The following is a 576,716-nucleotide window of genomic DNA, read 5'->3' as shown; positions in this document are numbered from 1 at the left end:
CTCTGATCACTGCCTTAAGTATTTCCCATATGTTTGGGTATGAAGTGTTTTATTGTTATTATTTTACACAATTGTGTAATTTTGGTTTATATGCCCCCTTTCAGCCAGAAACCCAGGTGCTGTTTAATAGGCAGATACTTTCTTTTCCATGTTTAAAGTCTTCTAAATTTCATTCCTCTATTTCAATTTTTTTTACTTTGATTTCGAAAATATCATACTTATTTCCTTTAACTGTATCTTCCATATCTGGTTCTACCTTATTGGGCCCAATAATGTTGTGATCCCACAGGGCAGGGTCCTGAGGCTGAGTTGTTTTAATATCTTCTCTTGAGTATCATGGGTTTCATTTCTTGAAACACCATATATGTACTGAGTACTCACAAATTAGTAGCTCTAGCCCAGACCACCTTCCTGAATTCTAAAACTGTTTATCCAACTTAGACTCAAAATAACCACTTAGCAGTCATATACAAATTTCATATTTAATATGTTCAAAATGGAGCTCATGACCATCCTTCCATGTTCCAGTAAATTCTTCCCATTTCAATAAATGCTAACTCTTTTTTTCCAATTGCTTAGGGTGAAAATTTGGGAGCCATCCCTTTCTTGTTTGCTTAACCTCATACCAGCAAGTAGTAAATCCCAGAATGTGGTTTCTTATCACATCCACTACTACCATCCTTTTACAAACCATCATTTTCTCTCCCCTAGATCATTGCAATAGCCTCTTGACCGATCTCTGTGCTCCCATGCTTTTCCATATAAAACTTATGCTCAGCCCTCCAGTCAGGGGCACTCTCCAAGTCAGATGATGTCTTAATGTCACTCCTCTGCTCAAAACCTTATTGTGGCTCTCTGCCTCATTAGAATGAAAGGAATAACCTCTAAAATTAACTGCTCGGCCCCTCATGAACTGCATCTTACAATCCAACACATTACCTCATGGGCTTCATTTCCCACTCTCTTTTGGCTCGGTCCCCTCAGGGTCATTCTTATTCCTTTGATATTCTAAACATGTTCTTGTACCTGTATCTGGACCCCTGCACTTCCTGTTTCTCTGCTTTGATTTTTTTTTTCTTCCAGTTATATCCACAATGCTACAGAATTCACCTCCTTGTCTTCTCCAAGTGTTTGCTTAAAATACTGCCTATTCAGGAGGGCTCTTCCTGCCAGCCTGCTTAAGATTGTACCTGACCACCAGTACTTCCTTTCTTCTTTCCATTCTCTGTGTTACTCCACAGCACTTTAACCAGCCAGTGTGATATATAATTATTTGTTTTATGAGTTTTCTCTCTCACCTTACCAAAATGTAAGCTCTCAGAAGTATAGGTTAAGTCTCATGTTCACACATACATTCCTAGGACATAGAAGATTATCTGGCATAGAACAAACAGTGAATATTTGTTAACCAAAGAATAAATCATGGAATCTATTATCTGATATTTCTTTATAATAGATACCATTAGATAGGATATACACATTTACCATAAAATCTTCAACCTCAGGCACAAGTTACTACAGGCAGACTTCCCTTTCACATTTTTCATCTTCATATCATTTTCATTGCTCATCCTGGAACTGTGTACTTCAGAAGAGTCCACAAAGCTCTTTCCTGGATCTACAACTCGGTGGTTGGGTCTCATTTCCTTTTTCATTGTACATTCCAAGATCTCTTCAAAGTCTTTGAGTTTCTTCTCCATTAATGTCCCCATGTTATTCCCACCCGTATTGATCTCCATCCTCTTTGAACTCTCATGGCGTATACAGATTATCTTATACATTTAGCTTTTGATTTCTTCTGTATAGGTAAGCCTAATTTACACAGGTGTGCAACAAATAATATAAGGGCAAACAAAGCATTTCCTAAGTTTTACATATTACCTTATTTTTATGATGAGTATATGGTTGGTAATGCCTAACTTGCAGGGTTACTGGTTCCCTGACTGGCTGCGGCTGATTGATTGATTGATTGGGTCAAGGGCAGAAAGTGTGCCTGTAAGAGGAACTGTTTGTTTGGCACTTGGGGAAGAAGGACTGTAAGGTAAATTATCACAGAGATGACCTAGATGGCTTCAAAATTTAGAAATATTTAAACGTGTATATATGTATTATATATATATATATATATATATATATATATATATATATATATATCTCAAGTATACATAAATATTTAAATTAGGATAAATCAATGTGAAAATTTGAAGTGTCTTATTTTAATGAGCATATTCATAAAACAGATTTTACATAGTTTTTATAGCAAAGATTTCTTTCTAAAACCAGAAAATGTTATCACTTTGCTGAACTGACTTGTTTACAAAAAGACTTTTTAATGATTCTAATGGTAATTGTTCCTGCTCTCTTATTCAGAAGCGTTAGTCACTAATTGTTCTATGAATATGTTACAGAAAATTATACTCTTTTGTGGACATCTGGAATCTTTAAAGTCACAGTTTACCTTAAATTCCAAATTTGATAAATGCCAGAGGTTTCCTAAAAGTGCTTACCATCTGGGAGGAATCTTACTATTTCTTTGAATATTTTAAACATTTTCGTATAAAACAGAAGAGCAAAAGAGTAATGTTATCAGCTTTCATAATGTAAAAGTTACACATTTCCTTTTCAACGCTGTTATTCACTTGAGCGTTTCGTTTATAACCTCCATGGAATGATATATTCATGACTAAACACTTCGATGTGCACTCTGCAGCTCCTCATTCTGGGGGGCTTCCATATTACATTTGTATTACATGCCTAGTATGACAAATGCAAGCCGTATTTATATTAGTTAGTTTAAAATTTTAAATTTTTACCTATAAATATGAGTTTTATTATCAATGTAGTTATTTTATATATATATTTACTCAGTGGATACTCTTTGCTAATATTTGAGCTTAGTGTTTGGTACTTAATAAAAAAAAAATCAAGATGTCTGCCTGTATTACTAGTATGCCTACTAGAGTTTCCAAAATGTCCTTTATTAATTAACTATATAAGTATTAATAAATAATTATTTTTTTCAATATAAATATAAACAGAAGATATTTTGGATTAGTGATAAAAAAACTTGAGTTAAAATATTCAAATTTATTCAAATCTGCTTACTAGTTGTATTATCTTAATTGAATTATATAAATTCTCAGTTTATAATTTTTATATTTAGAGTTTGGTCATTTATATACAATCTGTTTGATTCAGGAACTTTAAATATCTCAATGTGTTGTGCTTGGCAGAATACCTGGGTTTTGATAGTCTATATGTATATATATATATACATATATATATATATATACACATATATATATATTTAAAAAATCACTAAAGCCAATTAAAGCAGTTTACTACATGCCATTTAACTGAGGAGTATCAGATGACTGACTTGACAATTTCACACATTCAGTAGCCTCTTGATAAGACACATCTTTGTCTACTATGCTTTAGAATCCTTTTGATTCACAGAGAGCAGAGTAGCTTGTGTTTCTATGCCAACTTCCTCGTTGCTATTTGAAACTCTCCATTCTTCTCCTTTGTGCTGGCTCTTGTGTCAAACTTGTCACCCCATCAGAACCAGAGGTCTTTTTAACTCTCCAATAGACCTCTGAAAAGAGTTTGTTGGCCACAACTGTGGGAGCTGAATTCCCTCTGAATTACTCTGTAATGTTCCTTAATTGTGTATGGAGACAAAGATATATCAGGTTAGATTTGAAACCTAAACTGCATCTTAAGAAATACTTCCTAAACACATTATTGCTTTTGTTTGTCTTTGTCTTTTTTTTTTTTAATTTCAAACATCATAAAATATTTTGAACAGATTAGAACTAACTCTAAGTCATTGTGTACTACAATCCCTAGGAGTCCCAAAGTAAACTTTAAACGTGAAAGTTAGAAGTTAGCTATTTGAAAAGGTTAATAAAGTTGACAGCACACGTTAAATGTTAGTCAGGAAACATAGGAAAATACAAAACTGCAATATCATAAATCAAAATGAGGAAATCAATATAATCATACAGAGAAAACATAATAGGTTGATTTTAATCATCTTACACAAATAAATTTGACAGTTTAGATAAAATGAAAAAATTCCCTGAAAAGTAGCATTTACCAAAAATGAAAAAAGAAGTAAAACATGTAAGTTAACTGCTGTTAAAATTAAAAGCTTATTAGCTATTTAAAAATGTATTTGTTATTTCTAAACTTCTTAGATTTCCTGATGCAAACATTATGTAAAAGTAACACTAATATTCATAAACTCTTCCAGAGAATATCCACCAAAGAACAATTTCCAGTTTATTTGATGAGACTAATATGACCTTGCTGCCAAAAACTGTGACAAACATTATAATAAATATTTATCCTCTCTGTTATATAGAGTAAGACAACAACACTATAGTAACACACATGATAAATAAAAGCGGAAAGGACATACATGTTATTTAGAAGATAGAGATGGGAAAATGGCTTACTACATTAAAATGTTAATGTCGTATCTCTACTTTTTACCCTTTAAATGATGGAGGTCAAATAGATGTAAGAATAAATTTGAAAGATGAAAGTTGCAGACTAATGGAATAAAATGTAGGAGAATATTTTTGTAACATTAGGGTAGGGAGAACTTCTTAAACAAGTTCCCAAAGAACCATATATTTTATATGTTAGGTTTGACAGTATGAATTTAAACTCTTCTTCAGTGAAGAATACCATAGACAAAGTTAACAGATGTTTGACAGGTAGGGAAAATGTCAAATCATAACAAAGGGATAAGAACCTGAGATGTACAACAAACTCCTACAAATCAATAAGAAAATGGCATGAAGTCTAACAGACTAATAGGCAAATGATACAAAAAGGGAATTTAAATAGATAAAACCTAAGTATCTAATGAAAATGTGACGAAGTATACAATCAAGTGGTCAGAAAATTCTAAGTAAAATCAATAAGATAACAATTTATATTTCTTAGTTTAGTAGGTTTAGAAAGAAGCATTCATGCCAAATGTTACTGAGGGGTAATAAAATATAAAAATCCTCATGCATTAATAAGAATCAAAACCAGCAGAACTATCCTACAGGAAGAATCAGATAATATTCAGTGAGACCATATATTTGGGTACGTGTGTGTGTGTGTGTGTGTGTGTGTGTGTGTGTGTGTGTGTGTATATATATACATATATACATATATATCCCATATATATATATTTATATGTATATATATGGGATATACATGTGTGTGTGTATATATATATATCTCCCATGAACTACTCTCTTTACTTTATGTATATAGGCCAGAAAAAATTGCCAAAGGGGATGTACCAAAATGTTCATCATTGTGTTAGGAGGCAGAGAGAACCAATGTAATAGTCCACCAATAGGGAAATATATAAATAAAATGAGCTATGTATTTTTCATAACATCTATATAGCATTAAAAGCACTAAATTATTTGTGAACAAAACAATATGAAATGATCTCAAAAGCAAATAGGAAAAATATGATGTATAGAAAATATAAAACATATTTACATAAATATTGGAAGAACATGTAGAAAATAATTCATAAATTATAGTTTTTACAGGATAGAGAGGAAGAGAATTGGAAATTATAGTTAAAGGGGGAATTAATGATCGCTGATGATAGTATGCCATAGATTTAGGAGTGGTATTGTTTCAATTCTGCACTGAATTCCAAAAAAGTAAAAACAACAGAAAAAAAGTAAACAAGTTAAAAATAACATGCAAAGCTGATAAGCATTTTCTAAGCAAACAGTAAAGAGAAAATATCTGTCAAATACGAATGATACTGGAGAAATATACATCATGAAACTGGAATACCAGATAAATGTATATTTCTTCCGACAGGAAATGTTGCAAAAGGGGAGTAAGCAGCGTCAGTAGTGCAATCTGCAGATAAGGTTTGTGCAGCTGCAATACATGATCTGGTAGTTGTCACAAAAGAGTTGTGCAATAATGGTTAGCTAAGTGAAAATAAATGAAGGATTGAATGTTTCCTACATTTTGTTAGCCTGATGGTAGGGTGAAATTTGGTAAAACAGCAAAGTATCAGATCTCCTTTACTCCTGAAAGTAAACTGTTGCTTGAGGGGGAAAAAAATGGGAAAAGAAAAAGAATGATGCCATCTGGCTACAAATACCCTTCTGTTCTAACTGCAGGTCTTGTGCTTATCACCTTTGGGTGTAAAACAAAATGCCAAAGTGCTGCTTGCAACTGATCCAAAATTAAATAGTGCTGTATTGCAGCTTCTGAATGTGAAGGATGTCATCTCTAGATTGTAACCATAGGAGTTTAGTCTCAGCCTGAAAGTCAGTATTTTTCCTTTATTACCTGGTTCTGGACATTCACAGTGTATAAGACTGCCAGTGAATAAAAAATGAGAGAAAAATAGTGTGATATGAAAGGTCTCATGTATTTCAAATTGTCTCTATAGAACCTGTGTACACCCAAGGTACAATATGTCAGCTGTCAATCACATTGCTCTTTTCAGATGTCGTTAGTCCTATGGAGGCAGCAAGTAATAAAGAATATTTTTGCATTTAGACCCCCGATTAGGAACACTTTATCACAGTCTCTCCTTTCTCCAGACTGTCACCTTGAAAGTAGCCTTGATGATAGTGTGCAGAATTCTTATCCACATGCTCGGTAGTTTCCAGAGATCTTTGATTTGCTCTACAATTATATCTTTTAATCAAATGTGCCAAGTAGAATGGATATATATGATTATTGACTTTTATGTTAATAAGTTAAGTCTCAGATTCAATGACTTTATGAAGACCCTAAAATAATGTGTCTAGAGACTTGGAAAATCTGAATTTAAGTAGAATAAATATGACAATTTTTGTTGAAGAAAATAAATTATTTTGTTAGGTTTGTGAAATTTACCTTACAAATAAGAGAAATCAGTCTAGCTACTACTCCTGGCATGATTAACAATTAAATTATGAATTTATTTGGAATCAAGAATAAAGAGAATATAAACAGATTTTTTAGTACAAGTAAAAATTTTGTCCTTGTTTTACTGCTGATCGAATATATAAATTATCCTGCACTCCTGACACGGTTATAGGAAAACATCTGCTTGTAGCTTATAAACCAACAATGCACACACACACTTTGTGAATGAATAAAATGTGCAATAAAGATTGAAGAGATTGACATCATAAGTTAGATATAATAATAACATATTTGGATTCAAGGACAGTGTTAGGACAAATGCCTTATTCATAGCAGTGGAACATGGCTTGCCAAATTGAAATTGAAATACACGTGTAAGTTTAGAAAATATTCATCAAATATGTTTGTTATCAGTGTTGTGCTACAGAAAATTGTTTGGGAATAAATACAGATGCTTACGGCTCAATTATGTCAGCTGTTCAGAGAATAAAGTTTCATCATTTGGATGTAACTTTGTGTAACATTTATGCTGCCTCACTGGCAAAATATTTGAACATACAAGTGCTAAGGACTGGTCAGTAAATAGAAGTTATATGAGAAATGATATAAAATTAAAATCATGTTTTAATTTCATAACTTCATATCAAACTTTATTTTAGAAATTTTAAAAAGCAATCTATCAGTATAATATTTTATATTCTATGCATATATATTTTGGGATACATAAATGATGTACATATATGCATACACATTATTTATTTCATGATGATACTTAGGTGCTTAGGAATTCAAAACTACACAGACATTATAATGTTATGTTTCACTCATTTTTGTTTTGTCCACTTTGATTGACTCCTGTAGTATGTTTATGTCTTCTTAGTGTGTTACAATATTAGCATACTGGAAATATTAGAATGCTGGTGTCCTGATATTATCTCTTTCCTAAAAGGAAGATCTTATTACTCTTTTCATGTAAGATCCTATTATTCTTAATTTTCAAAACTCAAGAATTTTTGGTATATTTTACCCCATTCCTGATAGAAAGTATCTTACTGTGTTCACATGGATTTGGTGGCATTATGCAAATTATTTTCTTTTTAATTCTTTTCTACATTTTCCATATTTTGTGCAATAAAACGTACTTTCCTGAATGAAAACACAGGTTATTTTCTAATAACATTAATTTCAGATTATTTTCTTAAAATCAACACTACATAGTGAATCATTCAATAAATGTTTATTGTTTTCCTTTTCTCAGGGACTGTGTTAGAGACTAAGATTAGAAATTTGACTTATTGTTTACTAAGGGTAAGAATAAATAAAAAGTAATGAAAATAAAGTGAGAAAGATGCACTTTTGGAAGCAGACATAGAATGCTGCTCTGCATAAAATTAAAGAAACATTTTGTCTAAGCCAGTTACTGAAAACAGGTAGTACATAAGCAATGAAATTGAAAGAGAATATTTTTCTTTTTTCTTTTGCTGTTGTTGTTGCTTCTGCATTTTCTCCCTTGACACGTCTACCTCAAAGTTATGAAATTATTTCTAAATTATTAGATAGAAATTATCTCCCTTAAATGTGATGAATCCTCTTATTCTAGTCCTTCTGAGGTATTTTTGAAATATAATGGTAAAGTGCTCTCCAGCTGGGTTTCAAGTTCTTTTTGTCCTTTCATTTATGTTAACTTAATTTTAAACAATAACAGACCGAGCATTTTTAGATTTAAAAAAGTATACATTTGTATGTGGAAAATTGTTTCAATTACATTATTCAATTCAATTATTTAAAATACTAAGATGATATTTATTTATGCTTTATTTCCCCCAGTTTCCTTTTTTCCCTGTGGTTTAGGAACACAAGAAATTTAACCAAAAATCATCCACTTATCCTATCCTTATCTGTTGCCATAATGCTAGTCATAACTGAGGAATAATGATTATTTTTAGCTGACCTTGTAGGATTTAATGGGAAAGGTAAATTTTATAAAATTTTTTCTGAGAAGTCTTAGGATGGATGCAATGTTTTAAAAATTTTTTTAAAGACTCACACATAAAAAGAATTTCTAAAATAAAACAACCGCCCCAAAAACCCACAAATTTATAAAATATACTTTGAAAGAGTCAAAAGAAAAGAACATTTGCATGCATTTGTTCTCTTATGGCAATGAGATAATAATCTGTTTAACTTCATTCTTCTCTACTCTAATAATTTCTATATAAACTAACTTGGTAACTTCTTCATCTATGCTGCTTTTATAATTGTGCTCAGATTTGTTAGCTCCATAGATATAGAGCTGGTGCCTTATGTTTTTGTTTTTTGTTTTGTTTTGTTTTGTTTTTCAGTATGACCTCTTAGTTGCAAGAAACTGAGCTGCACTCATGGCTACCTCTCATCTCTCTGTCTCTCTTGACTTACCTCCTCATCTTACACATGGTCCCAAATGACTCCCCCTTCCCACATTGTATCACGCCTGTTCCTCCCCACCATACTCATCCTTCTTACCCGACCTCCATGGTAATTGCTGAGTTAAACATTCTTAAAGCTACACAACTTTGCAGAGCTTTTAATAATAATCATATTTCTCTTACGCATCTCTGAAAAGGATATATAATTTCCAGCATATTTGGTCATTGAACTCTTTATGGCGTATCTTATTGGACTAGTCTTCTAAAAGATAGCTTTGAGAAAAGCTAGCTGTGTTAGAAATATGTTAGCTACTCTTAGACACAAGCCTTACAATCGCAGAGGTTTAACACAGCAAAGTTAATTTCTCAGCCATTTAGGCCTCCTATGGATGTGCTCTTGTTTGGGGGGCTGCGTTCCTCCACGTGGCAAATCAGGGCACAGGCTCTTCCCACCTTGTTAGTGTGCCATCCACTGTAATCCCAGAGTCCTTTACTTCTAGTGATTAGAACAGGGAGAAAAGTGACAAGGCTACATCTGCTTCTCAAAAATCCTGAGACTGTCACATACCTTTTCTGCTTGTAGTCCTTGGTGAGAGCTAGTCCCCAAATCCAACTTTGATACAGGAGAAAGGGTGAAGAGAATTCAGTCCCCATCTGGGTAACTTTTTCCAAGCCATACATAATGAAAGGGGAGCATGATATTTTTGTGAGAATCAACCCAATTCTGCTGCACTGAGTTAAAGAATTTTCTTATCCTACCACATAGTACAGAGAGGAGAAGGAGGGAAAAGAAGGGAATTGGAGAGGAGTGCCTTCTCCCTCTACTAAATTGAGTAAAGGTAGTTCCAACCCCTTTTGGTAATGTGTGCGATATTTTCCCTTAGTGTATGGATTTGTATATTGGTTAGGGTATAGTTCTTATTATTTCCAGGTTATTAACAAGTTAAATGTTGGCATAGAGATTAGGGAGCTAGTCTGGAATCTAACCACATTCACAGTGTTGTCTTTGCATTCTTTGTAAAATTGGAAAGAACTTTTGAGTATCATTATTAGCTTAGAACACGACTCTACTGTTAAGTTTTATTGATTTCCTAATATGGTAAAAATGAGCCGATTAATCTAGTGAAATCTATGAATGTGTACCTTTCTATAGCTGCATAGAGTCCTGAAGTCTCTTTAGTTAATTTGTAACTAATCCAATTTAGAGTCATAGAAGTCTAGAAAATGGTGTTTGCATGTTTTGTACTTTGTTGAGAAAAATAAATACATCAATCTTCTATAAAGGCTAAAAGACATAGGCTTAGCCATCTCAGTCTCCTGATACCTGATCAGTTTTTGAATTTTTATTTGTCTTAGGTTTATCTCCCTAATTATTTTGTGAGCTACTTGAAAGACTATTTTATGCCTTGTATTTATTGACCATTCATTCATTCAGCAAATATATGCTTATCTTCTATTATGTGCCAAGTATTGGGCGACATTGGGGATTAGTTGATGAAAAAGATAGTCTCTACCTCAAAACACTTTGTTCTATTGGAGTAGATAGAAATTGAAATATATGACTAACAGTGAAATTAGTGACGATTACATGTGTTCACTTACTTTGGGGGAAACAGTGATCTTAGTATATGTATTTTATGCATTTTTGTTCATGAATATATTATTATTGTGATTAATAGTAGTATTTAGATTTAAAAGAAACACACAGTGTAAAGAGGGTTAGAAGATAGGTAGGTTGTCTGTGAGCTTTCAGGGAAGACATCTCCCTCATCCAGAGCAGTGGGAAGGTGAGCAGAGATGAAAAATTTGATCAGGAGGAAAGACTATCATTCCCAGCGTAACACACAATGTTAAGCTCTTTGTTAAGGATCTTGACTTTTATACGTTGGCTTAGGAAGAGCCACTGAGTGATTTTAAGCCTATCGTACCATGACAAAGTTTTCAGTCAGTGCTGAAAAATAAGCTCTAGATGCGATCTGGAAGATGCATAAGGGACAAACCTGACTGCAGTCAGAAAGGCCTGCTAGAAATTTACTACAAAACATGACACAAAATGTAACTAGGACTGTGTCAATGAGAGTGCACAGAAAGGGATTGTTTTCCTAGGTATATGAGGTGCAATCTGTTAATGAAATGATCAGTTGGGTACAGAGGGCTATGAAGATTACAAAATACCAAAAAAAATAGGACTATGGTTATCTTTAGTCAGGAGTGGAAAAGAGAGTGCTGTTTGTAAAGGGATCCATAGGTGATATCTGGTGTACTGGCAGTGCTCTGTTTTCTGACTGGCTGAGATGAGAGTGGGAAGAAAGGTGATAGATATCTGGCAATTCACAAAAAAATTAATGCAGTGTGGCTTGTTGATGGATGTGAAGGCCATGGTCAGAAAATGGCCTTTCCTAACTATATAATTATATGCCTCTTGAAATGCATACTTTCAAACTAGTAGAAACATTGCAGATGACTCATAGAAATATTATTTTTAACAGCTCCAATTTGGAAATGACTTGGAATTGAAGGGGTAAATCAATTATTGGCTTTTTAAGCAATAGAATAAAATTTTGTATGATCGAATTAAAATGATAATATTGAGTAAAAGAAGATGGCACAAAAGGATTTATACTACATGATTCTATTTATATAATGTTCAGAAATAGGTGAATATTATGTTTTAAGGTTCAATTTTAGCTGGTAAAATAAAAATGTAAAACAGAAATGACCCCCTTAAGAGTCATGTTTGTGGTAATATTTAATGGAAATGAAGAGGTTTTGAAGTCGAAGGGATCTACAAAGGACTCCTGGAGTGTTGGTAATGATCTAATTCCTGACCTTGCCCCAGATTACATAGCTCTCCCTTCTAATAAATTATTAAACTGTGGTTTTTATGTTTTATCAACTTTGTGTGTGTGTGTTTATAAAGTAATGTCAAAATGCAATCAGGCTAATTTAATTTATTAAAAGAAAATATCTTAACTGACTTAAGTTAGTATTTATTTTACTCTTTAAAAATGACATTCCTCTTTATCAAACAGAAACACTTTGCATCTGTTTTTAATGGATATGAAAACCAGGGTTGATAAAGTGTCCTCAAAATTAGTAACTAAGTATATTTAATTTTTTATTCTCAAAGAAAGTCTAACCGTTTTTGATATGATTATGATAAATAAAAAGAGGTGGGATTTACCTGTACAACCATATGGCCTTGTGTTAATTCAGCATATCTCACTGGTGGTGCTGATGACGGTGATAAGAAGTGGACAGCTTGAAGAAACATCTACTTTACTAGACAAGCAAAGCTGAGAGTCAAAAAAGCAATGGTAAGAATAGGTTAGAGAGTTGGACAATAGTGTAAGACAATAGTCTAAGAAAATAAGTATTCAAAAAATTATTTTCCCAAAGGAAAGTTAATTCCTTAGACTTTTTGTTCACTTCTGAAAAATAAGAGAATGCCTACATTAAATAATTCTCCTGGAAACTACTGTAGTTTATACATATTGTTATCAGTTCAAATATATTCTTCTAGTTCAGTCACTTTTTGTTATAGTGATATCTTAATTACTTTGTAATCCTAAAGCAAAGTTCACTATTGTGCTTCAAAATGCAAAATGCACTGATAGTAATTCAATAATACATAGTATTGTTGACTCAGGACCAATTTTAAAATTAAAGAAACTTTAATTATTTATATATTTTTATAAATAAATTCGTAGATTTATTTTTATTTCTGGCTTGCTATCCAGAATCCACCCCAGAGTAAATTATTTTCCAAACAAATTTTGTCCTAAGTGTCAGCTCTTCTAGAGGATAATGAACTATTTCATTGATGTTCTCGCCCATGGCTCTCCAAAGTGAATTTCATGCATGACACATAAAATATATCTTAATCTAGAAATATACTCCACCAATTTGATAAAATGATTTTATTAATCTTGATATTACATATATTTATGTGTGTGTGTATTTTTCTCTTTTTTAAATGACTTTGTAAGAGCTCATGTTGTAACACATCTGTAATTGGATTAGCAAAATAGAAAGTAAACTGTGCAGGGTAAAAACAATTAAATATGATGATCGTGATATTTTTTATGACTAAGCATAAAGTCTAAGTGTGATAAACTAAAAGATGAGGAAAATGTGACAATCTAATATAAGAAAAGAAGAAATACACCATTTCCTAAGGGATATAACATTTTTTCCTATTCCTAAATTCCTAAGGAAGTTCTTTCATGTGAAGAGCAAAGAAAGATGTGAAGAAAAGTACTCTCAATAAAAGTTTCAAGGCAATTTTAAAAGTGGGATTCATGCGGCTAGTTATTTTAGAAATTTTCAGTGAAATTCTGGACATTGCATTGAAATTCACTCCAGTGCAGGGATTCTGCCAGTAGCTACACTCGTATTATCCCTACATGGAGTCCTTCTGCTGCCAGACTCTATCACATGCTAGAATGTAGACTTCCGACAAAAATGAGTAGTTTTTCTTTTATTTTATATTCTTTAAAATAGTATAATCTCTCTCAGCTGGAGTTTTGGCAAGAAATTATAGCCTCTAGCAAGTAAATAGGGCTAATATTCTCTATGGCTGATTAAGGACAGATGTGTTAGTTGTCTTCAGCAGGTGTTAGAACTAGTATGTTTTATAAAAATTAAGAAAACAAACCTAATAGAAGCCTTATTTATGAAGGTATTACCCAAAACTTTTGTATCAAACAATCTCTTCTGATTGGAATGCTTGTAAAATGTAAGGAAAAATACAGGAAATAACCTAGATTTTATTCTTCGTTTAAAAAAATTCAGATAAGCACACACACACACACACACACACACATCTCACAAAGAAAGATACAAGATTATTTTTTTCTCTAGACAATTATCCACAAAATTACAAAGCATATTAAAGTGTGCTCAGCTTTTTGTCTTTTGTGTATGCTAATTAATCTTACAATATAATCTAAAATAGCTTGTTTTATTTAGTTTTACTCATAGAACTCCCATGTTATATAATGCTTGTCGCTGATATAAATGACAATATATTACTTAAGACATTTGACATTTGCCTATTTTAAAAATATTTCATGCAAAAATAAATGATACAACTCTGTGGCTTAAAATAGTCAATGTATTCATCTGACCAGTCTCCTTAATATCCTAATTTATGTTTCATTTCTATGTATTTCTTTTGTTTTAAGAGATTGTATTGCTAGAGCACTTTTATGTTCACAGCAAAATTGAACAGAAAGTTCAGAGACTTCCCATATATACCCTGCCCTGCATATGCACAGCCTCTCCCCATTATTAACACCCCCCGACTAGAGTGGTACATCTTACATAATTGATAAGCCTGTATCCACATGTCATTGACACCCAAAGCCCATAGTCTACATAAGGGTTCACTCTTACTGTTGTACATTCTATAGATTTGGAAGAATGTATGATAGCGTACATCCATCATGACAGTATCAGACAAAGTAGTTTCACAGCCCTAAAAATCCTCTGTGCTTTGCCTGTTCGTTTTCTCCCCACACCTGAACCCTTGGCAGACATGACTGACTGGCTCTTTAGTTTTGCCTTTTCCAGAACGCCATGTAATTGGAATCATACAGTATGTAGCCTTTTCAGATTGGCTTCTTACACTTAGTAATACACATTTGATGTCCCTCTCTGCCTTTTAATGGCTTGATAGGTTTCATTTTGTTGCTGAATAATATTCCACTGGTTGTACTATGTATTTTTTTTATCATTCACCTACTGAAGGACACCCTGGTTACGTCCAAATTTTGACAGTTTATGAATAAAGCTGCTCTAAACATAAACATGCACATTTTGTGGTAGAAATAAATTTTAATCTTCTTTGGGTAAATACCAAGGAGAATGCTTGCTGGATCTTATGATAAAAATAGGTTTTAGTTTTGTAAGACACTGCTGAACTGCCTTCCAAAGTGGCGGTAGAATCTTACATTCCGACCAGCAATGAATGAAATTTCCTGTTGCTGTACCATTTCACCAGCATTTGGTGTCGTCAGTCGTCTGGAATGTGGCCATTCTATAGATACATAGTAGTATCCCAGTGTTGGCTTAATTTGTGTTTCCCTAATAACATATGATGGAGAGCAGCTTTTCACATCCTTATTTGCCATCTGTGTATCTTCTGTGGTGAAGTATCTAAGGTATTCAGCCCATTTTAAATTTTTGTTTAGTGCTGAGTTTCAAGAGTTCTTTGTATATTTCGGATAATAGTCCTTTATCAGATAATCTGCAAATATTTTCTCTACATCTTTCTTTTTATTCTCTTGGCAGTGTCTCTCATGGAGCATAAAATTTTAATTTTAATTAAATTCAGTTTATGAGTTGTTTCTTTCAACATATAGTTATTTTCACTGTTTTTTCAGTCAGAATTTTACTCACTCAACTGCAGGTAAAAGAATGCAAAATCTGTGAAAAAAATTAAATGTGTAACACTACATTCTAATCTATATTTTATTCTCAAAGATATTAAATACTAAAGTGGATTTTTTAATGCTAGATTTAATTTTTCAGTAGTTTTAGGTTAACAGAAAAGTAAGCATAAAGTACAGAATTTCCATATATTGTCTCTCTGCCTCCAATTTTCCCAATTATTAAAAATCCTAAGTTGTGTGATACATTTTTAACAATTGATGAGCCAATATTGTTACATTAGTATTAATTAAAGTTCGTAGTTTATATTAAGGTTCACACTGTCTTGTTCATTCTGTGATTATTGGCAAATGTACAATACATATCTGGTATTATACAGAATAATTTCACTTCCTTAAAAAGCTCCTGTCTATCTATTTATTTATTCTCCCTCCCCTGAATTCCTGGAAATCACTGCTGTCTCCATGATTTTGCCCTTTACATAATGTTATATAGTTGGAATCATACAGTGCATAATTTTTTCAGGTTTATTTATTCCTATAGTGGAGTTTTTATGACATTATTCAACAATATTTAGGATAAAAGTGGTTTCCCAGATACCTTAATACATAATAAAACATACATAATAAAAATATACCTGGAATGTATAATCATACATATGTTTATTTTAAATGGCTAAGCATACTTTTGAAGTGTTTTCATTAAGCAAATAAGAAACCTGGCTAGCTACTATCAGTAAAACCAAATAAAAGTCAAATGAAGACAAATGTAAGTCAAATGAAGCCATGGTTAGATGACAAGGTGATGGATAGTAAGAGACAAAGAGCAGGAGGGGAATAAGATTATCATTTGAAAAATAACAGTACAGTTCTGCCTGACCTTAAAAACAGATCCTGGAGTCACAGAACGTTAAAATAGGAAAGGACCTGGGAGCCCGTCTACTCTTATTTACTAATTAAGTCAAAGAACTTGGATTCAAAAAGATTTGATGAGGTCATACACTAAAAAGGAGTAGTTTGGTATAGAATCAGGCTTTCTGAGGTTGCAAGGTTCTTTCTCCTGAAGCCAGTGATATTACACTTTGAAATATCTACTAGCTTAGCCTAGGTTGGTTCCCAATCTTTTTTTTTTTTTTTTTTTCTTATTCTTGTGTAAGAAGCTGTGAAGAACCAAGCAATAGAATTCAAACTTCTGGGAAATCTAGGAGAGACACAACTTTGAATAGCAGTAGGCTTAACTTACATCATAAAACAGCTTCCAGAAATCAGTTAAGACCTGTCCTCAGACAGAAAGAGACGAATATTCACAGAGATCATGTGTTTTTTTGTATTATATTTTCCTGGGTGACCTATACACTCATCTCTTTGCTATGTGTAGGAACCATTTTACACACTTTCATTAGTTTGTTCCTGGGAGTGTAATTCTGGATCAGAGGACTTTTATATGTTCAGCATAAATAGATCTACCGACAGTTCTCCAGTGTTGGTATATAAATGTACACTCCCAACAGCCATAAATGGGAGTTCTAGGTGCTTCACATTCTTGCCCACACTTGGTACTGCCATTCACTTTAATTGTGCCCATCTAATGGATGTGTAGTGATAACTCCTAATTTCAATTGTCATTTCCCTGATAACTAATGAAGTTAAACACCTTTTTGTAACCTTATGGTCATTTGGATATTCTCTTCTGTGAAGTTTCTATTCAATTCATCAGTCCACTTTTCTTTATATTGGATATTTTTCTATTTTGTATGAATGCTTTATGGATTCTGGATGTGTATGTGTGTTCTTGTAATTATGCTTTTCTTTGCCTATGCTTTTATTATGCCTACAAGTAAAATTACTATTAAATATTCTCTCCAAACTGTTGTACCGTGTTATACTCCTACCAGAATGTAGAAAAATTCTAATTGCTTCATATCCTCTTCTAAACTTGACATTACCAATTGTGGGGGGGGGGAGTTTTAGCCATTTTGGTGGTTTCTTGTTAGTATCTCGTGTTTTAATTAGCATTTCCAGTTATTCTTATGTATAAAAATACAACTGACTGTTTCATCCAGCAATTAATGTAAAGTCACTATTTCTAAAAATGTATCTTTATGTGACTTGCTTTTTCCACATACACAGTGGTACAGCCCTTGTGAAAAACAGTATGGCTGTTTTCAATACAGAATTCTACTTAAATTATAGAATTCTAAAAATGAAATAATCTATTATTGGACCCAGTAATTCTACTTCTGGCTATACACCCAAAAGAATTAAAAGCAGTGTCTCAAAAAGGTATTTGTACACTCATGTTCACATTCATAATTGCAAAATGCATTCTAATTACTCTTAGATATTCTAAAAAATTCATTTTTGATGTTTATCAAAAATTGATGTTTATCAAGGGCTTCTTAGTACTTTTGTTTGTATATATTAGTCATTGTGATAAATCCTAGAGATAAACAGAGAAGGAAGACATGAAATAGAAAATATACATTTGACCCTTGAACAACATGTACTTGAACTTATCCACTTATATATGCAACTTTTTTTCCAATCACTCTATATTCCAGTACTACACAATCGGAGCTTGGTTGAATCCACAGATGTGAAACTATGGTGTGCAAGGTCAGTCTTCCACTTGTGAAGTTATATGTGGATTTTTGACTGCAAGGAAAGTCTGTGCCCCAACCCTAATGCTGGTCAAGAGTCAACTGTGTATGTTGATCTCTGCTCCTGGTTCTTGCCACGGAGCTCCAAAAACCCTTGTAATATCCTGAGTGATAAGAACAATAGGAGCATCTTTTGTTCTACTGTTTGACCCTTCAACCCTGGTTTCCTGGTGAATTTCTTGAGTGATGGGAGTGCCTTTTGTTCTAATGAGGGGATTTATTAGAATCTTCCTGGGCTCCTAGATAGATTCAGGATGGGGGCTGATCATCAGAAAGACCAACCTGGGATTAGAAGTGTGGAACATTCAGCCCAGCCCCTCTCCAAGGAATAGAAGAGGAGCTAGAGATTGAGTTAATTGATCATGCTTACATGGTGAAATCTCCATAAAAATTCCAAAAGTACAAAGGTCAGAGAGCTTCCAGGTTAGTGAACATGAGGAGGTGCTGGGAGTGTGGTGTTTGGAGAGGATGTGGAAGCTCTGTACCCTTCCGCAAGTCTCTGGCCCTGTGCATCTCTTCCATCTGGCTCTTTCTGAGTTACATCTTTTATAATATATGAGTAAGCTAGTAAGGAAAATGTTCCCCTGAGTTCAGTGAGCTGCTCTGGCAAATTAATCAAACCTGAGGAGGGGGTCAAGGGAACCCCTGACTTATTGCCAGTTGGCAGAGGCACAGATAACAACCTGAACTTGCAAGTGGCCCTGAAATGGGGAGGAGGGGCAGTCTCATGGGTCTGAACCCTTAACTTGTGGGATCTGTGTCCAGGTACATGGTGTCCAGGTAATTAGGTGAAATGGTAGGACACCCACCTGGTATCTTAGAGAATGCTTGGTGTGTGGACATCCCACATGTCTAGTGTCAGAAGTATGGTGAGTTTAGGAGTAAAGGGAAAACACAGGAGTTTTTTCCAATTTAGAAGACTTAATACCTTTTCTCAGTAAAGTCAGACCACAGGGAGGGAGTTCCTAGTAAACAATGAATTATAAGTCACTGCAATAAATATTTGAGTAAAAGAAGAATAGTACTTAAGGAAACAAACAAACAAAAGGAATAGGATGCATTATGGGAATGTTTATGAAACAATAAACTGTTGCTGTTATTAGATTATCATTTATCAGAATATGGTTTGGAATATGAAAGATATTTTCATGTTAAGTTTATTCTTGGATACTGTTAAAATAAATTTGCTTTATAAGAGGATAAAGACATCAACAACACAAAAAAGGATTTTACTTGGGTACATTAATGATAATGATAACAGTTGGGAAACTAATGTAGTATGAACAGAAAGTGAACAAAAAAACTGAATTAAAACAATAGCAGTGAGGATCGACAGATAGGGAGAGAGAGAATTGACCATTCTGTAGCAAGTTTGACTTTATTTTTAAATTCAGGTACAGAAGATTGAGATAATTATATCCATCAATTTATGGAACATTGTCATTATCACATCATTGATCCATACAAATTCTCTCACTTGCTGTTTACTATTTATTGTTTATTTATTCTTTTGTTCCTTTCATTTATATCTCTATTTTTACTCTCATTATCAACACTCACCCTCTCTTTGTAGTCAGTCATTGTATTATTTTTTGTGATCCTGTGTGTTCTGACAAATAGATCTCATCTATTATGTAAACATTTTAAATTTATATAAGTATTATTCTATTTCTTACTTTTAACATTTTCTAATTACTGTCACTAGGGGTACGTTTAATTATTTGCTGCACGTAGATGCATGATAATCCATGATGTGCAAGCCATATATTTTGCCCATCCACTTTTCCCAGGGGATGCTTAGATTTTATCCAACTACCAACAAACACTACCAAAGCTACCTCTTTCTCTCTCTGTCTCTCACAGACACACACACACACACACACACACACACACACACACACACACTACACAAGCCTATCCTCCACATATTTATAGGACATAGAAATTGATTCACTGAGTGGAAGAAAAATGAAAACATTGACCATGATTCTGAATTGTGTACTGAGAGATGAAAACAGGATCAATGTTGAATGTACAATAACTTCAGATTTACCTACAATAACTTCTAAACCAATGTCCCACCAAACATCATATTTTATCTCTTAAATGTTTCCAAATGTACACATGTTTAAACATTTTAAAAACCACAATTCTAAGCATCCATTTTCAAAATTTTGATTTAAGTTCATGTGGAGAAGAGCTTTCCCTTCTCTGGCATGCAGGTAGGTAGAAGCCAATCTAGATCTGCATTATTTGTCCGAATCTTGAGTTACTATAAAAAATTATCATTGTTTGTGAAGAAACACTTTAACAGAGTCTGTGATAAATGAATTACCATGGAGGAAAGCTTACAGTGTGGGCATTAAAAATGAAAGAGCTTTCCTGGCGATGATATCTTAATAAAGCACTCTTAGGAAGAAAAAGAAATCATGTTTGAGTTGTCAATATGAATATCATCTTATCCTACTTTTCTTCTCTCCTGGCAGAAATATTAATGTCCTGATTTCCTAATATAGATTATAGTTCACTTTCATTTTTAGCATCAGTTTTATCCTTGCCCTAAGTTTTAATTTAATTTTTAATTTAATTTTAGTTTAAAAAGTATCATGGAATTAGTTGCATTTTGATTAAAAGATTTCTCAATAGTCTAGATAATAATGTTACATCAAGAGAGCAGGCTTGAGCAAAGAGAAGGGATAATGAAAATGTGATGTAGAGGAATGGCAGGCTTGACTGACCCCACGGGGAGCTCTGGTGCTAGAATAATCCTGGCAGTTGTCCAGAGTGGGCCTAGAATGGCCAGGTCTTTACATCCTCACACGGATCAGTCGGTCATGTAAGCCATCCCAGGTTGGGGGAGAGAGGGTGTGATTTTGGACAAGATGGCCCATGCAGCTACGATACTTCCTGACAAAACTGAAAGGTTTTCTGCCATTGATGGTCCCAGTAAGTGGGGCAAGTCCTTCATTGAAGTGAGACCTGACTTGCTGTATGTAGTGGCTTACCTGGTGGCATAACCAAAATCTCTATTTCTTGAGAAATCTCACGCTAAGGGATCTGTACTTCTCCATTTACAGACAAAGTTTGACAAGAGAGGTCAACGGATTCTGGGTCAAAAAACTGGCTCATGACCAAAATTTGGCAAGGAATTATGACTCGTTCACTGGGGCAATTGTCTTTAACCTGCTAGTCATTCATCCTTGATTTATTTTAATGCTACAAATTGACTAGCACCCTAATTGTTCATTATTTTTGCCTCTGTGGCCACCAAGATTTACTAACCATCTCCATAATATTCTGGGGTTGTGAACCTGGTTGCCCCTCTGACCTGGCTCCTCATTACCATAATTGTATTCACTGGGCTTCAGCTAGACTTTGGCCTTTATTGTTTCAGGGCCCTGTCATCTCCATTGCTACGAGTGAGTCCAGATCTGTAATAGTGTTTTCTACCATCGGCTCTGATTCACAGAGGAGAGCCACCACTGGATTTCTTAGTGATTCTTATTTCCCTTTCACCAGTGATTTCCTATAGCCTTGGTAAACGGTGTGTCCCTTGAGACCTGTAGAGCGTAATGACTTGATGGGTTTCATGACATTATGTAGCTTATCTACCCAGCATATCCACCTTCCTGACATGTTTAGTCCATTCTTTCACTATCTGCCATGAAAATCTAGCTCATGGATTAACTGAACATGGACCATTGCTTTTTCCATGCTTCTGGGAGCCATCCTAGAAGTGAGTTTGCACAGTCCTCGGGGGGGCTTTCCAGATGAAAAATTCTGTGTCCCAAATCCATCTTTATTTTCTAAACACCTGATCAAGCATCCTCAGAAACCAGTCGTACTCCTACTGCTAGTGTGTGCTGGCTGGTTCTTGCCACCCCTTTGAGATGTAGTCTCTCTCTCCTTATCGGTTTCTTTTTCCTTATTCCATCTGGTTTATGTTGCCGCTAAACCCTAGTTATACAGATAGTGGCCAAGAGAGTAGGTGAGGAATGATCCTGAGAAGGGCGTATGTAGACTTTTCTGAGAAAGGCCTCTGCATGGCTCCAATCAATCAAATGGAGAGCTCTAGTCTTAAATTGGGAAGGATGGCCTTCAAGAGGCTCAGAGGTTTCAGAGGACTAGGGCAGCACCTCAAGGGTCTAGCAGATAAAGACTACCTACTCACAGTCCTTCCAGCAGTTGGGGCAAGAACTTCACTTAGGGCTATCTGCACAGTACATCCCACTGTATACCAGAAGCAATGCCTGGATGAAGGTAAATGGATAGGACTCGGTGACTGATTCCTTATGAGAAGTAGGACTTAATTTTAGTTTAAAAAGTATCATGGAGTTAGTTGCATTTTGATTAAAAGATTTCTCAATAGTCTGAGGCATCCAGGATGACATAGAGCTTTATATTGAAATGGGATGATTAACAATTCTTTGAGATAAGGACCACATCATAAGAAATTGAAAATAAAAACTCTCTCTTTTGTTTGAGACGTGCTAGATTGAGATGCTTGTGATATTCCAGGAAAGAGTAGCTAATAAGTAGTGGAATACTTTTGTCTAGAACTCAGAAGACAAATTTTGGGTTGTGAAAATATGGCTGTAGAAATGAATTTTCTAATCAATGATGAGCAAAAAATGTAATACTGCAAGGAGCTTATGACCTGGTGATGAGAAGAATTAAATGTTATAAACAAAAGGAGTCCTAGCTGGCACAAACTCTGATAAGGCTCTTGAAGGAAATGTGTGTGGTTCTGTGACTCATAAAGAAGAAAGTGCTGAGCCTGTTTGGGAAGATGCCTTCTGTAAGACAGATCCAAATTGGTATACAAAAGGTGACACAGAAATAGGCAAATGAAGGAGCAGGAAGCACTGAGAGAGGGAACAGTACATGCAAAGTTCCAGTGGCAGGAGCCTGATTTAACTAAAAGAATTTTAGCCACAGAAGTAGGTGTTTTCACCAAAAAGGAATGTGAAGGAGTGTGAATATATAAACCAGGCAATCTGTTGGAATAAATTATTCTCTTACTAAACTAATCAGGAGTTCATGGAGAGAGAAGGAGAGAGAGGGAAAGAGAATTTGTGGAATCATGAAGTTAAAAGAAGTGTTGGAAAAAACAAAAACTAGGAAGGATAGTTACGCATCTGGGGCTCAGTAACAATTAGAAACGGAGAGTTAATGGAATTAGCCTCTTTTATCCTTTCTTCCTTCTCTTAACCTAGACTTATTCTGGCTTTCTCTACCTAACTTAAAGTATAGTCAAAGTTGACTCTCAGTTTTACATTCAAAGATAGATCATTTAATTGCTTGTTTGAATTCAGTATATACTAGTAAAAGTATCTGATTGATCGGCTTGGGATTAGTTATCAGCTCTTGCTTGAATCATCTGTGGCAAGCATGGCAGAGCTAAGTAACAGAAGGGCAGTTTCTCAACGTTATTGAGAAGTGGTGGCTGAGGGGGAAGGAGGTGCCTCCCTCAGGAATGGTTCCTTTACAAGTTGATGTGTGTTTGTGAAAGCAAAACAAAAACAAAACAAAAAACTTGGAAAGGATGTCATTTAGCACTATAATAAAGTAGCATAGATAAAATGTAGAAAAAATCATGTTAAATATTTTCAAAATGGATAGTTATTATTAGAATCTGTATTGGAACTTGTATTTTTATATTAAAGAAGTGATGCTAGACTACATGTTTTGGGGGAAAAAATCCTCAAAATTCAAGGGTAGATGAAATCTATAACATCTTTCAGAGGAGTTCATGGGGTCTTGTAAGATTTGGCTGAGAGATGCCCCATTGAATTTCAACATGAAAGTTTCCCCTTGATGGTGAGGAGAATCTTCAGAAGAGACTCCTTTAGTTTATGAGAGAGCAAATGGTACCACTTTATAAACTCGTTATTTGCAAATGCCAAACTGTCGTGGGGATTAGACAATTTGTGAACCACAAAGCAACCCAGAGTCAGAAAACTCTCATCCATTGTCCTTCTGCCTACTCCCACAGAGAATCAGTTTGCTCATCTGTGTCTTCATGGGGTTTCTGTCCTATTTTAATGACATGGCCCTAATATCCCCTCAGTCCCAGGCTTGTAGAATGTCTACAACTTCAAGTTCAACAAGTTAATTTTACCTTATCCCTTCTATCAACTCATCTCTTCTAAACACACACACACCCCTATACACACAACTTAGTTTTGTAGGATGGGGGAATTACAAAGCAGCTCATAAGAAGAATAAGAAATGGTAGATTTTTTATTTACAGAAAATATTTTGAGACTCCTTTAAAATGGTCTATGACAGTACAAATAGCAATATTTGTTCTGGGGGCCTCATTTTTCAAGATGAACTTTGTAATCATTTGGAACTAGAGTTTTGTCCTACCAGAAATATTTTTTTCAGACTACCATGATGCAGATCTGAGCTAAAAGAGAAATATATGCTCATAAATGAAGTCAATTAGAGAAGGATTTTTTTTTAATTTAAAAGGTGGACAATTTAAGAAAGAAGAAGAGATACAAATTAATTCAGACATAATAATTAGAAAATATTAGAACATTCCTAATGGAGTTACATAATAAAATAAATTTAGCTTACATTTTCTATCCCTACACTTGCTAGATTGACTAAGAGTGAGAGCACTAGACTTTGTGCTAATTTACTAGCTGCATACAATTCAATTAACTTTGTGTGTGTGCGTGTGTGTGTGTGTGTGTGTTAAATAAAATGAGGGCAATAATGTGTCTGTTTCACAGGGTTGTTGTGATAATGTGCCGTTAGTTCAGGATCTGCTAAATTGCTCTATGAACTAAGAGCTATTAGGATTAAATCCATAATTAGGGTAGAAATAAAAGATGTTGTCATGGGGGTTTGGGAGAAAATCTTAGACAAGACCTTACCATAAGGACTACCTATGTAGAGTTACTAATACCCTAAGGTCTTATTCTTAATTTACAAATTCAGAAATGTGATTTTGTTCAAGTCAAGAAGTGATTCTCCTTTTAGCAATTAAATTATTCTTACAGTAACTGACGTACACATGCAAAAACCAGAGCTGGGCTCAGCGTTACCTCTCCTTCTCGCTTCTTACTGACGACAAAATGTTACATCTCTGAAGCAGACCGAATTCCTAGCAATGTTTAGCATAGTCTATCCAGTATTTAAAGATACCTGGGAAGCCAAATTATAAATAGAATTTAGTGGTACTCTACAAAGACTCTCAATAAATATTTGTGGAGACATAGTAGCTTTTAAGTCTTTAATCACCTCTTTTTTTTTTTTCACCTCTTTTTGAGTCTTCATGCTGAACAATGCACCTCCTTTTAAAATAGGTCTTCCCTTCAGAGTTTATAAAATACAAGTGATTAAACCAGTATTTCCACCGTGTGTTCAGAGAGACGTCATTCTACCTATTCCAAAATGTGGGTGAGTGCTGGGGGGACCCTTTGGACAAATGTTTGGGGAACTTTTTATTAGACAAACTTAAGTATTTCTCTCCTTCAGACTTCTCAGAGTGTTTAGTAGGCTAATATGCATTATGAATCCCTGAGTGGGAATATATCATGCAGTGGTTTCCTAAATTTATTTAAAAACTGAACTCTTTTTTTTCGCTGGGCTCATTACAATTCTGATATTCTATTAAGCTTGTTTGGGGAAGACAGATACACTAATAGTGAAGCTTTAGGCTTTATGTTCTTGTTCTGCAAATTTAAAATATGGATTTTTTTTCAGTCACCCATTTACAGATGACAATCTTTAGGATAGATAGCACTATTATTAATTATTTACTTATTATTTTTTCTTAAGTCAGAAGCCTGAGGTTTTTTGCAGCTGTCTCCATTTACCACCAAGAAATATGATTTGTTTTAATAGCTTGCTTGGTTTTCCCACGGCCTTCTTCATTAGCAAATCTCTACCTCTTGCACATTCTCAAGGTGTAGGCTTAATTTCATGTTAAAGTGGCACAACGCTGGTGCTTCTATGCACATTTAAGGTTGCGTCATACAATTAAAATTAGATGATTAGTCTCAGCCCCACCAATGATTTTTTTTTTCCTGATAGTGATTCCAAAAGATGCCCTGTAAAAAACTGTTTCTCAAGAATATTAAAGAAAAAATGTTTATGCATTCAAAACTTTCTTATTGGATTGAATAGCTATGATCTATTTCTCCATTATTTTAAGTAATGTTTTATATATATGTGTAGAATATATATTGCTGGTACCTTATATATAGTCTCTTTATTTATCACATCCTTTTTTTTTCCCTCCAGTAACTAGATAATTGAGATCATATCTACCATGTCAGATTAATATATTTTTGCTTTGGGTTTTATTTTGTTTCAGCATATATTCAACGCTAATGATTTTGTTGTTAAACAATTACATATGTTCTGTGAGACTAGTGATCTGTGGATTGTTAGAAAAAGAAGGAAATGTTTGTCAAGGAATCATAGTATAAGAGAAAAACTTGGAGAACAAATTAAATTTTATTTTATTTTGCTTTTTAAAAATCATTCACATAGCCAAAAGAACACCAAAGAGGTACAATGTATAATGTTTATTGTCTTATTTAATGTATCATATATTTAAAACCTCTTCACAACTCTGATCATTAGTGAATCATAAGTTATGATACTTAGAATAACTTAGTTAAGAACAAAGGGAATAAATCATGCTCCAGATGACAAAAGTTATGGTATTAACAACAATGAAAGATGTTTCTATACAAGCTGAATTGGAGGTCAAATTCTTAACTCTATCAGTTCTTATTACTGTAGAATTTATTCTAATAATAGACAAGAATATGGAAGGCCAATTAAAATAAAAATAAAATACTGGCTTACAGCAAACAGCATAGTAAAAACACACAGATAAAGCAGGCTGCCAACTTATGTTTTATTTGTTCTTTCTCTTATGCTTGGGAAAAAACAACTCATTATAAATTATATATAACATCAGTATAAAACAGGTAAGAGAAAGAAAAGGCTTTGATATTTTAAAGAGAATTTCCTCTTCTTTCATTAGCAGATGGAAATTAAATGGATGTTTTCATTCCTTTAGCATGCAGGAAAGAGTAAATAACAAAAAGACATTTAAAAGTGGTTTGTAATTGTATTTTAACCATCTAATACTTCCATTTCCCTGTGTGTTTTTCTACTTTATTAAAAATATTTAATTCCTAAGGTCTCACAAATAACCACCATGCCAGGCTCCAATTTGTCTCTAAATTGCCTCTGTCAGGTTATTTCCTCATGCAAATTGAAGTATAGAAGGAAAATCATTAGATAATCAAAGCCATAAAAAATAGGTATTTACCTTCTTTCCATATCAATTTCTTTTGAAATGTCTAATACTAGTAATTTGGAAGAAATTTATTTTTCATTTTGAATTAACCAGAAAAAAATTGTCTAAAATCTATATTTAATTATCTCCTGGCTACTGAATTCGTTCAACTTTCTTTGAAAAGTTTTTTTTTTAATAATTAATCACATACCATATTTTCTTTATTATTTAATGATCACATCAATTTTAAAAACTTTTCTCAATTCTATGTCAACATTCTCATTTTACTGACAATTACATTTGTCCATTAGGAGTAATTCAAATTCTGAGGGTAGCCACTCAGGAAACCTTCTAATACCAGACAGCTAAGTGTCTTAAACAACCTTGTGTGAGTGAGAACAGAGTGAACTAGGGTCAGATCATTGCAAAGTTATGATTGTGGATTTTAAATTCAAAATAGCATGGCTATCAATATTCTCTCTGTTTACCTGCATATCTGTGGTTTATTTTAAAGTCAGTCTCTAATAGTAAATTCCCAAAAGAATATTTCTCAATAAAGCATCCCTTACCTTTTTCAAAAAATCAAGTGCATAAAAATTGTAATTTTTTTTTGCAGATCCTAAAGGCAAATCCTTTGAATTTTGGTGATAGCATGATTTTTACAAGGATGTTGTAGGATTCTGAGCAAGAATAAGGAATGATTCAGTAAAGTAACAGTGTAAACAAAGTGAATCTACCCTCCAAGCTGTGTAAATTTGGAAGCAATTGCCAAGTTGGAGATGATTGCCCTTGGGAATGGAAAAGAAGAAATGAAAATGAGAGGTTGATTAAAAAACATGTGCTGATTCGAGATCAACTCTATTTGATATTAAATGATTAATTTTAAATAAACTACAATTAAAGGAAATAATCATCAAAAATATGCCAGATCCAGTAATAACCCATTTACATATTATCTTGTTAAATTACTGTGACCTCCCTGTGAGGAAAACTGTTTTTTTTTTCTGATGCTTGTAGAAAATGAATTTAGATCTAGATAGATTAAAGAACATGCCAAAGTCAACAGTTAGCAAATAGTAGCCACATTTCAAATCCAAGCTGCCCTACTACATATTCCATTCTAAAATGACACTGTATTGTCTGTCAAAAATAGGTGAATTAATTATGGAATTATTAAATGATGAATAAAAGCACTATAACTGTAATGATGATAAAGATGATAAGATTGAAGGATTATCCCTGAAAACAAATAATATGGATCTTTATAATAATATGACATAAAATTTAAATTATTTTTAATAAAATACTAATAATGGTTAAAACTATTGAGTACTACATAAGTTAGGCATGAGTTTAAGCTCTTTACATCCTCATATCATCCTGGCAATAAACTTAGCATAAATTCTGTTATCATTCTTTTTACAGATGATAAAATTAAGGTGCAAAAAGACTAGTTATGCTTACATATGATGGAGGTGGTAGAGCCAAGGTTGGGGCCTGGACCACGGGTACATTAGATTCTGTTATTTTCTGGTGTTTTGGCAATGTCATCCTTAACAGAAAATCCAGAAATTATTTTCTCCCTTTTTGATGTTGAAGGGACTAGGAATATAGTGAATCAAGAAGTTGTAGTGACAGTAGGAATAAATTGACTTTCCAATGCTCCTGCAGAAAGAAAACCGGATTATTTCATCATCTCATAATTTATTAGTGGACTTGGTACAGGACAGTGAGGATCAGACTGATTATATACTGAATATATGTTGTACGGCTTCACGTATTTTATAACAACATGTAGATAATATAGAGAAACTGAAAATTCAATTTTTGACACAGAACAGGAGAGGGACTAGTGGACATGGTGGAGCAGTTTAGATTCACAACGCAATACTATAATCACTGTTCTGCATTCACACAGGGAGTTCCATTTCATCTACTTTAAATAGGATATAATTATTTATATGCCTCCAAATCACACATTATGTAAAAAATATTAGAAGAAAACAGTGAGCGTAACATTCAAAATTTTCCAAAATTAAATATGCATATAGCATAGGTAATATCACACTTAACTTCAGATGTCCGATTCTTTTATTTCTAGCCACCTCATGAAAACTTTTTTAAAGATTAATATTGAACTAGGAACGACATTCATAATAGAATTTGTTTCTATTACCCTGAGATAATCTAACATCTACTACTGCAAAGCAACTCCATGGGGGACACTTCGGAACACTTCCTTCAGGCAGGCATTTGAGAATATACATATACGTCACTGTGGGAGATTTAGTCAAGAGAATTCCTCTGAAATAAAATAACGTTTTAAAGCCACATGTCACTTCATATGTTCTAATATCTTGGCTCTCTGAAACAGAGAGAGTTCTGTTTCCACTCTACTTCTGCCACCCCTGCCCAGATGGTCTTTAGGCTTCATCGTGTCTGGAAATTTTCTCACTGTGAAGATCTCAAAATCTGAGGTTCCATTTTCTGATAATAAACTCGTTTTAATATTTCTTATATTTAACTCCTATTGAACTGGATCATTAATTTACTGTCAGTTGCCCCTCTTTACCCTGTGCAATTTTTGTCGCTCAACAATGCTGTCCTGGCTTTACGTGTCTCTATCCAATGAGAGAAAAATCATGGTCAGCCATTTGAGGTGGATCATTTTCTGTTATTGTAGAAAGCCACATCCTTTTGACTCACTGCCATTCCTGCCAAGCAAACCCTCAGTTTTGAATCTCTCTCACTCTAAATTCTTCCCATTTCTGTTCCTAGATAGGTATAATGTCGGAAAACAAATTAGAGCCAGTGGATGAGTGACCATGTAACTAATGTCTCAATCAGAGACACTTTTCAGTTTCAAAAGTGAGAGAGGATATTCTAAAGCTGGTATAAACCATCTCCGTCTCAGGGAAACAGTAGTAGGCCTATTACCTCATCACAATTTGTCTTCAGTAATGCTTGAAATTTTCATATTAAAAAAAATTTAGTGGATGCCTATTAGGCATTTCCAATGTCAGCTTTAATTTCAAACCTCTAGGAGTGAATTCCTTCATCTCATCCCAAGTTTAATTCAACTAGAATCAATTACTTTCTCCTTCCATGAGAAGACTGAGATCCCACCACCTCTTCTCTCTTCTTAGTCCTTTTCTTTGTCTGAATTAAAGTCCTTCAATTCTTACTCAAAATGCTATTCATTACTATACTCCTTCATTAGCTTTCTTTTGAGGTTGGAGCTGAGGGTTGAGGCTGGGGCCGTCAGAATCTCTTGGCTTTCCTCTTCTACTGATCACAGCCTCCCAGAATGTAGAAAATATGTCTTTCCAACCGACAGATCTAGTCATTATCTTAACAATTTCCCTTTGGTTTTATAAATATTTTCCCACCCAGGACTTGTTCACCCACCATGATAGATTCAAACAAGACTTAGTGACTGTCACCCCCAGCCCACTTTCTACAGGTGTATTGGTTGACGGATAAAATTCTGATTTTTCCCAGCGACACTTCAAATTTAAAATGCCCAAAGCTGAACTTGTTTTTGCCATTGAACCTACAAGTTCCACTATATCAACTTTAAAAATCACTACATGTCCTTATATAGGCATAGTGGTGAAACCTTGGGTTAATTGTAAATGGCCCTCCTTTCAGTATCTCCAGATAAAATGAGTCACCAGGTTTTGTGGAGGTGGCTCTTCTACCACATTCCTCACACCTATTACTGTTACTCCGTCAGTTAGCTCCACATAGTACTTCTGCCAGATTAAACTTAAAGCAAAACTCTGATCATTTCAAGCCATTAAGCTATTCCAGAACTTTTTATGTTCCTTCTCTTGGAGGCTGTGGTACATACAGACTCCTTAGCTTTGCATTCCTGGCTTTCCTTACTCTGGCTTCAAAACAGACTCCCAGTTGTTTCCTCTCACAGTATTCCATTAGCCAGACTGGATGGCATGCTATTTCCTAAGTGTGACCAGAATGGTCATTTTGTTCCTCCCTCTAGGGACATCTTCTGTTGGGACTCCATATTCTTAAGGCCTTTATCATAGTCTCTTCCACAAGAAATGGTTTACTCTCTTACCAGATATGAAATCTCCCTTCTTTAATTCCCATCAGTACTATGTTCTTACTCTTTTTATTTATTTTTTGTCTCATAAATATTATTTGTATACTGTTTTATCCTCCCAACAGAGTATTATTTTCTAAAGAAGAGGACATAGGCTTTACCTATGGTTAGAATACTAAAACACCATGCTTTCTTACACTAATCAATCATTAATTGCTTGTTAAAATTATTGTACAAATGTGACTATTTGATTAGGGTAGAAATATGTGTATAATTGTCATGTAAAAATATTTTCAGGTCTCTCTGCAAAGAAAGTTGTTTCCAATAGTCAGGTAGCAAGTATCATTATACCTAATAAGTAGTTAAAATGATTGATGCATGAAGAAAGTATGGAATTTATTCACAAATAAGTCCTAGTCTCTGTTAGTGCTGGAAGAAGATACCAGGTCCTTTTTACTCCTCTTTTCCTGTTCATTTTAAACAGCGCCCTCTATATGCATGCAAACTGCTGCAATCATTCATTAAGCAGATTCCACCTCTCATTTTCCTTAAATCATCACCGATTTGAGCTTACTGTTTCCTCAATTTAGGCCTGAGAAAATTATGGCCAGTTATTCATTCTCTAATTAACCTAAAAGTGAACTATATTTCATTGCTTGTAGGATGGTATGGGAAATCTGAGAGTCACCAAGAAGGGAATCCGACTTGAAGGTATATCTGAGTTTCTACTTCCATTGTATGTGAAAGAAATTCATTCCCGAAAGGTATGTGATACTGGCTTTGGCTTACTGTAAAAGATAATTTAGAGGTTATGTTTTAGCTTGAAATAGGAGGACAGCACCCCCTTATCTCTTCAGTATACATTTAGTCGCTTTAAGCTAAAGACTTACTTCAAGAAATCAAAACAACGAAACAATTGAAAAACCAGTAGAGAAGGTTAGTTTCAGAGTGACAAATTAGAGAGCCTTTTTGAATTAAACTGAAGTGTTGCTTCTGTTAGTCTATAAAATATGCCTCTTTGTTTTTAATGGACGTTAAAAATCCACTGTTATATTAATTCCAAAAGGGGCACTTGATATATTTTGAGTAATTTTTGCAAGAATTTTTCTTGAATAAATTATTTTAATTCAATATATTATACATCTTTTCAACTTTAATGGATATGCATTTTCTAAAAGAGATGACAAAAAGTTTAGTACAGAAATTAAATTTATTTCTGGATCTACATTATTTAAAACCATTAAGAATATTTATTCTTTCAAATTGTGTGTGCGTGTGCGCGTGTATGTGTGTGTGTGTGTGTGTTGCTTATGTGTGTTGTATCACCAGCAGCATGCTAAAAGTCAAAAGATTATAGCTTAGATATTGTTCATTTTGGCTTAAGTGTGTTATTTCCCAGAAGGTAGTAAGTATTCTCTGGTGCTTCAAAATCAAACTAGTATCTTTCAAATGTAATGGGCTTTCCCCTGGGAAATGTGTGTATGTGTGGAATATAATTTAGTAAAATAAAAAATTAGAAAGCTTGTTGTATAAAATGTGGAAAGATTATTAACCTTATTTCATAGATATGAAAGTCTATTTTAGACTAAAATCATGTTTTAATAGTACCAATATAATATATTAGCAAATGAGTTGTGTAGTGAGCCAAAATTTTTAATTTGCTTCAAGGTTATTTTTACCTTAAATATCAAAGTGAACACAGAGCAGAGGATTCTTTTTCATGAACACTCTAAGTTTAAATTTTATTTTGTTATGAGTGAACCTTCCTGATATACTATACTTACTACTCTGGGTGCTGGAAATTTTGTATTAAGATTACTGTACTTTCTTGATTTTGGTCAGAGAATAAACAATGCAGTAGACACATGTATGAACACCTGAGCCTACATGATTAACCTATCAAAACTAATTAAACAAAAAAAATTTTTTTAAGTTTACATGGTCTTTTTATTTGACTTGATTGTTAGGAATACTGAAAAAATAGCATGCTTACACATATCTTCCCTCTGATTGGAAGGCACCACCACTCAGTTATTCACTGATTCCTTCTTGGTTTTGGCCCTATTAAACAGTTTTATATTTGAAGAAATGAAAACTTAACATGGAAATCAAAATAGTACTTAACACAGGAAGAAGGTGAGAGTCATCATAGGCAGGAACCTCTTCAAAATGCATCCTATGGATAAGCCCAGAACAGCAAAAAAAACCAGATGTATCTTCAGAGCCATTTTAGAACAATTTGATGCAGCTTCCTGGGAATAGGGTTTAGAGGATTGTGAAGCCCTCTGCCAGTAGGAAGGTCACAGAATTTGCCTTCCCAGCTGGAACGTTTTTGAGAGTATAGCAACAAGGTGTAAACGAGGATTCTCCTGAGAAACGGGGAAGTATGTTCACTCCATCTATGGACCAAATAAGAAAGAATTCACTGATGTTATTCAAGTGTTAGGTGGTGGCAGGTGAGCTTTCTAAACTTATCCCTGGGAAAATTCACAAGCCTTTCTAAAACCCACCGTATTGAGTGGAATCTCTATGCTCCCTTTCACATCCCCAGCCCTGTGCCTGTCTAACCGTGTCTCCTCTCATTTGCCTCTCAGTACCTGCAAAGCATGGTACAGCCTAGGCAGGTGGCAGCATGTTCCATCAGCAGTCAGACGGGAGGTCTGGCTAGAGAGCAGAGAAAGAAGGAGGTTTATTTACTTCTTGAAGATGTTTCTACGCATATGCCACAAAAATCAATATTTTAAATAAAGAGAAAAATACGTCTTTTCTTAGCAGTCCCTATGTTAGGATTCTGTAGTCCATGAATGCTTGCAGTTGTTTATTCTCTGCCATAAAGCTCATTTGCTGTTTTAAAAAGCCAGCCACAATTTTCCTGAGCCTTAATTTTCTCATTAATAAAGTGAATTTGGTAGAAACTTATCAAAACACTTAATTCTTAGTTTAAGAAAGAACACACAAATTTCAGTAATACTAGTAGAGTGAGATTTTACATTATTTTTTAATTCCATTATACATTTCAGTCTTTCCACACATATTCATATATTCAAATGTTTTTAGGATCAAATGTCAGAGTTCCTGTAGGTAAGATAAGGAAATCTACTAAATTTGAAAGGTACTTATAAAGATTCAATTAAGCTGAGAAAAATAGTAGAGTACAACAATTTTGATTTATGCAGATTTTTTCCCTGCAGTTTTGATTTGTGTATGTGTTTGCGTGTGTGTGTGTTTTCCTGCACTAATATCAGTGGGTTGCCTTCTTTACATTTAGCCAGCATTCCACTCTGAAATAAAGAATTTTCTTATTTAAAATTATTTTCTGGTTACATAGGTATTTAATCCTATACATGGAAAGGTATCAATGTCTATTGGTCAGAAAATGCGGTTGCCCAGACACACATATCGAGTCCCCTAACTTAATAAATCACGGACTGTTTCTACCCTACAAGCTAACTGGCCCCTTACCCCACCACCAAATTTCTATCAATGTCTGAAGTTCTGTTATTATCCAATACAGTTTACTCTCTTCTTCATGCTTTAAAAAAAAATTAGACTTTTTCAGTGGTCCATCGTATCAGCACACAAAAAAACACATTCTATGTTTAAAATATCTTAGAATTTAATGTATCTTCAAAATTAACATTATTTTCAGACAGTTAATCACTGAACATTTGTGAAGTTAAATATATAGTTTTCTTTAGATAGAAAAAATTGAAGAACATGGAATTGAGGCTACATTTTATATATATTATAACATTCTGAATGAGTCTTTAATACGTGTGGTCTAACATTAGGTTAAAATATTTGCAGTATCAGGTAATTAAGACTTATAATCGCCGGGGTTTTTTAAATGTAATTAAAATGTTTCTCAGGGTTTCATGAGTTCAGAGTATTTAAGGTGGTTAAATTATCTACATTTCACCAATTCTTACCGGAAAAAATTGCATCATGAGTTCTCTAAAACTACTTTAAATATTATCTAACTTAATCTGATATTAGCTGAACAACTCTCTCTCTTTTTTTTTTTTCTGTTCAAGAATCCTTAGATAAGGTGGTATCTCATCACTTCCTCCCCATCCTAGCATCCTGCATGATAGAGTATATTGTGCCAGGGAATTATGACCAGATAATTCCAGTTCTAGTAACTCTGCAGATAGCAAAGATGTTTGCATTCTTTAGGTTCTTGTGTTGGCAGAGCTGTGAGGAAAGTTCTGCCCTCCTTTTACTTCCAGTCATTTCACTTGGCTTCAAAACTGTAATGCTGTCTTCTTGGTTAAAATCAGTTTTTCACCTCCTGTGTTCAATTCTTCTTTATAGAGTTCAGATACAAAGCCACAGAGCCAGGGAAGTTCAGCAAACCTCTTTCCTAATTACACAACATGATCATCTCCTGCCCTGTGTCCTTCAGCTACCTGGGCATATCTCCTCTACACAGGTTTCTTTCTCCCATGCAAACTAATCCATGCACTTAGATACCTGCAGTCTTCTATAATCATTTTATTATCATTATCACTTTACATTCAGATGTTAAATACTGATGACGTTTATTATTTTACTGTAATGTCTTTATTTAAGTTAAAACACACACATACACACAAATCATTCTAAAATCTTAGGAAAAACAACTTAGCATAAGGTGAACATCATGACAGTTATATAAGTATACCTCTGCACAAATAAAAAGGTAACGATTTAAGGAGACATGTACCTGCGAAATATCATTAGTATATTATACATAGTTAAATAGAAGAAACATAAACTGAAATAAATTGGAAAGAACTGCTGACCTTAAATATTTCTTTACCATAAGAATGCTTTTTCAAACTTGTCTTTATGGTTAAGAATGAAAGATTATGAATACTGTTAGGAAGCTGGACACATTAGTTTCATGTTTTACTTTCTGACAGTGTTCATTAACTCCCTGCAGAGCAATTTGAGGTGATTAGCTTTGCTCCAATTTGTCCTCCCCCTCTTCATTTTCAGGTTTTGGTTTTTTTTTTTTTTTTTAATAATCATATTATTTAATTTTGTCAGAGTTCATAATATTTACATTCTGTTCTGTAACTTTAATTGCCTTGGCACTTTGGTCTTAATTCTACATACAGATGGCTGCCTTTCTCACCACAAGTCCTCCTTTTAGTATGGATTCTCCAGGACTGAGTTCATTATTCAAAGCATTCCTTCCTTGCTTGTATGTCTTTGTTAATTAGTTTTCTTTGTTTGTTTGCTGATCCTTGAAACATTTCATGTTAAAGCTGTCTGTTGTCTTTATTCTTTTCTGGAATGTTATTAATGGTCCATCCCTTCTTTTCCTGTTATCTCATTGCCCTATTAAATTCTAGCACTGAGTATTACCATAAAAAGTCTCAGGACACCTGGTATTTTTCTCCTGCTGATGACAAGCATGGTCTGCCTGGATGCCTGATAACATTTCTGCCACCTCACTTCTTTCACTTTAGGGTCATGTTCTGTATTGTATCACTCAGTATCTTTTAGTTTCATTCCCTGAGGTCTTCAGAGAGAGCAATAATTCTTATGTTGGATCTTCTTTGTCCTCCACAGCTATCATAATTTCTCTAATTATGTTAAACTTTGTATGTTTCCTCTGAATGCAAGTAAGTTATTATCTAGAGCCTTTGTCCTATTTCTGCCATTAGTTTATTTTTCTCCATGTGAATTTTTGTCCTTGCTCTAATTCATGTATTTTATGTATAAGGGTATTTACCAGAATTTCCCTTAGGTCTACAGTCTCCTTTTAAATCTTATTAGTTATTTTATTGTCTTTGAGATATGGTCTTATTAAAATCAAAACTTTTTTAAATTCTAAAACTGAAGGTATTTTCCTTACCTGGTTTGAATTATCCCTGATGAATCACAATTTGAGGTAGGGGAATTACTGTCTATCACCTTTATTTCCCTAGAGAGAGAGTTGATGGGAAGGGGAAGCTAGACTGTGACTAAATGCCTTGTGCCAAATAGGCTAGGACTATGTTAATCCTTTGTGTTTTAGTGGCCCTTTCTGCCTCTGTATTATTCTTCCAAAGACATACATAGTCCTCCAGTCTGGTAGATTTTTCCAGTGCTATCTACTCTATCACCTTTTTTCCTCTATCCAGATTAGTTTATTTGCCTTAGACTTCTCAGAAATATATCAAATATGTTCCTCCTTTTCTTCTGGGGATATGGGTGAAAGTAAGGCAGGAATACATACTATATGCTACTACGAAGTAACATTTCTTTTCTTGGCTTTTGCTTTTTAAAGTTTCTAGCGTAAGCTTGAATCAAGAAATTATTGACTGTCCCAAGAAAAAGTTGACGTTTTAGAAGTAGTAACTGTGGTTTAATTTGTTAAGTAAAGAGGGAGAATTTTTCAAAATGTTTCTATTTTGATGTATAGTATTAGGTAGGATCATTCTCTCTCTCTTTTCCTCCCTTCCTTCTCTTTTCTTCCTTTTCTCTTTACTTCTTTTTTCTTTCTTTCCTTTCTTGCTTCTTGGTCAGTAGCCCCCAATATCATGATTTGAAGTCCATTTTTCCCATCACTGATTTGAAATACAACTTTTTTCATATACTACATTCTTTAAATGTACACAGATTTATTTCTGGACTTTCTGTCTTTTCTATTGATAAATTTGCACTAAAACCAAACTTAAAAGGATGATTTTAATAACTGTTAGATCAAGTTCTTTTTTATTGCTGTTTTTCAAAACCTTTTGACTATGGTACATTTTCTCTTTCAAATGAATTTAATAATCAGCTGTCAAGTTCCATAAAAATTCCAGTTGGAAACTTAATTATGGTTACATTTAATTTGAGAATATTGACATCTTTATAGTTTTGAGTTTTTCTATCTAGAAATATGGCTTCTCTCCTGATTTTTTTTTTTTTTTTTGAAGACTTACTTTGTGTTGCTCAGGAACATTTCCTAACGTTCTTTTTCATATAAGCACTGCAAGTTTCTTGTAATCACTTTATGGTTCGTATTGCATATGGAAATGGGTTTTCCATTCATTTTTCTCTTGGCTTTTGTGCTGTGGAGAAAAGCTGTTCTTTTTGGTGCTGTGAATGTAAGGTGGCCATTTTCTGGACATTTTTTCATTTCTGTTATATTCTAAATCATTTTTATGGCTATTCAGACAGATAATGGTTTTCAATACTAGCTAACGTTCAGCATAGAGTAGATCTCTGAAGTCCAACTCCTAGTTTCAAATCCTGGCTCTGTCACTTAGCAGTTGTGACTAGTTACCTTATTTAACCTCTCTGTGCCTTACTCTTATCATATGCAAAATAAAGTTCACAGTAATCCCTAATATTTTTAGAGACTTGAGTGTTAACGGTTATTGTTAGAAGAGATGAGGTAAAACCTTTACCACAGAGTCTAACCCAGGAAATATCATTGCTTATTATTTTTAATGAAAGCCAAACATTATACTAAGTGCTTTGCATATTTTAACTCATTTAATCCTCACTATGTGATGGGCATTGTGATATAAGACAGTGTATTTTGAAAGTAGAATGTAAGGATTTGCTAACACATTGTAAATGGGATGTGAGAATAAGCAAGAATCTAGTATAACATCAAGGTTTTTTGGTCTGAGTAGTTGCTATTAGCCAATTTGGGGCAAAGTAGGGAGTCGGGGAAGATTATGAGCACAATTTTGGAGCTGTTGATTTTGTCTATTAGAAGAGCATGCTTTTCAGGTTAGCAGGTGGATATCTGAGTGTGGATTTCATGTTGGGTTATAAGCTAGAGACAAATTAAAACTTTATGTATCAATATTAATATTTCTATCTATCTAATTTAAATATGTGAAACCAGACAAGAATATCAGTAAGTGAGTGTGGATAGAATACTGAATATATTCAATCACTCCAATATTGAAGAGTTTGGAAAGCTGTATAAGAACCAGGGAGAAGGTATAGCTCAGTTGTTAGAGAGCATGCTTAACACACATGAGTCCTGGGTTCAATTCCAAGTACCTCCATTAAGTAAGTAAGTAAGTAAGTAAATAAATAAATAAATAAATAACCTCCCCTCTCAATAAAATAAATTAAAAAAAAAAAAAAGAGCCAACCACAGACTATAGAGAGATTGGTAAGATAGGAAGAAAACCAACTTAGTATGGTATCATGAAAGAAGGGAGAAGAAAGTGTGTTCAGTTTGATAGAGCAAAGAACTGTTTCTGATGAGTCAAGTAACAGGAAATCTGAAAATCCACTCTTCTATTATTAGCTTGATTATAGTCTAGTCAGAAATAAGTGATTTTTAAAATATTTTTAGATCTCCATCAATGTCATTTTTATTATTTCTCTTATTTAATATATTCAATGAATTCCATGAAAAGATATCTAAATGTCAAAGCAGCAACCCTGGGAGATGAGCAGTGTAGGTAATTTTATTCCCATTTTGCAGATATGTTACCTCAAGATTTAGGAAATATAAGGGGTGCTCCCAAGGTCTGAGGGCCAGAAAGGGAGCCAGAGCTCACATCTCAAGTCACTGCTTCTTCCTCTACCCACCTCATCTTTGTAAAAGTGTCTTCACAGTTGTCTCTCTGTAAATCGTAGACCTCCTGTTCTAAATAATTAAGACTGTAAATATTTACAGTCTTTCTGACAGCGCTAGAAATAATAGGACTCTAAGTTTCTCAGTTTTGATGAACTTAAGCCTCCTCTGTTATATTTACCAAACATCTCCAAATAAGTCATCTAACCCTTTTTATAGAGCTTATGTGTATATACTGGTTAAGGAAAATTAGTATTGAACACAGAAAAGGTAACACTCATTTGTGTGACAGAGTGCTTTTTAATGCTTGTAAATTCAAACGTCTTTGGTAGAACCCACTAAAAGCTGAGGGAAATAATTAAATTCAATCATAAGTTAATAATTATATACAATTTTAAGTGGTTCATAGATTCCCCTCAACCATGTGTCCACCGATGAAAGCACAGAAACCACCTATGTAACTACTGACCGTATTTTAATAATCTTGATCATTAAGCTTTGCACTTCACATAGCATTTTTATACATACTGCCTTACTTAATCCATACTGCTGTACGGGAGATATTGTCCTCATTTGCATGTGGCAGCTTAGCTGTCTCAAATTGTGCAAACAAAAGTCTTAACACTACGACTCAGACCTAGATTCCCATGCTGATTCATTGCTTTTAAACAAGTCATACAAGTAATTATTATTACAGGTAAAAGGAAAAATGTTTATTAGGTAATTCTGTAGATACTCAGTCTAACTTGACCACTGAAAACTTTATTTGAAAGGAAAATTAAAATCTTTGAGCTATTAGAATATACATTAATTACTGATTAAAATGTGTCTTATTACTTGTCCAAAATAAATAAAAAATCATCTTTCATTACCAAATTTAAAAATTTTAAAAATTCATCACATTTTCCGAACTAAGTTTTTACAGTCTCCAGGAAGTCTATATTCTTATTTCTGTGTATGAAGTTCTGGGCTGTACCCACAGAAAAAGTATGCAAATAATTTGAGCATGGTCGACCTTGTTTAGGAATGAGACAAAAAAAAAAATACCATGGTAGAAATCCTCATTAAACTAGAAGAGAGTTTGAAGTTGGAAATATAAAAGGGTAGGTGAGCTTGGTGTAGAAATGTAATAATTCCTGGAGTCAAAGAAATGTAGGGAGGCTCTAAAAGGAGTTCTACATACTGTGTATTTTTTCCTAAGATGCTGCTACTGTCCTCTCACTGCTATTGTCTTAGACACTGCAGAAGCCTTGCAAAGACATGAAGATTCCTTTATTACCACAAATTCAGTTGTTTTTTTATAAACAAAAACATAAACCAGTTACCTGTAGTGTCCCATCTCTTTCTCCACCAAAACACGAACACACACACACAGGTACACACTTAGTACTACACTTACTTCTTTCCCCAGAAAAGATGTTAGATAATGAGACAGCAAGCCTAGAACAAAAGGGAAGTAGACATCATCTCAGATTGTTGTTCTGTGCAGCATCAGACCTGTATTATTATTATTATTTTTACAACCTGTCACGGAGAACTTTGTACAGGGATATATTAAACATAGAGAGTGGAATTGACATGCTAGTAAATATTACACATCTTTTAATGCCTTACAGTAATCTGATAGTACCACATAATTCAGTGTGTTAAGAATGATCTGCCCTAAGGACCACAAATAATTGCATGAAATACCTGTTAATTCATCTTGAATAATTCTGGCCACCAATTATTAAATAATTTCCATATGTTAACTGCTATGTGAAGGGCCTGAGATGCAAGTTATCTAATTCTCATAGCAACCTATATGAAGTAGACATTATACTTATTTTACAGGCGAGAAAAAAGCAAGTGGCTCAAAGAAGTTATATAACTTACCTGAGTACCACAGCGCAAAAGTTGTAGGGCAAGGATCAAATGCAGGTCTGTGAGCTTCGTATGCCTGAGCCACCGTGAAATGTCCATTAGCAGAGTCTGGTCGCGCAGAGGGCATGGGGATTTTTTTGGAATTCTATTATTATTCATGGTCTATAAAACATTCTGTACTTTCTCTAAAATATTTTTCTGAAATCCCTTTATAGATTTGTCTTTAAATAGGTACTTAAGCACTTCAAGAATTTTTTTTGCATGAGAGATAAAAAACGAGAGTTCATTGTATTGAATGCCACTCTCCAGTGAATGGGATTTTAATGAGGCATCAGTGTCGTTTCTTATAATGGAGCTAAAAGAAATTGTTCTCCAGCTAGTGGATTTCTTCACTAACCCAGAGTTACATATTGGCATGCATGTGTGGGCTGACTGTGGCTGTGCAGGATCATCTTAGTCATGATGAAGAGAGGCATTTACTGGAAAAGTTCAAAATTCTGGGATCAGACCACAGAGGATATATTAGCAACAGATACATTAATTCAGTATTTTTCAAACTTTTTGGATATGAACCAAGATAGGAAATAGATTTTACATTGTAGCATGTGGTACACTCATTTTTTTTCTAATGTATTACAGCAAGGGATTACAAAATACATATAATCCCACAGTATTACATGTATGTATGTGATATAATATGTATAATTCCATGGTATTATATGTAAATATATGATAAATATATCATGTATAAATACTAGTAAAATGTAATATTATATATTTGTTGCAATCCACAAAATTGATAATTAACGACCCTAGCTACTCAGATAACATGCTCAATAAACTTGCAGATGTAATGGTTTCTGCAGTTGGGAAGGGGAAACACTTCATTTAAATTTTAAAAGACAAAGTGCAAAAGGCATAAAAATTCCATAAGAGCAGTGTTTTGACCACTGCCTACAATTTTGCCTGATAGATTAAGTGCCAAGTGAAAAATGTTACACTGTTTATTACCAAGGAGTGGAGATCTGTTTTCAGACTCTCAGGCTTTAAAGGTACTTGTTCCTAAATTTGATCTGCCTAAGAATGACCCTTCTGTAGATTTTCTCATTTTCCACCGTCTGTACCACTATCACTCTTCTCTTATTTTTCAAAAATAAGACATAACTGTCATCAGTCTTCTTTTTTTTTCCTTTGAAAAAGATATTGCTCAGGACATAGGAGTTAAAAATGGGGGAGGAGGAGCTGGCTAAACAAAGTGGGAGTATAAGGATATATTGCACCTGAATTAAAAGTAAAAAGTTAGATAGATAGATAGGTATGAAAAAGTTAAGACAGGACAAAACCAGTGACTAGATAAGAACTATTAAAGAAGCGTATATCCATCCAAGCCATATGGATGGCAAAAATCTTCTCTCTGATGGTAATTATAAATCAAACATAAGTTAGTTATTATGGGATAATATTAATACATTTATTTGAAATGAAACATTCAAATATTTTTCTAATACAAAATAAGGCTGGTTTTGCTGATGATTTAGGTTATGTGGCAGACATGTTTTGTCATTTAGATAAGCTCAATACAGGGCTTTACAAAATTGGAGCATTCCACAAGTACGTTTAAAAGACATATATAATATGTGGGATCAGATATTTTATCCCTTGCAAAAAGTACAATTTGGATACCAAAAATATTTCAAATAGCATCTTAAAATATTCAAGGAGACATAGTTTTTAAAAATATTTTAGGGATGAGTAAGCAAAAAAATATTTGAAGAATAAGGATATGAAGGAGCAGAGACATTGATTTGGAATGCAGCTTAGGGCTTCACACACGCAGGGTTTGAATGCTAAGGAATTTGGAGTTTGTACTCGAGGCAGTGAAACTCTTAAGTGCCTATATTCTGTTACATTTGCTTATTTGACTATTTCAAGTTAATAAAATACATTTCTTTGCAAATAACAAACAGACATTACATTAACTGAAAAAGCTCCCCATTCTTTCCCATTATTTTGGGTTACTGAATTTTAATGTGTTAGATAAATAACTATTTTAATATTTCTAAGACAGAGTGTTAGAAGTTTTATTAAAAGGCACTCTACTGAGGCACAGATAAAGACATAATTTTTAAGACAGAAATTGTTACTGCTGATTATTATAAATTAAATATTTTTACCAGTTGGATTGATGGTTTATAAATGATTCATAGATATGAGATTGTCCCATCAAATAAAATACTACCAAAAACCCAAAAGCAATATTAAGCAAATGGACATAGAGTCTGTCTGACCTATGATAGGAATCTGTGAGACCTTTGGTACTTTTGACTTCTAGTGTGAAAAACACTGGTTTTGACCAATATCATCTTGAGTGTTGTATGCATTTCTCATTGTATACTCATTAGAGCTACCAAAATAATATCCAGTCACAAATACTATAACTACATTTCTATCCACATTTTATCATAACCTTTCCCATCACTGTAAAGGCTCATAATTTATTATAATCACTGTTTTGCCTTTTCACATACTTCCATAATACTTCTCTGATTTTCCTTTGATTTGTATTATTTTTTAAAATTGAAAGATTTAAGGTACAATCTCTTCTTGTTAATTTCCCATCTCCGTAGCAACTGAAATATCTTTTGAAGTAATAAGCATCCTCTTATAAGTCAGAAATTGCTTTAAATAAGCACATCTGTGACAAAATGTATAATCTTTGTCACAAATTATTAAGATACATCAATATACTGACATTTCCAGGGGTTCAGAAAAGAAAGAAAAATTTACATTCAATATAATTTTGGTTTTATTGATTTTAACATTGCTGAGCAATAATTTTGTTAGAATGAATCCATATATTGCCTTTGATCACCTTGCTTTTTAGAAATGTAAGAAATTTATATCCTGAAACTTTATTGAATTCATTGATTAGTTCCCACAGTTGTTTTGGTTGAGTCTTTCGGATTTTCTGTATGTAGATTTAATTCTTGTTCTATATCCTATGGATGAGCCAATTATTTCTGTAAGATTTCTATAGATTTCCAGGGGACTTAGTCCTCTGTTCTCAAGGTTCTGTCATCATTCAATGTTTCCCCTATGTTATATGAAAATTCTTTCCCCTGCCATGGTATCTACCCAAATATGGATCTTTGTCATTTCCTAGATTTTTTCTACTTTCTTAACTCTCTAAAATGTGCACATACATTCACAGATAATGTTTTCTTCTGTAAAGACTTCACTAATGTTTTAAGGAGACAGATTGTTTACCTTGTGGTGTGCAAACCATTTTAAGTGAAATATTAGACATCCTATTGTTTAAAATCAATTTATCATATTCTGAGCCTTCTTGCTCACCTGTCCATCCTCCTTTTCTCTTTCCCTACCTTTCCAAAGCAACCACCAAACATTTTTTTAATGTGTGAGAATAAATTGTGTATTTTTCTATAAGAAAGAAAAACAGATGGAAAAGTGCTCATTATTTTGTTAAGAGAATTTACATCAGATAATATAATTAAACATAAGGATAGGAGACAATTTGAACTTCGTTACCTTTGTGGTTTTTAAATCATTACAACAAGCGTATACCATAGGACAACAATTTTAACTCAGTTCAGGGCCCTACTTTTAACACTGTCCCTGAGGGCCAAAGAGAATCTTGTAATTTCCTCTCTTTTATCTTTAGTTACAAACCTAAAGTGGAAGGAGTCTTTTTTTGCCATGTAACATTTAGGTCAACCTCTATAATTCAGGAAAGGAGGGAAAAAAAAAAAGAAAAGAAAAATTTAGGAAAGGCTAGAGGTATTTGTCAGATTCTATAGATGTAGAAGAGGCAGGAAAATAATTAAGTGTCCAGATTCTTTTCATGGATGTTAAGAAATGCAAGTAAAAGTTCTGAATTCCTACAATGAACTATTTCTTCGACACAAGTCTAAAGCTGAATTACGTGTTTCTAGTCTTTAATTGCATTAAAAAGGTATAAATTTATAATTTAAATGAATGGGGAATAAGGAAGACGATAGAAAGAGAAACAGTTAATTAAATGCTATATTTTTTGTGTCCCATATTCACTATTTCCTTCAAACCTATGCTCTGGTCATTATTAGTAAAGTAATTGTTATTTTAGCAGTATTGTTTTTCCCTGATATTTGTTGAATTCATTTCTTCTTTATCTTTTTTTACTTCATGAAATGCAAATTAGTGCAAATTCCCCTTTCAATATATTTTAAGTGTAACTAGTAACTACCTGCCATTTCACTTCTTTCTAGGAAGTATTTGGGAAGGGAATTATTAAAACAAGCTGCTATAAAGCAGAGTCATCTGACTTTTTGTCTTTTATCCTCTGTATATGTGAAGGATAAAAAAGCAATTTAATAATTGTTTACTTGTTTTCTTTTTCTTTATCTTCCATTCTTTGTCTAAGTTTCATGAATCTGATACTGCAAATAGCCATAATTTTTATTGTATCCTGAAGTAGGAGAAGAAGAATTTGGCATAATTTATGCAAATGCCTGCACTTCTTTTTTTTAAATCAGTGCCAGCCAACACCACGCCATTCTTGTCCTCTTCACCCGACTGTGATTTGCAATCAGCGTCCTATTTCACTGCACTTTTCACTACACTACAGAATCCTACTTCACTACAACTTCCTACACTTTAGCCATATTGGCTTCTTCTTTTGATCACAAATTAAATCCAGAAATTAGAATCAAAATAGTCCCAATCATGCTGAATAACAGAGATTATCTGTTAAGATAGAGAGAACTTGGGAGATCCTAAACTACAGTAAAGGCTATTGTAGAGAAATTAATCCTAATATTTCCAAGTGCATCACAATTTATTTGGGATAATGTTTAATTAGCTAAACAGTCAATCAAACATCTAAGCTCATATGTTATTTCAAAATTCATGAAATCAATGGATAGCATATAAACTAGTATTTTTGCTTAAGAATTTTATGTCATTCTGTACTCTTACCATATTTAACTTAATGCTTTGGTTCGATCATGTTGTTTGTATACTTTTTGTTGTTTATTAAAGATACGAAAAATAGCTGTATAAAAGCTATATGAAGACTGATTCAGCTAGCTTTTGCTGCAAATAAAAAGCTTTCATTCAAAACTTAATAGCCTAAAACCTTAAGTTTGTATTATTCCTCTCAATTTTGTGCATTAGAAAAACTATTAACTGGCTCGGGGCTGGATAAGCTAGAATGTCCTCACAGGTCTGTCTGGTTTGGATATCAAGGCTGAGATGGCACTCCATGGGATGTCTCCTCCCATGGGAGGTTAGTCCCAGCTTGATCACCTGGTGACAAATGGTTACATCAGCAAGAGAGGGCCACCTCAGCCTGCAAATGCTTCTCGAACCTTTGCTTATGGCAAGTTTGTTAATGTCCATTAGCTGATACAAGTCGCAGGGCTGGGCCCAGATCAAGGATGGAGTAATTGACCTCTGATGGTAGAACAGTATATACACTTCACAAGGCAGCATAAAGCACCAGGAGAAATCTGTGACCACTTTGCAAGCCAACACAAAGGCTATTATTACTTCTCTGCTTAATGATGCTAGCACTTTTTAATTTTGTAGTTTATCAGAAGCACTCTCTGTGAATGATTGAATCATGTTTATGCATTTGTTTAAAAAGTGAACATTTTTAATTCAACTTTAGAAGATGATTTTTTTCACTTAAAATTAGATAAAATTCCTAGGATTTTGTTATTCTATGTTTATAGCAGAACTTTGAATATCATTTGAAGATATGGACAAACTGCTTATTGAGTTATTTTGAAAGTCTGGGTTTTCAGACATTGAATCTTTCCTGAAATTTTAAAATAAGCAATATTAATATTAAAAATATTGCATCCTGTGATCAAATCAACAGATTAATTTCTGTGGCATTACTATGATTTATAAGACATCTATCATGCTAATCATTACTCATCTCTTTGAATTTATATGATTATGTTGTTCTTATGGTAGTAAAATTGGTAGATTAGTTGTTGACATTGATTTCCCTATGAAGATTTATAGCTTGGCTTTATATTCTATTAAACACTAGCAGATAAGACGTGTGTCCAATCTATTTAATCTTGAGTCTTTACACAATAAAGCACCCTAAGCTAAAATACATTAGTATAATGTCTTATATCTGCTGCTAGTCTCAATACTTGATTTAATGAATATTATATATTTTGATGTAATCACATGTTATCTTCCCTAAATTGTCATCAATTGATAATTTCACTAAGGCTACAAATCTCTGAAGTTTGATTCTCTTTTATTTTTTTTAATCAAACAATGTCTTACTGCTATAATATAACCAAATTATATCCATAATCAATGTGAAAATAGGTGTGCTATTTCCAGAATTATAGTTTAATGGCTACAGTTTTCATTTCACCTGGTTAAAATAGTCCTGAAGTTTAAAACTGTAGCAAGAGAGAACATTTATTAAATACTTTGGCCACTTTTTCAGGAAGTGAAATAAATCCCAGGAAGGATGATACATTACCATTACAATGGGATGTAGAGCCATGTAATTATGAGATGTACACATTTTTATTCTTTCTGGTAGAAAAATACCCCCATTATGTTCATTTGAAAATGATTTGTAGCATCATCTGTAGGTGACCTTATGATTTTACTATTTCTTTTTTCATAAGTGTAAAGCCATGTTACAATTATAGCTGACTATATGAATTGTCATTTTCATTATAATGTTTGAGAAAAAATACTAAGAATAAATTGGGGAAAGAATAAATGATCATTAGAGTGGAAATGAGATTTTTGCAGTCTTAGAAGTGTCTATTTATTAAAAAAAAACAAACCTGTAACTATGTGGCCAACTAAGGGAATAATTTCTATCAACTCATGTAGCTATAATACAACTCCATTTATTATTCTAGTGATAAAAATAACCATCTCTAACATTACTGTAATTACCAAAAATGATTGAGTCAATAATGAAATGAACATGAAGCAATATTTTTATTTTTAGAATAAGATACATTAATTGATATTTTGCAACCTAATGTAATTAGTTATCCATTATTTCCACTGACAATCAGGAGGACTCTGATGTTTCAGGATGTCACTATTGATGTGTTGTGCTTCATTGGAAGTGTTTTAGAGTCATTGAATTGTAATAAAAAAACATATACTTGGAGCACATAATTTTAGTTTGGCACTTCTATAAATTCACTGACTCATTGTTCATTGAAGCAATGTTTGACTTTCCATATGAGCATTTAGAGTTTATTGTCAGAGAACTTCTTGCCTGTTGAACATCCAGTACCTGTGTGTGAGTGTGTATAATATTGGTTTTTAAATAACCCATGTTCTTTTTAATATTTAGAATTCTAATCTTGATGTTTTATTTTCGTATGAGACAATTGAAAAGTGACGTTTTATTTTTGAAGTACCTCTGTCCTCTGTATCTGTGGTATTCCTTTCATGTATGTTTTAGCTAGGGTTGATCAGTTTCCCTCATATAATGCTTCTTTGTATGACTTTGCTTTTTAGCTAATTTGAGAATACACTGAGGTATAGTATTTCTTGTATAAGCTGGTTCCAAAGTATGTTTGGAGATTTTAAATAAGTTTGTTTTACTTTAAGATGTTTTCATTTCCCAAATTAAGTTGGAAATGAGTGGCCTTTGAATACTTCATGGGGTTCAGGGTCTTTCTTGAGGGTCTTATAAGATGGCAGACAGATAGAAGGGGCATGCTAGACCAAGGGAGAGCCTGAGTGAGAAGTCAATGTGAGAAGTCCAGACATGGCTGAAACTTTCTTTTTTAAAGAAAGTAGGAAGTCAAGCTAGCTGTCTCTGTGAACTTGCATCAAGAATTACGATTTTACTCCCTGAAAGCTAGGGATCCAGTAAGTATTCTTTGAGCATTTAAGTGACTTATAGTTTTATTTAGGAATAAGATGCTGGCAGTTATATACAGAATGCATTTGAGGCAGGGAGAAAAATATTGAGGTCAGTATTTCAGTGCATTTCTCACCAAAAATAGCATTAGTTTGGGACAGGTAAAGCTCGAGTTCACAGAGGGACATTTTGATGGAGATATCTGCAGGGATTTGGAAAACAGTAGCTCAGTAAAGCATAAAGCTGGAGAGACAGGTGAGGCAACCACATATAGTAAGATGGCCAAACCGCTGTAAGCGAATGACAATTGGTGAAATTGGAGAGACTTAAGCACCAAGTATAGGTTAGAACTTTGGGAAACATGTTTTCTTGGATGAGAGAGATGTTCCTATGAAACAGTGGTTAGAGAAGTAAGAAAACTAAAGTGCGAAAACAATAAATATAAAAGTGTCTCTCTCTCATATGTATATAAAATATGTAATAGATGCTTCTCTGAATAACTACTAGGCAGGTAAAATCTACTTGATTTGGTAAACAGGAAAGCTAAACACCTAGAAGGATGGTAGCCTTTGTTTGTCAAGATCATAATGTTCAATCACTTTATAAGAAATTTCCAAATACCCAGTCCAGTGTTTTCATAGAAGTGCTTACATTTCATGTCAGATGTTAAGTTATTTTATTTTCCTTTTGGGATAAATTATGTGAAAAACATTTTGTATTTTTAAGAGCAGAATTTAACTTAAAATTAAAAAAACAGTTATTAAAAGAGTATAATAGATTCTCTCCTCTCTCACATTTTGGTCCAGTTACAGTGATGTATGCATCTTTAAGTTGTAATCTTAGAGAAAAAGACATTTTAGAGCTATAACTTCACTTTTTGTACTTCCTTGATGCTTTCTGTGTGAGTGTATATGTATATATGTGTGTGTGTTTCTGAAAAATTACCCTTTTTAAATCATTTAGTGTCTTCTTTCAATTAGAGCTTATAATGAAGTTGACAGATATTTCTTAACAATTGGTGAAAAACATCAATGAGCTCTAAATTTTAAAGGCAGCCTTTGAAAATAGGATTTTGAAAAATGTTCAAACAGCTACAAAATTATCATTTTGGTCTGAAAATGCTTGGTTGGTGCTTTGAATTTAAAAATCTGTTTTCTAAAGGAGACAGATGAACAACAAAACAAACTTATAACTTAAAAACTATGGGCGCAGAACATGAGAAATAAATATTAAAATCAGCTTCAAAAGTTTTCCCAAAATTTCAACTTAATCACCTCAATGTAGTTTTACTTTTCTAACATTTATTCAGATGGCTTTTGGAGCAGAGATAGTACCTTGAATGGATAGAGGTTTCCAATAAAATAAACTGAAGTCAAGTAAAGTTATTCTCATTTTAGAGAAACCAAAGTTGAAATACTGAGAAATAATAAATTCTATGTTAAACTAATTGAGAAGGCCTAAATTTTATTCTTTTGGTAAAAGGCTTCTATGAAATTTGGTTATCATGTGCTCTATAAAACACCAAAATAAAAATCAGACAAAGGCAGATCTGAGTGTAAACAGGTTACGATTTATAGTTAACTCCAGAAAGGAGCTATTAGACTCTTCAGAAGTTGTCTTTGTGGGGTTTGAATCCCTATCCACATAGAAAGTGTGTTCCTAACTCCCACAGTCCTGTCTTCTCTTCCATCAGAAAGCATGAATCGGCTCCACTGAGACTAAAGAAACTAGAGAAATGAAAGAAAATGCATATAGACCTGCTTTTAGTTTGCATACTGTGTACACTTGGGGAATCTTATACAGAGATCTCAAGAAGGTAGTCGTAAGTGGTGAAACTAGATAAACTACGCACAGCGTGTGAGTAGTAAGTGTTCCATAAATGGATGATGATGGTGGTGATGATCTCCTGGTCTATCAGAGTCGACTCACACCTCTACAGGGGACAGCAGAATCTTAGCTACATGAGGGCTTGCTGGCTGGATCCTCCCCAGACTGGTACCGCCTATGTCTTCACTCTCTCTCCACTCCTGAACATTGCCTTTTGGATCCATGCTGTTTGGCCACTTTTAAGATGTATGTGGTGAAACTGTCTGATGTCTGCATACCCTGCTTCTGTGAGGTCCAACATCTCACCTCTCTGTCCACTCTGTAGTTAGTCAAAATTTGTAGTCGCCACAAAAGAAGGATCTCATTTTTTTTCCGCAAGTACCTCTTTAGCATTTAGAGGCAACTTGCCTCAGGAACAGTAGTGGGAAACTTAAGTATTTTGGTGACTACTACATACTGAAATCCTTTTAATGGACTCCTTCCTCCTAAGACCCTTCTTAACGATACTCATTGTCTCACCTTTACCTTAAGAAGAAGTTTGCATTTTCTCAAGTTTTCCCACCAGGGGTTGCAATTCAGCCAATTCTCAGATAATGTCCACACTGTACTCATAACCCATCATCATTATAACTGCCAGCCGGCAGTTATCAGCTTTGACATAGTCCAGTGTTAAAGACTTTTCATACATGTCATGTTATTTAATCTTCATAACAATCTTATAAATATTATGGAAAGTTCCTTTATTCAGGTAACAAAATAAAAAAATAGACAAGCTTACCGATGTGGCTAAAGCTACACAATAAGTAGCAGACCTGGAGGATGGACTGTGTATATTAATCTCAGAACCCAAGGGCGCTTCCTTCCTCACTCCCTCTGCACCTTTCTTCCTTCCTGTATTTGGCTGGAGAACTTTTGTTTTAATTAAAATATAATATACGTACAGTGAAATGCATAACTCTGAAATGTAATTCACATATATATAAATTTAACACCCACCCCAGTCAATGTAGTTTAATGGGTTCCCGTAGCTGAGTCTAATTAAGAATATTGATTGAACCTACAAAACTTTTCAAAATATAACTTGGAAAATTTTAAACATGATTCTCATGCAAACATCAAAGATTTATTATCTCATTAGTACTGTGACCATTTGAATGATACTGCAAGTTCAAAGAGCTTTTTGTAAAACAGGGTTTTTAACACTGCTCTAAGAAAGGTATTTTGAAATAAGTTTGCTGAGTTGCTAAGTTAGAGACCAAACTCATTAATATCTTACAGAGCAATAAAACTGTAACCTTTTCGGCTATTTTATTCTACTGGGCAGAGATTTATAATTTAATATGTATCTTCACAAGGTCTAAGCCATTAATTACTAGTAAATAGCAAAGTCAAATAGAGGTACATTCCCCTAGATAATTAAATAATGTTGGATAAAGCCTGTCATATAATGCCCTAATATGACAGTAAAAGTAACTGAAGACTGCCTTTCTGCCTTATATTCCAGTTTAAATATTTTTAACATTATATGACCATGTATACATGCAAAATATTTAATGATATTAAAAAACAGAGATAATTTACAAACAGGAAATAATTTGCAGCAACTAAAAAGTCTTATATACTTCTTAAAAAGTTTATGTGCTTAATGTCTAAAAAAATTTATATGCTATTTATGTAACATTTACATATTTATAAGAAAACGTAAGTATTGAAAAATTGAAAAATTTACAAAGAAATCACAGGTAATTCACAAAAATATGGCCAATGCATACAAGGAAAAAACTAAGCTTACTAGTATGACTCAGAAACTAAACTCACAAAAAATGTGTATTGAAACTATAATGACATACATTTGTTTACTTTTCACATGAAATTTTTAAATTATGGCTTTGTCGTGATTGTGATTCAGATGTTCACAAAGTGCTAATGGGAACATAAGTGGCATCAGTCGTTCTAGGAGCAATGTCATGTGAGTCTTAACAGCTTTAAAAATGTTCAAAGACTGCTATGTAGCAGTTATTTCTGGAAATGTAGCCTAACAACACACAGAAAAATTATAATATTAATTTGAAACATTTGAAAATAACTTACAAAAAGATAAATGTGATGTAATATTAGTACTCTCATTAAAAATAATCAAATAATTTTTAACTATATGAGATACCAGTCATAATAAACCAAGTAAAACCATCCTGTAATGCCTGGTATGATGTTAGATACATGGTCCTACTAACAGCCAAACTCGGGCGAGCCTCACAATACCCCCAACACACGTAGGATAGGGGGTGTTAAACAGTTGGTGCTTTGTGAGAAGGGGACCTCTTTGCTGCAGCTTAATTATCTGTCCTAGTTTATATATACTCTGCACAGCTCTCTAGTGCTTTTGGAGATTAGAGAATGGTGAATTCCTTTGTAACTAACCTGATGGGATCAGGCGTCATGGAAAAGGCAATTTTTAAATTAGATCCTAGCAAGGTGGGTAAGATGACATTAGGTAGAAATATGACGAGGACAATATGCTAGGAATAAGGCAGCTTCTAGGAATTAGCAGGGCACTGGTATCTTGCAGAGAGAATACCATGCAAGAAAGTGGAGGACTCATTGTGGAAAATTAAAGACTTAGATATAAGCTTTAACACAGGAAGTCAATTTGAGGCCTCTTTAGAAGACAAGCAAAATGCACAGACTGCATTTGCATGAAGCCAAGCTTCACATGCAAAATAAATAAATAGTTTCTATCACTAATCATTGATCCTGATAATCTTCCTTTTAAATAACATGGTAATAAATTATCTGGGCAAAAACAAAACAGAGTATGTGTTCCTGTAAATATTTTAATGGAGTTGTGAGAAGATAGCCTCCTTTTTACAGAAAACTGTCAACAACGGCAGGAATTCTTCCAGTCCGTAATATGAACCACTGATGGTTACAAGATGAACCGCTCTCCAGCTTGGCCCATATCCAGGTTGATAGAGAACCCGTGCATTGTTTGTTTCTACCATATGAACAAATACTGATCTAGAGTCATTAAGTGTAGAGATCTAGTAGCAGCTTTCCTGTGCTGTGGGGTAAGCAAGGCTGCTTCTTACGTCTTCTTCCTTCTTCTTCCTTTTTCTTCCTTCTTCCTCCTCCTCCTGCTCCTGCTCCTTCTTCTTCTCCTTCTTCTTCACCTCCTCCTTCTTCTTTGGCAAGGGTCATTTCTTCTTAACATGCTGATATCATAGGTGGGCCCATGGGTTTTCAATAAATACTGTGAAATATTTCCACATGAAATATGACACATGACCTTAATATCTCAATGTTTAATCTCCAGCCAACTATAACTCTTATTGCTACAAGTAGAGCAAGGCGGGAAAATTAAACTAAAAGTTTCCTGAGAGGCAGTGGAGTACAAAGAAATTTCCACTGTCTTGGAGCAGCCTTTAGGATGCAAGGCCCTTTCTATGGCTCTAATGGGAAATTCTGCCATCCTTCCAGCTGCCTCATGTAACTCATTTGACTGAGTTTTCCTCTCAAGAGCTGAACAGAATAGATCTAATTTATATTCCAAATCAACATTCTGACTGCAATGATTTTAGGCTAAATTTATCCAACTTATTAAGTTATTCTCCATTTGATAAATTTATTTGTTTGTCTATTTGTTTTTAGCATATCTGGGCTTAATCTCCTCTGGGCTAACTTCAATCTGTAGTAGAAGTCTAATTGGATCTGCAGCTCAATTTGATTATTTGGGTGGCGAAAGGATACTTTGCATATGACTCTTAAAGATTTGTAATATTAAAAAAAATGTTGAGAATCTGCCTAGTGGATAAAAATATTGCATAAGTTAAATATAACATAAAAACTCAAGATAGCAGAGGATAATAGAACTAATGGTGGTAGATTTCACATTAGATATTTTAAATAATATACATAAAGCATTTTGACATATAAGGACATATGAACTCATGAATTAAGTTCATGAGTAATGAAAATCATGTAAAATCTCAGAATTTATAGTTGTGATATAATATACACAGTAGCAAAGGAGAACTTTGTCTAATCTATAACATCAACCTCATTCAGGGAGGGATTTAATTATCAAAATGTAAGAGCCAATTTTATTCCCTATATTAATTCTGCCATTCTCCTTTCTTATATGCTTTCTCCTCTTGTTTTACCAATCCTGCCACCATATATGTGATAATTGGCCAAGCAATTCATCTTTACTGTATGCTCGGTGAAAAAGCAAAACATGAACTAAATTCACTGAAGAAAGAGTCAAATTAATAGCAACAAAAGCCTAAAAGCATGATTTCCTTGATAGAAAGGTGTTCAGAGTCAATTTCACATAAATTTTCTTTCCAATTACAAAGGAATCAACAGTAATAGTCATCATTAATGGCATTGTTTCCCGATATTTAGCAAGACAGTATATAAAATCTAAGTGCCTTTAAGACATCATCAGAGATTTAAGTTTTAAGAGCTCAGGAACAATAGTACTACAAGAGGTCAAAGCAATTTTCTTCATGGAGTCATATTTTATATGAATATAATGTTAATGATGAAATTGCATTTAGCCCAGTTGCTTAGAAAATTTAGTGATAACAATATTCCTTTTATTAAAGGGAAAGATTTAGTAGTGTTAGACAAAGGAATTAAATCTTACCTGGAAGTTACAGAAACATTTAATCATCCCGATTCTTTCCTACTCTGCTATAATATGTATTATATTAACTAGATCTATATTCCTACCAATTTTTGGAAATGCGATGGTTAAGGCAATGTTTTCCATTACCCCTGACAGGTGATTTTCCTGAGATGTCACTGTTCATAAGCTTCTCGGATGATGGACGGCAATCAGGGGCCATCTGGGGAACTCCTCTCATTATATGTGTTCCTCCTTGTTCTCTGTCTCACTGTCCCCCGACCCACCCCTCCACCATCTCTTACTCCCCAGTGACAAATTACACTCCTGAATAAAATGTTAGCACATAGGCTTTTACCTCAGGCTCTGAATTCTAGGAAATTCAACCTAGGACAGGTAATTAAGATTAAATTAGGTAGCAAAACAAAAGTGGAGTAATGTATTTTTATTATTTCATTATTAAAAGACATCTCCCAATTAAATATCTAGCCTGAGAACTGGGGTCATTTCCTTAAAACATCCATTTATCAGAGGAGAGACATGGCATTCTAGGAGTTTATGACAGCAATCAACATACTTTTGTGGGCTGAGAATTTAAAAGCACCTTGTGGATTGTTAGAGATAATACTCAGGGGGCATTGTACATATTTTGAGTCCATCAAAAACACAAAATCCTATGTAGAGGTAGATCATAGCAGAACACCAGCTTCTTTATTAGGATGTGTTAATGGGGTGCTGCTACTGTTAGTAACCCAAAGATTTGGTCTAGTAATTACAAAGAGATTCATCTTTACACCTGGAAGATGATACCTATAAAATTCCAAACCCATTGCCAGAATACATGCTGTTTGGGAAATAGAAATCTAGAGAATATAGAAACCTCTGAGAGCCTGTTATCACTATCTCACAATCTTTCATCCTCTTTTAAGACCTTTTCAACTTGACATGAGTTGCCCGATAACTGCAAGTAGTTGATCAGGAGAATCTTAATGCACCTGCTCTCTTCTCTACTGCTTCTATGCGTACTTTTACCATTGAGGTCAGTTTGCTCCCTTTCGTCTTAGTTTAACTAAAATGTTTGGAGGTCCAAGTAGAAACATGCAGATCACTTAGATGTTGACATTCTAGTGGCTATTAAACTGTTTGAGAAGAAATAGAACTAATAAATGTTATATATTTTATACAGTCAATCCTTTTATTTTATTCTTCATATTTATGTTCCAGATGATATGGTTGTGATGCTTTTTTCCTCCCATCAACATCCTAGCAGTGTAACAACTCAATTTATTGATCGTTTATTTATTGATTGATATATAATAAGGGGATTATCCTTCAGTCAAGTTGAAAAGACAAACATGTGAACAAATAATATAAAGTGATATATGCACTAAGAGCATAGTGTCTGGAGTTAGAAGAAATGAGGAAATGACTATTTCTGAGTGGACTACTAGAATATCATTTGTGCTGGCATTTGAAGTTGAGCAGGTAAACAAGAGAGGAAGGTATTTCATGCAAAGGAAACAGGCTTGCAAAAACTGGAAATTATGAAGGCACACAGCCCAACTAGCAATCTCTTTGTAGTTGAGTATTGCTGAACTTTATGAGGGTAAAGGTAGGGAATGATAAGAGTCAGTACCATGGGGAGTTAAAGTCCGATTGAAAAAGTTGTCTGTGTTATTCTGGGAAATTTGGAATCTTATTTGATATGTGACAGGAAGCAAGAAATGATTTAAACATTGGGCAGAGTGATAGTATAGAAAAAATGATCAAATTCAAATTTTAAGAATAATAAAATTGAAAATAGCATAAAATCCTGATTAGAAGGAGAAGAAAATATTGTAGGGAAATAGACATGTTTTAGAACAGCCCAAGTGAGGGGTGAGCACGTAAATTAAATCAGTGATATGGAAAAATTATGGAAGGGAAAAAAGATTCTAATGATAGGAAAGATGTAAAATTATTGAGACTTGATGAAAACTTTGTTGTTGAACTCATGGAGAGAAATAAATCAAGAATCACTTACATGTTTCTTTATGAGAAGACATAGTGCTGGATCTAAATTAACAATCACTTCTATCATTCAAAAAAAAAAAGCAGTTGTTGAATACCTGCTACGTTTCAAAACAGTCAGAAAACATATGGGATAAGCTCCTTGACATTGGTCTTGGCAAAGATTTCCTGGATTTGACATCAGAAGTAAAGGCAACAAAAGCAAAAAGTAAACAAGTGGGACTATCGCACACTTAAACTTCTTCACACAAGTCCTTCAGATACAGTCAAAGCTCAGTCTAGGTCTGCATGTTCTAAGTGGCATGCAGTGTATCCCTGCTGCGCTTCGTGTGGCTGTGATAACACAGATCCCAGTGCGCTCCTCCTGATGACTAGCTATGCCACAGATCTTTCTGAGGTTACCTCATGATTCATTTCATGTTTGATTCATCCATACAGACATCATGGGTTTTGTTCTTGGCTGCTCTGACCATAGACAATGGGAAGGGTTTCAGTGACTCAGCTCTGCCTAGGAGAAGACCCAAGCACATGGGAACGGCCCATCAGTTCCTTCATGCTTTCCACACTCTTCATGGTGGTTTCATGACACAGTCTTCTTTACAATTCACTGTATGGAGATGAATTGATTTCAGTTCCCCATTTTGCTCTTCTCCTTCTGCCTTTGCTTGGTCTTTTCTCACTACCAGAAATGTCTTCCATTTTTCTTAAATTCCTACCTTCCCTCTACTATCTCCCACACATTATTTAACATTCAGTGCAAATATCACGTCTTGAAGAAAACTTTCCCTATCTATGCCTGTGTGTATAAGACTAGTCACATCAGTGCTTCTGTAGAACTCTAAAAAGCATATATCATCATATCTTTTCTACACTATTGCATTAATGTCTCACCCATCAAAGTAAAAGACCCCTACAGATGAGGAGTGTGACCTTTATGTTTGTATTGCTGTCATCGTCATCTCTGCCACCAAGTAATGGATCACTACATTTCGGTTCAGTTTCTATGAACCAGTAGTATTTCAGACCTTGACATTTTCTTTAGCTTTTTTCAAAAAAAAAAAAAAATTGTAGAACCAACAAGAAGTAGTACTGGGCAGAAAATAGATAGGATTGTATGGATTTTGGATTTCAGACACTTCTGGAAAATAACAAAGTCTTTAATCCTCTTTAGCAAAGTAAATGAGACAGGTATGTAAATATCGTCAGTTAAATGCTGACTTTATGAGTTCAGTATGTATGATGTAAATCCAGAATGACTCAAAAAGTGTCAAAATGGAGATATGGGAAGTGCCAGAATTGAAGACCTTAGTGAGGTGACCTTGGCTTTCATTGCTGTGCTAGATGCTCAGGGTTGGTACTCAAAAAGAGTCAGATGGGGTAGCCTGGGGCAAAAGTTGAAATAGACAGACATATAGTGGTCCAAATAATTCTGGCAGACTTGCTGGCCAGTGCTGGCATTCCTAGCTATGTTGAGAGCTGTCTTAAAGGTGCCACCTGGAATCAGACACTAATACAGGTTCATTTTTTGGACAATTTTGATGACTTTGGTTAAGGAAGAAATTACTGGTCTTACTGTAAATTCTAGTGCTTGAAAGTTAATCCAGAAAATCCTTTTCTTGTCTTCTGGGCATTATCAGAGGTAGGACACAGACCTCAAAATACAAATCTTCACAGTAATATTCTTAATTATCTTTAAATCTCTTCATAGACAAACTATTCTCTATTGTTCTTTCATAAACTAATCTGCTTTTATTTGCATTCTACAACTGGTTTAAATAAAATTTCAAATGTTATTTTTTATTGCGTAGCATTTAATAAAACCCCTACTTCCATTAAGCACAAACATAACAGTGAAAACAAAACTAAAGCAAAAAATATTTCTATTTAAAGTGAATCAATTCCAAAAAGGATCTATCTTTGTTATCCTTCAGAAAATGCTTATTTAATTTAAAATTTAAGAAAAAAATTGTATAAAAGATACAAATGCAGATAAGTGCTAGTATCAAAGAAGTTGATAAAGGATTTTTTCATTTTGTTTTTGTTTATTTACTTCTTCCAACAAAGTGAGTACTTAGGATGTAAGATTATGTCTCTCACATCTGACTTATTTTTAATTTAGAAAGTTCTAAATTAAAGCTGTGTGTGTGTGTGTGTGTGTTATCATTGTTTGAAACATCTTATGATTGGGTTTTGCATCATTTTTTCTTAGGTTTTATTGTTACATATCATGATGTATGTTTGATGGTGATAAATTATATATGCTATTTATTCAAGGCTCTTAATGTTTGAAAACTTGAATACAATAAAAAGGCAAAAGCCTAGTATAATAAATTATTTTAAGAAATATACGAAAGATAATGTATGCCTTTTTAAAATTGAATATAGAAATTAGAGGGATCAAATTCTTTATAGAAGATACTTGGATGAGACTAGATATTTTGTTCTTATGCTTTCCAGTACTATATCTACTAGCCAAATGTGGATATTAGATTTTAAATTAATTAATATTAAGTAAAATTTTAAAATTAGCTTCTCATTTGGTCAATATTTTGATGAGTCAATTTAAAGATAACTATAAATCATCTAGTTAGCTCAGTCAGCTTAAACTTGACATTGATCCAAATGAGCAGATTGACTTTGCATTGTTCTACACAGGCTGATAAATGTTATGCTCAGTCAAACTTCTTAAGGAAGTAAACTCATTAAAAACTTCAGTAAAAAAAGAAATAGATAAAATTTTTTAAAATAGTGATCTATATGACTTCAACTTCCAAAGAAATATTTACAGTAAAGTCACACTTTAATAACAACAACATAAACTATCAAAAAGTGTATTTCCCTTAAATAAATTAAATGTCGTTCTTTAAAGAGAGTCCCTCTTCTTTAAATATTTTACTAAGTGTTATTCTACTAGTTTCAGGTAGCAGCTCAAGTTTTTTATGTGTTAGAGAGAGGCAAAGAAGTAAAATTCTCCTTGGGCAAGATCTGATGGCTTAAGAATTTAGTGAAATTTCATATTGCAAAAATGTAGTTTTGTTTTCTAAAGGAGTATAATTTGCCTTTTTGTTAAACATTTTTGCAGGACCACTTCTATTCATGTGGCCTTTTTAATAAACCAGGTACTTTTCAGTATATAGCATAATTGGAACACCCCATGACAAATTGAAAATTGCATGTACATTACAAAATGTAATATCTTAAATCCATACACTGGAGGTTATGTAAGGCTAAAAATGTTCCTTTATAATATAAATGGCTGAAGTATAGAAGGTAGGGATTTAGCACACTCTGGCACCTAGCACAAAGATGCAGCCAAGTACATGTCATGATGATGGCTAAGCTGCTTATTGAACATTTTGTAAGGTTAAGAATCCACTCTCTGCCTTTGCATTATGCCGCATTACTTAAAGTGTCTAATGATTTTTAGAAATTAGGTTGCCAGCATGAAGAAGGCAAGGACATACTGTTGCAATAGTTTCTATTTCTCTTTTAATTCTATCATGATGCACATCATTCTCACACTTGAAGACTATATAATTCTCACATTTGATCATCTGAAATACCTTATGATGTAGAAACTGTAATTTTATGCCTGTTTTCCCTGCTCGCAGGTAATCGGGGGCATGTCACATTAATCCAGTGAATTTTTTTATGTTATTATATGTTATATGGAGGGCAGTCTCTAAGAGTTCACTATCACTATATTTTAAAAAATGAATGTTGTTTAGTAGTTGGCATAAATCTCAGCACTTACTTCATTTGGAGAAGTAGTAAATCTTCTGTTATATTTCTTTTTTATTCCATCCATTAACTTAATGTACCTATAACCTGTGAACCTAATGTTAACATGTAACCTGTTAATCTTAGCTCATTCAGAACATTAGGTGGATTTCTAGGGCTGCTCTAAGTTCTGAAATATTTTTTTTCAGTGTGAATTTGACTTTGTTCTAATGTATAATTAGAAGATTCCCAGGAGACTAGGGATGTATAGGTCATGTGTAGTTTTCAATATGCAGAGGACTAATGCACTGCTCCATATTTTTAATGAAATAGCTCAGCCTGGTTATTAATAATGTGACATTGGTGTCCAGAGAAACCCTGAATTGAAAGAAAAAACTATCCTTTTATTCCTCACAAGGACATACCTGTTTTTTAATAATTTCCATTAGAATCTTCCTATGTGGGAAAAAATAATATTTTGCTTAAATTAACTTAAGATATGCAAATAATTTAATAATATCCATGTTCTCTGCTAGGATATAAGGTAATCCTTCTCAAAATATAAAATGATCTAGTAATTAATGGCACTTCTTTTAAACAGCACTACCTCACTGATTTGTTTTTTTTTTTTAATCATTAAAAACCTAGCTTCATCCAAAATGTCTGCAAGGTTCTTATTTCAACCAATTACTTAATTCCCATGCTATTTCATTGTTTAAAATGTATTGAAGCAAATTTTCCTTTTGTTGACCTTGAATTGTTAGGTAATATATTAATCTGTATTTATATATAGACTGTCAGCATTGCTTAGTATAAATTTAAATTGTCACATTTATTATTTCATGTTAACTATGTTTATATGCATAGTAACATAAATTTATATTATCATGCATTACTTAATTTTTCTATTTATACCTTACTCATTCTAGAAACTGTAAGGAAAATAATAAAAACGTACAAAAATGTAGCAAGCTATAAACAAGAATATGAAGAAAGGCAGGACTGGATAAACTTAAATAAAAGTAAGACAAAATCAGGGCGGGAAACATTCTTGTATAGTTTTTATCCTTCAGCTTCAATTTTGACTTCAAAAATTAAAAAAAGGAAACATCATAGTTACGTGACTTTAGTTTCTAAAATAAAGAAACATAACCAGTTAATTAAAGAAAGTGAAGCTCTCTTTAGCATAAATTGTCAAAGGAATTTGTTACGTAGAATTTCATAAAGAGATAATGGAGCAAAATAGTATGTAATGATATAAAAATAGTTTTAGAGTAAAAGCAGAAACACATTTAATATGGTTTTATATTGCACCTTCCATTAAATTTTTGAGAACTGCTTTTAAATTGAGTTAAATAAAACTAATTTTGAGAAGAATTAACAAAGGAATAATTATCAGTATATGTCTAACTGAACCCACATATATAAAGTAGCCAGAATAGATGGATCTCTCAAGCAATCTGCTGTAGATACTTCTCTCAGCCGGGATTGTAATAGGAATAAATGTCAGAGTTTGATGGCGTAACTTCTGTTATAAGCCTGGAAAGATCATAATTCAGATTTGCTTGTTGTGAGTGGATTCAAGTGATTGAGAAACAACAAAAACATATTATAAGATTAACTTGGTAGCATAAAAATTTAGGGATTTTTATCTGATGGAGAGTTTTAGAGGAGTTGGTGGAAACAAAGACAAAACAAAAAAAGGAAAGATCTGGAAACAAATCCTTCGCGTATAAAAATCTGGATTTTATCTTTAGCTAAGATTCATTGTCTTGGGATATACAAACCTTCAGCGAGTCCAAAAACGAAGAAAGGAAGAGAGAGAAATTTTCAAACTGGGTATCAAAAGCTCAAAGTAGGACTTATCAATATAGAGAGGATGTTGTGTTAAACATGAAGCGAGTTATCTTGAGAGCTGAGATATTCTGAGTTCAGTTATCTTATACAAGGGTGCAGTAGGAATGCTAACAAGTTCCATTAGGGATGTCACATTTTCCACGCCTGACTAAAATTATCAAGTGCATCTTTTCTGAGGCAAGTCCTGAAGTATAAAAGCAGAGTGTCATAGTAAAGGACACTTACAGCACCTTATTTAATGTAGCCAGTGAGTACATAGCATAATCCATAACTCATCTGTGTATCACTCTCATATCTTTCTTAGAATTAGGATATGTAGCAGACATCTGTCATGACTAGGGTAAAGCAAACCTTCAGCTCCAAAGTTATGGTAAAATATGGGTGAAGCACATGATAAAAATAAAGGCATCTTATATATCACATACTTTATCTCTGAACTTCCCCAACATATTCTAAATAATATCTGGCTAAACGAAGTACCTCTTGGAGAGAAAATTTTTAAGAGCTAAAATAACCAATCATTTAATTAGCTTTAGTAAAGCTTCTTAGGCATGCTCCTTAACAAGTGAGAAAGGTAGTAACTCTAATAGCTGGGTAATAGAATATTTTGCAAGTTACTTGGCTTCTGATCAGTTCCTTAGTACAAAATTGAGGATGTACTTAACTGAGTTATTATCAATTATAATAGTAATGATAATAACATATAAATATAATATTTATGATAAATATGATCAATTATAATATTAATGAGAAATCAGTGTGATTTTTAATGTACTTCAAAAAGTTCTCAAAAATTAAGTAACATTTGTATAATGAATCTCTTTATTTTTACCTGCTTAATTATGAGAACAAGTTTCTCAGTCCACATGCTATATAAGAAAGGTAGAGCATATCTCATGCTGAAACCTTTTTCATTCCTGCAATAAGTTACATTCATTCACAGATATGTCACCTAATTGGGGAGGGGAAGATTTATCTAAATCATTAAAAAAAGTAATTCTGATAAATTTCTGATAAGCTTTTTTGTTGTTTTTTTTTCTTTTTTGGTAGTATCTTTTAAAAATGTTTAACTGTATTAAGCATTTCTGATAAATCTGTACTTTTTGATGATGGTAAGCATATTTGTAATATAATTATATTTTTATCCACTGAATATCTTTAACTTTAATTTTACCTTTACCTCAATCCAGAAGAATTTTTTAAAAAACCTGGCATTAGGTACTACAAAGAGCAAGTTGAAAGGACAGATGTAGTATGTTTAATCGACCGGAAAAAACTGGACAACATAAAAGAGAATTATTTTCTACTCAGAGATATTACTGAGGACTATAGCCCAGGAAGGCAGCCCTTCACATAGCTCTGAGGAATATTCCAAAGATGAAAAGAGGAGCCAGGATATAGAGGAATTTTTGCTGAAAAAAAAAAATGTAGTCAAACATCAGAAGATAATTGCTAATTGGAAAACAACAGGCATTTCAAGTTAAGGATTTTAGTGCTGTTCTCTAAATGGGAAGATGCTCATTGAAATTATTCCTCTAATATGCATCTTAACTGTCTAGGGCCATTATTCTGTTTTTCTCCATCCTGAACTCCCCTCAGGGCATACCACCAGGGCGGCTGCAGTGGCTGATGGCTGTATGCAGGCAGCATTTGTTGTTACTGAAATGGCAGTGAACATTTTTTGTCCACAGTTTGAAGTGGAGTTAATGGAAGACTTTCAGTTATTAGTAAAGACAAAGTCTTAGCATGATTACCAGGAGGCTAATAGGGGGTGTATGACAAAATCATGGGAGGAGAGACCAAGAATGCAACAGTTCAGAGTATCAGAAAATTATCTATGTAGTAATTAAAATAACTAAGGATTGTGGCTATAATGCTGCTGGGAAGAATGACAGTGGGTGAGCCAAGATATAAAATCTTCCAGGAATTATGTAGAGTGATGATGTAAGAATCAAATGTTAGGGAGCATGTGAAAGAGGAAGGGAGAATTATCTGGAACTAGCTCTGAGATGCATAAAGGATGCCTCTCCCATCTCCATGCCCTTTAGAAGAGGGAGCAAAACCATCTACCATTGGAGAGATAATAGGAACTCAACATATGATTGTTCTGACTCTAATTCCGTACTTCACTTTATAGAAGAGGAAGTTATATTTAACATTCTGCAAATTCATAGTTACTTGATTGTGAAGAATTGTACAGTGCAGAATGTGAATATCTATGAATACAAATCAGTCCCCTACCCTCTCTACAGCTTTATTAAATTGATCACTCATATTTATAATGAATCTCAGGCATTACAAATTCCTCCTACAGATAATAAGGTAAATTATATCTTTCACTTTCTCAAATGGTAAGTATACGTTCATTCTACTTTTAGAAGAATTAAATGGAGAAGGTTGTTTGTCATGCATGTTATTAATGTAAATCATTAATGGGTACATAATTAATGCATTACTCGTATACACGTAATGGGAAATGAACCAAAATCTAACAGCTGGACTCTTTTTTAAAAATATGATTTTGAACATTGTTTATTCATTCATTCATTCATTCATTTCTACTGCTTCACTGATTTTTTGACATAAGTAGAAATTCTGACTCCTTCCTTAGTATTCAACCTCTGGTTCCCACTGGCATGGGGTCAGGCAAGCCCCAGGCAGACAGTGCCCTGCACCGCTTGACTTGCCTGAATCTGAAAACAAATGCTTTCAATGAGTGTGTTTAAACTTCTCAGCGAGAGAGATTGAATGCTAGTATTAGGGGAAATTTTTTTTCCTACAATTTTTTTGGCTTGCTTTCACCAAGCAATGAAAATTTTGTAACATAGCATTTTTATTTTGCTTTAACTGACAGGAAAGTCAGAGTCAAATTCAGAATTCAGCTCTAACCACAAGATATGTATTTTGACACAAATATTTCTCATGGTTTAAAAAGCCTTTGGTTCTGTTTATAGATTGTAGTGCCCAATTTAACATTGTGTTTAAGTTTATAACACGCTTAATATCTTTTTGGGAAGAAGTACCGTTTTAATAAAAGCATAAATATTTTGTTTTCCTCTTTCATTTCTCTCTTCAGATGGCATTTGTCTTTTATTTATTAATGAAAAACAAAACAATTAGGAAAACTCATACTTTTCACGTGTAAAAAATTTAAAATCCTGATAATATTCCAAGTAGGAAAGGATTCACTTATTTCTCATTTATCAGTAATTCTGTGTTTTAATAGAGAAATCCCTTTAAATACAATTTTTACTGATATTATATTAGCTAATGTATTACATTTAGAAATTCCTAGCTATTTCTACTGTTTCAATATGGAGTGTATCAAAAGACCAAACACAGGAGAAGTAAAACCAATGACTCACTGAAGGAGAAGTTAGTAAAGCCTTATTGTGCACACACCAAAAAGACAATTTGAGAACTGCGAGCACTCAAACTGATACACAGAATGAGGCTCAGAGGTATATTGTTATAAAGTAGCTTATATAGTAAAGAGACAGTTGACTATTTATTCTTCACAGTAATTTTGTCTTAAATGATGGGAGATTGATTAATGACTACCTCATATCAACCTTGGGAAACAGTTTAAATTTTGCTTGTAATTTCCAGAGGCATAAGCAAGAAATGACCCAGTTCAAGTTAGTCTTGCAAAGTAAGCTATCTTAAGCTTTGTTTGTATGACTAAACTGGTTTTGTCTGCTGTAGGGAATTTTCAAGGTTGGTCTCCATTTGTTTTTAATTTTAACAGTAGTTTGCTTTGTAAAAGAACTTATTCTTTCTCTGTGATTTAAAAAATATATTTTGAAAATAATAGATCATCTTTGAGACACATATAAAGATTACTTTCTTCATAGATGAAATCCACTAACCTTTCTAGGAAATATAATTAAATCTATTTTAAAGATGAGACTAAGAACCAAATAGAACAGGTAAGTGCTATGCTGTGAGTATACAGCAATGTGTCATAATTGTCTACGATTTCATCTGTGATCAGGCAACTTATAAACAAAAACTGAATTTGCAAACGTCCTTCCTTCACACACACACAGATGTGCACACCTGCATGCATGCACGCACACACACACACATACACATACACTCTCTTACTTTTTCTGAAGGATCTGATAATATATTGTTCCAGGTACTAACTTGTTCTCTAACTTCAAGTTATTCACTATTTTATCCTTAAAATGAGTAGTTTTTAAAATGTTTATTTCTTCTCAAACCTCATCTCTATATTCTTAGCTTCTTTTTGTTTATTTTGGAAGAATAATAAGCTCATTTATGTAAAAAAGGCATATGGCAAGGACTTTGTATTCTAGTAAATTTGCAGACTGTATTCTGAAATAAAGTCCACTGACAAACTAGATGTGTCATAAATTACAGAAAGATATATTTTAATTGAATTTCTAAATTTGAGAAAGATAATGTCAGAACCATAAGTCCAAGAAATATTAAAAAAAAAAAACAGGTCGATGGAAAAACAGTAGGATTTGAATGCTGAAATCAGAATTACGGCTGACATCCATCCAAACAGTTAGAAACTGAGGTTCTCTCCTTGTGTGATCCAGGACACCCCGGGGCTTCAATCAGGGAACATGGCACATAGCAGGCTTTTGTAATTCAGGATTGCAAATGTCCTATTTCACTTCTGACTACCTTCCTTTGACTACAGCTTAGTTTTATGGCTATACCTACCAACAGAAAGACCAGAAAATGCAGCCTAACTTCTCTGTGCACAGGAAAAAGTGGATATGGTTTGGTGAGCCAGTCTTCTCAGTGGAGGTTGGGAGGTGGAGGGCAAATGAAGACTAACTGATAAATGTGTAGGTTTGATGTTGGTTTGCCATGCTATGGGGAATAGTTTAAAATTCATTTTTTGACACAGCTGCAATTTTCTGCTTGATCTGTGGATTCAGGTCACACTCCAAATGTAGAAGTTCCTGGCAAGGAGCTCTTAACAAGTCTATCTCTATACCCAGTCCTCTGCGAGACAGTTAGAGCCTTCCTATTCAGAATTATCTGTAGACCAGTATCATGCGCATCATTTGGGAGTGTGTTAGACATGCAGAATCTCAGGCTTCATCTGAGTCTGCATGTGGAACCATCCCTGGATGCATGTGCATTACAGATTTCCAAGCATTGGGTTAGGGTACTCTCCTTTGTCATGTCATGGGCTATTTTTCTGGCATATTCTAAATGTTCACTGACTGTAGATGCTACAGTTAACCATTTTACATAGCTAAAAGTATAATTAATTTTACATTTCTTCTGGCCCATGAGCCTGTCAGTATTAGATGTTTGTAAACAAACAAAGGATTATATCTTGTTTTATCTTATACTAGTGTGAAAAAAAAGTCAGAAATTTGAAATTGCTCTAGTCATTTGAAAAAGTCTTGTTCTTGATACTGTCTACCCTTTACATTTAGTTGAGGAAGACATAAAAAGTGCTACAGGTTTTCAAAGTAATGATTACACAATTTGAAGGAGTTATTCCTAATTTTTTTGAATGATTATCTTACCAGATTTAGCAGAGTTATGAACATAATGAGCAAAATGCTTCAAAGCATAGAAAATCATAGATACTGTCACATGCAACATGTTATATGCAGGGCTTATTTGTTTCTTGCTTAATGTTCATAAACACACATATATATATTTATTTGTGAATATATATATATTCACCATGTTCCTTTAGTAATTAATATGAGTATTGTGTTAGTATAGGTTTTCTAGAGAAACAGACAAAGAAAGAGACACAGAGACAGAAAGACAGAGATTGTAAGGAACTGGTCCATGCAGTTACGGATACTGAGAAGTCCTGGAATCAGCAGTCAGAAAGCTGGAGACCTAGGTGAGGCAGTGGCAGAGTTCTAGTCCAGGTCCAAAGCCCTGAGAACCAGGAGAGTTGAAACCTGTACATTTCAGTCTGTGTCTGAGTGAGAAACAGGAGAAGGTTGATGTCCCATATCAAAGACAGCAGGGCAGAGAGAGAAATTCTCTCTTACTCAGCCTTTTTTGTTCTATCCAGGTCTTCAGTAGGATAGATTGGATGAGGTCACCCACGGGACGGAAGGCAATCTGCTTTGCTCAGTCTACCTATTTAAATTTTAATCTCATCCAGAAAGACCCTCACAGACAGACTCAGAATAATGTGTAACCAAAAATGTGGGCACCACATGGCCCAATTAAGTTGATACATAAATTTAACCATCATAGGTACTATATCCATGTTGTTCTGACTTGAGTTTATAACTATTTGCTTTTCTTATTATATATTTTGTTATTATCATTTGTAATTATGGAAAAAAGCATTTGCAGGAATCTTTACATTTCTAATTTTCCTCACTGATTTCTACAGAAATTAAGTAACAGCATAGATGCATGCACACACACACACTCTCCCCCCGCTTAGTCAACTAAACCTGGGTCCTAATGTTTTCAGATATTTGAAGTACTTCATAAGCCAATCAAATTTTAAGAGAAAGAAAAAGCTTTTTTTCAGCTGGGAGAAATTTATTAATATGAATGAAAGCATTTCTATGGAAAACAATTAGTACATGATTTTTTAAACTCTCTGCCCTTTTTCCTTACCTCCTTACATAGACATTTCTTGTAAAGTACATGCAGCTTATTTGAGAAGTGTAAATTTGTTGTTAAATGTGTTGCAATTTTTAAATTTTAGGATTCACAGACTTCTTTTCTCCAGTACCAATTTCAAGCAAGGTTAAAAATAATAATAATTTCACTGGGATTTAGCTCCCTGCTTAACTTTATATTCTTCCTCACCCTTAGCATTCTTATAAATGAAGACTATTTTGTTCTGAAATACATACCTGGAACACTCTCTAGTATTTTATTACAAAAGAAATGGAAGGTGCTTTGTATAGTGTTTGGTATGTAATAGCTACTGACTCACCACTGGATAGCTCCATTTCTAGAACACTTAATGAGGTACAAACAAATGATTTAAAGGAATCAATATCTTTACAATTTGAGTTTTTATGGCATATGAATTGGCTAAATAGATGATATTTACGTATACTTCAAATTTCTTTCCGCTCACCAAAGGGAGACGCAGTTTGTATATTCTATCTGGGCAACACCTAATCTCCTTTACCCCATCAGTTGGGGCACACCTTAGCCAGGCTCTTATAATGTGGATCCTGGTTGGGCAGAGGGTCCCAACATTCAGGTGAACAGGGTTGGCACCCTGGACTAGTGTGAGGGCAAGGTCACCCTGAAAAAAGACTACAAGGGCAGCTGGAGGGGAAGGTGGTGACCCAGAAGGGAGGTGGTAAGCGGAGACTGTTTCCCTGGTGCTGCAGTTTGTCACCTGGGAGGAAGAGAGACATCTCCGGGAATGTTATGTCATCTCACACAGCGCTAGTCTTTTATTAATCTCGATCTTTATTATTTTAGCTAGAGATAGTACTTTTCTTTCTTAGGATACTGATTCAAGAAACATTCATTTTCTAACCCTATCCACGGCTAAAGTTTGAGCTGGAGACTTTTAAATGATGCGGGGAGTGGCAGACTATGAAAGAGTCCATGTAAATGGAATGCTGTGTGTAGAATGGCTCCCTGTGGCATTATTCTGGAGACAAATCCTTTGATAGTAATCATGAGAAGGAGGGCCTCAGGCGGAGTATTTCTAGACTACTATGTTTGCTGTATAGCTTTAAAGAGGCAGGGTGGGGGGTTGCAGACGGTCAATCAGAAGTCATCAAACACTCTCAGAAGGTATTCCTTGCAGTGACCTCCATGACTTGATAATTTATAACAGAAAATGAACCAAAGAGAGAAATTCTCAATAACAGTGTTGGAGTAGAAATACAGAAACCTTGATTGATGAATACATGTTCTCTCTCCTGCACCACCTCACATTCAAGTTAAAATGTGAGCATGGAGAATTTGGGGAAGCAGTTTAACAGCTCTAGGTATTTTAATGATTAATAATTCCACCCTAAAATACAAATTTCAACAACTAAATGATTTACATTCTGAAGGAAATGAAATCTCAAGTAATTGTTTTATTAATCAAAGAATTTTTAAAATTACCTATTTTGCAGCTTCTTAAGTGGGTCAAATGCTTAGGAAAGGAATGAATTGACTGTCCTGGGCAGAAAGATGATGAATATAAATCAAATCATAATGTGGTGATATGACTTGTTCCACTTAAATGGCTTTTTAGAAAGCTTGCTCTGGGCCAAAATGGGTGAAAAAATGGAGCAAGAGCTTGGTAAGTTTTGTGTGACCTGAACTCAAATTCAAGTAAATACAGGTAGCCTGAGTGCATTAGGTTGTAAATATGCCGAGTTCAATTCAGTCAACAGGCATTTACTGGACATAAACTAGGTGCCCAGCATGACACAGACTATACTTTCCAAAGTCTGTGTGTGTCAAAGAAAATGACAACACACTACGTTTCAGGACTGCCCAGTCTATTGGAGAATATAAACAAAGGAATGATCAAAGCAAAAATTCTATGACAAGTACTGTGATGTCAACACAGATGGAGGAACTCAAGGGTGAGAGGTGAATTTTAACTGTGGGAGAGCAGGAGAGCTTCACAGAGAACATAACTGAAATGGAACTTGAAAAATATCTGTACTTTGCTAGTTATGGAGAAATGGGTGAGAATTTTAGGCATAGGGAAAAGAAGATGAGAATGCACAGAAGTGGCATATTTTCAGAAACAGAAAATTTGGGTAATTCTTGCATGGTGAAGTGGTATGAAATATTTAAAAGCACTGGATCATATGATAAAGTAACTAACATGGTATAAATGTGATTTTTTTTCCAAGCAGAGATTGAGGAATCAATAAATGTTTTCTTTTGGTTGGCTTTAGTTCAAACATGCCAATATTTTTCTAATTTAAAAAATATATTAGAAAAATAGCACTGGATATGAAGGAGTAATACAAGGAGGAGATGGTTCTTGTAATGTCTATCATAGTCATGGGAAACAGAGGAAAATGTATATTTAAGAAATATTTCTGACATAGCTGATTGGATATTGAGGAAAATGGAGCTAGAGGATTTGGGGATGGTATAGCATCACTGCAAAATTGCGTAATTTCTATCCGTGAGGATAAGAAAGCTTACCTGGTAAAACTATATAAATTCAAGAAATGACATACAAAATTTGCGCCATATACACTGAACAATATGGATCATTACTTGTGCTCTCTTTTAGGGTTGCAAGTAGGGAGACTCTCATAGGTGGTAGATTCTAAAATATGTGTGCAGAGGGCAGTTCAGGAGTATACACTCTTCCTCTGGAGCCTGAGAAGACAAAACTAAACAAAATGAACTGGGCTCTGTTACTGAAATGTAGATGCTGGCAACATGAGGTCATATCAAACCCTCTAAGACAGTATGTGTGTTAGATACTTATTTTAGAGTCTGGAATGTTTGAAGGAATTTAAAAATATACTTTGTTCAAATAATTTTTAAATTTATTTTCAGATTATGATTTACCATTTTAGAAAGCCTGGAATTTAATCACCCACCAGAGACACAGTATCTCATAGTGGTTGACACGGGAGATTCTATACTCAAATATCTGGGTTCAAAAGCTTCCTGTGATTTATTAGTGGTGTAATTTAGAGCAAGTGACTTGCACTCTCCTTGCTGAAGTTTCTTCATCCATAAAACAAGAATGATAATAGGTAACACTATTCTTAGTAGAGTACTGTAATTGTAATAAGGAATAAATGATAAAAGTCAACACCAAGAGTGCCCTTAGCAGGCACTGATCTAAGCATTTTTATATATCATCTCATTAATTCCTTATGAAAAACTCAAAAAGTATGTATTATTACCCTATTTACAGATGAAGAAATCATAGTACAGAGATGCTGAGTGACCTGCCATGTTAAGAAGCCAGGGTTTGGCAGATTCACTATTTGAACCCAAACAGTCTGGACTCACTGTCTGTCTTGCAGTCACTTTATTTCTTGATTTTTCATGGATGATTTTAAGCTTCATAAGTAGGTGAGCTCATACATATAAAGTATTTAGAACTTGACATGGATGTCTGGCCCTACTGAAATGCTAATAAATATTAGCTGCTGCTCCTATGGCTACTCTTTCTGCTGCAGTGTTAGAGTTAATCTTCAGAGAATGACTATCAGAAGCTGAAGTGCCTCATATACAGACAACATCTTATATGCATACAGACACAACAGCTTCTCGTCTGTATACCTGACACTTTATTAGAGAAGTCTCCATCACAGCAGCTTGTTACTAGTAACATTCTCTGTTTTGTTTTTTATTTACCTGGTTTATTGTTTGTCTGGCTTACTAGATGATGAACTCAGTAAGTAAGAGAAGAAAATTTGTCTCCCCCATTTCTGTTTTATACCCAGCAAAGAGCTGGACACAGGTACTCAGTAAATAATTTATGATAAACAAAGGGGGACACAATAGAAATAAGAAAAGAATCTGTGTGTGTGTGTTTGTGTGTAGTCACTTGCAGAGCCTTTCACAAAACCATTGAAATGAGGACACACTGCAGTATTTTTCTATAACCATTAGCAAGATTACAAGCAGGCCTTCCGCATAAAGAATGTGGGCGTAAAAGAATTGTAAGCAGGCACTCTCAGGCCTCCTTAATAGAACCATTGCCTTTCTCCCTGGATCTCCTACCTGCTTGTCTCAAGAGAAGCATAAGGAGGCAAATATATTTCCGAGAGCCACAGCCAAGATGCAGGTCAGCTCCAGAAAACTGTAAAATACTTGCTATGGGAGACTTCTTGGTTTGGAGGAAAAATATTTGAATTCAGTGATGAAATTTTTCTTCTTTCAAAAAAATGTTAATATATCATGCAGAATAATATAGCACCTACGTACTTATCCTTATAGACTTACATGTCTTATTCCTACTAGAGAGTTAATACCATCAGGTAATTTTCTCCCCTTTATGTTCTCAGCAAGAATAAGCTATAAGGAGTATTGCTGTCTGTTTCAATATCTAAGACTAGACGCTAGCTTTCAAAGTTTCAGATAACAGATATATAATATAAAGAACATGAAGGGGGAATATTAAAAGAGGATGAAAATGGTGATTTATTAGTGGAAGTTATTTTCTTATATGGAGACTTTTGGAGAAAGGAGCACAAGAAAAAAGATATAAAACCTTCTCAAATGCCAATTTTTTGGTATGAAGTAATTTCTTGGTAATGATTTTCACCTAAAAATGTTTTTGCAATCCAATTTATAAATTTAGTACTGTGTCTTTTATGGATGATTGAAAGAGTTACTATTAGTTTTATCATATATACTTTATCACATATGCATAATTTAATTACCACTGAATGTATCATGTAAAAAGCCATACACTGGAGCTAAGATGCATAAGCCATGGTTCTAATCCCCAAAGATGTCACCGTGCTGCTATATAATGCAGAAATGATGGTGTGATTTGTCAATGAAACTGATGCTCTTACATGCTTTACGTTTTGTTTACCAGAAATATTTACTCAATTTTGATTTAGTTCAGCTGATTACATTAAATAAGTCAGTATAACATAATACATGGATGTCCACTTGAATAGTGTGGAGAATTGTTCACTGCCTCTAATAGCTATGTGTTTATAGTTTTAGTCAGGAAAAAAATCGCCTTTTTATCATAGGAAAATTGTAATATGAATAATTTATTTTAATTCAGAGGGGAAATTTGGTGGAATCATGTGATGAAAAGGAAAGAATGCTAGGGATGGAACTTTAATAGTATCTCTGTGGTTAGAGTAAGAGCAGTGAAGACTACTTGAAACAGAGACTTGATAATTACACTTTCAATTCCAACCCAAGTCTCTTTCTCTATTAAATCAAATTAAATACTTATTGCCTTTTTAAAATGGACTTTTCTCTCATCTTAAAATATTTAATAAAGCAATACTTTTTTAATATAGTTACATTGTCTTTATATTATATATTCTAATGGTTATGCTTTTTTATGCTGCAGTTGATAGAAATTTAGGTTTAGTAATGCAAAAACATATATTATCATCAATTTTTTAAAAAATCTAATCATTGTTATATCGTAAAAATATTGAAAAAATATGAATGCAAATTCAATCAACATGTTTTTATAATATTTTATACTGCAGGGTGACTTACAGGCTTCTGCTCCTTCTTACATTCAAATTAATTCTATTTAATTCAAAACTCCTTTTTTAAATACATGGACTACATGTATTCAGTTTTGCCAACATGAAATAAAACTTTTGTGTGCTTTAATGAGACATCCTCTTTATGCAGTATCCTTACTGGGTATAATTATTTGCAAATAGTCCTTAGCCCACAATTTGTATTGTAAACAGAATTTGAAAGGAATATTCTTTGAAAGGAATATTCTTTGAAAGGAATGATGGAATTAATTAAAAATACCTTACATATTTTCAAAAGTGAATGTCTACAGCATAGAAATACCTATGGAAAAAGGACTAGATTTATTTATTTTTAACTGCTAATGTAATACTTTGAATTGTGGCAAAAATAAGAGTTGTGATAAGGCACAGAGAATGAAATTAACATTGTTTTGTACAGCTGTGTCTTCCCTTAGAGAATAAGTCTATTCTTGAAAATGTAGAAAATGATTTTTAAAAATCAAGTCTAAAGTTTAGACATATTAACAAAACCCACTTTTAAAAGAAAATGTGTTTGCGTGCATCTTTGTGTGTGTGTATTTTTTCTCAGAGCTGTGCATCTAGTCAGGAGGGGTGTACAAGAGCTTTAGGGGAAAGAAAAACTATGAAGTCTTTCTATGTGTATCCAAATCACAATTTCCAAATTCTACTCTCAAAAGAGTTTTTATATGGCTCATGTGTGAAAGCACTTGCATGCTTATACTAACACAGAAGTGACAAGCCACCTACATGGTAAGGGTGGTATGGGGAGAGATTTTTCATAGAATTTCAATATCTAGATTACAAGCTTCATGAGGACATGTACCAATACAAGCTTCTTGTATTAGGTTTTGATCCTTGAAATGTCCTAAACCTTTAGAACAGTATGTCATACAGAGTGAGCACTCAATATATTCACTATACTCAGAGTATTTTTGTTGAATGAATGAATGGGGCAATTTGTAAATGATCACAATGCTTGTTTTAGATCATAAAAAGGAGACTGTAGGCAGTTTTTAAGTTACCTGTCTGAGGCAGGTGGTGGCAATAACCTAATGCATAGATTCCTAAGGCAGGGATATTGTCCTTCATTAAATTATTTTACTGTTAAGTGTTAAATCAGTGATAAAAGTAAACATCTAACCAAGGTTACTTACACTAAAAGATAAGTTCCAGGCAAATATCTTATATTCTTATGTTCTATATACCTCCTTTCTTAAACCATTCTATGATTTACAAAGCATTTCTACATGAGCTAGATACATAAGGTAATAGCAATTTCATTATGATGATTTATTTCTCCATCCAGTAAATATTTAGGAAATGCTTTCCTTCAGGAGTCTGCTAAGTAGAGGGAATAAAATTGTGTGCACATGACTGCCATGGTCTCTGTCCCATGTTCCCTCTTGTGACAGACACAAATAAAAACAAGTAAACACATACATTATCAAAGTAAATTTGTCTTACGTTAATTGCTTTGAACAAAATAAATGGAGATTGAGAGTCTGGGGATTGAATGACTCTGCAGTCACAGTGATCAGGGGAGGCACTTTTGAGGAGGTAACCTTTTAAGCTGAGACCTGGAAATTACAAGTTCAGCTTAAAAAGTGACTTCCCCATTTGGATAGGGTCTAAAATGTCTCCAAAGGCAGGTGCATATGCCATTGGGACGGGGGAAGGAGAGAAGTTCCTGCAGCTGTGATGTACAAAAATCAGGAGAGTTGGAAATGGTTGCATCCAGTAGTTAATTCCTATTTACAGTAATGGAAACATTCCTATGATGTCAAATAGTTATGATGAGGCACCCGTATTTTTTGTATTGTTCAACCAATGTTTGGGATGTTAAAAGAACTGCCTAATATAAACAAATAGAATTCTGATAATACCCAAAGTGCAGTATGATTTTTTATATCAAATTTTGACTATATTTCTATTTTTTATTTGATTTCTTTATTTTATACATGTTTCCCAGGATAGCCCACTGGTCTTACAGTCTGACAGGAATGTAACAGTGAATGCAAGAAATCACATGGGGCAGTTAACTGGACAGCTGACAGTAGGTGAGTGCTTTGGGGTAAAGATTGCTCTTACCATCTTACTCCATTTAAAACTCTGTGGTTGTTTAAACTGGGAAAAGCAAAAGCATATTATTTATCTAATATTTAACTGGACATCCATCACAGCCCAGTCAGCCTACACATGATTTGATTTCTCATAGGCTAGTTATGAATTCCTCTATTTGGAAATTTTTAGTCTCATCAATGTGTTACTGTGAGACTTAATTACATATATTTTGCAGTTATTCTTCTTGAATTATGAAATACGCCATTTTCCTAACAAATATTTCCCTAATATATGTTAAAGTATAGTAAACAGTCTTAAACAAACATGATACAACGTCTGTGTATCCTTTGTTTTAAACAAATCATTTACTGATAAATATTATCTGCTTAAGAATTTAGAAGTGATACAATAATTGAATATAAAAAAGCTCTACATTGATCAATTACTTATAAACTTGATGTTAAAATTATCTATATTTTAAGGTTTATAGGCTTTAGAAGTTTGATAAAGTATTACTAATGTTTTCTCATATTATAAAAAAACGATTTAGAGATTCACGTTACATGGCCTTGTTATTTTACTTAGTTTTTATAAGAAGAAAGTTAAAGTCAGTTGTAATTATGTAAAATAATACAAATATTTGACTTGTATGGAATTGTTAAAATATTTCTAAAACATTATATTTTTCTTTGGGAAAATTACCTAATACTGATACTGTGTGTGTGTGTATGAAAGTATATTATAAATAGTGAATTACAGTTTTGAGGGCTGAATTATTCTTATCTTAATGAGAAATTAATCATAATTTTAATGCAAATATATGTTTCTAATATTTCTAATTAAATTACACAAGAATATGACATATGAAATGTGAGACTTATAAACATGAAATTGATTCTGTCTACTTTTTTCTAGGTATATGAAATACTTTTTGATATGTTATTCATTTCGATTAAGCCAACTTAATTTGTGGCATATTTGTATTTCAAAAATATATAATTGCATTTTATTTATAATAATTACATCTTATTTTGCATTTCTTTACATTGTAAAAGTTGGTCAGTACACACCTATCAGTTGCTATAATTTGACAGTATTTTGATATCAATTACAGAGGGGAGCTATCGGCAATTGGATTAAAAATTGGTGGGAAGAAATATGTCTGTAGACACAGAACTGATTCAGAAGCACCAGGCACTGAATTAAAAGTCCATGCCAATTCAGTCTTGTTACATTGGAACTGCAGAAACAGGCCTAAACTGGGCAGATTTTCCATATCATAATTTTTTTATATTGAGAACTCTTTTGCTAGATAGAACTTTATTTTGCATTCTATTCTTGATTTAAAAAAAAAGAAGTCCTTAGTGCCAACCTGTAAATTAAACACACAAAGACTGCATACCGGCGTCCACTGTTAGATACAATCACTACATTACCAAGGTGCTGCCTGTGGAAAAAAGTGACTGTTTGATTACATGAAGGGTAATCAAATACTGTTTGCATTTTGTTGCATGCTTTCCTACAGAAAATATAAAAAATAATAGCATTGTGCTAGTGTTTTCAACCACTGCTCCAAACTGATTTTAATGTAAAATCAATATTTGCCAATTGAGGGAGAAGAGAGAGAGAAGAATGAAGAGAAAGAGAGAAAGGGCAGTGAGTGTGGAAGAAAGATTAAGCTTAGTTTTAAATGAAGCAAATCAATAAGTTAATGATGCAGCATTTTTTTTTCTGTGGATGGAAATACACTCATTCCTGTGAAACTTAAACTAAAAGCTATTTAATACCCTAATCCTCTGAGTGTACTGCTGGTGACCTCCATCTTTGCACTGCTTTGTATTTTCAAAAAACAGATAGAGAACAAAGGAAGGCATAGGTAAAGGGGAGTGGGACAGGGATTATGTATTCACATTTGGAGTCAAGCCATATGGGACTCCAGAAAAACATTATCTCTTGGAGACTCAGTTTTCTGATCTCTAAAACAGAGATAAAGACATTTATTTTGAATCATCAGAATTGGGGCAATTTCTGCAAATGTTAGGCAATTATACTTTGAATCTGTTATTGTTTGGGTGATGGTGATTGTAATTTTGGGTATCACTTAAGTTATAAATACATTGCAATCATGTGAAAGATCTCATGTCGCTTTTCTATCCATTGTGTCTCTGTGAGAGCAGTTGGGGAAGGCACGTTGAATTATAATACTGTTGCAAAAATATTCTACAAAACACGTCACAGGATATATACCTGATGTGTGGAAAGTGTTTTAATCACGTCCTGATAAAATAGCCTTTAGGTAGAATTTGAAGAGATAATAAGATTAATTCAAGCAATTCAATTTTAATTATATTGACAAAAAGTAACTGTTTTAACCCTCTTTGCCTGTTTCCTTTTTTTTCATTCTTTCAGTTTTTGTTTAGGGGCATGGTCTTGATTATAGTATAGGTATGACATTAATTTTAGACATTTAAAATTATACTACCAAATATAGAGTAATATTTATGGAAAATAAATTCCAGTTATTCTTCATTTTCTAAGTAAAGCAATTTAATATCTACCCTAAATCTATCAATCACTGTTAGAACAGTATAGCCAATTTTACCAATGTGGCAGACTGAATATTTTTCCACATATTATTTTCGTTTAAACTTGGAAAAGAAAATCTCCCTTATCAGTAGGTACTTGTACCATTTTTCTCAAAATTATGTATAAGATTGTTCAGCCAAGCAAATATCCACTCCCCTTGTACCCTGCCCTTTTAGTTCTGTTTACAAGCTTGACTTTCTACTGATCCACTTCTCAGGGATATGTGTAATCCACGGCCTAGGCATACCTGGTGTGTTAATTTTACTCCAGACTCACTCTGGATTGGAATCAGATTATTTATAATCCAATAAATGCAAAAAAATTATATATATGCCATCTCAGACAAAATCAAAACTAAATCTAAACATTTTTAGAATTTGGGTAATACAGATTTTTTAATTGACAAATATGTTTTGTGTGCTTAAAGTTCCAGGCTTTATATAAATGTCTGATAATATCAGAATCTCCCCATGAAGTCTGAGACTAATTTTTCATGACCTTTATGACATGGGAGAAGATGAATGAACTCAAATTTCTTCCTACCAGTTTCTCTTCTTAGAATAAAGCTGAAAGAGAGGTATCAGGTTGTCCTGGGGAAGTAGTTAAAGAAAGTACAGGATCCCAGGAGTTCAGAGCCCTTGAATAAAAAACAAGAACTTAATACTCAGAATTATTCTCTACGCCATATTTTCTATTTTTCAATATATAATTACTATGTTAGCAGAGCATACTTTTTTATGTAAGTGACAAAAATAGTGCATGATTTTAGGGGTTTTATGTTCATATGTGTTGATAGCATAATATTTCATATTTTTAGGGTATTTCCATCATACAATGTAGACAAAAGTGAATTAAGCACCATTATTGTGAAGCTTATCATAGCCTCTTAGAAAACTGCTAAAATTATTTAATTGAGCTAGTTTGAGTTTTTAATTATTTTTGTTCAGTAGCCTCCCTCATTTAAATTTCAGTCACAAACAGTGATGTTTGAGAAATCCAGAATGGCTGCCATGTGATCCTGTATTATAAACATGATAAGTCCCCCGCAATGCCATGTCTATCATTGTCCCAGTAAAACATTAAAACTAATTGTATATTTAAGAGGTGTAATGCCATTGTTCTAAAAATCCACTTTTAAAATGTGCTTTAAAATCACAATCTTACATTTCAAACAGAATCTTACAGTTCGTCAGAATCTCATAATTCTCCTTGTTTAATGCTCAATAAATTTAGGAGGCTCAGTTAGCTCCTAGGAACTGCCAGCTATTATTGTCACTTGCTCATCTTTGATATTCTTAGTTCCACTTATCACAAATCAGTGACATAACCAAATTATATAAAAATCTTTATTATAATCTCTAACTCCTCATTTTTTCTTTCTTCGATAATTCTTCAATGCTCAGAGTCATGGTTTTTGTAAATAAATCCAACTATACGGTAGTAAGAAAGCACGTCATCTGCAAGATGTTTAAGTATTTGCAGTTAGTACTAGTTTTCTTTTTCATATTTCACATTTTGAGGATTAAAAACCATATAATAATGAAAACATTCGTAGCAGCTTCTGCAGCAGGGTTGACTCTGGTTTCTTCTGAAGTCTGAGGCACTTGTCTTCATTGCCTGTGGAGACGTACCAGGGAGCCGGTCAGGAAGTAGGACGTAGGAGCAGCAGACGAGCCAGAGTAGAGGTGTCAGTGCCGGTCCTTTGCCTTTTCCAGAAGCTGTCAATCGGCTACACACTTAAAAATCAAGTTTGTTTTATTTATGTCTAGAGAAGATGAGCTTGATAAACAAACTTAAACTTTAGAATTTGGTAAGGAAAATATTTTTCTTTTATTTGTTTTCTTATCATACTGAGTCCATATACATGAATAATACCATGTATAGGATGAAACAACCATTTTTGAAATAGAGTGAGTTTATAAAGAGATAAATAAAAATGTACTAAAATACAAAATTACATTAAAATTAGTACATAGTTTATCCATAGGAAAGCTCTTTGTATCCTGTAGAGTGATTAATTAAACCTCATTGACCTTCCTGGTAGGAAAGGTATAAAGGGAAATGTGACTAATGACATAATATCACTATATTTGAAGAGAAAACATAGGAGCTTCTTATGGGAAAGGAGTTTTTTTTTCCCTCAAAACAGGCTGAACAAAATGTACACATTGTTAATAGAAAGGAAACTGGATGATATAATGTAGACTGTTTTTAGCAACCCTATATCAAAAGAAGCATTATGTCTGCTAATACTCTGACAGAGTGCTTTAAAGAACGCTGAGAACACACCTGCAAAATACAATTACATAAAATCATTGTAAGGGGCGAAAAATAGGATATATTTACTGGTTCAGCCTAATTCAGGGATGAGAATCTAGACTCATCTGCAAGAGATGATATGTGTCTCTTAAATATTCCTTATATAATATAGACTTTCACTTGGGCTTGTCATTGGTCAGATGAAGTGAGAGCCCAAAAAGTTAGTGATTGTTGCTGGATCTTTTCATTTCAGAAATAAAGTGAACTGATGATAAAATTGGCATCCTTTAGTAAAAACTGAAAACCCTAAGTCTGTTAACTGTGTTGATGCCTCTGCCCACCTCAGTACATCCCCCACCATCCCAGACAGACAGACACACACACACACAGAGCACACAGGCTTCCCCAGAAAACTGGTGTAAGATCAGTACTGGGAGGAAAGCCAGTACAACTTTAAAGAAGCCTTTCAGCGTCTACTACTGCCCACAGCAGGACTGGCTGATACATTGGCATTTCATTTCATGCGATATGCTTCAAGATAATTTGTCCTGAAACTTTTCCAAAAATCTTTACCGGATACCTATCATGGCCAAATAAATAGCAAAGCAAGCAATGAGTAAAATCACATCATTTTAAGGGAACTGTTACTACCAAGAATTTAATAGACACTAATGCTGATGAGATTGTTGAGACCGCTGAGCATGTTTTTTAATGTTTCACAAATTTAGGGTGATCCATATAATCCAAATATTTCACAATATCAGACACAAAGCATGCTTACTAGAAAGGCATTTTTATTATGACTGATTACTCAGAGATGTTATAGAAAACCAAAACAAAATCAAAGCATAAGTTCAATGAAAATTATTTTTTAATGTAAGAATGTATGGATTTTTACTAATGACATTATGAAGATAAGCATGTGAATTATATGTCAAAATATTGTAGAAGAGTATGTTCACCTAGAAATCATAATTTCCTCAGAAACTAGTGTGAGGAAGAAATTATATATTATAGTTAATAACATGGATTCTGGAGCCAGCTAAATCTCAGATGTGTCACTTCCCAACTCTGTGCCCTTGTAGAAGTTACTTGGGGTATCCTCTCCAGGCTTCTGTGGGGATAACACAAGTAAGTATTCATCTCACACAGTAGATATGAGAATTAAATAAATGAATATATGTGAAATGCTTGGAACACTTCCTGGAGCATAGTATGCATTATGTGTATGTTAGTAGTTGTAATTTTATTAGAGCTACATATAAGTAATTCTGTACAAATTCTGACCAAATCTCTGGGTTTTATTTTCCTTATCTATAAAATATTATGTGAGGCTATCTCCATGGTGCTTTCCTGTCCCAAGTCTAAAAGTGAAAAATTATTTTTTAACTTTAGAGAATGAAATTAGTTGATAATGCCTGTGGTCCATTAAATTCCCCATACTCAGCACTCCTGACAAAAATGACATCTAATTTGATTTTTGACATCTTAGTCCCAAATTGTAAGTACATATTTTTCATTTAAAATGAAGAATGTAAAGAAGCACAACTAAATCAGCATCATTGTTTTTATTCATCAAATTGTGGCTTATAAAAACTTTTTTTAGTGAAAGCTAATCCACAAAATAATTCAAGTCAAATCAACTTATTTTTGTCAATACTAAACATCAGCATGTTTTGTCCCTATGTGAATGGAGAAAAATGTAGATGAGGGTTTTATAATAAATATTTAAAGACCCCTAAAGTGACATGTAATCTTGTGTTAAAGCAATTACTGTGAACACCTGGGAATCGCTTAATTGACTGCAGATGGTGTAGGACATATAACAAGTAGAAGGTTACAGATTATTCTCACGTACCAAATTTATGTTTTTTGTCATTGACTCATTTTTTTTAAACTCAAGGAATGCTGTAGCAGTCTGGGACAACTTAATAAGGAAGAATATTTTTTGTAAAATAGGTTGTGCACATCTTGGAGAGTAGATCAACAAACACGTAGAATTAATATCACACGTACATTTTAAATGATTAAATACATCGTTGATGTTTTATTTAGTTTATTAATATTAATTAATTTATTCATATTAATTAAAGTAATATTAATTAAATATTAATCACTTAGGGAAAATAATACATTGAAGTAGATGCCTGTGATTTTAAGAACAAACAGCATTCTTAGTCATTAGGACCCTAAATCAATGTAATCAAGCATAGAGAGAAATGTAATGCCTGAAGGAAAGACAATATTGTACATGTTTTGAAAAGTTATATCACAAGAGTATTTTACGTCGTATGTTAACCATCCTAATCATTACACTACCTTTTTGTAGTTACTGTTTTTATTAGCTTAAAAAGAGAAAAGTGTCTCAAATATGTAATTCTCAAGTATTTGTATATTTACCAGGGCAGAATCAAGGAATACCAGGAATTTTTTCCTCCTGAAGGACCTAGACCAATTTCTGAAATGAACGGTTTGCCTAATTATGTCCAGCTTCTGCTGGCCTCAGTCATCCCTCTTCCAGGTACCCGGTGCTTCAGGCTGGGGCCAATTGTTGCAGTTCTACCAGGCCAGCTCCACTTGACAGTGCCCTGAGTTCTTATTCAAAAGACCATCCCTGCAAGGTGTTGGCCTCTACTTCTCAAAACCATGAGTAGCCCATTGTTAAGACTGTCAGTGGATACCAATGGTTTGATTGACAGGGAAACATCTTTGAAGTTTCTCCCCTTCTAGGCATATTTCAAAATGTGATCTTCGGTAATAAAGCCTTTAGTTGTCAAAGAAATAAATTTAGTCTTGAGTATTTAGGAATGAGAGTGATAGGATACAATGAAGTATAGGATTCTATTAATACTAAGAGTATAAAAGTGGAAAATTCCTCCATCCTAGCACTACCTACACCAGTCCATCTTGTATAATGAAAACAGGAGATAATATACATTTGTTTCAATAAATATAATGCAAGAACTTGTTCAGTATTTCTAACTTTGTAATACTGAGCAAAGCACTGAAGAGATGGATAACCATTTTATTAATTCTATGATTACATAAAGTTATTCAAAATATGATATGACTGTAGCTCAGTATTTCTATTTTAATATTAAGACGATTGTAATGCAATAAAATGACATATAACAGAGCTCACTAAAAGATAAAAAGTAGAGCAAAGTAAATAAATTAGCAAAATAGTGGTTTCTGACTTCATATTTAGGTATTTTATTAGTGTTATAGCTATATGACTTACCTGAAATTAATGAGTCTGTAGTTTATAAACTGAGCCAAGCTTTGTTTCTAATGAGGCTCCATTTGTGGGACCTCAGAATTGCAGGTGTATTTGAGTTTCATATATAATAGACTTACTGAATATGCAATTTTGCATTGGCATTAATAAGAAACTTGTCTTTGGAAATTTGGTTAATGGGGCATAGTGTTCACAAATGTAAGGTTATGAGACTAATTATCAGAAAACATCTGGTGGTAGAAAGCTAAATAAAATTTAGAGGTCCATATGTACACAGAAGATTATTTACTTCAGTATTAGGGGCCAGATGATATCAGAGTGAAACCCAGACTACTAAAGGACAACGCTAATTGCCCGGTCATTGACTAGAGGGAGATAAATTGTTGGGATCCATTACTTATGATGATGATCTTGGTCTTTTAGCTACATTACCTTTTTTCACTTAAGCTTCACTTTGGATTATGTGTCATTTTTATGTGTAGTTTTGGAGAAATTCCAAGTCAGACAATGCATACATCAGAAAAATAAAGCACAGTGGGAATAGAAAATTGAGTATAGAAAAAGGGGGAAGATGAACCAGCACAATTCTTCTGTTTCTAAAGTTTTTATTGGACTCCTGACAATATACTCCTCATAATGAGGAAACAACATTTCCAGAATCTCTTAAAACTGTATTAAGATTGCTATCAATCCCTTAACTTGCAGTCTTTGGTTAAAATATTTAATCAGGTTTGAATTCATTTGCAATCTTTCCCCCCAATATAACTATTGTATGGAAATGAGTCTTTCTCATTCCTTATTGACTGAAAGTGAGTTTAGTCTTCTTTCAATCACTCTTAAGTTTGATAAAATTATTTGAGAATACTTTGTAGTGGGCACTACCATCACTAAAGCTTGCCCCATCTGTTTTTATGCTGTCTGTATCCGTTACCTTATTAGGTTACATGACATTATTCTTTATTGCACATATGTGAATAACTACCAAATATATAATTCTAGCTTTTCTTCTCTTTTTCTTCAATCACTAGAAACCAGCAAGCTAACCGTTTCTTGGCTGTGTCTACCTAATGATGATGCCAATCTCAAACTGAATGTGAATTTGCCACCAGGAACTTTCAAGAAGCTAACAAATAATCTATATCTGCCTCGGTTTTTAGTTTTAAAGGCAAATAGTAGCCAAGTTCCCTTTCAACACTATTATTCCATATTTATAGATTTTTTCTTAATTTAATGAAACTAATCAACTTTCCTTCAAAAGTCGGCACCTGTTTCTGTTTTCTCACCCATAATCAATTGATCATGTAGAATAACTATAACTTTTTTGAGTGAGACAGTAAATAAGTCACATCAACTTTTTAATAACCTCCTTAAAGCTCAATGAAAATAGAAATTATCTATGGTATTCATTTGTTGAAATGATATTGATTACAAAGGGTACAAGATGAATGCAAACAATGTCAACTACTGAAAATTAAACATGCTTTGTTGAGTAGTTTTTGGTTCTTAGGAGCAAGTCGTTTCAAAAGAGAATGCATTTAGAATATAAACAGAAGAAAGCTGCTTTTGTGTCAAATGGAAGTTCATGAGGTCAATGGCTGAGCATAGAAAATGAACACCAAATGCACCTTTTCAAAATACACCTAAGAAGTTTCTTTTTGTGCAGAGTATTTCGCAGATTTAGGAAAATGTTAGTAAAGTCACAGTGTAAGTAACAAGAATAAATAGTTTTGAAAGAGAATCTGATAAATGTTTCAAGGAAATAATACTATGTGGCATTAGAAATAATTTAATAATGATTACGATCTTTAATGGGCTTTCTGGCCTCCTTCCATTTTCTGATTTATTGTACCTCTTCCACCCTACTCATTTTGTAATTTTTATGGTAACATAGTAAAAGCTTTTCTATGGCAGAACATCAATAGATCTGAAATTATACTTTTCTTTCTTCCTGTGTTGCCTACATAAGCAAAGTAATCAATATAAAGAAATATTATTTTACCATAATTGAGCATTCACATATGGATATATTTCAAGAAGCACAAAGTTACCTGACATATACTAAATAGTGATGCTGAGTTTTGGCTCAAAGCCTTGCAAGGTATAATTAGAAAATTTTAATGCTCGTCTGACTTACTAATTCTACATCCGTCTAGCCTTCAGAACTAGAGATATTTTCTGTGCATTTGCTACCAGGGTTACACCCACCATAGTTTACACCCTCCCTAGTGCTATCTTACGTGCTAACCAGCAGAATACTAAAACTTACTGCAGTTTTATCACGCGTTCTGTTCTATCCTTGGTATTCCCATCCCCTAGGAAGTGTATTTTTGGATATATTAATGTAACAAATAATGATCCAGCTTGGAGAAGTAGTTTGCATTCGGAAGAACCAGGCTTACACCTGAAAAACTGATTTGGCCCATATTGTGTCATTTTCAATATAAGTTCAAAAATTTTGAATATTATTTGTTATGAATAGTCACTTTAAAAAATGTGAGTTGAGAGTGGCACAGTAGTATTAAAGATATGCTTTGTGATGTAAATTAGCAATAAACTAATTAATGGGTACAAGCAGAGTGTGTCTAGAAGATACAAGTATATTTAATGTGTCTATGTTTGGTTTCCTGGAAACAGAGATGATCGTCTGGGTGCAGAAATTATACAGGGGAGTGGTTTTGAGAGGCACACATGTAAGAGAATAAGAAAGCAGGAAGACAGGGCTGGGTCAGGGAAGAAGCTGATCCTTAATGCCCTGCTTCACTTATCCTCTGAGGACCATCTCAGGGACCCCACTGCTGCTGGGATTTCAGGATCAGTTCAGAGGTTCTGAGGAAGCAGAAAACATCAGAGTGAAGAGCCTGGGCTCTGGTGCCAGACTCCGTGAGTTTAAATCTCATGCAACCATTTACCAGCTGTGCGATTTGGGTAAGACAGTGAATCTCTCTGTGCCTGAGTTTCCTAAGGGTGAAATGGGCATAATGATAATACTTGTCTTGTGGAATCATTTTGACGATTAAGTAAGTTGATGTCAGTGAGGATCTTAGCATATTTTAAGCACTCTGGGAGTGCTACCTGCTATCATTAGTAGAAGTAACCTTAGTTTCTTAATGGGAGAGCAAGCAGAAGACAGTCTTTGCTCAGAATCACCCTAATTTATATGGATGATGTAGATGATCACTCGAGGTAACATTTAATTCTAGCATCTTAAGTTTATTAAGCGTTATCACTAGATTTATCAGTGTCGGCAGGTGCTTCCACATGTCCTGACATTCATGAGGCTGCTGCTGGGTGATAAGCACAATTAAATTACCCTCAGCATCTGGCCTTTTAACCAGTCACTGACAGGACATTAAGGTTTTATATTTGTTCCCTCTGAGTTTACTGACATTCCAACAGCTCATTAATTCTGATAAAAAAAAAATACAATTCTAGATGTGAATATTTTAGATGAACATAAAAATGAAGAGTGAATTTAATGTCTTCTATTAATTATATCATTTTACATTGCTATTTATTGAATATATACATTAATAAACAATCTGAACTCTATAATATACATCTTTATTTATTAAAATGATCAGTTCTCCCCCAAATTAAGTTACAAATGTAAAACAATTTAAATGAAAATACTAATGGATATTTTGCCATTGGATGAAACACTTCTAAAATACTATTTAAAAGAAAAGCCAAGAGGATTTTATTAAGTGTACATCCAATATTATAAGAAGAATAACTAAAACAGTTTGGGATTAGAAATATCAAGAACAGTAGAACATTATGTAAAACTGAGAAAGATACCATGTGTCTTCTAATTCAATGTAAGTTAAAGATGTCCTTTCAGATCAACAGGGAAGTGAGAGGTAGAAGTACTTATTTAAAAATGAGGTTGACATAGTTTTTTATCAGTTTAGAGGCAAACTTAAATCTGTGTCTTTATAAAATAAAACAATAAATTGACAAGGAGTAAGGTTTTCTTTTTAAATTTGAAACAAATAATGGAAAATATATTAGAAGAGCTATATGCCTTTGTATAGAGAAAGTCTCTCAGAGTATACTCATATCAGAAGCTGCAGAAGAAAACATTCATTGATTTACACATGCATGAAAGTTAAAATTCTTCTGAAGGTCAATAGTCCATAAACAAAGCTGAAGTTATCTAAATATTAGCATAAGTACCCTTTCATCTGAGGTTTTAATGAAGGCTTCCAGTAGGTGGCATCATTCCTCTCAGTCTCTTGGAGATTTTGTGTTGTTGGCATGTATTTTCCCCAGTGCCTTCCAGTTTTGAGACCCCTCCCCCCCAACACACACACACCCACTTCTGTCACTCTGATGATACGGATGTTAGATCTGTTGTTTCTGTTCCACAGTCCTTGAAAATCTGTTTACTGTTTTGGTCTCTTTCTTTGTCTTCATGCTCTTCTAATTAAGTAATTTTATTAATCCATCCTGAAGTTCACTGATTCTATCTTTTGTCATCTTCACTCTATTCTTAGTCTATCCAGCAGGTTTTTGTTTTTATTTTCATTGTACTAGCATTCAGTTCTATAATTCCAGTTTGGTTCTTTTTCATTACTTGTATTTCTTTTCTTAGATTTTTAATTAGCTTCAGGAGAATTTGTACTTGCTTGTAGTAGCAGTTTTATTATAACTGCTTTAAAATCCTTGTCGGTGAATCCCGACACCCAAATCATCTCATTATTTTTGGCTTCCGTTGATTGTCTTGTCCCATTCAAATTGTGATTCCCCTGCTTCTTGGCGTGATGAGTAGTTTCAGATGGCATCCTGGACATCATGGATAATATCTTAAGAGATCCTCAATCCTATTTTAATTTTTTATCTTATTGAGTAGTCACCCTGTTTAAATTTAGTGTGTAGGTTCTGTATTACTTTGGGAGATGTAATTCCAATGGCATTTTGGTTTTTCTAAGCCCTTGCTGTGTTTTTCTGGACTGCTTTTTTGGAGGTTGTTGGTGGGGAAGGAGAGGCTCTTGACTCTGTGTAAGCTCCTGCTTGACCCTTATTGGTGTCACCTGAGGGAGCAGAAGCCTTTTTCTGGGTCACGCTGTGTTCCTAAGATGGGGTAAAGATGCTGAAGACGCTAGGCCCCCGAACACAGAGCGTTTCCTCTGGCTTGTTCACTAGCTGCGACTTTCTTTCAGGCTTTTCATTCAATCTCTGCTGGTATTGCCAGGAGAGGAGGAGCCAGCACAAGCCCCTTTCTGCTTCTGGGGGAAAGATCAAGGAACACCAGTGCCAGGCTGCTTTCTGCTGTTAGGTGAAGGGCTGGGAGATGCTGGGCTGGGGCCGCCCTTTGCTGCAGGATGGAGGACTGAGAGCGTTGGCTGCTAAGAAGTAAAGACAGTTCTAAACAGTGCAGAAGTGGCAGATATAAGGAGCAGCCACTGAACTACAACTGAGATGAACCCAAAGAGGGGTCTCCTGCTCCCGCATCCCTGGACTGAGATCCAGAACTTGTTGGAGAGGGCATAGTGGTGACTCAGTAGATGACAGAGAAGTCATTATGTTGACATTTCAGTGGTACTTTCTGGACACCGGCCCTCTTGATCTTGCCACGAAACTACCCAGTAGGGTAGGTGCTAGGGAATTATGTTCATAGGAGGAGATGTCTTACTTGACATCAAGCCCTTTGTTATGAATTCACTTGTAGAGGGGTGGAGGGAGTGTCAAGGGAAGCTGCTGTTGAACCTGGTACTGGGGGAGCTGCATGTTGGAAATCGTGTGTGGAAAAGCTGTGCTGCAGGAGCCGGACACAAGAGCAAGTGCGGAGCATGGGAGCCTGAGAGCCGGCACAGCAAACCAGGAAGCAGGACACACGTGACTCCAGCGTGTCCCTCTAGCGCCTTCTACTGAACGTATCATGCTGCTGGCAAAGGAAAGTTGTATAAAGGGGCCAGATCCATTTTCACAGAGCAGGTAAACAGTGAATTTAGAGCTGAGAAGCAATAAATGGCTAGCTGGCACACTCCTTATGAGAAACAAGAATCCACGAACACATTGTTTTGTTGTGATGATAGTATAGATTGAGTTGGATTTCTCCCAGTTCAACCCAAAGAGATTTGCCAAGTGCAGTCAGGAATGGTGTTGGACTAGACTGAGAAATACTGAATAGAGGAAGATCACTTAATGATTATTGCAGTGATCCAGGCTCACAGTTAAAATGCAGTTATCTAACTTGTGAAAGTACAAAAGAACAATGTCTAGGACGTAGTGACCACAAAGTAAATATTTTTTTAAATAAATGACAATTAAGAAAAACAAAAAAAGGATAAGTTACTTTTTTTTTTTTTAGGTAAGCCAAAGTAGGGGACAGTTCATGGTTGTTCCAAGGACTTGATCCTGATGGTTTGGGAAAACGGTGATGCTTTCAAATCTTGATATTGATAATAGGAAACTATTTTAAACATCAAAAGCATTACAATTAGTTTGAGAATATAGTAGTCATTTTAAGTAGAAGAGAGAAGTAAGGAATATATTTGCTTAGATAAAAATTATTTTATAAAAAGTACTTAATTTATTTCATAAGTAATTCATAGATAAAATGAGCTAATTATATTTTCACTTAATCATACAAGTTATAGTATTTAAATGAAAATATAAATTAATTTCAGCTTAATTCAAAATCCTGAATTACCACCTTGTGAATATCTTACAGTCCTAGATTTTTACTTGAAATCAATGCAATTATTGTTTTTAAAAACAAGTGATACATACATTTTAAAACATATTTAATCATGTTAATTATCTATATCACCTTCAAATTATCTTTCCTCCATTAAAATCAGGATGAAACTTGATCATCTGAAACTTCCCATATAGCTGATTGGTTGACTGGCTGACTTCCCTCTTAATGGATTTCAATAATAGATTTGTATTATGTTAAGCTACACATGTTTTGTCAGAAGTACTTTGAAAATGGACATTTAAACTACTGTAGTAAGTGAAAGTCGATTGGATTTAAGCAGCTTTATTTTCTCCTTTTAGGAAGGAAGCTTGAACAGTGCATTGTACTGTGTATAAAGAGAGTTCAGCATTTTCTGCCTTATTCAGGGGAAAGGAAATCTCCTGGGCTGTGTGGTACTCTGCTTATCACTCCTCCCAGCCAGCTTACACTCACAGTAGCCACATGGTCATACCTCCCCAAAAATTGCATTTCAAGTGCCAATTCTTATGCAAGATGGTATAAGGTTTGATCAGAAGAGAACCAGCCTCTGCTCTCCATAATTCGGAAGCAGGTGAAATGAATATGCATGTTCCTTCCTGAAATATTTAAACATCAAGTACTTATTCCTTTGACATCCACATATTGTTGGCCACCTACCTTTCATTTAGGAGTAGAGCAGCACCCCATAAACAGAAGAATCGGATTGAATATTTTAAATGTGTTCCTAATACTTTAACATAATAAAGAAGCACTATAAAAGTAAGGAGGGATCTTAAATATAGAAAATTAATTCCATGCTGTGTAATTCAATACTAGGACTTAGAAAAATGGAAACCATCAATATTCTAGGGAAGAAAGGTTATGTATGATTATTTCATTTCTGAATTCTTTGTTATTATATATCATGTGTTTAATAAGGCTAAAATGATTACAAAAGATCGTAATGCCAATCTGTAGTAGTGAAATAATTTTAAAGATAACTAAAAACCTGTTGATTTATTTCTAATTCAGCTCCTCAAAACTTATCAAACCATTCTATTTAAACTGAGCAACTAGTTAAATACAAATCAGCTACTTGAATCTTTTTTTTTTTAAGAAAATCAAACTACCACTCAAAGTAGTTTAAGCAAAAAAGAAAAATAGAATATATTAGAAAATTAACTTTTTTTTGGAGCAATTTTCTAGAATTTCCTAGAAGATGATTGTTTGCACTGTAGGAAGTTTGGTTGTTGATTTTTAAACATAAAGCACTAAATTAGCCAGTTAAGTAACTTGTATTTACCTGATTGCTCAACACGTATAGTGCCCCGCGGACATATCAACAAACCAGACGTGAACGACTGAATCAGGGGTTGTGGCCACATGGCACGTGCCCTCCTAGGCAATGTACTCACTTTGCTGTGCACTGAAGACCAATGGGGTTTTTCACAGACGTTCTAGTGTCTATAAGACTCAGAGTCAGCCCAGCCTTAGGGAGGGTGCAAAACCAACCAGACTGCCTGCATGACAGAGGTAGGTCTGGAGAAAGATTATCTTGTTTACAGAAATTAAATGGCATTACCATTTCTAAAAACAGATAATTTGTAGTAAAACTTGCATCAGCTATATTAGGACGCAATAGGGTGCAAGCCAGAGTTGATGGCTTTTTACATGAAATGAATCCTACAAAAATAGGCAGAGTGGATCCTTTCCTAGTAAAAGTTATGTCTTAAACTTGGATACCACCTAGTAAAAGTGATATCATAAACTTCAAGTCCATATTTTCAAACCTCATGGGAAGAAGTTATCTCGAATAAAAACAACTGCAAAGCTAACTTCAAATGCTCCACAACTCTTCATTTGCAGCTTAGATATTTTTCTGTATGTTTTAGAATTTCCTGATTTGCTTCATTTAACTTTTAAGTGAGAAAGTTTGTGTATCTATACACTAATGTATATAATTATTTCTGTATGCATTTTTTATTCAGCGAGGGGTGAATGTACTGAATAAATGACTGGCTGTAAAACATCTAGATAGTGCTCAAAATAAATGTTATATTTACAGCATGAGGCCTGATGTTATAAAAGACAATCTCTGAGTTTTCTTACACTATAATATAAACATTAAACAGAAGATAATGCTAGCGCATACTAATGGAATAGAGGTATTATTTAGCCCATCCTATAAAGGTGTATAATGTTCTTTAATAGAAAAGTCACTTTATGTACTTAGAAATACACAAAGATTATTTGTATTTAGAGATAAAAATTTAATTAGATAGTAATATAATGGAAAGAGAATTAAACTCGGTAGTAGAAAAAGTGGATTTTAATATCAACTATGCAACTTGTTTAGTTAAATTCTCACCATTTTTCTAAAGCTGGCCCTAAAATTATTTCTGTTTAAAATAGAGAAGAAGACAGTAGGGTTATTATGAGGAAGATTGGGCGATTTGCTCTTTTGTGGAAGTGTCTTGCTAAATTCTGAATACTATTTGATAGTTTATATTAACCTAGTGCATTTGAAGAGGATTATTAATTTCAAAAACCACAATCTAAAATAGCATAAAATTATTATACCATTCAGCTATACTAAGCTAGTGACTACAGCTGAGCCTTAAAATTGGATCTGAGCTACGTGGCAACTTAGATTAAGAACAAAAGATGATTACAAACAAACAAAACATCTTATATTTGATTATATAATTCTCCAGGTCAGATTAAAATAAAGCGTACTAGCTCGTCTGGGAAGAGAAACTTCTCCTCAGGCCCTGAACTGTAGGTTTATCCCCACATAAGGAACATCAGATGACACAATGGACAATGTTTTGGACCATAGTTTGGGGGGAAAATACTGAAACATCTATCAGTTGAACATTTCTTATATAACCTTTACCTAAAAGTCAAGGAATAGCATTAAATTTTAACTCTCTCAAAAGCATTTTATCGAGTTGCTAGGAAAATACGATCCAGGTACATTGCTTTTTGAAGATTTAACAATATACAAAAGAAAAAAAAAACCCTAGAGAACATTATATAATGACTAGTTAGCAAGTTGAGGGGGAGTCTGTTTCAAATGATGTCTTAAGTGAATCTTTGACAAGTATCATTTTGTAGTCTGCTTATAGACAGATTCTCTTTTTGAAAATTACAAAGATGCTACTTTGGTACCTAGTTGATTAAAGGCTGATACATGTGATTTTTTTAAAAACAGATTTATATTATTTTAGAGCCCTGATAGGGAAGTGGGTGAAAAAAAATCAGTCTTACCTTTACTGCTGCAGAGCAGGTCAACACTGGTTTTGAAAGATTTAGGAAGAATTCAAATTCACTCAAGTTAGATTTAGGCTTCTCAAATAATCTCTTTCTTAAATAAGGGGACAGACAGCAATTCTACAATTCCATGTTCAGAGTCATACTGGTATTGGTGTAGAGACGTGGTGTTAGCCAAAGAGAATCTGTTCAGAATGAAATGAGAAGAACCTAAAAACCAAGATTAATCTCCAAGCAACAGAAGTGAGAGAAAGAAGAAAAAGCCAGTTACCTTTGTCTTTTTCTTACCATGCCACATTTTTCCTTACTGGGGCAAAGTTTCAAAAGTCTGGCAAAGAAGGACAGAAACTAATGCCAGATCCAGATTCTCCAGCAAAACAAAAATGACTACAGTTTCCACAGTGCATTAGACTCTCTCTACCCTCCATATATTTTCAGATCTTATCTTTTCTGCTTGAAACACTCTTCTTCTGACTTATTCTAGGTGACTTTTCCAGTAGTCTTTATACCTCAGTTCCCCCTAATACCTACCTGATACACTTGCCCAAGCTGTGTGCCCCTGTGATTCACCCTCTCCAAGTGTCAATGGTATTCTGCTGTAATTTTCTCATTCTTTATCATAATCCTCACTAGGCTATAAGGTCCTTAAGAACAAGAATCATGTTTCGTTTGGCATTCTCTTTCTGGTACTCACCTCCAGTGACCTCCAATGACCTCTATTCCTCTTCACCCAAACATTCCCATGGTAAGCTTGGACCTTGCCATCCCTAAAAATAAAGTCAGGTATCTAATGTTCTGATCAAAGCACATTATACCACTATTGTTGCCCAAAAAAGTATGCAAAAGAGAAAATTTAGGATATCAAATTGATATGAGGAAAACCAGAATTTATACCTATATGTGTGGGAGAGATTTGTGTAAGGTGATGTGAATCTTATAAATTATCTGTATGAAAATCAAGAGGAACAGATTTGTAATAAATACTTAAAAATTGTAAAAGTTCTTAGTTAACCAGAGTTAAGTGACTAGTTCATCCTTTGCTCCAATAAAATAACTCATTTATAAACCTAGATAAGAAAAGTTCCTCAACTCTCTTCTTGTCTTACAGCACCTACCAATTTGTTTTGTATTGAATAGTATGTATTTAATATATCTTTGCTGATTGGACTTTAAAGCCAAATCAACATAAATGTGTGATTACAAATATTAAAGCTTCAGAGAAATGCATTTTTATTCTATTTTAAAATGTTTCAGGGGAGATCATTAAATCACTGGGTAGTGCACTAAACAACTTAAGTTTTAGAAAGAAGGAGATGAGTTTATATATACAAAGGAGGAGCTCAGCATAACTTCCATATTAGATTAATGCTGCAAAATCACCAAGGGGTTATTAAGCCTTTCATAAAATATCTTGGAAGGAAGTAAAACAGAAAATCCTTAAACAAATGTTTGCATATATTCTCACATTCACATAGCTTTAGAATAAAACTTATTAACATCAATCTGCCTTTCATCAGTGTAGGATATTAAAAGGTTCTCCTAGTATGGATTTTTTTCTTATTTTTTTCCTTTTGTGGGACTCAGTAAGAAATTGGACAGAGTTGATAATTACTACTATGACTTTTGTAACAAATTTCCACTAACTTAGTGTCTTAAACCAACACAAAGTTATTATTATACAGTTCTGGGGATCAGAAGTCTAAAATGGATTTCAGTTGGCTACATCCACGGTGTTGGCAAGGTTGCTTTCCTCTCTGCAGGCTCTACGGGAGACTCCATTTCCTTGCCTTTTCCATTTTCCCGAGATTGCCTTTATTCCTTGGCTCATGGCCCCATTCCATTTTCAAAGCCAGCAATGGTTGGTTTAAGTCTTTATCGCTTCACATCACTCTAGCATTGACTTATCTTGTGCCTCCCTCTTCAAAGTCGAGGGTATTCTTCCTATTTTAAGGTCAAATGGCTAGCAGCCTTAGTTCCATCTGCATCATTAATTCATTGTTGCCATGTAGCAGACTATATTCACAATTTCTGAAGATTAGGATGCAGACATCTTTGGGGTGGCATTATTCTGCCTACAACAGTTGAGGTCATTACAATAAAAGTGTTGCATGCATTTTGATCTTTAGAAAAGATATTATTCCTTGATCAAAAAACATACCCAACAACTTCTTGGAGGAAGATCTCACTAGTTATACTTCTAATAACCATAGGACCCTTGTTTCTAGATACACATTTCTTGAATACATGAGACTGTGAGAAAAATCTCTTGAGCATTTTTCAACTTTCATAAATGGAAAAAATAAAATAAATTGTAAATTGTAAGAAAACAGATGTACTTGGATGAAAACTTAGAATATATGCTAATTAGAGAAGCATTAATAGCTAAACAATGTTGGTGATATGAATTAATAATATCAAAATACTGAGCTGATACATTGAGAAAGAATTTTAGATATAAAACTAGTCTTATTCACTGGAAAAAAATGTTTAAAAAGCAATATATAAAAGCTTCCACCTAAATAAAATTATGGAAAGGGAGACCTTTAGCTCATATAAGGGGATGATAAACTTACGGTAAATTGCAAGCCCAGTCATCAAAGTTATGTTCAACCTCATGTCTGCTCATGCACTTACAAACAGATGGTCCTTAACCCTGATTTCCATTCTGAAAATTTAGTAGGTGACATTGTTTTAAAATTTTCTTAATGAGAGCTGCAAGCTAGTGAATTTAAAGGGGTTAAGCATCCCTTAATTTATATAAATTTAGAAGCAGAAAAATGTGTGAGAGGAGAGGTGTCAGACAGTAATAAAAGGAAACAGTGTATTGATAGCAGCCACTGCGTACTGAGAATCTACTAGACCTGGGCAGTATGCTAGAAAATGTATTTTCCAATTTTTTTGTTTGTTTTTTAATGTATTTTTATTGAAACATATTCAGTTTACAATGTTGTGTCAAATTCTGGTGTACAGCACAATGCTTCAGTCATATAGGAACATACATACATACATTTATTTTCATATTCTTTTTCACTGTATGTTACTACAAGATATTGAATATAGTTCCCTGTGCTATACAGTATAAACTTGTTATCTATTTTATATATATTAGTATCTGCAAATTTCGAACTCCCAATTTATCCCTTCCCACCCTTTCCCCCTCCCAATAACCATAAGTTTGTTTTCTGTGTCTGTGAGTCTGTTACTGTTTTGTAAATAAGTTTTTTGTCTTTTTTAAAATTATTATTCTGAAAAGACACAAACAAACCAAGGAAGAACAGAAATCAGAAACCAAACCTGGACTTGGCAGTTTTCAGGTCGGCATATGAGAACCTTAGAACAACACCGGTGTGTTCTAACACAAGCAAAAACCTCAACAAACTGAAAAGGCAACAACTCTTCTTAAGATCTGTAGGAGAAGGGAAGTCACAGGGCAAACGATTGCACTCAGTTGGACAGACCCGCAGGCAGTTAACAGAGAATCGCAACTTCTCCATGAGCTAAAAACCTCTGAGAGAACCAATGCCAGGGCTAGGAAAACCTGAACTGTAAGGATGAACTGGGGGAGCCCAGCGTATACAACCCCTTTCATCTCTGAGGAGTATTCCTTTGTATGGATTTAATAGTTTGCTTATCCTCTGAGCAGTGAAAAGACATTAAGATCTTTTCTGGGTTTTGGTGATTGTGAATATAAAAGCTTTATGCATACAGCTTTTTAAGTAACTGGAAGTTTTCCTTTGATTTGGGTAAATACTAGGAGAGGGATTACAATGTCTTATGATTAGTGTAGGTGTAACTTCATAAGGACATTTCAAACCGTTTTCCTAATTGGCAGTTCCATTTTTTATTTCCCCCGTGTGTATGACCATCTCCACTTGCTCCGCGTCGGTGCCAGAACTTGTTCTGTTTTGTTACGTTTTAATTCTAGCCATTTGAATGTGTATATAATGGTTTTAATTTGCATTTCTCTAATGACTGTGATACCGAATTTCTTTTCGTGTAGTTATTGTCTATTTGCATTTCATCTTGATGGAATGTCTGTTTAAATGTTTTTGCACCTTGTATTTGTGGGTTGTTTTCTAAGTATTCAAACTGGAGTGTCTTTTGTATATGTTGAACAGAAGTTCAGATATGTATTTCATATTTTCTTCTAGTCTGTGGCTTCTCTTTTCATTTCTTAGCAGAGTATTTTAAAGAGCAGATGCTTTTAATTTTATGAACTTGAATGCATCCATTTTCTAAAATGGATCATACTTTAAATGACATCTCTAAGATACCATTGATTCATCCCAGGTTACAAAGATTTTCTTCTATGTTCTACTCAAAAAGTTTATAGTTTACAATCCATTTTGACTTTTTGACTTAATTTTTATATATGTTGAGAGGTAGGGACCAAGTTTCTTTTTTTAAAGGAAGATCTGAATGTTTCAGCACTCTTTGTTGAAAAGACTATCCCCCCTCTTTTAAATTGCATTAGAATCTGTGCCAAAAACCATTGATTTTAATGTATGCAATTCTATCCCTAGGCTTTCTATTTTGTTACATTGGTCTGTGGATCTATCCTTTTATAAATACCACACTGTCCTAATTCTTGCAGGATTCTATGTGACTCTTCATAGTAAGCTATTAAATTAGTTACTGTGATTTGTCCAACATTGTTCTTCATAAAAATAGTTCTGACTGTTTTAGATTACTTCATTTTCCGTAAAAATGTAGGATCCATTTGTTAATCTGTACAAAAAAATTCTTGCTGTGATTTTTGGGAATACATTGAATATTGCAGGTCTTTTGGGGGAATGATTGATATTTTAACAACACTGAATCTTTCGATCCATGAACATAGTGTATCTCACCATGTATTTGCTCTTTGTCTTCCTTGGTTATTCAGATATTTCAGTATACTGAACTTGCATGTGTTCAGTTAGATTTAAACTTAACTCAAGTAATGTATTTTGGTGCTGTTATAAATAGTATTACATTTAATTTAAATTTCCACTAATTCATTGCTAGTGTAAACACATCCACTTACTTTTTTTGTGTATTGATCTTATACCCTGCAAACTAGCTAAAATCACATTTCTTTTAGTAGCTTTATTTTGATCTTTTTAGATTTGCTGTGTAAACAGTCATGCCATCTACAAACAGAAATCCTTTCCAAACTGTATGCAATTGTGTTTTTGTTTTTATTGTTCTGGCTAGGACTTCTTAGCCAGACGCTCAGTCAGAGTAGTGAAAGGAGACATTCTTGTTCAGGCTTTGAACATATTGTTAGCTTTAGAATTTTTATAAATACCCTTTATCAGAAAAAGAAGTTCCCTTCTGTTGCCGGTTTACTAAGAATTTTTACAATAAATGGAATTTGAATTTTGCAAATGCCTTTTTTTTTCCTAGCTATTAAGATGATTGTATGATTTTTCTTATTTAGTCTGGCACAATATAGTGAATTATACTGATTGATTTTTCAGAAGCAGAACATTGATTTTCATATGTTATCCTGAGATAAGCATCATTAGTTATGATGTATTTGCTTCTTTATAAATATTGCTTGATTTGATTTGCTCATATATATGATTACCTCATTCACTGAAAATGTAAGATGTTCTTTATTCAGGCGGGATATTGGCCTGTGGTTTTTTCTTTTTGTAATATCTGTCATGTTTTGGTATCGGAATAATACTGGCCTTATAATAAGTTGAGAAGTGTTCCTTCCATTTCTATTTTCAGGAACAGTTAATCTAGAAATGATCTTATTTCTTGCTTAAATGTGTAGTAGAATTGGCCATTGGGCAAGTAAAGTCATCTGGACCTCACGTTTTCTCTAAGGAAACTTTATTAATAGCTTTATTGATGCTTGTTTTACATAATATGAAATACATTGATTTTAAATGTATACTGCAGTGGCTTTTAGTAAATTTACAGAATAGTGCAACCATTGTCACAATCCCATTTTAAATCATCTCTATTACCTCCAAAATGTGTCTTCCCCATTTGCAGTCATTTCCCTTTCCTATGTGCCTCCCAGTCAACCAATCATGTATTTCCTCTGCAGTGTATAAATATGCCTTTTCTGGATATTTTATATGAATGGAATCACATAATATGTGGTCTTTGCGGCTCATCTATGTGCTGGCGAGTTTTCAGGGACCCATTACTTTTATTTCTGAATGTCTTCCACTGTGCACCTCACTGCACTTTGTTCATCTGCTCACCAGTCAGTAAATCTCGGGGTCACTTTCCACTTGGGGCTGTTAAGAACAGCCCTGCCGTGAAGATCCACGTACAAATCTTGGCGAGCACTTAGGTTTTCATTTCTCTCGCGTAGAGACCTAGGCGTGGAATTGCTGAGTTGTGTGGTGAACTTGTGTTTATTTAAAACATGACCAAGTTGTTTTCTAAAACAGCTGAAAATTTTTGCATTTCAAGTTTCTCTACAGACTTGCCAACATTTGTTATTGTCTCTTTTTAGGAACATTCCAGTGGGTGTGACGTAGTATCTCCTGTGGCTTTAATTTGCATTTTTTTCCTGACCAATATTGTTGAGCATCTTTTTATGGACTTATTCAACATTCTTTCTGGGGGTGAAATGTCTATTTAAATATGTTCTTTTCAAATATTCTGTCTCTCTTTAGTCCCCCTTCTCTACATCCTCCAGAAGCTCCAATTACAAGTATGTGAACTCACAGGGAGTTGTTTTAAATAGCACTGGTGTAATTTTCAATTTTTTAAAAAAGATTCATTTTTCTCTTTGTATTTTATTATAAATCAGGTTGACTTTTCTTTCACGACATTCTAATCTGCTGCTAATCCTATTTTTGTGTATTTTTCATTTCATTGTAGTTTTCATCACTACAAGTTTGATTTGGGTCTTTTTTAAAATCCATGTCTCTAACATTTGGGCATACAGTTATAATAACTCTTTTATTGTCCCTTTCTGCTAATTTAAACGTCTTTTTCAACTCTGAGTCACACTTGATTAACTATTATTCTCATTATGGACCGTGTTCTTCTGTTTCTTTTCATGCCTAGTGGTCTTTCAGTGTTTGATGTGTGGCATGGTACATTTTACTTTTTTTTGGTACAGGGTATTTTTCGATTTATATAAATAGGCTCAAACTTTGTCCTGGCTGTAGTTAAGTTAACTGAAAACATATTTGCCCTTCAGGGTCCTGCATTTGATGTTTATTTGGCAGATCTCTGGCTTTGCTAAGTGTAGGGCTAAGTACTTCCTAATACGACTCGAGTCTTTCCTGCGTCGTCTAACCCATGCCCCATGAATTACGTTTGTTTTATTTGTTTTTGCTTTCATCATTTTCAAATGTGGCAGGTACTATTCCCAGCCCTGTGTGGATGCCAGACACTGTCGCCTCTGTTTCTTTCCCTGAGCCAGAAGAGTTGTCTCACATACTTGCCCTCATATGTAATCTGCTGATTATTTGAGGGGGGTCCTCTTAGATCTCTGGAGTTCCTTTCTCTCTGCATCTCTGTTCTCTTTGGTACTCTGTCCTGAAATCTCTACCTGTCATAGTCTCTGTTGCATCTCCACAAGTCAGGAAGTCTTCTGAGTTCCACCTGGATTCCCTTTCTCAGCACCACAGCCTGGGAACTCCCTTAAGCAGTAACTTACAGTAATTGTGTGATTCCTCTCATTTGTTTCTGTCTCTTAAGCATTGCTGTCCATTGTTTCCTGAAGTCCAGTGTTTTGAAAACCATAGTTTCATCTATTTTGTTCTTTTTGTTGTCCTTTCAGATGAGAGGGTAAATCTAATCCCAGATATTCCACCATGGACAGAGCAGCTTATTGTTTTCGGAAGCTGGCATCCCTCTGAAAGCTTAGAGCTCAAAACATGGCTTAATATTCCAGCAATGTATGACCAAAATATGTGGCACACTTATCCTCTACTATTTATATGACACTCTTATTCATTCCAGCTACGATTTCACTAGACTTCTGACAGCAATTTCATTATACTGACTGAGTTTTATATACAGGGTGATTTTACTAGCAGGGGTGATCTTACTCTGGTCACATCTGTAATTCACATCCACAATCACCCGTCATAGGATGCCTATAGTAAAATGCAATAATCCAGACAGATAGAATTCAAGGCCAGGTTTGAAGCTGTCTAAATAGAAATTTAGTTCGCCCAATACAAAGGCTATAAGAGACTTTGTCTCAGGATGTTTCAGTGTCCCTCTCAAGAACATCACTTCCAAAAATCCTAGAGCATATTTTTTCCTTTTAGTTAAATACTGATATTTTGTGTGTGTGTGTGTGGAGAAGTACAGTAATTCTTAAAGGTGCAACATTTCTAGAACCTCTGTTTAATAAAGATGAACATGACAGCAAGAGAGAGAGAATGCATAGGAACTTAAAGAATAAAATAAAGAGTGAAGAAATTCAAAATTTATGAACTCTTCGACATGGTTGGGATGGATGAGTAATTTATTGATTCAAATAATTGGGAAGTTCAGAGTTAGATTAGTTTGTGTCTGACTGGATCCGACTATTTATAATTTCAGGAGTGTCTCTCTGACCTTCTCTTTCTCTTTCTTTCTTTTTTTTTTTTTTTTTTCTCCATTTCATTGATTGGCTGAATTCTTAGGCTGACTTTCTCCATGTTGGAAGCATAGCTAGCTTTAAAAGTTCAAGTTTATATCATGCTCAGTGTCTGTGATTTCAAGAGAAGAATGTGCCTCTTTTTCAAAACTTAGAGCAAAAATCAGGAGACTGTGTGAATCACATGCTTGTGTATGGATTAATTCCTCTGGTCAGAGAGAAAAATACCCCATGAGAACTGAACCACTTCTAGAACGTCAGCCCCACGAGCCCCCACAGACTAACTGTGGGGAGTATATTGTGAGGAGAGGAAACTGGGGAGCAGTGGCATAAAAAAAAAGGGTTTACTCCAATAGTAATCAGGGATTGTACATTGAAACCATAGTGGCATACCTTTTAACACTCAGATTGGTAAAAATAAAGTCTTTTAACACTAAGTGTTTGCAGTGATGTGGAGCTACAGGAACATTCATCCTTTCTTGGGAGGAACGGAAATCAATACAACCAGTTTGGAAAGCAACTTCTTATTATCTAGTAAATTTGAAGTCCATATTGTACTGTCCAGCCACCCCACCCCTGAGTTTAAGCCCTAGAAAACTCTTGCCCAAGTGCAGAAGGAGACTTGCACAAAAACATTTATAACATCGTTGTTATGGATTCTGATATCTCAGAAACAGCCTAAAATATTTTCAGTGGAAAATGGATCACTGGTTTGTAGTATTTCCATTGATAGAATATAGCAGTGAAGCTGAATAACCAGAGCTACATGTATTGAAATAGATGAATTTCACAAATCTAATTTGACAAAAAAATCTTTAAAAATACAAATAACATGAGTGTTGTGCAAAGATGCAAAATTAAGAAAAATGTTTTAGGAATACATACATAAGTAATAAAGTTATAAAATAAGAATGATGAAAATTCACTTCAGGATAATGTTGACATCTGGAGCTCCCTGAGGATGAAGGGACATATGATTAAGGAAGGGTTACACTAAAGATTTCACCTATTTTGGAAATAGTAGCTATTTCTTCAATGGGGTGGTAACATTATTTATACAGATGTTCTATGCATACTTTTTTAATAAACTTTTTAGAAAAGGAGAATAAGAAGCAATAGCATGTGATCATAGGGATAGTTTAGATGGGCAAGGAAGTGATCAACAAGGCTCAAAAGTACAAATGGTGGAGGGTCGTGGAATTCATTTCAGTTTAAAAACACACTTTAATTAGGAATTACTGTGTACAAGGCACGTGTCTAGACACGGGACCATAGCGAGCCCAAGGAGGGATACAAAGGTGAGCATAACCTCAGAGTTTATATAATTACCTAATTTGCTGGTGGAAGGATGGCTGCTCCTTAAGTTCGAAAACAAGAGAGTTCCTGGGGGTGCTGGGTTGGGGGAACAATGACTGATCTCTGGCAAGATGCCCTGGGGACTGCAGATGCCCGAGGCTCAGTAGCCTTTCTTCTGAGACAAGCTTCCCAGCCTGGTCCTAGTGACCTTCTTTTTATTCTACTACTTCTTGTCCTCTTGTCCCCCAGAACACTCAGAGTGGACTTTCCATGTGTGGATTTTAAATGACACACAGCGTGTAAAATAAAATAAAGTACAGGCTTTTTTATATTTATGTTTCAGGAAAGCAGCTTACTTGGTTTTGTGTTTTTCCTGACCCATGATAGCTCTACGTCAGGAATTTCAGAGCACTGTATTTAGTTGACTGTATTGAATCTTGTTTTTGTTTTTCTCGTAGGAATTTCTAATCTTTTAATAATGCTTTCCTTCAAGACCTTGAAAATATTGACAGACATATAAAATTCAAGTTACTCATCCTGCCGTGCTTGAGGAAAACACACCAGAAATCATCAGATACATTCATTTTGATCTTTGCCTTGTTTTCTCTAAGTCGGTACTAACTAGTTTCAAGAGGTCCCGTGGAAATGTATTGTTTGAGCCCTTTTAGAGATTTTTATTGAAGAAAATTTTCCAATTCATGTCTTTACCTGATATAACTAGAAAATGCAAAGCTCCTTAAATCAATAGAGCCTCTCTCCTTGTCAGCAAAACATGCCTTTGGCTACTGGATAGACTGCGAGAAATGTAAACATTCCGAAAAGGGCAGTTGAGCCATCTCTGAGGGAAATAAGAAATTAACACTGTTGTTGTTTTTGTTTGTTTATTTTTAAAGACTCTGTACAAAACCTTAAATGAGCTGGAGAAAATATTTGGATGTGTATTGAACTCTTCAATCTTTTTGTTAAACTTATGATTTTGCTTACTATTTTCTCTTTTTCCTGCCAATTCTCAGCTGCTCAGTGGCTGTCACCACCTACTGGGGGTGGAGGCTGATCCCAAGTTGCTGAAGCAGAAGCCTAAAGTTGGGCCTGAGGTGGCCCTGTTCCCTTTAAGTGTGTGTTTCCTCCTGTCCCAGCACTGGGATCCTTGCCAGTTCACGCACACACACACAGACACACACACCCACCCACACACACACACACACTCTACCCAGAGGGAGGCGGTGCAGAAGCAAGCAGAGGCTGTGCAGGCTCTCAGTCTTGTCAGCCAAAGACAGAGGTCTGAGCTGCCCTCGTGGTGCTGCGTGTGCACCTGCTCCCATTTCCCTCACTCTGCTCATATGCAGCCTGTGCTGCAAGTCTCCTTTGTCCCTCACAGCTGGGCCCTGTCCCTGGCCTCTGCCATCCCCACCCTGTGTGGCGCCACAGCACAGGGCAGGTGGGGCCCGAGTGGACTCTAAGCAGGAATCAAGGTACAGGCTGTGGTGGAGAAGCTGCCCTCAGAGATCTGGGCTGCTTCTGCTCTGCTGCCTGAGTAAGTGCCAGCCGGAGCCGCCACTGCCGCACCAGGCTCTGCCCTGGGACCGGGTTACCTCTGGATCCTGCAGCCTGCGCAGAGTCTTCTCCCCATTAGTGGTTGCCCGGATCCAGGGCCACGCTGTGATGTAGAATGAGTGGGGCCAGAGTGTTTGCTCAGCTCGTGCTGGGGCACAAGTCAAGGTGGTCACAGGAAACCCAGCGTCTCCTAGAGCAGTCCCCTCTCTGCCCTCTCAGCCCTGCCTGCAGGGCAGGCCAGTGTGCGCTCTCCTCACGATCAGAGTCCACGCTTCCCGCAGCCCTTCTGTCTGTCCCAGCGGTTCTCCAACCAGCCAAGGTGATGGCCTTCCCTGCACAGGACTGCAGGACTGGGCACCCAACCTGTGGTTCTCACCTCTCGCTCCCCAGTGAGGGTGTCCACCTCTGTATTCTCCCTCTAACTCTGAGTCCCCTCCCAGAGACACAATCCGAAGTGGATTGTTTTTCTTCCTTTCCTACCCAATTACCTATGCATCTTCCTTATAGCCTTGGTTGTACAGGAGTCCTTCTGCCAGTTTCCAGTTCACTTTCAGTGAGAGTTTTTCCGTCTGTAGATGTATTTCTGATGTGTTGGTGTAGGGAGGTGAGCTCCACATCCTCTTACTCTGCCATCTTGATCAATCTCCCTCCTTTCTGGTTTCATACCTGACTGTTCTTTGTTTGATTTTGAAGTTGCTGACATGAACTTCCTCAGAGATAATCCTAAAGAAACATTTAGTCTTGATACTTTAGTTAGCAAACTTGTGTTTAAGGTAACTAATAAAATACAGAGCTGCTTGGATAACCCTTCTCTCATGATCTATTTGCTAAGGAATCAGAGCTCTTTACCTGGAGACATTCAGACATATATTGCTTTCCTGCAACTCTGGAAGCATCTTTGATTGAGATAAGCTTGAACTAGACATCACTGCCCCTCTCAACAACTCGATCCTAAGTTGACCCGGCCTAGAGATGGGTCACTTGAAACCTGAAACACAGAACAAGACAACACACAGTGTATTAAGATATAAGAACTTCAGTTTCATATAGCCTAATATATTAACTTTAAATATAAATATTCACAGCAATGCAGTATATGTCCAATTATATACATTTACTGTTTTCCATTTGCAGAAAATAATATACAGAAGCACTGTATATTCAAAATTATTTTCTGATTTAAAATATTTCCTTACTATCGATGCATTGCTAATTGCTTGCAATTTTGCCTTCTGTAATTATACTAATATGTGGAATAAAGTGTATTCTGCTGTTTTAATTTATGTATCCTGTTTTCAATTGGATGATTCTGCACCCACTCATTTATGGGCTAGATGCAGCTCTTCTATTCCAGGTGCATAAATATTTTCTAATTTGCTTATTTTCTTTAGCTTATTTTAATGTAATTAAGATTTCAACTCACTTTGCCACATTCAGACACTTACCTTATGTTTCTGATAGTTTCTGTCAGCATGTTTATGTTAATAAACTATCTCACATATAATAATATTAACTATTATGCCGAGAAAAGTCTTGCTGGTGTGTGTGTATGACTTCAGTGTCATTAAAGTCAGTGATACATTTTGTGGATCAATTCACCCAATAATTAAACATATTTGAAGGAAGCAACATAGTGTACAAGTTAAGGTTTTGTGTGTATAGTATCTATAATATCTTTCAGGCAGTTCAGATTTAATTGAAGATAAATTGAAACACAGAAGCCTCAAACTCCATAAATCACTTTTATCAACACATCTGACCTCAAGCATGGTTTTTCGAACATCATCCATTTGGGTTATGATGTTTCAGAGATTAAAACCTCAGTATCAGAAAGTTGGACCACGATTAGAAGAGAGACACGATCAACTGAACGTAGGCTGCTGAAATGTTTACAAGATCAAGTGTAATGACTGTGACCAAGAACAGTAGGGCTTTCATGGTTCCTCCAATATTGTCATTAAATTCCCGTAAGAAAAGTTATTTCCTTAAAAAAAAAGATAACAGACTTTAAAATACAATTCATGCTGTTTTGAGCTTGACAGCTCGCACGGTTAACACCAGTTTTATAGCACTTAGCATTGTCCTAGTTGAGGCTTTTCAAATTTTCTGTGTGGACCTGAAAACATGTATGTAGTTTCAGAATATAAGAAAAATATACATCTTGTTTTCAGAGAAATTTTCCTTCATGTTATCAAGGTTTGGAACTGATGTCTTCTTACTGAGTGATCTTCAGAAGCTATGATGGTGGGGAGGTGTAAGTTACCAAAGCCCATGGACTAGGATTGAGAGTAGGGCTGATGTGTGCTTGAGGACCAAGGAAAGGGGAAGAAAGCTTACGTCTTGTATTGATTCACATCTAGAACATTCTTTTACTAAGTGTGCACTAGAAATAAGACACAATTTTAAATTTGGAAGGTATTGTGGAATACAAGTACAATCTCATGTTTTGAATGCCTGGGGGATCATAGAGTTAACAAAAATGGTAGCACATTGACTGGATGGCTTTAAACAACAGAATTTTATTTCTCACGGCTCTAGAGGCTGCGAAGTCTAAGATTAAGGTACCAACAGACCCACTTCCTGGCTTGCAGACAGCCAGCTGCTCTCTGTGTTCTCATTTGGCAGATTGCACACAGAGAGAAAGCAGACTTATTTGTGTCTATTTGTAAGGGCACTAATCCCATTCATGAAGGCTCCACCCTCATTACCTAATTACCTTCCAAAGACCACATATCCTAACACCATCACATTATGAGTTAGAATTTCAACGTGAATTGGGGGCGTACACAAACATTCAGTCCATAGCATATAGAGAAATAAATGAAAGGAAACATGCACAAAGTGTGATGTGACCAGTTCCCTGAGTGGACTGTATTGCACCTGACAAGAGTTTCTGATGTGGATAGCAGAGGAAGGCTGTTCCAGATCTTAACAGGAGGGGAAGATATAGATCCATATGCCAAAACGTTATGCCAAAAGAAATAAATTAATGTTATGAAAATAGCAGTTCCTCACCCCTTGACCACTTTGATCTTCTTGCTGAAGCTCTCCTAACTTTCATATTATGTTTTCCAGATATGGGAGCTGGCTTTGTGGACTGTGCATGGATTAGTACGCAAAATTTTTCAATAAATTAAATTGGAAATAGATTTTCAATTCCATGATGTAATTATGTTTATCTAATATTGTATTTTAATAAATTAAGACAATTATCGATTAGAAGATACACTTGAGAACACTAAAATATGTATGTATTTTACACCCACATTTGCAATATTGAATCTAAAATGGATTCACATTCAGTGATGGTAAAGAGTGAACAAATTTCAATATTAAAATCTATGAAATATAGAATAAGTTTCACAACTGAATAATGCCTTACAAGTACCTTGTGATGTAGCAAGTGTGGGCACTATTTTCTACTCGCAGAGAGAACATACGAGAGTCATTCAGTCCACAAGTCCTTATTAAGCATGCAGTGCATGCCCCGTGTTATACCAAGCCTTCAAGCAGCAACCAAGAACAAAGCAGACGTCGTCTCTCCTTGTATATACGCAAAGAATTTTTAACTGGCTAAACTCACAAACCTTGTCAGGACTACATCAAGAATTTAGAGGTCATTTGCTTACTCAGCCATCCTAGCCCAGCCATCCTGCACCAAATTAGCCTCCTGAGAAGGATGATAATTTTAAAATATTAATTTAGGTATAAAATGTACTGTAGAGATTAACCAAATAATATGTGCATTTCTCTTCTTTTTCTAAAAAAAAACAACTGCATGTTAATGGTTTCCTGCATTCCAGATTCATCTTTAAACCTTTCCTCTGACCATAGGAGCTGAGGCTGTGGAAGCTCAGTGTAAAAGATTTGAAGTGAGAGCGAGTGAAGACGGCAGGGTGCTGTTTTCTGCAGATGAAGATGAGATTACCATTGGGGCTGAAAAGCTGAAAGTTACAGGTACTGTAGATGGAGGTCTTGGAATAATGTTTAATTCTTGGAAGAATATAGACGTGAACCATAAACTATTTTTTTAAGATGTATGTTTCCCATGCCTAAAATTGAGTCTCCTGCAGTATCATGGTATCACATCATTTGATTTTCCAGCAGTACTCAAGTGGAAGGCACTGCCTGTAGTTGCAGGAGGGGCTGTAAACATTAGCCTTAGTGATATAAAAGCAAAGCTGCGTGTCTCAGGCAGGGATGGGGCAGAAATCTGGGTGTGGATGGGGGAAGAAAAGGTAGGGTGCAAACAATGAATACAGCTTACTAAACGTGAGAGACAAATACAATTTAGAGGTGTTATTTTAAAGTAAAAGATATGGAAAAGAAGAACTAAAATGTAAATATCAACTTTAGAAGGAAGTAGGGGGAAAGGTCATAAGTAAACTAAATTCTTGTTCTTTAGGACTCATAATTGTCCTCAAAAGTATATAAATCAAGAAATCATGCTGATCGCTTATTATATAGACATTATTAAAGTCATTATTCTAACATTAGGGCCATTAGTGTCAACTACCAACTGAAATTAAAAAGCAAAAGCAAAAACAAAATAACAGAATGTTAAAAGCAGGACTGGAGATGAGGAAGAGTTTTATTAAGACTGTTTTAATTATTTTAAGCACAGTCTCTTTTGAATTACTTGATTTACAACCACAGTTCACATAATTTTGATAAAATATTTTTAAGTATTTAAAGAGGCCAATATTTAAAACATGAAATATATTTGGCTTAGCATTTCCCAAAATTTGAGTTTTGGGACAGCTTGTGGGACATCTATCACATCTATTTAGGAAAACGGAATCTATGAGCCACGTGAGAACAGTTTGCATGATAAATCGCCTCGGCTCTTGGGCTGTTTGGATTGAATTCTGCCTCTACCGTTCAACATTTTACATAAACATTATGCCTTCTATTTTCCTTCATCTAAATGATTGAAATTATAATGATAACATTAGCACTCAAATTACCCGTGTGTGTGTGTTTGCACGTGCCTGCATGTGCATGTGTGTGTTTAGAAAGTTTTGGTCACATAATGAAGATATCGTAAAGGTTAGCTTTTAATTTTTATTAATAAAAATTATATTAATATCACCAATATCCCAGACATGAGGACCTGTGTGGATTTCAATAAAGATATGCTATTAAATAGCAATAAAATTCAGCAAGGATTTTTGAATGGGGGTCCTCACTGAGCATCTCTGGTCTGGCTCACAACCTACTACCACCATCCTACTGTCCCCCAGGGCCCCCTTTATCCCTTTCATGAGTTTTCTGCTGAGTAGCTCGATTCTGCACCATTGGGCTGGTGTTTGGGCTGGACCGCATGACTGCTCATCAGCCTCATTTCTCTTTTTTTCTTTAGTCTCTTTGGAATGGTCAGGAAAGGAGGCATGTACGTGGGGTAAACATTGGCTTCCTAAGTCCTGAGTTGGCAGTCAGGGAACAAAAAAAAATGTTTTTAATTAAAAAAGCATGAGGATTTTGGTTGACAAAAACACAGACAAATCAGAAAGGAAATTGACTTTAGGGCCCTTGGTGCTAAGATTTGAGTTGCTAGTTGGTGAGAAAATCAGGAACCAGGGTAAAAATGTACTCAGGGGAATTGGGCAGATGTGATTTTGATATTTAACAATCTTTAAACCTTGGTAGTACCTACCAGTTATCAGATTTGTTACCAACATAATCCTCATAGCTTTTAGGATATTACACACTTATCCAAAAATTATTTTATCTATATTTAGGTGTTCCCACTGGATACACTGCAGTAATAAGCGAAGGGAAGTTCTAGAGTTCTTGACAGCTTTTATGGTCTCACAGAATTCTTTCTCTGATCTTTATATTGCCTTGATTTTTCTTATAACTGTTGCAGTGAAGTACTGTCTTCACAAAACTACACCGTTAACTTACTATTTTAATTTTTCTTTGAGGTGGGTGGATACTCACCTTTATTTCCTCTTTTTCTTGGTAGCCAGGCTGCCATCCTTGAACTGTTAATTAGACTATTAAGTCAGAGGAGAAAGTGCTTCCTGAAAAATCTAAGTTTTTTGTGCTTTTCAATTAACTATCTTTGGGTAGTGATCTCTGCTAACCTATTCACTCTTTCTCTCTCTCTCTCTTCCACTCTGAGTATGTGTGAATGTGTGTGTATGTGGTTTATGCATGGTATATTGTGTGTATTTATAGATAGATTATCACACAAATCTCACTCTGACTCTTTTTCCATATTTCTCTGTCTCAAACATATGCACATAGTTTTGACTTTATTCTTCATAATACTCTTGATCTATATTTTCTAATTATCTCAAAATTAATCAGTTTTACAATATATTTCTGTTCCATATGACTTCAGAAGGTCCCAAATAATAAAATGATTTAATTTGAGGTCATAATCACAGAATCCAGGCATATTCTTGTAAGGGATTGGAACCTTAACACAGAATGAAAGAGTGTCTATAACAAGTAACCCTGGCTTTTCACCTGAAGGGCGATGCAGGAAGCTCCACATTGTCTATAAATACATGCTAAGTTAGGGAGTATTTTAACTTGACTAGAATTCCTCCCCTGTATCCAGTCACATTTCTGTTTCTCATAGAAGAGCCCCTGTAAACCCACAGACACAAACACACACACATACACACGCATTCTCAAATTCCTGAGAGGCCCTTACTCCATTACCAGAATAATGCATATTAACTTTAGAGTAGCTTTATTCCTTCCTGTGATACTTCTAAAATAAAGGAAAACACAGTTATCAAAGGCAAATATAATATAGAATTTCACATGCTTAGACGAGAAAATTGTGCATAGCGTAGCGTGCAATTTAAGGGCACTGGGATTGATTAGTAAGCTCACATGTACTTTCAAGCAGTGCTTGAATATTTGACAAATAACACTACAAAGAAACAGTGACTCCAGGGTACTTCATATAAATTAGGTAGTGGTGCTGACAAGACTTCAAAGTTGCACGTGATGAGAGATCTGTGTGAGGCTTATTCTAGAATTTTAAATTGGTGACACAAAATTTTTCCATTTAAGCAATATCCATGGGAATTAATATGAATCCTTTCTGATGTATATTTTAAGAACAATAGTATTCCGTACATGAACTTCTCTTTCAGGGAGACAGATGTGGATAAATTTATTTAGACAATGAGTATGTCTGTGCACCTGAGACGAAAATCATTTATGACTAAAATTATTCGTAGATCTAGTGTAGCTGAGGACATTTAAATTTACTCTACTTAGAATGTAGCAGAAATTTACCTGATACATCTAAATATTTTAGGGTGCAGGAGGATGGAAGTAAAATGTCAAATGGTTACCTGAACACCGCCACCCCGCATTACCCCATCATCATGATAAGCAGTGAATCATATGCTTTACATTTGTAATTTTTTATTCTTGATATTACTTGACTTACTCAGTAATAGTTTGCTTAAATCTTAATTTGAATATACGTATTTGACCTTAACATGCCATCTCTATATCACTGAATATGCAGTTTTATACTTCAGCTCACTTATGCCCACTTGACAAATTTATTTTCTTCTGTATTGCCTAATATTGGTCAAAGATATTACTTAATACAATTATCTTTTAGACCAGGTTGATAAATAAAAGATATAAACCTTTACACTCAGAAGACTCTTAAATTTAGAGCTTTCAGGCAGAATCAATCAACTGCAATTTGTACTTTCATTTGTATTCCAAGTAGTGTATTAACTTAGAAAACAAAATACAAGTCATTTGACTTTATAAAGTGAAGACTTTAGCCCTATAGGATACTTTCATGTTAAATTAAAAGTCATTAGCTGGACTTGCCTTTGAGAGGAAAGTAGAAAATAGCTCAATGTATGAGAAGGAAGCATATCTCTTTTATCAGGCAGTAGAAATTAAAACTGGCAATCTGAAAGAACAGTGAATCTGAATCATGCATCCACCCTGTGCCCTAGTGTTTGAAAGCCAAAGAGTTTCATTCCTTTGTCTCTGTTCTAATTGAATGTTTGGAAAGGTAGACAAGTTTCAATGCTTGTTTGACAACAGAAGAAAGGATTTTCCAAAGAGCTGTCTTTTAAATTAAACACTATGCGTCTGGATTGAAATCAATATTTTCTGGTTTGTTTTTATTAGTTAGTCTTCTACATCCTTGTTCTTGTTCTTGTCTGTTCAGTTAGAACACTGTGAGGGAGGTCAGCTTTGGGATCAAACTTTCTATTATGTAGGACCATGGCTCCTCCAGTTTGTCCAAATGCTAAAAACATGGTAACACTCAGCCAACAGGACGGAGCTCCTTGGTCAGAACAGCAGCTGAAGAAAACGTGATTAGATCAGGTGCTAAGGAAAGTGATGTGCAATCACTTAATTTTGTTTGGTGTGGCATTTTAAGTCTTAGACTTGGGTAAATCACCCAACTCAATTTTCTAGTTGTTTTTTTTAAATTTACTTAGCCGCCTCCACCTCCACCTCCTCCTCTCCTCTCACCCCAGCGAGACTGAGGAAACACTTCAACAGTATATGCACATGGTTACTGCCTCTAGCTGCTTTTTAAACTTAGTGAAGTTAAAGCTTTATCAATGTTCAAGATTAGTACCACTCTGCACGCTACCCAAGTTTTCAGGTAAAAACCGATTGCAGGTTTTGAAGTATGTAAATGAAGAACTATGACATCTTGCAAGAAACAGCTGCTTCCTCTAAGCACCTACTGACAGTCTTCTCCTTGACTTATATTATTTATCTGGGCTCTGCTTTTAATGCTTCCTACTTTTGTTAAAGCAGAACTTCTTGAAAGCATAATTGTATAATAGAAATGTGAAGAAAATCATAAAATGGGCCAATCACTTATAAACCCCTTATAAATAGTGTGGAGGAAGATTGAATTGATATCTTTGTATATTGGTTTTAAAATTTTCCATTGGTGCTTAAATATTTTTAATAGCTTTGGACCCTAGATCCACAAAATATCTCAAAAATAGAATTTATCTTGTACTTGGATAAATGAATAGTCTGATTTCTCATATATCGTGATGAAGTTTAAAGAATACATGAAGTATAGATTATGGTCTACAGAATTACTTGCAATTTCTTTATTGGCAACTTCTTTATTTTCTAGCTGGCTGTCAGCCAGGAGTTGTTTGCTCCTAGAGACTATCCATAATCCTCTTCGTGTTTCCCAAGTGAGCTGCCAGTAGGAACCCTGGGTTGAGTCCCTCTCATGAATCAGATCTCCCCAATTTCTCCTGTTGCATCTGTCCTATTTCCTTTTCTGCCAACAAATGGGAAAAAAAATTTTAATGGATGGCAAACTAGTGAGAGAAAGTGGGATGAGGTTTGAATTTTAGATAGCCTCAAAGCATATTTATTAAAACATTAGTTTTAAAAGGGGGAAAGTAACTTCACAGTGATAAACTCTGGCTTGTGACCCTCTTACTCAAATAGTGAAAGTAAACATCACTAATCCTAAGAGACATTATGTAACACCTGATAGGTGGCAACAAGAAGAGAAGATCATTTCCAAGTTATTCCAAACAAAAATTCATAGCCTCGGTATAATCATACAATATAGCACACACTGAAATTGAGAGATATTTTATATAATATTATGGTCATGAAATCAAGGGAAAACTGAGGAACTTTTGGAAACTGGAGATACTTGCCTACTAGGTATACAGTGTCATTCTAGATTGCATCCTTTGCCTACAAGGTATATTATCAGGACAAATGGGGTACCAGTTACCTATTTTTTGTGTAATTATCTAAAAACTCAGTGGTTTTAAAACAAACATTTATTTTGCTCACCACCTGCAATTTGGTAGGGCTTAGTGAAGAAAGCTAGGCTCTTCACTTGGTGATGACTGAAAATTTTTAAAGTCTGGAGGCTAGTATCCTATGAAGCCTTGCTCGCTCACATGCCTGAAAGTTAAGGATACCTGTCATCAAAGACCTTAGACAGGGCTGTCTGCTAGACCACCTGCATGTGGCACTTCCAAGAGCCTCAGCTTCCACATTTCATGGTGCCTGGGTTTTAAAGATAAAGTTTTCAAAGAGAGAGAGAGAGTCTCAGCAGGACACTACCAAATTTTCTAAAACAGCTTCAATCCATCATTTTACAAAAGAAGTGTTAAAGAATTTGTGGACATGTTTCAAAGCCAGTCACGTTTATCAAAACTTGAATGGGGTCCCTGAGCCAAGGATATACAAGAGTTTGTCTGTTGGTTTGTTTGTTTTTTAAAGTATACTCATGACTTTTCTTCAAGGTTGACATTGTTTCAAACAATAAAATATAAATTTGAACATCATTAATAAACCACAGGTACCATTCCCCACATGTGTCTCAGCTCAGGGTGCTATAATGAAATATCATAGACTGGGTGGCTTGAAGAGTAGAAATGAATTTTTCTCACAGTTCTGGAGGCTGGAAGTCCAAGATCAAGATGACAGCATGGTTGAGTTCTGAGAGCATTCTTCCTGGCTTGCAGAAAGTGGCATTCTCACCGTGTCCTCACGATGCAAAGGGAGAGAGAGTCCTGGTATCTCAGCCTCTTCTTAGAAGGACACTAATCCTACCATGAGGGCCCCACCATCAGGTCTCATCTGAATCTAATTATCTCCCAAAGGCCCTATCTCCAAATACCATTATATTGTGGGTTATAGCTTCTACACATTTTTTGAGGGGACAAAATTCAATCCATAGGGCATGGTAAATTATTTTATTAAAAATTAAAAAAAAAAGAAGTATCCAATATTAAATTTCAATTCTGTGAAGACCTTGATAGAGGGAAATATAATTACATAGTGTAGGTTTGTAGCTTTCTGATGATGTGGCTTTAATGTAATGGTAAATCTCAGAGACTCCAGATGAATCAATGACTGTTTGGTCCCTTGGCCTATTCCTCTTGAGTATCAGTTGCCAAATTGATAAAACCAAAGGAGGTTTTATTGTAGTTGGATTGCTAACAATGGAAGACTGCAGTCTCTGTTGAGTGAATAAAACACGGGCCTTCTGTGATACGAATTGAAAGAGGACCCTGCAGCTTGAGTCCATTTCATTTCTCCGATTGTTCTCCTCCTCAGTGGAAGTGTCAAATTTCTGGTCACCTTACTCTGTAGTATATATTTCATTTTATTGCTGAATTAGAGTCCCAATCCTGATTTCTCTGACCTAATTAGATAATTCTAATTCTTTTAACCCCTCTCATTCATGCTCAGAGGTAGGCTGGAGAGCACTTTTGACAAGATTAAAACTGTCCTCAGAAACAAGTTTTGAATAGGCTTAAATGTCAAGATAAGTACTCAAGTGGAAGTCCCAAAATTCTGACTTTTGGAGGGAACATTTACTATAAACTTTTATTTTGAAATAATTAGAAATTCATATGCAGTTGTAAGAAATGATACAGAGAAATTCCATACAAGATTTATCCAATTTCTCACAATGGTGACATCTTCAAAATTGTAGTATAATATTGCAACCGGGGTATTGACATTGATAGTCAAGATACAGACAGTTCCATCACCACAGGCAACCCTTGTTGCCCTTTGGAAACCACACCTGCCCTCTTAACCCCTGTAAATCACTTATGTATTCTCCAATTCTGTACTTTTCTCATGGTAAGAATGTTTTATACATAAAATCATTCAGTAGCAACCTTTTGGAATTGTTTATTTTCTTACTCAGCATAATTCACTGGAGAGTCATTCAAGTTGTCGTTTGTATCAATAGTTTCTTCTTTTTGTTAATGAGTAGCATCCTATAGTATGAATGTACCACAGTGAATTTAACAGTACACTGCTGAAGAACATCTGAGTTGTGTAGGTTTTGGCTATTATGAATAGAGCTATTATGAACATTTGTGTACAGCTTTTTCTATACACATAAATTGCATTTATCTGGGATAAATATTCTGAAGTGTATAAAGGCATAGTCCCTAGAGCACAGAGGATGTAGAAATAATAATCATTTCAAAATATTTATTTCTATACATAAAAAAAGAAAAACTTGCTTAGATTTTATAGGAATTGCATTAAACCAACATATAAATTTTAGGAGAACTGACATCTTTACTATATTGAGTCTTCCAGTCCATGAAATGTTATCTATTCATCTGTTTAGCCTTTCTAAGATACTTTCTTTAACGTTCTGCATGAACATTTTGTCACTTAGAGCAGACATAGCCTAGACATGGTTTCATTTCTTAGTTTTCTTTGAAGTACTTAAAATGTGTACAGTGTTTATAACTTTTGACTTTATAAGTTCATTGTTAATATATAACATTTAATTGATTTTTCATGTATTAATCTTGTATCCTTACATCCTGTGACTTTAGTGAACTCACTTAGTGGTTATAGGGGTTTTTTTTTGCAGATTTGGGGGATTTTCTATGTTGATAATCATCTCTTATGCAAACAGAGACAGTTTTATCTCTTCGTTTTTAATCTGTTTGACTCTTATTTCTTTTTCTTTTTTTCTTTTTTTTTTTTTGGCCTTATAATAGTGGCCACACATTTCAGCTCTATTTGAATAAGAATGGTGCAGTGGAGAAAGATGTTTCTCAAACAAATGTTTTGAAAAAAATAATAAAATGCTCAGATTTTATGAGGTTCTGGCCAGTCCATTTGAAGATTAAGGAATTATATATTGTTTTCTTACAAATAATGTTAATATTACTTAAGTCATATGTGTTTTATGATTGAATAACCTTATTGTAAATACTCAAAAGTCATGAGCATTTCACAAAACATACGAAGTCTATAGTTACTTATATTACTCGTAAATCAAACAAAAATTCAGACAAGAAAGAGCACCAGTTATTATTTCAAAGTGATAAGAATGGCCGTGCCTTCCAGAGGTTATGATGAAAATTGCTGTTCTTTAAATGATAAAAATATCATTAGCCAAACCTGTTTAAAGAAGCAATAGAAAAATAAAGAGAAATGTAAAAATGAAGTTCTAAGTCAAATAAATAAATCATGTCCCCATCCTCTTTCATTGCTATAGATTTTACCTGCAATTTGACAAATTTGGCTATTTCACAATTATTTTTCAGTTATTGTTACGACGGAAAATGCTGAGAGTAATTTTTAACTTCAGCCCGCTAAAAGCTAGCTATCAGACAATCATTCAACAAAATAAATTCTGGACAATGATAACCTTTCACTGAATACAAATATGTTCAGTTTGATGTCAACTTACCTGTTTTGAAGGGTCAAATGGGAAGGAGGAGTTAGGTTCTGAGAAGAACAGGCAGAGCTATAATTACTGGAGGGATTCAAGGTGTAGTGATTAAGAACATTTCCTCTGGCATTACAGCTCCACTGCTTTCTAGAAGTGTAATCATGATCAATTTATACCTCACTGGATTTTCATTGAATTAATGTGAGCTGACCCCTGTAAAGCATGCTGTCTGACACATAGTAAGTGGTCAGTAAATGTAAAAAGTTATTGTTATTCTAACACACATAAAGGCATTAATTCAATATGACATGTTAATGAAATGACACTCTTCCTCTCCTATTACTTACTGTAAAGACCTTCTAAATGTTATTGTTTATCATTTATCTCTCTCTACACGACTATATAAAAGTTAATGCTGAACATTTTATGTAATACTGAATAATATTTAATCCAATGTAATAAAAGTAATTTAGTAGGTCTTTCAGAGGTATTTAAGTGAAAATAATACGAGATCACAAGAAGGAAAATAAAATGAAAAATAAATGTGGGAAATGTATTACATATTAAAATTTAGGACATGAAAATAAAGCATCACAACTAATCAAAATAATGAAATTAATAACATGCTGGTGTGACCTTTACCCTTTGACAAAGTATAGTCATTCACATTAATTCATTTACTCCTCAGTACTTAGGGAGATGTGTATTACTATCTTCATTTTGCAAACTGAGTCTCTGATTAAGTGATTTTTCACAAAATATACACAGCTATCGATAGCAGACCAGGAATTAGATCCATTTCACCTCTCTAAAGTCCAGTCTCATTTCTGCTTCATTTTATCTGTGTCAGTATATGCTTGGGTGTATAATACATTCAGATCCTGAATTAGAATTTCTGTAACAAGAAGGAGAGCTTCTAGGATCTGATTTATTTGGTAGGTAGGTCATTATTTCAAGCAGATTTATTTAGTGGGCTGGAAAAAGTTGGAAGTAAAGGGGAATGAGCACACTTGAATACTATATATCTGACTTTCTCAACTAAATCATAGAGTTCCTGGAGTAACCTCCCTATCTTCACGTAGCTATGTAAATTGAAAGCTTAGGATATGCCAAACAATGTCATGGGGAAAGATTGAGATAAATGATTGATGTTAGAATCACTTTGGAAAAACAGTAATTTAATCTTGGTCTGCAATTTAAAAGGTCTATTGCAATTTGAAAAAGAACTAATTTTAGTTTTAACTCAACTGTATATTCATTAATCAGGCTGACGTTTGTCTTCAGAAGGAACTTGCTAGGGTGTGTCAAAATGAATTTTATTCCTAATTTCACCTGGAGTTTTATGTCAGTATGTTTTGCATATGTGGATAAAAATTTCCATGTTCATATAGATGATAACAAGGGCAATGTTTCATTTTACTATACAGGGAGGGAGGGAAGGAGGGAGAGAGGAAGGGAGAAAAAAAAATTTGCAAGCTTGGATGGGTTGCCTACATTGTCCAATTACTAACTAGATGCATTAATTTTTGTTGCTGCTGTAATAATTGCCACAAACAGTGGTTTAAGACAACACATTTATTATCTACAGCTCTGGAGTTTGGAAATCTGAAATGTTTCTGACTAGGCTAGAATCAAGGTGTCTGCTGGGCTGTGCTGCTTCCTGGGAGAATCCATTTTCTTGTCCTTTCCAGCTTCTAGAAGCCCTTGACTTTCCTGGGCTCCTGACCCCTTTATCTTCAAAGCCAGCAACAGCAGACCAGGTTGCTCACACACTGCCATGTCTCTGATTCTCCTTCTTCGTGATCCTTGTGATTGTTTTGGACCTCTTGGATAATCCAGAATAATTTTCCTATTTTGAAGTGATTAGATCCATCTTAGTTCCATTTACCCTCTAAAATCCCCTTTGCTTTTAAGGTGACATATTCACAGATTTCAGGGATTATGACGTGAATCTTCAGGGATTATGACGTGAGGAAGAGCATTATTCTGCTACAACACTAATTGATAATTGTTCTGTTTCATCAAACATATATTTTTATGTGTTTCCCAAAGACAGGAAGAATAAGTACACGTTTCCTACTTTCTTAAATTCAGAATTTGGGGGGGAAACCCACCAAACTAGGAATGAGCATATTGGTTAGTCTGACTTTTGTCATCGTTGGTTTGTACTTTTTCTAACGCTACGTCATCTGAATGCTGTATGCGTTTGGGCCAGTTATTTAGCCTCCCTTTGCCTTCAATTCTTCGACTGTAAAATGGTGATGTTACCTGACTTAATATTTGTTCAGTGCTTAGTACATGACAGGTGAGCTGAGTGTTCAGTACCTGTTGCCATGATTGTCAGTATTGTTAGTAGTTGTTATTGTCATAATAGTGTTACCAGTTTCTTCATCTGTTAGTTTCTGATCTCCTACAAGGTTAACCTAAGGATCAGTAATATTTTGTTGGAGAGAACAGTATACAAATGACTTGAAATTAGAGCAAAGTAATGTCTCCTTCCAAATGTGGCCAAACTGGAAAAAAAATTTCCAAAATCCCGCTCATAATTGTGCAACTGAAAGACAGAAGGCTGGTGCATTATTCATCAGCTCTTCTCCCCATTGTTGAAAGGGAGCCTCAGGGGTGTTAATTCCCTGGCACAGCATTTCGGGGTGATCTTGGATGCTGCTTGTGCTCTGCTTCCTGGGGCTCCAAGAAGCAGAGAGACTCGCAGCACGTGCTGGAGGTGGGACGTACTGCACCTGAGCCCAAGGTGCCTGGAGCTGATCTCCATCCACAGCTGTGGCCAAAGTCAGCTGTAAGACAGGTTGCCCATTTCCTTCAGAAATTAAAATATACTCGTTTTGATCACAGGTCTGGGCATGAGCTAGTAACCTCGTGATATGAATAAAAAATTGAAAAGAAAGATGTTTAAAGATGACTTATTCACAATATAGAAGGTGCCAATCTCTATCAAGTAAATTACTCATTTATAGACTCAGCTTCTTATTTACACACAAATTTTATAACATCACTCCTTTGTCCAAATACAAACACAAAACTTATTCAATATTGGTGGATACAAGTTTCATTGCATGGCCTCCTTTAAGTTTATGGCTGAGAAATCAAATGAATTATTAGTTGGTAATTATTGATAATTATCCTGGTTATTCTGGACCTTAGGACAAGTGGATCAGAGTAAGCTTTCAGGAGCCAACCTACTTTCTCATCCCTCCTTTACTACATGGCAGGTGAAATAAACCTCATGGGATCTCACTTTAAAACTTATCTAAGATTTTAATTACTCCAAACTTCCCACCACATTTGAATTTTTTATACCTTTGTAAGGTGGTCATTCTCCGTTTCAACATTTAATGACAGAACTCTCATAACCTCTTAAGACAGTCTGATTTATCTTTAGACATTAACTTAAAAAGTCATTTTATCTCTAAAAGAGATAACAAAACATTTCTATTTAAGATAACATCTAACTGAGATACTGCTACCACTTAAGAATTGCGTACATTTTGTACATTGGCTCAGTTTTTAGGAAAATACTTTTACAAGCACTTTTCATGTTAAATTAGAAACCTTGAAGATGAGATAATGTTTCCTGTATTTCTCTGAATATTATGCAATAAGTTTGAGTTTTTAATGGGGGCAAAGGAGAAAGAAAAGGACCTAAAATAAGAGGAGAGGAAATGAAGGTACACAAAACTTGAAAAGAAAACTGCCAAATGGAATTTTGACCTATGAAGATTTTATGAGACTTTCTAAGAATGCAGATATTTATGCATATTTTTTGATGCCTAATTTTTCATTTTTAACTCATGCCATTAAGTAGTGTCCTATAATAGTTTAAATGGCTGAAAGTATTCCATTTATTGACTACAATAGTTTATCAATTAGTTCCCTACTGTTGGACATTTTAGTTGCATCCAAAGAGCCTAAACAGGGGGTCATCAACTTTATTATAACTGCATTTTGTGCACATAGATAACTATCTCTTTAGAATAAATTCCTTGAAATTTAATTGTTTGTTCAAAATACCTCAGAAGATTTTTACCATTTTGTCCTCACACCAGCAGTGAATGATAATATCATATTCCTAAACCACCCCAAATCACTAAGTCTTTCAAACTGATTTTACACATACCAATAATGCTAAGCAATCATGAAATACACATTATAGTGTAATATATATTATATAATGTGTATATGCATGTAATATATAATATTATGCATACAATATACTAAATATATGTATATTATACTTATATATATGTATTTATTTTATATATGTATTAATATATAATGTAATATATACATAAATCTTTTTAATCTTACACAGTCCTTTGAGGAGGAGAGGAGAGTTTTTTAATTTTACAAATGATAAAACTAAGATTTCAAATAATTAAATGATTTATTCAATTTCTCTTCAAGTTCTTAGTTATTTTCTATTGGTTTCTTTGTTTTTGTTACTTTCAAGAGTTTTTTTTAATTGAAGTGTTTTTGACTTACAATGTTGTGTTAGTTTTTGTATATTTGGAAATCGCTCTGTCAGTTATAAGTGTTACAAATATCTCCTCCAAGGTCAAGTTTTGCCTTTCAATTTCTTACGGTATCCTTTGTTGGGCAGAGACTCTTGATTCTAGTGTATCAAACTCGTCGTATTTCCCTTTGCTGTATTACAAATCTGAGTTCTCTTATCTAAATTCAAGTTCTCTAATCTGAATTAGAATTCTCTAATCTGAAGTCAAAAAGATACCCTCCAATATTGTCTTCTACACATTTTATAATTTACACATCATGTTTTTAATACAGCTGAAATTGATTTTTGCATTTGGCAGTAAGTATATTTTGATTTTCCCATGTAAACAATTATTGTAGCATCATTTATTGAATAGTTACTTGTTTCCCCACTTATATTCAATAGTAACTATTATAAATCAAGTTTTCATATAGATACAAATCTGTTGGTCTGTTTCTGAAGTCTCTCCTGCTCCATTGATCTATTTCTCCATCTCTACCGCAGCCACACTGACTTAGTAAGCAGAACTTCACAATAAGTATTTTTATTTGTTAGGGAAAATTTGGCCACTTGGCTTTTGGATTGGGGGGCTAGGAATTCAGAATTGTCTTGCTGTTCTTGCCCCATTACTCTTCTATGTATATTAAATTTAGCCCCAGCTTGTCAACTTCCATGAAAAAAGTGTTGATTATCTGAGATTGCATTAAATCTGTTCAAGGTTTTGGGGAAAATTAACAACTTTAGGTTGAGATCTTTTTATGATCACATTATACTCTCCTTATATTTAAAATTGCTTTAATGCCTTTTGATTAAAGTTAATAATTTATTCTATAAAAAGTTCACATAACTTTTATTAAATTTTAAGTCAAAGCAATTATTAATTTTATTAAATTTTCTGCAAGTTCTTTTAGATTTTCTATGTAGAAAACCATATTATATATACAGGTATATGAAGCATGAAGATTTTGTTACTTTTTCCCTCAAACAACATCTTTTTTATATATCTGCATTTTCCTTCTCTTATTACCATGTGGTAAGACAAGACCTATAGCAGAGAGTTGAAGTGGTCAATCTAACCAAAAGGTAAAACCACATTGTACCTTTGTACTCTTTTTCTTAAATGAAATGTTTTAACATGCCACCACTTTCAGGATGCTTTAGGTTTTATCGTAGATGTTTCTTATCGGTGGAAGGAAGTTCACTTACATTCCTATTTTTCTTAAACGTGATCATTGTTGTTGTTAATCATGAAAGAATGTTGAACTTTTTGAATGATTTCTGTATCTTTTGATATGGACACATAATGTTCTTCATCAATAAATAATTGATATTTTGATTAATTTTCTGCTGTTAAACCAAGTTTATATTCCTGTGATAACTCCTAAAGAAATGGTATTTCTTAATTTATTGTTGGTTTCAGCATGGTTGGTTTCAGAGGCTTTAGGATTTTGGTATCTATATTTGGTGTGAACCTTTAATTTCATATCTTGTATATCCCTTGTCTGGATTTACCCCAAATATTGATATATTGGATCATCATCTTTCTCCTTTTCCAATTCTCTAGAAGTTTCTATTGGATCAGAATTGTATTTGGCGATATTGTCAGGACTCAAAAACAAAAGCATCTGTGTCTGGCTTTCCCCAGTGAGATGCTATATATAATCTACATGCACACACACAGGCACACTTACAGACGTGTATGTTTATGTCACAACTTACGCTTTCTAGAAAATAAATGAACATTTTGTGTTGAAACTATTGCCTCTCTGCTTAAACAGTCAATGGTGAAATATTTGCTGAGTATATCAGTTGATACCAGAAATGTAAAATCTCAAATCTAGATTGTTCTGTTGTGTATTACTCCAGATTTACCAGCACAGGTGTCTTTATATCAAAAATTCTAATGCTAAGAGTAATGCTGAAACATTACTCTTGCAGCTAAGTGAGCCACCATCTTTGAAGAGGCTTGTGTGGCACATAAGCACACCACCCGCATGAAACACAGGGTGACGTAACAGCACACAAGTTTTGAAGACCCCTGGACTTGCCTGTCGATACTTAGACTGGTTATGATTTGGGTGAAGCTTTAATGGCTTACTCTGCTTAGAATTGTTCTAAAGATAAAAGTAAGGTGTTCCTGGCAATCACAGCTGGGAATGTGATGAGTATTCTTACCAAAGAAAGTTCATTTTGGAGGAAAACAAGGTTAGTTCTGGTGAAAACCTACCATTTCTTTAGACTAATTAAAAGTAATGCTACCAAACCTCTTGTGGGTAGAAAACAAACACAAATAAATGGAGCTGTCTTTGTTTCCTAATTGGTACACAATGAATTACATGGCAGATGATAACACAACATTCACAGGAGCAATTTGGAACAAGAGGTTAAAAAAAAAATTCCAGAAACAAAAGAATGAAGGAATTTGTTTTGTCATTAGCAAGTGCTTTCTTCCTGGCTGTTTCCCAGCTGGGCTTTATGGTATGTACATTGTTTCTTAGACAGAATGCCGTTGTGCACACTTCATAGACTACAGTACAGTGTAAACATAACTTTCATATGCACTGGGAAACCAGAACATTTGTGTGATTCCCTTTCTTGCATTTATTTGCTTTCTTGCCGTGCTTTGGAACCAAACCCTCAGTATCTCTGAGATAGGCCTCTAAATCCATAAACACATGTAATACCCGAAGCCCCTAAAGACAGTTGGTTACCATCTCTTCTGGACAAACTTGTCTATGGATTTCTGTTCTCCATAGAATGTGCTTTAATGGCAATGTATCACGATTCCCGGGGGAAAAAATCATTGGGAAATAAAAGTGCCGCTGGGATCCTTGTCATTCCACTTGTAATGATCAGCACGGTGTGTCAGCTGGAAACACAGTCTTCCTGCCTGTGACTACCAGCAGTAGAAAGCCCATCTTACTTCTCTCCAGAAAGCAGTCTAAGCAGAGTAAAGAATAAAATAAGACAAAAAGGCAGGACTAGGATATGCACTTTCTTTCCCCAAAGAACCTGAGTTTATGGTACCACTGACAGTAGATTTTTAGATAAATGAATTTCCTCAAGGATCAGAAAAGCTTAAATTGTATGTGGATTAAGCAGTGATAGAATTTATAAAGGAAAAGGTTGTACAGAAAATGTGCATCTATAAGAATGAATATGACCTTAAAGAAGGAAAACTAGTATTAGCTATGCTATCTGTATTTAGGTAAAATGTCCAAACCTCAAAACAAACTATGCTATTAGATCAAGTGTCTCAAAGCTTGCAATGACCATTTAAATGTGGTAAAAATATAAATCACCTAGAGAGCTGGTCTTACTGATTTTCCAAATCTCATTATGAATTAATCTTTTATGAAATCTTTTGAAAAATAAGTATTAACAATAATAGTATAGGTAGTTCATTTGTTATCAAGTTATTTATTTTTATATTTTAATTTCTGTTAAGATGTGTACAATGTAGTGATAAATCAATTTAAATATAGCTACCTTTTGATAAATTCATGATGAGAATCTTATTATGTGTGCTAAAGATATGCCGGTGGTGACACTTTTTCATATAAGATTTTTTAAAGGCCTCAAATGTGTATTGCTTCTCATTCCTTTAGTGATTATTGAAGTAAAGGGCAAATGGACAACCTTAGTAATTACAGACCTTGGAATTACTTACTACATTCTGAAAATATATACCCTAGGAGTGACTGAGGAGAGCCCTGCTTGACCTTCCAGTGCTCTTTTATGAAAGTGGAAATTTGAAAGAGAGATTACTTCTGTATCTTTTTCCATCAAGTTTTACTACATTTGAAAATAATTTTTTCCTTTTCTGTTTTCTCCACTCACACTTTTGAATTTCAGGTATTTTTTGCTTTAATGAAAGGAATGGAAAGAATTAACAAATGAAAAGCTTTCTTCCCCCCCTAAAAATAATAGAAATAAATACTAGAAAAATACAAGCTACTGGAAGGCTGTAACATATGAGCAAGAAGGTATCTGCATTATTTCAAGTCATGATATATTTGTCTAATTTTCTTTATTAGTGATAAAATGTTTTATTTTTGAATATATTTCTTCCTGAAGAAAATAATTTTATTCTAATATATTTTCCATCTGATTATCAGGTACCTTTTCCATTATCTCACTTTATATTCTGAAAACCTTCAGAAGTGGAAGAGAGGACATGATTTGGCATCTGAGAATAAATGCCTTGATATGTTTTTTAAATATTGGAAAAAAGTGACTGAAAAGTAAAGACAGGTTTTGAAATAATTTATTTCCAGAAATATTGGCAGCTTAATCTCTAGTCTCAAATGAACAATATGGTGGTGTTTTTTTGTGTGTGTATTTCCACTGGAGACAGTTTAACAATATTGTTTCCCTGCTTTACTAGAAAAATTAGCATTGGATAGATTGATAATAACAGTTTTAATAAATTCAGATCATCACCTCAGGATATAATAACCTGATTTGTGTTGATGTATTAAACAAAGAAATACACTAGGAAACAGAAACTTAGCAAGTTTTACATATCAGTCATAAAATACTGCAGAGTAGTTTTTAATTTATTCTTGCCTTTATTAATACTTTCATTCCCATTCTTTCTTTCATTTACTGATCCTTAACTATATTAGAATCCAAGATCAGTACTAAGCATACAAAATTTATTAAGACAAAGTCCTTGAGATCAAGGAACTCATAAGTAAACTGCAAAGCAATGGGATAACTGCCAGGCACAGTAATTTTCACAAGGAGCTGGGGAAGTTTAGCAGACAGAAGAGAAGGAAGAACACAGAAAATGTTTCAGAGAAAATCCCGTAGAATCAGATCTTGAAGACTGAGTAGAGATTACCATCAAAGAGGCGAGAGGTTGAGGGCTGGGAAGAAGTAGCACCCTTGACAGTTTATAAACATTTCAAAATCTGCAGAAGTTTTATTGTCACTGGAATATCAAAAGCAGAGAACTGCTAAGAGGTAAGTCCTACTAAGGAATTTGGGCTTGACTTCCATAGACAATTGGATCCCAGAAGCATTATAAGTGAGAATTACAGTCAGCTTTGTATTTCTGAAATTTAGGTGGCTGTGGTACAGAGGAATAATTTTGAGAGAAAATATAAGTAATACTGAAGTTGTAGAAAAAAGTAAAATAATATAGAAATTGAATAGGAAAAGGCATCTATGTATCCTTCCTCAGTTTCTGACTTGAGTTTTTAGGACATGACTTTACCATTAACCAAATTAGGTGGAATAAAAAGAGGGAGGAAAAAGCTTTCAAAAAAAACTCTTTGAAATACTGATTCTTACCAATATTTATTAATTACCTCACATGTGTGATACCATATTGTGCACAAGAATACAACAGGATATAAGCAACATACTTGATTTTTAAATTTTTTTAGCCTAGAAGGAAAGTAGCACACAATTTAGTATGCAAAATTTCAGAATAGACATGATTGCTTCCAAATGAGACTTACAGGTAGTGAACTCTAAGTATGTTCAGAGAATGAGCAGATTGCACTTACCTTGAGAGGCTGAAACATTAATAAAGAGAGTCCGTAGATGAGGAGAGGAAAAGAGTCTGAGCAAATGGATTCTGCATTCAAGCAGAAGTCTTGAATAGTGGACAGAGGCAGTATCCAAGAAAATAATTACACATTTTTATATAGGTGAGATATCAATAGGTTTGATAAGATTAGTGTAACAACGTATAGATTGTATTTCGTACAGTCAGCTAGAAGCAGGAACACCATTTTGATTATTAAAATAGCACAAATAGGAGACTTATTGTATGTTGAGCTGCGTTGACATTTTTTTCTTTTAAAGGGTAATGATGCTTTCAGGATTCAAAGGACCTTATCTTAATAGAGTAAAAGAAATGACAGTTAATAATTTACTTTTGCCAATGTGGTAACTCCAGCCCTTCCCCAAATAATTTTTCTGTCGATTTTTAGGAGCAAACTTATTTCCACTTGTATTTAAGGAAAAACGATAAGAAGTATGGCATACAGGTTTTGACATTTCTGGGAAAAAAAAATTATGTAACTGTGACATTTAGAAATTGAAGGTACCTTGGAGATTATGTTATTTAGAGCTTAATTTTACAAATAGCAATCAGGGGCTTTAAATACTTGTCAAAGATCAAAGAATGAATTAGAGGCAGATTTGGGAATGAAATGAAACTGTTCCCTGTCTAATCTTCTACTTTACCAATTTAGATTTGGGGGGAAAGAGATAGAAATAAAGGAAAAAGAAAGCAAGACATGAAGACTTTCAAATAATTGGAAGTATTCAGAAGCATAAGTTTAAATTTGAAGATGATGAATAAATAATAATCCTTCTGGCCCTTGAACTCGGGATGAATTTGCCCTGAACCCCAACCCTATTCTAGTGCAGGAATTTAAAATGCTGCCTAAGATTCCCATTAATTGTCATGAGAAGAAGGCAGGAGTGATAAATACTCATGTTCTCTCTTTTTTTTTAAAATTTTATTTCTGGAGGGGGATAATTAGGTTATGTATTTACTGTAATAGGATTGAACCCAAGATCTCTTGCGTGCTAAGCACACGCTCCATCGCTGAGTCATACCCTTCCCCGACACTCATGTTCTCTTAACCTCCCTTGCCTCCTGTCTTCTGTTACCTCTTCTGTCCCGTATTGATCTGGATGTGACATTCATTCCCTTCTTTGTCCCTCTCCAAAAAAAAAAAAAAAAAAAAAAAATCACAAAAATTATAATGATCATTGTAGATTTTATTGAAAAACTGAAGGTAGTAGTAGATCTCACTGGCAAACATCAAAACAAATAACAGTAGAATTTAGATGTTGCTCCTCCTCTTTAGCTTCCTTTCCCACAGACTGCCCCAGTCTTCGCTCCTTCCTTCCCCCATCCATCTGGCTTTGCTCTTTATTTTATTCTCCTTTCTGGTTCTCCAGAACAGCGAGCATTCTGTGCCAGACCTCAGCCTCCTCCTTCGAAGCCTTGCCGGCAGCTTATAGAGGCCCTGGCGAGGACGGCTGCTCCCTGGGCTGCTTTCTGCTGCTGTCCTTCATCTTACTTCTAAACCAGTGAAAACATTGACTGGTTCAACCACTTCAGACAGACATAGTAATGAATGTCTGTATTATAAAAGTGCTAGGAAACAGAACTACAGAAATGAAAAAGGCCCCTGATCTCAAACAGAATAATAAAAAAAGATTTCTAATTTATAAATTGTCTTTCAACTTATTTAACCAAAGAATTTACATGCATTTAATAGCACAGGATCAAATCTAAAGATAATGAAGAAATAGGAATATTTTTGCTCCTGAAACCTAGATGACCCTGGACTTAAGTCCTCTTCCAGTATAGCAATTTAAAAATGCTGTCTAATGTCAATTAATTTTTTTTTTTTTTACTACATCTCCTAAGAATCCCATGGATTAGATATGGGAGGTGGAATGGCTGATCAAGCTCCTCCACCTTAAGTTCTGAGGTTGGAATTCTTACCTATTCAATGACTAAGGTTTCACTTTTGAGAAAAGAAATATTCTAAAAACAACACCCTGTACCACTCTTTCCCTAACTTCAATTTTTAAAAGGAAACTAAAACCCTGGTAGAGTTAATGACTGTTTCACTTACGCCAGTTATTCAAATATGCATTTCTATTATATCTTTCCCAGAGAACTGATAAGTATAAAACACAGAAAAATTATAGCCGCTCATTTTAGTTACTGAAGGGCCTACTATGCATTTTTGTTTTTATGTCTCCTCAATTTTTTAAACATTATGATGAAGTTCAATTAAAAGTAAAATCTTGTTGGACTGTTTTTTAGAAGAACCTTCCTTCTCAGAGCTTATTTGAGCATTGATTGATCTCATCTGGTACCCCAGCAGCTGCATTAGGGAATTCCTTGATTTACTGAATAAAGTTTTGATTAATAACATGCATTTACTATTTAACATTCAAGAATCTCTTTACAGTGTCTAAATTTCAGGTTTCAAACTTCAGCATGAGACTATGTTACTTAAAGGTATGCATTTTGGGGTATAGAGATTTCACATATTAATGAGTGGACCCATGTCAGGACATTAACTGTACAGACACAATGTGGACATTTTCTGTGGCGGATTTTCAGAAAGAAAAGTGATAGAATTAAGGAATACTGAATTCTTACTACAACCAGATTCTTTTATATCCTATTTAGGAAAAATCTAACCCAAATTGTAAGACATTACTATTTTTATTTGTATCTGTAGAAATTGAAGTTTGGAGAGATTAAATAACTTGTTCAAGGTCATTTAAATGAAATGAAGGAACTGGGATTGCTTTGCAAATTGGCTAACTTCAAAGTTCATAAAAAACCTGAACTCCAAAATTCTAGCCTCATCAGTAAGGTATTTAATTTCTCTGATTAGAGATTCATCATCTTTCAGCTGTAAACCACCTATTATCTGCTTATATTAAAAAATACCTGTGAGGAAACAAATGAGATAATGTATGTAAAACTAATATTTCGAAGCATAGAGGTATTTTTGCTTTGCTTCTGTGTATATTACTGACCACAGTTTCTTCTGCACAAAGCCAATAACCCCATAAAATATTAGTTGACATTAACTGCGGTAGAATTCATGCAGCTGGTGGCTGGAAAGATGCCACATTTCACAGAATTTATTTTTTCAGTTACTGTAAAGTTGAGAAGAACCTGGGAATACCAGGTATTTTTGGTTTCCTTTTCTTGTCCTGCCTGTTCTGGAGCAAATGACTTCCCAAAGACATACATGGATGTCAGCGAATTGATAACGAGTTAGCTTAGAGTATAGCGTTAGAGTAGACGTAGCCGTACTAGGAAGGATACGTAAATTTACTTTGAATGATGCTTTTAATTTAGGGAGGGGTTGTATTTTATATTAGGCATTTGTAAAGAGTAGCATCCCAGCTTATGTCTAAAACTGTTTTCAAATATAAAGTAGGACCACAATTCATATATATTCTTTTTCCTTTCTAACAAAGAATATGACATCCTTATTCTTTGGTTTTGAGGCTAGAAAGAATGAGATCCAGCTTTTGATCCTGAAGCTTGCCTGCCTCATTTTTCCTGACCATTACAGTAGTCAGCAGTCTGTGTTTTCTCTGTCTTATAACACCGTCTTCACTTTAAGTTATTTGAAATATCTTTTAGCATCTATACCATCAAGCAAAACTGACATTGTACCCTTTTAAACAGCTCTTTTCAACAGCAATTAGCAACAAATATTTATGTAGTCATCAAGTTTAAATATACATTTTGATAAATGCCTATGTTCTGTTCCTTTTTCTATCCTGCTTGCTTTTTGGTTTCCGTGGTTTCTATAACTTAAGATGTGAGAATTCATCACACATTTTTTTTCCCATGAAGTGAGGATGTGTACTTTTGGCACCAAATAAATGTTGAGTAATGGTTAGATTTACGAGGTAAAATATATTATACCCAATTAATTTTGAATTTCAGAGAAACAACAAAAAGAATTTTGTATGTCTCCTGCAAATATTGCATGTTATACTAAAAAATGATTTTATGTGTAACTGAAATTCAAGATTAATTCGGTGTCCTATATTTTTAATTGCTAAGTCTGATAACCCTACCAACAGTCTGAACTTTGTAAAAATTTCCCATTCATAGGAAATGTGTATATGCTATAAGAGTGTGTATCTGGCTCAGATGGCTTTTATTCTTCCTCACTGATTTCCTCTTAAGATTATCATTGTTGCTTATTAATTGTTGTCCTTTTGACTAATTATGGGACAAACGGGAAGAGGATAAGATTAGTTTTCTTATTCTCTGGAACTCTGCAGTTAATTATTTATGTTATTTTATGCAGTTTTTAATTTGGCCCCTTGGATGGTATGATTATACATTTATTTCTTCAAGAATATTTTTTCAATCATCAATAATTTTATATGTTGATACTTAGAATTGAGATTTCTGTCAGCTTTTCATCCTCATTGTAAAGTTAAACTTTTGATAGCAATCTGCTTTCACTTTCACTGATACATTTTGTGCTCAGTTACTATGTGTGCCATTCTGTGTTTGAAAATAAATATTGCTGGGGGTTTTCAGTTATAGTTCTGGTATCTTGTCTGGGAAGTTTTCAAAATTACAGAATAGTAGAAATTAATTTTTGAACTTTGCAGATGGATAACTGTCTTTTCTGGAAATAATAACTTATTTTAAAATGTCAAAGGAGTCTCTCCCTGAGATAAGAACATTTACATCTTGGAATGTTTTTTCAAATGCCACCCCCACCACAATCACAAAATCAGAGTTTTATCTAAAACTGTTACGTTACTTTCAAAGACCTATTTCTAAGAACTGTCCACTCAAAGAAATAAAATATTTTACAAAATATCAAAACAGCAAACTCCTTAAATAATTGCTCTCAATTTGTGATAACAGTTAAATATATAAACAGTATACGCCCTACAGATTCTCTTTAGTAAAGCAAACAAGCGCCAACCAACAACTACTAAAACCCTCTTGTTGTAAGAGGTCAACAAATGTGGATAGCTTTCAGCTGATAAACTATAAACTGAAATCTGTAATCTTAGGAATTTACTGGAGCAGAACCTTATAAATTTACCCTTAGAACCATAATATAGATGAAATCATTCTATAGACCTTGAAAAAATCTCTTCCTCTGTGATTCAAGATCAGAATCTCCATTGCTGTTTTATGCAGAGGAGTCTTCTGGTGAGTCTAGTGTATTTCACTATATATACACTTACTTTTAGGGAATTTACGTGTTAACTCTAATTTCCTAGTGACAATTTTTTCATTGCTTTTTGAATGAATATGTTTTATATTATTCTTCATGATAAGCAAAAGCAGCTTCATTTTGTAGGCATAAAATTTATATTTTTTATTCACGTTGTATTATTGAGCTAAGCATTTTTTAATTTACATTGTATTGTTGAGCTAAGCGTTGAGGTCACTGAGGGAGCAAGCATGACATTCTTACACCAAGATGTTTGAAGAAGTTTAAACAAAAAGAAAATAAAGCTTATTCTGAAGGGAATGATCTTAAAGATTTATATAAAATTACAAAGGGAAAAAAAGAAGTTTTGTTATCATCATCTTTAAAAAATATTTTTGCATTTCATTTTTGGAAAGGAATATTATTTTATTTTGCTCACTTAAATTAGAAAAATCTCTGTAAACCTGGAAAATCAAATGAACTTGATAAATGAAAGTTTATATGGAGTATCATTCAACTGCCTGAATGCATGACCTCTTCAGGTAACTGTGGCCCCATATGAAGTCCATTCTAATGAAATGAATTCAAGCAGTTCATGATTTTAGATTGAGCCTTAATTCCAGAGAGGTCAAAGTCAGGTGCCCTGTTCTCTGCAGTTTGATGATCACTCTAAGCAAAGTTGGGAGCTGTATGTGGGAGAATTGCGAAATGCCCTATAGACCTGTGTCTTTAAGTAATTAATAATATACTCCATCGAAGCACATGGATAACTTCACATTTCCATTCCTGCTCTGCTGTTTGTAGAAAGAATTGAGTGTTGTGACCTACCCCTCCCTCAAATTCTCTTACCTGGGAATTAAGACAAGGGAAGGAAATGGGTCTTTGTTGTGTGATCAGAGGGTGAAAATTCTCACGCAATCTGAACTTTTATAAATAAGATCGTCTTAAAAGGGGTCAACATGGTAGGATTTAGATTTACTCTCCTTGGCCCTTCACTGCCTTGATCTATTTTTCTGTACTTCTGTTTTCAGTTGTCCCATTTATAGAAGATGCATAAAAATAGAAATGAAAACCAATATGTCTATCCATTTGCGTGTTCTAACTACTGGGCTCATGTTACCCTCAGGCACTGAAGGAGCAGTGTTCGGGCACTCTGTGGAGACACCTCACATCAGAGCGGAACCTTCCCAAGACCTCAGGTAAGTCCTGGCATTTATACCTGTGTCATAGTTTCCATCACTGGTGATCATTTTGATATGTAAAGAACTAAAGTAGAAAATATACTATATAACTGTAAAAAAAATTGACCACTCCTGCCTACATGGTAAATAGATAATCACATTTTTGATTAAGTCAAGAAAATGTGAGTTATTATTCTATCCTTTTGTATATTTTTCCCTGACAAACATACAATGGATATAAAATACAGATGTCAGACAGGAGAAGTGTGGGAAAAGAAAAAGAAAAGGCAGTTATAGATGTTGAGAGAAGGACTAATAAAAATAGGGATTCCAGAAATTCTGATATAGACAGTGTAATATAGGGCGTAAAGAAAGGGGAGGCAGAGACTGGGGAAAAGCTATAAATGATTAGGCAGTGTAAAGTAGAGGGAAATACAAGAAGAAATGTAAATACTAATCAGAAAAAGACAGAACTTAATTGCCCGATGGAGGACACCTCAATATAGTATTTAAATGGAGTTAGCTGCCCCCTGACATTGTACTGTTTCTGACAGTCACAGTTTTATTAAAAGCCCTCACTACCCAGAAGATTGTGAGATGACAACATAATAAGGAATCCTCCCTGTATAATCATGGCAACTGTTGATAAAACTTGAAATAATAAAATCTAGTAACTGATCCATTGATGTTCTTAATTCAATAAATAAGCTAAACTGTAGGGCTCAGTGATGTTTTATATAACTTACTGCGGTAATCATTTTGCAGTACACACATATATCAAATCATTATCTTGTATATCTTAAATCAATACCATGTTATATATCAGTAAAAGAAGACATTTTTATAATTAATTTCTGACAAGTAAACTATACATTCTAAAAAGTATTCACCACAGTATCAAAAAAAGACAACCATGTGGATATTAAAAAATAAACCACATATTAAAAATCATTTTAAAGCTGATTCAAAGTATTAACCTAAGAGATAGAGTCCGTGTCTTGGAAAACATAAAAATATTAAGCACAAAAACTCAATTTATTTCATGAAAATCAGGTTCAGCCTTTCCCATTTGGATGAGTGAAAAAATGCTCAAATGAAAATAGAAAAATGAAACTGAAAATTGTTAATTCAAAGAAAAGCCATACTTTTACAACAGTAAATTTTGGAGGCCCTTATAGTTCTAGGATAAAATTTCCTGATGAACTCAGTTTCTCACAAGTTAATTAGCCAGATTCAAACTAGGTAGTTGAATCTGCCTTCTTCCGACAGGTGAAGGTGACCCTCTTCATGTGATCAGGGCATTTTTTTAATAAGACAGAAATAATGATTATTTAGTCTACGCCAAAGTCCCGGGGGCTTAGGAGGGTTGAAGAATGTGTATAAACAGTATCTCATAATGTGTTACAGTCTTGATTTATGGCTTTCTTCTTACTGAGGACTCAACATTTTTGTATAAATTATTTTATCCTTTTCCACCTGACAAAGGCCGTGTTCCCCTAGAACGGGATCTGCGTCTTCCCTGCTTTAGCGCTATAGCAGCCAGCCCTCCCTCTCACATATAATGGCATTATTATAATTTGTTAATTTGAATTCCTGAAACTTAGCAAAGCTGATTAATGAGGATGCTAACTATATTCATGTAATATACGGAATGTGGTAGGATTTGCTGTCGTACTACGAGGACACAAGTGACTAACGTTGATTCCTACTGTTTTTGAGCTGCGTTTTAACATGAATACCAGAGTTTAGTGATTCATTCAATACGGTTTTTAATTACTAAGTTTTAAAATAAACTTTTTTTTGCTTCTAACATTTTAGTAATTATGTACTCATTTTACAATTTTCATTATGAAAAGCCTATTGCCAAAAGAAGAATAAGAATCAACTGCTATTTTAATTGCCTTGCTGACATGTCTCGAAATTCATAAACGTGAATGTGTATTAAATGATAATTAGTCTATAGTGTGTCTGGCTTTTATATTTTGTAATTATTCATCAATTATTTAAACATTGAGCTAAGCTGGGCTTATCTGCTAGTGCTAAAAGCAGATTGGCAGCCTCTAAGATGAGTGGTACTGATCTAAATTCCACAACCTAAACAGAAGCAGAGCACAGTAATGATGGGGGTAGTCAATTATTCATTTGTGTACCGAAGATTAAAAGCAGAGTGTCTGAGAAGATCTTTACAAGTCTTGCTGACAATTTTACTTTCAGGGCAATAAGAAATACTCCTAGTTGACACCAAAGTCTAATCAACAAGGTGACATTGGCTGACACAGTAAATAAAATGTAGTTTGGAGAGTAAGAAGTCATGTTGTCTTTGCTTTTATTTTTGTCAAGAATAAAAGAATTTAGAAATAAACATCTCAAAATGTTTATTATAAAGTATAGGCAATATTTTGGTATGGAAATGTAGTAGATTGCTATCATTTATTTAAAAGCATTTATTAAGCACTCATCAAACATCTTTTGATGTTTTAGCCAAGGTCTGTGCTAGTCTTCATGTACATTTTAAACCTACATATGTAGATTTTCTTTGATTTTTTAAAATATAAGTTGATATTGTTATTCAGTAGGGACTTACTTGTTAAAAGGCTAAACAACAAATAGTAAGGACATCACAGTATATTTGCCTGAAATAGTCCAAGTATGAATGTTCTTTTTTAATTTATTTCTTAAATTAATATATAGCTAAATTACTACAGTTCAGTAGAATTTCTGTACTCTTTGGTGAGAAGTGATGAAATCTGTAGTGTGATACCCACTCTCCAAGGATTGTTTGGATCTGAGTTCTGTTAATGTTCCAAGAATAAGACAAAAATCTAGACTTGGAATCAGTAAAATGAGTTAATATTTAATGATATAATTGGCATCTTAGCATAATTTCCATTATTGTATGCATATCATTTAAAACTGAAATGTTGAGGTTTGCAGACTCCAAATTAATCTCTGGAAACACATAGCTTTAATTTACATCGTTCCTGTGTTCAAGGAAAAGCCAACATTTATTAAGTGTTAAGTATTTTTTGAGACAATTTGTCAATAAAGGGGTAAAATGCTTTGCTACTTATGAGAAAAAAAAATGACAAGACAATGGTATTTTTCTCTTACTTTCTGCTCCTCTCCCATGTCTCCTCTTCTCTCTTGTTTTCCCTTCTTCCCTCTCTTCCTTCCTTTTATTCTTTCATTCTATGTATGTAGAAATGAAGTAGTAAATGTGCATGAGAAGCTGCCTTCACTTTCAATCTTGGGAACAGGGAGCAACAATTGACCTAGGGATCTGTTTGATCCAGTTTTCAGGAGGAGACCATGATGGGTGTGCAAGTGTACAGGGAACAGTACAAATGCAGGGAACAGAAACAATGTGATTTGCAGCTGAAGAATGCTCAAGGTAGCCTAAAGTGATAAGGCAGTAAAAGTGATAAGATAGTATAAGAATATATATTCAGGTCACAGTTTTCATTAGATTTTTTTTTCTTAAAACATTTTTCTGTTGATTTCTCCATTCATTCCATCCTTGGAACAGCGAATAGTGAGTAGCAACTATGTTTCTGGTGCTGTGTTAAATAATTAGCAAGAACAAGGTATATGATACTCAAGTTCTGCTTAAGTTTCCATTTAGTAATTGCATCTTGCAACTTAGTTTAAGAGAAGTCTAAATCATTTTCTCAGAGAATTGAGAATTTTACAGATCTAGACCACTTATTTTCAAATTTGAAAATTGCATAACGTCTTAAAAATAAGATCTTTTTTTGCATTTTTGGTATGTAAACACCCAAACTGAGTTGGTTGGGAAAAACAGGCAGTGGAGTGACTCAAGCTGAGCATTAACCCTTCTCTCTGCTATAATCCCTGGGTACCCACATGAAGACTCGTCAGACACGCATCGCTGTGATTACTATAATGCTATGAAAATGAACACAATTGTAGTTCATTAATTCCATTGACTAATTACATAGAAAGTCACAAGTTTTGCCAATACCTGTGGATTTTATTTTTCAACAAAGCCTTTAGAAAATATTTTGTAATAAAATGCATAGTTTGAAGTATATGCTGTAAACCCTCTGCAGTGGAAGCTTGAGAATTTCCATAGAGAAAAGAAGCAGGACATCACATAACTGCTGACAGTGTGTTGCCAAAAGTCTACTGATTAGATAGTTCTAGAAGAATTTCAGGTTTAGTCTGATTTGAGTTCCGAGTCCTGAGCCCAGGACATTCGATAGGGATTCTAGGCTAATTTGAGAAGGCCAGGGTTTCTAGAGAAAACCAGTACAACCAAAGACTGGCATAGTAACCTATAGCAATTCTTTTTATGATTCCTGGGCTTCAGTCTTGTGTCAAAGGTTTCCCTTTTCTTTTCCAGAACTTTCTAGGTAAAATATGAATTTTTAGAGTGTACATTTCTCAGTGTTGGTGGGATGACTAAGAGATAATCCATGCAAAGTTTTAAATATAGAGTAAGTTCCCAGTACTAACATTAGCTTTTACTATATTATTATAAACATATGGCTAGCTCACTAAAAAAAGAGCAAATCTAATGATGTTTTGCAGTGGATAGAATATTTTTATAGTTAAGGTCCTCTGTAATTTTATTTATTAGGTAACTGAGCTCCAGTAAGGTTAACTGGATTTAAAACTTCTAGTAGAACTCGTGTAGAACCTATGGGCTTCTTATTCAAAATCCCATGTTTAAGTCTTTCATTAGATTGATGTAACTCTTTTGCATAATAATCTTTAATAATAATCGAGTTTATGCCTCAATTTCCCAGACTGCTTCTTGGAAATAACTTGCATTACTTTACAATATGCAGAAACACTTTCAATTTATAGGAAATACTTTTATGTTATCCTGCAGTTTATAATGCAGCTTCTAGTGCCCAGCTTCTAGTAAGAGCCTGGGAAATTATTATTTATAAAATAGTCAGTGAAATACATTATTATCAATCAAACCATTTTGATAAGCTGGGATGGTGGTGATATGATGTCTACCTTTTATGTATTTTAAATTTTGTAACTGTATCTACTTTTTCTATAATGTTCTTTGGATAGAAAATACCACAATCATATACTTACCTGATTTCAAAGCATTTTAAAAAGTGCCTCATTGTGCTTCAATGCAGAGAGGTGACTTTCTTGTTAGAATTCATGGAGATTAACACTGGGAGTTTGGATGAAAGTATAAAGCAAAATTTGCACATCACTTGTAGAAAGTGTGTTTTTTCCCCCCATTCAGCAAGTGATAGGCCTAGAGTCAGTGGGGCTCTGGTAGGTAGTGTGTGCACTTATGTAAATGTAAGTGTACATGTAATTATGGATATTGATATTGGATGATTCAGGTTAATGTATGCATCTTTAAATGCTCACAGTTAATTTATGCTATTCACAATATTGTTAATTTTCTGATTTTTGGTCTCCACTTACATTAGTCATGCTATGAAATTTTTGCTCTCAAAAATGTAGTTTATTTGCTTAGGTTAAATAGTCAGGCAAGCTCGTGAAAAATAGTTTGCAGCTTACTTTAATTTTCATGTTCACAAGAAATATTTGACTACCACAGCATGTGCCTTTGAAAATAGAATTATGAAATCCTCCAAATATTCTAGTAAATTTTTATTACATACTCTTATCTGCACACTCTCCATAATTAAAGTTCCTAGTGTATATTACTCATCTGAATGATGGATACTATGTAAAACAGACAGTTCTATTTTTAATAAAATTTATAACACTTCTTAATGATCACTACATTTAATTTTATCAAGATTAGCAGAGCATACCGTTGAAACCTGTTTAATTCAAAGTCTTAATCACTTTCAGAACTTGAAGGATTTAGCAATACTGTAAAATTGCTATCACTTTTTGTATATTTTAGGTACCCCTTGATAAGTTTTATATGTGTGTGTGTGTGTGTGTGTATCTCAGATGTATATTGTCTTAGAGCACAAAATTAGCTGCACAATAAAGGAAAATATTCCTGTGAAACTTAAATTTACATGTTTTGCCTCCATCGCACTGAATATCAGAACTAAGCCCCAGTCTGTTCAGTTCTCTTATTTTTCCCCGGGGTTACATCACTGTAGCAAGGGGCCTCCACTGCCAAAGCACTTGGGGGTGACATTTGGTCATTGGTAGCCTCGATCCAATTGGCATTTGCGGAGATGTTCTCCTTCTTACTGTCACTTCGTCTTCATTCACTGCAGGCCACTCCTCCTCTCTTCTTTGAGAATCTTCTGGTCTCTTGTCCTCTTATCCCGAACTATCCCTCTCTCCTCAAACCTCTAACACTTAAAGATCTCACAACCTAGGACTTGGCCTCAGGTGTCAGGACACAGAGAGCCATTCAAGACCAATACTGTTCATTTCTCTCCGCATCTTCTCTTGCCTGTGAATCAAGAAAACCATTCTCCAACTAGTGAAATAAACAACAGGGTCTCACGGATGTTGGTTTTCTTCTTTGTTTTGTTTATGTGCTGAGTCACTTTCAACACAGTACATGGCTAGGGTTTTTTCCAACTTAAAATGTCTATAACATTAGTAAACTTTAAAGATCTTTGACAGCTTATCTGCTCTATTATCCACCATTCGTGGCAAGGATGGTCGTTAGTGAATGGGGGAATGGCGCTGGGTTCAAGGAAATAGGACGGAAAAAATCCTATTAATATTTTAAAATACTTCTCTACCACATACTTATTTCCCTTAATCCGTTTAAGAAACTTCTTAAAATCCTATTTAAAAAACCGTAATTGTTAATTTAGAGATGACGAACTGAGGTTTATTGCTGCAGGCTGACTTTCCTGAACCCAGGGCTAGCCAGCTCTCCATCTTTACTGGCCTCTTTGAATAGGAATCCTCTAAGTCAGTGGTGGCAAAACACACTATGGCAACACTGGAAATGGATACCTGAGGTCTAAAATGAAGATGAAGATAATAAACACTTTAAATTAAGTAACTGATAAAGATGAGAACAGAAAAACTCAAAAGCCCAGAAATACTTGGTATATTTTAATGCTCTAGTCCCAAATGTCAAACATGGTAGAAGTATAGTATAAAAAATGTACACATTTACTATTTTAAATATTACATATATTATATATATATATATTACTGTCAAAATATGAGTAGTAACTCCAAGCCTTTATCCTTAGAAACTAAGCCGTATCAATTATTTGATAAGTGTGTTTTTCCTCCCACTTACAAGTTCATCAAGTTGTGCTTTCTTGAATATCAGATTCATATTTAATTCATTTTAATTAGGTTCTTATCTGACTTCTGTTTGATACAATCATACCCAAATCTATATAATTACATTTAATGTAATGGATAATTAACAAATGGAAATAGTAATGGTCACAGATGTGCTATTCAGGATGGTATATATTTGGGGATGTATCAGAGGAAATCAATTATAAGTATATATTTTAACACTCAGCTCTTGAAATTTAGATACTGTGGGCAAAGTGTAAGGATTATGATGAAAAAGATTATGGGTAATTTTTTTTTAAGTTTTCAAACGTTCTGTGAAAACATGTGATTTGTGTTTTTTAAAAAACCCAAAACATATTTCTTTAAAATATATATATTCAAAACCTGACCCCTCCAGGGACTTTATGAAGATGTCCAAGAGGTCCATAGAGATGAAAGTTTCAAAGTTGTGTTAATGAAAAAAGAAAATTTTAAGTGTCGAAATCACTTCTTCTAATGGCTGGCTCTAGTCCTTCAATATCACTTCCAGGTCTTTAAGTTCGGCTGTACTACTGAGAGAGCTCATCTTCAGACCATTTGACGTGGTTCTCTCTGCAAAACAGCTCCGGATCTATAGCCTAAGAGGAAACTAGTTGCTCTGGATGATGGTGAACGTGAGCCTGAGGGAAGTCTTGTCCTAAAGTCCTTGGTCAAGAGGGGCACGGGCAGTTGCAGCCTCAGAGCAAAGCTATTCTCCAAAACAATCAACCAGATACAATCTCTGATCACACTAAGTGCTTTTTGCGACTGTATCCTTGTTTCCATATTCTGCCTTCTTTTACTCTATCTCTGGTTTTATACTTGGAGATAATTTTTTAAATGCCTCCCAACTATCTTTTTTGCAGGCACAACTCTCTAAAACATTTGAGTATCACCCCTCATTTAATTTTTCTTTCTCAGACTAATGTCATTCATTCTGTGGACGTTTTCCTGGGCCAGTAGAGGTCAGTTAATGTTGGAAATGCCTTATGTCTTCATTTTAATTAATTCCTAAAATTGTAAGAGTCCATTGAGAATTTTCGAGTTTACAAAATTGTGACTGTGCAATATTTGGAAGATGGCAGTATTAATCATCTTCATTAAAATTCTCATCTTTTCAAGACAGTGTTCCCAAAAGACTGGCCCCCGTCCCTGACTAGTCAAGGAATTAAGAGACCGGGTCTTGGAGCTTAGAAGATAAGAGGCAGCTTTATTGCTTTGCCAGGCAAAAGGGACTCGTAGCAGGCTAGTGCCTTCAAAACTGTGAACCCATCTTAGGGTTGGGGCTTAGTGATTATATAGTGAACAAACTGGAGGAGTAAAAGCAGTATCAGTCAACAAGAATCTCTGGTAAAGCTTCCTCTTAAGTCTGGGTGAATCTGTCTGGCATCATGGGACCATCTGGTGGTCTGGAGGGGCATCAGCCTGTGATCTTCTTTATCTGATCAGACTCATCAGGCACCAGGAGGGACTTCAGAGGGTCTGGTTATTCTCCTGGGGTGGTTGTCCGGTGACTCCCTTCCTAGGGGAATGACTTACAATCCAAGCATGATTGTAAATTTCAATTGCCAGAATAAGGTAAAACAAACAGGAAAACTAGTAACTCTGCCTCTAACTCTAATTATAACGATGGGCCTGGGGCTGGGGACAGTGTCTGGTCAGTCAGATTTGCTGACTCTTTTAAAAGCAGACGGCAAGTATAAGGCCAGGAGTTAGCCTAAGCGCAGCCATTTTATTATTTCTCTTTCAATAAGATTCAGTTTATTGAGGGCTACTTATATGCTAACTTTGTAGAGATTTATTTCTTAAAACTCCATCACTAATATTGAAAATATGTAAAAGATTTAAACTAGGAAACTTACCATGACCTACTTTCCACGTGCATTGTGAAGGGAAACAACACAACTGTTACTAAATCGTTATACAAATGAGAGTAAATGACTGATGCTAACAAAGAGTTTCATAAAGAGCCAAAAAATAGAAGGCAATCAAAAATCAATTCTAAAACTCATTTTGTTGTTGTTGTTGTTTTGAAATGGCAAGGATTTGTATTTGTGCCTGCCTGTATGTTTTAGTTGACTAATGTAACCTTTGAGTCCATCTTATTTTTTTTTTCTTTTTACTATTAAGGATTTTTTTTTCTCCTTAGGCTTGAATCACCAACCAGGTCCTTGATAATGGAAGCTCCTCGGGGGGTCCAGGTGAGTGCTGCAGCTGGAGACTTCAAGGCCGCCTGCAGGAAGGAGCTCCATTTACAGTCCACAGAGGGGGAGGTGAGTGCTGAGTGTGGACGCTGGCCCTTTACTGCTGAGGACGCGTCTTCTCAAATTGTATGCACGTGGGTCCAGGAGAAACGGAAAGAACTGCTTCCGAAGAGAGCTGAAATTATGAAAATATTAATATTTCTTGAGTATGCAACTGGGTAAACCTAATGTTATTTTCTTAAGTCAGAGCTCCGTTTATTTTTTACTGAAAGATACTCACTCACAAATTAATTCTAAGTGGGACATCTAGGTTCCTGTACTTACAAAATTGACAGATAAACATAATGAATGTTAAGAAAATATCCAGAAAGAAATCAGTATTCATTTTCTTAGTTCTATATGGTCTTCAAGTTTTTCCAGAAAGTACTTTGAAAGTTTGTTTCAGTAGAAAGAGTGTCTCTATTTTTCTAAAAAAGCTTTACTATTTTGCCCAGTTATTTCTTAAATAAGGAGGTCCATGCCAATATTTTTCTTCCAAGTTACTTTATTTCACCCAAGAATCTTTTTAAAGTCTGTCGTCATTTCTTTAAAGATCATGTGCTCTCTCTCACTGCTTATTTAAAGACCCCTTTGTCCTTGGCCTTCCACTCCTGCACTGGAACCGGATAGGCACGTCTTTATTTTGTCTGTGTTACTTGCTATCTACGTTGTGACTGTTGTGTCTGCAGAATCGTATTTTGTCCATTCTGGGAAATTCCTGAGTGTTATGTCTTCAGATATTCCCACTCCCCTTTTTTCTCTGTGACCTTTTGCAGAATCTCTGAAGAAATGGATGTCTTTTCATTCTCTTACCTTCCAGATCGTTTAGCCTTTCCCTCCTCATTTCTATCTCATGGGTAATACACTCTGTGCCTCTCTGCACCTGTTTTATTCAGATCTACACACCCAGCTTCCTCCTCAGTATCTGATCTCTTCTTCAGTCCCTACACCAGGCTTTTAATTCTAGTAATTGTGCTGTTCATCTGTTCATCACTAGGATTCTCATCTGTTGTTTTTTTTTTCCCCAAATCTGCCTGAACATCTTGGTAGTCGCTCTCTTGTTTGCTTGTTTGTTTTTAATTCTACCTTCATTTATTTCAAAGCCTTATGCATAGTAGATAGTCTATTCTGCATCCTTTACCACAATTCCCAAAGTCCTTGAAGGTCTAAATCTGTTTTGTTGCTGTTTCCACCAGTTAATTCCCTTAATATTTCCTTCCTTCGTGTGCTTATTATTATTATTATTTTTATGAGTTTACAAAGGTCAAGCTGAGACGAAAAAACACTGGAAGGATGATTTGAGACAGACGCTCTGGAGCATTCCCTGCGACTTCAGATATAAAGATGAGGGCACACATCAATCAAATCAAAACAAGGAGGTGCACTTCTTACCTCCGTGCCATTATTTCAGTTGTTGATTCCAGATAAACTTGCAATACACATTTTGCTTCCTTCTTATAAACAAATTTATTGCCAGGATCATATGAGCAAACTAGTAGATATGACAGCTTAACTAATCTAGAAATATGCTTTATAATACTTAAAACATATATTCATATTACCTTTCAGGATTTCTTCCCACTGCCATTGCACACTATAATACTTTGTCTGCCACAGCAAGAGAGAACTCTTTCTTAAATAGCTCACATCTTATTTAAAGAGTTGTTTTTATCATGCTAATCATTTCATTCAAATTATTCATAATGAATTATCCCATAATAAATATTGGTGGTTATTAATCTCCATTCTGCTCCTATTTAGTCACCGCTTTACTTACGTTCTTTTATTCAAAGTATCAGTAGAATCCTTGGATTCAATTACAGATTAGCATTGTGAATTTAGTATTATGTTGTAAAAAGTCATAACCAAAGGTTTTCAGCTGTGGCCATTTTTTAAAATATTAATAAAATAAAGATACAAAAAAGCACAATGCTTTCTATTAGAATAAAATAGCATGCAATTTTTCTGGGGAGAAGTATGAAATGAAGTAAAGAGGAAGATTTTATATCATTGACTATGCCACAGAAAAGCAGATCCACCAATTGTTCAGCAGTATCGAAAAAATACAAGGCCTCTGCCCTTTGATAGTGTTTAAATTACTTAAGATTAGAATAAAAACACTATTGAAGTAACCAAAATAGGTAAGAATGAAACTGCACACAAAAGTCTGCACTGCAGAAGATTCAGTCATTCCAGACATAGAACTACAAGCAGTTTCAAATTCACCTCTGAGAACATGAATCACAATGTAGGTGGAACACTGAAAGTGTTATAATATGCAATGCAATAACTAAGTAACATACTGTTACAAGATCACAGAGGAAGAAGAAAACAATTTTTATTTTGCAGACTGATAAAAGATTTGCTACCACACTGGTAGGTCTGATTTCAACAGGTCAGAATGGAAGAAATGCATTCTTGGTGGAAAGGGGACAATGGGCCATGTTAAAAGCTTACGGGTGTAATTTGAAGGCCCAGGAAGAGTTTCAGAATAAATGGATTTATAGGGCAATATGGAATGCAAATATCAATTTTAGAAGTTGGAAAGTGAGCAGTGTCATAGTTACTACCTGAAGCAGAAAAGAACAAGCTATGAGCAAGTCCATCCAAGCTGCAGAAACCTGGTGAAGTTGAGCAAAGGGCTTGGGAAGAATCAATACATAACGCCCCTGTTTACCGCAGGGCTTACTTTTCTATCTCAAACCATAAAGATATCATTTTCTCTCTATTCTATTTTCTTTTTCTTTATTTTATTTTTTTTAACAAAAGGCCATCATTTATTCATTCATCCTTCTGTGGGTAGATGCTACACCTGTGAAGCTAACTTTCAAAATTCAGCATTTGATTTTATAAATGTCACTGGAATTAGACTGTTTATAACCATAGTTCTTCTTTTTCTCTCTCCTTGATTTAGTCCTCTTTTATTTATTTATTTTTGTTTTATATTATATTATTATTGAGGTAAAAGTGGTGTCTAACATTATATAAGTTTCAGGTGTATTCCATTACACTTTGACATCTGTATACATTACAAAGGGATCACCGCCAGCGGTCTAGTTATCTTCTATCACCATAAATTGACCTCCTTTTTCTCCTTTTAAAGGCCATGTTCATTTTAATTTACCAGCTAATAAAATCTACTTCCCATATGGGTGCAGTGACAGTGTGGGTCTCAGACGTGCATGGAATTAAGCATTGTCATATAGATAAATGTCGTCTAGAGCAGCCCCTAACTAGAGAGGAGGGTGGGGGCACTGCTGGCTAAGCTGAAGCAGCCACACCGTCAGTTTCAAGGCTGATCCTCCATAGCTGGGCTTGCCTTCCAGAGCTGTCACCTGCATGCCCTGCCTGTATAAAAACAGCCCCTCTCCACACTTACTCAGACAGGACTTCGATGAGGACAAATGTGTAAAACAGAACAAAAAAAAAGAGTATTCTCTGGTTCTCCTGTCAATTTAGAGATGCCTTTAGGCAGTAATTAGCTATATAAGGATAGAATCTAGACACAGCTAGAGACGGCTATTTCTTTGCTCATTCAAATTCATGATCCAGTTTTCCTTTGGAACATTCCTCGAGTTTGTCAGAACATAACGATCTCTGTCCCTGAAAGTGTGGAGTCCATGATTTGGAATAAGTGAAATAATTTTGCCAGTTAGAAGATTTAGCAACATAGGTATTGAGTAGAGGTAATATATTTCATGGAGACGTCAAACTGGTTATGTCTATAATCACCAGTTGCTAATTGTGCACTTTATGTATCTACTTGGTGTAGACTGTGAGTCAACATGGTTTTATGAGCTCTTTAAAAAATTAGATCAGAGAGTAAGTTTTTTTAATTGAAATATAGTTGATTTACAATGTTGTGTTAGTTTCTGGTGTACGGCATAGTGATTCAGTTATACATACATACTTTTTCATGTACTTTTTCATTATAGGTTATTTCAAACTATTGAATATAGTTCCCTGTGCTATACAGTTGGGCCTTGTTGTTTATGTTTTATATATAGTAGTTTGTATCCGCTAATTACAAACTCCTAATTTATTCCTCCTCCCTGCTAGAAAGTAAATTTTAAAAAATTAATTGCCCACCCCTTCAGCAATGGCATCTCCATTAACATCCTTATTTCTTTGTATATTCTTAAGACTAGGCATGATTAAGAAGTTAAATTAAGAGACTGTCAAAATCATTCATTTTCTGCGGTGTTTGAATACCTGAGCTGGCCCCGTAAGCAGATTGTACAACGTTGCTTTTCAGATGGACAGCATTCTGTCCCAATGCACCGTTGTCTCAAAGGAGAAGGCGGCGGCCGAGCGTTTGGTCTATACCTTAGGAGTCAGTTTGTTGGTTGGTTGCCAAGTCGTCTTTCTTGTTTTTATAGTACGCAGTAAAGCTCGCAATAATATAGGATGCCAAAGTAAATTAAAATGCAGTTTCTTTCTCCCTAGATATTTTTGAATGCGGATACAATCCGGCTGGGAAACCTGCCGACGGGCTCTTTTTCCTCGTCTTCCCCCAGCTCCTCCAGCTCCCGGCAGACGGTGTACGAACTGTGCGTCTGCCCCAATGGCAAACTTTACCTGTCTCCGGCCGGGGTCGGGTCCACTTGTCAGTCCAGTAGCAGCATCTGCTTGTGGAGCTGAAGTGACTGATTTCTCCTCACACCAGAATAGCCTTTTGTTCCTGTCCGTCTGCTTCACAGTTCTGCTCCGTTTCCCTCGTGATCAGTCCAGAGCTTCTCCAAACGGTCCACAGAGCAACTCCTTCCCATGTAAGCAGGGATGTGCGCCACCCTCTCCGTGATTTACCGGACTGCTCAACACGGAGAGTGAGGGCCAGAACAGTGGGAAAACCATCTTTGGAAGGAAAACTGGATCATAACTCTTGCTCAGAAGGGAGGATAACATAGGTGCCTTTGCTACATGAAGTGAAGCACACAGTTTTAGATTTTTGCAGGACCTGGATATGGACTGCACATGTATACATTACATAGATGAAATTCGCAGTATCTGATGGCAGGATGAAATGGTTAACCCTGTAAGAAAACTAATTCTACAGTCTGAAAGCACAATTTTCCATTCATCTTTTTGGATGTCAACTTTTATCCCAAAATTTTAAAATTTTAAAGCATTATGTAATGCTTGCTTTACTAAAAATTAAATTCAGTACATGGTTTTTAACAAAAGACAAGACAGAATCCCACCCTGAGTTTTATTTGTTTCTTTAAACTAACAATGTGTTGTTACTCTTTGTCTACTAAGTCTAGAATTTTGTACATTAGGTAATTTTGAAAGCTCTCAGCAATATAATCTTTACAGAATTAACAAAATGCCATTATACCGTCATCTGTTAGATCTGAATGGCCTTATATAAGTATTTACTTGGCTACTGCATGTGACGTATTTGCTTTTAACAAAACATCTAATTTACTGCAATACAAGGTAGGATTAAGAGGGACATACTGATGGTGTGGAAATCATAGTTTTTTTTTTTTTTAATTCACATGCTATCCTATCCTTTACACCTAGGTTCCAATAGTACAATTTTTGTTTGCTTCATTCACTTTATACTTGACTCGGACTGCTAAAATTCATACATCCTCTAAATAAATAAAAACTACTGTGATGCCTAATGCTGAGAATGAATTCAATTTCCATTGAAATACCATCTACAGAATTGTATCTATGTATTTTTATTAGTAATTAAAACTTAAGGATGATAGAAATTAAATTAAAAATCCCTGTTTAAACAGTAAAATATACAAATGTTTAAAAATATGTTGAAAATGTGTTTACTCCATTAGATTCATATTTTAAGGAATTTTTAGTCACATTTCCTTTCAGCTCTTAACATTTAGTTACTTTTATTAGACTGTTCAGCTACCCTGACATCAGAAAGCATAGTTCTTCCCATCCTCCGCTGTTTATTTTTGTAAAGTAGCTCCTAATCACTCACTCAAGAATACTGTAGATTTGTTTATCACAACACTCCTTAACTCAAATTCTTGAAACTTAGAGAATCCAAGAATATAAAATTGTATTAAATATTTCCTATTTTGGGAAGATGACGTGATTACTGTAAGGTAAGTCCTTAATTTTCCCATGTCAATCCATCTTTTTCTCCCCCATACACATGGTAACAGGTGTGTGGAGGTTTCATTTTGGGAGTCCATGACTGTAGAACCTTTGGAGTGCAGGACTTTACAGCACAGATGAAGGGGAAGATTGGAATTTGGACAAATTTGGACCAAGTAGGAACTATGAGTAATGCAAGCAGCAAAGTGAACCATTTGCCCAGAATTATCCTGTTTGGATAACCTATCAAATACCTGGAACAGCTCTATTTCACTAAATATATTCTGTACTCAGCAGAAAAGTCAGAAAGCTAGTGCAGTTTTATTACTTTTGAAATAGAACAATTGACTTGTGCTTGGGGATTATTATATACAAATTCGAGTCAATATTGGAGTAAGAATTAAGGTATGCAATTGCTTAAAAATGTCATATCCTAACACAGGAGTTTAATTTATTTAAGTTAAAACATTCAAATTTAGTATGAGAAATTCTTAGATTGGTTTTTGCATAACACAAAGTGTAACAAGAAATTTTGAGAAATTATGAGTGCTAATCACTGTATTATGGACTTTTTAGGAAAACACTGTGTATTAATTTGAGACACATTCAAGTTCTAAACATCCCTAAATTAAAACAATTAGCAATTTTCTTAGTCAAATGGGAACAGTTCTTCTGATTAGTGATTAGCCCTGTTTCTAATCTCAGCTCTGTACTAATCAGTGAGCTGATTTCAGCAGTCTGGGAATATCTCCAGGCTTCAGTGCATTCAACTTTACAACAATAGTATTGAATCAAATGGTCTCTTGAGATTCCTTCCAGCTCTAACACATTTTAATTCCAAGAGTGACTAGTATAGAAGTTGGAAGGGGTCATCAAAATTTTAAACTATATGTCATGAGAGGAGAAAAGATAAAAAGTGTAAAAACCAATTCCAGCAAGGGGCTATCAAGTATTGAATTCACATGTATTTTGAAATGTTATAAACACAATTCAAAAAAATGTATAAGATTTAGACAATGTCTAGACGATGTAAAACCATCTGCTCAATATAGCAGAAAAAAATAGTGATACAGGTGGCTTTCCTATCCAACACTAAATAGTTGGTTTAAATTACTTGACTGGCTGTTTTAGATTCCTTAGAATCTAAGTATAAACAGCCTCAGAGTTCAGGCTTCTATCAAAGGCACAGAAGATTGTTCCAAGAAGTCTGATTTCCTCATAAAAGAAGGCTTGGTTCTTTCTTGACACAGTTTCCTTGATTGCAGACTACCCAGATTCATTATCAGGTCTTCCAGTACCATTTCTATGTTACAAAAATACAAATATAGTGCAGTTTATCTAGATGCAAATTCCATCTTTCCCAAATTACGCTCAGAAAAGTGATTCTTTTAAAATGTACTACATGAACCCTAAACTTGGTATCCAGCTTAACTGGAGAAGATAGGAAAAGAAGGAGGGAAGAGGATAGGAAAGAAGGGTAGCAAAAAGGAAGGAAACTGACAGTATTGCCAGCACTTAAATTCTTAGCTGAGAAAAGATAACCTGAGAAGTATCTGAGTTCACATTCTGAGGTCAAAAGGAGAGAAGCAGAGAACATTTTTTTTTTCTTTCAGAAGATTTCAGTAAGACAAATCCAAAAAAAAAAGTCCAAATTTCCTCTAAAATCTCTATACTTCTTAGTCCTATTTTTTTTCTTATTTTATTCTGAACCATAAGCTTTATAATCCGGTATAAAATTATTTATCTAAGAATTTAAGATAATTTTATGCTTCATATTTTACATTAACCTGGAAATGTTAGATTTCAGTTCCTCAAATCTCTGAAAATGGAGCCAGGAGTTCAAGTTGTGGTTCTGCCCCTCCCCACTCATGTGACCTTAAAGAAATATATTTAATTATCTTGGCCACAGTGTACTTCTCTTTGCGAGGGGTACACCGAACTAGAAGCTTTCTGTGGCTACTTTCGTCTCTAACTTTCACTGATTAACTTAAGACAAGACTCAGCAATCTTGAGATCAGTACTAGCTGTTACTGATCTCCTTCTATTCCCTTACATGTTGTTTATAAATGTTGAAATGCAAATTTTCCAGCATCCAATTCCTTTTCCTTTTTCTATACTCCCTTTGTTGCTCTAACCATTTGAACATGAATCTGCCTTCCTGAAAATCATGCTTTCTTGACAGACTTCAGTAATATGGTTAACATTAAAGAGAAAAACAATATATTTAGTTCTTATTAAAGATGATTATGAAATTAATAGAAATATTTACCAAATATTAATACTCTGTTGATCATTCTATTATTACTTATCTCCATCAAACTAAAAAGCATTGGTCTTTTGCAGAAATGTTAATTTGATCGTGAAGGTCAGTTGCTAAATGTTCTGTAACATGTTATGCCATTCAGAGTTCCTACATATTTTGCCACCTGAATTACTCGGTTGGACAGTGCCTCATTTTATAAACCTGGTATTTTATACAGTAAAACTCTTCATAAGTTTTGTCACTGCAAACACGGCATCCCTGTATGAGGCAGCAGTAGGTAGAGGGATGGAGACTGTTTAATGCATTTAAGTGCTGTATTTCATAGCAGGTAATATCAATATCATAATATTAAATTATTAAAATAGCTGGAGATATTTAATAGCCAAATTCTCTATATAGCCATCAAAACCAAACTCACCTTTGAGTCTCCTACGAGTGAAGTCTTGTCACCTTATTCTTCTAGTAGCTTTGGTCTAATTAGAATTGCTCATGTGACCATATTTAAAGATACTTGGAGAAATTATTTTCCTCTATGTACTAGTGTATATTATAGTAATGAATATTACAAAATGTTATTATCACAAAGTAAAAGAATATTGCATTATTATTCTTTTAAAATAATCATAAGCTAATGAATGATCGCATTGTACACTGTCATTCACATTGTTTTATATCGCACTACATTTGCTGTTTAAATGTCAAAGACCAAAGACTGGGATTTCTATTGCATTTAACTCTACAAAACTGCTGCTTCTACTAATTAATTCAAATGAATAGGAGGGTTTATAATTGTAACATGAGGTGGTAAACATACTCCTTGCAGAATTCTGAGCTGTAGATCATTGATTAGTGCTTTTGTTTTAGAAGGATAACTTCATTAGTGCAGTCCACTTACCTTTTACACATGCATAAGGACGCCTTGCTATTCATAAAACCAGTATATAAAGACTATATCCTAAAATGGGCCCAGGATGGATTTACTCACCTGAGTTTAAACTTTCATTGCTTGCTAAGAATTCTTTGGAAAATACAATTAATTCGAAATTCTTTTAGAACCAGAGGGCTATTTTTTAAGTGTTGATTGAAGCAGTTCCACTCTTTGAGAAAGTCAATGAGAAACATGAAAGGAAATGAGGTATAATGAACTGTGATTCTTTCTGTTTTTGCAGTCTTAATATCTCATTTGTTTGACTATTTATAAATAAAAGCCAAACAGGGTTAAAGATGTGCAAAGACATTTACTAACAATGGAAATATGTAATTTCAAGTTTGAGTGTCTCGTTATTTATACAATTCTTTAAACCAGGTCCACTACTCATTTATTTTGTTTTGTAATTTTCATGTAAATGTTTTCTTGTATATATAGAAATATGAAAAATGGAACTATTTTCTTACACATACTATGCAATATGTTTGTAAAATCGCAATATTACCAAAATTACAAAAGCTGTGCTTTTGTACTCTATCTTGCTTTATGTAAAATCAGTCTTTTTCTATTTAAATGGACTATCTGTCCCATAAATTGTAGATAACATATCTATTCAAAAATCAGTCTATTGTATCTTTTGTTTAGTTTGGGGGTGGATTAGGTTATATTTCTTTTGGGAGAAAATGCAGCAAAGTTTGGCAGTTGGGAATTTTTTTTTTTCTCAGAAAATGAGAACTTTGAAGCATGCAATGAGCTCATATAATTTAAGATTTCTCCTGTAATTTCTGTATTTTGTCCTAATTTTGGTGCTACTGTGTAACCATGATTAAATGTGATAGTCAAAACAAAGAGGACCAGAACTCATATGCTATTATTTCATTTACTGTATTGAGAAAAAAGTTCAAAGAGGAGGGATAATAGCGTTAGTATTGTATGGAGACCATTTTCAATCGTCTGTTTTAAACATCACTTCTGTTAAGATGTGTGCTTTAAAAACCTTAGTTTACTCTATATATTTATACTTGCTCAAGATGCTTGTCTTATGAAAAGCTGGACATACTGTTCCTCTTAAATATTATGACCAATGAAACTAAAGAATTCAAATTGATTTAAAAGTCATGATCACTACATTTTACAAGATGATTATCTTATAGTTTATCCATTCTGGACTTTCCATTATTCAATTTTGAGGATAAGAGTAGAAAAATGGCTATTTGCTCACACACTCCTACACAGACATACATCATCACACACAAATGCACATATATGTGCAATGCTGAATATACACACATACTAATCGTCATATATTTATTTGATGCTGCATTTCTTTATTTCCTCCTTACACTCAAAATAAGAACCAGCATAACTTAAGACAATGACAAACTGTATCTTTAAGAGATATAATTCCCAGTGCAAATACCTTGCATGCTTTGAGAGTGACATTATTACTCATAGGTTTCAAAAAAGCAGCAGGGTCTGTTTAAAGTTTTGTTTTTTAAGTCACTATTATTTTTTTTTCTTTGCTGCCCAAATATCTCTATACACTGGTTTGGATATTAGAAACAAAACAAAACCAGAATCATTTACACTCCTCACAAAAGCTTTCAGATGTTAAATCTAAATAGAAAATAAATGAGTGCTTTTCACTTTGGGGAATCATATCTAGTCTATGACTTAAATTAATCTCCAAAAAAGTTCTGGATGGTTCTAGTAAGCAACCAGACACCTGCATACTTACTTCCAGTAGATCTTTGCACCGTTTACCAACCATAGTAAATGCCTGGTGTTTGGCAAACTCTTTTTTCTTATTAAGTGGAGGTGTTGGAGAGTAAAGATTGGCGGTGGATATTAAGCCAGATAATCCCAATGCAGGGCTTTATTAGTGTTTTCAGAGCACTGGCATATTGCTAAAAGAACAGCTACTGAAGACAGAACTTACAGAAACTGAAAATGTTGCTGTTGCTTCTTATAGTTACCAAGCAGAAGCTTACCTTCTTTGGGGGAGTCACGTGACAAATTTTAGCAGGAAGGGCTAGTACCATGGAACATTTTATTGAGCGTGATTCTAGAACAAAGCTCAGGCTCTCCAGGAAGGAGTGGCACGATGGATTGTAACATCAAAGGTTCTGGAGTGCTTCGTGAATGGCAGTACCTGTGCAACTGTAGCAGTGAGCTGGTCTCTGAGGTCTTTCAGCGCAATACTGGGCCTCAGTTTCCCGAACTGTATAATAAGGGGGTCACATTCAAAATACTTTTAAATGCATCAGTGTTACCTTAATATCCTTTAAAATTATAGTGTTTAATTTTGTGCTATATAGAATTTACTTTTACACTAATGTGGAAGTATAACATACAGAGCAATGTACTGAAATGAAAGGAATAAAGAACAGAGGTGAAGGCTGTCCAACACTTGATAAATTATGGTCCATTACACAATTCAGAGCACACAATGGAACTCCCTGGGTAATGAGAGTTATCTGAGCTCTAGACAACAGTTTTACTTGATAACTGTTCAAAGAGAGAAGTAAATGAATCAACACTGGTTAAGTATATATACTTTTTTAACACTGAATTAAAACTATTTATGTTACTCCTTTATCATCTCAAATATTTATTGGATAAAATTTAATTAATCCCAATTTTATAGGCAAAAAAGATGTGATTTGGAGTGGTTAAGCACATCACCCGAAATACTTTTTTGTGTTTTAGATTTAAGGCGTGCATTTGCTCATTTATTCACTAAATGGTGACAAGTATCTCCATATATCAAGCACTATTCTGCTGTTCTAGACACTGGTAAACAGTGGTCATCCCAGCAGATAGAGAAGATTATGACTCTTGTGAAGTTTGGGCTGGCAAGGGAATGCAGACCACACATAATGTAAAAACAAATAAACAAGATAATGTGGTAATGTGAAAAGTTCTACGAAGAAAATAAGCAATGAGAGACTGACAGGGTGAGTCTCACTCATTATGATAAGCAGTTTAAGAGGAATAAGAACCTCATAATTTCAAAGGCTTCAGTCAGGACATTTTCTGGGTGTTGTGCAGTAGGATCTGTGCTGACCCAACCATGTGAAAACCAGGGTACCGAGTAGAACAGTCATGAGAACAGAGACTGGGAACATTTATTTGATTTCAATAATATGAACAGTGCTTTACTAGAGAAATATAAAGCAAGAATAAATCTACACTGCAATTGTTAAATCTACAGTTGGATTCTAAGTCAAAACTGATTTGCAATTTTAATTACAATCTCTTATGAGATTTTGCATTTTGGCCTTGGACACACTCACTGTCTTTTAACACAGACCATTTTTACCCCTGTTGATTTTTATCTCCTGGCTGCATGTGGGAAATTATGTGTTTGAGTACGAACATAATCCATTACCCCGCAACAACAAAAAGTTTTGTATTATGGAATGCCTCTCCCCAGCATAATAAATCTCAGAATGTAGAATGTTTTTCTAATGATATAAAATACGAGCTTTGATGTCCTGAAAAAAAAAAAAAAAAGACTGCTAATTTATTGTGCAATCACATTCTACCAGAAGGATTCCATTAGAATCACATTCTACTTTTGGATTCTGACCCTTAAAAAGTGCTGCTTGTGTTATGTCAAATGACTTATTAGCTGCTTTTACTTTTGATGTGTCTGTTAGAATAAGTTAATAAAACTGACCTAACTGTTATCACAAAATATATCCCAAGCTAAAGCAGTTTTGTCTCTGTCTGGGACCATGTAAGTGGGGTACGAGTTTGGTTATATTACTTTTTTTCTTAATTGGGCACCCTAATGTTTTATATTGTTAGGGTGCCTCCAGAGTACAGTCTGATAAATCTGCATGGCTGACCATATTGATTGATATAGTACTTGGAAGCTCTAATGTGTAACTTTCAAAATATTTAACAAATTATATGAAGAAGTTTGGACCAGATAATTTTCCAATTTAGAATCTTTGGATTTTATGATATTTTTAAAGGGTATGCAGACCAGGTCATTTCCTCTAATACAGCTTGTTATTATGCTGAAGGGTAATCTTAGCATAGTTACCATGGAAAAATGCCTGGTGATAAATACTTATTAATTGGAACAATTAAAACAGAGGAAAACAATTGAATCAGAGGACCAGTATCTAATATTATCAACTTAGAGGGAACCATCGTTTGCATCGCAATAACTCTCTGGTTTTCAAAGATGAACCAGTTCAGTTTGGAGCTATACCTCTTGTCAATGGTGACATGAAAAATAGATTCCCAGGCTCTGATTCATCAACTTTCCACGTAGCTTTAAAGAAAATTGATCTACCATATTTTCATCACCCCCTGAATGGGTATAGCCAAACAAACACAAACATCCTCTAGACTTCTAAAATGCATACATATTTGTGCTAAGAAGTAGTGTTTAAGCATCATTTGATAATTGGTTTTAAGTAACTTAGTTATTTTGTTAATAGTGGCCCAGAATAATCAGCTGTCCATATTGAAATTATGGTAAAAAAGTTGAAGAATTATTTATATTATTACAGATCAGAAAGTGGAAATAAAACTAATTGTACTTATTCTGACTCAACTTTATCTTTCTCAGTTTTTGTTCTGTGTTATTTATAACCAATGTCTTATTCCGCATTTTGCAAATGTTTACGTATGATTGTTTTCTACTTTACATACTCCTAAGAGTTGAAGATTGATCTAGTTGAATTAACGTGATGATGTGATAAATGCAAAAACTGTTAAATTTTTTTCTAGCATAAACTCTAAAGACAATATGCAAGATAAATTAGAGGAATATTTTAACATGGTGACTACATTGTCTAAAATGTATAGCTTTTTAATGTAGTTTAGCTACATATTTTCAAATTAAAGATGCATTGAAAATGTCAAAGAAAATTGACCTTATATCTGCAACATTGTGTTACACCATTCTGCAAAGGTAGGGAAATATATTTCAATCCATTTTGTGTAACAGCAAGACTTGATCTGAATTGTTGGGAAACAGTTTTAGCTTTTGGCCCACCTACCATGTTTCTAAGTCCTGTAATGCTGTGTGAATGGATAGTCAAAAAGAATTCAAATGTCCATTTACTGCATAACAATGGTCAGCCATTGTCTATAAAACACAGTATTCAAAAATGGCAATGAATTATAGGAACTATATTATATTTTGAAAATTAAAGAGAAATGAATAACTAAAAATATTAAAAGGTTAAAGGCAATTATTCTCATTAAAATGCATAATTTACTTTGAGCTGAAAGCCATTATTTGCAAATATGACCATCTAGAGGATGGCTTCAACAAATTATTTTCAGAGAAAATAAAAGACAAATAATACCTTTAAGTGTTGCAATTTCTGCAGGCTGGGCTTCTCAGTCCATGGTGTCAGGATTAGCCTGGTTTTTCATGACCTCAGAAAAGATGAATGATGTCAAAAATCAATAAACAAAAGGAAAAAAGTACATGGCTGAAAGCAGTAATTATTCATTGTTTGAGTAATTTGCATTTCTTCTGATTCTTATCATTTCTGAAGATGTATTTAAGTAATCATAATCTGGTACTTAACAGTTTTCATTTAATCCTCTACACTTTTCTCCAATTACGTTTATCCAATAGATAAAAATATAACTGTGACATTTTTCTTTACCCAAAGAATCCAACAAAATGGCCTTAACCTAAAACACCCAAATTTTCTATTTGGAAAATCTAACTACAGTAACAAAATACAGCTGCTTTCCAAAAGAAAAGATTGGATTTCCCTACCATAACATAGTTTCTGGAGTAAAACTTTCATCTTATACTAATAGAGATAAGCTCTATTTTTATGTGAAAAAAATGAGCCAGTTGATCTCAAATATAAGGCTTTTCAACAGAAATGACTTTGTGATTATTCAAGCTGTATAGGAAACTCTTTAGAATATAATTATGCTTCCCTAAAATTTATATTATCTAACACATACACCCTTAGTTTCCTTTGGGAGATTTAGGAGCAGTATGCTAACTCCTCACAAAGCTCAATGAAAGTCCATGTTTATTCATGATTACAAAGCTTGTTTGCAGAAAAACACATTGCTTATCCTAAGTATGCTGGAAGCAATGAGTACAAGTTATACTTTTTAGAGACAGACATTTTTATATATAAATTAAAAAATAATAATTGCTAATTTTTATAGCAAAGAAAAAATAAATTTCGGCTACAAAACTCTAGCTTCTGGGACAACATAATTTACAGCAGTAGAACTAATGTCCCTACATAATTTTAAGGTGTATAAGCATATTTTCCAAATATATAATATTGTACAGTTAATTTTAAAATATCACTTTAGTTAAATAATTGTTATAATAAAATATTTACATTCCAATAAAACTTCAAAATAGTATATTATATCCTTTAGAAATATGTTTTTACTGGGATTATTAGAAAAATATATAAATGTAATATATTGTAAAAATTTTTAATGTACTTTGGACTTTTAATATAAATGTAAATAAAAATATTTAGTAAACATTATAGCCAAATGTGATAACTTTGTCTTTCATACTAGATACAAGGCTTTTGTCATTGGAATAACATCGTTTATTTTAGGAAGAGAAAAATTTCCTGGGAAAATAGTGGTAAATAAATTATAAAGCATCAAAACATCTACCAACATGAAAGTCACTCAAAATGCAAAATGACCCTTTATCTCTGCTATGATAATATGCCTTTTATTGCTGAGAAGTGAGAATTATTCTGCAAATATGCATTTCCTTCAATTAGGTTTTCTCTAAAAACACAGCCTGTGGAAAAAGGCAAGATTTACCTCTAACCAAAATGGGCTATAAGTTTCTTAACGCACACTTACATGTATTACATTGGATTAGTGTTTACAAATGTTTCGCTGAACTCTAGTTTGACAAAATACAGACAAGACTGTGGGAAAAAAGCCATATGGACAAAACAAAACAAAAAAACTGTACAGGACTAACATCATAGGAAAGACTGGACAAGTAAAGTCATACAAATCCTTTACTTATTAAAGCCTTTACTATGTATACTTACTTAAATATTAATATTTAATAACTTCAAGATGGAGATCCACTTTGCAATACCTCTTGGTTATTTAATCAGAAAAACCTATTTTTACAGAAAATCTCATACTGAAGCATATCTTGGGGAAAGCTATTCTAGATTTTCCAGCAGTGAATCATATCATTAACTTGAGATTTCACTTACATAAATTACCACATCATTGTGCAAAGAAATACTTCAAAACACATATCCATAGCATACTGAGATAACTTAATATTTTTTAGATAACAAAATTCTGATTTACCATAAGAATTACTTGTTTGTTGCATTTACCCTGCCAGTCTGAATTCTGATTCTCTCATCTTACTGCCTTTTGACAGTCATGAAGGCTTCCATGCCTGCCTATTTATGACAAGCACAGAAAATGATGTATTTCATAAAACTTGTCTTAGACGTGGATCATCATTTCCTCTTTTACAAGGTGGCATCCTGGCTAAGGCTACAGAATTTGTGAATCTGGAGAAGTGTGCCTTTTTATATTTAGTAATAACATAGAGAACTAGCAGTGCTATCATCCCACTGTTATTTCATAGTACTTTATATAGTATATTTAAAAATCACTTGTTCCTAGAGCATCTTTGTTTTCTTTAAATTTAGATCTTAAAAGCATTTTGTTAAAAATTTCTGTGAATAAAAATGTAGTCTTTGATTAAACAAATATTCACTTGTTAAAAGGTAAATGAGGATAAACTCAACTTTGAAGACAAGGAAACCTAGTACCGGATAATTTGTTATTCACTGATTCAAATTTGTCTTCTTTTTTTCATTATTTGTAAGCATTAATAATATAATCTTATCACTTTTAGACTATACCTAATGAACTGGAATGCCTGAAGTCTTTGCAAGAAGATACCAGCATCAGTTTTACTTGAAGAAAAAAAAAAAACTTCCCACTATTTTTAAAAATAATTCACTTACATTATTATAATGACATCCAAGAAGCGGTATTTCAAGCAAAAGATGCAAGGAAAAAACCCACACTTCCAGACCATGAAAAGCCCAGCACAGTCATAAAGTGTACATATTAAATAATTTTCTATCTCCCCCCTTTTAGAATCATAAACTGTTAGAAATACATATTATCTCAAATTACGTTTAAAAAGGAGGAAATGTCAATCTGATAATACAGGAAAGAGCTAAGAAATATTCCATATATGTGAAGGCATTAGCATATATATTAGTAGGCAAATAGAGCAATATATATGAGAAAGAGTTAAAACTCCATATTACAAATAGTACCAAGTCAGAGACATATTATGGATTGATTTAAAGTTAGAGACAGCAGTGTCCTTCAGAACAGTTAGGGCCGGATTATTTCACTATTAGTACAGGAAATATTTCAATAACCAAAGACTGTTTCTGATATCAAAAACTGTTTCCTCTAGAGTCAAAGATGTGCAAAAAGTAGCTTATCTTTGTAAAAAACTATCCATAAAATATAGAATCTGCCACTGCAACTTAGTTCAAGTTACAGAGATATAACAATGTCCCATTGGAGACTGCCTGACCTCAATTCTGCCTCAAATGCCCTCTTTTTGTACAGATACTACTGTTTCCTTCCTTCAGAGCTCTCCTTAATTCTTCTCATCTTTTCTGCCAAATGTCTTTCCAGTTTTCTGTGGTGGGTTTAAGATAGCCAAGTGGCTTGAAAACTTCTACCCAAAATATCCTTAAAGACTCAATAATCATTGGTATCCAGAAAATCCATTTTTTGAAAGTGAACAGAGGTATTTTTCTTCTGTATTCTCTTATGCCCAGACACCTGCGAACCACTACATCGATCCCATTGTTCTGTGTTTGTAGTTTCTCGTCCAGCATTTCCTCCTGACTTTGATATCTTTATAACTGGATCTAGACATGACATCCAGAAAAACAACCCAGCAGTTAGCTTCTCCTTCACCCTAAAGCTACATAGCCCTTCATCCATAACATAACCTCACATGTAAAGTTGTTCTTCTATGGTTCAGCCACATCAATATAATTTATTTTTAATAATCCTTAAGAGTCCAAGAGTTCTGAATAATAATTGTATTATGAATATTCCTCTCTTACATTTACTTCATTTTTAAAAGAGAACTCATTGAATGCAATCTAGCTAAAATCTAAAATAGTTAAAATATTCTAGATAATAAGGATAAATAATTTGACTACAGATTATACAAATATGAAATAATATAATTAATGAATGTCAAGTAAGGTAACTGAAAACATTTAAATAATAAAATGTAAATAATATGAATATACTAATTATAATAAGTTTTAAACCATTCACTTAGAAAACAGACAGTATGCTTTTTGGTGGAGATACAACACAATATTGAGTCCCACGAAACTTACCCTCATTATTTGCAGTGTTTGGGAAAATCTACTTAAGCACTAAATCAGTTTTAAGAAATAACAGGTAAGTGAGAAAATCAGAGAGCACAAAAAGAAACAGCAAGACTTGAAATAGAGGCAATCCTAATTTTCAGGAAAATGAAGGATATTAGTATGAAATTTGAAAACATAACATTTACTCAATCCTGACTGCATCCAGGAAAGGCAAACAGAATGTGGTAAAAAGCTCGTGTTTTAGTCAATTCTCTCACCAATTGTAACATATGGCTGACAGCTCAGCCATAAGTTAGCTTGTGGTTTGATTTTTCCCACAAAGTACAAAAAAAAATTTGTTTTCTGATTTTTCTCAAAACACTTGAATACAAATAGGGTCTAGTAAGTGTATTCAAGAATTGCTAAAATCCCAGCAAGGAAAACAAATGCAGAAACAAATAAATAAAACACAGACATTACCAAAAAGTACTTCAAATAAATAAGTTTTGAAACAGTTTCAGTGTTTAATAACTGAATGTTCCTACATACTTGCCACACATTGCAGTATGTTCACTCTTCCACTGTGAGAAACAAGTTTTGTGGTTTGAATACCACAGATTGTATTTTTATTAATTATCAAACTTTCTTGCATCATGTAAAATTAGAGTTTTGTTTTGCTTTGTTTTCCCAAGTTGCAATTCATTAATGTTAAGTATGACATTTGCTAGAAGCCTTCCCAATGGAAGACTCCAGTTTTAGCTCCTCTACATTTATGTGAAAGAATGTTGTCTCCTCTATGCTGATGACTAATTACCAGGCAAAAGCTCATTAACACAGGCATACTGAGCATGTTATGTCATTGCGTGAATGCGCACTGGTCAGGCGTGAAAGCATGCCAGAATTCATATTCAGAGTAAAAATTTAATATGGATGCATGTATATATCACAGAGGAAACATATAGATGTTCCTACAATCAACAACCCATAATAGGTGCAGTCAAAATTCTTTTCAGAAAACGCAACCTTGGTCATGGTGACTTCCATTACATATCTAAAAATCTTGCAAGATATGGTAGAGAAAACATTGTTTATTATCTGATCTTTTGGGGACTTCTCTACCTTATACATAAATCCTGCTGACTGATAGTGTGAACCAGAGTAAGAACTAGAGTGTGAACATGTAACATAGATATTGTGGATCAAACACACCCATGCGAAACTGCTTTGCAAGCTTGCTTCCATGTAGAATCCCTTTTCGGCAAATGCATTGCTGAAGGCATCCACTCTCTGACAGAAGTCACAACATCCTGTGCCCAGTGTCAGCAATGCGATGCATTCAGAGTGGTCAAGTCTTCACTCTGAAGCTGAGTGCTATAGGATAGCCTTTAATAAGTTCCATCATGGACTAATGTGGACTCGGTTTATTTTTCTAAGTTGCTACTTGTATCTTTATGCATGTGGCAGGTTAGGGTTAGGGTTAGGGTTAGGGTTTCTGTTCTGGACCTTGGTGAAGTGGCCCTCTACAGGAGACGTTCTATGCGTCCCAGCTGTGCACTCCCCCCTCGTCACCCAAGCAATATGCTCTAGGAGTTCCCCGCAGAAGGGCTGTGTGGGTCCTTCTGTGGTGTGGGCTGACTACATGGGTGCTCTGGTGGGCTTGGTTGGCACCTAGTCTGGTTGGTTGCCAGGCCCTGCCTCCTGTGGATGCTACTGGCTGCTGTTTAGCGGGGCCACGAGGTGGCTGGTCAAGGAGCCCTAGGCGGCCCCGGGACTAGTGCTGGCTCACCAGTGGGTGGAGTCAGGGTCCCAAAGACTCTGGGGCGATTGCCCACCCACTGGCAGGTAAAGCCAGATCCTGGGGTTAGCGCCAGATTGCTGGCAGGCAGAGCTGCTTCCTGGAGTCTGGCTGCAGGACCTAGGACCCCACAGCTCGTTTCAAATCCCTGGGGAGATAGGGGGCATGAGGGTTGGTTCTTAATATAGTTGGGTATTGGTACAGGGTGTCGGGAAGGTGGCTTTGGCCTGCCAGTGGGCAGGGCCAGGGCCCAGCTGGCCCCAGGGTAGGGTCTGGCGCATTGTAGGATCATAGTTTTCTTGCTTCTGGTGTCTGCCCTCTGGTGGGTGAGGCTGGTCTAGATACTCGAGCAAGCTTCCTGGCTGGAGGGGCTCAGTGCCTGCACAATGGTGGCTGGAGCTGGCTCCTGGTCCACTGGTGGGCTGGGCTGTGTCTGGGGACATGTCCAGAGGTGGCTGTGGGCTCTTTAGTCTTTTAAGCAGCCAGTCTGCTGATGGGTGGGGCTGGCTCCCAGCCCAGTTGGTTGTTTGGCCTGAGGTGTCCCAGCAATGGCGCGTGGATATGTGCACGTGTTGTAAAACCACACACAAGAAGCACATGACAGAGACACACACTGACTTCAGGACTGTGGGGCAGGAGTGGGAGAGAAGGAAGCAGTGGGAGGGCCGGGACTTCAGCACTGTCAATAACACTCCACTTTACGCCAAGAGAAAGGTAAGAAATGACAGGAAGGGATGGGAGGTGGGCGACCTTGAAAGGATGAGCAAATGAAGAGGAGGCTCGTGCCACTAAAATTCTCCAGTGAAGACTAACAATCTAATTCATATTACTTGTATTTCTCCTCCTAAATACCTCTCAGTGGTCTAGCATAATGTTTTGCTTTGTTTTATTTTCCTTCCAGACTGCTCTTCAAAGTAATACATTTTGTTTGGGCTCAGCTTTGAGCAGAGTGTTTTGAAATCAGCTTACTATTCCACATCACAAATGCTTTATAGATAAATATGGACCAGAGCATTTTTGTGTATTAGAACTAACTGAATTGATACAGTATCCATTCTTCAATGGTATTATAGTTCTCTGATAGAAACTGTCTCTTGAACTTGTAACGATTAAAAATGTGTAGCTGCTGAGCGGCATCTAAAAGTTACATATCCATTAAAAAAAATTCACAAAAGATGTGCTACTGTGTCTCCTAGCAGCACAGTCAGATGAGGTAGCTAGTTCCCTGGGCATTTCCACTGTGATTTTCTGCACTCCAGTCAGGGAGAGCTGCCACTTGGAACAGACCCAACATCTGATGATCACCTGTAAAAGCCATAATGGGTTGACAGGCTCTTTCTCAGCAGCTGACACACAGTGTTGTTTTTTTGTTTTGTTTTTGTTTGTTTGTTTGTTTTTTGGAGGTGGGCACAGACTACATGTTTAACACAATAATACCTAAAATCATTCCAGTTTGGACCTGTGCATTTTATAACTGTCATGATTTATTTAAATACGTCATTAAAATAGTCACTATCATCTTGGAAAGCAAAAGGTAGTCCGGGAAAAGGTCCCCATGTTCAATTGCACTGAATACTTACCTAAGAAAAGAAAAAAATTCAGGCTTCTGGTACTGCGGAGTCACCTAAAATAGTGATGGATGGGCTAAGTTCCCTAACTCTGTGTGTCCAGTTGTCTTTATTTTAAAAGACAGGGGTAGGGGGGCTTGTACATATTAAATTCCATAAACATATCCAGAAAGAATAAAAGAATACCAAGGATGTGAAATTAAAACAAACCTCACTATAGTCATTCCCTTGTTAAACTTTTTCAAAATTCTGCTGAATTCCCAGATAATTACAAACTCTCTAATTTCCAGACTACACCTTCAGACTCCTCTCTTGCTATTCAATATATGAAGTCCTAAAACTAGTCCTGCCGTCTGGATTTCCCACACACCATTCCTCTTCTCTTCCTGCAAACTCTTACTTATTGTTGGAAGCTCAGTCCATATAACACCTCTTCTGAGAAGCCTTCCTTGATCATAAAATCATTGTTCCTCCTATGTGCTTTCACACTCTAGTACATGTAGTTTGGTAGTGACACAGTATCACTCCTCTAGTTACTGAATTTATCTTATTTCAATTAAGAGGGCTAAGCTGCCTTGTTCATTTCTGAATCTCTGGGGCCTTCTAGAGTTCCTAACACAGAGTGGCCACTTGGTAAATATCCTTTGAATGACTGTATGGAGAAAAATGAATTGAGATCCATTCCCTTCATGCAATTCATATTAGTCTTATTTTGAAAATAAAGAATTACATTTTATCAAAGTTTACTGATACTTACAGTTACTGTTCTCTCCTTCTAATTAGGAGTGTATGGGTTGAAGGTAGTAGCTCAAACATCAAAGTAGTATGTCTTGGTTTTGCTCAATTGTGACATGCTACATCACAAAAAAAGAAAAATATACATAAGACAAACACACTACAAGAGAAACCCTTATCCATGAATATAGATTGTTATACTAATAAAGAAAATAAGGATTTATTATCAGAAAATTAAACATTATTTCTTAGCATCACATTTATCCCATATTCTCATGAGAAAGCATGAATAACAACAAAGCAAGAAAGAGGGTGGTGACCAAATAGATGGAAATATAATGACCAAGACAAGAAAACAAGAGTCCAATAAGCTATGAACACACTGGAGGTAATATCTTTACTGTAATTTATTCTTGCCAAATATCAAAATCTTTAGCATAATTTATGTTTTTCAAACACCAGACACAAGTATAAATTCTGGCAGAAAATGTATTATCATTCATTCAGATGATGGAAAGACATGTTTATGGGTATATAAAATTAGGAACATGATCCTGCTAAAAAGGATCATTAATGAGGTATGCAAATAGATCTCTCATTTGCTTTTGGAATATTCATAAAAAGCAAGTTATTCATCTAAGGAAAATCAGCCACCATAAAGCATATCAACCACATCTTCAATCTTCTTTACCATTAAGAAGATACAGTACTTTGTAATGTTAGGGAATGCTGATGTGAAATATTTTGGGTAATTTATGCTGTTGGCTCATTTTATTTTCCAAAGACAAAATGCTGCTCAATTACAAAAGAAACCTTTCTCCAATAGGTGTTATTACTGAGATTAAGAGTTCCCAGGTGCTGATGATCATAAGATTAAAGCATTTAAAATTTAACATACTCCACTGTATTATATTAGTCTTTCAGGTTATACTTTTATTCTGTGACCAAATGTGCATTGCTTTGAAATCTTACTTCAGGGCTGCAGAATACATGATGTGACAATGTAGAAGACAGAAAGAAACTTATCTATCCTTGCTTTTGCCTCATGGAAGCAAGAAGAAAGAAGCCCATTTCCAGGAGCCATAACTTCTCATTGGGTCCATCCCACACCAGGCATCAGCACTGATTCTCTCTCCTGGTCCTCAAGGTGGCAGCAGTCCTCCTCAGCCATAAACTTAACCATTGGCACTTTGGAAAAGAAACCTCTGGAAGTGGTTGTTAAATATATTGGTGTGAGTTCTTAGCAGGAGGCCAGGTCCCCTTCAGGCTGGGCGGTCAGCTGGGCATCCCTGGTACCAGGTAAGTTTTTCCCACAGGATAGGAGATCCACAGGAGGTAAGTCCAGGGTGTAGGTGAGGGGGGATTCTCAGTCATTTCACATGAAACAAGCAGATTCTAGCAAGGACTATGATCTGTTCCAACTTGGCACCCAGAATGCTGGACCTCTTCTAGTGAGCAAATCATCGGGCACTTCCTGGACGTGTAAAGAGAGGAAGCTTCTAGAACAAGTGGCCAGAATCAGGTCTGAATCCCTTCCAACAAGCCTCTTGCTTGGCAGGTGCCCAGCTACCCAAACTTGCAACTTATCGCAGAATATAACTGACCATAATGGCTTCTCCAGCTCAAGCCCTAATCATTAGCAAGGACAAAGCAAAACAAAACAAGCAAACAGACAAAATTTCTGAACAGAGAAGGCACACTCTTCAAACTCTCCCTCGAAGTATTTGGGAGAAGATTTACCTTCTACGATTATGCTTTTGCTAGTGCTATTGTGGAGGTTACAGGATTTCCCAGGAGTTGAACGTCCATATAAAACTAAGTTGAGCATCTGAACATTTGTTTTGCTGTATTAGATAATTATTTAGGACTTTCTACAAGCCAGGTTCACTTGATCTTTGTAGTTACCCTATGAAAAAGGTGCCATTATTAAGCCCATTATAACATCACAATAACTCATGTTAATAGATAAATTAACTGAAGTTTAGTGAGTGCAAGTGACTTATTCAGACTCACAGATTTAATAAATGTCAGTTCCCGGACTCAGTCAAATCCTATTTGAGTATAAAGTTGCTGTTCTTAACCACTTTGCAAACTTCCTTCTCCTTCTCTATAGATTTTCATGCTGTTCTAAGATAGTGGTAAGCAAATGATTTCCGTAAAGGGCTAGATAGTAAATCTTTCAATCTTGGGGATGAACAGGCAAAAATGAGGCTACAATGTAGGTACTTATATATCAGGAGATAGAATAATTTTCACAAATTTGTATTAATGAAATTCAAAATATAATTATAATTGTGAACTTTTTGTAATACAAGTCTACTGATGAGAATGTAAGTCTACTGATGAGAATATAATTCATTCGTGGGGGGGGGAGATAAAACTGCAACTAATGGAGGAGCAAAGTTATTGTTCCTTATCATCAAATCTATTATAAATGTTTATCTGTGAAAAGCATTTTTAGCCATACAAAAACAGGCAGCACCAGATTTGGCTCATGGGCTATAGTTTGCTTTAAAAGTATTTCTATTTGAGGGAGCTGGGGATCTGCTCATTTTCACATAGTAATTCACCAAGAAGATTTGCCTAACAGTTTTACACAGAGAACAGTGTATTTCTTGGTGCAGTAAGAGTATTTCTTTTGAATACCCTTTGCCTGAAATTGACTCAGCCTTGTCATCTACTCAGCACACAGAGAACTATTCTTTAGAGGTCAAATCCTAAGTACTCAGCATTTGCTAGTTATGTTTTTAAAATCCTGCATCATTGATAATACACAATTTAAACATATAAGCAAAACGCATACTTGGCTCGAAGCAACATGAGCCAAGTTTTACTTTACTAACTTGTAAAATAGATCCAAAAATTACAGAAAATTTAAGTGGCTCTAGTTATATACAAACTACTGACTAAAGACAATCCTCTTAAGCTGAGGATAATTCAAATATTTGTTGAACTAGGGCTGCAGAAATCATCTAACTCAAAAAGATTCTTAATTTCAAAGGCACTTTCCTAAGATACAGAAGTTTTGATGCTCAGAAGTTGTGCATGCTAATCGAGGTGCAATCTTAAAGTCATGCAGTTCAGATGTGTCGGTTCAAAACCCACATATACTTAATGTTCAGCTCATAGATGAAGTTGATTATATACTATATTTGGTATCAATCCCTTAGAGAGGCTTTTCCTTTGTTTTCTAAATGCATTTCTTATTAGGAAAATGTAATACTCAACTTTCTGATTCATTATTCTTAATTTACTTTGATTGTTTTAAAAGACCGGTATGATGTCAATGAGGCAATTAGAGATTCTTAACAATCCTTTTAACACTATTTTCTTAACCCCAGGACCTGACTTTGATTTGCTTCTCATGTAGCATGCTGACAGAGGTGGGGTTTTTTTTTCTTTTAAGAATGCTTAAAAATTTTAGGTTTATGTCACAAGTAACAAGATAAAAATGAACACATTAGAAAACTATGTGAATAATTGTCCTTCTCAGAGACTGGTGCTTGTTGACTAATAAGGAAGTGACTTTATGAGGTTCTAAGATGTCAATGTATTTATAATCTTCCAACATAGTGTTAGAGCAGACGACATGAAGACAGACTTTAGCAACTCTCTTCCACTCCTTTCTAGGCATCTGGATTATGTTCTAGATATTAAATTTGGCTGTCAACTATGTAATAGCTTATTGAGAAATCCAAGGCTTGGGTGCTAAGTCCATGGTACCAATTTAGCTTTCAAGTTAAAAACAAAACAAAACTGATGATGTGCCTAACATTATTTTTAAGACAACCATGAAATGAACTGCTTGCCCTGGGACTGGGCTCAGAAAGGCAGACCTAAGGGAAATCAGTCAGTAGCTTAACAGAGCACTGGGTGATCATCAACAATCAGTTTCCAGTAAGCAAGGGGGTATAAAAACCTCTCCAAAGAGCTCACAGACAAATCAGCAATGTTGAATAGTGGCAGAGATAGACTTGAGAAAAGTATAGAAGAGGCTACAGCTACTTTGTCAGAGATTTCTTTCTTCTGAGGTTAAAACTGTCAAAAATCTCTTTTCCCCTTGGAAAAACATAAGTTATCCTTTACCACTTGGAAGCTGTTGGGAGAATTTAGTGGGGCAGTTGAAAAGTCCCTTTGGGTTGGTGAAATAGATCTCCTGAAAAGACTGCATCAGGATCAATTACCCCAGGTTTCTCTTGAATGGTGGCAAGGCAACTGAAGAGGAGAATGATTTATAGAACTATTTAACAGGTGTCATGCTGGGTGGGTAGTATCTATGGGATGTGTCCATGGAGGAGAAAATAAAATCCATTCTGTAATGAAATATTTGGCCGCAGTCAGCAAAGGATAAATTTTAGAAATGGAGTTCCCCTGAAGAAATTCAGTAAGAAGCTGGGGAGACTGTGTGTTGCAGATAATGAGGGGAAAGTCACAATTCATAACAACAGCCAACACAGCCAGCTAAAGAAACAACTAATAGAATTCACTAATTGTCAATTATTTAAAAGCCAAACAAAATTTAAAAAGGAGACACAAACCATAGCTTAGCTAGTAATAGTGCTTCTCAGCCTCATCCCTGGCCCCAAGTCCTGAAGGGCCTTCCTATCTTTCCTATTTGTAACACACAGTACTCTACATTCTCCAGATCAGCTCACTGCACTAATCAAATCAGATAACAAATCACTTAGTTTTCCATTCTGTTCATTTCTGTGTGTGTCTGTATGTGTGTGTGTGCAGACCCAGCTATAGAGTACACGTTTATCTTTTTAAATATCACTATTTTCTGTGATTGTTTTGCCTACTCTTTTTTTTAAATAAAAGAAAGGCCATGCTATTAATCTCTAAAAAAAAATCATTCTCAGCAGGTAATTTTCTTGGACAATTTTAACTTAGCTTGGATTTTTTAGACATAGCGAAGGGTTTACTTTCCATCATTCCCAAACTTATTGCGAAAAAGATGTTTGCTCTTGAAAAAAGCAGAGTGGCAAGTTGGGGCAGTGAAAATAGCAGTAAACCAGAAGTCGTGGGGCCAAGTTACACCCGCAAGACTAACTAGACAGACACATTTCTGTAGCCAGATGCCAACAGTCCAAAAAACAACAGGCCAGAGCACACATTTGACTGGTTGTATGTTTAGGTCACTTTTGATAGAAATGCCTCTTTGATAATCCTTCCCTCAATACATGCATAGCAGTAATGACAAAATCATCTCACTTACAAGTGAAAAAACTTTATGCCACGTATTCTAAAAGTCAAAATTTCAACAAACATAAGATGTTCTTCATCTTTTCCTCCCTCAGTATTATACTCCCTCTGTCCTGTTCAAGTAATACTGGGCCTGTTCTTTTCAAACGTAACCTAAACGTTCTTTAACAAGTTTATTTTAACTTCTATGTCTTAGTCTCCGTGCTCTCATATCACATGTATACATTACTTTTTAAACATACATTGTTAGCCTACTGTAGCTAATTTGTTCAAAAGGGTCTTGTTTCCTCTTTGGATCCTAAAGTAATCTCTGAAAATGAATGGAAGGGAAATCACTGAGAGTGCATAAAAAAGAACCTGTAAAAGTGTTTTAAGGACTTAGGTGTGTTCGTCTCCCACTTCTGACCAGTAATTAATTCCCTTTATTTCTTCCTGCATGCATGCAATTTTCCAGTTTGTGTTCTCATTTCTGTAAAAGTGGTATCACTCTTTGGAATTCCAGCTGAGAACATGTTCAAAAAACCCCAAAAGTTTGGGTCTCTTTTAGCTACAGATATGATCCACCTTCAAATGGAGAAATGTGACCATCCATTAAGACAAGAACATGTCAGGTTTTAACATTTTAATAGCCAAATATCTTCATTTGAATGTGATCACAGTTGCCTCATTTAGATTTCCCTGGAAAATTGTCAATGCAGTATATTAACGATTCATTGCTTGATATTATTTTAAAATAAAATTTAGTTCCATAGACAAAATACGGGATTATTACAAAAATATTTTACATAATTTTAATAATGTTATATATAAAATTGAGTGAACTAGTAGTTACAAGTCGATCTGTTCTTATAAAAATCTTTCCCATTGCAAAAAATTTGGAGACTACAGAATTATAAAGTGTAATATACACAAAGAAAAGGGAACTGATTTTCACTCTTGAAGGGAACAACTTTTAAGACCATGGAATACTATTTGATTTTTACTGATAGTTTACACATGAAAATGTCTAGTCCTCAATATTAAATGATGTTTTTAAAAAACTTTGTGACAGACATTAAAAGCATTGTGTTGTCAAAACCAAATAAAAAGTAAAGTTCAAAATATTCAATACATTTTTCTTTTCTTTTTTCTTCTTTGCTGCTTTCACTGTTTACCCAAATCACTTCTCACATTAACTTTGTTCCTTCCTCTTTCCAATGTAAACAGTATAAAAACTTTCTATTTATCATTGCATATTTTTCTCCATGCACATTTAATCATGCATTGATACATATGAATTAATTTCCATCTATTATAGTTACTTTTCTTTGTTTTACAATTATGAGTTACATGTATATGTTTGGATTTTGTGTTTCTCGTTTAACAGTATCTTTTCAGAAAGGATTACGTCTTTCCATTTTTGCCAACAATGCACCTTAGATTACATCTGTACCAGCAATGGTGTTATTTTTTTCTGCATTTTTTTGCCATCTTGATAGACATAAAGTTGTAGCTTCGTGTTATATAAATTTCGATTTGATTACCAACGAGATGAGCATCTTTTTATGCTTGTTGGTAGGACTGGCTCTTCTGACAGTTGCCTTATAATATCTTCATTCACTGTTTTATTTATCCCATTCCTGTCCATTTAAAATCATTCTTTAAATGTAATAAATAATAGCCTTCTATCAACTCTATTGAAAATGTTCCCAAATCGAGCTTGTCTGTTGATTTTGTTTTTGACATCTGTTAGCTATTTATCTTCTTTTTTCCCTCTAAGCTTCCATGTTTTTGAATCTTTAAAATCATGTCCCCAAGGCTTTCTTTCTTTCTTTCCTGGAATACTTTTCACAAGCTCCATGTTGATTTTCTTCTGGTTACTGATGTTTTGATGATGGAAAATCGTTTCCTTCCTACTATTTACTAAAAGCAGAGTGTGCGAATTGTCCTTGACCCCATTCTCTAAGCACTTGAGTTCTGAATGGATACTCTTCACAGTGGCAGCTTGATATGCTGAGATTCTAAAGCACATTGAGCTCTGCTGGACTCACAGATGATTTCTGCCCACTATCATTTTTATGATTTGTGTTCTTTTGCTTTGCTTGTTGAACCAGGACTCAGCTGAACTCCATCACAACATGACAGCTGATGAGGCTTTATTTCCAATGTCTATATTCCTAGTATGAGACCTACTGCCAGCAGTGCATGCACACACATGTGTGGGCATGCACACTTTTTTTTCCCCTTGCCACCCACCCTCCTTCCTTTTTTTTTGCTTTTTTTTTTTTTTTAAATGCTTTGACAAAATGATTTTGAAATAGAATCACTAAGGGTAACACAAAAATCAGCAGTCACAGGTTTTTATCTTTGGAAAAGATCGTGTTGCTGAAACAAAGGTCAACCAGCAAACAATAGGAAAGAGATGGGTTGCCTTTGTAAATGTGTGGACTTTCATTTGGATGTGTTCATGCTGTTTCTGAGACGAGCAGGGAGTTCATGAATTACTCAATCCACTGTTCATGTCGGGTCCATCAGCCCTGCAGTGAGTGCTCGCTCTCCCTTGGGTGGGTTCCTTGGTCTAGTTTCCAACATTGCTGTAAATTTCTTTTCATTTTTGAATGTTCTGCAGCTATTTCAGTAGGAAGCTCTGAGAGGTCTCACTTTGGAGCTAGAACTAGGCAAATTCCTTTTAAAAAAATGATAGAAGTGCATATATTCCCAGAATTCTAAAACATGGTACTCTCCTCTGATCTTTTCATTTCATTCAAAAATATGTGTATATATATAAATAATTCACATTTTACTCTAGATACTGCTGCTGTCATGTGAGACTTAAGGAAGAATGATCTACCTGTATTAGAAACAAGTGAGAACAAAGGGTGTGAGGCCACTGGGGCCATTTGTAACTTTATTATTCTGAAAACATGTAAGTGAGGAAGACTGTTAGAGGAAGCAGGAAGTGCAAGGGCGTCCACAGTGCATTAAGCCAATGCTCTCTGAAACCCCTGCCAGCATTCACATTCCAAATTTGAGAGTGGTATATATGACAGAACATGCTAGGAATCGATAAATATTTACTGTTAGCAGACAGATTTCTGAATTGGTCCCTAAGTTTTCCAACCCTGGTGGACACTGCCTGCCAACCCTCTCCCCTAGAGTGTGGGTAGGACTTGCAGACATCATGACATGTGATCCTATATTAGATTACATTCTCTGGGAATGATGTCTTCAAAATCCTTTTAAAAGTAGCTGACTTTTAAGTATGCCTGACCTGATCTCAGGAGGTCTTTAAATCTGGGTCAGAGACAGATAAAGTTGGAGCCTTGAAGTAAGAGAAACAGAGACTCTACTACTGGCCTGGAAAACAGCAAACAGCCATGTTGTGAACAGTGCATGGAGGAGATCAAGTGACCAGGATCCCTAGTTGCTGAGAGTGACCTTCAACCAACAGCCAACAAAACAGAACACCACCACTAGGATATCAGCTCTACAGCTGCAAAGAACTAAACTCTGTCAACAACCTGAATGAGCTTGAAGCAAGACCCCGAGGCTCAGATGACAAGGAGGAGGACAAGGTACTCACGGCAGCTTTGAGACCCTGAGCAAAGGACACAGCTCAGCTGCATCCAGACCTCTGACCCACGAAAACTGTGAGACAATGTGTGTTGTTTCAAGCCACTAAATTTGCGATATCTTGTTATGCAGCAGTAAAAAACCGATATAGATGTGAATGTTGATGCTTTATACTTAAAGGAGCTAAAATATGTAAAGCCCCTTAGCACAGGGACTGGTACAGAGTAGCTACTTGTTAAATAATTGCTCTTATATTCATATTATGTTACCTTCTTTCCCAAGCAATAGACAGTAAACATGATCAAAGTGATATTCTCTAGTATTGGCATGAAAAATATATACATGCTCAATTCTTCAGGGATTGCCATTGAATGTCCCCAACACTGTATCACATGGTCTTTGTGATGTAGCCTGTGCTGTTCTTACAAAGTATAAAAATCGCCTTATTTTTCCAGTTCAATTACAAGGAAAAAGGGACATGGTGATCCATCAAGCAGTAATGCTCACTAACAGCCATAAACCAAAGAACTGGTTTTCCTTTGTTTTTCTGTTCCCTTCATTTTACTGCTTTTCCAGGTGATGGGCTTTGAAATTTCCTTCTCTACTGTGTTGGTTTCCTAGGACTGCCATAACACATCACAAACTGGATGGCTTTAAACAATAGAAATGTTTTGTCTCACAGTTCAGGAGGCTGAAAGTCCAAAATCAAGGTGTCAGCATGGTTAGTTCCTTCCAGAGGCTCTGAGGGGGAAACTAGCCTTTCTAAAGGTTTCTGGTGGTTTCTGGCCATCATTGGCATTTCTTGGATTGTAGACACATCCCTCCAATCTCTACCTCTTTTGTCACCATTGTCACATCACTTACCCTCTGTGCCAGTGTGTCTTTTTATTTTTTTCCCCTAGCTCTCATAAGAACCCTCTCAGTGGATTCAGGGCTTACCATATCCAGTATGGTCTTATCTTGATCCTTACTTCAACTACATCTGTAAAGATCCTATTTCCAAAAAAAGTCATATTTTGAGGTTCCCAATGAAGACGAGTTTTTGGGAGATATTATTTAACCTATTGTATATGGTGACATTCACAGAACAAAACTCGGCTTCTTTAATTAATATGCAAACAAATTTCTAATTGAGTAATGTGAGCAATTATATAATTGAAAATAATTGGTTATGTAATGCAAGAGAAAAAAGAGTTAAAGACAAAAAACAGATGGTGATGAATGGAAGGTGCACAAGGCTAATTGTAAAGCAATCTGTATTTAATTCCTTCAGCAGATTTAAGACTATTAGCAAATGTTTAAACTCTCTGGGTCTCAGTTTTATCATTTATAAGTTAAACGGATTATTCTCAGTGACCTCTAAGACACTTCCCAGTTTTGACATTGTGTGATTCTATTAACCATGTCTGTCAATCATTTAGTTAATTTGTGGTAGCAAAAAGATGTATACACTAGTTGGGAAATACTAGTGTCATGTATTTTTTTTTCTGTTTGTATTAAAAGGAAGGAAAAGGTAACTAGCACTTCCCAAGGACCTGTTCTTATAAGCTCATACGAAGTAAGTTGAAGGAATCTTTCACATTCTGCAAAGTATCATACAAGAAACAACTGGAATTTGGATTAGTGCCTAGGGAATAATTAGAATTCACTAGAATTTCATTCATTCATGTATAGTTAGTACCAATACATGCTTAGAAGCAAAAATTACAGGTTTAAATAAAGTCATCATGCTCATGATTCTTTCTGGGCAATTATGGAAACTACACATCCTAAGAAAGGCACCATGTAATTCTTTACCTTGAGCTTTAAAAAAAAAAGAATGAAGACTTTATTCAGAGAATGGTATAGAAACAGAACCACCTGAGATAAAAACATTTCCTTCTACTCCTCCCCATCCCCTTGGCAAAAAAGAGAAAAATAACAAGTCTGTCCCTCGTAATCATCACAGGTCTTTCCTGTCCAGCAATCTTACTTCATTTTCCAGCCCATTCACCCTTCCCCTCTCCTAGGTCATTGGTCCTCACTTGCAATTCTCTCTTCAAATCTTTAACAAATCCCCACCTGCATTCTCAAGTGATCTTTTTCTGTTTCACTGAGAAAACAGCAATGTTGGGAAGTAACATCCAGGGGAAACAGATGAAGGTGGTCACAAGGTACAAGCTTCTGGTTTGTAATGTACAACAGTTCTGAGATGTAATGTACAACAGGGTGACTATGGTTAACAGTACTGTATTGTAATCTAAGAGTTGCTAGGAGAGTAGACCTTAACAGTTCTCATTTCAAGGCAAAAATATTCTAACAATGTGGGTTGATGGATGTTAAATAAATTTATTATGGTAATCATTTTGCACTGTATACAAAATGGAATCATGAGGTTGCACACCTCAAATTAATACAAACTTATATGTCAATTATATTTCAATAAAACTGAGGAAGCAAGAGGGAAAAAAGAAACTAGAAAAGTCATATATACCCCATGCACTCAGCAACATTCCTTTAGTCTGTGCCCCTGGCTCTCCCAGTGCCTTGTCACTGTGACCTGGCTGTCTATGCAGCTGCCTTAGCCAGTCCCCCAGAGGGGAACAAGGCCTCATTTCAGAGCCTCCAAGACCTGACGCTAGTGATTCCCTTTTTTCTCTTGAATTTTCAATCCATTGTTCTCTTTAGCATTCAAAAATGTTATTTCTAACATATTAAAAAAAAAAAACTTCTCTATGACAACTATCTTGACTTCACAACTTTCTCTACTTACCGCCCTGTTTCTCTGCTGTCATCTGCAGCAAAGTATCTTGAAAGTCATCCAGTACCTCTTCTCTCATCCAGCCTTAAACTACTGTCAATCGTGCTTTCTTTCCACTCAACAACAGTCATGTTGGAGACGAGGGGAACCTGCACGGTGATAAATCCAACAGTCAGTTTTCAGTCCCCGTGTGACTTAGCAGCATCTGGGACAGTGTTTCACCCCCTCCTAAAAACACTAGCTTCACTTGGGCTTCGGGGATGGGACGCTGCTCCTCTTCCTTGCCTCTCCTGCCGACTCTCAACCCCTCATTCTCTCTCCAACCCTGAATCTACTTTTTCTCCTCGACTTCTCAGTCTGCCTCTATCCTCACTTCTCTTTATGGTCCCTATGTCCTCCCCCATCTCTTCTCCTCTTTTTCTGTACACAAGTTCATTCTTTGTCTCAGATCTGCTTGCCCAGACAATTGAAATAACCCCCCAGCCAGTCTCCCTGTTTGTCCCTTCCCTGCCCCAGGCTGTTCCACAGGACAGCTCCAAAGAGCCTTCTGAAGTGTGAGTCAGGGCATCCCAACCTCCCAATCAGGAGAAGGAGAGCGAAGTCCTATTAATCACAACCCAGCCTGCCACAGTCTGGCCTCGGGGCCCACTCCTATTTCATCTCCTATCTCATCTCCTGGCATCTCCCCTGCTCATGGTACTCTTGCCACACTTGCCCCCAGGCTGCTTCTGCTTCAGGACCTTTATTGTTTCAGTTCTGACTGAAACGATCTCCTCACAAAGTTCCTTCACGTTTCTGCTCAAATATTACTTGGTTATAGAGGCCTTCCCTGAACATACTAAATAAATATCGGAACAAGGCTCCCGACCCCCCACATTCTTGTTTTCCTTAACTTAGATATATTGTCCACTGCCCTCTCCCCCTCTGATGACATGTACTCGTTTACTTGTTTATTCGTTGATTTTCTCCCATTAGAATATAAGCTTCATGGGATACAACAAGGAGGAAAACAGTTGTCTGTTTCAAACAATTGTATCATTGATTCCCAGCGCAGAATCTGACTCCATGTAGGTGCACAACAAATGTTTTTTAAATAAGTAAATCACCGAGATAATGGCAAATAAATATCATAAACTCTGCAATATGACTGCAAAAAGTATTTCAGCTTCTAACCAATTGTTTTCTCATTTGCATTTGACAGTGCTCGGGTGGGCTCGATACAGGACGGGAGAGACTGAAGCCTTTAAGAATATTGTTGAAGAGGAAGGATATTTTTATAGCTGAATGGAAACAACCTTTTTTTCTTCCCTCTATTTGGAGAGTGAAGTAAACAGCATCTAGTTAGCCTCTGTTCAACTGGTTTTTAAAATATACCCTCCACGTTAAATAGCCAACACATACTGGAGATAAATCCAATAGCTTTATCCAATTTTAACAAAGTAAATTCAGAAAAGCACAATTAACATGCAAGCCAGTATCTGTGACCTGGATAAAGTAGGTTGACCAGCCAGAAGGATAATTAGCTTTGGAAATAGATTTGGATTCAAATCTCAGCCCTGCCACCTACTAATGATAAACTTTGAATGAATTACTTAATCTTTCTGAGCCCCATTGTCCTCAGATGTAGGGGTTTTTTTCCTCATATGTAGGAGGTGCTTAAAGCATGCTAGCTTGTCTGTATGTTTTTAATAATATCTAGCTTCAACATTTCACTTAATCAAAAGAAATATGTCTGACCTCTGTCTGCCCTCGGTGGCTCATTTTAGTATCTGACCACAATAAAGTGTTCTGGCATGGAATTATTTTTCCCTTTCAAAAAGCTCTTGCAAAATCTCTCTCCTTCTAAATGTAGATAATATTGTCCTACTGTGTATAATTCATGTAGCTGTTATTACACAAATACTTTGAAATTATATAAGGAAGCTTTAATTATAATTGGTTAAGAATGAGGGAATTTAAAGGATATCTAACCCATTTTATGGACAATGGATATGCACCAATATCTGTCTGCTAAAAATGGAAAAACTAAGACATTTATTATAATGAAATACTTTCCTGGAGAGCATACAGCAAGATAACAAATGTTACAGATGACTACCAGTGTGGAATCCTATTGAAATTGTTAATCTTCTTTGAATTTTCCCTAAGCAATACAGATAGTCCTCGCTTTGCACAGAATTAACGAGAGCATGTGCACATCACCATGGTGTCTCACTTTGTAGGATTCCCGTGTTCAGGGAGAATTTGTTGCTGTGCTGTGCAAATTGGGGACTGCTTGATGGTGCTGTGGTTAAAAGTACAGATTCAGTGACCAAACTCTCAATTCCAATCCTATCATCCTTACTGCCTAGCTGGATGCCTTTAGGGAAGTCGTTCACTCTTGTTTTCCCTCGGTTCACTCATGTATAAAATGAGGGTAATAATCATGTTTCCTCATGTGTCATTGGAGATTTAAATGAATTAATAAAGTAAAGCTTTTAGAATAGAGCCTGGCACTTGGCAACAATCTTATAAATGTTACTGATTTATTTTATTCTTATTAGTGGCACCAATTCTCTGTCGAGATGTCTGGGTTGATGTAAAGATTAAATACCAAGAAATATTTCAGTATTTTTTACTTAACAAAAAAAACCCACTATCTGTTGTTTATTGATAGGAGGTATGACTCTGGCAGAAAGCGAACTTCTCCATTACAGTGTTTTAGGTTACTTCTTAACACCTCCACAAAAGGCAGATATGAGCTGGTTTCTTGGGTCTGTGTTTTACCAGCTTTGCAACTTTTAATCTCTCCAACTCTCAGATTCTTCATTTGTAAAGTGGAGTTAGTAACGGTACCAACTTTCAAGAGGTTATTGTGAGCACCGAAAAAATACTACCTGCTCGATAAACTTTACCTACTATTACCTACAAAATACCAAATGAAACACTTTCCTAAGAATTATCTGTCCAAAGCACTAATATAACCAGCTGTAATGCTGTCAACTCCATCATTATATACGAGTTTCCTTAATTTTTTTCCATTGCCGTGAGTTACTATATTGTTTAACAATCATCCTTGTAATTATTCTTTAGTTAAACTGTATTGGGGTTTAATGTACAATAAAATACATCAATTTTGAGTGTAAAATTTTGAAGTTTTATAAATATGTATAACTGCATAACCACTATGAAAATAAATATATAGAATATTTTCATAATCTCAAAAAACTCTATCACATCCCTTTAAAGAATTGTCACCCTCCCACTGACATAGCCCCAGGTGACATCTGAACAGCTGTCTTTTACTAAAGATTAGGTTTGATTCTTTAAAGATTTCAAATAAATTAATTCATATAGTATATACTCCTGGCATGTGACCCTCTTTCATTCAGTATTTGAAGAGGGGACAAAAGAAAGCCACTAAAGTTTTAATTCTCATTATTATTCAATAGATTTTTCCCTACAAGGTCCAGAATGAAATTCCCCATTTTTAACATAATAGAATCCATTTTAAATGAATGTGATTTCATTTTATGATTCCATAAATTTGAGTAAAGCTTGCATTTTCATGATTTTTCAGTCTTTCTTGATGTTGATGACACTAGAGATTACACTCACCTCTCAGAAAATACTTTTTGTGGACAGAGTAATTTTTCAGATGGTTATCTCATGTCTCTATCCCCAGATATTAAGAGTCCTGACACAAAAGGTAAACACATACTGATGTAAATTTTAGATAAAATAGTTTATATACCACTCTATCTCCAGTGAAGACTTCTGCAGGAGAGGTGTACTGTTGGCTCTTCCAATGAGGAAGTCACTCCATAAAGATGGATTCTATTGTAAAGGCAAGAATACATTTGTTATAGTATTCACATTCTCCAGTGTTGACTGGCCCACTGCCCCCTAGAAGATAAGAAATTGTTTTCAGAATTTCAAAACATATTTTTAAAATGAATGAAGTGGTGCAATGATAAAAACTGAAGCCAATTATACAGCAGAATTATATTTTGCATCAGCTTTGGAGCCAAATGTTTATACTACAAATTATCTTATTTGTTCATTGAATTCATCATCATTAGTCACAATTATATAGGAAATTCTGCCACACAATGTCCTCTTCTTGGAAAGTCCACCAACAAAAGAATACTTAAAGATAGTAATTATAAAAATATAGTCATATGGTTGATAATGGCATGATGTAAACAAAATTTAATAATTACAGTTTATATACCACTTAATTTAATTCTTATATTTATTATTAAAATATGGACATATGCTAACAATAATTATATGAGGCAAGTTTCCTTAGCGTGATCAGAGAGCATAACTTCTCAAAGCAATACAGAAGGTGCAACAATGGTTTGAGAAACCTGTTTTTATTAAAACCCTCTCCCACCTCCTCCAATAATAGATACTTCTGTGAAAATTACCTACAGGATTAACAAGTACATACAATTTTAAAAAGTCTAATTTTTGCACACCTTAAAATGCTTTTTTGCATTTATAATTTTTCTCTTAGAAAAAAGTACTGATTCATTATTTTGCTCCTTTTGTCCCTTTATTGCTTTATAGAGTTGAAAATTCATCATTTCTTATTCATCTGAAATTTTTTAGTTAAATATGATTTTGAACTCAGCCTTTTTCTTTTTTTCTTTTTAGACTTTAGAAAGGTATGGCACTTTGTATACTATATACTATAACAGGATTTTGAGACATTACTTGTAATAACCATCCAAAAATGCCTGTCAAAAATGTGCAATATTCATGCTAAGTGGCATAAATTGATACTCTAAAAATCCATAAGTTTACATTATTTATTTTTAGCTAAATTACTTCAAATTAGGCATAATTACCATACCAATTTTGGAAACATTTTTGATTTTCAGAGCTTTTGGGGCTTTGGAATTTTAGATAAGGAATTGTGGACCTGTGTGACCTCTGTGATCAAAGTTTTCTTATCAGAGAAGCTGCATTTTAAGAAAAGGAGAGCTGGTAGCTACTTTATCATTTTCCTCATCTCCCTAGACTTCAATGTGAAGCAGATGATCAAACATTCCAGGTTTAAGGTGAGAGCATCCCTTTATCCTCTCACCTGTCACCCTATCCCTATATATATGTTCTCACAAGAGATAATGATGGACTTCAGGCCACAGTTTTATTGAACAGCAACTAAATGCTCACAATTAAATGCTCAGAATAGTGGAGGTGCAGCCTTTGCTTTTTATCCAAAAGGTCCACCTTCTATCACTGTCATCATAGCAACAACATGCACAGAAATATACCAAATAATAGAAGACATAGCATGATATTACCAACATTTAATACTTTGCACTATGAAATGACACAGTATTTCAGGGAATAGAGGAGTTCATGTGAAGTAGAATTATCCCACAAGAGTTATCCTGAGGAAATTAGGCTTCTTCTGTAGGTTTTTAGTACCTATTCAGGAAAACCAGGCAGGAAGACCATCCAATAAATTAATGAGAATAAACAAAAGAAGAGAAACAATTTATTGAGCAACTACTCAGTGTCAGACAACACTTTAGATTTTTAAATGGAATATAGCTTTAGAAAGAATACAGGCAGAACATAAGGAGAAAAATGAAATATGTGCTGGTAGGAAAAAATGTATATAATGATTGACAATGAAGTACACAGAATGTACTAATAGTCTGGCCTGATGTAAAGAAGACAAAACTAGGGGTATGCCTCCAAAGCTCATATGTAAGTAAAACTATACTAGCAGCCTACTGCTTCTACTTCTTCTGTTTTTCATATAAGCTGTTTAACAATAGTTTGAAATAAAGTTCCTTGGTAAGTGAGTAGAGTGCAGACTGCTTTTGCCAAAGTTAGACTAATAGGAACTCCCCTTAAACATGTATGTGCAATAAAGGATCCTCCCTTCCCCAGAGAAGTCCTAATCCCTGGGACCTGTGAATGTTATGCTACACTGCAAAAAGGACTTTGTAAAATTAAGGTTATAGACTTTACCATAGAGAAATCATCCTGGATTATCCCACTGTACCCAAACTAATCATAGCAGCCCTTAAAAGCTGAGAACTTTCTCTTGCTGGAGTCAGACAGACTAGCAGAAGAAGACGTTGGAGAGATGGGGCAGGAGGACAGATCACAGATTCAAAACAGGAGAACCACTAGATCTACTAGTGGTGGCTCTGAAGGTTAAGGGGCCCATGAGCCAGGAAATGCAGGGAACCGAGAATCATTCTCAGATGACAGCCAGCAAGGCCACAGGAACCTCAGCCCCACAGCTCTGCGGAGCTGAATTCTGCCACAACCAGAATGAATGGGTTCCCCTCCCGCTGATGGAAACCTTGATTTCAGTTTTTTTGTGAACAAGCGCATCGAGGCAGCCAAGCCCAATGGAACTTCAATAACAAGCACAGAAATGCACAGAACTGTGAGATGATAATTTTGGATTGTTTTTAAAATCTCAGAGTCTGTTATTTGTTAAGGCAGCAGTAGAAAATTAATATAGTGTAGGACTGAGTGGATAGACTCATTTTACTAGTATCTGAATGCATTTACTGAAATGACTTTTTATATGCTAAAGTTGTTGTTGGCTGTTTGTTTCTTTTATCATTTTCCAAATTGCCCACAAAAGCATTCTACCCTACCCCACACAGAAGACATAGTGATTTTCAGTGTAAAGAGATTATTTTTAAGTCTAGACAAAAAAAAAAGTCTAGAATTCTGTAAAAGTCAATTAATTTTCTGTTTTGTGAATTAAAAGTTAAGGGAGACTTGGAAAGAGCTTCATTTATTTTCAAAATCATGTTTCCCTTTTTTCCTCTGAGGCAAAACAGCCTCCACTTTAATTAGGCAAATCTTCCCAGACTTTGACGTTGGATAATAAGTTCATATATCATAAGCTTACCCACTATGTTTAGCGATCATTTTTCATTAAAGATGTAATAATGTTCACACCTTCATTAACTGTTTAGCAGCACTAATTACGATGGATGCTAAAGACTCTCATACTTCATTTTTTCTCAGTGTCATCTCATCAAACCATTAGGACTCATGGATAAAATATAATGAATATATAAGTATATATTGATTTAACACATATCCTTGTTATTAGTATCATGACCATAACCTCTCAATGGGTTAAAATTTTACTGATTAAGGTCATAAGGGCAGGAATCAAAGCTAATTTATCAGTGTCCCAGTGCCCGGCAGTAGGTCCTCAGCATTTAATCTCATGTTGTAGAACGTTTGCATTCAAACAAGTCTATAAAAATATCTGTTATTTCTTTAGTCAGTAATAATATGGAGCATTACTTCAATGTGAAAGGTGTTGGTTTAATTTTTTTTAATATTCAATAATAAATTCTGTATGGACTCTAGCAGAACAGTAAAGTATATGGAAGCCAGGTTTTGCCACTTCTCTTGAAAATGACTAAGTAGCAGTGTGATGGCATAAGAACATCCTAGTAGAAATTAAGAGATCAGAGGTTTAATCTTAACCAAGCTAACAAACGACTGTATGTCAAAAGAAAAGTCATTTACTATTTCCAGGTGGCAATTTGTCCATCTCTGACAATGAGAATTTAGACTAGGTTTCTCTGAGAACCCATCCATATTTATGACTTTCTGTATAAAGCAGATTGTTAACACAGCTTTGGAAACCAGAGTTTTGTCTGCTAAATGTCTGGCCTAGACAGACTGCTAACTGACCTTGAAAAATGGTACTGTGCAAAAGCAAATCTTACTCTACTGTAATTGTTGTCTTTTTACTCTCCTCATTAGCATTTTAAAATGATCACTTAACATGATCAATCATGTAGCAAAAATTTAAAAAAAAATAAACTAATGTTTGCAATTTTTTGCATTAGGTTGGATGAAGAGTCAAGGTGGCTTTTTTTCACTTGATTTTCTTGTATTCATAAAATTTTTTATCAATGCACTTTAGTTTGCAGTTAACAATTTCAATTTAATACAAGTTAATTGATAAATTATTCATTCCCTTTAGATCATCTGAAAGAAGACAAAAGATGAGTTCTTCATGACTTTGTGACATACATTTTGACGTTTCACTTTGATTTATATTTCAAAATTTTGTCAGCCAACATTTCAAAACTAATTTTGATTTGTTTTACTGTCTACCATTTGGTAGCCTCATTTGTAATCAATATTGATTTTTTCTTTTTTTACTAGAAATAGTATTTTTAAGATTTAGCATCATTGAGTCAATTTTTAAATTCTTACTGAAAAAATAATTTGTGAAAAATACTCAAGTTTTCAAAAATATTCTTTTGAAATATTACTGAATCAAAATGCATCAAATACACCTATCTGTCATATCATTGCAGGTTTAACACTATATTGACTTGTAGCTTTTATACAAAAAAGTTCATTTGAGGGCCTTTGGCCAAGCCATTATATGAATCATGGCACAGAAATATTTCAGCTGAATCTTACATGAATTTCAGACACAGTGTAAGTATAAATATTACAAAACATGTATTTAGTAAGATTTAGAGCTACGAGAAGAGTTTGTCTCAAGTCAATATCAGTTATATGTTCATATATACATGGACTTCATGGTTAGGGAGACCCGGTGCCCAATCTATATTCCCTCATCCTTAACGTTCCAGTGTGTGTCTTTCATTCTTCCAGCTTTCATGTCCTGCAGTTCTCTGCCTGAGGACTTACTTTGGTGCCCAAAGCTCCTGGGCCAGGTGAGTAAGAAAAAGGATGTCTCTCAGCATCAGCTCTTCATCAACATAAACAGTCTCATTCCCTTCTGCCTTGGGTAAGACAACTTTGAAGTGAGAGCTACACACTTCTCGGAGTTCTCAAGTTAGATTAAGCTTCACTTTGTGTTTTCATTCATCATATATCTTTAACATGCCATTTCATAGTTTACATATAATACAGATCTTTTATGTCTATATCTATCTGTCTATAGTGTTGTTGTGAGAAAAGGAAAGAATAAACACCAACAGAAATTCACACTGCTACCAAGTACTCTGTCACTCACATCCTGTTGTTTTAGAAGGTACTAATCTAAAATCCAGGCTTCCTGCACTTTCAAGTTATTTTAAGAGTTTTCATTTTTAACACAAGATATTCATGAAAATAAAACTAGAAAATATCTCAGTTAAAATTATTAGAATGTATTTCTTTGTTCTCACACAAGTGAGTTATTTAATAGGTTAGATTATTGCCCTGAAGCCTTAGTCATTTATAATTATGTCTTGCTTATAGAGTTAAGGAATGGAAAGTTGTTTTTTTTTTAATAATCCAGTGATGCAGTAATCTTTTCTTTTTTAATTAAAAATTAATTTGCCTCCTAATGAAGACAAATAAAACATCAAATCTAATTAAGACTGTGTGAAAGGTTGTGTGAGCCTCAGTTAAAAGGTCTTAACACACAACAAACTTCATAAATAGCAAAACTCATCTTGTTCCTTTTCCTAGAAGGTCCTAGGGGTAAAAGCAGCTGCAGAACATTATTCCTCCTTTTGTTTTAATTGTCTTTAATAGATTAGCTAGAAAAAGCATTATAAATAATGCATCATAATGCTTTGCATAAAGGTAAACAGAACAAATGTGCCAGGTGACAAGTTTATTTTAACAACCAGGCTGTTTTTTGAATTATGTTTTCTCTCTCTCTGTCACTCATCTTGGAGAAAGGGAATTATAAGACAGATCAGGAACAATGAACAATAGGAGCACTAAAAAGACACTAATGATAATTAGGAGAAAATAACAAAGTCAAGGTATGTCCAAGGGAAGGTTCTTTTAATTGTCTTAAAAATTACCTAAGTTTGAGATTTGTAAGAAAAAATAACAGCGAAAATGATATAGTTAGAAGACTATTTACACATGTTTTCACTGAAATATCCACTAATTTTAAGGTTAGGTTCTGGGGTTGTGTGGGTAATTAAGTAATAGAGCCAGCCCTTAGGAATTCTCAGTTTAGTATGAAAATTAGAGATGTAAAACAATTACTTTACAATTTTTAAATTACCAAGATAAAAGTTTGTTCATTGTGATGCTGGAACCCAGAGGAGAAAGAATTAATTCTGTTTTGCAGAATCAGAAATATCTAACAAGAAAAATATAAACAAGCACTTAAATAAAAATAATTACAAGCAAAACATGCCAAACAAAAGACACATACACAAAGATTATATGATATGTTCATGACCATTAGAGCAATATTTGCAAGGGGAGAATGGTAGTCAGTCCTGAAAGTCATTTATTTTATTGGATTGCCAAAGGACACAAATGCCACAAAATGAGGTTGTAATTACATAACAATGGCTAGCTTTTACATTTTTCAAAAGTATCATATTAAACTATCTAATATTATAAAAAACATTAAAATTTTGGAAGTTTTTGAAAAATATATGTGGTAGTTTTTTTTTTAAATTCTATGAACGTTTTCTAAAATTTCACCTCTAATTTTGGTGTATGTCCAGGTTCTTATTTCAAAAGACAACTGCTGGCATCGCTCAACTATTTGGCAGAGAGTGTGGCCACAGCTGGTATGTTGCACAGAAACAAGGTTCCAATAATCATAAAAGGCGTTAACTAATTTTATTTTAATCATACCTTAAAAGCAATATGAATTTTTTGAAACACTTTAATACACGAGAAAAAAATGCACCCTACTGAAATTTTAAAATATAAAACATTTAAATCACCTATTTATCTAAATACAGTAAGTTATTTATGTCCATATGATGTCTTCACTGGAATAAAGATCAACATTTTGGTGAAAAATTAAGATAACCTTGGAAATATGTTATAAAATGTTATAAAAATGAATCTAAATCCAAATGAACTCGATTCTTGCACTTTCAAGCTTATTTGGTCACGACATGAGATAAAACTGTATGACTGAGTCTGCTCAGATTTTAAAGATTTCTGGTATAATAAGCTTTGAAGGAAGAAGTTAAGATGTAGCTCTATTTTATTCATAGCTTCATGATGATATTCAACTAGCATATTAGTGACTCTATTGGCTGTTAAAATATGGAAACAGTTCTGTACTGGCTGTTAAATGCCTAACTCCTGAGTCCCACAAGTTCACAGATTTATGTTTCCTCAGCTACATTGACAAGTCTCTTGGACCTCTCATACTTCCCCAACTTTTCAACACCCAAGAGTCAAATCCTGACATGGAAGGAGAACTCCAGAACCCGACTTTGTCAGTGCGTGCCCTGTAGCAGTGGTTAGATGTTCACGTCTATACTTGTTCAACAAATACATTTCAAGTCAATGATATAAGCCATACACTATACTAGTCACTTAGTAAACACTGAATTCGAATAAAGGAACAAACAAGCTTAAGTTTTTCCAGTCTGCATGAAATTCTAGTGGGAGATGAAACATTAAGTACATCACTATAAACTAGGTGCATAACTGAAAATAATAAGTCTAAAGAATTAAAGAACAGAATACTATGAAATGATAAAAGGTTGATCAAATTTATATTTAGGGATAAGATAAGGCAACAAAGGCAATTTAGCTCATCCTGAAAATTAGAGGATTTACTCTGAATTACGGAGACCCCCCAAAACAGTAAATTATATTGTATTCAGGTAATAATTCAGAGTAAATAGACTCAGGCAGGCTAACTGGCTGTGTTCCAAAAGATTACTGAGTTCATTCATGATCCAGATTCATGACCCAAATTTCTTTCTCTTTGTATGTGTGTGTGTGTGTGTATACATATAACTTTATTTCTCTCTCTCTGTCATCATCCAGAACCTACCATGATTTATAATTATACATCTATAATTTATGGTGATTTACTTAATGTAACTCCCTTGCTTCTATCTCTAGAATTCTGTGAAGATTAGACTTTGGTTCTCTTCTAGATCTGCTTTCCAGTCTGGAACATGAGGTCAGGAGTAAGAAAATGCATGTAGAAACAGAGTTAATATCCCACACAGGAATTTGTACTAATTAATATTCCTTATTTTCAAAAAGATATGGCACAGTTTTGTGTGCAAATAAAAGAATCATTTGGAGATAATGGAGGTCAAAAACTTCACCACTGGGGGAAAATATAATAGATGGGGTGATTAACGAAATGGACACAGTTAAAAGTTGAATTTGTGAGTTAGAAAATAAGCTGAGGAAATTCCTCAGAACTCAGCACATTCGGTCATTGAAAGTATGAAAGAAACATAAAAAGAGAGCATGTAGAAGCAGAGTTTTAAAATCCAGCTAACGGGAGTTTTAGAAGGCAGATTAGAGAAATTATGGAAGACCAATGCTCGAATAAATAATTGAGGCAGAGCCAAAGAAAGCTGATTGTTTTGGGATGGGTTACAGCTTGAAGCATTAACCACAGTACTTGGCATTTAGTATGTGTTCAACAGTGGACAGTATCATTAGTTAACCGGGAGAAGTCACCATCAGACTGGAAATGTAGTGCCTTGTACAAGGTATCATATGCAGGATATCTGAAAATAATCATTCCCCTCTATTAAGATTGGGGGAAAAAATCTATTGAATTACATAACTCTGATTTTGATTATGTTCTTTGTGTCATTCGAATAAAATAATTCACTTTGAAGGTATTTTCATCCAGTATGGTTTTCAGTATAAAAGACAAATGAGGGAATTTGTAGCCAGGCAGTGTGAAATTATAAAAGGCTAAGAGGAAGAAACTCGATTTTAGTCCCTGGTATGAACTTCATCATGTTACATAACACCTCTGGGTTTAAAATTCCTTCTCTGTGCGTACACTGTGGATCAAGCATACTCCCACTATCAATGTGGATGTGTGTGTGTGCATACAAACATATATTTTAAGATTATTTTTATCCTTTTTACTTCTTACTGCTCTAACAGACCCAGAAACAGAACACTCCAAAAAATTCATATTGGACTTTATGTCATATAGGCATTCTATATTTCACTAGTACCAGAAGGACTTGGTACTACATGGAATGTTACACTTCTTAGCGCTTCAAAATCATTATTACCGTTTTTTTCTAGACTAGTTTTCTGTTGGGAGGATTTCAAGTAAACAATGCATTGTGATGACAAAACTTTTATTTTACTTAACCTAAGGCATAGCTTAAATGTGAAAAGATTTTTTTTCAAAAAGTTGATGTATTAGTTTTCTATTGCTGCTGTAACACATGAACACAAACTCAGTGGCTTAAAACACCACCGATTTATTATCTTCCAGTTCAGGAGATCAGAAATCTAAAATGACTCTTACTGGGCTAAAAGCAAATGTCAGTAGAGCTGGAGAAGAATCCGTTTGCTTGCCTTTCCTGCTTCTAGAAGCTGCCTTCATCCCTTGATTTGTGGCCTCTTCTTACAATTTAAAGCCAGCAGCAGAGCGTCTTCCAATCCCTGACTCAGAGTCTCCGTTTGCATCCCTTCCTTTATAAGGATCTCGTTATTCCACCTAAACAGTCCAGGATGATCTCTCTGTCTCAAGATCCTTAACTTAGTCACACCTGCAAAGTCCCTTATGCCACATCAGGTAACACAGGTTCCAGGGATGGGGATATTGACATTATTCTGCCTATTAGAATTCAGTAAAACTTATGTAAATCAACTTTATTTTATTACCAAATATGACTTCGTAAATACTTGAAATAATGTCTCTGTATCAGATTCTTGTCAAGTGTCTTGATGAGAAAAATAATAAAATAAAATCTGTCCGTGTTCAAGTATACCTGGCAGCGAACTTCTTTTTGTTTACATAAAATGCTCGATTTGAAAATATGTTCCCCACCATTTGGATATTTTGCAATATCAACCAGAAGATTTCAACAAGGTTAGCTTGCAGATCAAAGAAGCCCCAGATTTTTTAAGAGAACTCGGTGAAGCTGTGAGCCATGGATATGTTGCTGATCTAATGTTTGAAGCAAAGAAATAACACCAAAGAAGCAATTCTCCAGAACTTCTGACATTGATTTTAATATGATGAGGAAGATCACGGAATAACTGGCCACCATGCCACCTAGTCAGCACACAAAAGATGCAACAATCGTGGCATCATTCATTGTAATCATTGGCTTTCCATATCTGTATGCACTGGCACTAAAAAAAAAAATCTCTTCAAAAATCAGAAAACATTTTCTGGCAGGTAAGCTCTCAATTCATCCAACTGACCTTTGAATTCCCATCATTTTGAGAATTTTTCTCAGGAAACAGGTACTGAATACAGTGTTCTCTATACAAAATATACTGATTCTTCACAGAACAATTTTTGAGCCATTTGTTGATAAATTTGAAAACAACTATATATTCTTTTTGAATAAGAAATATGATTTTTAGAGAAATTTTCCAAGGACAGTTTCACTAATGATTTGTGAAACTGAATGGACACATGTGGCTTTATAAATGAGGTAAATCTTTTGGTGCAAGGCCACGTAAATTGTACCAATTGAAAACCCACAAGCTCATTTGGTTAATCTGCTATTCTGGAAAAGGAGACTTGTGGAGACAACTTTGTAAAACTTTCTAGAGCTTCTGAGGGTTGAGATGCACAAAGCGTTATTAACTCGGCTGCAGACAGAAATGCTCTGATACTTGGACTACCACGGAGTGCTCTCAAACACTACTTTATCACAGACAGCATTAATATTCAAACATGAATTCATAATTGTTTTCTTGCTGACGAAGCCATCAATGGCAGAGACATTGCCAAACTGGACGTCACTCATATCAGGACAAAATAAATGTTAGGACATAACTTCAACTCTAGATGGTTTTATTTGACACAAACCTATCCCTGTATAGCAGAGTCAGCAATGGAAGCCCAGACTCTACTTTCTGTAACACACCTTCATGAGTCAGGGATTTCAGCACTACGTTGCCATTAAAACTAAGAGACAAAATTGATTGGGTTTCAAAAACAATTTGATCATTGTCATAGCAGAGATCTTGCTACAATTTCAAAACTGTATTCATGCCAAACAGCAGTAGCTTTGTCGTTAAAATTTACTTAAGGTTAGAATTAAAATGGACTTTCCTGTTGTATGTGTCCAATTAAGTCTATTTCTTTTTTCAGTAGCAACAAATTATACATGAAAAAAGTATGAATCAAATAAACATTTTATAAATACATTTATACATGAGATATTTTATATACGAGACACGCATTTCCACTATAATGAAGTAAGTAGCATAAATATGAAGTTGTGCATATGCCGTCACCAGTCATTTTCTAGAAAGATTCATAGTTCCACCAGATTCTTCTTATAAGGGTGCACAACTCCAACATATTTAAAAACTAGTTTACAAAATGATCTTTATATCATGTTCCAATGCACTTATGAATATGTGTATACTTACTGAAAATTAATGTCTATTTAAAATGTGTCCCCAAATTTTGTGCACATTAGGCAGGTGAACTACAATTAAGTAAAACATACATATGCTAGAGAGAGACAAGAGATATTAAAGTCCGTGTGTTCGCGATCAGCCTCAAATCCTTCTCCCCCTTTCCAGTTCCTTTAGTCTATTGAGTCTATTGGAGAATTCAGCTCCTAACAGCCTTGTTTGGGATCTTTTATGATAAGGAATATGCATAACCATTAAAAAGAAGAAAAATGAGAAATGATTTTAAACAAAAAAGCTGGAAAGGCTGTCAGGCTATATAAAATTTATAATTTGAGAGAGACTTGGGAAAGAACAGTAGAGAAAGGAAAGGGAGAGACAGATCCAGAGCTTTCTTGGGGTGATAATTTAAAAATTTAACACATGTCAAGCACTGAGAACAATATATGGTACAGAATAAACTCCCAGGGAATAAATAATACACATTCTCATTATTTGCATTGTAGTCCATCACATTCATCATCATCATCACTGAGAACTGGGAGACTAAAAGTGAGAGAGAGGGTTTAGGGAAGATGTGAGATGTCAGGGCCTTTGAGATGAGAATATAGACAGGGATCTTGCTGCTGGTTTCTGTAGCATACATTTTGGCTCCCCTTCAACATTTGTTGAGATATTAAACTAAAAAGTAAATTTCTTTTAAATAACTGTTAACTGCAATCTAGCATTATTTAGATATGTCTCTGGGCAGGCGTCAGGCTCTGGACAAACCCCAGTTCTTGTGTAGATTACATTTTGAAAGCTGTTGCACTGGATTTGGGATCTAAGCTTCAGTATATAGATATTAGAGAACAGAGCTTGTATTTGCAGAGAGCTGGGCTTCCCAATACCATAAGCCTAGACCCAGGCAGCCAGCCCTGCCTGCACCAAGGTTAGCTACTCTACCCTTCCTTCCAGCCACAAAGTCTACCCTGGGAGGATCCCAGCAAAACTCACACTCTCCAGAGACAACTCACTCTCAGAAAGAAGGGAAAAAAGGACTGGCTTTGTGTGATAGGGTCTTCCCTTAGAAGTCCCAGATTGGAATATGCAAATCTACCAAGTGGAATATGCAGATCTTCCTTTCTGAGCAGGTAGTGAATGAGAAAGTCCAACAGAGTTAAAGGATGGGAGAAAATGTGGCAGTGTTAGGGAATAACCCTAACCTCACCCACTCCTTTGATAGCTCTTACTTATCAAGAGACAGCGATCATTGAAAAGGAGTGACTAAAATCTAAAACAGGTATTTCTCGCCCAGGAAATAACCCATTTACAAGAGTCAAGGTATTTCAAGAAAAAGTCTTGATAAGCATGACTGAGTTGAGCTTAACTGTGTTAAATTAATTAAGTAAGGAGGCTGTTAGAATGAGTTGCTCTACTGCCCTGGCAGCCTATGTCATCAAACCGAAACCTCAGCCTGTAAATGCCTCTAGGTTATGAAATCAAAACACTAAGGACAATCAATCACAAACGGCCAACTAGACTTTGAACTATAACCCATCAATAATTCTTTACTCTGCTTCTCCTTTTTCTCTATAAAAGTCTCTCCAGAGCTCCTGTGGATGGAACGTTCCTAACCACTTCCAGTTTGGCACTGCCAGATTCCAACTGATTTTTGCCCATATAAGCTCCTAAAATTTTTCATAGGCCTGTGTATCTTTTAATAGCTTCAGACATCTCTGGTTGTATCCCTTTGCGGGGGTGTGCATAATTTAACCACAGGGGAGGTGTGCTGGGGTCACTATTTAGTAACTTGTGATTATGTCCCCTCAGAGAGCAATGGAGTGAACTGTCAACCAGTTTCTAGCCATCTGCAACTCAGTACACAGCAAGGCAAACACCAATTTCAATATATGTGGCTCTCATTTGCTTGTAATTATTTTTTTCATTAAAATGATAGATTTATCTATTTGGTTTAATTGTTTTCTCCGCTTGCCAATTCATTCTCAGATAGCCGGTACTGTAGCACAAGACATCTAGATCCATCATCACATATTACTGATTTGAGGATTGATACGGGGAATGAGGAGCAAATTAAATCGAGCTTGCAGTGACTTTTTTTGTCAGAGAGGACAGAAAGGGAGGTTTCTGTACTAAAACAAGTGCTCCAGGGTCCATACCAAATGAGGAATAGGAATAAGGCTGTCAAAACCTGGGCTGTGTTGTTCATACCTCTATTGGGGGATAAGATCACCTCACGCTTGGTGGTGCCAATTCAACATGCCATCTGTCAAATGCACACAACACCACCGATTTCTTTTATTAAAAGATAATGATCTTACCTCCACTCATTTAATATTCAACATTCACATAAGCTGGCACAACTTTTCATATGTTTATTTGGGAAGATTCTGGCAAGGATCATTCCATTCCTTCCTTATTTATTGCTCTTGAAAGTCTAATTTCCCTTGATGAAAATCAGTTTTGCCAATGACAGAAAAAAAAAGTAATTAAATATGTTCAGTTCATGGCTAACTTATCACATTGCCAACCATCTAAATAGCTGAATAATTGTGTAAGGAGAACAGCAGTAACACAGTGATATGAGTTACAGGAAATTAAGGGCACATGATTCGTCCCTCTGGACACAGCCCGGTATTGACTTTCATATGACCAGAATGGGTCTAATGCCTCATACTTACTGCCCTGTGAGTTGTGCCTCTTTCTGTCACACACTGATGCAAACATAGCTAAAATAATCTCCATCTGTTTGAACTAGAGAACCAGTGATCAAAGTGTTTGGCAAATAAGTCTCCAAACATGGCTTTGGCATGTTGTTTTAATGTTTAAGCTTCATTTTCAGTGAAGATTTGCCATAGAAATTTTGCTTAAAGCAAGACCACTGCTTTCTCATGTAATTTAATAAAAAGCTAAAGAAGAAAATGAGAATCCTCACAGTTCATGACTATTGAAAAATAACAGACTAACAGTACTGGGAGGCCTTTCAATCACCTAGTTTCATAATTGGATGGAGAACACTCAAAATGCTTAAGTGGCAAACCTGTTCTGAAATAGACACCCTTCAAAACTGACTTATACAGAGACTGTGGCAGTGCTGTTCACTAGCAGCCAGCAATGACTGAAGTCAGTGGGTGCACTTACACACGCTGGCTGCTTCCTTATTTGGGGCATCATCTCTTGAAGGATCAGATTACAACTATTTATTTTCTCTCCTCAAATAATCTAGGGTCTACATAATCATACCATTTACATAAAATTGTATGTCATTTACCATACTTTAAGTCCAAAATAAATACACGGACCTTAGCTACCAATAGAAAAATAACAAATACATATTTTCAATTAGTAAGTTGGCTTTTTAGAGTAATTATTCAGAAATAGTTAGGTTTTTTAAAACATCTCTACAGGCAACTGCATTCAGGGGTGTACTTACTAGGATGCCTTTGTAATGCAGGCCTGCCCTTCCTCCTCTGGAAAGCACACCAGAGTACAAGTAAGTAAGGGTATTATTGCCTTACATATAGCAATGTACAAGATTCATTTTTAAGCAGGTGCTTTGAAAATATTAGCTTAGGAAATATTATCAAAAATAATTCCTTCACTACTACTCACATCTCATAAAACATGATGATTTTTGTGTAGGGCTACTGAAGGTACAATTTATCTTCTTGTGTGGGAAGTGTTAAAGATATTCTGTCTCTTTTTGTGTTAATTCTGCCTCGATAAATGTAAAAACTAAAAGAATGTTTCTATTCAAATTATACTAGATTATCCCTATTCTACACTTGGAAAGGAGTAACACTAATGAGAATCCAAAACGTCTCACCACTTAATCCTTTCTATGAGTTAGTTTCCTTAGTTTTCCTGGCTGTCTTTACTTCAAGCTTAACCCCAACAGGTGCAGAAAAAGATGCTGCTAATATATTTAATGTGAGTAAGATACAGATACTGAGCTATGAGTGAGGAGAAATTATTCCAAATCAGGTCATGTTTGAGGGTGGATGGGATGCTATTATAACTGTATGGGTCAAATGGCAAAATCTGGGGTCGTCTTGGACCCACCCTGTGACCTAACTATTAGTGTATCAAAATTCCATGATTTGGGAGTTAGTCTTTTATGAATGGCTTGTGGAGACTCCCTTTCTCCTCTGGTTCTGATTTTTTCTGGGCATGGTATCTTGCAGATCTTTGCTCCTGGGGTCCCAGCAGCCCTTAAGGCTCTCTCTTATCGCTGGGGCTCACCTCTGCTTAGTATTGCCCAGATTTACTCCTCAGAGAGATAAAACTGCTACCAACATCTAATCTTCCTAGTTTAAGAAGACAACTTCTCTTTCCTCAAAGCCTGTGTAACAATCCCAGGAAGGGCTAATTGGTCTTGTTTGGATCACAAGCAAATCCACGAGCCAATCGGGGAGGCAGAGATTACAAAACCCATGACACTGTAGTGGGAAAGTGGGACACATAACTGATGATCACATAAGGACTGTGGAAGAAGCAATCCTGGGCAAGTACAAAATCACAAATGCTCATTTTTTGAGGATCACACTAGTAAGTAATGTAGGTGGGATTTAAGCCAAGATTCTGACAGTAAAATCCGTGCTCTTTTTACTACGCCATGCTGCCTGTTCTACACATAAAGATAATAAATGATGACAAGTTTTAGGCAACACATTTTTTAATAGATTTCAATTCGTTCTGATTCTAGTGGCCTCATTGATTTGCTTCTCCATATGCTCTTTGACAGTGATGTATCAGTTTATTAAGACAGTTTTTTGTCAGTTTCTTTCTTTCTGTATTAATAACTGAACTGTAGTCAAATCATAGCATATGATGGTTTAGTCCAACAGTGAGTTGAGTGTAGTCTTTTTCAGATACGTATGGATTATGAACTGACACTTCTTCAATGTGTTCAATACTAAGGCGAAAAATCTCTACAACCAAAACAAAACAAAACTCAGGTTTGTTATTGTATTCACTATTATATCTGGTTCTTGTAACACTAAAATTAAGTAAAGGCAGATGGTGACATATCAACAGATTAAATGCCAGATAAGAGGAAAAAAAAAATAAGAGGTCTACAGTTTAGCAATAATAAGTGTATGAACAGCCAACTTGTTTTGAGTTCTTAATCTAATCTATGAATGTGTTAAACTCCTTAGGTTCAATATTAAACAATACACACAACCTTATATTAGCCATACTCCACATAGGAAAAGACAAGAGAAATTGAGAAATTTGTGCCAAATTACACATCTGAAAGCAGTAGAGGCAAGATTCAAATCTACAACGTTCTGACCAAACAGCCAAGGAGCTTCAGTCTCACTCTAATGACATCATGGCAGTCACTTGCTCCACAAAAGGTCCAGGCTACTCAGGGTACGACAGAGCTTGCTGAGGTGCTTACCCTGTTTATATTAAACGTCTGTGCCCATACGCAGCTGTGACTGACTTATGGGAAAGGGCTGTGTCTACAACTCTGTCTCTAGTCCAGTATTTACCTACTTCAAATAACTGATTTACAGAATAAATGAACAGCTGTTCCACTGGCCTATATTCTGGCACATGTTACTTTCTAGTATATATTTTAAAATGCTCTAAAATTAATTTAGCAAAAGCAGATGTCAATTTGAATTTTATTTTTGAGTTTTCAGTTCAAGATTAAAATTAGCTATGCTTTATGCTTAATGAAATAAGTCAGACAGAGAAAGATAAATACTGGATATTTTCAATTATATGTGGAATCTGAAAAAATAAAACAAATGAATGAATATAACAAAAGAGAAACAGACTCACAGGCACAGAGAACAAACTAGCAGTTATCAGAGGGGAGTATGGTGGGGGAAGGGCAAGAAGATTAAGAGGTTCAAACTACTAGGTATATAATAAATAAGATACAAGGATGTAATGTACAGCACACAGAATACAGTCAACATTTCATAATACCTTTATATGGAGTGTTACCTACAATATTGAGTCACTGTGTTGTACATCTGAAACCAATATAACATTGTAAGTCAACTACAATTAAAAAACATTTAATTAAAAAACATAGTTGTGATTTTCATTAAATTAAAAATAGAAACAGCCCAGCTTGTAGAACTTTTTTCATCATGCAATCATTTCTATTAACAGTAGAAAACATCATGTAAATGCGTCAGAGCATTTCAAAATGATAATAGTTTAGCTATTCATCAAATCCTTGGGTCTACTTGAATACGCTGTGAAACTAGAGAGACCGAGGAAGGGAGCCACTGACACTGGAAACATAAAGACTCATGTGAGGGAGAAAAATAGATACATGCCTCCTTTTTATTTACTTAGATCTTTATTTTATTTTTTAAGTAGAGTAATGAGACTACAGGTTTATTCTTCCGCAAACTTCCACAAACTTTTTCTGTAAAGGGCAAGCACCAAGAAATTTAGCTTTGTCAGTCATAAGGTCTCTGTCAGTCATAAGGTGACAACTACCTACCTCTCCCATTGGCAGCACAAAAGCAGCCACAAAAAATAAGGAATTGAGTGTGGCTATGTTTCAATAAAACTTTAATTTTAAAAACAAGTGGTGAGCTGGATTCATTTTGTAGGTCGTAGTTAGCCAAAGTAGCAAAATAGGAGATTAACTGGCGTCTTTTTAATTTCCCTTGCTACTTTTAGTACAGGTCTTCCCTCAAGTCCCAGTAACATCAAGCTGCCACCTAGAAGCTCAGCAGTTCTTTCTACCCCTGCGCCCACCATCACACCTCAACCAGCTTTCTTCCTCGTATGCTGGTTACCTTTTCCTCTCAGACCCTCCATACACTCTATACCCTCTTCCAAAGTTTATTTGTATCTCAAAATGAGACTCCTGGAGGCGCCAGTGCCTTGGCCCAACATAACTGACCACTATCAAAAAAAATTTCTAAACCAATGTTCAAGGGATTTTGGAACACAGAAATCTTTTGGCAATGTCTTTTATGAAAGATGATGTAGACAATTGTTTCCTCTTCTGACTCTGGAGAACAATTACTGCCATACATGTTTACATCAAATTGAATTTCTTTTACACCTCTACCACCTGTTTTACCCATTAGGCTGATCTGGTTGGAGGATCTATTTTGAAAGGCTGTTTTATCCATTTGTGCAATGCCTGGTAGGGCTTAAAGCTGATGTATCACTTCCAGTGTGTACACCTAGAATTTCTCCATAGAATCATCACCCAGTACAGGCTATAAGATATTCTCTTCCAGTGACTTAGATCTGAGATAAAAAGCAGCACTAGCTAAATATGTACCTAGACTGCTCAATGGACATTCATACAGGGAACAACACTTCAAAAATTCTGAGAGAAAAAGACTAAAGAGTGTTCTTATATTTTCCTAAGCAGGTCCATTATTAGCAGTATGTCATACACAAACAGGAAAAAAAATACTATTATGGAATATTATTTGTCTATATATTCATTTAAAATATTTGAGTGGCTTTCTTTGATTATCATTAACTTCTGCTAATATAAAGATAGACATCAATTCCAAATATGTTAAAATTCAACACATATAACATTTACAGTTCATGGGTGATTATTAATTTGTCTATATGACATATAATATGCTGGACATGTCCTACCTGTTCCACACTTAATTGCTGTAATTACATCATTTAACTTTAACTATGGTTACTCAAGCTCTGAACACTATAATAAAAACTTCAAATTCCATCGTGAATTTAAAATTTTCAGTTCCTTTTTTTAAACATAGACTTAAGGGGAAAAATTAACAGCTGTTTTTAAAGGAGATTTTGGATGATTCTGAATCTTTGAGATGATCACAGTGTAAATAAAATATGTGCTAACAGGAAGTCATTGACTTGAAAGAGGCTTTCCATCAGTTTCTACGTTAGGACCAGAGTAGGTAGATTCTAATTCTCTTGAGATCAGTGAGGGCTCTCCTCTAATGTTCTCCAGCACTCCCTCTAGACCTTTAGCACCTAAGATTTCTTTTAGAAGCATCAGGCCACTTGCTATCCTCTGGAAAGCCTAGTTTGCCTTTTTTTTTTTTTTTTTTTTTTTGGTTCTGCTCACTGCATATTTGGGGTAGCAAGGTTTCATTATGAACTATCTCTTGCATTGACTCAAAAGCATTCTTAGGTTGTTAGCAACTCTCATCCATAAGCAAAACAGATTTTGAATAGTTTAAGTATATGAAAGTATTTTTTAAATTGTAAAGCGTATAATAAATAGAACTAATTATTGTATTTCTTAGGGCTCTTCTGGAACTGGAAAACACTGACTCTTGAATTGCATTTATAGTTTAGTGAATACCAAGATGTGTTTTATTGTTCAAAATGAGATACTGAATAATGTTTAGTTTGTCTAACTGCATCACACAAAGATGGGAAACAAGAAAACTATTCAGAAAAACACTTAAATTATTATAATCATTCAATTATATTATAATTATTTCAAATATATACTATTTTAGAATAATTATTCCATAACTAGTCCATTTTAGCAATGATTTGAAATATAATTTAAAATCATCAAAATAGCACTACAGTTTTTTCCTAAAATAAAACTCACAGATTATGATATTGAAGTAGTCAAAAACAAACAAACAAACAAACAAACCCAATATATATTGTGTAAACTGCCAATATTCTGCCAGGTGTTGTACAAGAGGGAAAAGGATTCGATGACACACTTTCTGCCATGAAAATATACTCTTCTTGGGAAGATAGGATGAAGGAAACAGCTAGCAAAAGACAAATGAAAATACATACCAGACTGTACTACTTACCTTCAAATGAAAGGCTTTGTCATAGAGGACTTGACAGCTATAGTATTTTTGCAAGAAAAATGATTATTTCCAGATGAAGGGTATTTTGATCAGGAAAGGAGGCTACATCAAGAATTCCATCTCTCCTACTGTGAAGACTACTGCCTGGGATAACACTCATTTTAGGATAAATATTTCTTGTACCTACAACACAAACTGAGTCAAAGAGAGCCTTTACTAAAAAGGGGAGATTTTCATTTACTAATTATCTCCATTTATTAGCTTGTGAGATTTTTGCCCTGTAAAACTAGTTCACTGTAGTCATTGTGAACATTGCTATAATTCACACTTCCCTGTGTTTCTAGTAATTGAATGCCTGGAATCGAAAGCACAAATTATGATCAGAAGGCACTATAACTTTACACTATGTATTTTTCAAAAAGTTCCAAACTGTTTAATGTTTTATTTTAAGTACAAAGAAAGAGTTAAGAATTTCTAGAAATTAGCTGGCAAATTCATGGAGAAACTTTTAACCTTAAATAATCTATTCCTGAGATGGGGACAGTTAGGTCAATAATGAGTCAATAACGGAGATTTAAAGCAACAAATGTACCTTCTCTGATGCAACTGAAGAATCTGTACATAGATTTGTAGACTACTGAGAGAGAGACAGAATACAAATAATAAAGACTTGGCTTTGTTGCACAATAAAAGAACTTCTATTTTTATTGTAATACTTTGAGATTTTTAAAAGGCCTTTGGTATTCATCATAATTCTCCTACTAAGCATCTATTTGAGTACAAACATTTCAATTATATTTATTACTGTCAATGTGGACATCAATGTATTAGTCCTAGTATTGCTAGTTCTGTCATGCATTTCAATTTTCAAGCTTACTATTAATTTGATAGTAAATGATAATAAACATAAACCAAAAATTGTAAATTGGTCTGCTCATTTGCTGGTATTATAGCCTTCATATTTGTTTAACAATTTGGTAAGAAACAATCAAACAAACACCGTTAGCTTCTACTATCCTATTTTCAAAAGAAATACACTTCAATTAACTGAAATTTAGTAAATTTCTTACTACATCACAATCTCTGTAAAGGGGGAGAAGAGTAAAGGGTTTGTTTTGTTTTCTATATTTTGGTAACAGCACTTTCTGCCATAATTATATTATTCCCATTTTAAAGCTTTAATGCCTGGAATGTGTGTATAAACTCCTTATATTCTCTGAGAAAACCAGATAGCTGAAATTTTATTCTAGTAAGATTTACTCTAATTTTAAAACTCAGCTTAGTCTATAGGCTAACTGAGGTTCTATAAAACATCTTAAGTAAATATCTCCTACAGTAAATCTAGCCCAGATGCTGTATTTTTAGGTATGACTTGTCATGCTTTCTTGCTTTTCCTTTTTTCTTTTTGCCCTTGAAAATATAAAAACTGAAATTGTTTTATTTTTCAAAAGCAGTTTATCTATTTTACAGAATGGCTGTAGTCCTTTTTATATGTTTGCTTCAATTGTCACTCTTTAAGACCATCTTAAGGAAGTTTAAAACATATCTTCAGTGCCTTTCTGGTTCAATGCTGAGAATAGCGTTATTTGGTTTTCAAGTGTCAGCCATTCTCATCACGTTTGACCCAAGGAACTTAAAAGAAGTTTTCCACAAAAGCTTGACAGAAAGGAAGAAATTCAGCATCGTTTTCAGTGTGCCACTGAAGCCTTAAAGGTCCTGATGAGACAAATATTTGAGAACTGTGACATTAGTGCTGAAATTAAGCTTGCTATTGGATCTGAAATTACTATTCAGTTGTAACTCCCTTCTGAACACATGAAGCCACAATGTGGGTGGCACAAGGGACTTCTAACATGCTGTCAATGCTTTCCGTGAACCCTCTTTCCAGAGAAGTGAGAGGACTCTCATTCTAAAACTGACTTCTTCTCTGATCCAAAAATATTGTATATGCTGTCAAAAATATTTTAAAAATAATCTTTAGTCTCTTCTTTGAGCCTGTAAGTGAGAAATAATTGCATAGCAAACTAGGACAAGCTCTGTCCTCCTCACTTCATCTTCCATACCTAATCCCTCAGTGAATATATCAATGTTATGAGGCTTTCCTAAAACTTTATTCCCAGCTGTAATCTTTCACGGCAAATTTGATGACACAATTATTTCTGAGAGCGGAGATATATATATATATCTATAATATATATTATATATATAATACATGTAGCATACATAGATAGATACATGACCACTTTTTTGCAACCACATGTGGTATATTCCCCCAAATTCAATCTTTCTCACCTACTCATTTCTCCCAGTGCCCTTTCTTTCAGTATCCAACTTTAGTTACCAAGACTGCTTTGCCCCATGGACATAAGCTCAGGACAACTTTCCCTTCTGTGATGCAACTGTTGGACGTTAGCATCTTCTCAGATATTTAGGATGCCATACTGCAGGAAGAACTTTCAAAGCAGTACCTAAATCTGCTTTCATGAAGAATGGAAGACGTAGTTGTACAAATTCTCATTCCAACCCATCCCTTCGCAGGAGTTACTAGTATATAATGCCCATCCACTATATACTCTCCTGCTTTGTTCATCTGTTCTTCTAAACTGAATGTAAAAGCCTAACTTACTGTTTATGTCCCCGTCAGTACACATGTCACTAGTCATACATGTAGCAAGCATTTTTCTAAATCTTGGTCTTAATTCCCCTTGATTGTGAATTTCCCTCATAAACATAAATATTCTTCGATTGAAATGTTCTATTCTGTACCAGATTTTCAGTAATTGTAATGACCTTAACACAAAAAAGGCACAAATACCAGTGGGAAGAGTCCAATCAGACCTAAGTCCCAATGCAAGTAGTATAAAATATAACTCATTCCTAGGTTAACATTCTATTACACTTATAGTATCAGCTGCAAACATTTTACTCTATTTTGTGTCTATTTAGAATACAACCTTGGTCCTGAGAGACCAAGCTTATTTGTATAAAATGCTGGCTTCTCCAGCCAAATAGTAATATGTCTATAAAATGTCTTTGAGTTCTAAATGCATAAGAAAAGAATACAATATTTATTGATAGATTTGATATATTTATGAACTAAAGAAGTGATAGATTTACAAACTGTAGTTAAGATGTAGGTTGTTGATGTCAAACAGAAAACAGTACATTTGACTCAAAAAATCTTTAATAACAGATTGGCTGATGATCACTTTTGTTTATTAGACACCAAACAGGAATAGAGTCTGAATTTTAGGTTATCATTAAACCAATTTTTATTTTTCTCCAAAACCATGAACAAAATGTCTACTCTCCCTGACTCTGTATCACTAAAATTTCAAGGTCTAATATTTTTCTTCCACACACTTATTTGTTATTTTTTAGTATTTGTCAATGCTTATGAATTCCTTAAATAAGAGTCTTCGGGGATGAAAGAATTATACAGTTTATGCTCAACATCAAGTTATAAATTGTGTGCAGTTTGTCAAAAATCGCAATATTAGGTTACTTTTGGAAAGCAAAGTGTACTTTGGCTTTTTTTAGAAGGATAATAAGACCATCCTGGACAGTCTGATTCCAGGCAAGTTTACCTCAAGAACTGTGGAAACAGAATAACACATTTAAAATAACACTGTTTACTTTAAACACATCTCTAGGGGAAACAACTGTGCAATAACCCTAAATAATGTATTTTTATAAGAGTCAGAAAGAGTGAGAGACTAGACTTGCAGTTTTCCTTCCAATTTCCTCAAAAGCACTAGAGGATAGCAGTCTCTCCTGGTGCCTGCTTGGCACAAATAGAAGAACTTTCTCTCTCTCTCCCCCTCTCTCTCTCCCTCTCTCTCTCCCTCTCTCTCTCTTTCTCTCATTCTCTCCTCCCAAAACTAAAGCCTGCACCACAGTCCTGAAATTCATGCTCTGCCATTTCGTCACTGTTTTGATTTTCTACTTTGACAATCTATTTTTCCTCTCGAGTTTCTGGTTATTTCATATTTAGAAAGTTTATAAAACATAGCCTGTCAAAATCATTATTATTTTTATAAATATTCTTACATTAACTTGCAGATTTATTTAATTTTTCATGGTATTTTCATATCTGTCATCTGATTCAGTCTTAGAGAAAAATTGTACAAAGGAAGTAAAGTACATATCATAATCTGCCTGTTAGAGCTAAAGGAAATACTAAAATACTAAATGTATTACATATGTTCACACAACTAATTAGTAGTAGAAGTCAGGTCTCCCAATTTTATACTTAGAAAAATGCCACCACATCGATCTATGTTATTTTCAGAAGCATGTTTTTAAGCCTATTTCTAGAGGCACCTTTTTCATTTTTAATGAAACTCCTCTCAAAAAATGTATCCTTCCAATTCCAAAGCCATCCTCAATTTTTACCCATTTTTCTACTAGATTTGCTGAAAAGTGAGTAGTACAGCTGAGCATTTCTTTTTTACATTCTCACTTCCCTTTGTCCCTGAAACACCTGATTTTTGGATCATATATGAAAAGTCCCTTTTTTCTTTGAATTTACTGGCTGCTCACCCCTCCACCGACCCCTTAATGTTGTCCATGTCTGTACGTTCCTTGGTCTGCTTGTGTTCTTCCTTTTCACTTTCTCATTGTCAATCTCATTCATCTCAATTACCATACATGAGGGAGGCATTGAAGGGTTTGAAGCAAGAAAATATCATGACTTATTTTAATTTTTATTCAACACAATATTTGTTGAGAAATTACCATGTGCCAGGCAGTACGCTAAAGCTGTGGGGGGGGGGGGAAATCTTGCCTCAAAGTAGCTTGCATTCTAGTGAGAGAAGACAGACGATAAATACAGACACAACTGAAAGAGGGAAGGGGATACAGTGTGTTGTGGTGTGTAGAGCAAATATGGATTGAAGTGCTCCAGAGAAGCACAACCAAAAGGCTGTATACACATACCCTTCTTCTTCAGGGACTCCAGTCTTTTCCCTCAATGGCCTTCAACTGATTGGATGAGATCCACCTACCTTACAAAGGGTAATTTGCTCTTCTCAAAGTCTACTCGTTTAAGCATCAATAACATCTAAAAAATATCTTTACAGCAACTCCTTAACTGATGTTTGATCAACAACTGGGCACCTAGCCTAGCCAGGTCGACACATGAAATTAACCATCACAGATAATAAAGAAGAAAATGTGTGAAGACCCTAATAAGACAGGGACATGTGGTCAAAACGTGATTTTCTGGAGGGAAACAATCAAACCAAAGGAAGACAGAGTAAATGCCCTGCACTGCGAACAGAGTAGTGGAGATAAGTTCAGAGAGGGACTGAGCCTGCCCGTCTTTGCACCAGTGTCAACTTTTGGCTTTTCTCTTAGTGAGACAGGAAGACTTGGGCACATAATCTGACTTAGTTTTAAGATGATCTTTCTGGCAGCTATGGTAATGACAGGCTGGAGGGGAACAAGGACAGACACAAGGAGCAACCCTAGGAAGTAGAGAAATAATCCCAGCAGGAGTCCATGGTGACTTGAAACAGGGTGGTAGGGCTCTGAGTGGTGAGAAGAGGTGGGAGACATGGGTAGGATGGTGGCTGAGGGCACTCATGAGTTGCCAGTTGAATGTCTTCCCAAAAGGTAAAGAGCTGAGTGACTTAGCTGGTCAATGTACCATTATGGTAGAACTCCCCAACTGATGTGCCACAGCTGGTACGTGATATACTGATCCCTTCAGCCTCAGCACATACACATGAGGTGTAGGGTGGCTGGAACCACTGGGTCAGTTGTCTATGTTTGCCAGAAACCTTGTCTGGGACTCTGAGTCTCCTCCAGTTTACCATAGGGTGCCATACAAGTAGTACTGTGTCTGTGTGCGTGTGTGTGTGTGTGTGTGTGTGTGTGTATGTGTTTGTGTCTGTGTGTGCATTCTGATGTGAAAATGGTGGGGAAGCACTGCACTATTTTACAGAGTGAATCCCCCTTACCCAGAGTTGTAGAACCATATTCCCCACCGTCCCTTTTGACACTTTTTGTGCTTAATAGTAGATTACATCTATGGAATGCTTGTTATATACTATGCACTTCTCCAAGTATCTTACATGTATTATCACGTTTTATTAAAAAGAGAACCATATTCAGCATAAGGCACAGCAAAGAAAATGAACATGCTCAAGATGTTCATCAATAGAATACTGATATGAAGATAATTCCTGACATCTCAGAGGCCAGGCAGATCTTGAGTCTGTCACTGTTCCGTGGCTCTGTTTCATGGCATATTCAAAATGTTCTCCATTTTGCCATCCTCTTTTCAGATCCTATCTGTCTGCCACCCTGTTTATTCTCCCTGTTTTCAGTCTTGTCTTGTACCTTATATGCAATTCATGCAATTCTTCTCAGCTTTTGTAGAAAGCTTCTCACAAGACAGGCAGGTTAAATGGGAAAGAAGGAATGCCAGGGGTTGCAGGCATGAGCTCCTAGTCAGTCAGAGCCCCTGCTGGGTGGTAGATTGGCCAATCACACTGCACTGGGCATCACATTCCAGACTCTGCTCTTCTTGGCCATATTAATCCCTGCTGAGCACTAAGCAGAAATAACTCAAGGAATAACTCTTTCTTGGTTCAGAATTATTTTGAAGACCTAACACTCCAAAAGGATAGGCATCATTTAGCAGAGATTTCTCTCTATTCTGTTGTCTAGATTGTTACAACATTTAATGATCCTACAATTACATTATCTTTTCTGAATTTCTAAAATTATAAGTGGACTTATATTACCAGGCATTCATATGCACATGATATTACTCAAATAACACCATTAGGAATATAGGAAAAATCCTGGGCACAGGCACTGCAAATCAAACAATCCAATCATAGGGCTAGTATAGCATTTTTATTAGGTAAACATGCCAACCACTACCATGGGTGCTATATTTTGTTATGTTTGTTCTACATGAATAGGTGTTTCTCACAAAGAACTCTTTGAACTAAGATATATTAAACCATGTGGAAAGGAGTCTCATTTTAGCTGGGTTTCAACATATATGAAACAATCTAGGTATTACAGGCATGCTTTGCACTATAGCAGGGGGATCACAGCATGTGCTAGAAGCTTGTAGATTTGTGGGAATAATCAATGAAGGATCCTTTAAGAAGTTGGTCCTTAGACGGCAGATAAAAGTGAGGTGCACTTTGATTTTTCTAAAAAGTGCATATATTACCTATTCAAATAATGAACTTACCTTATGTGTATGTAATGATCTGCCTAATAGACAAAGTAATTAGATAATAAATGAAAAGTAGAGAAGTAAATAAGCTACAGAACTGAAAAACATTAAAAGCAAAGGGAAGGAAGCTTCGAGGAGAAGGATAAAAGATATTCCATCCTTTTGTCAAAACAGGCAAAAATACAGAAATAATATAGTGGATGAATATGTATAGGTTCAGAATAAATTGACTGTGGACAGAAAGAAATGCTTGGGCAGAGCACTGCGGCTTTTAGATGTGTATAAATTTTTTTTTAGGCAAGGAATTTGCAGCAGCTGCTTCCTTCAGCTCTCCCTCCAGGTAGGAATCTAGTGGACAGCCTCCAGCCCCAGCACCCTGGGGATCTACCACGGTGTTCAGGTCAAGGCATCTTCGTTGGTAAATAGCCAAAGACTGAGCACAGCAGGTGCCTGGGGTCTGGCCACTGCTGCCCAGTCTTTATGCTGAATCTCCCCATTGGGCTGCCCAAGACTTTCTTAGGGCTGCACCCTAGTCTCAGGCTATTTCCACTCAATTCCTCTTCCCTCTCACAAGTGTCAGACCCACATTAATCTCTTAATAGTCTTGTCAACTCCTGCTCCCCACCACCTTATCTTTCTCAGGCACTCTCCCCAACAAACCTCCTCTACTTCTAACTCCTTGGCATCCTGGAGTAATCAAGCTGACAAAAGATTTCCAAGAGTCCTCCTCTCCACAAACTATCTCCTCTGACAAACCAGAATATTCTCCCAAGCCTTAAAAATCCCTAATAATATGAAGGTATGTTTTGAGAAGAATTAATAGCCATTTCCCTCTCAGGTAAAACTAATTCAACAATTAAAGTTATATAATTCAGCTGAAAAGGACTTAGGAAAGGTTAATTTGGTTGGCGGCGAGGTAGGACTGGTGTGGGTAAGGTAAGACCCAGTGTACTGGAGTCAAAACAATGCACTGAACTGAGTGGATTCATCCTTAGGAGTTCACATAAGGAGACAGTTGGGGTGCATTTGATAGGGCAGCTCTGTCACACAGAAGTAAAGAAACTGCAAAAGTGAAGTTCTGAAGACTCCTTTTCTAGCATCACAATTTTGCCTGAAGCTCTTCTAGGATGTGATTTAGAACAAGAAATCAAGTACTGATAGGAATGTTCTGGCACTGAAGACCTTTGAAAGCCATGGTTAAAAGCCTGCTTCTGATCTAAACAAGAATGGACAGGGACTGGTATGTTGAGCATATTTTAGTAATAGCTAAAGAATTTCATCTGTAGTGACAAAAAGATATGTGGAGCATTTTGAGGTTGGAATACTGGCATGAATGTCCATTACTAATTACTTTTCTTGAAGCACTTAGTATTCTGTTTCTATTTAATATTAATCTCTTCTCTCTACTTGAAAATGTCAAAAGGAAATACATCATTTGCCTATTAATATCTGTATCTGTATATTAATATCTGTATATGTCATCAGAAATATATTTAAGTCATAATCAGAATGAATTGACAATTCTGGAGGCACCTTGAAAAATAAAAGGTATCATACACTTTTTTAAGATATTCTAACTTCAAGGGAAAAATGTTTTATCAATTTTATCAGTTGAAATGTTTTTATTTAAGATACATTTCCAATCACTAACATGAATTAAAATTATATTAATTCAACCACTTTTAGGTTCTCAGAAGAAAAAAAGTTGCTTATTTCTCAAGATTAAAAACGTTACATAAATCTCAAATAATAATGACAAAGCCTTGGCAGGAGGACCATTTTTAGATGACACCGAACAGGTGTCCTCAGAAAACTGATTAAGTTTACACAAAGTAATCATCTTAACAATTTTCACTTTTTTTTTTGACAGTCACAAATAGAATTAAACTGACAGCCTTTAAAGCATCAAATTAAATAAAATGTAGACTTTCTTATGTTGCATAAGACATTTAGGATAACTTTTCTATGCTACTAGAGAATGATGGACACTCCAGTGATTATAAATGTCGAAATAGTAAAGACAGCCTTTGAAGCAAGAATGAACAATGTCTTTGTCCATCATTAACATAGATATTTGCTGGTGATCATATTAATAATAAGCTCCGAGCTTCTTCCAGTATAGAGAATATTGAGCATGTATGGTAACTTTTCAGTAGAGTCCGTGCTTCCAAGGAAATTCCCTGTAGCCTGCCTTTTTGACTATCTAGATTAGCTATCAATAAAAGACCTTATAAAGTAGAAAACCAGAAAGCAGAGAAGATAGGGAAATAACCAAAGGAATGATGCCAACTAAAATGTTCAGGAAAATCTAAGTAAATTAAAATTTATCGAGGGATACCAGGAAAATATAGCCCTCACAATAAAGGTATGTGCTAATACATATATACATCATAAAATGTGCAACAATGTCTATGGAATTTATGAAGTCATTTTATAGACATCTCACAGCAATAGATAACCATTGCTTAACATAAGTAGAATTTTAGCAGTAGAAAGATTTTACAGTTAGATGAGATCTGTCGTGAGATGTAAAACTTAAAAATCAAATATAAACATGCTACTGGATGAACTTCAATCCAAAAAATTACAATCCTAGATAAAAGAGCATTTTAACTAATGTCTCTCTTTTTGGATTAACTTTGGTGGAACTACATATTGTATTCCTGTGCAAAATAATTCTATATTAGGTAAGAATAAGAATTAAAAATATTTTGAAGTAAAAATGCATATATTTAACATGAAAATTTTTTTAATTCATCAGAAAAAAATCTTTTTATTTAGTATTAACTCTTAAATTACATTGATTTTGTAGAAATAGGACAAGGTATAAGTAAAAAGCTATTCATGCCCCTGACAGAAAGAATATAGAAAATGCATCTGTCACATTTAATTTTTTTAACAGCAAGTCCCCAGTAATCTGAGCATGAACAAGATAAAAGAAAATTATGCATTCCTTCCTTATAAATGAATTCCATCACTGACTTCCTTCAAATACCAGATTCATATACTTAGTCCTCATCTCAAGGATGTACAATAAAATCACCCTAGCGCCAAATGCAAGTTTCTAAGAGCCGCTAACATTTGTTTCCCACTTTTTCTTCCATTCCCTCCTATTACCTGCTCTTTCACAACTCTGCTCGTTCTGCGCTAGTTCAAGAATACTTTGTGAATCTCCACATCCACAAATACTTAAACTCATCCTAAGTCCACCTCTGATGAATGACAAATTATCAGTGCAGAGCACTAGTTTTCTGTGCTAAACATTTGAATTTTGTGTCTCGTTTTTTACCTCCTATACTTTCAATTCATACATGCTTACGAGAGAGATGTTAGAATATTCAGAATATGTTAAAATGTGGATAAGTAAAAAGAAGATAATTAAATCAATCATAATTCCAATGCCTAGAAATAGTCATCATAATTTTTTTTGATTCTCCTAGTATTTTTTTCTATTACCTGTAGCTGAATGCCTTCTAATTTAAAATGAGTTTCTGTGGCAAATAAATTGAAATACACTAAACCAACTACAGTAATTGTGCTTTCTTTATTAAAAAAACTTTTCAGTGTTGCTCTGGTATCAGAAAGAAAACTCTACCTAGTATTTCAATTCTTATGTCAAAACTACCTTCATCTTGTTTGGGGTTTTGGTTTAGTTTGATTTTTTTAGCATACTGTAGAAATGATTTTAGACCTAATATTTTAAAATAACATAAGGAATTTTTTACTAATGTAGTCTAATAGACTAGTAGGAAAAAATATATAGTCGAGACACTCAAGCAGTTCTGGAACTTAGAAAAAAGAAGTATGCAGAACTTGAGTTGAAAAATGAAAGCAAATTATTTGTATGTGACACTATTTATCCTGACAAAAAAAAGAAACTCTAAAAAATTTTTTTGACAGCATGGTTTCATATTGTATCAAAAGTTGGTGAAAGATGGCGCAGCTTCAAAATTCCAAAATTTCATTGCAAAAAGTAAAGCAGATCTGAGAGAATGTGCTGTGGTTCTACTCTGTCATGAACTCCTATGATTTCTTTCTGGTATATAATTTTTAAGTTCTTAGAAAAGAAACAATGTTGCTTAATTTCTTTGTGTTTTATATAATTTCATGTGAATGAAAGTAAAACCAAATTGATCCCCCAATATATAAATTTCAGAATTGTGCTCTCAGTTATAACAACGACCATCTCTTCTATGATTAGAAATAGGCGGGAAAATTACTACCAGTAATTTTAGTGTGAACTTACAAGCATTTGCCTCAGGCTGAATACACTGCAAATATATAACTCTCCCTTTGACCTTATTTAGTATTTAGAAAAAAACTAGTAATTTACTCCCTATTATTTATTATCTTTGTTTATATGTTTACGTGTTGTGTGATACATGAGCAGAAAAAAATCTGCCAAAGTTTTATAATGTAAACATTTTAAGTGCTTAGTATAATTTTTAAAATAATCAATTGCCATTCTTTCTTTTCATGAACTTTTTTTCTAATTTCAATAGTGATTGATACTTACTGAAGTAAATGAGGAGACCTAAGGAAAGAACAAAATGAAATATTATAGGCTATCTTTTAATTCTCTCTCTCTGTATATTATATATTTGTATGTGCATATGTGTCTTTCTTGGTATAAGCTGGAATTTTAAATCTAGCTTTAAATTGCTTGGAGATTTAAACTGTTACAATTGCATAATATATCTTCTAGCTCAAAAAAATTAGTCTTTTATACTCACATTCAATTTTTTTTTTTACATTCTTTATTTCAATGTAGTCTTGGAAAACTTAATTGAGATGCTAAATGTTCAACAGTTGTAGTGAAATGTGGTCCTACCAAAAAATGAACTTGTTCTTAATGGAAAAATATTTTACAGTCCTTAAGTTTCTTGTGCTTTTTTTCTTTTGCATAATGTGTGCATATAGTTCTACATTATTTTATCTATCACATGAGAACATCTGTGTCACCAACTGCCCACTGCACCAAAGACAGGGAACTATTACACCGCCCGAGAGATGCCTCTCATGTCACTCCTTTATAGTCACACTTATCCCTATCCCTGCAACAATCCCTAATTCCTGACAACCACTGATTTGTTCTCCATCTCTGTGATTTTGACATTTCGGGAATGTTATATAAATGTAATCATACAACAGGTGACTTTTAGAGATTGGCCTTTTTTTTTTAAGACCTAGCCTGATTCCCTTGATATCCATCTAAATCTTTGTATTAATAATCCACTCTTTTTACTTGCTATATAACATTCCATGGCTTGGCTATACCACAGTTTGTTTAGTGGCCTATATATTGAGGGACAATTTGGTTGTTTCCAGTTTGGGGCCAACTTCAAATAAAAATGCTATGAGCAATTATGTTCAGGTCTTTGTGTGAACAAAGATTTTCCTTTTTTCTAGATAAATACCCAGGAGTGAAACTTCTGGGTTGTATGGAAAGTAAATAGTTTCTCAAAGAAGCTGCCAAATCATTATCCAGAGCACTTGTACATTGTGCATCCCTTCCTGCAGAGTATGAGAGATCCAGCTTCTAAGCATCTTGCCATCAGTCAGTACTGCCAAAAGTTTTTGGTGCTCTGATAGGTGTGCATTACCACCACCTGCTGTTTTTGTTTTGTTTTGTTAAATTATAACCTACATATTACATATGTTGTTATATATGAAGTGAGTTTCTTATAGACAGCATATATTTAGGTCATTTTTTAATCTACTCTGTAAATCTCTTTTAATTTGTGAATTTAGAACAACTGCATTTAATATAATTATTAATATGTGATGGTTTAAATGTTTCATTTTATTTTCTGTTTTCTCTCTAGTTTTTATTTCTCTGTTTTCTTTTCCCTATATTCTTGTGGGTTACTTAGACTCTTAAAAAATAGTTATAGTTTGATTAACTCAGTAATTTGGAATATATCTCTTTGTATAGATTGTTTTAGAGGTTGCTTTAGCTGTTACATGATATATACATAATTTACCAAAGTCTACAGGTATTGACATTTTACTAGTTCAAAGGCAGTATACCAATCTTACCCCCTTTACTTGACCCTCTCCCATTTATAATTTCTATGCCTTAAATATTTCTTCTATATATATTGAGAACTATGTTATATTGTGTTATAATTTTTGCTTCAATCATCAAACATTTAGAAAACAAGATGAGAAATAAAATCTATTGTATTTATCCATAGTTTTGCTCATATTATATTCTTTATTCTTTCCCATGGTCCAAGATTCCTTTCTTTATCTTTTCATTTGTGTTTAGAGAACTTCCTTTAAATATTCATTTGGGTAAGTCTGATGGTGACAAATTTCCTTAGTTTCCCTTTATCTGAGAATGTTTTCATTTTCCCTTTAAATGTCCCTTTCCCTGAAAGACAGTTTCACTGGATTCATTCTGGGTTAAAAGTCCTCCAAAGTATTTGCAGTAAGAAATCACATGGAGTGGTACAGCCGCAAGCCACAGCTCGATGGCTACCACTGGAGGCTAGGAAGATGCAAGGAAAGAAACTACTCAGTCTCATGGGACACAGCCCTGCTGACTCCTTGATGTGTTATTACTCATTACTGCCAAGTCGTAGGGGAGCTGGAGGCTCATTCCCTCCTGGCAGAGACAGAAGTTCAAATCCCTACTCCACCCTCTCTGACACCACCTCAGTACAATGGTTCCTCATTGAAGTCTGGCAAGGGTCAAAGTCTACCCTCCACATTCCGATTTTGTTGGCAGGATGGGAGTAAGGCCACCATTTTTCCTGTGTATGGCTAACCTACAGTGGTTATTGACTAAAACAATTGACCATTTCCTCACCTTTTGAATGAAGAGAGAAGGCTTTTCTTGGAGCTTTTTGTTTGTTTGAGCCTGTTGGTGTTTCTGGATTGCTAGATTCTATAGTATATGAGGTGAAACAAAAACCAAGGTTCGTAGCCAGTCTACTCTTCTTTCTCTATTTATCAGAAATGCTTGTTTCTTATAAATGTCCAGGGTTTTTAATTTTCTTTTGCAAGAGAAAAATGAAAAAGTACATTTAGTTTACCTTTGTGGGAGTGGAAGTCTCTCATTGAGTTCTATAATTGAAATTATAGCAAGAACCTGTATTATAACTGAACTAATCTGGTGTTAGTTGCCCCAGATACGAGACAACGCTTCATAATGTGGCTCACCCATCCTGTTGATTTCCTATCATTTGACATTTCTAAGTAACTTTAAAAAATTGTTTCATTTGTTTGAGCCCTAACTTCTTCCCTACTATTAATCTCAACAAAAACCTAAATTTGTTGTCTTTCAAAAGTTATTATGTTCACCTTAATTCTATTTCTGTATCTATCTCTTAACTCTACCCTCTGGAATAATTTCTCAAATTTGTCCTCTAACATTGATTCAGTTTTCTACAACATCAAATTCATCAATTGTTCACTTTATTTCTGGCACTGCATGTTAAATTTATTTGTAACTCTTCCTCATTCTATCTCATGATTCATTATCACATAATTTCATTGTTGTTTGTCTCCTGTTTTTGGAGGTGTTCTTTTTAAATCATTCTATTAAGAATTCCATACATATTCCTCACATTTTCTTTTAGATGCTGCTGCACTTATTCAAGTTATTTCAAGTTTAAGATAATTTTTAAATTATCTTATTGTAAGTTACCTTTCATATATCTTATGTTGATTTTTCCCTCTTAACTTAAATGAACAAAACGAAGCAAATACAGTAGTTGGCAATTGGCACCATGGAGGGTTACCCTTTGCCCCTTTTCTATTTCTTATTCAAGTCTTTAAATACTCTCCTCAGTCCACAACTGGAATTCATTGCATGGCTAGTTCTCAGACTGTGGGAAGCTCTCAACTAGTTTGATTTTTCTCTAAAGAGGAGATACCTTCTCTTACCCTCTGCCTAGTCTATTCAGGCTGTTGTAACAAAGTATCATAGACTGGGTGTCCTAAACAATAGAAATTTATTTTCTCACAGTTCTGCAGGCTAGAAACGTGGGATGAAGACGCCAGCACAGTTAGCATCTATGGAGGCTTCTCTTCCTGCCATAGGGATGAACATGTTCTCCCATGTCCTCGTTTTGCCTCTCCCCTGTCCTCGCTTTGCCTCTCCCCTGTGCACACACAGAGGGAGAGAGGTCTCTGGTGACCCTTCCTCTTCTAAGGACCCTAGTCCTGCTGGATCAGGGCCCCACTCTTATGATCTCATTTAATAACCTTAAAGGCCCTACATCCATGAATAGTCACACTGGAAGTTAGATCTTTCATATACGGATTGAGGGCAGGGGGTGTGTAATTCAGTCCATAACCCCCTCCTATTGGTTTATTGATTTTCTAATCATACAGCTCACATAAAAACAATCATTCCCAACATACACTGCTCCCCAGGTTCTTCTCCCCACTTTAACCTTTGGCGATCTTTGTGAGGAAATACATATTTTAAAAAATGGTGTCCTTTCTATCCACCATTGTAACCCCTCACCAATACACATGCATACACAACTTCCTTCTTTGTTCTTCAATGGTAGCATCTGCAAATATAGTGGTTGGAGAACAAAAAGAAAATTACTACTTTGAGTTCCTCAAAAAAAAAAAAAAAGTAGGATACACAGGTTAAGGAAATTGTTTTCCAATTTTCTGCCAAATTCTGGTTTCTAAGGCATTAAATAGATTCAGTATCTTTCCCTTTTTCATATTATTTTATCTTTTCTTGTAGTTTCTCTTTCATGAAGAAAATTCGGATGTCCTAAGGGAAAACTACATTGATTTTCTTCAGTTGAACATTGTTTCCTAAGTAATTATGTGAGCTATCTCTCTCAATCCTTCCTCAAATTTCTCTGTCCTCATTCTGTGTTGTGGCGTTGGTTTTCATCTTGGGAGGTTGGGAGAGACTGTGTCAAGACCACTTACACAGATGCCAGTCAAAAGTAGATATTGGAAAAAAGGATTTTAACTACAGAATATTTAAATTGCACAAATTTAGAATTTCACCCAACACTAACATAATCACTGTCCACATTATAAGCCTTTATCACTCATACTTTTGCTCTAGAATTATAGTAGACAAAAAATAAGACTGCATGATCTTCTCTGGCTTCTTGTTCTAGAAACAAGATAAATAGACCAAAAAAAGCTACTAAAAGGAAGCAAATACACAAGGAAGACTTGTATGTTGCTATGGGAGAACTGAGGGAACACATCAGAGCACTTGGAAGCTGAATCTACTGAGTCCTTTGGTGGAAGATGTGCCTTGAGGTATTTGGTTTTCCTCTGCACACTGTTTTTGCTGCCAGGTAGCAGCAGTTTAGTTGTATTGGTAAGAAGTTTGCTACCCTTCTGCAGACTTTTGCAGCAATTCCCTTCAATGCTGCACAGTGGAAAGGAGCCTATATTGCACTACGGCAGAAACAACCGAGAATTTACATTGAATTCTATCTATTATTCTGTATGTTGTGTTAATTCCTCAGACCAACTGGAGGAGGAAATAGAATTGTGGGGACGCCTCAAATAAGTATGCCCACTGACAATCTGCCCACCTTCCTCATGATCTTAAAAGAAGTGACTCCTCACATTCAAGGCCCCCACATTATTCCAGGTGCCCTTGTAAAATCAAAATGAGGAATAAAAACAGAATCTGCTTTCTCTGTAGGTTTTTAATACAAATAAATTGAATTTAAATCCTTTGAGTCAATAAATAATTGTCATGAATGTTTAATATGGGTGTATAAATATAAAAGAAGTAGCAGGGTATAACTTCTGAGGATATCCAATTTGACAATTTTATTATACATTAGCAGTTGAGAGATGTAGGCCAATTATGTATTATTCAAGTATGGTACTTATTTGCAAATTTAACAGAATGAAAAATGTGTACAGATATTTATCTGCTTGCTATATTTGATTTTTAATACAGAATCTTGTTTCAATATTCTCAAGTTTTAATGTAATATGACACACTGCCCTTTAAATTAGTTATCTAACTAGAGTATTACAAACATTAAACAATGAAATAGTTTTCAAAATCAGTACTGAATTAAACAATATACTATTGAGATAAATATAATGGCATGATAGCTAAGTGTAATCACAAAATTTAGGTACATGATTTCCCATAGCAAAGACTACTATGTAAGAGAGACATCTATCTAGAGCAGAGAAAATGCATTACTCTAAAATTAGGACAACCGCTGTCCTTGGGATTTCAAAATACTGCTGGAAGGGATTTGCCTACTTAAATAAAAAGGAAAAGTTAAACATCAAGCACCAATGCCTTCTAATGTTACTGATCTCTGAGCTCTCCTGGCATTCATAAACCATGATAAAAAATTCATTTCATGCTTGTCTACTCTGATAAAACTCATGACTGAATTGTTTGAAAATGCTGAAAACAGGGAATGATTACAGGAATGCCCCAAAGTGTGAGGCACATGGGAACAAAAAATAGGCTTCTGAGCAACTGTCCTGCTGTTCCACCTTCATATGTCAACCTGGCTGGAATATTGCTAAACCTGGATATGGCAGATAGTTTACTGGAACAAATTAGGAATAAAACATGAAATTTACAGTGTTAATAAAATATAATGATACAATATTTATAAATATGCATATGCAAAGACTATCAAATGTTAGACTTCACTGATCTTCATTCCCTCCCCCACGTTCCTCACTGATAATGGAATTCTTCTCTAGGATTCACATCCCGTGTGTGCATGAATTTAAGGATGAAAATATTCTCAGGTTAGTTACTGTGCTTTTCCTGTGTGTATCACTTTTTAAGGACTGGTGTACAGTAACTAAAGCCTATAGTTACAAGAATAACAGGCTCCTGGAGGAACTGACTTTCATGGTATCATTCTTTCCTGATTTTTCCTTCATAATTCTCCAAACACTTTTTAACTTTTCTCTAGTTAGGCCTCTCCCACTAACCTTTTAATAAATCTGAGTATTCCTCATTGTTCTGTCCCTGAACTTTTAGTCTCCTTACTCGGTACTGGTATCTTTGTCTGAGAGCTATTGATCTTCTCTACCGAGGACCTATTTTCTTAAGCTTTATATTGTGAACTGAGTATGGGCATTCCCACCCTTAAGCTCAAGATATCAAAAAGGTAAATTCATGGTTTTTATTACACCCTGAATCTTTTTTTCTTACTCTTAATTATAATAGGTAGAACCATTATCTTCACCATAATACCAAGCCAAAATAATCAGAAGTTTAAACTAGAAAAAAAATGTTCCTCATAACTAACATCAAGTTAGTCACGACGATCAGTCCATACACCGTCCTCAAAATATATGAAATTATTCAATGGTCTTTCCATCACCATTTTCAGTGTCTTAGTTGATAATTTTATTTGCACTGGAATTTCTACAATAGCATACCAATAGGTTCCTCCAATACTAAGCATTGCCCCTCAACTTAATTCTTCAAATAGTGGCCCAAATGGACTTTCCGAAATGACACTTGATTAAATAACCCCTCTGTTTAAAGACCTTAATTGCTCCTCAGTTGCTTTTGGAATGACATTCAAATATATTGAGTGTATCTAATATGCTACATGACCTGGTTCATGCCTTTCTTCCAAGCACCAACATCTATTGATTCTCCTTCTACTTCTTTTTTTGTTAACAGTTTTACTTCTTGCTTTATTCATACAGAGCTATGTGCTCTCCCTTTATAAACCAAAATACGACAGTTTCTGCTTACCACAATTGGATGCTTAGTATACAATACTGAAAGTGTAAATTTTCATTTGTGTTATTGAGACCAAAGGCAACTGAGAGTGGGAATGCTTAGCTCTGCATCCCTAGCGCTTTTTTTTTTCTTTAATGGAGGTACTGGGGATTGAACTCAGGACTTCACGCATGCGAAGCATGCGCTCTGCCACTGAGCTATATCCACCCTCTCCCCAATCTTCCATCCCTATTTTTTATTGGAATACCTGGCATAATATAGGTTCTCAATAAATATCTGTTGAACCAGTTAATACCTTAAGAAAATAAAGATACACCATTCAGTGATGTAGGCACTTGAGGAAAGTCTTTTAATTAGAGAGTTTGCTGTATCTATTCTTTTGAAGAACTCTTACTACGATGATATCTTCCTTGAAGTTGACTATCTCCATGTTACTGTTCCCCTTGACTACTTGGTATTTTACAGATATTTCAATAAACACAGACTCCTCTAATCACTTTAAGAATAGATTTATGACCTTGAAAATTGCAGTAGGGAAAGTAACCTAAAATATTCTTAGAAAAAAATACAAGATTTTAATTTCATGAGAGCAGTTAAAATTAAAAGATACAAATGAACATTAGCAACTAAAATTTGCTCAGGTGTAAGCAAGTACTTCAGGAGAATTGAATTTGAAGTGTTCTATGGCTTTTCATTTAATTTTTGCCGAGCAGGCGAGGTAATAAATGCCTTAGTCTTTTTCCACTCTTGTTCAAGTGCATTTATCCTCTCTTTTTTTTTTTTTTTTAACACATTGTAAAAAAAACCTCTGACCCCTGATTCAATTGGAGTTAAGAGCTTTCATTGTCTTTTAGTCTCTTGGGCTAGGACTATAATAAGGAAATATTTAATCTATATATAATTACAGATATTGAAAAAAACTTAAATACTACTTACAGAAATTCAATTGACAATTTCAATCTTTCAGTAGCTTAGGTCAATGACCTTTAAACATTTGAATGCAACTCACAATATAAAATACTTTCATTTGTCACAAGCCAGTACACACACAAACATACACATACGTAAAATTAATAAGATTCACAAAGTATGCTTAAACTCCTATGAGTATCTATGAAAATACTGATGATTAACCATGAAATTGATTTCATGAGCCAATAATGGATTGAACTTTTCAGCACATAAAAATAATCTTTTATAATCTGATTGATAGTGGTAGAGGCCATGCATTTATTTTCTTACCATTTCCATATGGGATGTGAGTAAAATTATAAAACACACCGTCCTATTGCTAGTTGTATACAATCAAAATGCTTTATTCCGATAACTAGGCTGCCTCAATGCTTTGCTAGAGGTAGTCTCTAACTTAGCAGTAGGTTTGGACAAAGCCACTGGTTGTATGGACTCACACCCTTTGCCTATTGGAATGAATAAGGTTATCAGTCTGTGGCCTATATGTAGTTATATTATAAATACATATTTTTTCCCTCACATACCCTTTAGTAACTTTTGCCTCAGTAATTATTCCTTCTTTGGAGTTAGGTTAGAGGGCCATGATGGCATAAAGTGTTAGTAATAAGCTTAATTGTATCCTGTAACCATAAGAAAAGAATGCATTATTGTTACTGAGTGATCCATTTTATAACCTTGGTGGCTCCTAATTTCTATTGCAATAATGTTTTGCTTACATTTGCCAGAATAAATTGACCAGAGTCTTACTTCTCTGCTTTAGGTTACCTTGATAATCCTTGTCTTTCTCCCAGAAGCATGATAGTTTTGACTGCTAGCCACAGTGTGAAATAACCTCCCTACCCCTGTACTTCTAGTTGCTCCTATTAAAGGTGCTTCTACAAAACATTCTCTAACATAAATCTTAGCAATATTCTCCTAGGGCAGTCTACCCAGGCAATAGAAATAAATGCAAAAATAAACAAAAATAAACAAAAAATCTAATTAAACTTACAAGCTTTTGCACAGCGAAGGAAATCATAAGCAAAACAAAATGACAACCTATAGAATGGGAGAAAATATTTGCAAGTGATGCAACTGACAAAGGTTTAATTTCCAGAATATATAAATAGCTCATACCACTTAATAACAAAGAAAACCAAACAATCTAATCCAAAAATAGGCAGAAGACCTAAATAAGCAATTCTTCAATGAAGACATACAAATGACCAATAAGCACATGATAAAATGTTCAATATTGGTAATTATCAGAGAAATCCAAATGAAAACTACAATGACGTATCACCTCATACCAGTCAGAATGGCCATCATTCAGAAGTTCACAAATGATAAATTCTGGAGAGGATGTGGAGAAAAGGAATCTCCTACACTGCTGGTGGGAATGTAGTTTAGTGCAGTCATTATGGAAAACAGTATGGAGATTCCTCAAAAGACTAAAAATATACTTACCATATGACCCAGTAATCCCACTTCTGAGCATGTATCTCAAGGGAACTTTAATTTGAAAAGATATATGCACCCCAATGTTCACAGCAGCACTATATACAATAGCCAAGACATGGAAGCAACCTAAATGTCCATCTACAGATGACTTGATAAAGAAGCTGTGATATATTTATACAATGGAATACTACTCAGCCATAAAAAAGAATAAAATAATGCCATCTGCAGCAACATGGATAGAACTGGAGCTCTTCATTCTAAGTGAAGTAAGCCAGAAAGAGAAAGAAAAGTGCCATATGGTATCACTCATATGTGGAATCTAAAAAAAGAAAAAAGAAGACTCTAATGAACTCATCTACAAAACAGAAACAGACTCTCAGACATAATAAACAATCTTATGGTTACCAGAGGAAAGGAGGTTGGAAGGGATAAATTTAGGGTTCAAGATTTGCAAATATTAGCTACTATATATAAAAATAGATAAAAAAACAAATTTCTTCTGTATAGCACAGGGAACTATATTCAATATCTTATAATAACCTTTAATAAAAAAGAATATGAAAACAAATATATGTATGTATGTATGTATGTGTGTGTGTACATATATATATGTGTGTGTGTGTATATATATATATTATAATATATATATATATTTGCATGACTAGGACATTATGCTATACACCAGAAATTGACATATTATAACTGACTATACTTCAATTAAAAAAAGGTGCCTCTAGTAATGTGACAGTTAAGCAACAGAGAAGGATGCCAAGAATCCATGTAGAAACAAGACAACTTTGGTCTATTTTAAGTTCTTCTTTCCCCAAAATATTGAGGTCATTCCCCATCTTGTGCTCTCTTATACTTAAGGGGACAAAAAAGTGGTCAATCATGCTATGACACTGTGTCACCTACTCTCTTTGTGCCTAGGTTGATGTAAATATTACAGAAATTCCTAAGGACAAGTTGATTTTATAAACACACACACACACACACACACACACACACACACACACACATATATAATTACATATTACTTTCTAAAGTAAGCAGGTACACATGTGATCAGATGCTTCTAGAATCAGTATTTTGGCTGGATTTTACCCTATCTTTTTTAGAGCAATTTTAGGTTCACAGCAAAATTAAGTGGAAGGTACCCTTTCAGTCCTGTATTATATCTTCTTCCCAAATGTTACCATTCAGATCCAGGAAGCTAATGATGACATAAATCACCTGCCTTATTTAATACTCCATATACTTTTCTCCCCACCCACCACACCCCCTCCAGGGGACAGGAAGAAAAGTTACATGAGCAATAAGATCCTTCCGCCCATTGATTCTCTGATTTGGATGAATTGTTAGGCAAAGCTCATTGTTTCTAGGTTTTTCATCGAGTCTTCTTCACTTCATTTGTGTTATGTCTATAACAATGAGGCCCCAATCCATTTCAATCAGATTTCAAAAACTGTCCACAATTAAAACTCTCTATTTTGCCAGTTTTGGCTGCCTTAGACTGGAAAGTCTACACTTGGCGGGGATCACAGGGATGTGGTGGAATCTATTCTCTTTTTCATAAATTCAGCTTATAAGACCTCCAGCCTTGAAGTCAGTCCCTGGAGTGAGGTTATGGGATCTCGTCTTCTTGGGGAAACAGAACTTTTGCAGATTTCCTCTCTGCTAACCGATGTTGCATCATTTTCGTTTCTGTATCTTCTCCAGAATTAGCTACACCTGATGTTGACATGTAGCTCACTTCATCCCTAACGGGACAGTTTTGGATGGTGGCTCTTTTAAAACCACATACAGGATGGTTTAGTCCATGTGAGAACCACATCTGAATCACAAGAGACCACACACATTGTTCTGTCTTCAGGAGCTGTGTTGTCCCTCCCAACATATCCCACTTTCTTTGCTCTCCACCAAATAGGCAGCAACAGCCATAGTGTTTTAAAATTTTCTAGGTATGGGTTACAACAGAAATAAGTACATGCCAAACATCTAGGGACTTAATTATATTGTTGTGTTACTGCTTAAACTCTTTCTGGGTTAAACAGAGGTGAGGGAGCAGAATCTTCTCCCCTTCAGTTAGAATAAATGTGGAGAAAATACAACAATAGTCTAATAGGATTCTACAAAGGCATTTCTTCTTAATTTCTGAACTTCATGGCTGAATTCTTAAACTTTATTTAAATTGTCTGAAGATAGGTGTTAGTGGGTGTTATAAATTAATTTTTAGAACTTCCTTTGTAACATTCACAATGCTTTAGCCACTCATTTTGGAAATCTGGGAAACTTGACATACATTGTTCTTGAAGCCTTCCCTTTCCCTAGGGCTAAATTTGAGCTGGCAAGTACACATGACCATACGGGGCTGAAGGTGGAGCAGAGTGTTCCCATTGAAGTGGTAAAATTTGAGGATAAAGGACAAAAAGTGAGGAAAGTTTGTTTTGGGATTTGGCAATAAAATGTTCATTTATTCATATGACAACAATTTTACATTTTCTCTGGGATGAACTGGTTTTTCTTTTAGTATGGCTGATCTGAGTTTATTATTCTTGACAGTTGAGATGCCTAGTGCTTATGATACTGTTTACAGTACTGCTACAGATTTGCGATATACAAATACAAGGATTCTTGGAAATCCTATTTTTATGGCATGATTTAATTGTATATGCTATATTATTTAGTATATGCTGTTGGGAGATAAATTTTCTTTTGATTAGGTGTTAATGACAACCAAATCTATCACATACAATCATACCTGCATGATAGCTGGAAGAATTTTCCACAGAGTAGTACATGGAAATAGCTAAAAACCAATTAACTGTACATGGAAATGACTGTGAAACACATCACTATATTCCACTGGGTCTAAACGAAATAGACCCCCAACTAACTTCCTCCTACCTGGATATCAGAAGGTGCCCATGTATTTCCTCCAATAGTTTTGGGAAGGAAAGTGTGATGGGGGAAGTTGCATGGAGCAAATCACTGCCCTTTACTAATTGCAGCAAATTATTTTAATTTTGCAAATTTTCAGGAACGTATTGTAGGCCACTGCAAACTTGGAAAGGGGTCTGTGCCTATAGGGTCCCTAATGCTAATGGTTCATTAGTTTCATGGAAAATTTGTCATTAAAATGTAATCAAAATATCAAAACAAGATTTTGCATTTCTTTACTTAGAATTTAACTTACTGATGCCAGTTTATGAGCAGAGGAGTAAGAAAATGCATGTGATTTCTTAAACCCACAGATTATTACCTGTGTGGGCAAAGCTGGATATTCTGCAAAGAACACACAGAGGTTAAAAACCTTTATCATTTTATTACCTTTATTAATTTGTTGCCAAAATGATATGTCTGTACAAAATGGCTATAGTTTGCATTTACTTTAGAGTCTAAAATAAAAACATTAAAATCATTTTATAATTGCTGATCACAAATTACTTATTTTTTTAGAAAAAAATGTAATTTGCTGTTACTGATTCGCTTATTCAAAATGAACTTCTGTTTTGTAAAGGAACTTATACTCAAGGAATGTCCCTTCCATTTTCTATTCTAGGCCCTATGAGGACACACAGGATATAGAGAAGGAAAGATAATCAATAATCTCTGGAACACTACCAAGCTGCTCTAGGGCAGAGTAAACATATGGCTATGTCATCCACAAAAGTCTTTTCTCTATCAAGAAAAAGGCTTAACAGCTACCAGGAAATCTAAGGTCTTAGGTGAAAAGAAGCTTGGTATATCACAAAGTTTATGGGCAATGTCCAGAGCGATTTTGTTCTTTAGGAAACCTCCTCGATCTTGGTGAACCACATTTTACATCTTGAAGTCAAGGCATAAACTGTAGCAAAAATTTCAGCAAAGGGCTTTCCTACGTTCTCATGAAATCAATAAAATATATTGCATGATACGTAGAAAACTAGAGGAAATTCCTTCTTCCAATTTTTATGCCAAAATTATGTGGGATCATTATAATTATCTCACACATATAAGATCACCCCAAGCAGGTAAAAACCCACCCCATGGCTGGGTTTTTAAAAAAAAATGCTAGGCATGCACTCTACCACTGAGCTATACCCACCCCACAAAATGTTAGTAATTTTGAATAAAAAATGTGTGATAACTTTACTTTAAATGTGAGGTGTTTTCAAATAATGTATAATTATTTATTTTAGGTTTATTTCCTCCAGGTGAATGAATACTACGACTCAGAACGTGAACAGTGAAATCACAGAGTCTCTGGAACAAATCTTGGCTTCACTATTTATCATTGGTGAAATTTTAGCAAAACACTTCAGCTGGTATTTAAAATGGTGATACTCATACACACATAAAGCCCTCAGGTATTAAGATTGAGAAACAACAGAAATAATGTTATGCCCTTGGAGAGACTTATGTTTTCATATGAATAGGCATAAAATTTTTTTTCAAGTGTTTGAGTTTGTTCTAAGGGAAGGAAAATGTACCCGATACTTTTTATAGCTTCCATAGTTTTTCATCTTTTATGGTAATTTATAATTTTCAAGAACAAAATTTAGAAATGTTTGTAAGAAATTTAAATAATTTGTAAGAAATATACATTCCTGATTCACTGGGGAACCAACATATTTGGTCTATATTTATATAAAATTTTAACATACACTTACATGCACAGATACTTTTATCTAAAAAAGGAGAATATACATTTTGTTTTGTACCTTAATTACCTCATCAAAATATACATTCTAGATATATTTTCATATTGGCCTGCACAAATGTGACTCATTTTTTAAAAAATAACTATGTGATGTTTTTAATTAATTTCCTTACTGATGAATATTTAGTTATTACTAATATTTACAAATATCGACATAATGGTGATTGAATTTGATGTCATAATAAATGTGCTAATAACTTATTTGAATCTTTGTGAATATGTTCACTTTTATGTTCTGAAACAGTTTGTAGATATAAATAACATCAGAATATTTGTTCCCTGAAATTTTTCTAGAATCTTTACCCAAAACATCTTGCCTTAGTAACTTATGGAGGGGAGAGGGGTTCATATTCTGGGAGTGGAGGGCTGGATAGCTATTCTTATTTCCTGTTATTTTCATAATTTTTTAAATTCAAGTTTTATTATTAAAATATTATTTTATACTGCCAATGATTTCTTTTTATATTTTTGTACCCTAATGAAAGGAAAATTCCAGTATCTTTTTGTTTATCTATTAATGGCTGCCTTCAAATTTCTAATTAAAATAAAAATATAAACGTATAAAGTGTCAATTTCTCCTCCAGTAACAGCTTCTTTCTAAAATAGAACATTAATATGCTTTAACTTATCTCAAAAGCTTTATTTCTCAGTTTTGTATACGCATCTGCAATTCTTACTTTAGATTATTTTACAAATGTACTTTTTTATTATTTTAAAAATTTGTAGTTTGATTTTATATTAACCTTGGTTATTGGTTGCATTAAATTTAAAAGCTCTAATTTTAAGAATCATTTAGAGTTTTCTAATAGTTTTGGATTCTTTAATTGACAAATATTTTATCAAATAGAATTTTTAAAAACCCCTTTCATTTTTAGAGCTCTTTACAAAGAACATTCCCATTTGTGAATTCTACAATTCTCAAATATTTTCATGAAATAGGCAGAGCAGACATGCTTAGCCCAGATTTACCAGTGGTAGGGAAACTAAAGAACAGAGACCACAAGATAATTGGATGAATGGAATGCAGTCAGATAAATTCTAATCCAGGACTCCTTTTTGAACTCTAGAATGAACCACAGTTAAAGTGTGCATTTGGGGCTTGGTCTTCCATTGAAAGTATGCTTCTTGGGCGTTCAAGAAAGAATAAAGTTGGTCTACAGTGCTTGTTGGAATGCTTATCTATCAACAACTCTGCAGCATAGTGATTGTGCTGGATCCTTGTCCCCTAGAAATCCCTAGTATGCTACAGTCACAATGAAATGTCCTCTTATGACATCTACTATCCTATCAACTATTGAAGAGTTGAGACACAGAAAGGGAGAAAGCAAAGAACATCCAGAATTCAGAATAGATGAGGCCAGTAGATCAACTCCCAGTATATCAAATTCCCAAGATGGGAATTTTGATATAGTCAATGAGCAACACTTCATAAACATTGAAGAAATGAACCGGGTTCAGGCTTTATTCACTAAGTATTTGTAGAAAAGGTAAAGAAAGCTATTTGGCTTATAAATTTTCTGATTTGGTGGAGGGAGATGGAAAAAATTTTACCCTCAAACTTGAATATAGATTGGCTAATTTAAGACTAAGTATTATATCATCTTTCTCCACTGCTTCTCTTACTTCCTCATTATATTAGTCTGAATTCTCCAGAGAAACAAACCAATAGAAGATAGACAGACAGATATCTGTCTCCAAATCAAGATAGATTTTGGTTCTAAAAGAATGCTCTTGAGCAAAGACACTAGTGTTTCCCACAGACACAATTCACAATGTTGAGGGTTAATATAAGATGGAAAAAAAAGTTGAATTCAGTATTTACACAAGAATTTCTTTAGGGCACCTTAAGAAAAGGTGCAGCAGGTTAATTAGGTATTCAGGGTAGCTTTGACTTGTGTAGGAGTGCTTGGTCTTCTTGGCTCTTGGTCTTTATGTTGCCCTGTTTTCCTTTTCAAGGCACCACCCCACTGCAGACCCTGAAACCAAATGTCACATCCTTTTTTTCTCAAAAGTGCTTCCTTACCTTAGTAACTACACTCTTGTCATTTGGCTCTTTGATACAAGACTGTTTTTTGTTGTTAATGATTAAACATAATTTAATTCAGCTAAAATATGTGCATGATAAGAGGGAACTCTCATTCTTTAACACTGATGTGTGACTGATGATGCACATCAATGACACTGAGATAAATAGATGGTTTAACTATTATACAGATAGAACATCCTTTCATTCCCTATGAAATCAAATTCTGTGAGTACTGGATGGTGTCCTAATTCTGTCTGAGTGCATCTCCTTTATGGACACGAAAGAAGTATCAAAATAGTACCTAATTGTAGTTTTGATTTGCATTCCTCTGATAATTAGCGATATTGAGTATTTTTTCCTGTGCTTTTCACCTCACAATACTCAGAATGGCCATCATTCAAAAGTCCACAAATGGTAAATGCTGGAGAGGGTGAAGAGAAAAGGTAACCCTCCTACACCGCTGGTGGGAATGTAGTTTGGTGCAGCCATTATGGAAAACAGTATGGAGATTCCTCAAAAACTAAAAAGAGACTTACCATATGATCCAGCAATCTCACTCCTGGCCATATATCTGGAGGGAACTCTAATTCAAAACGATACATGCATCCCAATGTTCATATCAGCACTATATACAATAGTCAAGACATGGAAGCAACCTAAATGTCCACTGACAGATGACTGGATAAAGAAGTTTATTTTTATATTTATACAGTAGAATATTACTTAGCCATTTAAGAGAATAAAATAATGCCATTTGCAGCAACATGGATAGACCTGGAGATCATCATTCTAAGTGAAGCAAGCCAGAAAGAGAAAGAAAAATACCATATGATATCACTCATATGTGGATCTACAAAATATGGACACAAATGAACTTATGTACAAAACAGAAACAGACTCACAGGCATAGAAAACAAACTATGGGTTACCAGTGGGGCAGGGAGGGATAAATTGGGAGTTCAAGATTTGCAGACACTAACTATATAAAATAAACAACAGGTTTCTACTGTATAGCACAGGGAACTATATTTAATATCTTGTAGTAATCTACAATGAAAAAGAATATGAAAAGGAATACATATATGTATATGTATGACTGAATCATTATGCTGTACACAAGAAATCGACACAACATTGTATACTGACTATAAATAAAAAAGTACCTGATTATTTCAGATTAAATTAGTTATCCTAACTCATTAAAGTTATGACATGATTCACTACATCTGTATTGTCCTTAAAAGATAATGATTATGTAATTTTTATATTGAAAGTTATACAGTTAAACATGGCTCTTATTCATATTCATATTCATGTTCATTTGAGTTTCAGGCTGGAATGTGACTCAAATGTTGGAACTCCTTTTGTTGGTCCTATTTTTATGTATATTTGGGTGTGCTAGAAATAAGGTTCTTATATTAAATACATTTACGGACCATTTTAACTTCAGAGAATCTTTTAAAATTCTCTGCTAACTTAAAATTATATTTTTGATATATTTTAAAAAGCTAAAGTATCTAATAATTAACTAATGTACTTCGACCTCTACATTAAAGACAGTACAGACTGCTGACATTGTCTGGTGCTGTAGGATTAGTTTGGATTAATTAATCTCAAAATGTTAAGTATTTACACAAACATCTTTTGATTATTATTCCCTAATACATTTAGATTGCAGTCTCTGTTTCTTTTGCTCTTCAATCTTTCACAGTCCATTTTTATTTTGTATTGGTCTAGCATGTAACCCACATTTTCTCACTTAAGTATAAGCATCACTGTGATTCAGTCTTGCTGTCTGACAACTTTTGTGGACTTTGCAACACAATTGTCAATGCTTGTTCATTGCTTTTTAAGCTTCTTTAACTTTATTATTATTAGGATACCTACTTTCTTATTTGGTATATTTTTGGAAGCATGTATTTCTATGAGCAGCATATTTTACAATGGTCCATCCATCATCTTAAGTATAATTACATGAATACTGAAACTAGATTATAAACTATTATATACTGATAATTTATAATCATTTTGATCAGAATGAAATATATATTAAAATAATAACAACATAAAATTGAGTTAATCTCTCAATAGCTTACTATCATAAAAGCATGTACCCTAAGGATACATCATTAAAAATAAAATGATTTTAGAAATATAAGCAATGTCCTAGATAATTCAAAAGACAGCAGCATGTTTACTCAGGATCTTGGATATCCTTACAACAGTTTCTACGCTTTGGGTGATCTTGTGTGTAGTTATATATTTGAAATAATGAAGTCAAACTATAAAAATAAGCAAAGTATGGCACTGTAAATCTCTACCAGCTTATTTTTTCCCCCAACAGAGTTAAACTTCATTTTACATCAAACTCTTGCCATCCAGCTATCTTAATCATTCATCTTTTGCACAAATAAAATAGACTCATAAAATGACAGTTTGCTTCACAGCGAGCAGATGTAGGCACACACTACATGGCAGCCCATCTGCAACCATCATATATCTCTGCGTCTCATAAAAAATCATTGGTTCTCCTAAAGAAATGTTCACAGTCGAAGATTCTGCACCAAGAATCCACATCTGAGCTATTCGAATTCACTTTCTTTTAACATAACACTTAGTGCTCCCCCTGAAGGTACTGCAGTGTAGTGTGGGAAGGGGCACTGGGTGTTTCCTGGATGTGTTGGGGCTCCCAGGGGCACAAGTATACTGAAATATATTTATATATAATTGAAGTAAAACAAGACAAAATGGAGTAGCAATACGAGTAAGAATAAAAGGTTAAAAAGAGGGAAATGTAATGTCAAATCAAAACCAAAAAACATATAGATAGACAGATAGATAGATAGATTGATTTACTAGAACCTGCAAAAACTTCATCTCATGAGTGTGAGCTACTTGCTCAGAAAAATAAGCTATGGTACTTAAAAAGAACAGTGCTGAGGCATACTCAAATAAATAGTATGAAAACTATGGAAATGTTTAAAAAATATAATCCCTGTTTCATTTAAATGAGTCTTCATAGTTAACTGAAAAAAAAACTCAGTATTTAAAAATGGGCATATGCTATGTTGGCAGGCAGACTCTAAGATGGCCTCACGGGATCCCACCCCCCACCCCAGCATCCTCTGTCTTATATAATTCCTTTTCATTTAGTAACTTGTTTCTAATCAGTAGAACACTGACGACATTGAAAAACAGGATGAGAAGCACAGACTTAGAAGTCAACTTGTCCCTGGTAGTTTAGCCATATAATATCTGACCTCTTTAGTAGGAATAAATTCCTTTATGCATATAATATGTGTATTATTCATCTATTGCTACATTACAAATTACCTCAAAAGTTAGTGTCTTAAAACAGCTTGCATTTGTTATCTCAAAGCTTCTGTGGATCAAAACTCTAGGCACAACTTAGGTAGGTATCTCTATATGTAGTTAATGGTGTCTCATGAGACTGTGACAGAGATTGAAGGCTCAGCTGAGGCTCACCTGAGGATGATTCTGTGTCCAAGCTTGCTCACCTGGTTGGTGACAGGGTTTAGGTTCTCGGAGCTTATTCAGCTGAGGACCCTGGGTACTTACTGTCTGTTTGTTGCAGATTGTCCTTAGTTTCTTGATACCCAGTCTTCTCCAACACGGCAGCTTACTTTATCAAAGCCAATAAGAAAAAAGGGAGAAAATTATAGTCTACTGTTGAAAAAAAATTGCAGTATTTTATAACCTAATCCATCTCCTCTATGTTGTCACCTTTTACTGATTAAAAACAAGTTATTCAACTGAAAACAATTACATAAGGCAGGAATACCAGGGGTTGGGGGTCAGGTGAGGCCACCCTGGAGGATGTCTGCCACAATACCACGTCATGTTTACAGGTGGCCAGGGGCCGATTGCTCAATATTTTATTTCTATGTACTTTGCCTGTTTTTTTCTTCCTGTTACTTTCATTTTGCCCAAGCTTCTGCTCATTGTCAATTTACCATAATCTGGGGGATACATGAAGATAAAATTCTAATTAGTTAATAGTTAGACCTGGTAGAATGCCTGGGGAGAAAGTTGCGTTTTATTTACATAATAGGAAACTTGTTAAGAGCAAGAATTATGATTTCCATATATCTTTCTGTCATTTCAGTAATTTATAGTAATGTCTAGTTAGTATTATGCAGCTAATTGAATGGCCCAAGGTTACCGCAAGTAGATTTGATTATTCTTTTTAATCCTTTTTCTACAAATGTGTTAGAAATTGTTAGAATCAAATGTAATGTTACCTTACAGTAATAAGTTTTTATTTTCATTCTTACAGTGGTAAGAGAAGCAAGAAAGCTGTCTTTTCGTAGCAGAGAGTTTAATTATAGATTCAGTCTCATTTTATCGTCAAATTTGGAGGATGTTACTAATGAACCAGCAAAGACTTACTAAAGCCGGTCTGCCTTTCTCTGCAAGACCACTGTGTTGTATACTTTTTTTTATTATCTTTTTTCCTAAAGTCATAGCATTATACAATGGTACCCTTTAAATACAGTGATCCATATTCTTTCTTTTTTATTGTAGAATAGTCAGTTTACAATGTTTTGTCAATTTCTTATGTATAGCATAATGTTTCAGTACATATACATACATATATTAGTTTTCATATTATTTTTCATTATGGTTACTACAAGACACGGAATATAGTTCCCTGTGCTATACAGAAAAAAAGTTGTTTATCTATTTTATATATAGTGTTAGTATCTGCAAACTAAAACACTTTATTAAGCTGTGAAGAAGAATTAGCTTTCCTCAGACTTGTATCACAGCAGGCATAAGACAGTAAGTATCTCAAGAGTAAAATGAACATAAATGATTTCTTTGTCTAATACCAGCCCATGAGCTCCCAAGAAAGTTGTTGGACCATGAAGTGGCTTCAGAGCTGTTGAATAGCCTCATTTTGTCTCCACATGTGTCCCTTTTCTGTTCAAGTACTTTTATGCCATATTTAGAAAAATATCTTAAAATAAGAGGGTCTTGTAGAAGAGTTAATCTATTGATTTAAATTTATACTAATATGATATATTTGTGTTAAATGATTTCTGGAGAACAGATATGTATAACAGATATATATGTATTTTTATACCTTGGGTAGATGTGATTGGTTCAATTTCATCATCTTTGCCAGACATTCTTCTAGACATTTAACACTACAGTGGTGAGCAAGATAAATCCAGTTCCTGTCATCTCAGACCTCACATGCTAGTTAACAGAGCATTGCATATAAATAATGTAACTTCTGCAAATGCTAACTGTTATAAAGAAAACAAAACAGGATGCTGGACTAGAGCATGAGAATCTGGGGCAAGGGGATACACAAAAACCTTGGGGAAGAGCATTTGCCTAAAAAAAAAAAAAGAGCATAAATATAATCTCTAGGACAAAAAATAAACTTGGTGTGTCCACAGGACAGGATAACTGTAAGCAAACAAGGGACTAGTTTAAGTAGACGAGGTCTTGAAACTTAGGCAGAGGAGAGAATAAATAGGGCCATTGTAAGAGGTTGGTATTTTATTTTTTAGCTATATGTCTGAAAGAGAAGGAAATCTCAGATTGCCCTAATATTTTTAGCCTGAGCAAGGGCAACTATATAGGTTGAGGTACTGTTTTATCTACTAAGAAATAAGAATGAGGGAGGATTAGTTTTGGTAAATGGGGATTGAATTTAAAATTCTGACTTTGTATGCTTTAAGTATCTCACAACTGTATTTGTCAATGACACCTCAATTTAGCTGAGAAAAATGACAGAGCAATAAAAAATAAACTTCTATTAAATTAAGTAATCGATAAGAACTGGTAAAATAAAAGTCCAAGATTAATTTCAAAGAGAGTAAATGCTATCAAAAATCATGAAAGTAAAAAGTATGCCAGCATTACTCTCAGGAAAGATGAGTTGGGTGAAAAAAAACTTCATGAAGCAAAACTTCCTCAACTAAATAAAATCTCGAGCAGAGAATAAATTGGAACTCTGCCAGCATTTTTATTCAGCTGCAGTCAGGATGCATGAAGCAGCATATTGTAGGGAACATTCTGAGTTGCTTAAGAATTATGAGATGAGACAGTCCAAGGAGGACGTAGGAGGACTGGGCTGTGGGAAGAAGGCAGCAAGACTCAAGGGAAAACTTATGCCGTGGAGAACCTTGGAAGTAATTAGTTAAGGACACTATGAAAGGTGCCCCTGAAACTGACACATTTAGTAATGGAATAGTTACAGGTATAACAAAAGGTAAGGCTAAGCAGCAGGTTTGAACAAACTGGAAAAGAAGTTATGAAGGTTATTTTTCACTGTATTTTGGCTGATGTAAATCCGTATTATGACCTGAGAAGTTAAAGAAAGCCTTCTGTAAAAGGATTCAAAAGTATAAAATTGGAAAAACCTTTTCCTTTTGGCATACCTCTTAGACAAATCAAGCTTTTTCAGTCTTATAAAATTCTACCTGAAAATTATACGTGAACTCAGAATGTCTTGAAAGTGCAAATGTCCCGAAAAGTGAAAACACAAAAAAGATACAGTTTGGTAACATGTCTAGGACTGTCTTCTTCTGGGGGATGCAGAACACTGTTCATTGCTCAGAACATATGTCAGAAATTATTAGCTTAACAAAACTGGAAAAGAGAGACACAAAGCCATGGAGTGAGAAAAACTCTGTTTTTTCCATTGATCTCTACTGATCTTTAATACCGATTCTCCAATACCATTTGTGAATAATTCCTTTTTTATATCTATCTCATTTTCATTTCCTTGAAAAAATGCAGACAATTTTTTAAAAATATATAACTATAAAACTTTGTAAACCCACAGTTCACATTATTCTAGAAAAATAAGGTTTTCTTTTCCCCATAAACTTCAAAGTTTTCCTCTAAGTTCAAGTAACATAAAATCAGAGATTAATGCTGAAGTCTCCTCATATCCAGTGATCTGTTCTTCAAGCGTGGATACTTGTGAACTTTGGGAATATACAGAGATGTCCTCGGTGGTCCCCACCACCACAGAATAAAGATGATGAGTGTGAAATGTAAGTTTAAGTAAATATTTTGGAGAAAATATATTAATACTGAAACAAGCAAGGATTTACTATTAAACTTAGTTCAAAATTCCTAATTTTTAAATGAACATTAAAAACCATTCCTCACTTTAAGCAAATCTTGGGATCTGCTACTAGATTTCCAAAAATACCAATTCAATGGCCTTCTTTGTTAGGGATAATTTGTTTTAAAATAAGAGAAATATTAATATAAGACGTGTATTATTTAAGAAAGCAGAGAGATTTAGTGCAGATAAGCTAAGTATCAAAATGTATAAAATAAACAGAATAAAGGGGTTAAAATCTCAGGAGACATACAATGCTGGATAAATTAGTTTAAATGAGTGTTTTGGTCAAAGAAAACAGAAGGCTTGGAGAGACAGAAATAAAGAACCTGAAGCACAGGGCAGATGAACAATTTTAAATTAGAAACTGAGCTATTGAATTCAGGATTTTTGATTAAGGAGACCGAATCAAAATCTGCCTAATATATCCTTACTTTGCTTAGACTGATTTATAGTTATTAACCCCCAAATACAAATGGTCCTAGAAGCTTAGTCTCTGAAAAACACCTACTCACTTCTAAGTATTCTCAATATTCTTGTAAGAAAAACAGAATTGTTTACCACATTCACAACCTTACAGGGAGGCCGTGTTCTAACTGGAAAGCCGGGCATCGTTGGTAAGATCAGCTTTGAAGGAAAGAAAATGTGGTATTGTTTACAAGCATTTTAAATTTCATTTTTGTTGGCAATAAAGTATAATTACTTGCACTGTTACACAAGTGTATGTTTATGGTTGCACAAACAAAGAATAAACCATGAAAATGAATCTATATTTTTCAGTTTACAACATGTAGTATCTATGTGGGCAAATTTCTATGTAGGTACAGCAAACTCATTTCCATTCTTTAAGAAATTCAATAAAATTAGAAATAAACATATAGGAAAAAAATTCCCATTTTAAAGAACTAGCAATTCTGAAATTACTTGAGTTAAGAGTTAAAGATTTATAGTAGTAATGGTTTTCACCATTTATTTTTCTAAATTAATGTGTCAAAATTTGAAGTAATCTTTATTATTTGGTTATACTTTCTTTTAGATAATAATTCATGGTTTTCTTCTATTTTGCAGTATAATTAATCTTTCATGTCCGTATACCACGTGTTAAATAGCTCAATATAAAAAGCTAATAGATTTCAAATAGATATTTATTTTTTAAAAAGAAAGAAATTGCTTTAGCCAAACTGGAAAATATAAAAACTGATAGTCTGAAGTTTTTAAAGAGCTAATATAGCTTCTCAATATATTTCATTTTTCTGAAGAAGAGGTTATAAAGTACTATGAGAATTCTGCTCAGTATGTCATCACTAATATTAATAAATCATAGTTTGCTTGACAAATTTATTTGTGTGACTAAAAGATAAAATTTTATTTCATCCAAGAAGTATTCAAGAAATTTATCAGTCATAAACAATAGTCAAGACTTTCTTTACATAAGGAAATTTTTATGGTACTGGTATTTCTCATAAAATGGGACATTTTAACATAATTTCTCAGTCAATTGAGCATGAGTGATTATACATAGGTGAAACTCCAGAGCTCTGGGTTCTCAGTAAGGATACCAAAGACTTGAATCACATATCAACCACCTTCACCTAATCGACATACACATTTCAAAAGCATATGGACTATTACCTAAAGAATCTGGCTCATGCCCAAAAACCTGTGAGTGATCTTTCAGGCCAACCATAAGCAATTACAAAGTCTTTACCTAGCAGGTACTAGGGAATGTGCCTTCCCCACACTAGACTTGGTGCAGAGCTAGTGCACTGAGTCTCTGAAAAGAGTTGCAGTCAAGGATTCTGGACCCCCTGCCAGGCTATGCTTTTAAGAATATTTGCATTACTAATTCAAGTGCCTTCATTCCTAGGTCTCTCTAGCTGGGTCTTCTACTGAGGTCTTCTTCAGCCCTCCTTGTCAGGAAGAGGAGGGAGTAACCTCGAAGAAGCCACTTTACTCTTTTCTGACTCAGTACCACTATTTTTCCAATCTTAGTCCTCCCTCCTCTCCCAGCCCCCATCCTCACCGCAAGTCCATAAAACAATAGAAGCCTTTTATTTGAGCTCCCTTGACAGTGATATAACGTCCATGTCTGTACTAGTCAAATTTATCCTGAGAATACAGGGTTGACTTAATATTAAAAAAATCAACCAGTGTAATTCACCATATTAACAATGTAAGAAAAAAACACATGATCATCTCAATAAATGCAGAAAAGAGCAGATGACAAAAATCTCACAACCATTTTCGAAGAGGGAAAAATAAACTTAGCAAATTAGGGATAGAAGGAAGAGTTCTTATCTGGCAAAGAGCACCTGCAGAAAAACCTACAGATAACAGAATACTCAGTGATGAAAGATCAGTGCTTTCTTCTTAAGCAAGTGGGGCAAGATGAAAATGTTCACTCTCAACTCATCTGTTCCATACTATACTGGAAGTATAACCGAGGAAAGTAACCTAAAAAAAGACAAAACTCATCCCAAATTGGATGATTGGAAATTGGATTTCATTTCCAAATTGGAAAGAAAGAAACAAATCTCTCCTTACTCATAGGTATTTGTCTATGTGAATAAGCCTTTGTAAAATGTAAAACACTATTAGAATGAATAATTAAGAATAACTACAAAATACATGATGAATATATTAAAATCAATTATGTTTTATATACTAGCAAAGAATAATCATATCAGTATTTAACGTAATTTTAAAGTAAAACTCAAAGTAATGATATGAGTAACATAAAGTAACAAAATAAATGGACTTCATTTCTCTGCCTTCCTGTGTTTCTATCCCTATTTCTCGTGCTCCCATTTTTTCTTTTCACTTACACATTCTAACATTTTTCAATATGTGTCCTACTACTCTCTTCCACAACATTCGATACCATTGAGACTCATTATAAATGTTTTAAATATTTCATACAGATTTTTCTAATGTATAATGTTAAATAGAGACACTTGTCCCTTTGTAGAGAAGGGCATTCTATGTAGGGGAAGAAAACTACAAAATGGATGCATAGCCTTAAAAATCTTCGAAAGGTAGCACTCAAAATATACAGCTTGCTAACAAACATAAAAATGAAAGATCTGCTAAAAGGTCAATTCCACCCTAAGCTTCTATCTGTTCAAAGAATAGCCCTGTGGGAATATCAGAAACCTCGAAAGGGAGTAATATTTTGAAGATTCCAGGAGTTAGACTGGAGAGGCAGAAAACATAGGAAACTACAATGACATTAAATTCACATGGAAGCTGAGTATAGAGACAGCCTATACACTTCAGAATCAATGCAGTATCATTAAAGTATGAAGATAAGATATTAGTTTATTAATGACACTGGAGGCTGAAATATATGAAAAAAATAGAAATATATTTTGTCACCTTCTTATAAGTTGTATATTGAAGTCATTGTTGTTCAGATACTGCTCTTTGCCTTTTACTTGAACCGTATTCATCACTGAATTTGGATGTCAAAGCTTTCTATCTGTAACAGCGATAACATTGGGGGTGGGGGATATAGGCATGAAGGAAATACTCTATGCCAGTGCAAAAAATATCCACTCTGCAGAAAGAAACACCACCAAAGATCATTCATGATTTTCTATGTAATATTTCTCTGTACCTTTCTTTTTATAACATACACAGTCATCACACAGACTCATACAGAAGTGACTCATACAGACCATAAAATCAGGGTGGATGAATTCATGGAATCTATGTAAGATAGCATGGAAACACAGAAACAAAGGACATTGGAACAAATGCCAAAAACAGAAGAAAAACACCAGAAACAGAGAATAACTGAAAAGTAGTCGACTAGGATTCTGTGATTCCTAATTTCCACTCTCATTTCTATCATTAGCTTATTTCGTGACTCTAAGAAAGTCTGTATTTTCTTCACCTCCAAAATGAAAGGATGGGACTCTCTAACCACAAAGATCATTTTCAGCCTAAAATGTTATGAAACTGGTTTACTTCCTTATATTTCCTGGGGCTAATTCTGCTTTCCTTAACTCACTCTAGGTGAATTCAGGATGGAGAGTCAGGCATATGCTCTGGTGCTGCCCTGAGGGCAGAGCCTGAAGTAGGCAGTCCAGCTGAAAGGAAAGGTACAGAAAGGGCTCAAATGAGCCTCTTCTTACCTCTAAATCTGGATGACTTAAATTCTTTTCTTTACCAAGAAGAAAGGAGCATAATGTTTAGAGTCTACTAATGGGCAGTAAGATATAACTCCAGTGCACTTAAGAGCACCCTTGTGGCCGGCAAAAGTTACTGTGGGGTCTAAAGGCAGTTTCATACAAAGATATATGCATCTAAAGAGCCGACTCAATGTTTTGCAGAAAGCTGATCAATGTATTTACAGAGAGTCCACAAGTGTAACTTGTTCATTTCAGCTTTTTGTCAGTTTTATTGAGACTGCTTTCTCCAGTTTTGTTTGTTTGTTTGTTTGCCATCACTAACAGCAAAAGAAGTTTTCCTTGGGGAGGATAACATATTTTCTAAACATCCTGTTCATCTCTCTGATATAGTTTCGTATGATTATGGCAAGTTAAGTTTGAGCAGAGGAACATTTGCTTTTGCTGTTAAGTCGAAGTCTGTGCCAAAGCCAAACTTGCACTGGGCAAAGTGAAACAGATAAGGAAGGTTAAGGCAGAGAGGCCAAACTCAGTCTGAGCGCAATTTCACTGAAACAAAGGGCTAGAGAGTTTTCAAGAGATAAGGGAAGGTAGAGATGGGTGGGGAGAATGACAGATCATTCATGTTTGCTAACTGTCCTTGCCCAAAGGAAAAGTGACTCTCTCACATTTTCATGACAGAGATAGTTTGCAACTTAGAGCAAGGGGCTCTGTGGGAGTTAGGGTTCTAATGGCACAGAAGCTGGAAGATGCGGCTCTAGCTTCTAGGATAATTACATTTCAAAGGGGTGGTTCCTAGGTCCTTGAGAGAGTCTTAGGTTGTAAAACTGCCCTTTAAAATAATTTCCAGATCAAAGGGGCAGAAAAAATTATACAATGATAAATTTTCCAAAGTAAATGCTCTAAGAAAAGGGAGATCAAGGATTAGTCAGGAAGAAGCCCGCTAACCATGAGTCCAGCTGAGGGGAACAGGAACATACTTCAGTTAAACTCTTAATTTTTTCCAAACATTTTTTTTTTCAGAATCTGAGAGTTATAATCATTACCATCAACAGAAACAAGCCAAGCACAGAGTTTAGTAAATGCTAAATCCTGCACCAAGTATAAAATGTAGTCCCTGTTCTTTAGATGTTTCTAGCCTGGAACAGAAGAGAGAAATTAAGAGATAATAATCAACAGGATGTAAGTTCGTATATTTTGAATATAAATGAGAAGTACTGATAGAAAAGGCTCCTGGAACTCAGCAGGAAGACATGACTCAGGCATGCACGCAGGCCTGCATGTGTCAGGTTTCGTCAAATTAACCTTTAAAAATTATCATTATTTATGAGGTCAAAGGTACTTTTGACTCTACCTAGATTGAGCAGAAAAAAAAAATGGGCCAGAAAATTCTGGATGTTTGACTGACCTGCTTTTTGTTTTCAAGCTGTGTTCCTAGAGACCTGGGGTTCCATGGAGTAACCAGGGCATCAGAGAGAAATTTAGATGGAAAAGACAGCATGGAGCTTAAGCTGATCTCTGACAAGAGAAGGTAGCAGCTCTAGTATCATGTTACCTATAAGAGGACAGTAAGTTTCTCTGATTGGAAAAAAAAAGATTTCATTGCTTTCAGAAGGAGCTGAAAGTCAAAACAAAACCCAAAATTCCACACAAGGAACCACATATGCAAAAATAATCTGATGATTTTTCATCTGTGGTGCTGTTCCCATTTGTAATTCTGCCCCTCCACTCTGCCTCTCCTGCAACATTACCAAAAGGGGACTCACCTCAATCATTCTTCGCTTGTAATTCTGGTCACACTGTGTGGTAATGATGTCGATGTCATCTTTGTAATGGTTTTCTGAGAAGTAGGGGAGTGGATAGAGGCCAAAAGGTACAAGCAGAGAGCCTGAAAACACCAAAGAGAAATACCCCTAAGTGGGTCACATTCTCAGAGACCATTTCAAGCCTTATTGGTGCAATGGAGTGGGACAGTTGGAGTCAGGGACCTAGAATAAGACAGCTGCAACCCAGAACCGGCCACAATTCACAACTGATACATAGACCCATACACACTTTGTACATAAACTGTACTGACAGATATGCTGACAATAAGTAAAAAGGTAGATTAGCACAAGATGGGAAGCCTTGATGACAGGACTTGGGTCCAAGTGTGCTCCATTAGAAATAAAACTTGATTTTCAGACTTCTAATTGACCTGTAAAGTTACAACAAGTAAAAGTGCAAAAAAATGGAGTGGGGTTATATACAAATTTATACTGATTTTGTGCAATTTAACTGAGCTGTTACAGAGCAAGCAATTTTTGAATATAGGAAGAAATCAGAGAAGGAAAACAAAAAGTCATTCTGATGCATTAAATATCTCTGATGAGAAACTCTGCACCTATCCTGACACTCAGTGGGTTCTCTCGGGATTTAGGAGAGAAGAGATAAGCTGGTGGCTGGGAAAGAGGTTAACCTACTTCGAGACTTTTCATGGGGCAGGGAAGGGGTTGGCATTTGAACATTCACCTGAAGGCCAACCAAAATATCCACCTGGAAAAATGATTTTGACAAGTTTAGTTTTCTAAATTCCTTCCTCTCTATTTTCATGTTTTCTGATGAACATGCTTTTTTTTTTCTTTCTCAAGAAATAGGGAAATCAAAAAGAGCTCAGATTAACCTTTCTATACATCTTCCCATCCTCCTCCCTACTTCACTTCCTCTGTGTTCATATATTCCCTCCAGCAAGGTCCAAGTTAGGAGTTTCTCAACTGTCTTCATTTAAATACACAGCAATGGGAAGGAATATGCAGTTCAGAAGTTTAGTATTTTGCATCTTTTGCTACCAAATGTAATTCAAAGCAATGACCGATTTCTAATGCCTCAGAAGTACATATGGGGTCTTTTCAAATGCACGGTTTACATCCCTCCTCCTGCATCATCACAGACTTTGAACTGCTATGAATAGAGCTCAGACCTCTTGATTAGAGAGCATGAAACTACAAGGCAAAATGTTCTTTACCATTTGATTTGGCAAAGTCCAGATCCACTTACCTTCAGAGGAAGCTTTCAGACCTGTCATTTTTAAACAACCTATTTTATAAGTGATTTCAATACTGTTTACCATTGCTGGCTTTGTTTCATGTATCCTTTCCAATTGGTAGTCTTAGGTATTTGTGTCCTAATTTCCCAAAAAGGTTGCCATTTAAGAAAAATCCAAAAAATAATTAACTGCCTGAAATGCAATCAAGACCTCATTATCTTTGTATATTTCAATAGGGCTGGAATTTAACTTCTGCGCTACGTTCACTTTCAGCAATGCCTATAGAGGACCCCAAAAGCTTTTCATTTTGGCGTGATAATAAACAAAGGGCATAGTTTCCCTCCATCACTATGACAGAAATGATTTAAGGAAACTCCCGTTTGTACCTAGAAAAGTGCTGAGGGCTGTATGCTGTGGGGCAGGGGTGCAGACTGCAGCACAAGTAATTTCATGCTCAGACTGAATTTATGGTAGGAGACTTGGAATAAGGAAATGTGATTCTAACTCTTCTATTTCTAAAAAGAAAGACTCAGCTAAAGCCCACTGCTATGTTTGGTTCCTTCACTATTTCTTCATTGTTTCTTTACTTCTTTTTTTTTTTTTGTACATTTCATTTTTTTTTATATTTTATTTATTTTTGTTGCATTATTTACTTTTTTTTTTTAAATTTTGGCAGGGGGTTAGGTAATTAGGTTTATTAATTTTTAGAGGAGGCACTGGGGATTGAACCCAGGACTCATGCATGCTAAACATGAACTCTACCACCTGAGTGATACCCTCCCCCTGCTTACTTCTTAGATCAGTTGATATTGGCTGAGTTTAGGCTTGTGAAAATATTCTACACAAAGAGGAACATGGTAAAAGTAGTTATAAAGGAGTTGCATTATTTTTTTATTTTAAGTCTTCTACTCTATATTCCTAACACCTCCAGGCCACTACCAAAAAGCTGCAAACTTCGATACTGTAAGGATAAATACAAATTAAAACTAAGAAGCTGAATTCTCCCTGTTGAAAATAAGAGATTTCCCTCCTTTTCATTTTCTTAGAACATCTACTTTAGAGAAGTTGCAAGTGTAAGCACACTTTCTCCCTTTTAAATGTGTAAATCCTTTTGAAAACTAGACAGGTCTTTCATCAGCTTTATGACCTAGTGATGTCTTTTGCAAGGAGCTGGGAGCCACCTCTTTAAAATGTAAATATTAAGAGAGACAGCACCCCCATCTCCCAGTTTGTGTGGGAGGACAGTAGACTCAGTTTGGTGAGTGCCTTGCTACAAGTTGCAAAATTACTTCCTGATGCAAAGATACGAAAAGTTTGTTGTTCCTCTGGATAAAGCCAATTAGACAACACAGATAGTTACTGCAATTAACAGGTGAATTTAGGATGAACTATGTGTGACAAATGATGCTGTCAAGTCCATTTATTAGAGGTCTTGTTATTGTTTATCTTGAAAACATCTATGCAAATGGATTGTATCTGCTTGGTTATATTAAAGGGTGAGATGTCTTTCTGTTTTTGTAAACTCTTAGCTGATTGACTATGATGCAGATCACTTTCTGGTTTAATATTTATTCAATATTAACATTGTTTTCTTTCTCTGCTACCTTACTGGAGAGGTTTTCTGAGTTGGGCAAAGATTTCATTTTTAATATCTCCCCCAAAAATGCCAACTTCAGTTTTTCAACATGGAGACAACTAAAAGAGCAGCGGTTTGTTTCCTACTGGCTGGAGAAGGGAAATACTTGGACGCTATAAGCATTTTCATCCCTCAGAATATCTTCTCATACTTAATCTTTTCCTAACATGTTTAGGTTAAAATATGTCTTTTTATGCAAATATTAAGGTCCAGCAAACTATGTGTAGACATTTTCTTAGTCAACTGGAGTTGGGTTGGTAATTGTCTTCCATGACACATTGACATTTAAGTCCTAACTCTAAAACATTAATGTAATAGTAAAGGTAAACACCATTCTTTTAATCACTGCTAATTAACTCTACTCTGTCATATTCTGTAAAAGATGAATTACTGAAAGCACATCCTGAATTTCAATTAATTTTGTGACTAATTGTTGTGTAATCCTGGGTAAATTTTGGTTCTCCAGTAAATAATTATGATTTACAAAACTAAAGGAAACTGTTGAAAGTGGAAAGTGAAAAAAAAAAGTAGACATTAGAAATTATAAAATATTTCATGACTACCCCAGTACACAGCTGCCTTATTTACCTGAATTGTTAGAAAGTTAATCATAATTAACATTAATTGGGTATTCATGGTATGAAGCACTGCATTGCTTTCCTTTATGTTTTCAATATATTTATAATATTAGTGATGCTTTTAAAATTTCACTGTAAAACAAAAAAATTTCTTGTATTTTCTTCAATGTTATTGCTTGGGGAGTATTTATATTTGTCCCAGAGATGCTGCCATCATTTGGAAGAGTTTTAAAATTCCATGGAATCCATATAATCCACCACAAATTCTAGTTTTGTATGATTTTTTAACCTGCTGATGCTCTGGAATCAGATGTTCATTTGTCGAAGGTGAATTAGCCCTGGGGGAACACAAGAACATCTGGCATATCAGATGAAGCAAGATGTGAAATACGACTTTTCATTTAAACATTTTTTGAGTGTTACTAAATAATAACATTTTTTCACATGTGGTTCTTTAACACTGTAACTGGTCATTTCAATTGAAGGCATGGCATAGCCATGACTTAGGTCATATCAGTGTAAGCTGTAGCACATTTTTTCATAAGAATAGGTAAAGAAATGAATAAAAATAACATTTCAAGAACAAATTTCCTCACTTTTTGTCTGAGAAAGTTATCCTGCAAAAGTGATGGAGAAATAAAGGCTTTCTAAGACAAATGATGAGGAAATTTGTTCTTCAAACAGATAGACCTGCCTTCCAAGAAATAGTAAAAGTTTCTCCAAGAGAGGGAAAATGATATAGGTCAGAAACTCAGATCTATATAAAGGGAGAGCATTAGAGAAGAGATAAGCGAGAGTAAAATAAAAACTTTTATTTCTTATTCTTAAATGATAAGCTTGTTCAAAATAATAATAGCAACAATCTATGTAATGATTATAGCTTATGTATGAATGAAATGACAACAACAGTGATAGAGAGTGAGATGGGGGAAGGAGGAATACTTTGTTATATGAGCTACGTGTACTACCTGCGAAGTAATACAGTATTATTTGAAAATGGACTTTTATTAGTTATAAAAGTATATTGCAAACTCTAGGACAATCATTGCAAAACTTTTTTTTTAAGTATAAATTATATGCTAAAATAGGAGAAAAATCAAATTACATGAAATGCTCAGTTAAAGCCACAAAAGGTGGAAAAAAGTGTGGAAGACAAAAATAGGAGCAAAAATTAGGAAAATGGGTAGAAAGCATTTAACATTTAGGGTAAATGTTAACTCCTAACCTCCTGATCCACATGTTTAAGGGTCAACTTACATGGCTTTCTAAGTTTCAAGGGTTTTCCAGAATACAGGAGAAAATTCTTTACCCAAGGAGTATATATTGCTATTTATTTTTTTAAAAAGTGCTTAAGGTCACTAAGACAATATTTGTAAATAATAAATTGAACAGAAAAATAAGTGCAAGATTCTATCTTACTAATTAGTATTATATTCTAGAGATAATATAATTCAAAATTATTAGTTTCTAATATTGTGACCTCTTATTTATGCTATTAAAAGTATAACTTCTAAATTCATTGCTAGGATTCAGAAATTACTCTAAACAAGTATACTTTCTGAAATGTTTGAACAGAAGTTGCTTAAAGGACTTGATTTTCAGTCATGCTGCAAGATAAAATCTCTGACTTTTAAAATGGAATATTAGTCTTTGATCCTCAGAGAATAGAATTTAATCAGATTGAAGCAAGATAGCTGTGACAGACAGTTATTTATTTAAAAGCGATACGACTTTTCCATTTTGATAAGCAGAGTGCCCTCTTTTAATATTAAAGTTGACAACTGAAGTGAACTTACTTTTAAGTTCAGAAGGGAAGATAATGCATTTTTATAGAAACCTAGGATACTTTTTATGTTTCCCACTAGAAAAAAAAATAGTAGTTAGACCACCTGGATACCAGAAAGATTCTGTCATAGAGTTATTCTCAGGAATTTTAAAACCACTTCACTGAACACTCAAGAGGCCCATCAACCAACCCCAACTATGCGTTTCTGAGTGCCTCTCACACTGGCTCACAGGATACAGTCAGCAAATAATTGTTAACAGAAAACAGACAAAGAAAAATACAGAACTATGGTAGGATATGCCATTCCATAGCATGTACTTTTGTCACTAGAAACTCAAACAAGGTAATTCCTCATAGTAACAGAATAAACAGGAGATCTTATAATGATCACAAATAGATGCAGAGAAGGTTAAGATACAAAATTCTCCTATTACGCAGGGAAAAAAAAAACAGCCTTTCAGAAAACTAGAAACTGAAGCAAAACTCAATCTGAAAGAATTTCTACACTAAACCTATAAGAAATATCATACCTAATGATCAAATACTAAAAGTTTTCTCCCTGAGATCAAGAACAGAGAATAATATCTGCTATAATTTCTACTATAAACATTACACTGCAGTTAAGGTAAGAAAAAAATGGTAGAAGATTGAACGGGAAAAAAAATTGCCATTATTTGCAGCCAATGTTATGCAAATAGAAAAATCTGAAACGATCCACAGATATATAGTAGAATGAACTAGAACATTAGCAGTGATATTTATGTATATGTGTATGTGTGCATATATGCATATGTATAGCTCAGCACCAAATCATTTAAAAAGATACATTTTAAATACCTTTTACAATAGTAAAATCATCATAAAATACTTTGGAATTGATTTAATGATAGATGTACAAGACTTCTACCCAGAAAACTATAAAACACAATTGAGATAAATTATTAAAGATCTAAGTCTTTTTTCCTCAAAAAGAGAAAGAAGAGGAGGTAGCTGTGCATATTTATGAAATGGAAGACTCAATATTGACAAGTTGGGAATGCTTCTAAAATTTATTATAAATGTATTACAATCCTAATCAAATCCTGGCTTATTTTATGGTAATCACCAAGCCAATTTCAAAATTTTAATACACTAATAAAAGTGCCAAGACAATCTTGAATAAGGAAAACAAAGACAAATTCAAGAAGATGACACAAGGCATAGAACACTGATTAAAAAGTGTGTTGTAGTCCATTAGCTTGTTAAGTAATAATTTAAAATAAAAACCACTGCAAAATCATAGACATTCCTGTTATAAGAGAATGTGAAAGAAATAAACAAAGTAAAGACATGTTAAGAAGTTTACCTGGTGAAGAAAAGTACCTTAAGTTTATTTGAAATAGAATAGATAGGCTCTACTGATTTATGCCAGATATCAAATATCAATCCTGACTGTTCTATGCCCATGCACACCAGTGTTAAATATTTTGAGTATAAGTATTGAAAAAAGAAATATAGATAAAAGTATACTTTTAAAATTAGTTGTTAAAAATATGAAGGTCACCACTGAAACAACTGAAACAGGATGAATTCAAGAGCAAGAAGTAAAAAGAAATGACACAAAGAAAATTCAGTACACAGAAGGCAAGAACAGTGCAGAGATCAAAAAGAAAGTGTGATTTAATTCTCACATGATGCCATGAATAAGCCCATACAAAATTATGATTGTGAATATGTTACATTAATCCTGAGAGATGGAGAGAAAGACAGATTTTCAAAATAGAGAAGCAGGTTGAGGTACAGATAGAGAAACAAAGTTTTTCCAAACTAGGTATAGTTCTGAAAGGCAATGAAGTATCTACACTGAGGGAACTATAATAAAGCATTATTTTTCAGAGTTGCCTAAAAGCCATCATTAGAAAACATTCTTTACAGAATAAATCTGGCTGATGAATGTGGAATCAATGGCAGAATTATAAACATGATTTTTATTCCATGAAATAATGATGCGCTGGTATACTGGCCCTCTAAAAAGAAAAGTTCTAATTTGTAGGATTTGCTAATTTTTGTGGTGTGACTCCTTCTATCACAGTTAATTTCAAGCTACTAAAATGGAGTCTTTGAACATGGAGTTGCAAAAAATGTAGATAATTGGCTCTTATGAGCTCCAGCACTCCACTAAGAATAATGGATTTAGGCAAATTTGTAGCAACAGATGAAACCATCAGAAGACAGGTTAATGGAAAATTTTATGATGAAGGAACAAGGATTTCACCCTATGAAGCCACTGATCAATCTCAGCACTGCTAAGAATGCTACTATCAGAAATTAAGGACCTTCTGATAAGACATATGGAGTAAACAGCACCTCCTTCCTACTCAGTGTTCTTGACCAAAAAAAAAAAAAAAAAAAAAAAAAAATTGAACTGGCTCTAATAAAACTTGTGTAACTAATCTGAAGATTAAAGGACAGAGAAAAAAAGCGAATACAATAAATGGCTCCACTAGGAAGCAAATAGTTCCAGACTGTGGGACGTTCCATAGGTCAAATGGTCTGGTTTCTTCAACAAGTAAAAAACATGAATTAGAAAAACAAAATTGGAAGCACTAACTATTTAGAATAAAGGATAATAAAAATCTTAACTCTAATATAAATGATAGATCTTGTTTAGACTTGGATTCACACAACAAATGATAAAATGGTGTTTTTTAGATTACTGAAGAAATTTGAAAATTTGCGTACTAAATGGTATCATTTATTATAGATCTTGCTAATTTTCTTTGATATAATAATAGCATTTTTTGCATGAAAATGTTCATATTTTTAGAGATGGCATATCTGCAATTTTCTTTAAAACAATTCAGAGAAGGAAAAACATCTTTATGATTTTGACTTATGTGCAGTGGGAACATAGAAGTTATGTTTTTCTGTCTTCTTTTGTGCATGTTTGGAATGTTTTACAACAAAACTTGATTACAATTGAGCAAAAATGGTATTTTTAATAAAATAAGCTTCAAATATAATACTTGTGAATAAATATGAGGCTTTGTAAGAGATATAAAGACAATGATAGAATTTAAAAAAAAACACTTAAGAGAAAACTTAAATAACTAGGAAGAAATACTATTTCCCCTTATGGCAATAATCAGTGGTATGTGATTCCAGGATACAGGGCTATAGGTTCAGGGAGAATAAGACAGAGATGTCTGTGTTATTGAAGTTGCCATTTTGGAAAACAAGGGATTAATGAATAGCACCCTGACAGCCCTTTGCAAAGAGATCCTCACTATTAACTTCTTCAGCTTTCTAATAAAGTATTTCTATTATACAACCTGGGGAAGGATTTTGAGTATAAGTGTCTCATAACTGATTTCTCATTCTCTAAGTATGTCTTGTGTAGATAATCTGGCACTATTTTAATAATTTCATCTATTCTGCCTTCTGCCAAAACTCAAAGAAAACAAGAAAAATCACAACATCTTATTCTATTGTATTTCTAGTAATTCAAAACAAAATATTAATAACAAATTTAGTTAAGTTTAACTCTTTGTCTATTAAATGTTTCTTACAGAAGGGCTCAAGTTCAACCAATTTTCTCTATTGAGTTTTATCCTAATGGCACAATGGCTTTTCCCAACATTATTAGTTAAAAATTAAGGAAACTGGAAAATATCATTATAAAATACAATAGGACATTCAACCAGTGCTGGAATACCTTACTCAACTGTGCAATCCTGAAAGAATTTGAGACCTGTAGTTTTACATGGTAAATTGAAGTTACTTCAAAATAACCATTTGTAATGATATGCAAAATACGAAAATAAGCCAATAATCTATAAGTCTCTTTTTTCTGTTTAGCCCACCACTGAGTTAAACTTCAGTTAAGCAATTTCTTTAACTGAACTTCCCAACAATGCTGGGTAACTGTGGTTATTTTATCTTCGTTTTAATGTAGTAAGAATGTCTATATAATTTTATTCCAGTTTGGAAGTAGTTTCCGTACACTTCTATCCTAAGTCCAGTGATAGAAAAAAACTAGACTAAATCCACCACTGATCAGACCTGCTTTATAACTGTCACTATAGGCTAGCCTTTATCAGGCTGACTGAAAAAAGAACATTATAATGTGTATCCTTCAGATTATTTTATCTACTCTCCTACAGGCCAGTTTAGATTGTACCATTTCTATCTCAAATGACTGAGGTATTACTGACTTTTCAATTGCTCCCTAACACGAAACACATAATCTCTTCAAACTGTTTTGAAGTGCTTTTGTCAACCGCCAAACTGCTGAGGAGGCCTGAGAGCAGATTTTAATTAATGGATTTTATTGAAGTCTTTCAGAGCAACCACCTTTCCTGTGGCTGTTTGACATAGGTCCCTTGTTGTTTCAAATATCTTTATCATCTGAGAACTCAATAGTTTGTGAACAGGTCCTGCAGTTCAAACTCAGTGATACATAGTGCCAAATTTTAAATCATTTTTTATTTTGTGATAATGGATTTCCCTATTAAATTTTCTCTTTGAAAGAAGAGAGAAAAATGAGGATATAATATGAATATGGGTAAAAGAAGGTATTTGAAATAGTTTCTCTTTATGGAAATATTTACTAGTGTTAGTTACTGAAATTTAAATTAAATATGTTGCTGTAAATTTCAATTTGAATGATGATGTTATCTCAGGATGTAAACGAGAAGGAAAATTAAGTTGACTCATATGAAGGACCCTAATGAGAAAACACTGAAGGAAGTTAAAGGGAAATGTGGTATAATCATAAACTAAGCTTTGTGAGAGTTTGATGGTTATACTGCAACCCATACTCTCCAGTAGTATAAGACCTGTAATGAGGGGCTTTTAAGGTGCTGGATGAATAGGTGAAGAGGACTGTTTAAGACAGTAGCTGAAAAGTCGTATTAGGGAACTCATTGCTTTACTACCTCCTACACTTACAGAAAAATTTCCTGGGTGTTTGAGGATTGAACTGGATGGGGAATAAAATTAATACAACTGTGTTCTTGGCTGCAGAGTGCAGGTGAATGTATGAAATAACAGCAGCTCCTTTTTAATGATTATTTATTAAGAGCCAAGCACTGTCCTGACTGTTTTGCATGCATCATCGTGTTTTGTGAAGACAACAATTTATAGACTAGGATCTATAAATTTTCCCATGTAATTCTAAGGGCATTAAGGCACAGAGGAACCAGGGATGGTAACTTCCATTCTAGCACAGGATTTAAGTTAAACAGTTTCACATAGACCAAAAAAAGAAAAAAAAAGTATTAGAACAGCTCATATTACTGTAAAATCTAGACTCTGATAACCTCAAACCATCATATCATTCAAAACATGTATTTATTTTTTCCTTGGATATGCTTCAAGAAGTTTCAAAGGAGGTTGGGAGTTGGCAGGCAAATGAATATTTTTCCAGGAGCCAAATGAGAACCACCATCTTCACTCTTCCATTCATTATATCTAGAGCTCTTTGGCAAAGTGAATCTCTAAAAAAACAATTTAAATAAATGTATCTGGGGGGAAAAGTCCACAGTTAAAGTCACACAGCTCATTATACATGTTGTATATGAGTTTGGATCTCAGGAGGAAATAGAAGGCACATTCAATTACAATCACTAAGACAATTTAGTGAAGGGTGTGGGAAGGTTTAAAGTAACAAATCAGAGATATTACAGAACCCAGGGACTAGCCACAGCAAGAAGCTAATGCCACCACCAGGCTTTTGTGGTAAAGGGAAGACTGTCTGTGAGGGCGAGCTGGACAGTGGAAGAAGGAATGCTCAACAGAAGCTATAGTTTGAGAGAGAGGCAGTCACTACCAAAACTGAGGAAGCATGTGGAGAAGAAATATCCTTTCTACTCTTTCCTCCCATTCTGTGATCTACTGCTGCTGCCCTCCACTGGCTGAATCCAACCTGAAGCCAGAAGGCAGGAAACCCCAGATGATGCAGTCCATAGGGGTTTACTCCTTAGAACACAGAACTAACAAAAGAATGGCAGAAAATAGGTATATGGGGAAGCAGAAGTGGCAAATGGAGATTAGCCAACATGCTTCACATACTTTGCAACACAGCATCCATTCTTGACCAACAGAAAGCAAATCACAAAACCCCAGTGTCACCAAATCATCATAGGGTGATGTCAATTCAATCATACATTCCATGGATCCTAAATTATAACATGAACCATCTAAGGTTTAAGAAAACGGAAGAAAATGAGTTATTCAGCGTAAGATACAACAACTGCGGTCCTCACCTCTTTAGCTAATCACAAGATAGAAGTCAGGAGCCATAGTTCCCTTCCTCCTCTAATTCCTTATTCCCTTTGCCTTAACCAGTTGCCTTAGCTGGCTGGGCAACACAAAAATTTACTACCACAGAATCCATGTCCATGTCAGTCCTGACCTTATTCAGTTGTCCTAGCTTCCCACTGAACATGGGAATACAAAGAAATTCCTTATGAACCTCCCTCAGGTCCAAGCATAGTTCTCTTTCTCTGCTTTGTGTAATGATAACCTCATTTTCCCTTGGTAATTTGAATAGATCACCACAGCTTACAAATTAATTCCCTCAATTGCTTGTCAGTTCGGTAGAAAATGAGTTCAAAATGGCCAGCTGGCAGCCTCATCTTTCAGTTTAATGGAACCATGATCCTTGGCATAGGTGTCTCTCTCTTGGGTACTAGGACTGCCAATCCCGCTGAGCCCGAATTTGTGTGGATAGGAAGGAAAATGTTGTGGATGGATTATTAGGTGTTACAGTGAGAAGGCATTCCTCTCTCCACCCACTGATGTAATAACTCTGGGGGAAACAGCACAATTTATAGTCTACCATTTTAAGGTTTATGTTACACTCTGTAGGACAGGATATCACATTTTCTAGTTTTTTTCCCCACTCCCAGGTGGCACTGCAATTGAATCATCAGTTGGCCATTCCCATCATTTCATCAGGTCAGCAGATTTTGACTGAATTCTTTCCGTGAATTCTGTGGCATGATCTCTGGCACCCTTCCACAGTGGTAAAACGAATTTCTCAATTAGAAACAATGATGTGCTGGCGAAGTGGCAAGGAAAAGGCATCCTATAAGAGTATGAATGGTAGCACTGGCAAAAACTATTGTAGGAAGGAACGGTCAGTCTGTACCCAGAATAACTCTATTTCTATAAGAATAAACCGCTCTGTCCTTTCATGGCGGAAGACATTTTGAGTCATCAATCTTCAGTGGCATGTCTGTTTAGAACCAAATTGGCTTAGCATTAGCCCATTTTCAGTCATTTGGGCACAAAGCAGATCAACTTTGATGAGGAAAAAAGTCCGTATCATTGGGCCTACAGAGCAAGAATACAGGAATCTGAAAACCAGTGTACTTATTTTCTCAAGTACACAAAGAAAAAGGTCACAGGCAGTTCTTCCTGTCTATCTGATTGTTAAGATCCTTCTTTGTAGTAGGTGTTCTTTAGGGGATGTAAATATGACACATCTTTGCACTTGGTTCCTGTTTAAATAGAAAGACTCACTTAATTCCCTCCACCCCAGACTGCCCTGTCAGCCATCTTCCAATTCTGTCCTTTCTAAGTCCTTCACCAATCTAGTAGGCGTTGCTCAGAGATTAGTGTTGAATTCAACCTTTCCAAATAGAGGGAACAGTCAAATTTACTGCTCAAATCACTGCCAACTGGAAGGACTTCCCTCCTGTCTGACAGAACTATCCCTGTGTGGAGCTACAACGCAGCAGACCACTTCCAGCTGGTGACTGCTGCACACCATGCAAACCAGGCCTCTGTGAAGTTCTTCACTGGTTAATCGGTTAATTGGTTAATTGTGTTCCCTTCTGTTATTCTAAAACTGATAATGACTCCACAGGTACAGGGTTGGAGGAGTGACAGAGAAGCAGTGAAAGGGATGCAGGCAGATGCCACACAACTTACTTGAGTCTTCCAAACCTTCTCAGGCTTGATCTCGTACAACGCATTTCCAGCAACAATGGAATGCTCTGGCACACCAGTAGCTTTTATGATTTGATAGGTCAAAAAATTACTGGATTACTTGCCAAGCTGCAGTTGCCAAGTGACGTGGTGGTCCATGATCAGGGGCCCCATGGCAAGCCAGGAGCTTCTTTTCAAATAGAGAAGGGTTGAGGCAGAAGAGACTATCACAGCTGTGCTTCAAATTCTAGAAATCCGCACTGTGAGTCCCCTCTAGGAACTTACTGCCCCCACCTCCTCTGCCATTGACACTTCAAGTGCCACTGGAAGTTACACCATAAGGCCCAGACCTCAAGGCAGCTTGCACCAGAGCATGGACCTCGTATTAAGTCTTCTCTTGTGCTGGATCTCAAACAAAGCGGCCAGTAATTGCACCTACTCTGTTTCTAAAGGTTAAACAGCACTATACCAGGATCCGATTATTTCCATTGAAATCACAGGCCTAATTCTGTCTTTTAGAGCTTTTCTAGGATGTTAGCGTTCCCTTCACCAATGCGTTTCTTTATTTCTTCGAGAAAAAAAAAAAGGACACCCTTCAAAGAGGGCCCACTTGAATGCTACAATAGCAATAACAGATGGCTTAATAGGTTGCATATAGAGATGCACTTAAACAGTCCCGTATCTCAGAGATTTTAAACTCTTTCCTCTAAATGTGCCACAGAAGTGCCAACATCTCAGCCTCACTGACTATAAGACAACTGTGAATTCAGGCTTCAGTTAATCAGCCTTTCTGTGTGTAATATTGCTTCAAGTACTTGAACAAATATATTTACAAAAACATCTGATTGAATGCATCTGAACTGATAAATTCAGCCAGAACATGCTTTATATTCATCTCTCTTTGGCCTAAAACCCTTAGAATCCACTTAAACACATGTTTTTCAGCCACTTGGTGATCAGTTTTGGCAAGATCTTTCAACTTGATTGGCTGTGTTCTTTCTTTACTAAGAAGAGACACAGTGATTTTTCTTTTCTCTGATCCATAGAGAATAACTATAAAAACTGGGTAAAGAAATAACTGGTAGAACCACTGGATTCCTTAGGATGATCACTTTGACTTATGTGATTTCAAGAGATTCAGCAGAGGAACTGACAATTAGTTAATTTAGTTGGTGACTCTAACTGGTCACCTGCTATCTTACTCTGAAAAGGCATCCTCCATTGATCCAGTTAACTGTAACACTTCATTCTTTTTTTCTGGAAATCACAGGACATAGCCTCATGTCCTAATTAATGTTTAACATCCTGCTGTTAATTGAATACAGTGCATCACTTTTGCCATTGCTGTGTACAACCCACACTAATAATTCATATTTGTCTTTAAATGTACTTTTACTTTTTTACAGGTACACATGTTCCAGCCTTATCCTAAGCACCCATATCTCTGACTCATGGCTTTATTTACTAGCTGTATTTTTTCTAATAAATAAAAATAAAAATAAATACCTATTTTTTAAATTAATCCATTCTCCTCTTGAGAATTCTGCTATGCGTACACCTGTGAGGATAAACTACACTTGGATAAATCATATAGAAAAATTTCACATATGCTTGAGAGGCAAAAAGTAACCACACACAAATGAGAATTATAATGGACTATATATTTACATCCTTCCACTATTTACATTTTGCAAATCTAATGCCTAATGTGATGGTCTTAGGAGATGGGGCCTTTGAGAGGTGACTAGGTCTGAAAAGTTGAGCCCTCGTGAAAGGAATCAGTGCCCTTATAAAGGGACCTGACGAAGCTCCCTTGCCCCCTAGGCCTTGTGAGGTTATAGTGAAAAGACAGCTGGCTAGGAAGCAGGCTCTCCTCACCAGGCGCCAAGTCTTCCAGCACCATGATCTTGAACTTCACAGCCTTCAGAACTGTGAGAAATAAATGTCTATTGTTTATAAACCACCCATTTTATGGTATTTCGTTGGAGCAGCGCAAACAGACTAAAACAACCTTGTACTGTAGGACTTCATCTTATACATTAATTAGCATTTATATATAGAAAAATATACAAAATTAATTCAGGTTTTTAGAAGTTGGGTTAGTGGGTATCTTGAGTTGGAAGGGATGTGTTAGGAGAATAAGGGTAAATCTTTCTTAATTTGGATGATGGTTCCACAAGTGTGTTCAGTTTACAAAAAATCATCAAATTGTTCACTGATGATGTGTCCTCTATGTATTCTCAGTATCTTTTCATTTTAAATTAATTCTTATTTTTATAAAAGTGTAGTTTATTTATAATGTTAGTTTTAGGTATACAGCAAAGCAATTCAGTTATATGTATATGTATTTTTTTTCCGATTCTTTTCCATTACAGCTCATTACAAAAAAAAAACAGAATATAGTTCCCTATGCTACACAGTAAGTCCTTGTTGTTTATCTTGTTTATCTGTTTTATATACAATAATGTGTATATGTTAATCTCCAAACTCCTAATCTATCCCTCCCCTGCTCTTTCCCCATTGGTAACCACAGTTTGCTTTCTATGTCTGTTAGTCTATTTCTGGTTTGCAAATAAAATTTGCACTTTTTTAAAGATTCCATATATAAGCGACATCATGTGATATTTGTTTTTTCTGTCTGACTTACTTCACTTAGTATGATAATCACTAGGTCCATCCATGTTGCTGCATATGACATTGTTTTATTCTTTTCCAATACCTTTTCTTTCATTTCTATGGTTGTTGATTACTTTTTTCTCCTGATTTTTCTACATTTCAAATGTAGGGTGGTCTACCTTATTGCCCTGGGCAATGTCCCTTTATATTATCTAGGAATATGCCAAGTACCCATGACCTTAAATTTTATCACATGTTACAAAGGCAACAAAACAGGGTACCTTGTGCTTTCAACATAGGGTTTTTTAAGTTTTACAAAGATTTTAGAGAAAAAAGTTTTTATTTGGACCTTTTAACCTTTATCTCTCTCTACAATTCTCTCATAAGATCTTAGCTAAAACATAACACTGGACTCAGTTTGTTCTTTCTGCTCCTGGTCCAGGTTGCTTGAACCATGTAGATGTGTCATGACATTCTGCTCATTTTCTCTCTGAAATCCTCAGAACTTTTGTTCCCTTACTTCACTGATTTCCATACTGGACTAAACACTAAGGCAGAAGAGTTATATTCTCAAATAAAAGCTTCCACTACTTCTACTACACAAGTAATTTGGATGAATTTAATAACTACCTCAGATATATCCCAGATCTAAAAGTTTAGATCCCAGATCTAAAAGTGCCATTAATATGTTTAACAGACTATTAACTGATATTACATATTTGACCAAAGATTCACTGACCCTTAGCTCTTTTTGTCAAAAGCACTGTGAACTCCCTGCATGTATGTGATAAATAATTACTCAAGTGGTGCCCCATGAGTAATTAATTTTAAAAAATTCTTCAAAGGGTTGCAATGGTAGCAACTGAGGTCAATATGAAAGGTGATTTTTGGCAATTTGTCACCTGAGACTAGTGTTGATCCTCAAATTTCAGGTATAATAGGTTGGTTGGTTTTTGTTTTTGTGTTTTTGTTTCTTAGCACAGGTATGGCTTTGTTTACTTAAGCTATTTGAGAGGAATAATGCTATTAATTTTGTGCTATTTGTAACATTTCATTGTTATATTTCAAAGGACATTTTTGGACACTTGTATGTGAACCTCCTGAGGACAAAATCTACATGTCATTCAACCTCATGATACAGACCCAGTCATCTGTAGATGCACAGTAAGTAAGTGTTCAGTGGCTGGCCTTGTGTGTGGGATTCTACATAATGTTTACGAAGGTCTGATGAGGTTCTGATGTGTGTGTAGACAAGAGTTTTTTGACTTTTTCTAGAAAAATTTAACCATTATTAAAGGTTTTAAGTTTTCTGCACGACAAGATTCCAAGTGTTTAGGTTTTTGCAAAGTGACATAATCAGAAATTTAAATTTAAAAAAGCTCAACCTATTCCTTCCAAATGAAGAAGCTGACAGTTTTGTGATTTATAAGTATTTAAGCTGTCACTAGCCACCCAGTGTCTTGTTAATGATTTCTCCCCTTTAGATGACAAATCCAACTGATTAACTGTCCTAATTGCTACTGTGCACATCGTTCCTTAGCAGAAGTCTTAATAATTTGGAAGATATTTTTTAACTAGAAATTTGCTTGGAGCTCTAAAATGCAGACAGGAAATTTCTTTATAATACTTAAATACACTGTGTACCTGAGTTAAAAGAACAAGTAAATTTAGATGTGTTCAATGATTTATTTGAATGGTAGGAGTGTGTTAAACTTTAGGGGAAAGTGTCTATAACACGATACAGCACATAAAAAAATTTTTTTGAAGAACGACTATAGACATAACCAAAAGTTTTGTTACTCTAAGGAAAAGTAAGCTTAGATTCATTCAAAAATTAGCCTTCTTACAGGATTTAAATTCTATGTACTCTACCCCTAACATATATCAATATATAAAACACACTGCAAAAGTTACATCGATTACTTAAAGTATACATAACAAAAAAATTACTGAAATGTTAATGACTTATTTCCTTTTGTTTTTTAATAAAATAAAATATTTGATAATTCTATACCACTATCATTTCCTGTAGATGAAGATTTCAATAATTGGTTCAGTATAATTTTAGTAAATAAGGTAACCTACATCATTAATTCATTTTAAAATGACAGTGATTCTACAGATAATGTAACTAATAGATAAATTTGGTTCTAGTCAATAGTTAAAGTTAAATCATAAATATGTTTTTCCAATTATGTAATGCAATTATTCTAAAGACCTCTGCTGTTTGGAAACACAGAGGCTCTAGGAAGTGAAGAACAGAAGCAGAAAGACCAATTCAGACTATTGGACTAAGTCATACAGGTACACTGGTAGATGAGAATGTGGAGATGTTCTCCAAGTAATTTAGTGATTCCTTCAATATATTATTAGTAAAATCATCACACTTACATCTACTTATAAGATTAAGATTGCACAATGTCTTTCAATTAGCACGGTGCTTGAGTTAGCATGACTTCTGTTCCTGTATGCCTGGGACTAAGGGATCTCCCAGGATGTGGACATTCAGTATTAAAATCAGGAGAGTTCCAGGTAAACTAGAGTGGTCACCTTAGATCTTCTCTTCACTTTTCATTCTGTACACCATCATCTCTTAATATTTTAATGGGGGCACAGACAAGTATTCCATTTTCCCAAAAGTTGACAAATACTTAAAGTGATATAAATAATACTGTTAAAATGCCTTGTGGTTTCATAGAACACACTAATCAATGACAAGCCTTATTCTTTTCTCCAAAGGGTTCTGAAAGTTACAACATGTATACTCACAAACCTGTTGCTTAACTGCAGTAATCCTACAGCATAGACCCTATTTACTATTCTGGGTTCCCACGTGCATGGCCCACAAAGTCACTGACAGAAGCTATAGCATTGCCACTGCCCGTGGTGAGAATGTTTATGTGGATATCAAAGCTTAACTATAAAGCTGAAGAACATTCTTTGTTGACAAGTTTATAAGATCAAGCATTTTGTCTTCTTAAACTTACCACATCAGTCTCTAACTCTTTAATTCAGTCAAAATAGTGAATTTAAAAATTGTTTTATATTTCACTTGGTTGACTGTATCCAAGTCAGCTCTTAAAACTCTTTTTAGATATACAACAGTAACAAACAAAAACAATGAAAAATCAAAACTGAAAAGGGGACAGTCAAAAAAGTATTTCTTTTCAGATTCTGAATGGTTCATTCAGAGAAAATATGTTTGTAAGCTATAACTTTTGGAAAAAGGTCATTATATAGACCAAATGTAGATTCTGACTGTTTTTCCCTTAGGAAGTAGAGGAATTTACAATATATAATTTATCTGACTAAGGTGTGGTTGTGTTTCTGTAAAATAATAACAACATAGTCATTAATCTAACCCTATTGTTCATATTTGAGAATGGCTCTAAAGGTCAAAGATTCAAACTATATTCTAGCAGTGTGGACAGTCATCCCTTGGTATCCACAGGGGACTGGTTCCAGGACCGAAATCCTAGGGTGCTCAAGTCCTTTGTATAAAATGGCACAGTATTTGCATATAATTTATGCATATCCTCTAGTGTACTTTAAATCATCTCTAGATTACTTATACTATGTAATACAATGTAAATGCTACATAAGTCATTGTAAATACAATGTAAACACTTTGTAAATAGTTACTGTTACAATGCAAATTCAAGTTTCCCTTTTTGGAATTTTCTGGAATTTTTTTCCAAATATTTTTTACTCATGGTTTATTGAATCTACAGATGCAGAACCTGTGGGTACAAAAAGCCAACTGTTTGTACATTCACCAAGAAAACAGTAGAGGAAGGGGACAATCATAACTCTATCCTTTCAGACTAATTAATTATGGAAACTTCCATAAACACATGTGTATCCAAATTTTATTGCTTAGATTGCTCATTAGTGGCTTTGGAAACACTGTGGTTGGACAAAAACTGTCTATTTAAAAGGTAATAACAAAAGTACATCCAGCATTCTGACAGGTTGTTTTTAAAGACTTTTAAAGTCAAAGTAATGTGAGAAAAGTTACCTTCTATGGGGAAAATTTTTTCTGTAGTCAGATTTGCATGTTAACTCCTTTAAAGTATCATTATCTCAAACATCAGTAACTGTTTTCTTTCAATGGTTCCTGGAAGCTTTCTGAGTTTTATTTTATTTTTGTTTTTGTGTTTGCACTCCAAAAAGTTTCAACTGGGAGTTTAATAGTGCTTTTTAATAAATATTTCAGAACACACTCTCACTTTTCAAAGACACCTATGTCTTAGCTATGAGAAAAAGTACAGGCATACCTCAGAGATATTGTGGGTTTGCTTCCAGACTACCACAATAAAGCAAGAATATCACAATAAAGTGAGGTAAACAATTTTTGGTTTCCCTATATATATAAATTATGTTCACACTACACTGTACACTATAGTCTATTAAGTGTGCAATAGCACTATGTCTAAAAAACAATATACATATCTTATTCTTAAAATACTTTATTGCTAAAAAAGGCTAACCATCATTTGTGCCCTCAGCAAGTCATAAGTTTTTGCTGATGGAGGGTCTTGCCTTCATGCTGATGGCTGCTGACTGATCAGGGTGGTGGTTTGTTGAAGGCTGGGGTGTCCCTGGCAATTTCTAAAAATAAGACAACGATGGAGTTTTTCATGTTGATGGACTCTTCCTTAATGAACAATTTTTCTGTAGCATGCAATGTTGTTTGATAGCGTTTTACTCACAGTAGAACTTGTTTCAAAATTGGAGTCAATTTTCTCAGACTCTGCCACTGCTTTATTAACCGAGTTTATGTAATATTCTAAATCCTTTGTTGTCATTGTTACAGTCTTTACATCTTCACCAGGAGTAGTTTCCATCACAAGAAACTGCTTTCTTTGCTCATTCATACGAAGCAACTCCTAACCCATTCAGGTTTTATCGTGAGATCACAGCAATTCAATTACTTCGTCAGGCTCCAGTTCTAATTCTAGTTATCTTGCAGTTTCCACCACATCTGTAATTACTTCATCCACTGAAGTCTTGACCCTCTCAAGAGGGCTGTAATCAACTTCTTCCAAATTCCTGGTAGTGTTGATATTTTGACCTCTTCCCATGAATCACCCACGTTCCTAATGGCATCTAGAACGGTAAATTTTTTCCAGAAGGTTTCAATTCATGTTCCCCAGATCCATCAGAGGAATCAGTATCTATGACAGCTATAGCTCTATGAAATGTATTTAAATAAGACTTGAAATAATACAAGAAATCTGCATAATCTTTTTCTTTCTCAAATAGAAATATAAATTAAATAATCTTTCAAACATGTATGCATTATTCTTTTACATAATTTTATGTTATTTTATATGCATATTGTATGTAAAATGCATATATGTATGAATCGTTATTCACATTTTTTGCTTAAGCTAGCTGCCAATTCTGAGTAAATAGGGTAGCAAAAACTCAGTTAAAGTCCATTGTGAAACTAAAATGCATTTCTGTATCTGATTCAAATCAAGACAATTTTCTATGTAAACTTTGAAAGTGGAAAAAATTTGCTTTGAATTTCACATACACATAGAAGGGACTGCAGGATGCTATGAGCCTTTATAATGGCACATTGTGGCTGCATGGAAATGTTGATTGAATAGACAAAGTAAAAAAAATGTAATAAAATAGATAAATGTTTATATTAGTCAGAAATTTCTCCATTGCAAGCAATAGACTAAATAATAAAATGGTATACATACATGAAATTTAAAAAATGGAGGCAATCTGTGGTACATATACCTAAAACTGGACTATATTCACAAGTTGAGAGGGCTTCAGTCAAGCTTAAATATCTTCCAAGACTGCAATGCGTTCAAATTCTTTTTCTATCTTGCATTACACCTACTTCATGCTAAGGCTGAAAACCTTCATAGTCACAGAATGGCTGCCAGAAGCTTCCAAAGTTTCAGTCTTCCCCATTTAATTACAGCTGATGAAACAATCCTCTCCAAATAACTTTTGTTGGAAATCACAAATGCTTGGTTCCAAAAAGCCTGTCTCAAGAATATATACTCATATGTCATTGACTTTAATGGACTTATGAATTCATCCCCAAACAGAAAACCATAAACAGCTTGAAGAGATGTGCTGACTACCTAGAAGAAAGATTTGAGGATAAGTTCAGTTTCCCTAGAGTTACATGGACTGCATGGTGAAGTGGTGAATGCCTGAAAAGCAATTCAGAAAGAAAGGAGAATGGATTGACCAGTTTGGTCAACTTACCAAACTGGTAAGTTACTTTTCCTATATATTTTAAAAAATATTAGTATATCCTATCATTCTTGAAGGAGAAGGTGTCATGAGCTGTATTATGAGTCTAAATAAAAATAATAGAGAAATACTATAAATGTACACATTTCAACTAGGGAAAATATATACCAGAGCAGAAGAAATGTGTTTTGCCCATTAAATAACTACTCCCTCACCTCAACATTCTAGAATTTTGTGAAAAAATTATACCAATAGAAAAAAGTGCACTAGAAAATTGTTGGTGTAAGTTTGAAGTAAATTCACCATAAAAGATTTTAATGTAACTAAAGATTTTCCTAAGCTAATCTGAATTGAACAAGGGATCCTATGAAGCCTGAAATTTTATGGTGTTCAGCAGAACTGTTTACAACCAAAAATTAAGCTCATTTTAGTATAAGGAGCTTTGCATATAAGCTGATTTTAGGGCCTGCTGAAATTCAAAATGTAAATGGCTTTAATCTAAGGGTCTTCCTGCTTTGTAATAAATGCAGTCCAGTCTGTATCTTTGTTTCCCATTAATCATTTTTTTTTTCAATTCACTTTGTTAAGCCCCAAAATAGCCAATATATTGGACCACACACATTTCTCAACTGTTTGGCTCACAGAGGTTTAATTCCTTTATGGCCAGGAAATCTGTGTGGATGTGGAGATATTTCTAATTTTAAAAAAAGAAAAAGAAAAAAGAATATAGCTGTGTCTCAGTACAGCATGGGTGGTTGTTACACATTTCCAATCAGAAGGCAGGTATACACATAAATCTGTCTATTTTGTTAGGATTCTAAGAGTTATTAAAGGTATTTTGATAATTAATTTCTAAATTTTTTCAAGGATCTTCATCTTTAGACACCTAACTCAATATATTTTCTTCTTTTACTTCTGTGTGCAGTGCTATTAATATTCCTTTCCAATTATGTGGTGCTTAATGTATACGAGAAACTGTGTCAGAAGCATTATTTATTTACCTCCAATAATAACAATATCTGTTCAGGTTCAGTATTACAGCCCCCATTTTAATTATGGAGAAACTGAGACTTAGAAACTCTTAAAAAATTATCCAGCCAATAAAGCTAAGAAGAGATAAAGCCTGCATTTGATATCAGAACACGAAATTATTCTCTGGGCAGAAAATGCCACTGTAACCTTTCAACTTGATTACATTTTTCCTTTTTTATCTTCATATACTAGGTCAAAAATGAAGTATTTTTGTTAAGGGAGGATTGCCGCTTGCATAATGTATTATTTTAGAAATACAGATCATCAAGTACCTTATATGGAAAAGTAAGAAAGAAAGGAAACTATTCATTCCTAAACTTTCATGAATATTGGCCCTCTGACTTAGAAGATATTTAGGAATGGAAGAAGAACTGGATTTCTTAGAGAAGAATTGAATCAACAATGAATGTTTAACACAATTGCATCTACAGAAAGAAAAATGAACCCAGCAGGGGCTTAGAAGAAAAAGATTAAGATGTTAAAACTAGCTCAAACTTTTCTCCTCTTGGGTAGGTACCTGTACTGGCTATTTTGTGTTTACCTTCTCAAATCCACCCTCTACACTTTCCTCCTGGATCACTGGAAGCTAACCTATGTGGACTGTACCCTCCTGCTTTCAAATTCTTGGACTTCTGTTTGAGTTCAACCAATGGGAAGTTCTGGCAGAAAATGAGAGGATAGGAAGAAATAGAGATTCTTATTTGTTTTTTATTTTACAGACTCCCTTGCTTCAGGGTCACTGTCAGACAACTGTATTACTCTAACAGTGAGATCACTTCTTGTTAGAGGGTCCTTAGAATGCACCTACCCACCCTGGGTTTCAATAACTGCTTTCCCTGCTTGCCATTTTAGAATGAGATATATTGGGAGGCTACCCACTTTTGCTAGCTTCAATATTGCAATGTCCTTTGATGGTTTCTTTCTACCCTGCCTTCATTTTAGTACAACATCCATTTATTAAACTTTCTTCAGTTACTCACTGTGAATGTTTCACCTTTTTCCAGCTGGGACATTGACTAATACAGTAATTGGCTTTTGGAGTGGCTTTAGGAAATAGGGTTTCCCACTAATCAGGATTGTAGAATCAGAATAAGATTCCATGAATGAGTTCATATATTTGAGAAGAAATAACCTCTTTGCTGGGGGGTAATGGGCCAATGGTAATTCTGTAACATGGGGTGACATCATGATAACTCAAATCCCCACTGGTAGCATAGGATGAGGGATGTTGTAACATACTTGGTAACCACAGTAACAATCATGATTATAAAGACTGTGGAGTCAGTTGGCTTTTTTCTCTCACTAGCGTAGAAAGCATAAATAGTGCAAAGGACCAAATGAAGTCCTTCAATGCCCAACTAAGAACAAACTGAGTACAAAAATCAGAAAATCTTTAGGGCCATTTAGAAGAGGCTCTCATTTCCTATAGTTACAGCAAATATACACTAAAATCTGCTAAATTACAGCACCATTTAAATACCGTATCTTGAAAAAAAATAGACGCTATTTTAAGGTCAGTACTAAGAAAGAAGATAAATCCTGAGACATGAGGTAGGGACATCTGAATGGAGGCAGTCAATGCTACAATCTTTGGACAGCCAAATCCCCCTTGAATTCACCTGGCTATCAGAGATATACTCCCTCCATACCTGCAACCACCCAATACACACGAACACACACACACACACACACACACACACACACACACACACACACTCTGAATGAACCAGCATCCTTCTACAGAAAAAAATTTTGATGGTGATCCTCCTATTTCCTGTATTCTGACGCTTTGATATCTGGGGTCTTGCTGACCCAGAAGGGACTACCCTCCCAGGGCTAGCCAGTTCTGAGAGAGTGTAAAAAATTCAAATAGGAATGTGTTTTTCAAATACAAACCAAAGGATTCAAAGTCCACATCCCCAACCACCTCTTTACTGGGCTGTCACACTCTGGGCCACTATCCACCTGCCCTAATCACTCCAAGCTCAGGTACCAGACAACTGAAGATAGTCCCTAGGTGCCAGAGACCACTGGAATCATTCAAAACAGCCAATCCTAAGCCTGCTCATCCTGCCTTACTCATTTTTTCCCACAGAAACCACAATAACATTTCTTGCCCACAGTTCTCTCTCTCCCTCAGCCTCCTGACTGACCCTGGTGCTTCCCCACACAGTATGGCATGTCCCATCCTCTTGGGAACTATGAATAATAAACTATCTTTTCAAAGGCAGTTATTCCCTGACCTGTTGGCCTTACTATGCCCCAGATTTTGTTTATACACTACATGTTAAAACAGCTCTCACACTGCTTCCTCAGAAGAGATTGCTGAGTCACCTTAGGGCGTACCTCCACCTCACCTTTTTGCCTTTAAGTCCATGAAAAGTTAGATATTCATAGACCAGACTGGGAAGTTCATGGCATGCCTCGAGAAGAGGCAGTCTATACTCTAGTGTTATCACATGTCACTAATTTCTATCAGCAGGAGTCTGGGAAACACTATGAGTGGATCTTATAAATATTAAGCCAGAAAGGATAAAATACAAGTGCTGATTGAGATGAATCTATTCATAAGTATACTTACCCGGGATTTAAGATTTACTGTATTGAATTGAGTGCCTGGGAATGGTGTTAGTAGGAGATCTTTAAACTCCCAGATTCCCCTGAACCTACCTTGCTACCCTCCCTTAATATCTTGGCTAACTGACAGATGAACTCAACAGTAGCCTATCAAGGATCAAATACCAGAACTTCACTAGTTTAGAGTAAATATTAGACTGACTCTATAAGTACAATATGCTTATACACCTACAAAAATCTCTGCAATGGTCCAATGGAGATTCCATTCATTAAACTGTTAAGAATCTAGAAATGAACTGGTGAGCGGGACCCCGGCATGTAGCTCTGTAATGGGTGTTTCCAGTAAGCTAGCACTAACAATGAGGAATTCGGCAATAAAACTGGACTCCACCATCTCAACAGGTATAACAGGCTCCTAGTAGTGCACAGGTCAGGTAGAAACGATGATTTGTCATAGATCATGTGAGTGTATTAAGAATAAGCCACTGAGTTGGGTGACAATATTATATTTAAGAGACAGAGACCTCTGTCAATGATTAATTGATCATGAAGTTGCCAGCAATAAAATAGACTGGTGGCTTAGAAATGTTTGGTGTACTCAGGTAGAAAATTCTAAGGCTAGTGGGCAGAAACTTAATTCAAGTTGCAGTAAGGAATTTATGGCAGATATATCTTGTGATTATTTTCCCAATGTCTGGCCATTGAGTAGGAACAGATAAACTTAGTTACTGGCAGAACCCATACATGGTTCTCCGATCTGTATAGTGAAGGTTGTTAGGACAGAAAAGTCCAAATGGAAGCATTTGGTCCAGTTCTACCAAAACAGTAAATAAAAAGCCAAGTCAATCAAGAACATATTCACAGAGACTAGTACCAACTACACATATTTCAGATATGTAGGGATGGCAGTTCCTACTACATCCTCATTAATTACCTGTTAGCCAGTGCAAAAGAGGTCATAGAGAAAAACTATAGATTACCACAAAATTAATCAGGTGATGATGACAATTACAGTTAAGTTGCTGAAGTTAGTGTCTTTACCACAGTCGATCAACACACAGTCTCTTGTGTGCAGGAGCTTTCTTTTTCCCATTCCTATTAAAAAATTAACCTGGAGCCTTTTTACCTTCATCAGCAGTGATTTCAGTATACCCTTACTCTTCTGACTTACAGCTGTGTCATAATAAAGTGCAAAGATCCCTTGCTCGTGCGATATCTCATTACTGTTATCCTATACTGATGACTGTATTCTAACTGAATCTGATTAGGGGAAATTAATAAGCCTTCAAAGTGCTATAATAAGATACATCTATACAAGAGAATGGGTTATAAAACTTGCAAAATTTTAGGGATTTGCCACCTTAGGGAAGCTTCCATGGTGTTTCACTGGTGTAGAGATCATCTCAGAATTTCTTCTTCAAAGTGAAAGCAAGTTGCTAAACCTTACACTAACTACCATGAAGAAAGCAGCTCAACGGTTGTTGGGACTCTAGATTTTGAGACAGCAAGTATCGTATTTATATTTGCTTCTCTAACCTATATGGGTACATAACCCATAAATCTGCAATTTTTGAAGGGTACCTGGAATAAGAAAAGACTCTGCTGCATGGGAAAAGATGTCTTGCAATTTAGATCCAATCAGCAAAGCCAATAGTATCAGAAGTCTTTATGGCAGACAGAGAGGCTCTATGGGGCCCTTGGAAAGCCTCAAAAGAAGAATCAGCATAGACCCCTAAGGTTTGAGAGTATGTTCCGGCCCTTTCAGTCACTAACTCTTCTCCAATCAAAAAGCCCCCTGTGACCTGGTACTGGTCCCCTATACAAACAAAATATTTGACCATGAAATAACAAGTAATCATGCATCCCTACCAGCACATATTCAACAGGATGTAGCTGATCTACTGAATCATAATACTGGATGAGTACAACAGTACACAGTATGTAATGGAAAGGGAATTTATGAGACTGGACCTGAACAGGTCTTGAATGTACAGACAAACTGCAGAAGAATTAGGCTCAGATGCATGTGTTTCCACTACTTTATCACCTCTCTCTCTCAAATGACATCTATGATTTATGTGACCATATACAGTTAATATCCCAATGAGGACACTTTTAAGAGTGAAAAGTGGCACTACTAGTAATTAAGTTGGGACAGTGAGTTTAAATCAAGAGTGTCCCATGCAAACCAGGATCTATTATCACTCTACTTATGTCCACTTGACAGAAAGAAATGAAAGAAAGCAAATGTATGGTTTTAGCTTACAATAACATGCATCATAGTCAAGAAATAGTCAGAACTGGGCAGTTACTACATTATAGTCCCATTTAGGAATGTCCTTGGAAGGCCATATAGCATGGACATCCCTCTAGTCAGCAGATTTCTGGGAAGTGGGGGTGCATCACTTCATACAAAAGGAGAGATAGCTAGGGATACAGATCTGTGCTGATTCATGGACAATGGCTTATGGGTGGCTGGCTGGCTAATCAGGGACATGGAGAGAAGAAAACTGGAAGATTAGTGACAAGGAATTTGGGGATGAGGAATGGACCTCTCAAAATAAGCAAAGAGTGTAAAAATATTTTTGAGCCCTATAAATGTCCACCAGTGGATGGCACTAGGAATGAAGCTGTCACAGATAAGATGGAGCATATGAACTACCCTGTAACCATCAGCCATCCACGTGCTTTCTCCATGGGCCTATTTACAAAGTGGATACTGACAGTAGGATGATGGCTGTGTACGGATTGAACAAGAGGCAGTTCCTCTACTAGGGTTATTTGGCTACCGCTATTATGCTCAACCTGCCAAAAGTAATTGCCAATGTTTTAGTCCCAATTCTGTTTCATTCCCCGGCGGTACTAACTGGTCACCTGGTGACACACTGATTTACTTGGATTCCTTATACCATGTTCATTAGATGGATTTTGTTACAGTAAAAATCAATCTCAACCTATCAGGAGTTTAAACAATAGCAATAGCAGGAAAAACTATTTCTTGTTTGTGTTACATGTGTTGGCTGTGGGTCTATTCCATTTGGCTTTTATCCCATTGTTCTAAACTGCGACCCATGATGAAAGAGCTATTCTAATTTGGGATACCATGCAATTGTGACAGAGGGCAAACTCAGAGGAGGCTGAAACAAATCAATTACATAATTCATTGACAGTCTCTACTCTCTGTGTACAAATGGCATAAATCACGTCCACTCATTTTCTTTTGACCAAAACAATTCACATGACTAAGCCCAGTAATGGGGATGGGAAAGTATACTCCATATACGATTTACCAGGGGGATGGGAAAAATCACATAAGCAAGGGTGCTGGAATATAATTATATTATGAGAAAAAGAGCTGATATCTATGACAATAATGCAGTCTTCCACAAAGTGAAAGGAAACTACTCCACCCCACCCCATACACACAGAAGTAGACATCTATTCAGAGACATTTACCATCTCTATTCACAATTCTTCTTCTAGGCCTACCATATATCGAATTACAGAATGCCTTATTAATTGCCACTGTATTCCATACAAAATATCCTTTGATTAAGAGACATATGTTATAGCAATGCAAAGATGGCACAGAGAATTCATAGGTCTTGGCACATCTTTTATCACCATAACATATTTGATAGCACATTCAATAGCCTACAAGATTGGGATGTCAATCAAAAAGATGTACTACTGTATGCCTCAAATCAGTGGGTGATATATGGTGCAATCTCTGTCATAGATGGGACACATGTGTTTAAGAACCAAAGAGTAGAATCAGGAGTGATATCTCCCACTATTAAAATCCTAACACATTGGAAGGATTTTAGTTCCCCATCTCCATTAGTATGAGCTCTCTGAGTATTTAGATTTCTGTACTCACAAAAGGAGTACTTCCACCAAGAAATATCATCATGATTTCATTAAATCAAAAGGTGAGACTGCACTCTGACAAGTTTGTGTTCACTCATCTTTTAATCCCACAGGCAGAGAGGGGCTAATTGTGTTAACTGAAGTCACTTTCTTCACTCACTGTAGTATAAATTCCTCATATCATTTTAATATAAAGATTAATATTCTTGCATTCTGGGGAAGTTTCTCTATAATTTCTTTGGTTATTTCCTCTTATAATTTCCTCTTTTTCTTTATGAAACTCACAGTAGTTGCATGTTGGGCATCTTAAATTGTTCCTTATTTTTCTTTTGTTCCTCTTCTATTTAAATCTGCTTTTTCCTTGTTATTGCAGTGGAAAGCTGGAAAAGATAAAGCAATAGGTTTGATTAATAGAAAAGAATTTAACAAATTTTAATATATAGTTGGGCTCTGGAAATAAAAAATATCAATATTCCCAAATATTAAGATTCCAGTTTTTAAGAACTACTTAGAAAAATTTTGAGGCATTGGTTGACATTTTAATAGCATAAAAAGGATAGAAAAGTAAAGATTCTAAACTCTAATAAAATCCCCTTCCTGTTCAGTTTTCTATTATTTTATTTCCACCTTCTATATTTAAGCTTTATCCTATATCTCAGTATTTATTTTTATTGTGAAATATATCATACTTACAACACAGTGTAAGACATATATGTGTATTTTAAAGAACAATAATAAAGAGAACATATGTGTAAGTAAGACCTGAGCCAGAAATAGAACAACATCATGCCTCAGAAACCCCCTTTCCCAACATAACTTTCCTTCTGTTTCCCACAAAGAGTGGTCTTGTTTCTGCCTTGCTTTATCATGGTTACAATAACCTTGTCCAACGCTGGTGTTGTGTGAAATTGTTCATGTCCAACAAGAGAACACTACATCCTAGCTGTTAAGAGCCAGGCCACCTTTCTGCTATTTTTAACCTCTTCTTTTTCCAGTTCCCTCTTTTGTCTAAGGCCAAAGTCAGAAGGGAGGACATTAGTCCAAGATATCCACATCTTTGCCATTGCCAAAATTTTGCTGTTGAGAAGGTTGCCCAGATAATGTGTCTGTTTTTGGCCTGGAGTTAGTCCCTTCTGCTCCTATGTTGCAGGATAAGTTGCCTAATTATGACTTGACAATGACTGTGCAGTTGCATTTAAGGCTCTAGATAGGATGCACAGACTAATGGCAACAGAGGCAGATACCAGGAATAAAATGGTTACATTAGCTCTTGTAAAAAGCCCCAAGTGAGGGAATTAGATATCCAAAAAAGGCAATGAAAACATGTCTGAAAATCCAGCTGGGATTCTTGTAGAAGTGGACTGTTTTCTTGAGCCCAGTCATGGACTATTCTATTTGAAGTACATTATTTTAAAAAGTTTAGCAAGAAGGGTTTGCTAGAGTACAATCTCCCTCTCCTTGACTAAGCGAAGAGGCAATCATGTGATTATAAGGACCCTTATGATTATATTGGGCTGATAATCCAGAAAAATCTCTCACTTCAAAATCCTAAATCATATCTGTAAAGTCCCTTTTACAGAATAAGGTAAAATATTCTTAGGTGCCAGGGATTAAGACTTGGACATCTTTGGGGGCCATTATTCAACCTGCCATAGTCTGCCTTCTGACCTTGAAGCATTCACATCCTTTTTGCATATAGAACACAATCACCTCATACTAAAGTCCCCAAAAATCCAAGCATATTACATTTCAAGTCCAAAATCTCATGTAAGTGTCGTTAGCTGCAAAGTCCCAAATCTCATTATCTAAACCATCTGAATTCCTTGAAAAATTTCTCTCCATCTGTGGACCTGGTAAATAAGTTTTATTTACTTCCCAAATAAAAGTGGAGGACTGGCACTGAATAACAGTTATGCATATACTCCTTCAAGAAGAGAAAATGAAGGGAACAACAGAATTCCAAGTAATTTCAGAATCTAACAAGACTGAATCTATTGGTTTCAAGGCTTGGGAATAATCCTCTGTGGCCCATGGCTCTGCCTTCAGAGTCATCCTTTTTTCATGAGAGGTTAAAACCTGTTTACAGTTAAGCAACCTATCTTAAAAATTACATGCATAATATACAAACATATATACATTATAATGCAAACAACATGGAGTTGTATGAATAAAAATCAAATAGTCTTATTATTTGTGCCACTGCAATCCCAGCTACTTCACACTGGATTTATCAGTCGTTTCTTATTTTTCAAGACATTTTATATGACTTTACATATATGTGCATATATGAATATATATATATAAAGAAAAATAGAGACAATTTGTCCTGGTATTTTAAATATTATAGGAAAACGGCATTTGACCAGTTTATTTGCTAATGTCTTCTCTGTGGTCTACAGAAATTTAATTTCCAAAGAATATGCCAACACTAGTCAAGAATTAATTTTTTTAGGAGATTCTAAAGAAAATGTCACGATTTCCATATTTATAAAACATTTCAAAATAGTTCAAAGTATCCTAATTTCCAGCTCAGCCGTTTTTTTTTTTTTTTTTTTTTTTGCAATAATCATACTTTGCCCCCTTTTTGCCAGCATCTCACCTGCTCATTCATCTCTACTTCAAGGACAATTTCTAGTATGCAGAGGTAGAATATATCATGGATACATCAACTCCCAACAAGAAGTAAGACTGCAGTATTCATGATACATTCCATCTATTTCTTTAACAGCAGAGGCCCAATAATTTAAAATAGAATTGGCAGCTAACACAGGAGTGTGAAATCAGTGTTGGCACCAACAGAAGAGTTTTCATTTCGGTTTTTAGTCACACTCTCAGTTTCTCCTCTCACTGCCCTGGTGTAAAATATTCCTTTCTTTTTTCCCTTTAACAGGTGTTACTAAGTGTCAATTTTCATGCTATGTTCTTTGTCGAATTTTTGAAAGATGTTTAACCTTAACAGAGATTTTGAAAAAAGGATTCTCTGTGGGAACTAAATGTTATTTTACATCAGTCACATCAGGCTTCTTATGGTTATTTTCCATTTTGTGCAATCTATAGAGGTCATAAGCATCAAAAAGTGAAAGGGCTATGTATTCTAACAATGTTGCCTGTTCAGTTTGCCATTTCCACTGCATTTACATTCTTCAAAAGTGTTGAATGTAACTTAATACAAGTTCTCATAAACAGAATGTGTTGTATTGAAAGAAAAGTTTAATCAAGAATCTAAAACATCTTTGCTATTATCCATGAATTTATTCTGTTATGTGAGAAATACTGACCTTGGGGAATAGGGGGAATTTATTGGAAGGATCTATGTATCAAATTTAGTGAGTAGAAGTAAAGCAGACATATTAGTAAATTCAAAAGAAGCCATAAAATTCTGCCAAAAACTTATGGAGAGAAAGAAATAACTCAAGGAGGGAAAACAAGCAGAAGCATGGACAGCTCTTTTAATCTTTAAATTAAGAGGAATGAACAACACTAAAAATTTATCCAAATGGAATCAAATTCCCTAATGTCTGCACTAACACATGTAAGTGAATTACATAATACTTAGACTGAGACAGAATCAGACATAAGCCAGGAAACTCCACACCCTGGAAAATAGAAAATTTAAGTGCTGTATAAATGGTTGACCATAACTGAGAGGAGGTGGAGACTCTTCATGGGCCACGTCAGGGTCCACAGCCAGGACTATGGTCTGATGCCTGTGACCTAACGCATGAGTGGGCGAGACTTCTCCCAGGCTTTTTGGCTATGATGATGGTGACAGAACCAAAACCAAACAGTGCTATAGTCCAGTCCCCAGGGATATAGAGCTGTTTCTGGGTCTATAGCTAGGACCACAGTCAGCAAGTCAGCCACTTGGGTGCAGACTTGTCTTCTCAAAATGACTTTCCTTGTTTTTGGACTTTACCAGGATTCTGCCATCTCCTACTTGGATCCCACGGCTCCCATAAACACACTTTTGTCTGTGGAAGGATGCCAAATTCTTGTTGTTGAAATGAGGCTACAGGGGTTATCTTACACAACCATCTTGCTGAAAAGAAATTTCTCAAATTTAAAATAGTCTTCTTTAATTTATAAAATATATGTGAATAAATTTAACACAAGATATTCAAAACTTTACATTAAAAAAATTAAAAACCACTAAAAACTTTGGGACATTGTGCTGTACAACAGAGACTGACATACTGTAATTGACTGTACTTCAGTTAAAAAAAAGAATAAAACTAAGAAAAATGTAAATAAATGGAGATATATGCCAAGTTCCTGGATTAGAAGATGAAATATTTTTAAAATATCAATTATTCCCATATTGATTATAAATTAAAGCAATTCTAAACACAATTTCAGCAGGCATTTTCTCAAATAGAAATTTACAAGCTAATTCTAAAATATATACAGAAAAAAATTTTTTTAAATTCAACTCAGTGCTAAATCACTCTTGAAAAAGAAAGACAAATTTGGATTGATATTGTTCTCCTAAACTTATTAAAGGTATAGTAGTGAAAACAGACTTCACATATATGGTGAATAATTTTTGAGAAAGATACTAAGGAAATTCAATAGGAAAAGGTTAGGGTTTTTTTTTTTTAAATAAATATGTTAAAAACTGGATATTCATGTCAAAAAGAAATGAATCATGGCTCTTATCTCACAACACACACACATAGAAATTAATTTGAGATGGACAACATAAAAGTTAAAATTATTAATTTTTGAGGAAAAAAACATAAAAAACTTTGCCATTTTAGGGGTAGGCAGAGATCTTTCAGAAGGACACAAAAGGCACTGGCCATTAAAAAATGGATACATTCTTCAAAATTAAATTTTTTTCAATCAAAATATACTTTAAGAAATGAAAAAGTAAGCCACAGAACAGAAGAGTAGAAAAAATGTTTGAGATTATAAATTATATATATAATTGGCTCTTGAACAACACACAAGTGAAAAATCTATTACAACTTTTGACTCCCCAAAACTTAACTACTAATAGCCTAATGTTGACAGCAGTCCGTACCAATAACATAGTCTATTAATATATATTTTGTGTTATATGTATTGTATATTATATTCTCACAATGAAGTGAACTAGAGAAAAGTGATGTTATTAAGAAATTCATAAGGAAGAGAAAATACATTTACAATACTGTACTTTATCAATAGCATAAGTTTAAGTTGTCTGTTTACAAGATGAATCATCTTATCAATAAAATATTAATCAGTCAATCTAAGAAAGAAATGGAAAATTTTATCTGAGCCAAATTGAGGATTATAACCTGGGAAGCAGCCTTTCAGAAAGCTCTGAGGACTGTTCTGCCTGTTAGAGGTCAAATCACAGTTATATAAGTTTTTCAGACTGAGGGCTGTGCATTAAATGACATATTATTGACAATTTACACAATCCAGATCTACTACAAAGCAAGTAGTGGGACATGGGTAATTGCGGCCCCTTACAAATTTAATAGGAAGTTTATCTCTTACGGAGTTATGACCCTTGATGAGATTAAGAAGGAATGTTTTCTCCTGAGGAGGTCTGGTTAATGCAGATGCACAAGACACACTAAAGTGGAAGGAGGAAGCCCAAATGGACAAAGAAAAATTTCATATTTAAATTTTTCTTGTCCTGCCATAAAATATTAATTTTATTTCATTAATCTGGTTACAAAATGAATTGTCTGTCAGTACCTACATCAAAATTGTCTTATATGATACAAAACACTGTAGGTGTTACTTGTATTACTAAAACTAGATATCAAGAATAAAAAGACAATGTCAAAAAGAAATTTATATTTATTCATAATTATAATGATTCATGCATTGATAATGAAGCAGCACTGCCATGACTGCTTTATGGTTGCCTAATGTAATCCATATGACTGCTTTATGCAGCCTAGTCTATACACTAATGAATGAATCATTACAAACATTTTATGGTAACAATATTAAAGCCATTTTCATAATATAGTATTATGGTATTGGAATCATTGGTACTTTTTTAAAAAATATTTACATGTGATGATAGGCTGACAGGGCATACTGAATGATAATGTAATTCTTTGAAAGCAAAGTTATAAAACAGTAAGAAAACTAACACATTATTAATTTTATGTTAAATGTCACTCACCATATGCCGATGTAAGGACAGACTAGTATCTACATATATTTTATGCATTCATGACATACTTACTTTTTCTTTTTTTTTTTTGATATTCCTAGGCTACATGATTCATCTACAAGATGTTTTTAAACAATTTTTTAATTGAAGTAAATTTGATTTACAATGTTCCAGGTGTACAGCAACTATAATACTTTTCAAGTTGTTGCCAATCTTAGAAAATTTTTCCAATGTATTTATTGAAAAAAATTCACATATCACATATAAGTGGACTTGTGCAGTTCAAACCTGTGTAGCACAAGGGTCAACTGTATACACACACACACACACACACACTTATAAATACATACATATTATTAATATTACCAGCTGTATTATCTGTATTCTGCCTATTTCACAAGATTATTTTTCTTGCCTTACCAAACGTGTGACTGAGCCTTTGATAAGAATAATAATGACTAGGTGACTTGAAACAACTGACCAAATATATAAGAGCAATGATTATAATAGTGTAGGGAAGAGGCAACAAAAGGGAACTATCTCCTGGACCATAACAGACTAGGAAAGCAGGTGGTCCAGAGGCTCTGGGCTACTGTTAACAGGGTGTAGTCCAGTAATATCACACTGAGTGACCTATCAACAAAATCTTCACCTGACCTGGGAATGAGCATTCCTAGCTCCATAGGACAAACTGATCATGAAATGTCTCCCAAAGCTTGATAGAAATTAAGATCAAAAAAGAGGGTACTGTAAAAGAAGGAATGCTGCCCACCTTCCATTTCTGTAAGAATCAAGTCAATAGTAACTGCAATCACTGACCTACAACACACCTTGAAAGGAATTCAGGACAAAGATCAGGATGAGGCACTTTGTGTTCTGGGAAAATAGGCAGAACTGGCTTTCAGATAATTATACATTTTCAGAGAAAAATTTTAGGAACCTAGTCTCTTGCATCTTCTCATATTTAGAAAAACACAAAAACCATTAACTAAGATATCTGTTCCCCAGGAATATCAGTTACCTTCCACCAAGACACAAGCCTGAACTACATGTACCTTTTCACCAAAATCAGATATATACTGGCTTCCCCATTACTTCCTTAGAGTAGTCCCTGGAGCTTTCTGAAAGACTGTCTCCCGGGTTATAATCATCAGGTTGGCTCAAATAACAATTTTCATTTCTTTCTTAGATTGACTATTGATTAATTTCTCATGAACAAGATCAAGACAATATGTACCAAAGGAAAGTAGTGGCTTGGGATAGAGAAGGAGAGATAGTGACTACAAGTATGTAATGGAAATTCTGGAGTGCTGAATCACAAAGGCTCTTTCTTTGATCAAGTTGTAGATCACTCAAGAGTAGTCAGTATACAGACATTTATGAAGCTATACACATACAATATACACACTTGTATTTCAATCCAATCTTTAAAAAATACTTTTTTGTGAAGTTACATATTGAATAATGCAAAGAGATATTCAACATCTTAACCTGAAAAAGTAAACAGCTCGTTGATGACTAAGGTAATGATTGGTTCAAGCAACTGCCACAAAGTTTTGGAGGCAATGTGGTTTTATAAAAGAATTCTGAAGCTGGGCTCAGGAGCCATTAGAGTCCTGGTTCCAATTCTAGTTAAAATTTAACTTTTATCTAATTATTTAACATTCATAGACTTCATCATTTTCACCTAGAAAATGAGAGCATTAGATGATCTATATGGTTATTTCTACCTCAAAAATTCTTTGAATCTGTTCTGCAAGATAGATGTTATAGTTTACAATTGTTTACTTCTAATGCAATTAAAATATAGAATGGTAATATAATATTTAATGATTTTATTTAATTATAAATAAAGTCAGAAAAACAGTTTGTTAAACTCTATCCCTTTGGCCTTGGCAATCACTTAACATTTTGATTAAATAGTAAATGAAGTCTATTGAAGAGCAAAGGAAAGCTCAAGTTGCTTAATGCCAAAAGCCCTATTTGGGCACAAGTTTCTCTAAATTTCAATGTGATTTCATTATATGAGGTTGAATATATTTTACAAAAGGCTTCTGTTTAGAGGGACAATTATCCCATCTTCACTTTAATGATTTCTAAATGACACATTAACTGCACTGGTATTGATTCAGATAATAAAATGGCAATCAGCATTCAATGAATTGGATAATTTTCTTATGAACGTGAGGGCCTGGTGTCTATCTGCTTTTATATCCACATTTTTATATCAGCTCCCAGGACACCTTTCTTTCACAAACCATTAAGTTTCCCAGTGTGTGGAAGCTTTTGGATTATTTAGCTTATCCTAATAAAATAGTCCATTCAATATAATCTCCAGAAAAGGTAGATCACATCTGAAAAGATTTTTATGTATCTCTCTTTTTACAGCAATAAAATGATGTCAATTGGTTCTACAAATGCCCAAATAAACGTTTTTAGGAAAAAATTTTAGGCATCATGACTTTTAATGTTTGTTCTCAAACCTGAGCCAATAGATTTATGTAGTAGGATTTTTCTTACTGCCAAAAAGCCAAAACAAAACAAAAATTAAAGGTCTCCATATTGAAAACTGTAAATGTTAGGAAAACAATAAACTTCATGGCATAAGAGCTATTAAAATTTATAGCAGCCATCTATCATGAATTTTCACTTTGAACATGAATTATCCATCCATTTAAGCAGAGGATTACTGTTTCCCTTAAGCCACTTTCATAGCTGCTATGGACTTGACTTGGTGGGTTCGAAAATCCAACTCTTGTGAGACTCATTCTTACCCTTCTCTGTCATTTCCTAAGGCAGATTTTAAGACTCCAGAGTCATATGGGGCTGCGCCACCAGAGTCATATACTCATCTTTCTACCAACATCTTCACTTGAAAAGTTTCATGGTCACAAAATCCAAAATGACCAAAACTAACTCATCATCCTCTCAAATCTGTTCTGCCTGGTTCACAAGGACTCAGTTACCTTGAGTTATTGTATCCATTAGAAATAAGTGAGCTGGGGTTAACACTTTCACCTCTCTCTAGCTTCTTATGTAATTGGTGCATTTGCAAGAAATCCAGTACGCTTGGCTCAGTTACTTCAGTGCTTATCTTCCATTCCATCTACTGCAGAGAGGATGCTCTCAGATCTGCTTCCCCACAATGCATCTTTGAGGAAGGCATCTGAATAATAACTCTGCCTGTGACTGTGTGGGTAAATCTGTTTATGTCAGAGGTAAAGAGTAGAAATTCATTGTGCCAACATATGTAATTGATACACTTCAATTCACCTTTATCTATAATACTATTACTATTTTGAACTCCACTCATTCCTATAATATCTTTCCATTTTGGGAAGAGAAGAGGGGATTAAGCAAACAGCGGGCTCGCCAAACCTGTGTGTGTGTGTGTGTGTGTGTGTGTGTGTGTGTGTGTGTCTGTATATGTGTGTGTATGCGTGTGTGTGCATAGAGAATTCAAATACCATGATATTTATACTTTTTATTCTATTAAGATATAATTAAATACCATAAAATTAATCTTTTCAAAGTGTGCAATTCAGTGGGTTTTGGTATATTCACAAAGTTGTACAACCATCACCAATATAGAATTCTAGAACATTTTCATTACCCTCTAAAATACATGCCATACCCATTAGTAAACATTTCCCCTCTGCCTTCTCTAATTCTTTAAAAGTACTAATCTACTGATTCTATAGATTTGCTTATTCTGGTCATTTTATAGAAATGGAATCATATACTATTGGACGTTTTGGTCTGGCTTTTTTCATTTAGCATTATGTTTTCAAGGTTCCAGGTTCATCCATATAGTAGCATGTATCAGTAGTTCATTCCTTTTTTTATAGCTGAATAGTATTCCACTGCATGGATATACACATTTCACTTACCCATTCATCAATTGATTGATACTTGGTCTGTTTCCACTTACGGTTTTTATGAATAATGCTGCTGTGAATATTTGTGTACAATTTTTCAATGGACCTATATCTTCAATTATCTTGGGCATACATCTAGGCGTGGAATTGGTAATTCTATGTTTAACTTTGAGAAGCTGTCAAACTATTTTTAAAATGACTGTACCATTTTATATTCCCACAAGCAATATTTGAGTGTTCCAATTTTTTCACAACCTTACCAATACTTGTGATCCATCTTTTTTTCCTAGAGCCATCCTAGTGGATGTAAAGTCGTATATATCATCATAGTTTTGATTTGTATTTTCCTAATGATGTTGAACACTTTTTTTCACATGATTATTGGCCATTTGTGTATCTTCTTTGGAGAAATAGCTATTCAAACCCTTTGCCCATTTTAAAATGCTTTTATTGTTGAGCTGTAATGATTTTTATATATTTTAGATATTATATCCTTATCAGATACAGAATCTGCCATTATTTTTTCCCATTCTGTATATTTCCTCTTCTCTTTCTTGAGAGTGACCTTTGAAGCACAAGGTCTTATTTTTGATTCAGTGCAATTTACCTAATTTTTGTTTGTTTGTTTTTGCTATATTTGTTACTTCTGTTTAATCAAAAGTCATGAAGATGTACATTAAAATTTTATCCTAAGAATTTTATATTTTGATCTCTTAAGTCTCTGGTCCATTTTGTGTTAAGAGGAAGGAGTTCTAGACCTACATTTTAATCCTTCTCAACTTGAGAGAGAAAGAAAGGGATATTATTCACTGGTCCTTTGTAAATTCAACTACTATAATACAAATGCTAATGACTCCAATGTTTTTGTTCTAGTTAACTCAGTCTTTCAGCTCCAGTTGTTTCCATGCAACTTCTTACTGACCGAATTCTAGGAATACCTTCAAGCATAAAGTGTGTTAAACAACCTTCATAACAACCACTGCACTCCATCGCACCACCTTCCCACACCTGGAGAGCAGACAGAGCCTCTGAACTCTCTCTGCTTCCAATCTTACTTTCTTAAAGCCCATTCTTTCCAAAGATGCCACATCAACAATTTTAAATAGACAACAAATCAAGTCACTTTACTCCTGGAAACACTTCAATGGCCTCCCTGGAGAGTGATTTTTGTCCCGGAGGGGAAAAAAACGGCAATGTTTGGAAATAATTTTGGTTGTCACAATGAGGGGAAGGTACTATTGACATCTAGTGTGTAGAGGCTAAGTCTGCTGCTAAACATCCTACAACACACAGGACAGCCCAACAACAAAGGATGATCTGGCCCCTAATTTCAGTAACACCAAGGCTGAAACCCTAAGTGTATTTCACTTGAAATACAATACAAAATTGTTACTACGGACTAGAGGCTTCTTCATCTCAACTCCCCTTTACCACTTCTCTCAGTATACTCCAGCTAGACATTCTGTTTCTTTAAGATACAAAACTATCTTCTGAATCAAAACCTTTAAGTCTTTCATTTGCTCTGCCTAGAATACTTCCTCATCCATAGATTTTTGCCAGGTTGACTCCTTCTTATCGCCCAGGTTTATGTTCAAGCATTATCTCCTCAGAGATTCAAGCTTTTCCAACCACAAGGAAAGCCAGAATTTTAAAACAAGGGATTATAGGGGAATCATAGTAAGACAAATTGATGATAAAGAAAATGAAGGGATTATAGCCCATATTTACAAATAGCAGATGCTGAATAGCTAAAACATATCATACATGCAATCTCTTTGAAGGCTGAGCAGCCTGGGATTGGCAATGCCATACATAAATGTTCATTCATAGTTGGGAATTGAAGGGTGGACATGTCAGTAGGCCAGAAGACTGAGATTTACATCAGGATTTAAACCAGATGGGAAGAATGGTAAGGGAGGTGAAGAAGGGACTTCTAGAGCGTGAAAAATATGAAAAGGAAGTCACTAAGATGAGTATTGAAAGTAAAGTAGAAATGTTTTATAAAAGCAAAGAAATGCAAGATACAGACAATTAAGTATGTCAGAGGTTCAGATCGCTGAGGCAGTAATTCCCACTGGTAATTAGATACAAATTGTAGCTATTCCAGTGAGGATAAAAATAGAATTAGATGGAAATCCATGCAGATAAAGAGATTTAAAAGAAAACTGTCTGTGGGAGTGATAAAAGAGTCACCACATAAATATTTAATTCCCCAGTGATGATGACAGAAGATTGGCATGAGAAAGCTTCAGATTTTGAGCTGAAATTAATCAAGAAGGTGTTAAGCAGGACTGAAAGTTCTTGTAAGTGAATTCATACCAAATAATAGTGGCTGCCTGGAACACTCACTGTATTGAGAATGAATCTAAGGCTGGGCCAGGCTCAAAAGGAAAGTGACCTATGGGAATGGAAGAAAGAGTAAGGGGTGGCCCCTTGGGATTACTCCCCACTGGTATGATAAGGAATACCAGCAGTTGAAAGATTAAAAGAAGTATAATAAAAGGGTATGAAAATCCTAGACTACTAGTAGGGGAGAGATGATAATCAGGAAAAGTTACGTAGGAGAAAGTGTAGTGGAAAGCAAAGAGAATGTTGAGTATCATTTCCAAAACCTATGCAACAGGGATGATAGGAGGAGAGGGAAGCTATGTAAGAGGACTGATGGAGAACTGAGCAAACTGGGGATGAGGGATGGAAGACTTGGATTCAGTTACGTAGGGGAGGTGAACTTTTTCCATGGAAATCAGTCAAATAAGCCTTTAGAGAACTTATAACTCAGAGATTTTGATGAGAATGATTTTTGGTGTTAAAAGCTAGGCATCTTCCCGGTCTCCCTGTAAAGTGGCTGTGTTGGAGAGACTATGGAAGATTATTTTCCTCTCCACATTCTCCTAAAAGAACAAAACAGGGTAGTTTTTTTGATTGTTTGTTTGCTTAATTGCAGAGAAACATCTGCCCCAGATAGCCTTACCCTATGAGTGAAAGTTGGAGTTGCCATAAAAGTTATCATTAAGCCTCATTATTTTCTTAAGCTGTTTTTTAAGTTGCTTTGTGTTGATTTCCATTACATAAATACCATCAAAGGAAAGATGAAGGATTTTATCATCAGTTAAAATGTCGGTTGAACTGAAAATCAGTGGGTGGAAGAGCTCAAGAGCCACTTATGATTCCAAAACTGAGGAGACAAAGCCAATTGAGTAAGTAAGTGTTGCTTTTAAACACTGCATTTATTTTGTTACCTAGGCTAAGGAAAATGATATTATGGATGGTCCTTTCAGGATTGAAATTACAGTTGTTCATAATTTTGACATGTCTTTCTAAAGCACATGACTCACTTTAAAGGGAATCTGCCTGGATGCACTCACAATATCTCACATCAATAATAAAAGTTCATAAAGGACCTTTGCATTTTTATTCACAGATACGTGGCAAGTTTCATGTCATATGTAAGATTAATATTCTACCAGTACCTAGAGGATCCTAACAAGATCTTTGGTGAAATTCACTTGTGATATGAATAGTATTATTTTTCTAGACATAAAGATCTCAGACAATGAGGTCATTGATAGTACAGGCTTTCCTTTGGTAATATGAGTTGTTTGCAAAGCTTTTCCTAAAGCTGACTCAGATTCACATATTTTTCTATCATACAGACAGTTACTTCTGAGCCCTTGGGAGTGCTGTCAGTAAGCACTTTCTCCCATCCCCATACCTCATGGATTTTTAAGAAAGACGCATGCTTATTCCATCATAGAAGAAAATACTTGGCCATAATAGGAGTTACATTTTCAATTCCCACAAGGTAAAAGAGGCAGGTATATCATTAACAGCCTTTCTTCTGCATACTACTAAAATACATAGCATTGTTAAGATGAATGGTTATAATTTTCCAAGAAATAAAGTATTAAAGTAACATGAAGAGCTAAAAACACTATACAAAAATCAATGTTCTCATCACAGGATAGAATGAAATACGATTTATGTAAATAAATTTTTACGTGACATTACGTATCATTTTATTATTTAGCATCTCTTCAGAATGGATAGTGTGCTAAGAGCTACATGTCTCAATGGAATATTTTACACACATAACATATACATATATATTTTCTCTTGGAATTTATATGTAAAATAATCTAAAGAAGGCCATTTTAAAAATCCAAAGTATATTTTATTTAACCCATACATATAATAAAAATGAAACTTGTAATATTGAAGATTCATTTGAAATTTTGTAAGACTTCATCAAAATGAAAAAAAACTAAAGACTAGCATAAAAGATCAAAATCTCAAGTTACACGTGTTAAACTTCAGTTAACAGTCAAACATTAGGGAAGAACTGTGGATTTGTTCAGAGTATTCAGTCTAAGAATGTAACAGGCACTTACTTACATGCAAATACATAAATTTCTATCTTAGCTGTGTAGCTACAGATAAGTATCAGATAGTGGGAAAGACTATTACTAGATTTTTACTTGTTTCTTAAAGATCCATTTTCAAAGTTAATTAAGCACTGTTTTCTGCCTTATGACCCTCCTTAGTGTAGCCTAATAATGATGTGATTACAACCAGCAACAACATTTCAGTGGCTTACGATAACACACATGCATCTGTCACTCACACTAGGTGGCCATGCAGGTCAGCTGTGACTCTGCTCCCAGCCACTGCCATTCAGGCTGAAGGAACACCCTGATCTAGGACAAAGCAGATCTCATGCAAGAAAGGAAAGAGGGGTGGTAAGGAAACTGCTGGCAAAACACAAGACATCAGTCTGGTGGTGGGAATAATCCTCTCATGGGAAGGAAGACTCCAGGGGGAGAAAAGTAAATCAATGAAGAGTAAATCAAGCCACCCCAATACAGAAACATAATTTTTACTTGATACCCTAATTTCAGTGAGAAGGCAGCAATTTTAAACAGAGAGGTTAAAATGGACAAATTTTAACTGCTTCATTATTCTTAACCTTCTCTGGCCCATTTCTGAGGCTTTTAAAGTTGTCTTATTTACTGCCTCTGCTTTCAATTAAATCCCTCATCTCTGTGTTTATGCTTTTTCCTGATAAACTGGCTGTTTTCTACTTATGTCTTCAAGGTAGAGAGTTAACTTTACTCTTCTGAACCTGACAAATCTAACCAAAGTTTCTTGGGAAGAAAGAGTAGAGGTGATCTTTTTTGGCAAATAGGGTATTTTCATATACTGTGAACTTTGCATTTTTTTAAAGATACATCTATGGAACTCTTATGAAGTAATTTTTCTGAAACAAGTATCTCATAGAATTATGAATATCTTTCTTTTAATATCATTTTTCATAAGTTTACACAGAGAAGCTGTGATGATGAACTATTTTGTTGATCCCAATGAATAAAAGTGCACAAGCAAACTTACGACTACGCAAAATCGATTGGAAGCATTCTTTTATTTAAAAAGTGATGATTGATTAATGTATCTGAAAAAATGTGTCAAGTGTACAAAACTGGCAGATATTTTACAATAGGGAAAATTAAGGAATATCAAAAACTAAAATAAAGTAAGATTAAATGGCTTTTAGTTACACATAACTTAATTGTTGTATTTAGACTCTTACGTTTTAATGAAAATATATAAAATAGCTTACACGCTGGATAGTGACTTTGCCCTTTACCTACATAGTATGTCTTTTCATTGGCCCAACAGAGTGTGTATGAGCAACCTCTGGTGATGGGAAAGGACTGGTGTAGAGCAAGAACCACCCAAACTCTTCATGTACCTACTCTGTTCTGAGAAATCAGAAAGCCCCAGTTTTTTCTGTCCTTTAGTGTATCGTGTTCACAGCATAAAGCAACTACTACCCATCAAAATTATCTGCAGCTAATTAGAAAGCAGGAGTGAGTTTTAGATCCAAGGTGGGGAACTGGGGTGGAATGGATATGACACTGATGAATCCTTTATTATAGGTGTCAATGTAATTTTCCCCCAAATTATCCATAAATATTAGGCACACCTCTTAATGGGGTAATAACCTTATTTTATTTCTCAGTTCTCTTAGATTGATCATTTTTTCCTGGTTTGCATAACTAAAATGCTTTGATTTGCTCATTGGTCCCCATACACGGAGGGCAAGGAGAGACCCAGGAAAGAGGCAAACCACTCTTCATCAGCAGGTGGCAGGTATAATAAGCAAGGGAACTTATCCATGAGACTTGTCCTGAGGCTGCAAGTTGAGTAGACATTTCCATCCCCTATCAGAATATTAAAGTTTATATAGAGGCTTTAATGGGGTCCTGTCATGTACCCCACCCAAATGGTCTCCACAACACACAGCTCACATCCTTGGCTGTGTCCTTGAAAGCAGCTGCCTCTGTGGGAGCCATGAGCAGAGTGTACATTCCAAGGACGGGAGTGGGTGAGGAGCCGCCTATTACCCAGCTCCAGCTCGTGGATCAACCCACCATCACTCTGGATGACCCCCTCCAACATCATGTCACTGAGTTCAAAGAGCATCTGTCTCCATCACAATCCTGGGTTATAGTGTAAAGTCTCCCATTAGCTTGAGACTACAGCCATGTTCATTCTTTTTCCTTCAATTTTGATCTCCATTCAGTAATTTTACTTAAAATATATCTGGGATCCTACTGTGCACAGGCACACTTCTGTACATTGGGGGTATGAAATAAAAGCAGGCAATATCCCTGATATCCATCCTCTGTTTGGGAGTAGTGATAGAGTGTGGAGACTGGGTCAGGAAAGGTTGGAAGAGTAGTTCTGCTCTCATTGGATTTGCGTTTCTGAAAACCAATCTGACTAGGATGAGACGAAGGGGAATGGGCACGAGGAAGTATTTTACCAAAGAACAAAAGACTTGAATGGTTTGGACAGATTTACTTCTATCATAGAATTATTTTTCTCTCTCCTATCGTTTTAAGTCCAACAGCATTATCCTAGGATTGTTCAGTGCAGTTTCCACCAAAGCTAATTTACTCATTAGTCTTATAAAATGATACCTTCCTGTGCTTTGCCTCATTGCTTCAAACCCATTCTCAACACCCTGTCTTATCTCCCCTGTTCCTCTTTCCCCACAGATCAGTTCATATCCCTTATTCTTCCATTTACCCTTCCCAGGGCACTGCTATCCATATTTATCTCTCCCCATTCACTGCAATATGACCACGTATTTTTATAGAACTCCTCCAGGTATCTTATCTACCAACAGATTTTCCATCTGCCCCATGGTAACAGAGTAGGTCTTACACCTTGCTTTGTTTCTATATGATAATGCCGATAGAAGCTCAACAACAATTTAGTAATGTGCAAAGTGAACTCAGATGAAAACACCCACTCAGCAAAGTCACCACTAGAACATCTTCCCTGAAACCCTAAGACATAAGGGAGACCTGGCTTCATAGAGAATCTTCCTACCACTGGGTGGAGATGGTCTGCCTAACTTGATCAAAAAAATGTACAAATGAACAAAATAAATCAATACATCGAACATATATTAATTGATGAACAACACACGTATAAAGTCAACAAACAGAATGGGAAATGGGAATCAGTTTTAAACAAATCTCAGTCATAAACTCCTCCTGTGTTGTCAATACCAAGATGACCAAGGTAAATTACTTATGTACATTTTAGCCGCATGCATCTGCTGTTTCACCTCCAGTTGTTTAGAAAGGATAACAATGGTAAACTTTAACTATTATTGCTACTACTGATGACGATAGCAAATGCTAATAGGGTACTTACTCTTTTCAGGCCCTCTACTAAGTGCTTTACATATAGGATCACCTTTAATCCTCTCAGCAACCTTATTACTTCCATTTGACGGAGAGGAAACTAAGGGATGACAAGTTGAATAACTTGCCCAAGACCACATATCCAGCTATAAGGCTGGTATGGAAACCTACACAGCCAGGTTCTAGACCCCACAGTTTGAGCCACCAAGCCACATTGCCTCTCTTATTACTCTCCCACTTGTAAGAAGAATGAGTGTCTGCTGTGCTCATTATTATTGCAGAAGTCAACAGGGGCTATTCTGAAAACCATATATCTGGTCCCTCTACTGTGAGAAACAGTCTTTTCACTTGATTACATGCTTGTTGAGAGGTTGGAAACAAGGACTAAATAAGGATGGTGATAAATTCACCAGGCATTCATGTAAATTTAACCATCCACAGAAAAAAGGAAAAGCAAGTGTTATCCAAGCAAATGTTATTCGCCTCACTTGAATATATTTTCATATAATGGAATGGAAATAAACCATAAATAGCACTGCTCAGTGGACACTAGCTATAGTTTGATACTTTTAACAGTGCAGACTAAATGACCATATTTGGCAGAAAAAGCTGCCAGTATGGTTCTGAGACATTTGCAGACTGCTTATAAGATGTTCTGGGAAAGTAATAAGTAAAAAAGTACTTAAATCAATAGAAGTCAACATTAAGGCATGATTGTGGGCCTCAGAATTACAATAGAACTGAACATAATTGAATTCTGGCTATTTTTTTTTTCCAATGAAAATGGCTATGTTTACTAAGAGAAGTATTCAGTTATTGAAGATAAAACTACAGTTATCAATATACCACAGAGTTCATTATAAAAAGCAGTGTAAGAATGTTATTGAACCCACAAATCAATAGAAGAGGTGATTCCATTATGTCTCAGATGCCAAGAGAACAACAGTCAGTTTTCGCTTTTATTCTTTAGAAAGTGGGAGGATTTTCTGTCATTAACACAAGGAAGAAAATTCTCCCATCTTTGCTTTTATTATCTTGACATTTAATGTCTTGCTACATTTACTTTCATCCTTTCTTGCACTTCAAAATTCTTGAAATAAATCTTTTTCAACGTGATCTGTTGTGCCAAATCATTTATTCCTGGTTTCCTTTGTTTTTTACCTCTCAGGATACTCATCTGCTTCTTCTGAATTTCCCCTGCTCCTTCTTCTTATCTCTCTTCCCCATTCCTCTCCTTCTTCCTGTCTCTTTCTCTCCCTCCTCTCTCTCTTGATTCTGTTCTTTCTCTTCTTCTCTATCTCCGCTCAACACATTGGATCACAGAGGACATCTATCTCTTGATTATCCTTCTCCAAGTTTTCCTCTTTATTTAACAGCTAATAGAGTAAAGGGAGTGCTCTCTCCACTCACATACCATCCCCAAAATGATCAGTTTCCATCCCAGAACCATCCACCTTTACTAGCTCTTTGTGTACCCATCTAAAGTTTAAAAGTCTTACTCTTTTGAACTTTAAAAAACATATGTTCCTATATTTTTCTCAAAATATAAATAAACTGTAATATTCTGGACCTTGCTCTTTTCACTTTTAGAAGTACCAACTTCTCTCACTGCCCAGGTCTTTGGGGAAAAGTGTTGCATCATTCATTTGCTTGCATCAGGCCTTCCCAGGCATTTCAGGGTAGGTTTCTGGTTTCTCCTGATAAGTCATTTAATACTTGTCCTACTTTCTACCTTTAAGGTTTGTTGCTGTCATATTCTCTCCCACACCCTCATAGATGTAGATTGATGTAAACTAAGTCTCATTTTCTGCCACTTTAGTTTAGCCTCAGAAGGAAAAGTAGGTAAATCAGTAAATCAGTGTATTTTACTCACCATGTTCCTTTCCCTGACCATTGAACTCCCTCAAAACAGGGTCTAAGCATTCATCTGGCTTCTCCTTTCTGGAGGCCCTAAATCCATTTTGATCTTTTCTGAGCAGCTTTCCAATTCTTCAAACTTCCTTCCATTGCATTATTTAAAGCAGTGTTTTCTCAAACTTTTTAAGCCATGGACTTGAACATAAGAGCATCCTGGATTTTTTATATAATAAGCTCAAGAGCAGGGAGCACAGCCCTCATTAAGAAGCACTACATCATGTTTAAGCCACAAAAATTTGATATTCTTTGTTTTCCAAATTTTGCATTACCAAAAGCAATAAAACTTTTTTCAACAGAAAATAATATTATTAAATAGAATGTGGATGACAAACTCTAATGACCACAGGAAAGTGAGACATGTTTTGAATAAGTAATTTATCGATCCCCAGTTGTGCAGGCACAGGGCAGAGCAGCAAACCATGTGACCTGATTTGGTTTCTAGCCAACTGTGTCAATAACTAATTGTAATGAGGCACACTTCACCCTTCTAGAATTCAGCTTCCCTGTCAGTAATTTGAGAGGATTTGATTCACAGTCTGGGAGCTTTAATACACTATACTTGGCCCACTTTTCAAATGGTTTCTCTCAGGACTCACTGTGGCATTGCAACATCATCCCCCTACTCCTTAATTTAGCCCGTTAAACTGAACATGCATTTTCTGTAAAATTTTAAAGGAAATAATTTTATAAGAATTCCATAAAAAAGTTGACAAGCTATTTGAGATAAAAAATGTATCTTAAGCATAGAAATATTAACAGAAGTTTGGGGAACAAAACAGGAAAACAACAATAGATAAAGGAATTAGTTGATATGTAGCTCCAACAGAAAAAAATGTTTAATAGGAAAATTCAATGATTTTTTGTGTATGTTAAGAAATATTTTTGATCCTTAGCCATTTTGACTGGAGAAAAACAGAACTTTTCTCTTCAATCTCAAGGTGTTGAACCATCCTTCTGGTCTCCTCTGTTTATTCATATACTCAAAACAACTGATGAGCACTAACCTGACCTTAACAACTTATTCATATTTAATGTTTTAATTTACTTCTCTGTCTTCTTGAATTTCTTTCCATTTGTCCTTGTCTTTTAGGACAAATGACTTCCAGGAAGTGACTGTACATAATGTTCCAGAGGCTGTTATACCTCAGCTATATACTCCAAGACTCCCACTTCCTACTTGTGTGCAAACTCTTTTAAAGACCCATCACATTGCAAAACTGTGTCTGGATTGTTACTTTCTGTGGTCCTCAGAGGCCTTATATTAAACAAATAACAAAGAAGTTGGTTGTGGTGGTGGATAGATGTTTTCCCCAAAGATATAGCAGCACAATTCTAAGAAGCCTTTCTTTCAACTTACTACTACACAAATAATTTTTAATTAATATGTAGAGAATAAGGCTTATTAAGTCCTCATCCAACTAAACATAGCAATATGTGAATATGACATTCTGTAACAGCTAGATCCAATGCAACGGACCCAATAATCAAAGGTGTTCCTCGGGAAAGGTCAGGCCCTGAAGGCATCCCTCCTATTGGGTAAAGCAGGAACAACCAAGGGATACCCTACTGACAAGTCTGCAAATCAGCAAACTTTCTGAGATTACTTCACTGTACAGTACAGAAGAGTGATCATCTTACTGTCATTAGGGTCTTGAGTCCTTGTTCTGTAAAGCACTGAAATGTGATTTTTATCATTTGGCATTTATTTATTTATTTATTTGTCTGAACTACATACCTACTGTCCTGTTAGATTGTAATTCTAGTAGAACAGGGATATTATCTGCCTTATTGTTATATTCCCAGCACCTAGGACACAGAAGATAGATGTTCAACAAATGCTTATCAAATTAGTAGAATGGGATAAAATGATCAAGGAGGAGTAAGATAGTAAAATATTTATATTTGTCTTAGACTAGTAAAATTGTAAATGTGTTGCCTTAAAAACACAGGAACTATGTTTTATTCATCTATAAAAGCTCAACATATATGGTGGCTTCTAATTATAATATCCTTAATCACTGCTGGTTTTAATTACTTAATGAGTTAATTAAATATATAGCTGTCTTTTGTGAGGGCTATTATTTCTCCAGTTTACAACTGTCTCAACATTTATTTTAATATAAAAATAATTAGGCATGGTAGTGTGTGATAAAAAATGTTTGAAGAAGTTCTGAACATATATTAGCAGTTGGAATGGAGAGAAGTTTACACAAATGAAAAAGTCTAGGGGTTAACTGATAAGACATCATGATGTATTTGACCTTGGGAAACAGAATGATGAAAGTTTAAGGATAACCAGAACAACTTTTCATTATTTGGCAGCACAAATGGCAAATAACTAAAAATTATTGGTCACACTGAGAAAACTAGGTTAGTTGGATAAAACAGTTGCTTTTCAAATTCTGAAATTCTCATAGACCACACCTGGGACTAAGTATCACTATAAAAGTATGTGTGGCTTCTGTGACTAATCCTATTTCTTTTTAGAAATCAGCATTTCAACACTTCAGGTGAGAAACTGGATACATTCAAGAAACGCTATTCTTACTAAGATGGACATAATCTTCTAAGGGTATATAATACCTTTAAATTTATCACCTTGGTTTTACAGGGTTTATAACAATTTTTTTCTAAAAAATTATAAATATCTAACTAGCTTTCTACACCTATTATAATTGTGGCTTTTTCAATGCAGAAGTATCTTTGATTAACTATGCAATCCCTGACAACTCATCACTATGCATATTTTGGTCTATTTTTCTTTTAAAAACACTTGAAAGCAAGCAAGCCTATCAATTTAGGATTTTACATGTTACAAAAGAGTAATATATATACACATTTTTTTCCATCCTTACTGAATCCAAAAATGTTATACCAACTTTCAAAGTAAGACACTTTGTATATTTAAGTTCCATAGGAACCATTTTTGACTTGTGATACACTGTCAGTAGTGTAAAATAAAAAAGTCGACTTGATATCTTTTCATTCATGTTCCAAGTATCCCCGTGTCTTATGTCAAGTTTTCCTCAAAATGTGGCTATGCCTAAAATCATTGCTCTTTCAGCCTCTCTTAGAATATAAAAAGCTGCTTTATGAGTTGCAAATCATTAAAACATACATATTTCTCCAAGAGTACTCAGTAAGTCAGAGAAAGTTTAAGCAAGGTAAACTCTTTGAAGAAGTGTTAGAAATGGAAGTGAGTGGCAGCCTGAATAATAAAAATTTTTTATCTTGCTGGTATAGTTGCTGTCAAAAAAAAGCTAAAAAAACCTATATAAATGTAAATCTGCACTTTTATTATTTGTTTCCTAATTAGCAAAATCCTTTTATTGACAAAAAATTTCCTTTACATTCTATAAAAACATAAAATAAGTCAGCAAATGTGATAAGTGATGTTTTCACTAGTTTGACAAAGCCTGGGATTCTTGCCCTTGTAATATATATTTTGGTGACAACTGAGCCAAAAAGTAGTGACAAACTAGGCCTTTTTTGTTTAGTCTTCTTACAATGTCTTTTTATAATGTAAATATACATAGATTACACAGACACCAGCATTTTCCAAAATATCTTGACAACTCTACTTTCTGACTTTATTTTGGCGTGGAAGTACGATCAGTTATAATTTAAAAAATTTTAATGTAACAATTTTAATGACAATGCCAGAAGCAATTATTAAATATTGAGCAGGGGGAACAGGAGTAGATTCCAAACTGGCCTAACTCCATAATGGAGTGTTTCCTGCTTTGTACTAAAACTAAAGCTTTAATAAGTTAAACACTGATCTGTTTTATGAAGTTAATTTTTATCATCTTCTTAGATAATACACTCCTGACATTTCTGAAGTTCAAATTTCTGAATAGTAGATGATGATGATATCTTTTCAGAAATTTTTTCTTTAAAAAAAGTTAATCTCAAATATTTTATTAAATTTTACTCATTTGTGGTAGCCAGCGTTCTGAAAGCCACTTCCAGAAGAAAACACTTGTCAAAGTGTCTTTGTTCACAGAGATCTCTCTGTTTCTCTTTGTCTCCCTTCTCACTCTCATTATGTAAAATATGGCCACAACTTCTGACCAAAATTGATTAGATGGGATCTGGCACCTGTCTCAGGTTGGCCTCCCATGAAGTGGACTCTGTGATAGAGATTAGCATGCTGGGAAGAAAAGAAGAAATGGTTGGAGAGATGGTGGCGTTGAGCCTCTGTTGAAGCTAACAGAGGACTTAGCTTGGAGGTTGGCTGGGCCTCGGAGTTGTTCTGAGGTGGAGATGAGAGGTCCAGGCCTTAACATCCCCTCATTGATCAGTCATTGAATGTAGACTGCCCTGAAAGGAGGCACAACTCTGGGTAGGGCAGTGTTGGTTCAGCCCAGACCATCCCAAAAAGGAGCTGAAGCTAGAGATCATCTTTTGCAACCCTCTCAACAGCGGGAAAGAAGAAGCCCTGCATTTCTGAGAGGGCATCTGGGTGGCACATCACAACTCTACCAAAGCACCTAAAAAACCTGAGCAAATCTAAAGCTCTTTCCTAGGAATTCAGTATTGACTAGTTCTGTTAATCTAGGTAGCTGCATTAAATCTTAACTAAGATAATTAATCTCCCTATTATTAATTATACTCAGCTGATATGGATTCAGAAGGTTCTGGCCAAAGGTGTGAAAACAGCCATGTAGAGTACGTTCAAAAGTTGAATGAATTTAAATACTAAGCTTATTTTATTGTTTTAAACAAGGAGTTAATATGTTGCTTAATACATGATATATACTCATACACATACTTGTGGAATGAATATGTAAATAATTAAAAGAATTAAGTCTCTATTGAACTTGAGGCCTGTTTAGGATTGGTTTGGGTGAGCCAGATCAAATATTAATTTATACTATAGCCAATATATAAAATCTGGGTAGGATATAATAACTAGGTTTATTTTTATTGTTAGTAACTACAAATGGCCAAAACGCTTGAGTAACTACTAATGTATGATAATGCCTATTAAATCAAATGACTTTTTCTTTGCCCCTTCAAAATTATTAAAGCAAAAATTCCAAGGCCTAACAAAACAGGCTTCCAAAGTAGCTTCTACTTGTTCTATTTGCAAGGAAACTTTCCTTTTGATATATAAGTTTTATGTGTCTTCAAATTAGTAGATTTCTTCATAAGATATATCAGCTATTATATGCCTAGCTTTTATCCAGGACTTTATGGATAATTCTCTGCAGACTTTTTATACTCTTAATGAGTCCACAAGCAAGCTCCATAAAAGAAAATGAAAATGTGCACATTAGATTTGGTGTCTCTATAAAAGGCATCATTGTAGGGTGAGGAAATCAGACATTCAGGTTTTAAATAACTAGAAATAGTTGCACATTAAGTTGTTAACAGCAAGAAGTTTTGCATTTCTAAAGGCATATTAGGAAAAGAATGTCATGTTTTATTACGGTAAACTGTCAGTTGGTTCTTTCAAAAGCAGCTTATATAAATTATCCATTCTAAATATTGTGAAAGCCATAGTCTGAATAACCTTATAAATCATATATACCATAAAACTGCTTCTTATGTTGGCAGAGGAAATGTTTAAAAAAAAAAAAAAGATCCTGGTGTCTAATGTTTAACAAGAGATCTGTTTCAAAGAATACAAATCAAAATGTTTATTTCTGTTGCTGTTTACATAAAAACACACATCATGTTTCAGGGAAAATATGATTATTCCACATTTTAGTAACAATAATTTTATTTAATGGTGCTACATATTTTTCAGTCTCTTTGTGTCATTTTATAAGAAAAAACTATTAATATGAAGTTTTCTAGATTGCACTTCTAATATCTCTTTAAATAGTTGAGAAAAATAATTATTCTAACGTGGTGAAAAAAATTTTAATATTTCAAAGTTGCATGATTTTTGGAATGGTACTGTGAGGAGCTCCTCAGGCATCCAGCAAGTGAAAAAGCACTCATTCAAAAAATCTACTAAATCTTGGTAAGAATGAGAACAGTGAGAGTATGTGGCACTTAAGCCATGAGACATTTCATTCCCACACCCTCCCCAGAATAAGCTTGGCTATAAACCCAGGGTAGGTGTGGTCAAGAAATGGGGCTTCTTTCTGCTCACCTTCCACTCAACAGTTAGAAAATAAAACCAGTTTTTCCCATATCCTTCCAGCAATGTGTTGTTGAGTCCAAAATCCCAGCAAGTGTAGCTTAAAGGTCAAGAGCTCCTTTGTACCCCACTCCCACCCCATCCCTATTCAGAAGGCAAAGGTTCTACCTCAGTCAGGTCAAAAGGGCAAGGGCTTCCTTCTATGTTTCAGTCCTTACTCAGAAAACAGAGGTTCTAAACCAGTCATCTCATACCAAGAATATGTATAGGGAGGGTTCATAACTGGTACAGATAAGTTGAAAAGATGACAGGATAGCACTCCTACCCAGTTCCCCTCTTATAAAGCCAGAGTGACAATCCCAGAGACGTACATGGGCCACTGTTGCCACCCCAGCTCTGAAGCAAAACGTCAGAGATTTTGCCTAGAGGAAACGTAGGACATATCGACAGAGAGCTCTGAAGCTCTCCCCAAGGAAATTGACTTTATGTAAAACAGAACATGGGAAAATTTGAGTCTGGGGTGCTTTTAAAAATAACGGTGATTTTGATGGTAAGCATTCAAGTGGAGGGAGGCTGGTAGCTCTATTTGATCTACAAGCTAAATCACAGGCCAGCTAGTTTACCAGAGAAAACCAGGGACAGGGGCAGCCACTAAGAGTAATCCTGGATTTAGAACAAACCTCAAAGCCTGGTCTCAAAGACTACCCATGCAAAGTAGTCTGAGATAAACAGATCAGACCTTGTAGCAACTTCTCCCTAGGTCATTGTCAAAAACAGCAGAGCAATCAGTAGGCAACTGGTAAAAACTAATAGCTGTATTTAATACCAATAGATTCAGACAGCTTAACAGAGAGATAAGAGACTCAGTCAGTTACAGCACTGGCTGCTACAACCACTGTCATGTGTCTCAGTGAATGTCCAAGGCTCTAAAGTTTACTTATGCATCATTGTAAATTCAGTGAGGACTCTCCCCTGACTAGTCAGAACTATGTAAGGTAAAAGCTCAGAGAACTGGACAGATACTAGAGGTTCTAATCAGATTTCTCAATCTCTTCATCTACATAGCAACCTCCTCTCCACTTTAGCTTCTGTGATCTTTTATCTCAATCTCCCCAGTTCGGTAAGACTATCTTGCTTTGCATGAGTTTACAGCTCTTACAGTACAGTACAAAACTTCCTCCAGGCAGAAATTTGCAATGATCATGAGATTTCCTTTCATTGTTTCCCTTATCTCAGGGACCACAGTCCCCTTCTGTTTATTTTTCACTATGTAAAAGTGTCTGCTTTGTACATTTTTCCATTTTTCTAATTGTTTACAGTAGGAGGGGCTAGTCTGATCCCATTTACCCCATGTCTGAAAGTAGATTTTCTGAAATAAAATTTTTAAAGAGCAACATGGGTATGACAGATTCCAAAGGATAGGGCATTGTCCTTTAAAATGCATTATATACTTGAAATTAAAGCCATTAAATGGCTCCGTGTTCCCAAATACGTAGAATACGTTTGTCTGGGAACTAAGAATTAGAAGTAGAATGGACCTTTCAATTTCTCTGCTAGTGATCCTCTTGGGAAATTTGTCTTCCCTGTCCCTGAAACATGCGGCTCTGGAGGAACAGATGCCTGGCTTCGGAGGTGTGCTGTGCCTCTTCTAGAATAACACAGAAAGAGTTCCACAAAACCTCTGTTTTTATGATTCAGGTTAGACTTTTGTTCACTTAGCCTGGAACTTTTCTGCTTATACAGATCAAGTAAGACTTAAGTAGACGCCCTATCGATTTCACTTCTAGTAAAACCATTATCAGCCAGCAGATACCATAGGTCTGCATGAATCAGACTATTCTGATTGCTGCTTTGACTCTGCTATTCATTATGATAACTACAAAACCTGATATGTATCACAGTGCAGGAGAGAAAGTACAGAATTTTCAGTTATCTATGCAGGGAAATCTGAACATCTTTGGGAGAAAAACAGAGAGACCTATTTCTGCAAAGATCAATTACAGATGGATAAAGGATTTAACTGTCAACAGAAAATCTTAACAAATTTTAAAAAGAGAATATAGAATACCTTTATTTCTTTTGCAGGAAGGGAGTGGATATTATTTCACAGACACGATATAGATCTTTTTAAATCGAAAGGAAAAGACTGATACACTGACACTGAGAGAAGACATCTGGAATACAGAATTCTCTTATCAGAATACATTAGTAGTTCTAACGACTCAATAGGAAGAATAGAATAAATCCAAAAGGAAAATGGATTAAAAAACAGTGCCATCTTGGAAGTTAGGTAAGAAGCATGCACACACACACACACACAACCTAATCTAAATCCTATGACAATTAAAAATGTAATATTTTAGATCCAGTGCTTTAATGTTTAGAATTTCTTTCTTGGCCATTAGCTGAAAACTTTAGAAGTATATGAGGTTCAAAAGTATATGCAGAAATTACACAGCTAGGAATTTTTGTAGAGTATTCATATTTTTAAGTAAAATGTATCCCAAAGTTTTTAATAGAGATATTTTCAAATTGTTGAATAAATTTTTCACTTCCAAGTGAAAAAATCCTCAAAAATGTAATCATATTCTGATAGAAAATAAAATGGTACTTAAATAAAACTGGATGATAGAAATATCTGCTATCATAATGGAGAGTGAAATAGAGTATTCAGCTGTCAGAATCTTTTCCTTTCACTGATGTTAATAGTCCTTCATCCTTGGCATAATATCCCTAGATATATATTTTCAGCTTTCATTGTCTTCTGCTGTACTTTATATCTTAGCCTTCCTTTGATGGCTAATAACTACTTTGAGTTGATAGTACACTCTCTGATCTTCCAAATAAAGACTGTATCTTTCTAGCTCAGATAAACTCTTAAGACAGTAATTCAATAATTCCAAACAAAGGCAATATAGCTATAAAGTTTAAGGAAAGTTAATAGCTTCTTAATTCTGGTAAACAAATCCCTAAATTCTGTTGTCTAGCACAGTTAGACAATATGCATTATAAGATCATAATTCCCCTCTATCATTTTAGGGAAATATTTCAGTATATTTCTGGTATTTTATTTATCTCCCTATGGGCAGAGGAACAGAATTAATCCCTAGCCTTGTTAGCAGAACAATGTAACTAGAGTAGAAAGGTGGCTGGGGTCAGGGAGCAAGTCTGCAGTGAAACTAAAATGTGCCCTTTAATGCTATGACATTTAGCAGCAGGCTCTTGTCAAGGAAGTTTTTTTTGTTTTACTTTGGGGAGATGTTTTTAGTCTTTCTATACTTTAAGAATCCTTGTCTTCATGTTGTAAACATTACCCTGATATCTTTACACAAAATCGTATGCAGTAATTCCATTTGTTCTACCTTACAGAATTACATTCAAGTTATTTTAAGAGACTTTGGTGGGTTTTATACTACAGGCAAGAAATAATTCAATGCCAAATCAAATAGTTCTATATGGCTGTTAATTCCAGGTTCATATGTTCTTCAGTTAGATCACATAAATCTCCTATGAGGGATTGTTAAAAACTAAGCTGGATTTAAGAGGTGTCTCCTGTCCAGATAATCTGTGCTGCACTGCTGGCATCCCAAGATGTTTTGGAGTTTGGAAGGCCATTATTTTACTAACTCAGAACTCAATTATAAATTGTGTTTTTGTCTATATTTCAAAAGTTTCAAGGCAAACAGTTTAATATATTTGTTTTGCATTTATTATATAAAATACAATTAGTAAAGTTATAGTTATACATTAATATCCACATTCACCTTCACGTAATAAACAATAGAAATCCAGGAGACTGTAACCTGGGCTACATGTCAAATAATACATTAGTGACAGATAGATGATAGATAGATAGATAGATAGATATATAGATAGATAGATAGATATTTTTAAATAATTTTGTATTTAATTTGATTGATTTTAATTGCTTGATATTTCTAAAACATGGTTATTCAGTTTAAAAAGAAAAATTATCCAGTATTTTAAACATTTCCTTGTATATTATATATGTGTGTTAGACTGAAAATTTATCTGCTTGGGATGGTAAGTATCCCATATTATTTTGAGCTGTGGCAACTACAAAATAGCAGATTTAGTCAATCCATAAGATGTAGGATAATTTTTACAAAACTGTTATCCCTCTAAAGAATATACATTGTCGAAACTGAGAAATTATTGTGGATCAGAAGGCACAGAACATTATAGCAAGAAGGCAACTGAGAAACTGAGGGCCCTGGAGCGACCATCCAGTCTTCTATTTCCATGTCATTCTCCTTCCTGACCTGCATTTCCTTTCAAGCTCTGTACAACTAACACATATTTTTCATATATGCAAACCAAAAATATTTATTGACAATTATCTGTGTGTAGTCCAAGATGCTGAAAATACGGAGGAAAGTAAAATAGAGTGGCTTTCCCTAGGTGTTTCATTGGGAAAATGGCCATAATAATAAGTATTTGCAATTAGAAACTGTGTTAAGTGCTATAAAGGAAAAGAACGAACTGTGAGATCTCAATTTAGATCAGAATGGTGAGTGAACAGAAATCAAACAGGAAAAGAGAGGGGAGAAGGATGAAACAAAGTTCTGGGCAGAGCCTTAAGTGCAAATAAGCATAATGCCTTGAAGGAACTAAAAAGAAGTCATAACTGCTGGAAAATACAAACTAATGAGAAGACTAGTATGAGATTATGTATAGCCTTGGTCATTATCAAAAAGCAAACAGAAGCCAACAAAGAATTTAAAGCAGTGAAAGTATATCATTCAATTTGCATTTTATCAAGGATAAGGACAGACTTCAGACAGGGAGCAGTGGCTGTGGAGGAGATGAGTTAAGGAACTCTGGCCACATTCTGGGCAAAAGACATCAGTAGGTTGTAGACCTCCTGGAAGGTAGACAGGAGACAGAATGAAATGAAAATAAAATATTGTAATTGGAAGAGAGAGAATATCATCAGGTCTTAGTGATTAGTGACTGGGAATGAGTGAGGGGAAGATGTCAAAGAAAGGTCCTATGATTTTTTTATTTTGCAATCAGTTGGATAATGCTCCATTCACTGAATATCAGAATCTGGAATGCTAGGAGATTGATTATAAAATCCTGTTTAAAAAGGTTCAATTTGAGGTGCATTTGTAGCATCCTAGTAGAACCATCAAATATACAAGTAAGCCTGCATGTCTACATACCAAGAGAGAAATCTATACAGTAAATATAAATCAGGGAATTATCAGTAGAAAAATATTTGAAGCCATGGGGGTAAATAAGATTACCTGTGGAGAAAACTGAGTACAAAGAGAATGGAAATTTCCACCTTGAATGGCTAGGAAAACAAATACAAATCAGCAAAAGTATTCAACAAAGAGTGGCCAGGCAAAAAGGAAGAAATAGAAACGTGGTGAAATACGGTGTTTTAAAAAGGAAGAAGTGATTAATTATATCAAATTTTGCTAAGAGAAAAAGTAATTGAGTCTGAAAATTATCCACAGAATTTAAAGACATCGGAGTCTACAAAAACTTAGTGTGAGTTCTTAACAATGTGATGGTATCAAATTTTTATAAATTGTACTAATTAGAGGATCTAGTACAGAAATGAAAATGGAGAAATGGACATATATAGTGTATTCAATTTTCAGAGAAGGATAGAGATAGGTGGTGAAACAAGCTGACTGAATAAATACCTGTTTTGTTTTGTTCTTGCTTTTTAACCTGTACAAAGATTGAGGATGTATACAAGTCAACTCAAAAAACTAAGGGTGGAAAAACGAAGACACAGCAAAGTCAAGTAAGAATTACTAGTATCAGGTCCAGGACAGATGGGAGAGATTATCAAAGCTTCTCCTGATATAGAGTTCTAATCTTTCTCCTCCACATGGCCTTTCCTGTCTTTTCTGATCTCAAGCAGCATCTTTGTCTTAGAAGTTATTTACAGCACTTATTATCTAGACTAACAGTTCTCTCTCTCTCTCTCTTTTTTTTTTAACAGGATCTCTTTAAACTCTAATAAAAAGCATTGGGGATCCCAAAGAGCATCTGTTTATAGGAATTATTACATAACCAAAAAGGCAATTGAGATTAAGAAATATTAAAGTATTAGTTATACATTTATAAATAATAATGACAAACACATTACATGCTATAATAAATATCATATATTTATAAAAAAATAACTACATTTTCAAAAAGTCATTTAGTAAGAAGAGTGGCATTGTTATTTATTTTTGCCAGACTGATGCCTGGCTTAATAGAACACAGCTGTTTTCTCATATCCGCTCCTGAATTCAATTTATCAGTATATGGTTCAGTTTGAAAGATAAGAAAATCTGACCTCACCTAGACAGGCCTTTGCAGATACTATGGATATGCTTCTTTGATGCAACACCACATCTCAACAATAGCTAATTTCTTAAAGGTAAATTTTAATATAGGATCTGAAAGCATTTCAATGAATTTTCCATTCTCTGAAACTTAAAATCCATTGGGCTATCTTGCACTTTGTATGGACTTTTTGCCTACACATGATCTTGTAACATAGTACATTGGTTATTTGAGAATTACTAGTAATTGAGTTACAAGCTCATGTGTTAATTGCACCACCAATTTCATTAGAAAAATCTTTGAGTATTGGAAAGCCATCAGGCTCATGGTAATACACACAAGCCTTCCTAAATTCTAATTTTCACCTGGAAGCTCGAATTTTATTATTGGCAATAAATACTGTCAGTTGTTTTCCCTGAAGTGACACACTCACTCTGTTCATTTTGAGAAAACATCTCCCAAATGCCTGAATCTGAATAATCAAAGTATGTCAGACATTCTTTAAAGTGAAATGATTTTTCCATTAAAAAATAGCTACTTCATTTCTGAAAGAATTGGGTAAGTAGAGACAATCACTGTACTTTGGTATGCAAAGTAGATGCTTTACAAGTACTTCTTATTTTGTTACACAGACTATTAAAAACAACCAAGATTTAATAAAACATCATTTACACTGCATCGAGGACATTACGTAAAAACTGCATTTTTTTTTCTGCAAGCTCATGACAGTGAGGAAGATAATGACCACCAGGCCAGACTGGGGCCATTGCCTGGATTCCTGCCAAGGACCCAGTACTTTTACACACCACTGCTTGAGCCCCAACAGTGTAAGTGTCAAAACAGTAAAAAGGCATTTGGTTTTTTTTATTATTTTCTTAGAAAAATGGTTTTGATCTTTAAAACCCCTCTAAAACTGTCCCTGGATCCCAGGGATCTGTGTATCACAGAAAGAACTGCTGGCTTACAACAGTCACTCTGCAATTAACCACAAAATGCCTTACAAAATTTGTCCTAATGCATTTTAACCACTTGTATATTTTTTATTTATCTTTTTGATATAGATCTGTGTTTTTTATAAGACTAACCCATTTTTCTTTTATAAGATATTTTGTGTTTTTTCTATTACCATCCCTAAGTATACCCTACTCAAAATATTCAAGAAATCATTGACTAGACATGTTTGAATTATTTTACCAAATTTTTACATTCCAAAATGAGTCTCTGTGACTACAAATTATTCAAAGCCTGATGTGGTGAATAGATACAATAAGAAATATTTGCTTCATTTAATTCCTTTCTGTCAATTTGCTTCTTTATACGTAGCTCATTCCCATTTATCTCTGTGAGACCCCAATTGTCTTTGATGATTCAACATTAAAAAAGTCAAAAGACAGAAAATATATATCATTCATTTTGGCAAATTAAAAGAAATAAGATGTATGTGATGAAAATGAAGACCATTTCCTAGTGAGATGTTTTTCAAATGCAAAGTGGGAAACAGAAAAATATTGCCATTGTATTGGGAAAACAGAGACTCTGATTTTGGGGAGAGAGGAAAGTGGCTTTTTTCCAAAGATGGAAGCAACAAGGACATGATTCTTAGAGGCATCAAGAGTAAGCCATCACCAGATCTCCTCTCAGCTCACAACTCACAGTTGTCACTTTCCTTTGAGTAATTACCATAAATGGACATAAACATGCCTGTATCACATCTCAAGTGACTAAGTAGGGAAAAGGACGTCCTCATTTTCAGATGTCCCATTCAAACTAAAGCAAAGTCTCTGCAAATTTAACCCTGAGAGTGTCCTGGGCTGTTCTGAAATCCCCTTTTTTTTTAATTCCTTTTTTTTTTTTAATTTGACCACTATTGATTTAATGCTAAATACTATGATAGAAACATTGGGGATATAAGATTGAATATAACTGTGTCCCTTGGTGCAATATATTTTAAAAATTTAGTGGGAAGAATAGGGTTTGTTCACACAGTACTAAACTACTAAAAAGCAATTCATGCTAAAGTCTGTTAAGGACAGTATAAGTACAACATTGCAGAGTTGGAGTAGAAGTGAAGATGAGGGAGGGAAGGAGTGAAGGTGACATTTTTAATGGAGACTTTCAAAGGTGGGTAGGATTTCAACAGGTTGTGGCAATTTTGAAGCCATCCAAATATAAAAGGCACAAAAGAAAAATACCATACATTATAGTCAAGGTGTAAGCAACAAGGATTTACTGTATAGGTCAGGGAATTACACCTAATACCTTATAATAACCTATAAAGGAATATAATCTGCAAAAATACTGAATCATTATGCTGTACACCCAAAACTAATACAATATTGTAAATCAGCTATACTTCAATAAAAATAAATAAATTAATAAATAAATAGTCGTGGTGTGCTTGAGAATTGGCAATAATCTAGATTAGCTGAAGCCAATCTAGAGAGATCTGGTAGAGATGGAAAAACTGACCTAACCTCAGATATCTATGTTTCAAGTTAGGTTACTTTCCCTTCCTTTCCATGAATCTGTTTTACATCTACAGAAGTAGGATTATGGTTCCTACTTTTCCTATTTTACAGGTTTATTGTTAGAATCAAATTATACATTCACAAATTTTTGAAAGCTTTGAGATAATATACTTTGTATATTTTATTATAATTTATATGTATGTGTATATACATACACATATATGTATCTGTTTATATATGTATGTATGTACATATAATTTATTATCATATCTGGCCAGAAAAAAGACTGGAAGAATACAGGTGCATTAGGAGCTCACTGCATTAAACAAAGTAAATGATAAAGGAGCTTTATCCAAGTTGATACCAGGAATAAACTAAACTGGAAATGAAATAAATATAATTACAAATATCAGCATATATCCAAGATATATTAAGTACAAGTTGACGAACAGATTGCTATTATTAGAGATGTACCAATTGTGTATTTGTTCAAATGCCAAATGACCACTATTAAAATTAATAATCACCCAAAGCTGAAGCAAGATAACATCCTTCTGAGATGACAAGAATATGAAATACTATCACAAAGTACTAATATGACTTTATTATTTCAAACACTAGCTGTCATTTTTTTAGCTGTCAGCTGCTTTCAAGTTTGACATTACAAGGCAACATAACTATTTTCAGCACTGCATGCTGCTAAGTTGATCTTTTGGTCTATACATTTGCTCACTTTCAAATGAAGTCAGCAAAGGAAAAATTTTTTTTGTGGGTAATTCATTCTTCTCTAAAACTTTATTCCTGTCTTTATTATGTCTGATTAAAGTAACTGATCATGTGTATTAATGTACCTGATTCTGGAAAATTTTCCTTCTCATTGAATTTGACATGGCTAAGTTGACATTATACTTTTTTTTCTTTCTTTTTTTATCTTTCTAAATTTCTTTTTAAGTTTTTTATTCTTTAAAAAGAATTTTTTTAATTCCCCTTTGGTAACCATAAATTTGTTTTCTATGTCTGTGAGGCTGTTTCTGTTTTGTAAATAAGTTCATTTGTATCATATTTTAGATTCCACGCATAAGTAATATCATATGGTATATGTCTTCCTGTCTGATTTACTTCACTTAATGTGATAATCCATCCATGTTGCTGCAAATGGCATTATTTCTTTCTTTTTACAGCTGAGTAGTATTCTATAGCTAAGACAGAACCAAAGCTTAATAGCAATTTCTGTTAAACACAAAACGCAGGTTAGACAGATGATCCTGTATTAGAAAAAATGAATACTTACATAAAAATGTTTTAGCATGACTACAGTTAACTCTGAGGCAGAACTGAGTGTAAGAAAAGAGTACTTTTAATTTTCTATTAATACCCTTCACTATTGTTTGATTTTTTTCATAATAAAATATATTAAATAAGAAGATATAGAAATATGTTAGCTGATAAATCACAGTTGATCCTCAAGGTGTTCATATAAAAGAGCACAACACTCTTACACCCCTTATCTGTCTAACTGGATATGCACTATATATATAATTACATATAATATTACAATATACATACACATATAATTGCATATATTATATGTAATTATTTCTTTATTAATATTATGTATATAAATATAGCATATATATAATACATTTAAAATAAAATACATAATATGTAATACTATATGTTAAATATATATTGATGAAATTAAAATTCATATTTAAGGCAAGACAAGAAAAATTTAAACAAAAGATTTTTTCTCTGCCTTTCTGCCTCCTCCCTCCCCTCGAGTGTGCATCTGCACTATGCATTAACAGACCTCCCTGACAGCAGAAATACCCGTACAACCATAAAGATCAATTTTTCTTCTTCTGGCGCCAGCCATGTAACTCCTTAGAAGATAAAATTCCTTTCTCAATCCTGTAAGGGGTCACAGTGACCCACCACTCACCCTGTATGTACAGACATCTTTGGTGAACTTTATGTACAATTCCAATTATTATTTCCCTTAAAGGTAGCAACCGGTGCAGAATAGACTGGGTCAGATGACCTGGGGAGATACTGGGCCACATCTAATGGAAATTCTTAGCTTAAATACTTATATATGACCTTATTAATATTACCAGCTATATCACTTACATTTTACCTATTTTACAAAATTATTGTTTCTTGTATTACTAATGTGTGACTGAGCCTCTGGTGAAAATAATGATGATTAGGTGACTTGAAATGATTGATCAAATATGTAGTTCTTTAAGATCAATGATTGTACTAGTGTAACTCTAGATATGAGAAGAAGCAATAAGAGGGAACCATTTCCTGGACCATAACAGACTAGTAAAATAGGGGGTCCAAAGCTTTTGGGTTATTGTTAACAGGACCTAGTCCAGTAATAGCACATTGAGTGGCGTATGAATGAAATCTTCCCCTGACTTGGGAAAGAGCATTCCTAGTACCGTAGAACAAACTGGTCATGTAATGCCTCCCAAACCATGGTTGGAATTAAGACTGAAAGGGAAGGGAGTGTAAAATAAAGATTGTTGCCCACCATCCAGCTCTACAAGAATCAAGTGTTTGGCCACTGCAGGTCAACTGCTGACCTACAATACACCCTGAAAGGAATTCATGGTGAAGATAAGAATGAGGCACTGTGTACTCTAGGAAAACTGGCAGAACTAGCTCGTAGATGGGTATTTTCAGGAGAAACATTCTATGAATCTGGATTCTTGCATCTTCCCATACTGAAGAAAGCACTAAAAGCATTAACTAAGATACCTGTTCCTCAGGAAAAGCAGTAACCTTCTACCAAGATGTAAGATGGACTGCACATACCCCTTTCATCAAAATCACATACACACTAGCCCCTCCCTTTACCTCTTCAAAACAGTTCTCAGAGCTCTCTGAGAGACTGTCCCCAGGTTATAATCCCCAAGTTAGCTCAAATAAAATTTTCCATTTCTGTCTCAGATTGACTATTAACTTCTTATTGACAATATTTATATATAAATTATATATATATATATATGTATAAAAGTGTGAACTACTGATATAAGAAATAGTGTGGATAAATCTCAGATGCATGAAGTGAAAAAAAAAATCCAGAAGCAAAAGGCTACATACTTTACTATTTTATTTATATGACATTTTGAAAAAGGTAAAACTATAAAGATAGAAAACAAATCCATGTTAGCCAGGAAGGGTGTTTACCACAAAGTGGCCCAGGAAGACACTTTATGGTGATTTAAATAATCTATATCTTGATTATGGTGGTGGTTATATGATAATGCATTTGTTAAAACTCATAGTCCCATACACTAAAAAGGGTTAATGTATGCATATAAGAATGTTACATATTAACTAACATGTTATATAAGATATATAACATAATATATATTATACATTATAATTACACTTGCAAGTTATATTTCAATAACTGACTAAACATAATTCTGAGTCAATACAGAAAATTATTACTAAAAATCTTCAGAGAGGAGAAGTTTAAAGAATGTGAATAATTTCCATATTTTAGTCAGATTGGAGTCTTCCTTAAAATCAATGGGACTATTTATCTTATAAATGGAAAACATCTTTTATGGAAGGGCAATCAGAACTCTTACATAGCTAGGTCTTTTAAATAAAACAGATTTTCCCCAGAAAGGGGTTAAATGATTTCCATTAGTAAGAGTTCATACCATCAAGAAGAAGGAATAGAAAAGGTACAGAAATGTGTCAATATTATTTCTCTTCTAAGAATTTCAAAGAAAAATGTACTATTTAATAATTATCAATAAAAAATTTTACTATGGCCATTTCAGGCACTCTTAAAGAAATAAAAATATCCGTAGATAGACATACCACTATCTGATAAATGATGTGACATTTCATCATTGCTCCCATTGAAAGTCTCAAGGTGATATTTTTCTAGTTTTTTTGTTAGTCCTATGAGTATATGAATGTTGTTTGAAAGGTAATTGTTATTGGAGAGACTATATTTTATTACTTAAGGAAAGTGAAAGTAACCTGAGAATTTGGCATAAGGTGGTATTTCATTCTATTCCTGGATACTAAATTAATCATACTTCTGAACTAGCCCTCCTAGGATTAGTTTATATAACATCGTTGATCCTCTCTTGCTCCTTCTCATCAATAACTTGCTTTTGTGGGCATGAAGCTTGAAATTTGGGCTCCCATAGCTCTATATTTAACTTTCTTATGCAAGTGCTAGGTAAGCAAAACATTTTTGTTCAAACACCAAGGATGAGCCAAATAAATGCTACACTCATTGCCTGCTTCAGACAGTCTGTTCAATAAATTTCAAATAGTTTTCTCTTGGCCCCTTTAACTAAATTTCATCAATGTGTACTTAAAGGTTTCCAAACATATTAGTTCCACTTGTGACAGAATTTTACTTCTGCCACACTGACTATTGGCGCCGTTCAATAAAAGCACCTGCACTTGAAAATTAGGGCATTTTTTCCTGTTGGGTAGCATATACCGTTTTCTTTTTTCCACCACTTTTAAAGACTATGATAGTGTCTGTAACTGAGAATTCCCAGTTGCATGAAGCAGACATGGGAACTAGAAACTACCACAGGTCATGGGAAGCCAGCAAAATATCTGCAACTGAAGGCTGACATTGTAGTTTAGGTTTTATTACAATAGCATGAGAACTTTAAGGATTTTTCAACAACAGTTTTAAATCATTATATCACTGAAACCTATGCCAGATATGCCCTTGAAAAAACACATAATAAAATTATCTGGAGTGTATACATTCAGGTTATTGTTAACCATGGTAGTAGAGAATGCAGGTGTCCCAGATCTGCCTCCAGTCAATAGTAACTAGGGCAAGTCCAGCTACCTCAGATTATCTAGAATTTTCTTTACTCCTTTGTATCACTGCAGTGCAACTATAAACCTTCTATGCTAAAATTCTCACCAGAAGTCAAAACTGCATTCTTCCCTCAGCAGAGTTATACTACAGGTCTTTCTGATAGTGGAAGGAAGGAAGGAAAGTAGGACCGGAGGGAGGGAGAGTAGAAGAGGCTGAGAGGCTGTTCTTGAGTTCATACAAGGCTTTCTGAGATAGCATCACCTTTAGTTCCCTATGACTGAAATTTTACATTTATATCTTGGAATTGGGACTCTAAAGAGCTGAGATGAAAAACAGCTTTCCAATGACTGCAGTTGGATACATGTTTATTTAACATTTTTTTAAAACATAGAAAGAATATTAAGCAATTATTCCTTAAATCTAGGGGGCTTATTTAGGACAATTGCTCTTCAGAGGAGAAAGCTGTGTGGATCACAGTCCATTATTTTGCAAACTAAACAAAATGAGGTTATGTTTTGGAAACAGAACTTTCATCCAGGTCTTTCCCAACTATGTAAGCTTTCTCAGCCTTTGCCATTGTGAACTGGGGAAGACAGTTTCATATTTCTCATATGAAGCCATGGCATTCGGTCAGATTTTAATTTGCGTTTGACCAAATGTGTAGCATATTGTGCCTCCCTTCAGAAGTTCACCATGGTTGTTTCTGCTCTATCAATCTATGACAGATGGCCAGGAAACTGGAAAAACCCATCTGTCCTCTGTTCTCTCCCTTATACATTAATTCTCATTGATGCTAGAAATAATAAGGGAAGCATTATACAACCAAGTAAATACAGACACAAAAAGGAAGAGGTTGCATAACAATCACAGCAAAGGAGGACATCCTGGAAAGTACTCCTGGTCACAGAAACAAAATGCGCAAGGTCATGCAGCTGGTGAAACGGTATCTCAGGATTTCAAAGCAGGATCTTTCTCATACCCAAGACTCCCTCCCTCCCTCCTCCCCCTGTAGCCAAGTTTTTGTCCTGAACTCCAAGGGCTCTGGGAAATCTAAATTTAAACCTGGTCATCCAGGTATCCAGGGAATGTTATTTGTCAAGAAATGAAGATAGGACATATTTAACACTCATTAACTTCATATAGAACTTAGGATATTTAGATGCAGGCTTATAGGCATGTGGCCTCCGTTTTTACTCACTCCCAATTCACAAACATTAAAGGCAGCTCTTTCTTAATTCAAATACATGCAAGCACACGTGCACATTAAGCACGTTACTGTATTTTAAATGGAGTGCCTACATATTAATCCCACAGCTCCCAGGATAGCCAGGCAGAGCCCAGTCTGGAAAAACCCCTGACCAGTTACCAAAAGCAGCCAGCAGCCGCATTCCTCTGTGCCACTATCACCACTACAATGCCCTTTTGTAAATGTGCTAGAATGTAAACTTCACAAAAAAAATGATCTGTGTTTGTTTTATTCATAGATGAATCCCAAGGTCTTAGAACAATGGCTTCCAGAGATTAGATGCTCAGTGGTGATTTGTTAAATGAATGAATGATACGAAAATGTTGGGAAGCACTGGCCTATATAAACATCAACTTTTTTTTTTCCAGGTGAAAAAACTGCCCAGATCCTTCTACTCATGGAACAGTGCTTAATATTTCTATGCAAAGTAGTAAGTTTCTAACCACAACAGTCACTATATTACAGCCTCTGTCTACAGGGCTGGCTTTACTCATATTAAAATTTTACCTGTAACAGGAAGAGAAGGAGGAGGAAGAGGAGGGGGAGAGGAGAAAAAATAATTCCAAGAATGCTCAATCAGTAAATCTAACCAATCGGGAAGATTCTCCCAGCATCCCCAAAAGGTGAAAGGAAATGACAAATGCATAAAGATTAGGGAGGAATATCTCCCTCTTTGGTCCAGTCACTTGCAGTTTTGGCCAAAGCACTGATGTCACTGCCTGTAGCTGCAAGGAGAGATGCCCCTGAGTGGTCAATTGTACAATGTGCCTTGCGTCTCCCCTACTGGCAGAGGATACTCCAGACAAGAAAGGAGTTATAAGGATTTGGTAGTGATGTCACATATCTTTTCTAGCTGCAAACTTAATTAACTCTTAGCAATCAAAATATCCTCTCCTTTAGTACATTTTTTTTAAATATTTTTTTTTTCTTATCCCTAACAGTTTCTAACTAGCTCTACCTGAAAACCAGTGGGTCATATGCTGACAGAGTTCTGGCATGTCTCTACAATAATGATTTTTTTTTTTTTTTTTTGCCTTAAGTGCTCTAGGAGAGAGAAAATTGAACTGTTTACTGCAACATTTAAAACTCTCCTGGTAATTCAATTATATTAAACTACAACATTAACAAGCTTATTTTTGTTTTGCCTCTATTATTCATGACAATAACTACAGCAAACTTAATGAAAATTACTTTGTTCTTTAAGAATTCACATTTCCATCAATCAGAAGGTACTGGATACTGGTGAAAAAATAGTGTTACAGTCAGTAACTTAGATATTTATTATTATTGATGAAATGCGATTCTTACCTTTTAAAAGGTACCTTTTATTTATTAATACATTGTGCTATGTTCCGGTGACAGGAATGTTCTGGGACTATTAAACAATTTTTTTTTATTATTAGAAGAAAAACCTCTGTAGTTCTTCCCAGTTTTTTTCCTAGTTATTCGAACAATAGTATGGGAATGAGTCACAGCACTATTTTCCCTGCTTTTTCTTCTGACCTTTAGAATTATCCTTGGGATGCTAACTAAACTATCAGCAAGATGCCAGGAGACAGAAGTGAACTTAGCACTTGTGTGTCCTTTCTTTCTTCCAGCAGTCAAGTACAGTCCTTTTTGAAATTGCAGAAGTCTCTCAAGCATATAATTTGTGGCTTCCAATGAGTTTGAACTTCATGCTTGAAGTGAAGCACAAGTAAGTGATTTAATTCATGCACCTGTATCTGGACTCTTTCCAGATGTAATGAAATGGGTAAGTACTTCAGTATTTACCTAATAAGCATTGCAGCAAGACATGAGAAAGGCACCGACTGGCATATTTGGGCAGGAAAAGTAAAAACGAGCCTCCAGGAGAGCTGCAATAGGCATCTGGGTTCAGCCCTTGAGACAAAAACTGAGCATTTTTAAGCTCCCAAGACCAGGCCCTTTGACTTCAATGATGTACAATTTTCTCATTACAAACGCTATTGTACCCGAAGGAATTCCTGTCAGCTTTCTAATTATTTTCTCAGTTTGAAATAAGACCTTGTCTTTAATAAGAAAGAGGTTTTGTAGTGCGATTGTTTTTAGCATCAACACACAGTACAGAGAACGAGAGCACAGGAGAAGCAACAACAGGCTTCAAAAAAAGAGGAAGGCATTTTGAAGAATACACATCATTTCCCCCTAGTGATGATCACGATATAAGTAATCGTGCTACAGTTAAGTACTGGAGTCTTTGTATAGATTTAAAAAGTGAAAGAGAACATATTGCTTTGGTCCTCTGTCTTTGGTGATAAGATTTTCATAGTTACTATTAATAAGGTCACACAAACCCTAATCAAGATGCTCTGGGTTTTGAATCCATAGTCAGTGTATCCACAGAACCCAGTTTCCACATCATCTGCAGAATCCGTATATCCTCTTCTACATGGAAATGCAACAAAGGCAAAGCAGACAATTGCTCCGTCCTTGCAAAGATTGTAAGTGTTTTACACTCAGTATTTTGTTATGGTCAGCATTTTAACAATGATCCAAGGCTGTTTTAAAACTTTATTTGCTAATTTTGTGTTCTGTTACACTAGAGATTAAATTTTGTTCATGTTCCCTCTCTTCTCAAATATTAACAATGGAGTTAAGTATAGTGACCCCTGAAATGGACCCAAACTGAATATAAGATGCCAACAAACAGAAGTGAGGAGGGCATGATAACAACATTAAAAATAATGTTAATTTAATATAAGGATTCATGGGTAAGTGAATCCAAAGGTCAGAACTTTGGGAATTCTGGCAGTGGAACAAGAAATCCTACTAGCATCTTTATGCTTCTTTCATCATGTCCACTCAGAAGTCACGGGACTTTAAGACTTCAATTCCCTCCTCAGGAGCAGAAAGTAAAGACATGGCTCTGTCATGAAACAGCATATGTCCAATCAGTGGGCTAACGCATAAAATAAAATTAAGTTCCATTCCATTTATGTTTTTATTTACCAAAATGGATTTGGCATTTACCATCATAGACGAATGCTGAACAGATTTTAAGTTATAAGAGAATAGAGAATGTGGGAAAGCTTTGAACAGGGAGATCTAAACTGAACCGGGATGTGGTCAGGAAAGGTCTCAGAGAAACTGTCACATAAACTGAAATATGAAGGATGAGTGGGAGCTAGATGGGTGGGAGAGAGCTGCTAACATTTCAGGTATGGTAACCGCATGTTTGAGGATTCGGAATTGGAAAAGAGCATAGTACCTGAGAGGAACTGAAAAAAGAGGAGATGAGTTTAAGTGTGGACTTCCCTTGAACCACTGTTAATCTTTCATTTTAAGAGCAATGAGAATCTACAGAAATATTTCAAGTGAAAGGAATAATGTTTTCAAATTGATTTAAAAAAATAGCTTTGGATCAGTGTGAAGACAGATGGCAAGAGGTCAAAAGGAGAAACTGAAAAGTCATTATGGGTTACTGCAATAATTTCAAGATTGACTTGACTTGGAGACTGCTTAGGTGTGAGTCCAATGACAGGATAAACATCAGTTTTTTGTCATATAACTGAATGGATGGTGGTGCTACTGACTGACTCTGGGAAGACTAGAGGGTAAGACGATTGTATGTGTGAGGAAGGGGTAAAGTAAGCCATGTTCAATTTTAGAGATCTTTGTTTGAACCATGAGATTATAGGCAAAAAAGAATTTGGGGCTACTCAGCATATAAATGGAAGTTTAATCCAAAGAATAGAATCCAAAGGAGTAATAGGTTAGTGTAGAGAAGGAAGGTTGCTAAAGGAGACTGAAAAGTCTCTGAGAGATTAAAAAAAAAAGTTTATGTAAGTGTGGAGTTAGAGAAGCTAAGGAAGGGATGTGTTTTGAGAAACAACTCATGGTCGATATGCTGAATCCTGCTAACAGATCAGGCAGGATAACTGAAAATTGTCCACTGGGTTAGCAACATGACCATTATGGCGACTTTAGCCTGAATAGTTTCTATGAAGCAACACTGTCCAATACAATGTTTTGAGATGATAGAAACATTTTGTATTTTCACTGTCCAATGTGATAGCCACATCTGGATATTGAGCACTTAAAATGTGGGCAGTAAAACTGAGGACGTGAAGAGTTAATTTTTTGAAATTTAATTAGCATAAATAGCCAAATAGGATGAGTGGCTACATACTGGACAATACAAATTTATTGTGGGAAATATGTCAGACTTTGGTAGACTGAAGAATGAAACCAGATATTATACATAATTTTGTTCATGAAGTTTCCCTCCAAAGTAGAAAAGTGAAAAAGAGCAGACTCTGGAAGGGAGTATGAGATCAGAAAAGGTTTGCTATAAGTCAGACCAACTTGAGGATATTCAAAGGAGAGAGTGGACAGGAAGAAGTTGAAAGTAGATCACAGCTGGAGGGACTGATCATAAGTAATATTATAACCAAAGAAAAAAACAAATATATATGAATGAATAGTGGTTGATTTGTAGATTTGGTGGTAAAAAAGAAATTTAGGGCAATTGCTCTTTGGAGTCTTGCTCTTTGGAGTCTTCCATTTACTCTGCAAAGTAGGAGAAAGTTGACTGGCTGAGAGTGTAGAGGAAAGTGATTGGACTGAGGGACACTATGATTGAGTTCTGGACAATTTTATCTCTTCCTAACTAGCCCTTGAGTTCTGGACAATTTTATCTCTTCCTAACTAGCCCATTTGAGTTTCCTCCAGCCTGGCTTACACATTTATTGTGACGGTATTAGATTCCGCAGTATTATGTAAAGAGCAGGGAAAGACCTATCTGCCTAAAAACATCTCACTGAAGGAGCTTAAACTCACCTTGTATTCTTACCATTTGATATTTGTGATATTTTAGGGGGGAAATCTTTCAATTAGGATAAAACATCAAATAAAGCTCAAACATTAACCTCACCTTAAGACCAATTAGTTTATCTGATTAAATCTTTAATAGATATTACCAAAATTATGTAAATCAGGGAAGGAGTATAAAAACTTCTGGTCATGGAACCCACAAAATCTTAGGCTTCTGGGTGGCCAGGAGGCAGTCTTGACCTTGGGAAGATTAGGCGAGGATGGTGCCAAAAGGACAGACAGACAAAAAACTAAAGCTAAAACTTGGTTCATAATTATTTTTAAAGATAATCTTCTATACTGCGTGACGCACTCTATACATCCAGTATCTAATTCCTATAAAGCACCTTCCAAGGTGAACGGTTGGTTAGAAACTAAATTCACAGAGAATACATATGGCCGGCTGAGGAGGAACTGTGTAGATCTCCTTGCACCGGCTTTTAAGAGCTGCTGTGGAAGAATATCAAAGTGATGCAACAACCTTCATTAAGGTTAAACAGACGGGTAAAGACCAATGGCTGCAATAGGAGGACCATGAAATGTGAGTCCAATAAACAAGGCAGGGCGGGAAGAGTGACGGTGAAACAATGACTTAGACGACAGATTCTGAAAGCCTTGTAAATAGGAGGGAGAATTAAAGTTGAAATGTAACAAGTAGGGCAGGGCAGGGGTAAACCCAGAGCCTCACACGATACCACCTTATAATTCAATTCTGTTCCAGTTGCCAGCTGTCAGCACTCACTCTCAGTGAGCCGTAATTCTCAGCTTCTTAAGGGAATCATGCAAGTGACTGACACCAAAAGGAAAAACAGAGGCCATTATCCATGCTGTTCAAGTGCAATAAGCACGTGATGTTTTCCTTAGAGTAAGGCTGAGCAGCACGTGGCCACGTTCAAGAGCTTTTAAAAATATGGCCTTCGGACCTAGAATAACTTTTACAACCTGAGTGTGAACACATGGTGTCACAAACTCATCTGATAAAATGTAATGCCACTAAAACATTATTTTACATTCTAATTAGTTAATATTTTATGATGAAATGCAGTTTGAATTTTTCTTATGAGATTATCCTAGTTCAAAAATATAGTCTAAAATTATTCAACAGAGGTGACCAAAGCTTAAAATATGCTTCTTCTTCACCTTCCAACTGTTCTGGCCCTCATTTAAGCTTTCTCTCATTTTTTAAAAAATAAGTTAATTATACTTTTTATCACAGAAATTTAATGCAATTGCATCTAAAACTCTGATTTAAAATATTAATAGGCATTAATAACAAGCCCATATACTAAATATTCTACAAATTGAAAAGGAAGAATATAAGAAATTTTTCTCTTATTCACTGAGTACCAAAATATTCAGGTCCAAAACCAATGGTCATGATGAATGCTTTCAAGCATACTCTGAATAAGTCATAAAACTATTTAGTAGCCTCTTATTTTTAAGTTCCTCCATATTTTCAACCAGATTAATGATGGTGAGCATGCTAATAAAATCTAGTAATAATTTTGTAAGATTCAGCATCAATATGTTTGAAATCAGTGGTTTCAGCATAGTTTCTATAGGTCACAAACATAGTGGCCAATGACAAAAGGTGTTCTCTTCTGTAAGAAGTTTACTAAATATGATATTTTGAGCTCAGACCAAAACATAAGTACTCAAATCATGTTAATCCATGGCTCACCTAGGCAAACATTATATGTACGAAGCCTTCATTGGGAAGAAATGCATATGCTAATTATGAACATTTATGGAACCATGCCCACATTTAATTTTTCTTGTCAATTATAAACTGATTATTACTACTGGTAAATTTCTTTATAATTACCACATCCACAGTGTTCCTGTTCCAAACATTTCTCAGTTGACTCTTTTGGCCAATTATCTCAAAGGCTCCCCATTAAAATACTTGCTTTACCAAATCAGTAATTTTTAATTTGCAAGTGTTTATCTTTTTTAATGGAAATCTACCCATCCATAAAGGTTTCCCTCCAGAATATAATGGTCTGTAAATGTGTTAATTACTTACTTGTAGGAGTACCAAATACAGCAAATAAAAAATATTGTGTGGGACATACTTATACTAAAAAAATTATTGTTTATCTGAAGTTCAAGTTTAAATGAGCATTCTATATTTTATCTGTCAACCCTACATACCTGATCATTTTTATGAACAATGAGTACAGACTTCCGTTTCAGAGTTCCCAGCGATTTTTATCAAAGGAATCACCAAATTATAAATCCCTGTACTTTCAATTCCTGCAACTGTCCCTGGAAGAGTTAGGCCAGAGAGATCTCACACATAGAAGCCTGAGTAGAAAGATTTCTCCCTTCTTCAAAAGAGGGACAAATTACATTGTTCCCCCTAGCTTTTCCCTTGATCAGAGTTCTGTTCCTCACAGATTTGATTGGTTCTTTTTTCCCAGGTGTTATGGACTAAAAGCTGACGTCCCTACAAAATTCATATGTTGAAATCTGTACCCTCAATGTGATGGTATTTGGAGGCAGGGCTTTTAGGAGACAATTAGGGTTAGATAAAGTCATGAAGGACGCTTAGATGAGATTAGTGCCCTTTAAGAGGCGGAGACCAAGGCTCTCTCTCTGCTTTCAGCTATGTGAGGACACAGTAGCAAAGGGCTGTCAGTAAACCAAGAAGAGGGCCTTTACCAAGGACTCCATCATGCTGGCACCCTGATCTCAGAATCCCAGCCTCCAGAACCGTGAGAAATCAATGCTTATTATTTAAGCCACTCAGTCTATGGTATTATGTTACAGCAGCTTAAACTAAGACACCAGACTTAATAGGAAATACACTTTTTTCCCCAATGTCTGTGATAATATCTTGAAGAGTTCTTATCAAGTTCTCCCTCAAATATCCTAAGGAGATCATATTTATATAATTCTACCACATGCTCATTTGTTACAGACCCCTTTTCAGAGCATTCAGGCATTTCCCACTTCCCTGGTTAGGGGGAAGAGGGGTAGAATAATCTATTAATGTCACTGTCAGAAAGAGAAAAATGAGGAGCAAGGTAAAATAAATTCCAATAGCCTATTTTCCAGAAGTATATTTGAAAACGTACCTTTTTGGAGCAAAAGAAAAAGCAGGGGAATAAGTGTGGCTAACCTACTAGGAATTTACTTAACTATGTGTAAGCCACGAATCTTACTGAATGTATATTCATCACTATGTAATATATGTCCATCTTATGCCATATAGATCCAAAGCTGTGTGCGTGTGCATGTGTTGCATCTTTGTGTGTGTGTGTTTGTGTCTGCATGTGCTTGCATATGAATTCTATGAACCTGTCCGTGGTGTATAAATGCTGCCTGAAAATGGTGTATTTATGAGTAAATGAATTTGTACATACATACACAGACAGTCTCTTTAAATTCCTACAACAATCAGTATTTGGGCCCTTCAATTTAACAATTATTTATGCATTATTTACACTTTGAAATTGGTATATGTAAGTAAATTTAAATTCTAACCTCCTTAGTAACCTGACACATCATTAGTCAAAGAGACAAATGAATCCACTAAGACAAGGTAAAGACGAGAGAAACAAAATGAAAATCAGGGGCCAGCTAGGAACTGGATGCCGAAAGAGATTTGGCAAGGTAGAAAACTCAACTTCATGAGACAGGTGTAGAGCTGGGCATGCAGTACCCAGATACCAGAATAACAGAAATGGAGATGCCAAATGCAAATTAGCAAGTAGGAGACTAAAAGTTCATGGACAAATTTGACATCACCACCAGCCAGAACTATAAAATGATAAGGCAGGACCTAGTATAGGCCTGTAAATGATAGACACTCACTCATGAGAACGATCACTAGTCATCATAGAAAATTAGTATTTTAATTTAGGTCTAGTGTCCACATTTCTACCAGCCTTAAAGATACTACTCTTCTACACAGTAATTTATTCTTCTTTAGATTTCACCGAACCTGGTGCAATGCTATTGACTGGACTAATATTAATATCTGAGTTCTCACTATATGCCATTTCTACAGGTTATGTTCAAGGCCAGCTGCAATTTATACTGCAACAATAATTCACATAAAAATTTTAATGCATTAGCTCTGTGCTTTGTCTACAATACAAAGGCTAGTAGAACAGTAAGTAGAAAGTAAAAAATTATGTGACCCAAACACATATCCATAACCAACAATAGATGTGAAAGTACATATGTGCTTATCTAGTTTGGTTCATCTCTACATATTACTCTGATAATTGTTAACATTACAAGAAAGAAAAATGACAATATTTTATGACATATTGAGAAACTTTATGAAAACATTTGGTTTCCCCAGACAAAATCTGATGAACGTTGGTTAATTCAGCTATTTCACAGGGCTGGAAATGTGCATAAATGTTCAAAAATAAAACCGAAATAAACATTGATGTGATGCTGTCTAGCTCGGGATATATTTCAGACCAACAATAATATTCTTGCTATTCTTAATTTGATGCTGGTTTTTAATTATTGGTTGAATTTCAAAACATAAAAATCCTGAAATTAGAAGAAGTTTGAGGTACTAAGAATTGGTTATTTGACATCCACATGAAAACTGGCTTAATTTGGCAACAGAATGCCATCAACTGCACACTAAATGATGATGGCCCTCACAAGTCCCATACAGCACTCCCCATTTTAAGAGGAAGCATCTGCTCCCTTTAAGAGGTAGGGAAGATTTTGGAGCTTTTCCATATACCTATATATATCAATTTAGATATGTTATAAATATGTTTATATTCTTAATTGGGGCTAGTTCGGTTATATAGATCATTTAGGACATAGAGAAAGTTTAGGATAATGGTCAAAATTTCCTTCCAGATAAGGGATATATCACCTTTATGAGTCCTAGATTGAATGATTTTTTTTTTTTAGATTTTAACCCATAATGATCAAGTCACAGTATGATTTGTCATTTAAAAACGATGAAGTTTCATAAAATTTTGGCCAAAATCAAAGTCGAAGGTCAGGGTAGGAATAGCAATCAATAATATCACAGTACAAGAAAAAAATCTTTAGACAGCTAATACAAATAATGCTAGTGGATATTACTGAGGGTTCACTGAGTGTCAGGTAGTGAGCTTAGCACTTCATAGAAGAGTTTATTTAAATCCAGTGGGTATTGATAGCTCCACTGTGGATGTGGGGAAATCATGGTTAAAGGATATTAACTAATTTACTTTGTCACAAACTAGCACGTGGTAAAGCTTAGACCAAACTGAGGTCAGAGACTCGAGAAGCCTGTATTCTTGAGCATTAAATATTATCAATTGGCTACTGAACATGTGTGTTATATCTTGCTTCATAGTATTTCTTCTTCCCATCTATTATAGTCATCCAATGTGCCCATTTTCTTAAGTAACTTAAAAGATGTTTAAAGACTGAGTCATTTCACCCTCTTCTGGATGAGATGAGAAAACTAGCAAGGCCCATCTGTCATTCATACAATTTTTCTCTAAAACCACTTGTGATACTGGGTAATAATCCCCAGATGGAAGTCATTAAAGTTTAATTTGTATGCATATGTGACATCTTGCTTTTCAAAATCTTTTTGACTTTACTCTTTCCATTACTGAAACTAATTGATATATATATGAGAAATAACTAATTAAAATGAGTGTAAAGCAGTTTTCTCAAATATAAAACATGCTATAAAATGCTAATAAAACCATAAAAATATATGGAGAAATCTGTCAATTACAAAATTAACTTCAGATGGGAAAGCAAATACCATTTATCCTTTACAATGTCCAAATAAATGACTTGTTTGACAGCTAACTGCCTTACTGCATAATATTAATAAAATCTCAAAAATAATAGTTGTCTTTCTTTCATAATACCCACAGAATAAAATTTCGAAGATGATAATTATAGTTACAAATTAAATTGGGAAAAAAACTCTAAATAGCTGTTTGCTGGGACCATATCTTGGTTATAATTAAATAATTGTAAATCACTAGTTGGTAAATCCTACCAGAGTGAGTTTCTTGTCTTCATGAGCGATTTAGGCTGGGTGCTAGGGAAGGAAGAGAATGCCTTTTGGAGGAGAGATCCGTTTATCTGTGGAGGTAGACACAGTGAGTAAATCGGGCAGGACTGAGGCTGCCAGAGGATTCTGGCTGTAAGGAATCATTGGAGACACAGGTTGGCAACTGCTCTTAAATGCAAAGACCCACAGGTAACACGTGTAGACACAAAAGAATAAAGATTCTGTCTTGCTTGGTTTGTGTACATCCCGTGAAAGAAAAGATTAGAAAAGAAAGCCCTTGAATGTATCAGTATTTTAACTAGAATTAAGTCAAGCTATTTTCTGTATTTGTGAATTTTGTATAATTGTATTATTATTTTTTTAATTCGGGGCTTTTCTGGTGTTGATGACCATCTAGATAGATTTCATTTATTTCTTTACCTAGCCATTTATTCCTTTTTTCTAACAAATATCTATTGAATGTACATTATGTGCCAAACAAATAATATCTTTATTATCCCCTGAAGATAAACCATCTTCTCCATGGTTCTTGCTCCTATGGAGTTGATCACCAAATGTGGAACACAAATAATGATGTGAATATAACTTTGATGAGTTCAAGGATAGGGCGCTGTACAACTATGAACTGGAAATTCTGACCCAGACTGAAAATCACCTTTTAATAAGTGCAAGATTCAGAAATCAGGAAGATACCTATGCCTTGCAGTGTGTGGAACACAGGGGGAGTTCCTGGACCATGGAGAGTACAACTTAGGAGAAGAAATTTTCCAAGTGATCCTAAGGACATATGTTACCCCTAGGGACATAAGTATGACCACAATTTCTTCTTGCTTCCTTGTCCTATAGATAAGATTCCTAGCTGGAAGAAAGTAACATTTGATTATAAAAAGTGAACTTCATTCCTCGCAGTATTAGGAAAACAGGATAAAACTAATATTGTTGAGGGAAGAATAGCATTATTGTATTATCCTTGAGACCATGGGTCCCTAGTTTTTCTTTGAGAAGGGACTACACATTTTTTTTTTATTGCTTATCATCATTCCAAATGAGTATATAGTGCAGTTTGCTGACAATAATGTCCCAGGGATAAAGAGACAGACTGGAACACAAGAGAAAAGTAAAATTTCTGAGTAGAACTGGTCAGGAACAAAACAGTCACCTAGGTTTTTCTCCTCACTGAAAGGCCAGGAAATCAGGAGAAGGATGTGGCTGAAACAGAAGAATGTCGTAGTAACTATCACAGAGTTTTAGACCCTCTCTTAGGAGAATTTTGTTAGTGTTGAGATCAATAGCCAAGTTTCTTAATAGGATAAATGTTATTTTATATTGCTTTGCAAGGCCGCTATACCTATTTGTTTTTCAGGTCCAGATCAAATCTGGGATTATACTACAATATCCTAAACCCTGAAATTGCTTCACCAAATTTTTTTTTTAATTTTATGAATAAGCAGACATTAAGGAGGGTCCAAACAGTGCTAAATAATCTTCATCAACGTTTGTTAGGAACTAATGAATCAGTACAATTGGGGGTCCTGGGAAATAGGAATACATAAGTAATTCAAAGACAAAAGTTCAATGCCATTTAACTTTCTTTGTGGTTCTTTAGCATCGTGACTATAAGAAATGGTTCATCAGAAATGGTTTCCTTCAGGTCAGCACATAAAAAGGAGAAAATATACAATATAGGGTAATAGGTGGAACCCATTAGAGGGTTATTATCAATGAAAGCCTTAGCTTTTCATTAAGCCTTAACCTAATGAAAACCCAAGAGAAAATTAAAGACAGAAGAAAATACTGAAATACTGAAAATTCTGTTGCTTTACAGATTAGAAGAAAAATTTGCTTTCGATTTTTCTGAGCTTCAGACAGAAAAATAAAGATATTGCCAAGACTTTTCCTAGTTATTTATATACCAATTAAGTATTTTCTTCACAAACTGTACCAATGTGGGAGTAACTTCTGCCAAATGACCTCAGTTTTGGTGCCACCACAGCAATAGCAGCCAGGCACTCCAGCTGCCCACTCCCCAGCCAGCTCCAGACTTGCCTGGGCATAGAGTTCCTTGAGACTTTAAAAGTGCAAATAAAGAGGTATGGAACTATGAAGACTCCAGGGCTCACTCTGCTCAGTTCCACAGTGGCCATCTTCCATAGGGAGTTTTCATTCACTTTTTTGAGAGCTTTTTAGCTCTCAAAAACTGAATTCAGGAGCATCAGTGAAAGACATCTGGCAAACTCAACTCCATTCCAGCTGCTTTCCTCCAAGAACAAGACATCTTGAAGACGATCTACCCTAAGTACCAAAGACTGTCATCAAATTCGTGTTTCACTGCCCTCTCTTCCTATGTAAAGCGGAACCAAATTCTTATCATGGTACAGAAATAAGTAAGTATCTGGGGTTAGTCTTTAAGCACCTAATCACAGGTAAGTATAGATCCTCATCCCCACCTCTCCGGCTGATGGACTCTGGATCTGGGGAATCTGGACTTTCATGAACAAATCTTTTCTCTGTGTTTACAGGTTGTCATCATTGAAGTAAGAGCCATAAGCAGTCATTCCTGCCCAAATCCAAATTCTTCTTCAATAAAATAAATATTTATTATCCATTTCCTATATATGTATGAGGCTTTGTATAAGCAAAAAAAAAAAAACTTTACACTAAAATAATGATAACGACAATATTTCTTGAGTGCATATCATGTGTCAAGACCCAGATCAAGCAATAGATTAATTATTTAATCCTCAGAACACAATGAGGTGGGTACTTTTATTTTCTCAATTCTGAAAAGGCAGTTAGAGAAGTAAGGAGAGGTATTCTATTTCAGCTTAAGATGCTATATCTTAAACTGCACCATTAATTTTATACATCAATAAGGAAAGAAAAAGTCAATAAACCATAAAATATAATCTATTATTTCACGCATCATAATTAATAACGTGGTAAAATGTGGAAAATGTTCATCTCATATTCGATGAGATAAAGTAGCTTGTTCAAGGTTAAATATCAAGGGGGACTAAGGCTGCAGAAGTCGCAAAAGGAAAGTACAAGACAATACAAAGGACTAGCACTGGAGAAAGTGGGCTGCCTTCCAAAACAGATGCCCAGATCAGGAATTTATCTTCCAGGTTTACCACAATCTTGGTCCAGTATCTGCCATAATAATTCAAAAATTTTATTTTATTGATGTTCCAGAGTTGATTGGCAAGTAAATGCTGATTTATGTAACCTAAAGTCACAAGCAGCTTTCTAGAAAGTCAATTTATTAATTTGTCATGAAAAATCTACCTACCAAGACATTCTAATTGAGTGAGCCTGACCAGTTTATTTTCCCCCGTAAGTTATATAGGAAGACAAGTTTTCAAGAAGTTGCTTGCTGAGCAAGTGTTACAGGCTAAATTGTGTCCCATTTCTCGAATCATATGTTGAAGACCTAACTCCCAGCACCTATGAATGCAGCTGTATTTGGACATGAAGCCTTTAAAGAGGTAATTAAGTTAAAATGAGACCTTAGGTTGGGTCCTAATCCGATCTGACTGGTGTCCTTATATAAAGAGGAATGGACACACAGAGAGACACCAGGGATGTGAGGACACAGAGGAAAAAATATAAAAGGGAGAAGTTGGCCATCTGCAAGTCAAGGAGAGAGGTCTCAGAAGAAACCAAACCAGCTATCAACTTGGTTTTGAATCTCTAGACTCCAGAACTGTAAGAAAATAAATTTCTTTTGTTTGAGTTGCTCAGTCTGTGATATTTTCACAGCCCTAGCAAACCAACACAGAGAGAAAAAAGGAAAAATGTAATTAGCTATATAAATCAAAATTTTAATGAACTCAAGCTGTAAGAGTTTGAGACATTTTTCCAGTGAGGATCTACCTGGCCCCCATACCAAAGATGGGACTCATCTCAGTGGAAAGACAGAGAGCTTATACTGTCAGAAGGTATCTGAATGGGCTTTAAACTAGAATTCCTTGTTGGTGTTTGCTGAAGGCTAAGCATGTACTCTGCAGCTACATTCACCCCAATTTGTGAAAACTTCTAAGAAACTTTAGTTAAAGGGAGTTTGCATGTTTCTGATGATCCACTATGTCTGGATATCCAGTATTTACTCTCAGATACCATTTTTACTTTTATGATTCATTGCTTACATCCAAAAACAATCTATAAAAAAAGGATGGCTGTAAATCAACATCAAATAAGTCTCATAAAATCAAAGCACTCCATAAAGTTTTCAGAGAGGCAAAGTCTTCAGAAGATTCAGAAAAAGATTCCTAGAAAATGGTCTTGAAGAATGGGTTAGAGTTTAATAGAATGAAGATTTAGAGGCAAGTTATTTTAAAGTGGAAGAAACTTCATAAAACAGAAAGAAAAGTTTTGACTATAATGATGTAACCGAGCACAGCCTTCCTGAATGAACTTGTGTAAGGAAGAGAGACATGGGAACCAGGTTTGAAGTGGAAGACATACCATATGGGCCACTGAACAGCAGGGTAAGAAAATGTCACATGTTTCAGAAGATAATAAAGCAAACGGTGGTACATCCATTCTGTGAAACACTTCTCAGTATGAAAAAGAAAGAAATTACTGTTATACACTACAACTTGGAAGAATGTCAGACATTATGATGAGTGAAAGAAGCCAGTCCAAATTCATTGCATTTTGTAGGATTCCTTTATATGACATTCATATGTCATCATATGACATTTATATGACATTCTTTCATATGTGAAGACATAATTGCAAGCTTTGGACAGAAAACAGATAAGCAGTTCTTAGGAGTTAGAAATGGTAGAAGGGTGGGACTACAAAGAGATGGAAAAAGGGATTTTTAGGGGGTCATGAAACTTTTCTGAATCCCGATTATGGATTTTACATAAATCTATACATATACATTACATTATTTAGAACTGTATGCTAAAAGGAAAATCTATTGCTGATATTTTAAAAAAATAAAATTATTAAAAATTATGAATTAAGATAGTAACTTCCATAAAAGAAAGAAAAAATGGATGTGAATATAGTATTTAAAAATAATTTACTAGATTAAACTAATAGTTTAGCCTAAAGGAAGAGGGAGAAAGAAAGAATCAAGATTATTCAGAGGTCTAAGCCTAGGCCAAAGGGTAAGTATTTCTGGTAATGTGGTGATGTTAGGTTAAAAAAAAAAAATGAACTCAAAGAAAGGATTTCATTAAATACAAGGAAAAGGATAATTTTGGACCTAACATATCCACCTGCCAGAAAATGCTCTGGAGATCACCAATCAGTTGAAAATATGGATCTGGAATGTAAGAGAATTTTAAAAGAAAAGTGAAGTTAAAGACATAGATTGCAAAGTCCAGCTGCTTAGAAGTGCTAATTGCAACAACAGTCATAGAAAAGGTCACACTTAACAAGAACCATAAATCAACGTGATGAAGAAATCTTGGAGGTGCCAACTTTATGAGGGAGAAGGAGAGGTAGTAATGAATCCTCTGAAAGCACCAGCCCTGCACGTGTTCTTCTCACATGTCTTAGGATATTCCTTTGGCATTAAGTTTTAGTTTAATATTTTTTTGAAACTAGTATGTGCTCACTTTAACCAACTGTATACAAATTTGAGCATTTACCCAATACATGTACACAGCACATCCACAATGTACAAGACAGTGCTGGATGATACCATCGTATTATTTATTCCCTGGAGACAGGCCTAGATTTTTATTAAACTCTAGGTGTCTAAACAGCACAAATTACCTAGGTTTTCTAGCTCCTAGCTCATTCTTGCGCTGAACTGAGGTTATAAATCGAGACGCTGAGTGTGGAGTGGAGATGCTTGGTGTAAAGTCTCATTGATTGGATTTTAGGCAGATGGAACTGTAAACTCCGTGACTACAAAACTATATTTTTCTCAGAAAATGTGCCCTAAACTTCACTAACATTTCATTACTTGTGTTGTAAATAATCTCTAAAAGCTCCTCTATTCTCATGATATGAATCTTTACCAGAAAACCAGCATCTTATTTTCTTATTTCTCCATTGCTGCAGTGCTAGTTATAGTGCGCCATGCTGGCTACAAAGTCAGGTTCAATTACCCAGTCAGACCCATGCAACTTCCAAGAATCTACCCATGTTGTAAGTGATCTGAACATTTAAGAAAGGATTTAGTTTTCACACTGATCCCTTCTTTTTTGTATGAATCCTTAGAAACAACTGAGGAAAACCCTTCTCCTGAGCTGTGATCGAAGTCTCTGAAACTGTATGTTGGAGGTGACTTTAAGATAGAGAAAGTGACAGAGAACCATTTTAGAGACAAACCACTGTATTTGTGCTTACAAAACACGACAAATTTTGTAAAATGGAGTCTTGGTTAACTAGAAGTGCTCTAAAACAGAAGGAAAACAAACTGGTTGTTTTTCTTAAAGTAGCATATACGAAAGTATTCAAAGGATGACAGAAAGGTAATGAATAGATTCCCGTATCAACTGCCCTTTCCCTCTTTAAAAAGAACTGCTGGATACTAAAGATTGGCTTATATACACATTCTTCTAATTGAGGAGTTTAGAAATCAAAGCAAAACAAGAAAGAACACAATTTTCAGATTCCTTTGAGTCAAGGGTTCTGGCAGGCAGATTAGATCTGCCAATCATACGCATGGGTATGAAATTTGGAAGGTAAGACTGAGGCAGAAGCTACCCTCCTGTCACGTTTTATCTGATTCTTTTTGGAAACATGTAGGGGAAACTCTACAGCACTGAAGAAGCATCCTTTCCTAACCCTGCACCGCCCAATACACTGTCTCTAGCCCCATGTGGTTACTGAGCATTTCAAATGTAGCTTGTCCAAATTAAGATGTTCTCTAAGTATAAAATACACAGTGGATTTTGAAGTCTTTGTAACAACAGCAAAAAAAAAAAAAAAAAAAAAAGTATTCCACGAATTCTTATATGGATTATATTTTGAAGTGCTTCTATTTTCAATTTTGGTTAAATAAAAAGAAACATTTTCATTGTACTTTCTGTTTCATTGTACTTTCTTCAAAAATTAGGCTACTAGAAAATTTGACATTACAAATGCTTTTCTCATTATATGTCTGTTAAACTGCCCTGCTCCAGCTTCCTGTGTGTGGAAAGAAAGTTAAGGGGTAAAGCAGTGATGTGGCTTTTCTGTCCATCCCTCCAAGCCCTGACTGGGATATTGGATACTGGCAGCTATGGATGTTGCTTCTCTAGCTCTGGGGCTATTCAGAGGCCACGGGAATGGGTTCCTGCTTCTGGCTTAGTTCCGGTAGCAACCTCAGAAGTGGCTTTTCTCATGCATCAAGCCTGTATTTCTCCAGAAGTCATCCCTAGATTAGAATCCTTACCTGTAGTCCTTCCTCCTATTTTGTAAAACGCCACTTCTCTATATTTCTGATTTCTTCTTGTTCAAAATTCTTAGTGTATTTTCTGATTTCTAAACAGGAACTTGACTTATAAAAAGCAGAATAGCTTAAATAGTAGGAGTAATTTCAGCAATGGAACTCCTTTAGTTTAATTTTGTTTATGCTTCTGAGAAAAAAAAAATTGATCCTAATGACAAACCTTGTGAAGCTGCAAGAATGTCCCCAGTCTGTGATACTGGGGAAGGTGTATCCATTCTTCTTACCTGAACATAGCACTTATCATACCTGTATTGGCATATTCTAAACCAGGCATCAGCCTTGAAAACCGTCCGAATGATTTTAAAAGATACTTTCAGATAACTATAACACTGTTTAAAAAAAAAGTTTAAAGAGAAGACTACAATAAAGGAAGAAGAAATGAGGTGGGCTCCGTCTGAGACCATAAACCATTCCCTGATCAAATCTGATTTCCATGACAAGGGCTTACAAAATTACTTGCCGTTTTTCTCATTTTCAGCATATCTTAAGGGCATCAAAATGGTAACCTCCCTTCCTGTGTTCCTGTGTTCCTTTTGTAAGAGCGATTTATTAATCTGCCTGGTTATCACTGGGATCATTCTATTTTGTATAGACGTGGTTGCCTATTTCCTATACAGGCTTCTCCATGCAGCGCTAGTGGGCATTCAGCAATGATACCACAGCCTCAGAAAATTGCTGCCCTCACCAGTGTGTCTCTCCAGGTTGCTTCTGCAGTCGGAACAAATGCACATGTTATCCCCAGCCATGCAAGGTTCTAGATGTAAATTAAGAAAGCACCAGCCTCTACCTGCCACCCTGAGGAATTTCAGGAATTGTTTAAAGCCAAAGGCAGTACAAGGATCATTTGGCCACACACACTCCATACACACACACACACTCACACATACACTCACACAAACACTAGGGTATATTCCTTTAAGGTAAGTTTATTTTTTACCTATCTGATTTATCATGTGTTTGACAGTCTGCTAAAGGATTTTTTAAAATAGTATTTGGGAGAAAAGAGCTGGGAATTGCTGGATAAGATTTTTAGAGTTTTTTATACTAATTTTCAACCTCATATTTTAGACTGAATTAACCTAGTCTTTAGCTAGTTGCATTGCTAACCATGGCTTCAGTTCATAACAGCTCATGGATTGCATAAGCACAGACAGAAAGGAGAAAGCTAGGATACAGCAGAAGGGAAGGGAGTGCAGGCTTCTCTGTGACTTTCAGGTCTGGGCTCAGCCTAGTTTTAGGCTGTGAAGCTCTCAAGATAGATCAATCTAGAAATGAATGGATTTTGGCGTTTCATGTTTTATAGAAAAACAATTGCAGACCTGACATAAAGGCATAGATTTGCTTATAATATGGAAGGAAGGGAAAAAGAAGAAAGAACATATAGGAGGAAAGGGAGAAGAGATGAAATGTAGAAAGTGATGGGAAGATAAGAAGAAAGGAAGGAAGACATAATAGAGAAAATCATTTTTTTAAAGCAAGGAAGGAAGGAGGGAAAAGGCCAAAATGGAGATTGAAGAGAGACAATGGCAGGAAATTTGTAAAGAATTAATTTTTGTTAAACTAATAATTCAAGTACTGTGTCCTTTTCCTCTGTGATTACCCACACAGACCCAGTACTGAATCACCCCGGGAGGCACAGAATATGTATGGGGAAGTATGACACAATGGATTCCATGTTCATTCCATCTGCCCCACACACCTTACCCTGGAATGAGAGAAGACCTGGAATGGATGGAAGGAAACAAAAAATCAACAACTGAGTAAGAAGCTGTATGCCAACATTCATTACCTACCGTATATACCTGCCAGAGGAGGGAATCTCGGGAATCTCCAGATTTAAGAGTAGAGTAGGTTTCATTCCATGTTTTAGAGCAAAGTTTTTGGAAAGCTGCAACTCGGGCACAGAAGTGCCAAAAATAAAGCAAAACCAAAAAACATAAAGCAATTCCATGCACGTAAGTGCCGAAGAACCAAAAAAATCTTCACTTCCACACAGGTGTTTATCACAGCAAACTTGTGGCAAAGAAGACATCTGTGAGTTAGGAAGAGCTCCAATCTGTGAGTTAACAGAACTGAAGAAGGAGAGAGAGTATGTACTTAGCAGATATATGTGAACTGATGCAACATGAAAGGATTTGCACCAGAGGGGATTTTAAAGTGATTCACAAAAGATGAAGGAAGATGAGGCTGCATCAAAGTTCTTTACCAAATTCAGAAAGAAGGAAAAAAAATGCAATATACTTTTTGAACATGTATTATGTACCTTCACCTTTAGTTCTCACAACAGTCTTGTAATTTAGAGCACTGTCACTCCAGTTTTCTGTTAAGCAAACATAGATCTACCCAAGATAACTCAACTGGTGTTTATTAATGCTGGAATTTAAGCACAGTAATACTTTATTTTAGATAAGGCTCGTAGCACATTCTTACTGCCAGTTTCATCGTTTTGCTTCAATGTGTGTGATACCAATTTGTATACATGGATATGTTACATCCGTTAGATATGTAAAATTACATAATTTCTATTATATAATAAAAGTATATTTTAGAAAGAAAAATAAAACAGAAGATTAAATTACAGATGCTTGAGATTGCCTTACTAAATCAAATGAGTCTTCCTTTCATTTTTCAAGATTATTTTACAGTTGCATAATAAAGTAAAGCATAGGTAAATTTAATCTCAGTTGGGAAATTATTTCAAATTGATTAATCAACTAAGTAAACTCCTTTAAATTTAACTACAGATTTCTTAATAGTTCACAGTGAGACCTTTCAGAGTATAACAGCTGTAAAATACCTAGGTTCTCAGAAATTGTCTCTTTTATTTTTTTTTAATGCAAGGCTTTTGTCTACTCTTTGCTTTTAATCACAGTTGAAGAGAATTGGGGGAAAACATTGCATTTAATTTTTATTTTACTCTTGGCTTAACAAAAGGAAGACATATTCTCTTGTTTCACAATCTTCCTTAGATGATTTTTCTACATTGTCCTTGTTCAGAATTAAATCTGTGGGAGGTAAATAATTTCATTCTATTTTGACCCTTTTTTCAACTCTTTCCAAGTGCATGTTATGTGATACTTGTATAGACTCTTAGTGAGATAAACCTCTTTGCATTTTATTAACAGTGTAGCTTGAACAGCATCCTATCAGCTTTATAGTCACTTATATGCTATTGTGCTCTTAGTCCCTGATTATAGGTCTGTCCAGGATTGCACGCATTTTAGGATTTTTATTTCTAATGGCTAATCACATCATAGTTCGATTTTAAATTATCTGGAATATACTGTAGTATTTTCCCCCAATGCATGTGTAGCATTTATTTCCAATGAGACTACACAACCAATTTTTCTGATCAGAATACAATCAAGAATCCCTTACTTCGGTAAAACTTTTATTCTGTTGGTCAAATCTACCTTGCAATTTGTAATAGAATACTGATTGTGCTAATCTTAACTGGCTCTAAAATGTTACCCAAATATCTAATTTCTGAAATGACTAATTGGGTCGCTTAATATGTCGGGAAAGTTACAGTCACAAATTGATCAAACATAGCGATGCCATGCTGGTTGTGTTCCATTTCGTTATGAACAATTTAGAGGAAATTCTGGTATCCTGGGATTTCAAATTTAGAGCTTGAAGCATGTGAAAGCAAGCACCATTTATAAACATTTAAGTGTCTGAATTCTCTTTTAAGGAAACAGAGATTTCATGTAGGAACTTTACTGGGGAGAGCCCTCAGGGACAACTATAAAACAGGAAGGAAAGCAGAATGAATAGAGGGAGAAGTCAAACTCTGTGGGACTCACCAAGGGATACGCTGACATGGCAGTCACCCAAATTCTCATATGTTTATTTTCCAACCTCTGAAATGCATGCGTCTTCACAAAGCCTCCAACACACTCTCCACTTCTCACTGACCCAGAATTAATAGCATGCCACCGATTAAATGAAATAATGCATGGCTGTACAGAATATCTCACTAGGCCAGATCCTTCCAGATTATATTATGAAAAAGAGCAGGAAAATCAACATAGTTCTGAGCAAGGCCACAAATGCATAATGTTGTCCTTGTTGGCAAAACTCTTTAAATCCTTCCTCCCAATGGAATTGGAATATACTCTGTGAGATTTTTGGTCATAACCATACACTCCAGGCCCTGTTATCTAGTCTAGCAAAGATACCACACCCGTCACCCCAGCTACAAATGGGGGCTATTACTTGGTTAAGTTTGTGTTAGTCCACTGTCATTAGCCAGAATCCAGGAGTCAGACTGGTGAATTAAAAGGGCATATAAGGAGGACCATCATCCCTGCATCAGTTACATCATTAAAAAGAAGGGCACTAATATCTGCCATTCTGCCTGGGACGCAATACTGTTTCTAACTTACTGGTTTGGTCAGACTTTCTATACTACTATCTTAGTTCTTATTCCATAAGCCACAAAAAAAAGTTGTGATGTTCCACCAAGTGCATAATATATCCATTCTAATTATACATTTGGACCAAAGAAATGTCCAGTTCATGAGCATATGTCCCCAAGAGACCCACTGTGACCCAGACTTTATCAGGATTCCATTGGTCTCTATAATTCTCCTCTTTAACAAGGAGGCTATAATAATGCTTTGATTCCCCCAGATAACACCTCCTACCCAAAAGTCTTTAAAATGTTTAGGTATTTCCCTCTCCCAACACAAAGTTACCCCAGTTGATGCTGTATTTCCTTTGGGGATTACTGGGAGAATCATTTTCGCATACGTTTACTGTAGTGTTACTGAGTCTCTCCTCAGGGCAATGGTTTTGGGTCTGAGAACTGATTCAGGTCCAGAAACTAAGCAATGGCTTTTGACTTTTGATTGGAGCAGTGGCCTTAAGATTCCTGACCTTGATTTATTTTTCATTCTAGTTTTGTTTTTTTGTGGTTTTTTTTTTTTTTTGATTGTGCAGTTTCAGCAACTCTTACATTCCTGTCTTGCTCCCAGGAACGCCATGATCTGATACGTACCTCCAGAGCTTTCTGCAGGTCAAGTCTCCTGGATTGGGACTTTGACATTCATATGGTATTTGTGCCTGTCTCATTACTTATGGTGAAGTATCACTGCCTAGACTTTATTATTTTGAGATTCTATCATACACAGTTCTGTAATAGAATCTCTTTTCATAAGTTTCAGTCTAAAAAGGATAGTCACCACTTAATTTTTTAAAAATCCTAGAATACTCTTACTGGAATATAACTTAAAACTTTGGTAACTATAAGTCTTGCTGGGCCTTCCTTCGTATGGAACATAGTTTCTGGTCTGCCTATTTCTCTGAGATTTCAATGTCTTATTCCACCATCTACCATGGTGAGCCTTACATTTCTACTTCATTAAGTACGTACCATCGTCTTTTCCAAGCTTCCTAGAGCCTCCTAACAACATGTTATCACTTTCCTCTAAAGGTCTTTCCCAAGGTATTATATGTTAATGTTCCAGTTGAGTGTTTTCATATCAATAAACTCTTTCTTATCCAACTGTATATTGAACCCCACCTGATGTGGCATCCTCACATTCCAGTATCTTATACAGTCTCCAAGTTCCTGCTGATACATGTTGGCAGGGTCTTACAGCTCTTTTAGGGTATATCTCCTTTCTTTTCTTAGCCAACAGTACTTCCTCAGCCAGGTTAAGCTGTGACTTGACCTTAATTATCATTCTAGTAACCAGGAGGATGAGATCCGGGTGTGAAGGCACAATGGTTTACAAGGCAGAGGCTTCTGCATTGTTTTCAAGCAATGTGGAGTTTTAGCCTTTCATATGAAAAAGGTGCCACTTCTGCTGGCCCAGTGGTCTTTTTCAAGTGCATTGACCTAGAAATCCTAATCCCAAATTCCAGTTTCCTACTCCATCCAAATTAAAGCCATGACCTTGGTGTAACACAGTTGATGGGGTTGAGAATTAATTCTTTTCTAGAGATCAACTAGCTTTAAAATCAAGCCCCGGGCCTTATCCTCAGTTGTTTTCTGTCCTCTGACCGAAAAAGATCAGACTCTCTTTATATACTGCCAAAAAGACCTCTGACTTTCACATGTTGCCTTAAATTGGTGACGAATCTTGCTTTTCATTGTTTTCGTCCAGCGCTTTGATTTTACCCAGCAACAGCCATCTGGTTCCTTAGTTCTTAGAACTATTTCTTTTCCTATACTTCTCAAACAAATGAGAGCAAGTACATTCCATTCAGTTAACAACTAATGAAAAATTTTAACAATTGCACACTAACGCATGCCAAGGTAAGACCTTTATTGCCATCTAACTAGTGGGTGGTCCATTTTACCAAACCTCATTTTATACCTGCTTCCTAGGACAACTTCTGATACCAACTATCTTAGATAAGGTTTTCTACAAAGAGAATCTATTATGAGATTTGTCTGCAAAAAGTTAGTTGGAAAGTACATTCAGGAACAGCATAAGTAAGAAAGCAATGATAACAGGATTACACCAAGGGAACCATGCTATAGTTACTATAGAGGCCTGAGAAGATTCCATAGAGAAATCGGGATCTGGTATCACCATTCATATTATGGCAAGTTCATTGCATCCAGTGCATCAATCAGTCACTGGATGTGGGCTGTCCTGGGGGAAAGGACATGAATGAACTGGGGTGAAGTAGCTTTCTTTGTGAGGGCAATTCCTGATAGTAGAATGTAACTGCCGGCCATTAGCATCCACTAGGGCAATGAATGTCTCACACCACAGCATCTACTTGATAGACGAACGTGAAAATTAGAGGAATATATTTTCCTTTTGTCTTTGGGTATGAACGAGCAAAATATATTAATAGTAACTGGATTAGGACTCATATTCCCTAGGATCAATCTTAACCACTTTATGTTGACAAATCCTTGCTTTCTTGTGAAAGCCAATGGATGGCAAACAAAAGCAAAGGGGAAATGATAGAAATAGTAAAATATGATTAACATGCTTCTGCATTCTACAGTCTAAACCAAATACTTATGCCAGAGAGTCCAGCCACTAATGCTGTTCATTTATTTTCATAGACTGAAGACCTCAGTTTTATTATTTGGTAGATTTTTTTTTTTTGACAGAGCTGATTCCTAACATGATTATCCTATCTTATGCCGGAAGGTTAATAATATGACAGGAAATTGTCAATAAATCCCTTTCTGGCATAGTGATTACCAGCAGAATCACAAAATATTAAAGAAAACCAGTGTATACAGAACATAGGAAACAAAGGGAAAGTAGTGGGAAGTGAGGTCAGAAGTAATGGAAGTCTGCAAGTCAACAAAAACAAAACAAAAGTTCAGATTTGCCTGAATCAGCAAATGCCTTCGGGAAAAGTAGCTTCTTTGCTTATCTACATGGCAGAGTTCTGATTTTCCCTTCAATTTCATCTGATAATTCCACTCAGTCCTGTCAGGCCTTTAAAATGTATTTTAACCAAGGATTTTAGTTGTTTTCAGCAGGACATTTGGTCTGAATACCCTATATGGCCATTCTTGAAAGTGGAAGTCACAAGATTTCATTATTCAAAATCACGACTTCTTGTTCCACTGTTTCAGCTGATTCTGACTCGTGTGTTGTAGGGAGTGTATGCTGGGCTCTCTAAGTAGTGAGATGCTTCTTTTGGACCTTTAAATTGAGTGTACACAGAGATCTAAACTTCTTTTTGACAGTATGTTAGCTTTTGCTCCTGGATAAACTAAACACCGATCCTTCTGAAAACTCTCAAGCAATTATGGAAACAAATTCACATGAACAAACTTCCTCCTCTGGATGAAAGCAAGTTATATATTTATAATATGCAATTATAGTAGAAGATGACCTGCCTTTCTTTTCTTTACAAAATAACCTACATTATGGGCCTGGCAAATTGGGCTGAATCAATTCTCTTGAGCCAGATTGGAAAACTGGAAGCATACTAATTATATTTCACTATTTCCATCATCTCTCCTTTGCTCTTGCATGCTTTCCAATGGCTTCTATGATTAAGGAGAAGGAGCATATCCTTAGGTGACCTCATGTAGTCTTTGGGGATTATAAAAGTGATCTGGTACAGAAGAGTTCCTTTCAGTCTCTGAGAAACTCTGAGCATGGGGCCCAATCTTTTGGAGGGGGGCAGTTTCTTCATTTTTTTTAAGGAACAAGATATTTACTCTGGAACGACAGTCTTTATTTAAGTAAAAGAGGCTGAACAAATGATGCATGTCTCAAGATCTGTCAGTGACAACAGCTATCCATGCCCAAAATGGTATGCATTTTGAATGTGTAGTTGGCTTATGACTTTATTTGGAAGACAAAAGGAATTTTGCACCACAGAAGAAAATTCAGGATTTTTTTAAAGTGTAGTTTTACTTTAGAATCATTATGACCATTTTGGGATAGAGAAAAAAGTGAAATAAAGACATCTTGTTTATGTCTACTCTGAAAGAAGGCTTATGGAATATTAATACATCATATAAGGACAAAATAGATAGAAAACACAGTATCATCCACATCTATTTGAGGAGTTGAGGGAATAAAGGACTTTCCACGTGGCCTTGTAATGCAAGTATCTTGGAAGCTTTGATACGAAAACATATAATAAAACAAATAAAAATTTGCCAGCAAGATGAGATGGGATAGAATAAAAGAGCATAAACCTCCAATTGTGAAACAGCAGCAGGTGGAATACATAAAAAATATAACAGCCAGATCAGGGGCCAATGGAAAAGAAGCCAACGTTACTGCATTTAGTGCCCAGAAGTGCTGTACAAATGGAAACATGTTTTCTAACTGGTGACAGGGGTATTGCAATGCTCTTTACCAGAACTATGTCTTTTGGCCAGAGAAACTGGATTTACTAGTTGAATGTTTTCCTTTTTCATCTAGCCACAAAGGATATTGAGATAACTTGAGAAATGAGTCTGTGATGTTTAGTCTGATGGTCACTGAATGATCAACCTCATAACCCAACCACATAAGCACAATGAAACAGATCAATAGGAGATATAAAAATAAGAGTCTCTCTCTTGTAAGTTGTCACTGGGGCAAAAAATTTTGTGTAGGGATTTAGTTAAGGCAGCAAGCACTGAGAATTTTTATTCAATAATTCTCTTTTAATATATTCTGCCTCACAGTTATTGAATGGTGCTCAAACATTTGAGTGGGGAGGAAGTATTGAGTAAAATACATGTTGATCAGAATAAGACCCAAAGAAACACTTGCAGAGTGAAGGACAAAATGCGTGTGGTATTATATTAATTTCTAACACTATATAAGTTTCATGTATACAACATTATATTTCTATTTCTTATATTTCTACTTCTGCCAAATGTATAGTGACAGATGGAAACTAAATTTTTAGTAGTGAGCCTGATGTAGGGTATATAGAAACAGAAATATAGTGTTATACACGTAAAACTTATTATATGTTGTAAACCAATTTTACCACAATGAAAAATAAATATATGATTTAAAAAAACACCTTAGGAAACAAGGAAAAGCTAGGGAATCTCAATTTCTAAGAGTGGAATCGCTTGCACCGATGTTGGTATTGGATTTCGGTGCTTTTAGTATGCAAGGATGCAAACTAGATTGTTCTAACGACTGTTCTAACAACACTGATAGAACAGAGACAAAATTACAACTCTTCAGGATGTGCTAATCAAGAATAGGAAGTGGATGTTCAAAAGGGCATTCTGTCTATCAGAAGTTTGGGCTGGTAGGTAATTCTGAATATGAGGTCTATATGAGGATTGTTTCCAATGACTCTTCTCAGTGTAAGGGTCCTCGCTCTAAGCCTTTCATGAAAACCTCACCCAGTCTTATTGTACCCTGGCCTCTTCTCCTACTCCTGTGTTTGCTCTCATAATCTTTCTGTGGCCCCAAGTATTTGGATAAAACTGTGAATTCAGTGTTATTACTTTCTTTTTCTTATCGTGGCAATCCATGCAGTTTAGGGTCAGTTACAGTATTAACTTCAGTTAACAGGATTTTTTTGGCCAACTGATGTAGTTGGATTATAATTATTCTTGCCTCTTAAGTTGTGAACAGTATAGCAAACAGCTGCTGCTGCTTCAGAAATACTTTCAGAAGAATTATTAAAACCAAATTATTTTAATCATAAACTTGCCTTATTCTTGCCTTGTAATAAACTGTCTTTTCTTCGTATTTTGTTTATTATTAATGATTTTAGTTGAATAAGCTTTTTTAGGGCATTTGCATCCTGTATAGCATCTCATAAGCAGCTTTGGCCTAACTGATTCTGCAATAAGGTCAGTGGAGAGTAGAACCTCTCTTTACAGATTTTAGATCTCCTTTGTAGGATTATAACAAGCTAAAATGGTCTCCAGTTCATAGAATATCTTACAGTATTTCAAAGTATTAGGAAATTGGTTTTTAAATGCCTTATTTCTCCAGATGACCATGTAGCATGAAAGAGGCATATTCTGATCCAGACGCGGGAGACCTCTCACAAGGGTCAGCACATAGGTTGTGTCTAGTGTGCTTTTGATTTAAACTGTATTTGACCCTTGAAATCACGATCACCCAGGCTGGATGATTAAACTAAAAAAGTGGAGTGACATAGTTTCTCCACCTAGGGATTCGAGCGCCAACTCAAGGGTGGTAATGCACAGAGCAGAAGGCAATGAAGCACAGCAAATAGAGCACGCAGGTGCATCATTATTGCAAGGCAGATGATTTTGAAATGATAAAATTGAAAAATAGCCACTTCACCCTTCTGTTTCCTGTTCTGATTAATGAAACATAGGTACTCTGAGATATAAATCAGTCAGGGTAGGAATTGTTGGGAGAAAAAAATTTCTATCCTGATATTTTTATTTAAGGATTCTGACTTTATAATTTTTTCTGGGGAGTCTTTGAGATTGCTCTTTCACTATTTGTGTATATAATTACAGAGCTTCTCCCCCACAAACTGAAGCAAATGACTGAGCCAGAAAAACTTTATTGCCAATGGAGTCTATTATGCTTCTGAGGTTCTCAATTTTATCTAAAACTACCTACTGTTTAGCCACATATCTTTGAGTTATCAACTTATCTTCAAGGAATTTAAAAATACAGTAACCATAAAACATTCATATAAAATTAGCTGGGACCAACATAGATGATGTATGTACTTGCTAAGACACTTTGTCCAATCTCAATTCAAACTAACTTACAGAAAAAGAATAGCATCCATAAGTACGTACTTCTTCCATTGAAATAACTCAGACTGGAAAACAATTATTTTCATTTAACAGGATGCTTAAAGTTTTAAAGCAGACTAAATTCACACTGTTATTTCTTTTTTTTAAGTTATTTTTCAAAGAAATTTAAATAATAAAAAAAAAGAGTGCATTACCCTGGGTTGAACTGTATCTCTGAAAAGATATGCTGAATTCCTAAACCTCAGAATGTGACCTTATTTGGAAATATGGTCACTGCAGATGTAATTAGTTAAAACGAGGTCATCGTGGAGTAGAGTGAGTTCTTAATCCAATATGACTGGTATCCTTGTTAGAGAGGAGAGGAGACTCAGAGATGTAGAGATACAGGGACACAGATGCACAGGGGAAAAGGCCATGTGAAGACAGCAGCAGGGACTGGAGTAATCATCTATAAACCAAGGGATGCCAAGGACTACGAGCAAACCAGAAGGTAGGAAGAGGCAAGGAAGTACTCTTCTCTACAGGTGTCAGAGACAGAGTATGGCACCGATGTACTTCATTTTTGAACATCTGTGAGACAATAAATCTGTGTTATTTTAAGCCACTCAGTTTTTGGTACTTCCCTATGGAAGGCCCTAGCAAACAAACATGCATTTACTCATTTAATTGCCTTTTTCCATGGCTTCCTTCTTTTGTGTGGATCCACTTTTCAACCTTGTATCCTTCTTCTTCTGCCTGAAGGATTTCCTTTAACATTTATCATAGTGTGGGTCTGCTCATGATGAATCATTTCAGCTTCTGAATTTCTGAAAAACGCCTTTATTTTGCCTTCATTTTTGTAAGGTATTTCGTTAAAGGTAAAATTGATGATAGGGGTTTTTTTGCTTGTTTTTAATTTCAGCACTCCATGATGCTACTCAACTTTCCTCTCACTTGCATTGTTCCTGAAGAAAATCATGCCACATTCTCAGATCTGTCCCTCTGTACACACTGTGTCATTTTCCTCTGTTTGCTTTTAAGATTTCTCTTTATCATTGGTTTTGAGTAATTTGATGATTGTATGTATCGATGCCACCTTTTTCATGATTCTTGTGCTTTAACTTGTTGAGCCTTCTGTATTTGTGGGTGTATACTTCTCAACAAATTCAGAAACGTTTCAGTCATTACTTCTTCAAATATATTTCTGTACCCCTCCTCTCTTCTCTTGTGCACTCCAATTACACATGTATTATGTTGCTCTGTTCATTTAGCTAATTATTTGTTTTATTTGGGAGAGTTTCCATTGCTGTGTCTTCATCCAGCTGCTTTCTTTCCTCACTTTCTATCACTGAGTCACTTTTAATTGATTTTTCCCCCTTTGTGATTTGTTTTCCTACTGCATATGCTTGGTCATTTTTTTTTATTGGATGCCCAAAATATTTTGAACTTTAACTTGCTAGATGATAGATATTTTTGTATTCTTATACATATTCTTGAGTTTGTCCTGAGTTGCAATTAAGTTACTTGGAATGTTTTTGAAAATTTGGGGATTGGTTTTTTAGATTTGTTAGGTATGACTTGGAGCGGTGCTCAGCCTAGTGTTAATTACTCCTCGCCACACTCTATGTGCACTCTACACGATGCTCCACAAATCCTGAGGTTTCCCTGTCAGTTTGCTGGGAACAGGCAGTACTCAGCCCTGTGTGAAAGCCAAGCACTGTTACCTCTAATCCTTTCAGATGTTTTTTCCCCATTCTTGGGTAGTTTCTTCTGATTGGTAGTCACCTAAATTCTCCAAGGAGATGTCTGGAGATCTCCAGAATTTTCTCTCCCTATACTTCTTTTTCTCCCTGGTATTTTGTCCTGTATCTCTAACTACCTGCATCTCTCTGAACTCTCAACCCCATCTCCTCAATTCAGGGAACCTTCCAGGCTTTGCCTGGGATTCCCCCTCCCTGCTCTGTGGCCTGGAAACTCTCTCAACATTGAGCTGGGCCAATCATTGGGCTTACCTCATTTCTTTCCCATATCTCAGAGATCACTGTCATCCATTGTCTGATATTCAGTGTCTTTAAGACCATTGCTTTACACATATTTCTCTGCGTTTTTTTTTTTTTTTTGGCTTCAAGTGTGTGATAGGCAGAATAATGCCCCACCCCTCAAAGATGCCCATATACTAATCCTCAGAATCTGAGAGTACATTATGTTACGTGGCAAGGAAGAATTAAGGTTTCAGATGAAATTAAAGTTGCTCATCACATGATCTTGAAATAAGGAGATTTTCCTGGATTATCTGGGTGGGACCAAAGTAATCACAAGTACCCTCAAATGGAGAAGAGGGAGGCAGAGAATGAGAACAAGAGAGAGAGCACAGTGAGAAACATTTGACCAGCCACTGTTGGCTTTACAGATGGAAGGGGACTGTGAGTAATGAAATGCGGGCAGTCTCTACAAAAGACAAGGAAATGGATACTCCCCTAGAGCTTCCAGAGGGGAAAGCAGCCCTGCTGACATCATGATTTTAGCCCAGTGAGACCCATTTCAAAGTTCTGATCCCCAGCACTGTAATATAATAAATTGTGACGTTTTAAGCCACTGACTTTGTGATAACTCATCATAGCAGAAAAGAACTGTGATAAAAGAGGGAGAGTTCATTCAATCCCTGCTACTTCACCTTGGATGAAAACTAAAGTCTAAGCCATGATTTTTAAATTTAAAAAAAACTATTAAAATTATTAATAATAATTTGTTAGCTAACCATAACAAAAAATATTTTAATTGTCTATACCAACAACAAAGTAGAATAGATAGATAGTAATATGTAATCTTTTCTTAACAGATCATAATGACAATAACCTACAATGCGCCTAGGAATAATAAAGCTTACAAAAGAAAAGCAAAACATTTGTGGTGATCATCATCCAACTGTACTGAAGGACATCTTAGGCTGGATTTACAGAAGAGATGCTGAGACTGAGAGTTTCATGCTTGGGGCGGGTAGGCAGATTACTAGAGAATACTCATGGAAAAAACAACTTTAAAGGTGTAAAGGAAGTAAGATTCATTGGGGGAAATCTTGTGATGCAACGATGACAAACAACTTAATCAAAACTATGAGCAGTTCTGAAGCTGGGACAGTCCTTCGTAGAAATCCCAGATTGTGGCAAGAGGACCAGAACTGTGTGTACTCATTGACTTACAAGACGCTGGACATGCACTTGCCCCAAGAAGGCAGCATAACATTTGGTGAAGCAGTTCTATTATAAACTGAGGTCAATGCCTTGAGAGGGACATTAGTATATAATCCTTTAGATATAATAGGTTTGCATCCCAAACCACCAGCAGCTTGGAGAATGGGTGCCTTGGTCATGAATGGGGGATGTCTGCAGTGTCACAAAATATCCACCTAATCACTTCCTATTGCCTTTCGTATCCACTTCCCTTCCATAGCAAGTTCATCTAACCTGAGAATAGCTTCCCAAGATTCTGGTTTGGTTTCTTTTTGGAAAACTTTTAAAAGAAAGGCTGTTTGAATGAATACATCCCTCTTGCTGCAGCTGATCACAGGAATACAACTGACAGTCATTCCCCTGCCCTCTATTAGCCATTCTAAACATACCATTTCACGTACATCAAATTTACAAACAAAATTGGTAAGGATGTGAAGAAACTGGAAATCTTAGCCACTGTGAGTGAGGTGGTAAAAGGGTACAGTGAAATGAGAGAAATTTCCCAATGTCTAGTCTAACTAAATTTGTCACATTTCAATACCCAGAAATTCAATTTCTAATTAGTCTTGTGAACTTCTCATTCATGTACACAAGGAATCTTAGTCAAGTTTTTCATTGAAGCATTATTTGTACAAACAACTGGAAATTTATCTGTTTTTCAACAGTGAAAAGAGTGAATAAGTTATGATATTTTCATACAAAGGAATACCACACAGCAGTTAAAATGGGTGCTCTACATCTTTCATGAATAAATACTGAAAATATAATTTTAACTGTTAAAAAACACAGCACAAAATGCTAGGTAAAATGAAGGCAGCAGAGAGAAAGCTGAACAGTCAAACAGAAAAAAAAGGTATTTTGTTTTAAATGATAAAGCTATTATAGTTCCTTTATATCAAAATGGTATCGATCCAAAAGAAAGGGAAAAGTTAATGATGTAGAAATGAAAGAGAAAGGAGGGGCAATTTCAGGAGCTAAGTTCTTAAATATGGATCCAATGCACAGAAGGAGGGAGAAACTTTCATAAACTTTAATGATGTTATTTTTTTTTTTTTACTTACTGCATATAATACTTTTAAGTAGGAAAAGAAATTTAAATTGAAAATGTAAAAATTAATGTTCAAGCAAGCAAACTTATTGTTCTGATTGAATAAAGAGATTCATTGAAAATAAAGAGAGATAAGACTGAAAAATGGAAAATTATTGGAGGAAATTATTACTAGATATGGGTATTTGGATTTCACAAGATTAGTAATAAGGAGACACTAGATTATTGCCACTCTGAAAGCATTACTCTTAAATATTCTCCTAGGTTATATTCTTTCAATTAAAATTTTTTCAGACTCAGGTTTATGAAAATACCCGAGGCAAAGCTTTTGCAAATGTAATCAATTTAAGATTAGGGTTTGTTTCTTTCCTGCATTGGCCTAAAATGTATATGATTTAAAATACAGAAAAATCAAGATTACTAGATAATGGTTTTGGCTCTGTGGAATATGTGTGGTTACATTAGCATAATCAGTTTACTGGTACAGTTAGATTCTCAATCTAGCCACATGAGATTGATTAAGAAAGCTTCACCCTCAAATAGCTCTTGGATGCAAGCTGATGTAGAGTTAGAAACAATGCTTAAGTGAGTAGGAAAACCCAGTTGTACTTCTCATCTCATATTATTCAGTAGCTTATAAAAAGAAATTTGGGCACATATGAAAGAGCTACAGATGTATTTACTCAAAGATGATAAAATAAAAGTTATTTTAGACATTTAACAGGCTAATGATCCTCACATTTTAGTGTTTCCTTTACATAAAACAAAGCCTATTTTACATTCTTCCTTTCAAGTGTATTTATAGAATGTTTACATAATAAATCTCAAAGGTTTGGCGGAGGCAGATTAATAGCTAAATATCTGACCTATTTTTTGATTTGCTTCAAAACATATGAAATATATATATGGCAAATTATAATGCTGCTGAAGAAAACATTACATGCTACAGAACTGGAGTAATATTGCATTTTTCGAGGGTTTCCAAAATAATTATTTGTGAGAAGGAAATATCTTCTCAATCTGTAATACAAGGGCCTCTTTGGACCCCGCAAAGAAACAATGACCCCATGTAAGTACCAAGCATTGTCCACAACCTGATCTACTGTACCTTACACACTTTTTTCAGTTATCAATGGTAAGACAAAATTTATAATATCTTAAACATTTTAAATACTGAGTAGGTTTTGATAAATTGATTATCTCAAAAAAAAGTCTTTTAAAAACATTTTTTGATGACTTAATGAGAATATAAATGTCAAATACTTGCAACAGGCCATGTCTCCATTTCAAGGGGGCTTATTACTGCTGCCACGAGAGGGATCAGCATTCCACTGGCTTCTCAAATGTTTCTACTTCAGCAGCATAAAATTTGTCTGTCTTAAATCATCACACAAATAAATCCTTAAGGCTGCTTCTTCCCCCATTGCAGAATCATTCTTTCAGTTTTGGCAACCACTGGAGCTTTCTTTTTCTGATAATGTCAACTAAAGGGCAAGTATTTTAATAATGTTTTAAACACGTCCTGTTTTTCAAATGAAGAAACGTGTTCATGGTTGAAGATTTGTTTAGACAAGATAAAAAATAAATCAGAATGAAGGCACTGGATTTGCAAGGTCTGAAATGTGTGATGGCCTTGATAAAAGATTGTGCTAGAATCTCTTTGGTGGTGCTTTAGCAAAGTGATAACCATTTGATGTAGCCAGAGGATGATTTAATGCATTGCTAATGCATTTAGCCCGGGTGAAACTGATCCTATTTCTTTAATATAACTCTTACATCCCCTAGTATCCCATTATTACGAAAACTTTAGCAAAGATGAAACATTTTTCTCTGAAGAGCTTTGATATTATAACAAGATAATTTGATGAGTACTGAGTTGATAATTTTAGCATACGAAGACCACTTACATATCTTTAGCTCATTCTGAATGTCTAAGCTATCTGGTCATAATGATGTCCTTTGCATATATTAGGTGCAGACTGTGCCAAATCCAGCTTCCTCTGCTGTTTTCAAATTCTTTCATGATCTGGTCCTACTCAGAGGCATATTTACCAGGAAAGTAATGAAGCTTAATATTCAGGGCTCCTCACTTGCACTCGTCTCTTCCAAGGCCCTGGGAAGAGCCTCCAGTACTGTGTTCTCAGCATCGTACATGACATTAGCAAAATCAAACTTTTTTTTTTAATTAGCTAGGATCACTGTCTTTTTCACCCATGCTTCCATTTGTCACCCTTGCCCTCATGTCAAGTGATATTGAAATAACTGCAGGGATTTGGAGGATCCAGGTAAGGGAGCTGACAGAACATTTAGTTTTCATTATTGGAGTTTATCTGTGCTGCTCACAGCCACTATCATGTATTGTTATTTCCAGCCACCCTGTATAGGAATGGCTTCCAGGAATTCTTCTACCACCTGCAGGACCAACTCACCCAGTGTCCTGACAAGAACTGCAGGGCCAGGTGATATGCAGATGTTCTAAAGGGACTGCAATCAAAATATGAATGTAGTGACTGGATAAATGAGTTGTGATATATTTGTACAGTGGAATACTACTCAGCCATAAAAAGGAATAAAATAATGCAATTTACAGCAATGTGGATGGACCTGGAGATCATCATTCTAAGTTTAGTAAGCCAGAAAGAGAAAGAAAAATACTATATGAACCATATGATATCACTTAAATGTGGACTCTGAATAAAAACAAGGATACAAATGAACTTATTGACAAAACAGAAACAGACTCATAGACATAGGAAAAAACGTACGGTTACCGAAGGGGAAGGGGATAGGAAATGACAAATTGGGAACCGAAGATTTGCAAACACTAACTACTATATATAAAATAGATAGATAAGTTTATACAGTGTAGCACAGGGAACTATATAGTCAATATCTTGTAGTAACCTATAGTGAAAAAGAGTATGAAAATGAACATATGTATGTACATGGATGACTGAAACATTATGCTGTACACCAGAAATTGATGCAACATTGTAAACTGACTATACTTCAATGAAAAATAAATAAATTTTTAAAATAAAATAAAAATGAGTGTGGCAGAGGAGAAACAAGGTTTGAGACAGACCAAAGAACACTGTGAAGGATTCTCCAATCCTCAATCACTTAAAACTCTTAAGCGGAGGATTTACTTCTCCTGGGCCCCTAGTCTAACTCATCAATAATGAAAAGTAAAGTGTTTATGCGAGAAGAAAAGCAAACTATCTTTCTACTCTTTCTACACAAAATGATACTTCAAGATGATTATCATACGAAGGGGTGATTACAGAGAATGCAGCCAAATCATGAAAGAAAAAAATGTCATAGAGGTGTCTGGTAGTAAGTAATAAAAATATGTATCATTTTGGTTTTCATTCACTTTTCAGGTTTGTGGTTTGTTGTGATTACTTTTATTCATCCAAGTACATATTTCTTCTCATGATTGAGAGAATGTCCAATCCTATTATCAAATCAGACTGCTACAATTAGATTATCTTTCTTCACTAATGAAGTGTATCTTCATAGATACAAAGCAGTTATGAGACAGAGGCAAAGTGGAAAAGAGCAGGACCTCCCCTGGGACTTTCTTCTCACATTTGGGCCCAAGTTAACACAAGACAACTCTAAGCGAAGTGTGCAGTCACCTCACTTCCAGCAGGAGCCAAGTGGATCCTGACATATCTTCATTTTACCCACAGATACATAGTTCATGTGATTCCAGTAAATCAGTAGAATCTAGATTTGTTTACAAAAGCTCTATAAAGTCAACTTCCTTGTGTATGTGGTGAATCCTCCCTAAATTCCACGATTTTGAACATGGGACTGCAACATCATGATTGCATTTTGCTGGCTTCTCCATCCCTATTCAAACTGTTTTGATATTACCCAAGATGTAATTGGTATTTTCCACCAGAGACATCTCTAGTGTGGGTAGTTTTCCCCACTGCCTAGGCACGAACTGACAACTGCTTTCTAATAGTCTCTAATGAGCAGCTGCTTTGGATGGTTTACAAATCTGAAATCCAAGATATCTTCACCTTATTTAGTTTCTGCCCAAAGCTCTGGTCTATGCATATTCAGTTATGGTTCATGGTGACCAAGTAGGGCTGTCTGCACCACTATCTTCTCCAGTTCTTTTAATGGTTATTTCTCTGCTCATGGCCCTCTATACATTCAATTTTTTTCTAGTAACTTTGAGAATAGGGGCCATCAGGGGTCTTAGAAGAGGAATGCAATTTCACCTACTTGTCAATAGTCCTGATGGCTTATAGCATTTTTCCTATCGGCAGGGTCTCTCAGAATTTTTTTTTTTTAGTTTTAAAAATTACATTTATTATTGTTATTTCTATGTATAAAGCTTCTACATGAGAATGTATTTTTGTTCTAATCCATATAATCCCCAGGAATTTCATAGACTGAGCCAGGCCTTGAATTCTAGCTGGATATGTTAGCCAGCCTCTATTTGTCCTCCATAGTTTCTTCTTCTGAGGAATCAGTGATAAGCATGTCATCAATGCAGTATACGAACTTGCTCTAATGGTTATCATGTTCAAGTCTTACCTCATTAGATTGTGGCCATATGCCTGAGAATTCAAATTTCCTTGTATCAAAACAATGAATGCATACTGATTTCCATTCCACAAGACTGCAAACTGTACCTGGCTGGGCTCCAAATCTACTATTGAAAAGGCTGTGTCAGCCAAGTAGGTAACATCGCACCAGTCCCCACTGGCCTTCTGCACTTCCTGTGCAGGCTTTATTGTGTCAAACACAGCTGAAGCAATCAAATAAACTACCTTGGCTAACCCTCAGTAGGCTGGTATTAACCTCTAAACACAGTCTTCCATAAGTACTGCCCAGACAGGACTATTAAAAAGGGAGATGAAGAGTCAAAACTCCCCAACCATTTCTTAATGAGAGCAGAAATTTCATTTCCCTCTTGGAACTCGCTATAGCTTAATGTTTATTACTGAGGAATGCTTGGTTCCAAAGTTTCCCATTTATTAAGGCCAATTAAAATTGCATGAAAGGTGGTTTTAGCAGATATCCTCCTTATAAAGGGTAGTATGTTCTACTTGGACATAATACCCATCCCAAGCATGCATTCATGAAAAATGGAAAGGACTATCGGTATCCAGTCACACTTTCCAAATCTTAACTCCACTCCTAACTTTATTCTCTCCAACCATCCCAAGTTTACTTCCATGTCATTCAGAGCACACTGCCTACCCTCCCCCCTCCGTAGGAATTATTTTATACTGGGCACCTATATCTAGCTTTTCTAAGAGGGTTTTGTTATCAGGCCCCTTGCTCTAATCAGTGCATACAGTCTCAGATCCCCTACCAGAGATTAAGCAAGCAAATATTGGCCTTTCGGTCGATCTTTTTTGGATTTTATAGCTTAGCCTTTAACTAAGGGAGTAAATTTCTTCAGACAGGACAGGTAGAGGTAATTTACTATGGCCCTTTAGGAGGTAAGAGTGACGCCAAGAAGCTCTCCCCCCTGCACACACACACCTTGTTAGTTGGAGACTATCCAGATGCCTTTGTTCATCTAAGGTCTCAGCAACTTGGGGGTCAGCCATTCACCTACATAATCACTTCCATTCAGCAATATACAATGTCAACTGTATACCTTCCTGATAGTTATTTCAAAAAGATTATGCCAATAATTATTCTCCAGGCATTTCTGATGCTTTGTTTTTAATGTATCCTAATGCTTGAACAGAAAGAATCCCATGAGATTCCACAGTTACCTGAACCAGGTCTCCAGCTGCTTATATAACTTTTTGAGTAACCAACAGTCATAGTTGAGTTACTTTGCTAATGAAAGCAGCATCTCTCCTGGTTATCAAAGAAGCATAAGAAAATTTCTAGGACCAGAAAAATCTGACCTTACTGATTTTATCTTTTTCCACTGCCACCTACTCTTCTTTTAGAAGTCTAGCTTTTATTAAGGCTGCTTAATAATGGCCAGGGAATAGAATTTTTAATCAATTTGCCCTTTTTTAACCACTCTTTTTCTATCCATTAAGTCATTTCCCCCATACATAGATGGATTTTCTACAATTTCCATTGATGAGACTAATTCCAATAATATGTATTGGGTTTTCACCATTTCATACAAGGATTGGTAGGCCACTAACTAATATGACATCAAGTCTTCATCATATTTCCCCATTTCCTCGTTTTTCTTGCTAAAATAAATAATAATAATAGTAGTAGTAGTAGTAGTAGTAGTAGTAGTAGTAGTAGTAAATATCTTAGCTATTGGGATTTGTGGATCTGAGATACAACCTAGCTCAATGCACCAATCTGAAATAACATGAAAAATCATATTGTTAAATTAGACTCACACAAATCAGAGATCTTACCCAGTATCAAGCATTACTAATAATTTAAAGAATTCAAGTAATTATGAGGCTCAAGCAAAGGAGGGAAAGGGCCAGGGTCTTCAATGAAGCTGCCCAGATGTGTTCTGGGCCTGTATTAATATATGAGATCTCCAAGTGATATGTACAATCACACTTCTTACAAGGAGGAGGCATTTTGGTCATTAAAACATCTCCATTTTATATTTAGATAGCTACATAGTTAAGGTGACATTTTCCCCAGAGCCATCCCATAAAAGTCTAACTTCCATAATCAATCCTAAAGAACCATGTTTATCCTGTGGAAAAATATTCTGAAGATAGTAACTCTTCTGCTAGCAAATACCATTCGTTCACCTGCTATGAGATCTGTCATTAGCAAGTTTACGCTGAAATCTGATTAAGTCACCTTCTTTCTCTCCTAGAAGCATCCCCTTCCCCAGAAAGGGGATAGAATGCATTACAGAGCTGCTGCTATTTACCTTGCAGTGCCTAAATTTATATTTGTAATCTTGGATTCTTTTTCCCAAAAAAGGGGGTCCCAAAATGATATTTTTCAACTCTCCCCAAATGGATCCATCCTTGCCTTTGCTCTATGCTAGCAGCGAGAGAAGAATTAAGATGCACTTTCATCTTCTCTTTTAACTCTCTTCTAATATACCTTTTCTGCTGCGCTGTATCTGATCCCCTCCATGACCCATTTATCCTATGCACCATTCACCCTGGGCTCCTCCATATCTGTTTAACTCTGCCTGAACTCATCTACCTTCTCTTCTAAGGCAAATCCTTTATAGCTTTCATATCTCAGTTTTCTTCCCAACTACACAAAACTTTCTCTTATTTTGCTGCCTCTTGCAAATACATCTTCTTTGAAATTGCACAGCTTATGCAAACTACTCTGAATTAACACTAACAATATCGACATCGATTGAATGTCCATTATTTGTCATGAACTTTTCTAGACAACTCATAGGACAATAGTAACATCAACCTTACAAAATTATATTCATTGTGCATTTTATTATCACTTGCCCAATATCATATAATAAGCAGGTAGTGGAGGATAAATTCAGATCTCACTCTGTATCTGACTGCCTTCAAAGCTCAGGATCTTTCACCACAACATGATGTAGACCCTATTCTGCTCATAGTTCCCTCTAAAAGCTTAATTTTCATATTTCTTAACTTTCTATTAAATAATAAGCATGTTCACAGGAACTAGCATGCATTTTAATCTTAATATCCCTCTTCACCTTGAATACTATCCTATCCACGTTATAGCAACTTAGTAATATCTTGTTGAATACATATATGAATGAATGAATTAGATGTTAAAATAAAGGCAACGTTTTTTGCTTATTTTGCAGTCCCTGGGGAAAGAATGTAGTATAAATATATATAGTACAAATATATAAATTCTTGCTGGTTGACTATATGTTCAGGTTGATATATTTGTCAGGGTGAATAATAGACCACATCAGTAAACTTCCCCAAAACGCAGGGACTTAAAGAATATAGAAGTTTATTTCTCTTTTATATAAAGTACTGAACTAGTAGCTGCGTTTGATCAATTAAGTCATCCATGGACCAAAGATATGGGGTAAGTTCTGACATTCTCAACATGAGGCTTTCACAGCTGCAGACACTGTCATTTCCAGTCAGCACTGAGGTAAGAGCAGTAACCCAGGGAAACAGACATCCTTTCAAACAAGTAATACGAACACTGAATATATCAGTTTCTTTCCCATTCTGTTGGGAAAAACAGTCACATGACCACAGAAATGGACTGGAAAATGTAGCCTATGGCCTTCTGGGTGCCAATATGCCAGGCCAAAACTAGATAAGTATGTGTAGGGTAGGATATGCTGGGCTAGCAGTCAGAGCTCAACTCTCAGTGGCTTAAAATAACAAAGTTGTACTTCTTACCCATTCACTATGTCCATCAGGGGTCAGCTGGGAGCTCAGCTCAATATTTTCTTTGTCCTTACTCTGAGATCCTCACGGACTCTTCAATTACTCCCTGAATTTATGCCAGATCCTGTGACAAGAGAGAAAAAAAAATCTTTAAGAGTTGTTCATCAGCATTTATAAGGTTTGGTCCAGTAGTGGTACACACCACTGCCATGAAAAGTTCACTGGAAAAAAATATATATATATATTGGCCAGAACTAGTCACAGGGTCTCAACCAACCACAGAGGGCCATGAAGGTCAAGTCTATGTCATACCCAGAAGACAGAGAGCTACCAATAGTCAGTGAGCAGCAATAATGGTTACTACAGTCTAGGAAGGTGAAGAATGGATTTGGTTTATAATTACCAATATTCAACACTGGCTGACCTTGCATCTGAAAGAGAACGATCAGTATAAGTTTTTAAATTAGATGTAAATAATAGGATCTCCCATTTCAGGACTCATAAAATTTGAGGAGAGAAACTTTCCATATGGAATAGTTGATAACTGTTGATCTCTTACTCAGCATCCTATCAGCCCTAAAAATCTTCCCTAGGGAATAATCCCCAACCTGTACTGAACCATATGGTTTGGATGAACTGAGTTCTTAATCAGATCCAGTGGTGGACATTTATTTGTCTAAATCAATCAGCATAATTTTATCGACGTGATCACAGTGATTTGAATCAGAAATAGGCATATAATATCAATTAGTCAGCATAAAATCCAGAATTTCAATTTTAAAGTTGAGTGAGAGACAATATTCTCTGAGTATGGCCAAGAAAGATGTAGCCTTGGCAAATGTTAGCACCCACCGTTTTGAGAGGGGCCACCCACACATGAAAATGATCATTTTTGACATTGATCTACTGCTAGATTAAATCAACCCTGGAATTTTATCACTTAATATAGTCTATGCTGGATATTCTGTTACTGACAAAAATAAATCCTAAATGTTCATTATAGCTTATAAAGTTTCATAAACATGTAACCCTGGAATTTTATCACTTAATACAGTCTATGCTGGATATTCTGTTACTAACAAAAATAAATCCTAAATGTTCATTATAGCTTATAAAGTTTCATAAACATGTATTAGTGCGATCATAAGAAAATCAGTGTTTATAAATCAAAATGGAGGAATGTTACTTACAAAGAAGTGGCACCAGAATTTCTCTTAGCAACTGCATTGAAAAATAAATTGATAAAATTAATCAACCCCCACTCTTTTTGTCCTATATACATTAGCCTTTGATTTAATTTAATTTTTTAATTTATTGAAACAATTTACTTATAATGTGTTAGTTTCAGGTGTAAAACAGTGATTTATACTTTTATAGATTACACAATACATGAAGTTATAAAATACTGACTATATTACCTATGCTGCACATTATATTCCTGTGACTTACTTATTTACAGACAGGTAGTTTGTACCACTCAGTCCCCTACTCTTAACCTGTGTCTTTGTGTTGACTCTTACCAAGTTTTCTCATAGGAGAACTAAATGACTCTGTTAGTTATAGAGGAAAGTATTTAGAGTTCTTGAGATAACCTGAGATAGAGATAACAAAAAGAAATGGAACATTGAAAAAAAAAAGAGAGACTGGCAAAACTGCAGAAAGCTGTGAGCTACGTAACTGACACCTATTACAAACAGCCCACCCCCCAAAAATACAAATGCAATAAAGCCCCTCACTGGATGAATGCTTGGTATGAGAGATTTATTTATAAACGAGTTCCACCTCAGGGTTGATGTGGTGTAGAAGCTAAGCTCCATGTGGAGAAGCCAAAGCCCAGGCGGCAGAGAGGCCAGAACAAAATCACACCTCAACCCAAACAACTGGGTGAAAGCTCTGGATTGAAGAAGATGTGTTGAAATTTGGAAGGAAAGAAGATTAAAACTAAATTAAAACTAAACTTCAAGAAAACCTGTAGATTACTTTGAAAGATACATGAGTAGAATGATTATACCTTCTGCACATTTTTCATTCCCAGAATCAACGTAAGGGAGCAAAAACATTCCTCTTCTCTCACTGAGGAGCATTCAGATTGGAAATGATGGCTTATAAAGTCAAACAAATGCACTGCGTATACACTCCAATGAGAAGCAGTGGTCCAAAAGTGTGCTATTTATGAGCCAGGACAGGAGTCAGGAGTCTTAAACTTATTGCATTAATAAGTAGAGGGAGGCTTGCTGGACCTTACACGTGAGGGGATAGTATCAGATTACCTTTGGCTCTGTGAATCTATGAAAAGTAGTAGTAACTTGGGTATGTGACTTCTTTAATATTTATCCCATGCCTACACTCAGTGCTAACCTATGACAATATACTACTAACCTATTTGTATATGGAATTCTAACTTTGAAATTCCTTTGCTATATACCTGGTATTTTTCCTGTAAAAATCCTGTGCAAGAGGATGGCCAGTTAATAGTATGCCCATTTCCCTGATGAGGAAACTGAGCTAGAGTGAGGGCAAGGGATTTGTCCAATGTTGGATAATCAACGGCTGAACCAAAACTAGAACCCAAGACTTTTTATTCTAATTAGGATGTTGGGACAAAACAACAACAACAACAACAACAACAACAACAACAACAACAACAACAACAGCAACAACAGCAAAATGCTTTTTATTGCCCCAGAAAGAATAATGAGTCAAAGAGAGAAAAAAAAAAAAGTCCTTGATGCTGTGAACCAAAATGGAGTCATTCTGGAGGAGCAAAAGATGTTTAAGAGGAAAATAACTTTGTTCAGATAGGCAAGTTTGCAACACATATATGCCGGTATTTTTATAAAGGAATATCTCAGATCTGACTGAAGTAAACCACAGTCATAAATTACAGTACCTAAACTTCACTGAGATTTTAAAAATACATTACCAACCGAAGATTAAACCCCAAGGTCAACAACATGGTTTGCAACATAGGAGAGCTGGTCCAGAGACAAATGACTCAGAGAAAAGAAGTGCTCCAACACGGAGAGTAGTGACAAGTGAGGTGCCATGGGAATCAATACGGAAAACGCGATGGCTCACATTTTATTCCTAAGGCTGGGGGAGGTGGGGGGAAGCAAGCAGGAAGAACGATGAAATTTGCATATGCTGGGAAAGAAACTTCTACAGAGAGGGGATAAGTTAGGAGAACATAACTGAATTCAGTATAACTTTGACAGGATTGGGGTCCAGGGAAATAATTTACTGATTAATGTAACTCAGCACAAGTAAATAAATATGAAATAATAAGGCCAGTGACAAATGTAGCAAAATGAGCAAGATGCAGCAATAATGAGAAGAATCTGTATCCTCTTGAGGTTTTCAAGTACCCAAAAATGGAGCATGGCACTAAACAATTCGCCCAATGGATCACGGCCTGAGTGTAGCAGCTTTGAGGCATCACTCTTGAATCTTCGGGATGCAGCATAAATAAGGTCACGGTTCTGTAATTCTGTTACGTATTCCACAAGTTCCTTGTTTAATTTTGTTTTTCCTGATTTTAGTTTTTGCCTGCTCTCACCTTTCACACATTTTTTTTTATTTTATAAAAATTGCAGGTATTTGCAACCTAAGGAAATTAGAATTTACCAAGTCCAACAGCTTTGTTTTATAAGTGAAGGAGATTAAAGCTTTGTATCAATTTTCTGTACATTTAGGAGATGTTTTACATAGTCACTTTCATCCTATCATTCTCTGAAACTTTCAAGTACATGAATTATCATTCCACATATCTGTATAGGACAGTAACCTAGTCCTATAAGGCAGTAACAAGGGGATACCTTCTACAATACAGATATCTAATCCACACTACAGGGATAGTTACATTTATCCAAAATGTCTATAATATGAATGTTATACGTCTACATTCTTAAGTATAATGAACATTATTTTTGAACTTTTATTCAGTAAGTGAAATTAACATTTCAACTGGCATTAGAAATGCCAGATTTAATAGCTACTCCAAGGTTTCACTACCTGCTATAATTCCAAAATTCCTTGCAATTTATTATGGCACTCTTTACAACTATGCTACATCTAATCCCATCTCGGTGTCAAAGCTACTTCTGCTAAATAAAAATAAAATCACATTTTGTTCCCGTCAATGAGGAAGAGGATGGCAATCCCTGGAGGTGACTCAAGAAATAGTAGAAATTCAAAGGCACTGAGAGAACAGAAGCTCTAATGTATCCCCTGTGGCAGCAGCAACCCCTAAAGGGGCATTCTGAGCCAAAGGGCGATGGGAAGTGGAAGGAAGCTCTTGAAAGAGCTTCAGAGAAAAATGGGCTGGAAGATGACCCTGGGCATTGCTGGAATCTCAGTAAAGAGCAGTCTAAGCTGCTGGTGTTGCTTGCCCTCCACTCACGCCTCTTCCTTCCAACTATACCAAAATTCCATCAAGTGGTCCTACATCTAACCAGATGCAGAATATCCAAAATCAGTAAGGGACTAATTTTGGTGAACTGAGCCAGAGAACACGTATCCCTGGTTAGAGGGCAGCCACTGCTTAGCTCATGTGAAATGGGGACTCCTCATGGCCAAACTTTAACATTTATTTTTAAAAGAGAAGTTGCAAATATGAATTTTTAATGTAAACTATTTAAATTTTAAGACAGCGACAATCAATTCAGTTTTATTTTTAAAATACTGTTTTGACCAAACAAAATATATCTGCAAGCTATTTGAGGCCCATGGGCAGCCAATTGGAAAGTTGTATCCTGGTCCAAATTCTAGCTTCTAATATAAAAATACATTTATTCTGAGCCAGAATGTATTAAGAGAATCTGTTTCCTTTTTTAATAGATCTTATGATGACTGCTGAGGAGACTTATACCCTAAAAGGTTTTGCAGGATATACACTGTTTCCCAGAAATATTACGAAAATGAAAGCAGTTGAATTTTTGTTTGACTCATTATTGGAATTTGTTCAGAGTGACCTGAGACCTACAATCATCCTGATCACCTGACACCTAAATTCAATTTTTATTTCCACAAAAAAGAAAATTGAAAAATTAAGTTTAGATTTTTAAGCGAAATTGGCACCCTACTAAAAAAGCAATCATAAAATATCCTAAGGACATTTGATCTCAAAACAAAACATTAACTATTACAAATTATCAAATAGTCAAACAGAATGAAATCATAATGCGTGAAACCTATGTTCACAATGATGCAATTATTCTATTTTTAATACTAGATCAGACAAGCTAATGGGCAAAGAGAGAAAAATGATTTAAGTTAATGATATTACCAGCCAAAAAGGGTGAACCTTGAGTGCACAAAATTTCTGTGGCTAGAATTTAAAAGACTTATTTATAGATATTATTTTAGATTTTAATTGGAATTACATTTCTGGATTTGAAACTTGTTCTATTAATCAATGTATGAATTAGAACCAACTCTGTAAAAGCTGTTTTTCTATTTGTTTATTTTGGGGAGGGGGATTTTGTTGTTTTTACCCTCTTCATTGATTTCTTACATGTTCAATAAGTCAAAGAGAAATATTTAGGTATAGGTTTATTCTTTTTTGTTCTTAAAACATCTCTTTAAAAAGACCATGAAAGTTAAAGTTTAAAGAATAAAAGAAATAAAGAATGACAATAAGTTGTCAGTATCTTCTAAGTATTACCCCTGAAATTAGTATCATTATATTAGGTTCTGCATTCTCATAATACTCTAGGCTTAGAGACCAAATAAAATTAATTTAGAATAAGAAAACTCATGTTTTAGAGATAAAAAGTATAATAAAGATATATAATTTTACTTGCAGTATAAACAATTTTTAAGCTACTGCTGATTCTTTTTATGATTCCTCACGTCAATAGGTAGAAAGTAAGAAAAACACTGCTAGGAAATTCCCTCAATATTTGTTTCCTCCTTCTCATTAAAAACAGAAACAAAGGCCTGCTTTGTAACTGAATGTATCATTCCTCAGAATAAAGGTTATATCTCCCAAGCTACCCGGTATCCAGGTGTGGCCATATGGCCAATTTCTGATCAATTTCTGGGATGTGATCATAAGTGATTTGTGCAACTTTTGAGCCATGACATTAAAACTAGGTTACCCTCCTCTTTATCTTTTCACTGGCTCCCTAGCTGGAGTGCAGACAACATGATGGGTCATCTTGAACTACCTAATAACAGGCAATCCCCTAGGGATGCTGCAGAAATGATGTGGAATGAACCTGGGTCCCTGGCACATGTCATCCTCATCATCTGCCCCTGGCCTAATTATGGCCAGACCACATATGAAAGAGATAACACATATCTTGTTCAGGTCAGTGTAAATTTAAGTCCACATTACAGTATCTGAATACCCTAACAAATACAAAATTTGGTTATAACAAGATCCAGAATAACCAGCAATCATATCATTTAGAAGTCAGTTGCAGAAACACAGAAACTGCAAAAAAGGAAAACTAGTGCCCTTTTATGCCTGAGAAAGCATTTGGGGAAATTATCTTCAATTTGCGGGGGCAGATCATGAGACCCTAAGCTTGTAGAAACTAGGAGGGGGAATAACAAAACTGATACGTATTGGTTGTTTCTTGTTACTTTCAGCAAAGTTGAACAAGAGCTACTAAAATCAATGCTAGCGAGTTTATATGCTGAAATAGAAAGAAATTTGGCTCTTTCTTAAGATAGATTTTCTCAGCCTGGTGTCTGAAATTTAAGGTGACTAAAAATCTGGTAACTTGGAGCTTTGCAGAATTGATGAAGCCAACTGAAATAATTTTAATACGTGACCTTCAAAATGTAACTCTGTGACCCAAAAGCTTTCTTCCTGAAAGACCAGACAATGTGAGCCAGTTGAGCAGCTAAAAATAGATTAAGATTACTGCCTTATCCCCTCAGCTTATTTTCAGGTGGCAGATTCTCTCCAAGGATATACCTTTATGCTCACTACAGATGTGACTTGTGCAGATTAATGGGCAATGAGTAACTTTCCATCCAGACAGAAATACCTGGGACCACAGAAAACAATGGACAAAAAAGTTTCTTTCAGAGAGCAAACCAGGATAAGGCCTAACCACGGAATTCACTCAACTACCAGTTCTGGACTCTTTTCTATTCTTGTCCAGTAGTATATGATATTTTATACAGATCATTGACTTATGGTACTTCCCATTCTTGCCTTTTTCAAATGGCAGTTTATAATATGGTTATCCCATCATCATTGTCCATTAGATGTCTTGGGGGACAGGTAACTTGTCATCTAATTCAGAGGTGATGCACATGGAGGAGCTTATTTCAAATACCTAAAACTTTAAAATTGAAGATGGTTCTGTTACAGAAGGGATTTGGATTGTCTTTTTTGAGGAGTGACTGTATTCTATACGTGGGAAGAAGATAATGTACCGGTGTTTGTGTGACCAAAAGGATGCATATGTTCCAGACTGTTTGTTTCCATATACCCATTCTTCCCTTATCTAAGAGTAATGGATATTGAGATACATTAATAGATTTTTAGCTGGACCTAAGGTTGCCAGAATATAGATTATATTCCCCAAATTTCTCAATATTACCAACATCCATATGCCACAAACCTTGGCCAATGATGTATAAGAAAAAAGTAATATGAACTTCTCAAAAAGTTAAACATTAAATTATCATATGGCCCAGCAATTCCACTCCAATGTATGTATCTGAGAGAATTTAAAACCTATGTCCATGCAAAGACTTGTACGTGTTTGTTCACAATAGCATTATTCATAATAGCCAAAAAGTGGAAGCAATCCAAAAGCCCTTCAACTTGTTCGTTGGATAAATAAAATGTGTACAACCATAAAATGGAATATTAGTCTGCAATTAAAATGTGAAAGATACAGATATACTCTCCAACATAGAGGCATCTTGAAAACATTCAGCGAAGAGAAAGAAGGAAATAACAAAAGGCCACATGTTGTATGATTCTGTTTATATGAATCGTCCAAATAGACAAATCCATAGAAGAAGACAGTAGATTAATAGTTGCCAGGAAATGGAGGAGGAGCAGGGAATTGGGAGGGAGGGGTTTCTTTTTGGAGTGACAGAAAAATTTTGGAATTAGATACTGGTGATTGTTGCACAACTCTGGGAATATGCTAAAAAACCACCAAATTACACACTTGAAAATTCTTTAGTGTAAATTTTATGCTATGTAAATTGTACCCCAATTGAAAAAAAAAAAAAAAGTAGTAACTTCCAAGTCTTATAAAGAAGAGGTGTGTCCTCTCTTTCTCTTTTCTTCAGCTCCCCGGCTGGAATGCAGACATGGTGGTAGGAACTGTCTTGGGTATGAAGAGGAAGGCAACTACTCTGTAGAGTGAGATAGCAGAAGCTTTGTGTCTGATATCACAGAATTAACCAAGCAATTCTGGACAGTACTGTCCTAGACAGTCAGGTGGAAAATAATTAGAATTCAATTTAGTTTAAACTATTTAGGGTCTCTGACACAGCAGCTAAACCTTTATCACAATTCAAGTTTTCAAAGGAAAATTATATAACTTTCAGAATTGCTGGTAAATTATTGTTATTATCTTTTAACTTCTGTCCAGTCATCCATAAAGAAGTTGAGATTCTAAGTAGAAAGCACCTCTGGAGAGGTACAGTGGCTCTGTGTCTGTGTGCATAAACTTTGCTGTTAGACAATCCTAGAGTTAAGTCCTCTTCTGACCCTCACATCCCTTATGACTGATTATTTAATCCCCTCAGCCAAATTTTTCTCACGTGTAAACTGGAAACAATAATAATATCAGCTTTACGCCTGACATATAGCAAGGGCTCAATAAATTGCAGAATTTTAGATGCAGCACTTCCACTTGGGGTATTGTTGGAGATGTTGACTTTTCTTTTTATATGCAAGTTTTTCTCCAGGGAAATCATTACTTTTATTTCTTTACCTTCTGCTTTTTAAATGCTCTCTAGCTCTAAAATTCACTGCTGACCATACAGTGAAAAATCGCTTCTTGAATAATGTTCCATATTACAAATTAAAAAATGAATGAGAGCAGTCAACAGCTATGATTTGCTATGACTAACAGTATTAGTAACTAAATGAACAGGTAGAGTAGATGAGAAATATTTGTGATAAAAGCAATCCAAATAAGACCATCTTGTATACACCCTCTGGGGATAACAGTGCTCTTGAAAAGTTGTTATTCATGCCCAGGAGATGCAGAAACCAAACTGCAGTCACCAAAAACCCATGTCATTCAGCCTGATGCATGGTGCCAAGTTACAGTTGGCAGTCAGGAAGAAAAAGTGCTAAATTACTATACTGTCTGACACCTTTAAATAAACCTTAAATGAACAATTCATCTCTTGAGCTCAATATGTTACTAAATGAAACCTAAGGAAATACTGTCTTATCAGAGAATTTCCCAAGTCCATAAGACCCCAGATAAAAAAAAGTACCTCACACATGCATTAAAGTAACATTTAAGCTCTCTTATACGAGGCACCAATTATTCAGATTGAATATTATTTATCCTATTATTACAATTTTGTTGAAACAATTTATATATCTGAAAGTTCTGACTTCAAGATTTGAATTTCTGTATTTTGCATATACATAATAAATTGCATAAATATCATATTGAGTAAGAGAGACGAGTGGAGTATAACCAGGGAACAAATTCAGATGATTTCCCCATTTCCCTCACACCATAAACGAGAACTAGGGCAGCTCTATGGCTCTACAAGTCATTTTTAGGTTATAAAAGCTCTTCCTGTCACTATGGTCACAAAAGACAGAATCAGTTCAATAACTGGAATCAGTTAAATTTCATGTAATAACTACTAAGTTGTAATTTAATTTAAGCAGGTAGCTTGCTCATGAAGCAGAAAAGGAAGGCATATTCAATTGATTTCTCCTTCTCACTCTTTTCTCAACTTTTATTAATGATGGTTCTTGATTCTTCAGGAAGAAGGGGTAAGAAGGAACAGAGCGGAGCAGGAAGTATGGTGGACATTTCTTATTTGGCTTCTTTGGATGTTGTAACGATCTACACTGATGCTCTTCACTGGGGTCTTCAAAGTGGACGCTTCCCTCATGAAAGATCACTTATTGAAGGTTCCATGATCCATGCATCTCTATTCCAGCTGGCCACATACACATACTTTCTCAGATCCTGATACTTGATGGTACTTCTAACTTTTTTCTGCAGGGTTCTTTTGCTTCTCCAGGCTACCTTCTTTCGGAGAAAGTAAGAAGATTCTGTTCCATGTATTCCACATATATGGCCCTTGTCAAGCGCATAAGAAGGGCCAGAGCATACCTGGCTTGTTCTGGCAAGCTCTAGATTAACAGGAAACTCTTTCCCTCTGCCATGAGAACCACCACTCAATCATACTTTCTCACCTTTTAGATTTCTGAAGCATGAGTCAGACATCAATTTACTGTATCCTCCAAGCTCAGGGGACAGGAATCAAACTTTCTGAATGGCCTCATTAAGTCCTTTTCTCTAGTCTTGACGTGAAGGGGTCTGACACTCTTCACACTGACAGAGCTCTCTAAAGCCTTCTTCAAACTCCAGTTCTTCCTCCAAATTGTTAAAATAGGCCCTAAGTCGGCGATCAGCTGTGATGGCAAAACCAGTTAGGAAACCTCTTTTGAAAGTTCGGCAGGTGAGTCCTGAACCTCATTTAAAATGCCGCAGCTATTGCCCAGAGATCTCAGCCGAAACTGTGACTAAAACAGCTTTGGTTCAACATTCTTTTATGCAAATAACTGTCTTTCTCTTTTCACTCCTATTATTTTCTATCCTGTCAATCTAATTTGTTTTCTTGGTTAGACTTTGGATCCTGGGAGACATGTATCTTTATGGGCAGTCAGAAAGTAGGACAGTATTGAAAAGTAGGACATATGTCAATGGGGTGGAAACTTGATACCATGGCTATTATCGAAAATACATCACATTAGTTTTTTCAGGCTGAAATAACAAAGTACCACAGACTGAGCTGGCTTAAACAACAGAAATTTATTTTCTCACGATTCAGGAGGCTAGAGGTCTGAGATTAGCGTGTTGGTAGGGTCTGTTTCTCCTGATGCCTCTCTCCTGGGCTTGTCTTCTCCCTGTGTCTTCAGTGGTCTTTCCTCTGTACCTATCGGTGTCCAAATTTTCTCTTATGTTAGATTAGATTAAAGTACACCCTAAAGACGTAGCTTTAAATTAATTACCTCTTTAAAGACCCTATTTCTAAACAGTTATATTTTGAGGTACTCAAGGTTCAACTTCAATATATGAGGCTTTAGGGGATACCACGCAGTCCATAACAAATAGCAAAACGGCAGTCATATTAATGAGACTGATCAGACTGTTTAGAACTTCATAATTTTTAAAAATTATCACCCACAATAATCTTGAACCAAATGTACCACAACACTATTCTTCTCCTTTGCATAAGCTATTATATCATACCCTTCATTACCTTTACAAACTAAAGGGCTCATTTTTCCAAGTTTTACTTTCTATACCAACTCAGAAATGATCAGCTAGTTTAATTTTTTTCTCATCATCTTTTCAAGCAGACAGCTTCTAAGCATATCATCTCGCACCCCTGTCCCCTCAAAAAGACAGTTACCACAGTTTTGGCTTAAAGATATTTGGCTTTTATTAACCTCATTAAGTCTTGGTTTCTTCTACGATGAAATGAGTATAATAATGGTCCCTCTTATAAATTTAAAAGAAGCTACTATGTATGGAAAGCGTCTAGCATTATACGCAACACGTAAGAGACTGCTCAGTAAATACTACTCCTTATGTTTATTATCAGTATCACATACATTTTTGACCATATTCTTTAATAATAATCATACATGCATTTAAAGTTATTGGCTAGTATAAAATATTTAAAATTAATTTGAAATACAAGCCATGCAAAAACTACACAATAAAAAATTACTTAAGACAGGACGCTTTAGTTGATTAGCCCCTATTATAACATATTTATTGCCCTCTGGTGGTTATTGCCTTAACAGCCGTTACTAAAGGAATGGTGTATAAAAAAATTTAAATCATGGTCTTTTAGAAATTACTATCAAACATTCTATATTAAAAATTAAAGGAATCATTAGGCATAAACAGTTACAGCCTTCCATTTGATTCTGAGAAACTAAATATCTCAACCTTTTAAAATCAGTCTTAAAAAATGTGTATGTGTATAAAAAGATTCATTGGGGGAAGTTTTAAATTGAGCAAGACCTTCACAGGACTGTAGTTTTGCTACCATTTAAAGTCTTTCCCAACTGAATTTTGAAAAAGCACTGAATTAGATCAATGTTTTCGTAAGGGTTGTTTTTGTCAATATCTGGCCACAGTTACACACACAGCTGCTTTTAAGGATGCGTATGACATCTTCATATGTATCATCATCACCTTGCTTTTTACATCATCATCATCTTAAGTGTATATCTAGCTTAGTTTCAGCTGTATAGTAATTCACAATGTTTCCATACATTTTCATATTAGTTTCAATTTCCTAAGCTTGACGAGATTAAAAATTTTAAAACAAGACTTTGTGTTTTCCACTAATGCAAATCTTTAAGTTTTGATAATTTTAATAAGAAAAAATCACAGAGGGATATGCAGAATACTGAAACTAAGAGTTAACTGTTTTTTAAGTAATCATAGAAAGCATCTTGAAAAATGAAGTTGAATATTAGGAAGAATCTGTTATATTCTAGGAAAATTTCATTAATCTAAAGAAATCTCTCAATCTGTCTCTTTTTTAATGTAAACTATTATTATTATGACAATTTAAAAGGTACAAATATAAATACACCTGTCAAGTTTTTAAGTTATCACACATTTATACATTTACAAAACCTAAAATATTTGGTAATTGAGTACAACCCACAAAACTAATAAAAATTAATTTCACAATAATCACTAAATTGCTGATTGTAACTTAAATATGATACTGTTCTGGAGCAGGTTCTTTGAAAGGCAGCTGATCTACCACACTGAATTGGGTAAGGACTCAATTCTTCCACTTTACCTACCCCACTGGAAAATTTCGTTTCATGTTGAAAATTTCAATATCTCTTAAAACTTTGTTGACAGGTCCTATAATTTACCCATATTCAGAGTTTCTTGTTCTGTCCTCTTCTGCAAAATATTTTCTGATCTACAGTTCCTCCATCAGTAAAAATCTGATCAGTAATGAATTAATTGGAAGGTTACCTCTGTGAGTACCCATATGTATGTCTATGCTGCAATGTCACATTTGATTTCTTACTCAAATTACAACATTGATAATGCAAGTTAATTTATTTATTATGTTGTATGACTATTTGTTGATATATTTTGCTTGCAGTAGTTTTAAAACATATCCACAAATTCTTTGACACTCATTCCACAAAGAAGTGATATCTAACCCCCCCAATCCCCCAAATCTAGGCTAACCTTAGTGACTCAATAGAATAGAATCAATAGAATACAGCAGAAGTGACACTGAGTGACTTCCAAAGTTGGGTCGTAAAGGATGCTGTTGCTGCTTCTTTGCTCACTGGATCACTCACACTTGAAGCCATAAGCCACCATGCAAGAAGAATGGCCTGATGCCACCACACTGTGAGGAAGCCAAATCCACCAGAGAAACCATGGGTAAGTGCTCTGGTTGAAAAATACAGTTGCTAAATTTATTCACATTAACTTCTGTGCATTAAATTTTACTTTGGGTTCACCCTGTGTTAGGTTCTCCCCTGGTGATCAGTGCATTTTTTGAGATTTTATTAGGAAAAATAGTTGAAAAATAAAAAGACAGTATTTCTAAAATTCCAACATGGCTAATTATTGGTAGAATAAGTTCAGAGGTATTAACAAAACACAGTCTAGTATAAAATATTGGTCAGGTGCCTTCAACACTCTCCAGAGGAAAACTTGAAGAATCCAAACATAAATCTTTTTAAAAGCTGATAATCTATGTGTAGTTTGTTTAATGCTAAAGATATATATATAACATACACACACACACACACACAAGATAGATATACACACACAGACACATACAGAAAGGATCAGAGACCAAAAGGACATTTTTTTGGTACTTTTGACGTGTATTATTAATTTAGTCATTTTCACTTACGTTTAGCAACTCATCAAGGAAAGCTTCTTGTAGGAATTATTATACCTGAATAGCTGTAAGTTGACTGATTTTCTTTTTTAAAACAAGTAGGTAAATGGAAAGAGGTAACCATCCCACCTCCGCTTACTAGTTAAAACTAGGTAGTTAAAAAATACATTACACAGGTTTTATGTTGAATGCTTAATGAAAATAGAATGTTGGAATAAGCAAACTGTTGCTACCCTAACATTAGGAGATAAAATATTCTGAACTATAACTGACACTTGGTCCAGGCTTTTTAAACTTCCAAAATTACACTTCTATGTACTCCACCCTTCTTTATGAGGCCAAAACTCAAAAAAAAAAAAAAAAAAGAAGAAAATAAAATGATTCTCCTTGAAGTTAAGTAGCTGCTCATCATCCAAATACCCAACCAAATCTCTCTTTAAGGTACTTTATTTGTTGGATTTATAATTTTTTGCATGGTAATAATACAAAGTCACCTGTAACAAATCTAGACTCTAAAAACTTTGCTTCTTTGGGACTAGTAAACAGTTTTCCAGTGATCCCAAGCACAAGACTGAGAGGCTAGTGGCTGCCAGTCCAACAGAATCATCTGGGTAGTCAATGCCCTAAACCATACATCAACACACAGCATGCAAGAACTTTCAGGGGTGTGTGTGTGTGTGTGTGTGTGTGTGTGTGTTTAAACAAGCATCAGTGCAGTCCCATGAATTCTGTGTGTGTGTGTGTGTGTGTATGTATGTTTAAACAAGCATCAGTGCGGTCCCATGAATTCTGTGTGTGTGTGTGTGTGTGTGTGTGTTTAAACAAGCATCAGTGCGGTCCCATGAATTGTGTGTGTGTGTGTGTGTGTGTGTGTGTGTGTGTGTTTAAACAAGCATCAGTGCGGACCCATGAATTCTCTGTGTGTGTGTGTGTGTGTGTGTGTTTAAAGAAGCATCAGTGCAGTCCCATGAATTCTCCCCTCACAGTATGAACACGATCACAAGAAGCAAGTATTTCTAATATTTTGTTTTATTTCATGAGTTGAAATTAAGTATACAAACCAGAAATACATGCAAGCATGCCAACTGTTATTTACTTAGTATCATCTATCTGCTATACTGATACTGGGCTAAGTACTTTAGATAAAGCTTGATCAATCCTGAAAACACTGATTTTGCAGATGAGGACACTGAGGTTCACTGAGATTAAGTGACAGGTCCTTGATTATATAACAACAATGTGGTACAACCAAAAGGATTTGAACCTGGTTACTACTGATCTCAGTGTCAAACTAAACTACAAAACAATCTTAACATTCAATAATCGACATAGTAAAATCCTTTTTTTTTTTTCAACCAAGAAAAATGTAACAGAAAATCTCTGAAGAAAGTTTTATCACTACTGCATTTTATTTAAAAATAAAATAGTTTACTTGCATAAGTCTTCCTAGGTCCGTGAGCCCCAACTTAATTCTTCTCTATAAAAATTCAGCAACTGGTAGTTTCTCTATCAGAGGTGAAAATTACCTTAAATAGCCTGGTCTACGTCAGGTGCCAAGGCTCTAAAAATCTTATACTTAAAAAATATACATACTATTTATACATATTATTTGTATATTTGTTATCTCTTGAAATTTTCAAAACTACAATGAATAAAAATTGTTTTTCAATCAGTTATAAGTGAAGTCAGATTGATAAGTCTGATACACTACTTACTGAACAGAAATATGCAAAGAAAATCTATTTTTATGTCATCGACAAATTTTCCAAAGTTAAGGCTTGAAAACAGAAACTGTAATGTTATTATCCATTATTATGACAAATTAATATATAGGTATAAATTTTCAATTTTTAAAGAAAAGTATTAACATATTTTTAAAATGTCAATCTATCACTTTTTCCTTTTTATTCTATTATATATATAATTTTTTTTTACTTTATTGAAGTATAGTCAGTTACAATGTGTCAATTTCTGTTAAAATTTTTTTCTGGCATTATTGCATATTGAAAAGTCAATGAAAGAAAATTTTCACTGTCTCCATTTTTTTCTGGCCATAATTATTACTTATTTCATTTCATAATTTTTAAACAATCATGTCATATTATAGAAGAAATATTAAATACATTGGTCATGTTGCTTCTGTGAGGTGTAACGTGCATTTAATAAATTCCTTTTCTATTTAAAGTAAGTCAGAATGGATTCTGCCATTTGCAGCTAAGAACGCCAATTTAAACGAAAGGATGAAAGGGATTACTTTAGGAGATTTCAAAGGCCTAGAAGTCACTGAGCAGAACCGCCCTAAAATAAGGAAATACATAAAAGAATAACAAGTCTTGTGATTATGTTATGTCCCTAAGATGCAAATAATGTTACAATTTCACTTCATACTTATTTTTAAATGATAGCAAATACTTTAGTGTCTACCCCTTCCAAATTTCCCTTTATTTGAGGGCCTCCATCCAACCAAATATTGATAATAACGCTAAATGTATTGAGTTTCACTTATGTGTCATATGTGAAAGCAGATGCTGAGTTCGGAAGTAGGAATAAAGCCTACATTTTTGCCTTCAAGGGATTTACTGTGTTATTTAGGCAGGAAGACACATATATTAAAAAGGCAAGTCACAGAGCTCAAAGTTCAATGTGCAAAGATGATAAAATCACTCTAAGTATATTAAAATATTGAAAGTTCTTAAAAAATATATTATTAACTCTCCCAGTGTTCAACATTTAGTTGTGCCATTAGGCACAAAATTCTATGAATGTTTGTTTTGAGTTATAAATAATAATAACAATAGTAACTAACATTAATTGCTCCTTTTGTACTAGACACTCTTTTGGGTGTTGCATATGCTTGAATCTTATGAACTGAGATTATTTTGAAACTTGAGCTGGCTTTCAACCTTAAAAAATGAAAATCAATCAGTCAGCAAATAAATACAACCCAAACTTATGGGCGTATAATTTAATTGGGGTAAATAAAGTTAAATTTCCTATTCTTTTCAAATTAGATTTTTTTAAAAACTGTTTAAAATATAATGTTCTTTAAGTGTATTTCTCCATTCTTGTGTTCCTGTTTTCTGAACATATTTCACACTTTTTCTCTTCTATGGATGATCAAAGGCTTCTTCCCTTTCAGAGACATGGTATTCTGGATAGACACCACCACACACACGACCCTACAAATCTGTATGCAAAGGCAGGCTCCAGTGTACCTCCGGGCTATCTCCATCATTAGTGAAATTGTATGAACTATCACAAAATGCAGAGGACATAAACTACCTTAAGTAGGAATGACCTAAAGTGTCATCTGCATTCTAAAAGTCATCTTCATCAGGTGAAAGATAAGAGCTTCTATATATAATTGATTTTACCTAATAGTTCATTTGCTCTCCACTGTGGTATATTAAATAAAGCAGCTCATAAACTTTAAATAAATGCATAACTGCATTGACAATCTTCTCAAACAAATGCTTTTTAAAGGTAACACCCTTTGTAATCAATATTATTAACTTACTTACTTCTGTAATAGTGTGATACATTATGAATTCATCTGGTGTTAATGTAGATGCCAGTTTTTCTGGAGGGCAGTGATAACAGGCAATAAGAAAATGAGATGGTATACTTTTGAAGAGACAAACAAATTATAGTTTTAATAAAAACAATGTATTCATTTAGTAGCCCACTAAAGTGGAGATATTCAATTCTATAAGGCATAGAAGCTAAAATTGAAAAATAACTGAGAAAGAGAGAATAGCCGTCTTTGAACACATCTGCTCATTCTCTCAAACCTAAGGCTTATATAAATCTCAGTTCAGAAGTAAATTATATCACACCTAAATGTGATCTTCAGCAATTTCTGTGCCTCCTTCTGTGGCATTCCACCACCTCAGCCCTGTCCTTCCCCACAAGGTGCCTGATGCCCTTGAACTTCTAGCTCTACTCTCCCCCCACCATCAAAGCCTCTCATCACAAAATTAACAGATTAATGTATTTATTCAAAGGATAAAATGAATGAGAACATATGGATCCTTCTCTCATACAGGGTATGCACATTTTTTCAAGTTATAACAACAAATCCGTTGAGAGTGTTCCAAACCTAAAATTACAAGAAAAGGCTTCAGACAAGGGAAAAAGAAAACTCCAAAAAAATTCTAAAGATTCTATGATTTGAATTTCAGAAAACAGCAATTAGGTTCCTACTTCACTGAACACTAACTTCGCTTCGCAGATTTAACCAAAATCTGATTCTTGTGCTCACTTTCATGCCCAAAATATCTACTGCCTTGAAGTTTTTGCATTACCTGTACACAAGAAGAAGGCCTACCGCCTCTCATCAGCCTCTGTTATACCCGGAGTTATTCCACCCCCAACATAAGTCAAACGCTGTTACTTTTAGAATCATGTTACTCACACAATGCCATTTATCCTCCTTTGCACTGTCATCCTTTTATTGAAAAACTAATGGGCTTTCTCTTTAATTTCTAGCATCATCATTAGTGACTTCAATAGCCAAATGTATTACCGATATAGAAGCCTGACCTTATAGTCCTGTGATTTCATTTCCTCTAACCTTCAACTGTACTCCATTCAGTCACCTACTCACATGGTCACCCTCTCCTTAGATCTTTCCAGTTAACTCTACTTCTGATCTGTGCCTTTCTGGCCACAATTTCCCTTCTTCCCAGTATTCTTAATTAATTATCTCCACTTTATGCTATTTTTTAACTTAGTTAATTCTCTAAATCCTCCTACTTTCTTTATATTTAGCAAAACTTACTTATCTTTTACCTCTTTCTACAGCGCAAAAATTCCACACCCTATCCCTATAAGTTCTTTCTGAACAATTTCCTCAACTTCCTTGCCCTACTGGACCTCTATTCCATTTCACAAAGGCTAACCCTGTAAATCTAATTGCCTGATTTTTCTGTGTCTGCATTTCTGAGAGCTGCTAGAGACCATCTCCTTATCATGTGGATTTGTGCCTCTATTAATTTATAGTCACTGACCTCAACAAAGGAACACTTCCCAGCAATTCTTGTTTCCAACTTGGAATCTCTTTAAAGTTCCAATCTTCACCATATTTCCATCAGCCTCAAATTTTATCTGACTTATTTCACTACAAAACATGTAATACATCAGAGAATAACTCCTATAGTTCTTGTGATAGACATACAAACCCATCTGTACCTGCAGTTATCCCCTCCTGCTTTTCTGCTTTTATAGGAAAAGTGTTTACCCTCTTCCTGTCCAAAACATTTCTCGTGTGCTTATGATCCCATTTTCTCCAAATCCCTGGACTCTCCATATTCAGCACCTAGAGACTTCACTTTTCAACCACCCATTTCCTCTTCTCTCTGCTGGCTTCTCATTGGCCTTTAAAAGTACTCAGTTCTTCTTCCAACCAAAAACAAAACAAAGCTTACCCTGCCCTCCCCATTACTTAACATTATGGCCCCATCTCTTACAAGTGGAGAAACTGTATACCAGGCTATCATCACAGGTAATTGTTTTTTTTTTTCAAAATGGAACAATGTTTCTAATACTGCACTATGAATATGACTGTAACACTGTGTGCCATAAAACCTGTATAAAGATTCATTCATTAGTTTAAAGGCTGGGCTACTGTGAAGCAATCTTATCCCCTGCACTACACTACCATAAAGCAATCATATTGTTGCTGCTTTAATTAGCAAACCGAAATACCTGTAAATAAATATGAATTTCTTTTTCACATTATCGTTTCATTTTTGATGCCTAGTGTTAGTAATAACACCACACTGTTTTGTATCATGTAAGACAGTACTGATGCAGGTACTGACACACAGGCAATTCATTTTGTAAACAGATGAAATAAACTTAGGTTATCAATAAATACAGAATAATACTGTAAATGCATTTTCTCTTCCTTATGATTTTCTTCATAACATTTTTTCTCTAGTATACTTTATTGGAAAACTACAATATACAATACATATGAATCCCACCCACTTATGGTCTATTAATCTATGACAAAGGAGGCAAGAATATACAATGGAGAAAGGACAGTCTCTTCAATAAATTGTGCTGGGAAAACTGGTCAGTTACGTGTAAAAGAATGAAATTAGAACATTCTGTAACACCATATACAAAAATAAATTCAAAATGGATTAAAGACCTAAATGTAAGATCAGATACTATAAAACTCCTAGAGGAAAACATACGCAGATCACTCTTTGACATAAAATGCAGCAATATTTTTTTTCAAACCAGCTCCTAGAGTAATGGAAATAAAAGCAAAAATAAACAAGTGGGACCTAATTAAACTTAAAAGCTTTTGCACAGCAAAGGAAACCATAAACAAAAAGAAAAGACAACTTACAGAATGGAAGAAAATATTTGCAAATGACACGACCAACCAGGGACTAATTTCCAAAACATGCAAACAGCTCATACAGCTTAATATCAAAAAAACAAACAACCCAATCGAAAAATGGGCAGAAGACCTAAATGGACATTTCTCCAAAGAAGACATCCAGATGGCCAACAGACACATGAAAAGATGCTCAATATTGCTAATTATTAGAGAAATGCAAATCAAAACTACAGTGAGGTATCACCTCACACCAGTCAGAATGGGCGTCATTAAAAAGTCTATAAATAATAAATGCTGAAGAGGGTGTGGAGAAACACCTACACTGTTTGCAGGAATATAAATTGGTGCAGCCACTATGAAGGACAGTTTGGAGGTCCCTTAAAAAACTAGAAGTAGATTTACCATACAATCCAGCAATCCCACTCCTGGGCATATATCCAGAAAAAATAAAATCTGTAATTCAAAAAGACAAACGTACCCTAATGTTCACAGCAGCACTATTTACAGTAGCCAAGACATGGAAACAACCTAAATACTCATGAACAGTTGACTGGATAAAGAAGATGTGGTATATGTATAACTGAAACTAACACTGCAAATTAACTACACTTCAATAAAAAGAAAAAATACATATTACCTACAAAATATGTGTTAATCAGAAGTTTATGTTATCAGTAAGGCTTCCAGTCAACAGTAGGCTATTTATAGTTAAGTTTTTGGGTAATCAAAAGTTATATACAGATTGTCAACTGTGCAGGCGAAGGTTGGTGCCACTAATTCCTACATTGTTCAAGGGTCAACTGTAATGTAAGGACTTGAATATCATTATTAGAACAAAGTTCTTTCTTTTGCATTGCACTATTATCTTGGCCAATAGTCGTCAGTACATTATAAGGTAAAGACTTAAAATACATTTTCAGGGGGAGGGTATAGCTCAGTAGTAGAGAGCTTGCCTAACATTCACATGGTCCTGGGTTCAATCTCCAGTACCTCCATTAAGAAAGAACAGAAAAGAAAAGGAAAGGAAAGAAAGACCTACCTAAATTACCTACCCCCACTGAAAAATATAAAATAAAAATAAAATATATTTTCTTCATGCATAATATAAAAATATCAAAGTGCCTAGAACAAAATCAGGTACATCACAAGTCTCTGTTAAAGTTTGCTTAATCTGAATGCCAAATACATACAGTTACAGATTTGCAGGAAAATGTGAGCATCTTCTTAGGGATAAGAGAATGATTTCTTGCTTCACTGTTTATAACCTATAATCTTAAAAAAAAAATACTTTGCAAGAATCTTCATATGTGAGGACTGGTACATCCCATAATGACCTGAGCAGACACATAGTATAACAAGAAAACTGCCAGAAAAATTCCTTCTGGCCTCAAAATGTTTTGTCCTTTGGTTTGCTGACCAATGTCAGTAATCCTCCACTTTATTTATTTAGACTTTGAATACCACAATTAAAAATGCTTTTATTTTCAAAACGGAAAGCCACAAGAAACCACTGATAAAGCACCATTGCCTTTATTGGTTTCTCTATTAAATACTCAGCTACCTAGGAAGGCATTCAAGACTAAGGACAGTGAGAAGTTTTAGAATTTAAAGCTTGGGAAAGAAATAGAGTGGAGAGAGAGCTAGGCAACCAGGCTGCCAAATGAGGCCATGGAGACTTCAAGGCCAGGAGGCATTTCAGAAAGGGAAGGGGAGGGGAGCTTGCCTATGTCCCAGCTCTGTCCAGGGTTCTCCTGTCCAAGGACCACTATATTTGCTTTATTCTTTTAACAGAGCCTAAAAAGCACAAAGGATCTGGCCTGGTCAGGGAACTTTCGGGAAGCTTCTTTCTAACAGAACACAGTATGTGCAGAGTAGCTACAGCCATAAAGAGCATGGAGAGTATCCAAAGGGGAAGTCTACTCAGGGTTGCTCCACCTCTGCCTGCCTGGATTGGCTAGAGAAGTGAAGACATGTCCTCTGCAAATCTTTTAAAGTGGATAGTATGAGGGGATTTTTACCCAGCTTTACTGAAGCATAATTGACATATATATTCAGTGTTTGTTTCTCATTTCAGACTCTTTTTTTTAAATGAAAGAGTAAGGAGAAGACATAAACTGAAAGTTCAAAACTAATAAAATCTCTTTCCTTTGACAAAAATTAACAGAAGATATTCTCTTTTTAAAAAATGGATAAATTTTAACCTGCTTACCATGGGTCAATGAAGGAGCACTCCCAAAATATTTAAATGGTACTTTTTTTCTAACCAGTCTCAAAATAATACGAGTGGATTTTAGTGATTTTCAAATGTCAGAATCCAAATGTTCATACATAGCTTTCTGAATATTTTTTGCAATGTTTTTATATCTTTTAGAAACTCCTAAATTTAAGCTAAAATAGTCATAGAAAGCCATATTTTAAGTAAATAGAAATTTGTATTCAAATGCTATAGTAACTTTAATGTGTATGAAGTTCTCAATCTGCTTTTTTTTCCCTCCTAGAAGGAAGAACTTGCACAGTCACTCCTGAATGTCACTAAAAAACACGTTTTTAAGATTTATTTCAACTCTTCTCAGTCTGAAAAAAAAGTCTTTCAAAACAGTTAGCTTGAAATACATCTACACACACACACACTTCGGAAATGCTTGTTTGATACTGAAATGAAGGACAGTCACTGAAATATTTACACACTTGATGTATGCTCCTTTTCACATTACCTAAGGCGGACATGGTACTTCAACACATAGGATCTAAAGGTAATCTGAGTGAGGTGACCAAGTTATTATACTTAAGAAAAGTGAATAGATGTACATCACTGTAAAATAGTCACATTCATTCAAATGACTCTAGATGTCACATTCCCTTATCAATGATAAATGTTGTCTCTAAATGACCATGTTATCTGTATTTCTTTGTGGTGATAGAAATTGTCTCAATTAGAACATAAATTTGAATCTAGTTATGCTATGATAGTTTGTATCACTTTTAGGCAGTTAACATGACAGGTAGATATGACAAGAGTACTAGTGTTGCCATCTCTGGGGCAAATCTTTATTTCTGAGAATTTTTTTGCTTCTTATCTTCAATGTATAAGAACAAATTTTAGAATAAGCCATCTGAACAATGGCATCCCTTCTTCACTTACATCCCACTACGTAAGATTTGTTTAAATACTCACAAGGCTGAAAATTCTGTAGAGTTATCAAAGCAATATGTTTCCAGATTCAGGAAAGGGTAAAATAATAATGTAAATCAAACGCTAGGAAGAAAACATAATGAATTATTTTTGAAAGTGTAATGTTAACTTTGTCAACTCATTAGACAACCTATAAAATGGAAATATTAAATTCTGATAAGTTTATTATTTTGCAGAATGTTTCTTATAGAAATGAGATTTCTTTATAATCTTGAACTCCGTTAAGTGAGAATAGCTTGAGGTTTTATTTTTTACTGAATTTTGCAGTTTCTAGTCTGTGATTTCTCCTCCTCAAGTTATAAAACACTAAAGATCATTACAAGCACTATTTTACAAACTACAAATTGAAGTTTTATAGTATTTAAAATGTTTAAGAGTCTATATTTTTGATTACATAAATCAGCTATCTCAGTTATTACATGAAAGGTTTCTAAGTAAAATCACAATGAAAGCAAAGTAAAAATTAACGATTCCAGCATGGCCTGGTAACATATGATATCATGTGCTGACAGCCATGGAAAACAGTCTTTAAGTCTCCAAGGAACAGCAGGCTTTAGGTCTCCCAACATTGGATTAGGTCCCCTTGTTTCTAAAATAATTTTTCAGAGTCAGTGAGTTATTTAAAGGGACACATATCACCTGAGAAATTGGTAAAACTGTTTTTGGCAAAATTCTATCAAATAATTAAAAAAAAAACTCTATTTTGTATTCTGCCTCCCTTCATGGAATTGCAATCCAATTGGAAACATACAAACAACATCTGAAATACCAAGCTACAGCAGGATGTAATTCAGAGTATGAAACAGGGTCGTCCCCCCCCCCGCCGCCAGTATCTTCCTTTTTCCTTTCTGACAATGCAAAAGTTAAATTGAGCCTCTATTTCTTAAAATGAGGGCTATGCAAGGTAGAAAAACAAAGGTGGCTTCCAAATATTTCCATTTCTAACTATTTTCTCCAACATCCTAAGAGTTTGGGGAACTCAAAAGAATTTTGATTTTGACTGAAGGGAGGAGACTCAAGGGAAAATATTTATCCAGAATATAAAATAATTGTCCTGGCCCTTTTTGTACTTTTTTTTGTTTGTTTGGTGGGGGAAGGGATGTTAGGTAGGGATAACAACAAAAGAAAAGAAAGAAGGAAAATTAGAATGATAGATCACAAATCATACACAGTTAGAATGTCCAGAGGAAATGGTTAACAGGTACATACCTAGGAGGAAGGAAACATAGCATTAGTGACATATTGGTATTACAGGGCTGGCGCGCCAACCAGCAAATGACAACTACGAGAGATGCTGTACAAAGACCAAGTGGTCCAACAGGACTACAGGGAGTAGAGCTCAGAAACTAACTACCCAACTTCATACAATGAAGTTTGGCTCGTGGAACAACTGATTATCCTTTCTAATCTCATCTGCAGAAGATATCAATTTATTAGCAACTAACACCTTGCCCAACAGCCGCAGGAGAAATGCCCGGAAGTGTTGCAAAATTGTATACTCCCCACCTGAATTTCTTCCTGATAACATCTCTCCTCTGAAACCTTGGGGGTTCGTTTATGTCCAAAGGAAACAGGTGATAAACACTGAAGACCTAGTAGGCAGGTGGTAAAGCTGGGAAAACCGACCTGAGCCAACTTGAGACTGTGTTTAGACTCTAACAATAGTCATAACATATCATACGAAGGAATTCATATTTCCAGTGGGAGATAGCAATGTACCAGGAGGTAGGACGTCACAGCTAAAAATCACTGCTAAACACAAACATCTTCCTGGAGTGTAACTTTTGTGTTAGGAATTTTAAGGAAAACATTAAGTAATTCAATGGTAACTTAAAGCATAATTTTAAATATTGAAACAGATAGACTCTACTACGGAATAGAATGTAAAATCTCAAAATGAAATACTAAATATTACAGCAGGCACCTTCAAACTTCTCAAAAGATTCCCTCCAACTCGGCCGTTAGGGTTTTAATTCCCTCTCCTCTGGGAATGAGCTACTTCATGAGGGAATGTAATAAGCACCACTACACAATAAAATACGCAATTCATTGTGAATCTCTACGGTACTCGAAATTTTCAAGAAAAAAAATTTAAATGAGTTTACATAGAAGAAGTGTATTATGATCTAAATACTGAAAAACGTAAACATTTATGTAAATATAGGGTAGATATTTATATAAATATGAATAAATACGAAATATGTATTTTGTCTTCTGAAAGCTTCCCTTACCTTCTCCATGTAGGTAAAAGTGTTCTGGGTGGGGTTTTTTCCCCTCAACCCGCGTGGCCTCTCACGGCTTCCTGGCTTTCTTCACAGAAGAGGAGCCGAAGACCGCTCCCACTGCTTCCCGGAATTGGGTGTGACGGGTGCGCCCACCTCACGGGTTGACGGTGCCCTTGTCGGGGCCCCGGGCCGAGGAAGGTTCGGGCACTACTGGCTCTGCGTACGCTGGGCCGGGAGGGCCGGACGCTGGTGTGGCGGCCCCCTCAGCACGCCAGCCCCTGCTGGCGCCTCACGCTGGCACTGCAGCCTCTGTAGCCCGTCCTCGCGGTTGGCACGGGCCTGCCTGAGCTGGCGGAGAGGCACCAGGTCACCCCTCAGCTCGCTGCACACGCGGCCCGCTCCTCCGTGGGTGTCAGACTCAGCTCCACACACAGCTCCAGTTTTTTGTTTTTTGTTTTTTGTGGGTTTTTTTTGATGCCACGAAGCCTGGCGGCTTCATCCGGCGGCTCCGCCGCGTGACGCTTCAGACCTGAGTTCTGGAGACTTGACGCCTGCGGTCTCAGGTGCCTCCTTTGTCTGGTGTGGCTTCCTCCTGAGGGCCCGGCGTTAGGCGCGCAGCCGCCCGGCATGTGTGTCTGTCGTTTTATTGGCTCCGGCGGGTCCAGGCCCAGATCTGGCGCAGCTCGGTAGGCAGGTCCTCCTCCGCCGCCTGCTCTGTGGTGCGAGACCGCAGAGGCGCTTCAGCCGGCGCTTCCGCCGTCGCGCGTGCGCAGTCTCGTATACGGGCGCCTGGAGGCCTGGGCGCTGCCCTGACCGTGCGTCGCAAACTCGGTCCAGCTGAGGAAGCACCGCTCCTCCAAGTCGTCTACGGACCGCTTCGTAAACTGCTTGTTGGCGGTCATACCAGTCCTGGACGACGGTAAACCGTGGGTCAGAGCGGCGGCTGAGGTAAAAGAGGCGGTGGGTTTCTGCGGTCGTCCAAGCGTCGAGCTGAAGATGGAGCTGGTTCTCCTGCTCCGAATACGTGCCGCCTGCTCGGTTTTGATCCTGGAGAAGCGCTCGTCCTTGCCCGCCTCCTCGGCTGCCCGTCGCCAGTGCAGGAACACGGCTCCATCCTCGCGCGCTGGGGTGGTGAATGGCATCCACTTCCAGTGCTAAAACAGAGAATCCCAGGAAGAGAATCTCAGACGAAGGCCACCCAGACTGATGTTCAGAACCAGCTGGAGAAGGTGCGGCTGCCGCCCACTGGACGGCAGAGAATTTCTCTGAGGTGTTGCACACCAGGCCCTGCGAGCGGAACCCGACTGCGCAAGGGAGTCCCCGGCTGAGGAGGATGGGGAGCAGGACACTTGCTGGGAAGCCACCTCTGAGGTAAGAATGCTGCACCCGGGGCTCTGGCAAAACTCGCTAAGAAGCCACCCAAGGGTCGGGTCCCACTACTGAGTGACCCTCAGGAGAATGGCAGCTCAGCGGCGTATCACTGGAGCAAAAGGGGGAAACCATAGGTTCCAGAAGAGAGGGTCCTTTCTCCGAGGGTATCCTTCCAGAGCCTTCTCCTATAATGCTTAGCATTATGCCAGGTGTTACAGGAGAAGTGATTGCAAGGTCCAGCTCTGATATCACAAAGCAGGACGAAGGAGGCTGGTGTAGGGGCTTAGGTTATATGTTGATGACAGAAACACTGCTTCCAGAAACTTCAACTATAATTCTTCAGCCATAAAGGAAGACCATTTTAAAACTCTGCATGTCTATCTATCAGCCATACAGCTGAGTGTGTGTCCAGAGGGTGGATTAGCATCAAGGAATGCATGCTTCTGGCCACCTCATTTCTTAGACGAAGCGGCATATCGGTAAATAACAGCAGATAACATAGGAGCATCAAGAAAAATGTTAAAAAAACAAACAAAAAAACCCACCAAGGTAAAAGAATGCAGCAGGCTCTTTTTATGTGATACTGGAACACTGTTTAACAAAGCCACCTAAGAATCATCTGAATCTTTAATGGAAGCATTTATGTACTATTAATAAGGCCTAGACTATAAGGATAGATACTAAATTGAAAAAACAAACTGATGAGATGCAAATGATTACTGCCTCATAGAAACGATTTCTGTATGGTAAAGAAAATAAACCTAAATTTTATGGTTTTATTATCCTGTATAGATCGTTATACCAGTTTGGTATCTAACTAAGCAAGTGTATTTCATATATAGATAATAGGGGGAGAGAGAGAGATTGGATTGTTTCATTTATTCACCATCAAATGTTTATTGGTAGCGTTAGAATACATCTGCTACATTACTTTTTGTTTGCTGTCTTGTATCTTTTTTGTTCCTCTATTCCTCCTTTACATTGAGGATTTTCGCACTAAGTGAATATTTTTAATGTGACATTCTAATTTCTTTAGTATTTTTTAACTATTTAAAAAGTTTTCTTAGTTGTTGCTCTAAGAATTTTTATATACATCTTAACTTAGAATCTATTCTAGGTTTATATTGAATTAATTCCATTGAGATATAGAAACATTATTTCCAAAGGGTTTGATTTTTTTGTGGTATTATTGTTACATACATTGCATCTATATATCATACAAATCCAATAGTAAATTGTTATATATGTATATTACTTTATATAATTGTATTTATTTTAAAAGGACTGAGAAAAGAAAGGAGAGCAACTATGCATTTGAAACACTTACAGTATATGTATTTATATCTTCTTATATACCATTTCTCCATTTGTCCCTATGGATTTGAGTTACCATCTGGCATCATTTCCTTGACGCACTACAGTTTTGCTCCCACTCACCTCCTTTGTGCTATTGTTGGCAAATAACATTTCTGTATGTTATGGACCAAACAGTGCAGTTATATACATATTGTTTTGCACAGTTTATTTCATAGTCAGGACAAGAGGAAATAAGCACTTTACCACTTTTCTATTTTTCCAAACTTCAGGAATGAAATCATTTTTTGTATATGGTTTGAACTTTGAATGTAAGTGACTTAGGAGTTGGGAACTCATACCTAGATCTTAATAAAGCAGGACTAACTTGAGAGATGAGGATTTAAAGAAAATGTGCTAGTGTCTCCTCCAGTTGCCCTCAAAGCATGAAGGAAATTATAATTTGAATATGTTAAGGAGTCATGCTCAGTTAATATTCCCAGTCTTTTTTAAAACACCATATGCTGATGGTCTGATGACTGAAGTATAATTAGAAGCCTAAATTGATAATAGTACTGAAAAGGAACCATTAGGCCTTGATGCCGTATAGCAGCATAAAAGATTTTTAGACCCATTTCCCTGGCTGATTTAACAGTGGATTTATCAGACAATGGACAGGGTGAAATAAATGACCTGTCAGTGTATCATCCAGCCACACATTTCTGTCACTTAAATAGTCACAAACATTATTACTCCATCTCCTCAGTTTTATTCTTTTTTTTTTTTACTTCAATGTAAAATCAGATATTATGTGTGAAAGAATAAAGCTTTTATGGAAAGTGAAAAGAGGTTTAATCTGAAATAAGCACCATTTCTCATTTTACAACCATGATTTCAAAAGAGACTTACACTCTGACCTTGCATTTGAAAGAATGTTGTATGCAGTGTGATAAAAAATATCATGGAAGGATTTAGCAGACTTGTAGGTTCAGGCACTAGAGTCCAAGGATAAAGATGCAAAAGTTTAAAAAAAAAAAAATCCCTGCTAAAGTGGAATGACTCCTTCCCTCTGGCAAAATCACTGCCTCCCAGAAATAAAATGTAATATCCCAGTTCTTTCAAGTGAGACCCTCTGATTTTCTCTCACCATAGCCTTGGGGCCATACCCAAAGCCATCCTACTCTTAATAAGGTAGCAAAGTTACAGCGAATACAAGACCTACATAAGGAGCAGAAAATAAATGGGAATGCCTCTAAGTTAGAAAAGATGGATAAGGAAGACTATAAAACAAAACCTAAAAAGCCAAAGAAATTGATGTGATTTAACTTACACAAAAAAGAGAAACACAGATTTAATATATCAGAAAAAATAAAATGTGTTTCCTTAATTTTTGACACTTTTAAACCTAAAGCTGGAAGGAATCTGAGACCTCATCTAATCCAACTTCCTAGTCTTCCAGATAAAGAAATTATAGCCTAGAAAGGGGAGTTCTTCCTCAGATACATTCTTTGAGAGTCTTCCAAACTTAGTTTTAGAAAGGGTAATAACTTAAAAAAAAAAACAAAACTAATAAACTTTAAAGGGTGAAAACAAAAGTTTAAAAGTGTATTTAAAATAAAGCTAAATTAAAAATATATTACTTTGTAGATATATCCCAATATACTAAAAGAAAAAATTGAAGTGCCAATTTTAGATGTTTATGGTGATTTATGGATTAGAAAGCGTTGTATTTCTTTGGGAGAGGAATAATTGATAAATGTAAAAATATTGCATTTAATTTTGATATGGCATGCATTAGTAGTACAAGAAAATATCCACTAAAAAAAGCAGGATTCGTTTTTAGCAACTTTTTAAAAAAGTGGACAAGGGGTAAATATTTTTGACAGCTAAAATTGAACAGGCTGATGAAGAATTTGAAGATTTAATAGTTTAAATACCATAGAAACATTCCTACAAAGATGGCTAAATCTATGGAGATTATTCAACTTAAATAAAGGGAAAATAGTCTTTAATTTTATAAAGAGTTTGTAAAAGAAAAAAAAAAAAAAAAAACAAAAAAAAAACCCCAGAAACCTCAGTTAAAGATAGTTGGGAGACCAGAAGGGGGAGCGCTCATGCCCTGTGAATTTAGCAGAGCCCAACAGGAAGAAGAAAAACTCTTCCTTCCTGGCAAGGACTCAGCCAGTGAAACGCCATGAACTCTTTGTTTATCGTAGCCCTCCCAACTTCCTTTTCCTCTCTATAAAAGCATTCTCCTTCTCTTGTTTTGTGGGAATCTGCAGGCTTGTAGAACTCAAATTGCAATTCTCTGCTGATCCCAAATGTACCCATCTTTGCTGAAAAAATATCTGGCAGTCTGTTTACTTCGGGTGTGTAGCTTTCTACACAGGTTGAATAGAGTTAACACCTGGATGATCTTAGGCTGGTTCACACCGGTGTGCCCGTACATGATTTCAGCCAGCATCACTTCTAATTGGTCAGTGCTCATGTCATTTACAGTGTCAAATATTTTGAATAATCCTTATGATAAATATAATATAGGATGTTTTTAAGAATTAAACAGATTGTGTCTGTGAAGTACCAATAATTAGCTTCCTCCTTTGAATCACTGTTGCTATATGATATGTAACATATATCAAGTTATTAATGTGTTGTCAAGTGCAAATTGTATATTTTATCTTTGATGTGAATCTTAGAAGTCATATTTCTCTGAGTATGTGAAATCTACAATTATCCTCTTATAGACATGTAAGGATGAAAGTTAAGTCAGTAGCTCTTGAAAGCAACATTCTAAGTGTTAACCTACCTACCACTATGAAAAGAAATGGCATTTAATATGTTCCTTACTTGATAAATATAAAGTAAAATAGATTATTGTTCTACTCTATGTATAACATTACTTGAAATGTTTATGATAACATAACTGTAACAAACATATTTCTAATACAGTTGATTTAGATGTACTATCCTGTTACAGGTCATGCTTCTCTTATTTTTAGTTTTCTAGAGGTTTTATACAGTGCATCTTAAATGACTGTGTACAAAAGATTTAATAATTCAGACACATTATAAAATAGTGGTAAAGAGAATATTGTTAAGTACGTTGGCTTTTTTTTAAAGTACTTTCCAAAGATAGAAATCAACTGTATCAACTAGAAAATTTAAATTCATATTTAGAGTTTGACTGCCACCTACAGGGCTACTTTTAGTCTTGTTTTCTTTCATTTCCAAAAGACCAACATGACTAAATCTTCTCTAAAAATTTGATTAAAATGGGGAGGGAGGGGGACTTGTAAATAAAGTCATTTGTTCCACTTACAAACTGTTTCTAAGAAAATTTAACTGATCATTGTCGAAGCTCTATATGTGACTTATTGTACATTGATTTAGTGTCTTGTTGAGATTTGGACTAATCATTCTCTTTTTCATGATAAAATGCTTAAAATAAACACATTTTAGGACCACAATATAAAACCACACATAAAGTGATCCTAATTTAATGAAATATATTCTTGTCAACATTGAAAATCTTAATTTTAATAACATTTCTAAATGTTTTAACCGAGGGGATGGATAGGCAGTAAAGGAAGCAAATACAGCTGTACAAGATAAATTGCAAATAGTTTGCAGGGGAATGATAAAAAAAAAAAAATTTCCTTGGAAATGTAACAATGTAGCCATGACCTGGAACCTAATATAAACTTATAATAAATCAAGTCGATTATGCAAACTACGTTTGCCTAGGCACAAACTGAAATTCTGTGCAAGCCACCAAAACACCCTACATCCTCCTATGCCAGCTGACGTGAGTGACTGCTTTTCTTTACTAACGACAGCTCTGCGACTCTAGCTTAGTCTAGTCGCCCCTTCTTCTAGATAAGTATTAAGACACCCTGTTTTCTGACAGCAGCCAATCCAGAGCTAAGCTTTCCTTCTTTAAACTGTCTCCAAAAATCACCTATCACAAGCTTAAATTCTATAATACATCTTTCTAATGTCCTTTGATTGAGGCACACCCACAGTTCCCCAGAGTGTATGTTTCCCTTGCTGCCATTGAGTAATAAGCCCAAGCTGATTCCAGATCATCAAGATATTTTATTCAGTAAATCACATAATCTGGTTTTTAAAAAGTAAAATGATTTTTTTTTATTTGGTAATCCCCTTCTATCTTCCTCGCAGTGTTTTTTTCTCTTGCCCATTTCTAATGATTACACTATTAATTGTCCATTGGATTAATTTGTCACTATGGTAGATTTTTTTTTTTTTTTTTTTGCAAAAATAACCAACATGATTCACTTTGCCTGAATCCAAGTTCCTGGGCAAGGTAACTTTTCAGCTTGTCACACCAAGAGTTTATTAAATGTCCACCAGCCTTGTGACTTGCTTTGCCCCCTAGAATGTGTCAGAAGTGCTGGTGCCAGTCACAAGCTTAGTCCTCAAGAGACGTTCATTCTTGTGTGCTCTCTCTTGGAACCTCCATTGCCACATGGTCAGCTCTGGCTCCGGGATAAATCAAAACCAGGAGGAGCAGAAACAAGATAGGCAGCCACCAGCAAGGCAGACTGGCAGCTGACTGCAGACACGTAAATGTGCTCAAGAGACCAGAAGTACCCAGACCCGATGACCTCAACCCCTAATTCCAGCCCCTAGACCTGTGAAATAAAGGGTTTTTCTTTTTTTCTAGCCACTAAATTTTCTGGTAATATATAACAAAAGTGATTAATATAGTCTCTAAAAACCAGTTTCTATTTGCCAAATTTATACTTTCACTTTTATCATTCACAGTTTACTCTATGTATCTATCTACTTACTTAGCAGTGTATCATTCATTAGTTCAAACAGAAGCAACAACAAATAGTGAAGAAATAGTACAGTGCATAGAGAATGTCCCTTAGTTTGCCTTGTATTAAATAGTCAAAATGGAAAGTTAAAAATAACATACTTCTAAAGAAAAGAATTAGCTATCTAGAATATTAACTATTTGACTGGCACAGGATATAGGCAATTAGTTTAAGTTGTCACTTGCTCATTTGATTACTCATTTGATTACCTAGAACAACCTATTAGTGATGTTTCCCTTAGGTAAACTATTGTGATTTTCTCCATATCTTTATTTTCCTTTTGGTATTTGATTTTATCTTGCAAATGGCAATGAATGGATTATAAATAGTAATAAGCAAATTGGTACATTAATAACATAGTGGCACTACTTTTAACCTCAAAGTCTTAGTTAACCTGGAATTATCAAGCTTCATTTCAAAGAATTTCTGTACCTTTGAAACATAACATTATGATGCTGAGAACAACTCCTACTGGCTTTTATAACCCACTGTGAAACCCAGACACAGTGCAAAATGTGATGCAAAAACAGTAATTATTCCCTGCTCTAATGCTAAGCAGGTGGAGACGGTGTGAGATGGGAATTATAAAGCCTAGTGAATCTCAATGCTTAAATCTATCTGGAAAAAAAAAAAAGAATTACTGGGTTAAAAGCCAATGATTCACTGAAATCTGTCCTTTTAGTATGAGATGAACAAAAATTATGTAGTTGTTTTAGAAACAACTAAGGGTTTGTCTGTTTGAGGGAATCAACCAAATGCCCCGCTCTACTTTGATTGGCTCTCTCTCCTCAAACATCCAACACCTCATTTCCTGTCCTGACTTTCCAATGACAGCCTTACTACCTATTGAAATCAGAAGAGGACTTCCACTTCCACAAATTCTCACTATGGCATCTAATCTCTCCCGAATCTGTGCCCAAGTACTTTGCTTTCTCTTCTATTCCTGTGGATGAACGCCTATCCAAAACCAACTCCTCTAATTTTCTCTATATTTCTACATTCCTTCTGCAAATTTCCTCTATGTCTTCCTCATTATCCAGAGCTAATTCTTCTAATATTCTTATATAAAGATAGATAGTTGACTCCAATCTCTTCCACTAGATTATACCTGTAATCTTATTTTATTCTCTTATCTGTGTATTAAATAGTAACTTCCTTGACCTCATGTACTGCTCCTGCTATACCCCGAACATTTTTTCCTTCTTCTATAGAAAAATCTCAAAATTATTGTCTAGAACCAATTTTTCTCCTTTCATATTTATGCAATTCACTCCATTGAAACATCTGTGGATCCCATCCCATAGAAAAAATTTAATAAGCTCTTCAGTGACTATTATGTAACCAAATCTAGTGTACTAATCTCAGCTCTCATTTTATTTGGCTACGGCAAGATCTGACCCAGCTGGGAAAAAACACTTTTTCCTCCCTTGGCTTATAGGGCATTGCTTCTGGTTCTTTCCATATCTCAGTAGTAACTCTGTCTTCTTTGCTGTTTCCACATCAACTCATCAACCACTAAATATTTAAATGTCTCAGAGCTTAGTTCTAGAGTGTTTTTAATACACTCACATCCTACATAGTCCTATTTAGTTTCATGACTTTAAATGCAAGCAGTATGCTAACATCTCCCATACTGTTTTTTACAACCCAGAACCCTCACCCTTGAATGATAATAGAATATTTGATTAAGATATTGTACAGCACACATGCACACATTCTAATTAGAAAAATTTTTTAAGCATGATTTTTGTGACTTAAAATATCATCATGAGTTCTGACTTCTGACACAAAGAAGTAAGTGGTCGACAGATTCTTTCCACAAGAAAGCAACTATAAAGTTGAATGAAAGTGTCAAAAACAAGTTCTGTGAAGCCTGTTAATTTAAAAAATGAAGAACCTTGAAAGAGTTCAAACTCAGTACTACACTGTTTTTGAAAGTTTTTATTTGAAAAATTATTTTTCCCTTGCATTGTTTGATGGAAATCCTGCTCTGCAAAAAAAAAAAAAAAAAAAAGAAAAGAAAGAAAGAAAGAAAAAAATTCAGTTTTAGATAAAGTCAAATTTCCTTGAGAAATACAAATTATTATTTTTAGGCTCTAAATTATTTTCATGTCAGAGCATGATGCTGAGCCTGAGAGACTGTATTTAGCAGGTTAATCTGAGTTCCCCCAAGGTGCCACACCTCTGAAGCTTCTTGTGAGGTGAACTGAGAGCTGCTAGGCTTCAAGGAAAGCAGTTGGATGCATTGTGACCTTTACTTGTCTCTAAAGTAAGACCAAGGATGGAATTCTGTTCTTAGCAAAGAAAATCAATCTCTGTTTTTTTATATCCCATGGGTAATGGTAGAATGTAGAGTGAAAGAAATGATGAAACCTTTCTAGGTTATTAAACTGTTTATATTGCCCTTGAAACATGGCACCCAAAGTCAGGTATTTCTTTAGGACAGAAAGTAAAAGTCTGGCCTTTGAATTCAGAGCTTAACAGAGCATTAAGAAATAACAAGGTAAGTTAGGAACCCGCCCGTCTGTGAGCATGTGCCAAGACGGTTATTGGAAGAAATCAGACCCTGTCTATAGGAAGCATTCAAACCTAAATGAAACCAAATTGACTACCTGGACTGGCCCAGCATTGCAAAGAAGCAGCATTCATTGTATTTCCCAGTGCAAGCCACAACTAAAGCCTTAAATCAAAGAATAGATTCCTGACCTTTCTTTTTTGCCCATAAAATGTAGTTTGCTCTGGTACAGAACTGCATAAAACAGAAAGAGAAATCTGTTTCAATTAAAGAAAACCCTGAGGCAGAGGAAGGGAATCTTTGTGCTGAATGGTAGTCCCATGTTTAAACTATTATCTCGCCAGCCATTAGCATGTGAACCCCGTCTCTAATTTAGAAGTTGCCTCGCTTACCAGCTGCCTATTTGGAAAGAAAGGATATACAACTAGGAAGAGTAACTCCTCTTGAGACCCCTCCCAAATAATCAGGAAAAGGAATCTCCTCAGTATCTCAGCTTGTCATGGCTTTGTCCCTTCCTGTCTAAAGGCAAAATATAGTTTCACTTGGCTTTAGGGATCCTGGGGAAAGAAAACTGCAAAATGTCAGGTACTTCTGTGGATACAGCAAACTGCTTGAGATTTTTTTTCCCTCTAAATTACTTCCAGCTAATTGTCTTAAATCCTCTACTATGGAAATACAAGCCCAGCCTATACGTACAAACCTCTAAACATCAACTGCCATCCTTACAGTAAGAGGAGCTTTGTTTAATACATTGCAATATTTACTTCCCAAATTATACTCCATTGATGTTCAAGATTTTACACTTGTCTTTTTTTTTTCAACTCCAGAAATTAGATGCATCATTACCAATTTATATAGTTGATATTTGTTTAGGCATACCCACAGGTCTACCATTTTCAGAGCTGGCTGTCTTCTTGCTTCTCAGATCTTCCTCAGGGATCAATTTTCTTTTTCCTGGATCACAGTCATTAAAAATTCCTTTAGTACAGTTTGTTGGGAATAAACTCTCTCAGTTTTTATTTGTCTGGAACTATTTTTCACCCTGATCCTTGAAACCTTTTTTCTCGAGTCTATAATTCTAGGTTAATAGTTGTTTTCTCTCACTCTTTTAAATCTATTATTCCACGATCTTCTGGTTCCTTGTTGCGACTGAGAAGAAAGGCTTGAGTTCGACTATTGTTCATTTACGTGTAACCCATTTTTCATTCTGACAGTTTTTAAGATCTCTTATTTTTCTTTGATTCTCTTTCTGCAGTATCTGCTATACATAAATTGAATTTATTTTTGTTTATGTTATTTGGTATACATTTTGCTTCCCATATCTGAAGATTATTATCTTTGATCTGTGCTGGATGTGTTTTAGTTTTCATTTATTTGTATTTTTACATATTACATATTTTTTATTGCGTTTCTCCTCTCATTTATTTATAGAATTCACATTATACCCATGTTAGACTGTTCCACTCTCCTTTCTCTTTCTCTTGATACGAATAGGCAATAAGAAATAACACACTCAAATTAGAAAAATACAAAGAGAAAGAGGTTGTATGTAAAATGTCTATTTAAAAGCTGGGCAGATGAAGGGGACCCATGATACACGCAGCAACCAAATCTAGCAGCAGTGACTCTGTTGACATCCTAGATCCTAAGGAACAAGGAGGTGGAGTAATCACCAGAACTCAGGAAGACAGAGAGCTGTGTGCGTGGGGGCCACCTTGAGATAAGCAATGGCATTCTGCAGAAGGATAAAGCTAGACTAAGGCAACTTGCAAGGAGATAGAGAATTAAGTATCCTTACACCATACATCTTCATCCCCCCAGTGCTCTACCAGGGCTCCCCACTGATGGGCTCTTAACTAAAAGCAGAGGGCATGACAAGTAGTTCCTACCAGTCAGCCCTGGACAGAGAAGGACAGAAGCACATCAGAGAGAACAGAAAGTATGTAGCACATTGTTTCCCACCTTACATTTGTTTGCATCAGTCCTCTTGGACATCTTTCAGCAACACCATAAGTATTGTCCTAAAAGACTCTGCAGGAAATCAGGTAGTGTACTCCAGTATTCACAAGATCTGTAAAGTCTTATGTGATGTCTAGGCTGATATGTCCACATATCTACGTCCAGCTATTTCAGACCCCCAACCAGTTTTTGCCTCCAACCCATCCCTTCTGGAATGATTGTCTCTAAAATCCCTTAAGTATGAAGAAGCTTGGAAAAATTATATATTGATGGCATTTAGTTTGCCTAGCACCTTCCCATTTTGGCCCACAGCATAAAAATCTCTCAAAGCAGAAGGCAAAGAAAAATTTGGTTGCCTTCTTGCAGTGAGGGAATTGGTGGTGAGGAGAAAAATTACACAGAGCAAAGAGAAAAAAATAAGCATTACTATCTTAAGAAGTTAACTGAGTCACACCTAGGTGGTAGGGAGCCATTAAAGCTGTTTAAGCAATCAGTAGCATTTTAAGGATGATTAATCTGGTGGCAGTAATGGCATAAATAAGAAAGGATAACTCATTTTGAGAATCAAAGATAACACTTGCAAGTGAATAATCTAAAATAATTGTATAAATATGTGTTTCTGTTGGAGCCAAAGAAAATTCTTAATTGCACCCAAAAAGATGATCATCTATGAATGTTCTGATATACCCTAGTTAAAAACTAGAAACTACCCAAAAGTCCATGGAGAGGTAGAGGAGCAAAATGTGGTATGTTTACACAATGAATGCACTATTCCTCAGCAGTAAAAAGGAACAAACTATTGATCTATGTAACAACATGGATGGATTTAAAAATAAGCACATTGAATGAAAGAAGGCAGACAAAAATAAAGAGTACATACTGAATGACTCCATATGCATATCTATAAACACTTAGGCTATGCAAGCTATAGTGATGAAAAGCCTATCAGTGGCTGCCTGGGGCAATGAGAGGGTTTGGGAAGGAGCAGGAGGGAAGGATTACACAAGAGCATAAGGGAACTTTTGGAGGTGACTGTATGTTCACTATCTTGATTTTGATGGTGATTTCAAGGGTGTATGTATGTCAGAATGTATCAAATTGTATACCTTAAACTATGCAGCGTATTGTATGTCAACTATCTCAAGAATATTGTTTAAAATGTTTTTTGTTTATTTTGTGACAGCACCCTTAACATTACTTCCCAGAGTCACTAGTTGTATCATAGTAATTTCTAAATATTTCAAGTTCCAGCCCAACATGTACATTTTAATGTGTTTGATATGAAGATTTTTCCTCTTTTACTTTTAGCACTCTGTACCCTAATGTATAAGCTTTATACATTGCTTTATTTTCTCATGACCTCTTTTATGCCCCTTCATTCTGAGTTAATTTGATTTCTCAGTGTACCTGTAAAAAGGAAAGAGAGAGTTTTATGAAACATACTGAAAGTACAAGTTATTGTGCTTAGTAATTATACTTAAATGGAGTGCTTTGATTCTGATCACTATACTAGATGCTGGTAGGTAAACCAGTCCCAGCTCTGGAAGACAGTACCTAGTTGCATTGCAATATGTAAAACTAGTATGAACTTATGCATTCAGATGCAAAGTTAATGTGTGCAAAGCCCTGCTCTTTATATGTGGGGAAAATAATAATATACACACACAATAAAACCTTCCTATAAATCCCATTAGAAGGATTATAAAATTATTTAGCACTAAATAAATAAATAAAACTTTAGGTCAAAAAGGTCAAAAGATGACCTAGGTAGATTATCTGGGGTCAAAAATTAAAATTTTGTTAAGGTCACCTCCTTCACATTCTAGCTTCTCTAGATACTTAGTTTTTCATTGTTGTTGTTGTTGTTTTGCTAATTCTCCTCTAAACTCTTAGGAAGTGAATTTTTAGAGTTATTATTGCTAAGGCATGTAAGGCACTCACTCTGCTAACTTCTGAAGATTTGAGGATGAGTAAGACATCTGAGCTTCCAAGAGTTTTTAGACTCATGAGGGAGACAGATACACAGAACACACGCGCCCACATGCTCACACGTGCACACATACACACACACACACACACACACACACACACACTCTCCCACATGTAGCCTCAATAACCACAATGCTGGGTACTTCCTGTGTGCTTCATGCTCTGTAAGCTCCATAAACACACTTTAAGATAGATAATGTTATCTTCCTTTTATAGATAAGAATCAAGATACCTAGATGTTAAGTAATTTTTCCAAAGGTCACAGAGCTGGTAGCAAAGCTTATTATAATAAGCTACTTACTACAATTAGAAGAAAGAGACTTCACAGTCTAAAAAGTACACAAGTAATTATTGGGGGCAAAAAGGCCAGGATATTTGAAATCACATTTGTTCTGCAAATGTTAGAATGTATTGTTATAGTAACTATGCTAGAACCAAATGAATATAATTTCTATAAAACAAATATAGACAAAATGTTATAAAAGCATAAAGAAAGGTGTTAATAATACTTAAAAAGCACTTTTATTTTTATTAACACAATTTTAAACATAAGCAAACATGAAAATGAAACATATGGCCCTAACTCTCACTATACAGTTAATCCCAATAATTTTATTAAAAATAAAATAAAAAGAAAGTAATATATGTACAAGATAGAAATTCAAACAATATAGACAGGGATTATTTTAAAAATAAAAAACCCACACCTCCACCAAGCTGTTTGCTCTAAACACTGTTAAGAGTTAGAATATCAACATGTATAATACCTTCTATTAAATTCATACAAATATATACATTTACCTACAGAATCTACATTTGATTTAAAACATAATACACACTTCTGCACATTTTTCTTAGATTTTCTAATAAATCTTGGAACTACTTTTATTTCAGAGTCATTTTATTATTTTAAATAATACATAGCATTTTGTTACATGGCTATACTATACTATACAAAAGTAATGAATCATTATTTCAAGCAAAGCTTATGGTTATTTGTAGTTCACAAGAGTTAAACCATGTTTGTCTACATGCATCTTTGGGCTCCTTTCAAGTCTTTAGTGTCAACCTCCTTAAGTTCCAGCAGATGGTGCTTTAGCAACACGCCAGGAAATGTGTACTGGCTAAGAGGATGACAAGCTATTTAAAGTCAGCAAAGAATTGTCTCTCCTTCCCAAATGTAACATTTCACAAATGCCATTCTTTCATGATATAAGGATGGTTTTGGCCAAAATATTGTAAGGTAGTATGTACTTCAATGGTTTAAGTTTTCATTTAAAAGCCTTGCGAAAGAGTAGTAACAACAGGAAATGGGTCAAATGAAGCATATAAGAACCTGCAGTGAAAGTAGTAGTATTTTTAATGGCTTATCACTAGTGACAAATCACTTCCACTTACTGTATCCAAAGGAGTCCTAATAATGGCCCTATGAGTTTATAAGGTCAAAAGTTACCTTCATTATACAGATAAAAAGCTGAAATTCTCATGCTTTGCAAAAGCCCAGTCTAGAAAACAGCCCAAATGTTGGTCTTTTGACTCCAAAATATCGAGCAATTCCCAATCCACCAATTTGCTGTATCTATTCTTGTTTCTGTTGTTGGTTTTGCTTACTTGTTTGTGCATGAGAACTATGGCTTATAGTATTTTTAATATGAGATAATGCATTCATAAGCAATGACTACAACCAGTATTAAGTCCCACCCAGTTGAGAGAACAGGAAAGCAAAGAATAAAGGAAAGAAAAAGGAGAAATAGGAGGGAGTACCGGAAAAAGACAATGAAAATGGAGGAGCCAAGAAATATTGAAGGACTGAAGAATGAGAAAAGGAGATGAAAATACAATTGGACATACTTTTGCTTGGTGTTGAATTCAGTCTTAAACACTGATGAGGCATTGTACAACTCACATTTGAATCTGTTATCCAGAGTCCACAGAAATATTTTAACTGCTTTGATTCTTGAGTGTATTCATTTGATGTGTGTGTGTGTGTGTGTGTGTGTGTGTGTAAAATGTTTGACGGATAAATACTTAACTATTTTATGTTAAAGTCACCTAAAAATGAGCACATAGAACTGGATTCTTTACCATGTTTTGCCACACACTTTCCGGTGAAGTTGAGCATTTAATCCTCTTAAGTAGGATTTAATCCTCTTAAATCCTACTTCTCATCTGCAAAACTGGGGGTTTGAAAAAAGGGTTATCGTGAGTCTTTAATGAAATTGTCACACAGCAGGTGTGCAAATGTTCATTTTATTTGGCTGACATACAACGCCTGTATATTTTGGCTTTAGAGCTCTAGGCCTGTGTGATCTGACCCGTGTTTATTTCTCTAGCCTTATCTTGTCCCAGGTTTCTTTTCAGTCACAGCAAGGACAATGTCCTTCCTTCCGGGGTTTTGTTTATTTTGTTTTATGTGTGTTTTTACTTTGTTTTGCTCTTTTCCTCTTTAAACCCTTTTTCATCTTTTGGTTTCCTATGCCCACAAGACTATAAACAGCAAGGTGGCAATCATGCTTGGTTCAACCCCATCCTGAGGTACCCAGCTCATAGCACCAAGCAGATATGTTGCAGATATTCATTTAAACCATGTGAAATTTATTACTTCAGACTTTTAGAAAGGTGCCCCCTCATGCGAGCGCACACACGCACACACACACCCCCTTAAAGATAACATGTGCCTAACTTGTGTAGATTTCATAATGACTTCCTTTTATTCTCTGAAATGAAAATTGTCTAATGATTTGTGTAAGCCTTTTTAACCCCAAATCTTTTCTTTGAAAAACCAAGGAAAACTCTATATTTAAGATATTAAGAAACTTTATATCATATTTATTCTAATCTTTATCAAGTGCCCACTATATACCAGTTACCTACATACTATATGCTTAAGAAGTAGCAGTGAACAGAGAATAATGTCTGCCCTGATAGGAATCACATAGTAAATATGTAAATAGAGAAGATGAGGCAGTGAGGGAATCAATAAAGTAGTATAGAGCAGCCAAGAAGGCTTCTTGAATAAGTGATATTTGGGTTAAACAGTAATGTTGAGAAAAAGGCAGTCTTGCTGAAATCTGGGAGAAGAGAAGAACAAGAACAAGTTGCAGCAGAGGTCCTGACATTGTAGTTCTCTTGAATTGACTGAAGGCAGAAGAGAAAGCTAGCCTGACAAAAGTGCAGTGAATCAATGAGACATGGAGGGGGAAAGTTGGGAATGCAGGTGAGGACTAGCTCATGTGGTGTTAGTCCCTGGAAGTAGCTTAGATTTTATGCTGAGATGAAAGATCTCTGAGGTTTTCAGCTGAAGAGTGACTTATTATTTCATGTGTGTTTCAAATTCACAAACATGATGTAAACAATAAATGATGGCTACATTGCTTAGTTATGTTCCTTAATAATTCCCAAACTGGTGCTTGTTTACAACCAAGAACACTGTATTTTCTGAATATCTGAGAAGAATAAACATTTGATTCTGCAGTTGCAACATAATTTAAGAGTTGCTTATAAGGGAACAATTTTCAGACCACAATGAAAACATTGAAATTATTTCTTAATGGCATTAACATCCATGTACGTAGTATATTTTTTCTCCTGCCTCAAAGATTCAACTAGCTTTTCTCTAAAAATGTGTGCTTTCCTTTCCAGAAGGCCTTGGCTCAGCCCACCTTGGATTCAGGTGTAGCCAAGTGACAAGTACTCACCAACAGATTATGAGCCAAAGTGATGATTGTCACTTCCAGGCTAAGGCCTTTAGGAAGCTAGTGGGTTCTCTCCATTCTGTTTTTCCCCTTCTTCCACTAGAACACAAAGGTCTACTAGAACTGAGGAGCCAGGGGAGCCATAAGATGGAATGAATTAGTTCCCTGAATTATGGGGGAGAATAAAGCAGCCCACCAAACTGAGACATCCCCATTAGGTTTCCCTTTCTTCCCCTCTACAGTATATAGATAGTTTTCTTCCATGAAGTTTTATTCATTTCCTGCAGATAACTAGCACCCCCAATAAGACCATTCTACTCTGGCAAATCTCAGATTGATTGTATATTCTGTACTTCATCTCAAAGAACCCTAGAGAGCCTCTCTTTCTTGCCCCAGAGAGTTTAGGGTGGTAGGGAATCTAAAAGTTTAATGATCATTTTCTCTGAGGAATTTTTTCCCAATCAGTTCTTATACTCATTAAATGACATTCATTTAGCTTAGGGACCAAAAGCCTTTCCTCCCATGTGTCTTCTTTCTGCTAGCAATAAAGACATATCTGCCCTTGTCATGGAACAAATAATTAAATCTGACTGTAAGTTGCAAAGAATTGTGGGGCTGATAGAAATCTTATCAATTTTTCTATTACTTTATCCCCTAAAACTGCTAAGGCAGGAGGTCAGGTAGTGAGAATCAAAGAGTTACCAAAACAGAGGTGGCTACTCTCTTACTTGATGGAAGAACCATTCCTACCAAGAAAACCAGTGTTGGGTCAGATATTTAATAAGGACATGGAACAAGCAGCTGAGAATCTAGGAATACAGTGAAGTCATTTCCTGAAGAATCCAAGCATTTTACCACAAACTGATGCAATTAAGGGAAATCATCCAGATCTCATGAAGTGTAGCTGGCAGTGTTGATTGGGATAGAGCTGCCATTTTGAAAAGATGCTTAATTATTCCCTCATAACCTCACTTAAAGGTGTCTCATGGGCCTAGACTGAATTTTCTGAATAGACTGGAGATCTCCACTCATGGTCTCAGATGTTCAAGGAAATAGAGATTCATTTGAAAAAAGAATGAAGAAGACATTAGGGGGACATTGGGAGGGGAAGACATTTCACTAGAGATTGGTAATACTAAATGGTAAGAATTATGAGCATAAGACTCTCTGCTGTTAAGCTTAGTACTCAACTTAGATACTACGTGACTTGTAATAGATGCTGAATGCATGAGTGCTGTGTAAGTAAGTGGATGGAGAAATGAATGAGCTAGTAATGACTGAGTGAATTTTAGCTCCCTGGTTATCATATCAACTTGTCAGATGGAAATGGAACCATTCAGATTCAACCTATGATCCTCCCTCACAGATTCAGATATGTGCCTTGTCCTCCTGCACCACCCTATTTCTTGTAAGAATCATTCTTCAAGAATCATCTTGAGATGGTAGAGAATGAGAATGGAACAATGACACGTTCATTATGAAGGTAGAAGAGGAAGTACTATCTTAGGTCACCTGGAGCCAAGGCTCTAGATAAGCAATAAGGACTAGATATAGAAAGAAAAGAAAATCCAATTTTAGCCTCAAAATGGTGAGAAAAGAACAACGTTTTGGAAAAAACAAGGTCAAGTACTAGATTTGATGTTAAAAGAAAAAAAAACTATTTCTAATTCAGTGCCTACTACACACCCTTATACTATACCATCTATGCCTCAAGATTGTATTCCCCTTTCCCCATTAGTAATATTTAGTATTTCAACACAGTCATATGGTAAATAAATTGACCTGTGACCTCCCATTTAGAATAGTTGTCTTTCAAAAGAGAAGCATGTTGCTACAACCACTTACATTTTGGAACACAGCCAGTAACAGGGTAATTGAGAAATGGTCTATAAATATTTGCCTTTGCCTAACAAATGCAAAATTGGTTGTCCTAATATGTGGAGTACTAATCTGAGGGGAAAACAACACAAGTCAGAGAATGAAGATTTTTAAAAAGAAAGAAAACAAGTTAATAAATGTTGGATATTTTAAGTATATTTAATCCTTTTGCTCATAATGAATTTAAAGAGTTAATAGCAATATCTTCAGGCAGTTTATCTGGCGTAAAGTACAGTAATGTTCTTAGAGTATATATTTTCACTTTAACATCTGACTTTGAAACATCTACCCTGAGTCTAGATCTTCCTATGGCAATGCCAGATCACCCCTGTAGATTACCTCTAGATGGCAATGTCTCATTAAAGTTATAATTGGAGACATTACTAGGCTCTGTTTAGGCCCTGTCAAGCAAACCCTTTCGAATTAAAGTGCCAGGTATAGAACCTCTATCTATATAACTTATCTTTTAGCAGACTGGGATGGAAAAAAAAAAAAAAAAGATTCTATCTAACCAGCAAGTTCAAAATGGAAGTCTTGCTCTGAGCCCACATTGACCGGCTGTGGATGGTTTCCATGACTTCAACGAATTCTCAGAGTCATTGACCACTCTTGGACTCACCCAGCGCTGAGCATGTGTTCTTTTCAATAAAAGGTGTATGTCCGTTCTCAAGGTTATGTTTCAAATTGGCTACCTAAGACAGATTTTATGTTTTCTGGTAGTCTAAAAACTGCATAACTGTACTGAATGAGCAACGTGGTCACAGAGCACCAGACAAATGTGGGTTTGAATCTTCTTTTTGACTTTAAGCTAGTTACTTAACCTTTCTGAGTTTGGTTTCCTTATTAGCAAAATAGGGATAATGATATCTAACTTGAAACAGCTGTGGTGAAATTAATGAGTTAGTGCATGTAGAGATGTACCCATAGTGTCTGATGTATTTAGAAGCTAAACGGTAGCTGATATTATGTCTCTCTCATTTTCAGTGTGAGTCCTGCCAATTTTCCACCCAAGAACTAATCTACCTGAATAACTTCCTCTGTCATTTTACCTGTAACTTTGCAATTTCCATTCATTCTTCAGGAGCCAGGTACAGCTTTTCTGTTGAATTTCCCAAGTTCCATAATCAAACTGAGTTATCTATTCCCCTTGCTCCCACCAAATTTATTGATACTTCTGTTACACCCTCTCCATGTTGTTTTGTTACTCATCTGTTTGCACACATCAGCATCTTCCAAATGACTATGAACTTTGCACGGCCAAAAACAGTGTTTTATTCACCTGTGCCGTTTCAGGGCATAGTATGAAGTACACCACATAGTAGGGTCCCAGTTAAAGTTTGCATGAATGAATGAATGAATGAATGACCCTTCACAGACTCACCTTGACCGGATTTCAAATTTCATAATTCCCACAGTCCTTTCTGAGTGGATCGCAAAATGGGTCTGCTCTGCACTTTTCCCAGGATAGTGAGAGGAATTGCTTATCTAGTCCCTTTGATTTGGAGCCAGAAGGAATTACTTTCGGGAAGATTGCCTTGCTGGAAACAGCAAACCTTTCACTCTTTTTTTTTCTTGATTTCCCTTTTCAAAATCCCTGTGTTTTATCAGGCTAAAAAATAACGAAGACATGTTTCTGTGCCCACTAAAAGGTCCTGCCAAAGATAAGAAAGAAATAGGCAAAATTGGAATAGCCTTGTTAGATTTCTGGCATTATCAGTAATTGAAGATTTTATGGTATGGATAATTTTTACAATTAAAAGACAAGGAAAATAGCTGCTGTGGTTGAAGAAAGTCCCACTGCTCTGTTGAAACCCATTTTCTACTCTGCTGAAAATAATCTGACCAATAGTGCATTTAAAAAATTGTGGCAGATAACACGGTGTTTTGGAGACTAAAGAACAGATGGGTTGACTTTCATTTGGAGTTCCTTTTCACTCACTTTCAACTGGAAGTTGCGTGTTTGCCTGATAAAGTCCAATCATTTGGCTAAACTGAGAAGTGCAGTCTGTCTTCCTGTGCTCAAATAAGATCTTTAGTTATACCTTTTTAACTGACTGAGATGATAATTGCCTCCTGTACCTCATACCTGTTCTAAATGAAATCCAAATCCTTTACTTAGTAGAAAGGGTAACTCTATAGTCCATCTTTGCCAAAATTTAACAGTGGCATGGAAATACTGTGGTAGTTTCAATGGAATTTTCTATGTCTAAAAGGCTTGAAAAAATAATTCATTCAAGGAAATTTCAAAAATTGGGATAAATTATCAAGTGGAAAGGAAATTTCAAGAGTAACATAATAAGACATTATAAGACCTCCCAAGTACATAAAGTGTTACAAGTCTACAGGTGTTAGTGACCAGCTTCGTTTCCACCCAGAACGGTACCTGACTGCAGAATCTCATGGCCTTGGCAAAGCCAGGGAGCACATCCTCCTACAAGACCTGGTGAAGTCCAGACCCTGTCTCAGAGGGTGCCTGCAAAAGGATGCCACGTAGGAGCAGAAATTTACCCTTTTAAAGACTAGGTTCTAAATGTTTTAAGAACCAAGTCCAAGTGCTTTGGGGTTACCTTCTTACTAACCCACATACTTGCAACACGTTCTAAGTTACAATCGTGCATGTCCTACATGAAAAAAAGTCTTGTGAAGTGAATGTTCAAGTAAAGGGTTAACTTCCAAGGATATTCTCTAAGGATTTCAGAAACTAAATGAACTCTCAGATGGTTGCTTTGGACCATATTTGATAATGTAAGCAGATTATCTTCATTCATATGTATCTTTTCGTCTCCCCTTCCTCTTCCTTTTTTTTCCAATTCTCAATATGCTTTCTCCTTCTATATATCTTATGATTTGGAGGTTACTAGGATGTAGCTATGTGAGAAAGGCAACATATTCCACAGTGTAATTGGCTCTAATTGACAATATTCCAAATTGTGCTTTTCCAACACACAAAAATTGGGAATTTGATACAACTTAACTGAAACAGACAGAATGCAGTTAATAAGTGTTGGTCTAGGCCAACTTCTTAGAGTACTCTATTCCTTTCCCCATGCCCCAAGCATCACCAGATGGAAATGTGACATTTGCAAAATGGAGGGTCATATACTTGTCTCCTATGAAATAAAGGTGCCAATAAACATGGGCCAATAATATTAAAAATAACTTAATCAGAAAGTGCCCTTGAGTAAATACTGGGTGGTATGCATTTTGTAGTTGGACATGAAGAAAATCATTCAAGATTTGCATAATTGTGTAGATCAATAATGGAAATTGTATGACAAGTCAGAGAAAGAAAACAGATCAAAATCTAAGAAACCAGCCTGAGAAGTCAGGATTTTGTAGCACCTATGCCAAGGAAAAGTAACCAAAATCAATTTCAAAGTACAGCATACTGATTCCGGGGTACGTTTTAAATATCTAGAAATTGGATCAAAGTAAAAATTTAATACAAATCTACTTTTTTTAAAAAGTAAATATCTCTGGTCAGAGTCTGCTTGTTCCTTTCCATGGTCCCTCAGAGATGTAAAAGTTCCTGGATCGCTTTCAAGCTCATGCCTTCACAGTCACGTGCCATGAAAGTTATTATTAGCCAAGAAATAAGAACATGCCAATCCCATTTGTGCAACTTAGAGCTCTAGAATATAAAGACTGCCAACCATATGAACATATTGCTACAAACGATCCTGAATAATAAAGATAATACTCTTCTAACTTATATACAAGTTATTTCAATTAAAAATCACTCAGAGATTAATGGATAATCTGACATCAAGAAATGGCAACACATCAAACATAATTGATTAGTACACTTAATTTATATTGCTATGTGATTTATCACTAACAACTATTGAGTATCCTTAATATATCTTGAATTGAAACCTCATGCTACTGAATAATTATTTGATGTTAACAAAGAACAGATTATATTCAGATCTTGTGCAATTTATAGTGCATCTGATTTTTATTACTGCTTGGCTGATTGCTTCCTTAATTCTTCCAATTTTTTTTTTTTTTACTAAAATTGTTCTGAATTGAGTTTAGTGAGCAAGATGAGTTCTCATTTTATTATCAAAGTTTCCAGCACATAATAATAAAAAGCTGTGATGTAATTGTACAAATATCTCAATTGCCTAGCAATGAGAAAGAGCATACAAATAAGATAAACAATTATCAACTGAGGAGTACTCCAGAAAATTATCACACTGTTTTTCTTTTATCAGTTCTAAATCTATTGCTTTTTTTTTCATCAAGGGTAATAGCACTGTTTTTACCTATTTGGATACACTTTTTACCACATTCATATTTTTAAATATTACTGAGAACTAGTTATTGGCTGGACACATTAGGTAGATATATTAAGAAAAGCAATATCATAACTATTAAAAGTTTTAAACATTATCTAATGTTTCAGAAATTCTGTTACTAACTAGCAATAACAGATCTTTTTTTTAATATTCATCCAATAAATACATGAAGCATACATGTGGTTTAAAAACTCAGATATTTCTGGAAAATTTAGGATTAAAAGCAACAGTTATCTTCCTAATCACTACTTTTCTGTTTCTGCTTTCAGGGTCAGAAATCATTTGTTGCTTCCAATTCTTCTGGTAGTTATCCTGTCATTTCTGAATCATGTGTTTATATTGATGTTTTTTATTTATCGACTATAAACATTGTTTATTGGCTTTCTGATGGGAGAGAGGAGAATTCAGCTCACTTAAGCCACATTTTTTCTGCTCTTTCCTCCCAACAGTGATTTCATTGCTTACAGATGCTTCCTGGTTACTGTTGCAACTTTAAATAATGAATTTAAACCACTTATTCTTGATCTATTAATGATAGTACCACTTTACTCCTTCCTTTATGAAATAAGGACCTTCTCACTCGTACCTTTCCTTCCACTCCCCTATTCCTTCCACATATAATGTCAACTGTGCATGTAACTTTAATATCAGCAGAGTTGATGGTAGTTATTATATTCTGTTGTGTCTAGTTAATCTCTGAAATGGGTTGATTAGTGGAGTTTAACAACAAAAAAATTTTAAATCTCTGCCTACCTTAATAATATTCTCAAGTTTTTCTAAAATTTCAGTCATATTTTAGACCACTCTTTTTCCCCAGAGAAGTGAGTCCCAAATGAATCAGTTAATTCATCTCTTTCTGGCTTTCTGGGCCTACTACTTAACTGACCATCTAAGAAGTACTTTTATTATTACCTTTGGGTTGAATTTATTATTTCCTGAACCCCTTATCTTTTTCTCCATGTTTTGCTAGAGATCATCCTCTATACTTTCAAAGGAGTGGTATGTATAAAATAGATTTTCTGAGATTGTGTGTATCTGAGAATGACTTTATTTTCCTCTCACATTTGATTAGCAGTTTTGCTGGGTGTAGAATTCTAGGCAGGAAGTAATTTTCTCCTCAGAATTTTAAAGGCACTGTTGCATTGTCAGTGAATCAGTAGTGTTGCTGATGAGACTAATACCGCCTGGGTTTTCAAAGTTACCTGGATTTTCCCTCATGAAACTGTATGGAATATCATTTTATATTACTTTTATTCTCTACTTTTTAAAATATTTTAATAGTCTAAGGTGGCAGTGATCCTTTATGTTATCTTTTCTTTCAGTATATCTAGTCTCTTTGTCCTACACTCTGGGAGTTTAACTTCAATTTATTTTCCAAGACTTCATTTTTGTTTCAAAAATTGTGTTGTTTGTCATCCAAGAGATTTCTTATTTCCTGATTGTGTTTCCTCAAAAGTGTATCAGAGAATACATACACATGTCAAAACTCAGCAAACTTCAAATGGATGTATTTTATTTTATGCGACTTATGCTTCAGTAAAGTTGATTTTATAAGCTGGAAGCTATCCATATATCTCCATGCCCACTGTTAGCCTTCATTGCTTTCTCATTCTTCTGAAATATTTTTCTTAATGATTTCTTTATTTCTACCCTTGTCAATCTGGAAAATATCATCCCCAGCTAATAATAAGCAGCTTTTAGCACGTGACTCACATCATATAAGGCTTTCTGTTGGACACAGAATAGTATCTAGGCACCTTGGTATAGACCAAAAGGTCTGTCTAGTGTCTGACCTTTTCGCTGACATCATTTCATGAATTATCTCTGTTATTCACCAAGTTTATAATGGAGATTTTTTTTAGGTTTTTGAAAACATCAAACCCCTGCCTGCCTCATGGCATTCTGTTCCTTCAGCCTGGAACTCTTGCCCTATGGTTGTCTGCACAACTGACTCCTTCTCATCACTGAAGTCTCATGTATCTCACCTCTTCAAGAAGGTCTTACCTGATCACCTTAATTAAAAGTCTCCTCCATTTACCACTCTGCATTTACATTTTCTTTATAGTGCCCAGCAGTATGTAAAATAACCTTGTTTTGTTTTCTGTCTCTTCTCAGCAGAAAAAAAGCTTCTTGATTGATAGGATTGTCTATTCACACATAACTAATATTTTGTAGCATGTTCATGTACCTGCATTTTACAGCTTCCATTTCAATATTATCTATATCAACCAATGGATTATACAATCTTGATTCTTTTTTAAAAAAATTCTAGACAGAGCATGCACAGATTGCAGCCAGAAAGATCTTTCGCAGAATTCTGAGTTAATTCTTTGTTAATTTAGCCTCTGGGCTTCAGTTGTCTAATCAGTAAAATGAAGATTGTATTTGCAGTGGAAAGGATTATTGAATAAATTAGGTGACTACTTTCTAGACAAATTTAATAAATCTAAATTATCTTCCCTATCTTCACTTATTCGTTCCAAAAATATTGGTAGAACACCTGCTATCTGACTTTACAGTTCTAGGCCTCCATGAACACCCCTAGAGCTGGAAACTTACAAACCTCCAAGAAATGTCCCATTTTGAATCAACATTAATGTTAAGATGTTACAGTTTATGTTATTGGGAAATTTGCCTTCCATTATTTTCACAGATTCTTCCATATGGCAGGCTTGTGACAGTACTTTTTCTTTTCTAAGTCTTCTTTGCTCCAACTTAAATATTTCCATTTGCAATAGGCATTCTCCATATGACACAGCTGCTGTTTTCTGGGTGAATTCCTATTTGTCATTTTTCCATGTACTGCTTATTGCCCAGAACTTCACAAAATTCCCCCATGTATTTTCATGCTAGGGTATACTGGAACAAGACCGTCATCTCCTGAGTTTATTTTACTCATCATCACACTCACTTTTATTTTTTCAAGTGGCATCCCATGAAGTCTTACATTGAGGCTCCCAAATCTTTCCACATATGTTTCCATTAAGTAATGTCATCTTAATGTTGTACTTCTGCAGATGACTTTTTGTTTCTTAATTCAAGATTGACAATTATCCTTAATACATTTCAGGCAAAAAGATTTTACCTGTATTCTATCCTGTCTCCTTGTCTATGATTTTTAAATGGGCAGCAAGTGTAACAGTACAGAACATTCTCAACTTTTCCCCTAGAATTTGAATAATGTTGAATGTTAACCATTAAATAATGCATGTTTGTGCTCATCCCCACTCACTAAAAATGAAGTTTTGAAAAATCTGACATCTGGGCTGTATGCATGTGTATTTGTACCATCTGGTAGATGTTACTGCCTTGTGGAATAAAAGAATTACGTAGTATTCTAGGAAGGCAGGTTTGGCACACATAGCCATAAATATAGAATGAAATGAAAAGAATGAATTTGTCAGTTAATTCCAAATCTGTATTTATTAATAAGCAAGCAATAAATGTGCACATCTGGAATGTGTAACCACTGAAACAAATTTAAGTCTAATTCTTAAATACATCCTTATATTATTTTCATTAAAATTGATATTTTGGTGGTATAAATTGTTGTATTTTATGTCCATGTTACAAATTCAAAGTATTCATTTATCAGGGTACTTTTATATTCCAAATTGATCATTTTCATTCAGCGTCTTAGGAGAAAATGTCCTCTAACTGCTTGATAAGCATCCTTTGAGGATAGGAGCATTGCGTCAGCTTTTAACTAAATCAAATTTTATATTGGTGGGAAGTATACCTAGGGCTTAAACTCCATAATATTTTTGTGGTTTTCCTTGTCTCCTCCCCCAAAGCAGTCACATATGAGGCTTTTAAAATTAATAAAAGTTTAAAGTTTATTTAGAAAACTATGAAAAATAGATTCATTAAATTATGGTTGACACCTATTGTTTTTTATCACCTATTATGCATACCCTCAGTTTCTGGTGTAACAGCTTGATTTTCTTTTAGTTAATCCCATCCACCTCACTTTTAATCTGTATGGTTTTGTTGGGACCCAATCAGTTCCATTCTCCAAAGAGTGGGGGTGTGATGCATGCCTGGCCAAAATGTTTACCCTGTCCTTTTAGTCATCAGGTATAAGGAATGAGCATTTGATTTAAATTAGAATAATGAGCATTATCCCTACAACTTTTGCTGAAATAGGGAAAGAAGATCCATGTATTTACTGAGATTACTAAACAAGTAGGGTATAAGCCCAGAGATGTTAGAGACTGTTTTCGAAATTGCTTGGACATAACGAACCTAAAAATGAAAGACCACATAGAGAAAGAAGATACAGCGAAGAGATAGAAATATACTTTTAAAACGATAGTTTAGTTATTTGGATTTTGCTATACACCTGAAGATCTATTTCTGAACTCTGTGATCCAAATAGTTTTTATAAATCCCAAAAGGAAAAAAAAAATAAAGTAAATTTACCTGTCTATTTTAAGGTAATATGTATGTATGGTTATAAAAGTTAAGATTCATGACACCCTTTTTATGCAGGAAAAAAAAGGCTGAAAATAATTTTCTTATAATGTAACCTTCTTATAATATAAAGGTATCAGGAAACTTAGATAACTGAAAATTTTAGACCAGGGCTTAATTCATCTGCCTATGTGTTTTTGCCAGTAAATCTCTCTATGGTTGGAAGAAGACATCATGCCTTTTGTTACATGACCACTATTGGGTCATACGTCTATTTTCAGATATTTCTTCCCAAAGAGACTGATTCAGTGGGTCTAAGATGTGATCTACATTCTAACAAGCACACTAAAATGATTCTGACATAGGAGGTGGAAGGGCTCTGTTTTGAAAAACCACTGCATAAACTTTCCTCCTTCCAGTGGGATGAGTTTTCCTTTCTGGTTGTATTGGCTAATTTTTGCTGTGAAACAACAAAACACAAAATCTCAGTCGCATTTAACTATAAGTGTTTAATGTTCAAATGGCTGAAATCAGCTGGGTATCTCTAAGCAGCTCGGTGTATAAGAGCTGGGCTTGCTTATATGTCTGGAGATGAGCTGGCAGATCCACTCATCCAGACTGGCCAGCTGACATGCCTGGGGCACTTCTCATCCTCCAAGCAGACTAGCCCAGATGTGTCCCAAAAGTGAAGGCAGAGACACAGAAGAGCAAGGAGAAGCACTCTAGTTCTCTAGAGTCCTGGGCTCAGAGCAGACCTGTTGTCATTTCTGCCTGACTCTATTGAACAGAGCAAATCACATGGTTGAACTCAGCATTACAGGGTGAAAAAATATTTTCTGACCCTTTAGTGGGAATAACTGCAAAGTAATCTGACAAAGGGGATGAATATATAGTGAGAATGAAAAATTGAGGCCATTATTGCAGTCAACCCTTAAAAAGTATTGGAATGCCAAGTACTCTGGATGGAAAGTGAGTTGGGAGCCATGAATTTTATTTGGGGGAACATGGATTTGTAGATATGCTAATTCAAGGGAATTTCTAGAATTCACATCCAATAGGAATGGAGCAGTATAATCTAGTCCTATCAAGAGACTTATCTAAAGCTTGTGCTGTCTTTTTCCTCCTATACATTGAAGTATGTATAAGTAGCTGTGCAAGTTCACATTGAGCATAAATGCAACTTCAAGACTGTGTTAACCTAACATAGTGCCATATATCAGATACATTTGAGTTTGTGAAGCCTTCAAGGAATTCAAGCAAATAAATAAAATAGGGGTTTTTTGTATGAAGTTTTAAGAGTCCCAAACAATAGTTATAAACATTTTGAAATATCATCTACTTGAAAATTTATTACTTACAAAAAATCTTAAGATTCCACATTTTACAATGCATGATTTTCTGGGATGGGATGTGTTCAGGCTTAAAGCTACTAGATCTATGATTAAACATGCTTTTGACTGTAAGAGAACATACATTTCAAAGCAGGATTTGAAATGCCAACAACACCCTATTTTAGAATTTTTTCTTGAATTGTTTTCATATTTTGGATAGATACTAACTCTAGCTCATTCTTCTTTATTAGTTTATATAACCTCAAGTCTTTTACCAGTAACAACTGTATTCCTATAAGGAATATGTGCATGGTAGTAATGAGACTGGCTTCCTTTAAACATTTTCTGAAATTGAAACGTCTTAATTCAGTCTGGTTTTTGTTTTAATTCATATGGATTAGTGGGATTTTGCATTATAAAAATGTCAATATGTCTTTATTTTAATAGATTGCCAGTGCTCTGAAAATGGAAGATTCTGTGTATATAACATTTAAATATTTAACAGAAATCATTTTTGACACATACATTAGTCAGTGCTGGAAGAGTTACTGTTCTCCAAGTAAATACAGAGAGTGAAGAGATAAATGATTAGCCTTGTGCCTCTTCTTGTCATGGAAGAACGTGAAGAACCTCACTGTAATAAATAGACAACTCTATCTTGTAAGCTCACATGATTTCACATCTATAAAAATAGAAAGTATTGTTGATAAATACTCTTGATTTGAAGTGCCACAGAGACATCCTGCTTAGAAGGTTTTTTCCCAAAGTCTTTACTAAATCGTAATATTCAACAAAGTTTCTAAGGAAAATTTTGAGAAGGGAGGAAAGGGCTGATGGGACTAGGGTGTCGAAAATCAAAATACTTATTTTAAGAATGTATTCATTGTTAACAAGAATGAAGTGCCATTAGCTTACTTTTGTTACCTGGCTGGAGTTTCTACCAGTCTTTGAATAATGCCAAGGGCATTTTAAGGGCATTCAAAAATGCCATGGGTACAACATTTATTAATTTGATGTTATAGACTTTAACATTAAAACAAAGTGAACGTGGTGAGAAGGTAGACATATGGAGCTATTTAATGATAAATTAATTAAGACATGTCCTTAAACCAAAAATACCAACCACAAACTGCCCATCAAAAGATCCCCTAACTTTATTTCTTGTGATTTGGAAAGGTTTTAAAAATGTTGTTAATTTGTCTTGAAAAGTTATTTTAAAAATGTAATAGCTCCAGAAGGATCTGTCCTTGAAGCTTTTTATGGAATTACAGTTGATACTTAAATTAATATAGTGGTTCAGGGTAGCTTCCAGATTCAAAGGAAGAGACTTCCAAAGAGGGATGTGAGAACAACAAAGAAAACTTTTCCTACATCCAATGCGCATTAGGAGCAAGTGCAGACTTTTCAACAGGAGGCACTTCTACACTATTGTTCATGCAACAGAGAACTGATCTTCTGTGTATGTGCCAATTGAATTGGGCACCCTTGAGGTACAAGTTTCCTGAGGGAAACTGAAAGGGTGTGCTTTTCCACCAGTTACATAACTAAGCAGTAAATGGTAAGTTCCATGAAGGTAGGGAATTTACTCATTTGCTTCTATATAAGCAAGACCCCAAGCCCCCTTGGCAGATGGTTTGTGCACAATAATTGACTGAATGGATTACAAACTTGAGGTATTTTTTAAGTTCCCTGTAAAACTGGTGATTCCCTTACAAATGTAAACTTCTCATCTAGATGTGTGCTACAATTACATAGTTATTGGTCTGAGACGTTTCGGAGAAAGGGTTTGCACTTTACTTGACAACGGTGAACATTTATTCCTAATCCATCCACCACCACTCAAAATATATTCTCAAATTCTTTTTGACATCATTGAATAGAAGTAAAACAAATCAAAGTCATCTTACCTGTTTAGTAACAGTGTTGCCTAATATTCTCTGCTGACTCAGTCTATACATGGGTGTGAGTGAAGAAGCTCAGGAAGTATAGACATATTCTGAAATTGATACCTCATTAAAGCAAGGTCAAGTATGCATTGATGGCTAAAACTTTTCAGGGAAAATTCTGATAAACATGTAGGTTAGTACAGAAGTCAGTGCTTACAGAAATCCCTTTATACTTCTCAACCATGCCCCCGGCCAAAGCAAGTTAAGAACCTCAAGAGAGCCATCCCCAGATGAAGCAGCTGCACTGGCCACTTTAAAATTAAAGCCCCTGGAAGGTCATTTCTGCCCTCTGTTCATCAATCTGTGGTCCAGATTCCAGTCCAGAATCCACATGTCCTTATCTGTACTTCATGAAGGGCTCTATTCTTCCATAATTTGAGCTGAGGGCCAATAAAGACCCAATGGACTTCCCCAGGATTACATCTTGCACTTCCACCCCACCTCTCCTTGCACCACACAACCTAGATTTTCCTATCTGTGTTTACTTCTCTAGGTAAACAAAGGCTGGAAGAGGGAAGACAATAAAACTCCTTTGAAAGAATTTACCTGTTTCTTCCTGTATTCTCAGTTTTATTCCTAAATGACTCTAAGTCAAATACCTTCATTATCAAAAAAGCAACAGCAAATTAGTAAATTTAATTAATATTTCAAAACTCAAAGTCAACATACCTGTGATTTTTTTATTGAAGTAGAGTTGATTTACAACGTGTACAGCGAACTGATTCAGCAATGTGTTTGTGTGTGTGCGCATGTGAACGTTTTCAGATTCTTTTCCATTATAGGTTATGCAAGATATTGAATATAGTTCTCTGTGCTTATATAGTAGGTCCTAACTGTGGTTTTTTAAAAACACTTTATTGGGGTATAATTGACACACAAAAAGTTGTACATTACTTGATCAGTCTGGAGATGAGGATACAGCCATGAAACCATCACTACAACCATGCCATAAACATCCATCACCTCCAAATGCCATTATTATTATTATTATTATTATTATTATTATTATTATTATTATTATTATTATTATTATTATTATTATTATTGCTGAGATTAGCATGGTAGTGGCCAGGGACCGGGAGCAGGGGAATATGGGGAGGTAACTTAGTCAGAAGGTACAAAATTTCAAGATGAATTAGTCCTAGAGACCTGAACAGCATAGTGCCTCTAGTTAACAATACCGTATCATACACTTAAAAGTTTGATAAAAGGGCAGATCTTACATTGTGTTCTTACCATGCAAAAAAATAGATAAATAACTGTGATTTTATTAATTCTTTTGTACAGCTCTGTTGTGATTTTTTAAAGGAACAACCTGAAATGAATAATACTAGAATTGTTTGCCTTAAGTGATGCTAAAAAATGCCGGCCCATTTTCATTCTTTTTTACTTGATCTTTCCTTCAAGAAAAATGTGTACTAATTTAGACAGGGAATTTGATCCACAGAGGAAATGCATCAGGATGCCGAGGGAGAAAGGAGCCAGGCACTTGGATTAGCTTAGCAAAATCTAGAAAATCTGTAGTGTGGGAAAACTAACCAGCAAAGAAAAACACATGCTCCAAATATTTTGCAAGTTTAAGAGCTATTTGTTGACTGTGAAAGACTCAGTCCTGGTAGATCTCCAAGCTTCTCTGCTCTCCATTTCTTCAGAAAAACAACAAAAAAAGATGATTTTTAAAACTCTGACATCATTTTTTTCTTTAATCTAGTATCATAATCATAGTTTACACATTATTAATAATATGCAGTTTTTATGGCATATTTTAGTATGTATGATAGAATGTTCACTTCCTTGAACATTTCTAGTATTATAAATTGAAATATGTTTAAATTTTTCATTGTCATGGAAATATTTGTAGTCTTACAGATCAAATTCTTCATTCCTTTTATCTGGAGAGCTGACTGATCCCATTAGTTTTCCTTGAATGGAGAAAGTTCTTTTTACATGTGAGTGAGGAAAGAGCGGAGGTCCATCTATGTTCCTTTAGATCCACCCCACACCCATTTTTCTTCTTCGGCCAGTATGGAGGTCATCAAAAAGATCCCTTGCCCTCTGACTTCTTTTGAATGGAGAACACTAGCAAGAGAAGGGAGGGAGGAGAATGTGGGCATGGATTTAACCTGCTTTTCCCCTCTGTGAAGGATCACCTTGGAGACTGTCACCATCCTTCAAATGAAAAGGTCCTAGGTAATGTCAACTCACCTTCTTCACACAATCCTCTCTCCACCCTCCCTCAGAGAGAGACGGAGAGTCTCTCTCTGTCTCTATGTGTGTGTCTGTATCTCTGTCTCTCTCTATACAGTTGTCTGGGATCCTTGTGTCCTCTCTCTTGGTTATTCTTGGTTTCTTACACCTAACTTCTGTCTTTGAAAGTAGTCCTTAATTAAACTTGCCTCTTCTTTTGTTCTCCAAACAATACTCTCTTCCTACCCTTAACAATTAGAGGAATTTAACTTACTGAAAAAATAACTCACCTCCTCTGCCTAGAAGTCCTCACTGCTCATCACTCCACTGAGCCTGCTATGACAGAAGTCACTGATTGTCATCCACAAGCTGAACCCATTAGAAGTAGACTTCTTATTCTACTTGTGCCCTTCAAAACCCTGAAGAATATTATTCATGCCTTCTTTCTCATTTATTTTTGGGTTAGATTTTGCCATATCACTTCTATCTCCTTAAAAGATCCTGTTTGATGCTCTTAATTTAATGATGTTGTTCAAGTCTCTGTATTCACTGCTCTGATTCTCGATGATTTCAGCAATAACCATGGTTTCAGTGACCACTTACATACTGAAACTTCCTAAATCCATAATTTCAGATCTTTTTGCTAATTGAAGGCCTGTATATTCAACAGCGTTATTATCAGTTCTAGGTTGAGGTCCCTTAGATACCTCAAAACAAAGGTGTCTGTTTATTAACCCATCTTTATTTCTAACCTATCCCTTCTCCTGAATTCTCTCACCTTAATGAATATTAAAACCATCTGCCTGAGAACAGAAAACAAGAATAGTGGATTCAAAAGTGTGCAACCCAGATTCTCCCTTTAAGACCAAGGCATGCATTTCCCCAGTTGCTATAGGAATGCTGACAGTAAATTAATGAGTCCCTCTCCAGCAAATGCCCCTAGCTAAATTAGGAAGCTCTTTTGCGCAAGGTTATATCTATTTCCTGGGGACAGTCCACGTCCAATGATTGTTATACATGGAGGAGAAAAGCTTACCGTTCTTGTGTCTGTTGCGGACAACTCCTGGGCTATCGCAGCTCGAGATCTAATGTAGGATCAGTGAAGCTTCTACAGCAAATCACAGTTCAACTTCTCTGTCTGTGCAGTCAGTCATAGTTTCCCTAATCTTTTAGAAGTGTTATTCCTTAAAGCACTCCCCAGTAAACTCCCTGCACAAAATCTCTACCTCAGTGTCTGCTGAATTTCTGCCTGTGTTTCCACCCTCGAACCCTTCTTCTCTTACTACCATCACTACTACTACTACTATTACTGCGACTGCTGTTGTTACTACTAACTCACACACACATACTCACTTACTGGAATTTTTTTTTAAAGAGTCTTATAACTCCATTCACTCCATTTTTCCAAATAATTTATGCTGGTGTATGCTTTGCCATCTTCAAAAAACACTAGTTCTTCTACCTAGAAAGTTTCTTCTGGCATATCCTATACTCTGTACCCCATCCACCTTTCACCTATATTTTCTGTGGCTCTCAAACTTTAATGTGCAAATCTTATTAAAGTGTAGATTTTGATTCAGTAGATCAAGGCTGCAAAGCTGATGCTGCTAGTCTGGGGACTACACCAGGAGCAACAAGGTCCAAGTTAACTCCTATTCATTTGTCAGAAAGCAGAGGTGGAGAATAACTGTTAAGTAATAGTGACATCTGAGTAGGAGCCTTTACCCTGATATGGTGTCTTACTGGATACTATTTGCATTCTCCCATAGTCTATAGACACAGAACTTGCCTAGCCATAGAGGAATATATCCAAGGACTGCAAGGTACTCCTTTGTAGCTGTTGATGGCTATTATTCTCCCTGTTGGCAACCCTGCTCACTGTTAATTATTTTACAATGGTAGTAGTCCCTAATAGATCATCTGTCCTATCTACTAGTCTCACCTACAAAGTGTCACTAGTGACAAAAAGGAAAAAAAGCAAATCAATATGCAAGCAAACAACAACAGTAAAAAACAGAATTAAGTAAAAATATCTCAGGCTACTGTAGAGGGATGTGGCTGCAACTTAGTATTAAATTAACATCAAAGGTAGCAGCTATAGGGGATCCCACACCCCATCTCTTTCAGGAGTGAATGCCCTTTATCTTTAAAATGTTGTGTCTTATTAATATGCCATCAGACAAGCTACTAAACTAATGTTGTCATTCATCATCCTTGTAAATCAATGAAATCTGAGTTACAGATGTTATTTCCTTTGATATTGTTCCAACAACAACCATGTATTTCATCTTATTAAAACCATCATATGTTTGCTATGAGATTTTTGTAGCAGGTGCTCCAAGTAAAAGATAGAAAAAGATCAGGAAAATATTAAGCCAAAAAACTCAAAGAAATTATAGTAATAAAGGTAAATAATAATCAAAATATTATTATTATCAAATTATTAGGAACAAAGAATAACTATGGTGAATAAATAAAATAATTCATCAGGGATGTATAATAGTTCTGATTCTGTATTTATTTTGAAAACATACACCCCAAATACATAGCATAAAAACTGATATAATCACTATGAAATATTGATAAATTTGCTGTCATAGTTGGAGATTTTAAGATAGCATTATCAGAAATGTATAGTTCAAGTAAAAAAAAGGAATATAGAAGCTTTGAAAAACCAATAAATTTTATCTAATAGAAATATATAAAACCTTGAATCTAACAATTAGAGAATAGACATTTTTGTTCAAACATACAAAAATTATTTGTAAATGTTAGACAAGTGCTAGGTTTAAAAGATCTTTTCCCAACAGATAACAAAAAATTGTACTCATATTGAGGGCCATTATACATTTCTGTTAAAAGCAAGTACTCAGGACACAGTCCGTCTATGTTAATAGTCCAGCATTGTCACTTATTACTTGGATGGCTTTGGGCAATTTATTTAACCTTTCAAAGCTCAGTTTTTTCATCTGTGAAATGGGAATACAATACCTGTGTCATAAATTATTGCCTTCAAGCTAGAACAGCACTTGGTACCTGGTAAGCACTCGCTGTTAAGAAATATGATGATCAAATAATTGATAGGTCAAAGAAAACTTCTGATATTAGTAGAGCATATTTGAAATTGAAAAACAATGAAAACACTCCAACTCAGCACTTGTGAAGTTCAGCAGACCTTGAACAGCATGAGTTGTATCTGTGCAGGTTCATTTACACACAGATGTTTTTCAGTAAATTTAGCACATGTATTTTCATTATACAGATCATTAAATTAACTAAGTGTGGGGAAAGTTTATGTTCAATTAGAGATCACAATATATGGAATCGAACTAGGGTTTGAGTCCTGATTCTATCAAAACTGTTTCAGCTTCCTGCCCTTGGGTGAGTCTTTATCAATTCCTTTGTTTTTGAAGCAAAGATACCAGTATACAGATTTTCAGCTGGGTGGCATTGGCGCCCCAACCCTCCGGTTGTTCAAGGGTAAGCTGTATAGCTTAATTAGTACCAAAAGAAAAACTTAGACCCTTAAATTCATGCACTATTATAAAAGAAATAATCAGAAGTAATCAGATAATTTTGACAAACAAAGAGTTTGTGAAGGAGAGAAAGAATAAATAAACAATCTTAAGAATGAAGAGATGGAACAAACTACAGTTACAGATGAATAACTTTATATCAATAAATTTAAAAGGTAGGCAAAATGGGAGCCTTTCTAAAATGCATATATGTGTGTGTATAAATTTATCATATATATGCATACACATATAAATGGTTTATATATACACAGGTAAATGGACAACACAAATAGACTAATAGTAATTAAATAAGTTGAATTTATAGTTAGAATTCCCTCCCCACATCTCAACATAATGCATGTATACACAGAAACACCAAGCCCAGACAATTGTACTGTAAGTTCACTTAGGATTCAAGCAACAGTACTTAATAGTATACAAACTCTCTCAAAAAAGAGAAAGGAGGAAATAGGCCCCAACTCATTTTATGATAGAGAAGCATGATAAAGCCCATGAAAAGGGCCTGAGAAAAGAAATTTAGAGCACAATCCCATTCAATAAAATAGATAAAAGAGTCCTAAGGAAAATAATAACAATGTGTTGGCAATGTATAAATAATATGTAAAATAATGTATAAAATAATCAGAAAATATTTCATCAAATCAACTGAGTTTATCCTAAGAACACAGGGCTGGTTAAACACTGGAAAATCCATTAAAAACTTGCATGAAATATGAAGAGGCACAAACCTTCAGTTATGTAAATAAATAAGTCACAAGAATGTAATACACAGCAAAAGTCGTATGGTCAAGAATACTGTAATAACTTTGTATGGGGACAGATAGTAGACTTACTGTGGTGATCATTTTATAATGTATGCAAATATCAAATCACTGTGTAGTACACCTGAAACTAATGTAATATTGTACATCACCTATATTTCAATGCAAATAAATAAATAAATGCATTTACATACAATAAACAACTTCATAAATAATATATAAATCTATAAAAATAAAAAAATTTTTAAAATAATATGTAAATCTAAACCATAGTCTGGCTGAATATCTTTGTACACATATAAAAGACAAAACATTTATAACAGATGTAATTAAAAATCTACAAATAAATATGGTCAAATAAATAAATAGGGATAAAATATGATAAACATACTGTTAAATTTAAAAAGTAATTTGCAGAAGGCATCATGCATAATGCCATTGATATGTCTTAAACGGTTAAAAAATTAGCACAATATAACCTATGTACTTTGAAATGATTACCACAACATAGTTAGTTAAAACATCCATCATCTCACATGTTACCTTTTTTCTTTGTGGTGAGAACATTTAAGTTCTACTTTCTTAGCAAATTTCAAGTATACAATACCATAGTATTAACTGTAGTTATCATCCTGTATGTTAGAGCTTCAGAACTTACTTGTCCCATAAATGGAAATTTGTCCGCTTTGATCAGCATCTTCCCATTTTCCCATACTTCCTCCCCACAGCCCTAGCAACCACCATTCTACTCTGTGTCTGTGAGTTCAACTATTTTAGATTTCACTTATAAGTGAGAGAGGTCATACAGTATTTGTCTTTCTCTGTCTGACTTTTTTTCACTCAGCATAATGCCCTTAAGGTCTATACATGGTATTGCAAGTGACAGAATTTCCTTCTTTTTTATATATATCACATTTCCTTTATCTTCTCATCTGTTGAAAGATACTTAGGTTGTTTCCATTTCTTAGCTATTATGAATAATGCTATAATGAACATTGGAGTGGGAGTTATCCCTTCAACATAGTGATTTTGTTTCCTTCAGATACTAATCAATTAATCAACCAATCAATAAAACATATACAGCATTCCTCAATATCTACATCTTTGGGGGATTGGTTCTAGGATGCCACCTTTGAATTCCAAAATTTGCATATGTTCAAGTCTCAAATAAGAAATGACGTAGTATTTGCATATAACCTATGATGTGCATCCCTATACTTTAAATCATTTCTAAATTACTCAAAATACCTAATACAATGTAAAGAATAAGTAAATAGTTGTAAGTAAATTGTAAATGTTATGTAAAATAGTTGCTGGGGCAGGGAAAATTCAAGTTTTGCTTTTTAGAACTTTCTGGAATATTTTTTCCGAATATTTTCAATCTGCAGTTGGTTGAATCTTCAGATGAGGAACCCACGAATACAAAGGGCCAATTGTACACACATAAAAGTGTCAGACTAGACTGGATTTATTTCAGAATCTGTATCCTTTTGAGGAAAAAGTTATGAAATCATTCTGACACACAAAAAGGCATAAATGATATCAACAACTGTGTACTAAACACCTGTGTTGCAAATACAAGTGAAGCTTCTTCATCTCCCCAGACACATTCCCCAACCTTCATCTTGGATTTATCCCTGTGATAGATTTAGTTTTTATCCACACTAAATTTCTTTGTACTTGACTACATATGTATCTATCCTAAGCCATATATAGCGCACTCTTTAGGGCTACTAAATTTCTATGACACATAACAGACTGGTAAATGCCCTGACAGCTTTCTGTTTCCCTATCAACATAATATTTGTGAGACCCATCCAAGAGTGTATATTAACTCATGTTGACTTATTTTTCACTGATGTTTATATTACTTTTGGTGAACGCACCACAGTTTATCTACTCATTCTCCTATTGATAACATTTCATTTTTCCGGATATTTACTGTAATTCACAATGTCGCTGATTGTTGTACACATCTTCTTAATCTGTAGGATATATGTTTAGCAATGCAATTGTTGAGACATAAAAACTATATACATCTCAAATCTACCAGATAATAACAAGCTACTCTTCAGCATGGTTAAAACTATTTATATTTCTTCATCTATGAAATGAAATTCTGTTGCTCCATATCTTCACTAGCATTTGTTATTGTTGGACTATTTAGATATTTCCCAGTCTGAGAGCTGAGAAATGGTATCTCTTTGTGACTTTAATTTGCATTTTACTGATTTCTAGTGAGGTTGAACATTTCTTCATGTGTTTATTGGCCATTTGTATTTCCTTTCCTATGAATTGCCTTTTCATAATTTTTTTCTATTTTTCTACTTGGTTGTTTTCTTTTACTTTTTGATTTGTAGTTTCAAAAATCTATTTTGAATACTAATCTTTGTTAATATTTGGCATTCCAAATATCTTCTTCCAGACTGTCCCAATCTTTTCATTTTTATTATGTCTTTTGCTACCAGACATTTTTAGTTTTAACAGTCAAATTTATTAATCATTTCCTTTGGCATTTTTGTCCTCACTCCAAATTTTTATAAATATTCTACTTTATTTTATTCCAAATGATTTTAAAGTTCCCTCTGTCTCTCTCCATCTCTCTCTGGTTTATGTACAACGCCAACCTTGTCATCAATAAAATTTATATATGTCAGGGTCAATTCTTTGATTCTTTATTTCTGTCCTGTTGGTCTATTTTTCTGTCTCTGCTTCTGTTTCATACTGTCTTAAAACTTTGTAAGCCTTGATATCATAGGACAAATGCACCCACTGGGTTTGTCTTAAAATTATTTTACTTCTTTTGGGATCTTTGATCTTTTTTATGCATTTTTAGAATCATCATTTCAAATTCCAGTCAAATCCCTATCAAGATTTCTATTAGAAATATATTACCTTTTTGGAGATGATTAGTAAAGAATTGATATTGTTATTATATTAACTATTCTTCTCCATGAACATAGACTGTGTCTCCATTAACTTTAAGTTCTTCATATATATTTATTTTCTTCAAGATCAGTTGGTAAAATATTATACTTATATTCCTAAGCACTTTTTATTTTTTGTTGCTATTGTGAATTGGATATTTTGAAGTATGTATTTTCAAAATGTTTTTTTCTGGAGTGTAGTAAATTATTTTAGTAGATTGTGTAACAGATTTGATACATACGTAAATATATAGCTATCACTAGTTATATTCCATTTTTAAAGTTCTATTATTTATTTATGCATTCTCTTTCTCTTTCTTTTTCTGAAAAAGATCTTCCAGATCTTTATCTGTCTCCTTAAAGATTTAGCTTTGACTCTGTTGGTTTCCTCTATTATAACTTTTTCTATTTCATTACTTCATACTTATTTTTATTATTATCTTTTTCCTACCATTTTTTCATGTCTATTTTGTTTCTTTTATAATTTCTTGGCTCAAATTCTTACATCACTAATTTTTAGATATTCTTCATTCAATATTTACATTCAATATTTACATTTATGGACATATTTTTCTAAGTATTACATTGAATATCCAATAATTTATTATTATTTAATCATAAGTATATTATGTCAACAAATACATTTATGTAATGATATTTTATTGGCAAATAGGTTAAGACAAAATGCCTTTCTGGGCCAAGGTAGTTAAGTGTCAGTTGTGTGAGATTCCTCACTCTTTCTGCCGTCTAGGATGTTGATGATGCCAGGGTTATCTTGAAATTATAAGATGGTAGGTTCACAAGAGGGAATTCTGAGTCATGGCTTGGAGGAGAGCTATCTGTGTCATTCTGGCCTCTGAAATGGGCAAAACCCAAACATTTTTATATTAATCCACTGAGATTTCACAGTTGTTTGTATTTGTTGGCTAACCTAGCTTATTCAGTGACACCCTCTTTCAGTAGGCACCTTGTACCTTAGACTTCCAAAATTCATTGTCTTTACTGGTCTCTTTCACAGTAAATATCTTTACACAGTAGGTATAATAGTGGAGATGTGCTTTCAATTAAATGTTTTATATTATTTTATCTTTTTGAGTTTTATTCTGTTGATGAAATCCCCTCATACTAAATTTAACTATGAACACATATATATTTTTAGAGAAAGCTGTGTTTGGAGTTAGAAGTATTTTGTAGTGTATCTGAATATCAAGAAAAGTAAATGTGTTATTTGCATTAAATTTGCTCTGAGTTATTAATAGAGTAAATTAAATTATTGTTCAATGTGGTGGTAAAGAGAGCCAATTTCATTATTTTAAGTGGTACTTAAAATGCTTCTAAGTGTTCATTGATTTATTATCTTAAGACATTAGATGGAAAATGTGCTAGTTCCTTTTTTCTGTAAATGCTTATAAAAGTAAGAAAAAGCTGTGTAAGAAATCAGCTTTCAAATATCTAGTTCAATAACTGTAATTTTACTTTTTAACAGCTAGATAAAAATTAGCTTTTAATGAACACATGAAAATTTGCCCAGTTATCTAATTATACCCTAATTATTCTATAATTAGAATTTTATTTGAATGCAAAAGATAATAAAGATTTTTCTCCAACAATAATAATTTAGGCCATTAAAGTACTAATATAAGTCTTTAGCACTTAATGTTCTAAAAAAAGAATGAGTAAGCTTTTCTCCAGTCCTGGACAAAGTAAGGATGCAACTTATTAAACCATATATTATCCAAAATGAAACTCTTTGCTCCTCTACCAAAGTCATGATTAGAAGCTGTATTTTCCTACCAAATTTGAGCCCAGTTTTAGAATATTGGTATACAATATCCATAGGATGTAATTCCGTGATACTTTGTAAGAGAACCTGCAAGAATGGAACGTGGACCATTGCTTAGAAATCCTTACTTTAATAGCAAAGAAATATACAGTTCAGTTAGCCTATTAATACACTAGATTGTTGACCCTATTTAAGTGATGATTTGTCTGTATTAACAAGAGTATTACAATGGAAACACATACATTTTCCAGATGGAGCATGTACACCCCTAAAATCATGTAAGATCACTGGTTTTTGTTACGATCAAACAGATATATTAGGGCATAAATTATAATAGTTACTACCATTTATGAGGCTGCTGGTATGTGCCAAGAATTGTGATAACTGCTTTATATGCATAATCTCATTTGATGTTCATAGAATCCTCCTGCAAGTTGAATTCCTATTTTATGTGAGTAAATTGAGTCGCTAAAAGGATAAATAAATTGAATACTGCTTCCAAAGCTGGTGCAACTTTCACAAAAACACCCTGCTTGTTTTCCCAATTATTGGATATATTTCTAGTATGAATTGCATATTTTATATTTTATTTATACAGACTTTAAGTACTTTTTATGAATGTACGGATTCTATCCCAAATCGGTGAAAAAGAGAAATATTATCATTATTTCAGAAAATGATGGCTACAATTGTCTGGGAAATTATATATTAAACTGTGGCAAGAAAAAAATATATATAAATCAACTTTCTAGCAGAAAGAGTCCTAAGCAAGGAACCCCATCTGGTGTGACAGCCTCCAACACTGTCTACTGCCAACCCCATGTCAATTTCCCTCTCTTTTCCAGATCACAGTACCAGTGACAGAAATCCCTTAGTTTTGGAGATAGTGGTCACTATTCCAGCCTCCAGGGATGAAACTTGACTACTGTATGCCAATTCCAGTAACTTCTTTCCCCTCGAGAAGTGATTGGAAGTTAAATCTTCTGAATAGGGCTTCTAGAAAGCCTTTGCTTTCCTAATGCAGATAGAATTTCTTGAGATGCTGCAGTTATATTATAGATGTGAAGATGGACAACATTCTGAGGATGACTATGTAGAGGGTAGAAAGAACAGCTTGAAACTGCTTGATTAAATTGTTAATCTTTCTCAGATCCAGTTTTCAGATAAAAAGTTAAAAATGGAAGCACCATCTTGTCCTACATGTATAGACAGCATACACTCATAGAGCTAGCTATTTAGAAGGTAAATTTAGAAAATGATACATAAATAATAGCATAGAGTTAAAGAACTTCAAAATGCACATTCAATATTTCAAACAAAAAAATCAGTAAACTTAAACCAGATTTTCCTGTGCCCATGTTAGAATGCTAGGGTTAAAAGCAAAATTTTGCATTCACTCTTCCAGCTTGGGGTTTTCTAAATATGTCCCTCCAGGGCCTCCATAAGTAGAGTTTTTCACACATAGTAGCTCCTTTCTGCTTACAGACATTCGGGCCAATGCGGACATCATTTGTCCCCTCCTTCCATAACCCAACCTGGTCGCCCTGTACCTAGGGAAACTGGACTAGCATTAGGAATGGGGAGGATAACTGGATAATGAGGGGTAAAGAAGAAAGGGGATTTTTAAGACATAGGGTATGGAAACTAGGGTAATGGAAACATACTTTCAACATGCAGATAATTCTTTAAATCCAATTTTTAAAAATTTATTGTTAATCCTGTGGCTTAGTCCAAAAGGGGCAGAGACAATCACTAGAATAATAGGCTTTATTCCAACCTTTTTAGACAGAAGTCTTCTAACCCAGAACAGTATGGGGAGTGCTTTAGGATGTTCTTTCCCATGAAGAAAAGCTAAAGACACAATACTGTGCTTACAAATTCTGGAGCACTTTGGAATAATGATGTTGTGATATGCAAATTGTCATCTCTCATTTCTCAGCGCTCAGAGAGAAAAAGGGTTTGATTTCCAGTCTCCAAAAAGAAGTTTATTTGCAAACATGAAATGGGGCTTCTCCCAGATGTGTTCATGACTATAATCCTTTCTGAGACATTGTCTTGATTGTTAAGTAGTTCATCTTTTCTATCACACTGGGATGCCTCCCACATCCAAAGGTAGAATGGCAGCTGCTAACCATGCAAAAGGTTTTCCATTTTCAAGGGAAAAGAATTATTTTACGGATTTAATTTTCTCTGACAGAAAACACAATCTACCTACAAAATGGAGTAAGATAACTTAATTAACATCTAACTATACCTTGGCTGCTAATGGATACCATGTTCCTTACCCAATGTTAAATTCAGAAAATGCTGCTGCCAGATTAAACCTCCCTAAAGGAGCAATAAGAAAATATATGTATCTAATCCATTTATAATAGAAGAAATGACCTGGGGCAGTAATGTTATTTTCTATTAAGGTAATCCGGAAAGTGGATGGAAACCAGTTAGACAGTAATTTAATATAAGCACAACACAGAACTCAGAAAATGAACAAATTTGTTCCTTCACTGAAGAACAGTTAAATGGTATCTTAAGCTTGTATTTGATCTGAGAAAATTATTTCCAAAGCCAGGAATATAGTAATTTAATGAACACTACTTCAAAGATTATTGAGAAGTACTTTCCAAAACAAATGTAAAGCACATAGTTCCTCTTTAGTGATTATAAAATTTGTTAGAAAGCCATCATCTTAACTTCTATATTTACAGTTTTTTAAAGTAAGTGAGTTAAAGAAATCTTTACTAAGAATCAAATATCTGTCCAACATCATTGTAACACAGATCAGATCCCAGGATAGAAAGTCTCTAAATAGACTTTTACATATTTACATTTTTAAGTTATTGCATACTTATATTTAACCTTTGTTTATCGGAAAATAAATGACATCCTCATAAATCCTATGTCTAAAATACAACTTATATATCCACTTATAAAAAATTCTCTCCCTCTCTTTCTCTCTGTCTCTCTCTGTGCGTGTACGTGTGTGTGTGTGTGTGTGTGTGTGTGTGTGTTTAATGTTCAAAAGTCTTCCCGGATCTATTGTCTATGTAGAAACTGTTCTAAGCTGAAGTGGCATTTCTCTGTGCCAGTTGTTTCTCTGTTCAGAGCTCAGCCTGGGGAAGGACCAGCAGAAATAGCAGCATGAACTGGGTAGTAAAATTGACAAGGAAACTGGTCAAGTTCTAGTCAGAGAAGTATTATCACACTGCTCTTTAGCTACTCAGATTTAACCCCCAAAGCCCCTAATATTCCAATATTGAGATCTTATTATGAAGCAAGTAAAATGTTATTTTAAACATTTATATACATACTGTCTGCATTTGAAGACAATTGATTGTAAAATACCTTTTTAATAATGGTATTTTCAAAGAAATACCTTTCAAAGAAAAAGAAATATATTAAATACCCACTTTTAAGCAATCAAAATAGTTTTTGTCTTAATAACGACATTTCATCTTAGTAATTAAATATCTTCTTCAGTATCAGAATGAAAGTTTGAGTATAAGCTGTCTTCAGATCCAGAAAACAAAGGTGCTTCTGAATCTCTTCCCTTCTTCAGTACTTATACCTTGTGGCAAAGTCACATCTTACTCTTGATAGATTTTGCTCATGATCCTGACCTCTTTCTTATAAAAATGGCTTATTCTCAAATTTCCTATGGTTAAACTCATGTTTTCACTTTTTCCTTAATTGATTTGTATATCCCTGGAAAACTTCTGATTGAGAAATGTTTAGCATTTGTTTGACAGTTCGTAAGGATGCATAAATTTGCAACACCAACCTTTTTTATTTTTCCCAAAATATGATTACAATGTATTCTAATAGTACATTTGGCAATTTCTACTTTAAAATTATTAATTTGTTCAATTGCATAAGAATGAATGCCTTTTCATCATACATGATTCAAATTATGCAAATTAACTCAGATTCCATACCCTGGTCTTCATCTAATAGTTGAACATACATTTTACCATAATTTATTATCTGAAGCAGTCAGACCACAACTGTTGCAATGATACTGTTCCTGAATAGTAATTTTAGGTCTACATTGTAGACAATCCTACACTGATATTTAATAAAACAATTTAGAGAAAAACTACCATAGAGTGCCAAACTTTAAAAAAGTATGTTAGAGTTTTCTTTTTTTTCTTTTTTTTTTTTAAATGGTGAAATAACAGAAGATGTTTTAGAGATTGTATTAATTATATCACTCATCCATTACTTAAACTGATTTGTTTGTTATTTGTCATTTGATAGTTCCAGTTTCTCAACAAGACAGCAAATCCCTAGAAGGCAAGTATATACTTAACATCTGTACTTATCACCACCAGTAACTTCTACTATTCTGGCAGCACAGATTAAGAAATATATAATTCTGTTCAAGAAAAGGTCATAAAGGGATGTATATAGCCCAAAATTTATGGAAATTGTGGAAATAGCAATGGATAAAATGGCTCTTTTCCTTGAAGAGCCTTTTATCTGGTTTTTAGGTGTTCTCAAATTTAAAAATTAGAAGCTCCTGTCCTCAACTCCAAATAATAGTCTAGTAGCCAAATCAGAAAAGCATCACAGAAGATAATCACATGCAATGTAATAAGGGCTTCAAGAGTGGTGCATAGATAGTTCAATTATAGCAGAAAAAAAATCTATTTTTTCCCAAATGATAGCTAGATTTTTTTCCATCTCACTTCTCTGTACTGATCTTAGTGGTCAGTTGCCATCTATATATTGAGTATAATAATAAGAAGAAAAGGATGAAGAATACAGACAAAAACAGCAATAAGAAATTGGCAGAGCTGAAAGTTTTCCTTCTATGATGTGTTCTTCATCAGCAAAATTACAAAGTAAAATCAGACATGGTCAGCTGAAAATTTTTTGAAAATTATTTGTAATACGAATTTCTATCCACTACTGTTAACAAGCAACCTTGCTCTGAAAATTTATTGTGGCTTATAATATTAACTAATAATTGCATACAAATACCATGATTTTGTCTTATCTTTATTCTACCCTTTAAGCTTGTTTTCTTTGTGTGTGTGTAATTTTAAAATTCAAGGCTTACATAATTTAAGTGGCCATACTGCTTGGTAAACATCAAATCCCTTCCCTAGCAATTAGTCATTAGTTACTATATCAAGTGCACTGAGTGTCCTTATGCACCTCAGTACCTACACTGGGACCCTGTCTCTCTGTATGCAACAAATCAGAGTGATGCTTAGCAAAGTAAGGAGCCTCCAGGACCCTGCTGCAAGGATTATGGCCAAAATTCATTCCATTTAGTTATTGCCTCAGCTAAGCCTGCTGTTAAATACTCTGAATATCTATCTCCCTTTTAATTAAATGTTGCGAAAGATAGGTAGGTAGATGATAGATAGATAGAGGCCTACATTGAGACCTAGGTAGAGACATAAATAGGTGGTTTCTGGTAAAATCCTAAAAGAAATATCCAATCAAATATATTTGGAAACAGTTCATTTAAAAATAATCAGATCAGGACTCTGGTGTTTTCACTCTCTGATTGGTTTATCAAGTTTATAGCTACCTCTAATGCACTGCTATATATATAAAATGCATATATTATATAAATATATTTAAAACCAACATAGTAAGACATCTGAACATTCCAACCATTCTGAAACTTCCTGAATCCTATGCATTCTACATCCTCTGAGTTCTAACACATTTGCTCTCACATCACATCCTATACCTTCATTTGTGACCTGGCAGAACCTTTAAGACATTTACAGATCGATAGAGGCCTTTCACAAACTGAGAGTTACATGCTGGTTGCACTGTTTTCCCTCACGTTGTCTGGAAGTAACCACTGGAGTTTACTAAAGGTAAAATTAGAAAGTTAGGTCTAGCTTTAAAGAGGGACCAACGTACCTTTACATGCATGTTGTTTCACAAAACTGACACCTCATATCTTAGTTTTTAGTTTTTAATATAGATGTAGAGATTTTGCTGAAATGAATGAGGAAATACATTTTTATTGTGAAAGATATAAATTAAGGCCTACAGTAAATAAGGGCTTCAGAAAAAGCTTACCATATTTTAAGGCAGAAAAAAACAGCCTATTAGCTTTTCAGAATCTTCTGAGAGATTATTTGTGCAAAGGAAGCAGTTTTTAGGCAGAGGATATTTTCTTATAAGGTTCAATTTTAGACCAAAATGCAGTCCAGCCTGGTAACAGAAGATGAATCATGATGAATGTTAAGGGGTCTTCAGGTTCTAAGACTTTAAGGTACATTTGATAGTTATGCTGATTTACACAGTCACATAAGCCATCATTAAAACAGACTGATATTTCATTTATTTCATTAGATTCTATTGGTTAAAATATTCTATAAAGTGGGGAAGAAAAAAAAAGCTTAATTATTCATCCATTTAAAAAATGTTTCTTCAATGCCTCCTCTGCAGAGCCTTGTTCAGGATGCTAAGATACATCAGTAAATAAAACAAAGTCCCCTTTCTCTGGGAGTGTATATTCTATTGGGTGAGATAAATAGTAACCAGAAACACATGAATAACCAAATGCTATGAAGGAATAAATAAAGCAATATAAGGAGAGCATGGTGAAGGTGTACATACTGTTTCTATAGGTAGTCAAGGAAGATCCCACAGGTAAACTGACATTTAAACTGAAAATTCAAAGCAGAGAAATCCATCTGGAGTAAAGTATTACAGGAGAATAATCAGCACGTCCAAGTTCCTGAGGCAGGAGCTCCCTTGACACCCTGGAGGGATGGCAGGAAGGTCAGGGTGCCTAGAGCTTAGGGAGCAAGGGAGGGTAGTGCAAGAGAAGGGGGACGTCAGAGAAACTGGGTAAGGGGCTGGCTATTGCAGACCACCACTGAGTATTTTTACTTTATTCTGAATTAGATTGCAAGTTGCCAGACAATTTCAAGATCACTTATTAGAGCAGGACGTTATTGGAGGATCAGGAGAATGACATAAGCTGATGCTTGTTTTAAAAGAATCAGGCTGCTGTGTGGAGAACAGACTGTGGGGCCAGGCCATATAAAAGGGCAAGCTAATTAAGAAGGTGAGCTTGTGGTCAGCTCTGCCAGGGCAGTAGAGGTCGAAATGGTGAGAGTTGTAGGATTCTAGACATATCCTTAAAATAAATTGACAGAATTGGGTGAAACTAACGAGAAGAACTCCACAAAAGGGAAAAATACTTCCAGAAAATGCAGCTCTCAGCTGGATTATCAAACAAAGTTATCTGGCTTGTAATACAGAAATTAAGATGTGTTAGTCTGTATACAATTATAGTGAAAATACTATGCATAAATACCCATAAGATATAGAGATGTCTAATGGCTAACACTGTCCTGAGCTGAATAAAGTGGCTCCAAAAATAGGGAGACTCCACTCCCCTCCCGTCATGAAAATTTTCACAGCAGAGACCACATGTATCCATCCACAAGTGTTGTTTCAGAGAGCTGCTCAGTACCATTAGGTGAGAGATTACACTGCTTGGAGATAAACCTTGTGATTTTCATCCCAATAGGGGAAAAATGAGAAGAAATTAATACACAGTGGAAAAACTTCAAAGAAATGAAAGATCAATCTTATTTTCATGTAACCCTTGTTTCAAAATATACTTCATACCATAAACTTCAGTGAAATATATGTCAATTCCCCACTGATGTCTGAATACACCCACAGCAGATTGTACTTTCAAAACTAGGGTCAACAAATGGAGAATGGTTTCATTGTCTGCAACAGCATTCCCTGATTGGAAACCGTCCCTTGGGAATTCATTGCTGAAGACAAGTCCCACCCCTTGAAACTGCAGCCACCCTCAGTTATGATCATCAGACAGGACATCGCCAGGAATCTGTTCTACCCAGCTTCAGACAGACCAACACAGGTGATTAACCAGGTAAAACCCTTCCTTCTCTTTTTATATTTAATATTATATATACCAATATATACACATTATTATGTGAGCAGTTTGCATGTTAGTGTTTCTGAAAATATGGTCATAATACTTTATTCATGAAATGAAGTTTTATAAGTAGAGAAAAATGCCTAAGATTAAATATACCTAAAAAATTGAGATATTTACTTAGTGTCACTTTCTGGCATTGACTGAAATTATATTCATCAAAAAATGTGTAATGCTTTCACATGGAAAGTATGAGTTTTTAACAATAAGTGATAATTGCAGTGCTCTGCCGGACAGTTGTTTAGAAAGATGATTTCTGCCAAGATTTCAAAGTGAAAATATTTGTTCTATTTAAAGCAGAAGGTACTATTTGGGATTTGCATTTTCATTTCTGTTTTCATATCCATTATTTTATTGAATAATTTCAGTACATATATAACATTATCATTGCATTCTGAAATTATGTATGTTTAAAGTCATTTTGAATAGAAAAAATTTTTATACTGTTCTTTTTAGCATAAACTTTTTCATAGAATATGATCAAAATCTATGAACTAAATCATTTACCTCTTCTGACAATTAACTAATGTACCAAATAGATCCAAGCAACTTAGATCCAAGCAACCAGAAAAACACTGCCAAGGTGATATTGTCTAAAGGCATATCTTTTTAAAAAAAATTCAGAGCTGCTTAATCAACAATGCTACAAATGAAATGATCAGTCGCCTTGAGGTGAGAGTTAATTGAATGAACACACAGCCTGTTTTCCCTTACAGCAACCTATAACACTAATGGATAAGCTAATTTTTTCTTCCCTAAAGTAATTGCACAGTCTCCTTAATTTAAAATCACTTGCATTTACTCGGTTGTTTTCTAATAGGGCAAAGGTCCTGAACATTTAGGCTGGGAGATTTAAATTGTCAATATGATGTAGGGTGTAGGACTCTTCAGCATAAGTAATCAAAATTTACCGTGCATCATATTATGTTAAATACATTATCTGTTACACTTTGCAAGAAAGATAATATTACTACAAATTAATCTTATAAAACCCTAGGTATGATCTTATTTTCTGTTGATTCGATGATTTCAGTTTCCACATCACTTAGGAAATTCTGAATGAAATATTAAATGAAAAAATTATTCTCATCAAACTCTGTCTAGCTCAGTGAATTGTGTATATTAATTACTGTTTTAACATTGTCAAGACTCACATAAACCAGTGAATGATGCTAGAAATGTTACATAGAAATGGGTGACAAACTCAGCATCCTAATGAGAAAAACCCAGCTCATATTTCCGATAGCGTCTCTAATGCACAAGAAGAAATTATTGCAAGTGTTAGTCCACATGTTTTTAGTATTTCTTATTACAGACAATTTACAGGGCAAGAATTTTTTTTGAATTTTATTAGAAGAATTTGCTCCTTCTTTGAACAATTTAATTTATTCATTATCTTAAATTTAATTACCTTAAAATTTAGCATTTCACTTTGTTATATTAACAGCTCTGTTATCTAAGGTATTGCCACCTAAAAAGCTTAAGAAATCTTAATTTCTGATACCTTAAAATAAGTCTTCAACCTAGCAAAAGGACCTGTCTCTGGAAGTGGTCTGATGACAAAAAATTATATTAGCTACAGATGCTTGTATCTAAGCAAATTTTTAAATAAAGGAGAATACAAAATTCCTCCCTCAAAACCTTCACAGAATTGGAAAGTTTACAGACAAAATTTTGGGAAATAGTAGAAATTTGAAAAATTTATTTTTAAATTTTATTTAATTTTATTTTGTTTGTTCAGTAGCCTGGAAATGCCTTTATTTTGCCCTAACTTTAAAAAAATCTATGGAGAATTTTTAAATATATACAAAAACAGCAGGGTAATGAACTTCTAAGTAGCTAGGACTAAGCATTAACAATTAACATGATTTTTCTGAACGTGTATCCCATGAAGAAGCCTGTAGTTTGTTGCACCTACTCAGAACAATGATTACCTCACCTTTTTCTTATCTCTAATCACCTTTCCCCACGCTCCCCATGTCCCAGACCACCTGCTTCTTTATCCCATAAACACCCCAGCCCCTTGCCCTCGGGGAGGCAGATTTGAGATGTGTTCTTCCATCTCATTGCTGCATTGGGAATAAGCCCTTTCTCTACTGGGGAAAAAAAGGATTAACACATATGGCCGTTCTTGTTTCATACATAGTCCCTTCAGTTTGTTCTAGTTCCCATGTTACATTGAAGTAAATTCTAGACAGCCTGTCATTTCATATGTAGACAATCAGTATGCTTCTCTAAAACATAAGCTGTTTCTTTAAAACACTGCAATACCATGATCACAGGTTTTAAAAAATACTAAAATATATTGTAAGTGTATAAATACCCTGTAGTCTCCTAAATGTCTTTTTTTTTAATATTAAAAAAAAAACAGGATCCAAATAAAACTCACAGATGGCAATTGGTTGATGCAGGGATGGGTTTGGGGGGCATTAATCTGCAAATTCTCCTATCTTGTTTTTTCCTTGCACTTTGTTGGAAAAAAAATCCTGGATTTTTGTCTTGTAGAGTTTCGCGATCTGGATCTTGCTGATTACAGTATCATGGTGCAATTTAGCAGGTTTCTCTGCCTTCCATATTTTTTCTGAGTTAGTATTTGGGTCTAGAGAATTGCCCAGATTCAGGTTCTATTTTTTGACCATAAACTTCAGAGGTGGCCTGGTGACCCTCCTTCAGGAGGCACTTAACATGGAGCTGTTTTCCTGTTTGTGGTGTCAGCTGTCATTGGTGCTCAATGTTGTATTATTTTAATTTGAAATGTAAAAATATAGTTAATTCTGAAAAATAGTGCACACATTGAAAATACATATGGAAAACAGCCCAAAATGAAATATGAATATTACTTCTGGGTTATTTAGCTAGCACAATCACCAAAGCAGGTTTTTTTTTCTTATGTATGAATGCAGTTTTTGGAATTTGAAATTACATATAAAATTAAATGTCTCAGGATTCTTAGAAAATGTCCTCTTAATTCATTTCTCTATTTTCTTTTCTCTGTGCTCTTGTTTCTTTGTCCTGTTAATGCTGGTTCTTCATTGGACGCTTAGCCACATTATCCAAGTTGCCATCTTATATGCCAGCTTCACATTGTTAGCCTGATTATTCTAACAAGTACTTTCCTGCAAATTAACTGGATTATAGCAATGATGTTTCCAAGAATCAAAAAGAGGGCACGTATCCTGAAAAGTAACCATTTTGTCACATTTCTAGCAATCTGAGAAATATTGCTCCCAGGCTAAAATGCCAGCATTTCTTTAAAAGTTCTATTACTTAAGGAATCAAATGGACAGAATATTTTAAATGATAATTTTCTCAGACAGGAGCTTATACATTAAAGCATAAGATAGCATCTGCTTATTGGAAGATGGGAATTTGAGCTCATAAGCTGGTCAGAAACCTGATTACTAAACTAAAGTATGAGAAGCCAGATCTAGGGCAAGGCTAGCTTATTGGTGGATGGCTGAGTGTTGTATTAGAATCCTTGATGTTGCCATACTTAGAATAACATTAAACAAGACGAGTCTGACTTCAGGAGGTGTTCACATGGCTTTATCTTAAGAGAGTGTATGAAATGGAGACCCATTTTTGAAAATGTATAAGAACCAAAATAAATGAATATTTGTTAAGAAAGTACTGAACAAAGAGTGAAACACAACTTAAACTGGGAATGTATCCATGATTTTATAAAATGAGTATTACATATAAAATGAGAACACTCCATTTGAGTAGTTAAATGGTTGTTCACAGTAAATAGGCAGATATACACAAATAAAGGTCCTGATCAGTTGATGCTATAACTATATATGTACACAATATGAAAATAAAATTAGTGAGAAGGAAACTTCACTTTGGATGCTGTTTATGGCAATCCCATTATTTTATGTTAAAACAAGTTTACTTTAAATAAAAAATGAACTCTTTAACTGCCTACGATTTTGAAAGGCATAAAAATGAAAAGAAATCTCTATTAGGAATTAAAGTAATCATGTCCAGGTATACGATGGTATATTTTTGTATTGCCACTTTTCCTTCTTTTTAACTATGTCTGTTCTACTTTCTCATTTGAGTGAAGATTACTTGAGGATTGTGCCTAATAATTGACAGAAAATGCAAAATTTCTTTGATGTTGAGTTACTTTAAAATATCCTTGGACACTCCAGTTGTAGCTAATTTCCTGGGGTTCAGGTAATAAGAATAACTGTTATTTCTTCGAGTGGAAATGTTGACTGCTGAGCTTCATTGAGACATTTTAATTACTTTAGTTCTTAATTTCCCCTAGGAATTCTTTAATTTGTTTCCTCTTAAAGTTTCAATCATTGAATTTTATACTACTCGTTCCTTAAGAGAGTTTATAAATTAAACGAAAAATTATCAGAGACACAGGTATGTCTCTTTACAGTGCATTTACTTAAGTACAAACCCATAAAAAAGAATTGAGAATGATATAACATGGAGCCCCTTATAATCTGAGTGTGTGGCACAACTCCTAAAAGAAGAAAAGCATGTTTTCTACTGATTTCTCAGGTTTAAGGTTCTTGAGATACTGCCATATGTGTCAATTTCCCCAAGTAATAAAAAAGGTAGTGCCTCTAATTCAGGCAAGACTCAGTGGAGAATGATAATTATAATGAGGATGCGAAACTTGAATTGGATTCTCCTATAGGCACATAATAATACACACATAGTAAGTTAGAGATTTGTTTTCCTTTCTCAACTGTACGTTTTACTTACTATATAAGATTTTTATAATGCTTTTTCTTTCTTCAGAATTGTTCTTGCTATTTAAGGACCTTTGAATTCCCAACTTAAAATCAGCTTGTCAATTTCTACCAAAAGAGATTTTTATTTGGATTAAATTTCTGTGTAAATATGGCTAGAATTGACATTTCAATATTGAATCCTCTAATCCATGTATTTGGTATATGTACCTATTTATTTAGCTATTTGTTAATGTCTCTTAATAATGTTTTATAATTCTCTGGGAGAATGACTATAGGTTTTGTAGTTTATTCCTAGATATTTGTGTTCTTGGTTAATCTTTTGTTCCTCATCAATATTTGGTAGTAAAATCATAAAAGAAAGTAAGACACACTCCATCCTTTTGTCATCCAGCATATTTTGACTAATATAAAAATGTTAGATAAAACCACCTGAGCTTAGGTTCTATTTTAGTGATAAATAATTAACAAAGTTTTCCTGTAGATCTTGATTTGTACAAGTTTTCTTCTTCTGTTCAAATCACTTTTAGTTATTTATTATTGCTCTATGACGTTAACTCATTTTATTGAATGTGCAAAATCATTCATGAGATTAATATAATGATCTTTATAATTCTTTAATCGCCCTTGCTATTGTTAATGTATCTGGTTTATAATTTATAATGTCATGTATTTTTCTTTTCTTTCTTTTTGTGTTAATCACACATGAGAGGAATTTTTTTTATTATTGATTTTTCTGTAGAAGCAGGCTTTTTCTATCAGTATGCCTATTTGTTTTCTAATTAACAATTTTCAGGGTTCATCTATGTTAATTTACTTCTCCTACTTCCTTTTGCCTTGTGTTTTGGTTCTTAAATGTTTAGTCTGACTTATTTTCATTTATATTTCAGTTACAGAAGCAATGAAGGCTATAATTTTTTCTCAGAGTATAACTGTAAACATACACCATTTTTCACATTTATATTCTATACAGAATCTCATATTTTCCTACTTAAAATAATGAAATATTAGTTTTGCAATTATAGCATTCCACATGACAGAAAAAAACCCTAATTATTTTTCAAAATTTTAGCTCATTCATGGAATGAGGTGATTTTGATGTAACATATACCTTAGGAAGTTGACTTTGGGCTGATTTGTCATATTCTAAGGCTGTTGTGTAAATTGATTTCTCTAATACTGATTATTAAAGCAAAGTAACAAAAGTAATAATGCAATAGAATAAATTTTACATTAAGCATTTAAAGAAAAATCCAGTGCTTGCAAATGTGTCGATAATCATCTTGTAAGCTGAAGTAAAGGAAAGATAATTACTTTTGGGAAAATTTACTATATCTTCAGGTTAATAAGAGACAGAATACTAAAATAGTAGGTGAGTTCCAAAAGGGATCTTAGGAAGCATATGTCACTCACTCCTATATCTTACTTAGCCAAGAAACTCTTTCTTCAAGGAAAATATTTGTTGCATATGTAAATAATAAAAGTAACCAAAGCAGAACCACTCTAAGTGGGCTCAGCAGAGGTGGAGAGGGTTTGCTTGCCCCATTCTCCCTAGCCTACTCTGCATAGCGCAGCACTTAAAAGTGCTGTGGTCAGCAGCATCACCCAACACTACTCTTCTCTATCTAAAAAATGACCTGAGGGCGTGGGGTGGGTATAGCCCAGTGGTAGAGCGCATGCTTAACATGCAGAGGTCCTGGGTTCAATTTCCCAGTACCTCTATTAAAAAAGGAAGAAGAAAAATGACCTCAGTGGAAAAATAGTGAAATTTTAGTTAAATTTTACTTTCCTTGTTTTACCTGTCTGAATTCTTTTTCATTTGACATTTTAATAATTCTTATTATACTTAAAAATCTGAACTATCAATCCAAATACTCTAGAAAATAAGCTTCTCTATTAGATGAGAAAATTGAAGCCTAGAGAGGTTTGTTTAGACAAAGGGCAGACCACTACTAGTGCCAGAGGAAAATTAGTAATCACTCTTGATACCTTTTTTCTTTTTTCTATATAAATTCCCTTAACTCCTAATAATTTATTCAAGTCTACATTCCTTACAAAGGTGGCTAAATTTAGTTTTCATGTGGCTCTCTTACTTATATATGATGTAATTTCAAATCTTGCATATAGCAATTCAAGTTAAAAATAGATCAGAATGTGTCTACAAGTTTGTTTTTTTTTTTTTAACTCAGTCCTGCTCTGTAGTTATGAAAGGTATTTTCAGTGAGAATTTGCAAGAGAGCAAGATGTTGACTTTGAATAAGAATATCTTCATTAAATATATATTTATACACATACATACTTCATATATCATAATATCATTTGTTCTAACCTGGTCAATGCCTCTATGTTTGTGCATTCTGCAGTTCCATTCAAGCTTTTATTCTCCATCACACACACACACATACAGACACACACACGCACAAAATGATCTTTATCTTAGTGTAGACATATAAAATAAGAGTTACTTATTTTAACAAAAAAGAGCAAAATATTAAATTTATCAATATGCTGAGAAGTATAAGTATAGCCCAATAAATGAGATGGTGTTTCAGGCAAACTTTTTTACTAATTTTTACATGGTATTAAACTCATTCAAGTGGCCAAAATGAGCAGTCTCAACAAAGATTGGATAATTATTTGTTGTAAAAATAGGAGAAGCAAAGCAGATGGCCCAGTCACTTTTTATGTCATTCCTCTAATTTGAAAATTGTCCAATGTCAGCTATAATAAAAACTTGAGATATAAGCTGGAAATGCATCCATCTTTCATCTGAATTTTTTCCAAATTAAATGTAGCTAGTCTGTTTCAGAATGTTAAAATAATATCAATAAATGTGATAAGAACTTTTGGCTCCAATAGTACAAGTGTAACAGTATTGATATATGGCCAATAAAAATTCAAGTGGGCATAGAAAGATGAAAAATCTTAATTTTCTTTATCCTTGCTGACTTTTTATGAGGAACAAGATGGCAATGCTGTTTTAATCTCTCCTTCAAACAACTGAACGTTGAATAAAAAAGAGCGTGTATCTATATCATTTAAGTTCACAGATACAAAACCATTCTTCTGATCTGCCTCCCATCCCTACACTGGGTGCAAAGGCATTTAACAGGATAGAACACTTATGATTCTAAAATGATTACCTCTCTCAGAATTTACATTAAGAAGGCATTGGCTCACAGAGCATCTGTGGCAGAACCTAAAATAAGAGACTTTCGAGGCTGAAGTCCTTGTGGCTCCAAGTTGTTGTGAGCCATAAGGGCCAGGGGACTCTGCCAAGAAAGATAGTCTGTCCTCAAACTCTCTCCATCTCACCATCCTGCTACTTCCAGAGGACAAAGGAATAATGAAATAGAGGCCACATTTCAGAGGTTCCTAGTGCCCTCTCTTCTCTACAGAGGACAAAGTTTTGTACTGAAGCAGCCACACAATAACAGACTATAGGATGTGATACTATTGGAATTAATTTATTCATCATTTTAACTCACTCCACATGACTTTAATCATTTTCATTGCAAAAGAACATATCCAAAGTGAATCATTTGCTGTACATATACTAAAAATTATTTAATTCAGGGAATTATTAAGTTCATCACATATACTTCCAGAAGATATATGCATATGTTTGTAAGGATTGTTCTGTAAAAGGAGGACTTCTTAATATCTTATTTTTCTAGTTCATTTTTGAGTGACATATTTAGAAACAAAAATTCCAAAAGCATAACGTACAGTGATCACAGATTTCCCACAAGATTTATTGAAACCATTTTATTTAGGCTGATTTAACATTTGTGGGTCTACAGGAAAAAAAAAATGTGCCGTTCTATTTAAAGATGTTTTTAAAGATACTGTAGTGTAATAAACCACAGGCAACTTTTGGCACTGTGTTAATGATACATATTTTCACAATTAGTAATCCTTCTCTACTTGAGAGTATGTTTATGTTTAAATATGTATCTAGTAGTTACCAGCATATCTTTCACCCAGGTTTCTTTAACTCAAGCAGAATCATAGCTGTTCAACAAATTCAGCGTATGCTTCTTACTTTTTTTCTTTAATTGGTTCTTTGATGGCTGTATTATGTCTTCAAAGTCTTCAGGATTAAAATAAATTTTAATTTTTATTTGATACTCATCTCATTTTGATGTATTTCTCTTTGGCAAAATTCCAAGCATACAATTGACTTTTGAGATACTGAAAGATATGTTATTTCTCTTTACCTTATTGTTCTTTTCATTATTCCAAGATGCTGTATTCACTGAGATTGTTTTGGTAGTTGATATACATTCATGAAAATGAACACATTTATCGTAGAACAGTCAGGAGAATTATCACCTGACATCTAGAACACTACCCTTATTCAAAAGCAACATGCTTGTGATTTTTATTAGCCAAAAAATTTGAAAGTAACTAAATGTGCCTTTGATTTGGGAAGAGGGGCAGGAAACATCTCTATCATGTCTTTCTCAGTGATTTTAATGCTTGTGGACTGTGTAAAACAATCGTGACTGCAATTTTGCAAATGACCTTTAGTCATTCCAGTCAGATTCTCTAGATGTCTGAAGAGAAAAATGGTGTGCAGTGATTCAGACTGTCCCTTTTTTTTTCTCTCAGCAAATAAAGACATCTATACAGAAATCCATAGAAACTAACAATAAAAAATAGAAATCAAAGATTGAGAGTCAATCAACTGTCAAGTCTGAGAGGAGCTTCCACAGTCTATAAGACTGATTGAAAGGGCCAGTGAAATAAATTGACTTATACATGCTTTGTACAAAATTTTCAAATAAATAAAAACAACGTAAAATTAGGCCATCGCTCCTAATTTGCTTGAAAACCTTCTTCATCAGTCTCCGCATTGCAAGTATAGGTCTTGAAGGTAGTCAGAATATTGTTTTGAAAAGACAACATCATGAGAGGTAAAGAGGCTAGCTGTAGAAGAAAAGGAAATATATAATGCAGAACTGAAATGAGAGCTATAAACACTAAGGAGAAGAGCAAACTGAAGAATTAATGTGAAGCATAGATTTGCGAAATTCCCTCAGAACGCAGGCAAATAGATGAAAGTCATTTGGGAGAATTTGGAATAATGTTAGGATAGGTAGTAGGATAGAGCAAGGAATTAGCTTGTCCCTAAAAAATAAATCAAGATAACTGCCATAGAATCAACAATTACAGAAGGCTCTTCCTAAGCAAGTACAGAGCTAAGTAGTCCACACTGGAAGGTCTCACATGGTCCCAGGCAAAAATGAGTAAGAGGCTTATGCTTCAGAAGGTCAGGAGGTTTTTGGTTTGTTTAAATCAGGAAACCTTATATTTGGGATCTCTGTTTTATTCGTGTTTCGTCATTATCATGTGGTGATAGGATCTTTAAGTGAACATTTTCTCTCAATGTCTTGTCCTGTGCTTTGTCACAGTATTACAGTTTCACCCTGGTGAATAGCAATATGCTCATTTTGAGCACAGCCCCAAGGATGACGCTCTTTGCCCACACCACCGCCTCCCCTCAAGGATGTGCACAACCGATTTTCTAACCAATTTTTACTGTATCATTTCTGAATGTGACTAATAGCAACATATCTTCTTTTAAAAAAAAAATGTTGTCAAGTCATGTTCCTCCCATAGTAGCCCGCTTTAAAGTACAAAATTCTGTATCAGTTAAGAGGCGCTCCATTAGACTCTAATAATAAATGACCCTGTCAAGTTAGAGACTTAAAACGACAAAGGTTTATTTCTCAATGAAAGTTCATGGCTATTGCTCTCTCTCAGGCTGGCCTGCCTCCAGCATCCAGGCTGACAGGGCAGCCACTCTCTAGAACTGGCAGGTTGGTGAACAGTGAATCGACACTTAAAGCTTCCATCTGGAAGTGACAACACATCACCTCCACTCGACATTTCACCGATTAGTGCGGGTCAGGTGATCATAGCCAGTTTCAGGGGAGGAAAATATTGCAATCCTACATGTGCCCAGATAGAGAACTGGTAATGTCTCATGAACATAACTGATGACTGCCACACGTTCCCAGCTGAACTGGGGCAGTTAAATTCTCTGATGCTTCTAATATTGGTATGATGATTTAAAAAAATAAAACAAAACTAAGGGATCTAGGCATTTGGAATTGGGGATGCCAGATTCCCTCTTTAAAACACCTCCTCTTGGCGTGTTGCTAACAAAATTGATGATGGCTCTTATTAAAATCACATCCAACTGGGACACAGATTGTTTGAGGTATGTTGGGGAATACTGCAGTGCAAGTTCAGCAGAAATGTGAACAGCCTTGCTATGTTAGACCATAGTATCTTACTCAGACACTGAGGCTAAGTACCTTAACAAGGAATAAAAGAGAAATAGCACTCAGGCTTGGAATATTTGGGGGCAAAAAAGGGAGGGAGGAGGACATGAGGGTGTGACCCTGTTTAAAGAGCATGACTCAATAAGACTTCTGGGATTGTAATTACAAGCAACAGATTCAAATAGAACACTTGGGAAGCTAACATGACCAAACCTGGTTAACAGAGATTAATCATTGCTTAGCCACTAACAACAACAAAAAAATGCTCACAAATCTGCATCAAAATGAAGCTGATGGCTCAGGCAGTAGGGTCTTCTGCTGAGCACTGCTCTTAATGGCTTTCTTAGGGGTAAGACTAGGGATACTGAATGAGGGAAATCCTCTCAGTGGGAAAAAACTTGGCAGCAAGATTGGCTACCCAAGATTCATTCCAGGGTTTCAAGAAATGTCTGCTCAGTTACCAAAACACATTCCAGATGAATTAGAGAGTGAGTTTTTTTTTTTTTTAAGATTTCATAAAAACTGAGAGTTCCAATGTAGCTACTCTTTTCATTCTACTTGCTCTGTCCCCTTGCTCTGTTTGGCTTCTAACTGCTGGACTGCCTAGGGACCTTATCATTTCCTGGCCTCCTTCTTTATCAACAGTGCTCCTTAAGTGACCTCATCCAATTCTAAGGCTTTAATCCCCATATGCCAATGAATCCAAATCTGATCTCTGCCCACAAAGTTCAGTTATTTATACCCAACTTCTGATTTTAAATCCCCACAATAATATCCAAAAGGTACACTCACTAAACTTAACAAGGTCAAACAGAACCCTAGGTTTCTCTCCCCATTCCATAAATCTAATCCTCCTTTAGTTGTCTTCATGTTGGTGTATTTCACCACCATTCACTTCAGTTGTCCAAAAGGAAATTTATTTTATCACCAAGAATCCACTTTGTTCTTATCTGTGAGAAAAAAATAAATAGAACATTCCATATAGAACTGGGCAGAAAGGACCCAGAGAACAATCCAGAAGATAAGAAACATGAAAGTAGCTAATCAACATGAAAAAAAAAATCCTCAAGCTCACTAAAATAAAATAAGTGTAAATTTAAAATGATTCTCCTTGATCCAATAGCTGAGCTTCAGAACAGCACAAGATCAGCTTCTGAACAGCACAAGATCAGCTCAACACAAAGTGAGCGTGTACCTGAATGTGGCTTGCAGAGAGCACATGGCGTCTACCCAACAAAGTGCCTATGTCATAGCTGTGGGGAAGATTTGCTAAAATGTTCCCAGAAGAAATGGAGAATCATTGGCCTTGACTGTTGTAACAGCAAATGTTGTTCCGTTGGATCTTCCCAAACATTCTTACAAAGATTTGGAGGGTTTTTTGTTTGTTTGTTTTTCCATTAGCTTTTTCAAACAAAAATGCCAAAATCTCCATCTTGTTATAACTTTCAAGAAGCATGCATAAGCATGTCTGGGCTGAGAACGGTTAAGTTTTATAAACTAACAACAGCCTGTTGTTTAGACAGATGAAGGATAGTGTAATGAGGAATATGGATCATGTGGTTAAAATACAAAGAAAAACTTGGCAAGGACCAGCTTGGTATTTGACTTCTCACTGTGCACTAGCAACTCATAATTGTTATCAGATTCTGTTTTATGTTGAGTGGATATGGTCCAGAACTGTGAAAAATATCTTCTCATATAGGAATGTGAGGGTAATCTGACTCCATCTGTCACCTGGTCAGCTGGCCTGGGGTGATCTAGCTTGTTAGCCAGGTGACCATCTCCTTTCTGACTTATCTCAAAACTATGTGCTTGGTCACAGAATAAAAGAATTTCCCCAACTGTGGAGCAAAAGAGTAGCCATGACCTCTCCCAGCCCCCATACTTCACGTAGTCTAATAAATATCACTTAACCATGAATCCAAAGTCTGTATCTTTAGTCTTTGTGAAAACAGCTGCTGAGACAGTAAAGTAGCCATAATTTCTGAATCATCTTATATTGAGCCAAGAGGTCAAGGTAAATGATCCCAAGATATTTATTTGAACTTTTGTTTAATACGCTTTCTGACATTTTTATGGAATACACTTTAATTTTACTGCTTTATTATCCACTAAAATTGGGGGGTTCTTAAATATGCTATACCCCCAGGCCATATTTTTCTGTAGTGGAGTGAATTTATACTTAATGGTCTTATGTTGGATGAACATAGCAATTATAATTCTCTACTGCCTCCAGAATTTTTATCTTTGACTCTGCCCTCTTTCCCTGGCTCTTAACTGCTGTGGAGTAAATATATTCACCTAGATATCATACACCAAATTAAGAATAATGATTTTCTCCTCATTTGGCCAAACCTCTCTTTTCCCTGGATTCTGCCTCTTAGGTTATCTGCATAGTACCTTAAAGTAAATATGCTTGATACCATTTTCTCTCTTAATCAATTGGTCACCAAGTTTTATCCATTCTGTTACCCCCAGTCTTTTTCCATTTTTCATCTGTTTGTTTGCCATTACTTAATTTCAGACCCTCAAAACTCATCAGATGAGCTAGGACAATGAATCTTTGCAAAATGTGCTTGTAATTCGAAGAGCTGGAATTGAACCAAAGACTTTTAAAACCTGGGCTCTTAATACCTGTTGAAAAGTGAAGTAGGATCTATATAATCAAAGTTAACAATTTGAGATTTTTGTCTATACACAATGGGAGTGATTTACCAAAGCATTCTTAAGAGATTGATTTGGAGTTATTATTTAGGATGTATTGGTATACAAGTATACTACAGTCAGAGAAAGAGTGAAAAACTATTATAGTATTTAGGGCATGACATAACAAGGGTCCAGCAACAGTAGTTTTGGAGGGCAGATTTAAGGAAATGTCAATTAAGGATAAATAAAAGAGTGAAGTACTGACAGAAACTTGAAAGACTGGCTAGCACATTATTTTAGTTTTCTAATTGTTATATTCAAATATCAGCATATAATAAAATACTTTATTTTCACTTTTCCAGGTAAATAGGCCTACTGATTAATGACCCAACATTGTAGTCAACAACATTGCCCAAGTTCAAATATAAATTAAATGTCACATTACCCATTGAAAACTGTATTTGTGATGTTCAAAGATTTAGTTTTATGTTTGAAAAGCATACCAGTGCTTTGGATTCTATAAAGCTCTTCAAAACAAAGAGAATCATACATGTCCCCTCCACATTTATCATTTTGTTCAGCAGTTTTGTTTGGAAAATGTCTGTGATATCCAAAAACAAAGTTCCAGATGGAGGAGGTGAAAATAGACATATGTTCCAGCTGTTTTTAATCTCTCTTTTTTGGGGGCTGTAGTTAAAATGAAAGCACACCCTTTAAAAGACAGAATATTCACTCTTAAAATGTGAGGATTTCATATAAGTGGCCACTCACAAAATTTTGTCTCTTCTAGTAGAAGTTGCATCTGTGTATATACATGTTTGTGGTATATATGTGTATACACCTTTGGGTGTGCATGCATATTTAAGTGTGTGTGTTTAAAGAATTTCCCCAAGTAGACTTGTTCTGTAGGTGGAATGGCACCTACGTGTATTCCCAAGTCACTGCTAGACATTCATTACATAAATCCTAAGTTTAAAAAAACTCCTTGTTCCTTATTATTATATTGAGGTACCAAAGTATGGATCTTACTTAGTTTTGGCAGATTTCTGGTACTTTTAGAGTGATCAAAACCAGGTAAGAGCACTTCTTGTGGACTGTCACCTTTGATTACTATGTACAGGCACCTCCAACTCAATGTATCCATATGTATTGGAACCATTCTGTATCTCAGCTGTGTCTGTGCCAACACCCTGTTGTGATATTGTACTAGAGATTTGCAAGATGTTACCATAGAGAGAAACTGGTAAATTGTACATGGGTTCTCTTTGTATTATCTCTTTGAACTGCATGTCCATCTACAGTGATCTCAAAATAACACGTTCAACTGTGAAAAACTCAATTAATTCAATTATTGTGCTTTACTCCAAGAGAACAAACCTCTTTTGTCTTTAATATCTGCTGACAACACCAGCATGTACCTGATGGGAATTTAAGTGTCACCTTTGGCTCCTCCCTACCAATCCACCCTCACCCCAACATTCAGTCAGTCATCAAGTCCTGCTGATTCACTTCCTGTTTCTAGAAAACATCTCTCTCTCCCTCTCTTCCTCTTTTCCACTGCCAATGCCATGTTTCAGAGCCTTATTATCTCTCTCCTTGATTAACGAAACAGCCTCCAAATTGGTCTTCCTGCCTCAGGCCTTATCATCCCAAAACAGTAGTCCCCTAGACAGCTTTTTGAAAATACTGCCACATCCCACAACAATTATATCAGAATATATAGAAGGAGGGCCTGGGCATTGATACATTTTGAAAGCCTCTCAGATAATTCTAAGGTGCAGCCATGGTTGAAAATTATTACCTTGAGCATCTTTCTTTAATAAAAATTCTAGAAATTTAACTAAGATGAAATTTTGGGCATTTCATTCTCCTGCTTTACTGCCCTCTCTATTACAGTTTGAGTTGTGTCCCTCCCAAAATTCGTATGTTGAAGTCCTAAATCATAGTACCTGAGAAAGTGACTTTATTTGGAGATAGAGTCTTTAAAGAGGTGATCAGGTTAAAATGAGGTCATTGGGGTAGGCCCTAATTAAAGGACTGGTGTCCTTATAAAAAGGGGATTTTGAACACAGACGTGCACACAGGGAGAAAGAATGCAGTGTGAGCATGAAGGCAAAAATTGAAGTGATGTTTCTATAAGCCAAGGAACACCAAAACTTGTCAACAAACCACCAGAAACTAGGCAAGAGGCAGAGAACAGATTCTCCCTCACAGCCTTACTTCCTTTTTTCCCTAAAGAATCAATATGTTGCTAAATAATTAATAACTTTATCTATGTAGTCAATACTGTGAAATGAAAATATTAAATATCCTAATTATGGTGTTGTCTTGAAGACAGTGGTTGCAGAAATGTTTTATTTTTTTTTTCTCGGCACCACTGCATTGTAGGAGAAAAATCTCTTCCCAGGGTGTGCACTGCCCTATCCTGCCTTTTGGAAAGCTGGTGGCCTAGAGCTCTGTGTGATTGTTTCCACAGGCTATAGGAATAGTCTCTCATATGAGAGATGAAGTTATTCTCCAGGGAGAGTGGGTGGGCTGATTTTTCCAAAACTTTATCTCTCAGGGACCCCATGAGAGTAGAACTTTGTCCATCTGTCCCACGTCCTTCACACACACACACACACACAAACACACACACACGCGCACACACAAAGGGGTTTTATTTTTTTAATGCATTAAAATGTCTTCTAGGTGACTTTGATGTGTTTACTTTAAATTGCATGAAATACAGTAGCTGATTAAAAAAAAAAAGAAGGTGAGGAAGAGGAGGGGAGTTCACAAGGTATGGGGGGCAGGAAGGTACATTTCCCTATACTTAGAACAAGGCCCTGCAACCCTGAGTAAATTCCTGAAAATTATTTGGTAATCTGAGGGTCCCTGTATCTCTAACACTATCAAAAAGAAGCAGTTGACCCCTCACAAAACCTAAGCATGTAGGAAAATGTTTATTACTCACTTAATGAGTGCTTCTCCCAAGCAGATCTAAAAATGGCTTGAGAGAGAGGAAAGGGGACTGGCTTGGCTTTTATTGTGATTGGGGGTTGGGAATGAGGTGAGGGTTCCCAATGGGCTCAAGTGGTTTGAACTTTCTGCTAGTACCAAAGTGGAAGGCACCTGGGCTTTCCTGTCAGCTAGTCCAAAGGTGGAGCAGGAGGATGGCGCTTGTGGGGTCATCAGTCTTGACATCCGAAGCAAATTTGGGGCAGAATGACCACAACACACTTTCTCCTAAACCTAAATTAATACCACAACAGTGGGCTCATCAAAACTAGACTCCAGGCTTATTTGAGCCACCCTGATAGAATTTTGCAATTTTCACTCTAATTTGAATCTATTGAAAATAGGCAAATTTCTGAATTCTCTATTGCAAAGGGTATTATCGACTAAAAATTCAACTATCTTTTCCTGTTCTGTTTCTCAGATTAACTGATTGTGTAAGTACTTTTCATCTGTCAATATGGGAAAAGAGTAGGGGCAAGCTCACACCCATGTAGAGCCACAGTTCCTATTTCTTTGCAGCCTGTTTAGCTATGTTGCTGCAGAAACAACCGAGTTACTATATTAGGCTTCATCATGAAATAATAAACTAACATGTTTAAAATTGGAGGTAGTCTGAGCTGGGTGTCCCAAACATTCCTAAACAGTTCTGAGATTGGAATTTGAATGAGTCAAATGTTCAGGACTGAGCTTTCTTTTCTCTCAATCTGTCGCATCGCTTACTTCTGTTCCAAGGATTTCATTTTTCTATTGCTCTTTAAATGCATATAGATTTGTTTCTGGGAGCAGAAGTATTTTTTATAAAAAATCTAGATGACAAAAAATACACTAAATAGATGCATGTTTATGTAATTTATATTTTACTATAGTTATAAATTACGTATCTGTATAATCCTGTACCAAGTTGCCAGATACATTTTTAGTGCATTGGGGAAATATGTGGTTTCTTAGCATCTGATCTGATGGACTTTTCTTTCCAGCTGTACTGGAATCTCTTGGGTACAGCTATAAAGAGTTTGGAGAAAGAATATTCATTCCTTTTGAATTTGTTCAGAGGCAATAAAAACTATTTTCAAGTTTGAGCATCAAGAATTTTTATCTCATTTCAAAATCGCAAAAAGTCATGAATTACCTTTAAAATTCACATGATTTTTTTCTATCTGAAAATATGAATTCTGGAGGGATATTTTTATATTAATTCTTTCAAATGAATACTGTATTAATTGGCTGCATACCTCCTAGAAAGATATCTTATCAAAAAGCTTTCCACTAATTTGCTGCTGAGAAAAAGTATGTATATACGTGGGGGAAAAAGGGAGGATTCCAACTCATGGAGAGAGGAAGAGAGAAAAATGACAGAAAGCAGCTACACAAAGGCAAAACTTTGACAGAAAAGAGTATACTAGCAGGTTATTTTCTCCTTTTGGTGCAAAAGACATATTAAATCTCACTTATATGGATGCACTGATTTTTTTCATCCATGAAACTTTTGTTGAGTACCATCCTATGCCAGGCGTTGTGGTAAGCACCATGGATATCATGTAAGATAGAGCCTCTAGCCTTCAGTTGCTCACAATCAAGTAGGAAAGGAAAGTTAATTAAGACACAAGTGTTATAATATGAATTTTTATTAGTGCCTGCCTTAGCATACAGACTACAGCCTTTAATTCTTTAATCAGTGTTTCAGGGTTATGGGCTGAGTGCAAAGAAGATGAGGCTTTAAATTTTAAAGAGTACATCAAACCACATGATCATATCAACTGATGAAAAAAACAAACAAAAAACACCATTGACAAAATCCAACACCCTTTTATGATATAAAAACATTCAATGAACTAAGAATAGAAGGGCTCTTTCTCAAAATGAAGAAGGCCATTTATGAAAAACCCACCACTGACATACTTAATGGTGAAAGACTGAAAGCTCTTCCCTAAGATCGGGAGCAAGACAAGAATGTCCACTTTCAAGGATGCCTTCTATTCATTATAGTACTAGACGTTAGAGCCAGAGCAATTAGGCAAGAAAAAAAAAGGTATCCAAATCAAAAGCAAGAAGTAAAATTTTCTCTGTTTACAAATAGCATAATGTTACAGCTAGAAAATCCTAAAGAATCCATTTTTTAAAACTGTTAGTGCAAATTATTACTTCAGCAAAGTATCAGGATACAAAATCAACAGGCGAAAATCATTTGTATTTCTATGCACTAGCAATAAACGTCTGAAAAGAATTTGGATTGGAAAAAGTCAGTTAACAGCAAAGGAGTGAAATAGAAATATATTTAATAAAGGAGACACACAACCTGTACTCTGAAAACTATAAAACATTGCTGAAAGAAATTAAAGAAGACCTAAACAAATTTTAAAATATCTCTTATGCATGGATTGGAAGACTTAGTATTATTAAGATGACAGTAGTACCCAAAACAATATGCAGATTTAATGCAATCACCATCAAAGTTTCAATGACTTTTTTTGCAGAAATGAAAAAACCTATCCTAAAATTCATATGGAATCCCAAGGGCTCCTGAATAGCCAAAACAATCTTGAAAAAGAAGAACAGAGATGGATATTTCACACTTAACTAATTTCAAAACTAACTACAAAGCACAGTAATTAAAACAGTGTGCTACTGGCATTAAGATAGACACATAGATCAATGGAACAGAATTTAGAGATTAGCAAATAAACACTCACATTTATGGTGAACTGATTTTTGACAATTGTGCCAAGATCACTCATTGAAGAAAGTAGTCTCTTCAACAGTCGTGCTAGGGAAATTAAATATCCACATGCAGAATAATAAAACCTTATCTCACACAATAAACAAAAAATTAACCTAAAATGGATTTAAGATCTAAGATTATAGAAAACATAAGGATAAATTTATATGACCTTAGGTTTGGCAATGGTTTCTTAAATATGACACCAAAAGTATAGACAATAAAAAAATAGACAAATTTGACTTCATTAAAATTAAAATATTTTGTGCTCCAAAGGATACTATCAGGAAACTTAAAAGACAACCCACACAATGGGAGAAAATATTTGCAACTCATTTATCTAATAAGGGTTTCATATCCAGAATATGTAGATAATTCCTACAAGTCAACAAAATAGATAACCCATTTTTTTAATGGGCACAGAACTTGAATGGACATTTCTCTAAGGAAGATACACAAGTGGCTAATACACACATAAAAAGATGCTCAACATCATTAGTTATTAGATGCTTCTATATCAATGTTCATAGCAGCATTATTCAAAATAACCAAAAAGTGGAAACAACCCAAGTGTCCATCACAGATGAATGAGTGAACTTACATATAATGTTTATACATACAATGGACTATCATTCAGTCATAAAAAGGAAGGAAGTTCTGAAACATTCTACAACCAAAATGAATCTTGAAAACAGTATACAGTAAAATAAGTCAGACACAAAAGAATAAATATTATGATTCCACTTATATAAAATATCTAGAATAAGCAAATACATAGAGAAGGAAGGTACATAGAGGCTGCTGGGGACTGGTAAGGAGAGATTAGGGAGTCATTGCTTAATGGGTCAAGAGTTTCTGTTTGGGGTGATGAAAAATTTTGGAAATGGTGGTAACAATTACACAACTTTGTAATTAATGCCACTGAATAGTTCAATTAGCAGTGGTTAACATGGCAAATTTTACTTTGTATATATTTTATCACAAGAAAAATAGAGCAAAGAAAAAGTGTAGAAGAGGGTATCTAGTTAATTATCTTTTCTCTTTGTATTTGCATTAAGAAGCCCAGGGAGAATATATATGACACTAAAATAAGTGGCTACTTAGGTAACATGAACATTCAGCTCATGTACACTAATCAAATTGTACCTGTTAAAATATAGAAATATTCTGTCCTGGTTGATATGTGCTCACTCCCCAATGCTCTGAATTCTCTCTAACTGCTTTCATCCCTGGATACGTGACTGCCCCATGATCCAGCAAGTTAAGAGTTAAGCATGTCAGGGGAGGGGTCTGGCAGGGGAGGGAGGAATGACTGACTGGAAAGACTACTTTGCATACTAAACCTTTTAATATTCTTTTGATTTGTGAGCCATGTGAATATATACATTACCTATTTTATAACAAAAGTTTAAAACTAAAGGAGGAGAAGGAGGGAAACAAAACAAATGCTCAGAGAATTGAAATTCTTGTTAAGAGGCTTAAATATAAAGAGGTGAGAAAGAAGATGAGATTAGATACACAAATTTGGGCCAGATACTAAGGGACCTCTATTTGGCATTCATTAATTTGACTATTTCTATGGCTCTGATAAACCTTTTAGGTATTTTTTGTTTGTTTAATAAAGGGAGTCACTTGAACAGATTTTTGTGTTAGAAAAATAATTCTGAAAACTGTGTAAAGAATGTACTGAAGAGAGAAACTAAGAGTGGGGAGGGCAGAGATGATGAGGAAAGAGGTAATGAGATGGAAATAAGTTATGGTCAGAAGATACTGAAGAACCATCTAAGGGTCGTACTGAAAAAATAGTTAGCTTGGGGGTTGAATTTTATTTTATTTTTTTTTTAAAGGAAGAACAAAAGATGACTAAGATCTCTAGCTTAGTTGACTAAAGGGGTGAATTATGACCTTTAATGGGGAAATTCTAAATGGGAAATTACTCAGAATTTTGATTGTGAGATGTGAATATATTAACATGGCAAAGATAAAGCATGACATAATGTGGATTTCAAACAAAAAGTTACTATGAAAATGGTAATGCTTTGTTTTCCACTTTATTTAGCAATGACTAAGAGAAAATATACTAAATTTTACAAGGAAAAAGTATCTTTATACATAAATGAAGGTCTAAAATCAAAGAGTAATACTGGAATATGATACAAAGGGTATTTTGTGCTGATTTTTACAATTTTTTTTACTGTGATAGGTGTTAGACATATAGAATTACTTCCCCTCTCTCCCTCCACAGTTAAACTTCAAGAAGTAGTCTATACCCATATTCATCATGCCCTTAGCTTACATTTATTCCTCAATCTACTTTGCCAGTCTGCCCAATTTCTATGAGTGAAGTGGCTGTTGTTAAGGGCAGCAGAGGCCAACACATGACTAAATCATCCCATGTAAACTCTCTGTTGCATTGGCATAGACAGCCCATCCTTCTTAAAATGTTTTCTTTCTTTGGTCTCTAATGCTACACTTTTCTGATATCCTTTAATCTTCTAAGATAACTTCTCCTCAACTTCCTTTGATGGCTTATTCTCCTCTACCCAGCCATTACTTGGTGAATTTCTCAGGAGTTGGTCATAGCGTTTCTTCTCTTCCACATTCTCCTTTCTTCCAAGAGAGTTCACCACATCTGTGACTTCAGTTTCCAACTACAGTATAATGTCAGTGATCCCCGGTCCCCACCCAGCCCTTTACTTCAAATCTCTGGGATGGACATTTTCTTCAGACTATAAGCACAAATAACCCAATGTTTCTCAACCTCTCAATGTGAAATATACCTCAAACTAACCATGTCCAAATAATCACCCTCTTAATCAAATATGATCGATCCTCTTCCAATGTTCTTATCTTAATGAAATTATCATTCAGCATTCAATGCACAAGTCAGAAACTTAGTAACATTCTTAACATTTACCGTTTATTAAATCCTCATATCTGTTTCTTCCAAAGAAGACCAAAGCATGTCAATTATTACCTCCTAAGTATTTCTTACATCTCTGTATTTCTTTCCATTTGTACTGTCAAAACCCTAGTCCAAATTGCCAGCATTCCTCTCCTGGATTGTTGTAAAAACTTTGTAAATATTCCAACTAAAATGTTACCATCTATAATCTGAAAAAAATACTGGATGGAAATTATTTAGTCCTCACATCTGTGAAGGAAGCATAGTAAACTCTGAAATTTTCAAATTGCCAATAGAAATGATGATAATTATTCAAATACACAACAGAAACATCTATCCACATTACACATTATCATTAATAAATACCATCCTGTTTAGTTAGAGTAAGTGGTTTGAGAATTGGTAGAGAAAAAAGATGAATGATGAGCACTATTTCCATTTTGCTACATCTTCTCCTCTGTATCTGACCTTTCAAAACCAGAGTATCCGACGTGACATTTCTCACTCAGTCTTTTCCAGATTGTTTTGGGGTCATCTGAAAGCCTGGGAAAGCTCTGATGTGCTTCTCCAATACGGGTAAGAAAGTCTTTCGTATGAAGATATTCATCTATTTTCTCTTGGAGTAGAAGTGACTCCAGTAAAGTCTTTTTCTGTTTCAGGAAGGCAGATAGGGCCAGTTCTTCTCTTTTCTTGTTACAGTTGGGACAATGAGAAGAAATGTGTTGCTTATCTGTTGCCACCTGTTCGGATGTTGTCCTCATGTTTTTAAAATAGGTTCTGTTCAAAAGCTCATCAGGGACAGTACAGTTTAAGGCATCTATCTCTGGGGCCTCTGCATCTGATCTAAGCTGCAGCTTTTTATGTCGGTTGCTCTTTTTCCCCTTAGAGTTCACTCTGTGATGGATCAGGTTTATCTTAACGGCACAGAAAGACTGAAGAGCATTCAGTTCTTCAAGAGATGCCTGAGTGATTTCTGTTTGGTACTGTCCAGAGTTCGTTTCCTTGCCCTTGAGGTTATTGATCCATTTTCTGCTCAACTTCTTTTCACTATTTTTGAAGTCTGAAAGCTCAGATTGCTTGTCTCCATATTCCAAGCATGTAGCCGGTGTTCCACTCCCAGGTTTGCTCCCAGGGGCACAGGACGAGGGCTGCAGTCCTTCAGAGGTGCTGAATGAACAGGAACTCTGTACCTCATCAGTTAAAGGACTCGAAGGACTCCTGCGAAAGGTCCGCCATAGTCTTGATGCCCGTGTGGGCCAGTTCCCCTTGCTGCTCTGAATCCTCGGACTTCTAGGCAGAAGGCCATCGCATTGCATCAGGCTCTGCGCCTCATCTTCTTTGCCATGGTCAACACTGCCCCAGGTCTGACCTGAATCCACAGGGGATGGGTTTTGGAGCCGGCAGTTCATCGGGGCTCCTCTTCCGGGCGACGCCTTTCCGCTGCCTAGGCAACCGGGGACGGTCATGCGCAGTGGGTCGCTGCGGCGAAGCGCTCCTCCCCTTCCGCCGCCTTTCCCAGAGCCGGCTCCGCCTGCGTAGTTCCTGCCGGGTTTTCCGGGCCGCTCTCTCCGTTCGCTCTCCGGAGGCTCCTCCTCAATGCTATTTTAAGTACAAAATCTAATAATCCTTGAGAAAAGGTTGCAAACTCCCCTTCCCCAGGGGCCAAAAAAGTGTACACGTGTATGAGGCCAAAGGGAAAGGCGGCATCTGACTAATCCTAGAATGCATGCCCCTCCTAAATGCATTAAAAAGCAAAACAAACAAACAAACAAACAACTCCTGCTGCCCAAAAAAGCACAAGCAAAAGCATATCTGCCAATCATACAGCCGGATCATCTAATCATAGGTCGCCTGTTAGGTTAAAACTCAAATTCTGAAACCATCCTGCAGGACTCCTGCATGACACGGCTCCTACCTGTTTCTCCAGCGTCATCTTGCACAGCCTTCTGTGCTTTAGCGTTTTGGACGATCTTGCAGTTTTCCCAAATCACGGCTTCTCAGGTCCTCGTCCTCCTCCCACTCCGAATGGCACAGCAACACCTCTCTTCTCTATTTATAGGATTAATTACTAATCCTCCTTCAAGTCCCATTTTATCAGGAAGAGCATCATACCCACCCTGTTTCCAAACACTTCACAGCCTTCCTTTCACGGTTTGCAACTGTCTGTCTGTGTGCATATTTGATAATTGCCTCCGCATCGCCTCCCCCCTGGATAAAAACTCCATGAAGGCAGAAATCATGTCATTGTTGCCCAGCGGTCAGCAGGTACCTGATACATAGTGTGTTCAATAAAATCTTTGTTGAATAAATGTATTGAATAGCTGTGGAAACAAATAAGTATTACCTCACACAGGTCCACTCCTGGATCTTGTGGAATAAGTACTCCAAGCTCAAGGAACTCCAGTCTTTTCTACTTACTGAGCCCCCCAAATTAGGCTGCTACTCATGATATATTCTTTTGCAACAGACTTTTTAAAAAATTGCAGTTTTATTAACAACTATCCTCAGAAATTTTGAAATGTTAACTCCAAAGATTGACTTTTTCTAGATCTTAATAAATATCTGAGTCTAGGTCTTAGTAAATACTTGAGATATTTCAAGAGAATGGGTTCCCTTGCTCAGTTCCCTGTGTGTGTGTGTGTGCGTGTGTGTGTGTGTGTGTGTGTGGCAGGGAAGGGTGTTATTCAAGTCTAGCCAGATATATTTAGTATTATTCAAAAAATGTTCACTTCATGGCAAAAAGTCTGAAATGTTCAAAAAGCATCTCTCAGATATGAGCAGCTTCATATAGAAGATAGAGCAAACCCAACTTCTTTTATTCAACTCAAATCATATTTTATCACATAATGTTAGTGTTTAAGAAGAGGTAATAGATAATTTGTGGTTAATTCCAGGTAATTTCCAACATCTCAAGGGCTCAAGATTTTCATTTTTCATTTTTGTTTCGAAAATCTCTCTCATTCCCTGAAATATTTACACATTCATATTTACCCACAACTCATTATAATACACATTTTTCCTCAAAACACTGAGCAAAGAAGCTATACTTTAAAGTATATTCATATCTTTTGATATGCTAACTATCTGGAATAATCTGTCTCAAAAATTTTTTAAAATACTGTTGTAAATAGCTCAATTTTATAAAAATAACTTTATCCTAGAAGCAAGTAAATTTGCTAAATTAACCAATTTCCTTGTAATAACCATCAGGACTCAGTAAATTGTTTAACATTCTAATATGTGTATTATCTACAGAAGTAAAATAGCTCAACAGCACTATCATTATCAACTAAGATTCATGAAGACAGAGGGCAAAGTTTGTTTTTAAGTATAGAAGCTACTACTCTTGTATAAACCTTATAATTTTACCTTTCAAATCTAAATCTATCACAGAGTAAAATTTAAAGGTGACACTACTTAAAATGTTCACTCTTGTTATCAGTTTTCTCTATATGAAATAAAAATAATATTTGCCTTCTGTCTTCTGAGAATTGTCAGTGATGTACGTGTGAAAAGAAAATCTCAACATTCCATAAGCAGTACTGGTAAAAATATATATTCCTTATTGTTTAGAGATTCTGAAGAGAATTGTGAACAAGTGTGATGTCTTAAACTAATTTTTTTTTTATTTAGATGTTTCAAGTGAGAGAAAAAGAAATACAAAAACCAGGAATGCGTAAAGGGGAAAAGGGAGTAGGGAGTTGCAACTTTCTATCTTATCTAAAATCTTTTTTACTATCCCAGCGGATACAAGTCACTATACTTAAAGATTTTATCAAGATTTTTCAGGGGGGAAAAAATGTAGTGTGTCATTTTAAACTTTTTTTGTTGTTGTTTTTATCAGGAAGAGAAAGATCAAAAAAATTGACAGGAAATATTTATAGCCTGCCCAGAAAATTCCTAGAAACATTTCAGTATCTCAATAACTTAGTTACATAATTGCTTCTTTAATTAGCAAATATCTGTGAACTTTTTTTTTGCAAAACTGAAATTAATTACTTAAAACTAAAATTAACTAAAGCTAAAAAAAAATTTACCTAATCAACATTCAAGTGTGCCAAGAAAATACTGCATTTTTATTTTCCATTATTAATGTAATCTTCTTTACAAGTTCTCACTCATTTTTGTAGCTATGGAAAACATTAACCTTGATAGTCAATGATATCCTAGGTATTTCTATGTCCATCAGTCTCATTCAATGTTAATATGATTTCCTAACAGAACTATTCCTTCCTTCCATATTCTTTTTCCCAAGATGGCGCTTTGTGGAGGAGAAAACTTGATTATCTTTGGGGCATTTGGTGTAGGGGCCCTAACTTTGTGCAGATCTTTTTGCTATTCTCCACTACAGAGTGCAAGTGGTCCCTGGTCATATGCTGTTTTCCACCAACGCACAGATAGTCTGGTTCTTTCTAGGATCCTGACAAAAATCCAAAGCTACTAGAACTTGTCAGAACCTCTCCTGGCTATCTTGTCTATATCTTGACATCCACAGGTACTTCGGTTCTTTGAACAGCCTGCTGAGAAGCAGTAGAGATAAAGAGGAATGTGGTCTGGCACACATAGCATAGCCTAGAACCCTTGTCTCCTTGCCATCACGCAGGCGACTTCCTCTGACAAGCTCTTCCTCCAGAAATCTCAAGCGTCTTGACATCTCTTAGGGGCTGATTGGAATGTTGGGGTCCTTTAGAGACCATATTGTGGCTGAAAGTTGCCTGGGGTCATGGTGGGAGGTGATAAGAAGGAAAGAGATAAATCAAGTGCTTCCAGCCTAACCATGCTGTGGCTCTACTTGTACCGTCCTGCCGTCACTGTCTCTTCTCTCATAGTTCTTAATGCGGAGCAGGGCAAAAGCTCTTCCAGCCTTCCCTCAACAATCAGATATGGTTTGTAGCTATGGGGCTCAACCCCAGAGACAGGTGGTCAATACAAATCAGGCTTCCTCTCTGATTCCATCTCTCTCTCATTTCTCTTTCCTTGGAGGGAGAAGGGCAAGCTTTTCTTCCTGTCTGGCAAGCACTCCTCCTCCAAGGGATCATAGTGGCCTCCTTGCCAAGGTAACATTTGGCCTGTACCCTTTCCTGGATCCGTTGTGGTAGACGGTACCAAGAGGGAATCTAGTTTATGAATAAGGGAAATTAAGTTGACAGATCCTTCGAAACCTACCCTTTACGTAAACTCTGCAACACTGTGCTTGGTTCTGTGAGCAAACGAAATATTATTTCCTCTCCCATGGGGCTAAGTTGAATGTATCAGAAATCTCACTGTGAGAAACCATTTTTGTGGAGTAAGGAATTTTACATCACTCATGATAAAAAATGATTTCAATTTACAGTGCACTGGTTGTTCTTCATATTTAAAAAATGTTTTACCAGACAAATATCTCAGTCTTTTCATTCTTTTTTTTTTTTGTATGTCTTCAGTTTTATTACTTTTCTGAAATTGATTAATTGCCTTATGAAGAATTGCCTCTTACGTTAATAGCTATTGTTTTGCAAAGATGACATGTGTTTATTGTAGTTACTTTAAAAGATAAAGACAAGCCACAAATATTGATTTTAAGTAAAAGTTACCTGAATTCTGACCTTCCAAAGATAATCACTATAAATACTTATAAAACATTTTAATACTTTTCCTTGAATAATTTTTTAATAAAACCTAGATTATATTGGACTGTGGTTTTATGAACTCTATTCTTCATTACCAGTAACATGAACACTTTTCCATTCAATTTATAAACATTGTTTTTCAACATAATTTTAAAGGTAGTATTGCATTATTTGATTTATTTAACTAATAAAACTATTTAAACATAAGGCATTTCCAGTTTTTTGCACCTAAAAACTATTGGAATAAATATATTTCTAGCTAAATCTTTATATACATTCATAGCTATATATTGAGGATAAATTCTAAAAATTGTATTTGGTAGGTCAAAATGTGTGTGTAATTTTAAGACTTCTGAGATAGCTATCCTCTCTCTTCTCTTTTTTATCCTTCCCTCCTGCAGTATTAAAAATTCCAAGATATAATATTATTTTGTCCATGATAATACAGTTTATATTGCTAGTAGGCCTTTTTAATAACATAGCCACATTATTGTGACTGTCACATCTAAAACATAATAATTCCTTAATATCATTTAATAATTATTTTATATTCAAATTTTTCTCATTGTCTCAAAAATCCTTTTTGCGAGTTGAGTTCCCATAATCAGGGCCTAAACAAAGGCTATTCGCTGCATTTGGCTGACATGGTTCTCCTGTCTTGTACTCAACAACACTTAAAAGGTAAAACAATTTTAAAAACGAAAAAGAAAAGAAGGAGCAGGCAGAGAAGTTTAACTTTTTTCTCTGCATTTGTCATGTTCCCTACTTTAATAATTCAGCATACTCTACACATTGCTTTACACCTGTTGTTTGTTTGTTTTGTTCTCCTAAAAATATATCCTGAATATCACTGCACATCAGCTTAGAGACGTCTTCTGCATTTCTCTCTATGACTGCATGGTTTTCCATTATGGGAATGTTATTCCCACATTTTGATGGGCATTTTGTGATTATAAAAAAAAAAATTTTTTTTTTGTATTTTTGGAGGTGTATCTCAAACAAGACTCCTAAGAGCGGGATTACTGAATCAAAGAATAAAGGTATATGTAGTTTTTCCAAATATTTCCAAATTCCCCCCATAAGGGTATACATTCTGCAGTCCTCCAGCAAATGTTTGTGAGTGCCTGTTCCCAAGAGCATGGCTAACAGGAGATGTGCTTAAATTTAAAATTTTTTGTAAATCTAATAGAGCAAATTTATCAATCATTTTCCTTTATTACTCTTGGATTCTTAGTCAGATTTAGAAATTTTTTTTCTACTCTTATGTTATAAAGAAAGTCACTCATGTTTTCTTACAGTAATTGTGATTCTTTTAATTCCCTTGCTTTAAAACTGATTCTTTTATGTTTTCTTCTCTAATACAGTATAAAGAATGAATTTAATTTTATATTTTTCTAAATGGCTGTCCAGTAATCCCAACGATACAAAATGTTCTTTATTACCTCACTGTCTTTAGATGCTGCCTTTTTCATAAATTCCCATATGCACGTAGGTTCCCCCCAACCCTGGAATTTCAACTCTAATACATTGGTCTGTTTTTCTATTCACATACCAATACCATACTGTTTTAATAGGCTCTATAACATGTTTTAACATCTGATGGTGCCAGAATCCTCTCCTCCATTTTCAGGAATTTCTTGGATGTTCTTATTTGTTTGTTTTTCCAAATGACTCTTATAACCAGCTGCTCTTGCTCTGGGATTGAAGTAAAGAACATATGGTATTTTTTTGAAATGTGCTAAATTTATAAACATTTAGGATTTTTTTAAATTGGGTTTTCCTATCCAGAAATATAGTATATCTTTCCAGTACTCAAGGGTACTTTGGCATCTTTTAAGTATTTTTCTTCATTTAATGGTTCTGTCCATTTCTTTTTAAATTTATGTATTTTGTTTTATTTTGTATACTTTTATTTTGGTGATTGTAAAGTATGTTGTTTCTTCTGCTGTATTTTCTAACTGCTTATTATTTGTGTATTAGAATGCTACAGATTTCAATATTTTTATAGCCTGCTACTTGAATAAATTTGTGTTGCTTTAGAGTAGCTTTTTATTTTATAAAGGTTATTTATTTTATTTTTATATAGGCTTGTTTCATTCTTTTACTGTTCAGTTATATGAATTTTAACCATTTATGAATTCATGTAACCACCACCAAAATCAAGATACAGAATTTCCTTGTGCTATCTCACTGAAAGTCACCCCCTCAATCTACCCATGACACCTGTCTGTAAGAGTTTCTTCATTGATTTTTGTCTTGTGATTTTCCAAGGATATAGTATTATTTATAAGTTAAGGTAGCCTCTTCCTTTCTAATTCTTATTCCTATAATTACTTTATCTTGTTTAAGTTCTTTGGCTAATACCTCTAACACAACATGAAATAGTAGTGGAGTTAGTAACCTTATCCACTTAAAAAATTGGATATTTAGCTTTGTCTTTCATTTGTAAAACATATATAAAACTTCTAGTTTAGAAGTGTTTCTGAAGTTAGAAAAACAAAAAGTCAAAATGATCTGCATAATATAAAACTGTCCTATAAAATGCTATTACAGCAAAGCTCTGGTAGATAGATAGATAAAATGTTGAAGAAATTCATAAATTAATAGAGAACAAACTCTCCAATTAAATATTTTACAGAAATCTGCCATCTGTGTTCTTTCAATATTGCCAAAGCATTATTCACATCACCAAGATTTGTATTTTAAAAACTTAAGTTTAAATAAAATTCAATCCTGCAAATGTAGTGGGTTTTTCTTTTTAAATAATTTGTAAATAAGTGATATTTATCTAAATTTATTCTACATAGTTATAGACAAATTGATTAATACAAAACTTATAAAGTAGCAACACAGTTTGAACCTAGTTATTCTAAATGTCCCAGTTCTAACCAACATATTTTTTAGAATTAAGAAAAACAAGCATAATTTCAGTTATCTTTTTTTTTAAGAAAATTACCAGAGATGTGGAACATTCTTTTTTCTTTGTGTAGAGTATTAATTTTCTGGGGTTGCTGTGATAAAGTACTACAAACTAAGTGACCTGTGCAACAGAAATTGTCTCACAGTTTAGTAGAAGTCTGAACTCAAGGCATAGGTAGGGTTGGTTCCTTCTGAGGTCTGTGAAGGAAGAGTATGTTCCAGGCTTCTCCTCAACTTGTAGATGGCCATCTTCGTGTTCATACAGCATTCTCCCTGTCTGCCTGTCTCTTGGTCCAGATTTCACCTTTTCATAAAGACGCCAGTCATGTTGGTGTCCAGTATTGGTGTCCTGCCCTAATGACCTCATTTTAACTTGATTACCTCTGTAAAGACCCTATCTCCAAATAAAGTCACATTCTGAGGTACTAGGGGTTAGGACTTTAACACAGGAATTTAGGGGGTAGGGGAGACAATTCAACCTATAAGATAAGATTTATGTGAAAACCAAATTAAAAGGTAATTAGTCTGCTCCTCAGATAGGCTTTTAGTGTAAAACTGCTAGTGATTTTGCTAGGTGAGAAAAATAGAATTGTTAAGTACAGGGACTTGAGACCAACTGCCTTATAGGTGTACCTAGAACTACAGTATAGTAAGTATCACTTTATTTGTCTGTAACTTAAGAAGCATGTTTAGTTTAGATGATGGCCCCTGGGGGCCTTTGTGAGTACGAGTTGTATTCTCTGATATTATCACAAACTTGACTGGCAAGCTTGTAGACTGTTTACATCTAGTTTTTTAAGTAAAAAATTGTTGTTCTTATTGGAAAATAAGTAAAATTTAATTTTTTTAATTTTATGCAGTTTTTTATAAGATATTTTGATTGGTGCATTTCAGGATTTTTAATGTTTGCAGGCATTAAACAGTGACTTCCCACTGCTCCATCTGAGTATCTGGTAAAATTCCAAGAAGTATAGATCATAAGTTACTCAGTTATTTTAGAAATAAATATCTCCAATATATTTAAAGGCATCAGTGGTGATATTCTTCACAAAAAATAATGTGAAATGTGATTTTGAATTGTATGATCTCTTTTGCCATTTTGCTTGGAAAATTCTGTGGTAAGAGCATACTACAGAGGTTTTCTAGCCTTATTAATTTCCCTTTCATTGCTGTTTAAATGCAGAACTGTTCTCAGCATCTATATACAATTTTATGCAATAGGTCCCTGAGCCTTCCGGCCGTACTATTTAAGATTAACCTCCCTCAGCATCTAGCAAACTAATGTAAATTTGAACCTAAATATAATGTATTTCTCTTCAAAACACAGAGGATATATAAAATGAATTCAGAAATGTTGGCATTGATTTGAATTTGAGTTAAATAGTTTTGTGTTTTCCTTGAGGGTCAGAGGTCTGTGGCTCTGGATGACTGAGGGAAAAGATTAAAATTCACAGTGGTTTTCCTGAAAACTACTGCATAGAATTATTTTTCTTCTAGTCAGTATCTTTGCAAAGTATTTTACTGTAATTTTCCTACTTACAAAGTAAGCTTTCACTGTACAATGAATATTCATATGATTGCATAGGGTTGAATGACATAGAAATTGCAAATAATTTTGTTTGAGACCAGTCTTTCTGTACAAATATTATATTGAAGTGTTCAAAGTAATCATAAAAATATCACTGTGCTCTGGAAAGACATCTAATGTAATAAATTGAGCTCACATGCTCAACTTATTTTATCTCCTTATTTTAGATAGGCATTTTCCAAAAACAAACTCTATCACTGAAGAATGTAAGACTGTTTCTTTAGAGCCTTCCATGCTTAACTTGAAAGCTGTCAACCCGGGAGGCTGAAACAGAGCAAGATTATGAAACCTGAGTGAATAGCTCATTCTTTGCGCCCATGCCCTTGCTGCGCACTGCCCCCTGGTACTAGCCTGAGAGGTATGCACTATGATAGCTAATGAAGCACTTCCTTTATGTCCCACTGACCAGAACTCTTATTTGAAGCCCGAATATTATGCCACTGAAATCGCACAATGTCAGCCTTTGTTCTGGCTAGCAGAGGCTATTTCTTGTCTTTTCTGTGGCTAAATTTTTTGCATCAAACTTGTAAGACCCTTTACTAAGACATGTGGCTATATGTCATTAAACCACGTCACTGTTTGTGAAATTGGTTTTATTGTTTTGTTTTCCCCTTTTTCATTACAGCATCTCCCCAAAGCCAGAGATTTATCATTCTGTAACCCCTCGGAGATAAAGGCATAGAAGCAAGGCCATCCTTTATGTTAAATATAGTGATAACAGTTAACGTCATGAGACTGAGAACAAGAACAAAATTCATTCAAAATTAAGAGAAGGGCATCAAATGGATCAAAATTAGTTGGTCTGCCTAATCCTAAATGTAGCTAAGAAGCATTAAGAGTAGTCCACTTGCTGTATTTTAATGTGTCATTCTGTGTTATCTGATCTTCCTTCCCTCAACTATTAATATATAGATATGTCCCAACCCAAGCTTCAACAAAGTAAGCTAAAGAACAATTGTGATTCCCGTAGACTTCTATAAAATACAGGCTTCAGTTAACCTCAGAACACACAAGAGATGTTCAAAGGGTCTTCAGAGCATTAAAAAAACAAAAACAAAAAAAACTTACGAAGGAGTTGCACCAAGTTCTTCACATTTGTTTCTTGGAATGGGATAGGGATAGCAGCACCCATCTCTTACAGTGGTACTAAGTATTAAGTGAACTAATAGAGACAAGATCTTACCACCCAATACATGGAAGTTACAATCACCACCATCACTGCAGTTCTGGAGTGGATTTAATAGCAGAGCCTGAAGACTAAAATCCTTCTAGTACTGCCGCCTCCACTATGACTTGTTTAATTTTTCGTAAGTGTTTTACTTTTCTGATTCCTAATTTTCGCATTTGTAGCCTGTTTACCAAATAAAGACTGTCCAAAACACTAGTAAAAATACTTCGAACAGCAAATAACTACAAATTACTTCTTCAAATGAAAGCAAAAAAAAAAAAAAATCAAGTGATTAAAACACATGAACTCCTTGGGCCCTACTAGCTCAACATTTCTACCATCTTCATATTTTTTCTGAATTTCCTGATGTCCCAATTTTAGTGAGATTATCAGACTTTTCAGGTCAATAGAATATAAATGCCAGAAAAGTAAGTCTCACAATGCTAGCCTTTGTTCTAGCTAGCAGAGGTCAGGTTCTGTCCTATCCTTTGCTAAAATGCATTCACCAACTTTTTAAAACTCTTTAAATATAAAAGCATGTCTCTATATAAAGTTTATTTTGTTCTCCTCCCTTCTTGTCACATTTTTAGGTGAAAAAGTGTTTTTGAGCAAACTTTTTAACCTTTGATGAAGGAAAATTCTGTTAGTAAATAAAGCTATAATCTGAATTAGCTTCAGATTTTGATTTCATGTTAGAACATATGTCATATGTAATAGCATTATAATGTTAGTAATGGCATTAATGCATTTGTCAGATCTGTAGTATTTCTGATAATTGCTGAATCACTTCCCCACAGCACATATTAAAATATTTTAAAAGTATACCTAAAAAACTGTTGAATTCTCACAACATTTTCTGAAATATAATGATGTCCCTCCTCTCCACTCCTCACCTAATACTTGTATTGTTTAGAAGTAAGTTAAAGATCAAAACCAGTTCTGGAAATTGTTTGGAGTAGAAGTTGAAAACTACTAATGTGGTTTCTGCCAACCTTTTAAAGATGATCTGTAGGCTTTCTTTTCTAAGTGTTTCACTAGCTCACAAAAAAAAAGGTATCTAGGTTAAGTATCTGTACTTGACAAGTATATCTGAACAAAATGATTAGCCAAAATGAAGACAAATTCCATGTGAGATTATAATACTATTTTATCAATATTTTTAGCAATTTATGTTTGAGCTCCAAATTATCATCTTGATCAGATGCTTCTCAGGACAAGTGATACTTTTTCCATCTATTCGGCATCCACCCTCCACCCATCAGAATAAAACTATATCTCACAGACAGTTCTGCCCAGTGACTCACGAACATGGTGTTCTAAGACTCACAGAGCAAAAGGAATTCAAAAAGGATGCCCAGAAACCTATTTCCACTTATATAGTATTCCATTTCCTACAAAAAGGCAGCAAATATTAAAAACAATTTCTAAGTAGTTTGATTTCATACACTTTTTCATACTGCTACTATTTGAAGATATTTATGTTATTGAGAGTCTAGAATTATTAGCTATTAATAGTAATCAGACAATAGCAAAAATTGTTAATTGGAATTGGTCAAGAAACTGGTTATGAGGTTATAAACTCATGAATCATAGAGCAGAAACTCACAGATGAGCTAAGGAATCTGAACCCTGGGAATCATCCATGCGTCCTTTCTCTGCCCCATCACACAGCTCCAGTCACTCATAACCCCCTTCAAGACACCTCTGCAAGCTGTCTGCTTTTCTTTAGTGTCTTTTCAAATCCCCTAGTAAAGGACTTCATCATCTTTCACTGGCTGGAATGCACCTGTCTTCAGGATGCCCTCACAACCTCTAGACTCTCCCCCACATTCTTCACTTCCCTTCTTCTGTCCTTCTGCACCAACTCCTTTCTCAATAACTATCCATACTGCAACCACAGTGAGGCACAGCTCAGACTCCATCCGCCTCCTTCTTGTTTCTTATTACTTCTCATCATTTTGTCCTGTCTGAAATGATGAATTTCAAGTGACTTCCTGGAATATGGATTGGCTTTTACAGATTGCAAAAAATAAAAAATAAAAACAAAACAAAACAAGAAAACAGTGACACATTCAGGATAGTACAGTTACTAAAAGCTTTCTGTAAAAACACTTGAGGAAGGAAAAGAAAGGAAATTGTTTAAGCAGCTGAAAATTCTCCTGAGAACTATAATAACACATAGTATCCAGCAGCATTGCCCCCTGCCTCCTATCCAGTTCTCCTAACTGATGACCATTCACCCTTCAGGCCTCAGCTCATCTATCCCTTCTTCAGACAAGCCTTTCCCTCCACCCCCTCTACCCATGCTTTCAGTGCCCAGAATGTGCATAGAACAACCACCACATTGTCAATAAGCTCACAATTGGGTATTAAATTGTTTACTGTCGTTTATAACTAATAGACTGTAAGTCCCACCAGGCCTGGGAAAAATTTGTCTTCTCCACTGGTAAATTATGTGTCTCGCACCTATCCAATCATAGTACATTTGGAAAAGAATAAATGACTGAAATGGTTAAATAATTGATTTGATAGTCTGGCAACCATTCTGGCAAGTCAGCAGCATCTCTGATAGCTTTCTTGTCAGAAGTAGGCATATGTTTTCCCTATTGTTGCATTGCGTATAATGGTGATTCAGGGTCTTGAAATGATTGAACAGCCAGGCCTCATTCAGGAAAAAAGCACGCCTATCAGGTGTCCAGCCTAGGTCTGCATTTGGGTCATTTTGGGGATATTCTGAAGTTTGATTTAGAAGATTTCTGAATGGCATTGGGCATGAGTTGTAGTAAAGAGAAGAGTCATGGATGAGAAACTGCAAAGATTTGAGTTATCATTAATGGATACAGAAAAAAAATACAAGAAAAACAAGTGGAGGGGAAGAGTGAAATTGAGGTGTTGGAAATTCTAATTCTGAGATGTCTTTTAGACACATAAGTGGAAACATTAAATAGGTATCTGGATATATAAGTCTGGAGACCAAGGGAAGGAACATGGAAATGGCATTTTAGAAGGTTGAAGTCATGAACATGTAGGTAGTACTTAAAGCAGTGAGGCTGGAGGAGGTCACAAGAGAAATGTTTATATATATGAAGAGAAACAAGGAAGCCCTGTGTCCTCTAATATCAAAGATTGGGAACATCAAGGACCCAGCAAAGGACACTGAAGAGTAGCAAGGGAAACACACAAAAAAACAGGGGAATGTAGTGTTTTCGAAGCTCAGTGAAGAAAGCATTTTAAAGAGAAGGAAGTAATCAACCATATCAGACACCTCAAGTAAGACAAAGGCTGAGAATTAACCATTTGATTTATTAATGTGGAAGAATGTGGTGACCTTGACAAGAGTAGCTTTGAAGTGATAGGGATCAAAGACACATGGAAAGTCATTGTTTAGAGAGTTGGAAGAGAGAAAATAGAGACAATGAATTTAGATAACTCTTGAAATTCATTGCTATCAAGGGGAACAGAAAAAGGAGAAATAGCTAGAGGAGCAGGTGGAATCAAGAGATTATTTTTAATAGGAGAGAAAAATAGTACTTATGTATGCTGATGAGACATCCAGTCAAATGGGAAAATATACAGATGCAGGAGACAAGAAGAGAAAGGCTTCAGTGATACCTACAGCAGGTGAGAGATGAAGGGATTGAGTCCATGTATGGAAAGATTGACCACAGAGAGGCACACAGAAAGATGATCTAAAATAATAGGAAGAAAGGTGGTGTATATATACACAAAAGCTGATGGGCATTTACTTTGCAGTATAATGATTTATACAGGTTACTCTGTTGATTGTTGACAATTAACAATCCATGGCACATTAGTGGCTAATGCTATCAAAGTTTAAATATGTTAATGTTCTGTGGGTGTTGATAACTATTGCATTAATGAGACCAATATTGTATAAGCTGAAATAACAAGCTTTTAGTTTAATATTCCCATTCCAAATTCTGTGGTTAACCAATGACAGCCAACTAAATACCTTAAAAACATAATGCTTTTCCATAGAAGAAAATAATTTCCTCCAACTTATCAAATAAAAAGAAGAGTTATCATGGAAGAGGATGTCGGAAACATGAGAGCAACCTGCCCTCATGATCAACCCAGACTTGTGCTTAAGACAAATCCATTTTAAGAAACAGACATGATACTAGATTCCATTAAAACTATCTATGCCTACATATGTCTGAAAATCTCTATGTGCACCGAGAGATATGTTAATGCAAATTGCAGACCATGGTTTAAAAGAATGAGTGCTAATTGAAAGTCTAAGAGATAGATTCTTAGTCTTTGCTCACTATAACTGATTTTTGATTGTGTAAATCACTTCACCCAATGACTCTTAATTCTGTCTTTTTGCAAAGTAAGGGAGTTAGGCAAAGGCAATATTTCCCAGAGTTTTCAAATGAACATTCATCATGAATTGTTCTTTGATGTGTGTGCGTGTGTGGTCAAAGTAGCTTGGGAAATGCTATCAACTATGCTGTCTTTTTTGTGGAAAAAACAATATGCATTGGTAGAATACATTCACTGAAACTTCTTGCAGGAGAAAAGTCCATTTAACTTCAGTTAGCACATTGATTTCTAGACTACTTGACCGTAAAAAAAAAGTTTCATTTTGTACTTTGGAATGTACTTCAAGAATCTCTGAACTGGAGTAAACCATGATTCTTCCTAGTTTACGATTCTATGGTTTAACATAAGACATGTAGCCAGATTCAAGGCATAACTGCAGTCACCAATCTGATTAAATAGTTCATGTATTTGATAGGGTTTAAGCTTATTTTAAGATAGTTGAAACTGCTTTAGAAATAACAAAGAATGTGCATAATGGTATTTTGATTTAGGATTCTGTTGTATCATTTATTTTCTATAACTACAAAGTGATTTTGCAGAATACCAAATGCTTCCATATATATTTTGTCACCATTGGATGGGAAAGAGGATTATCCTCATCCTTAACTGTAAAATTCAAGCAGATTATGTAAAATGTGTCTGTGTTGGTGTCTCTGTTGTGTGGTCAGGATAGTTGCCTGGCCCTGAGACCAAATCCTGAAGTCTCAAAGGTGAAGACACATCACTTGTTTCTCTAATCTCAGTACCGATCTGGCACATAGTAGGCACAACAAATATTTCCTAAATGAATATAAATGTTTCAGCCTATTCATATGTATTTCTAAAACAAGCCAGATTGCCATCTTTGAAAACAATGGAAAGGATAAAAAAGGATAATACATTGCTAGACTGACTCTTTAAGCTCCAGCGTTTTCATATGATCCTTGAAAATCCAAATGTATTACATCCTTGAATTGCCTTTGTCTATTTTGGCAGTAATACTCTCAGAGTTCTTTTGGAGATTAGTTTAATACGATCCTCCGTTCCTGAAACCATGCAGGCCTGTTTCAATCAACCTGTTCTTTTCCAGATGTCTTTTCTACCACATCCTTTAACTTGGCTTAACATTTTGATTCCTCTGCTGTTTAACGTATCAGCCTTTTTTAGGCTGGTTGTGTCACATACATAAGTTATGTTATGTGTGTTAGCTACACAGCAATGATTCTGTGTGAGTTCACTGGGATGTCTTATAAAAACGTGGAAGCACAAATAGTGGAAATGTAACTGTAGGGTTAGAGCAGTTAAATTTGCTTACCTCTTACCTTGCCCAGTGCTTTGTAGAGAGTTTTTGAAACAATTTTCAACTCAGATGGAAGAGCTTTCTAATACAGTTTGTAATTTTCTTCAAAATAATTAGTTATTTTTTTAAAAGGCTTTTAAGAAAGCTGTTGAATCTCTTGTATTATAGTTAGTTTACCTGCCCTTCTGGGTCTTGTCCTATTACTCACAGCTCTATCCTCTCACTAAGACTGATTATTGAACATAACTGACTTTGAAAGAAATGTCTTACAGGAATTTCTACTTAAGTTGTTTATTTTTCTCAAGTGTTTTTACTGCTAATTTTTGCCAGCCCTACAGTAGGAAAATGTCCTTTTCGTGAGTGGATACTCATTTCTTGATTTTTAATATAATTCATCAATTATAACTAAAGTTATTAAAAGGGGAAAAGTCCCAAAATTGGATCAATCTTTTATTTTGCAAATTGAGTGGATAAAGTATAAAAGAGAGAAGAATCCTTTCACTGAAATTTAGTGATTATAGTTGTCCTCTCACTTGATGTATTTCAACATTTTTCTGGACCCCCAAAAAAGCATTTTCTAAAAAGAGAAATTCTGTTGTCAAAAACACTATGAGATGCTCACTATGACTCAGCTAAAAATTAATCAATAATAATACTTATCCATAGAAACTATATTGTATTGATTACTGACCATCTTGTTTATCGATCTATTGTCATAGAAATAGATCGTATTTCTATGCTATCAAGAGGTGGTGTGCTCTTAAGATATGAGGTTACCTAAAGCCACCATTTAGCCATGTATTGCTAAATCCATATGAGAGCTAACCAGGGTAAGAGTAGTTTCCTAAACCTCCATTGCAATCTTTATATCAGACTTCTTTTTCCAGAAGTGATAACATGTATGCATATTTGTACAATTATATTGTTGCTCTTAGGGCAAATATTTGATGTTATTTGTTAAGCACTTCTTATATGCCTGGTAATGAAAACAAAAAGAATTACCTCAGGTTTAACTGAGAGGTTTTTTCCTGAAGAAGATATAAACAAGGCACATTAACTTTGAAGTTGTCTCGGCAGTTGATACAAGACAGTTGAATATCTCTAATGGAACTGGAGTAAACGGATGGGGGAGTAAACTCATTAATTTAAGAATTCTCTACCATTTTCCACTTTTCAGGTGAATAACCCCTTAGGAGCACCTAAGAAAATGCCTCAGCTGTTCTTTAAAAAATTTATTTTATATTCCTCATAGCTTTTTAAATTTCTTTTAAAAATCCTGTAATATTATCCATCATCTTCATATCTACTTCCATATTCCAGACTCACATATCTCTGCAAGTCTCATCTCTTATTTTCCCTCTGGAAACTAATTTTTGTTAATTCAGTTTAATAATAGATGCTGGGTTTCCAGGAATGGATGAGAATACACAGATAGACAAGTATTAGTGGAGTGTGTGAGTGTTAAAAATAACCAGTCTGGGAGTACAGAATGCTATGGAAATATATAATAGTATTAGCTGATCGAGTGTGGTGGGGGGTGAGGTGAGGGTAAGGAGAGGATAATTAAACTTAACAAGAAGAACTAATAACAGCAACAATACACAGATTGAATTCTTGCTCTGTGCTGGACACTATGCCTATATATGTGTATGCCTTAGGTATATGCCTTACATGTATATATTACCCTAATAGACAAACACTTAATATTTTAGGACTTAGTATTGCATACTTTAAGTGTTATTTTAGGTTGATCTATGTTGAAGTGTGGGTGTGCTTGAAAAAATATCAGGGGCATTAATACTCATATAGAATCTTGAAGATGAAAAGTTTCATCCAAATGACAAGGAAGGAAGAGAGATTCGACGAAAGGGAACAATGAAAAATGTGTGAGGAATGAGTGAGAGATAGAGGTGTTTTAGGAATTGGCAAGTATTTCAAAATGACTAGATAATGTGTCTGTAGAGACCAGAGCTGGGAGAAGAAATCAGCAAGGGAGGAGGAGTCAGATATACAAAGGTAGGGATTAAGACAAGAGTACAATAGAGGCTAAATATTTAAGTTATAAATCAATCTAAAAAATACTAATGGTATATTGTGTTTTCCAGCCTCGACATATATGCCTTCTTAATGCATGAGCCATATCTGTCTTTGCTGCCAGCAGAGGCAAAACCTACACATATTTACAATATTCAGAGCAATAGGGTATACCCACCCTTCTTTTTTCAGACAGAGAACAAGAGATGGGGAGAAGTACTTAGGGCCTTAAGAGTGTTAGTCAAGAGAGTGATGTCTGTGGTTACAATTTTGCTATGTCAAAGACAGATATATATGTTTTCTTCTTCAATAAATTTAATAATTGTGACTTGCCAGGGAAATATTAATAATCAATAAATAATAACCATCTAGAATCTCCAGGAGGTTATAAGAAAATCTGTTCAGTTGTTTATTGTAAGTTCTAAATTGAAACTACTATTATTACCCAATTATGTTGATTTAATGCAAGGTAATACTGTACGTTCATTATATCATCAGCTTTCTGTCAGATAATGTGAAATTTTCCTCATTATTTTAATGAAACAGTCCCATGCAATAAAAGTAGCTGATTCATCAAAAGATTTTAAGGAATTGTCATAGAGATTCAACATATGATTATTATTAAGAGTATGTTTTTTATATATAACTTAATTCAAGAAGAAAGAACTTCTCCAAAGATTTCTTCACTGTAAGATACATAGAATGTCTATTTCAGGAAATGTAGGATTGTTTTAACAACATACAGCATTCTAGAGACTCTTGCCAAGTTATGACAGAAAACCATGATTGATGAATAAAATATGGACGATGGAAAGAAGCCTAAACCTGGGATATAATATTCCAGAGTAATTAGGGCCAAACTAAGATGTTGACCCCATTGGAAGCTTGGCCTATCTTCTAATGCTAGCTTTCATTATCAAAAGGCAGTGTAGACTGAGTGGATCCTAAAATAAAGACCCAAGAGAACAGAGGACTCTGGTATTTCCGTAGTTTGCATGAAACTTCAATGCGGAAGCAGAATGATACGTTGGTGATTCATGGATGAACTAGTCATGTTCTATAAATGAGACATCTGGAAGGTGATTTCAAGTTGCACCTTGAACATAATCTTGTAAAACTTTTCAGCTAAATATGGCTTTTTAAAAAGTTCCTCTGTTGATTCCAGTATGAAGGATGTAATTCAACCCTGTTACGGCTTTTTAAAGTGTTCCAAAGTATTTCACCATATTAAAATAGTTTTTCAAGATTGAGATTTATAAACATTTTACATTGCAACTGATTAAAAGAAAACAATTCTCGAATTCTTGGTCTATTTTTAATGCTGGACATTAAATTGCAGAATAATTTCAGACCATGAAATTCCATGGGTATTTAGAATTTATGGTGGCCTGTGATTATTGCTGAAATAAAGATTAATGACCAATATGAGAAAACCATTACATCTGACAGTCTGACCATGGGCCCTACAAATAGCATATCCTTTACAGGATTTTCAAAACTATTTTTGACTTTATAATAGATAAGAATCCCAAGATGCCATAAAAATGTTTTCTTAATCTGGTCTCCTATTCTCTTCAACATATCTTTGAAGCCAATGCACACATCTAATGACTATGTATGAACTCTTGTAGTTGGCTGGTATCCCACTGCACCTTTTAAAAAGTCAATAAACTTAAGGTTGCAAAAATGATTAATTTTTAATATGTTTAATAGAGTTTATAGCATTTTATTCATCATGAAGTGTGGAAACATTGGATTCCAATTTTCTTAATTGCTATCCATAATACTATAATAATGCTGAAGTTTTACTAACTCTGTAGACAAATGAAAGATACCAGGCAAACACAAAGGGTTTTTTTTTTCAAATATAATATTATTTATCTTAGTGTAAGTGGTTCAACCAGATGTAGAATTTTAATCTCCAGATTCCAAATTCAATGTGTTGTTATCAGTAGTATCATCATCATCTGGCTAAATGCTCTCTATATATGGTAGGAAACTAGAACTGATAAAGTAAATTAAGCAGAGCCCAACACCACTACAGAGTCAATTTATAATAGACTGAGGTTTTAAGAACAGAGAATAGGAGGGGTAAACCTTGTCCATATGATGCACCACGACCCAATCCTGAGAATGCAGGAAGCCACCTTGGGCCCCACTTTGTCCAGGAAAGTCAAGGTGAACATTGCCAGGTAAAGGTGACTTAGAGGAAACCCCAAGCTTTTCTCCAAGACATTCATGGAGTTGAAGCTTTCCCAGTTCTTTCCGATCCTTTATAGACATCTCCCTAATACTTTTCAATCAAATTCTTTGCTGTAGTTTAAATAGGATGTCCATAATGTTTTGGTCATTTAATAAATGGGCATTTAATAAATTATTTATTCTTCAGATAACTAGTTCTTCAAATACTGTTTCTAAATGTTGCAGTTTAAATTTAGTTACTCTTGCATTCACTGATAATTAGTTTTTTTAAATCCTATTAAGTACCTACTGTATGCCATGCACTGTCTTAGCACCGAGAAATAAAACAAGAATATAAAATACCAGCCCGTGTAGACAGGACTGCAGTACCGCACAACTCCGAAATGAGGTGCGAGGGCACTGTTAAACTTGAAGTCTATGTGAAGAACGCCCCTTTAGGTTGGCAGTGTACCGACGGTGTGTGTGACCTTTACATGGTGGTGACTGCTCCAGGATGTAGCAAACTCATTTAAGCAGCATTACTGAGCAAAGAGATGTTGAAGTGTATTGTCCAAGTGAATTTCGCAAAAGAAATAAAGCTTACTCAAAAAATGCCAAAATATTTTTAACCATGTTAACAGACAACTTTTTTAAATGGATTGTACACTTTCATGCCTTGTTAAACAGAATATACTGATCAGGCTTAACTTACTCTTAATGACTCCATTTCATCATCTTGAACATAGGCTATTAGACTGTGCTAAAATTCAGTAATTATTCTCAGGGGCATGAATCATGCACAATAGTATGCAATCACTGAGCAGCCCCAGCTGCTGTACTTTTCAGTTCTTTCGTCTGCTTTTTGTAATCTCTCTCTTCATGCTGTTGGCTCTCAGATCCTCCCATCTCTGCACCTATTACTAAGTTTCATTTTCTCATGCTAAAGTACTGTGTTTAATCTACTATGTAAGGATTAGCTACATACTGGCTCCAAACAATTGTACCTGCTACAGTCTCTCTCTTTCCATATATATGTATATATATGATGATGAGGAAATTCACTGATAAAACTTGTTCAGTTTGGCTGCTCTGAGACCTTCCTTTGGCCTCTGGATTGCAAGTTGCTGTGTTTGTCATTTAAGTGACCAGTGTATTAAGTAACTTCCTATTTGCCTGCATGTTTGTGTCTATGTGTGTTTATGTGTTTTTGTGTGTGACAGAGACAGACAGAGAGAGAGAGAATGACAAAGAGAGGAGAGATAAATTGATTTATTTGTATGCATATATACAATTTACGTACTTATCTGTTATTGTATATGGGATACAAATGATATAAAACAATGAATAGTAAAATAACTGTCTTTGTCATTCCATATCTGTCTGATGACTGCATATACTATTTCACCTAAATTATCTATTTCTGAATTTAAGGAAATTTACAACACAAAATAACTACAATTCTACAAGGTACAACTTCAGGAAAGCCTGCAAAGTTATATTTCCTCTAGTCTAACCTCTCAAAAATTTCTTTCCTACTTTTCATTCATTTTTTTTAAATTGACTATATTTAAAACTAAATGTTTATTAAACACAAATCATATACAATGTAATCATTAGAACAAGCAATAATAGCTTCTTCGTCTTCAGTTTATCACATATTTGCCAAGTAGATTGTAAATCTAGTTTATGATTAGAAAATCAATCAATGTAATTTATGACATCAACAGAAAAAAAGAAAAACAATATCATAATTACAATAAATTGTGATAAATGACAAGTTTTTATTTGTCACATAAACATTTGACAAATTTCTTTTGACATCAATTACAATAAATTATAAAATGTAAGAAGTGTATATTTGTTAAACATCTGACAAATATGTAATTGACATTTAACAAATATATATTGAATGAAACTATCTTTATTAATAGACAACATAACCAACTAGGTAGAAAATTCTAAGAAATCTACAAAAAAGCTATTAGATCTAATAAGTTATTCAGTCACATCTCAAATTATAATATCAATATATAAAAATCAATTGAGTTTTTATATATTAGCAATAATTTAAACTGTTAAGAATAGCATTAAAAATAGAAAATATTTATGCATAATTTAACCAAAAATGCAAAACTTACTAGTTAAAAACTGTAAAACATTGCTGAATGTTTAAGAAGACCTAAATAAATCTAGAAATATCACATGTTTATTGATCTGGAAATCAATAGTGTTAAGAAGTGTATTTTCCTCAGATTGATCTATAGATTCAACGCAATCCCAATAAAAATTTCAGAAGACTTTCATTTGAAGAAATTTACAAACTGCTTCTAAAAATTGTGTGAAAATTCAAAGGACCTAAAATAGTCAAAATCAATTTTGAAAAAAAAGACATAAAATTACAATAGTCAAGACAGTATGCTATTGTTGAAAAGATAGAATTACAAATAAAACAGAACAGAGAATTCATAGAGAGGTCCACACATACATAGTCAATTTAATGTCAACAAAAATACAAAGTTAATTCAGTAGTTAAAGGATTGTCTTTTCAACAAATGTTACCAAAAATTTGTATATCCATATGCTAAAGATATATATATATATATCTATCTATATATATATAGATATATATATATGCCGTTACCTCACACCATATATACTTATTATCTCTACAGACATCATTGACCTAAATATAAAAGCTGAAGCTATAAAACATCTAAAATGAAACACAGGGGGAAATATTTGTATCTTAAGTTATGTAAATATTTATTAGATAAGACAGAAAACTCTCAAACCACAAAAAAAAGAACTTCATCTTGATTAAAAACATTTGTCCCACCAAAAGACACTCTTAAGAAAATGAAAAGAAAGCCACAGGCTGGGAGAAGATATTAGCAAAATATATAGTGACAAAGAACCTAAATTCAGAATATATTAGTGTTCTTACAACTCAATAATTAGAAAACAAAACCCAAGTGAAAATTTGGCAGAAGATTCAACTGACACTTCACCGAAGAATATACATAAATGTCAAATAAATACATGAAAAATTCTTAATATCATTAGGACTATGAAAATTAATATCACAATTAGATACCACACACACTCATTAGAATGATTGAAGTTTTAAAATTTGACCATACTAAGTGTTTTCAGGATGTAGAATAACTGGACCTCTCAGAAATTGTTGGATATGTTCTCTAATATAGTTCATCTATATTAGAGTACAGTTCAGCACTTTTTTATGTAATTAAATATACACTTAACATATTACCCAGGAAATCCATTCTTAGGTACTTACCTAAGAGAAAGAAAACATACTTCCGTACAAACACTTGTACATAAATATTTGTATCAGCTTTATTTGTTATAACCCCAAACTGGAAAAAAATCCACTTATCCATCAGGTTGTGAATAGTTAAACAAATGGTGGTTTGTGTGTACAGTGGAATATCACTCAGCAGTGAAAGGGTTGAACTACTGCCATGCACAGCAATCTGGATGAATGTCAACATGTTACCCTGAATGAAAGAAGTCAGATCTAAAAGGAAACATAATGTATGATTTTACTTATATGATATTCTAGAAAAAGTAAAACCATAGTTTCAGAAAGAAGCTCCATGGTTGCTAGTGCCAGGGGTTAAGAGAAAGGAAGGGATGACAGCGGAGGGTACAAGGGCACTTTATGGTGTGAATATGATGTTCTATAGCATGGTTTTGGTGTTGATTACAGGACTTTATATATTTATCAAAGTTCATCAGATTGTACACTTGAAATTGGTGACTTGTATTATAGTAAATTATAACTCAGTGAAGCTAATAATACTAATAAAGAATAAGTCTGTTAAATTGCTTGATAGCGCAGTAATGTGGAACATCAGTTCCATGTCTCTCAAAGAGAATTGTGATAGTTCTTAACAGTTAAGATACTGTGTTTATTGTACAAAAATTGATAACACAGATTGCTAAATCCTAAGAGGATGGTCTGAACTCTTTCTTGTCCTGGTTTTCTTCTGTGTTCAGGATCTATCCTGACATTCAAAACCACGTTTGTAGATGGCTATTTGAACAAATCCCTAGATGAGTGATGGTCATGTCCGAGGCTTCGTTAACTAACTGTTTGGGGTTTCTTATCTTGTCCTAACAGGATCATTACTAACCTCAGGAATAATTAATTTTGTACTCAAGCCTAACAAGTATTTTGGTGATAACAAAAATTGATTGAGCTTAATGCATGCTTTTTGAACAATACTTTTAGAAAAAATATGTCACATAGCTAAAGTTTGTCCAGACACCATTTTGTAAGGGATGGTGTTTATGTGGTTTATCCAATTCAAGAATCAGAATGTTGAGTGAGATTTTATATTTAGTACCAGACTTCAATCACCTCACTTTAATCATATCTAGAAAGATTCATTAAAACTAGGATTTCATAAAGACCACAAAGTCATTCGCTAAGAAGGATTGAAATTTTACTGTGGAGTGGAATATATAAACAGTTGATTTAAGTTTAGACCTATTTTTAACCATAGTAATACTTTCTTAAAGTAGCAATTAAATGCTTATCTGAGATCATGGAACTGACTGCAGTGAATTTTGACCAAATCTTCTCCAGCTCTTGCTGTGTTCCTGAACTATTTATTCACTTATTTTTGATGTCTGTGTTTCTCAATATCTCATGTTTGCCATTCCATTATACCCTTCTTTTTTTAAAAATCAGGACTGTTACATATTGAGTGTCAGAACATTCTCAAAATCTGTGTGATTACCTAAAATTCAAAGTCCTCTGCAACTAGGTTTATAAAGCTCTCTTTGCTATAATTTGATTTTTGCACACATCTTTTTAAACTGTGTCTCCTCTCAAGTTTTTAAAAATATGCCTGGGGCTAATACAAATATCTTCCTTCTCTTCACACTGCATTGGAAGATATTTTCAAGTTTATCCTAGCTTTGGTCAAGAAAATAAAAACAATTGTTAAATCACCACTACTTGAAATATTTTTTTTCTCTCTTATCACCCCATCCTACCCCACTACTTAGAAATTATTCACTCTACAGATTCAGTGTTTACTATAAAACATATCCCCCCCAGCTCTCTAATGCCTCATCTCAAGAAACAGAAACAAAGAAGAAAAGCTATCAACCTGCAGACCTGCAGAGGTTTTGATATTTAACCTGAAAGACATTTCCTGGACAGCCCCTCTACATGAGTCACTGGCTAAAGGGAGAAGGCATCTAGCCTCAAGGGATATATTGGAGGGAGGTCATTAAACGTGTATTTCTTAAAGTAGCTCTCAGCTTCCTAATCTCATTGGAGCTTTCATCAAAATACAGTTAGTAGATCCAATGAACAAAAGCAGAATTAAATGTCACCAATAACCTACACAAATAATGATTATGACCAAATATGATCATAGGATGTGAAATTATTCAAAAGAATAATATTTTACACAGATTAAAAATAAAGACTTATCTATGAGGAACAAAAGAATGTAAATGACTGAATAGAAAAAATGACAAGTATTTAATTGACCATGTATTTTAAGAGTGAGAGGAAAATGTAAAAATAGGAAACATTTTATGAGATGAAACTATTTTTTGTGGGCAAAGGAAAAATTTGATAACATTATTATCCACTTAGCTTGGGGTCACGAGGAAGGATTATTTCTTCAACTAGTATTTTATTCACACAGAGTGAGGTAACAATAAGTGAAGAGTTAGCCATCCTGAAGTTGAAACCTGCCTCTACTACATATTACTTGAAAGACTGTGGACAAGATAGTGACACTAAGTGACACTTATTTTCCATCTGTAAAATGGGAACATTCACCTCACCCCCACAGCAGCATGTCAGAAGTACTGACTGAAGGGAGACAACAGATGGTTACACCCAAGGATACACCACATGGACATAGAGAAAGCTCTGCATTTAAATGGCCAAGGACACACTCAAAACATCTCTGAAGCGAAATGACCACACAACACGAGAGTAGATGTGGCTTACCTTAGCGTCATATCCCATTGATCTCACTATCCCTAACAGGGGCACACAGCTGCTCCTGATACCATCTGCAAAGAGTAGGGTCTCACCATACCTGGAAGCCCTCGTTGTTGATGTGCTGCTGTCCTTTTATGCTCAGCGTTTGCATCACCATTCCAGAAAGGCCTATTCAAAATAAATGTGTTCCCATTTACAAGAATGTTTACAAACGTTGGTTCTTCTCGGTTCTGATCCACGTTCAACCTCAGCAAGTCCTTTTCCTCACCAGCAGGGAGAAGGTGGCACCAATGCTCAAGTGACCCTAATAATTATCTCTGCTCCCACTTTCCAGCATTTCAGGCTGTAGTTAACAATTCTATATTGCATAGCATATTTGAAAGTTGCTGAGGAAATCTTGAAAGTTCTCATCACACACAAAAAAACTTTTTGTGATTGTGAGTGGTGACAGATGTTAACTAGACTTATTGTGGTGATCATGTCACAGTTTATACAAATATGAAATCATTGTGTTTTGCAGCTGAACCTAATATAAGGTTAATGTCAATTATACGTTGATTTATTATTCTTTTAAAGCCTATTTCCCACAGAAATTTGGAGGGTTTTGTGAGCATTAAATGAGATGATAATCCTATAAAGTTTTAGGCACATGCTGAGCACTCAATTATTTAATAATTATTTAAATTATTTTTAAAGATATTAATTATTTTTATTATTACTTCAGAGAGTTTTAAAATGTGCTAATTGGTGTCACATGCCTAGTTCAGAGCCTGAAACATACTAAGCTTTTGAGACTTAGCTGTTACTATTACTGTCAGAAGTAATGATTCTTCTTGCTGTTGTTGTTGTTATTGTTCTCATCATCCACAGTTGCCCTCACTCTGCTCTCAGCTTTTGCCTAAATGGGTCTCAATCCCATAGCTTTTGTGTGCTTTTTCACTAAAACATTGACTCAAGCCTTGCTATTGTTTCATACCGTAAACAACTTGTTCTATTTTTGATAAAGGAACAGTTTGGGATCTTCACCTTGCCCTGCAAACATTTTTAGTGTTTTATTGCTCCAGGTGATAAAAGAACAATCAATGAGATTCATACTATTTGACAACATATGTGTTAGAATGATTAAGCCTTAGCAAACTTTAAACAGATGCTCACAGGTGATTGTGGAGGGTCCAAATAACAGAACCAGAGTGCAACTATGAAAAGTGTTCTTGGGATGTTAATGGAAAGAGCTTTTATCATCTTTGGTTTTTGTTTTCTTGATGTAAAAACAAGTGAGATCTTTCCAGCTTGAGTTTGTCCTAATACATAGCAGACTAGTGTGTGTTTATGTACTGTTACGATTTTTTAACTAAATATTTAATGTACTTAAAACAGAAACTTTGACATGCCGAAAAATGCCACCTTATTGACTGCATCACTCCTACTTTTTATAGATCCTATAAAAGTATGATGACTGTTTTACAAAAAAGATAATAATTTTGGAATTTAAACACAAAATTCCCTTTCATCTTATAAGACATAATAATGATGTGTTTCCCAAAAATATGGTAACTTTGAAACAGATTCTTGGATGCACTGAGACAATTTTTGAAGTGCCGATGGCCTAGTACTTCATAGTTACAAAAGAGCAAAATGAAGAAGATTAAAAAATTCTCTAAATACATGATTTATTTCATCATATCATATGTGGAGATGCAACACCCCTTCCCTAAAAGTTGCCATTGGATTACAGCTAGAAGTCATTGTACAAGGCTGGCCTGTGATTTTGAAATCAAAATGGATAATATAACCTGGGTTAGTCCTGCCCCGTAACTCGCTAGCCACCTGCCAGAGAGCAAGGCCCTTAATATCCCTAATCATTTGTAAAATAGAGTATGGGTATAATTGCTTTGCTGCTTTATATAGTCAGTGTAAATTTCCAGCTAAGTGCTGAATATGAAGAAGCTTGTTCCTTAAGACTTTGATTCCTCCTTCATGGGTCCACTACTAAAAATACACACATCTCTTACCTACCACTCTAAACTACGTTAAACCAAAGCTTTGAACCGTATAATTCTCTGTGATTATAACCTATAATCCTTAGAATTCCTCTCTCCCTCCAATTTCACCTTGTCAACTCGTAGGGTGGAACCTCCTAACTTTATTTGCCTCTCTATGGAATCAGGTCTGCCTCCCATCCATGTTATGTATGAAGTGTACCTTGTATTCTTCATTAATTGTGTTGTACAACTTACTTAGCTGGTAATCATTGGTGTATATGAAGGGAGAAGCTGTTCACCATTCTTTGGTATTATTATCATTTGTGTTAAAAGGAGTCTTCTTTCCCCAAACTGATTTATTTATAAGCTACCTAAGAGCCAGGATCACTTGTTACCTCTGTACAGCATCCAATACGGATGGAGCATTCTGGATGAGTTAGGGGCTCAGAAGAGTCTGCACCTCCACCTGCCAGTAGCATGGCTGGTTCTATTAGGCTGAGAATATAATATATAATAATCAATATATAAAATGTTGGTTGTCCAAATCTGTTAATTGGATAAACAGTTAAACCTATCAATAGACATTTTATAAATGTTAATAGTATGTACTTCAAAATATAGCACACTTTTATATAATAATCCTCAATATTTGAATCACCATGTTTATCTTTTTGGTTTGGGGTGGGTGTTTGTTTTATGAGCAGTCATACCCACCACCTCATTTAAATCTCGTTAAAACCAGTTTGATAGCTTCAAGGGACGAATGGGTCTTTCTGACAGCTATGTCCCTGAACTCACTTTATAAAGCAAATGATTGTTTAGACATTTAAGTTAATTTTTAAATATTGAAATTTGCCCTTATAGACTTTTTTTGAGGTAGCTTATTCCATTTCTTTATAAACCAGGAAATAATACATAACAGGAGACTCAGTCTGCCTAAGATGTGTCCACCCTGAACTGCAGGGAAATCCAGGTATTTCTGCTAATATTTATATTTTCTTCTGCCTCAAATGAAACTCCTTTCCCCATACTCCCATTCAAAGGTCATTTACTCATAGAGGACTTCCTTCCTAGTGCCAAATCTAACATAGTGCACACCAGGCACATGCACATGTGTGCACATGAAGATACATTACTATTTATTCCCTTGTTCTGATGTATTTTTAATAGCAGCTATCATTACAATTAATAAACACTTACTTGTTTAGTGTCTGTGTTCCTCTTTAGAATATAAACTCCAAAAGGTGAAAGGGCTCTGTCTCATTCTTGATCTGTGACCAAATCTTTGGTTGGTGCCTGGAGCATTCTGAACATTCAATAACTATATGTTGAATAATTGAATGAATGATTATGAGGCGATAAGGCATCTCCTATAACTTATCAAAAGGTGAATGAGAAGCAGAAGGACTAGGTCAGTGACAGGAACGTGGTCCAGTGTTACGGGGGCAGATGTAATGTTCAATATAAGGTCATTTAGATTTTCCTCCATTTCTTTCCCCAAAGACTTAAAAAGGGATGCAATAACAAAACTATTTCAATAAAAACTAAGCTCTCTGTAGAAGACTAAGAGAAAAAAGTGAGAGCTTCAGTCCTACAGTTTTCACAGCTAAGAAAGAGAAGGCAGAGGCTTGAGGGTTGCCAGTGGCTGGCTCTGTCTGTGACAGTGACAGGTAAACACCTCCAGGAGCATATGCCAAGCCTGATCAGCAGGAGTGGTGGCATCTTTCCTAGAGATCAGTACCTTAACTTCCACTTAGGACCTATAGAGCCAAGAGGTGACTTTTTGCCTCATTTGAAGTAGAAAAGGAGGGAAATGGTGCCTGCCATGGGGAACCGAGAGTTTGCAGAATATACACACCACTTTCTAGGGACTCCCAGAACAGTATGTTGCAGTTTTATTCCCTAAATTGATATAATCTTCAAACCCGAGTTACAGTGTGCTGACCCTTTTAGTGACCTGCAATTGGTGAAGTGTGTGTGTGTTTAAGAGAAAAACACAGTAACAACAGAAGATATGGTCCTTATCATTAATGAAGTAAAAACACAAACACGGAATGTCTTAATATCCTCACTGTGTGTATCAAAAATGGTGAGGCAATAGATACAGTCAGATAGGCTGATTAAGGAAAGGTTTTTGGAGAAATAAGTAAGATATTTTGGAATTGCTAGTACAAATAAGAAAGAATCAATTGAACAAGACCAAAAAGCTTGGAAGGAATTTGGAGGCAATAGTCAAAAGAATGACATGAAGAAAGGGGATCATAAGTAGTAAGAACAATAATTACATAAAATATGAAATATTTGTGGTGGTGGAGATTTTAAGTATCCTCTTTGGAAAAATATGATTTGATTCTTGGTCCTTACCACCTGCTGTTTGTTTCTGAAGTGCTCAGAAGCTCAACTTCTTCATCCAGAAAAAGCTGGCTAATATTGTCTACTTTTCATGATTATATAGAAGATTTTAAAAGTTAGTGTAAGTGACAGTTACAATATTGATAAATAGGAATTGTAATTAGTATTGTGCTCTTTTTGCAAGTGAGGAAACTGAGATCCAAAGAACTTATTTACCTGAAACCACACAAAAATTTGTTGACTGACTTCATGATATCTCAGCTCTTCTACATACACTGTTGCTAATACATTTCAAGTATATTTATCCTTCCACTGTTAAAGTATTATGTGCTCACAATGGAAAATTGAGAAACTACTAAAAATTAGAGAACATAGAAATATCTCACCAAGATTCTATTATTCAAGGATAATCACTGTTATATTTTGTTATATTTTCTAGAGTTTCTCTCTGTGGGTGGATTTTTTTGAGTTTTCACTTTTACTTCATGGTGATTTTATTGCCTCCAATTAAATCAGTATTCTAATATAAGCATTATTAATGGTACACAGCATTTCAACTAATGCATACTCCAAGTTTATTTACATTTATTCAACAGGCTATTTCCAAATATTTGCATAGAATTTTGCTGTCATAAACAACTTTGAACATAATTTTTAAATAATTGACTTTTGAAGTATTTATTCTTTCTGTTCATCTTACGTCTTTCAATGTACGCAACTGGAAGATTTCAGGCCAGTATTGAGGGGGACTTGGTAAAGAGACAAATGCAGCAGTTCAGAAATGGAAGGATCAGGGTCAACAGGGTGAGGAAGTGTGGTGAGCAGTGGAGCACACACATGTGGAAGGGCAGCAGTTAAGAGCTTGTGCTTTGAAGTTCGACACTTCCCAATGTGAGAATTTTGACAAGTTAGTTAAGCGCCTCAGTCTCAGTTACCTTATCTATACAAGGAGCATATTAATAGATCCTATCCCCTGGGATTGTTGTCAGGTTTAAATAGCAATCCAGTATAGCCCTGAGAATACGGTCTGACAATTAGTGAACACTCAATGCATATCTGTTATGACTCCCAAAGCTTCAGTAACAAAAAACAGATTCAGGAATTATAGTTCCAAGTGGGGACAGGATTGAATGATGGCTTCCTTATTTTAGGAGAAGTTGAAGTGTATGTTAATATAGAAAGAAAGAAACAGATGGTCATCTTTTAAGTCATCCTTAAAATATCCCTTGGTTAGTTTAGGAGAATCATATTCAGAAAAACCTTCTTCCTTTCATTTTCTTATTCCCATCCCACCCCATGGTAGGTAGTTCAGTGCCTGTTGCCTCCTGGGAAGAGACGTGTTAAGAGAAAGCAGGGAAGACAGCCTCTGCTGGCTTTTGAAAGAAGCCCCCTCAACTCTTTTTTATTTATTTATCTTTTGCTTCTTTTAGCTCTAATCAGGCCTTAATGAATTCAGGGCATAGATAAAATATTTTGGAGAAAAATATCGTAGGCTGGGGTTAGGCTTCTGCCCTAAGACTAAAAGAACTCTCCTTGGGTTGGGAGAGGGGAGCCTTTTCACTAACTGGCTGAGGGATTGGACCACTTGCCCAGCCTAATTGAAGTTATATAACTGGATCTATTTTTAGAAGTAGCAGAAATATATTGTGTTTTCCTTTTGTAATATGATAAGTCATTTTAAAAAATAAAGGTACAAAATGTTTTAATTCATCTTAAAGATAGCAGAGCTGAGAATGTTGCATGTGCTCAGTGTACACAGGACCAATATTTACTTAGAAGGAATAATAAAATTTCATCTTCGTGTTAATTGACTTCCCCACCAGGAATTTTAGCAAGAGAGGAAGGATAATTGGTTAAATTCTATCCATCATCATCATCATCTTTATCATCATCAGTACTACTACTGCTATTACTTATAGACATTAAGTTTCTAGTATCAAGTTTTACTTTAAATTGCAACTCTATAAAATTCTAAACTTGAAAGCGCTATACTAGTCAGTGCAGGCTGCTATAACAAAATATAATTGACTGTACGGCTTAACAACAGACGTTTATTTCACATAGTTCTGGGGGCTGGGAAGTCCAAGATCAAGGTGCTGGACAGTTTGGTTCCTGATGAGGGCCCTCTTCCTCATCAGGTGTGCAGATGAACTCCTGTGCATCCTGTGTCCTCGTGTGGCAGAGAGCTCTCTGCTGTCTCTTCCTCGTCTTACAAGGTTTCTAATCCCATCATTGTGCCCAAGAAGGGTCCCACCTTTAAAACTTCATCTAAGCCAAATTATTTCCCAATAGCCCCCAACTCCAAATAACATCACATTGTGGAGTTAGGGCTTCGAAATAAGAACTTGGAATGGCAAGGGGCAGAGGGACACAATTCAGTCCATAGCAAATGTTAAATTACTTACATATAAAGTTAAAAAAAAAAAACAAAACAGGCATACTACATTTGGTGACTCCAGTATTAAATTCTGTAATAGTTTGGATCTTAAACTAAATTTTATTTGTATTTGAAAATCTTGATAGAACACACTCTTCTTTATTAAAATATAAGTACTAATGTAAAATTGGAACAATATGTCATCTGATTTACTATATTTTGGGTTAAGTGGTGAAAGAACTATTCAGACAACCTGCCAGGTTCTGTTAGGTTACACCCAGAGCTTCACGGTTTAAGACAAATGCAGGCTGAAATTTTGACTCATAGGCATGTGGTCTGGCTCCAGATTACACTACATGTTTCTGGAAACACACACACTTACACACATACACACACGTACACACACAGAGCCAAGAAACACAGAAATGTCTTCAGAGAATGAAAGCAAAAACCAGAAACAGTATCTTGTCCTACCAATTTCCTCCATCCCTTAGAGAAGCAACTAAGTATTTCCTTTGTGGTTTGCATTTCAAGGAATTTTTAAAACTCAGCAGTAAGTAAGTTTCTTTTTGTATTATCTCAAAATTCTATTTCTCTCAAGAAATGGATGTATTAACCTTATGACAACCAGTAGGCTGGTAGATAAGCAAAGAAAAACTTAGGAAAAGCATTCAAACATGATATGAGAAAAGTAACACACTGGTCAACTCCAGATAAATTTGCAAAACAGCCCTTATATTTTTTACTTTTAACATCAATCCCTCAGGTGCCGTTATATTTCACTCGAGTTTTCTGTAAGCCCCCAAAGTGTCATTACAGACCAGCTGCTCAGTCCCACTGTGTACCGACTTGCCCCTTGTTCTAAATTACCCCCTTCATTTTCCCTAACCCTCCTCCCCAGAGTCCATGCTGATCAGAATTCCTGTTCCTATGGATAGGAAGAAAAATATCTCATTAAACTAATGCTCAAATGTAATTTCCTGATAACTTTCCTTCCCTGATTCCCTTAGCTCTTAAGTGTAGTGTTAGGAATAGAATTGTAAGACATGGCCTCGAACTCACAATAGGAGATTCAGATGTGAATCATCTTGGTATGTAGGATCGTAACGTATATTTACAATTCAGGAAAAACTAGGGTTCTGGAGGTGGCATCCCACTAATTTCTAGAATTTTGTTGTTTCATCATTCTATTCCCTTTTTTCTTATCTATTTGCCTTCTCCCACCCTGAAATTTTTCTTTTGGTTGCAAGGAATGACTTCCCTAAATGTAAGAGATCAGTCTTTAATTTAGGGTATTCCTTTAGCAAATCTCCCTTACAATATTCCCAAACAAGAGGCATGTTTGAATAGAGGTATAAATAAAGTATTAAGAGGAAATAGAGAAGAGAGTGGCTACATATAATTTTTGGACCATCTGGGAAGGCATTTACAGAAAAGCAAGACATTAGAGTGAGGGCTTAGGATAACAAAGATTTGGAGAGAAATGTTAAAAATGACTTTCACTTAAAATGGAAAATAAAACAGTTGCAAAAATTATAGAGTACATGCATGTCTAAATACTTTTTTAAATTATCAGATTGTAAAGTAATTGTTTCAATTTTCTTTGAATTGTCACAATTATCTTCAAAATCATTAATAACACTGGGCCTTGCTGTAGGTGTCAGAAACATTTGTTGAGTTTAACTGATCTTCTTTTTCTAATCAGCACTTGAAAGAAAAAAGATTGATGTTAACAAAACTACTTGATCCACTTTATTTTAAGGAAAAGATTTCTTCTAATTCACTTATTCTATTGCTTATATATCTTGTATATTCTGTGGTTTATCAAGTTGGTTTTTAGGAGGAATTATCATTATAGTTATTTCCCCATCTAGAAGAGAAGCAAATAACCATCTTGGCATGGCTATTACATAAGGTAAAACAATTTTTCTTACATGTGTATGTTTGAGTTTGAAAGCTAATGATAGAAGAATCTTCTCTCAAGAGCTTCAGTATCATCAGACTGGCTTCCTGGATACATAGCCCAAAGAAAACAATCCTAGGGCCCATTGCTCAGGGGATTCCATCTCCAAGTTCAGTGGGTCTGCTGCTCAAGATGCCTTTGCATGTGGAGTTGTTTTTGTCCTAAACTTTAAAGTCAAACGTCTGTGTTTTTGATAGTTCACACTTTCTACTCAAAACCAAAAATATTATTTTAACTCATTAAAAATCTTGCAGCTCAGCACGGCCCCAAATAAAATAGCTACTGTGTTTCTGTGATTCATTTGTCTACATAGGAACTTGGCAACTATAATCGACACTCTATTTTGGCCCACGAATAGCTAATATAAGTAGAGGAAACTCTTCTGTATTTTATTCCACAATAGGATTATTTTAGTAAAGTGAAACTCAACCTTCCAACATAAGGATAGAAGAAACTTATTATGACACATGTTTTGCAAACTCTTTCAAACTATTTTTCTAACATTTGAATTTTGGCAAAGTTGTTACTCCATTCTGCCCAACATACTTTTCTCCAACTTAAAATGAGATATATAATTTCATGAAAACATTCATTTTAAAGTTTAAAAAAATTTTTTCCTCATACAAAATGGAAACTGGGTCATTGAAATTCATGAAAGAAAATGCTGTTGTGTGTTGCTTTATCCAAAAAAATAATTAAGGCCAGGCTGTAGAAGTGATATTATATAAATGTGACTATGTCCCATTGGATACTGAATAGAACATCAACATTTCTCAAGAGTTCGAGAAAGAATTGTCTATATCCTTTCAGTTCTAATTGTGTTATTTATTTCTAATGGCTTACATACCACTTCTATCAAGGCTGATAATCTGTAAGTGAAATGATGATTTCTATTGGATACTCAAACAAGCACATGCACTGATACGTTTATTCTTTAAAATTGGCTGGACTCAATTGTCAAGGCTTTGGCTAATACCTAGCTAATAATACTCATTTCAAATATAAATGATTATTCTACTGGTATGTTGAGTTTAAATTGGATAATGCTTAAAATATTCCAGGAGCAGGATGACCTCTGTTTCAAGAAAATATTAGGTTGCTCAATAGGAATCCATTGAAACTGAGGGCTCTCTAGAGATAAACCTCCAGTTTATATTTAATGGATGCTGTTTCCTTCCTGCTTGACAGAATCGTAGTGAAAATTTTTCAGTTCTCTGGATCTTGATCAGATACTTCATCTATAAAAACATTACCGAAAAAAAAAATACATTCTTTTCAAATGCATCTACCAAAATGGACCATATGTTTGGTCATGAAACAAGCCTTAAGAAAATCAAAAATTTCACATTATCCATATTATGTTCTCCAGCCATAATGAAATTAAATTAGAAATTAATAGCAAAAATAACAAGAAAACAACAAACCATTATCCCATTGCAACACAGACACAAGCATTCTTAACAAAATTTTAGCAAATTAAATTCAGTAATATGCAGAAGATAATAATACATCATGACAAAGTATGATTTGTCCCAGGAATGTATAGTTTGTTTAATTTTGGGAATTCAATTGATGAAATGTGCCATTATTAACAGACTGAAAAAAGAAAAACTTTATGCAGGCTTAAAAAAGAAAAATCTTATTCAGAAAAATATTTTTGGATTTCAGTATCCTTTCCTGATTAAAAAAAAAAAAAACTCTCAGCGAACTGGAAATAGAATAGGGAAGTGTTTCTCAACCTCAACGTTGTCGACATTTTGGTCAGATAATTATTTGCTGTGGGAAGCTGACATTTTGGGTCAGATAATCATTTGTTGTGAGAAACCGTGTTGTGCATTGCAGTATGTTTTGCAGCCCAAACACCACTCTGCCCGAGCTGTGACAACCAAAAATATGTCCAAACATCTCCAAACGTCCCTATTAAACAAACTCACTCCTAGTTGAGAAGTACAGGAATAGCGGGAATTTTCTTCCCCTGATAAAGGACATCTACAAAAAATTCTTGTAGCTAATATTGTAATTAATGGTAAAAGACCAAATGCTTTTTCCCTTAGATCCAAGACAAGGCAAGACTGTCCACTTTCACCAGTGTTGTTTAACATTATAATGCAGATTCTGGCCCGTGGAATAAAACAACAACAAAAACAACAATGAAAAACATCCAGATTGGAAAAAAAGAAGCAAAACTATCTTTAAGAACATATGATCTATGTAGAAAATCTTAGGAATCATCAGAAAGCTACTGGAATTAGTGAGTTTTGGAAGTTTTCAGGATACAAATCCATGTACAGAAGTGAATTGTGTTCCATGTAATAGCAATAATCACTTGGAAATGAAAACTTTAGAAAACACCATTTGCAATAGTCTCAAAAATATGAAATACTTAGAGATAAATCTAACAAAAAATGTGTCAGACTATTACAATAAAAAATAGAAAACACTGGTAAAAGAAATTAAAAATCTAAATGAACATTGGGGTGCAGGTGTCATCCTGAAGTAGGGTTCCTTCTGGATGTAAGCCCAGGAGTAGGATTCCTGGGTCATACAGTAAGTCTATTTCTAGTCTTTTGAGGAATCTCCGCACTGTTTTCCATAGTGGCTGCAGCAAATTGCATTCCCACCAGCAGTGTAGGAGGGTTCCCCTTTTTCCACAGCCTCTCCAGCATTTGTCATTTGTGGATTTTTGAATGACGGCCATTCTGACTGGTGTGAGGTGATACTTCATTGTAGTTTTGATTTGCATTTCTCTGATAATTAGTGATATTGAGCATTTTTTTCATGTGCCTTTTGATCATTTGTATGTCTTCCTTGGAGAATTGCTTGTTTAGGTCTTCTGCCCACTTTTGGATTGGATTGTTTATTTTTTTCTTATTGAGTCGTATGAGCTGCTTATATATTCTGGAGATCAAGCCTTTGTCGGTTTCATTTGCAAAAATTTTCTCCCATTCCGTAGGTTGTCTTTTTGTTTTACTTATGGTTTCCTTTGCTGTGCAGAAGCTTGTAAGTTTCATTAGGTCCCATTTGTTTATTCTTGCTTTTATTTCTTCTAGGAGAAAATTTTTGAGATGTATGTCAGATAATGTTTTGCCTATGTTTTCCTCTAGGAGGTTTATCATATCTTGTCTTATGTTTAAGTCTTTGATCCATTTTGAGTTTATTTTTGTGTATGGTGTAAGGGAGTATTCTAGCTTCATTGTTTTACATGCTGCTGTCCAGTTTTCCCAACACCATTTGCTGAAGAGACTGTCTTTATTCCATTGTTTATTCTTGCCTCTTTTGTCGAAGATGAGTTGACCAAAAGTTTGTGGGTTCATTTCTGGGCTCTCTATTCTGTTCCATTGGTCTATATGTCTGTTTTTGTACCATGTTCATGTATAACTGAAAAATTGTGCTGAACACTGGAATTTGACACAACATTGTAAAATGATTATAAATCAATAAAAATGTTTTAAAAAAATCTAAATGGAAGAGATAGATTGTGTTCATGAAATATAAGGCTCAATATTATTAGGATGTTAGTTTTCTCCCAGATTGATCAAAATCCCAACAGGCATTTTTGTAGAAATGGAGGAACTGCTTCTGAAATTCATACAGAAATGCAATGGTCTAGATAATCCAAACAACTTCGAAAAAGAAGAACAAAGTTAGAATATTTACATTCTTGATTTCAAAACTTACTCTAAAGCTACAATAATTAATATGATGTGGCATTACTTAAGAGATATACAAATAGATCAATGGAACAGAATAGAAAGTCTAGAAATAGAACCACACATTTGGTCCATTGATTCTTGTTAAAGGGACAAAGATAATTCTGTGGAGGAAGACTGTTACAAATGGTGCTGGAGCAACTGGGTGTCCTTATTAAAAAAAAAAACACAACTTTGATCCATACTCTCACTATGCAATATAAAAAATTAACTAAATGTATCAAAGAACTTAATCGTAAAAGCTAAAGCCATAAAACTTCTAGCATAAAAAAATAGGAAAAAAAATCTTTGCAATCTTAGATTTGGCGATGAAACCTAATTTCTTTACCATGAGACCAGAAAGGCAATCTATAAAAGAAAAACGTTAATTTTTTTCATTTATCAAATTTAAGAACTTCTACTCTACTGTGGAAAAAATGAAAAGGCAAACTAAACTGAGAGAAAATATTTGCAAATCACTTAATAAAGGACTTGTATGCAGAATATATGAAGATCTCTCCAACTCAGTAATAAGGAAACCACAACCCAGTTTTTTTAATGGACAAAACATTTGAACAGGTACTTTATCAAAGGTATACTGATGATAAGTAAGCAGAGGAAAAGATGCTCCAAATTATTAATTACTAGGAAAATGCAAATGAGATATGACTACACATCTTTCAGGATGGCTAAAATTAAAGATACTGATTATACTAAGTGTTGCCATGCATGTGGTACAACAAAATTTTCAGGAATTTCTGGTGGAAATATAAAACAGAAAATCCACTTTAGAGGACAGTTTGATAGTTCCTGAAAAAGTTTAAAATACGCCTATCAAATGACCCTGCCATTCACTCCTAAATATTTATCCAAGGAAACGAAAGAATTTTTGCATACAAAGACTTGTACGTGAATGTTTATTGCAGTTTTATTTGTAGTAGTCAAATAACTTGTCCCAATGTTATTGTCCCAAATGTCCGTTAATAGGTCAATGGATAAAATAATTGTAGTATATCCTTACAATGGAACCCTACTCAGCAATAAAAAATAGACTATTGATACGTGCAACAGCATGGATTAGTCTCAAATAATCATGCTATGTGAAAGAAGCCGGAAGAAAATACATATATATGATTTCATGTAAATAAGTGCCAAGAAATTTTAAACTAATCTGCTGTAACAGAAGGAAGATCAGTGGTTGCTTGAGGGTGGAGAAGGAGAAAAGAGCAAAAGAGAAAGATAACAAAGAAGCATGAGAAGACTTGGAGGTGATGGAGATGTTCATCACTTTGATGACAGTGATAGTATCACAGGTATATGCATTTGTCCAAACCAACCAAATTGTACATTTTAAATGCATGCCATTTATTTTAAGCCAATTATATCTCAATAAAAGTATTAAAAATCTATATAAGAAATGCCAAAAGCAACTGAAATCTGGGGAAAATGAGAGATGAATTGAAAAATAAAAACGAGGAAGTTAGCAAAAGGACTCAGAACAAGAAAACAACAGTGAAAATATGTTATCTGAAGATGAGTGAAACACAAAAGCAATAAAAAGATGGAAACTGGAGTGCACAGTGCCTGGGGGAAAAGTCCTCTGCACCTGGTTGTCCCAGGCTGCATCAGAGAAAAACAGGAGGTGAGAATATACAAAGAATCACAAGGACAAGCATGCTTGCGAAAATTTTATGTATTTGTTCCTTGAGTATCACCTATTTAACCAATTATCTACTATGAGTATAATTTTTATGTGACTAAGGACAGCAAAAAATCATATTTAAATTGAATAGCAATAAAACCCATAATAGTGGCTGACTGGGATTTGATGAGTGATTGACTGAATCATGCTATCTCATATCCACTGAAGTTTTCACATACGTCATACTCTTGTCCAAAATCAGTCTCTGTACTCCACGTCCCAAGTACTCTTCTCCGCCTCAAAAATTCACTCCAACTTTTCTCCATTCTCTTCCCTATATCATCATTCCTCTCCCTTTGGGAAGATACCATGCTGATTAAAAAAAAAAAAATTGCAAACATACTGTCATTCTCCCATCCTGATAGAAACTTCTCATGGCTGCAGACAGTTATCATGCCATTTGTATGCTTACCTCTGCAGTGGAATTTCAAGAGTTGACTCTACTTGTATCCTTAATTCCTTTCCTCCAGTTTTCTTCTAACTCATGCTAATCAGGCTTTTGTCCATATGATTCTCTGAACTTTTTCTGTTATTATCAACAGTGACCTCTACATCATTAAATCCAATGTCTGGTTAGTTCTTTCTCCTCTTACTTTCTCTATTTACAGTCAGTCTCATGGAGATCTCTTTCAGTCTTTCGGTTTAAATTCCAGTTATAGGTTTAAGACTCCCATATTTCTTTTTGCAGTCCAAACCTCTTGAATTTATATATCCAGTTGTCTCCTTGACATTTCTATTAGAAATGCTTAACAGACATCTCAAATGAAATGTGTCCTAAACTAAAATTTTGGTCTCTACTGTGCAAGGGTTGCTGCATCTCCAGGCTTCTCTTTTCCAGTTGATGGCAACTTCATCCTTTAGTCGCTCAGGAAGTGTATTCCACTCCTCTTTTCTTCTTACGTAGCAAATCTAATTCTTCAGGAAAGACTATTGGCATCAAATACCGAAACAAACAACAACAACAACAAAACCTTTACCTTTCTCATTGCCTCTGCTTGAGCCATCCTTGTCTCTCACCTGGATCTCCATAGTAACCTCCTAATTGGTCTCCCTGCTTTGGCCCTTAATTCCTTTCAGCCTATTCTGAATACAGCAGCCAGAGGGACCCTATTAGAATGCAAAGCAGAACTTGTGGCTCCTTTGCTCAAAGCCTTGCCAGGGCTCTACTTTTCACTCAGAATCAAAGACAGAGTCCTCACAAGACACCACCTAACACTCTCCTCCTCACCTCCCTAAGCACACCTTCTCCTTCTCTACCCTTTGCTCCTTCTTCTCAGCCTTATTGATTCTCTCGCTGTTTTTGGAAACTGCCTGGCACACCTTTTTTTAGGAACTTGTTAACTCTACCTGGAACTCGGTGACCACCCAGATGTCTATATGGCCCTCTCCCTCACCTTTTAAATTTTTTTTACTAAAAAACCCCTCAGAGAGACCTCCCCTGATATTTCTTATTTAATTCTGTAACATGATTGCCCCTCACGCCCCTTGTTCTTTATCATGCTCTGCACCTTCTGTTTTCCCTAGTAATTATCCATATACTAATTTACGTATTTATTATGTTTGTTGTGGATTACCAACACCCTATGCCTCATCTAAACTCCATGAGGGCAAAGTTCTTTCGTTTTTTGTCGGGTTTAATGATGTATCCAAGTGCATAGAACAGTACCATGAATATATTAAATACACAGTAAATATTATGTGTAGATGGAAATTAAGTATGTTCACTTGGTATGTATACCAAGACACTCCAGTGGTTCCATGTTAAAGGGAAAAAGAGAAAAAGTATGTTTATATTTTAACAGAAATTGAACAGATGTTCCTTCAAGGCCACAAGCCTTTGTACCAAGTTCATGACCACTGCCCCTCGCCCACAGTAGTGGCCTGAGAATGCTGCCTTGTATTCTATAGTAGATTAAGGAGTCAGGTGGAATGACTGTCAAAGGGTAGAGATGAAATTGGAGCAGAGATCCTACCGAGAAGAAATTTGGACACAGATAGTTTCAACTCTTTTCCTGGGTGAACAGAGAGTATAAGCAACAATGTGTATGAACAGTAAGAACATTTGAAAGGAAATAGGAGAAGCTAAAAGAAAGCATGAGCTCTTAGCCTAAAGTGAAGAGGAAATATTTTTTGAATAGACTGAAGATACAGGGAAATGAGAATTTCAGAGAACATTATGGTAACATCAACCAGGATGCTGAAGAGGGCTGCCTGGTGATGTTAGGTTAAGTTTTCATACAGAACAAACCATTGTGTGACTTAGAACTAACCTCAGCCCTCTGCTAGCTGGGCGCACCGAGACCTCTTTAATATATCTTTCATGGCCTGGAATTTTCATGCTTCTGAGAGTATCCTGGCCCCTTTGGACAGGCTGGGAGGTTCATCAGTTTCTGAGACCACATGCACTGTAGTGTCTATGCCAATACATATTGTTTTTACTACTTGCTAAGTTTATGTTTTCATTTCTATTTGAAATTTACCAAGTTTTTTTTCATGGCTAGTCTTGAACTGTAGTAATTTTCGATGAAGGGAAGCAATGAACATAATAATCCAAGAAGTAGGTATAACTGGTATTGGTGAATCTCTATGATTTTGATCCTTTTGTTAGTTTAACATTAAACTTAATTGTGTTCCTTTAATAAATTCTTCTGGATGAATACTAAATGTTTAGCAATAGTAGGGTGTCAAAATTTGGACAAAGTTGGTCAAAAAACTAATAATACACATGCAGATTATTAAGTAAAAACTACAAAATTGTATTTTTTCCTATGTGGGTATGTGTCTATCAAAATGAACCTATTGAGAGAAAGTACATTTAAGTATTACTAGAAAAAAATAACTAGGAATCTTGTCAAGTACATTCCATTTTTATTGCTTTGACACACAAGGTAATTGCAATAAATTGCAAGCAAAGTTGTGAAATGCAGACTTTTGAAGGATCAATTTTCATAGACAAAGTGCTCCTGCATTCATTATACTAACTGTATGAGTATGGACACTTCTAAAGTGTTTTAAAGGCATTCAGTCTCTCCACATATTAATTTTAAGTTCATTACTATTAGGACATTATTCTTTCATTAAAATGGAAAGAATATAAGCCTGCTTACACCCACAATATCACAAATGTGAAATGTGAGTGCTGAAGTAATGATGTTTGCCACTCAATTCACAGAGTCAGACCTTCTTTTCAAAGAGTACCTCCCATTTTGCACAGTCTAAAGGTTGTTGGACTATATTAGGGTCATTGAACAATTCTGTAAAAGTCCAGATTCAAATGTACTAAAGATGGCCAGGGATTAGCTAGTCAATCATAGCTAGTGTTTATTATTTAGATCATAATGTGTGGAAAGGAAGTTGATCCTCACAAAAGCTTCTAATCCTCATTCTGCTACTCCTTTTTCTTTAAAAAAAAAAAAAACCCTAATTGCTCCACCAATAAAATTGTTCCAAATCCATACCTTTAACTGAGTTCAACAGATAGATTATTTTTAAAAAAATCATAGAAGAGGGTTGTAAACATGAAAAGGACAATAATTTAAATGGTAAAAATAATGCTAGTTAACAATAAATACTGCATCAGCCATGAGATCTAATGGTTTGACATGGACTGTTGTCTTGAATTTTGAAAAACCCTTAGATTCAGAGGCTAAAACTGAGATTTATCCCGGCTAAGTAACTTACATGGAGTCATCATGATTGTTAGTTTTGGAGCCAGGCTGCTATCCTGATACTTTGTTTTCAACTTTTTAACTGCCTCTGTACCATATTTTACTAGCTGGTCTAGTATAGAATAGTAGGCAAACGTTTAAGGATGTTATGTATTGAGATTTACAAGAGGAAAAGAGAAGAGGACAACTATTTTGGACCACTTCTATGTGCCTGATACTGTGTTAAATATTTAGGAAACTATCTCATTTGTTATCTTTATTCTCATATTTGGTAAAGCCTTTATGAGAATATAAGTTCTGGGATTTGTTTGGAATCAGGCAGCTGAAGTTTGAAAAATAAATAAGAGTGATTAAAGATTTGGGAAGTAATTCTAATAATAGAATAAATCATGATGTCTTATTGGTTTAGAGAAGAGAATGATAAGGAAAAAATTACTAATAAGGGTGTCTAAAAAAGCATTTATAAATCTATGCGAATAGGGTTTTGTTGTTTCTTCAGGCCAGTGTAAACAGAAACAAGGCTAAATTATACCAGGGGAATTACAGGATTCATGAGGAGAATGTAGCTAAGGAGAATTAGCGGAGTGTGAATGTTTATTGAGTGCCCTCTGTATCCTCGAGGCCGGCTAGAGACAAATAGAGATAGAGATACACAAGTTATTTTAGGAAAGAGCTTACATCAATTCTCATTCCATTCTGCCCAGTGTTTTCCTAAGGGAAAGAGATATAAATTTATAAATACATCTGTATATAAAGTTAATCCTGCTTTCCAATCTGTGAGTTATGTGGAGTTGCCCCTATTTTTAAGAAAGAATTTGAAACTCAGAGAGTTGAGGAAGTCTTCCCAGTTTCACACAGCAATTAAGCAAGAGTCAAGAGAGACAGGAGAGGAAAAGTGCAAAATTTAGAGTTAGAAAATCTGGGTTCCAATGTAGACTTGACCACTCTCCATCATTTGATTGTGAGAAAATTACTTTCACAAGTTTCTAATACTTTATCTGTAAAATAAAAATAAGAACATATAAAGATAGTTGGGAAGATTAAATGGGCAGTAGTTTCCGTGGAAATATTTTGAATGTGAACATAAATAACTCTTTAAAGAATTTATGAAATTACAGACTTCCTTCTTGTCATTATGGTTGAAGGTTAACTTCAAGGAATCTAAATGCTCATTGTTTTAATCAGTAATGTTTTGACACAAACTTCTAAAAATTGTTTCTGCCCCATGTTTTGATTTGAATACTTCTCATCTGAAAATTAATGTGTAACATAGTATTCATTTCACATTTTAGCCAAATTTAACATATTAACCACATATTAAACATTAGGTTTAATATTTCTAAAAATCCATTATTTGCACTAATTTTGAGAGATTTTAGTTATACAGTAAGAAAAGAAATAGTAACTATAATACTTCTCTGAGTTATCACTTACTCAGAAAGTACAAAAAAGATGGCTATTGTGATATCTAGATGTCTGTCAGCCTTTATAAAAATCAGAGCCAACTGGGAATAAATATGAATAATGAAAACTGCTTATAATTTCAGAGACATAAAGATTAGATCTTAGGGCTAGTGGGTTTAATACTTCTTGTCCCTCTTTAAATGTTACTCATTTATCTTATTGAAATTGGAATTGTTCTTGTGCCTCCAATTATCGGAAATCTCTGGATGTTTGCAAGTTCCACGTAGACCCAATAATCAGAAAATCTAATCACTAATCACTGAAAAAAAAATGCTCAAGTCATAAACAAGAGAATCCATTGATTGTAAATAAAGTAAAAGGGAGACATTACTGAGCAATTCCAACCAAGCAAGCTAATTAAACTCAGAGATGCTGTTTCCTGTTTCTCTGGTGTAAACACTGAGGCTGCTCCACCGCCCCCTCCACAACCTGATGTCCCAAGGCCACATCCCTCTTCTTTCCTTCCACTTTCCTTAAAGAGAATTCTGGATCATAAAGGAATGAGAATTGGTTCAACTTCTTCCCTAAAACGACTTGAGCTTCCTCTGCGTTTATATTTGTGTCATCTTATTAGAAGACGAGCTAACATCTATTATTAATTGATGCACTAATTAAAGCCATACTTGCAGTTTCCATTAGCTTATTCTCTAAATTCTCCAGAGTTGGCTGTCTGGTTTTAATCAAAACCAAATGGTAGTCCAAGTTCCCAGCCTAGAGCAGCTAGGAGGAAGTCATTCAGTGGAGGCACAAGAAAGCAGAAAAGATAAACAGATGATAGTTCACAACATTTGTGTCGGAAGAAGGATGCAGATATTGTGAGCTGCTTTAGGCATGTGATTCGGGGACTCTGTCATGCTGGAGGGAAGCAGTTGCAAGTGGTTAATGTCAGCAAGACTGTAATAGGATCAAGATGGAGTCTGTCTTCTGCTTTTCCAGCAGAGATGTGTGTGACTGGAGGATCCTGACCAGAGGTAACGCTGCATATGCTATGACACAAACTACTTTAATTCCGTGAAGGATTCTTGGGGTCGGCGAGATCTTGAAGAACACGTTCTATTTGCTGGATCCCTGGGATTTTACTTACAGATCTTCTCAGGTACAGTATATCAGGCTGCAGCATTTTAAATGAAGTAGCGTTTCGAAAGTTTTCAAATTTAGAAGAATTACGGTATTAAAAACTCTGAATGCATCTTGCGCTCTTAAAAGGGCTTTTGAAAGGAGCACTACTGCAAAGGTATTTGAATTGCATTGTGTGTATACATTTAATATAGTGGAAAAGTTGTAGAGGAAGGAGGGAACTGTGTTTTCTTTCCTTTTTTTTTTTTTTTTTTTTTCTCATAAGCAGTGTGGGATAGAAAAAGCCCTACAACTTTATGACTCTCCAGCTAATCACCTCAAGGGTTTTGACAAACTCACTTCAGTTCTGTGTAAAATCAGAACTCCTAAAACGCCCAGGCGGGCGGCCTCTGCTGGCCCCCTCCTCCCCTCCTCTTCCTTCAGTCTTACTCACATGCACACCACTCAGAGGCAGGAAATGCTTCCCAGGCAATCTGGGCCTGGTTGTGGAGGCCCCTTTTGCAAAACATCAGTCTGAATTTACTAGACAGAAGTCACTAGGAACGCCTTGACAGACTCCTGCTTCAGCTAAGGCTCCCTCCAGCTGCGGAGGGTGTTTTTGTTAGACTCACACACTGCGTAGAACTGCTTAGAATAGAGCCATGATCTCAGCCACGAAATGTGAACTTATATTTCGGAGAAACTAACGGAGACGGACTCCTTTCCTAGCCTGAGTGTTGAACCATGTCATGCCTCGGCGTTTCAGCAACTCCTTGTCTAGGTAAGACGCTGTGGACTATCTCTCTTTATGCTTTGAGTCAGTCTTTGAAGAGGCAGAAAGATTGAGAGAAATGTTAGCATCTTGCACGGAGTGGTGATTTCCTAAGTTTTAGAGCTGAGCCATGAAATCAGAAGTAGAAAAGATTTAGTAAGTAGAAAACTGTGAGTCAAATTGTTTTAGCAAAATGTCAATTCTTAAATAAGCTCTATAGAGATTTCACTCTTTTTACCCATAAACTAAGATCTTATTTTCATCACTTTTTAATCCTTATTTATGAACAGAGCCAGAAGACCAGTTTTCCTATTACATGGCTCGTATGAAACAAGTGTTCACACATAAGTCTGAGGTGTAAATGATTTTTCTTCTTTCCTCTTCTTTTGCCAACAGGAAGAGTAGATCCCACTAGAGTGACTTTTCTTAATAATGAATCTCCAAAGAAAATTTTGTGTCTCATTTAAAATGTGAAGATTGAATTCCTCAATATTTCCCCACCCAGTTTCAACCACAGGTCAAACTGCTAATGTACAGCTTAAATGATTCATTTTAAAAAAAGAGTGAACACGTGAAATTTTACAAATTATTTTCTCTCCTAAATAGTATTTAATCTGATTTTTTTAAATTTAAATGTCAGAATTGGATTTAATTTATATTAACTTTCCTAAATTCACACTATTCAGTGCTCAGATCATATTTTGTGTGAATATTTTTAAATAATTAAAGTATATGTCAATGACACTGACATTCATTATTACTATTTTAAGGCAGCCAGAAATCACTACAATCATATGAACAGCTGATCTGCATTCATAATTCATGTAATCATAAAATTACATTTCCACTGGGCTATAATGTCTTTAAGTTATCTTAAATGTTTGCATATGCAGTATGTGAAGAAAAAAATTTAGTAGTGACTGAAATAGCATAGAGTTTTAATGCATAACATACTGTTATATTTATATTTCTGAATATTTAGAACGAAAATCATTATTTTATAGAACTAATATAGAATGGTATGTGAAGGGAACAAATATCCATGCATGTTTCCAAATCTGTTAGATGAACACAAAATATACTAAATGAAAGATGAAAGCTGTTTTGACAGTTGGATCACAAGAAATCAAGTGTTTTAATTATAAACGTTTACGTAGTATAATGTAACCATTTGCTGTATTAGCTAATTATGCTTACATTTTATGTAGAATAACTTACATTGACAAATTTTAACTACTCAGTAACAATTTAAGTCATGTTTGACTTTTACAAATGATAAAAGAATTTGTTTTTAAGTATGTTAAAAATAAAATACTGACTTTTCTAAATTACAGCTTAATAAAATCCCTCAATAGAATTTTAAGGAAGGAAACAATATAAGAGGTCACCTCTTCTAACACTATCTTAAAGTTGCCAAAAAGGGAGCTGAAGGGAGCTGAAGAATGACATTTAAAAATGACCTGTCCAAGGTCACACCATTGGTTAGCAGGAGATGACAGTGGAACCATAGTCCCCTATGTCATAATCCAGATATCTTTATATCACATAACCTTGCTCTCAAATAAAGCATGCATGGTAAAGTATAAACATATTCGTATCTGGTGGAAGGCTTCTTTAAAAAGAAAATTGGAATGCTTCTTTAAAAAAAAAAAAGGCTTACAGTTGCCATCAGTGTTATAGTGTGGGAAAAAAAATCATGGTTTTAAAAGAGAATCAAATTTACTAAGTAGTGAAATTTTCTCAAATGGAAAAGTTTCCTTATGCCTTCAACAAACACTTTAAAGGAGTAACTTGTTTGTGACTGTTTTGTTACATTTCATGTTTATGCCAAGAAAGTCAATCCATATTAATTTTAAACTGATGTTTCTTAAAAAAAAAATAGGACTAGAAAGAAGCTTGTCTGATTTATATCCTTGTATCAAATGATATCATTATAAATTACCAACCCAATCAGTGATGTTCAGAAAAGATTGTACTGCCCCCCATTGGAATCTCATGTACCCAGACATTCTTTTATTTATCTAACCTAAATCTCTATTGCTGCAGCCTATTTCTAGTCCTTTGGGTTTCTTGGTGGAAATGTAAAACGCCTAAATGGGTATATGAAAACATAAGTGTGCATTCTAGGCCAAGTAAACACACATCCTTGTATCTTCCCTCCTGCAGCCTATTTTCAGTTCTTTAATTGGTTCGTGTATCTACCCTGAGCCTTCTACAAAGTCCTGTAGTTGCAGAACACAGGATTTCTTACAGTCTGCACTTGGACCAGCACAGTGTGAACTGGAAATGATGGCTGTTTCATCTGTACCGTGCTTCATACATGCCAGCATATGTTGCCGCACGCCAAAACACTTTACTTTCCACTGCAAGAGCCTTTCTTACAAAACTAATATGTGTCATTTCTTTGGAGAAAGTGTGAATCATGATACCTTTTTCTCCTATTTTTGTGAACCAGATTGGATTTCCTGATGTTATTACCACTTAAAAGATATGCTATTCAACACTTCCAGTGTTTTGGCACTCCGCACTATTGGAATGAGGAATAAATGCAGTAAAGCAATAGCCTGTATAACTGATTGCATGATTACAAGGGGCCCTAGTAAAAGAGAGTACATCATTTTATTTTTTTTCTTGAAGACATTATAATAAAAAGAGAATTTTTCTGATCTGTATGCAAACCTGCCCATACCATACACCTCACTACAAATAATTTAGGCATGGTTTAATCTTACATATAGAGGGTGGGTCTTACAGGGTTAAAATAAGTCTAAATTGGGATATTTTTAAAGTATTTTTGTTGTGATTTTGTGTGTTTCCTCTTGGAGAATGAATGAACTGGTGTCAGTATCATCTTATAGTGAGAATCTCTCTAGAAATCACTGTAGTACCGCAGAGTTCCAAATGAGAGATGACTTAGATCTAGAGCAGAAAACTTTATTATCAAAATAGAGAAATGTCAAGAATTGTACATGAAAATTTAAAAAGCATGAGAGAAAATTCCTCCAGATTTGAGGAAGTAGCATAAATATTGTACTTTTGTCCCCCTCACATGAATGATAAGCCCCTTAATTGCACAATTTAAATTGAAAAGGTTTACAGAGAAGCCCAAATCCAGATTGACTTTGGTTTGGGTATAGAAATGCAGTGTTTACGTCTATGGTTCTAGTTTGGTGTTAAACTGCTGGTCAATTCATAGAGTTTTGAGAAATAGATGGGCTTAGTTTTTAAGGAAGAATAAATATGGTGAAGTGTGGCTCTTGAGGCCTAGTTTTAAAGAGACTATTGGTTTTGATTCAGTGGATTATAGGGTATATAAGTGAACTTGAAAAGATAAAATAAGAATTCCAATGCAAAAAAAAAAACCCAAAACAAAAAAAGCTGAAAGGCAGCGTAAACAGTGTGTATATGAACTTGCTCATGAATTAAGATAGAGGACTGAAAAAAAGCAGTTGGAGCTGCCTGTAAGTGTGAAAAGGTTTTCATATCTGAGTGAAATAGCAAAATGATATAGCAATACAACTCAGATAATCCACAGGAAATCAGCCCTTTAATAGAAATGAGATAGAAAGGAAGTAGGAAGATCAGAAAGCAAGTTTAGAAATCCAGTGAGTGTTTCTTTTTATTCCCAGTGATTGGCAAATGCCTAGCATGCCAGGTATTGTTGATACCTGTTTGTCAATAAATGTATGTGGAATAAATAGGAGGGAGAGAGGGAAGAAAGGGAAAGAAAACCAGTGTTGAAGAGTGGGTGTTGTGAGACTTTTAAAATTTTTTCCAGACATCCTGTAATGATAGAATAATAATTTTTAAAGGGGAAGGAAAATAAGAGGTTGGCAAGAGTCATCAGAGCCTGAGGCCAGAGGTTAACAACACTCTTACAAGATGACATTACAAGTTCATTAAAAACAAGAAGTAAGCATAAGTCTCCAGAAATAGTTCAAAATTAAAAGTTACACGAGGCTAGTGAGAGTGGAGCACTAGTGAATTTTCCACCATTTAAATGGGGTGGTGTATTGGAAAGGTCATGAGTAGAGACAGAAAACTGGCTCTTTGCATCTTTGCCATTGGATGCTCTGTGATGTCAAGCATACCCCATACCTACTTTGAGCTTCTGCTTTTTACTGGTAAAGTTGGGAAGGAAAACAATGCAAATATTTGTATCACCAGGTCATCTTGAGCATCAGATGAGATGTTTGTTGTATGTGCAGATTGTTTCACATACAGTATAACAGACAAACCTTTGTTTTAAAAAAAAACAAAACATAGTTCAAATGAATCAAGAAAGAAAGAATCATAGTGTTTCACATTGTGGTTAAATCACTCTCCTATATTGAAATAAGATGGGCATGTAAGTTACAGTTCCAGCCCTTACTCAGCCATGGATTCTGCAGCTGAGACTTGTCAAAAACTAAAGGAGTCATTTCCATCACCATCATCATCATCATGTCATTTAGTATATGGTGTTCTTGCAATATGCCATGGATTAAGTGCTCTCCTTACATTAATAGCTCATTATTATTACAGTTCAAATATTATTTCCCCCTCCTAATTATAGAAGTGAGAAAACTGAGGAACACAAAACCTAGGTAACTAATGCAAAGCACCAGAAAAAGCATAAAATTTCTTTAACAGATATCTTGCCTTCACAAAAAATAGGGACAATAATCACTGTAAGTGCTAGAGGTTGAGCTAGTTACTTAGTCCTGACAATATTTCTCCCCATAAAATCAGGACAATGATAGTACTCACTTCATAGAATATTTGTGAGTATTATTACTAAAGAAGATAGTGTAAATATAGCACCAAATACAGGACCTGATCCACAACTTAACAAATGAATTAATGCTTTTTTTTTTTACTACTTAAATGCTTAACAAATGAAAGCTTTTTTTTTTACTACTACCATAATCATCGCAAGTTTCTAAGGCATCTGCTGTTGCTTGGGTATATAGGGCACTTGGTAGTAAAAACAAGCTCAAGATGTACATAGGCAGATGACAAAATGAGATGAGAATAATAGATATTAAAAACAGAAGACTAAAGTTGGTATCAGAGGCATCAATCCCTGGTAGGATACCAACCTAACAGAAATAGCTATATTCTTAATGATTTCATGTTCTTGATTTCAGTGAAAGTTGCACTTAACAAGTGACTGAAATCTCAGTATCCTGTTGTCACCTAGCTGTCGGAGCACCTGTGTTGGTGCAGCCCTATCTCTTATTTACATTTAGTGATTACTGAATCTACCGTTAGGAGTGTTCTTAGAAGTGAGAGCAAAGTTAAAAATAGAAAGTGGCCACTTAAAGTAAAGCCACATCTCACCATGCTAATAATAAAGCATTATAATTCATGTCCCTTGTGGAATAGAAGTATCTTTCTATAATAAGGCAAAACCGCATTTCAATTATATTGCTTTGCCATTAAAAAAAAAAAAGACAGGAAAACTTTTGATATCAAATTTAACTCTAAGCTATTTCCTGTTGCATGAAAAATTCCAAATGAAATAATTTCAGAACAAAGGCAATACTTTTCTTTGGTTATAAGGGAGTCTACAGAAAAGAGATACCAAGTCAAAAAACCAAATGATTAATTATTCGTTAAGGAATTTGCAGAAATATCAAAGATACAGTGTAGTTCTAGATGGTCAAAGGGTTGTGCATGGGATTGAGAAGACTGTGTACTTAAAAATAAATACATAAAACATGGAAGCCCAAAGAAAGATAGAGATATCTAGAAATTACTGCGTCCATGATGCAATATTGTGCCCCAAGACTGTATTAATTCTGGGGTCTGTTGGAAACCAGTTATCACCAGAAAAGCCTTAGTGGTATCAGCCAAATATCATGACATGTTTCAGGAGTTCCTCAAATTACACATGGTTGTTTAAGAAAATGTTCCGAGAGTCTGCAAACCTGGCTAACCTGAGCTATAAAGTGGTGATAAGTCAAATACTGCCAGTATCTGGGCTCTTCCCTGAAAGGAAATTAAAAACAACTGAGGATCTACTAAACAGCAGGAGGCTGGAGGTAAAAAATAGGGCACTCAGAAATAATAACTTGCAATTTTGTAACAGTCTGCTCTTTTCTGATGAGTGCACTTCTAGTGGATTGACAAAGTTCATTTTCAAATGTACTTGATTCCTGGAATATATTTGACTCTGAGAGCTAAGAAGAAGAAAAAATTTCCAAGCTCAGTAAAACTGATACATACATAAAAATAGGTAAACGTTTTAAAAGAAGTTTTAATTGGGTACCTACTTCTTCATTTTTCTTCTAAAGACCCAAAATGATGGAAGTTTGGATGTGTCTCTTGGAAAAAGTGATATACTACTTATTCCACTGACTTAGTTCATTATAGGTGATTTATTCTGTAATTTACTGAGACTTGATGATTTCCAGACAGCCTGAAGAGATGGAAGCTTTTTCGTATATAATATTTTAAGCTTCATTAAGCAATTTACCAATAAAGAATTTTAGTAAGAGTTTGTTTTTTCCACATAATGAGTAAATTCCAACATTTGACAAAGTATATAAAAGTAGATGGATAATGATTTTGTGAGGGATTAAGACACAGATTGCTACTAAAGAAAGGAAATCTGCATGAAATCATACAGAGATAAATCCTTACATCATGTTATTAAAGGTTTTTCTCTCCCACAGCCTAATTCTAGCCCTAATTTGAATTAGATAGCATGAATATTTTAAAGAAAAAGCACTAATTGTCTTTTACTAAAAGTTGGCTGCCCTGATTAGATCTATAGAAATACTTTTTTGCCATGTGTTATCATTTTTATTTTGCTATTCATGCATTTACGTAAAGAGATTAAGACTAACCATATCTGTTCTAGGCTTTCTAATTGATCCTGAGCATCTTGAATATGTGAGATCAGTTTTGCAGTGAAAAGCACCTCTCTCATGTTATCACTGAGTTATAGAAAAGTAGAAGGTGCCCAAATGTGCACAGTTTAGTTTGCTAGATAATTTGTTCTTTGACAGCCCCATCAAGAAAATGAATTTCATTTTGACCTCCACAAATGCTGTCAGGAAGACTTACTTTGCCATTAGTGAGCACGCATTTGAAGAACTATATTAAGCTGTGATATGTCTGTTTATATCTTGCTGATTCTGTTCTAACTGTCTCATTCAATTCAATAAGCATTTGGGGGGCACTTAACTATTTGCAAAGGTGACTCCCTGAGCACAGACCAAGATACATTAAAATGTCAGATCACTATAGGATGTTAGGATTCCCCATCTCTCCTCTCCGACGTTGTGTTAGCAACAAAGTGGGCCAATGTAGAAATGTCCTTTTCTTGCATGTTAGAGAGTTTAACCTACTTTTAATTAAGAGAATGTTTCCCTTATATCTTCTCTTCCTTCCCCCAGTAACTGAGTACATGCTGTGTGGTAGCTATTATACATATATATGCATTAAAGAAGTAGTAGGAGAAAAACATGACCTGGAAATGTAACATGGGATGGGTAATTAGGAAGAAAGACCCTAAGGGAAACTGGAAGTAACTCCAGCCATTTAAGGAAAAAAGTAGGGAAATTAAAGAGAAAATGGTAGTACTATTATGCCTTTATTTTCCCTTGTATTAAATATGCAGCATCTGTGTGAAAGTATTTAAAAGCAATCCAGGATTCAATCTTGTGTGTTTGTATCTGTGTCTGTGTCTGTATGTCTGTCTATACATATATATATACATATATATGTGTGTGTGTGTGCATATATGTATGCATGTCTATCTATGTCATCTGTGTTCTGAAAGGATAAAATGAGATAATATATATTTAGGTTTATATTCGCAATGTTTAGCAGACTGTGCAGTCCACTGGGCACTACATGAACACTAGTTGAACTCATGATCATACCAGTCAGAGTTACTCTCAGTTCTACGGAACTGCCCACTTGATTTCAGCCACAAGTACTTCATTTGTGCCATATTCTTCCAGGCTGTATTATCAGCAATAATGATTCTCATCAGGGTTTTCTTCCCTAAGGACAATTGCAAGACTGAAATATAAGATAAGTGTCTGTTTCAGGAGCAAGTGCAGAGGCATGATCATTTGATACCAGAAATAGGTTAAGGATTCTCAAACTAGAATATCTTCCGTTGATTTTTAGTACAATAATATTCCATTTTGATTAATTTTAAAACATACACTGTATGTCACAAAATGCTTATGTTAATGAGTGCTAAGTGTTACTAAATTAACCCAAATAATAAATTTTAAATCACTCTGTGTCTAAACATCCTGCTCACTAATATGCACTCATAAAAGCAAATGTGGACATTTCACAAATATTTTCCAGAATCATTGCATTAGAGGTACATAGAGTTTCTTGTAATACTAATACAGTGGTGTTTGAACAAATGCATTTAAGAAGTGAAAAATCCCCATGGAAATTCACTTCATAAAATCAACACCCTGGAATGACCTACACTTTTCCAGATTCTTCATCCAAATCCTCAGCAGCTGAGCTCATTCTGAATGAAACTGCATAAAAAATTATTTTAAAAAGGCAATAGAAGTTTGCAAAATAAGTAGTTAGGAGTTCGAAATACAATTTTGAATCAGGCAGCCTGGTGAGGAGGCCCAAAGGGAAAGTCGGGTCTTTCACAAAGACTTCTCAGTCTTAGAGGACAGATTCTAGTCAATTTAGATGACAGAAAATGAGGCAAATGTGCTCAGATGTGATGAACAATAATCCAGTACTCCTTTTAACTAATATCCTGTTTAGCCTTTAGATCCTGAAGGCAGATTTTAACTATAAATCTTACAAATCAGAATGTACATAGGAAGTGTGAATAAGAAAGCTGGTAGAAATAATTTTTTTTAAACTCTATCAGACCATGATATATGAAATGAATATTCAAAATGTAGTGATGATGGTCATAATGACAGAACATTTTATGTCTTCAAAATAAGACACTATAAATTCACAGGAATGATTTGGAAATGTCCAAAGAACCTAGATTAGAAGTTAGGCCAGAAAAAGTTAATGCTGTATTGAATCTCTCTAATTTACAATCTCTCTTTGCAGCTAGATTGTCTCAGATCTTGTTGAACTGTCTTTCTTTGACATTATAAAAATACTTAACCTACTTGCCAAGGTTGAGTGTAACAAGTTAATTAATATTATGGTAAGGACTTAAAGGCAAAAATTGTATGTAATCTGTTCCCCGAGGGGTTAATAAAACTCTTTCTCCTTCATAGAAGAAATAAAACCAGAATTCAGTCTCAACTTAAATGTAAATGTGGCTTAGGAATGACACAGTAATACCACTTGGCATTTCATAAGTTAGCCTGCTCTTTCTACACTGGATAAAAATAAAGAAAAAAAAGCATCTAAAACAGAACCGCCCTATTACAACCCAAATTTGCCCATGAAAGCAGAAATTTTCTGGCCTGCATCTATGCGTTTTTTCCACTTTCCGTAGCCTCCCACACTATAATGACTTATGCATGGAATTCAGGGATTTTATATTTTCTTTTGAATGCAAAATGAATGCCAACATGGAAAATGTGAATGCTGACCATTTTCAAAGATACTCACAGACCTTTAAGGGAACCAAATGGTATCCAGAATGATACTTGGTCAGTCTCGGGTACCAGAATTCTAGTACATTCCTTAACTGCACTGGTCTTTAGAGGATGGGAATATTTACCTTTCTGGCATGGGCTTAGTCAGAATAGCTTGAAACGTCTGGTGGGGAGTCAGAGTCCTTTTCAATAGACTGAAGTGACCCAAAACCAGCACAGCAGTTAATCTTGTTTATGGCTGAAATCAATAAGCCAATCCATGTTACGTGCTGACAGTTCTTGTGTGGCGTAAAAACCAGAAGTGTCTGCTCTTGAATGGGATTTTTCTTTTCCAGTCAGGCATTTGGTTTCATTATGGGACAACATTTGGGTTAGTCATTTTTATAAGGTTGAGTTTACATTGGTATAATTTGTTGCCTTTAACTAAGGCTTTGAATAATTCAAGGCAAAAAGGATAGATATGTGGAATGTGTTTATATTCTGACCTTATCTTATGCCTGGTTTTCTTGTTTACTTAAAATTTTATGGCCAAATTCTAACAGAAGTATACAAACTAAACTCCTTAGAAGCCAAAGAATGAGACTGAAGTTTCTGAAGAATTGTTTCAATTGTGTTATCATCCTCACGTCTTCTTTTTGCTTCACTTAAATTCCTGCCTGAAGAGTTTAGAATAAACATATACATAAATACATAGAATAAAATATACATTATAAGACTCGTGGAGGAAAGAGGTGGTGGTGGAATCCCCTTCCTTGGAGACAGTAAAGTTTGTTGGCTGTGTAAGCCTAGGTCTTAGAACCAGGGCCTAGTTTGAATCGGGCTTACCTCCTAGGTATATAACATTGGGCAAGTTTTCTAATTTCTCTAAGCTTCAGCAGTTCTAGCTTGCTAGCTGGTAGTAACAGCAGTGGGTTGCATGCAAATGTGTTTATCCTAAGGCATTGTAAATGGTGTGTTATGCTTTCTTATCTATGAATTATGTGTGAATATGAGCTAAACTGGATTACTCCGTGTTTCTTAGTCACTCCCTAGAGTAAATACATCCCGGTGGTTTGGGATTTGTATTTAGGTCTTTCACACACTAATACATTACATGTGCTGTCTCTATAGCTCAAGTTTTGCATGAACAGTTCCCCAATGGCCTTCAGTGCAGCTTAAACTAAACAGCCAGTAGATTTCTATAAAAATTTGTGTCCACAAAAGTAAATCAGGAAAACTTGTAAGCTAGAGCAACAAGTTTCTTCTGGTGAATTTTATTAAGGATAAGCAATCCAAATATTTTCTTCTTGGAATTTTAAATGTTCAATATGTGTATCTTTAATCATTAATAGATCAGTCAATCCAGCTGCTTTAGAAAGTACTGTCAAGAATTTTGGGCCAGGAATATTAAATGTGAGATTTTCTTCTAATATTAGGCTGTTTCTTAAAGAAGTAACCCTATTAAGACTATTAAACAGAAGCTTTGTAAAATCTCTTAATCTTTCAGAGCGCAGATTAAGTGCTCTCTTTTCTAAGGTAGAATTATATCCTGAACAACTTTTTTTTTAGTTTTTAATAGGTGGTGAAATGGCAACACGTACCTTCTTCTTCAGTCAGTGAATCTGAAGTAACCTTTCATCAAGTTTCATCTCCTCTGGTCTCATTTGGAATGTATCGCTCTGTCTGTTGTTAAACTACGATGACATGTCTGTAGCTATCAGAAAGAGAAGCTGGGAAGAACATGTGACACAATGGATGGGACAGCCTTTTAATTCTAATGAGTGTAACACAGCATGTCATCATGGACTAGTAGCTGACAGCTTGCAGGCAAGTATGGAAAAAGATGCAACTCTGAATGTGGACCGCAAAGAAAGGTGTGTTTCACTACCAGACTGCTGTCATGAGTCAGAGCTGAGAGATATTCCTGGGAGGCCAATGGGTCACGTTTCAAAGGAGGTGCATGAAGATGACAGCCACGAAGGTGAAGATCAGTTTCTTTCTCTGGAAGCCAGCACGGAAACACTCGTGCATGTTTCTGATGAAGATACCAACTCTGATCTGTATCTTACAGATGATAAACAAAGTTTAACTACTCAAGGGCCTAAAACGGCAGACCAACGTAGCGTCAGAGGAGCAGGCTCCTTAGTAAAGACGCTGCCCATCATGGAAAGTAACCAAGATTCTTATAACTCTTGGCAAATGTCTGGTGGAGCTGATTTAGTGCTGGTAGAAGAAAAAGGGGAGAGAAAAGTTGTTGACATGGTGAGTAAAAGCCTGGAGCTTTGTAATGATATAAGCATAAGTGAAATAAAAGATGCATCCAAAATAAATACATGCAATTCTTTGAATGTGACAGATATTGGGCCGGAAAAGCAGTTGCTTAATTCTGCTGTAATTGCTCAGCATCGAAGGAAACCCGATTTCCCTAAAGATGAGCATGAAAGAAACACCTGCAGTGTAGTACAAGACGAGTTCTTGGCTAGTCCTTGTGCAGACAGAGGACTGCCGTTATTAAAAGCAGATTCTGGAAGCTGCCTTCTGCAGCCTCCTTCCTGCCCAAATGGAATGTCAGCTGAAAATGGCCTGGAGAAGAATGGTTTCTCAGAACAGCAAAACAAAAGTCTTCCTGAGGTCAACTCAGGAGATGGCATGCAGTGTTTACACTTAAAGGAGACTCTGGCCACCCAGGAACCCACAGATAACCAAGTCAGACTTCGCAAAAGAAAGGTAAGACACTTGCATTGATTATCTGGCTTTTGGAGTTTTATAAATATCCTTGTTTCCATCACTTATTATTTTGCTGGGATTAAAAAACTATGTGGAGGTTTCTTTGGCCCAGTAGCATAGTTGTATAGCTCAAAGAACATCTTCTTGGGGAAACCATCAAAATATGTAAAAATTAAAATAGTATAACCGATCCATTTCACTAATAATATTTACTATGGTTCATGAACATTCTATTTTGGAATTGTGTTGAAGACAGAACTGGTTTCACCTTCTTTAGTTAAAGTTAAATAGCCACCAGATAGCTCATAGTTCAAGGCCAGTCTGGAGAGTGAGCTCTAATTTTTAGAAAGAATGTCATGGTATTTTTTATTACAATCATTTATTTGGGCTTGTTTCTTTTTCCCTTCAGAAAGTATATTTTATTATAATAAAAGTGATGTAAAACACATATTAAAATGAGCCTTTTACATATACTAAGGCAATAGTATCCCTTCCCCCAAAATATGCTGATGTTGTTTTAAATGATACCCTGGTACATTCACTATCAATAGCTTTTTTAAACTCTTGACAATAACTGAAATACATTTTTGTGCCAAGTTACCTTTGATTAATCCTGTAGATGCTATGCTCCCCTGAGAAGTTTTCAAGTGAGAAACACAAGGGTTGGAGTAGAACTACATGAAATATGGCTTAGTTAGTGAACTTTTGACCAAAGTTTGTCAGGTCTTTAGGATTTCCCCAGCATTCTGCCAACAAGGTAGTACTGTATAATCCTGATGTAAATACAAGTACAGTTCCTTCTATAAACCCAACATGCCTATTGGCATTGAAAAAAAAAAACCCCTGCAAGCTGGACCCTTTAGTGCAAAATCCTTGTCCTTCCCTTGATATATTAATCCATAATTACAATTCTTCTGAAACAAAACTAAGATTCTTAGCTCTGTTCAACCAGGGCTATCCACAATGAGAAAAAAAAAAATCTCCAACTCTGTTTGTCCTGAAGAAATCTGGTTTCCATAAACTGTGGTTTTGCTAACAAACTGGATCAGTAACATGTCATAAGTTAGTAAGTGAAGTCAAAGAACTTACAGCAAAGATCAATAGGCTCAAACTACAGGCCAACAGAGCATTCTGTGCTTCTGGGAAACCCTTCCTTACATAAATTGTATTAAAATGTTAATGCTGCATAAAGTTGTTATGATTGGAATGCTCAGGTTGCTTTTTCAGAAATGTCCATATACTCTGCCAAATCTGTTGGAGGGAATGCAATAATGACATAAGAAAGTATTAACTGACCTATGACATAGCACCCCTAAAATAAGACTAACCCTGCCCAACTGCCGACAGAAACATTAAACATTCCAGAAACATATGCTCACCACTTGGACATTTATATCAATACTAAGAATGCTAGAAAGAATTTGCTCTTGGGCATGTCACTATAGCATGGTCGTATTACAAGTGCCGTAATTATATCTCATTTACAAGTTCTAACTTAAATACTCTATTTTAAACATTTCATCATTCTAAAGTGCAGTGGCATTGTCTGGTGGAGTATTTGCTTTGACTCTACAACTCACTTGGGATGCTTTGTAATAAACAGATTAAATACAAATTTTCAGATTGGAATTTACCCTGGGAAAGTACGGTTATGGGAGAAGCCTCTAGAATCAAAATGTGTAGGAATTTTTGTTCTATTTGGTATTGAATAAGTGTTAAAAATAGCTCTGAATTGCCCACTAGCCATTCTAGAACCTTACAAAAAATAATTTTAAAAATTCATAAAGATATAAGTACAGAGATGTTCATTATTGTATTATAGGTTACTGACAAGAAAAAGATACAAGCAAATTTCCATCAATAAAGGATGTATAATGACTGTTTATCTATAGTTTGGAATGCTATGCAGCCATCAAAAAGCTGAAGTGAGAGCCACCTGCTCTGACTGAACAGTGCTCATGATATAGTATATCTAGAAAAAGACAGTGGCAGACCAGTATTTACAGCACCCCCCCCAACCTTATATAACAAAATATGTGGACAGAGGTATAGACGGGGTATGAACCTCTCTGGATGACTAAATAGGAGTATGTGAAATTCTAGATAAATAGGCATAAAATTGTTGATAGCAATTACTTTGAGAGAATGGAATTAAAAACATGGAAGCAGGGGATTTTCCTTTTTTCATCTATATAAATTTTATAAAAAGTGATAGCATGATGGATAAGATACATACAGTGAACAGAAGTACAGAAACAAAAAATACTAGATATATAAACTGTTTGAAGCATTTTCTGCATGGCACAAAACAACCCTTTATCTGTAAAGTTATTCTGATTATTATTACTTGTATGAAATGGAAACAAGTATTTATAAACTTTTTCAACATATCAACAAAAGTTTCAATCAACTACTGGATTCTAATACTGAAATAACCAGTCTAAAACAGATAAGCCTTTTGGAGAGACACGTGGGCCACATTTTCATGTCTGAGATATTAGGTGCCAGATTCTGAAAAGAGTTTGCTTAGTTGTCTTGTATCTTTAAACTATTTGTCAACCATGGTGACAGCTTTGAGATTAGAGCTTAGAAAGGTGAGATAGAAAATAAACTAATAAACCTTTAGTTAGAGAACTGTATTCAGCTCATTATCTGATGGTCACATGAGTGAACCAAATCCTTCACTGAATTTATGAACATGATTTTTTTTGTGGGAGAGGTCAGAATATAATCAGGTTCTAAGACTTGAAAAAAAAATGACGAACACAGAAACAGTTTGTAAGAGTAATCTTCAGAATGCACTGAAATATTACTCCAGAGATATCATTGTACTTTAGATATAAATTATCGTTCCTTGAAACCTATAAATATTGGCAGACATTTGTTGTTTAGCATGATGTATTTTTTCTTGTTTTCTAATGATATTTCTGGCCGTGAAGAGAGCCACACATACTTATTAGGAGTCTCAATTGGAGATGACTGCATTTGTAGTATATGTAAATATTGACCTTTTAAGCTAATAATTCTCCCAAATATGATGAAATATATCATTAAATTGAAGCCACTGAAATCAAGAAAAACTAAATAGATCATGAGCAGACATTAGCAAATGAGCCAGAAGGTCGTGTGGTGTATGACCAGCGCTTACAGAGCGCGGGCGGGTCTTTGGGGTAAGACAGCTGGTTAAGAGCAAGTCTCAGAGACAAATTCCAAAGAAATGTGGAGGAGGGAGACAGCCTAAGAAGTGGTCTCTTCAAACCAAATGAGATGAGAAGATGGAAAATATGTAGGGAAAGACTTGAGGTTAGACTTTTTTTAAACAGCTAGTGTATTTGTTCTTGATGGCGGTTTGCTAATTAAAGAGAGTTCAAAATTCAGTCTTCCCCAGAGACTGTTTTAATAGTCCCAAAATTTTTGAATAGTCATAGTAGTTATAGAAATTTATGGAAATATTTTTATTGGCTCTCATGAGACATAATCCATATTACCAGGCAAAATAAACTACAAAAGATAATGCAGAAATGATCTGAATTTTGAGAAGACACCTAATTCCACATGTGAACAAAACCTCACACTCTTAACAGTAAACTGAACTGTACCATTTATGCTATAGATTTGACTGCCATCCCAGAAAACCAGCATAAATTTGGCCTGACCTATTCCTTCTCTCACACATATGTAATAATTGGGAATAAATAGTTCTGAACCAATATGTAGGCCCAATGTTTTCAAAACCTTAGACCTCTTTTATCTAATGGCTCTACCACCTTCAGCCTTTATCCATATTTGGATCAGTCAGAAGAGGAAAGGGTGCAGGGATGGTCACACCCCCGGGTAAAGGCAGGCTCCAGAAGGAACACACTTCCTTTTTTACTTGTATTTCATGTGCTAGAACAACTTGGCTGCATGGCCACACATAGCAATAAAGGCCGAAATGGAGTCTACATCCTGAAATGTCTGCTAAAAATTCTGTTGTCAGAAAAGGAGAAAACTTATATTGAAGGATAACTCATAACATGACTATGTTAAGGAACAACATAAACATAACATAACATAAATATATCCCAGTGTATCATGGCACATTGTGAATGAAATAAATGGGCTGCGTATATGTTCTGTGGTATTCTGTATGAATCCTTGATGCTTTCATGTCACACTACATAATACCTTTCCGTGTTTGGAAACTGTTTATATGTTGAAGTAATGTTGATCAAGTGCTATGCTCTTTCTATGGAAAAATTGCCCAGGACTAAATCATTATACAGGACATACTGTACTTTATCTCAGGACAAATGTAATACATTAGTTAGCAATGACTGAAAAAAATCAGATATTTTCTCCTTACCTTATCTTTAAAATACATATAGATTTGGTAAAAGCACACCTATACCTGAAATGACTTTCTTGTTTGTTTCTGTGACCTTCCTGGTCCTTTCTGTTCTCTGAATGCCTAAATGGGAGCCTTGTAGCATGAGAAGAATTGACCAATGGGTGACATAAAAAACATAGTAAATTATTCAGAAGGTAGAATGGACTAAGATAGGAGGCCAGCTAGAAGAATATAAAAGGGAAAGAAAAAATTGTCTGAGAAATGAAAACCAAAAAGATGGTTAAGCTCTGGCCCTAAGACATGTTGAATGAAAGTAAGGACTAGTGGAAGAACCAGAGTTTGATAGTAAGCCTAGTGTCAGCTGACTAAGAGGGAAGGAGTGGGAAGCAGGGTGAAGTATACACAGCTCTGCAGACAGACTCATAGTATCAGTATGATTTTACATGGAAGTCACATTTGTTTTAAAGACCCAGGCTTATTGAGCAGACTGTATTGTTTTTAAACCTTTTTCCCTAAGTCTAACATTAGGGCTACCAGGGAAAAGTTATTATCAAGTGGAAAGTCCAATAACACCAGATCTTCTCAGCCATATGTTTTAGCTGGATTCGTGTCCCAGGTAAACTGATAGCTTTGGAAGCTCATTTTGGGTGTCAAGCCACTGAAAACCATCAAATTATTTCATGCCATTGAAACTGGGTTTTGCCTCATAAACAACTAGAGAGCCAGAAACATATTTGGAGATATTTGGGGCTGAAATATTTTGCTTTATGATAAACATAATTCTCCTGAAACCAACCAGAAGTGCAAAACCATTTAATTATATGATAAAGGATAACACTAGATACAGTGTCAGGTAAAATTAATCAGTAATAAATATTGAGCATCTTCAACATCCTAGATCCTGTTCTATACATGGTACACCACCAAGAGCCAGAAGTGAAGTTCCTTATATTGTGAAGCATATAGTCCCTGAAATGCTGCTGGACTCCCCAAATACAGCTTCTGTATGAGTAACACGTAAGGCAAGCACTGAGGGAGGGAACAGCCGTGAGAGAGAAAGGGGGAAGGGGAGCAGAGGGCACAGGAGGAATAGGGTCGGGTAGAAGGACAACAGGAAGAGACAGAGAGAGAGAAAGGTGGGCTAAAATAAGGTACCAAGAGAAGCACCAGTCAATTGCAAGAAAAAGCAACCATACAGTTCCTTGACCTGAAGTGGACTTGTAGCAGGCTGGACTCAGATTCTATTCCAACATGACAGAGATAATTATGGTTATCACCAGCAGACGTTTAACAAGGGATGAGGAACATGAATTTGACTCCAGCAGTAACAGTTCAGGTGGAGACAAATTCTTGTCCCTGTCATTTCACAGTAGGAACTCTGCTGACTAGAGCCGGCCCCCAGGGGCTGTATCTCCACCGGGCTAAAGGTGCAGCCCTGATGAGTTCATATTTCAAGATCCTCAAAGGTTTTCCCCTTGGGAGGACTTTCGCCAGTTTCCTCAGCCAAGTTAGTTGCTTGATTCTCTCTTCACCCATGGAGAACTTATTCCTATTAGAATGTTTCCTGCAAATTAATTCGATCCCACCATTGCTAACAAAAATGTCAGCTTATCCAGGGACAGTTTTGTGTCTGCCACAACTCAATTTTGTGTCTATAGCTTCCATCTCAGTGCTTAGAACCCTGTTCATAAGTGTTTAAATGAATGAATAGCCAGTTATAGCAAATGACTTATTTTCAGAAGACAATATCAGGTGTCAAGAACCCAGGTCAGAAGGACAGAGAAGAAACGAAGTTGTACAACCAAAATCAGTAACCAGATACCCCATACTTTATACCGTAGTCTCCTCTCTGTTTTCCCTGCTGCTTCCATGCTAAAGCAGAGCATGAGGAGACAATGGGGAGAAAAGAATTATGTAAAATCTGGGTCTCTGAGGCAACCTTCAAATTTAAGATGATCATTACCCTTTGCCACAAAACAGTTCATTGTCACTAAATAGCTAGATAGCAATCTGAGTGGTGAATGTTATTTGGAATCTACTCAGTTGTCTCCAGAAAGGAGTGGGCAAAGGTGATTGTAAAGGAGGAAAATATTAGAATATCCATTCACACTTATTTGTAATTTATTCTTTAATTTTGTATGTATTTCATAAGATATATGATATATGAATACAGAAGTATATGTGTTATTTATAAGTAAATAACATGCACATGCTCGCTGAGAAGTACATAATCAAAAATGTTGAGAGGCCACTAGTTTAGAAAATCTCTAGCTTTCATGGCTGATGTCATTGTGAGGAAGTTGGGAGTAAAAGGGAGATGACAGGAATAGTAGAGTAAGAGAATAAAAGACAAATGAGGAAGGGAGGTTGGAGGACTTTTGTTCAGAACATGTCAGACAATCGTAAATGTATTTTTAACCTCTACTGTGGAAACCACATGAAGCAGGGAGATTTGATGTCAGGTTCCTTTAAGGCAGAAAAATATACTCTGAATGAGAGAAATTAGATCTGAAATGTTTCTTGTTCTAGGTATTTTTGGTAAAAAAAAAAAAAAGGTAGTTATAATGTGTGATGGGCCTCTGGATCTAAACAGTGACTTGGACCGAAACTGCAAGTTTACATTATTAGTAACAAGACCATTAATAAGTTCACATTAACCCAACATCAACTTTTATTGGAGCAAGAATGAATATACTTTTATGATATTATTTTAAATAATTAATTGGTATTTCAGAGCCAGTTGCACATTAGAGGCTATCATAATAGTGAAACTGATTTAGTTTCTTTTGATGGATTTGTTACTATAAACCAGGAGCAATTTATTAATCTGTTAATGCCAACAAAACTACCATAGATTTTGGCTGCCTCCCTCAAAGAAATGCCAGTATCCACAAAAGTTGGGATAACCAGCAAAACCTACATTGCAGGGCCCTGCCTCTGTTATCTGGGCACTAAGTACAATGGTGCCAATCGAATCTATTCATTTTATGGCTGATGTTCTTAGAAATAAAGTACTTATCCCTGTTGCCAACAAGATCTCTAGTCCACAAATAATTTTCTGTCAAGAAAATTATAGTGCCACTTTAGAGATAACCTCACAATTTTCAAAGGAAATATAAGCAAATAGACAAGTCCACTTTTATTCTTTTTTCAGTTCTATTTTTAAGTTGGCATAGGAATAAAACTAGTGATTAATGAACCTCTTCCATTTTGGGTTCAACTTTTTTGAGCCAGTGAGACTTCAAAAGGACATACTGCTTTTTATATACATTAAAAGTTAACCCAGAGGTTTTTTTGGAAAAAGTTGAAATAGCATCGTTATTTGGTCTAGAAAATTAATAGCTTGGTCTGAGCTTGATTTTCTAACCAAGAAATTAGTAGTGATGAGGAGAAAGCACAATCTAAATTGAGGGGTGTTATTTCATCAGTGTGAGCTTTGCGTGTTCCTGAAAAATGGAGACAATGGCCCCTACATCTCAGGTTGTTAAGGATATTAAATGAGATGGAAAACAGTTCAGTGCTACATAGCACAACACACAGAAGAATCCATTATTTATCCAAAATTCGAGGTGAAGATTTGACAGATAAGTCACTGAAGAATTGCAGAACTAGATCTGGGAATAGGTCCAATTCTAGTGGAATCTATATTCATAGTAAATATAGCCAACTAGGGTATAGTAGCTACTTCAGTTGGAGATTTCTAGAATGCTTCACAGCCCATGGTAAACCTCCACAGCTTCTACACTATGGTGCTATACACAGAACAAAGTACTTAAACAATGGACCCTGAAAGCAGACTGCTTCCCTCACTCATAGCTTTGTCATCATAGAGGTTACTTACTGTCTCTGTGCCTCAGTTTTTCACCTGTATGATGGGATATTTCATTTTGTTGTTGGGAAGATCAAATAAATTAATATGTATAAAGTAATTAGAACAGTGCCTGACACATTGTATATGCGACATGACTTCAGCTATTAGTCGTAGGAATTGTTGTTTTTTGTTTATTTGTTTTACTAAATTTCCCTAGTTACAGATCTAAGAGAGGGTGAACTGTCTGAGAATAATTGTGGGGAAAGACTGACAACATTTGAGAGAGGATTTAGGAAGTAAGTCAGCCCACATGTACATCTTTGTTATCTAATTATCATTTTAGAGTCTGGAATATGCATTCATTAACTACATAAGTATTAAGTCCCTTCTCTTCCCCCATGCACTTTGCCATGTGTGGTGTAGAATCTGAATAAGAATCATATGTGCATCCTTACCTAAAGGAGGTTACACATCAGTAGCAGCAGTGTAACACAAATAACAAATAACAGAATGTTCAGTTATGCTAACTTTTAACAGCTATTACTTTAGATCCTAGTGTACTATTAGATTTTGAACCACAAGTACAGTAACATCCTGGTTCAAGTTTATCCATGGTAGAAAGTATCAAGATCTATGGAGCTGGAGCATTAAAGGCAAGGATAGGGACCCTGTCCGGATGAGGAGGTCAGGGAAGGCTTCACCAAGGGTTGCCTGAGCTGAGCTTTGAAGGATGCAAAGACTTTGCATTTGTGAGAATGAGAGAGAGGGATCTCCCTGTGCCTACTTTAACTGTTCTTGAAGAGATACAATTTAACTTTTAAATACACAGACTTAAATCTTAGGGAGTATATGAAATAAGCAAATACTTCAAAAAGGCCATTTAGTAAACAGACACTTTTAAATGCTAAGATTTTTTCACAAAATATTTCATGGTGATATGAAAATTGAAAGAGGATGACAGTACTTCATATGCTGGACTTTAGCTTAGACAAAGCAGCTTTCTATTTTCAAACTTAGATTTCTAGCCAAGTAATTTCTGGGCTCACTTTATCATAAATAAATAAACAAACAAACGAACAAACAATCTAGATTTCAACATGCTAATGAGTTCTGAGAAAAATGCTAGCCATGTTAATTTGCTCCCCAGTTTGTGTTGGATTAGGTGGCAGAAAAGTGAAGTGATTCATGGAAATTTGCTTGATGTCTAAAGCATCACCAAAATGATTTGACTATAAAATAATGATGAGATGAGATGGTGATTCCCACTTTTAACACCCTCATGGATATGTAAAAATCATCTATGTAATGCTATTGATTAATTTTTTATAATTATGGATGATTGTCACAGAGTGATTAAACAGCATAACTGACTAAAAGCATGAAAAGTAAAAGCAAAAGAGTAATCCGTAGTTTGTCAAAAAATTTAATTTTAACTATGATGTTTCATATTCCACTCACATACTGGTCTAGTGCATAACTGGAAATTTGAATCACTTTGAAGAGGTACCCAAAGTTATTTAAGTCAGAATGTAACAGATGAGAAATGTACTTTATAACTATCTGATACAAGGTAAAATTTCAATTTCCGTCTTACCTGAGTATAAATCAAGAAATGCTTTAATAATACAAACCCATAGGTTCTGTGAATGATGTGAACTCTCTGATGGGCGGCAATGGGTTCAAAAGCCAGCATCAACAACCACCATGCTGTTCATATGTTGTTACATGACTGAGTGGGAAGGATTAGTGCCGAGCTCAGTGTGCTAGATAACAGCCTTTTTCTACAAGATTATTACTTAAATATTATTTAGATTAAACATCAGTTTATACCACAAAATCTGTTTATGAATTTCTGGATGAGTTAAACTTTTTCTTAAGAGAATTATGAAACATATAAAGCCCTTACCTATAGCAGGAAATCTAAAGATACAATAATTTTACTTAAAAATTCTATATATAATTAATAATTAATATGTCTTTATGTGTATAAATTAATTTTCAATATCTGCAATAATCGAGCACAATCTGAGATGCAGTATTTGGCTTCCTGCAGGAAGTACAGGCTTTACCGAAATTTGGAATAGAGGATAAAACACTCAGGAACTGAGTGGGCGCTATTGCAGGGAGGTTACTAAGTCACCTGATGGGGCTCTGTTTCCATGAGGTGCAGAGAAAATGGGAAGCAGGCTCAGCCTCTGTGGTAAACATCACCGTTGAGGCCTACGGACCATTGTCTCACTCCCCACACCCCTCAAACATACAGGGAAGTGGAGTTTACGTCAACACGGCCAACCAGAGCCTACATTGAGAAACAAACAGCTGAACTCTTGGTGCAGCGTAATTTCTCACAGTATGTATTTGCCATGCAGATGGGACTTTAATTTTCAATCCATTCCTCCATTACACCCCCTCCATTTTGTCTTCATTTTGCTGTAAGATGGTCACATGATGTTGAATATCTTGTCACGTGTTCATTTACCCCAAAAGCAAGATGTTGTTCAATTGACTATAGACTACTGTAGGCAGCATCTTATCAGCAAATAAGGAGTGAGAGAGGGAGAATTTGCTTTTCATAGGTCCATGGAATGTCCCAGAAGGAAGAGACTTTAAACATCCCTACATTTCACTTTAACTGGAATAATGCGTGTGTATTGACAAGGCCGAGGAGCTGTAATTTAGAGTGTTAATAGTGGTATGTCCTGTGACCAATGCAGAGTTGCTGCCCCATGGGGAAGATGCTGACTTGCATATTATCATGGAAAAGCTATAATTTAAAAGTAATCAGAAAGAATTGGCCAACATTGAAATGTAACACAAACCTAATATTAAGGGCTTTTTTTTTTTTTTTGAATGATGAAAGGAAATGTTTTATCCTTCTATTTTCAGACATTTGTCCACTTGGTATGCAGGAAAAAAAAAAAACACAGCAGAAACATTTAACTACCATTTCAGGTATATGCTGACAGAAGTTTAAAATATATTTTTAGAAACTGAAAAGAGAGTCTAAAATGAAGTTTGTTTTCTTAGATTCCCCTGCTTTCTAGTTTTATAATAAAAAGTTGCTCTTTCCTGAGGCACAGATTTGCATTTAATTCAATTATTCTGTTCTCTTTCCCTGTGATCAACCTAGACTTTTATCATAAATATTATCTCTATCCACTTAGAAGTTACAAAGTGCTTTCTCTCAGATGTCCACAATGTTTGGGTTGAGGCATGATAAATTTTAAACAAGCTGAAAAGTATTTCAAACAACTTCCATACTGTGAGCAATCCTTAAGGAGGCCAGAGGAGAAAAGAAGCTAGCCAGCAATTTCAGTATCATCTTCATGCGAATTTTTCTTTTAAACATATTGGTAAATGTGTAAAACACTAATTTTTTATCTTTAAAATTCTACCTACTCTAGAAACAAAAAGCATGCTAAGTTGCACATCAGTGTAGCCTGGGCATCTTGCAATGGAAATAAATCTATTTTTCACATGCGATACCTTATAGTTGTTATAAACCTAAATTCTGAACCCTCATCACTGAGGAAATATGTGTTCTTGATAGAGAATAAATGGGCAATATTCGTATTGCTTCCACAAAGCCAGTTACTTAGGAAATCGAATTTCTAACTTTCAGACAAATCTTTTCATTTTGAAGAGGACCAAATTTTCTCAGGAGATGTCAGTATGATAAGTCATGACATTGATGAGTGAGTTACGTGTTTGAGCTGCTGAAGGGTATGTGTGCCTCCAGCCTTCCCATCTAAAATCAGAGGACTGGAGCTGAGCTGGAGCTCTGGTTTATTGTGCAGATGATCACAGCAAAAACTGGTGCACATAGTTACTTGAGGCAGGGGAAGGGTGGGTGGGGATGGTGTATAAGGACAAGGAGGAGAGCGCAGGCTCCTTGGAAAGGAATATTTTTAAGCTACTCTTTGTTATCAGTCTACATTGAAATCATTTTAAATCCACTGTTTATGCAGAAAGACTAAACCAGAATATTGTGAATGATCAGGAAGGCCACACTATGGGTTTCCGACACAATATGGGGGCTTGTGGCAGAAAAAATAAAAGTCAGTCTCTCCTAAATAAGAAATAGTAGATATGTGGTAATAGAACCAGGACCCCTGCTACTGGTGGAAGGGAGTGTAAAGCAGCCACAAAGTCATGTGTAAAATACCAAAGAAGTGTAGCCAACACACTTAAGGTGAATAATACCTTTGTCTAGGGATTTCTGATGTTACTCTACATTGCAAATCAGTGGGAGTTATACATGACACAGTGTTTTTAAGTCAGTGTTGCCATTTCAACCACTTAACAATGAAACTTGATTCTGGGAGAATTATTAGCAAATTAGCAAATAATCCCCCCACCCTGAGGTTGCTGGCCAGGCCACTTTCAGCTGTCTGGTAATCTCTCTTCTGTGCTTCAGTTATTATGCAACCCCCTGTCATGGTGCGTGGGCACCCAGGTGAGAAGGAGCAGACGGGACTGCTTATGTTCAAAGTGACATATTTCCTTTCTCCCACTGCTGCTGCTCTAGTTCTGGCAGCACAGAATTCCGTTGCCACTTTGATGACACCCTTCTGCATCCCTCACCTTCTCATGCAGCTTTTTGAAACCAAAAGAACTAAAGGTAGGTGCATACAATTAAGCGTGAGTGGTAAGCAATACCTAGCACCCAAACATGCAGTCCCATCCTTCTGGAGGAAGGGATTTAAAAAGCCAAATTTACTTTGAAGCAATGTGAATTCAGGTGTACCTGTAGCTCTGAGAACTGCAGGAAAGCAATCCATGTATCAAAGACATGTTTCAGAAATTCAATTCACCTGACCTTTCTAGAACTATGGCTAGCCCCTAGGTATGGACAGACATGGAACGATATACATCTCACAGCAGTTTTCAATAAACATTTTGAATTTCTGTCATACAGCATGCACTCACTACATTTCTGCAGGATGAGTGATTGAGTGAGGACAAGCACAGTATTTCTTTTTTTTTTTAACATTTTTTATTGATTTATATTCATTTTACAATGTTGTGTCAAATTCCAGTGTAGAGCACAATTTTTCAGTTATACATGAACATATATGTATTCATTGTCACATTTTTTTCTCTGTGAGCTACCATAAGATCTTGTATATATTTCCCTGTGCTATACAGTATAATCTTGTTTATCTATTCTACAATTTTGAAATCCCACTCTTTCTCTTCCCACACCCCACCCCCTTGGCAGCCACAAGTTTGTATTCTATGTCTGTGAGTCTATTTCTGTTTTGTATTTATGCTTTGTTTGTGGTTTTTTGTTTTTTTTTTTTTTAGATTCCACATATGAGTGATCTCATATGGTATTTTTCTTTCTCTTTCTGGCTTACTTCACTTAGAATGACATTCTCCAGGAGCATCCATGTTGCTGCAAATGGCGTTATGTTTTCAGTCTTTATGGCTGAGTAGTATTCCATTGTATAAATATACCACATCTTCTTTATCCATTCATCTGTTGATGGACATTTAGGCTGTTTCCATGTCTTGGCTATTGTAAATAATGCTGCTATGAACACTGGGGTGCAGGTGTCATCCTGAAGTAGGGTTCCTTCTGGATACATGCTCAGGAGAGGGATTACTAAGTCATATGGTAAGTCTATTCCTAGTCTTTTAAGGACTCTCCATACTGTTTTCCACAGTGGCTGCACCAAACTGCATTCCCACCAGCAGTGAAGGAAGGTTCCTTTTCTCCACAGCCTCTCCAGCATTTGTCATTTGTGGATTTTTGAATGATGGCCATTCTGACTGGTGTGAGGTGATACCTCATTGTAGTTTTGATTTGCATTTCTCTGATAATTAGTGATATTGAGCATTTTTTCATGTGCCTATTGATCATTTGTATGTCTTCCTTGGAGAATTGGACAAGCACAGTATTTCAAACACTATCTTAGTGCCCAGTAATAGTTAATACCATGCTTTCACTGTCTTCTTGTTCCAGTTAAATCACTTAATCACCTCATGCTATATTTCCTCATCTTTAATGCTACCTGTTAGTTCTTAGGAAATTGTAATAAAAAATAACTTGTGAACTAATAGCAAACAATATGAGGACATTTCTACATAAAATGTGCCTTATTTTGTTTGAGAGATAGCATGCTTTCCACAGCTATAGGTAATTACACAGAGTCAAAATTCCTGAATGAATGAATTCCAAGCTTTAAATGGCCTCACTGTTTAACTCAAAAAAAGATGTTTTTAGTTAAGATAACATTGGTTTATTGATCAACTACGTATTTTTTCTTTTTATTATATAAGTGATACACGCACATGGCCAAAAAAAAGTGTAAAATGAAACGTTACATTTCCTCTCTGGCTAGTCTCATTCGTCCAAAGACTACCATCATTGTTTCCGATTCTGGTTCATTTCCTATATAACTATAAATACATACTTTTATTTATAGTTATTAATTAATGACATTACAGAGAATTTATGATGTACATTTGTGAAAGATGTATTTTATTTGTATATATAACAAATATGGTTTGATTGCTGTATTACTTTGCAAGGGCTGTTGTAACAAAGGATCTTAAACTGCGTGCTTAAACAAGAGAAAGCTATTGTCACAGTTCTGAAGACTAAAAGTCTGAGATCAAAATGTCCACAGAGTTAGTTCCTTCATTTGTGTTGGAGCATCTGTTCCGTGCCTCTCTCCTAGCTTCTGGTGATTTGCTGGATTCTTTAGTGCTCCTTGATTTGTAGACACATCACCCTGATCTCTGCCTTTATGTTCACATAGTGTTCTCTATGTGTGTGTGCATGTGTGTGTGTGTATATCCAGATTTCCCCTTTTTATAAGAACACTTGTTGTATTGGAGTGGAAACCCATGCTACTGCAGTATAACTTCATAGATGTGGAAGAGACACAATTCAACCTATAATAACTGCTTATGTTGTGCCAAGCAGTGTTGATGCAATAGACTAGAACAGTTGGCTAACACATTTTCTATCACCAAAAACTCACTTTTCAATAGAATTCAATACTTTCATACTAGCTAAAAGCTTCTTCCCTGCACCTACTGATTTTTATTATTTATGGTATGTTATTTTATATTATTTTTATTAATTTTTCAAATTCATTTTTATTATTTTTATTTTATCATTTATGTGTCTATGTTCTTCTGGTATTTACTCTCATGAATATGCCTGCTGAATGAAATGCTTATTTCCTATATTTGTTGATTTATCCATTTTAAATAGTATTTATTGCATTATCTTTTCAAGTTTAGAAAATTAGTGCATATTTGTTGCTGTGTCTCTTCTCCCCAACTCTGTCTTTTAATTTGTGTTGATAACATTATTTTTGTAGTTTCAAGATTTTAGCATATATGTTCTCTCCTGTGACTATGCTTAATATTCCATGCTTCATCTGTAGCTTAATTGTAAAATTTGAAATCCATAAAAGGCTTTATTATATATAAACATCCACTCTAGAGCAAAACAGCAAAATCAGACTCACAGAGAAGCAGATATAATCCATGTCATTAAAAGGGGGAACACCCAGGCATCAAGGTCTAGTAGATTTTTTTTAATTCCTCCTACATTGTTTCCATTATCTGTGTCACACAACCTTTTTGTATTGGTGTTCTTTATTTTTCGTATTTATTTATTTTATGATTGGCATAGCTCTTTGAAAAACTTCATCACATATGGTGCATTTTTTAAGTCCTTTTACATCCATAAGAATCATTATTTCACCCACATTGTAATGATCAAACAGGTTTGGAAATCTAGGCTTTTTTGATGGCATTCCTCAGCTTTTCTGTGACCCTGTATTTAAGCTATGAACATCTATGTCACACTGATAAGTTGTTTTTTGTTTTTGTTTTAAAGTGTCTGGATGTTTTAAAGTTACCTTCTTTTTCCTTGGAGTTATAAAATTTATCAGTATGTAACTAAAAACAGCTTTGCTTCTTCTAAGTGTAGCCTAATGTTTACTAAGATCTTTTAATCTGAAAAGCCATGTCTTTCATCAGCTTAGGAAATACTCCTTCCAATATTTTATGAGTACTGTCCCCTCCCATTGTTTTTCTTGTTTCTGCCAAGAATTCCTATTAGATGTTTTTTAATAACCTGTACCTAAGTCTCTTAACTTCCATCTATTATTTGACATCTCTTGGTATTTTTTTCTTTTCTTTTTTTTTTTTTTTTTTTTGCTTTATTCACTGTGGGATTTCCTTGATTTGCTGGACCAGATCAGCAGCTTGGTCTTTAGATATATCCATTTTACATTTTATTATTGACTATCCATTAACATATTTATTGTTTAGGTCGTACTTTTAACTTACATAGCTCTTTTTCTGTTTTCATTCAATTGCCTAGTCAATAAACAGTTATTGAGCACTTACTGTGTACCAAGCACTCTTCTGGCACATGAGGGATACAAAATAACATCATCTCCAAGAAGGGCTTACTTTCTAGTGTAAGGAAGCATAAAATAAACCAAAAAATGAATAGTAAGCCAACTAAGGAGTGGACTGAACAAATGAAGGGAAAGAATCAAAGAGTAAGTCCTAGAAGCCATGTAAAGAAGCTATTTCTAAAAGAAGAGGGAAATCAAACGTTTCAAACGATGTGGGTCCATTGGGAAGAAACTTGCATTGAACAACATAAGGTCCCGTTGGCCAGCTTGTTCACAGCAGTTTGGGTTGGAGCAGATGCTTGCTTTCAGTGAATTCGAGAGCGAAAGGTAGGATAGGAACTGAAGGAAGTGAGCAAAGCTAACTGTTAAATAATGATTTAATTTTCCTATAAAAGAAAATGAAGAAAGGAGGATATGGAGTCAAGAGAGAATTTTTTTTTATTTTAATGGGTGATATTTGGACATCATATTTGGAAGCTGATAGAAATGACCCATTAGAGGAAACATCATTGATACAAGAGAGGAGGCCACTCTCTGAGTGATGTCCTTGAACTGATGAGCAAGGAGAGAATTCAGGCCCCAGTGGAGGAATTGGGCTTAGATTGGAGCTAAGCATTTATACCTGTAACACGAAGAGGGTAAAGAATGTGGAGTATATTTTCTGCTCACTCTTTGCTAGTAACATGTTTATGTTTATAGATACAACATTCTCTCAAATCTCTCTGAGAATACTAATTATAGAAACAATTTCATGTAAAATTTTGAGATTTTTTAATGTGTTGTTGTTATTACCTGAATTATTTCTTTTTGTGCAGTGGTCTATTTTCCTGCTACTGATTTTTCTTACAGTTACAGTGATTTTGGTTAGCTTTTCCTAGTATGACTAAGGAAGATTGGTTAGAATAGATGACTGAGGTTTGATCTCTCTGGGATTCTTGTAGGAATATATCATTTCTTTGTCTCTATTTCTCATGTGTCCACCTCATCCACAGGCTCATATCAACATGAAGAGGTACTATAATAAATTCCTTGTTATATCTACCTGGATCCAGTTTTTTCTCTTAGTCTAGCATATTCTACATAGTATGATCAGATTTAACCTTCCTAAGAAAACATTATCATCAGGCTACTTTCTTTTAAAATAACACCCAAACAAGCCTAACCCAATCTCTTGGTTTTTATCAGAAAGGGATCATATCCCCCAGCTTGTATTCTAAAGTCCTCTTTATTTAATCCTTGTTAAAAGTTTTAAGCCTATCCTCACTACTCTGATGAGTCCTACAGAAACACACTGCAAATCCATGCTCTTTGGTCATCATGAGCTCTTAGAGTCTTTTAGCAGTGACTCTGTACACCTATGCCTCACTCCAATGTTTATCACTTAACTGTTTAAAATTCGTTCCACTTTCTTTAAGTTCCTAAAGCTATGTATCTTCCTCCCTCTCTCCCTGAAAATGTCTTCCCTGAGGAAAGAAGTAAAATGAATGGGTTTTTTTTTTTTTCGTTTTGTTTAATGATGAACCTAACAAATGCCTTCATTTGGTGGTACTGTATATTTATTGAGGGCAGAGAATATATGTTTCCCCTTTGTAGCCTCAATGACCAATATGGGATAGTGAAAAATGGGATACTGTCGACTGGATGAATGGATAGATGAGTGGATAGATGGATGGGCTGGTGGACAGATGAATGAGTCTGTATTCTCCCAACCACAAATGACTACAGAGCTATCTACATTTCCAGTAAGGCTGATGTAGAAGAAAAACACAACTTCCTTTACTATGGAAGAAGGGAAAAAGAAATACTATGCTGTCTTCTCATCTCCTTGACTCTGATGTTTCCTACTTTGATTTCACATGCATGAATGAGTGTATCCCAGAGGAAAATTATCATTTTCTGCATGAACACGTAATGTTTGTCAATTAATTCAATCAGTAATTTCTTTATGTAGCATTTTTTTTTTACTGTCTAACTTTTGAGCATTATGTTAGTTGCCAGATAATCAAAGATGAATAAGTTACTGTCATTATCCTCAAGAAACTCAAAAAACTTGAAATAAAAACATTTCTAACTCCAACTCTTATGATACATGCTCCATTAGCCATGCTGACCATTCAACCTGGCTCATCCGGCCACCCTGGTTATGCCGCTGTCCCCACATCCTGCCTGCTTAGCTCCCACTTTCAGTCTTTGAAGTGTCTCATTTAGGGGACAGGTTACATAGTTGACTTATGAACTAGCCATACTAAAAAGAATTGTGGCGTAGATGTGTATATAAAAATGAAAATGTTCCTTTTTTCCTCTTCTAAATTTAAACTTCTTAGAGGCATAAGAAAATTCTGTTGAAATTATTAGACTATATTTGCTTATGTTTTTAATTTTCCTAATATGTTGAAGCCTCAATCCAATTTTTTTTTATAGAGATGCAGCTTTGGATAACTCATATAATGTTTTAAAAACATCATAAAAAGTAAAGCTCTTACAGCTGGATGTTCACAGAAAGCCATGCAAGAGCCAGTATTTACAAAGCAATGAATGACTTGCAAAGCAATTAGGTTGCTGAAGTAGTACTAAAGTAATTTCATATTTATTCTGTTTAAAGTTTAAAAAGTATAAATGCTGATTGCTTTAAAATGGATAGATTTCCATCATCACAGTTCACGCCTGTGAACAGCTTCTTTTTGTTCCAAGAGGCAACCTACTCACTTTTATGAATCCCTGAGAAATGGTAAATATACTGAGAACTGATTCTTGTAGAAGTTGGACACATGTAGGTCATTAATTAATACAGTAATACAGAGAATACTAATTGAAGGAAATGATGAGGGTTTAGGTTCATTCTCTTCTTAGAGTCCACATCATTTCTCTCTTGCTCATTAGTGTTCCAAGATGACATCCTGGTCTGTTTCACAGCACAGACTCAGTTCTTAATGCCACGTACCCAACACTTGTCAATCACTGACCTCAGTCCATAGTATGTTCTGCTAAGGATTTGAGTAGCAGCCTCAGGGTTTGTATTTCTTCCAGTTAACCTCAGGGCTGAAAATACGCCCAGGAGTCTCCCCATCTCTGGAAGAGATTTTGTGGTTATGGTTATGTCTTTCTTTTCATTATGAAACTACTACTGTTTATAATCTTTATTTTCTATGGTTGCTATTCATAATACAGTCTTTTATTCACTTTCTTTCTTTAATTCACTAAGTATGTTCAAAAATCTCCATGGCTTCTGGGCACATGCTAAGAATAACAGGAAACTCATTATTTTAACCACTATTTTTTAACCAAAGACCTGATAGGAAAGATAGCCTTTTGCTGGGCCTCCAAAGTCAGAAAACTCAAGTCTTTTTGAACCAAAAAGGACAATCACATTTTTTTTTCCAAAATAAATATTTTCAGAAACAAACTTTAATTATTAAGATATCTATGCTGTACTATTGAAACACTTTTTAAAAGCTGTTTTAAGCAAATTCAACCCTGATACAACGTATTTAAGTCAAAAAAAAAAAAAACCTAGCAGAAATATTAAGAAATTTACTTCTTTTTAAAAATGAAATTATAGTTTGGTCTTCTTTGTCTATATAAAATGCCGTAATAATTATATCTCTCAAAATATGTTCTCATTCAGTTGCAATTTATAAATCACAGGAAACTTAGTAATCAATTTTTTTAAAAGAGAAAAAAATTGGGGAATTAATCTCAGAGGTATTTTATTCTCAGGAAGGCCAGATTCACATATTTTCACATACATAACCACAGCACAGCAACACTGAATCTGTTATTGCTTCTTACGCTGTGATGGAGGGGACACAGAGTTAGCTCACTGAAGAGTATTGATGACACCTCTGACAACCCCTCTGAGCAAGTCTGTCCCCTCCTCAGGCCTGTGTCCTCATTATTCAATGCAGGGTGTTGAATTAGGAAACCTTCACATTCCTCCCAGCCGCCCTCCTATCTAATCCCCACATGCATGTTTGTTAGTAAACTGTGTTTGTGTCTCAGCGTAATGGTTGTTTATTTGTCAGTGTTTACTTTCAAGCATTAGAATTTATCCCACACACACACAAAGCTGTCACTGCAACTGAAAAATTACATCAGTGTCACCAAAAAAAAGGACTTAAAACTTTCTCTTCAAAAAATTGATCTGACCGTTTCATGTGCATACTTTACTTGTAGACTCCACCTGAGCATTGGATATCTGTCTTAGTTTGCTCAGGCTGCTAACCAAAATGCCGTAAACGGGATGGCTTAAGCAATAGATACGTGTTTTCACAGTGTTGGAGGCAAGAAGTCTGAGATCAGAGTGCCAGCGTGATCGAGTTCTGGTGAAGGCTCTCTTCCTGGCTTTCAGATGGCCACTTTCTTACTATGTCCTTATATGGTGCCGAGAAGAAGCTCTGGTGTCCCTTCCCTTTATTATGAGAATGCTAGTCCCATCATGGGAGTTCTAGCCTCATGGGTTCATCGAAACCTAGAGCATTTCTGTGAAACCTTTCCTAAATCAAAATGGCGTAGAGCTAAGAAGCAATTACTTTAGGATACATCTTGCTAATGGATGCACAAAATAAAAAGAGATAAAGCACAGATGCTCACAGACACAGTTCAGAGTTACGGGACTTGATGTCGAGATGCTAAGTGTAGTTCCTGGGGAAGGAGCTCGGCAGGGCCACTCTGCTGCTCTGGGTGTCTCTTTACCAGTTGCAAAACCAACTGAAAACTATTTTCGCTTTTTGTCTTTTTTTCATGAAAGAAAAAATCCTCTTCAGATTTCTTTCCGTTAGTGAAAACAGGCACTAATATAGATCTTTCTTAAAAGCAAAGTGGCGTAAATTGAACTTTTGAGAAAAAAAAATAGGATAGGTGCCCCTCTTAATGACATCATGTTAGAGGTTAGGACTTCCACATGTGAATTAGGAGTGGGGGGCACAAACTCCAGTCCCCAGCAGTACCTCTCTTCATATATCAGGTCAGCATGTTTCTCTGTGCCCCATACCCCAATGTTCAGCATCACAGAGTCTGTCCGTAGGGCTGGTTCCTACAAGATATTGCAGCTTCAGTTCTAGACCATTGCCATAAAGCGAATATTGCAGTGAAGCGAATCTCATGAACTTTTTGGTTTTCCAGTGCACATGAAAGTTATGTTTACACTATAGTGTAGCCTAGTAAGTATACAATAGTATCATGTCTAAAGAAGCAATGTACATGCCTTCATTAAAAAAAATACTTTATTGCTAACAAATACCAAAATAATTATAATAGTAACATAAAAGATCAGTGACCACAGATCACGATAACAAATATAATAGTAATGAAAAAGTGAAATGTCACTAGAATTACCAAAGTGACAGAGACGGGAAGTGAGTAAGTGTTGCTGGGAAAATGGCGCCGGTAGACCTGCTCAAGGCAGTGTTGCCACAAACCTTCAGTTTATTTAAAAAATGCAATATCTGCGAAGCACAAAAAGTGAAGCACAGTAAAATGAGGTATGTCTCTATTTGTCTCAACTATAACCTCTCTAAGGTAAAGACAGGTTTTTCTTTTTTCCTTATTCCTATGTGACATATTTATCGATAGATTGATAGATCCTTTGCAGCACTGAGTGAAAGGTTTTACCAAAAAGAAAAAGGATAAGGTTACTAAGTTTGAATTTGTAAGGGCTATGTATTTAGCTGTAATACACTCATTAAAACCATCAGTATGTTACAATACATTTTAATTTGTTAATAGTCAATCTTCATCTCTCTTCTGAATAGGGAATCTCTGTTAATATAAGAAATGTTTGAGTTGCCCTCTTTAGCAAATGGCATCAGTTTTTTGGGGGGTTTCTTGTTTTTTTAACACACGTATTCCCTGCCAATCGCAGCCCCTGGATGGTTCTTCCCAACGAAGCATGACCCAGCAAACCATTAGGGAGTTTTAGTTATGTCCTCGGAGGCGAAATGCTGAAGATTTCTGGAGACAGGCCAAGTCTAACAGTGTGTAAAGAATTCCTAAGGATTAAAGGCCATTCGTTCAAGATAGTTAATGAATTCCTACACAAGAGTATGAGTTAATTTCATACTGTTTGGAGTAAATTATAGAAAACTAAACATTGAATGAAAACAAATATTTCCACAAAATTTTCATTTCTCACTCCCTCCTTCCCCTCCCCCAAGAAAATGAACAACCACTCCCTTCACTCAGTGTATGTATGTCTATATACATACATGTAAGTCTGTAGTGAGAACAGTGTTAGTTTTTTCTGGAAAGATTCCTAAGGTGAAGGACACTGCTCCCAGCCTCTCAACCATTCCCTGGGAAAGTTAAAAATAAGTCCCTCTGAAAAAATAAGTTGGCACTTGTTATTTGAGAAAATTGCTTTATTCCAGGAACTGCCTCATGTAGCAGAAATTTATTTACCATCTGTGTGGACTTTAAAAATTTTCCATCTTAACTGATACACAACTGAAATAGAAACAGACTTTCCGTGCGTAGGTTTTCCACAGGCCTCAATTTTTTAAAGGGTGTTAGCTAAGAAACTTTTCGGATTTTTGTGGTCCCAGAGTGGGAGAGCTCTATGACTGCCCCTCAGCCCTGAGATCTCCTTCTGCCGAAGGGCCCCAAGCTGATGTCACACAGTGGGCGGGAGTGGAAGCGATGGGAGAATCTGCCAGAAGCATTCCAGGGACTTTGCTGAAAGGTATTCTTTATACTAAATGTCCATCAGGATAGTCACCTAGCACATTATGCTCAAAGCATAAAATAAAATAAAAATAAAAGTCCCTGGGGCAATAAATTACTTTTTTTCTGAATCACTTTCAAGTGATGTAGTCAGATAAGACAAATGTGCTTTCCTCTTTTTCAGCTGTATCAAAGGATTATTTTATTCAAATGTCTTATTAAATTCTTCCACAAGAGGAAGTAACTTTGTTCACTAAGGGAAATAAATGAGGTTGAATGGATGGCTGAACACAAGTGGATTTATTGTTAGACAGTGCTTTATATAAATGACAGAAAAATCAAAGGAAATCCAATTGCCACTTTTAATACAAAATAAGCTGTCCTGTCCGGATGTTCCCCTACAGTATTGAGCTATAATACCACTATTCTGGTGGATAGAAACCAGAGTTGCTTATATATTTAATTCTTTTCACAGTTAATGCTTTCTCTTCAAGAAAATTGAACTTTGGCCTATTTAGATGGCTGGATAAATTTTAGCAAAGCAATATCACACTTTTCTAAACATGCAAATTTAACAACTAAGGTTGTTTAGAAGGTCAGATTTTATACACTGTATACTTCAATAATATCTTCCAATCATTTCTCATTGAGAAATTTCATGTTAATCTTAACCTTCAAATACAAATTCAATGAAACTTTTAGGATATGGAGAATTATACAACCTGTCTATACTTTACTTTTGCAAATACCTGTAATTTCTACTATTTGAGCATTAACTATGTGCCAGCACCAGCTCTGGACTCTATGTGCATTATCTCATTTAATCATCACAACAACTTACAAATTAGGTACAAAGTGGTAGATAAAAAAAAGCTGAGGCTTTGACAAATAAATGACATACTTCCAGGTCATAGAGTAATTAAGTATTGGAGCTATAATTCAGAGCTCAGTGAGTTAGGGCTCCAAAGCCCATTATTCTGGCCTTAGTATGGGCTCTTGGACCAGGCATTAATGTGAAAATCCACTTCTAATGGAATACATAGGATTTTTAAGAAAAGCAATGTTTATTTCACTTTTTAAGGCTTTATTTAAAATATAGGTGACTTCTAGAACTTCCAAGACTATTGCTGATTTACAAATTCAAAAGGGAAGTGACTTTGGCTCTTTGACCTATGCACTGGAACATAGGCATATGGAAATGGAAAAGGCAGAACTACTCTCCAGACTATAACCACTGTCCAGTTCTTTCTCACTCCTAAAAAGCTGTGCTCCTGCACAAAATTCATAGAAGAAAGTGTAAGAGAGTGGAGTCTGGAAAGAGACAAAATTCAACTTGGATCTTGATCTTGGATCTCACCACATTTTAAATTGTGGCACTGGGAAAGTTTTTTAACCTGTTAGTCTCATCTATTGTTAGGCTTAAAGTAACAATGGGACATAAGTAGGAACAATTAATTTTAATCACAAAATCTGTCACAAAAGAGACAAATAAAAGAATTCCTATGCAAGAATATGAGCTAATTTCATGCTGTTTAAAGTAAGTTGATGATGATGTTCTGACTTGTGGGAACTGATAGGGGACTTGTGGCAGGGGTCGTGGTACTAGGAAAATATGAGGAAAAGCAGTACATGTGTAACTGAATTCCACATATTCCTGAAAAATTACGATTGCTTCTACAAGAACAAAAACAAGTTACGTTCTTATTGTACCTCCCTTCAGCATTAGTGTGTTACTGTTTGCACAATTATTTTGCAGGTTTTAATAGTTTAAGGTAAAAAAAAGCATGGAATTGAAGTAAAAAAGCAAAACCAAGACTAATTAATCTCTTACTTAAATTGCTGCTGTGTCTTGTGCAATTTAGCCTCTGTGTCAAAATTTCTTCAAGATAAATGGGTGATAATAACTTTTACTTTGCTGCATTATTAAAATGATCAAAAGGGAGACTTCCCTTATGCAGTATTGCCCAAAAGGAACTTCCTTTTTCAGTTGACCTAAACGCTGTAAAGGACTCTTTCAGGTGCCATTAGTCTCACAAGGGGTAGGGAAGATTACCAATGAAATCTCAGCATGAGCTAGGGACAAAAGGAAAGCCGGGGACCTTGATAGCAACCTCAGTAGTAGACAGACAGGAAGAACAGGGTTGTCTGAGGACACGTGCCAGAAACTGGGAAACTGAATCTTAAACCAGCTTCAAAATGGGAAGGAGCCCAAGCTGAGCTCCCTCAAGTTTGGTAGTGTTTCCTAGTTACTGGCGGAATCAAGATCTCCCTGGCCAAAAACAAAAAAGTGTCCCCAGTCTCCAATTTATGCCCACAGAGTTCGCACCTATTAAGATCAAGCAATAAGATTCAAACACAGATTATAATCAGAGAAGGCAGCTACCATAACTGATCAGAGTTTAAAAGCTCAAATTTCTTGTACCTTTCAAGAAAGGGAGGACTGAATTAAGATATTTTTTAACTTGAAAAAAAATTTTTTTTAACTTTAGATTTTATAATATAAATTTGCCATGCTAAAAGTAAATAGTAAAATTTCAAGAATAATCACTAAAGGAATGAAATTGGGTAAATAAATTCTAGAGAACAAAATGGGATGCAAACAAATTAAAAAGTTAATAAGTATTTAAAGAAAAGCAAAATGTATTAAAGTGGAATAAATAAAATAGAAAAATGTTAAAATGGTATGACAAAATCCAGCTATATCAATAATCATGATAAATGTCAATGGATTTCAATAATAAATTTAAAATACATGGGGAAAAAACTCCAGCCAAATGCTGTATATACTATAAAGCATAAGAACTTGGAAAGAGGAAAAGGGTAAAGAAACTATAAAAGGTAATAAAAAAAACGATATTTAAGAAAAGGAATTATTAGAATCACTACATAAAATTGTAAGTCACTAATATTGATAAAAGTTTCAATTCATCATGAAAATATAGCAGTTTTAAACTGTATATAACAAATTAAATAGACCAAAAATTTGTGAAGAAAACATGAATATAAAGACTGAAATTTTGAAAAATCTGCAGTTTTGATAGGAGGCTATCAGATCTCTTAAATATTGAAAGTACAAGTAAAAAAATAACCAAATGATTTAAGCTACACAATAATTAAACTTATCTGATGCACATATAGAACTCTGCATACAATAATTAGAACATACATATTGTTCTCAATCACACATGGAGCATTTTAAAAATTGATATTGTAGGCCATGAAGTATGTATGTCTCAACAAATTGCAAATACTTGCTGTCACAGAGACCACATACTCAGAAACCACAATACAAATAAGTTAGACAATTAGGTTAAAGTTTAATAATAGAAATCTTCATACATTTGGAAATTAAAACATATTCACATTAATCATTCAAGAAATAGACTAATAATTGAAATGTTAAAAATAATAACTGAATCATAATAAAACAATAATGTACATCTAAATATGCAGAATGCAACAAAAGAGGTGCTTGTAGGGAAATGCAAAGCCTTAAGTGCTTATATTATAAAGAAGAAAAACTGAAAGATAATAAGGCAGTTGTATTGAGGAGTGAAAAAAAGAACAATATAAACCAAATTAAAGTAAAGAAAGGAAATAATTAAGATAAAAACAAAAATCAAGGAAAAAAGCAATATAAAATTGGAAGAATTAACAACAACAACAAAGTTGATAATTTAGAAAACCTAAAAATAAATATACTAACCTCTGTCAAGTCAAGAAAGAAAGAGAATATGCACAAATAGTGTTAGAAATAGAAAGTAGTATATAAAAATTGATAAATATTAATTAGAGGATAACAGTGCAAAACTTTACGTCAATAAACTTGAAAAATTATATAAAATAGACAAATTACTAGAAAAATATAACAACTAAATTTAACCAAGAAAAAATATAATCTTACAACACTTTTAAAAATAAAAAGGTCTTTAAAATTCTCTGACAAAAAAAATTCCAGACCTAGATGGTTTTACATGCAAATTCTGTTCAGCTCTTAAAACAAACAAATCATTTCAATATCTTGTAAACTCTTCCAAAGAACGGGAAGGAATGAATCTCACTCATGAACATGGATGCAAAGCCTAAAGAAAATATTAGCAAATAGAGTTCAACAGTATAAAACAAGATAAAATATCTTTTCCAAATCAGGTTCATTCCAGAAATAGTAGGGTGGTTTGACATTAAAAAAGATATATATGTCATTTTAAATATTCATTCATGGGTTAAAGAAGAAAAAATATGTATGATCATCTCAAGAAATGCAGGAAAAACGTGGCAAAATTCAACATCCATTTATGTTTTTTTTTTAATTAAGAAAGTAAGAACAGATTGGAACTAACTTAAACTAACAAAATGATATGTATCAAAAAAAAAAAAAAAGCCTACAGCAAAGAGTATTTCTGATGAGGACACACTCTCATGGCCTCTCTTCCCCTTTATGCTAGAGACCCATACCAGCGGGGGAAGGGCAGCAGCAATCAATGTCCAAGAATCAGACTTTTTGCAGATGATATCATTGCCTACTCAGAAAACCCCACAAAAATAATCAAATTATTAAAAAAAAAAAAAGAGGATTTAGCAAACCCACAAAAATTTAGAAAATGTATATTTTAAATTTTGCCATTTTCAAAAGCAACAAGAAGTATGTTACAAAGAAGTAAATCTTTTAAGTGTTGTACGTTTTTATGTTATACCTTATGCAGAAAATTATAAAACTTGATTGAAAGATTTTAAAGGTGATCTAAATAAGTAGAGGGATACATCATACTCACAAACAGGAAGACTTAGTATTGTAAAGATAACAATATTTCCAAAATTGGTCCATTGATTCTATGCAATTAAAATCAAAGTTTCTGTACACCAGAAATTGACACAACATTGTAAACTAACTGTGCCTCAATTTTTTTAAAAAAATCAAAGTTTCAACAGTTTTCCAAGAAACTTGACAAGCTGATTCTGAAATGTATATGGAAAGGCAATGGACAGAGTACAGCCAAGAGATTATTGAAGTAGTACAAGGCGAGAGAACTGGCCTACCCAATGTCAAAGTATTATAAAGTTATTAAATTAACATAACGTCATATTTATGAAGGAGTAGACAAATTAACTAATGGAACAGAAAAGAAAGCCCAGAGAAACCCCATATAGATAGAAACTTGATATAAGGTAGAGGCATTTTTGAGGGAAAGGGGGATGATACCTGGAAAACTGATTATCTGTATAGAAAAGGGTAGAGTTAAATCCGCCCCCTCTCTTTCTCTCTCTGTCTCTGTCTCTCACACACGCACAACAGTTATAGCTGGATTAATGATTTAAATGTGAAAACAAAGCTTGAAATATTTTAGATGAAAGTATAAACAGATAAATTTATGATCTTGAATTAGCATAGTAAGGAGTTAATAAATGATATAGAATGAACACTAAGTACATAAGAAAAGATGGCTATACTTAATATTTTAAAATTTAGAAATTCTGTTTACCAAAACACAGTATAAAGGAAGCATTTTAAAAACTGCTTTCAAATCAGAGAAATGATAGTTAAAATCATGATATACCAAATGGTAAAATTACCCCCTCTAGACTGGCACTAATTAAAAAGTACAACATATCAAATGTCAGATTTGATCAGGCTCAATGGAAACTCTTATACATGCTAAGTATCAATATAATTTATATAACAAGTTTAGAAAACAATTTGGCATTATATCTTAAAGTTAAGCATAAACATACTCTAGAAATAACCAAGTGTACTCTTAGATATGTATCCTTAGAAACAGTCTTGAATTTGTCCTCCAAGAAATGTGTACAAGAATATGCATTGCATTAATGTTCATAATAGCAAAAAACTAGAAAAATTCAAATATTCATTGATAAGAGAATGGATAAATACATTGTAGTATATCAACAAAATGGCATATTATACAGGCATAAAATAAATTAAGCACCTTAACCCCCAACTCTGGGTGTTTGTAAAATAACGTTGTAAGGAGTGAGGAAGGCATGTTTCAGAAGACTATGTAAAGTTCAATACATTAATAGAGCTAAAAAAAAAGCTAAGTAATATCTTGTTTAGGCATATATATATATATATGCAATTTAAAACCTATTTTTTTTTAAAAACAAGGGAATAAAACTTAGAGTGGAGAGAGGGGAGGATAAGATAGAAGAGGAGCATAAAAATGGATTTAAATCATTGGTAATGTTGCAGTTCTAGAGTGAGAAGGTGGATTCAGAAGGAATGATTGTAATATCATGCTCTATAATTTACATATACAAGATATGTTTCATATATCAGTTGATATAGTAATATTCAATATAGAGAAATGCTTAAATGTGATAATAAATGTGAATATGCTTTAACCACAAAGAATTAGAGGGATTTTTATTGCCACGTTTTAAATCCCAGTGTTTGAGATCTATTTTCCTAGTTAAATTGTAAACTGCCCAAAGGCAAGGATTGTGATTTTAATTCTAAGTAACGTTTGGCAAATATGATGCTTGAGTGCCTTAAATTGGTGAAGAAGACAGTGTCTACTGTTACCTTTGGTTTGTCTGTGTTGCTTTTTTGCTCCTGTGAGTCTAGATTACATTGGACCCCCTGCACTTGGTCACAACATATCTAACTCTCCAGACTAACACAATAAAAGTCCCTGTTCCTAAGGTGCTCAGGGCTTTAAGCTTTTTCTCTGTGTCCTCCAGCACCAACTCTACAAGTTGCCCCAAGGCCTCAGCACACATCAATGAGGCTGCAGTTTTTACTCACTTTTAGCCTAAAACTTGAGTCTTTCTTAACTCTGGGGAAAAACTTTTCATTGTATTCAAATTTCATCTTTTTTCTCTTTTAATGTAGTTTATCTCTTTGATTTATTTCATCCCTTGGACTACAGAGAAGGAAGCATTTTAGCTGTCTTTTTCTCCTTGTAGCTCTTCTGAGCTCTTTCATGTCCCCACAAATAGAGCTGCCACTCTCGTCCCAGATGGCCCTCTTTCCCTTAACAGACATCTCTCTGGGGAAGGGTGATAATCCCAGTCTTTAAAGACATAGGTCCTGGGAATCCAGCAAAATGTCAGGTTTCTGTTTCCTCATCAGAGAATAATAAGCCAAAAATAATAGCTCTAAACAGCTTTTAGAACAATGTTTCTTCCTCATGACCGGAAGTGGCCAGTCCCAATTTGGAGACAAGCACAGGATCAAGATAAAAGAATTTTATCTAATCTACATAGAATCTTTACCAAATTTACTAGTTTCAATAGGCCTACTCCAAAAGTAAACACAATTAAGGGCTTTTTCATAAACGAATATGTAAGAAATCAATAAGAAAAACAAAACAGTGAATATCCAGATAGTCTGAAAATGCATCAAATTAGTCTTTTATTCCTTGAACAGATCTGAAGAAACGAATCCTGGTCCTATCAGGTCATAGTTTTAAAACACTCCCTTTCCATGATTCTCCCCTGTTACCTTATAACCAAGTGGTCAGAATCACCCCCAAGCAGGTATTCTTCTTTGCAACTAATAGAATCTGAAATTTTGCTTATAATCAAGGCCCAAATTCCAGTGATCATTTTCTCACAGAATGGCAAACCTGATACATATTCAGTCACACCAAGTTATCATGCTAGATAACAGTCTTTTGTGAAGTTCCTTGAATGTTGGCAACCAGATAAAAAGCATCTCCCGAACTCCCTTGCTTGTTTTTCTAAGAATATATAAAAGGCTATCTTGGATAGTTGAGATATTTCAGTTCAAATCTTCCAGATGTATGTTGTAAAGGCCAGTAACTTCTGATTTATTTTTATTCTTTGCACGAATGGTACCTATGCATCATAATAATCAACAATAAAACCATAAGGTTCTGGGAGCTCCAGAAGCAGCTACAGCAACTGATAAAACGTGTTCAGTGCTCTTCTCTAAACGCTGTGGGTAGAGAGTGAGCTTTAACTCCTTATAAAGTCCTTTGATTATAGTCCTGTTCATTTCTTCTGCTTTCAAAGGTATTTAGCTGTAAAGAATAGACACATCTGCAAAAAGAACAAGAATGACAAAGGTATTTTATTCCTCTTGTTCAAGATAGATTGCCAACTGACTTATAAAAAGCAAGGTTCCCAGATGGACTCAGGGTTTCTCAATTATTCTCAGCACATATGGTATATGTTACTATAGACTCCAGGATGAAATGACAGCAGAAGAATTGGTCGATTTTTAATAAAAATGATCTTAAGTAGATTTGGATAGAATTTGTATGGACTAAGGCGAAAATATGCCTGCTGACTGATAAGGCCTGTGTACCCCATGGCTTTGCAGCATAGATCTGTGCCCTCCTGGAGAAAGGCTGGAGTGGAAGAACACCAGGAGTCTCATTCTGCCCCATCTGTCCCTGTCATGTGGCTTTCCCCCTTATAGTGCAGATATGGAGCACAGTGGAAAAAGAAGAGAGATCCTAGGTTCTCTCCACTATTACTAAGGTAAAATGAGCTAGATATTAGCAGAGATAAATGCCCCACTACAACTGCTACTGCTGGACATGCAGGAACATCACACAGTATGTCGCAGGCAGCCCCCTTGCACTCCATGCTTATTGACATATACAAATCAGGAAGATATTGTGGGGTAACAGAAAGAGCGCTTGCATCAGAGAGAAAAGGTAAAGTTCGTCCCAGCTCTGCCACTAACTAGCTCAGTGATCTTGGGTAGGTCAGTGAGCCTGCTCCTAAACCTGCAGAAAAAAAGGGACTGAATATAAATAACACTTTGCAAGGGGGGAAGAGCAGGGAGTGGGGAAAATGCCCACTCTAAAGGACGATTCATAGTTTGAAATCAGTAATAAATATCATTATATATTTGAGAAAGGGATAAACAACTATCTTTTTTTAATGTATTATTATTTAAAACTATGGAAGATAAACTCTACAAAAATCTGACCTGATGATGAGTGACAGAATACATGGTGCTCATCACCCAAAGGCAGAGGTATGCCCTGAGCAGGGCAGGGGTTGAGGGGGAAGGGCAGGAAGAAGCTGAAGATGTGAATGTTTGTTAAAGAGGTAGAGGGACATGACTGTTCATGTATTTAAATGTTGAGAAACCCTATGCGGACCAATGTGGATCTTCACATAGAGAGATGGTGACACATCTCTTTATGTGATGCCAAGACACACTGGTATGGGAAGCTAATTCACTGGAGTGGCAGTTTCCATCATCACATTGTTCTACACATATTTTTACATCCATAGGAACCTGGTCTTCCCTCACACTGTGCAGCATGAACCAGCATAGTTCCATAGAAGAAAGGAATCTGTCTTCAGTATCAGTGCTCACAGCAGTAGTGTTTGCTGTATGCATTATGATTCCTAAGTATGCCTGGCCTTAGTCTCAGACATCTACTCCTCACACGTGCTGATCACTTTTACCCTTTGAATAGCAGAGTGTGCCAGCAGGAAACACAGGAGGAAAGTATCTCCTTGTGCCCCCGAATTTGGATACACATCATCACCTCCCCAGGTGTCTCCCTAACCTTTCTTGTGTCCCATCTCAGAACCGTATAGTCCCACAGCTGTACTTTCATGCCATTGGATAGACACTCATAACCTTGAACTGGCAGTGTTTATTGACTTTGTACCTACCCTAGGAGATTAGATCCTCCAACGTAAAGACCATTTTTTTTTATCTGCCTCTGCAACTCTAGCATGTAATGAGGCCTAGAGAACTATCATGATGACTAAATGAATAGAGGCATAGAACATTTACAGTGAGCTTGAGGAAAATCATTATGGATATCTTTTAATTAGACAACCAACATTCACTAAGCTTTTATCATGAAATGTGAGAGACAGAAGTTGCTAAGAGGAGAAACAACCCTTCAGGTGCTGTGAGGCAATTAGATAGACCTACCTATACAGATGTAAATGAGAACAAGGCAGCATATTTTTAAAATGTGCAAGGGATACAGACAATACATATCTAGGTAGGACAACTTCACTGGCTGCCGGGATTCGTTTGTTCTTGGGCTCAGCAGTCTTCATGGAGGGCTCAGTACCTGCCAAGCTCTGCTCTAGATGCTAGTCCTTTAGCAGTGAGCAGAATCACCTGGGGACCTTTCAGAAGGAGGAAGTAACTTCAAGTTAATGCAAGAACGGTTGGGTACAGAAACAACCAGAGAGGAATTTGGTGGCATTCCAGGCACATGTTGGGTGAGTGGAAGGGGTGTTCCCCAGGCCATCCTCTTACTCATAAACTTATAAAAAGACTTGTGCGCACAAGTCTTTTTATAGAATATGTTATGTGACATTTGTATCCTTCTACTTTTATTATGCTTATTCACAGGAAGCAGTTTTTCCATAACATTTCCCTTTTCTAAAAATCAAAGAGGTCACTATTTAGACCGGATGGGAAAGGGAAATCATAACAGTGAGCCTTCAGAAACTTCGCTGTTCCAAAGAAGCAGGTCCACAGTATCAGCCTAGGGCACACTGATGCCAGGGAGTCGAGGGCCAGCTGGACCAGAGAGCTGGTCACTGTGCACCCCCAGCCCCCACCCACACCCCTGTCAGGAAGACACAGTGCAGTTTCAGTGAACAAAGAGATAATACTTATTTCTCTAACAGCCCAGTGATTAGCCTCAAAGGAGTCATTTGGTGATTTTACAGCTATGGGGAGGGAGAAGGAAAGAAAGCACTTAGAACTCATTTATTAACACAATTATCTGAAAAAATAAAATCAGGAAGAAATCCATGACCAGGAATCTTTTTGAAAAGACCACCTTCTGACATTGGGAAAGATCCAGATGAGATCAACACCCTCAACTTCCTGTCCCAGAGAAAGAGAAAAAAAAAAAAAAAAAAAAAAAAAAGAAAGAAAAGAAACAATGAAAGAGGGGAAGGGAAAGAAAGAAATCTGAAAAACACGGAGCATCACAGAACTTCACAGAACTTAGAAATCCTCAAGAGATAAAACAAGGGAAGAAAAGAACTTTGAAGAGAACTGCTCTTTAGAGAATCTTTAGAAGATGTGCTACATTTAGAAAATCAAACTCTAGTTCAGTTGATTGTTTAAAACTCTTAGGAAAGAACTCTTATTCACGAGCTGGACAGAAGAAATATACTGATCTGTGATAATACAACTGTATTGAAGGCTTAACATTTTTAGGTGGTTAGTGAGTTAGTTGGATTTTATTCTGTGAAAGAGAAAATACATATTTTGTAGTATAATACACTATATTCTTATGCCATGAGTCTTTAATATCCTAGCTTATAAAATTGTTTACCAACTTAACAATATGTGAATTTGAGGCGGGTAGATTTTTACCAAAAGCAATAAGCAAACCTTTTTTCTAAGTGAAGGGAACCTATGGATTTGGTTTTTAGTGTCCATTTCACATGACAGGGGTAGGAGAGCTTGAGGGGGAAAAACTGCAATTATAGATTGAGCCCGTATTTCAAAAGGTCACTTAAAGTGCTTTCAACTACTGACTTATGATGTGTCAGCAACATCTGTGATTTCAAAATTGTAGTAGGGACTTAACATCAGATCACTGTTTTCATATGTTGTACAGTGTGAGCTCTGTGGTAACAGAGAACAAAGTATTATTTTGGAGTTTTCTCAAATGTCAACTTAGCATTTCAAATGACAAGGGAATTCTTCTAACGGGCTCACCCCATGTTAGAACATTTTATTGGCTGTATCTTATCAAGGCTCCGAGAAAATCAAAACTTCAATTAGTGGAAATAGCAGTGGGCTATGAGAGTTAGGGGTTCTGTGTTTTACTTCTCACTCAGTTTAACCCTGGGAAACTCACTTTATCTTTCTGGACCTCATGTCCCTTATCAAAAACACAAAAGAGTAAGACTAGATGATGGTTACGGTTTCCTCCATCTCCAGAGTTACGAGTCTTGCCAAAATGGCTTCATTGAAGTTGTGCATCTAATGGTAATAAACTTGTAACACTCAAATTTTGTCTAGAATTAAATTTTTAACTCTGATAATATTTGACTGTTGTGTATCCTTATGTGACTTAAACTCTGCATTCTGTAGTTACTAGAATCATTCTGTTTTCTTTTTTAAAGAAAGAAAGCTTTTTAATAGTCCTTTCCCAACATTTAGAGGATTTTTCTAGCGTCCACTGATCACCTTGAGATTTGCACTGAGCTTCAAAATGCTCATACAATTATTTTACTGTCCAATGTTGTGGTCTGTGTTCTTTTGTCTTGAACCTATTCTATACTTTAATAAACTGTTTCAGAGAAAATAATAAATGATGATAATTTAAAGGAATGACAGATAGTTCCTCTTTTTAACTATTCTCATATTGTACCATAATACAGAGGTAAAAAGGAAAGGTTTAATTACGTCTTAGCTGTATAGGAGGGGCAAATGTGACTAGGTCACATCGCTAAACTAAACCACCAGATTCCTAAGGAGAGTTTGCGTGAACTTTGTTTTTACTTTCATAGTCTTATTTACCATTATTTGTTTATGCATTGATTTCCTCTAGAAAACTGCTCTTTTTTTTTTTAGTATCCTTAGAATTTCCTATAACATCAAATTATTTAATTAAATTAACTGCTCTTGCCTTGTTCTCTTAAGAATAAATAACTATTATACTAGTTTTCTCTTTTTTCCCTCATCACTGATACATTTATAAAATAATTTTCTACTTTCCATTTTGTAAACCTCATCTCTCCTAATTTAATGTCTAAGAAATTTCCAGTCATTATTAAATATGACAGGAGTATATTTTATAATATACAGTAAATTTTTGTTTGACAGGAGAATATTTTAAATAATTCCACAAAATAAACATAGAAATGGTGGTTTTTAAAAAATATTTTGTCTTCATTCTTTTACTTAGTAAACATTTGTCAAACGGTTAACAAGAGTGGAGCATAGGGCTGGATTCAAGAAAGGAGCTCACAATACCCTGAGAAAGAGAGACACATTTTTTTTTCTTCCAGTTTTATTGAGATGTAATTGACATACAGCACTGTATAAGTTTAAGGTTTACAGCATAATGGTTTGATTTCAATACATCATGAAGTGATTATCACAATAAGTTTAGTGAACATTCATCATCTCATATAGTCACAACATTAAAAGAATAGAAAAATAGATTTTTTCCTTATGATAAGAACTCTTAGGATTGACTCTTTTAATGACTTTCACATGTAATATACAGCAGTGTTAATTATATTTATCATGTTATTCATTATATCCTTAGTACTTATTTTTCTCATAACTGTAAGTTTGTACCTTTGATTGCCTTCATCTAATTCTCCCTCCTCTCACATCCCACTTCTGGTAACCACAAATCTGATCTCTTTTTCTATAAATTTGTTTATTTGTTTTTGAATTATAATTGACCTACCACAGCATGTTAGTTCCTGTTATACAACATAGTGATTCGATATTTCTATACATTTCAAACTTATCACCACGATAAGTCTAGTTACAAAATGTCACCATATGAAGATAATTTCATAGTTATTGACTGTATTCCCCACACTGTAAGTTTCATACACAAAACTCATTTATTTTACAGAGAAACACATTTTTTAAATGCTGAGTGCAAATGAAGTCATGCACAGAAATAGAAATGTATCAAGAAGAAAGATTTTAAATCCAGTTTTTGAGTTGAATACAAATAATCTAAGCCATAATTAAGGCTGTATTCTAAAAATGGGCAATGTTTTCTATTAGGACAACTACAAAATAAAATAGGCAGCACAGCCACTGAAACCCATTGATAACAGCAGATTTAATTATGTTGTGAGTTGATTTTTCTGCAGCTTGATACACAGCTGGAAGAGTCTGTGCAAGCACTCAGAACAGTGCTGTAATATGAGCTCAGTCAACGTTAGTGAAATCTGTATTTGGAGCTGATTCCAGCTTTCAAGCCTCAGGGCCACAAAGGCCATCATATTTGGGGAATCTACTACCTGTCAAGTCCCATTTAAAGGAAAAGGGAACACATAATTCCTGCTTTCAAGGGCAACATAGGCAAGAAAACTTTCACATGTGAAACTATTGGCCTAGAAATCCTGCACTGAATGATGCTGGACTTGAAAATAAAGATAATTGAGAAGAGAGGGGCAATGTGAACAGAAACAGTAGAGGGATGCAGCGTTAAGGAACCACCTTGTAGATGGAAAAGCCAAAAAGTTTATAAACTATACAGAAATGTCACAGTGCTTCTAAAATTTCATTTTTGCAGGGCTGTTTACTGTTTACATTGCTCTACGTATTTATTTGATAGCACTGAAAAATTCAATAAATGTCTTGAATGTTACTAGAAATGTTATGGCTGCTATATTAGGAAGATCTCTGAGAATTCCTTTTGGAAGAAGCTCGTCAGAAAGTAAACACATAGAGTAAAGGAACCTTGGACTTAACTTTGAGAACTAGGTCAAATCACTTCTCAGAATCAGTTTCCTTGCCAGGGAACAAAGGAGAATAGCTGCCTACCTCTATTGGCCTCACTGGCCTGCAGAGATGATCAAATATAAGTGACACTTTGTAACCTTGAAAACAACCAGGCAAAATGACATTTAGGGCATCACAACCCCCTGGAAGCAGTGAATCTTGAAATAAAATTTTGATAAAAATCAACTAAAAATGTTGTTGCAAAATATGTTATCCCAGGTCCATCCTCCAGAGATTCTGGCTTCAGTATGTCTGGAGAGAAACCCAGGGATATACAATTTTTATGAGTACCACTCAATCCTGGTTATACTACTATAGGTGGTAAGAAGACCATACTTTTGTAAACATTGTCTTTGAGTATATAACAAAGGCTGTAGTCTGTCTTACCAGAAAAATAAGTACTGTACACAATACAAATTAGCCTAAAAATATACAGGTTCAGAGACTCCTTATGAAATTGTTAGGGGTCCGTGAACCCCAGATTAAGAACCTCTAGTCTAAGATTTTACTTTTATATAAAACTCTGTTGCATGAAATCTGCAGGATTGATGTTTTTCCTCTTCTAGACACAAAACTTTTTTCTCTTCTTAATAGTTGCCATTTCACGTGATAATTGTCATTTCAGTCAATTTGCATCTGTAAAATAGATGATGACGTTCAACCAGAAAGCATGAAAAATTTTGTTAATTTGATTAATTTATTAATTTGCTCATCCATTAATTCAACAAATACTGTCTTTCAAACAATGTTCTAAAGGGTTAGGATACAAAAAAAAAATAGACAAAACAACTACAAAACAGACAAAAATCCCTACCCTCATGAAGCTTACATTGCAGTGAGGAAGACATAAAAGATACGTAAGTAAAATACATAAGAAGGTATGCAGTGATACATAAAAATGAAGCAGAGAAAAAGATAGGAGGTGCAATTTTAGACAAGGTGGCCAGAAAATGCCCTGTTGAGAAAGCGACGTTGGAATTAAGACCTATAGCAGATGGGGAGTGTAAGCCAGCATTGCAGGTGCAGGTCGGGGTTAGGGAACTACAGTGCCCGCGAGTTCACCTAGCACAAAGGGCTTGACATAGGATCTGGGGAGGCAGGTGTGGCTGGCAGAGTGAGATGGGTGAAACCTGTAGAAGAAAAGGTCCAAGAAGTGAAGGTCTTTAAGGACCTTTGGCCCTTACCCTGTATGTCATGTGAGCCTTTGGAGGGTTTCCTAGGAGAGGAGTAACATGATATGATGATGCACATATTTTAACAGGCCAGACAAGCGCTTCTCTGTGGGGGATACACGTGTGCAATGTGTCCATCTGAACACGTATGATCCTGTTAGTACAACATGCCGTCTCCTCACTTCTCTTTACCAAAGGCAGATGTTTTCATACTTGTGACACCTGTTTGTAATACTTGCTTTCATAAGCAAAGGAGTCATTTCACCTGATTTGTGGTGAGCTGTCCACAGATTCTGATATTAAATCAATTCTCACACTTCTGTCTAACTAGATTGTTTACTATTTAGTTATGCAATCATTCAACAAATATTTTTTGAGAGTTTACCATGTGCTGAGCACTTGACGTATGGGGATTCAGTGATGAATGAAACTAGCAGGATCCCAGAGTTAGCAGAAGTCACAGCCTCAGTTGTCTGTGCTCCGTGATCTTTACCACCTGCATACCTCTCCCACGTTGCCCCAGTACTGCCCATTCTACACAAGTTCTGAAACTTTCATACCAGCTTCTCCATTATGCAGCCATCAGGCAGTTTTGCTTGAACTCTAACTCCTCTGTTCTCTGTAAAAATGCTGGAATTTGATCATTACTCTTTGCCTTCTCAGACACTTGTTGGAAATTATCTTTTAAGAAAATAATGTACTTTGTTAATATGTTTGACATATGAAATACTATTTCAAGAAGACAGTAACTTATTTTTTTCCTTAATAGATGCTTCAACCAACAGAATCAAACTTTTCCCCAACCACTTCTCTACTTTCTCAATATTACATGCTAGTGTGCTTTTTACAAGATTTTTTTATGCTCATGAAACTATGACCTTGTATAAGTTTCCCAGGAGACATGATTCTCAGCATTTTGTTGGACAAACATTTGTTTTTTTTGTAACTACATGAACAAGCCAAACTGCACGTACGCCAAAAAAATAATTCTCCCTTTTCACCACCACTCTTTTTAAATGCCATATTCAAGGAATTCTAGTACAGTGACAGTTAAAACATTTTAATTTTACCATTTAACCATGAGAGGATTTTAAAACTTGGCACACGTAATGAAATAATTGAATATTCTCAGAAAGATTTTGTAGTGTATTCTCAATTTTTGGCTGTCAGCTGGGTAGACATGAAGGAAAAAAAAAAGAAAGCCATGTTTTGCAAATTCAGAATGTATTTATTTGCTTAAACAATTAGCAGATATCAGTATCTTTTACATTCTAAGACATATTTTAGCAGAAAAAGAAGACATCTTTGTAATTAAGTTTAACTGTAAAATAATAACATTTCTACAATGGTAACTGAGTACTATTGAGTTTCAAGTACAGGAAGTTGAATAAAAAAATCTAGCCAGGCTAACAGCATTTTTATAAATTCTTTTGAGGATAGTCATGAGATTTCCAATGAAATATACGTCCTTAAACCAGACAAATGAATTGGCTGCTCAGTTTGAACTCAGTTGTTTTATCTGAAAAAACTGAAAGCCAAAATATCCTGGGCCTTGTTTTCTGTTAATAAATGTGTAGCATTTCTATTTTCATAATTATAACAAACAAAAACAGGAATATCTATAAATGACTTACTGATTTATGAATCTTGTTTGATAAAGTGAATCTGTTTTAGTTGTTGTATATATCTAATTATATTCCATTTCTCTTTGTTTTTATAAATAATTATATTTAAAACATTCCATCTTGATTCTGGTGAAAATACTAAAGACACTCATTGTTATGTGGGCTAGTCACTTACCTATTTCTCAGTTCTTCTGTAAAATAAGGATTAAATTGCCTGAGAGGGTTATTGTAAAGAGCAATTGAGGTAATGACTGTGAACTCTTTCTAAGCCACTATTGTTACTTCCTTATTATTGTTCATGCCATAACCATTCTCATCTCAGAACTGCAGTTAGCTCAGCTGTGGAGGTAGCTGAGCAAACACAGCCATCATAGACTGTCTTGACATTAGAATAGAATGTCCTGGTGAGGAACCCAGCAGTCCCAGGTACACCATGTATGTATGACTGTGGGCTTACATTCACCCTGAGACTCCCAATGTACCAGGTAAGCTCAGCCTGGTTTGTACAGATCAGATGTGTAGCCAAGGCAGCATTCTCAGATCTAGGTTACCACTGTTGCTATTCGCAAGGTACCAGTGTTTTAATTCTAAGATCACTTGAGATCGGTGTAGTCTACTGAAGCAGCTCAAGCTGGAGAACAGAGCAATAATTTCAGTTAACTAGTTTTTTCCTTCTGGTGTGTATATGGTAGTTGTTCATATCTAATGTTTTAGCTAATGGTCATAAAGTAAAAACCTTATGAAATACAGCAATCACATCACCAATTTGGCATGAGGATATCTGGATGTTTTGATATTAGATAGAAAGTATTCCAGTATCTCCACTAGCCATTCATAGAATAACATGAGCTGAGTAACCCTTTTACTCACACTGGGGGATGTTTAATTTCCAGAACAGATACAACTACTGAAGTTGGTCAAACTATAGGCAAATATAGACATAACTATGACCTGGTACAATTTTTTGAATTAACTAATTTTAATATATTTATAAATAAATAAATACATTTATTTATTTACTTATTTATGAAGAAAAAATTATTTAAAATATTAAATTTACTTTACCTTTTTTCATTAGATAACTCTTCAAATGTTGCTATAGTCTTATTGCACTTTTATATAAGATTTCTAAACACTATCTCCCAAACAAAATTTGATACTAGATGCAGCTGAAAACAAGTGAGGCTTAATAGCAGTAAATTCTGATTAAGAAATAGTCAATAAATGAATTCAGTGTGACCTAAACCAGGCAAAAGATAATTATACACCTTTGTTTTCTCAAATATATTTACTCCCTACTTTCCTTTATCTTACAGTTATCTTAAGAATATGTATAAAAATGTGTTTGTTCATGGCCATTAATTTTGCAGGACTATTCAGGAAAACTTTTCAGTCTTGAATTATGAACTCATCAAAATATTATTAAGTTATTTTCTAGAAAAAGAAAAAATGTTCAGAAAATAAAGTGTACAATTACAGTTAAAAATAAACTTACTTTTCAACTGTAATTCTAATTTTATAGTTATACTAAACCTTCTAACTTTCACTACCTCTAATTTTAATATGTTTTATTGCAGAACTTCTCCTTAATTCTTTAAAAACATGTTTTCCTAAATTTATAAGAAAATGATATCAAAAGAATTATGAATTGTGATAAGGTTCAGGGACTAAAACCTGATAGTCCCAATGGCATATATACTTACTGAGACTTTCACAATAATACAGATTTGTGGAAATTTGTAATCTGGTATTACAAAGTTATAGCTGCCACAAATTGAAAAGTATTCCTGTTAAATAATACCCCATTGTGTTCTTCCTCAAGATCTTTGTTTTTCCTCACGTCACGTCACAACTTGTCACTGGCATGCAAAGGGATAAAACAGTATTCCCTTCTCCTGTGTCAAATTCCTAAGTCCTGTCCTATATTTGCCAGTGATGCATGCAATATCCAGTAAATAATAAAGTTTGAAAATTGTACTTCTTGGGTTAATTAAAACAAATACCAGTACAGTCTCCTCTTTGAAAGAGACAATTATCCCTCCTTTGACACTGGAAATATTGTCTCATGAATTCCAAAATGACCTTTCCCTGTTCTTTCTCTTGCAAAGGCAAAAGTTACCTCTGTTTCTCTCTTTTATATCAACTCCATTGGAGCTGAGCTATCTGTCAATCTACACATTTCCAAAGACTATTATTTACTCAAGTCCAACTGTATAGTTAGCTCTCTACATAAAAAGAGTCTTTGTCAAGCCCAGTGATCTCTGATTCTAGGTCATTTCACAATACTGGGATGATTTTTCTTAATTGCTTCATAAGGTTAACCTCTGGAATGATTGTGGCTTGTAAGGTACAAGATGTTCATTAAATTGGTTTCTTCAGTAATCCATGAGCTGCCTGCAAACTGGCCTGAATTGCCTGAGTTCATCTTGGTCTCAAAACAAAATGGCTAAAAGATCCGAGTAGGAAAGCACAAATGCCCAAAACCCCCTGTAGCTCCCAGAAAATGATGAAAAACAATGGTGTTTCCCTTGTTGCCAAATCAGATACTGTACATTTGTGGCAATATATTAGAAACCACATTGCCTGCAACCAAAAATGTTCTAAACCAAGATAGAGTATGTCTGAAATTAAAATGAAAACACTGTGGACAAAGGAGAGAGGTGGGATTCATTTTAAAGATAATATAGACACTATTTTAAAAAAATAATTTAGGAGACACAGGTAGAGTATGTCTGAAATTAAAATGAAAACACTGTGGACAAAGGAGAGAGGTGGGATTCATTTTAAAGATAATATAGACACTATTTTAAAAAAATAATTTAGGAGACACAGGAGAGAAACAATTCTTTCGACCCTGGGCAATCCTATTAACATTGCTTGAAAATATGCTTCTGTTCCAGGACTTTGTGATTCATTACCAAGCTTTTTCCCCTGTGAGTGTCAGTGGATACCCACAGTGACATACTGTAGACTGAGCAATTGCGAAGGGGAGTGAGTCACCTGGTAAGAGGCCTGCCCAGCCATCATTGCTGAGGTTGACCAAGTCAACCAGAGGTAGTTTCCAAGATGAGTTTTGTTTCAAAAATTGTACTCTTTGGAGTAAAAAATGTATCAGCATTTTGTTATCCATGCTGCCAGCATTCTAGAGCTTGAATCTTTCACATATTTCACTATACTAGGGACAAATTTTAGGAGGATTTACTCATACACCATTCATAAATATTTCATAGCCTGATAAGTATGCATATGTATTTTCTAAAAATGTAAATGGTACATTTTAATGTTTGAGAATAGTTTGCAGAGTGTTCTCAAAGGATCAGGAAACCCAATTTGACTGGTCTATTTGAAAAAAAAAATGCATGAAATTAAAAAACTAAAAATAAAAGACAAGCAACTATAACCACATCTTTCACTCTAAAATGGCAGCAAATATTAGAAAAAAATGTTTTCTTATGTGATGTGTACCTTAATTCTTAGCCTATCCACTGCATAAACAAAAATTGACAAAATCTAAGAAAAAGATTTTATTGTACTGTTTATCACCTAGAAGAAATGAAGACTTACTATATAGCAAGCAACTTTCTTTTGTTCTTTTCTAAAATAGTTTTGAGAAGTAGTAAAGAGCAAAGGCTCTGGAGTCAGATTACCTGGAAAAAAAATCCCATTTCTACCACTTACTAGATGAGTGAATCTGATCAATAAAGAGAAAATCCTAGAAAACGTATGGCACACCAATTCTTCACAATCACACATTCACCCAAACCAAATCTAACGTAAGCGAAGTAGAAATTATTCAATGTCACAAAAAGAGCTAGTAGCATAAATCATATACCTAATAAGAAAACATATATATGTAAACTAAGAAAAGGGCAGTATACTGTATATATGTATTTACATGCAATATAATGTGTATGTGCAGTTGAACTGTAATAATTCTACCTAATAAAACTGAAAAAGGAGGAAAAAAAAGAATTACATGATATTAACAAAGAATGCACCAAAAAAAAATGTTTAGTAAAAATCAGTGTGTATTTTAATCTCAGTGTTGGAGATGAATATACTCCAGGGGCATCATTTTATTTCTATGGAAAATGAATTGTATTCTGATTCCAAAAATCAATGTTTGAAACATAGGTTGCTAATAAATTGAGACTCATAGCATACACGTTATTCAGTGTAGTGAAAGCTGGAGCCCTGACCACAGTAAAAGTTTGGGGGAATGTTTTAAAGTCGTAAGAGACATGAAAAGTGAGGCCTCGTTGTTTTTTTGTTTTTGTTTTTTTCCTGGGTTTTGTTTTGTCTTAATTTACGTAGGGCCAAAAGTTTCTGCCTCAAGTGTATAATGATTTAAAACTTAGTCATGACTAAATGAACAAGCCCAGGCCATGGTTTCCAATAACAATTTTTCCCATTGGGAAGGATTTGTGGAAATCAAGAGATGAAAACAAAAAAAGACAGTTATTTTCCATTTCTCACAATTTGAAAATAACAAAGAGGGGGAACAAATAAGCTTATTTAAAACGTCCAAAAAGTAGTTTATTGTACATAAGATTAAGTTCTGTCATAGTGTTGCTGAAATACATTATATCATGCATTTTACATCCCTGAGGATTGTAAGATGAGCATGTAGAAATTTCATTGATATTGTGGGTAAATGTTTATTTCTGTCATCATTTTTTATGTTTCTTTGTTCTCAATTGTGGAACATTTGTGTCATTTAAAAAATTTTTTAGAGGGAATTTTACCTTTCTTTCACTGAATATCATAAAGCTAATATAGGGCTAATTAGCCATTGAGGGTTTTTTTTGTTTGTTTCATTTTTAGAAAACAACTGAAAAGTTCTTTGTTTTAATGTGATTTTCTGATTTGTAATTGATATACTAGTAAATCTTTTCAGATAGTGCAAAGGGATGTAAGTGATTTAACCAAAGGAATGATCATTATTTCAGTCAACAACCCTGAGTAATGGCTTAACCTATCTCCTAACTCCCCCTAAGATTCTCTAAGTTTTCCTTAGATGAAGTATACTGAATATGGGGACAAGAGTGTGAAACATATGTTTCTTTATATCTCTTATACGTAGATATGCTGAACTAGGTTTGGCTCCTCAGAAAACTCTTAGATACTGAGTATGCAGATTCCTTAGGTCTTTAACCTAGAAAAAGAAAGATGTCTGGGTTATTTTTGCTTTGTTTTCTATTCTTTTACAGCTGTTGCACCTCAGAGTAGGATGATATCACTCAAAAAAAGAGGCCTCCCTACAGTAATGTCTGGTCAAGTCTGTAGTCACCAGCGCGTCATAGATACTAATTCTGTCCCTACTCATTACTGTGGCTTTTGTGGAATCAACCAGATGTTCTGCTCTTTGGGGTTGTTCTAGGTGATATCTTTAATAATTGATGGTTCCTTACTCTGTGCCTGTGTTTATATCTTTCGGTTTAGGGTGGAAAATCTGATACTACAAGCCCCGCGGTTGTTCCATTCCCTGGTTTACAAGCTCTGTGAAGATCTAGATTGGGTATTTGTGCTTTTGTCTCTGAAGTACAGGCTTGTGGTTGTTAGTGCCTAGAGTTTCTGGCTTCTTTCTTCATTTACCTTCCTGCCTCTCTCTCCTCCAAATGAAGTCTGCTTTCTGTTCCTGGTTAAGGATGTAATGAATACAGCAATCTGTGGCCAACTGCCTACTGACTTTTGGATGGAAGTGGAAAGACACCAAGAGCATGCAATCAGATCAAGCCATGAAGCTATTAACTAACTCTCTCTCTCTTTCTCCCTCTTCCTCCCTTTTTTTCAATCCTTTAATTTCTCTCACTTTCCTTCCTCCTGTTTTATGCCTCTCTTCTCCCTCCCTCCCACCCTTCCTTCAATCCTTTCTTCCTTCCTTGCTTCCTTCCTTTTTTTTCTGCCTTTCTGCCTTCCTTCTACTATCTTTTAAATATGAAGTTTGGAGAATACATGACTCCATACACAAAGGCCTCGCCCTTTCCCTTTTTTATGGAATTTGTGGACTGAGTGATTTATTAATTTGGGAAGTGTTTTACATTTGAAAATGTCACAATTGCCTACACAAGTAATAGCCTTAAATGGAATTTAAGGAGCAATCCAAGGGCACTGTGTGTTGCATTCAAGACAAGTAAAACATTTTTCACTGCATTATCATTTGTCAGATCTCAATGCTTTTTTAAAGTCAATTGAGTCCCTTATCACTTGACCATCTTGGAGTCAGGCTTTGGCTTCCACTTAGTTCAAGTACTGTAGTTTCTCCCTTTCCTCCCACTTTTACTGATGTTAATCCAACTGAAACCCCATAAAAGCCAATCCAAAATAAAGGTATTGAAAAATCATCAATTACATGAATATTATCTTAGAAAATGTTCAGCAAAAACATTTTTATCTAATTGTATGTCCATATATTTTTCATATCTTATTTCTGTCCTCCTTAGATTCATGATTTCTTAGTAAATTTTTTCGAAAAAATAATATATTTATTTATGTTTTAAGTTCCTTTTACCACACTTTATAATTCAGTATGTATATGTTTTTTTGAAATGTCAAATTGATACATCTATGAATGCAGTGGTCAAGCAGTTCCTTTCAACTTTTTCCAGAACTATGACAGAGAGTTTAATTTCTCAAATTTTCATGGAGTCTATGTGAATCTGTCAATTCTTAATCAAATAGGGATTTTTAACTTCTGGCTATGATGGAATAGCTCGTGGCAAACCAATCCTCCCACCAAAAATAATAGCAATCCTGAAAAATAATTTTTAAAAAAATCTATATATGAAGGCATCAGAGAGCTATAAGAGGCAAATAAGAATTAGTGTCCAAGATATTGGGAAGAAAGGAACTCCCAGTATGTGGAGACAGAACTCCATGTGCTGTTAGGTGCTGTTTTCCAAATATTTCCTCATCCTCTCAAGCATTTGTCCAGGGAAGAGACAGAACAAGACAGAGAGCCACTGCTAAGAGGTAAGAAGGTTTCATAAGTCTCTGGTTAAAGAAAGACAAATATTGGCATTGAGAGCTGTCATGACATCAAACACGTGAGGGGATATGACCCATGAAGAAGAAGGCCCAGGGAAATGGGCCTGATACTCAGAGGTGTTGTATTTAAGGCATTAATGGATTCTAAGGCTGCACAGAACCAAAGAATGAGAAGGTAAGAAGATCTTTTAGCAGTCACATGGACATGAGAGAAAAACTGAAGTTCAGGTGGAACTAAAGAGAAGTTTAGTAAATCTCTCAGGTTCTCAGTTGGGACCCCTCAAGGGCAACACACTTGAAATGGAACTGAACCAGAGAAAACAAATCTTACCAAGACTTCAACCCAGCCAAAAGGTAATTCAGTTCCCAGCCCAATTATTGTGATTGGCCCCCATTATAGCTGCTTACCAGGAAATGGGCTGAACTCTTTCTGAAGGAAGAACATATTATCCAGCCTCTACAGTATTTCATGCAAAATCCCTAGCAGATGAGCAAAATTTCCAGCCATACCAAGAAACAGGAGCAAAGAAAAACAGATAATAGAAATCGACCCACAAATGATCTAGGTATTAGAGTTATCAGTTATGGACTTTTAAAGACTGTGAAAGCAAACAATAAAATAGAGAACTTTAACCATATTTATGAAATTCACCAGAGGCATCTGTTAAAAAAAATCAAATGGAAATTCTACATATAAAAACTACAGTAACTGAAATTAAGGTTTCAATAATGAGTATTTAAAATACAAAATATTTAACCAGCAGAAGAAATGCTTAGTGACCTGGAAAATCAGTAGTAGCCAGACTTATACATAGATTAAACAATGAACATTTTTTAATGTGATATCAGCACAGAGAAAATATTACCCTATATGTAATTTGATTTCCAGAAGGTAAGTAAATAGAGAAAAAAGGACAGAAACAATAGTTGAAGAGAAAATGGCCAAGAATATGCCAAAGCAGGTAAAAGACAATGTCAGGAAGTTATACAAATACAAATACAAATACAAATACAAATACAAATACAAATAAATGCAATGATATCCACTTTTAAAATCATCATTTTAAAAGGCAGTCAAAATGGTAATCTTAAAGTAGAGAAAAATGGCCATTACTGCATAAAAGTAAGTAGAGAAAAACAGCCATGCATTTAAAAGTCCAATACGACCTAAGGGAACAAATGGCTCAGCAATGAATAAATATGCACGTTACTGTATTTTATTAGCCAGACATCATGCAGTGTATATTTGGGGAAAAATAAGGAAGAAGGTTAGAACCATGTGTGAGTGTTATGACTATTGGTGTATTAATCCATATAAATGAAGAAAATGGGACTAAACCTTATACAGCCTCCAGTTAGAGAAGAAGAAAATGGAACTGTACAAACCAATCAATGTAATTAGAGAGATAAAGCCAAAATTTAATTATTACAGAAATGAAATGACTGTTTTTCAAATTGCTTTGAAAATTTCCATGAACCATAATTGTGACTGAGTACTGTAGATAATCACTCTGAACCTCTTCTAAGACTGAATGATAGTTGCTTCTATTCTTGTAATTTTAAAAGACAGTGCAGTGGAATAATATTTTATACTAAAAAAAATAACTGGATCAAGATAAAGAGAAATACTGTAGCTTGTATTAATCAAAAACTCAATATTATTTTGGTCTTAAAAATAATATATTAAAGTTTTTAACACAGTAATTTTGTTCATTCATTAGAATGCTTCCTAAACTTAACACATCAATCAGTGAAAATATCTCTGTCACTCGTTTGATATGATCTTATTAAGACCAGGAATTCTAAACCTATCCTGTGAGCTTATGATTATAAAATATTTTTGCTTTGCTTTGTAGGAAGAATTTGTGCATTATGTATTTATATTCTAGGGCTTAAAAATATACTATGTGTTTACATCATGGACATGTCTAATAATGATTACTTTTGCAGATTCTGGATAACTGTAGGATATTGCTGGCTAAACTTGCACCTTAAATTAGAACAGTAAATTCTGGGTAAAAGGGATAGATAAAAATGCCAGACATTTGACATTAGTTTAAGAAACAGGAGCATTAGCAAAGACATGTTATAGAAATGCGATACAGCAGCTGCCTTTTGGAACTTCATAATGTTCGTGATCACACAGAGTCTAGGAGAAGTATTACAACTTCTCTGGGAAGATCTGTTTGTCTATATTGAACATAGTGTTTCCCTAATTAAGTATCCCCAGAATCTTTTTTTTCATAAAAGCTTTTTAATATTCTTTGAAATTAACATTCAATGGAACACTTTGATAAAATACGACGTAGTCTGAAACTTCAGCTGCCCTTGAATATTGCAATGGCTATGAGGGGTGATTTCATATGAGGTCAGCATAATTTAATAAATCATGGAGGGCCAATATATCTAATAGACAAATTCAAGATACTGGAATTACATTTTTATATATTATCTTTCTAGTCTGGTTTTTTTTTTAATACTAAAAGGACTATGGATAATGAGTGTTAAGAGGAAACAAAGCTGATCTCTGTGCTCCTGACATTTTTCTCACGTTCTCCTTTAGTTTCAACTCAAATTGGATAATAGAACAAAAGGAGGATGAAGGAAATATATACAGAATACCACATTTATTCTGGCTTTCAAATCAGACACATTTGTTCATTTGGAGGTTTTAAATATATTGAAGATGAATGCAGTTCTTCATAATGGTAGTTTGGTAGAATTATCCCAGGATATATTTCAAATCTGAACAGTTTGGTGGTTAATATCACATATCCTAAATAGAATTCACTTTCTGAAGAAGCTGACTAAAGCTGTGTTCTTGCAAAATATTTCTAAGCATGTATGTAGATAGTAAATATGGAGTAAAAGCAGTTCAACACACAATGCTAGGTAACAGTGAAAAGGAAATTACTGCTGAAAAGAAGCAGTTATTGCTCTTCTTGCCTTTTTAAATTGACTTACTTCCCTCTACTAGTCGGCAGTATTCCTTTGGTATACTTTTTCATCTAAAGTTCCATAAACATTACCCTCTTATTGAGCTTTTATTTTTGAGGAATTACTACCCACTTTGAAATATTCTTGTATTATATGGAAATAGAACTAGATGCTTCATCTCAGAAAAAAATGAGCATGGTTTCTTTAATGTTTTTATTGAAATTTTAAATACGTAAAAGAAATATCACTATTTCTGGACCTTACATTGAGATACACAGCTAATCAGCAAGAGTTGAGATAGGAAATTTGAAATTTTTATGGGCAAACTGCTTCACATATCTCTCTCTATTTATTAACATGTTTTCGAGTAATACTAATAATAATCAAAACAGTTTGTATCAGTAGCATTTCCAGAGGTTATTAAATAACTTTTAATGGGTGCAGGATTTAAAGAATGAGAAACCTGGACCTGCTCCAGCTCCTTCTTGAAAATTCATAACGGATAAAACTATCCATTCACATTTTTATCCAGGATGTTCTGAAAACCCTGCAGTAAGAAAACTAGTATTTCCCAAATTTATGTGGGCAAAGACTTTTTCCACTCTAATACCTATTATCTCACAAATCTAATTTTGGTGGAATACATTTTGAGGAACCCTGAACTATTTTTAGGGACATTTTATCTTGCTCCTGGGGAGGACATTCCTAAGAGTAAGTTCAAAAAGGCGATGGTCCAGAGAAAATATCTACCAGGTGACTGTGTTTAGAGCTATCATAATCTTCCTCATCAAAGATGAATTATGAAGGGAAGGACATTCTTAAACTAAGCAGGTTTAGGAAAGACAGAGCCACCATGGGATGTTCTGGCAGCTGGTTAGTAGTACTGGTAAGGTGATGCAAGTCTTTCTGTGAGATCACAAACAACTAGCTATAGTCTTTTGATGTCAGATCTACTACAAATCCCCAAAGTACTGGAGAACAAAGAGCTGGTTTGTTTGTATTTTATCCCTCAAAAGATTTTTGACTCAAAAAGAGCATACAAAGTATACGTTTCCATTAGAATTGGAAAGAATACCGGGGTTCCAATTACATTTGAAGTTTGCTAATTTACGCTTAGGTGCATTAATTTGGAATTTTCTTTTAGGGCAAAGGTTGTATCAGTATCAGAAAATGCAGAACCTAAACCCAGGTTTCAGTTACCTGTGGTGAACTGAGGTCTGAAAATATTAAATGGAAAATGCCAGAAATAAACAATTCTTAAGTGTTAAATTGTGCTCCATTCAGAGTTGCATGATGAAATCTCGCGTGGCGCGGCTCCGCCCACCAGGGACGCGAATCCCTTACCCAGCGAACCCGGCGTTAGTCAAGTAGTCGCTACCTTGGACGTCAGAGGGAGTGTCACGGTGCCACAGCACATGTGCTCAGGCCACCCTTATGTTACTTAATAATGGCCCCAAAGTGCCCAACTAGTGATGTGCCAGTTTGGATAAGCCAAAGACAAGCCGTAAAGTGCATCCTTTAAGTGACAAGATGAAAGCTCTGGACTTAATGAGGAAAGAAAAAACATTGTATGCTAAGGTTCCTAAGATCTAAGGTAAGAAATAATCTATCTCTGAAATAGTAAAGAAAAAGAAATTCGTGTGGTTTTGCTGTTGGACCTCAGACTGCAAAAATTATGGCCACGGTGCATGATAAGTGCTTCAGTTAAGATGGAAAAGGCATTATATTTGTACAATAAGATATTTTGAGAGAGAGAGAGACCACATTCATGTAACTTTGATTACAGTGTATTGCTATAATTGTTCTATTTTATTATAATTTCTGTTAATCTCTTACTGAGCCTAAATTATGAATTAAACTTTATCACCAGCATGTATGTATAGGAAAAAAACATAGTATATAAAGGGTTTGGTACTACTGTGGTTTCAGGCATCAACTGAGGGGTCTTGGAATGTATCCCGTACAAATAAGAGGGGGACTCTTACAGAGTTTAATTGAAATAGAGTCGCAATTGAAATAGAGTCACGTTCATTTGTCTGCATATTGTCTGCAGCTGCTTTTGCACTGTAACTGCAGTGAGTGGTTGTGACAGAGACCATATAACATGCAAAACCTAACCTATTTGCTCTCTGACGCTTTAGAGGAAAGTTTGCTGTCCCCTGGTTTTAAAGGGTATTGTTGTATGTATTGATAAGTGCAATGAGTCAGGGTAAGTGGATGAAGAGTAATCATGAAAGGGAGGTGGCTCTTTTGAATAGAAAACGTCCGTGCAGAGATGGCATTTGAGTATAGAAGGACCTGAAAAAGTGAACAGGCCAGCCTGTGGGAGTCTAGGGAAGAGTTTCCTTGGTAGAGGCACTCCACTTGATGTGTCTGAAAAACAGCTGGAAATTCAGAGAGGGGAGTGATGTGGGAGATACATGCATCGTAGGGGATGTGGTCTTAGGAAAGAGACAGATCACAACAACTTTTTAGCCACAGTAAATTTGGATGTTGAATGATAAGAAGGCTTTGAATTATTTTGAGTTAGAGAAGTTACAAGAACTAATTTGTTTTAAAACAATCATTCTGGCTGTTTTGTTGCAAACTGACTCCAGAGAGACAACTAAGAAGGAAGTAGGGCAATTCCAAATTAAAACAAACCAACCAACCAATGATGGTATTTAGTCCACCATCAGGTTACAAAGATACTATTGTTAAACATCTGTCATCAAGAAAGGCCATACATTAGAACAGTGGTTTCAGCTTTGATGGCACCTTAAAATCTCAGCAGCTTTAAAAAAAATACCACTACTAGAATCCACAGAGTCTCATTTAATTAGATTAGAGTGAGATTTGAGTATCAGTCTTTTGCTTGTTTATTTAAAGCTCTCCAGATCTCTCTAATATGCAACCAGGATTGAGAACCACTGCTTTAGAGAAAAATACTGAAGACTAAAAAAAAAGTCAATTTTATATAATAGCTAAGAGCAGTTCAATATGCAACATAAATTGTCTGGGAGCTAGTGAACTCCTGAAGACTTTATTAGAATTTCAAAATTATTCAGTGCCCTGGACAGTTTTAAAATCAGACCGGGGATGCGTTTGTCTGAAGCAGACGTAACTGTTTAGGAGCTGTGTCAGTATCAAATGGCCTTTGGAGGTCCCAGGCAGCCTCCTGATTCTGTTATTTGAATCAGTTTGTACTACATTTATGACCTGATGGTGTGTGCTGGCAAGGAATGCCATAGTTTGGGAGTTTTAAACACCATCATCTGCACTCAGACCCTCCCTGAAAAGACAGAAAAGAGGCCTCGGCAGGTCTGCCTACACAGTGGTCTCAAGGAGCTAGTTACCAGAGAAATACAGCAATATTACTTGCTATACGTAAGCATGTGGACCTTCTAAGCCTCAGGCATAACCATTACATGAGGTCATGTGTGCTGATGTGATTTGTTGAAAGAAATAAACACAGAGTTAATCACCAGAAAGGAAACCTTATTACTTAATGTGAAAATGATTCACTTGGCTTAGATCATGTGTAAGATAGAATTCTGTGTTTTGACTATAAGAAAATAAAAGACATATTTCAATGTTCAAAAGATACTCAATTGACTATAATATCCACCATCATGTCTCAGAAATACAAGAAATCAATGTGGACCTAAAAGAAAGCCGGCAGCCTGTCTAATGGAAATCAGCCCACAGGCCTTATTAATACACTCTCTCACTGCCCCTGTTTTCTCTTCACCTTGATTAATGTTTTCATTCAAGGGAAAACAGTCTGTTTGCTAAAGCCTTCATTTCTCAGCTTGTCAACTTGAGAAACAGTAGGAATGGCACAGAAGACTAGAAGAGGGCAAAAAGAAGTGGGAGCTGTGTGAATTCTGAGGACAGGTAGTAGAAGCTCTGTGGGCCATCAGAGCTTTTGGAAAATCTCTGAGAGACGACTGAAAACTATTTAAATGTCTTAGGGCACACGCCTCCAGAAGACCAACTCAAAAACTATGTGACTATAAATTCAAATATATTCTCTCAAAGTTTGCCTTTTAATACATATTTTTAGAAATGCAAATTTTTGTAAAATATTTTCTACAAGAAACTCTCAGTCTTCTTTAACACAGAGCTGGGTCACGTAACCCTAGCTCCCCCCTGCCCAAAAAAGTACAAAGATAAAGGTAAATTTCCTTTTAAACTTCAAACCTAAAAGAGTCCATACCAAACACATTTTCACATTTCTGGTAGTATGTGCATTTTTTAATATTCTATGCATTTTGGCAAAGGGTCAAAAATAAATAGGCCATTCTAGCTTCAAGCATCTTTCACATGGCACTAGATCTTACAAGATAGAGCAATGAAGCAGATCCCTGGGAAAATAGAGTTTCCTCCTGAGCTAGTCTGTTTTCTGCATTTGTCCAGTTGCTGTGTGTTAAAAAGCTGCTTAAAAAATAAAAATGTTTTTCTGGTTACTCCTAAAGGAGCTTTTATATTTGTAACGCCCCAATTGTCCAGACAATTATATTTTTTTAGGAAAAAAAATCTCAGATTCCATTTTTATGGGAGAGTCTGGAAAAGTGAAAATAAGGAATATTGGAAAAGAGGCAGTCCTTTTGGTGTACCAACACAGTTTCTCATTTCAAGGATTGGTCTTGATAGCTAATTAAGTACTGGGCAATAAAATTTGATATGTTATTTTCAAGAAAAGCACAAAACCTGATGAACCAACACAGTAAGGCAAATTCATAAGTAGAAACAGTCTCTTTTTCCAATATGTATCTACAGAGCACAACATGTTTCCTATGTACGTCTGGACAATATGGGAAAAAAGTGATAGAATGGGAAATAAGATACCTGGAATCCGGTCCCTGCTTCCCATTAATCAGTTTAGTGAAGCTAATTGTTATCTCAGTAGCCCTAAATTTCCTTTCTCAAGTTGTTCTAAAGAGCTAATATTCTTCATCTATGTCTCATTTTCAGTAAACTTTACATTGGTGCCTATTTGATGGCTTATCAGGAAATATGTGTATTCATTTCTGAGGGCTGCATAACAGACTATCACAAACTAGATGGCTTAAAACAACAGAAATTTATTTTCTTACAGTTCTGGAAGCTAGAAGTCTAAAATCTAAGTAATCAGGAAGGTCACATTTCCTTGAAAGGCTCCCTTGTCTCTGACTAGCTTCTGGTGATTGTCAGTAGTCCTTGGCGTTCCTTGTCTGGAAGATGCATCAACCGAATCTCTCCCTTTGTCCTCACATAGTCTTCTCCCCTGTGTGTCTGTGTCCAAATAGCCCTCTTTTATTTTGTAAAAAGAACAATGGCTTAGAAGTCATTATTCTGTCTCAACTCAATTCCTAGCTAACTATGGGAGCTTCATCTGGAATAGCATCCTCATTTGTAAAATGACAGAATTAAGTTAGTCATCAAATCCATGATTCAATAAGAACATTCACTTTTATTTCTCCTTCCAATCAACACATCATAATTGGGGGAAACTTTGTCATTTTTTTATATTTGTTCCCAAAAGAGAGGTGGGTTTTTGTTTGTTGGTTGGTTGGTTTGTTTTGAGTCAACAGAGCATACTTCACAAAATTTATAGGACCAAAGTCCCCTGACATCATACATAATTAAAGAAAACAGCCTGCATGTAATCCCATAATCTCATTTCAGTCAGTCAGTTTTAAAGATAAAACAAAAATCAGTTACTTGTCATTTTGAGGGAAGAAAGGTGAAGATTGTGCAACTTATGATTGAGCTTATCACTGAGATATTTGACAATTAAAAAACAGACTCGGTTGTTAACTCTTCCCATTTGGGATGGACATTTATGATTGATTTATGTAAGTAGCTCTTAATCCCTTTTTTCTGACCTGCAATTACCTTCATAGAAGTTTCCTTTGTGGAAATATGATACTCCTCACCCCTAGAGTGTCTATTCCATAGATTTCTTTCACCACGTTCCTCAAGTCTTACTGGGCACCTGTGCCCCAGAACACCTTCACACACTTTCAGCAGTGAAACTTGCCTCTTTGTTAAAGAGAAAATAGAGTCCTGAGTGAGATCATTCCTTCAAGTTCCTGTCCTCTCCCCACAAATGTACATGCTTTCTCATGAATTCTTCCTTTCAAAGGCCTTCATGGAATAGGAATCCCTCTTCCCTCCCACAGCCAAAGCCTTCACCTTCTACCTCCTTAGTGGCTTGGCTCCATCAATTTTCCTGAATTTCTGTGCTATCAACAACTTTCTTCTCTACTGGCTCTTTGTCTTCAACTTGCAAATTAGATTTAGTCTCCGTGTTCTTTGAAAAAGAAAAGAGAAAAAAAAAGGTGGGGAGAGGGACGATGGGACAAGAAAAAGAAAGAAAGCTGCAGCGATGGTGCATAACTAGATAGCAGCTACTCTTGAACACGTTTTTCTTCTCAGCCCAGCTTCTTGCAAGGCCAGTCTCATATCATTGTCTTCATTTGTTCACTTCCTGTTTGTCCTTCATGTGGTTCTGTCTTACAGCTTCACTACTATACTGGAACATTTCTTACAATGTTGCTTGCCATCTCTCAATTGCCAAAATTTCAAAGCATTTGAATCATCTTCTTTCGTTTTCACTGAGGCAGTTCACACTCTGCATTGCCAATATATCTTTCATAGGTAAAAGAGATTTTCCAGCCCTGAATAGTGTAAAGCAAAGATCAACCTTAAAATCAATTTAGAGTATTGCCTTTCTTACTGAAAAAAATTGAACACTGCTCCAGTCATATTTAATAGAGTGTAAACCTGTTATGTGTATAGGAGTTATGAAACTATAGGATTAAAATGAGAATTCTAATGTTCCTATTAGCATGAGTGCATATAGGATATATTATATCATTTAGTGATTGGTGATATATTACTTTATAATTGTTCATGCTCATTTTTCTTAGATGTATATTTTGCTCTCAAACTAGATCACAATTCCCATGTACATTGTTTTTTAAGCTATCATCCACCAAAATTTGCTTATAGCCAGTGAAATGTAAAAAATATCTGTTAGGAAGCTGACTAGTCAGTCAGGTCTCATTTTCAACATAATGCATTATTGAGTTGATTACAACAATTTGTGTGAAAGTGAATTTATTTGGGCCAAATTTAGAAGCTTTTGATATTGTTAAATCTGCTTCATCATTTTAAAATGTCAACCTAAGGATACTTTCCAATAAATCGATAGTTTGTTATTTTTAATAAGAAAATTTGATAGGGAGACAGAAGACCACTGACTGAAATAGACAAATACAAGATCTGTGATAAAATATTAAATATGAATGTCTAATATCTGATCAAAAAATACTTCTTTCTTTGGATTCATTTTCTATACCAACTACTGTGGGAAGCCATTACCTTTTGTTTTCCCAGAATATTTTTATTACTGTATCTGCCTTACTTGGCTTGAGGAGACTGTGAATCACATGACCCCCTTCTCTCCACTCTGCACCCCCTCTTTCTCATCCACAACTCTCCAACCCAAGCCCCAGATATAGGTAAGTGTGTCACTCATTCTGGCCAGTCATAACTTATCCCCTTGGCCACAGTTATCCAGTTTTGTTTTGTTTTGTTTTGTTTTGTTTTGTTTTCTGAGAGCACTTTTTCTAAGAAAGATTGTCTTGAGATTATCTTGAGCTCAAGATAAAAATCTTAAGCCCCAGGCGGCCAGGATTGGCATCACATTGAGAAAACTTGCCTGGAAATGAAGCCATCACAGAGAAAACGGAGACAGAGTTGTGATAACTTTGGTTGATACCTAAATGCGTTTGTGCCTGAATCTACCTCCCAGACTTCTCAGTGATATCCCCAAAATACTTTCTTTTTTATTCAATTAGTTTGAGTAGTGTTTCTGTGGGAACACTACCCTCACTTGGCTGACATAGAAGAAGCAATTATGGATCTTCTAGCTTATCCTCTTTTTGTTGAGGCTTTTCTAGTCTGTCCTCATTTGTTTTCTATTCATTCTTTCTCTTTTTTTTGATTTATCAGTGTCTTCATGCAACTAGACTTGATGGCAATTAACTGCACATGCCAAGTTTTAATGCTTTTAAACATCAGGTTAGATTGTGACTTTTTCTGTCTCCGTAATGATGAATAATATAACAAATTGTTGGTAATTTAGTGGCAATAAAATACATGTCACAAAAAATCTAATGGTTTATAAAATTCTGTGTTTCATAACATTTAGTTCTAAGATTTAGAATTTATATAGAGAATTTATATATTAAGAAATGTAACATTGATTCTTCTCAGCCTTCCCATTATATAGGGTTTTTAAAATCAAGTTACCAAATTTCATAAGCCAAAATATTTTAGGTAATTTTCCCAATTTTTTATCCAATGGAGAATGGGCTTTTCCAAGTTGAAACTCTACTTTTTACCTTCAGAAGTTCAGTAGAGAAAAAAGTTAGTGAGCAGCACCTCAAAATACAACCTAAAAATCATTTTTTCAAAAGATTGACTTTAGGTGTCTCGGTGGTCTGTTGCCCTAAAGTGTGTCTCTCTAGTAAGTCTGTCAACAGCTTCCTGGACTCAAAAGTATGATTGTCACCTAGCCTCTATCACAGATTAGAGGTTGCCTGTCATGTCCACTGGTAAAGGGTACTTAAACAGCATTAGAAACATAGATTACATTTTTATTTCTCATGCCAGCATTTACTTTTAAATTTCTTTTTAGAATTTGATTTTTTTCACAGGCTTTGGTTTGTCAAAGACCACCTGCAGCACAATTACATCTAAATTTTCAGATAAACCTATTGGATCAGAATCTCAGTTGTGGGGGACAGGGGAATTTGCATGTCCAGTGAATTCTCCAGGAAACTTTTACACGTTCTCTAATTTGAGAACTATTGATCAAAGCTGTAATCTTGGCTTTACATTGGAATTTCTTAGAGAGTTTTATAAAATACTAGAGGTAAGTCCCACCCTCCAGAGATTCTTATATTCAGGAGTGTGGCCTGGATATCGGCTTTTTTAAAAAAAGTTTTTAAATATGACATGTATAACAAAAAATGAAAGCTATCAAAAACAAAATAGGGATTTAATCTTTGAATTGGATTTTTTGATCCCCAATAACTAATAAATGTATTTAGGCATTATTAAGTATCAGCATATTTTCCAAACAAGTATTTTGGCATTCTTCGAGTTATACTTAGCTGACAATAATTTTTTGTGCCTTTTTGAGCAAGTAGAACAATTTTCTAAAAATCTATAGGTTCTACCACCACAATAAGAGACACCAAAAA

General features: G+C 35.0%; 3 protein-coding genes and 1 pseudogene across 8 annotated transcripts in view; 2 read left to right on the top strand and 2 right to left on the bottom strand.

Annotated features, from left to right (window-relative positions):
- The window catches only part of SGCZ (sarcoglycan zeta), a 680,068-nt gene extending 528,728 nt beyond the window's left edge, over positions 1-151,340 (top strand). The window contains exons 3-8 of one of the 2 annotated variants that reach the window (XM_032468647.1): positions 32,360-32,461; positions 78,081-78,168; positions 111,431-111,553; positions 137,107-137,179; positions 146,532-146,655; positions 151,072-151,340. In XM_032468647.1, the coding sequence (XP_032324538.1) occupies positions 32,360-32,461; positions 78,081-78,168; positions 111,431-111,553; positions 137,107-137,179; positions 146,532-146,655; positions 151,072-151,266 (705 nt within the window). In that variant the 3' untranslated portion in view covers positions 151,267-151,340. The remainder of the gene's footprint in view (positions 1-32,359; positions 32,462-78,080; positions 78,169-111,430; positions 111,554-137,106; positions 137,180-146,531; positions 146,656-151,071) is intronic. The other variant, XM_032468646.1, reaches the window with a different exon arrangement.
- A 5,495-nt stretch (positions 151,341-156,835) lies between these two features.
- Positions 156,836-458,952, bottom strand: LOC102514144 (annotated as a pseudogene).
- Positions 455,878-458,223, bottom strand: C26H8orf48 (chromosome 26 C8orf48 homolog). Its single transcript, XM_032468648.1, is given in 2 exon segments — positions 455,878-457,955; positions 457,957-458,223. Coding segments are annotated over 2 exon segments (792 nt in total). The 5' UTR covers positions 457,990-458,223; the 3' UTR covers positions 455,878-457,196.
- A 44,812-nt stretch (positions 458,953-503,764) lies between the features above and the next one.
- The window catches only part of DLC1 (DLC1 Rho GTPase activating protein), a 344,822-nt gene continuing 271,870 nt past the window's right edge, over positions 503,765-576,716 (top strand). The window contains exons 1-2 of one of the 5 annotated variants that reach the window (XM_032468641.1): positions 503,765-504,166; positions 515,995-517,152. In XM_032468641.1, the coding sequence (XP_032324532.1) occupies positions 516,130-517,152 (1,023 nt within the window). In that variant the 5' untranslated portion in view covers positions 503,765-504,166; positions 515,995-516,129. Of the gene's footprint in view, positions 504,167-504,380; positions 504,908-515,994; positions 517,153-575,263; positions 575,269-576,716 lie in introns of those variants that run through there. The other 4 variants (XM_032468645.1, XM_032468640.1, XM_032468642.1 and 1 more) reach the window with 4 other exon arrangements.

This window comes from Camelus ferus, chromosome 26, assembly GCF_009834535.1.
Source record: "Camelus ferus isolate YT-003-E chromosome 26, BCGSAC_Cfer_1.0, whole genome shotgun sequence".
Classification (NCBI taxonomy): Eukaryota; Metazoa; Chordata; class Mammalia; order Artiodactyla; family Camelidae; genus Camelus; species Camelus ferus.
Note: the sequence above shows the minus strand (reverse complement) of the source record. Positions and strands in the feature narration are given on the sequence as shown.